Source organism: Pristiophorus japonicus, chromosome 5 (assembly GCF_044704955.1).
Source record: "Pristiophorus japonicus isolate sPriJap1 chromosome 5, sPriJap1.hap1, whole genome shotgun sequence".
NCBI lineage: Eukaryota > Metazoa > Chordata > Chondrichthyes > Pristiophoridae > Pristiophorus > Pristiophorus japonicus.
The window spans coordinates 177,078,495-177,655,210 of record NC_091981.1 but is presented as its reverse complement, the minus strand read 5'-3'; the positions used below and the strand labels follow the sequence as shown (position 1 = coordinate 177,655,210).

General features: G+C 45.1%; 3 protein-coding genes, 1 non-coding gene and 1 pseudogene across 8 annotated transcripts; 3 read left to right on the top strand and 2 right to left on the bottom strand.

Moving 5' to 3' along the window:
• The first annotated feature begins 27,566 nt into the window (after window positions 1-27,566).
• On the top strand, window positions 27,567-27,739 carry LOC139264804 (U2 spliceosomal RNA; annotated as a pseudogene).
• A 160,580-nt stretch (window positions 27,740-188,319) lies between these two features.
• nr4a3 (nuclear receptor subfamily 4, group A, member 3) lies at window positions 188,320-213,882 on the top strand. 4 transcript variants are annotated; one of them, XM_070881124.1, is made up of 8 exons: window positions 188,320-188,924; window positions 193,122-193,289; window positions 196,759-197,606; window positions 199,598-199,727; window positions 200,337-200,497; window positions 202,402-202,601; window positions 204,674-204,852; window positions 212,295-213,882. In XM_070881124.1, exons 3-8 carry the CDS (start codon window positions 196,761-196,763, stop codon window positions 212,549-212,551), a joined length of 1,773 nt encoding a protein of 590 aa, XP_070737225.1. In that variant the 5' UTR covers window positions 188,320-188,924; window positions 193,122-193,289; window positions 196,759-196,760; the 3' UTR covers window positions 212,552-213,882. The 4 variants fall into 4 exon arrangements, with proteins under 4 accessions (XP_070737225.1, XP_070737224.1, XP_070737227.1 ...); XM_070881123.1 differs by having other exon boundaries at window positions 193,122-193,372; XM_070881126.1 differs by having other exon boundaries at window positions 188,321-188,924; window positions 197,025-197,606.
• Window positions 213,883-267,198: 53,316 nt separating this feature from the next.
• On the top strand, window positions 267,199-423,713 carry stx17 (syntaxin 17). 2 transcript variants are annotated; one of them, XM_070881122.1, is made up of 9 exons: window positions 267,218-267,287; window positions 268,844-269,058; window positions 293,869-294,042; window positions 300,744-300,809; window positions 399,995-400,223; window positions 413,177-413,301; window positions 418,605-418,655; window positions 422,760-422,846; window positions 423,200-423,713. In XM_070881122.1, the coding sequence occupies exons 3-9, from the start codon at window positions 293,920-293,922 to the stop codon at window positions 423,446-423,448; spliced, it is 930 nt and encodes a 309-aa protein (XP_070737223.1). In that variant the 5' UTR covers window positions 267,218-267,287; window positions 268,844-269,058; window positions 293,869-293,919; the 3' UTR covers window positions 423,449-423,713. The 2 variants fall into 2 exon arrangements, with proteins under 2 accessions (XP_070737222.1, XP_070737223.1); XM_070881121.1 differs by lacking the exon at window positions 268,844-269,058 and having other exon boundaries at window positions 267,199-267,287.
• trnak-uuu (transfer RNA lysine (anticodon UUU)) lies at window positions 332,841-332,913 on the bottom strand. The gene has a single exon. It is a non-coding gene; the product is annotated as a tRNA-Lys (tRNA).
• A 51-nt stretch (window positions 423,714-423,764) lies between the features above and the next one.
• On the bottom strand, window positions 423,765-552,543 carry erp44 (endoplasmic reticulum protein 44). Its single transcript, XM_070881120.1, has 12 exons — window positions 552,376-552,543; window positions 501,872-501,944; window positions 496,722-496,761; window positions 480,081-480,196; window positions 472,647-472,831; window positions 459,323-459,438; window positions 454,043-454,100; window positions 453,721-453,837; window positions 446,691-446,802; window positions 441,952-442,093; window positions 436,729-436,831; window positions 423,765-424,405 (listed from the first exon to the last, which is right to left on the bottom strand). Exons 1-12 carry the CDS (start codon window positions 552,433-552,435, stop codon window positions 424,301-424,303), a joined length of 1,227 nt encoding a protein of 408 aa, XP_070737221.1. The 5' UTR covers window positions 552,436-552,543; the 3' UTR covers window positions 423,765-424,300.
• Window positions 552,544-576,716: the final 24,173 nt, after the last annotated feature.

Sequence of the window (576,716 nt, the reverse complement as noted above, 5' to 3'; positions counted from 1 at the left end):
CCTGAGAGAGGACAGCAGGTTCTTGCTTCATGGAGCCACTACCACCACAATGATCGGCACCTCAGCATTCCTAGCCATCTGTTGCAGGACAGATTGCTGGACTGCCTTGGCACCCTCCAAGCCTCTTTCCACACTGGTAAACACAGCCACAAAGGCAGCAGTCTGAGCTTGCATGGCAGAAAGCTGAGCCTTGTACGAGAGCAGTCTGAGTATTCATGACTTTAGTCTGAGCTTCCACTGCAGCACTCAGACATTGGGTAACTTCTGCTTATGCTCCAATGGAAGGTAAGACATCAGCCATCAAGCGCTGCATCGTGGTTGGGTCCACAAGTGTGCCAGCTGTAAAATTTGGGTGCGAGGCATGCAGAAGTGGTAAGTGTATGAGAGTGAAGTGAAGCTATGAATGTGGGGTGTGAGTCGTGTTTGGTAGAGATTGTTGGTAGGTGAGTTATTGAGGTGTGGTGCATTGAGCAATGTGTGAGGCTAGTGGTGCAGATGATGGGATATGGCATTTGAAGATGAATTCACTGACCTTGACCATCCATGTGAAGTCATTAAACCTCTTCCTGCATTGCATCCAGGTCCTCAGGGCAACACTGCTGGCAGTCACCACAATGGCTTCTGCTTCCATTGCACCTTTCTCTGTTGCGTGGAGGGCCACCTGGCCCCCTGTGGAAAGAGGTCCTGTTGACCTCCTGCACCAAGGCATCCAGTGCTGCATTGGAGAAACTTGGTGCACACTCTCTCCCTTGTTGCGCCATCATTAATTGTGCATGATCTGATGCAGGGAGAATGCATCTCCCCTTTAAAGGTGCAGATTGCCTTTAAATTGTGCAGGCTAGCTTTAATTGGTGCAGCCACTCATCAGCACATTCAGCACTGGGCTGAATGCCATAATCTTGGAAATGAACAGGCAGCACAAAGTTCACGCACTGCCTGCAGTCCTCCGAAGGAGATGTGCTGCTAGCGCATTGCGAACCCCGCACCCATTTTTGGGGAGAAATTAATTTACAGGCCCCCATATTTAACATGTACATTGTCACGAGTCAAGGTATCAGCACCAGAATGGCAACCCCACTATTCCATGGGGATTTTTGCTGTAGTTTTTGTCCACACACAGCTAAGAAGCCAGTGGTTAGTGTGATGTGTCACAGCAGCCTGAGCTGATGCTAATATTCTTGTATTGAACCTTCATTTCACCAGGAGATCAAAGCGAGAATGAGAATGTGGAACAAAAGGGAACAGTTAAAAGACAACAGCAAAAGAATCACAAATGTTATACAGAAAAGCCAGCAACAAGAGAAAATGCACTCCAGCACTGAGCAAGCACTTCCTGTATACCTCCCATTATACCTTGTTGATTTACCATTTGATTTTCCTGTCTGCACACACTTTGGAGGGGAATATGCCAATAGATTAAATATCGTCATGGTTTTTTCATACTTTCTGGCTCATATGTGTATATACAGTCAAATATACAAGAGAATCACCAAAGATATACAAGAAAAATAGCGGGAAAAGCTGTAGGCTACATTAAAATTCCAGGCATTGTTCAGGAATACCAGCACAGGAAGGGTTAGAGAGAGGGTAAACCTGGCTCACATACAAAGAGGTCCAAGTGAGCGGCTCCTGAGCAATATGGACAGAGGCCTAGGAACAAGCTACCTGTTTGCCTTTTCAGTCAGGTATGGAATTGTGGAGAAAATAATTTAAAACAAAATAAAGGATAATAAAGCATCTCTGATATGAAAAATACATTTTTAGACTCTTTAAAATATACTATAGTAAAGATCAAAACAGATGCAGACAGATCCCAGAATCTTTGATAGTTTCTACAGTGCCAAGTATCACACTCATCCAAGCCTATAATATCTGTGTCAGGAATCAACAATAACGGCACAATGTGTACTTTCAGTTCCTCATTGGATAGCATACATCGCTCCAATAAAAAGCAATTATTTCTGGTCTTTTTTTTCCCCAACTTATTTTTATGGTTACAGAGATATAAGCAGAGCAAAGCTGCTACTAATAATTCATGTTAACTATGTTTTTTAAAGTTGAGTACAGGCACAGATCTATACATAAGTCTGAAGAAACTGCTTTTCGTATTAGAAATCTCGGGTTCCATTTCCAGTATCAATGTTCTTTTCAAAGAAATCCCACAAATGTACAGGAAATTGATTTTAAGTCGATAAAGGTTTTAACAAAATAGGAAAGTAATTCTCAATAATACCAGACTAAAGTAATACACGGAAATAACCACAACAACCAGAATTCAACAACTCTAGAGAGAATCAGCATAACCACATTTCTCCGGTGCAAGGGTCAGAATGTTTTTTATGTAACCAAACAGAATTGTATAATAAATAAATTAAAAGGAAATTTTAAAAAGTAAATGCTGGAAATGTTCAGCAGGTCAGTCGGCATCTGAAAAAGATAGGTTAACATTAGAGTGGTAACCGCTTATTGTGTTGGATTTCCACAAACTAAAGTGATACAAAGGAAATACTGCCCACCATTATTTCATAAATAAGTCAGTCAATGATTATTTCTTTTGTTGTAATAAAGTCATGTGAATCACTGGGATTTTTAAGTCTCTCATTTTACATCCATTTTACTAATGATAAAACTCGAAGTATATAAGGCAGAAATTGCACTACAAAGTGTCACTGCTTGCTTGCAGTTTACTAGCAATCAAAAGTCCATCTGCCAATGTTGACTGATGCAACATCCTAATCACAGAAAGACTAGTTGTGAGATTCAAGCCATATCACATAAGCTGTGCTGGGTAGCGACCCGTTTCATTCAGGATTACAGTATTAGACCAACAATACACGACTGCATGGAGGAGTGGGATGCAGGCCTAATTCTTCCATTCTTTCGAGTTTCATACCTTGGTCACATTGCTCTAGGAAGATGCAATGAGGGTTTCAACTCAACGAGTGAGCCACTGTACCCTTCCGAGTGAATGGATAAAGAAAGATATTGGTGGAGGTAGCAGCAGGTTACTTTCCTGTCAAAGAGTTGTAAGCTCAGATGACCTCTATGTGATAAAGTAGAGGGATTTCTTATCCTTAAGAAAAAAGAAGTTAGAAAGAATTTGCATTTCTAGAGCACCTATCATGACCTCAGGATATCCCAATGTGCTTCATAAGCAATTAAGTACTTGTGAAGTGCAGTTACTGTTGTAATGTAGGGAATCCCAGCAGACAATTTGTGCACAGCAAGATTCCACAAACAGTATTGAGATAGTTCACCAGATAATCTGTTTTTGATGGTGTTCGTTGAGGAATAAATATTGGCCAGGACATCTGTGCTGCTGTTCTTCAAATAGTGCCATGGGATTTTTTACGTCAATGTGAGAGGGTAGATGGGGTTATTATTTTTAACATCTCATCAGAAAGACAAGAAGTCTAAACAGTGCAGCACTCCCTCAGTACCCTGAAGTTTCAGCCTAGATTATGTGCTGCAAGTATCTAGGGTGGGGCTTCAACCCACAGCCTTCTGACTCAGAGGTGAGAGTGCTACCACGGAGCCAAGGCTGACACAAAGAAAGTGGAAATGTCAAACTCACTGATTGTTGAATTAAAAAGTGACTAATATCAGTGGGTTTGCACACTGGCCGTACAGATTTGGGATCTGGGTTGAAATTTAGTCCAGGTTAAAAGCCTGCTCAGTCTGTCAGGTGTAAAATCCTAATGAACAGATTTGGAGAGTCTATAGCCAGTTCCAGTAGGTGAATCTGTCCCTGATTTGCCATTAAATTGGTAGTTTTACTCAGAGGGGGCTCAAACTGATTGAATGGGAAGAAAATGGAGAAAAACTTCAAATCAGATCCCAGAACTGAAAGGCCTTTGTGCAAACTTACTGAAATTAGTCACTTTGAGCGCTTTTTTGTTTAATGATCATGGCTTAAAATGTCAGCCATGGCTCAGTGGGTAGCACTCTCACCTCTGAATCAGAAGATTGTGGGTCCAAGACTTACTGCAGGGACTTGAGCACATAAATCTAGGCTGACACCAGTGCAGTACTGGCAGAGTGCCGTCTTTCAGATGAGACGATAAAGCCCATCTGCTCTCTCAGGTGGACGTAAAAGATCCCATGGCACTATTTTGAAGAAGAGCAGGGGAGTTATCCCCAGTGGCCTGGCCAATATTTATCCCTCAATCAACATCACTAAAGCAGATTATCTGGTCATTATTACATTACTGTTTATGAGACCTTGATGTGCGCAAATTGGCTGCCGCGTTTCCTACTTTACAACAGTGACTACACTTCAAAAGTACTTAATTGGTTGTAAAGTGCTTTGGAATGTCCGGTGGTCATGAAAGGCGCTATATAAATGCAAGTCTTTCTTTTTTTCTTAACAAATAAAATTTAACATTACCTTTTTTCCTAAAGAGTAGGAAATTCCTCTCATTTGTCCCATACACGTCCTTTGGGCAGGAGAGCAATATGTTTCTAAATCCCTATCAAATTGGTGCAGTAGGACATGCTCTCTTGAGAGTGGGACTATGGCTTCAGTTGCCATCTTTGCCTAGTTCAAAATCAGATTTGAGTTTAGCATGGAGTTCTGTGCATTTAAAAAGTGCTGTGTATGTGCGTAAAATAGTTCTGCTCATGCATATACACAGTGTTATTTCAAAGTACAACAATCACAAACAGGGCTTTTGCTGTCTGGTTTTCAATGTTCAAAATTATTGCTGGTCACCATTGAAACCAGACTGTCTGATTCAAAACTAAATGAGTGGCCACACTAGAAAATGCACTTAAAAAATAAAAATTCATTCTTGGGATATGGAGATTGCTGGTAATCTATTGCCCATCCCTAATTTCCCTTAAGAAGGTAATGGTGAGTCTTCTTCTTGAACTGCTGCAGTCCTTGTGGTGAAGATACTGACACAGTGCTCTGAGCTAGGGTCATTATTGGGATAGAGTGGAAGGAGCTTTACTCTGCATCTATCCATTCTACATCTGGCTTCTACATCAATATTTGATGCTAACACAGGGTGCGTGAAATGACAAAGTATTCCATTTTGCAATCCTGACATCCTTCACTTTTACGAGTGCACAATTCACAAAAGCATTTCAAAACATATTTTTTAAATTGCAGACATGATTCTGCAAGGGTCATGTCAGCAAAATAACAGAAATCTTCACATTTGATTTTTAACTAGAAGTTTGACATCAAGTGTCCAGTGGAAGTGATGTTCTTATAATAATGCGAGGAATGAGCGAATGGCAGGGTGGCGTTTTAGTGTATCAATGGCACTCTGTTGGTTTCTATTTGCATCATAGAGATAAACATAAAGCAATGACACAATGGCCCCGATAGTTACTGGGGCAGGATTTCCAAGCGGGGGAAGGAGTTCTGGTCGGTAAACCCAGAAACCCATAACCGATTCCCGGAGGCCATCTGATTAAAAGGCTTGGCTCCCTGTCAGGTGGGGAACACTGCAGAAGAGGCCACAGCCCAGGAGCAGGTAGGTTTTGTGCTGCTTGGGGTAGAGATCGCAAAGAGGGGTGGGTACAGCATGATTTGGAGGGTTGGGGGTTGATCGCAGGAGCTCAGAGAGAGATTGGGGGCAGAAATGGAGGGGGGCGCTGAGGAGAGATTAGGCAGAGATGGGGGGGTCGGGGAGAGATCAGGGCAGAGACGGGGGCTCAGGGACAGATCGGAGGAGGTCGGGAAGAGAACGGAGGGAGGGTTGGGAAGAGATCAGAGGGGGTCTGGAAGAGATCGGAAGGGGCGGGAAGAGATCAGAGGGACATCGGGATCAGAGGGAGATATGATGGGTCGGGGAGAGATCAATGGCAGAGATGGGGAGTCGGGGAGAGTAGGTGTAATAGAGCTCCCCCTAGTGGACTACGAATTTACCTAGTGGACTACCAATGTAATGCAACCACTGATGTAAATAATAAAAGGGAAGCCACATGATGACAGTTTTCTGTTAAGAGCCATTTTGTGTGTGTGCTGTCTTAAGAATAGGATAGGATTTTTGGATTCCCGAGCTGAAATTTTTGTTGGTGGATGATTGTGCCAAAAGACAGAGAGACTTTGAGAGGTGCTTTGTTTTTGCAGAACTTCTAAAAATCCAAGGTAAATTACAAGCACACTTGGCTGAACTGTCGATATTGACAGAGTCTAGATGGCGGCACCTATAGGAATAATAGGGCGCTTGGATGAGTTCCATCGCAACCGAGAGGCTTTCGGAGCGTATGTGGAGCTACTAGAAATGTTTTTCACCGCGAATAGTATCGTCGAAGTCCCCAATGATGAAAACCGTAACCAGGTGGTTTTAGAAAGGAAACGGGCTTTTTTCTTGACTGAAGTAGGCTCCGAGGTGTATGAAACCCTGAAAAATGTGCTTGTTCCTGTCAAGCCTAAGGACATGCCACTGATGGACATTCTGACCAAGTTAGACAGCACTATAGTCTTGGATTGCTGATAATTAGCGTTTTTGAACACGAGATCAATTAATTGACGAGGGTATCAGTGAGTACATTGTAGCTTTAAAGAAGCAACTTATTCACTGTCAATTCGGAAACTTTCAGGACCGATCATTGCATGACCACTTTGTTTGTGGGTTGAAAAATGAAGCAATCAGAAGGAAATTGATGATAACTCCTAACTTGACTTTTGATTTAGCTTGTCAGACAGCTATGTCGATGGATATGGCCGACCAATACTCTCGAGAATTTCGTGCCATTTCCAGTCATCAGACAGCCGAGGTGAATTGGCTTCAGATTAAAAGTAAAAGGCACTTGGGGCCCAAGGCCTCAGCAACTGGCAATGGTAACAGTACATTGAAGTCATGCTATCAGTGCCTGTGACAACATATCACTCAAAGCTGTCCATATGTGAAGGCAGAATGTTTCTTTTGCAAGAAAACTGGGCATCTTGCGAAGACGTGTCAACTGAAGAGTAAACCAACTTTCAATGCTAGAAGTAGAAATCGGCAGATGTGACATACCATTGAAGAGCAGCAGTAGGACGAGGAGGTTCTGGAGATACACGTCGTCAGGAGCACAACGGCATCTGACAGCGATTCGCGAAGTATTGTCATCCAAGTAGACGTTGCAGGAACTACGATACCCATGGAAATGACTTGGATGAAGGGACCGAGTGTAATGTAGCCAAATTTGCTGATGATACAAAGATGGGTGGGAAAGCAAGTTGTAAGAAGGACGCAAAGAATCTGCAAAGGGATACAACCAGGCTAAGTGAGTGAGCAAAAATTTGATAGATGGAGTATAATGTGGGAAAATGTGAGGTTATCCACTTTGGTAAGAAAAATAAAAAAGCTAATTATTATTTAAATGAGGAGAGTTTACAAAATGCTGAGGTGCAAAGGGATCTGGGGATCCTTGTACATGAAACACAAAAAGTTAGTATGCAGGTATAGCAAGTAATTAGGAAGGCAAATGGAATGTTGGACTTTATTGCAAAGGGGATAGAGTGTAAAAGTTGGGAAGTCCTGCTACAAATGTACAGGGTGTTGGTGAGACCACACCTGGAGTACAACGTACAGCTTTGGTTTCTTTATTTAAGGAGGGATATACTTTCATTGGAGGCAGTTCAGAGAAGGTTTACGAGGTTGATTGCTGAGATGAAGAGGTTGTCTTATGATGAAAAGTTGAGCAGCTTGGGCTTATATTCATTGGAGTTTGGAAGAATGAGAGGCGATCTTATTGAAACGTAGAAGATTCTGAGGGGGCTTGACAGGGTAGATGCAGAGAGGATGTTTCCCCTCGTGGGGGAATCTAGAACTAGAGGGCAGAGTTTCAGAATAAAGGGTCGCCCATTTAAAACGGAGATGAGGAGGAATTTCTTCCCTCAGAGGGTCGTGAATATTTGTAATTCTCTACCACAGAGAGCTGTGGAGGCTGGGTAATTGAATATATTTAAGGTAGAGATAGACAGATTTTTGAATGATAAGTGAATCAAGGGTTATGGGGATCGGGCAAGGAAGTGGAGTTGAGGCCAAGATCAAATCAGCCATGATCTTATTGAATGCTGGTGCAGGCTCGAGGGGCCAAATTGCCTACTCCTGCTCTTAGTTCTTATGTTCTTATGTTATGAAATTGACACTGATGCATCCATGAGCGTAGTACCAGAATCGCTATATCTCGAAAGTTGCGTGATTTTCCACTGGAGAAATCGAAGATAGAGCTGCGAGGTTGCTCAGGAGAACAAATCCCTGTTGTAGGACGTGTCACCATACCAGTGAAATACAAGGATCAGTTTCAGAGCTTGCCTCTCATAGTAGTGGCAGGGGACAAGCCTGTCTTGATAGATAGAAATTGGTTGGGATCACTAAAGCTGGATTGGAATGAGATTTTTTTGTGTGGAAAAGAAATTTGCATCGAAAGATGAGGTCATCAAGCAGTATCCAAAGATGTTCTGTGAAACAGGCAGTCTGATCCAAGACTTCAAAGACAAGTGTCAGAGTGCAGAAGGACGCAAGACCAGTTTACTGCAAGCCACTTCCCGTATCATACGCACTCAAGGAGAAAGTTGTGCAAGAACTCAAAAGACTAGAAACTGAGAACATTATCTCTAAGGCAGATCTAATAATTGGGCTACACCCATTGTTGTTGTACTTAAGTCAGATGTTAATGCTGATGCTATGTCCAGGTTGCCATCCCCATCACAAGTTACACCCAATAGGGAAAGGGTGTTCTATTTTTCATACATTGATGAACTGTCAGTCATAGCTGAAGAGATTGGTAGAGCAACCAAACATGACCCAGTTATGACAAAGGTGTGTGATTACATAGCAAATGGCTGGCCAAATCAGGTATCAGAGAAAGATATACATCCATACTTCATTTGTAGGAATTAATTATCAGTGGATAAAGATTGTGTCATGTGGGATGCAAGAATAGTTATTCCAAATAAGTTCATGTCTAAATTGTTTGGAGACCTTCATGACCAGCACCTGGGAATGTGCTTGATGAAGAGTTTTGCACACAGTTACTTATGGTGGCTAGGTTTAGATAAAGAGATAGAGTACATCATTAGTCAGTGTACAACATGTCAATCGGTAAGCAAGAAACCACTATTGGTTCCATTCCAACCATGAAAATGGCCTCCCAGGGTGTGGCAAAGGTTACATGTAGATTTTGCGAGCTAGAAGGACAACAATTGTTCATTGTGATTGATAGTCATTCGATGTGGGTACATATGTTTCCGATGCAGAAAATAACAACAATTAAAACAATAGACAATTTGCGAAGATTATTTTCTTCATATGGCCTCCCAGAAGAAATTGTGTCTGATAATGGGCTGCAATTTTGGTCAGAAGAATTTGCACAGCTCACGAGCAGAAATGGTATGAAACATACCAAGATTCCACAGTACCACCCTGCTTCAAATGGTGCAGCAGAGCGCACAGTACAAATTGTAAAACGTGCCCTCATCAAGCAAATGTTGGATCCAAATCCAAAGAAACGGCAGTTGTCGTTGGACCACAAATTGGCAAATTTTCGAATTACTTATCAAAATACTCCTCCTCGAACTACTGGTAGAACACCAGCGGAATTGTTTCCCAAACAACAGCCATGAACCAGGTTCTCATTGCTAAAGCCAAACTTGGCACAGTCAGTAGAAGAGAAACAAGCAAGACAGAAGGAGAGTCACGATAAAGATAGAGTAAGAGAGAGAAGTGTGAAATTGAATCAGAAGGTTAGATTGAAGAACCATCACCATAAATGGTTCTCTGGACTCTGGGGAGGTACCAGCGGATTGGAAAGCAGCTAATGTAACGCCTCTGTTTAAAAAAGGGGGCAGACAAAAGGCAGGTAACTATAGGCTGGTTAGTTTAACATCTGTAGTGGGGAAAATGCTTGAAACTATCATTAAGGAAGAAATAGCGGGACATCTAGATAGGAATAGTGCAATCAAGCAGACGCAGCATGGATTCATGAAGGGGAAATCATGTTTAACTAATTTACTGGAATTCTTTGAGGATATAACGAGCATGGTGGATAGAGGTGTACCGATGGATGTGGTAAATTTAGATTTTCAAAAGGCATTCGATAAGGTGCCACACAAAAGGTTACTGCAGAAGGTAAAGGTACACGGAGTCAGAGGAAATGTATTAGCATGGATAGAGAATTGGCTGGCTAACAGAAAGCAGAGTCGGGATAAATGGGTCCTTTTCGGGTTGGCAATCGGTGGTTAGTGGTATGCCACAGGGATCGGTGCTTGGACCACAACTGTTTACAATATACATAGATGACCTGGAAGAGGGGACAGAGTGTAGTGTAACAAAATTTGCAGATGACACAAAGATTAGTGGGAAAGCGGGTTGTGTAGAGGACACAGAGAGGCTGCAAAGAGATTTAGATAGGTTAAGTGAATGAGCTAAGGTTTGGCAGATGGAATACAATGTCAGAAAGTGTGCGGTCATCCACCTTGGGGAAAAAAACATTAAAAGGGAATATTATTTGAATAGGGAGAAATTACAACATGCTGCGGTGCAGAGGGACCTGGGGGTCCTTGTGCATGAATCCCAAAAAGTTAGTTTGCAGGTGCAACAGGTAATCAGGAAGGCGAATGAAATGTTGGCCTTCATTGCGAGAGGGATGGAGTACAAAAGCAGGGAGGTCCTTCTGCAACTGTATAGGGTATTGGTGAGGCCACACCTGGAGTACTGCATGCAGTTTTGGTCACCTTACTTAAGGAAGGATATACTAGTTTTGGAGGGGGTACAGAGACGATTCACTAGGCTGATTCCTGAGATGAGGGGGTTACCTTATGATGATAGATTGAGTAGACTGGGTCTTTACTCGTTGGAGTTCAGAAGGATGAGGGGTGATCTTATAGAAACATTTAAAATAATGAAAGGGATAGACAAGATAGAGGCAAAGAGGTTGTTTCGACTGGTCGGGGAGACTAGAACTAGGGGGCACAGCCTCAAAATACAGGGGAGCCAATTTAAAACCGAGTTGAGAAGGAATTTCTTCTCCCAGAGGGTTGTGAATCTGTGGAATTCTCTGCCCAAGGAAGCAGTTGAGGCTAGCTCATTGAATTTATTCAAGTCACAGATAGATAGATTTTTAACCAATAAGGGAATTAAGGGTTATGGGGAGCGGGCGGGTAAGTGGAGCTGAGTCCACGGCCAGATCAGCCATGATCTTGTTGAATGGCGGAGCAGGCTCGAGGGGCTAGATGGCCTACTCCTGTTCCTAATTCTTATGTTTTTATGTTCTTATAAGTGGTAACCAGGAAGCGTAGTGAAGATATGTGTCCCACGTACATATTTGATCAAAATGTTTGAACATGGAAAGGCTAGTTTTGTTCATGTTGATCATATTTTACCTACAGATGTGGAAGGAGTTGAAGGTTGGAATGATTTGATTTTTTCTGATGAGTCAGATAGTCTTGTTACAAGTGGAGTCCCAGTAGCAAATCCTACATCAGATGTACTAGAAACAAGTCCAAGAGAAAGTCAGAATTTAAGTTTGAGTCCAAGTCAGGTAGACAAATAGTCTGAATTTGTAGAGATTCCAAATGTAGATCAAGGGCTGCCCTTGGAGAAAAACTCTCCTCGGGCTCAGACTAGAATGAGTCTAAGTTCAACACCAAGTTTGGAAAGTTCTGTTCAAGAAAGAAGGTATCCACTTCAAAACAGAAAACTAGTGGTTAAATTTGATTTGTAAATATGGAAAAATAAGTTCAAATCTTTTGTTGTGCATAATCATGCAAATTATGTATAATAATTATTTTGTTATGATTACTTCTTCAATAAGGAGGGAGAAGTGTAATAGAGCTCCCCCTGGTGGAATACTGCTCCACTTAGTGGACTACCGATAAAAGGGTCATGTGGCAATGTCACATGATGACAGCTTTCTGTTACGAACCATCTTGTGTGTGTGCTGTGTTAATGATGTCTTAAGAATATAACATAATAGGGGGTTAGGGAAAGATCAGAGGGAGAGATGGGTTTCTGGAAAGAGTCGGTGATTGCGGGGGGTTGTGGGGGGGTCAATAATCATGGGGAATGGGGTCAGAGATACCAGAGTGGTCAGTGATTGCAGGGGGATGGTGATCGTGGGGAGGGGATCCGATCGCTGGGAAGATTAACAGATAGCTTGGGAGAAACAATCCTGCTCCTTCTGGCCCACAAGCAGTGCTGGAAAGGCACTTACCTGTTCCATGCAGCAGTTCTCATCTCCCTTTATCTGCTAGGTTTCCAGAGGCCCAGGAAACCCAGTCAGCCAGCGCTAAGCATGAAACATAGATAAAATCTTATGCACACAGCCTCATTACAATGTTTAAATAAGCAACCACCTCCTGGGAGCGGATTGGTCACCCACCCCCATCCTGCCTCCATTAAAACCGAAAGTGGGCGGGTTTGAGGCTGATTGAGTTTGGGTTTGAGATTATCTACACTTTAACATCCCACCCGATTAAAACCCACCCATTTTGGGGGGTTAAAATTCCCCCCAGTGGCACAGAGAGGGTACATCATCAGGGCACATTGCCTCAAGATTGACTCAGTTCCAATTTAATTGTTAACATCGTGGGCAATGGTGTGGCGAATAGGGCCCAGAAGAGGCAAAGGCCCAGGCACAGCAAGGACCTGCCCACACTGTGATATGTGTGCGCACTAGGTCCGTGCCTGTGACAGAGATTGTGGTTCTCGTTTTGGATTGTACAGCCACCTAAGAACTCAAGTTAAGAGTGGAAGCAAGTCTTCCTTGATTCCGAGAGCCTGCTTATGATGAGGTTCGTGCAGCAGAGCAGGTCTCCAGTTGTCCTGGTTAACCCTTGCCACTGGATAAAGGCCTAACTCTATCAAGCCCGTGTGGTGGCTGATGTGCAACGGTCACCACACGTTAAAAAAATCCACGCACAGGCATCTTCCACCCCCTCAATTGTAGTTCAGGACTGGAACATCAGGTCCTTCATTGAAACATCTGTGAGCTCTCATGGAAGCAAGTCATCCTCGTTTGAGGGACTGTCTACAATTGCACATGAAGCTTGGAATTATTTGACATAATTATTGAAAGAATAAATCATCCAAACAGGTTTAGAAATTGCTTTACAATCACCAGTTATAATTCTAATTGCAATTGTAAACTTGTATGTTCATGAATTGAGCACAGATAATGGTCGGGAATGTTTTCAGGGCACCTCCCGCTTCTCTGCTGTAATTTACCATGGCAGCAATGCCACACTACACTATGGAACATGTCTACTGTGGAGATGAAATTGTCCATTCAAAGACTGTGCAATGATCACTCCTACCAATGCTTTCGTGGACAGATGCATCTGCGACAGGTAAGTTGATGAGGACAGGATTAAGTAAGTTGCTTCCTCGTGACCTCACTCCTGACACAGACCTAATATGTCAGCTATGTCCTTCAGCTCAGTCATTGGTGATCTACCGAGCCACGCTTGGGCGTGGGCATTGACATCCCCCACCCAGAGTACTTTCTGTGTGTTTGCTTCCCGCAGACCTTCTTCCAAGTGATATTTAACATGGACGAGTACTGTTAATTAGTTGAGGAGGAAGGACAATAGGTGCCGATCAGCAGGAGGTTTCCTTGACATTGTTTGGCCTGAAGCCATGAGATTTCATGGAATCTGGAGTCAATGTTTGGTGGTCTGATCTATGAGCGAGGTACAGACAACAGCAGAAGTAGGATATACATCCTACCTTATGTTAGGTAAATAATTATATTTGAAATAATTAAAACTAAATGTAAATATGAAATTCAGAAATATCTGATAGTGTTGACTTCATCATGTGTCGTGTAAAACAGGATCATGATTTTCATAGCTTAGTCCTGATGCCAGATCAAAATGCAGAGTGAAACATGTCGCTTCCAAACACAGTTCATACGGTAAAATAGCTGTCAATACTCATTAAAAACTTTGCTCTATTTCTTGTCATGGGATTGGCTGAAATCTGGTCACACACTAGATTTATAACTATTCAGTCCTCTGATGCCTTGTGTGAAAATTGTTTAGTATTTTTGACAGCATTAACGCTGTTCATTAAGGATGATCAAACTATCTGACTGCACATTAGGGTCAAATAATTCAAAAATAAATTTTATTGAATATAATGTCACATCAAAAATAAAGTGAATATGTAATTGTGCCAGAAATGTTATCATTTATATGTTTGATAATCTACTCCTCACGTCCATTTAGTGGGACACTAAATAATTACACTATAAGCCCACTGACTCCCACAGCTACCTGGACTACACTTCCTCCCAACCCACTTCCTGTAAGGACTATTCCATTCTCCCAGTTTCTTCATCTCCGTTGCATCTGTTCCGACGATGCCATCTTCCATACAAGTGCTTCCGATATGCCTTCCTTTTCTTCAACCGTGGATTCACCTCTGTCATGGTTGACAGGGCCCTCCACCGTGTTTGTCCCATTTCTCGCACTTCTGCTCTCACCCCTTCCCTTCCCTCCCAGAGCCACAATAAGGTTCCCCTTGTCCTCACCTTTCACCCCACCAGCATCCACATTCAACGCATCATCCTCCGCCATTTCCACCACCTCCAGCGTGATCCCACCACCAATCACATCTATCCTTTCCCTCCTCTTTCAGTATTCCAAAGGGACCATTCCCTCCATGACACCTTGGTGCACTCTTCAATCAACCCCAACACCCCTTCCCTTCCCACAGTATCTTCCCCTGCAAGCGCAGGAGATGTAACACCTGCCCTTTTACCTCCTCCCTTCCCACTGTCTAATGCCCTAAGTATTCCTTCTAGGTGAAGCAGCGATTTACTTGTACTTCTTGTAATTTAATATACTGTATTCACTGCTCACGAGGCGGTCTATTCTATATTGGGGAGACCAAACGCAGATTGGGTGACTGCTTAGCGGAACATCTCCATTCAGTCCGTAAGCGTGACCCTGAGCTTCAGGTCGCCTGTCACTTTAATTCTCCGGTCCATTCCCACTCTGACCTCTCCGTCCTCGGCCTCTTACACTGTTCCAACAAAGCTCAACGTAACCTCGAGGAACAGCACCTCATCTTTTGATTAGGTACTTTACAGCCTTCTGAACTCAACATTGAGTTCAACAATTTCAGACAATAACCTCTGTCCTTATTTTTGCACATGACAGCTGTTGATGATTCTGCCATTCCCATTTACATCTCTTCTAGACATCTTTTGTTTCTTTACTTGTCCCATTACCATCTCCTTTTGCTTTGTACTATCATACCTTTTGTCATTTAATCTCTCCTGCCTTCCACCCTATCACAGACCTTCCCTTGTGTTTTTTCCTCCCTCCCCACTTTCCCTGCCCTGCACTTGCTTAAAATCTGTTACATCACTAAAGTTTACCAGGATTGAAGAAAATTAATCGACCTGAAATGTTAACTCTGTTTCTTCCTCCACAGGTGCTGCCTGATCTGCTGAGTATTTCCAACATTTTCTGACTTTCATACAAATAGAGACCTGGGGGTACTTGTGCATGAAATACAAAAGGATAGTATGCAGGTACAGCAAGTGATCAGGAAGGCCAATGGTATATTGGCCTTTATTGCAAAGGGGATGGAGTATAAAAGCAGGGAAGTCTTGCTACAGCTATACAAGGTATTGGTGAGGCCACGTCTGGAATACTGCATGCAGTTTTGCTTTCCATATTTACGAAAGGATATACTTGCTTTGGAGGCAGTTCAGAGAAGGTTCACTAGGTTGATTCTGGGGATGAGGGGGTTGACTTATGAGGAAAGGTTGAGTAGGTTGGGCCTCTACTCATTGGATTTCAGAAGAAGGAGAGGTGATCTTATCGAAACGTGTAAGATTATGAGTGGGCTTGACAAGGTGGATGCAGAGAGGATGCTTCCACTGATGGGGGAGACTAGAAACTAGAGGGCATGATCTTAGAATAAGGGCCGCCTATTTAAAACAGAGATTAGGAGAAATTCCTTCTCTCAGAGGGTTGTAAATCTGTGGAATTCGCTGCCTCAGAGAGCTGTAGAAGCTGGGACATTGAATAAATTTAAGACAGAAATAGACAGTTTCTTAAACGATAAGGGGATAAGGGGTTATGGGGAGCGGGCAGGGAAGTGGAGCTGAGTCCATGATCGGATCAGCCATGATCTTATTGAATGGCGGAGCAGGCTCAAGGGGTCGTATGACCTACTCCTGTTCCTATTTCTTATGTTCTTATGTTCTTAAATATGTTAATTACTAATATAGCGCACTGCAATTTCAACTCCAAAGAATCTGCCCTTTAGTAAATTGTGTCCACTATGTTGTATGTTTTGTAGTTCCATTTATGGATGTGCACTCCTACCAATCCTGGAAGAGTTCAGCTACAAGGAACAAAGAATGAAGATTGGTGAAACTGCAAAACAATTCAGATAACTGGATCTTATTGAAAAACTCAGAGCCGCATTATTAAATATTGCATCTCTGATTGACCAACAGGAGCACTATCTCCCGATATTTCCAACAACCCAAATACTCTCCCTCTACCACCATCCACCTGAGCACACTCCTACTACCCTCACCAATCAATAAGCATATTCAGATAAGTTCCTCCTGTCTGTAACTTTAGTGAAAAAGACAGCATGAATTTAAAACAGGAAGTTCTGTTCTGTACTCATGCCGACATCGTCACTAAAATTATTGAAAGGAGAAATTTCACTTCTGTTGTTTTATTACCTATGAATATTATATTTGTATCATTATAAAGCTGTTATTGTATTAAAGAGATAACAGACAAATATATTACTTTCCTTTTTCTTCCTTTCTTTTCTCATTTTCTGTTTACCTATTTTCCACTCTTTCTATTTCCTTCCTTCTTCCCATTCTGATTGTTCCAAATCCACAGAAATGTTTTTACTTTATTTTTGTTGTAATTACAAGATTTTGTCGAGACATTGTAACAAATGCACAATACCCATGGAGACTAGGCAATTTTAATTACCCCAAAACAATTATGAAAGAAAAAAAAGAGGCTCTGAAATTGCTCAGAATGTGATCCAGGCAGTTATACTGGGATTTCGACCAATGGTGCCCTCCAACACTGACCTCACCAGTATGAAGTCAATGGGAGGTCACTTTGTTAACATGAGGCAGGTGGGCACAAGTATCAAATTGGGCACATCTCTAACAATTGCCAGCCCCAGGCAAACAGAAACTTCAGCCTCCAATCACCCTCAGTACTGGTTCAACAAGCTGAACGAAGGGAGCTATCCATGACATTAATTTTTTTTAATTGTCACCACTTCGGGTGTATAGGCCACTTGCCTGGCCTGGATCTCACCATCAACAACTTGCATTTAGAACGTCTTTAATGTAGCAAAATGACCCAAGGCACTTCACAGGAGCATTACCAACCAAAATTTGACACCGAACCACATAAAATGATATTAGGACAAGTTAGCAGAAGCTTGGTCAAAGAGGAAGGTTTTAAGGAGCATCTTAAAGGAGGAGAGAGAGGGAGAGGTTTAGGGAGGGAATTCCAAAGCTTAGGGCCTAGGCAGCTGAAGGCACGACCACCATTGGTGGTGCGATGAAATAGGAAATGCGCAAGGGGCCAGAATTGGAGTACCAAATAGGCTGGCAGAGGGTGTTGACTATGCTTTCAGAGCCAATTCCGCAAAAAGTATCTTGCTCCCACTACGCGGTGCCAAAAGCTGCTTTTTCTTTATGTGAAGGGGAGAGCCGTGGTGATGCGGCACTGTGATCACTGTGGTTAGCGCAGACACTACACCCGCCCCCCAACTTCCACCCCGCTAGACTGCAAACTTCCACTTACCGCCGCACATCCGCCCCCATTATGACTGACTTCCAGTCCACTGGAAAAAAAGCAGCCAAAGAGCAGAATTTCGCTTTAGAGGCCACCGCATCCACTGTGCTGGTAAAATCAACAGAAACAGGGTAGGTGCGCCCTATTTCCAGCGGTGGGCAATTTTGGACCCAATAACTTTAAGAAATTAGATGGGAGACCTTTAAATTGCTTTTATGTAAATGCAAGGAATGTTAGAAGCATTGTTAGAATTGCAATCCTATGCTGTGTTGGAGAATTTAGACATATTGTATATTTCTGAGACATGGCTAGATGACAATGATGGCACAGAAATTCACCTAAAGGGCTACAAGGGTTTCAGAAAGGATAGGGTAGATCAGAGGGGAGGTGGGATTGCTATTTTTATCAGTGAGAATCTAACAGCTAGAGAGAGACTTGATTTTGCCTCATCAGGCTCAGCTGAAGCTATCTGAGTTCAAGTGGACCAAGCTCACGGGCAGGGATTAATTATCGGTAATTGTTATACGCCCCTGGGTCAGACACTTGAACGTGATGAGTTATTATGGAAACAGATCACTGATGCTTTTAATATGAAACATCATCCTTGTTTGGTGGGTGATTTTAATTTTCCTGGCATTCAGTGGCACGATGGTTTACCTGCTGTTATGGTGGGAAGTGCAGCTGAAAATGTATTGAAAATATACAAGACTGTTTCCTGACTCAACATGCTAATGAGTCAGGGAAAATCATAGGGAAAATCATATATTGGATCTGATGTTTAGTAGTGAGCCTGACCTCATAGCAGGCCTCCATGTAGGGCAACATCTGGGCAAGAGTGATCACAACATTATATGGTTCTAATTGGCTAGTAGAACTAAAGATACTGAGAACCTGCAACTCGGACCGTATTTCAGAAGAGCAAACTTCTCCAAAATGGCAGATGATTTGAAATGGATAAATTGGTTAACCCTCCTCAGTGGTGATGTGGCCAATGTTGAATATAAATGGAAGTTCTTAAGAACAAGATTAAAAATGTGGAAAGCAAACATGTACCCAAAATCAAAAGAAGGAAATGTGGCAAGAAAAATTCAAGGTGGCTGACTGGCTATGTACAAAAAGACATAAGATGTAAACAGAAATGTTTCTATAAATTAAAGACATTTAGCACTCAAATAAATAAGGTTGAATACAAAGAACAACTAAAGAAAACAAAGACTGCTATTAGATCAGCAAAAAGGCTAATGGAAAAAAGGAATGTAGACAACTGTGGCAGTAATGGGAAGAACTTTTTTTAGTTATGTAACGAGTCAGAGAACTACCAAAGACTGTATTGGGTCAATGAAGGGTGTTCAAGAACAGGTTACAAAGGACTCACTGAGTATGACGGAAATATTAAATGAGTACTTTGCAACAGTATTCACCCTTTAAGATGATGCTCGAATATTAGAATTTAATAATATTAGTTTTATCAGTAACATTAACATAGATAAGCATATTGTTTTAGAAAGAATTAAGAACTTAAAAATAGATAGAGTGGCAGGGCAGATGATACACACCTGAGGGTTCTCCGGGAGATGGGACGTGTGCTGTGCAAGCCTTTGGCCTGTATTTTAATAGCTCACTGCACTTTGGAATGGGTTCCTACAGATTGGAAGGAGTCTAAGGTAGTCCCCATTTTTTTAAAAGATGACAAAGTAGACCCAGGTAACTATAGGCCCATCAGCTTAATATCAGTATTAAGTAAGATGCTTGAAAGAAACATAAGGGATGCAATATATAAATACTTGGATGGGGAGGGACAACCAACATGGCTTCATAAAAAAAGAGGTCATGTCTCACAAATCAATTGTATTTTTTGAAAAAGTTACAAAGTTGGTGGATGAGGGAAGCCCAGTAGACATTGTTTACTTTGATTTCCAAAAAGCTTTTGACAAGTTACCGCATAAGAGGCTTCTCTATAAAATCGGAGCCTCGGGTATTTGTGGAAATATATTGAGCTGGATTCAGAACTGGCTGGCAGGACGCAGGCAAAATGTAGTTATAGATGATTTGGATCTGTTTGGAGACCAGTCACCAGTGGTGTCCCGCAGGGATCAGTGTTGAGACCGTTGCTTGTTACAATTTTTATTAATGATCTGGATTCTGGGGTTGTCGGTACAATTTGCAAATTTGCAGATGATACTAAGATCTGTGTGAGTGCTAGAACTGTAGAAGAGGCTTGTCTGATTCAGGCAGATCTGAATGTGTTGGGAGACAGCATGGAGGCCCCGACCTGTGTGAGAATACCAGCGGCAGATCGGGGCCATAAAAGGAGCAGAGGTGCAGCGGCCCGGGAGCTGCTTGGAGACCTCGGGGAACAGTGCGAGCTGGTGCAGGAGGGCGATGGCAGTGAAGAGTGACATCATCAAGGTCCAGGTCAGTGATTGGAGCATGGGCAGATACAGCAGGAGTGGCAAGAGACTGTGGAGGGATGTGATCGGGGCCCACGAGAGGTGTGGGTTCGGGGCCAGGGGCCCAAGGACAGCACGGGCCAGACCACACTGCGATATGTGTGCGCACTAGGCCCGTGCAGCAGAGCAGGTCTCCAGTCGTCTTGGATAACCTTTGCCACTGGACCAAGACCTAGCTCTGTCAAGCCCATATGGTGGCTGGTGTGCAACGGCCACCACACGTTAAAAAAAATCCACGCACAGGCCTCTTCCACCCTTCAGGATGTAGTTCGGGATCTGGAATGTTAGGTCCTTCATTGAAACACCTGTGAACTCATCCTTTTTTTGGTGTGGAAGCAAGTCATCCTCGTTTCGAGGGACTGCCTATGATGATGATGATGAGAGAGATTGGGCACAAGACTGGAAAATTATGTATAACTTAGATAAGTGCAGTGTTATGTATGTGGGCAGAGCAAATGCTCAACATTCATACACCCTCCAGGGAAAGGCATTAAAGATGATGGAGATAGAAAGAGATTTGGGCATTCTAGTCCATACATCCTTAAAAGTACACAAGCAATGCCGTGCAGTGATAGCTAGAGCAAATAGGGCGTTGGGGTGTATCCATAGGACAATTGAGTGTAAGACGAGGCATACGGTTTTGTCCACACTTGAAATACTGTGTCCAGTTTTAGTTTCCTCACATGGTGGGTGATATTGATGTTCTGGAAAGGGTGCAGAAGAAGGCCACTAGACTAATTCCAAGTATAAAAGTGTCATGTATTTATGCTTGGGGTTACTAGCCATCAGGTGGCGCCACTGTCAGAGGTCATTGGACTGTATGCACGTGTGTGCGGCCCAGGTATAAAAGGCAAGCCATCATGTAATGTAATCACTTTGGGCCCTAATAAAGCAGAACCAGGTTTGTACCTGTGTTAGTTTACAGTATTCAGTCTATCGAGTTATTACATACATAACATTTGGCGACAAGGTAACTTAAGAACCTTCGCATGCAAAAATGAGCACAATTGGAATTCTGGAGAAATTCGTGGAGGGAGAGGACTGAGCAGATTTTGTAGCTTGTCTGGATCAGTACTTCATGGCCAACAAAATGGAGGAACCCACTGACACAGTTAGGCACAGGGCGGTCTTCCTCATGGTTTGCAGTCTGAAAATCTATGGACTCATAAAGAATCTTCTCTCGCCTGCAAGTCCAACGGACAAGGACTATGAAGAATTGTGTGCTCTGGTACGTGATCATCTCAAACCAGAAGAAGGCATTATCATCTCACGATATGGATTCTACAAGCACGTTCGTTCTGAGGGCCAGGATGTGTTGGAATTCGTTGCCGACCTAAGACGTCTAGCTGGGTTGTGTAAATTCGAAAACGCGTTGGGAGACATGCTGCGGAACTTGTTTGTAATCGGCATCAACCACGAGGTGATCCTGCGTAAGCTACTGGCGGTGGATACACTGGATTTGAGCAAGGCCATCATGATTGCCCAGGCATGCATGATGATGGACAAAAACATAAAGCAGATATCATCAAAAAATCGGAAATCGGCAAGTACTGTAAACAAGATTGTATCGTCATTTGACAGAGCTGCATATGGCAGGGCCTACTCGATTGTGTATGCGAAATCTGTGGCTGCCCAAAGTCCGCCAACGGGAATTAATCTGATTTCACCGTGTTGGCGTTGTGGGGGAAATCATCGGCCTCATCAATGTCGGTTTAATCAGTACATTTGTAAAGGCTGTTCAAGACTGGGGCATCTCCAACGCAAGTGTCCGCAACTGAGCAAGCGTGCTGCAATACACCACGTGGAGGATGATGACCAGTATAGCGTGGATCCGGATATGCAATCTGAGATACCAGGGGAGGAAGTGTATGGACTGTATTTGTTCCTAACAAAGAGCCAACCGATAATGATTAATGTGAAACTTAACGGTGTGCCGGTACTGATGGAATTGGACACGGGTGCGAGTCAATCAATAATGAGCCAGAGGACATTCGACAAGCTGTGGGATACTAAGCCTGTGAGGCCTAAGCTGAGTCCAGTCAATGTCAAGTTGCGTACGTACACTAAAGAACTCATAACGGTGATAGGCAGTGCAGTAGTCAAGGTGTTGTATGATGGTGCGGTTCATGATTTAACATTATGGATTGTTCCAGGCAATGGTCCAACACTGTTCAGCAGGAATTGTCTAGAAAAAATAAAATGGAATTAGAACGATATCAAAATGTTGTCGTCGGAGGATGATACTCCATGTGCTCAAGTGCTGAGCAAGTTCCCCTCATTGTTTGAACCAGGCATCGGCAATTTCACGGGACCTAAGGTGCAGATCTACATGGACTCGGATGCAAGACCCGTCCATCATAAAGTTCGGGTGGTTCTGTACATGATGAGGGAGATGGTCGAAATCAAACTGGACAGACTCCAGCATGAAGGGATCATATCACAGGTCAAATTTAATGAAAGGGCCAGTTCCATTGTTCATGTGTTGAAGAGTGATGGCACTGTCAGGATTTGTGGAGACTACAAGGTTATGATCAACCGAGTTTTGAAACAGGATCAATACCCATTACCAAAGGCTGATGACCTGTTTGCAACACTAGCCGGAGGGAAGTCGTTCATTAAACTGGATCTGACATCGGCCTACAGGAGCTGGTGGACACGTCGAAGAAACTTACGTGCATCAACACTCATAAAGGAATGTTTATCTACAACAGGTGCCCTTTAGGAATTTGCTCGGCTGCAGCCATATTTCAGAGAAACACGGAGAGTCTACTGAAGTCCGTCCCCAGAACTGTCGTGTTCCAAGATGACGTACTGGTCACAGGTCGTGACATTGCCGAACATCTGAACAACCTGGAAGAGGTTCTACATTGTCTGGACAAAGTGGGACTCAGACTGAAACTTTTGAAGTGCGTCTTCATGGCACTGGAAGTCGAAATCCTGAGGAGGAAAATTGCTGCTGATGGCATCAGGCCTACGGACTCGAAAACCAAGGCCATCAAAACTGCACCCAAGCCTCAGAGTGTGACGGAGCTGTGTTTGTTCCTTGGTCTACTCAACTACTTCGGTAATTTCCTACCTAGATTGAGCACTTCATTAGAGCCACTGCACATGCTGCTAAGAAAAAGCGACAACTGGATTTCGAGTGCATCTCAAGATAGAACTTTTGAGAAAGCTACTAATCTGCTTTGCTCTAACAAGCTGATGGTACATTATGATCTGTGTAAGCATCTAGTATTGGCCTGTGATGCTGCGTCATATGGAGTTGGTTGCGTGCTCCAACAAGCTAATGAGTCGGGCAAATTGCAACCTGTTGCGTATGCTTCTAAAAGTTTGTCAAAGGCGGAAAGAGCCTACAGAATGGTAGAAAAAGAAGCATTGGCCTGTGTGTATGGGGTTAAAAAGATGCATCAGTACCTGTTTGGTCTTTGGTTTGAACTGGAAACAGATCACAAGGCACTCATTTCATTGCTTTCGGAAAACAAAGGTATAAATACCAAAGCATCGGTCCGCATCCAGAGGTGGGCGCTGACATTATCTGCCTATGATTATATCATTCGCCATAGACCTGACACCAAGAATTGTGCCGATGCACTGAGCCATCTGCCATTGCCCACACCGGAGGTGGAGATGCCACAACCTGCAGACCTACTGTTAGTCATGGATGTTTTTGAAAGTGAAGGAACCCCTGTCACTGCTCAACAATTTAAGACCTGGACCAGCCAGGATCGGATATTATCGGTTGTGAAACTTTGTGACCTTAGTGGTGATTGGTCTGCCATACCCAAGCAAATGGGTGATGAGACCAAACCTTACAACCATCGCAAAGACGAACTATCCATTCAGTCAGATTGTTTACTGTGGGGCAATCGTGTTGTTCTGCCTAAGAAAGGCAGAGAGAAATTTGTACATGATCTACATAGCACTCATCCCGGTATTGTCATGATGAAAGCCATTGCCAGGTCTCATGTATGGTGGCCTGGACTTGACTTGGATCTGGAATCATGTATGCATCAGTGCAACACTTGCATGCAGCTAAGTAAAGCACCAGCAGAATCTGTGGTCATGGCCATCTAAACCATGGTCCAGGATGCACATCGACTTTGCAGGTTCCTTCCTGGGAAAGATGTTTTTATTTGTGGTGGATGCATATTACAAGTGGATAGAGTGTATACTCATGTCATCCAGTACCTCCACAGCTACCATTGAGAGCCTTCATGTCATGTTTGCCACTCATGGTCTGCCAACATTGTTGTAAGTGACAAAGGACCTTGCTTCACTAGTCTGAAATTTCAAGAGTTCATGAAACTCAATGGTATCAAACATGTGAGGTCAGCACCCTTCAAACCCGCATCTAATGGTCAAGCAGAGCATGCTGTCCAAACCATCAAGCAGAATATGAAACATGTAACTCAAGGTTCACTGCAGACTCGCTTGTCATGCATATTGCTTAGTTACAGGACAAGACCCCACACGCTTACCGGGGTCCCCCCTGCTGAACTATTGATGAAGAGAGATCTCAAGACCAAACTCTCTCTTGTCCACCCTGACTTGAACGATCATGGTGAATACAGACATCAAAGTCAGCAGTGGTATCATGATCGCGCTGCTGTGTCACGCGACATTTCTGCTAACGATCCTGTGTATGTACTAAATTATGGTCAAGGTCCCAAGTGGATCGCCGGTACTGTTATGGCCAAGGATGGTAACAGAGTGTTTATCGTCAAGCTCAAGAATGGGCAAACATGCAGGAAACATGTTGATCAGATAAAGCTGCGGCACACGGATGAACCGGAACAGTCTGAGGAAGACACAATCAGTGACCAACCAACCTATCCTCAGACATCAGAGGGCTCCGCTGTCATCAATGAATCTGGACTTTCAATCCCTGACATGGTCATTGCCACTCCCATCAGATCGGCTACCCAGCCCCCATCATAACAGACTCAGAACTCTCGCCCAAGGCTGGAGTTGAACTGAGACGATCAACTCGGGAGTGGAAAGCCCCGGACCGTCTCAATTTGTAAAAAGACTGTTACTAATATCTTAAAGGGGAATATTGTCATGTATGTATGCTTGGAGTTACTAGCCACCAGATGGCGCCACTGTCAGAGGTCATTGGGCTGTACGCACGTGTGTGCGGCCCAGGTATAACAGGCAAGCCATCATGTAATGTAATCACTTTGGGCCCTAATAAAGCAGAGCCAGGTTTGTACCTGTGTTAGTTTACAGTATTCAGTCTATCGCATTATTACATACATAACATAAAGCAGCTTAGTTATCAAGATAGGCTAAAAGTGTTGGGACTCTATACCTTAGAGCAGCGTTGACTTAGGGGGCATATGATTGAGGTTTATAAGATAATGAAGGGAATAGACAGTGTTCCAGCTGACAGTTTATTTCAATTAAATAGGTTAGGCAGGACCAGGGGGCACAAATTTAAGTTGTATAAGGTTAGATCTAGGTTAGATGTCAGGAGGTGGTTCTTTTCACAGAGAATAGTCAACCTCTGGAACAAGCTGCCATTTCATGTGGTGGATGCAGACTCACTGAATTCCTTCAAACAAAAGATGGATTTGTGTCTGGCTGCAGCGGAGATCACCTCTTACAGAAGGTAGGTACTGCAGGGAATTTAATGGCCAGAGTGGGCTAGTTTCGATTGCCTAGATAGATCGGAGAGGAATTTTCCAGATTTCTTTTCCCAAATTGGCCTGGGTTTTTTATCTGTTTTTTTGCCTCTCCCAGGAGATCATATGGTTTCGGGTGGGGTAGAGTGTATATGTTGTGACCAAATGGTCTTTACCTGTCCGTCATTGTTCGTATGTTCGTATCTCAGAGGGCTGTAGGGCTGTAGGAGGTTACAGAGGTAGGAAGGGGTGAGGCCATGGAGCAATTTGAACACAAGGATGAGAATTTTAAAATCGAGACGTTGCCAGACCGGTAGTCAGCGAGTGAACGGGACTTAGTGTGAGTTATGATAAGGACAGCAGTGGAGCTCACAATTCTGTTGTGGAGGCCAATATGCCTCACCTCACTTTGTGTACCAGCCACCACTAAAATACCAGGTCCCCACTGTGGAGCAGGAGCTGGAACAGCCATAAGTTGGGGATTTCCACTGAAGTTATAGCAGTGGAGCAGGTGAAGCAATAATATACTATGCGGTTTCATGGCTTGCTGTCCAGATGGTTGGATATCACACATTTCCAGTGGACCCAGTTTATGCCTCCTGGGTTTACACGCTGGAGACCCACACTAGTGAGCACAGCTCTTGCTGGCAGCTGCCAGATGGAGCATTCCCCTATTGTGTCAGATGGGTGCATCTTCAGGCAGCTACCAATTCCTGCTCCCGCCAACCAACCAATGCAGGTGAGAAGGCAGCCATTACCAGCAATAATTAAAGGGATCTTCAGCCACAGTCAACTAAAGCTGGAAAGAACTTTTGAAGATATTTTTCTGGCAGTTGCTTGTGGGCTTTTCACCTTAACGCCGCTGAAATATTATGTAGTTGTTTTTTAGGTTCCCACACATGTTGCTTGTTGCTCCACATTACTGCTTCTTTTTGACCCCAATGCTAAATACAACTCCCCTTTAAACTGCTGCAGCAGATCCATCACGAGCAGCTCCCCTAGCCGAATTTTAGGCTCCAAAATGGTGAGCTGCCTAATGGAATGCACATTCCACGATGGCAGCACACCAATCACATTATAATAAAAGCTCACCACAAAAATCAATGGGGTCCCACAGTGACTCCTCCATGCAGCCGCTGCACCTGTCCCTCCCTCCCTCGCCACCCATCCCCAATCGAGTAACGCGCACACCAAAATCACCCCTTTTTTTCCTAAACTAACTGAACACCATTGAAATGGCACAAAAATATTGCTTCAGCTGTTAAACCTGCATTGTTCCCAGCATTTGCATAAAAATACAAATAAACCTATTGCAAGAAGGTACTCCTTTCACAAACGCCATATAATCAAAATTTACAATGGCTTCATGAAATAAAAATGGGAATGTTGGGGGTGTGATTAAGAAGTTTGAAGATGACACTAAAAGCGGCAGTATGGTTGATAATGCAGAAGAAAGCTGCGGACTGCAGGAAGATATTAATGTACTGGTCAGGTGGGCAGGATACTGGCAAATGGAATTCAATCCAGATAAGTGTGAGGTAATGCATTTGGGGAGGTCTAATAAGGCAAGGGAATACACATTAAATGGTACGACACTGAAAAGTGTAGAGGAACAAAGGGACCTTGGAGTGTAGGTCCACAGATCCCTGAAGGTAGCAGGCCAGGTAGATAAGGTGGTTAAGAAGGCATATGGAATACTTGCCTTTATTAGTCAAGGCATGGAATACAAGAGCAAATGTGTTATGTATCGCTTCTCGGCCTTTTGGCTAAGATCAAGTGTTCTTATCAGTTTAATATCCCCTATCTGGGGACCAAATATTAAATTGATTTTTGGAACAGGGAGATGGAATAGGGGCTTGCTCCGTCCACTCCACGCACCGACCTGGTATTGCAGTGTTTCCAGGAACGGTACAGCTTCCCCTCTCGGCCTTTTGGCTAAGATCAAATATAGTAGCGCAAAGTGATCTTTGGCGCTGGAGTTGATCTGACAAGAATGAACAAAAAAAAAATGTATTATGCTTCAACTGTATAAAACACTGGTTAGGCCGCAGCTGGAGTACTGTATGCAGTTCTGGTCACCACATTACAGGAAAGATGTGATTGCACTGGAAGGGTTGCAGAGGAGATTTATAAGAATGTTGCCTGGACTGGACAATTTTGGCTATGAGGAAAGATTGGAGAGGCTAGGTTTGTTTTCTTTGGAACAGAGGAGGCTGAGGGGAGACCTGATCGAGGTGTATAAAATTATGAGGGGCCTGGATAGAGTGGATAGGTGGAGGGGTCAACAACCAGGGGGCATAGATTTTAAATAAATGGGGGGAGGTTTAGAGGAGATATGAGGGGAAATTTCTTCACCCAAAAGGTGGTGGGGGTCTGGAACTCACTGCCTGAAAGGGTGGTAGAATTAGAAAACCTCACCACAATTAAAAAATACTTGGATGTGCACTTAAAGTGCCGTAATCTACAGGGGTACTGACCAAGAGCTGGAAAGTGGGATAGGCTGGATAGCTCATTGTTGGCTGGCGCGGACACGATAGGCCGAAATGGCCTCCTTCCGTGCTGTAAATTTCTATGATTCTATGATAAATTCTTCCAAATAGAGCAGTTAAAAAAGTATGTAATAGACCACGGGTGGGAGGTCCAATGGGCTTCTACTAATCTCCCACTGTTAGTTCGGTAGAAGTTCACCAGAAGCTGGGATGTAGCGTAAGCAGTCACTTTTAGCCACTTGGGCTATTTCTCCTGGAGTTCTGTCAATCTTCCACCAAAGTTACAGCAACAGATCAGGTGAACCCCCATAACAATTCCAGACATACATCAAACTCCACAATCTGCTCTTAAAAAGCAATGTATTCAAGTAATGCTGTTCCTTGAGTTTTATTTTCAATATCAGTAGTGATACCCGCCCTTCTATATGGCTCAGAGACGTGGACCATATACAGCAGACACCTCAAAGTGCTGGAGAAGTACCATCAGCGCTGCCTCCGCAAGATCCTGCAAATCCACTGGGAGGATAGATGCACCAACGTCAGTGTACTCGCTCAGGCCAACATCCCCAGCGTCGAAGCACTGACCACACTCGACCAGCTCCGTTGGGCGGGCCACATCGTCCGTGTCATGTATGTAACCACAATGTAACACCACTGTATTACTGTATACACTCAACCTAGATGCACACCTTGACCACAAGGGGTGAACTTGTGGGAGACACTCCTTACCTGATCACACAGGTATAAAAAGGGAGGTCCCACGCAGGGTCATCACTTGGAGTCCTGTGAGTCTTGTTCCCAGAATGTAAGAACATAAGAACATAAGAATTAGGAACAGGAGTAGGCCATCTAGCCCCTCGAGCCTGCTCCGCCATTCAATAAGATCATGGCTGATCTGGCCGTGGACTCAGCTCCACTTACCCGCCCTCTCCCCGTAACCCTTAATTCCCTTATTGGTTAAAAATCTATCTATCTGTGACTTGAATACATTCAATGAGCTAGCCTCAACTGCTTCCTTGGGCAGAGAAGTCCACAGATTCACAACCCTCTGGGAGAAGAAATTCCTTCTCAACTTGGTTTTAAATTGATTCCCCTGTATTTTGAGGCTGTGCCCCCTAGTTCTAGTCTCCCCGACCAGTGGAAACAACCTCTCCGCCTCTATCTTGTCTATCCCTTTCATTATTTAAAATGTTTCTATAAGATCACCCCTATCTTTCTGAACTCCAACAAGTAAAGACCCAGTCTACTCAATCTATCATCATAAGGTAACCCCCTCATCTCCGGTATCAGCCTAGTGAATCGTCTCTGTACCCCCTCCAAAGCCAGTATATCCTTCCTTAAGTAAGGTTACCAAAACTGCACGCAGTACTCCAGGTGCGGCCTCACCAATACCCTATACAGTTGCAGCAGGACCTTCCTGCTTTTGTACTCCATCCCTCTCGCAATGAAGGCCAACATTCCATTCGCCTTCCTGATTACCTGCTGCACCTGCAAACTAACTTTTTGGGATTCATGCACAAGGACTCCCAGGTCCCTCTGCACCCCAGCATGTTGTAATTTCTCCCCATTCAAATAATATTCCCTTTTACTGTTTTTTTCCCCCAAGGTGGATGACCTCACACTTTCCGACATTGTATTCCATCTGCCAAACCTTAGCCCATTCGCTTAACCTATCTAAATCTCTTTGCAGCCTCTCTGTGTCCTCTACACAACCCACTTTCCCACTAATCTTAGTGTCATCTGCAAATTTTGTTACACTACACTCTGCCCCCTCTTCCAGGTCATCTATGTATATTGTAAACAGTTGTGGTCCCAGCACCGATCCCTGTGGCACACCACTAACCACCGATTTCCAACCCGAAAAGGACCCATTTATCCCGACTCTCTGCTTTCTGTTCGCCAGCCAATTCTCTATCCATGCTAATACATTTTCTCTGACTCCGCGTACCTCTATCTTCTGCAGTAACCTTTTGTGTGGCACCTTATCGAATGCCTTTTGGAAATCTAAATACACCACATCCATCGGTGTACCTCTATCCACCATGCTCGTTATATCCTCAAAGAATTCCAGTAAATTAGTGTGCCTCGTGTGGTTTCATGCTGTAGAGTAAGAACTTTACATTGGCGACGAGAAACGGGAATTCATGACCCACGAGAATGGCCACCGGTAGCACAGAGGAACGGTACTGTGTTGGGGAAGACTGGGACGATTTTGTTGAGAGGCTTCAGCAAAGCTTCGTTACGAAAGAATGGCTGGGGGATGCAGCGGCCGACAAGCGAAGGGCTCATCTTTTGACCAGCTGTGGACCAAAGACTTACGCGCTCATGAAGAACTTACTAGCACCTGAAAAGCCGGCGGACGAAACCTTAGAAGAACTTAGCAAATTGATTGGGGAGCACCTCAAACCGGCGAGTAGCATAAATATGGCCCGACACAGATTCTACACCCACCAATGTCAGGAAGGACAGAGTATACCGGACTTCGTAGCAGATCTCCGGCGTTTGGCCAGCCTCTGCAGGGGGGAGATGCTAAGGGACTTCTTTATCGAGGGCATCGGTCATGCGGGGATTTTCCGCAAGTTAATTAAGACCAAGGATTTGACCTTGGAAGCGACGCGTTGCTAGCTCAAACTTTCATGGCGGGGGAGGAAGAGACGAAAATAATATACGCGCGCAATTCTGCCTCTAACGCGGCGATGGATCAGGGAGTCAACATCATCAATGCAGCTCAGAGCCCCGCAGGCAGGCAGGGGCAGTTCGACATTCCCCAGGCAGCAATAGACCCCAGAGTAGTACTTCAACAGAGACAATGGCAGGCTGAACGGACATTCACGCCATCACAGCGGACAATACGGCCCGGGATGGGGCCATTGACACCCATTAATAGAGTACTTAAGAGCAATCAAAGGACAGTCAGCGCGGAATGCCTGGCCATAGTACCTTTGTTCCTAACAGTGGAAGCTTTAACTCATGCTGGAGGTGTGGGGGAAAACAGCCAGCCAGATCCTGCAGATTTCAACAGTTTGTCTGCAGGAACTGCAATCTCAGTGACCATTTAGTTCAAATGTACAGGAAGCCTGCAACCAGACTATTATATGAGGAGGAATGGACCAGAAGAGAGTCCTCTGAGGCAGGATGACTTTTGGGGCGAATCGATGGACGCCGAGGTTCAGCGGGTCCATGTGGCGAATATTCACAGTTCATACACCAAAACGCCACCCATGATGATGAAGGTTTTGTTAAATGGTATCCCTGTACGCATGGAGCTGGACACTGGGGTCAGCCAGTCACTCATGGGCGTTCAGCAATTTGAGAAGCTATGGCCATTTAAAGCCAGAAGACCAAAATTAGCACGTGTTGGGACACAATTACGGACTTACACTAAAGAAATCATTCCGGTACTTGGCAGTGCAATGTTGGCTGTCACACACAACGAATTAGTGAATCGGCTGCCGCTCTGGATTGTCCCGGGCAATGGTCCTGCACTGTCGGAGAGGAGCTGGTTAGCCGAGATGAACTGGAAATGGGGGGATGTTCACGTAATGTCATCTGTGGAGTGAAGTTCGTGCTCACAAGTTCTGCAACAATTCGATTCACTATTCCAACTTGGCGTCAGGACTTTCAAAGACAGTAAAGTAGTGATACACATCACCCCAGACGCCAGGCCAGTGCACCACAAAGCCAGAGCGGTGCCGTATGTAATGAAAGGAAAAGATCGAGAGCGAATTGGACCGGCTGTTGAGAGAGGGCATCATATTGCCTGTTGAATTCAGCGACTGGGCGAGCCCCATCGTTCCCGTCTTAAAAGCGGATGGCCCTGTCAAGGTCTGTGGCGACTATAAGGCCACCATCAATACCCGCTCCCAAGAGCGGAGGACCTTTTCGCCACACTGGCAGACGGCAAGCTGTTCGCCAAGTTGGACCTCACTTCAGCCTATATGACCCAGGAACTGGCCGACGAATCTAAACTACTGATCACCATCACCACGCACAGGTAACTGTTCATTTATAACAGGTGCCCATTTGGCATTCGATCAGCAGCTGCGATTTTTCAACGAAACATGGAAAGCCTGCTTAAATCCATTCCTGAAACGATCGTATTCCAGGACGACTTCCTCATCACAGGTCGAGACACCAAGGAACACCTTCACAACCTCGAGGAGGTGCTACGCCGACTGGACCGGGTAGGCCTGCGACTCAAGAAATCTAAATGTGTGTTTTTAGCCCCTGAAGTTGAGTTTCTGGGCAGGAGGGTTGCTGCAGATGGGATTCGGCCCACCAAAACAGAGACGATTCAATGAGCACCCAGGCCCTGCAACACATCGAGTTGCGTTCATTCCTGGAACTGTAGAACTATTTCGGGAACTTACTGCCGAACTTAAGCACGTTGTTGGAGCCGCTACACGTGCTCCTGCGTAAGGGTTGTGATTGGTTTTGGGGGGACTGTCAGGAACGGGCTGTTGATCGGGCGCGAAACCTACTTTGTTCAAACAAGTTGTTGACTCTGTACGACCCTTGTAAAAAATTAGTTCTTACATGTGATGCATCGTCCTATAGGGTTGGGTGCGTGTTGCAGCAGGGTAATGCTGAGGGTCAACTACAACCTGTGGCTTATGCCTCCAGGTCGCTCTCTCAAGCAGAACGGGGATATGGCATGGTCAAGAAGGAAGCGTTTGCATGTGTCTATGGTATAAGAAAAAGGCATCAGTACCTCTTTGGTAGGAAGTTTGAATTAGAGACGGACCACAAGCCATTAACATCTCTGTTATCAGACAGCAAAGCTGTCAATGCCAATGCATCAGCTCGCATACAGCGATGGGCCCTCACGCTGGCTGCTTATGACTACTCCATCCGGCACCAGCTTGGCACTGAAAACTGCGCTGACGCGCTCAGCAGGCTTCCGCTGGCCACCACTGAAGGGGCAGCGGAGCAAAGCGCCAAGATGGTCAAGGCTGTCGATGCCTTTGACAGCGCAGGCTCCCCCATCACAGCCCACCAGATTAAAATCTGGACAAACAGAGATCCCCTCCTATCCCTGATTAAGAAATGTGTCCTGACTGGGGATTGGGCACCCGCACACGGAGCATGCCCTGAGGAGGTCAGACCGTTCCACAGACAGATGGATGAGCTCTCCATCCAAGCCAACTGCCTACTATGGGGCAGCCAGGTAGTTATGCCCTAGAAGGGCAGGGAGGCATTCATCCGGGAACTCCACAATGAGCACCCAAGCATTGTGCTGATGAAGGTCATACGTTTGGTGGCCTGGAATTGATTCAGACCTGGAACACTGTGTTTGCAGGTGCACGACATGTGCCCAGCTGAGTAATGCCCCCAGGGAGGCCCCGCTCAGCCCGTGGCCCTGGCCCACCAGGCCATGGTCACGCATTCATGTTGACTACGTGGGCCCGTTCATGGGTAAGATGTTACTTATTGTGGTAGATGCATACTCGAAATGGATCGAGTGCATCATTCTGAATTCATGCACGTCATCCACCACAGTGGAAAGCCTCCGTGCGATCTTTGCAACCCATGGCTTGCCGGACATCCTGGTTAGTGACAATGGCCCATGTTTCACAAGCCACGAATTCCGAGAGTTTATATCGGGCAATGGCATCAACCACGTCAGGACTGCGCCGTTCAAGCCGGCCTCCAATGGCCAGGTGGAACATGCGGTCCAAATCATTAAGCAAGGTATGCTCAGGATTCAAGAATCCTCCCTACAATGTCGCCTATCGCGCCTCCTGCTGGCCTATAGATCCCGACTGCACTCGCTCACGGGGTTCCCGCCCACAGAGCTATTAATGAAACGGACACGCAAAACTCGGTTGTCCCTCATTCACCCAGTCCTGACCGACATAGTTGAAGGCAAGCGCAAGTCACAAAACGAGTACCATGACCGTAATGCGTGGGGGAGATGTATAGAAATAAATGATCCTTTATTCATCCTCAATCACGCCGTGGGGCCCAAATGGCTTGAGGGTACTGTAATTGACAAAGAGGGGAATAGGATCATCGTGGCAAAACTCAACAATGGTCAGATATGCAAGTAAAAAAAAGGTTCAGCATCGACACGGAGGAATCTGAAGAAGACCATGAGATGGAGTTCACAACACCACCAGTGAACGAGCAACAAGAGCATTCAGAAGAATGCACAGTCCCTGAGGTCAGCCCGGACACGCCGGAATCACTACAGGTGACAGACACTCATGTCAGTGTCCAACAACCAGAGCCCCAATTGCGGCGCTCCACGAGGGAGCGTAGACCACCTGAAAGACTAAACCTATGATCCCCATAAGACTTTGGGGGGGAAGGTGATGTCATGTATGTAACCACAATGTAACACCACTGTATTACTGTATACACTCAACCTAGATGCACGCCTTGACCACAAGGGGTGAACTTGTGGGAGACACTCCTTACCTGATTACACAGGTATAAAAAGGGAGGTCCCACGCAGGGTCATCACTTGGAGTCCTGTGAATAAAGAGTTAAGACCTTGTTCCCAGAATGTGCCTCGTGTGGTTTCATGCTGTAGAGTAAGGACTTTACAGTCCACATGCCCGACACGAAATTCCCAAAGCAAACACTCTACTCGGAACTCCTACACGGCAAGCGAGCCCCAGGTGGGCAGAGGAAATGTTTCAAGAACACCCTCAAAGCCTCCTTGATAAAATGCAACATCCCCACCGGCACCTGGGAATCCCTGGCCCAAGACTGCCTTAAGTGGAGGAAGAGCATCCGGGGGGGGCGTTGAGCACCTCGAGTCTCATCGCCAAGAGCATGCAGAAACCAAGCGCAGACAGCGGAAGAAGTGTGTGGCAAACCAGACTCCCCACCCACCCTTCCCTTCAACCACTGTCTGTCCCACCTGTGACAGAGACTGTAATTCCCGTATTGGACTATACAGTCATCTGAGAACTCACTTTTAGAGTGGAACCAAGTCTTCCCCGATTTTGAGGGACTGCCTATGATGATGATGATGATATTCAGTGAGTCACAAATTAACGTGTATTACTATCTGAAGTTCTAAGTACACCAAATAATTTGACCTATATTGATTCCATTATGTTGACCAAAGCAAAGCACTTGTGTTAAAGCCAATGTCCAGGCAGAAAAGTGAGAATGATATCTGTTCTTCATGTTACCGCCCCATAGCATTATTATAGAGGGATAGGGGAAAGCTCCAAAACAAGCTTTTAACCAGGTCAATTCAGGTTTATTTCTGAAGGCCCAAATTTTGGTCAGTTTGGATTGGTAAGATCTCTTTTCAAAAACATGCGAGAACTGTCCCAGCCAAAGTTCCGGACACACAACCCCCAAGCTCAAGTTCCTGCCCCATCACAGCCCAAGTTTCTGACCTTAACCCACACACCTCCGTCCGCCAGCGCGCCGTACCGTAGATAGGGCGTTGTGTATGGATCACGGTTTTTTAACAGGTTTATTGAGTATGAAGTGAATAGTGACAGTGTCGTGGTGACTTCTGCATTTCATCCACTCCAATGATGTCCCATGTAGCACACGCACCGAGCTTTCTGAGAAATCGGGTGTGGGTGTAAAGAGGGTGGGGTTGGAAGAACGTGATCCATCTTCCCTGAGTTCCCTCTCTCACATCCCCTCCCTCTCCCTCAGTCTCTCTCTCTCCCCCCAGTCTCTCACCATCCCAGTCTTCTCTCCCCCCAGTCTATCTCTTCCCCCCCCCACTCTCCCTCTCCCCCACTCTCTCTCTCCCCCGTCCCCAATCTCTCCCAATTCCCAACTCTCTCTCTCTCCCCCACTCTCTCTCTTTCCCTGTCCCCAATCTCTCCCCTCTTCAGAGTCGCTCTCTCTCCCCAGTCTCTCTCTCTCTCTCCCCGTCTTTCTCTAGGTATGGAGAGAAGGCAGGAGTGGGGTACTGAAGTTGCATGATCAGCCATTATCATATTGAATTGTGCTGGTGGCTCAAAGGGCCGAATGGCCTGCTCCTGCACCTACTTTCTATGTTTCTATGTTTCTATAGGAGGGAAATGGGGCCATCGCTGAAGCACCAGGGAGCGGGATGCCTTGGCAGCAGGCGGAATGCCAGGCTGCAAGATCGCGGCACGGATTCCGTGATCTACAATCAAGAAGGCCGCGGCCGGTAATTCGGCCATTTTAACATTTTTACTGCCGTACCTCCCCTTTAATTTTCGCCCCACGCGCGGCCTACAGGCATCGCCCACGGCAGCTTCACGGGGCGCTACTGAATTTTCGCTCTGGGGCAAAAACAGATTGCTGCGCACAGTGATGACGTTGTCATCGCCGGCGCAACAGCCTGGGACGCTACCAGAATTCCATGGGAGTCAATAGCGGCGCTGCAACAGGTCAAAAAGTAGTTAACAGGAGTAGGAAGTTGTCCTGGCCTGCATTCTTCTCTCAATCAACACCATCAAGAAAATTGTATATTATTTGGTAATTCATTATAATGTTTGTTGGAACTTACTGTAAGTAAAATGGCTGCTGCATTTGCTTACATAACAGCAGTGACAGTACAGTACTATAAAGTAATTTATATGAAGTGCTTTGGGATTTTCTGAGAGATGATACACAAATGAAGTCGAGCTGCAGCACGTGAATGCATTTCAGGAGGCTTTAGTAATGGTATCTGAATGTGTCTGTGTCCCGGTAGCTTCTGGGATTATATGTAGATACAATGTGAAGGAGCTCCAGTGGTGTTATGTGCAAGTTCATTGAATGCCAGTACAGATGTGTTCATGTCCATGGAAGTCTAGTATAGATCATCAGCATCTATATCCATGGAAACCTGGCAGTGGTTTGGCCACTACTTCACTAAAACTAAAATTTTGGCCTTCTGAAACCAATGTCCAAAGAATCTCAAACATTTCTCTAACAGACCTGAATAAAATAGAATAGAATAGTGGAGCTCAATTATCTCAAAATGCTCCATAGTCAAACTGACCTTTGGGGAGAGAATAAAGGGTTGTGCAAAGTTATCCTCATTTTATCTTTTTACTTATTTATTAATTCACAGGATGTGGACATCGTTGGCAAGTCCAGCATTAATATCCCTAATTATTGTCCTTTGAGAAGGTGGTGGTGAGCCATCTTCTTGAATCACCACAGTCCATTAGAACTTAAGAACATAAGAAATAGGAACAGGAGTAGGCCCTATGGCCCCTCGAGCCTGCTCCGTGTGGTGAAGGTACTCCCACAGTGCTGTTAGGGAGGGAGTGCAGGATTTTGACCCAGCGACGATGAAGGAACGGCAATATATTTCCAAATCAGGATGGTGTGTGACTTGGAGGGAACTTGCAGGTGGTGGTGCTCCCACGCACCTGTTGTACTTGTCCTTCTAGGTGGTAGATCACAGGTTTGGGAGGTGCTGTCGAAGAATCCTTGGCAAGTTGCTGCAGTCCATCTTGTAGATGATACATACTGCACTGGTTGTGGAGGAAGTGAATGTTTAAGGGTGCCAATCAATCAGGCTGCTTTGTTCTGGATGCTTCTTGAGTGTTGCTGGCAAGTGGAGAGTATTCTATCACACTCCTGACGTGCCTTGTAGATGGTGGAAAGGCATCGGGGAGTCAGGAGGTGAGTCACTCGCTGCAGAATACCCAGCCTCTGACCTGTTCTTGTAGCCACAATATTTATGTGGTTGATCCAATTAAGTATCTGGTCAATGGTGATGCCCAGGTTGTTGATGTCTGAAAAACAGCCATTCACCACAACTCTCTGTTTTCTATCCCTAAGATTAAAAGGCAGTTTTGCAGAGTTGTTGGAAGTGGGTAGTGGTGTCCCACAGGGTTCAGATCTGGGGCCACTTCTGTTCAGTATGTATATCAATGAATTGAATATAGGCCTTGAGGGAGTGGTGTCAAAATCTGCAGATGATACCAAAGTAAGAGAGTATGGGCCCGAACTCGGTCGAAGCCAAGGCTCACCCAAGTGCCGCCCAAAGGACCGCCGGTGGCCACCGAGAGACCGGGCGGTACTTTGCCAGGAAGATTCCTCTAAAAGAGGTGGCAGTACCACCTGGCAGCCAAATAATGGTTTACACCGTCAATCTGGGCAGCAGCAGGCGGGAGCAGTGCTGCCGAGGATGGAGTCGGGCCCAGGGAGGGTGGAGGAACTGAAATTAAAAATCATTACAAAAAAAAACCACTGGAACACCTTCAGGGGGCCCCATCTAGGTAAGTCTCTGCAAAGAAATTTTTAAAATATCTTCACTAACCTTTTTAGTCCATTCTTTGTACTGACCGTCGGGGTTAGAACTGCCTCCATGCAGCAGTCCTTCCCCCTGTTGACGCCGACTCCCGCCCACACCAATCTGGCAGCTCGGTGGGCAGGAGGACACTTACGCGACTTGGCCACCAGCTGCTGTCCCGCCCACTCCAGCCCAAGTGGAAAATGGCAAAGAGGGGAGACCGGCAGCAGAAGTCGGCGGCAGTCGGCGGCAGTGGGCGGTTAGGTCACCAATATCGGAGCCATAGAGTTCCTTCTTTAGGAGATCATTTTGGATCCATGCTGCTACTGCCCCCTTTAACCCATGGGCTTCAATTTTTCTAACAAGCCTAATATATGGTACTTTTTCATAAAATGCCTTTTGAGAGTACAGAGAGCCCTAGTAAAATTGAAATCAATTATGAAGGGAAGGTCATTAATGAAGCAGCTAAAGATGGTTGGGCCAGGACACTGCCCTGCAGAACTCCTGCAGCGATGTCCTAGGGCTGGAATGATTGACCTCCAACCACCACAACCATCTTCCTTTGTGCTAAGTATGACTCCAGCAAGTGGAGAGTTTTCCTCCTGATCCCCATTGACTTCAGTTTTACTAGGGCACCTTGATGCCACACTCGGTCAAATGCTGCCTTAATGTCTAGGCCAGTCACTCTCATCATCTCTGGTATTCAGCTCTTTTGTCCACATTTGAATCAAGGATGTAATGAGGTCTGATGTCGAGTGGTCCTTGCGGAACCCAAATTGAGCATCAGTGAGCAGGTTATTGGTGAGTAAGTGTCGCTTGATAGCACTGCTGATGACACCTTCCATCACTTTGCTGATGATTGAGAGTAGGTTGATGGGGCAGTAATTGGTTAGATTGGATTTGTCCTGCTTTTTGTGGATAGGGTATACCTGGGCAATTGTCTACTTTGTCAGGTAGTTGACAGTGTTATAGCTGTATTGGATTAGCTTCGCACTACAACCAGGATGTTGTCGGAGCCCATAGCCGTTGCTGTATCCAGTGCACTCAGCCATTTCTTGATATCACATGGATTGAATCGAATTGGCTGCAGACTGACATCTGTGATTGTGGGGACCTTTGGAGGAGGTCATCTCTCGATCCCTTCATACTAGCCTTCTTCAGCCAACCAAATATCAGTGAGGTCAGGGGGATTCAAAACTGTGGCCTCTGAAGAGAGACTCCAATTGGATGATTAGAACCATTGGGCCACCCAATCAGTTATCACTTACAATAGTGCCACCAGTACACTTCACTCAGTCTTTAACAGTTATCAGTGTTTCATATATTTAACATGTACAGTCCCAGGCATGGAGCTAGTTTATTTTATAATTTTGGGAGGATTGACACTGCAAAATTTCCTTATCAGCAAATTCAAATTTAGCTGAACCCAAATTTTTAGACCATGTGTGAGAATGGTGACCCTCCAGGCAGCATGGCTACAGAGAGAAGATATGAATCAAACCTGATTCAAAAGACAGAGACAGAAGTGTTAGTAACATGTAATCATTTTATTGGTTTCCAGTCCTGCAGTTACATAGGTAGTGTATGGTGCCTACAATTTATAATGCCACACTACAATTTTATTTAGTTATTAATCCAGCATACAAGCACGCAAACCCCTACCACCAAGGTACCCCTGCACTCAGCAATGAATAGTGACCTGCTGCCCAGTGGGATCGAACATGAACAGACCAGCAATGCACCAATTAAAAATACAGAACAGTTAGTGCATCTTGTTGCTTTTCTTGTGTTTGCTCAATACTAAGCATTTTCCTTAACAATGATCATATTGTATCAGTTGGCAACACTCTTACCACTAGATTAGAAGCTAATGGGATCAAGCCCCACTTCAGGACATGAGCACATATTTCAGGCTGGCACTCCAGTGCTACATTGTTGGAGGTGTCATCCTTCACATGAGATGTAACTGAGGTCCCATTTATTTGTTCAGGTGAGTGTTGACCATCCCAAGGTACTATATGAAGAAAAATAACAAGTTTTCCCAGTGTCCTGGCCAACATTTAGCCCTCAGACAAAAACTTCAAAATACAGATTAACTATTTGTTCAACTTATTGCTGACATTGGATGTTGTTGCTGCAGAATGGTTGCTGTGTTTGGATATATAACAGTTGCTACTCTCCAAAAGTGAAGCGCTTTAAAACATTTCAATGACTTGGTAAGGTGCTGTATAAATAAAACTATTTCATTAAGTCTCTTCCTAATCTACCTTAGCATTCCAGCCTACACAATTATGTTCTGGTTCATTGAAGTCTGCTTTTAAACTGCCTCTCCTTTGTAGTAGGAAGGCAAAATATTTCTTGTTGCTTTAAAAATGAGACATATATTGCTAGGAATGTTGCTAGAGCAGAGGAATATTCCTCAATGTGGAACCTTATGGCCTTTTTAACTTCCCTTATGCCCATAGGACTCATTTCACCTTTCATCTCTATAGGCAGGTTATTTTTTTTTTCTATTTCATATTTATTATAACACAGGATAATAAGACATACTTAAAATTAACAAGTCTCAAGCTAGATTGGAGAATTGTTTTTTCCCAGAGCATAGTTAATGTCTGGAATAGTCTCCTAGCACAAACAATTGACGTTGACCAACTTTCAAATAGGATAAATATCTGATAGGAAATCAGATTGGAGATTATAGAGGTAGGTATAATTTGTTTTCAAATCCCTCTGTGGCCTCGCCCCTCTCTATCTCGGTAATCTCCTCCAGCCCTACAACCAATGTTTGCTCAAATTGATTTTGGCGCCGCACGGTCCCTTTAATGAGCTGCACAGGCCATTCAAATTTTACATCGGAAAGTCAGCAAGCCGGCTGTGCGAGTTCCATGGAGTGCGCAGCCGCACAGCATAAAGGGAACATTGCCTACAACCTTCCGAGACCTGCACACTCCTCCTCATTCTGGTCTCTTGAACATAACTATAGGTTGGTTAGTTTAACATCTGTAGTGGGGAAAATGCTTGAAGCTATCATTAAGGAAGAAATAGCGGGACATCTAGATAGGAATAGTGCAATCAAGCAGATGCAACATGGATTCATGAAGGGGAAATCATGTTTAACTAATTTACTGGGATTCTTTGAGGATATAACGAGCATGGTGGATAGAGGTGTACCGATGGATGTAGTATATTTAGATTTCCAAAGGGCATTCGATAAGGTGCCACACAAAAGGTTACTGCAGAAGATAAAGGTACGCGGAGTCAGAGGAAATGTATTAGCATGGATAGAGAATTGGCTGGCTAACAGAAAGCAGACAGTCGGGATAAATGGGTCCTTTTCGGGTTGGAAATCGGTGGTTAGTGGTGTGCCACAGGGATCGGTGCTGGGACCACAACTGTTTACAATATACATAGATGACCAGGAAGAGGGGACAGAGTGTAGTGTAACAAAATTTGCAGATGACACAAAGATTAGTGGGAAAGCAGGTTGTGTAGAGGACACAGAGAGGCTGCAAAGAGATTTAGATAGGTTAAGCGAATGGGCTAAGGTTTGGCAGATGGAATACAATGTTGGAAAGTGTGAGGTCATTCACCTTGGGGAAAAAAACAGTAAAAGGGAATATTATTTGAATGGGGAGAAATTACAACATGCTGCGGTGCAGAGGGACCTGGGGGTCCTTGTGCATGAATCCCAAAAAGTTAGTTTGCAGGTGCAGCAGGTAATCAGGAAGGCGAATGGAATGTTGGCCTTCATTGCGAGAGGGATGGAGTACAAAAGCAGGGAGGTCCTGCTGCAACTTTATAGGGTATTGGTGAGGCCGCACCTGGAGTACTGCGTGCAGTTTTGGTCACCTTACTTAAGGAAGGATATACTAGCTTTGGAGGGGGTACAGAGACGATTCACTAGGCTGATTCCGGAGATGAGGGGGTTACCTTATGATGATAGATTGAGTAGACTGGGTCTTTACTCATTGGAGTTCAGAAAGATGAGGGGTGATCTTATAGAAACATTTAAAATAATGAAAGGGATAGACAAGATAGAGGCAGAGAGGTTGTTTCCACTGGTCGGGGAGACTAGAACTAGGGGGCACAGCCTCAAAATACGGGGAAGCCAATTTAAAACCGAGTTGAGAATGAATTTCTTCTTCCAGAGGGTTGTGAATCTGTGGAATTCTCTGCCCAAGGAAGCAGTTGAGGCTAACTCATTGAATGTATTCAAGTCACAGATAGATAGATTTTTAACCAATAAGGGAATTAAGGGTTACGGGGAGTGGGCGGGTAAGTGGAGCTGAGTCCACGGCCAGATCAGCCATGATCTTGTTGAATGGCGGAGCAGGCTCGAGGGGCTAGATGGCCTACTCCTGTTCCTAATTCTTATGTTCTTATCTTCGTATATCCCTGATTTTCAGCACTCCACCATTGGCGGTTGTGCATTCAGCTGCCAAGGCCCTAAGCTCTGGAATTCCCTCCCTAAACTTCTCTGCCTCTCTATCTCTCCTCCTTTAAGACACTCCTTAAAACCTCTCTCTTTGACCAAGCTTTTGGTCACCTGTTCTAATATCACTTTATATGGCTCAGTGTGAAATTTTGTTTGTTAATCGTTCCTGTGAAGCACCTTGGGACATTTTACTATGTTAAACGTGCTATATAAATGCAAGTTGTTGTTGATTGTTTCCAGTAAGATTCATTTAATTTGGTCCTTAATTATGCTTTAGGTCTGTTCCTCAGGGGAGATTCTGAGGCCCATACTATGTTAAAGGCGCTATCTAAAAGTTGTTGTTGCTGTTGTAGGTGGACTGAAACAAAGATGTGGTTGGGAGATTTGAGATCGCTCTTGAAACTACTGAAAAGCGAGACTATTTCGTTTTCAGAAGGGTGGATGAGCCAAACTCTGCACTCGATTACTGTGTAATCCAGACACTCACTGTGACAACAATGAGCGAAACCACAGTAAAAATACCATGCCTCGGGGAGACTCGCCCATTCTGATCTTCCTCACCCATTCTGATCTTCCCCACCCACCCTGTCTAATCCCTCCCTTCTCTCCACTCGCCAGCTGCAGCCCGTTGCTGGCGGCCTTCCCACACAGCAGCCGGCCTCTTAATCTGGCTGGCTGCCAGCTGGGAAACAAGACAAAAAAATGGAGATTAGGTCCTGCCATTAACTTCGGCAGAACCTCCACATTACCCCCATTTCCAGGTTTCTCGGCTGCTAAGGCCCCTCACTCCACCACCAACCCCGTTCCCTCCCGTCTCTCTGTAAATATCGGGGCCTGTGGTTTTCATAGATCAGCAGGAACAAACAGAAAACCAAAGCTAAAGAATGTTAAATGTCATCATAAGCCTTATTTATTTTCATAGAAATACATAGAGGTTACTACATGGAAACAGACCATTTGAACCAAACCCTCCAGACAAGCAATAGTTCTACAAAAGCAAAATATTGCGGATGCTGGAATCTGGAATCGACCCGAAACATTATCTCTGCTTTCTCTCCACAGATGCCATCTGACCCACTGAGATTTCGAGCAATAGTTCTAATCCATTTACCCACCCTGTTCCCATATGCCTTTTATACCCTTTTACTTCATCCACCTATCCAATCTAATCTTAAATATTAATATAGTTTCTGCCTCAACCACTAAACCTGGAAGCAAATTCCACAAACTCACATCTCAGTGCAAAGACGTTTCACCTGCTCTCTGTTTTAAATCTCTTGTATTTAATTTTGCATCTGTAGCCTATCATTCTAGGCATCTCAACTATTGTAAACTGTCTGCTTGCAGCGACCTTGTCCTATCCTTCCATGATCTTAAACACTTCTATTATATCAGCCCGTAATCTGTGCTGTTCTATCAAAAAAGACCCAATTTTTTCAAGTTTTTCTTTGTTTTGTATTTCCTCATACCAGGCAGCCACTTTAAACCCTGACTATCCTTCCAAAAGTGTCCAATACTGCACACAGTACTCTAACTGAGATCTTAAGGTTTCATATAGGCTCATCATTAGCTCTTGGCGTTTATTTTCTATACCTCTGGTGATAAAACCCAGAATACATTAGCTTTTTTAAACAGCCTTATCAACCTAAGGTGCTGCCTTTAATAATATCCTGTGACCTGTACCCACAAAATGTGTACATCCAGAAGATCCCCACAGTCAAATATTGTAAGAATAAGTTCAAATAAAATAAACATTTGAAATATTCTGCCTATTTTCAGACATTTACACTATCAATTCAAAGTGGGGGAGGAAAACCGTTAAGCAAAGTGTTTCTGCTTCCTTCCCTTGGCCGCGATTCAAAGTAAAAAACAAACCACAAAGGCCTCCACCGCTCGAACGCTCCTATGTAATGCCAGAATTTATTTTTCAATGCCTCAAAACAACCAAATCTTGTGAGGATTTTAATTATTGTTAAGTAAAGTTGAATACATTTTCTATGTAAAAATATTTGTTTCCCCTTTTTCCCAGTTGTAAACTTAACCAATCTCTTTACTTGTGCTTCTTAATGAATTAATGTGTCCGTACACAAGTCTGTATCCTTTTAGTCATTAAATCTTTAGCTATATGGCAGCTTTGACAACTCAAGTGTTGGCCACTTCCTCCAAATGTTGTAAAAATCCCCACCAAACCCTGAGTGGTTCAATTACATGGCACATTGGGTCCTGGGTCAGCATTAGTCAGGCACAGATTCAATTCCCCACAGAACTCTATTTTTGATCTCACCCTTGTTGGTATAGGAATGTGCTGAGTGGAGGTCGGATGCCTCTTCACAAGGACGTGAAGTGGAAAATTGGAAGGCGTAATCCTTGTGTTACTTACTCGCATACGCTTCATTGTGGGTACTTTGTTCAATCACCCTCTCAACTGTCAGTGATACCTGACCCAGACATGGGGATTGATAAAGAGAAGCAATTTAATACCCTTACCAAATAATTTAAAAAAATAAACACCACCAATCTCATTCCTTAAGAAAATTAGTTTAATTCAAAGTGGCTTCATTAAACTGTATAATTTCGACAAAGTCATCCTATTGATTAAGGTGCCATCATCAATAAAGACAATGTCAGAGCAATGAATAACTAGTTTTCACTCTAATGGATGCACTTTTCTGAGAGAAGTTACACAAGATGTTATCGTATGGTTTTATCTGGTATGAATTCTCAATAAGAATCATATTCTAACCTATCAGGATGTGTTACCCCAGTACAAACATTGGAACATTCAAATTCCAATTAAGTGACTTACGGCCTAGGCAGGATGAGTTTTACAGGTACTCTTAATTTTTTTTTTTTACACAATTACACTTATCGCCTTTCCTTTCTTGACCGGAAGGAATGATGGGTTAGAACCTCCACTTTTGTGGGTATTGCCCAAATTTCCAGCATGGGCGTTAAAAAAGGGTTTTTAGATCGCCAGCGAGCGCGAGCAATATAAAATGGGTGGTAGTGTTAAATTTTTTTGACCTTTTGCCATAAAGTGCGGCCATCCTTAGCAACGGCATGATAACGCTCAATTCCCGTGATTCAGGAGATCAAGGGTCATCATGACATGCGCAGAAGAGGAGACAGAGAGAGAGGGAGCTCAGAGGGACTGAAGGCGTGTCTGGGTATGGCGTGGCTGCTTTGGGAGGAAGGAGGGAGACTTTAGAGCTTCACAGCAAGTAGGCAAACAAAAAGTAGCTGTTACCAGACACATATTTGTCTGAATTTGGCCTTTAATAGAGAGAGAGGAGGAGGCATCACAGCACGCTGTGGCGACTGATGCTGGAGAGAGCAGTGAGGTGGGAGAGGAGCACATTGGAGGGCACAAAAGAGCCAGGAGGTTCTCGGACGAGGCAAATGCCTCCCTCCTGCAGGAGGTCGATCATGCTGGGGTGATTTAACACAGGGAGGGCTTGGGAAGCCCACCCCAAAGGCCTACCAGAAGATATGGACCAAGACAGCAGAGGTGGTCCCGTCGGCGACCAACGAGGCACGTGAGGGTAACAAATGCCGCAAACGATGGATCGACCTTGTGAGATCCGCAAGTGTAAGTATTACATTGATTTACATGTACTTATGTATTTATATAATTTGATTTGTAACAGTCATGAGTGACTATCATCAAATGTGAGGTCTTTCTTGAAGATGAGAAGGGGGATTTAATAATGGGAAATGTGGAAATGGCTGAGACCTTAAACAATTATTTTGCTTCGGTCTTCACAGTGGAAGATACAGAAACCATGCCAACAATTGCTGGTCACAGGAATGTGGGAAGGGAGGACCTGGAGACAATCACTATCACTAGGGGGGTAGTGCTGGACAGGCTAATGGGACTCAAGGTAGACAAGTCCTCTGATCCTGATGAAATGCATCCCAGGGTATTAAAAGAGATGGCGGAAGTTATAGCAGATGCATTCGTTATAATCTACCAAAATTCTCTGGACTCTGGGGAGGTGCCAGCGGATTGGAAAGCAGCTAATGTAACGCCTCTGTTTAAAAAAGGGGGCAGACAAAAGGCAGGTAACTATAGGCTGGTTAGTTTAACATCTGTAGTGGGGAAAATGCTTGAAACTATCATTAAGGAAAAAATAGCGGGACATCTAGATAGGAATAGTGCAATCAAGCAGACGCAACATGGATTCATGAAGGGGAAATCATGTTTAACTAATTTACTGGAATTCTTTGAGGATATAACGAGCATGGTGGATAGAGGTGTACCGATGGATTTGGTGTATTTAGATTTCCAAAAGGCATTCGATAAGGTGCCACACAAAAGGTTACTGCAGAAGATAAAGGTACGCGGGGTCAGTGGAAATGTATTAGCATGGATAGAGAATTGGCTGGCGAACGGAAAGCAGAGAGTCGGGATAAATGGGTCCTTTTCGGGTTGGAAATCGGTGGTTAGTGGTGTGCCACAGGGATCGGTGCTGGGACCACAACTGTTTACAATATACATCGATGACCTGGAAGAGGGGACAGATTGTAGTGTAACAAAATTTGCAGATGACACAAAGATTAGTGGGAAAGCGGGTTGTGTAGAGGACACAGAAAGGCTGCAAAGAGATTTAGATAGGTTAAGCGAATGGGCTAAGGTGTGGCAGATGGAATACAATGTTGGAAAGTGTGAGGTCATCCACCTTGGGAAAAAAAACAGAAAAAGGGAATATTATTTGAATGGGGAGAAATTACAACATGCTGCGGTGCAGAGGGACCTGGGGGTCCTTGTGCATGAAAGTTAGTTTGCAGGTGCAGCAGGTAATCAGGAAGGCGAATGAAATGTTGGCCTTCATTGCGAGAGGGATGGAGTACAAAAGCAGGGAGGTCTTGCTGCAACTGTATAGGGTATTGGTAAGGCCGTACCTGGAGTACTGCGTGCAGTTTTGGTCACTTTATTTAAGGAAGGATATACTAGCTTTGGAGGGGGTACAGAGACGATTCACTAGGCTGATTCCGGAGATGAGGGGGTTACCTTATGATGATAGATTGAGTAGACTGGGTCTTTACTCGTTGGAGTTCAGAAGGATGAGGGGTGATCTAATAGAAACATTTAAAATAATGAAAGGGATAGACAAGATAGAGGCAGAGAGGTTGTTTCCACTGGTCGGGGAGACTAGAACTAGGGGGCACAGCCTCAAAATACGGGGGAGCCAATTTAAAACCGAGTTGAGAAGGAATTTCTTCTCCCAGAGGGTTGTGAATCTGTGGAATTCTCTGCCCAAGGAAGCAGTTGAGGCTAGCTCATTGAATGTATTCAAGTCACAGATAGATAGATTTTTAACCAATAGGGGAATTAAGGGTTATGGGGAGAGGGCGGGTAAGTGGAGCTGAGTCCACGGCCAGATCAGCCATGATCTTGTTGAATGGCGGAGCAGGCTCGAGGGACTAGATGGCCCACTCCTGTTCCTAATTCATATGTTCTTATGTTCTTATGTTTCACTTTTACCGGGAATGTTTTACTCAAAGCATGCGGTCACAATGTACGTCTTTAGGTAAAGAATGATAATTTTCATAATAATCATGATTAGATCTGTTATGTGTTGTATCAATCTCTGTGACAGTACCTAGCAATGATATCACACAATGATCTCATGCCATGTCGTCCTGCCACCTTTTATAGAAGAAGCTATCGACGATAAAGTCCGTGCAGAGGCGAATGGGTGGGGGGCCACTAGTCCCCAGCAACATCACAGAGATGGAGGAACGGGTGCTCACACTTGTGAGGAAGCACCCCGGGACAGCCACGGATGCATCTGCAGACACTGAAGTGATGCCACGTGAGTAAAGCTTACACCATTGCTGTTAAAGTCAATAGATGCCACACCCACTCATATCCGAACAATCATATATGATAGATGATTTCTAAAATTGTCACAGAAATAATGATGGCCTAATGAAAATCATTGGAATGCAAATGTGTTGCTGGTCATGAAATGTGATGTCTGCGATGATTTTGAGAGTGGTGGTGCTTTTGTCGTGCATATGCTGTGTGTAGCGCTGGACTCACCTTGTGACCCGAGCACCCCCTTCTCCTCTAATAACCTCATTTGTGTTTTTCAGCTCAGCCAGCAGAGCGTCCCAAGGCAAGACCACAGAGGCCAGAAGGTGGGGGCACGGGGCCGGACTCACCGGACGATCCTACATCTGGTGCTGAGGAGCTCCGATTCTCGCCCGCAATCCTCTGGGTCTGTTCTCCACGGCTGAGAGCGCCGACTTCGATAACCTGTATCGCCACGCTCCAGAAGCCATTCCACCCCAAGACCATCTAGTGGTCCTCCGGTCATTCCCGCCTCCACTCTGGAGATACCAGGCCCAAGCACCTCGCCATAGGGCACCCCATTTGTCCCCAGGATGGCGCTGACCCCACGCAGGTCCCGTGTATTGTGTTCCTAACACAGATGAGGCTGCACACAGGGAGGTCAAAGTAACAGTGACCTCATTCTTTAATAAGACACTCCAGAGTGAGGAATAGGCTTATATACAGTGCTTCCAATGGATGCTGGGATCCCTTGGGACTTCAGGGGATGAGCTCCCTGGTGGCGGAACATGGGAGTGCATGCTTTACAGATACACAACATCACTTCCCCTGCAAAGTCAAAGTGAAAACTATTTGCAAAATGAGGCGGTTGGGAGCCTTTCTTTCCCTGGTGGACCGCCTCGGTACAAATGTCTGTTCTGGTGTGTTGGCTGTGCCCTCGCTGGGCTGGCGTGTTGTTGGCCCTGCAGGGCTGCAAGATGAGCCTAGCCTTGCTGGGCTGTTGGGCGTGATGGGTTCGATTTCCTGGTCCGGCGTGGTGTCGTTGATCCTTTGGGTGTGTGTTGTGGGCTCAAAATAGGTGGTGTCTGCTGTGGGTTGTTCAGGGCAGTCTGTGAACCGCAGCCTCGTTTGGTCCAGGTGCTTTCTGCACAATTTGTCCATTGTGTAGTTTGACTACAAACACCCTACTTCCTTCTTTAGCTATCACCGTGCCCGCAATCCACTTGGGACCATGTCCATAGTTTAGCACATACACAGGGTCATTCAGATCAATTTTCCGTGACACAGTGGCGCGACCATAGTTTACATTTTGTTGCTGCTGCCTGCTCTCTACCTGATCATGCAGGTTGGGGTGAACCAGCGAGAGTCTGGTTTTAAGTGTCCTTTTCATGAGTAGCTCAGCCGGGAGCACCCCTGTGAGCGAGTGGGGTCTCGTGCGGTAGCTGAGCAGTACTTGGGACAGGCGGGTTTGGAGTGAGCCTTCTGTGACTCGTTTAAGGCTCTGTTTGATGATTTGTACTGCCCGCTCTGCCTGCCCATTGGAGGTTGGTTTAAACGGGGCCGAGGTGACATGTTTGATCCCATTGCAGGTCATGAATTCTTTAAATTCGGCACTAGTGAAACATGGCCCGTTGTCACTGACCAGTATGTCAGGCAGGCCGTGGGTGGCAAACATGGCCCTCAGGCTTTCAATGGTGGCGGTGGTGGTGCTTCCGACATTATTTCACATTCAATCCATTTTGAAAAAGCATCCACCACCACCAGGAACACTTTACCAAGAAACGGGCCCGCATAGTCGACATGGATCCTCGACCATGGTCTGGAGGGCCAGGATCACAAACTTAGTGGTGCCTCTCTGGGCGCGTTGCTCAACTGAGCACATACGCTGCATTGCCGTACACAGGACTCTAAGTCAGAGTCGATACCGGGCCACCACACGTGGGATCTGGCTATCGCTTTCATCATTACTATACCCGGGTGTGTGCTGGGGAGATCCGAGGTGAACGTCTCCCTGCCCTTTTTTGGTAGCACTACGTGGTTACCCCACAACAGGCAGTCTGCCTGAATGGACAGCTCGTCCTTTCGCCGCTGGAACGGCTTGATTGGCTTTTGCATTTCAACGGGGATGCTGGCCCAGCTCCCATGCAGTACACAGTTTTTTACTAGGGACAGCAGAGGATCTTGGCTGGCCCAAGTCCTAATCTGGCGGGCCGTGACAGGTGATTTATCATTTTCAAACGCTTCCATGACCATCAACAAGTCTGCGGGCTGCACCACCATCAATAAGTTTGCAGGCTGCGCCATTTCCACCCCCGTGGTGGGCAATGGTAGCCGACTGAGAACATCCGCACAGTTCTCGGTGCTTGGCCTGTGGTGGATAGTATAGTTATACGCTGATAGCGCGAGTGCCCACCTTTGTATGTGTGCTGAGGCATTAGTATTTATCCCCTTGCTTTCAGCGAATAGGGATATGAGGGGCTTGTGATCGGTTTCCAGCTCAAATTTGAGGCCAAACAGGTACTGATGTATTTTCTTTACCCCGAACACACACGCTAATGCCTCTTTCTCAATCATGCTGTAGGCCCTCTCGGCCTTAGACAAGCTCCTGGAAGCATAGGCGACAGGTTGCAAATTCCCCGCAACGTTAGCGTATTGTAATACACACCCGACTCTGTACGACGACGCGTCACATGCTAGCATAAGTCTTTTACACGGGTTATACAGTACAAGCAGCCTGCTGGCGCATTAAATGATTCTGGCTTTCTCAAAAGCTATTGCTTGGTTTTTTCCCCATACCAAGTTCTCACCTTTGCGCAATAACATGTGCAGGGGCTCTAAAAGGGTGCTTAACCCAGTAGGAAGTTACCAAAATAGTTGAGTCCCAGGAACGACCGCAGCTCCGTGACGTTCTGTGGCGAATGAAGGCCGAATGCCATCCGCCGCGATCTTTCTCCCCAAAAACTCCACTTCTGTTGCCATGAAGACGCATTTCGACCTCTTCAGCCACAGCCCTACGCGATCCAGTCGCTGGAGGACCTCCTCCAGGCTTTGTAGGTGCTCGGCGGTGTCCCGACCCGTGACCAATATGTCGTCCTGAAAGATCATCGTGTGTGGTACGGACTTGGGTCGGCTCTCCTTGTTTCTCTGGAAGATCGCTGCAGCCGACTGAATTCCAAATGGGCATCTGTTGTAGATGAACAGTCCCTTGTGCGTGTTGATGCAGGTGAGGCCCTTCGAAGACTCCTCCAGCTCCTGCGTCATGTAGGCCGAAGTCAGGTCGACCTTGGTGAACGTCTTGCCTCCTGCCTGCGTCGCAAATAGGACATCTGCCTTAGGTAGCGGGTATTGGTCCTGTAGCGAGAAACGATTAATAGTTACTTTATAATCGCCGCAAATCCTGACCGTGCCATCACTTTTGAGTACTGGAACAATCGAGCTGGCCCACACGCTGAATTCCACTGGGGAGATGATGCCCTCACGTTGCAACCTGTCCAGCTCGATTTCCACTCTCTCCCTCATCATGTGAGGCACCGCTCGCGCCTTGTGGTGAATGGGTCGTGCCTCTGGGACCCAGTGGATCCACACCTTCGCCCCGGAAATGTTTCCAATGCCTGGCTCAAAAAGGGAGAGAAATTTGTTAAGAACCTGGGTACATGAGGCCTCATCGACATGTGATAGCGCTCGGATGTCATCGCAGTTCCAGCGGAATTTGCCCAGCCAGCTCCTTCCAAGCAGTGTGGGGCCATCGCCCGGGACTATCCAGAGTGGCAGTTCGTGCACCGTGCCCTCATAGGTGACCTTGACCATGGTGTTGCCCAGGACAGTGATACGCTCTTTGGTGTACGTTCTCAGTTTCGTGTGGATGGGGCTCAGGGCTGGTCTAAGTGCCTTGTTGCACCACAGTCTCTCAAAATTTTTTTACTCATGATGGATTGGCTGGTGCGTGTCCAGTTCCATGGCTACGGGTAAGCCATTCAATTTTACGTTTAGTATTATAGATGGACATTTCGTCAAAAATGTGTGCACCCTGTGTACTTCAGCATCTGCCTCCTCTCTCTGAGGCTCGAAATTGCTTTGATCCACCATGGACCGATCTTCCTCTGCCATGTGGTGGTTAGCAGGTTTTGCAGAGCTTGCAGCTCGTTTATAAGCTCATTGGAGGTGCCCCATTGTTCCACAGCTCTTGCAAACATACCCTTTGAAGCGGCATGAATAGGCTGAATGGAAGCCTCCACAACGCCAACAAGGTGTGAATTGCCTTGCATTCATCCTTTGTTGCGAACTCTGAGTCATCTGGGTCACCTGAGGCCTGCTGGCAGTTGCAGACTCATGGGTTCTGTCCTGTACATTTCTGCTCGCAAACACAGTTCCACTTAATTTATGAACATTGCTAGCACTTGTGTGCTGAGAGATTTGTTTGGTGTTATCACTGGTGGACATAAACGCCTGTGCTATCGCAATGGCCTTACTGAGGGTCGGTGTCTCTACAGTCAAACGTTTTTGTAGGACGGTCTCGTGGTCAATGCCCAGTACAAAAAAGTCTCTGAGCATTTGCTCCAGGTAGCCATCAAACTCACATTGTTCTGCAAGTCGTTTTAGCTTGGCGACGTAGCTCGCTATTTCCTGACCTTCAGATCGCTGGCAAGTGTAGAACCGATACCTCACCATCAGCACGCTCTCCCTTGGGTTAAGATGCTCCAGAACCAGTGTACACAGCTCCTCATACGACACATCTGTGGGTTTCACTGGAGACAGAAGATTCTTCATGAGGCTGCAGGTCGGTGCCCCGCAGACTGTGAGGAGGACCGCTCTCCTTTTTTCAGCGCTTCCTTCTCTGTCCAGCTCGTTGGCTACAAAGTACTGGTCTAGCCGTTCAACATAGGCTTCCCAGTCCTCACCCACCGAGAACTTCTCTAGGATGCCCACAGTTTGCTGCATCTTTGTGTTGGATTCGTATTCTCGTTGCCAGTTATTGTGTTCCTAACACAGATGAGGCTGCGCACAGGGAGGTTAAAGTAACAGTGACCTCAGCCTTTAATAAGACACTCCAGAGTGAGGAACAGGCCTTAGGGGCCAGCTTATATACAGTGCTCCCAAGGGATGCTGGGATCCCTTGGAACTTCAGGGGATGAGCTCCCTGGTGGCGGGACATGGGAGTGCATGCTTTACAGGTACACAACACCGTGGACGCGGCAGGTCTGTTCCACGAGCGCCACATGACAGCGGAATGATGGTACAGTTGTCAAGGAGGACTGTAGACATTGGTGACCAGCTCATCGAAGCATTGGGGGGCATATCCCGACAGCTGGCTACCATCTCCGGCACCATGACTGACTACATTCCGTGGATGGTGGATGCGATAGCCAGGAACACTGCTGCCACAGGCCTCCCAGTGCTCCCCGAGCGCGGCACTCCACCCCTAGATTCCGCACCACCACTGCGAATGACAGAGCAAGGACCAAGATCCTGCTTCTGCATCAGAGAATGTTGCGCCCTCGGCACCCCCCACTCCCGTACCCATGCAACCACCGCCTCTGCCTTCATCCCCCCCAGTGAGGCACCGCCTGAGGAGCTCCTCAGCCAGGCGCTGTGGAGCGAGGAGGGGAAGGGGTAAAGGCGGGGAGAAGAAGGGGAGGGGAGAAGGAAAGTGAGGTGCATGTCCACAGGTGATGGCTGTGTTATATCTCCATCTGGGTGTATGCAATTTGTTGCAATGTATGGGGCTGGGGACCACGCTCCTGCTTTGCCTTTGTATTCTGTGTTGCTGGACATGTTGAACATGTGATTTATCTCAATGGTGGAAAAAGTGGGGTGTGGGCGGGGGTTGGGTTGATTGCCTGTGATACTTATGATTTCAGACCAATGTTGGTATAAAATTTTTGTTATTGAACATAACCTTGTTGCGCATTGTCTCAGATAGCTGGACCGTTACACACTGGTGATTCCTTAACATGAAAGGGTTAAATACAACTTAACATCAATCAACGTAAAATTTAACTGGCATCAAGGTGATGGGCACCATTGATGTCTGAGCTGCACACACACAGCAATGTATCAGCGTTGTCACTCACATCAACGCTCTTTCAGGCAAATCGTTCAGATATCAGCTCCTGACGTAAGAGTGGGATTTTAAAAATGCTAGCCACACCGCTGGCATTCCTTCAGAACAGTTCCACTTTTGTGGCCCTTTTTTTTGGGTGAGCGATATTGTGGGCGATATGTGTGCGAGGTGGTGAAATTGACGCTGGGCGATCTCATGGCCGCTAGTTTCAGTAAATATGCTCTTTACGACAAAAAAAAGTGGACGGGCGTTAATATTGAATCTCGCCGTTAAATCAGTGCGGAAATTAATGCTGGCCGATATTATGGGCGTTGATTTCGCCCATTCTAATGATATCACCCAAAAAAAGTGGGCGGGCAGTAATATTTTTTCCCGGCATTAAGCACATGGGAAAGTAACACTCGCCGATAAGTTTCCTAAAAATGGCCATCAGTTTCCATTTTGTGCGAAAATGGGCGATATATGGGCGTTATACGTCATTTAATGGTAAAATGGGCGTTAAGTGGGCATTAAGCATGCAAAAAAAGTGGCGTTCTAGCCCATAAAGTATTAAATGGGCAGACACATGGAACTGTATCCATTCCTGGGATAGAGTTCCACAGGCAGCAATGACAGCGCTCCAGTACATTCCCCAAGTTGCCATTCTTTATATGTGAGTTTAGATCGTTGGGGCAGAATTTTCATCCAGAACAGGTTTGCCATCAGAGGAAGGGCGCAGCAAAATTTCTGCCGAGGACCCTGACACCGTTGTGACCTCACCTCATCTTCCAACACTATATTGCCCAATTTGGTTATGTTACTGGGCTAGTAAGCTGGTATCAGCAAAGGTGACTATGAAGCTGTCAAATTGTCTTAAAAACCCACCTGGTTCACTGCTGTCCTTTAGCGAAGGAAACCTGCCGTCCCTACCTCCTCTGGTCTATATGTGACTCCAGTCACACACCAATGTAGTTGACTCTTAACTGCTCTCTGAAGTGGCCTAGCAAGACACTCAGTTGTATCAAAACACAACAAAGAATAACAAGACCTTCACCTCACGGACTGCAACGGTTCAAATAGAGGGCACATAATCATCTTCTCAGAGCAACTAGGGATGGACAATAAATGCCAGCTGTGCCAGTGACACCCAGATCCCAAAAATGAATTTTAAAAAAAGAAAAGAAACTCCAGCCTTCAATGTTGCCGACTATTTCACTGTGGATGGCATCACATTATTTGAATGAGCTACCATTTATGCTATGTTACTGGCCCCATCTTAGCAACTGTATAATAAATAAATTTCCATAAAAGTATGCAACACAACCACACCTCCCAACAACAAAGTAACTCACAGATGCTTTTACACTCTGAAAGAGTTCTCATATTGCATTATCACTGACATGATATCCTCTGTGTACAATACTGAGACACTTGTGTGGATTGCTGAAGGATATCTTGATACTAGGACCTATGAATCCATAAATAACTCATTGGCCTAGAAATTCAGTAACGCCATTTTTGAGCGCTTTGCCCACCGAATTTTAACAAATGTGGTGGAGCATCAGATTTTGGTCCTCAGACCACATTATCAGGTAGAAGTTGCTGCGGTTGGAGCCCACGCAGTTTGAAGCTCCAATTTCCAGGTAAATGATTACGTTGCATAGCGTGAGTCTGGAGGAGGAGTGGGTGGGCCTCGGAGTCCCTGATCGGAGGGCTGTCGGAGTCAGGTGAGAAGATCAGGGCTGGGGGGGCTGCATTATTGTTGGCGGTTCGGCATTGCTGTCAGAGTTTGTGAGCGGAGGGCTGTCAGGGGTCAGAGGAAGATCAGAGGGGCCTGCAATATTATTGGGAGTTTGGCATTGCTGTTAGGGAGGGCTAGAAGGTCAGGGACAGGGTCGAAGGAAGATGCGGGCGGGGGTGTGGGGGGTGGGGGGGCGGGCTGGAATGCAGAGTCGGAAATGAGGTCAGAGATCTCGGAACCGGGAGAGGTGGTGATGATGGGAAGAAGTTAACTTTTTTTAAATTCAGTGCTGTTGGTTGGTTACCCGGGACTAAATATCACTGGTGTTGGCTGCCTCAGACACAAACCAAATTTGCAAGAGGGAGCAGAAGCAGGCGTTAGGCCCCTTATTTGAATATGTTAATGTTCTAATACCTGCTTCAGATATGGGTAAACAATGCCTCTTGTTTGGGAGTGCAGCGGCAGGTCAGAGTGCAAAGGTAAGAGTTTGGTAAGTGGGAGAACTTTAAGGGTTAATCCCATTTAAACCATTTCAAGGTTGGGGTAAATTATAGGGACAATTTCTCGTAGCTTCTAAAGGTAAAATAAGATTACAAGTTTAAATAAAACTGAAATAATAAACAGATAGGATTCTTGTAGGTATAAGCAGAGACAAACAAGCAAGCTAGCTTTGTTAATTGGCCAGCTAGTAAAAACTGGTTCCCTAAACAGGCCAGTGGTGAGTCAGTAGAAACATATAAAAAGAGAGGACTTGGTCCAGACTTGCTTGGAGTGCAGCGGCAGGTCAGAGTGCAAAGGTAAGAGTTTGGTAAGTGGAAAAGTTCGGGCAAGTGGGAGCGGGAGGTGTTACTTTGTCTTGTTTTCTCCACCAGTGCTGACTCCCCGACCTGGGAGGAAAAGAAAACAAAGTGTGATGTCACAGCCAAGAGGGTAAGTGATTGGCTGATTGATTGGTGAGTAGTTTTTCTTTTTTCCTTTTCTTGTCAGTTAGAAACCTTTGGCATTGTTGCCACATTAGATTATTTTAAGGGTTAGGTCATGGCAGGAGAGCCCAGACCCGTGTCATGCTCCTCCTGTGCCATGTGGAAAATCAGGGACGCTTCCAGTGTCCCTGATGGCTATGTGTGCAGGAGGTATATCCAGCTGCAGCTCCTGTTAGACCGCATGACGGCACTGGAGCTGCGGATGGATTCACTTTGGAGCATGTGCGATGCTGAGGATGTCGTGGATAGCACGGTCAGTGAGTTGGTCACACCGTAGGTACAGGTTACAAAGGCAGATAGGGGATGGGTGATGATCAGGCAGAGCAGGAGTAGGAAGGTAGTGCAGGAGTCCCCTGTGGTCATCTCCCTCCAAAACAGATATACCGCTCTGGCTATTGTTGGGGGAGATGGCTCACCAGGGGAAGGCAGCAGCAGCCAAGTTCATGGCACTGTCGGTGGCTCTGCTGCACGGGAAGGCAGGAAAAGGAGTGGAAGAGCTGTGGTGATAGGGGATTCTATTGTAAGGAGGATAGATAGGCGTTTCTGCCATCGCAACCGAGACTCCAGGATGGTATGTTGCCTCCCTGGTGCAAGGGTCAAGGATGTCTTGGAGCGTCTGCAGGGCATTCTGGAGGGGGAGGGTGAACAGCCAGTTGTCGTGGTGCATATAGGTAACAACGATAGAGGTAAAAAGCGGGATGTGGTCCTGCAAGCTGAATTTAGGGAGCTAGGAGTTAAATTAAAAAGTAGGACCTCAAAGGTAGTAATCTCAGGATTGCTACCAGTGCCATGTGCGAGTCAGAGTAGAAATAGGAGGATAGCTAAGATGAATACATGGCTTGAGGAGTGGTGCAAGGGGGAGGGATTCAAATTCCTGGGACATTGGAACCGGTTCTAGGGGAGGTGGGACCAGTACAAACCAGACGGTCTGCACCTGGGCAGGACCGAAACCAATGTCCTAGGGGGAGTGTTTGCTAGTGCTGTTGGAGAGGGGTTAAACTAATATGGCAGGGGGATGGGAACTTATGCAGGGAGACAGAGGGAAATAAAATGGGGGCAGAAACAAAAGATAAAAGGAGAATAGTAAAAGTGGAGGGCAGAGAAACAGCAAAATTCTAAAGGGACAAAGAGTGTTAAAAAGACAAGCCTGAAGGCTCTGAGCCTCAATGCGAGGAGTATTCATAATAAGGTGGATGAATTAACTGTGCAGGCAGCTATTAATGATTATGATATAATTGGGATTATGGAGACATGGCTCCAGGGTGGCCAAGGCTGGGAACTCAACATTCAGGAAGGATAGACAGAAAGGAAAAGGAGGTGGGGTAGCATTGCTGTTAAAGAGGAAATTAACGCAATTGTAAGAAAGGATATTAGCTTCGATGATGTGGAATCTGTATGGGTAGAGCTGCGGAATACCAAATGGCAGAAAACGCTAGTGGGAGTTGTGTACAGACCACCAAACAGTAGTAGTGAGGTTGGGAATAGCATCAAACAAGAAATTAGGGATGCGTGCAATAAAGGTACACCAGTTATCATGGGCGACTTTAATCTACATATAGATTGGGGTAACCAAGTTGGTAACAATGCAGTGGAGGAGGATATCATAGAATGTATTAGGGATGGCTCTCTAGACCAATATTTCTAGGAACCAACTAGAGAGCTGGCCATCCTAGACTGGGTGTTGTGTACTGAGAGAGGACTAATTAGCAACCTTGTTGTGCGATGCTCCCTGGGGAAGAGTAACAATAATTTGGTAGAATTCTTTATTAAGATGGAGAGTTACTGTGTTAATTCAGAGACTTGGGTCCTGAACTTAAGGAAAGGTAACTTCGATGGTATGAGATGTGATTTGGCTAGGATAGACTGGCAAATGATACTTAAAGGGTTGACAGTGGATAGGCAATGGCAGACATTTATAGATTACATGGATGAACTTCAACAATTGTACATCCCTGTCTGGAGTAAAAATAAAATGGGGAAGGTAGCTCAACCGTGGCTAACTAGGAAAATTAGGGATAGTGTTGAATCCAAGGAAGAGACATATAAATTGGCCAGAAAAAGCAGCAAACCTGAGGACTGGGAGAAATTTAGAATTCAGCAGAGGAGGACAAAGAGTGTAATTAAGAGGGGGAAAATAAAGTATGAGAGGAAGCTTGCACGGAACATAAAAACTGACTGCAAAAGCTTCTATAGATATGTGAAGAGAAAAAGATTAGTGAAGATCAACGTAGGTCCTTTGCAGACAGAATCAGGTGAATTTATAATGGGGAACAAAGAAATGGCAGACCAATTGAACAAATACTTTGGATCTGTCTTCACTGAGGAAGACACAAATAACCTTCCGGAAATACTAGGGGTTCGAGGGTGTAACGAAAAGGAGGAACTGAAGGAAATCCTTATTAGTCAGGAAATTGTGTTGGGGAAATTGATGGGATTGAAGGCCGATAAATCCCCAAGGCCTGATAGTCTGCATCCCAGAGTACTTAAGGAAGTGGCCCTAGAAATAGTGGATGCATTGGTGATCATTTTCCAACTTTCTATTGAATCTGGATCAGTTCCTATGGACTGGAGAGTAGCTAATGTAACACCACTTTTTAAAAAAGGAGGGAGAGAGAAAACGGAGAATTATAGACCGGTTAGCCTGACATCGGTGGTGGAGAAAATCTTAGAATCAATTATTAAAGATGAAATAGCAGCGCATTTGGAAAGCAGTGACAGAATCGGTCCAAGTCAGCATGGATTTATGAAAGGGAAATGATGCTTGACAAATCTTCTAGAATTTTTTGAGGATGTAACTAGTAGAGTGAACAAGGGAGAACCAGTGGATGTGGTGTATTTGGACTTTCAAAAGGCTTTTGACAAGGTCCCACACAAGAGATTAATGTACAAAATTAAAGCACATGGTATTGGGGGTAATGTATTGACGTGGATAGGGACAGGAAGCAGAGAGTCAGAATAAATGGGTCCTTTTCAGAATGGCAGGCAGTGACCAGTGGTGTGCCGCAGGGTTCAGTGCTGGGACCCCAGCTATTTACAATATACATCAATGATTTAGATGAAGGAATTGAATATAATATCTCCAAGTTTGCAAATGACACTAAGCTGGGTGGTGGTGTGAGCTGCACGGAGGATGTTAAGAGACTACAGGGTGACTTGGACAAGTTAGGTGAGTGGGCAAATGCATGGCAGCTGCAGTATAATGTGGATAAATGTGAGGTTATCCATGTTGGTGACAAAAACAGGAAGACAGAATATTATCTGAATGGTGACAGTTTAGGAAAAGGGGAAGTGCAACGAGACCTGGGTGTCATGGTACATCAGTCATTGAAGTTTGGCATGCAGGTACAGCAGGTGGTGAAGAAGGCAAATGGCATGTTGGCCTTCATAGCTAGAGGATTTGAATATAGGAGTAGGGAGGTCTTACTGCAGTTGTACAGAGCCTTGGTGAGACCACACCTGGAATATTGTGTTCAGTTTTGGTCCCCTAATCTGAGGAAGGACGTTCTTGCCATTGAGGGAGTACAGCGAAGGTTCACCAGATTGATTCCTGGGATGGCAGGACTGACATATGAGGAGAGACTGGATCAACTGGGCTTGTATCCACTGGAGTTTAGAAGAATGAGAGGGGATCTCATAGAAACATGTAAAATTCTGATGGGATTGGACAGGTTAGAGGCAGGAAGAATGTTCTCCTTGCTGTGGAGTTCCAGAACCAGGGGTCACAGTCTAAGAATAAGGGGTAAGCCATTTAGGACCGAAATGAGGAGAAACTTCTTCACTCAGAGTGGTTAACCTGTGGAATTCTCTACTGCACAAAGTTGTTGAGGCCAGTTCGTTAGATATATTCAAAAGGGAGTTAGATATGGTCCTTACAGCCAAAGGGATCAAGAGGTATGGAGAGAAAGCAGGAAAGGGGTACTAAGGTTGAATGATCAGCCATGATCTTATTGAATGGCGGTGCAGGCTCGAAGGGCCGAATGGCCTGCTCCTGCACCTAATTTATATGTTTCTATGTTTACCAAAATGGCATTGGCCATGGCCTGCCATGACATAAGCGACATAATAGACATAAGCGAAGTGGCCGCCATTTTTTTGCCAAAACTGACCTTAACTGCCGGTGCAAAGTTGGGGAATTTCTCCTCCAATGTCATTAAAAGACAGTGATCTCACCAAAGGCATTAAGACCATAAGAAGTAGGAGCAGGTGTAGGCCACCTGGCCCCTTGAGCCTGCTCCTCCATTCAATAAGATCATGGCTGATCTGATCATGGACTCAGCTCCACATCCCTTATCGCTCAAAAATCTGTCTATCTCCGCCTTAAATATATTCAATGACCCAGCCTCCACAGCTCTCTTGGGCAGAGAATTCCATAGATTTACAACCCTCTGAGAGAAGAAATTCCACCGCATCTCAGTTTTAAATGGGCGGCCCCTTATTCTGAGAATATGTCCCCGAGTTTTAGTTACCCCTATGAGTGCAAATATCCTCTCTGCATCCACCTTGTCGAGCCCCCTCATCTTATATGTTTCAATAAGATCACCTCTCATTCTTCTGAATGAGTATAAGCCCAACCTACTCAACCTATTTTCATAAGTCAATCCCCTCACCTCCAAAATCAACCTAGTGAACCTTCTCTGAACAGCCTCCAATGCAAGTATATTCTTCCTTAAATATAGAGAGAAAACTGTACACAGTACTCTAGGTGTGGCCTCACCAATACCCTGTACAGTTGTAGCAGGACTTCTCTGCTTTTATACTCTATCCCCCTTGCAATAAAGGCCAACATTTAATTTGTCTTCCTGATTACTTGCTGTACCTGCATACTAACTTTTTGTGTTTCATGCACAAGGACTCCCAGGTCCCTCTTTACTGCAGCACTTTGCAATTTTTCTCCATTTAAATTATAATTTGCTTTTCTATTTTTTCTGCCAAAGTGGATAACCTCACATTTTCCCACATTATACTCCATCCGCCAAATGTTTGCCCACTCACTTAGCCTGTCTATATCCCTTTGCAGATTTTTTGTATCCTCCTCACAATTTGCTGTCCTACCGATCTTTGTATCATCAGCAAACTTGGCTACATTACACTCGGTCCCTTCATCCAAGTCATTAATATAGGTTGTAAATAGTTGAGGACCTAGCACCATTCCCTGCGGCACCCCACTAGTCACTGTTTGCCAAACGAAAAATGACCCATTTATCCCGACTCTCTGTTTTCTGTTGGTTAGCCAATCCTCTATCCATGCTAATATATTACCCCCAACCCGTGAACTTTTATCTTGTGCAGTAACCTTTTATGTGGCACCTTATCGAATGCCTTCTAGAAATCCAAATGCACCACATCTACTGGTTCCCCTTTATCCACCCTGCTCATTACATCCTCAAAGAACTCCAGCACATTTGGCAAACATGATTTCCCTTTCATAAAACCATGCTGACTCTGCTTGATTGAATTACGCTTTTCCAAATGTCCTGCTACTGCTTCCTTAATAATGGACTCCAGCATTTGCCCAACGACAGATGTTAGGCGAACTGGTCTATAGTTTACTGCTTTCTGTCTGCCTCCTTTTTTAAATAGGGGCATTACATTTGTGGTTTTCCAATCTGCTGGGACCGCCCCAGAATCCAGGGAAATTTTGGTACATTACAACCAATGCATCCACTATCTCTGCAGCCATTTCTTTTAAGACCCTAGGATGTAAGCCATCAGGTCCAGGGGACTTGTCCGCCTTTAGTCCCATTATTTTACGAAGTACCACTTCATTAGTGATAGTGATTGTATTAAGCTCCTCCCTCCTTATAGGCCCTTGATTATCCATTATTGGGATGCTTTTAGTGTCTTCTATCGTGAAGACCGATACAAAATATTTGTTCAACATCTCTGCCATTTCCCTGTCCTCCATTATTAATTCCCCCAGTCTCATCCTCTAGGAGACCAACATTTACTTCAGCCACACTTTTCCTTTTTATGTACCTGTAGAAACTCTTACTGTATGTTTTTATATTTTGTGCTAGTTTACTTCCATAATCTATCTTCCCTCTCTTTATTATTTTTTTAGTTATTCTTTGCTGGCTTTTCAAAGTCTCCCAATCCTCTGGCCTCCCACTAGTCTTGGCCACATTGTATGACCTTGTTTTTAATTCAATACCACCCCTTATTTCCTTAGTTAGCCAAGGAAGGTTATCCCTTTTCTTACAGTCTATCCTTCTCATTGGGATATATTTTTGTTGCGAGTCATGAAATATCTCCTTAAATGTCTGCCACTGCTTATCAACCGTCCCATACTGTAATCTATTTTCTCAGACCACTTTAGGCAACTCTACTCTCATACCTTTGTCGTCTTCTTTATTTAAGCTTTGAGATCCAACTTTCTCACCCTACAACTGAATTGGAAATTCAACCATGTTATGGTCACTCATTCCTAGAGGATCCTTCACTACGAGATCATTTATTAATCCTGTCTCATTACACGGTACCAGATCTAAGATAGCCTGTTCCCTGGTTGGTTCCACAACGTACTGTCCAAGGAAACTATCCCGGATACACTCTTTGAACTCTTCCTCAAGGTTATCCTGGCCAATTTGCTTTGTCCAATCAATATAAAGGTTAAAATCGCCCATGATTATTGCTGTTCCTTTAATACAAGCCTCCATTATTTCTTGAATTATACTCCGTCCAACAGTGTAGCTACTGTTGGGGGGCCTATAGACTATGCCCACCAGCAACTTTTTCCCCTTATTATTCCTTATCTCTACCCAAACTGATTCATCATCTTGATCTTCTGAGCCAATATCGTTTCTCATTAACGCACTGATCTCATCCTTTATTAACAGTGCTACCCCACCTCCTTTCTGCTCGTCCTTCCGAATTGTCAAATACCTCAGAATATTTAGTTCCCAGTTTTGGTCACCTTGCAACCATGTCTCTGTAATGGCTATCTGATCATACCCATTTGTATCTAATTGTGCCGTCAACTCATCTATCTTATTACGAATGCATTCAGATAAAGTGCTTTAAAAAAATGTTTTACCATTTCTTCCTGCTTTGTGATTCACCTTGATGTTTATATATTCTGTCCCTTACTGTCATGCTCCGGTTTTCATTTCCCCCAGTGCTACCCTGCTCTATTGCCTTCTCCTTATTCTGTGACATTTTAAATTTTCGCTCACCTGAATCCTCCCCCCCCCCCACTAATTAGTTTAAAGCCCTCTCTACAGCCCTAGTTATTTGATTCGCCAGGACACTAGTCCCAGCACAGTCTAAGTGGAGCCTGTCCGAACGGAACAGCTCCCTCTTACCCCAGTACCGGTGTAAGTGTCCCACGAACCAAAACCTTTCTCCCACACCAGTCTTTGAGCCACGTGTTTAACTCTCTGATCTTATTTCCCCTATGGAAACTTGCTCGTGGCTCAGGTAGTAATCCAGAGATTATTACCTTTGTAGTTCTGCTTTTTAATTTGGCCTCTTGCTACTCATAATCCCTCAGCAGAACCTCTTCATTTATCTTACCTATGATGTTGGTACCCACGTGGGCCACGACAACTGGATCTATCCCCTCCCACTCCGTTCCTCTCCAGCCCAGAGGAGATGTCCTTAACCCTGGCACCGGGCAGGCAACACAGCCTTCGGGACTCACGCTCTCGGCTGCAGAGAACAGTATCTATTCCCCTAATGATACTGTCCCCTGCCACTACAGCTTTTCTTTTTACTTCCCCCACTTGAATGGCCCCCTGTACCACGGAGGTGTGGTTAGTTTGCTCATCCTCCCTGCAGTCCCTGCTCTCGTCCACACAGGGAGTAAGAGCCTCAAACCTGTTAGACAAGAGCAAGGGCTGAGGCTCCTCCATCACTCCATCCTGAGTCCCCATACCTTCCTCACTCATGGTCACACCCTCCTGTCCCTGACCACGGATCGAATTTGAATTATTTACTCTAATTGGTGTGACTAGCTCCTGGATCGCAGCGTCCAGGTAACTCTCCCCCTCCCTGATGTGTCGTAGTGTCTGCAGCTCAGACTCCAGCTCATCAACACGGAGCCGAAGCTCCTCGAGCTGCAGACACTTACTGCAGATGTGGTCGCCATGGACTGGGGTCAACCAGCTTCCATATGTTGCCGGAGTGACACATCGTCTGCCCTGCCATCTCTAATGTATTTAATTAATTAGATTTAGTTTTTAGTTATTAATCCCGGCATCTAATGTAAGGCCCTTAATTTAAAGCAAGAAAAGAGAGAGAAAAACTCACCAACCAATCACTTCCCTGTCTTCCTGTGACGTGGAATGAAGCCCCCTTGTTCGCCTTTGGCGCCCTCTCTTACCTGCTCACACTGCACCCTGCGGTGTCTGGGGCTGCTCGCTGCTCCTCCTCTGTTCCCACCCAGGTCAGGTCGGGACTGCTGCTCTGTGTCCTGGGACGCTGGGCTTTTATCTCCGGTTGATGTAAATGTACAGGGGAAACTCTTATTTAAACCTCGAGATTGCCACCATGAAATTATTTAAAGATATCCAACTTTTAATTTTTATATTTACATATAAACACACATACTGTGATGTTCATTGAAGGAGGTTTCATTCATTTTGGATCAGTATTTTACGAACAGCAGTTGTCATGATGGACAAGGGCAGACAATGTGCTTCCTTTCATTGATAGATGATGTCTTTACTGAGATTAATAATTGTAATATAATCACTGTGGGCTGGATTTTCGGACCAGTAAGGGCGGCGGGGCAGTAATGAAAAACCTGAAAGAGTTTGCGTCCTCGTCTGCAAAATTCAAAAAATGAGGTTCCATGATTGGGGGCACAAAATCATGCATTACACAATTAAGTTTTTATGCCCCAGCTGACAATTGCAGCATTAAAAAAGTTTTGTGTATTTAAGGAACTTCAGTGCTCTCAGTGCCCTGCAACATAATGTTGTATATTGTATGGTTTTATTTTGGTGGGGGGAGATTTTGTTACTTTGTTGCCATAAAATTTATGATTCATCCTTTGCCATTGGTGTCTTGTGTATCATTCCAACGTTCACCGGAGATGTGCCTTTATAGGGGCACATAGCGTGTCCAGTATTAGCTTCATCCCTCAGTTTCCTCCATTTAGGAGAGCTGGTCCATTACGAGCTGGCGACGTGTGACTCTTGGTCCGGGAGCATGTCCACGCTGGATGGTGCGGCTATCCAATGGGGACCTCGCCAGACTCCTCTTCTTTGTCCTCCTCCTCCTGAGGTGGGCCTGCAATCCCCACTGGCAATGCCTGGCTCATGATGGCCAAGTTGTGCAACATGCAGCACACCACAATGAATTTGGAGACCTGTTGAGAGGAGTATTGAAGGTTGCCTCCAGAGCAATCCAGGCATCGGTTTGCCTGTAGGAGATGGCGTATCTCTGTCAGCACTTCCTTTTGGAAGTGCAGCCTTGTCACATGCTGCTTCTCAGAGAAATGGAGGTATGAGTGTTGGTGTCTGTAAACCGGTGGGGGGTCTTCGGTCTCTCCTCAACCGTGGGCCGACATGGCACAGAGCCCTTCTTCTAGCTTGATGCCGCCAGGCAATAACATGGAACATGATATGCTGTCAAACTAGTCATGCCCCCATTAAATTCTCTCACTGAAGTTGTAAGGACTCTGTAATGGCAGATAAAAGAGCCGTTTGCAAGTCGGAGCTTCATGCAGCGTGATGTGCGCAACCGTTGCAGTCAGTGTGACCAGTGATTTGGAGCCTCATCCCTCCATTTAAATACACTGCCAATACCACCTCCTGCACCCTGGGAATGCCTGGTTGTTCAGGCATTTTCTGGAGTGGGCGTTAAATGAGGCATTAGGGCCAAAATTTGCATCCGGGGTGGTAGCGGAGCGTTGCACGACGATTGACGTCATGATCTCAGTGAAACTCGACGGCGGGGCTGTAAATTTTTGCGTCGCCGCAACCATGAGCTGAATTTGCTGGCCAGGCGGTAAAAGCTGGACTCTGGTGCTTCACCTAGAAGCACCATGTACCACCCCTCCAGGGCACAATCTGAGGCACAACCGAGCCAAAAATCCAGCCCACATGTATAATCAAGTGATAATTACTGATTGCAGAAAAACTGTAAGTCCAGTGTACGTTGTAATACAATGACCTATCATCACAAACACTGCAGGGTACACAATCAGTTGGCCTGCACAGATCACTAAAGGGTGTTATCTAAGTGTTCATAAATGAATTAATAAAAGTGTTTTTCTCTTCTCCATTACATAAGCACATTTACATCACTGTTTCGTAACTCAGACTTTGCTTATTCATTCTTTTGTAACATTGTAAAGACAGTGTCGAATGAGCACGGCAAAACACAGACTAGACTTTGTCTGAAATCAGCTCTGATGGACGGGAATTACAGCATTCCCAAAACAGTCTTTAATAATTCAGACATAATAGAAAAAATCTTTACTATAATGAACTTCCTGTCTGCCTCATATTTGGGCCGCATTTCTTTTGGTTGCCAGCTATTAGGTATTATATGTGAACAAGCTGGCTTCTATTTATAGCTCACTTCAGTCCATTATAAGTTCTGCAGAACAGCAAAAGTGCTTTCAAAACAGGAAAATGTAATTACTGCATCTCATAATAAGGATATTCTTAGGCTCTTTTATGTTGCTGTAAATTAAAAACAAAAATTATTACTATCATGATAAAATGGAAAGAAAAATCCCGATAGGGAGTCAAATTCAGGGGAAATTAAAATGAGTGTTGGTGTCTGGTTGCATAGTTCAAGGGATGGTTCTGGGCTTCTTTCTTCTCCGTGGGTTTAGTAAGAAACTGTCCGACAGCAGACAGTATTAGAACAGAACAAAACAAGTTCAAAACATCACTTCATACTATTTCATGTCTTATGACCAAGTTGTAAGTTCCATACAAATGCTTGACATGTTTAGTGATACCAATTGCTATTTGAAATGTCTGGCAATATCCTATGAATGTTTGAAAAATCCAGTAATACCCTGTGAATATTGGAAATATTCAGTTATACTATGAATGTTTAAAATGTTGAGTCATATTATGGGACTGAAATGTTCAGTGATTTCCCAAGAATGTTTGCAATATCCAGTTTATATTTTACATGTCAGTAGTGAGACCTGCCTTACTGAGCTGTATGGAGGCATTGTTTGTAAGATGCACTATGCATCATTACATAGCATTACATAGGATTCCGGGCTGGGCCGCCGCACGCTGCTCCTTCCAATGGCCCCGGCCTGCAAGACCAGCATCCCCAATTTGGTGTCATCCGCATATTTAGAAATTATGTTTTTGATTCCAAAGTCTAAATCATTAATATAAATTGTGAACAACAGTGGTCCCAGCATTGATCTTTATGGAACACCGGTACCCACCTTCTGTACTGTGAATAGCTACCTTTACTCCTACTCTCTACTTTCTGTTTTGAAGCCAGCTAGCTAGCCATTCTGCTACTTGTCCCCTGACTCCGCATTCTCTGACCTTGTTCACCAGTCTATTATGTGGTACCTTATCGAAGGCCTTTTGAAAATCTAAGTAAATTACATCTACTGCATTACCATCGTCTACTCTCTTTCTGTTACCGCTTCAAAAAATTCAATGAGATTGATCAAGCAAGACTTTCCCTTTTGAAATACTTTGGTTCTGTCTTCACTAAGGAAGAAAAGAATAACCTCCTGAAAATACTAGGGGACCGAAGGTCGAGTGAGAAGGAGGAACGGAAATCCTTATTAGTCAGGAAATTGTGTTTGGGAAATTGATGGGATTGAAGGCCGATAAATCCCCAGGGCTTGATAGTCTGTATCCGAGAGTACATAAGGAAGTGGAGCTAGAAATAGTGGATGCATTGGTGATTGTTTTCTAACAATCTATAGACTCTGGATCAGTTCCTATGGATTGGAGGGTAGCTAAAGTAACCCAACTTTTTAAAAAAGGAGGGAGAGAGAAAACAGGGAATTATAGACCAGTTAGCCTGACATTGGTAGTGGGGAAAATGTTGGAATCAATTGTTAAAGATGTAATAACAGTGCATTTGGAAAGCAATGACAGGATCGGTCCAAGTCAGCATGGATTTATGAAAGGGAAATCATGCTTGACAAATCTTCCAGAATTTTTTTGAGGAGGTAACTAGTAGAGTGGACAAGGGAGAACCAATGGATGTGGTGTATTTGGACTTTCAAAAGGCTTTTGACAAGGTCCCACACAAGAGATTAGTGTGCAAATTTAAAGCACATGGTATTGGGGGTAATGTATTGATGTGAATAGAGAACTGGTTGGCAGACAGGAAGCAAAGAGTAGGAATAAACGGGTCCTTTTCAGAATGGCAGGCAGTGACAAGTGGAGTGCCGCAGGGCTCAGTGCTGGGACCCCAGCTATTTACAATATACATTAATGATTTAGACGAAGGAATTGAATGTAAGTTTGCAGATGACACTAAGTTAGGTGGCAGTGTGAGCTGTGAGGAGGATGCTAAGAGGCTGCAGGGTGACTTGGACAGGTTAGGTGAGTGGGCAAATGCATGGCGGATGCAGTATAATGTAGATAAATGGGAGGTTATCCACTTTGGTGGCAAAAACAGGAAGGCAGAATATTATCTGAATGGTGACAGATTAGTAAAAGGGGAGGTGCAACGAGACCTGGGTGTCATGGTACATCAGTCATTGAAAGTTGGCATGCAGGTACAGCAGGCGGTGAAGAAGGCAAATGGCATGTTGGCCTTCATAGCAAGAGGATTTGAGTATAGGAGCAGGGAGGTCTTACCGCAGTTGTACAGGGCCTTGGTGAGGCCACACCTTGAATATTGTGTACAGTTTTGGTCTCCTGATCTGAGGAAGGACATTCTTGCTATTGAGGGAATGCAGCGAAGGTTCACCAGACTGATTCCCAGGATGGCAGGACTGACATATGAAGAAACACTGGATCGACTAGGCTTATATTCACTGGAATTTAGAAGAATGAGAGAGGATCTCATAGAAACATATTAAATTCTGACGGGACTGGACAGGTTAGATGCAGGAATAATGTTCCCGATGTTGGGGAAGTCCAGAACCAAGGGTCACAGTCTAAGCACAAAGGGTAAGCCGAGATGAGGAGAAACTTCTTCACTCAGAGAATTGTGAACCTGTGGCATTCTCTACCACAGAAAGTTGTTGAGGCCAGTTCGTTAGATATATTCAAAAGGGAGTTAGAAGTGACCTTTACGGCTAAAGGGATCAAGGGGTATGGAGAGAAAGCAGGAATGGGTCACTGAAGTTGCATGATCAGCCATGATCATATTGAATGGTGGTGCAGGCTCAAAGGGCCGAATGGCCTACTCCTGCACCTATTTTCTATGTTTCTATGAAATCCATGCTGACTATTCATTATTATATTTTTGGTTTCTAGATGTTCTTCTATTTTCTCCTTTAGTAGGGATTCCATTATTTTTCCTACCACCAATGTTAAGCTGACTGGTCTATAATTCCCTGGACATGTTCTATCTCCCTTCTTAAATGTAGATATTACATTAGCTATCCGCCAGTCCTCTGGCACTAGACCTTTTTCTAACAATTTATTAAATATGTGTAGTGATGCCTCTGCTATCTCTTCCCTAGATTCTACTGGTGCTAAAAGAAAGACAGACATCTTCCTCCAAATGGTAACTGTTCACCTCCCGCAGCTTCGAATTAAATTACTTGACAAAGGCCATCCATAAAACTTAAATCCTTTGGTCTAGAGAAGTTACTGCGCCATTCTTGGTGATCAGGATTAGCCTTCAGCTTTTGCAGATATATATTACATGTATTTTTGGCCGCCAAAGCCAAGCCCGATTCTCATCCAGCTTTTTCTAAATATAACATTTTCTTTTTTCATTGAACTTTTCACACAATAATGGAATTACAGCATTTATTCTTATACAGCACATGTAGACTATCCAAATATAGATCAGGTAGAAAAAAAAAAGAAAGACTTGCATTTATATAGCGCCTTACACAACCACCAGATATCCCAAAGGGTTTTACAGCTAATGAAGTACTTTTTAAAGTGTAGTTGCAATAAACTGAGCAAATGTCTCATGGCGGAAAGTCACACATTAATTCTGACTCAAAGTAACACACTAATATCCAATAATTCTGGCCCGAGCAATTTTAACTACATACTAGAAAAACATGAGAGCCACTATCGCACAATAGGGAAAAAAGCACTTTGTACATCTCACTGCTGATAACAAGATTGTTACCTGACCCAAATAATAGAAAAACCAGGTCTGATACTCAGAATAGCGCAGATAAGTGCAGCAAGTGATGTCTGATACTTCAGAATTCCCAATCAATTTTCCCTTTTCGGCAGAGTAGAGGCTTTGAAATTAAGCTGAATTGCTTTTTACATCCCTTAGAACTACATCTACCAGCCAGGAGGTGTAATTTTCCACAGAAGGGGAGGTGGAAGCTACAAAATAAATCCAGAAGGTTCTCCCAGGATCCAAAGGAAATTGCTTGCAGGTTAAATCTCAAATTAAATCTCAACCTGTTTTTCTTAAAGGTCTTGGTGAATCTGGTAGAAGTTAGAAGGTACAAAAACAAAATACTGCAGATGCTGGAATCTGAAATAAAAACAGAAAATGCTGGAAATCTCAGCAATATCTGTGGAGAGAAAAACAGAGTTAACATTTCGGGTCGACGACCCTTCGTCAGAATTGGTGAATGTTCAAAAAGAACACATTCTTCAGAAGCACTGAAAAGGGAAAGGGAGGAAAGAACAAAAGGGAAGGTCTGTGATAGGGTGGAAGGCAGGAGCGATTAGAGAGACAAAAGGGATGATGGGCCAAATTAAAATGGAAATTACAGAAGTTAGAAAAAGGTTAATCGAGATAGGGTGTGAATGGCGGAATAATGACCAGTTGCCATTGGAGATAAGGAGGAAAAAAAACATAAAATGGGGAGGGGGTGCGGAAAGAGAGCCAAAGATGGGCAGAGGTTATGCTCTGAAATTGTTGAACTCGATGTTGAGTTCAGAAGGCTGTAAAGTGCCTAAACGAAAGATGAGGTGCCGTTCCTCGAGCTTGCGTTGAGTTTCATTGGAACAGTGTAGGAGTCCGGAAGACGGAGATATCAGAGTGGGAATGGAGTGGAGAATTAAAGTGACAAGCAACTGGAAGCTCGGGGTCATGTTTGTGGATTGAACGGAGGTGTTCCACAAAGCGGTCACCCTATTTACGCTTGGTCTCCCCAATGTGGTTTGTGAGTAGTTTGTGATTAGTGAGTAGTTTTTCTTTTTACTCTTCTATAACAGTGAGTAAACTTTAGCATTGTTGTTGCCAATTTAAGTGTATTGAAGGGTTAAGTCATGGCAGGAGAGCTCGGTCACGTGATATGCTCCTCCTGTACCATGTGGGAACTCAGGGACACTTCTGGTGTCCCTGACGACTACGTGTGCGGGAAGTGTATCAGCCTCCAGCTCCTGACGGTCCACGTTGAGGAATTGGAGCTGAGGGTGGATTCACTCTGGAGCATCCACGATGCTGAGAATGTCGTGAGTAGCACGTGTAGCGAGTTGGTCTTACCGCAGGTGAAGGGTCCACAGCCAGCTAGGGAATGGAAGACCAGCAGGAAGAGCAGTGCAAGGAAGGTAGTGCATAGGTCCCCTGCGGTCATCCCTCTGCAAAATAGATACACCGTTTTGAGTACTGTTGAGGGGGATGATTCATCAGGGGAGGGCAGAAGCAGCCAAGTTCATGGCACCGTGGCTGGCTCTGCTGCACAGGAGGGCAGGAAAAAGAGTGGGAGAGCGATAGTGATAGGGGATTCGATTGTAAGGTTAATAGATAGGCGTTTCTGCGGCCGCAACCGAGACTCCAGGATGGTATGTTGCCTCCCTGGTGCAAGGGTCAAGAATGTCTCGGAGCGGGTGCAGGACATTCTGAAAAGGGAGGGTGAACAGCCAGTTGTCGTGGTGCACATTGGGACCAACGTTATAGGTAAAAAAAGGGATGAGGTCCTACGAGACGAATTTAAGGAGCTAGGAGCTAAATTAAAACGTAGGACCTCAAAAGTAGTAATCTCTGGATTGCTACCAGTGCCACGTGCTAGTCAGAGTAGGAATCGCAGGATAGCTCAGATGAATATGTGGCTTGAGCCGTGGTGCAGCAGGGAGGGATTCAAATTCCTGGAGCATTGGAACCGGTTCTGGGGGAGGTAGGACCAGTACAAACCAGATGGTCTGCACCTGGGCAGGACCGGAACCAATGTCCTCGGGGGAGTGTTTGCAAGTGCTGTTGGGGAGGAGTTAGACTAATATGGCAGGGGGATGGGAACCAATGCAGGGAGACAGAGGGAAACAAAAAGGAGACAAAAGCAAAAGACAGAAAGGAGATGAGTAAAAGTGGAGGGCAGAGAAACCCAAGGCAAAAAACAAAAAGGGCCACTGAATATAAAGGGGCTGCAGGAGGGATAAAAACTAAAAATCATGGTTTAAAAACTAGTATTAAAACACTCTACCTAAACGCATGCAGCATTCGAAATAAAGTAAGTGAGTTGACGGCACAAATCATTACAAATGGGTATGATTTGGTGGCCATTACAGAAACGTGGTTGCAGGGTGGCCAAGACTGGGAATTACACATACAGGGGTATCTGACGATTCGGAAAGATAGACAAGAAGGGAAAGGAAGTGGGGCAGCTCTGTTAATAAAGGATGATATCAGGACATTTGTGAGAGACGATATTGGCTCTAATGAACAAAATGTTGAATCATTGTGGGTGGAGATTAGAGATAGTAAGGGGAAAAAGTCACTGGTGGGCGTAGTTTATAGGCCCCCAAATAATAACTTCACGGTGGGGCGGACAATAATCAAGGGAATAATGGAGGCATGTGAAAAAGGAACGGCAGTAATCATGGGGGATTTTAATCTACATATCGACTGGTCAAATCAAATCGCACGGGGTAGCCTGGAGGAGGAATTCATAGAATGCATATGGGATTGTTTCTTAGAACAGTATGTTACAGAACTTACAAGGGAGCAAGCTATCTTAGATCTGGTCCTGTGTAATGAGACAGGAATAATAAACGATCTCTTAGTAAAAGATCCTCTCAGAATGAGTGATCACAGTCTGGTTGAATTTGTAATACAGATTGAGGGTGAGGAAGTAGTGTCTCAAACGAGCGTACTATGCTTAAACAAAAGGGACTACAGTGGGATGAGGGCAGAGTTGGCTAAAGTAGACTGGAAACACAGACTAAACGGTGGCACAATTGAGGAACAGTGGAGGACTTTTAAGGAGCTCTTTCATAGTGCTCAACAAAAATATATTCCAGTGAAAATGAAGGGCGGTAAGAGAAGGGATAACCAGCCGTGGATAACCAAGGAAATAAAGGAGAGTATCAAATTAAAAACCAATGCGTATAAGGTGGCCAAGGTTAGTGGGAAACTAGAAGATTGGGAAAATTTTAAACGACAGCAAAGAATGACTAAGAAAGTAATAAAGAAAGGAAAGATAGATTACGAAGGTAAACTTACGCAAAACATAAAAACGGATAGTAAAAGCTTTTACAGATATATAAAACGGAAAAGAGTGACTAAAGTAAATGTTGGTCCCTTAGAAGATGAGAAGGGGGATTTAATAATGGGAAATGTGGAAATGGCTGAGACCTTAAACAATTATTTTGCTTCGGTCTTCACAGTGGAAGACACAAAAACCATGCCAAAAATTGCTGGTCACAGGAATGTGGGAAGGGTGGACCTTGAGACAATCACTATCACTAGGGGGGTAGTGCTGGACAGGCTAATGGGACTCAAGGTAGACAAGTCCCCTGGTCCTGATGAAATGCATCCCAGGGTATTAAAAGAGATGGCGGAAGTTATAGCAGATGCATTCGTTATAATCTACCAAAATTCTCTGGACTCTGGGGAGGTACCAGCGGATTGGAAATTAGCTAATGTAATGCCTCTATTTAAAAAAGGGGGCAGACAAAAGGCAGGTAACTATAGGCCGGTTAGTTTAACATCTGTCGTGGGGAAAATGCTTGAAATTATCATTAAGGAAGAAATAGCGGGACATCTAGATAGGAATAGTGCAATCAAGCAGACGCCGCATGGATTCATGAAGGGGAAATCATGTTTAACTAATTTACTGGAATTTTTTGAGGATATAACGAACATGGTGGATAGAGGTGTACCGATGGATGTGGTGTATTTAGATTTTCAAAAGGCACACAAAAGGTTACTGCAGAAGATAAAGGTACGTGGAGTCTGAGGAAATGTATTAGCATGGATAGAAAATTGGCTGGCTAACAGAAACCAGAGATTCGGGATAAATGTGTCCTTTTTGGGTGGGAAATCGGTGGTTAGTGGTGTGCCACAGGGATCGGTGCTGGGACCACAACTGTTTACAATATACATAGATGACCTGGAAGAGGGGACAGAGTGTAGTGTAACAAAATTTGCAGATGACACAAAGATTAGTGGGAAAGCGAGTTGTGTAGAGGACACAGAGAGGCTGCAAAGAGATTTAGATAGGTTAAGCGAATGGGCTAAGGTTTGGCAGATGGAATACAATGTCGGAAAGTGTGAGTTCATCCACCTTGGGTAAAAAAACAGTAAAAGGGAATATTATTTGAATGGGGAGAAATTACAACATGCTGAGGTGCAGAGGGACCTGGGGGTCCTTGTGCATGAATCTCAAAAAGTTAGTTTGCAGGTGCAGCAGGTAATCAGGAAGGCGAATGGAATGTTGGCCTTCATTGCGAGAGGGATGGAGTACAAAAGCAGGGAGGTCCTTCTGCAACTGTATAGAGTATTGGTGAGGCCGCACCTGGAGTACTGCGTGCAGTTTTGGTCAACCTTACTTAAGGAAGGATATACTAGCTTTGGAGGGGTTACAGAGACGAGTCACTAGGCTGATTCCGGAGATGAGGGGGTTACCTTATGATGATAGATTGAGTAGACTGGGTCTTTACTCATTGGAGTTCAGATAGATGAGGGGTGATCTTATAGAAACATTTAAAATAATGAAAGAGATAGACAAGATAGAGGCAGAGAGGTTGTTTCCACTGGTCGGGGAGACTAGAACTAGGGGGCACAGCCTCAAAATACGGGGGAGCCAATTTAAAACCGAGTTGAGAAGGAATTTCTTCTCCCAGAGGGTTGTGAATCTGTGGCATTCTCTGCCCAGGGAAGCAGTTGAGGCCAGCTCATTGAATGTATTCAAATCACAGATAGATAGATTTTTAACCAATAAGGGAATTAAGGGTTACGGGGAGCGGGCGGGTAAGTGGAGCTGAGTCCACGGCCAGATCAGCCATGATCTTGTTGAATGGCGGAGCAGGCTCGAGGGGCTAGATGGCCTACTCCTGTTCCTAATTCTTATGTTCTTATGTTCTTATGTAATGTAGAGGAGACCACATCGTGAGCAGCGAATACAGTATACTAAATTGAAAGAAGTACAAGTAAATCGTTGTTTCACCTGGAAGGCGTATTTGGGGCCCTGGATAATGGGAAGGGAGAAGGTAAATGGGCAGGTGTTGCATCTACTGCACTTGCATGGGAAGGTACTGTGGGAAGGGGAGGGGGTACTGGGGGTGACTGCGGAATGGACCAGGGTGTCACGGAGGGAGCAGTCCCTTTGGAATGCTGAGAGGGGAGTGGAGGGGAAGATGTGATTGATGGTGGGATCACGCTGGATGTGGCAGAAATGGCGGAGGATGATTCGTTGAACGTGGAGGCTGGTGGGGTAAATGGTGAGGACAAGGGGAACCCTGTCGTGTTTCTGAGAGGGAGAGGAAGGGGTGACAGCAGAGGTGTGGGAAATAGAACAGCCACGGTCGCGAGCCATATAAACTGCGGCAGGAGGGGAATCCTTGGTTGAGGAAAAAGGAAAACATGTCAGAGGCACTAGTGTGAAAGGTGGCGTTGTCAGCTTTGAAACCCATCACAGAAGTTAGAAGATGTTCTATATAATGTCTACATCTGCAACATTGCAGACTATAGGTCAGACAATTTTAATAAAGGAGAGTAAGGTTTATCATGAGATTGATTTAAATTTATACAGGTACAATTCAGAACCAGATCTGACTTCATTGCACATCCTGCACAGGTGCTTCAGCTCCTGGTTTTTACTGCTCATCAGGGATTTGGTTGGCTCTAAAACCAACCAGAGTTTGATTTTCAGCATAACCCAGGTGCCAAAATGGTGCCAGTGCACAGCAGGCTTGGTTGGTTTTACAGTGTCAATGATATGGGCCCAAGCCAGTACAACTCGCAGCTCAAATTGAAAAACACAGTCAAATGACATGGTCAAAAAAATCACGTCTACCAAGAATAAAGCTTAGGCAATTTACAATGCAATAGACATTGGCTGAAGTAAATTTCAATGTAATGAAGAAAGCTGGTGAATCGTGCTGTATTTTCAGTCATTGCTGACAATATGATCCCCTGAGCACCATGACTATCTAATATATTCTGCATGTACAGAGATAAGTGTAGTGCATTAAGTAAATTCTAGCCACTGACATTGCTGGAAGACAAGATGTCTTTCAATCTCTGGCACCTCTGCAATCAGAAAATTACACATTAACTTTGATAAAGCTCCGGCTTGTCCCTGTGACAAACTATAATTTTATCAACTAAAATGGAAGGCAGTCTGTAACATACCGCCTGTTACAGCATTCTCTTGGAACTTTTAACAGAAAGAATGAATACTTGAGGCAATGTGATGGCACGAGGACGCCATGCATTGGTGCTCCAACACATTGTGCCATGGTGTGAGAGAATACAGGTACATGCCCATGAGGATACTGTCACTTTAAGGAGGATAGAAAGCTGCATACATGTACATCTATCTATACAGGAAATGGTTTGGTATTTTGAACTCTGTACGTATTTAATAAAATAAAATTATGCATAAATCAGAGGTAAAATGTTGCTACTGATGTAAAACAAAGCTCTGCAGCTTTGAAGTAAAATAGAACATTTTATTTCCTACCTGTTTTCGTCCCACACTGAAAAATGGTATTTGAAAGTTGTAATGCATCTCCTCCATTTCATGGCCCTGTTGTGCCACTGTGGTTCAAGGGACTGTCCCCGCTCAGAGAAACATGCAAATGCACTTAATCTTGGAAAGAACCCAACTTCAGTGACATACCACGGAAACCAAAGGGCAAGACAAATTAAAAATTTAAATAAAAAAATAATTCAGACCAATTCTGCTTCTCTATGTAAAATAAAGATTTTAAACTTAACCATTCACTGAACTCCAGGCTTCGTAGCAACACTGACGACATAGGAAAACAGGCAATAAGAAAATGACAGTCAACCTATTGAAATAGTTTCTTCCAGCAGCTGTGCGCAATTATCTCTATCATTGACTGGATTCAATTTAACCTCTTTAAGATTATGGAAAGTTTTGTCCTGCCCTTAAAAGTAAATCAACAAAATTCCAGAATGTCTAGCTGATATCATTCATCTTTCAATTGTTGCTTTCCGTAGCATGACTTGGTCAAAATAAACATGGCAACATTATTGTTGTGTATCTATAAAGCATGCACTCCCATGTTCCGCCACCAGGGAGCTCATCCCCTGAAGTCCCAAGGGATCCCAGCATCCCTTGGGAGTACTGTATATAAGCCAGCCCCTAAGGCCTGTTCCTCACTCTGGAGTGTCTTATTAAAGACTGAGGTCACTGTTACTTTAACCTCCCTGTGTGCAGCCTCATCTGTGTAAGGAACACAATAACTGGCGACGAGAATACGAATCCAACACAAAGATGCAGCAAACTGTGGGCATCCTGGAGAAGTTCTCGGAGGGTGAGGGCTGGGAAGCCTATGTTGAACGGCTAAACCAGTACTTTGTAGCCAATGAGCTGGACGGAGAAGGAAGCGCTGCAAAAAGGAGAGCGGTCCTCCTCACAGCCTGCGGGGCATCGACCTACAGCCTCATGAAGAATCTTCTGGCTCCAGTGAAACCCACAGATAAGGCGTATGAGGAGCTGTGTGCACTGGTTCGGAGCATCTTAACCCGAGAGAGAACGTGCTGATGGCGAGGTATCAGTTCTACACGTGTCAGCAATCTGAAGGTCAGGAAGTGGCGAGCTACGTTGTTGAGCTAAGGCGACTTGCAGGACAATGTGAGTTTGATGGCTACCCGGAGCAAATGCACAGAAACTTTTTTGTACTGGGCATTGGCCACGAGACCATCCTACAAAATCTTTTGACTGTAGAGACACCGACCCTCAGTAAGGCTATTGCGACAGCACAGGCGTTTATGTCCACCAGTGATAACACCAAACAAATCGCTCAGCACACAAGTGTTAGCAATGTTCATAAATTAACTGGAACTGTGTTTGCGAGCAGAAATGTACAGGGCAGAACCCACGAGTCTGCAACTGCCAGCAGGCCTCAGGTGACCCAGATGACTCAGAGTCCCCAACAATGGATGAATGCAAGGCAATTCACACCTTGTTGGCGTTGTGGAGGCTTCCATTCAGCCTATTCATGCCGCTTCAAAGGGTATGTTTGCAAGAGCTGTGGAACAATGGGGCACCTCCAAAAGAGCTTGCAAACGAGCTGCAAGCTCTGAAAAACCTGCTAACCACCACGTGGCAGAGGAAGATCAGTCCATGGTGGATTAAAGCAATTTCGAGCCTCAGAGAGGAGGCAGATGCTGAAGTACACGGGATGCACACATTTTAGACGAAATGTCCACCTATAATGCTAAACGTAAAATTGAATGGCTTATCCATAGCCGTGGAACTGGACACTGGCGCTAGCCAATTCATCATGAGTAAAAAGATGTTTGAGAGACTGTGGTGCAACAAGGCATTCAGACCAACCCTGAGCCCCATCCACACGAAACGGAGACCATACACCAAAGAGCTTATCACTGTCCTGGGCAGCGCCATGGTCAAGGTTACCTACGAGGGCACGGTGCACAAACTGCCACTCTGGATTGTCCCGGGCGATGGCCCCACACTGCTTGGAAGGAGCTGGCTGGGCAAAATCCGCTGGAACTGGGATGACATCCGAGCACTATCACATGTCGATGAGGCTTCATGTACCCAGGTTCTGAACAAATTTCCTTCCCTTTTTGAGCCAGGCATTGGAACCTTTTCCGGGGCCAAGGTGTGGATCCACTTGGTCCCAGACGCATGACCCATTCACCACAAAGCGCGAGTGGTACCTCACATGATGAGGGGGAGAGTAGAAATCGAGCTGGACAGGCTGCAACACGAGGGCATCATCTCCCCAGTGGAATTCAGTGAGTGGGCGAGCCCGATTGTTCCAGTACTCAAAAGTGATGGCACGGTCAGGATTTGCGGTGATTATAAAGTAACTATTAATCGTTTCTCGCTACAGGACCAATACCCGCTACCTAAGGCAGGTGACCTATTTGCAACGCTGGCAGGAGGCAAGACGTTCACCAAGGTCGACCTGACTTCGGCCTACATGACGCAGGAGCTGGAGGAGTCTTCGAAGGGCCTCACCAGCATCAACACGCACAAGGAACTGTTCATCTACAACAGATGCCCGGTTGGAATTCGGTCGGCTGCAGCGATCTTCCAGAGAAACACGGAGAGCCTACTCAAGTCCATATCACACATGGTGGTCTTTCAGGACGACATATTGGTCACGGGTCGGGACACCGCCGAGCACCTACAAAACCAGGAGGAGGTCCTCCAGCGACTGGATCGCGTAGGGCTGCGGCTGAAAAGGTCGAAATGTGTGTTCATGGCAACAGAAGTGGAGTTTTTGGGGAGAAAGATCGCGGCGGATGGCATTTGGCCCACAGACGCCAAGACAGAGGCTATCAGGAACGCGCCCAGGCCACAGAATGTCACGGAGCTGTGGCCGTTCCTGGGACTCCTCAACTGTTTTGGTAACTTCCTACCGGGGTTAAGCACCCTCTTAGAGCCCTACATGTATTATTGCGCAAAGGTGAGAACTGGGTATGGGGAGAAAAACCAAGTAATTGCTTTTGAGAAAGCCAGAAACATTTTATGCTCCAACAAGCTGCTTGTATTGTATAACCTGTGTAAAAGACTTGTGCTAGCATGTGATGCGTCGTCGTACAGAGTCGGGTGTGTATTACAACAAGCTAACGTTGCGGGGAAGTTGCAACCTGTCGCCTATGCTTCCAGGAGCTTGTCTAAGGCCGAGAGGGCCTACAGCATGATTGAGAAAGAGGCATTAGCGTGTGTGTTCGGGGTAAAGAAAATGCATCAGTACCTGTTTGGCCTCAAATTTGAGCTGGAAACCGTTCACAAGCCCCTCACATCCCTGTTTGCTGAAAACAAGTGGATAAATACTAATGCCTCAGCCCGCATACAAAGGTGGGCACTCGCGCTATCAGCGTATAACTATACCATCCGCCACAGGCCAGGCACCGAGAACTATACGGATGCTGTCAGTCGGCTACCATTGCCCACCACGGGGGTGGAAATGGCGCAGCCTGCAAACTTGTTGATAATGATTCAGCCCGCAGACTTGTTGATGGTCATGGAAGCATTTGAAAATGATAAATCACTTGTCATGGCCCGCCAGATTAGGACTTGGACCAGCCAAGATCCTTTGCTGTCCCTAGTAAAAAAACTGTGTACTGCATGGGAGCTGGGCCAGCATCCCCGTTGAAATGCAAGAGCCAATCAAGCCATTCCAACGGTGAAAGGACGAGCTGTCCATTCAGGCAGACTGCCTGTTGTGGGGTAACCGCGTAGTGCAGGGAGACGTTCATCTCGGATCTCCACAGCACACACCCGGGTATAGTAATGATGAAAGTGATAGCCAGGTCCCAGGTGTGGTGGCCCGGTATCGACTCTGACTTAGAGTCCTGTGTACGGCAATGCAACGTATGTGCTCAGTTGAGCAACGCGCCCAAAGAGGCACCACTAAGTTTGTGCTCCTAGCCCTCCAGACCATGGTCGAGGATCCATGTCGACTATGTGGGCCCGTTTCTCGGTAAAATGTTCCTGGTGGTGGTGGATGCTTTTTCAAACTGGATTGAATGTGAAATAATGTCGGGAAGCACCGTCACTGCCACCATTGAAAGCCTGAGGGCCATGTTTGCCACCCACAGACTGCCTGACATACTGGTCAGTGACAATGAGCCATGTTTCACCAGTGCCGGATTTAAAGAATTCATGACCCGCAATGAGATCAAACATGTCACCTCGACCCCGTTTAAACCAGCCTCCAATGGGCAGGCAGAGCGGGTAGTACAAACCATCAAACAGAGCCTTAAACGAGTCACAGAAGGCTCACTCCAAACCCACCTGTCCCGAGTACTGCTCAGCTACCGCACGAGACCCCACTTGCTCACAGGGGTGCCCCTGGTTGAGCTACTCATGAAAAGGATACTTAAAACCAGACTCTCGCTGGTTCACCCCAACCTGCATGATCAGGTAGAGAGCAGGCGGCAGCAACAAAATGTAAACTATGGTCGCGCCACTGTGTCACGGGAAATTGATCTGAATGACCCTGTGTATGTGCTAAACTATGGACATGGTCCCAAGTGGATCGCGGGCACGGTGATAGCTAAAGAAGGGAATAGGGTGTTTGTCGTCAAACTAGACAATGGACAAATTTGCAGAAAGCACCTGGACCAAACGAGGCTGCGGTTCACAGACTGCCCTGAACAACCCACAGCAGACACCACCTTTTTCGAGCCCACAACACACACCCAAAGGATCAATGACACCACGCCGGACCAGGAAATCAAACCTATCATGCCCAACAGCCCAGCAAGGCCAGGCGCACCTCGCAGCCCTGCAGGGCCAACAACACACCAGCACAGCGAGGGTACAGCCAACACACCAGAACAGACATTTGTACCGAGGCGGTCCACCAGGGAAAGAAAGGCTCCCGACCGTCTCACCTTGTAAATAGTTTTCACTTTGACTTTGGCGGGGGTAGTGATGTTGTGTATCTGTAAAGCATGCACTCCCATGTTCCACCACCAGGGAGCTCATTCCCTGAGCTCCCAAGGGATCCCAGCATCCCCTGGGAGCACTGTATATAAGCCGGCCCCTAAGGCCTGTTCCTCACTCTGGAGTGTCTTATTAAAGACTGAGGTCACTGTTACTTTAACCTCCTTGTGTGCAGCCTCATCTGTGTTAGGAACACAATAATTATAGCAAGAGTTTTTACAACACACTTAAAATTTGAGTTCTGAAGACCAAACTTATTTGGCATCAAAGCAAAATGTTGATGCTAGCGAATTGAGATTGCTTTTGCACAGGGTTGAGATCAAAATACCCTTTCTGAAAGAAAAACTTGTAAACTCGTCAAGCAGCAGCAAAGAATCGCTATCTAACTAAGAATTATAGGGGGTTAAATTCGCTAGTCCTCAAACAGGCACGGGGATCACAATGCGCAATTACCCCGCACCCGTTCGATGTAATGCAGGCAGCACTACATCTTTATGCTGCCTGCTCGTTATGATGATTTCTGCGTGCAGCCAGCACTGTTGATTGGCTGCACGCATCAGCTGGGGACCCAAAATCGATACTTGGTAGCACCGGTTAAAGCTAGCCTGCAATTGTTAAAATTAGCCTGCACTCCTTAAAGGGGAGGTGTATTATGGCTGGAACAGGTGCTGAGAGTCCTTTGTGAGCTGAATCTGACCTGGGACAGAGCAGAATGGTTGAACATGGGAGAGAGCGGGTATCCAGGTTTTCCAATGCTGCAGTGAAAGTCTTGATGGAGGAGGAGGAAAAGAGGAGAAATGTCCTGTATCCACAGGGGGCTTGGAGATCCTCCAGACAGACAGTGAAAAGAATTGGGACCAGATAGCCACGGATGTCAATGCCAGGAGTGCAGCCCCAAGGACCTCGATGCAGTGCCGCAAGATGTTAAATTACCTCACCTGAGTGTCAAGGCCAGTGAATGCATCTTAGAAACATACAAACGTAGAAAATAGGTGCAGGAGTAGGCCATTCGGCCCTTCTAGCCTGCACCGCCATTCAATGAGTTCATGGCTGAACATGCAACTTTAGTACCCCATTCCTGCTTTCTCACCATACCCCTTGATCCCCCTAGTAGTAAGGACTTCATCTAACTCCTTTTTGAATATATTTAGTGAATTGGCCTCAACAACTTTCTGTGGTAGAGAATTTCACAGGTTCACCACTCTCTGGGTGAAGAAATTCCTCCTCATCTCGGTCCTAAATGGCTTACCCCTTATCCTTAGACTGTGTCCCCTGGTTCTGGACTTCCCCAACATTGGGAACATTCTTCCTGCATCTAACCTGTCTAACCCCGTCAGAATTTTAAACGTTTCTATGAGGTCCCCTCTCATTCTTCTGAACTCCAGTGAATACAAGCCCAGTTGATCCAGTCTTTCTTGATAGGTCAGTCCCGCCATCCCGGGAATCAGTCTGGTGAACCTTCGCTGCACTCCCTCAATAGCAAGAATGTCCTTCCTCAGGTTAGGAGACCAAAACTGTACACAATACTCCAGGTGTGGCCTCACCAAGGCCCTGTACAACTGTAGCAACACCTCCCTGCCCCTGTACTCAAATCCCCTCGCTATGAAGGCCAACATGCCATTTGCTTTCTTAACCGCCTGCTGTACCTGCATGCCAACCTTCAATGACTGATGTACCATGACACCCAGGTCTCTTTGCACCTGCCCTTTTCCTAATCTGTCACCATTCAGATAATAGTCTGTCTCTCTGTTTTTACCACCAAAGTGGATAACCTCACATTTATCCACATTATACTTCATCTGCCATGCATTTGCCCACTCACCTAACCTATCCAAGTCGCTCTGCAGCCTCATAGCACCCTCCTCGCAGCTCACACTGCCACCCAACTTAGTGTCATCCGTAAATTTGGAGATACTACATTTAATCCCCTCATCTAAATCATTAATGTACAGTGTAAACAGCTGGGGCCCCAGCACAGAACCTTGCGGTACCCCACTAGTCACTGCCTGCCATTCTGAAAAGTCCCCATTTACCCCTACTCTTTGCTTCCTGTCTGACAACCAGTTCTCAATCCATGTCAGCACACTACCCCCAATCCCATGTGCTTTAACTTTGCACATTAATCTCTTGTGTGGGACCTTGTCGAAAGCCTTCTGAAAGTCCAAATATACCACATCAACTGGTTCTCCCTTGTCCACTCTACTGGAAACATCCTCAAAAAATTCCAGAAGATTTGTCAAGCATGATTTCCCTTTCACAAATCCATGCTGACTTGGACCTATCATGTCACCTCTTTCCAAATGGACTGCCATGACATCCTTAATAATTGATTCCATCATTTTATCCACTACTGAGGTCAGGCTGACCGGTCTATAATTCCCTGTTTTCTCTCTCCCTCCTTTTTTAAAAAGTGGGGTTACACTGGTTACCCTCCACTCCATAGGAACTGATCCAGAGTCAATGGAATGTTGGAAAATGACTGTCAATGCATCCACTATTTCCAAGGCCACCTCCTTAAGTACTCTGGGATGCAGTCCATCAAGCCCTGGGGATTTATCGGCCTTCAATCCCATCAATTTCCCCAACACAATTTCCCGACTAATAAGGATTTCCCTCAGTTCCTCCTCCTTACTAGACCCTCCGACCCCTTTTATATCCGGAAGGTTGTTTGTGTCCTCCTTAGTGCATACCGAACCAAAGTACTTGTTCAATTGGTCCACCATTTCTTTGTTCCCCATTATGACGTCCCCTGATTCTGACTGCAGGGGACCTACGTTTGTCTTTACTAACCTTTTTCTCTTTACATATCTATAGAAACTTTTGCAATCCGCCTTAATGTTCCCTGCAAGCTTCTTCTCGTACTCCATTTTCCCTGCCCTAATCAAACCCTTTGTCCTCCTCTGCTGAGTTCTAAATCTCTCCCAGTCCCCGGGTTCGCTGCTATTTCTGGCCAATTTGTATGCCACTTCCTTGGCTTTAATACTATCCCTGATTTCCCTTGATAGCCACGGTTGAGCCACCTTCCCTTTTTTATTTTTACGCCAGACAGGAATGTACAATTGTTGTAGTTCATCCATGCGGTCTCTAAATGTCTGCCATTGCCCATCCACAGTCAACCCCTTAAGTATCATTCGCCAATCTATCCTAGCCAATTCACGCCTCATACCTTCAAAGTTCCCCTTCTTTAAGTTCTGGACCATGGTCTCTGATTTAACTGTTTCATTCTCCATCCTAATGCAGAATTCCACCATATTATGGTCACTCTTCCCCAAGGGTCCTCGCACAATGAGATTGCTAATTAATCCTCTCTCATTACACAACACCCAGTCTAAGATGGCCTCCCCCCTAATTGGTTCCTCGACATATTGGTCTAGAAAACCATCCCTTATGCACTCCAGGAAATCCTCCTCCACCATATTGCTTCCAGTTTGGTTAACCCAATCTATGTGCATATTAAAGTCACCCATTATAACTGCTGCACCTTTATTGCATGCACCCCTAATTTCATGTTTGATGCCCTCCCCAACATCACTACTACTGTTTGGAGGTCTGTACACAACTCCCACTAACGTTTTTTGCCCTTTGGTGTTCTGCAGCTCGACCCATATAGATTCCACATCATCCAAGCTAATGTCCTTCCGAACTATTGCATTAATTTCCTCCTTAACCAGCAATGCTACCCCACCTCCTTTTCCTTTTATTCTATCTTTCCTGAATGTTGAATACCCCTGGATGTTGAGTTCCCAGCCCTGATCATCCTGGAGCCACGTCTCCGTAATCCCAATCACATCATATTTGTTAACATCTATTTGCACAGTTAATTCATCCACCTTATTGCGGATACTCCTTGCATTAAGACACAAAGCCTTCAGGCTTGTTTTTTTAACACCCTTTGTCCTTTTAGAATTTTGCTGTACAATGTCCCTTTTTGTTCTTTGCCTTGGGTTTCTCTGCCCTCCACTTTTCCTCATCTCCTTTCTGTCTTTTGCTTTTGCCTCCTTTTTGTTTCCCTCTGTCTCCCTGCATTGGTTCCCATCCCCCTGCCATATTAGTTTAACTCCTCCTCAACAGCACTAGCAAACACTCCCCCTAGGACATTGGTTCCGGTCCTGCCCAGGTGCAGACCGTCCGGTTTGTACTGGTCCCACCTCCCCCAGAACCGGTCGGTTCCAATGCCCCAGGAATTTGAATCCCTCCCTGCTGCACCACTGCTCAAGTCACGTATTCATCTGCGCTATCCTGCGATTCCTACTCTGACTAGCACGTGGCTCTGGTAGCAATCCCGAGATTACTACTTTTGAGGTCCTACTTTTTAATTTAGCTCCTAGCTCCTTAAATTCGTTTCGTAGGACCTCATCCCTTTTTTTTACCTATGTCGTTGGTACCAATGTGCACCACGACAACTGGCTGATCTCCCTCCCTTCTTAGAATGTCCTGCACCCGCTCCGAGACATCCTTGACCTTCAAATGCCATACCCTATCAACTGCACCTCTAGCCTCAGCCACTGCTCAAATCACCACACCCCCATCACTCATCTACCAACAATCTTTATCAATCAGGACTCATACCTAACATACATAGGCTTCACCTCACCCTCACACACTTAGCACTGCAGCAAGACTCATACTCACATCTCACAGCTTACACACAGTTAGCTATTCAACCATGATAGCCACGTCACCCAAAAATATTACACTACACTCACTGACACACTTCTCTCTCTTGCAGGAGAAGATGGAGCACAACCGAAGGCAGCAGGAAATAACCAGAGGAGGAGAGGCGCTCCTGCATGCTCTAACTCCCATGAAGGTGATGGTGCTGGCCATTATCAGAAATGCCATTGATGAGGCCATGGCCAGTGGCGGGCCTGAATCCATTGAAGATGACAGTATCTTCATTCCTAATCCTCCTTCACACATTGCACTTCCCACTCATCCCACACTCTCTTCTTATTTACAAAGTACTGATGGTGTAAGCATGCAACTCTTACTTTCCCCCCCTCCCCTTACCACAACCTTACCATTGTGCCTTTTTTCTTTCAGATACCCAAGAAGTGCAACTTGGCCAGGCAATGGAGGAAGAGCAAGAGAGTGCTGATGAAGACACGCCATCACTTAATTGCACACACGCAGCCACCAGCTCAGATACTGACACTGCGTGTATCGTAGAGGATAGCATAGAGACGGGATCTGCACGTGGTGAGACACTGGGCACAAGTGCACTGCAGCCAGACCAGGAAGCAAGGATAGCACAAGTGGCAGATTGCTAGAGGGTGTGGTGGCACAAAAGTTCTGTTGCAGAAGACTCAGACGAAAGACTTTGATGGGCTAAGCTACTGAAGAAGATGGTGGGCATACACAACAAAATGCTTGGTGCATTGAGAAGCCTGCCAGAGAGCCTGCGGTCAATGTCAAGGAGCATGAAGGGGATCGGCACCAACTTGGCACAGGGCTTTGAGCAGAGCTTGGAGCCCATCCTTTCCAGCATGGAACTGGTGGCCAACTCAATAAACACACTTGTGAACCCAACCACGATGAAATGTCTGATGACCGATGTCTCAGCTTCCATTGCAGTGTAATGATCTTCCACCAAAGGTCTGAGGGGCCAAAATTGCCCACCGCACCGCACCTACCGTTTTCGATGTGTTTTGTCTGCCCAATGCATGGGCGGCCAATCGGGAGAAATTCAGCAATTCGTGCTTTTTTTTGAAGCGGGACGGACGTGGCTTCATCATTGGGGAGGAGTGGCCGACGCTGCAAGTCATCAGCGCCGCGCTGATGACATCATCGCGCTGGCGCACCACAACATCCCTGCCCATCAGTTAAAGGGGAAGGCCACTACGAACTCTGCAGCCAATTTAGTGGCAAACACTGGGCCACCAGGATTTCGGTTGGGCCAGTGGCCTGGCACTCAAGAGGGGGTGACAGGCAGCCTGGCCAAACCCGCGGCAATAATTGTCCGTCCAACCTGGCAGTCAGCCGACAAAAAAAAACATAGTGTTGCCAGCAGCGCGACATCCCCTATAAAGGCAGCTGCACGGCCAAGCCACAAAAAGGGTACCGACAGCAAAAGCTGTCAGTGGCACAGACCGGCAGCGGTGCTGCTCCCGTGGGGCAATTCCACAAAGGGGCAATTTCCTGCAGGGCAATTTTGGGATGGGGTTGCCATCAGTCAGTAAAGGGTCAACGCGTGCACAAAGTGACGGGAAATCAGGCGGAGCGGTTTCCTGCACTGCTCCAATATAAAGGTGGGCAATGTTCAAAATGGCGGCCCCTTCACAGTGACTCAATGGCCAGTCCGCACCAACCCGTGGCCGCTACTTTCAGGTGGCCACGGGCCTTATAGAAAGGGGCAATATGAGTGTTGCAGTGGAAGCTCATACTGAACTTTTAAAAATTAATTCCTGGGATGTGGGCGTCGCTGACAAGGCCAGCATTTATTGCCCATCCCTAATTGCCCTTGAGAAGGTGTTGTTGAGCCGCCTTCTTGAACCGCTGTAGTCTGTGTGGTGAATGAGTGCTAATCAAGCTGGCTGCTTTGTCCTGGATGGTGTCGAGCTCTACTCATCTGGGCAAATGGAGAGTATTCCATCACAATCCTGACTTGTGCCTTGTAGATGGTGGAAAGGCTTTGGAGATTTACAATCTATATTAATGACTTGGATGAAGGACCGAGTGTAATGTAGCCAAGGAGGAGATAGACAGATTTTTGAGCGATAAGGGAGTAAAGGGTTATGGGGAGCGGGCATGGAAGTGGAGCTAAGCCCATGATCAGATCAGCCATGATCTTATGATTGAATGGTGAGCAGGCTCGAGGGGCCAAATGGCCTACTCCTGTTCCTATTTCTTGTGTTCTTATGTTCTTATGAGTCAGGAGGTGAGGCACTGACCTGTTCTTGTAGCCACAGTATTTATGTAGCTGGTCCGGTTACGTTTCTGGTCAATGGTGACCACCCAGGATGTTGATGGTGGGGGTTCAGTGATGGTAATGCCATTGAATGTCAAGAGGAGGTGGTTAGACTCTTACTCGTTGGAGCTCAGCTTGCTGCCATTATTGCTGTGGTTACCAGTATTCAAAGGAGCAGGGTGTCACAACAGTCCAGTAATCTTTCCTCCAGCAGATCACCAGGATTGCTGAGGCACTGGCCTCGGGAGTGGCAGTGGCTCCATGGAGCACGAACCCGCTGTCCCCTCTCAGAATGCCCTCCGCCAGTGCCATTGCTGACAGCCAGCCAGCCCAGACTGATGATGCCCAGGCCAAGATGGTGCAGTCTGAAGCCGGGCCTTCCAGGCCCAGAGCTGCTCGAGGTCATCTTCCAAGGCCATCTGCAGTCTCCTCCACTGAACGCTTTCCACCAGCCATGCTGCAGCCACTGGGGTAGCATTTTGTAGGACCATTAGGACAGGCAAAGGCACATGGAAGACAGGCACTCAGGGAATGCACAGGGTGATTAATTTACGTTTGTATGCAATATGGCATGATTTCATTTATAGATGGGTTGGAATGTTTATATTGTGTTGGCTTTTAATTTTGCATTGTGGCCAAGAGGACAATGTGATGGTCAGTGGAAGGTAAGGAGTGTGGGACTGTTGGTGAATAGAGAATTGGAATTTAGGTTATTGGTATCGCACTTGAATTATTTTTTCACGTACAGCCCAGGCAGAAAGGGGCTGTCTCGGTTGCAGCCTCCCTTCCTCTTCCTCCTCATCATCCTCCTCCTCATGCTCCTGCCCCTCAGCATCTCACCTGATAGGTGGTGGCAAGGGCTGTCCCCTCATGGTGGCATGATTGTGCAGCATGCATCATATCACCACGAGTCTCGAGACCTGTTCAGTCGAGCACTGCAGGGCTTCTCCAGAGTGGTCATTGCTTCAGCTCGCCAATGGTCTGCTCTATCACATTTCTTGTGGCACCATGGCTCTCAGTGTATGCCTGCTGCGCATATGTGCATGGGTTGCGCACTGGAGTCATGAGCCATGTTGGCAGAGGATAGCCCTTGTCGCCCAAGTAGTCATGGGTTTTAGCTGAAATACAGCTGGCACAATGGACTGCCACAGATTGAAGGCATCATGGCTGCTGCCAGGATAGCGGGCATTGACCTGCATGATGCGCCTATGGTCACACACCAGCTGGACATTGAGGGAGTGAAATCCCTTTCAGTTCATGGCAGAATTGACATGCATCACCCACAAAGCGATGTGCATACAGTCAATGGCACCCCCTTGGGATGCCTACAATCCGAGAAAACCCTCATTGCAGCTCTGCCTGCGTGCATCTGGCATGAGGGAATGAAATTAAGTTATCTGTCTTTGAACAGAGAGCATCAGTGACCTCCATTATGAACAGTGGACTGCAAACTGCGAGATGTTGCTAATATCTCTAGCTCCAGCCTGGAGGGAGCCAGATGGAGAAATGTTGACAGATTTCAGTAAGGAAATATAGAAACATAGAAACATAGAAAATAGGTGGAGGAGCAGGCCATTCGTCCCTTTGAGCCTGCACCGCCATTCAATAAGATCATGGCTGATCATTTAACCTCAGTACCCCTTTCCTGCTTTCTCTCCATACCCCTTGATCCCTTTGGCATTAAGGGCCATATCTAACTCCCTTTTGAATATATCTAACGAACTGGCCTCAACAACTTGCTGAGGTAGAGAATTCCACAGGTTAGCCACTCTCTGAGTGAAAAAGTTTCTCCTCATCTCGGTCCTAAATGGCTTACACCTTATTCTTAGACTGTGACCCCTGGTTCTGGAACTCCACAGCAACGGGAACATTCTTCCTGCCTCTAACCTGTCCAATCTCGTCAGAATTTTATATTTTTCTATGAGATCCCGACTCATTGTCTAAACTCCAGTGGATACAAGCCCAGTTGATCCAGTATCTCCTCATATGTCAGTCCTGCCATCCCAGGAATCAATCTGGTGAATCTTCGCTGTTCCCTCAATAGCAAGAACATCCTTCCTCAGATTAGGGGACCAAAACTGAACACAATATTCCAGGTGTGGCCTCAACAAGGCTCTGTACAACTGCAGTAAGACCTCCCTGCTCATATACTCAAATCCTCTTGCTATGAAGGCCAACATGCCTTCTTTACCGCCTGCTGTACCTGCATACCAAACTTCAATGACTGATGTACCATGACACCCAGGTCTCTTGCACCTCCCCTTTTCCTAATCTGTCACCATTTAGATAATATTCTGTCTTCCTGTTTTTGCCACCAAAGTGGATAACCTCACATTTATCCACAATATACTGCATCTGCCATGCCTTTGCCCACTCACCTAACCTGTCCAAGTCACCCTGCAGTCTCTTAGCATCCTCCTCACAGCTCACACCGCATCTGCAAACTTGGCGATATTACACTCAATTCCTTCATCTAAATCATTGATGTATATTGTAAATAGCTGGGGTCCCAACACTGACCCTGTGGCACCCCACTAGTCACTGCCTGCCACTCTGAAAAGGACCCGTTTATTTCGACTCTCTGCCAACCAGTTCTCTATCCACGTCAATACATTACCCCCAATACCATGTGCTTCAATTTTGCACACCAATCTCTTGTGTGGGACTTTGTCAAAAGCCTTTTGAAAGTCCAAATACACCACATCCACTGGTTCTCTCTTGTCCACTCTACTAGTTACATCCTCAAAAAATTCTAGAAGATTTGAAAAGCATGATTTCCCTTTCATAAATCCATGCTGACTTGGACCAATCCTGTCACCGCTTTCCAAATGCACTGCTATTTCATTTTTAATAATTGATTCCAACATTTTCCCCACCACCGATGTCAGGCTAACTGGTCTATAATTCCCCGTTTTCTCTCTCCCTCCTTTTTTAAAAAGTGGTGTTACATTAGCTACTCTCCAGTCCATAGGAACTGATCCAGATTCAATAGAATGTTGGAAAATGATCACCAATGCATCCATTATTTCTAGGGCCACTTCCTTAAGTACTCTGGGATGCAGCCTATCACGGCCTGGGGATTTACCGGCCTTCAATCCCATCAATTTCGCTAACACAATTTCTTGACTAATAAGGATTTCCTTCAGTTCCTTCTTTTCGCTAGACCCTCGCACCCCTAGTATTTCTGGAAGGTTATTTGTGTCTTCCTTTGTGAAGACAGATCGAAAGTATTTGTTCAATTGGTCTGCCATTTCTTTGTTCCCCATTATAAATTCACCTGATTCTGTCTGCAATGGACCTACATTGGTCTTCACTAATCTTTTTCTCTTCACATATCTATAGAAGTTTTTTAGTCAGTTTTTATGTTCCCTGCAAGCTTCCTCTCATACTTTATTTTCCGCCTTCTAATTAGACCCTTTGTCCTCCTCTGCTGTATTACAAAATTCTCCCAGTCTTCAGGTTTGCTGCTTTTTCTCGCCAATTTATATGCCTCTTCCATGGATTTAACACTATCCTTAATTTCCCCCGTTAGCCACGGTTGAGCCACCTTCCCCTTTTTATTTTTACTCCAGACAGGGATGTACAATTGTTGAAGTTCATCCATGTAATCTAGAAATGTCTGCCATTGCCTATCCACTGTCAACCCTTTAAGTATCATTTGCCAGTCTATTCTAGCCAATTCACGTCTCATTCCATCGAAGTTACCTTTTCTTAAGTTCAGGACCCTAGTCTCTGAATTAACACTGTCACTCTCCATCTTAATAAAGAATTCTACCATATTACGGTCACTCTTCCCCAGGGAGCCTCGCACAACAAGATTGCTAATTAGTCCTCTCTCATTACAGGCTAGGATGGCCAGCTCGCTAGTTGGTTCCTCAACATATTGGTCTAGAAATCCATCTCTAATACACTCCAGGAAATCCTCCTCCATCATATTGCTGCCAGTTTGGCTCGCCCAATCTATATGTAGATTAAAGTCGCCCATGATAACTGCTGTACCTTTATTGCAAGCATCCCTAATTTCTTGTTTGATGCCATCCCCAACCTCACTACTATTGTTTGGTGGTCTGTACACAGCTCCCACTAGCGTTTTCTGCCCTTTGGTATTCCGCAGCTCCACCCATACCGATTCCACATCATCCAAGCTAATGTCCTTTCATACTATTGCGTTAATTTCCTCTTTAACCAGCAACGCCACTCCACCTCCTTTTCCTTGCTGTCTATCCTTCCTGAATGTTGAAAACCCCTGGATGTTGAGTTCCCAGCCTTGGTCACCCTGGAGCCATGTCTCCGTAATCCCAATTATATCATAATCGTTAATAGCTGTCTGCGCAGTTAATTCATTCACCTTATTACGAATACTCCTCACATTAAGGCACAGAGCCTTCAGGCTTGTCTTTTTAACACTCTTTGTCCCTTTAGAATTTTGCTGTAATGTGGCTCGTTTTGATTTTTGCCATGGGTTTCTCTGCCCTCCACTTTTACTATTCTCCCCTTATCTTTTGTTTCTGCCCCCATTTTATTTCCCTCTGTCTCCCTGCATAGGTTCCCATCCCCTGCCATATTAGTTTAACCACTCCCCAACAACACTAGCAAACACTCCCCCTATGACATTGGTTCCGGTTCTGCCCCGGTGCAGACCGCCCAGTTTGTACTGGTCCCACCTCCCCCAGAACCGGTGCAATGTCCCAGGAATTTGAATCCCTCCCTCCTGCACCACTCCTCAAGCCACATATTCAACAGAGCTATCCTGCGATTCCTATGCTGACTAGCACGTGGCAGTGGTAGCAATCCTGAGATTATTACTTTTGAGGTCCTACTTTTTAATTTAACTCCTAGCTCCCTAAATTCAGCTTGTATGACCTCATCCCGCTTTTTACCTATATCGTTGGTACCTATATGCACCACGACAACTGGCTGTTCATCCTCCCCCTTCAGAATTCCCTGCAGCCGCTCCGAGACATCCTTGACCCTTGCACCAGGGAGGCAACATACCATCCTGGAGTCTCGGTTGCGACCGCAGAAACGCCTAGCTATCCCCCTTACAATAGAATCCCCTATCACCACAGCTCTTCCGCTCTTTTTCCTGCCCTCCTGTGCAACAGAGCCACCCACGGTGCCATGAACTTGGCTGCCTTCCCCTGGTGAGCCATCTCCCCCAACAATATCCAAAGTGTTATATCTGTTTTGCAGGGAGATGACTGCAGGGGACTCCTGCACTACCTTCCTACTCCTGCTCTGCCTGATGGTCACCCATCCCCTATCTGCCTTTGTAACCTTTACCTGCGGTGTGACCAACTCACTGAACGTGCTATCCACGACATCCTCAGCATCACGGATGCTCCAGAGTGAATCCACCCGCAGCTCCAGTGTCGCTGGAGGACCTCCTTGGTGAATCGCAATGTCTCAAACATTGGTTGTTGCTGAGGTTCAGGTACGAGAATTGCTCCATAAAAACCGTGGGTTGATATCGGCTCCTGCTGAGAGCCCTTCTCTCCCTCCTCCTCCTCCCTCTTCTTGCAGCTTGTCCTGCTTTGTGTGGCCTCTGCTCATTCAACAACAACAACTTGCATTTATATATGGGCTAGACTTTCCCGAAAGGCCCTCAACGCCCGATTGCCCGCTGAGAAGAACCACTAACGTTCAGTGAGAAAACCTGGTGAGAATTTCCATTTTTATGTTCAAAGTAAGTAAAACTAATCGCCTGGCGAGAAAATAGGCATTGCACACTCATTGTCAGCGGTTTTCTCGGCGGGTAGGTGGAAAGTTAGCAACATGGGCGGACGTTACCGGAATGGACGGTAAGTACTAAAATTTAATCTGAGGCTGCGGTTGGGCCTAGGGAGGAGGGAAAACTTTTTTTTAAAGTCTTAAAAAAAAATAAAAACATACAAAGCATTCCCAAGACAGTTGTAAATCTAATCGCCATTTTAAAATTTTAAAAAAAATAAAGAACCTTTAATTTACCTTTCTTTGCAGGGTCCCCCCTTGCCACCCTGGTTAAGTAGCTTTTACAGGGCAGTTCTCTCAGCGATCTGGACGTCGGCGGTTGAGGCCAAACTTATGCCCTGGTGGTTATTCTCAGCGTTGCACGTGGACAGTTTGATCCCGGCAGGCGTCAACAGATGTAGGCGATACCATGAAGAAACTTAAGTGTAAACTTTCGCCGGACGGAAAAACAGCTGTACCGCCGAGAAAATCGCCGACAATGAAGCCGAAAGTCTAGCCCTATGCCTTTAACATCGTAAAAGGTCCTAAGGTGCTTCACAGGACGGTTATCAAACAAAATTTGACACCGAGCCACATGAGGAGATATTAAGGCAGGTGATGACCAAAAGCTTGGTCAAAGAGGTAGGTTTAAAGGAGCATCTTAAAGGAGGAAAGATGGTAGAGAGGCGGAGAGGTTTAGGGGGAGGATTCCAAAGCTTAGGGCCTCGGCAGCTGAAGGCATGGCCACCAATGGTGGAGTGAATAAGAACTATTACAGATACATTTAGGGGTCGAGGGGTTATCACCGCATAAGAGAAATTTTTAACGCCTTGCTTCAGGCACGGTCCCCAAACACAAAATTTACTGTTGACGCCTAAAGAATTGATAGCAGCGTAAAACCATGGCATTGCACACTTAACTGGATGCGCTACACTGCGCTAAGTGGGCTGTTAAGCGTGGGCTCAACATCCGGGAGTTAGGCAGAATTTGGAGCTGCGCCACAGACATAGTGGCACCAACTGGATTGAATTGAGGTGTTGATTGGGCGCCTCAACGCCTCGTGGGTATATTCGCTTCCTACGCACTCACTCAGAAACTGAGTATGGCAGACCCACTAGCAACAGCTCGTCAGCCTGCCCATCGGTTCACGGACACCGCACTGGATGCACTCCTGGATGCCCTGGAGAGATGGCGGGTACCACCTCCCAGAGGTTCATGGAAAAAAATCTCAAGTTTCTGCGATTGATATGGTGGCCATGACAGCCACTGAATGCATACAAAAGTGGAACCACATGATGCAGCTGCTGAGGGTGAGTTGAACCATCAAGATGCTAAGCTCTGATCTCACTGTGTACTCTCTGCTCAATGTAGTGTTTGAGAATCCATGCTCTATATGGGTGAGGCCAAATGGAAGGTTCCTATTTGAAGCCTCACCCACTGCAAGGGCCTGCATGCACTGTTAACCTTGCTACTCGGTTCTGCAGACCCACCCCTCATGTTGTTGACTCCTCAGTCTTCATATTGTGTCTTGAAGATGATAGCCTCCCCGTTACTGTTGGGTCCTAGCCCCCTAATTCAAGCATTGCCACAGCAAGTCCACGCAGCAAATGGGAGTTACATCGAACTGTGAAGACTCTCGTACAGCTACATCTACTAAACTATGTAAGGCACTTGAGACACACTTGAAGGGCTCTAACTCAAGACATTCTCTTTAATCTCACAGGACAAGCTCGACCACAACCCCAGGGAGCAGATGAGGACTGGAGGAGAGGACTCTGACCTCCTGGTCCTGACTCAGTTCGAGGAACGGGTCTTAGCCCTGATGGGCATTTAAGTTGGTGCCATGGCAGTGGGTGAGGCCGACCCCTCTGGGGACATGATGTGTTCCTTTGCAGCATCAGCCAGGACACTTAGACCTGACACCACAATCCTTCAGCTCTTTCCAGGAGACTGGCATTCTTGAATGCGTTTGCCGCTCCCCGGCAGCTAACAACTCTTCTCTGGCTTTGTGCTTTCAAATAATGACTCAGATGGCCAGGGGCCTGCACATGAGCCTTCCACTGCGGGTGACGGTAGAGAGGACAAGGAGGCGTAGGACACCTCTCTGAACTTGACCGATGATCCAGCGTCCTCACAGAGCGGGGCCAGCAGCTTTTTGTTGGAAGGCATGGTCGGGGGATTTATCGGCCTTCAATCCCATCAATTTCCCTAACACAATTTCCTGACTAATAAGGATTTCCTTCAGTTCCTCCTTCTCGCTAGACCCTCGGTCCCCTAGTATTTCCGGAAGGTTATTTGTGTCTTCCTTCGTGAAGACAAAACCAAAGTATTTGTTCAATTGGTCTGCCATTTCTTTGTTCCCCATTACTTCGTCATGGAACAAGAACAGCATCTCTGAGCAGTATCACACAATTCTTTATTGGCTCATCCAACTGCAATTATTTACATTAGTTCACATTAGAGCAAGGTGACCATTTCTGGCCACTAGCACACACATCTTTACCGGCTCTTTCTCAGTGCTTTCCCACACCTTCCCTTCTCCACCCTCCCAGGCCTACTGCTCCCCAATGGGGTCACAGTGCCTGCGGCAAGGCTGGGAGAAGGTCGCACTGTTGTCGCCGCTGCCATAGCTGATGGCCTAGCAGGACATTCCCCACCAGCTCTCTCACCACCTCCTTGAGGAACCTCAGCCTTCTTAAGCACTGTTCCTCGGACATCTCAAGATAAGAATAATGCGCACGGTAAAGCCTGCGGCTGTATGGCCTCCTGCCCGCTATCTGTGGTGTCTCCTCTGGGGAGGATTCACATTTGCCTTAAGCTGTCTCTGCAGCCGGCGCCTTTCAAGTCGTCACAGCAGGACGACATGATGTGCGATCACTGCCCCCATCACTTGGCACAGGTCACAACGAAATGCAACTTACACATTTTTCCGAAATCGAACCCAGCAATGTGTCCGAGATACTAGCAGTCAATCTGATGAGTCAACAGCAGTATGGTGCGAGCATCAAACACAGCACTGACCGAGACCTCCTGAGCCCCGGCTGCAACTCCCTTTAAATAAAGCCCCGGATTAGTTTCCCCGCCTTGTGCAGTCCAACTTTTTCAGGCTTCATGGACGCCAGCCGCTAAGTGAGGCGGTAAAAATGAATGTGGCAGGAAGGGCGCCAAGGAGGTGTTGCACGCGTAGCGACGTTGTGATTTCCATGGCTTTAGCTGGCAGTACGTTACGTTTTAACGCCCTTAAAAAATGGCCACCGGATTTCACGTCCGGTGTGAACAACACCCAGCGCCACACCCAACTGCCTAACTCCCAGTTAACACCTAACACCGCCGTTATCAGCAGGCTTTAGCATCCGAATTTCAACCCCTTAATGAGGAAGGATCGGAAGGCCTCCTCGTAGGACTTCTCCTGGGCATGGCCAAGGTGGCCATCAATCAGTCCAGGCAGCGGGAGGTCGAGGGGGTCGTTAACTCGACTGCCTGCCTCTCTTCCGCAGTTACATCCGAGCCAGGGTGTCCCTGGTGATGGAGCATGCGGTGTTCACCAGTACGCTCGTGGCTTTCCATGAGAGGTGGGTACCGGAGGGACTGGACTGCATCATCACCCCTGGCAACCAAACTTTAATTTGAACCATTATTGTTAAAAGTTAATTTAATGTGTCAGTTTTGGTGCCCCCCCCCCCCTTTTAATCAGGGGGCACTAGGTTTAAATTTGATTTACAGGTGCAACTTTAAAAAAGAATTGAGGAAGGAAGCAAGTTAAGTTAATACTTTCTTAAATTAGGGTTTTGATTATTAGTATAAACATCTAATCTCTGGCCAGATGGATCAGTACGCTTATTTAATGGTGGTCGTGAGGCTGACTCGATGAAGAGGAGCCCAAAATTCTGCCCTGGCCCTCGGTACAGCAACAGTATAACTGCCAGATTAGGGGCCAGCCCAGAAGGTTGAGATCCCGAGTATGAGGAGGGAACACTAGGTAAGTTGTATTGTACATGTGATGAAAAAAGCAAGTGGAGATGATGTGGAGGAGTGGCAATCTGCTGGCCAGGGGGCCTGCTATCTTCCTTCTAACACAGCTAGAATTGCAGACCTTACAGGGTCTAGTTACAAAAGAAGGTTGCTGTCTAAGCACAATTTTCTGTACAAAGCACCCTGCAAGGTGTGGCTGTGACTGTGGAAGTGCCCACAAGCCACATTGATGCAGTCAAGCAGGAAGATGTCTTGGCATTGCAGTCTACAATGAAATACAGGTAATTCCAGGGACATCTGCAGCATGGCCCACAGGCACAGAGCTTAACTACAACCACAATGCCTCTTATGAATGCTCAGACTGTCCCCATCGAGGCTCCAACATACAGCAAGCTATCTATGAGACTGTGACATCCTAGGTGATCGGATCAAGAGAACCATGATGCACAGCTTCATTGACTTCAGGGCAACATTGAGGTCTGTTTCCATGTTTCTAATGAAACGTTAACTCTATTTCTCTCTCCACAGAATGCGGCCTGACTTACTGAGTATTTCCAACATTTTTTGTTGTTGTTTCAGATTAAAGCATCCACAGTATTTTGCTTTTCTTTGATATTTTTGATGTCTATTTATCAGGTGAAGCTGATCACTTTAAATGTGGTTACTGTACGCAAGGACAGAATCTCTCACAGCTTCCTGCCAACCTGTTTTCCACATTTGGAGAGAATACACATTCTTCTTCTTTTGCATGGTAGTAGCAAAGCAAATCAAATGTCAATATCTAAGTCAGATATCCAGGCGAAAACTTCCGGTGTAACAACGTAGATATCTTGTAGGCTGCCTGCAAATTTCTCTGAGGGCAGCGCTCAATGATGTGCTCCAGGGTCTGATTAGGAGCTCCACAGTCACATGATGGGGATGTTTTAATCTTCTATCTCATCATCATCATTCCCTCGAAATCGAGGCAGACTTGCTTCCTCTCTAAAAGTGAATTCTTGGGTGACTGTGCAGTCCAATACGGGAATTGCAGTCTCTGTCACAGGTGGGACAGCACTGTTGGGGTTGTCCATGAGGGCCCTGACGTTCCAGTCCCGAACTTCATTTTGAGGGGGTGGAAGATGCTTGTGCGTCAGTTCTTTTAACGTGGAGTGGCCATTGCACAACGGCTACCACACGTGCGTAGCAGAGCAAGGTCTTGGTCCAGTGGCAACGGGATCCAAGGTGACTGGAGACCAGGTTCTGCTGTATGGGCCGAGTTGCCTACGGTGGGATGCGAGCCGTAAACTCAGCACTGAGCAGCACCCTTCGGTGAGATGGTGAGAGATCTGAGGCGTGGAGAGTGGAGGTGATAGATTTGAGGTAATGCTTCCCTCTCCTAGGTATTAGCTCCTGACTGAGGGCAGGCATTGGGATGGCCAGAGGACCACTTCATGGAAGCAGGAAAGGTCAGAGTGGCCACGGCCATTGTGCACACCATGTGCTCACTAGGGGCTCCACAGTTGAGTGGGACCAGCGGCCGGGGGGAGGCCCGAATGTCGCCAGAGAGATGGAGGCCTGAATGTCGCCAGAGAGATGGAGGCCTGAATGTCGCCAGAGAGATGGAGGCCCGGACGCCGCCGGAGGGATGGAGGCCCGAACGTCGCCGGAGGGATGGAGGCCCGAACGTCGCCGGAGGGATGGAGGCCCGAACATCGGCGGAGGGATGGAGGCCCGAACGCTGCCGGAGGGATGGAGGCCCGAACGTCGCCGGAGGGATGGAGGCCTGAATGTTGCCAGAGAGATGGAGGTCCGAACGCTGCCGGAAGGATGGAGGCTCAAACGTCGCCAGAGGGATGGAGGCCAGGACGTTGCCGGAGGGATGGAGGCTCAAACGTCGCTGGAGGGTTGGAGGCCTGAATGTTGCCAGAGAGATGGAGGCCCGAATGTCGCCAGAGAGATGGAGGCCCGAACGTTGCCGGAGGGATGGAGGGCCGAACGTCGCCGGAGGGATGGAGGCCTGAACGTCGCCGGAGGGATGGAGGCTCAAACGTCGCCGGAGGGATGGAGGCCAGGACGTTGCCGGAGGGATGGAGGCTCAAACGTCGCCGGAGGGTTGGAGGCCTGAATGTTGCCAGAGAGATGGAGGCCCGAACGTCGCCAGAGAGATGGAGGCCCGAACGTTGCCGGAGGGATGGAGGGCCGAACGCTGCCGGAGGGATGGAGGCCAGGACGTTGCCGGGGAGATGGAGGCTCGAACGTTACCGGAGGGATGGAAGGCCGAGCGTGAGGGTAAAGGAAGAAGGTAGAGCCCAAACCTGTGGTCGGAGTTGGTCGGAGGGTCACCGGATGCCTTCAGGGATCAGGTGGAACAGCTGAGTCGGCTATGTCCAGTGGGCAGCGAAAGGCTTGGTGGTAGGAAGGTCGATCTTGGAGGTAAGGCCGACGTTCAGTGATGGAGGTGAACAGGAATCTATCTATGGAAAAGGTGGCAGCATCTACCTTGACCAGTTCTGAGGCAGTTGATGGTTGTCCACTGTTTGCGAGGAAGGTTTAATCCTTCAGATTGTACTGTGGGGTCCTCTATAAGGAATCCATTCCGTATGTTGCAGTTCTTCCAAGCATTTCGCCAGATTGTTGTCTGGTATGCAGATTGTCACTACAAAAGTTTTATTTCTGTGAAGATGTATTTTAATCACAAAATCAGTAGAAACTACTTAATGCAGGCTTCTTGCTTTGTCCTGAAATAAAGCAATTAAAGGTAACGGGCCCGAGTTTGGTGAAACCTAAGTTCCACCCATGTACTGGCCAAAGGACTGCTGAGATCCTGACGGTACTTTGGGCGGAAGTTTCATGAAAAAATATGGGGAAAAAGCTGCCGGAGGCAAAAATGGGCTCTGCACGCCGATTCTGGGCGGCAGCGGGCAATAGGTCCCATTCTGGGCGACAAGTGCAAACCTCGACAAAGTACCACCAAGGATGGAGTTGGGCCCAGTGAGAGGGGTAACAGGGAAATTAAAACATTTTCAAAACAAACAAAAACCACCAGAAATCCTTCAAAGGACCCCATCGACCTAAATCCCTGCAAAAGAAATAAAGAAAAGTTCACTAACATTTTTTTTGCAGGTCTTCATACTTACCATTCAGGTAAGACCTGCCTCCACACGGTGGTCTCCTCTGCTGCTGGAGCAGAGGACAACCCGGGCCAAACTGGGAACTCGGCGGGCGGGAGGACTCTTGTGGGCATTGCATGCCAGCAGACGATCTCCAGTGGTCTTCTTTCCCTGTCGGGGTGAGGACCTCACCAAACTCGTTCAGAGAGGAGAGTGCCCAGAAAACATCGAGACCGCTGAGTAGCCAGTGGTATGTCAACCAAACTCAGGCCCAAAGGACTTGGTAATGGTCTTGTGACTATATCTCAGTGGAGTTCAGGAAACCATCACCTTAATTTGATGAGCTTTGTTCAACTATAGAAGACATCTTTTTGTTTCCTGCATCCCAATTTTGACCTTCAAAGGCAACGGCTCTTGCGTTCTTCTCATATCACCCGTGTGTAGGTGATTCAGAAACTTCACAGGGATTAGACAAAACATTGAGCTGGATTTTGACTGCAAGCAGGTTTCAGGCGGCCAACTGGCAGAGCAAGGCCCACCTGATAAGCCCAATGGGATACCCCGCCTGATTTGAGGACCAGGCCTCATTGGTATCGAGCCGGCAGGCTGCAGGTGGAAAATGAACAACCTGGGGCAGCTCACCAACCCCCTGGAGTAATCAATGACCCAGTTGATCGGCCCAGAAATGGGTAGGTCTGGGGGGTTGGTGGGATAGTAGGTCCGGGGGGTGGGGGTGTGGTCCGTTCTCAGGACAGGCGACTCGAGGCCCAGGTTGTTTATCTGCACTCCTGCTCCTCCTGGCACCACAAAAATAAATTAAAACTTACCTTCTGCGCTCCTCTTCAGTTGGTCCGCCAGCTGAAAATGTGCAGAGCGTGCACACCGTGCATTCCATTCAGCACCGTGCGGCAGATACAAGAGAAATGCAGGGAACAGCACCAACCCTTGTACATGGCCGCCTTTGACCTCACAAAAGCCTTCAACACTGTCAACCGTGAGGGATTATGGAGCGTCCTCCTCAGATTCGGCTGCTCTCAAAAGTTTGTTAAAATTCTCCACCTGCTCCACGATGACATGCAAGCCGTGATCCTGACCAACAGATCCACCACAGACCTATTCCACGTTCGGACCAGGGTCAAGCAAGGCTGCGTCATCGCAGCAATGCTCTTCTCGATCTTCCTTGCTGCAATGCTCCATCTCACCCTCAGCAAGCTCCCCACTGGAGTGGAGCTAAATTACAGGACAAACGGGAATCTGTCCAACCTTCGCCGCTTCCAGACCAAATCCAAGGTTGCTCATCCTCCGTCATCGAATTACAGTACGCAGACCACACTTAATATCTGCGCACACTCGGAGGCCGAACTCCAAGCCATCGTCAACACCTTCACCGAGGCATATGAGAATATGGGCTTTACACTAAACATCCGTAAGACAAAGCTGCTCTACCAACCTGCCCCCACCACACAGCACTGCCCCCCAGTTATCAAAATCCACGACGAGGCCTTGGACAACATGGACCATTTTCCATACCTTGGGAGCCGCCTGTCAACAAGAGCAGACATCGACGACGAGGTCGAACACCGCCTTCAGTGTGCCAATGCAGCCTTCGGCTGCCTAAGGAAGAGAGTGTCTGAAGACCAGGACCTCAAACCCAGCACCAATGGTGATACCCACCCTCCTATATGACTCAGAGACATGGATTATGTACAGCAGGCACCTCAAAACACTGGAGAAGTACCAGCAATGCTGCCTCCACAAGATCCTGCAAATCCATTGGCAGGATAGGCACACCAACGTCAGTGTCCTTGCTCAGGCCAACATCCCCAGCATCGAAGCACTGACTATGCTCGATCAGCTCCACTGGATGGGCCACATCGTCCACATGCCTGATACGAGACTCCCAAAACAAGCACTCTACTCGGAGCTCTGACATGGCAAGCGAGCCCCAGGTGGACAGAGGAAACGCTTCAAGGACACCCTCCTTGAAGAAATGTAACATCCTGACAGCTGGGAATCCCTAGCCCAAGACCGCCCAAATTGGAGGAAAAGCATCCGGGAAGGCGCTGTGCACCTCGAGTCTCTTCGTCGAGAGCAGGCTGAAGCCAAGCGTCGACAGCTGAAGGAGCACATGGCAACCCAGACTCCCAACCCATCCTTTCCTTCAACCACCGTTTGCCCCACTTGTGACAGAGACTGTAGGTCCCACATTGAACTCTTCAGTCACCTATGATGATGATGTATGTCATAGGTCCCCAATTTGCATATTAAAAGGGCTCGCCACCTGACTCAAGTTGGTGCACCGACCGCCCAGCAGAATGGGGCAATAAGTCATTCCCCGCCATTTTAACGGGGCAGTAGGCCTCAAAACATCCCCGTTAAGTTTAATTTTTATGTTACGAACACTGGTTCAGCTTTAATATGACTAAGAAAGTTAGCAAAGTTACATGTCATTTTTGTGTACCCGAGGAGGTGTACAAGTGAATTCGCTGTATTGATTTTCCACTATTGTCTACTTTTTACCTTTTAAGAAACCTCCGGAGGGGCAGTAATGGTGGTGGGAAGAACTTCCAGCCAGGTGACCAGGTTCCAGCACCCCGCCGGGACATTCGATGCTGGGTTTGTGTGGGCGCGGAGTAGTACCGCCCAGGAGAGACGAGCCGGTATGCAATGCCCCTGGTTGCGACACCGGTTTGAAATTTGATGCGCTCCAAGGCCGAATGTTTAGCTTGGAATTTTCCATTGCTCAGCCAGCCTAGCGCCCTAAAAGAGGTGCGGAATGCCTCCCAAAAAATCTGCAAAAGGACATAGACAGGCTAAGTGAGTGGGCAAAAATTTGGCAGATGGAGTATAATGTTGGAAAGTGTGAGGTCATGCACTTTGGCAGAAAAAAAAATCGAAGAGCAAGTTATTATTTAAATGGAGAAAGATTGCAAAGTGCCGCAGTACAGTGGGACGGGGGGTACTTGTGCATGAAACGCAAAAGGATAGTATGCAGGTACAGCAAGTGATCAGGAAGGCCAATGGTATCTATTTAAGGTATTGGTGAGGCCACACCTGGAATACTGCGTGCAGTTTTGGTTTCCATATTTACGAAAGGATATACTTGCTTTGGAGGCAGTTCAGAGAAGGTTCACTAGGTTGATTCCAGGGATGAGGGGATTGACTTATGAGGAAAGGTTGAGTAGGTTGGGCCTCTACTCATTGGAATTCAGAAGAATAAGAGGTGATCTTATCGAAACATATAAGATTATGAGGGGGCTTGACAAGGTGGATGCAGAGAGGATGTTTCCACTGATGGGGTAGACTAGAACTAGAGGGCATGATCTTAGAATAAGGGGCTATCCATTTAAAACAGAGATGAGGAGAAATTTCTTCTCTCAGATGGTTGTAAATCTGTGGAATTTGCTGCCTCAGAGAGCTGTGGAAGCTGGGATATTGAATAAATTTAAGACAGAAATAGACAGTTTCTTAAACGATAAGTGGTTATGGGGAGCGGGCAGGGAAGTGGAGCTGAGTCCATGATCAGATCAGCCATGATCTTATTGAATCGCGGAGCAGGCTCGAGGGGTCGTATGGGCTACTCCCTTTCCTATTTCTTATGTTCTTAGCTCTCCACTCCACACTCAGCTGATGAATTTTGCAGCTGGAGACCATTTACCGGCGCAAAATTTACCGCTCTGCCGAGATTAACGTTGCAATTTCCACCCCGATTCATAGTTTATAGCTTGAGCCCCAGCCTGACAGAGTGTTTGCTCATCCACTGTCTGAAAACCAGAAGACCAGAAGACCATAATAGGATTTGCAGCATTCCTACAGCGTTATTACAGTAATACAGATTTTTATTAAGCCTGCTACTTTGTCAGAATAGTGCGCATATTAAGTTACACTCTTGATTTGTAGGGAACAAGAACATGAGAGAAATATCTGAGTAATAACACTTCTGTAAGCAGAGAAATGTTGCGATGTTGGAAATTTGCAGATCACACACAGTGAAACCCAAATGCCCGTCCTCCATCCGTTGTATATGTTAGTACATGAGCATGCATCATGTAGCTAGGTTTCATTAAAATTATTTTTGCCTTTACAAATATTTCAAAGAAGTCAGCATGATAAGAGTTCCAGTTTTTAAATTGAAATTTTACTGTACGCCCAGCTGTAATATGAGTATTGGTATACATGGCAAGCAATGAAAGAGCTATAAGGTTGTGTGAGGGTTTGCCAGTGTCAGCCGTGGCTCAGTGGGTAGCACTCTTGCCTCTGAGTCATGAAGGTTGTGGGTTCAAGTGCCACTCCAGGGACTTGAGCACATAACTCTAGGCTGACATTCCAGTACAGTGTTGAGGGAGTGGCACTTGGAGGTGCTGTTTTTTGGATGAGATGTTAAACCGAGGAGGCCCTGTCTGCCCTCTCAGGTGGACATTAAAGATCCCACGGCATTTTTCGAAGAAGAGCAGGGGAGTTATCCCCGATGTCCTGGCCAATATTTATCCTTCGATCAACATAACAAAAACAGATTATCTGCTCATTATCACATTGCTGTTTGTGGGAGTTTGCTGTGTGCAAATTGGCTGCTGTGTTTCCCACATTACAACAGTGACTACACTCCAACAGTACTTCATCTGCTATAAAGCGCTTTGAGGCATCCGGTGGTCGTGAAAGGCACTATATAAATGCACATCTTTCTTTCCTTGCATGAGCCAGCAGTAAATATGAAATAAGTTGACAGACATGTGACTTGGGCAGCTTTCTTACAATCGTTCATTTTCCTCTGCATGGCATTTAATGCTGGCCTTGCCAGCGACGCCAATATCCCATGAACAAATTTTTTTTTTAAATCTGATGCCAGGGTCTTTGGGTACTGGATGACAGTATTGACAGCAAGACATGATGCACTGCTCTCCTCTGGGGTGGGTGTCCAGGAGTGCCAAACGCAGCCCTCGCGCAGCCGCACTCCATTTGTCCTTTGTGAAGCTTGTTCTGTTCCTGCAAGTCTCCATCAATTACATGGAGACTCTGGCCTCAATATTAACCCCCAACGCCCCACGATGGACAAGACAGGTAATCCCACCTCCCAGCTTGTAAGCTCTCAATGGCAGTGCACGGTAAATAGTTAATGAGGAGCAATTTAAAAGTTCAGGTGTGAACAACCATGTACAGAGAGTTAGGCAGATTTCCCACTACTCATCTTTCTCATTCTGGGTGAAAGTGTTGACAGTAAGATATGGTGCACTGTTCCCCTCTGGGGTGGGTGTCCTGGAGTGCCAATCAGAACAACTACCCTTTTTAATGCTACTATGCCTTTCTAGTTCCAATAACTTTTTATGGTCATTTCAAACTTTCTGTATTATTTAATTAATATGTATGGAAATTTGGTAATATTTTCAACATGTCAAGTCCCATTACATTTTGTAAATGTTTGATTTGCTGAATATGAACGTATTTCTTTTTAGTGTGAATTTGTCGTAAAAATGTTTGATCGCTGTTGCATCATTACAAATTCATTCCTATAGTTATTCCTCTAGGTTATTGCCCATAATGGCAGATTCTGATTAATGCTCATCTTCACTTTGCATCCTCACAAATGGAGCCTGTTTTAAGTTTCATGGGCACATACATGAAAATGTCAAAATTTTTCAGATAGGTGGTGCTGTGTCATACAAAGCATTTGTGCTTATTCATTTTCCCCCTGGCTGGAAGATTTTTGTTTCTTGTGGGAGATGTCTTATTGCCAAAGTTTGGGACAAAGTATTATGACTCCCTGACTGCCAGCCTCTTTGGATTTTTGTTTTGTCCTTCGAGTTTCCCAGTAGCTTACAGTATTGACATTTGTACTGGGCACTGAACCTCCAGGAAGTGTGGTATCATGGTCATGCATCCCAGGTAATAGGTCACATATTGATAACACAAGAAGTTATTACACAAAATTAGGACTCATGGGATTGGGGATAATATATTAGCATGGATTAAAGGACAGAAAACAGAGTTGGAATAAACAGGTCATTTTCAGTTTAGCAGGCTGTAGCTAGTGGAGTGCCACAAGGATCGGTGCTTGGGCCTCAGCTATTTACAATCTGTATCAATGACTTAGACGAAGAGACCAAGTGTAATGTATCCAAGTTTGCTGATGATACACGCTAGGTGGGAAAGTAAGCTGTGAGGTGGACGAAAAGAGGCTGCAAAGGGATATAGACAGGCTCTAAATTAGAGGATAAGAAGGTGCTAGATGGAACATAACGGGAAGAAATGTGAAGTTATTCAATTTGGTAGGAAAAATAGAAAAGCAGAATATTTTTTAAAAGGTGAGAGACTGGGAAATGTTGGTGTTCAGGGGGACCTGGATGTCCTTGTACACGAATCACAGAAAGTTAGCATGCAGGTACTGCAAGCAATTAGAAAAGCAAATGGTATGTTAGCCTTTATTACAAAGGGATTGGAATATGAGTAAAGATGTCTTACTGTAATTAAAAAGGGCCTTGGTGAGACCGCACCTGGAATATTGTATACGGTTTTGGACTCCTTACAATGGAAGGATATGCTTGCTTTAGAGGGAGTGCAAGAAAGGTTCACCAGACTGATTCCTGGAATGAGGGGATTTTCCTTTGAGGAGAGATTGAATAGACAAGGCTTATATTCTCTAGAGTTTAGAGAATGAGAGGTGATCTCATTGAAACATAATTTTTTTTTCAGGGGATTGATACGGTAGATGCAGGGAGGATGCTTCCCCTGTCTGGGGAGTCTAGAACTAGGGGGTCATAGTCTCAGAATAGTGGGTAGGCCATTTAGGATGGAGATGAGGAGAAATTTCTTCACTCAAAGCGTTGTGAATCTTTGGGATTCTCTACCCCAGAGGGCTGTGGATGCTCAGTCGTTGAGTATATTCAAGACAGAGATCGATGGAATTTTAGATACTAAGGGAATTAAGGGATATGGGGACAGGGCGGGAAAGTGGAGTTGAGGTAAAAGATCAGCCATGATCTTATTGAATGGTGGTGCACGTTCAAAGGGCCTGCTCTTATTTCTTATGCTTTTATTCCAGCTCATCCGCATTCATTTCTCATCACGTCCACCGAATATAACCTTGCGAACAAACTTATGTTGAACATAACCAGATAATTTCCACAAAACTGCTGAAATTGGTGTTCCCCAGGCACAATGGAGAGTAAAAAAGGCGGGGTCCCATCACATCAGGGCTCTGCTCCCCTTGCGTTCCACCAGAATTTCCTAGAATGTCTCTAGGATATCACTGCCGGGGATCCACAGGTCAGCATCCTTTGCCCAACCACCTTCAGCTACTTCATTAACAAGCTTCCCTCTTTCATAAGTTCAGGAGTGGAACTGTTTGCCGACAAGTCCACAATGTTCAGCTCCATTCAGAACTTCTTCCAATAATGGAGCAACGAATGTCAGCCCACAGCATAACCTGGACAGCACATTGGCTTGGATTGACGAGTGACAGGTGACACCTATATCACATAAGTGCCATCATCCCTAAAAAAATATGGTCCCAACAGTTCCCCCCTGACTTTTAACATCATCATCAAGCTCACCACCATCAGCATTGTGAGAGGTCACCATTGTTGAAAAGTTTAACTAGACCAACCATTTCAAAATGGTGGCTACAATTACAGGGCAGAGGCAGGGTGCTCTATGACGGGTGGCTCACCTCCTGATGCCATCTACAAGGCTCAAGTCAGGAGTGTGATGGAATACTCACCACCCATCTAAATGGGTTCAATCCCAACAACACTAAAACAGTTAAACACCATCCAGGACAGGGCAGTCCACATGATCGGTGCCCCTGCCACAGGAGGCAATATCCACCTCCTCCATCAGCAGTGTTCTGAGACTGAAATATATATTATCACTGCAGCAACTCACCAAGGTTATTTTGACAGCACTTCCCAGCCCCATAACCTTTACCACTGAGAAAGACAAGAGCAGCAATACCATGGGAACATCTCCACTTCCTAGTTACCCTCAAGTCACACAATATCATGACTTGGACATATACCGTCATTCCTTCGTCATTGCTGGGTCAAAATCCTTATCCTCACCCAACACCATTGCAGATACACCATGATCACAAGGCCTGTGGTGATTCAAGGAGAGAGTCCACCAGCACATTCTCGAGGCAGTCAAGTATGGGCAATAAATGTAGCCTTGCCAGTGACTCACACATCCCATGACTGTCAGTCTCTTCCATGATCAGACTTAACAGTTCAGTATAAGAAGTCAACCATTCCACATACTCCAAGCCATTAAACACTGCCATTTCTTATGCTCCCACAGTTAATACATGACTAAAACAGACAAAAGTACTTTTAATTCAATAAAAAGGTTATGAGAAACTACCCTGCATGTTGTAGTTCTCAAACCATGACATTCTTTCAATATAGTATCATTTATTTACCAAAACCACACTTTCTAAACCACTTGTGTAAATTTCATTGTACAAATTATATTGAAAAATGTAAGTAACTGGACTGCTGAATCATTTCCAAAGAGTCAGGCAAGAGGTTTTTTAATGGTTGGGATTCAGATTTTTTTTTAAGCATAGACATCAGAACATGTGTAATTTGTCCAGTTTACTAAATTCTTTTAATTGCAGCAGGATGCATACAAGTATAACAATTAGCCCATGCTTATAATTGTGTATAATAGAAAATCTGCATTACTAATGTATTCCATATGCAAATCTATAACATAGCAATACCCTGACACCTTTATGTTATAGTTATCTCTCACTCCAGATTTTCTCAAACTACTTTTAGGAACATCTCAGTTCCATACCACTTGAAGATAATGCACATCAATGAATGGAGTCCTTCCTGATTTTCCTTGTTTTCCTTTAGAAAGTGCTTCATTTCTGTTTGGCCCATCACCAGAACAGATGCAGCTGAGACCAAGTTCCCATCACATGAGGAATCTCCAGGTTCAATCTGTCACTCTAGCACAATGTTTTAGTGCACTAACTCGCTACTTAACTGTACTGCTGAGAAATATTAGTTTAGTATTAATCATTATAGTCTACTATTCTCTACAGTTAGATCAACTGAGGCCTTCCTATATAGATGAGTTTTATAATCATTGCACTTACAAATTTTGAATTGTAGGTGAAATGTTATTTTCTAATGACCTGATTTTTATATAAATACAATCTAATTAACATACTTCATAAATTATGTTATCCATAATAGCCTAAACAATTATTTGTGAAGTTTCATGAAGGCATGCCCTGTGGCTCTTGAATTATTTACTTTGTAATCCTCTTAGTGGTCACATACTGATTAGCCTCAGATAGCATAACTAATGACTCAGTTTTCCAGCAGGTACAGTACCAGTTTGAGACCAGTACCTGCTCTTCAGTGGGTACCAGTAGCTCTCTAGCCAGGGAAAGTGGAGCCCTCCACAGACCTATTTACACTCAAGTATGAAGGTTCACTCACCAGTATTTGAATACTGAAAATATTAATGACAGGAAGGCACAATGAGACAGTCAGTTCTACAAACAATAAAAAAAATTGAAGGAAAATGGGAACAGGGTGGATAGATGTAATTTGAGCAGTTTGTTCCCATGGAGGGCAAACACCGATACGGATTAGTTGGGCCGAATGGCCTGTTCCTCTGTTGTAGTTTCTATGGGGGAAAAATTTGTGTTCACCAGAAATGTTGTCAGTGAATGGCCATTGGAAATGGCTGCAACGCTAACCAAGTGAAATTGGTCTGGATGGCATGGAAATAGGTGGCACAGCGCTCACCTTCTGTGCAACGTCATCCTGGTGGCCTTGCTGGGGGGATCTGGAGTGAAGTTTCTGTCCAGGTCTGGTGTTGCAGCTTCCTCTGTAAGTGAAGCTGTGGAGCTCGCAAGGAATTGTGGGTAATGAAGAGGTCTGAGAATTAAAGGGGCATTGCACACTGAGCAATACAAAATAAAATGCAGTGGATCAATACATTTTTCAGCCCTTCCTGCCTTTTAAGAACTAGTCAATATTTAACAGAAATTCTAAATGTTACAGTTGAATTAGCTCCCTAACCTCAACAAATGGGAAAACTGCCTCAGCAAAACCACAAATGGCTCAGCAAGCCAGGGAGGGTCTGACACGCAGCACTCCAGCTTTGTGCAGAGGGTCAACATTACAAGAGTAGCCCTCTACCCACAGGGGCCAGGAAGCCCACCAGAAAGAATGATATGGAAGTACATCACTAACGCCATCACTTCCAGAAGTGTCGCCTCCATCACCTGGCTCCAGTGCCCAAAGATGCTTCATGACCAAAAGCCGTCTCCTACCAACTGGACCACTAGCCTCACAGAATGCTCAAGGCACGACCCTCAATCACTCACCTACCACCAATCTGCGCCAATGATGAGGCACATCTCCTATTTCTAGCCTCACCTCACCCCCTTGGAGGAGACGGTGCAGGCCATTCTTGGCAGGGTCATGATTGAGCCCTTGGCCAGCGGCGGGGCTGAAAGGATACAAGATGCGGGTATCCTTGTATGTTATCCTTCTTCTGGCATGCACCTCTTGCTTTCCAGCCCTCCCATCAGCACAACTCCACCCTTGTGCCTTTCTCATTTCACACACCCAAGAAATGTGGCCTGCCCAGCCAGTGGGTCAACAAGAAGAGGCAGCCTGCCCAGCCAGTGGGACTTCATCAGATGATTCCATTCCGGATATCACAGCCACAAAGGGGCTGTTTGGGATACATCCTTCCATCTGATTCCTCCTCTTCGGCTTCCTCCTCTTCTGCGTCTGCGTCTTCCTCTTCCCTCTGCAAGCGAATGCTGTAAATGTGAAATGACAGCATAAAATGTTGGAAATACTCAGTTGGTCAGGCAGCATGTCTGAGGCATGATCTTTGTTTTTCTTTTCACAGATGTTGCGAGACCTGGAGAGTATTTGCAGGATGATCTGTCTTCTCAAAGGTCTTCATTTACACCATCCAAGTCCTTGCACGTGTACAGCAGCACTCCCTGCACACTTAAAAAAACTTTTCACATCTATCGCAGCAAGCCACATTTCAATAAAATAAAAAATTAAAATCCAAACCCTTAAATTCAAACTTACGTGAATGATGTGTTTGTCCCTTTAAAAGCTGCAGACATCACCACTGTCGGCCAGGTTAACCTGGCTTACTTAGGACCCAGCACTGAATTCAGCGCTAGGTCGAAGTTCTCGTTGGTAACATAAAGTCAGCGTTGCACGCCGAGTGACATCACCATGCTGTCATTTTTTCCAGGGCGCTGCCACTTTATCGGCATTTCATGGCGCTATGGAGTGTCAGTAAGTAGATACATTTCTAGCCCTATATATTTTAATTTATGTTACACCTTATCACTTCCGCAGGCATCCCAAAGCACTTCGCTGCCAATGAATTACCTTTGAACTGTAGTCACTGTTGTTTTGTAGGTAAACACAGCAAGGTCTCACCAGCAGAAAATGAATGCGGGAGTGCTCCAAGGTTTAAGTTTTAGGGGGTCATTTTACAAGTCTGAATTGTCGGCAGAGAGTCTGACCCACCAGCAGCACAAATCAGATATTTGGGCATGCTCTATCCAGAATTTTCCAAACAGAAAATTATCACCCCAACATATCGTTTAGAGCGCCCAGGAAATCTGACAAATAACCAGATAGCTTTTTTAAAGTTCACTTTGCAACAGATGCTAAAGAGACTTGAAACTATCCAGTTGAAATGGCCGTAGTCCACCACTGTTAAACCAAATCACTCTGAGATGACTGCACCTGCGCTGCAGAATCTTCATTAATTCAACAGGATTTTCTAGTCAAATCGAGACACTATCAGCAATATAAGTGGCCTATTAATGATAATCTTCAACTTTCAGAATAATAAAGGTTAAGTTTTTTGTGTTATTAAAAATATGAAATATATCAAAAGCCCTTCATCAAGAATACAGGTTGGCAGTGGTTGTTGTTGTTGTTGTAGTGCCCTCCCGCTTCTTTGCCACCCTCGATGTCATCCATGGGGAATGTGATGAACTCTTTTGCTTTAGCAAATATGGAATCAAGGATGAACAATGGATCTGGGCAGAACCGGAACCAATGCCCAAGGGAAAGTGTTTGCTAGTGCTGTTGGGGAGGAGTTAAACTAATATGGTAGAGGGATGGGAATCTATGCAGGGAGACAGAGGGAAGTAGAATGGCAGCAGAAGCAAAAGATAGAAAGAAGAAAAGTAAAAGTGGAGGGCAAAGAAACAAAGGCAAAAAGCAAAAAGGGCTACATTATAGCAAAATTCTAAAGGGGCAAAGTGTGTTAGAAAGACAAGCCTGAAGGCTCTGTGCCTCAATGCGAGGAGTATTTGGAATAAGATGGACGAATTAACTGCGCAGATAGCAGTTAACGGGTATGATGTAATTGGCATCACGGAAACATGGCTCCAGGGTGACCAAGGCTGGGAACTCAACATCCAGGGGTATTCAACATTTAGGAAGGATAGACAGAAAAGAAAAGGAAGCGGGGTGGCATTGCTGGTTAAAGAGGAAATTAATGCAATAGTAAGAAAGGACATTAGCTTGGATGATGTGGAATCGGTATGGGTGGAGCTACGAATACCAAGGGGCAGAAAACGCTAGTGGGAGTTGGGTACAGACCACCAAACAGTAGTAGTAAGGTTGGGGACAGCATCAAACAAGAAATTAGGGACGCGTGCAATAAAGGTACAGCAGTTATCATGGGCGACTTTAATCTACATATTGATTGGGCTAACCAAACTGGTAGCAATGCGGTGGAGGACGATTTCCTGGTGTGTATTAGAGATGGTTTTCTACACCAATATTTCGAGGAACCAACCAGGGAGCAGGCCATCCTAGACTGGGTGATGTGTAATGAGAAGGGACTAATTGGCAATCTTGTTGTGTGAGGCCCCTTGGGGAAGAGTGACCATAACATGGTAGAATTCTTTATTAGGATGGAGAGTGACACAGTTAATTCAGAAACTAGGGTCCTGAACTTAAAGAAAGGAAAGTTCGACGGTATGAGTCGTGAATTGGCTAGGATAGACTGGCGAGTGATACTTAAAGGGTTGATGGTGGATAGGCAATGGCAAACATTTAATGATCACATGGATGAACTTCAGCAATTGTACATCCCTGTCTGGAGTAAAAATAAAAGGGGAAAGGTGGCTCAACCGTGGCTCACAAGGGAAATTAAGGATAGTGTTAAATCCAAGGAAAAGGCATATAAATTGGCCAGAAAAAGCAGCAAACCTGAGGACTGGGAAAAATTTAGAATTCAGCAGAGGAGGACAAAGGGTTTAATTATGAAGGGGAAAATAGAGTACGAGAAGAAGCTTGCCGGGAACATAAAAACTGACTGCAAAAATTTCTATAGAGATGTGAAGAGAAAAAGATTAGTGAAGACAAAGGTAGGTACCTTGCATTTGGATTCAGGTGAATTTATAATGGGGACAAAGAAATGGCAGACCAATTGAACAAATACTTTGGTTCTGTCTTCACGAAGGAAGACACAAATAACCTCCTGAAAGTACTAGGGGACCGAGGGTCTAGCGATAAGGGGGAACTGAAGGAAATCCTTATTAGTCAGGAAATTGTGTTAGGGAAATTGATGGGATTGAAGGCCGATAAATCTTGGGGCCTGATTATCTGCATCCCAGAGTACTTAAGGAAGTGGCCCTAGAAATAGTGGATGCATTGGTGATCATTTTCCAACAGTCTATCGATTCTGGATCAGTTCCTATAGATTGGAGGGTAGCTAATGTAACACCACTTTTTGAAAAGGGAGGGAGAGAAAAAGCGGGTATTTATAGACCGGTTAGCCTGACATCAGTGGTGGGGAAAATGTTGGAATCAATTATTAAGGATGAAATAGCAGTGCATTTGGAAAGCAGTGACAGGATCGGTCCAAGTCAGCATGGATTTATGAAGGGGAAATCATGCTTGACAAATCTTCTGGAATTTTTTGAGGATGTAACTAGTAGAGTGGACAAGGGAGAACCAGTGGATGTGGTGTATTTGGACTTTCAAAAGGCTTTTGACAAGATCCCACACAAGAGATTGGTGTGCAAAATCAAAGCACGTGGTATTGGGGGTAATATACTGACGTGGATAGGGAACTGGTTGGCAGACAGGAAGCAGAGAGTCGGGGTAAACGGGTCCTTTTCAGAATGGCAGGCGGTGACTAGTGGAGTGCCGCAGGGCTCAGTGCTGGGACCCCAGCTGTTTACAATATACATGAATGATATGGATGAAGGAATTGAGTGTAATATATCCAAATTTGCAGATGACATTAAACTGGGTGGCGGTGTGAGCTATGAGTGGGACGCTAAGAGGCTGCAAGGTGACTTGGACAGGTTAGGTGAGTGTGCAAATGCATGGTAGATGCAGTATAATGTGGATAAATGTGAGGTTATCCACTTTGGGGGCAAAAACACGAAGACAGAATATTATCTGAATGGTAGCAGATTAGGAAAAGGGAAGGTGCAATGAGACCTGGATGTCATGGTTCATCAGTCATTGAAAGTTGGCATACAGGTACAGCAGGCGGTAAAGAAGGCAAATGGTATGTTGGCCTTCATATCTAGGGGATTTGAGTATCGGAACAGGGAGGTCTTACTGCAGTTGTACAAGGCCTTGGTGAGGCCTCACCTGGAATATTGTGTTCAGTTTTGGTCTCCTAATCTGAGGAAGGACGTTCTTGCTATTGAGGGAGTGCAGCGAAGGTTCACCAGATTGATTCCTGGGATGGCTGGACTGACATATGAGGAGAGACTAGATCAACTGGGCCTTTATACATTGGAGTTTAGAAGGATGAGAGGGAATCTAATAGAAACATTCTGACTGGACGGGACAGGTTAGATGTGGGAAGCTTGTTCCCAATGTTGGAGAAGTCCAGAACCAGGGGACACAGTGTTAGGATAAGGGGTAGGCCATTTAGGACTGTGATGAGGAGAAACTTCTTCACTCAGAGAGTTGTTAACCAGTGGAATTCCCTGCCGCAAAGAATTGTTGAGGCCAGTTCATTGGATATCTTCAAGAGGGAGTTAGATATGGCCCTTACGGCTAAGGGGATCAAGGGGTATGGAGAGAAAGCAGGAAAGGGGTACTGAGGGAATGATTAGCCATGATCTTATTGAATGGTGGTGCAGGCTCGAAGGGCCAAATGGCTTACTCCTGCACCTAATTTCTATGTTTCTATGACTGGTCCTGGTGCAGCTTGAAAGGAATCGGAATTGCTGTTACTTTGACTGCAACAGGTGGCATTGCCAGCAGTGTAAGTAGGTAGCAAGTTTTGTTGTAAGAGGCAATACAGGTCTGTGACAGCATCCCTGGAGAAGTCCAAACTCCATGACAAAGTTTTCTGGTCACCTAGTCTCATATTTCCTTTGGTTCAGTGTCAATTTTTGTCTGATTACGCTTCCATAAAATGTCCTGGGACGAAGACGCTAGATAAATGTAAGTTGTCCATTGTTGTTGCTCCTCAGAGAACTGGAGGCAGGTGACTCTAGACCTATTTGAGGGTTAAGGATATCTATGAGCTCCCCTCCTCCTCTGTGGACTCCTTGCAGCTCCAGCTGCATCTCCACGTGGTCCTTCCACCTCTTGCTGCTGTTTCTCTTCCTCTAACCAGGATGAAGTGGCCAATAGGATTTCCACCTTCTGATGTAGCCGGTACCTCCTTGAGCTTTCTGAAGGCTGTGCAGCAACTGAGATCAACTTCATGGAGGAACGTAGGGTGAGCCCTTTTCCGGCATATGCACAGACCAGCAGGGGCAGATTAACCATGAGGTGGATGGGGCTGCAACCCCAGGCCCACCAAAGAACATAGGCCCACCAAATAAATGTTGGAAAAAAATATAAGGCCTCTCAAATAAATAGGCTGAATAGAATAGACAATAAGAGAGGAAAAACAAATTTTATTTCATGTTATTGAGAGAAATTTGCATATATGTATAGGAATCTAGTATTGCAATGTTACCAGAACCAGAATATATACCTACTTGATACAGAATATATGCTTTCATTGTTGAATATTCTGGCCAATACTTTCATACTCAGAATCAGAATCATATACGTAATGTAATCAACATGAACAAACATAACTATAGGCCCATTTGGATCAGTTTGCCCCAGGCCCATCAGGCCCTTAATCCAGCCCTGCAGACCAGCCCAATGTTCCAATACTTGCAGCTTCTGGGCAATCCAGTGCACCTGGGCACAGATCCAGGAAAACCTCCCCTCATATGGGGCAGTGCGAAAGCTATAAAACCAGGTCTGATACATGGCAAGAAATATATAAAACAGGTTCTTAAACCAAGCATAAAAGCTTTAAAATCAGATCTATGTAAAGCACAAAAGATAACATCAGTCCCAATCTGTTGCTTTGTTATGCTAAAGCAATACCTTAAAGTGATGGTTATCCCCATAGGCTGCATTTTCCGGCTATAAATAAACATGATAGCTCAGACATTGTGACAGCTCTTATACAAGAACTGATTGTTTTTAACTCACAAGTGGATGCAGAGGAGCATTAAAGTGGCTTATTTGCACAAGCAAATGAACATCTAAAACTCACCACTGTCAATTAGATTATTCTTATTATTTGCATTATTTTTAGAGGTGTCTAACACTCTTGGTAGTTTTACAGGAATGATAAACAGTTCATTTTGCTCTGTGAATCCTTAATTAAAGAACTCTATTCCTCTGAATTGTCACTTAATCCTAAACCTGCTGGAGAGATGTAGATATTTGGGTGCTGCAATGACAGGCGCAGCAACTGCCTGGCCTCTCAGCCACAAGAGGTACATGGCCCAGAGAGATCAGAAGGGGAGAAAAGAAAGCAGAAACAGAGAGCGACATAGCCTCAAAAAAGGCCGGCAGCCTGGAACTGTCCCACAACAGGAGAGAGAAAGGAGATTTGGGGCAGCAGGGTGAAAATAAATATCTGTGTGATTACATAAGAAATAGGAGCAGGAGTAGGCCATACGGCCCCCCGCGCCTGCTCCGCCATTTAATATGATCATGGCTGATCCGATCATGGACTCAGGTCCATTTTCCTGCCCACTCCCCATAACCCCTTATTCCCTTATCGGTTAAGAAACTGTCTATCTCTGTCTTAAATTTATTCAATGTCCCAGCTTCCACAGCTCTCTGACGCAGCAAATTCCACAGATTTACAACCCTCCGAGAGAAGAAATACCTCCTCATCTCAGTTTTAAATGGGCGACCCTTTATTCTAAGATAATGCCCCCTAGTTCTAGTCTCCCCCATCAGTGGAAACATCCTCTCTGCATCCACCTTGTCAAGCCCCCTCATAATCTTATACATTTCGATAAGATCACCTTTCATTCTTCTGAATTCCAATGAGTAGAGGGCCAACCTCCTCAATCTTTCCTCATAAGTCAACCCCCTCATCTCCGGAATCAATCGAGTGAACCTTCTCTGGACTGCCTCCAAAGCAAGTATATCCTTTCTTAAATATGGAAACCAAAACTGTACGCAGTATTCCAGGTGTGGCCTCACTAATACCCTATATAACTGTAGCAAGACTTCCTTGCTTTTATACTCCAACCCCTTTGCAATAAAGGCCAAGATTCCATTGACCTTCCTGATCAGTTGCTGTACCTGCATACTATCCTTTTGTGTTTCATGCACCAGGACTCCCAGGTCCTGCTGTGTTGCAGCACTTTGCAATTTTTCTCCATTTAAATAATAACTTGCTCTTCGATTTTTTTCTGTCAAAGTGCATAACCTCACACTTTCCAACATTATACTCCATCTGCCAAATTTTTGCCCACTCACTTAGCCTGTCTATGTCGTTCTGCAGGTTTTTTGTGTCCTCCTGACACATTGCTTGTCCTCCCATCTTTGTATCATCAGCAAACTTGGCTACGTTACACTCAGTCCCTTCTTCCAAGTCGTTAATATAGATTGTAAGTACTTGGGGTCCCAGCACTGATCCCTGCGGCACCCCACTAGTTACTGATTGCCAACCCAAAAATGAACCATTTATCCCGACTCTCTGTTTTCTGTTTGTTGGTCAATCCTCTATCCATGCTAATATATTACCCCTAACCCCGTGAACTTTTATCTTGTGCAGTAACCTTTTATGTGGTACCTTGTCAAATGCCTTCTGGAAGTCCAAATACACCACATCCACTGGTTCCCCTTTATCCACCCTGTTCATTACATCCTCAAAGAATTCCAGCAAATTTGTCAAACATAATTTCCCCTTCATAAACCCATGCTGACTCTGACCGAATTATGCTTTTCCAAATGTCCTGCTACCAGTGTCTCTTTTCATCCTTTATCTCCATATTTTTAAGAGTGCTGTTTGAAAGCAAGAGACATTTTGTTAGAATAGCATCTGCACTGATGTTCCATTGCAGCGACATTATGATTGAAGAAAATCTGCTGAGGGCAATGTTGCCCATTCATGGTTTTAATGCAAGAAAGCTTTAGGATGTCACATGGGCAAAATTCTGCACAAATTTTAAACTGACAGATTGTTTCTGAATGGTACTTTTAAAGCAATGAACTGTTGGAACAAGGGAGGATTGGGAGATACCGGACAGTATTCTGGTATCTCCTTTACAATATTTTTAATTACATGATGACTCAGATGAATGCAGATACCCTTTAGTGCACTTATTCACTGCATTCTGGAACAGTTTATGATGTCTCCAACTATTATGTGTCAACATCTTGAATCAATTTTGGTTTTGGTTTTACACCTGATCCTATGGATAATGGGCTTAATTTTCCCCAATGCCGTTTTTTGGCATATTACAAGAATTACACCATTTTTTTTTGGCCCCGACTGCTCAAAAAAAATAATTTGCAAGTTTCCCCATTCTAATTTTTTTAATTGGTGCCGCACAGCCTGTCCTTTAGCTTTGGAGGGTGGAGCCTAATGTCTGTGCCGAAAAAAGGATGCTCCCCCTTCTGCACATGCACAGGAAAAAAAAGTATGTTTTTTACGTGACTGCTATGGCCAGTATACCTCCCACTCTGCATTCGGCCATTTTAAAAGAGCCAGTTGTGTGTGAGAACTTTAATTCGCATTGGAAAAATTGAAGCTACAATATGCAATGCGGCTCAAGGATCAAGAATTTTTCACAGGACGAAGTTACTGTGATTGAGACCAGATGGCACAAGCTGGACACCAGCAGAGGTCACATAAAAGTTTCACCAAAAGAAATTAAGAAACACTGGAACCAACTTGCAGAAGATTACTGTACAATGGTGACCACCCCGAGGTCTGGAGGCCAGTACAAAAACAAATGGCAGGACCTTGATCAAGTAGTTAGTGTAAGTAATATTTTCATTTATTCACTGGAATTGCAATTGTAAATGTGACCATCTGTATGTCCCACCTAGCAGAAAGACACACTCTCTAAAAAGTTAGGTTTTCATCTTTCATCTTTGCAGAGGAAGGTGGCACACAACTAAAGAGAAAGAACTCGAACAGGAGGAGGCCCGGCAAATCTGCACCCACTGACACACTTGGAAGACAGGGTTGCTGCTTTGATGGGTCCTTCCTGGAGAAAAGCAACCACCACTGCACAAGCTGGGCCCACACTTGAGGAAGAGGGTAAGTCCTGCAAATTCCACAATCTGGCTTTGCTAAATGTTAAGAACTGCGCGGGCTAGCCTTGCTTCGGTTCCTGGGGATGTCTCCGTCAGTCACGTTTCGGTTGATGCAATTTGCTATCATTCATCATGGACCTTCAAAAGAGCCTGCTGATTGTGCTGTGTGAAATTACTCATGCCACCTTGCCCGCTCCTCTGCTGCTAACCATTTTTCTGTTCTGTTATATTTTGCAGACCTTGAGGCCAACCCTGACGAGGCTGAAGCTGATGCAGAAGAAGATTCAGACGCAGACGAGCCTGAAGAGGAGAACATCTTCCAATCCCACCTTCCAGACCAAGAGCATTGGGGTGAGGGGGAGGATGAAGCCCCCACTCTTGTACTCATTCTGGAGGAGGTGCAGGTGCTGCCCATTGAGGTGCCAGCCCCTTCCCTGAATGGTATGAGTGTTGGGACATTCCATGGTTTCGCACAGTCCGAGTCTGGGGGTTCCAGTGGAATGCAGCGAGTCACACCCATGCCCCACAGTCTGAGGCTGTGGGTTCCAGTGGGAGGTAGCGAGTCACCACCCAGCGCCCCACCGTCCGAGGCCGCGGGTCCCAATGGGATGCAGCGAGCCACACCCAGGGTGAGGAGGAGAAAGCAAGCTCGACAGCGCTACTCCTTGAAATGTTTCCTCTGCCCACCTGGGGCTCGCTTGCCGTATAGGAGTTCCGAATAGAGTGCTTGCTTTGGCAGTCTCGTGTTGGGCATGCGGACGATGTGGCCCGCCCGATGGAGCTGGTCGAGTGTGGTCAGTGCTTCGATGCTGGGGATGTCCAAGGAGGCACTGCTCCTCGGACATCTCAAGGTAAAAATAATGCGCATGGTAAACCCTGCGACTGTACGGCCTCCTGCCCCCCCATCTGGGGTCTTTCCACATTTGCCATAAACCGTCTTTGTAGCCAGCGCCTTTGAAGTCCTTGCCTCAGGACGACGTGGTGTGCGATCACTGCCTCATAACTTTTTCAGAGGTAACAGCGATATGCTAGTTCCAAACGTATCAGATCTTGTACCCAACAATGTCTCTGAGATGCTAGTACTGAAGCTTAGGAGTCAGTAGCTGCAGGACGCCAGCACCTTCAAACTGTGCGAGCAGCCACTGCAGCACGACCGTGAGCTCTCTGGGGCGGCTGCAACTCACTTTAAGTAACGCCCTGGATTTGTTTCCCCAACTTGTGAACGGCAACTTTTTCAGGCGGCATCACCGCCAGCCGGTAAGTGAGGCGGCAAAAGTGAATTTGACGAGACCGACGCCAAGGAGGCGTTGCACGCATACTGACGTCAGGATTTCCATGGCGGAGGTTGGCGGGATGGCAAATCTTTATGCCCTTGAAAAAGGACAACTGAAGTTCCCATCAGGCGGCACCCCCACCTAATGCCACCACCCAGTCGTTCACGCCCCATTGCCGCCTCACTCAGGCAGTATCAGCTGGCGGTAGCAACTGAATTTTGACCCTTAAGGCTTTTATTGGGTAACATGAAGTCATTGAGAAATTAGAAATTTGCAGCCAACAAGTTATCAACCAATTTGTCAAATTCCTTGGATTACAATGCCATGGCATAGACTGCCCTAATCATCTATATCAAAGGAATTTGTCAACATTTGAGCACAGATTCTTAAAACTATTCAACAATCAGGTAGTTAAAATCAACAGAAAAAATGCTGTTCTTGTTTACATCATTGCAACAATCAATTAAAACTAGTCACAATACTAATGAGCAGCTCTTACTTGGTGCAGGTCTTACTCACAAGGTTTCTGTGTTTTCTTTCCCAATCTTTTTTCCCTTTGCTTCTACATTAGATGGAAGATACAGGGAGGGATAGCATTGCATGGCTGCCACACACATTCTAATAACTTGCCCAGGAGGCTACTTCTCATGTGTGAACCTTAACAGTCAGTGTCAACAAGTTATTTTTTTTTTTTTTTTTTTTTTTTTTTTTTTTTTTTTTTTTTTAAATTCATGTCCAATCGTTATCCAATCGTTACAATTCTTTGTCAAACGCCAGAGGTCACCCTGCACCAGTCAAGGATCACTCTGCGCCAATGCTCTTAGCCAAAAGGCCTAGAGCCACTGCACCGTTCCTGGAAGTACTGCAATACCAGGTTCGAGCCATGGAGGTGGATGGGTCAGGTCCCCCACACACCTCCGTGGAGGTGGATGGGTCACCAATCCCACCCACCTCCAAGTTATTAAACCATGGAGGGCATGCCAGCTGAACCTAATTGTATCTTCACTCAATGTCACACACACACACACACACACACACACACACATATACACACAGATGTATACACAGATGTATACACAGATACACACATACACACACATATACACACACGGACATACATGTGCTTTTTAGCAGAGGTCAGTGGAGCAGGGAATCCTGCCTGATTCTCCCCCGCCCACCAATTATAGCAAATTATCCACGACACACTGAGATGAGACAGCTAAGCACACATCACTGGATTGAACCTTGGACTCACCTAGTCTGTGTGGCTCAGTTCCAGTGTGAACAGAATTCTGGACATAACGTCAAAGTTTAACAGGAATCACAGACAAGAAATCTAGATCATTGACCAAAGTTGTCCCCAATATGCTTCTGTTGAAAATTAGTGCTGGTTTTGCATTCCTGATGCTATCCATTGGCCCATGTTGGAAGTGTGCATATGCGGACACCAGGTGAGAAGAGGATTCGGCAAAGCCTTGATGCCTGCTGCAGTTGAATATACTGCTGGCACTCAAATGTCAAGATTCATGAACAATGGTCACTTGGGCGAGATACCATAAGATGACCAGCACCCTTAAGCCTCTTTCAATTCGTAACTATTTGCTCCAAATTTCCTCAAGGGTTCCATTGGACTCTCACCAGACCACAGGTGGAAAACAGCAAGGACCTGGTGCACCGGCAGTCTTGTAAGGGGTGGAGCAAATGATATCAAGGGGTGGCCCCAGGGGCAGAGCTGGGGTCGAGACTCCCAGTGCCAGTAGTTCCCATTTCCCTGGGTCAATTAGGACACAGCATAGGACTGGAGGTCAGTACACCCAGTGAAAGGAGGTGTACCGTCTCCAAATGGCTGGAAGTAGGCCCTACTGGAGTGCAGGTAATGCATGGGGCCTGGCCCCCAAAGACTGGAGAATTAAAAATAAATCATGTTCAGCCTCACAGGAGACCATGGAAACACTGTATGGAATCTCTGGAGGTGGGGGGAGGGGGCTGGGCAATCCGCCCAACTGCCAACAGGTAGCCAGTTGAGAGTTTTCGGGATGCATAGAGGAGGTGGGCGCTTAAGATGGACATGTGATGGCGAATGCATCCACTAGCTTTGTATAAATTGGGTTCCCTGCCACTAACCCTACAAACTGTGGTGAGGGCACAGGGGGCACAATCCCAGTAGTTACACTGCGATCACAACCCATAGATCCTCAGGAAACCCTTCTGTATCTGCTTGTCTACCACCAAGCGCAGAGCTCAGGTAAATCCAAGGAGAAACAAAAAGGGAATATCTTAGAAAATTCAGTAAACATTTTAAAAAATGGCAGGTCAACCCTTTTGATGGTACTTTCCAGTAATATTCAGTCTTAGTAAGTATTAAAGATTATGCAGCTGTCTGGAAGGAGTCTGATTATCTAATGTACTCCTGCCCTGGTTTCAAAAGCACTGGGAAGAATCCTTTGAGACCTGTATTGCTATTCTACAACCAGATCTCTATGACAGATTCTCGAGTGACTTGCAAATAATGCGAGGAAGATACAGTGCCTGCTTTTCATGAAGTTTTAACAAAGAACAATAATTCAAAGTAGAATCTTTGACTGCAGGACAGATTTGTAGAAGCTTGTACTTATTTTACCATATTATGACTCTCTCAATTACCTAAACACTTCTTTCAACCAGAGAACAAAAATTAGATCTGTCAACAGGTATGTCTATAAGACTGTGTTGAATGTCTGCCAAGAACTGTGAGAAATGACAGATGGTGCTGGGTGATGAGAGCCGTTCCTGTTTTACAAGCTAGCAGGGTATTAACGCTGCTGGCACCCAATCCAATTGCAGATACTAGTTATGGAAACAATGAAGTGAAATGTGCCTGCAAAGATCACCTGATCTTGAAAACTAATCCAATAGACCACAGTGTTAGAGTATGGCAACTAACATTTACGTAATCCCAAGTTAGAATGTTGATCTCAACTAATAACTAAGATTTCTCTTCAAAATGTGTTCATCACCAGATCTCTGTGACAATTTCTAGAGTGACTTGCAAATATTGTGAGCCATCTAGGAAAGGGAAAGGAAAGTGATCACTTCCTCTACTGTGCAAGCACATCAAGGTTTGGTATTGATGATGCTGTTAGAGATGCCAGTGTACTGAACATTATTCCCATTTGACTGAGAAAAGGAAGGATGTAAGGAACTAACGTAGGCAACTATGTTGGGAGAGCAGAGAAAATAGCGGAAAAAGGCATTTGTTCTGGCCAAAGATTGAAAGGAGTAGGAGAGAAGATGAGGTAAATCAGGAAATAGTGATCAGATGAACTCAGCTAGGTAAAAGCCTGAAGGTTGAAGACAATGGAAGAATGACGGAGGTAAGGAGTTTCAGAGTATTATGATGCTGGGAATATATACTTTTGATCAGGAGATAAGTCTTTATATGCAGGGAAGAGGAAAAGCATGTACGATGACATACTTAAAGCTTTGAATAGGGTGCATTTTGTCAGGCAAGGCTCAACAGGAACATCGATCAGAGAATTGGACATAGAGGTTAGTGCGTGAATAGGCGATGCTCCCGATTTTTCAGTCATTAAAATGAATCATCAGGAAAATCGCAAGTATTATGAATTGAGCATGCTTACCTCCAAGCCTGATTCTCCAATCTCCACTCCCATCAACAGGCTCCACACTGGGAGCAGAGCCTCACAAAAATTACCCTGAGACAACATGAAAGTACAGGAGCAACAATGATAATAGTATTGATAAAATAGAGAGGCAAGAAATTTTGCAACTGAGAGAAGGATCACTAATTATGGGGTGAAATTTTTGTGGGGGGTTCTCACAATTGACCAACTTCAGCAGAAACAGCATTTGCACCATTTCTCTGCGATTTCCACCGATCTTCTGCTGAAGTTACAGTGGGAGATCAGGAGAACCTCAGTGGTAATTCTAACTTTATATTTTAAAACCCCACGTGGACTCCCTCATTCACACCCTTGGTTTGTGGACAAGAAACCGGGGCTGGAATTTTCTGGGAGTCAGTGGGCGTGATTGGTGGCGGGTCAGTTAGGAAGTGTTTTTTCTTTTACAGTGGGACTTGTTATCAGAACATTAACAGACTTTTTGAACTTACCTTTTCAGTTTAACTTCATGGCCACTGGAACCACGCTGTTTGGGGACCACATCTGTCAACCTGAGGCAGGAGTTCAGTGGCGATTGCTGCAGCTGATTCCTTGATAGCTTCAAATGTATAGTAAAAGCTCCCACTTTCCTCAGTTACAAGCTGGTTCTCAGTCCATTTCCAGCATAGATTCTGCAGACTTTCCACTTTCCACTCCATCCAGTATCACCTCTTTGGAAGAACTCTCTCATCATTGACAGAATGCTTCTATCATCTCTACTTCACCTGCCATCCATTCCATCAAAATGAGTGCCCTTTATACTGTCTCACCTTAGTCCTCAGAATCCCACCACGATTATCCCCAACACCAACAGCACCAACAACACCAACCTTCTCTGCAATCACCTGATGCTGCACAGGACACAGAGCATCAGCACCCGAGCACATTGCTGTCTGGGAGGCCTGGGATGGTCTCACCATGGCCAAATTTACTTCACTTGATTCTATACACCCTGGCTGCCACATGATGCACCAGGTTGGCACCACCGCACACCAACACCATAGAGCATCCCTACAATATTCAAGCCATTCCTTTCACACTCACCACCATTGCAGGGATACTGTTATGTCTCACCATTCACTGCAACTCACTAAACCACTTCCAAAGTTGCACACAAATCTGTCCAAGAACACAAAGTGTTGAAAATAAAAATGTCAATGTTTGACAACACATGAACAGAAACTTTACATGAACATTGGATAAAACACCCAGTGGCTACCCTTATGTGTTGTTAGCTGGTATGATTGCATCAGGATGAGGGGGAGTATGAGGGGTAGCTATTGAGATGGGGTTGTAATAATGTAGAGAGAGAGAGGGATAGGCGGATGTACAAGGTAAGTTGACGTGAGTAAGGACGTGCAGGGGATGGTAAAGAAGGCAGAGTGATGGGGATATAATGAGAGGCACAGCAGGATGAAGGTGAGCATGGCTTTGTACTAATGTTTTGTGATCTAAAGAGATCATTGAAAGGTTTGCGCACTGCACCCAGGTCCTCCTGATGACATCCCTGCATGTGACTGTAATGTATGCACCCTAGCTCACAGGTTTGTAGAGCTGTTGCCTTCCACGGTTACATTCGAGCCAGGATGTCCCTGGAGAAGGAGCACACGGTGTCCACTGGTACACTCACGGTCTTCTGCAAGAGGTGGGTACCGGAGAAACTGGAGTGCATCATCACCCCCAGCAACCAAATTCTAATTTGATTAAAGGTTTCCGTTACAGTTTTAAATTGTTAATTTGTGGGTTCTAGTGCCCACTTGATTTAAAATTTCTACTAAAATAGTTGTAGAGCTGTTGCACTGGGAGTGGCTTCGCCACTTAGCAAGTTGTGAGCCTGCTGGCTGAAGTGCTGTCACAAGAGGAGGAAGAGAAACTGCCTTGCTGCCTGCAACCAGAGAGACAGTGAGTCTCCAGGAGAGGAGGAAGAGGTCTGCTGACATCAACATCTGGAGAGAGGAGGAGAGGAAGAGCTGCAACTCCTGCTGCAGACTTTGAGAAGGGAGAAGAACAAGCTATAAAAAACATCAAATACCATCAGCTATGTGGAAGGAGGGAGAGCCATTTTCCAACATCTACAGGGTGTACTCTCCAAAAAGACTGTTTTATAGGTGGGGGAAGGAAAGAAGATTAACAAGAAGGCCGGAACATCATGGGGAGGGTGTGTAAGTGTGTGGGGCAGGGGGCACTCGATCTAATGTTATTTTGTACTCCCCAAAAAGAGTTGTAAGTGTGTGGGATTCCTGTGTTCAACTAGGCCACACACACCACTAAAAACACCCCTCCCCCATTGCCTGGCCCCGGATAGCTGGAACTGCCTGGGTGAAGTCGTATTTATTTAATTAATTAACATCGTTGAGACCTGGTGGAGGACTGTGCCAGGGTAGTTCCAGCCATCCCAGGTGACGACATCTCCCCCACCAGATGACCATCAGTACATAAAGACTTTGTTTTTCCATCAGAGCGTGCACCCCTGCGAGCACCCACCCAACACTGTGAGGGGGCAACCTGCCTTCACAGCCTCCCTCCTTCTCTCTCTGTCTGTCTGTCTCTCCTCTCTCTCTGAGAGGCACATCTTTCTCTTTCTTAAATTAAAGTTACTGGGAAAGGCCCCTCCGCCAATTGTTAAACAAGCAGGGGAGAAGTGAGCCTTAATTAAGAGTTCCCTCTGCTCAAATAAGAGGCTAATTAAGACCTACAGGCTTGTAACTTGGGGTGAGTGTAGCCCTTAAAGGGACCCTGATATGGCGAATCCATCTTCGCCGGTGGCGGGGCCAGCAAAGACCTATGCACGCGTGGCGACCACGGCCATGGAAGCTGCCGTTGCTCCTGCCGCCCTTTCACCATTCAGACTTATAACTAAAAAGAATGGGGTCAAGAGCTACACTCATCCCAACATGACCATCGAGGAGTGTGTGAAGGCAATGGCTGAGGTTGTCAGGCCCTCAGCCATTGTCGCCGCTTCCAGAATGTACGGGAAGACTGTGTTCTTCCTGGGGTCAGAGCGGGCGGTGTCCCTGGCCCTTAGTAAGGGGCTCACGGTTGGCGGGACCTTCCTGCTGGTGGATCCCCTCAAGGCCACCGCGCAGAGAATAGTCATTTCTAACGTCCTGCCCTTTGTCCCCGGTGAGCTCTTCCTCCCCCACCTATGTGTCCCTGGAGATGGAGCATGCAATGTCCACTGGCACAGGTGGGCGCCGGAGGGACTAGAGTGCATTATCACCCCTGCCATCCAAATTTTAATTTGATTTGTTTAACGGCCAAAGTTTAATTTGTGAACTTGTCGGTTCCAGTGCCCCCTTTTAAACTCAACTCGCTGGAAAAAAGACGGGGGGTCCGTAAGCAGCTCATGACGCTGCTGGCCGACGACGGATCTCTGGTCTCGGATCTGGAGGACATCAGTAACAGATCCCAAGATTATTATGGAGCTCTGTTCTCTCCAGATCCATCCAGCGAGGAAGCGCGCAGAGTTCTGAAGACCTGCCGAGGGTCGGCCCGAAGGGCGCAGAAAATCTGGACGCTCCGCTAGGCTTGGCAGAGCTGACCAGTACCCTCGACCACCTCTCAAGGGGAAAGTCCCCGGGGCTGGACGGGCTGACCGTGGAGTTCCACAGGGCGTTCTGGGGGGCGACTACTCGCGGGTCCTGGGGGAAAGTCTGATGACCGGGAAGATGTCCCTTTCTTGGCGCAAAGCAGTAATCATCCTGCTGCCTAAGAAAAGCGATAGCCGCTTACGAAAGAACTGGTGCCCAGTCTCCCTCCTCAGCACGGATTACAACATTTTTGCCAGGGCCATGTCTGCTTGCCTTGGCACCGTGCTGGACCACATGATCAACCCCGACCAGTCCTACATGGTGCCGGGCCAGACAATCCACGATAACATCCATCTGGTCAGGGATCTGGTCCACCATTCCCAGAGGGCTGGTCTGTCACCTTCCTTTCCCTGGATCAGGAGAAGGCGTTCAACAGGGTGGATCACGAGTATCTTTTCGGGACTCTGCGTGTTTTCGGGTTCGGGACGCCCGGATCCGACTTTTGTATGCCGCTGCGGAGTGTCTGATTAAGGTTAATGGTTCTTTGATGGTGCCCCTTCACTTTGGGAGAGGGGTGCACCAGTGATGCCCCATGTCCAGCCAGTTATATGTCAAATGCGTGGAGCCTTTCCTGCGCCTCTTGCGGAAGAGGTTGATGGGACTGGCTCTGCAAGGGCTGGGCATGGAGGTCGTCCTCTCGGCTGACGCTGATGACATGCTCCTCATGGTCGAGGATCCCCTTGACCTGTGGAGGATGCGTGAGTGCCAGGAGATTTACTCAGCCGCATCCTCCACCAGGATCAACTGAGAGAAATGTTCCGGACTCCTGGTGGGTCAGTGGAGGGTGGACTCCCTGCCGGAGGAGTTCAGGCCTTTTGCCTGGAGCACAACCCAACTCCTCTATCTGGGAGTCTACCTTGGCCCTGCCGAGGAAGCCTGGCTGGCGAGCTGGCAAGAGCTGGAGGCCAAAGTCACCGCTCGCCTAGGGTGCTGGACAGGACTGCAGTGCGGTCCTACAGGGGTCGAGCGCTAGTCATAAATCAGCTGGTGGCCACTATGTTGTGGTACCGGTTGGTCACTTTGACCCCTCCCCTTGCGTTTGTCACCAAGATACAGAAGAAGCTGGTCGACTTCTTCTGGGACAACAGGAAGCACTGGGTTTCTGCTGCAGTTCTGAATCTCCCGCTTAGGGAGGGAAGTGTGGCGTTGGTGTGCATGAACACCCAGGCTGTGACTTACCATCTTCAGACCCTGCAGAGATACCTGTACGTCGAGCATCCTCCTAGCAGGTGTGCACTGGCGACGTATTTCTTCCGCCAGCAGCACTGCCTCAGTTATGACACGCAGCTCCTGTATGTGAGCCTGTGGTGCGTCCGGACCGTCATGCGGGAGCTGCCTGTCTTTTACCAGGAACTCATCAGGGTCTGGAACAAAGTCACCACCAAGTGCAGTTCTTCCCCGTCTGGAGTGGTGGCTGTCCTTCGGGAGCCGCTGCTCAGAAATCCGTACCACCACGACCGCGGTTTTAGGTGGCAGGTGGACAAAAGGGCTGTGTCTGGCAAGGTGACCAGGATCAGGGACCTGCTGGATGGAGGAGGAGCGGGCTGGATGGCACCGGAAGAGCTGGCACGGTGCCGAAACTGGGCCGACGTCCGCCGCGCGGCCAATGCCATCGAGTCGCTAAAAACAGCGCTGGGCCCTGATTCCGTTAGGTGTGTTGAGGAGGCTCAAGCACATGGGGAGATCCCGTCCGAACTGACCCCCATCCGGACGGAATTCCTCATCGGCGCCAAGCCCCAAAACCTCCCTCGGGAGCCGGCACCTCACAACTTGAGCCGCCTCGGGGAAATCCTCTCCATGCCTTTCAGTTCTGCGCGGAGGGGATTCTTGTACAGGCTGCTCTTGCACACCCTCCATTTTGCCATCCTCGTCTGCTCTCCAGATACGTCATGGCGCACCATCTTGCTGTCCGGAGGAGGCGGGGTCCTCAATGGAATACTCTCTATGCGGGAATCTTCCCTTTATTTATTGGGGACTTGGCCTGGAGGATGTTGCACGAGACAATCCCGTGCAATCGGTTTGTAAGTCAGTTCACGGACCTCTCAGGCCACCTGCAATTTCTGCGGTCTGGAGGAGTCCGTGTTCCACGTGTTTATGGAATGTGCGAGTTTGCAGCCCCTTTTCCAATTCTTGATGAGGCTGCTCCTCAAATTCTTGTTGCACTTCAGTCCCACGCTCCTGATCTTTGGCCATCCTGTGTGGAGGGGAGCGGCAGGTCGGAAGGCCCCCTCGTAGGACTGCTCCTGGGCATGGCCAAGGTGGCCATTAACCGGTCCAGCTAGCGGGTGGTTGAGGGGGTTGTTCAGCCCAACTGCCTGCCTCTCTTCCGCGGTTACATTTGAGCCAGGGTGTCCCTGGAGATGGAGCACACAGTGTTCACCGGTACACTCGTAGCCTTCCGCGAGAGGTGGGCGCCGGAGGGACTGGAGTGCATCATCACCCCTGGCAATCAAATTTTAATTTGAACTACTAATGTAAAAGTTAATTTGATTAATATGTCGGTTTTAGTGCCCTTCTAATAGGGGACACTTGATTTATTGTTTACACAAAATAGTTGTAGAGCTGTTGCATTGTGAGTGGCTTAACCAGTCACGTGATGTTCACAAGACTCAATAAAACCCCAGTCAGTTGGGTCTAGGTCATCCACAATGAGGTATGCAGTTGTGAGTGTTATGTATTGTCCAGGTACATTAAATGTATAAGAACAATGGTGCGCCACAGAGGGCGCTGTGGTGGGAGACCTGAAAGTATCTGCAAGACAGAGTATAAAACACTGCCACCACACCTGGGAGGCACTCTGGAGTTACACAATAAAGGACGAAGGTTACAGCAGTTACTACAACACCAGACCGTGTGGAGTCAGTAATTTGAGTGCTACATACATCACATTGGTGACAAGGACACGGACAAACTTCACGCAACCATGACTACTCTGGGCTCGTTAAAGGATTTTATAGTGGGAAATGATTGGGAGGCCTTTACGGAAAGGCTCGAGTACTACTTCTCAGCAAACGACCTGACAGGGAACACGGACGTACTGAGAGAGAAGCGTAAGGCGATACTGCTTTCCAGTTGTGGGGATGAGGTTTACTGACTCGTCAGGGATTTGCTGGCACCCGAGAGCGCCAGGGACAAGTCATATGAGGAGCTGATCGCACTCATTCGTGACCAACTTAAACCGAAGGAGAGCATCCTCACGGCCCGGCACAAATGCTACCACCACTGCAGACCTGAAGACCAGGATGTCACCAAAATGCTGCGGACCTCAGGAGACTCGCGGCGCCACGTAATTTTGGCACACACACCTTGACGAGGCGTTGCGAGACATTTTTGTTATGGGGATTGGCCATGAGGGTCTCCTTCACAGGTTGCTATCCACGGAACCTACAGTCACCCTGCAGCAAGCCATCAACATCAGCAGGGCATTTATGACCTCGACTTGCAGCACCAAACAGATGATCCACACAGTCTCGAACCCGGCAGATACTATCCACAGGATAGCGCCTACCATGGACAAAACTGCAGAACGTGGCTCTGCCCAGGGCAGAGAGCACGGACCTTGGGGTCCTGGAACTCAGAGTCCGCCGAGGGGGGCTAATCAAGCAGCACCATGCTGGCGCTGCGGAGGAAGTCATGGGGCTCACCGGTGCAGGTTTGCGGAGTACACGAAAGGCCACCTTCAACGTATGTGCAAAAGACACCTGACTCACCGTGTGGCTGAGGAGATGGTAGAGGCTCCATTTTCCAGCGAGGAGCAGGAAGAAGAAGATGAGGCATTGTTTAGACTGTATACGTGTACCGACGGTTCGGCCCTGGTGATTACGGAGGTCAAGATTAACGGAGTCCCAGTGAGTATGGAAGTGGATACTGGATCGGGTCCGTCGTTGATGAGTCAGGAAACCTTTGATAAACTGTGGGTCAACCCAGCTGCACGACCCAAGCTGGTCCTGGTCACGGTGAAGCTGCGTACCGACACCAAGGAACTGATATCTGTTCTTGGCAGAGCGGATATGCAGGTATCTCACGGGGGCGAGACACACGGTTTACCTTTGTGGGTCATTGCAGGCGATGGGCCGACGCTTCTCGGCAGGAGGTGGATGGGGAAGGTCCGTGGGAGCTGGAAAGACTTCATTCCTCCACAGACTGCTGTTCCCCGGGTTCCCAAATAGCAGCGCCGACCGAGCTGGAGGAGAAAGAAGCCGTTCATCGGCAGTCTAAATCCCCACACAGGCGACAGCAACCCAGATCTCCGGACCTAAAGCAATCCTGCAGCCTCAGCCTCCACAGACGAGCAGACCCTGGAAGAGCAGTTGTTCAAATGCGGGCCGATCGCTGAGGTGTGAGCCGGCAATGGGCGATGAACAGGAGGTCCATCGATGGCCGACTAGTCCGGGGGGGGGCCCACGCGGAGGAAGAGTCAGGCGGCGGTCACGGCTACGGTGGAGGCTGGGACAGCGGCGGCGGTGGTGGTGGCTATGGCGGCTGCAGGAGAGGCGGCAGTTACTGGGACAGGAGCGGAGGCCATAGGAGAGCCGGCAATTGCTGGCACAGCAGCAGGAGCGGAGACTGCAGCGGTGGCGGAGGCTACGGCGGCGGCAGGTACGACTCGGGAGAACGCGACAACTACTCGGGTGGGTGCAGGAGCCAGCGCGGAGGATACGGCAGCAATCACGGAGGCCATTCTCACAGGGACTATGATGGATCGAATTCAAAGAGCCAGATTCAAAATCGGATTGTTTTGGTCATTTTTCTTCCTTCTTTCTTCTGTATTCCTTCTATTCCAGAGAGTAAAACGTCAGGCCAGCGAGCTCAAGATGGTGGTGAGCCTCGTGGCAGCAGAGCTCTGCAAAGAACAAAGGCAAGCAGCACAACTTAAATGGCGGCGCCCAAGGGAAGCCTCGTGGGAACCACAAGATGGCGTCTTAAAAGGGAAATGCACCCGGGAGTATTAAAAGGGCCCTACACCGTTGGCAGTCCCCACAAAAAGATCTTTGTAAGGCAAGAGCGAGTCTAAATGTGTAATGTGATTTGTATGATGAAGTGATTTAGGACAAGAGTTGATATTTTGATGCTGAATGGTTACTGTGTTTAAAATGATGGATATGAATGATTTACGAAAAGAGTTAGTACCACGAGGTACAAGTAAAAGGGCTAATGGATCCGTGACTAACATGCCTAAGGAGCCAGTGCGATTTTTGATTTTACGTGATTCATGCAAGGGTTCAGCGGCTGCAGATGAGCCGCCAAGGCGACTACTGAGAACAGAGGCAACGCACTAGTTGCGATATCCTGTCTCAGCGCAGCCCATTACCTCGGGCGAAAAGGGGCAGTACTCTGCCACCATACCTCACCCAGTGGAGCTGAGATTAAATAACTGTTCAGTGCACCTGCAACCTTTTGACATAACATCTGTACCATATATCATATGTACCATACAAATATACTGTCTATGTATACCTGCTTTCTGTTGGAGGTTATACTCGTGCACTTCATCACCCATGTAAGGACTGCAAATACCATATGCTCGCACTGGATCGCAAGCATAATCTTTACATGGGAGGGAAGTGGATGGTCATGGACTCACACTCACAAATCAACCAAGACGAACAAGGCCGAGGTTTCCAGCAATGGTTTTTGGAACTGGGCAGGGAGTGAGATGTTATGTATTGTCCAGGTACATTAAATGTATAAGTACAATGGTGCGCCACAGAGGGCGCTGTGGTGGGAGACCTGAAAGTACCTGCAAGACAGAGTATAAAAGGCTGCCCACCATACCTGGGAGGCACTCTGGAGTTACACAATAAAGGACTAAGGTTGCAGCAGTTATTACAACACCAGACCGTGTGGAGTCAGTGATTTGAGTGCCTCATACATCACAATGAGCATAGTGGATGAACTGGTAATGTGTAGTGTGATTGTTAATTCTTTGTTAATAAACCAACTAGCTCTTAATAGCAATGTGTTGCTATGAATTCTTGAGCAAAGAACTCATGAAGCAAGTACATTACACTGACCTCCTGTGCAATGTGCAACCAGGCTGTATTGGTCTCCTGGGGAGGTCTCCTCCGCCCATGGGAAGGGAAGAGGACCTCCCTGCATGCTGTGACACCCTCCATAAGTATATGGAGGAAGTCATGGGAGAACCTGGGTGCAGCCCTGTACCTCTGTGCAGTGATTGTCAGTGTTTGCTGCACTGCAATGCTGTCGAACACTGACAGTGCAAATGTTTAGGTAAAGTTGACCATGGTCCCTTCAAGGAAACCGGCTAATGACGTATTATGAAATGACTTCACCAGACCCATTTCCTCTAATTGGCCCGGGAAATGCACTGTGTGGACTTAACAAGCACCATCAACAGAAAGTCATTTCACAGAGCAGGATGGAGCCAACAGCGGGGTTGGGAGCCGCCACCGATGCCGCCCGTCCCGGACCCACCAAGGTGAGCAAAATCCCGGCCAAAGAGTTAGGGGTAATGAGTGTTGCTCGGACTAAAGAAGTGTTGCAAATTTCAACTGACTTTAATTATACCTTGACTTTAATGCCACACAATTATATCATATTTTATCAAATATAATGGGGTACATTTTCATCTCAGTCTGAAATTATTAGAAGAAAGTACTTGCCTTTATATAGCACTTTTCCCACATTACAACAATGACTACACTCCAAAAGTACTTCATTGGCTGTAAAGCGCTTTATGAGACGCCCTGTGATCGTAAAAGGCGCTATATAAATCCAAGCCTTTCTTTCTTTTTTGTGATCTCAGGACATCCCAAAGCACTTCACAGACATTGAAGTATTTTTAAATTGTAGTCACTGTTACAATGTAGGAAACATAGAAATATGGAAAATAGGAACAGTAGTAGGCCATTCGGCCCTTCGAGTCTACACCGCCATTCAATATGATCATGGTTGATCTTTTATCTCAACACCATATTCCCGTGTTTTCCCCATACCCCTTGATGGCTTTTATTTCTAGAAATTTATCTGTCTTCCTCTTAAATATATTCAGTGACTTGGTCTCCACAGCCTTCTGTGGTAGAGAATTCCACAGATTCACCACACTCTGAGTGAAAAAATTTCGCTTCATCTCGGTCCTAAATTTCCTACCCCGTATCCTGAGACTGTGACCCCTTGTTCTAGATTTCTCAGCGAGAGGAAACACCCTCCCCGCATCCAGTCTGTCCAACCCAGTCAGAATTTTATATGTTTCAATGAGATCCCCTCTCATTCTCCTAAACTCTAGTGAATACAGGCCTAGTCGACCCAATCTCTCCTCATACGATAGTCCTGCCATCCCAGGAATCAGTCTGGTGAACTTTTGCTGCACTCCCTCTATGGTAATATCCTTTCTTAGGTAAGGAGAACAAAACTGCACACAATACTCCAGGTGCAGTCTCACCAAGGCCCTAGATAACTGTAGTAAGACATCTTTGCTCCTGTACTCAAATCCTCTTGCAATAAAGGCCAACATACCATTTGCCTTCCTAACTGCTTGCTGCACCTGCATGTTTGCTTTCAATGACTGGTGTACAAAGACACCCAGGTCCGTCTGTACATCAACACTTCCCAAGCTGTTATGTATGCCACACCTTATAACCAGCATCCTACCACAACCAGAGGGCGCATCTGTTGGAATCCCAAGGGAGCACTGTATATAAGCAGGCCTCCCATGCTGTGCCAGCAATCTGGAGTTATAGAAACATAGAAACATACAAAAAAGGTGCAGGAGAAGGCCATTCGGCCCTTCGAGCCTGCAACATCATTCAATAAGATCATGGCTGATCATTCACCTCCGTACCCCTTTCCTGCTTTCTCTCCATACCCCTTGATCCCTTTAGCCGTAAGGGCCATATCCAACTCCCTCTTCAATATATATCCAATGAACTGGCATCAAAAATTCTCTGCGGCAGGGAATTCCACAGGTTAACAACTCTCTGAGTGAAGAAGTTTCTCCTTATCTCAATCCTAAATGGCCAACCCCTTATCCTAAGACTGTGTCCCCTGGTTCTGGACATTCCCAACATCGGAAACATTCTTCCCGCATCTAACCTGTCCAGTCCAGTCAGAATCTTATATGTTTCCATGAGATCCCCTCTCATCCTTCTAAACTCCAGTGCAAAAGGCCCAGTTGATCCAGTCTCTCCTCATATGTCAGTCCAGCCATCCCTGGAATCAGTCTGATGAACCTTTGCTGCACTCCCTCAATAGCAAGAATGTCCTTCCTCAGATTAGGAGACCAAAACTGAACACAATATTCCAGGTGAGGTCCCACCAAGGCCCTGTAAAACTGCAGTAAGACCTCCCTGCTCCTATACTCAAATCCCCTAGCTATGAAGGCCAACATACCATTTGCCTTCTTCACCGCCTGCTGTACCTGCATGCCAACTTTCAATGACTGATGAACCATGACTCCCAGGTCTCGTTGCACCTCCCCTTTTCCTTATCTGCCGCCATTCAGATAATATTCTGCTTCCGTGTTTTTGCCCCCAAAGTGGATAACCTGACATTTATCCACATTATACTGCATCTGCCATGCATTTGCCCACTCACCTAACCTGTCCAAGTCACCCTGCAGCCTCTTAGCGTCCTCCTCACGGCTCACACTGCCATCCATCTTAGTGTCATCTGCAAGCTTGGAGATATTACATTCAATTCCTTTGTCGAAATCATTAGTGTATATTGTAAAGAGCTGGGGTCCCAGTACTGAGCCCTGCGGCACTCCACTAGTCACTGCCTGCCATTCTGAAAAGGACCCGTTTATCCCAACTCTCTGTTTCCTGTCTGCCAACCAGTTCTCTATCCATGTCAGTACATTACCCCCAATACCATGTGCTTTGATTTTGCACACCAATCTCTTGTGTGGGACCTTGTCAAAAGTCTTTTGAAAGTCCAAATACACCACATCCACTGGTTCTCCCTTGTCCACTCTGCTAGTTACATCCTCAAAAAATTCCAGAAGATTCGTTAAGCATGATTTCCCTACTGACTTGGACCGATCCTGTCACTGCTTTCCAAATGCACTGCTATTTCATCCCTAATGATTGATTCCAACATTTTCCCGACTACTGAAGTCAGGCTAACCGGTCTATAATTACCTGTTTTCTCTCTCCCTCCTTTTTTAAAAAGTGGTGTTACATTAACTACCCTCCAGTCCATGGGAACTGATCCAGAGTCGATAGACTGTTGGAAAATGATCACCAATGCATTCACTATTTCTAGGGCCAATTCCTTAAGTACTCTGGGATGCAGACTATCAGGCCCCGGGGATTTATCGACCTTCAATCCCATCAATTTCCCTAACACAATTTCCCGTCTAATAAGGATATCCTTCAGTTCCTCCGTCTCACTAGACCCTCGGTCCCCTAGTACATCCGGGAGGTTATTTGTGTCTTCCTTCGTGAAGACAGAACCAAAGTATTTGTTCAATTGGTCTGCCATTTCTTTGTTCCCCATTATAAATTCACCTCAATCTGACTGCAAGGGACCTACGTTTGTCTTCACTAATCTTTTTCTCTTCACATATCTATAGAAGCTTTTGCAGTCAGTTTTTATGTTCCTAGCAAGCTTCCTCTCGTACTCTATTTTCCCCCTCTTAATTAAACCCTTTGTCCTCCTCTGCTGAATTGTAAATATCTCCCAGTGCTCAGGTTTACTGCTTTTTCTGGCCAATTTATATGCCTCTTCCTTGGATTTAACACTATCCTTAATTTCCCTAGTTAGCCACGGTTGAGCCACGGTTCCCATTTTATTTTTACTCCAGACAGGGATGTACAATTGTTGAAGTTCATCCATGTGATCTTTAAATATTTGCCATTGCCTATCCACCGTCAACCCTTTAATTTCATTTACCAGTCTATTCTAGCCAATTCACGACTCATACCATCGAAGTTACCTTTCCTTAAGTTCAGGACCCTTGTTTCTGAATTAATCGTGCCACTCTCCATCTTAATAAAGAATTCTACCATATTATGGTCACTCTTCCCCAAGGGGCCTCGCACAACAAGATTGCTAATTAGTCCCTTCTCATTACACATCACCCAGTCTAGGATGGCCAGCTCTCTAGTTGATTCCTCGACATATTGGTCTAGAAAACCATCCCTAATACACTGCAGGAAATCGTCCTCCACCGTACTGCTACCAGTTTGGTTAGCCCAATCAATATGTAGATTAAAGTCGGCCATGATAACTGCTGTACCTTTTTTGCACGCATCCCTTATTTCTTGTTTGATGCTGTCCCCAACCTCACTACTACTGTTTGGTGGTCTGTACATAACTCCCACTAGCGTTTTCTGCCCTTTGGTATTCCGCAGCTCCACCCATACCAATTCCACATCATCCGGGCTAATGTCCCTCCTTACTATTGCATTAATTTCCTCTTTAACGAGCAACGCCACCCTGCCTCCTTTTCCTTTCTGTCTATCCTTCCTAAATGTTGAATACCTCTGGATGTTGAGTTCCCAGCCTTGGTCACCCTAGAGCCATGTCTCCATGATGCCAATTACATCATATCCGTTAACTGCTATCTGCACAGTTAATTCGTCTACCTTATTCCGAATACTCCTCACATTGAGGCACAGAGCCTTCAGGCTTGTCTTTTTAACACACTTTGCCCATTTAGAATTTTGCTGTAATGTGGCCCTTTTTGTTTTTTGCCTTGGGTTTCTCTGCCCTCCAATTTTACAATTCTCCTTTCTATCTTTTGCTTCTGCCTCCAGTTTATTTCCCTCTGTCTCCCTGCATATGTTACCATCCCCCTGCCATATTAGTTTAACTCCTCCCCAACAGCACTAGCAAACACTCCCCCGAGGACATTGGTTCTGGTCCTGCCCAGGTGCAGACCATGCAGTTTGTACTGAACCCACCTCCCCCAGAACCGGTTCCAATGTCCCAGGAATTCGAATCCCTCCCTTCTGCACCACTCCTCAAGCTATGTATTCATCTGAGCTATCCTGTGATTCCTACTCTGACTAGCACGTGGCACTGGTAGCAATCCTGAGATTATTACTTTTGAGGTCCTACTTTTCAATTTAGCTCCGAGCTCCCTAAATTCGTCTCGTAGGATCTCATCCCATTTTTTATCTATATCGTTGGTACCGTTCATCAGAATAAAGAGACTAACGTCACACTTACTCAAAGTCTACAGTACTTAGTCACACTGTTTTATTTGAGACGTAACAACTGGCGATGAGTAATAGATAACGAACCATCACGCAAAAATGCAGAGAACTGTCAGTATCCTGGAGAAATTCTCAGAAGGTGAAGATTGGGAAGCCTTTGTAGAGTGACTTGACCAATACTTTGTGGCCAACGAGTTGGAAGGGAATGTGAATGCTGCCAAACGAAGGGCGATCCTCCTCACTGTCTGCGGGGCAACAACCTATGGCCTCATGAAGAATCTTCTTGCTCCGGTGAAACCAGCAACCAAATCGTATGAAGAACTGCGTACGCTGGTCCGGGAGCATGTAAATCCGAAGGAGAGCATTCTGATGGCGAGGTATCGATTTTATACATGGTAACGGTCTGAAGGCCAGGAAATGGCGAACTTCCTCGCTGAACTAAGGCGCCTTGCAGGACATTGTGAATTCGATGGATTCTTGGAGCAAATGCTAAGAGACTTTTTTGTGCTTGGCATTGGCCATGAGGATCCTTCGCAAACTATTGACTGTTGAAACACCAAAGCTGAGCAAAGCCATAACGATAGCCCAGGCATTTATGTCCACCAGCGATAACACCAAACAAATTTCGCTGCATAAAGATGCATCGGCAAGTACTGTACACAAAGTAACATCGTTTTCAGGCAGGAATGCATATGGCAGAACGTACACGCCTGCAGCTGCACGACCTCAGATGACTCAGAGTCCACCATCAAGCATGAATGCGAGACAATCAACAGCTTGTTGGCGCTGCGGAGGTGATCATAGAGCCCATCAATGCCGCTTCAAACACTATGCGTGCAAAGGCTGTGGAACAATGGGACACCTCCAGTGAATGCGCAGACGAGCTGCAAACCCTGCAAACCACCACATTGCAGAGGAAGACTGATCTATGGTGGATCAAACTGGACTAGAGACTCGAACCGAGGAGGCAGAAGTATGCGGGGTACACACCTTCACCACGAAATGTCCAGCGATCATGTTAAAAGTTGAACTGAACGGAATTCCAGTATGCATGGAATTGGACACGAGTGCGAGTCATTCTATCATGAGCAAAAAGGCCTTCGAGAGGCTGTAGTGCAACAAGGCACAAAGGCCCAAGCTGAGCCCTATTCATACCAAGCTGAGAACTTACACCAAAGAGTTGGTCCCTGTAATTGGCAGTGCAGCAATAAAAGTCTCCTATCATGGAGCGGTACACGAACTACCACTATGGATTGTACCAGGAGATGGCCCCACACTGTTTGGCAGAAGCTGGCTGGGAAAAATCCATTAGAACTGGGATGACATCCGAGTGCTTTCGTCATCGACGAGGCCTCATGTGCCCAGGTTTTGAGCAAATTTCCGTCGTTGTTTGAGCCAGGCATCAGAAATTGGGCGCAGGTGCAGATCCACTTGATTCCCGGTACACAACCCATCCACCACAAGGCACGTGCGGTGCCATACATGATGCGAGAGCAAGTGGAGATCGAGCTGGACAGGCTGCAACGAGAGGGCATCATCATGCCGGTTGAGTTCAACAAGTGGGCCAGTCCAATTGTTCCGGTTCTCAAGGGCGATGGCACGGTCAGAATTTATGGGGACTATAAGGTAACGATTAACCGTTTTTCGCTGCAGGACCAGTACCCGCTACCCAAGGCAGATGACCTATTTGCGACGCTGGCAGGAGGGAAGATGTTCATCAAGTTGGACCTGACCTCAGCCTACATGATGCAGGAGCTGGCGAATCTTCGAAAGGCCTCACCTGCATCAACACGCACAAAGGTCTGTTCATCTACAATAGATGCTCGTTTGGGATTCGATCGGACGGGGTTATTTTTCAAAGGAACATGGAGAGTCTGCTAAAGTCGGTTCCGCACACAGTGGTTTTCCAGGACGACATACTGATCACATGTCGTGACACCATTGAACATTTGCAGAACCTGGAAGAGGTTCTAAGTCGGCTAGATCATGTGGGACTCAGGTTGAAACGCTTGAAGTGTGTTTTCCTGGCGCCAGAGGTCGAGTTCTTAGGGGAAGAATCGCGGCAGACGACATCAGACTCAGCGACGCCAAGACGAAGGCCATCAAGAATGCGCCGAGACCACAGAACGTGACAGAGCTGCGGTCATTCCTGGGACTCCTCAATTATTTTGGTAATTTCCTACCCGGGTTAAGCACCTTGCTAGAACCTCTACATGTGCTACTGCGCAAGGGAGATGACTGGGTATGGGAGAAATCACAAGAGACTGCTTTTGAGAAAGCCAGAAATCTGTTATGTTCCAACAATCTGCTTGTTCTGTATGACCCATGTAAATGTTTAGTGCTAGCTTGCGATGCCTCTTCGTACAGGGTCGGGTGTGTGTTACAACAAGCAAACAAATCGGGAACATTGCAACCTGTCGCTTATGCATCTAGGAGTTTGTCCAAGGCCGAAAGGGCCTACAGCATGATTGAAAAAGCTCTGGCATGCGTTTATGGGGTAAAAAAAATGCATCAGTATCTGTTGGGCTTAAGTTTGTGTTAGAAACTGACCATAAGCTGCCCATATCGCTATTCTCAGAGAGCAAAGGTATTAATACCAATGCCTCTGCTCGCATCCAAAGATGGGCGCTCACACTGTCTGCATATAACTGTGTAAATCGCCACAGACCAGGCACAGAGAACTGCGCTGATGCTCTCAGTCGGCTATGATTGCCCACCACCGGGGTGGAAATGGCACAGCCTGCAGACTTGTTCTTGGTGATGGATGCATTTGAAAACAAAAAGTCACCTGTTACGGCCCGCCAGATCAGGACCTGGACCAGCCAGGATCCTTTACTGTCCCTTGCAAAGAACTGTGTCCTCCATGGGAGCTGGTTCAGCGTCCCAGCGGAGATGCATGAAGAGATCAAGCTGTTCCAGTGGCGCAAAGACTAAATGTCCATACAGGCAGACTGTCTTTTGTGGGGTAATCACATGGTTTTACCTAAGAAAGGCAGGGAAACGTTTATACTCGACCTACACAGTACCCACCCAGGCATAGTAATGATGAAATCTATAGCCAGATCCCATATGTGGTGGCCCGGCATCGACTCAGATTTGGAGTTTGCGTGCGCCAATGCAACACTTGCTCTCAACTGAGCAATGCACCCAGGGAGGCACCGCTAAGTTTGTGGTCATGGCCCTCCAAACCGTGGTCTAGGATCCACGTTGACTTCGCTGGCCCGTTTCTAGAAAAAATTTTCTTGGTTGTTGTGGATGCTTATTCAAAATGGATTGAGTGTGCATTAATGTCTGTAAGCACGTCCACTGCCACCATCGAAAACCTACGAGCCATGTTTGCCATGCACGGCCTGCCTGATGTCCTTGTCAGCGACAATGGGCCATGCTTCACCAGCGCTGAATTCAAGGAATTCATGACCCACAATGGGATCAAGCACGTCACATCTGCCCCGTTCAAGCCCGCATCTAACGGCCAGGCAGAACAGGCAGTCCAAACCATCAAGCAAAGCTTGAAACGCGTGTCAGAAGGCTCCCTGCAGACCCGCCTGTCCCAAGTCCCAAGTTACCGCACAAGACCCCACTCGCTCACCGGGGTTCCCCATGCCGAACTGCTCATGAAAATGGCACTCAAAACAAGGCTCTCTCTAGCCCACCCTGATCTCTATGATCATGTCGAGGGCAGGCGGCATCAACAAAGCATGATCGCACAAATTTGTCACACAAGATTGAAGTCAATGACCTTGTATATGTACTCAACTATGGACATGGTCCCAAATGGCTTGCTGGCACTGTCGTAGCCAAAGAAGGGTTAGGGTGTTTGAGGTCAAACCTGCAAATGGACTAACTTGCAGAAAGCATTTAGACCAAACCAAACTGCGATTCACAGACAGCCACGAGCAACCTGAAGAGGACACCGCCAACTTCGACCCTCTGATACACACACAAGGCAACCGACATCACAGTTGACCACGAAGCTGAACTCATCATCCCCAGCAGCCCAGCAAGACCAGCTGCGCAGCAGCCCAGCGAAGGCCCAACCAACTCATCTGCACCTGTGTTTGTACTAGAGAGCGGAAAGCCCCAGATCATCTCATCCTGTAAATAAGTGTACTATTGACTTTGGAGGGGGCGGGGGAGTGATGTTATATATGCAACACCTTGTAACCAGCATCCTACTGCCACCAGAGGGCGCATCTGTTGGAGTCCCAAGGGATCCCGGCATCCCTTGGGAGCACTGTATATAAGCAGGCCTCCCATGCTGTGCCAGCACTCTGGAGTCAGAATAAAGAGACTAAGGTCACACTTACTCAAGTCTCCAGTACTCAGTCACATTGCTTTATTTGAGCCATCACCATTTAAATAACACTTTGTCCTTATGTTTTTCGTCCCAAAGTGGATAACTTCACATTTATCCACGTTATATTGCATCTGCCATGTGTTTGCCTACTCACTCAACCTATCTAAATCGTCTTGCAGCATCTTTGCATCCTCCTCACAACTCACAATCCCACCTAGTTTTGTGTCGTCAGCAAACTTGGGAAATATTACATTTGGTTCCATCATCGAAATCATTTATATATATTGTGAATAGCTGGGGCCCAAGCACTGATCCCTGTGGTACCCCACTATTCACTGCCCGCCACCCTGAAAAAGACCCGTTTATTCCTACTCTCTGTTTCCTATCAGTTAACCAATTTTCAATCCATGCCAATACATTACCCCCAATTCTATGTGCTTTAATTTTGCACACTAACCTGTTATGTGGGACTTTATCAAAGGCCTTCTGAAAATCCAAATGCACTTCATCCACTGGTTCTCCCTTATCTATTCTATCAGTTACATCCTCAAAAAACTCCAATAGGTTTGTCAAACATGATTCTCCTTTCATAAATTCATGTTAACTTTGTTTAACTGAAACACAGCAGCCAATGTAATTAAAGTAGAGTTGATTTGTAAGGAGTGACTTTCCGACATTGTGCTGCTGGCTTGGAGCCTCACCCACCAAGAGTGCATATTGGATAGCTGGGGCCATTAGAGGGAGCAACGTGCAGCGGCCCGGCCTGGAAATTGTTGCGGTCCCGACTGCGAGACCATCAGCAGGCCGGGGCCATTAGAGGGAACAACGTGCAGTGGCATGCCACTGCAGGGAGCAGCGCGTGCTGCTGCAGGAGGGCGACGGCTGTGAAGAGGGCAACTGGATTGAACGTCACCCAAATCTAGGAGCATGGGCAGGTACAGCAGGAGAGGCGAGGTCGGGCAGAGGAGCGGCGAGTGATCATGGAGCGACGTGATTGGGGTCTAGGAGAGGCGAGGGCCCAGGGGCAGCACGGGCCAGCCCACACTGCGATATGTGTGCGCACTAGGACCGTGCAGCAGAGCTGGTCTCCAGTCGTCTTGGGTAATCCTTGCCACTAGACCAAGACCTAGCTCTGTCAAGCCCAAGCGATGGCAGGTGTGCAACGGCCACCATACGTTAAAAAAATCCATGTGCAGGCATCTTCCAGCCTTCAAGATGTAGTTCAGGACCTGAAATATTAGGTCCTTCATTGAAACACCTGTGAACGCATCCCTTTTTGACATGGAAGCAAGTCATCGAGGGGCTGCCTATGATGATGGAAAATTACTGGAAAGTCGTGGCCAGTGTGTGCCTAAATTTCTAATATGCACTCAGCAGGCAAAGCTCCCTGCAGCAGTGCCGAGGTGAAAAATGACCTCAATCATGACATTTACTCCAATAATTTTTCTTTAACTTCGCACACAGAGAAATATATAAACTCCTACATGTTTTGGAAAATATCTGGTTAAAATAACCTTCAATTCAATGGACCTTTTTCTTTCTTTCATCTAGCATTGTCCTAATTTCAACACACATATAGGTCAAATATAGACACAGATTCTCTTGAAAAATGAAGGCTGAGGGGTGACCTAATAGAGGTCTTTAAAATTATGAAATGTTTTGATAGGATGGATACAGAGAGAATGTTTCCACTTGTGGGGAAGAGCCTAACTAGAGGCCATCAATATAAGATAGCAAGCAAGAAATCCAATACGGAATTCAGAAGAAATTTATTTTACCCAAAGAGTGGTGAGAATGTGGAACTCGCTACCACAGGGAATGGTTGAAGCAAATAGTATAGATGTATTTAAGGGGAGGCCAGACAAGCATATGAGGGAGAAGGAAATAGAGGGTTATGTGGATAGATTGTGATGAGGAAAGACAAGAGGAGGCTCGAGGTTGGGCCAAATGGCCTGTTTCTGTGCCGTATATGCTATGTAAAGATTCATTATCGCAGAACCTCCATCAGACCTCACTAAAAGCAAGTTCAAAGAAGAAATGCCCGAGGCTTTCTGAGTTCTTCTCAAAAAAATCTATTTGTTCAGTGATTTTATTATTACTACAGATCATATGTTGTTATATAAGGAACTGTAAGCAATAGATAGCTGTCAAGCTAGTCTGGCGTTGTATGAATTAACATAGATTACAAGCAGCAAAGGCAAAATTACGCAATTGGAGAGTAAATGTCGCTAAGAAATTATTAAAACAGATAAAATTACCTTGTCTGTATTACATATTACATGCTATCAAGCGGCAGTTAGTCACCAATAACCTACTCACTGTTGCTCAGTTTGCTTCTGCCAGGACCACTTGGCTCCAGACCTCATTACAGCCTTGGTCCAAACATGGTCAAAAGAGCTGAATTCCAGAGGTGAGGTGAGAGTGACTGCCCTTGACATCAAGGTAGCATTTGAACCAATGTGCATGAAAAATTGAAGTCGATGGGAACCTGGGGAAAAACATTCCATTGGCTGGAATCATACCTAGCACAAAGGAAGATGGTTGTGGTTGTTGGAAGCCAATAATCTTAGCCCCAGGACATCGCTGCAGGAGGTCCTCAGGGCACTATCCTAGGCCCAGCTACCTTCAGCTGCTTCATTGATGGCCTTCCCTGCATCATAAGGTCAGAGGTGGGGATGTTCGCTGAAGATTGTGCCAGTGTTCAGTTCCATTCGCAATTCCTCAGATAATGAATTAGTCTGTGCCCACATGCGGCAAGACCTAGACCACATCTAAGCTTGGGCTGATAAGTGGCAAGTAACATTCACGCAACACAAATAGCAGGCAATGAACATCTCCTACATTCAATGGCATTACCATTGTTGAATCCCTGCCATCAACATCACCATTGACCAGAAACTTAACTGGATCAGCCACATAAATACTGTATCTACATGAGCAGGCATGGTATTCTGCAATGTGAGACTCACCTCCTGATTCCCCAAAGTCTTTCCACCATCTACAAGGCACAAGTCAAGAGTGCGATGAAATATTCTCCACTTACCTGGATGAGTGCAGCTCCAACAACACTCAAGAAGCTCAACACCATCCAGAACAAAGTAGTTCACCCCATCCACCACCTTAAACATTCACTCCCTCCACCACCAGCATACCGTGGCTTAAGTGTGTACCATCTACAAGATGCTTAACTGATAAGGGGTTATGGGGAGCGGGCAGGTAAATGGACCTGAGTCCATGATCGGATCAGCCATGATCGTATTAAATGGCGGAGCAGGCTCAAGGGGCCATATGGCCTACTGCTCCTATTTCTTATGTTCTTATGTTCTTATGCACTGCAGCAACTCGCCAAGGCTTCTTCAACAGGACCTCCCAAACCCGTGACCTCTACCACCTAGAAAGACATGGGCAGCAGGCACATTGGAACACCACCACCTCCAAGTTTTCCTTCAAGTCATACACCATCCTGACCTGGAAATATATTGCCATTCATTCACCATTGCTGGGTCAAAATCCTGGAATTCCCTACCTAGCTGTGGGAGAACCTTCACCACACTGACTACAGAGGTTTAAGAAATTGCCTCAACACCACCATCTCAAAGGGCAATTAGGGATGGGCAATAAATGCTGGCCTTGCCAGCAACGCCTACATTCCAAGAATTAATAAATTAAAAATATGGGGCTAGATTTTCCACTTCACATCACCCATCTAAGGCCCATCTATCGCCCAAAACGGAACTCTATCGCCCATTTTGAGGAACAAGTGGAAACTAGGCCAGAAATATCACCAGAAAAATAGGCCCCCAAGTTTCGGCTCATTTCACTGAACTGATCGCCGAGCTGATCGCCCACACAAAGCCCATCCCAACTTTCAGCACATCGCCGGCACAAGACCGGGCTGATGGAAGGCCGAAAACATCGCTGAGAATTAGTTGCTTTTCCCGGGCCTTACAGAAGGGAATGGGCACTATGGGTGCCATTTTGAAGATCAGAGGAAGGGGGGAGACAGCCCAAAAATCATGCTCAGATGGTTGTGAGTGATTTATGGGTCGTGTATAGATAGCTCTACTCAGATTTTTAATTATATTTAATTTTACTAATAGTAGCCTAGTGGATTAGGCATTTTTTAGTGAAAAATGCATTTATACCTAGTGAAAATAATTATTTATATTGAAGTGGGCCTAGTGTTAGACTGGGGCTTGTATAGAGAGAGTAGTTTAATAGATTCACATTCTTTAGTGAAAAGTTCATTTATAGCAATTGAAAATAATTATTGATAGTGATGGGGCCTATGCTTTCTGCGCCATTACTCGTAACTGCTCACAACCTGGTTTCTGAAAGGATCAATCGAAGAGGTGGCAGAGAAATGCGTAGACAGAGGAGACAGAGGAGGCGAGCGTACAGCCAACGAAGGTACAAAGAAACGCAATCTTACCTCAACTTGTCTGAAAACCCGTGTCTAAGGAGGCTGCACTTCCGGAAGGAGGTCATCGATGAGATTTGCCAGCTCATCAAGGGGGATCTTCAGCCTTCCAGCACCATCAGAACCGCACTGCCCGTTGAGGTAAAAGTTACTGCAGCCCTATCCTTCTACGCATCGGGATATTTTCAGGCTTCAGCTGGCGACATCTGTCATATCTCTCAGTACGCCACACACTGCTGCATTTGGCAGGTGACTGAAGCCCTTTATGCTTGCAGGATGGACTTTATAAGCTTCCCTATGATCAGGGAGACACAGACCGGGAGGGCTTTGGGGTTCTCGAGAATAGCACACTTCCCCAAGGTGCAGGGAGCAATACACTGCATGCATGTTTCCCTGAAAGCCCTCTTAAAGAACGCTGAGGTGTTTCGTAACAGAAAGGGATTCCACTCCCTAAATGTGCAGCTTGTTGTCAACCACAAGCAAATAATCATGACAGTAAATGCTACATTTCCTGGCAGCAAGCATGATGTGCACATCCTACATGAGAGTGCTATCCCTGGTCTGTTTGTCAATCAGCCAGAAGGTCACGGTTGGATGCTGGAGGATAAGGGAGGCCTTGCCAGTTGGCTGATGACCCTACTGTGTAATCCCATCATTGAAGCGGAGAAACATTACAATCAAAGCCACATAGCGACACGCAACATCGTCGAAAAGACAATTGGAGTCCTAAAGCAGCGCTTCAGATGCCTGGACCATTCTGGTGGCAGCCTACAGTACCACCTTGACCAGGTCGCTGAGTTTATTGTGGTGTGTTGCATGCTGCATAACCTAGCTATAAGGAGAGGACAACTAATGCCAGATGGGGCTGCAGGTCCACCTCCAGAAGGAGGGGAGACGGAAGAGCCAGTCGGCAAGGACGAAGATGCAGAAGAGGAGGCTGGTGAGGACCTCGGGCAGGCCAATCAGACTGGCGATCTAGCCATGGTCCCCCCCACCCCCCCGCCCGCCTGAAGACCAGTACCCAGCAGCAGTTACGCGGCTGCTAAGCTCATTTATGAACGCTTTTCCTGAACTTACATTGTGGATAGTCATATTTACATTTACAGTTAAGGTTCTCCAAAAGTTGCATTTGCATTGAGTTACGTATTTGATTAAATTAATTAAAATTTTGTTACAATAATAGAATGCAAAACAAATGCAGAACAATTGTTAAATATTATGCTTAACGTAACTATAAGAGAATGCACAACAATTGTTAAACTCAACAAAAAATTTTATTTAACACAACGAATTTTTCTTTCAATGCCCTCCCCCCCGCACCACCACTCATCCTCCCATCCCCCCAAACAGCAATGAACAATTGAACTTTAAAAAATTTAACATTGATATAAAAAACAATTAGAAAACAACCCCCCCCCCCGCCCTTACCTGCGGCCAACGTTTCCCTCCAGGTCCTTTTCCACCCCGTGTTTTAGCACCTCCCACTCATTTTGGTCCCCGAAGACCAGGACAAAGCTGGCGTGCAGCGGACAACGACAAGACTTCCTGCCGTGGTGGTGGAAGATGAAGATGAAGATGTTCGTCTTCCGAGTCAGGAGGAACTGTATCCTCCGTACTCACTTGTATGCTTGGGGTTGCACTTGGACCCGACACGACATCTTGGGGTGCAGCGCCGTGTCCAGCCAGCAACGTATGCCGAAGGGCATTGGTTGCGGCGATCTGCTCTCTGATCCCCTCCAAGGTCTGTCGTGCTAACTCAGCTGGAGAAGGTCATAGAAAACTGGTGGAACCCCTGGATTAGCTCGCGACCTATCGCGACTGTCTCCCTGCACATGGAGATCAAGCACTCTGTCTGCCCTTCCGAGGCAGGCGATTGCTCACCTCGCTGACCCGGCCTCCGTGGGGTCGGCGTATTCAATATGTTGCTATTGGCGTCGCCAGCTGCACATCGCTTGGTCCTGGTGTCTCATCGCTCTCAATAGAGATGACCGCAGTTTCACCTCCCCACCCCCTCTCCCCCGCCACCCACCCCCACATCAACAGCCGCTTTGTGCAGGAGCTCCAGCTCCTCCTCATCCTCCTGCTGTTCCTCCTCATCCTCTAGGTGAGGAAATAGTTCCTCCAGCTCCTCAATTTCCTCAGGTTCCTCCTGCTCCAACGATGGAGATGTTGACGGTGCTGGGGACTGCATCTGTACCAGTGTATCAGGTTTACCTAAAAAACAGAAATTATGACATTTATTAGAACATAACGGTGTACATTACCAAGAGACGTTACAAATCAATACTTTTCACTACCCCAGAAAGCTATTGCTGCTGCAATCCCTGATTCATATGCCCTGCTTCTTATGCATACATGAAATGACATTAGTACATCATAAGCACATTACAAGTATATTGCATTTTGCATTATAATTACAGGACAGTAGATCAGTTACATACTTATGTTTTTAATACTGTTTTTAATATAGTTCCACAAATTACAAATTCTCATGAGACACATGGCTGGGTTCGGCAAGACCACGGGTGGTGGCCGAACGGCTTTCATGGCCAAGCAGTGCGGCCGCACGCTCCTCAATTGTGGTTAACGGTTGGAGCTAAGCAATGCTGTCCCCCTCGTCCACCGTTGCTCGGTGTGGTTGATTGATATTGTGCATCTGTAAAGCATACACTCCCATGTTCCACCACCAGGGAGCGCATCCCCTGAAGTCCCAAGGGATCCCAGCATCCCATGGGAGCACTGTAGATAAGCCGGCTCCAAAGGCATGTTCCTCACTCTGGAGTGTCTTAATGACGACAGAGGCCACTGTTATTTTAACCTCTCTGTGTGCAGGCTCATCTGTGTTAGGAACACAATAACTGCCGACGAGAATACGAATCCAACGCAAAGATGCAGCAAACTGTGGGCATCCTGAAGAAGTTCTTGGACGGTGAGGACTGGGAAGCTTATGTCGAATGGCTAGACCAGTACTTTGTTGCCAACGAGCTGGACGGAGAAGGAAGCGCTGCAAAAAGGAGAGCGGTCCTCCAAACAGTCTGCAGGGCACCGACCTACAGCCTCATGAAGAATCTTTTGGTTCCGGTGAAACCCACAGATAAGTCGTATGAGGAGCTGTGTACACTGGTTCGGGAGCATCTTAACCTGAGGGAGAGCGTGCTGATGGCGAGGTATCGGTTCTACACGTGCCAGCAATCTGAAGGTCAGGAAGTGGCGAGCTACGTCGCCGAGCTAAGGCGACTTGCAGGACAATGTGAGTTTGATGGCAACCTGGAGCAGATGCTCAGAGACTTTTGTATACTGGGCATTGGCCACGAGACCATCCGACAAAATCTTTTGACTGTAGAGACACCGACCCTCAGTAAGGCCATTGCAATAGCACAGGCGTTTATGTCCACCAGTGAAACACCAAACAAATCTCTCAGCACACAAGTGCAAGCAATGTTCATAAATTAACTGGAACTGTGTTGGCGAGCAGAAAGTTACAGGGCAGAAACCACGAGTCTGCAACTGCCAGCAGGCCTCAGGTGACCCAGGTGACTCAGAGTCCGTAACAAAGGATGAATGTAAGGCAATTCACACCTTGTTGGCGTTGTGGAGGTTTCCATTTAGCCTATTCATGCCGCTTCAAAGAGTATGTTTGCAAGAGCTGTGGAACAATGGGGCACCTCCAACAAGCTTGCAGATGAGCTGCAAGCTCTGCAAAACCTGCTAACCACCACATGGCAGAGGAAGATCTGTCCATGGTGGATCAAAGCAATTTCGAGCCTCAGAGAGAGGAGGCAAATGCTGAAGTACACGGAGTGCACAAATTTTTGATAAAGTGTCCACCTATAATGCTAAATGTAAAATTGAATGGCTTACCCGTAGCCATTGAACTGGACACAGGCGCTAGCCAATCCATCATGAGTAAAAAGATGTTTGAGAGACTGTAGTGCAACAAGGCATTCAGACCAGCCCTGAGCCCCATCCACACGAAACTGAGAACGTACACGAAAGAGCTCATCGCTGTCCTGGGCAGCTCCATGGTCAAGATCATCTACAAGGGCACAGTGCACGAACTGCCACTCTGGATTGTCCCGGCGATGGCTTGGAAGGAGCTGGCTGGGCAAAATCCGCTGGAACTGGGATGACATCCGAGTGCTATCACATGTCGATGAGGCCTCATGTACCCCGATTCTGAACAAATTTCCTTCCCTTTTTGAGCCAGGCATTGGAAACTTTTCCGGGGCGAAGATGTGGATTCACTTGGTCCCAGAGGCACGACCCATTCACCACAAGACGCAAGCGGTACCTCACATGATGAGGGAGAGAGTGGAAATCGAGCTGGACAGGCTGCAACGCGAGGGCATCATCTCCCCAGTGGAATTCAGCGAGTGGGCGAGCCCGATTGTTCCAGTACTCAAAAGTGATGGCACGGTCAGGATTTGCGGCGATTATAAAGTAACTATTAATCGTTTCTCGCTACAGGACCAATACCCGCTACCTAAGGCAGACGACCTATTTGCGACGCTGGCAGGAGGCAAGACGTTCACCAAGCTCGACCTGACTTCGGCCTACATGATGCAGGAGCTGGCAGAGTCTTTGAAGGGCCTCACCTGCATCAACACGCACAAGGGACTGTTCATCTACATGCCCATTTGGAATTCGGTCAGCTGCAGCGATCTTCCAGACAAACATGGAGAGCCGACTCAAGTCGGTACCACGCACGGTGGTTTTTCAGGACGACATATTGGTCACGGGTCGGGACACCGTTGAGCACCTACAAAACCTGGAGGAGGTCCTCCAGCGACTGGATCGCGTAGGGCTGTGGCTGAAGAGGTCGAAATGTGTCTTCATGGCAACAGAAGTGGAGTTTTTGGGGAGAAAGATCGTGGCAGACGGCATTTGGCCCAGACAGAGGCTATCAGGAATGCGCCCAGGCCACAGAACATCACGGAGCTGCAGTCGTTCCTGGGACTCCTCAACTATTTTGGTAACTTCCTACCGGGGTTAAGCATCCTCTTAGAGCCCCTACATGTGTTATTGCGTAAAGGTGAGAACTGGGTATGGGAAAAAAAAAACAAGTAATTGCTTTTGAGAAAGCCAGAAACATTTTATGCTCCAACAAGCTGCTTGTATTGTATAACCCATGTAAAAGACTTTTGCTAGCATGTGATGCGTCGTCGTACGGAGTCGGGTGTGTATTACAACAAGCTAATGTTGCGGGGAAGTTGCAACCGGTCACCTATGCTTCCAGAAGCTTGTCTAAGGCCGAGAGGGCCTACAGCATGATTGAGAAAGAGGCATGTGTGTTCGGGGTAAAGAAAATGCATCAGTACCTGTTTGGCCTCAAATTTGAGCTGGAAACCGATCATAAGCCCCTCATATCCCTGTTCGCTGAAAACAAGGGGATAAATACCAATGCCTCAACCCACATACAAAGGTGGGCACTCGCGCTATCAGCGTATAACTATACCATCCGCCACAGGCCAGCCATCAAGAACTGTGCGGATGCTCTCAGTCGGCTACCATTGCCCACCACGGGGGTGGAAATGGCGCAACCTGCAAACTTATTGATGGTGGCGCAGCCCGCAGACTTGTTGATGTCATGGAAGCGTTTGAAAATGATAAATCACCTGTCACGGCCCGCCAGATTAGGACTTGGACCAGCCAAGATCCTCTGCTGTCCCTAGTAAAAAACTGTGTACTGCATGGGAGCTGGGCCAGCATCCCTGTTGAAATGCAAGAGCTAATCAAGCCGTTCCAGCGGCGAAAGGACGAGCTGTCCATACAGGCAGACTGCCTGTTGTCGGGTAACCGCATAGTGCTACACAAAAAGGGCAGGGAGACGTTCATCTCGGATCTCCACAGCACACACCCGGGTATAGTAATGATGAAAGCGATAGCCAGGTCCCACGTGTGGTAGCCCGGTATCGACTCTGACTTAGAGTCCTGTGTACGGCAATGCAGCGTGTGTGCTCAGTTGAGCAACGCGCCCAGAGAGGCACCACTAAGTTTGTGGTCCTGGCCCTCCAGACCATGGTCGAGGATCCATGTCGACTATGCGGGCCTGTTTTTCGGTAAAATGTTCCTGGTGGTGGTGGATGCTTTATCAAAATGGATTGAATGTGCAATAATGTCGGGAAGCACTGCCACTGGCACCATTGAAAGCCTGAGGGTCATATTTGCCACCCATGGCCTGCCCAACATACTGATCAGTGACAACGGGCCATGTTACACCAGTGCCGAATTTAAGGAATTCATGACCTGCAATGGGATCAAACATGTCACCTCGGCCCCGTTTAAACCAGTCTCCAATGGGCAGGCACAGCGGGCAGTACAAACAATCAAACAGAACCTTAAATGAGTCACAGAAGGCTCACTCCAAACCCGCCTGTCCCGAGTACTGCTCAGCTACCGCACAAGACCCCACTCGCTCACAGTGGTGCCCCTGGCTGAGCTACTCATGAAAAGGACACTTAAAACCAGACTCTCGCTGGTTTATCCCAACCTGCATGATCAGATGGAGAGCAGGCGGCAGCAACAAAATGTAAATGATAGTCGCGCCACTGTGTCACAGGAAATTGATCTGAATGATGCTGTGTTTGTGCTAAACTATGGACATGGTCCCAAGTGGATCGTGGGCACAATGATAGCTCAAGAAAGGAATAGGGTGTTTGTAGTCAAACTGGACAATGGACAAATTTGCAGAAAGCACCTGGACCAAACGAGGCTGCGGTTCACAGACTGCCCTGAACAACCCACAGCAGACACACCTTTTTCGAGCCCACAACACACACCCAAAGGATCAACGACACCACCCTGGACCAGGAAATTGAACCCATCACGCCCAACAGCCCAGCAAGGCCAGGCTCACCCAGCAGCCCTGCAGGGCCAACATCGCCAGCCCAGCGAGGGCACAGCCAACACACCAGAACAGACTTTTGTACTGAGGCGGTCCACCAGGGAAAGAAAGGCTCCCGACCGCCTCACATTGTAAATAGTTTTCACTTTGACTTTGCGGGGGAGAGATGTTGTGTATCTGTAAAGCATGCACTCCATGTTCCGCCACCAGGGAGCGCATCCCCTGAAGTCCCAAGGGATCCCAGCATTCCTTGGGAGCACTGTATATAAGCCGGCCCCTAAGGCATGTTCCTCACGCTGGAGTGTCTTAATAAAGACTGAGGTCACTGTTACTTTAACCTCCCTGTGTGCAGGCTCATTTGTGTTCGGAACACAATAGATATCTTCTTCTGCAAATGAGAAAAGAAGATGGCATGGCATGGCATAAGCTAATGAACTAGGTAGTATTTTGAGTTCACAACAGTTTAAAATGTTTAAAATGTTACATGCTGCTGGTTCACGTAACACATTTACGAATGACAAACTTAAATTCAATGAAGTAGATTCATTGTATCATTAAGGATTTGCATGCATGCATGCATCAGTAACATATTACATGTACCATTTGAAATAGAAAATGCAACTTACTGTTAACATGCTTTAACTAATACATTCAAGAAGTAGATTCAATGCAGGAGATTCATTGCTCTAATAAAAATTTGCATGCATCAATAAAATATAAAATATAATCAGTAAAATATAAAATATAAAATGCAACTTACTCTTGTTGCAGCCACTAAGCTATTCCAGCGTTTCCTGCACTGGTCTGCCCCCCTCGCCTCAAAAAATGCAATCTGCACCCAGATTTTACGATAGACATGGGGTGGTGGTTTGCCATGCACACCCCGTGTCAATTCGGCCCACTTTGCCTGCACCTCATTGATCAGGGCCTCGTTTTCCTCGTCGCTAAAGGGTTTGTCCCTTTTCCTCTCATTTTCAGTCTCCATACTCATTTTTAATTAGATTTAACTTTATGTTTTCACTAAGAATCACTCCAAATTATGTTTTCAATAAGAATCACTCCAAATTATGTCCACTCAAACCTTCCAGCTTCTCTCCTCTCTCTCTCTGTCTCTCTAATCCCACCCTGTACCTCTGAGCATGTGTGATGACTCCTGTCCTCCCAAAACGCGGTTAAACCAGTTGGCCGAAGAAAAGAAAATCTCACACATGCGCGCAAGGCCGTTGCTAGGGAAGCTTTTTGACTTCCTCTTTCGGTGGATGAACGCAACTTTGTTGAAAATGAGATCACCCATTCCACATCACCGGCCTAAGGCCGAGTGGAAAATCGCAAAAAAAAAAGGAGGCTGAACGGGGGCGGAGTGGGGTGGGGGGGCGGTGTGGGGTGGGGAGGAGGCTGAACAGGAGGGGGGGAGAAGCTGAACGGGGGGAGGGGGGAGGAGTCTGAACAGGAGTGGGGTGGGGAGGCTGAACGGGCACTGCCGCCGCTGACGGAGAAGAGGCCAGGTTGCCGTCGACGACACTTCGGGCAGGACCTGCCCTCAGCGAGATGCCGGGCGGGCGAGCCCCGCCGACGACGTGGGGGGGAGGGGGTGGAGAGGAGGGGTGGGGGAGGGAGAGGAGGGAGAGGAGGAGGGAGGGAGGAGGAGGGGGAAGGGCTGAACGGGAGGGAGGGAGAGGAGGGAGGCTGAACGGGAGGGAAGGAGGGAGAGGGAGGCTGAATGGGAGGGAGGGAGGGGGTGGAGGCTGAATGGGAGGGAGGGAGGGGATGGAGGCTGAACGGGAGCGAGGGAGGGGGGGAGCTGAATGGGTGGGAGGGGTGGGGGGGAGCTGAACGGGAGGGAAGCCCAAGTCCCGATCTTCAATGCCCGGTGAGCCTATTCGGCCAGGGCTAGGGACTGTGTTCTTCGGGCCCCTTTCACGTAGCCTGCACAGATTCGGGCTACGAGGAGCTACTGCACATGCGCGCACACTCTAGTGCGCATGTGCAGAGGTCCCGGCACTGTTTTCAGCGCCGGGACCTGGCTCCGCCCTCCACGCGTTTTGCTGCGCTGAGCCAAGGGCCTGGATCAACCGGACGGAGGGGAGAATACCAAGGCAAGTAATAGGTGCAGTTTCTGTTCTAAAAAGTTGGTGCACCACACGGAGGTGCACCGTTCTAACCCTGGGGGCAAACTTGGGCCGAATAACTTTCCGATGCTGATTAAATACTGAGACCACAAACTCCCACTGCTATTCTCCAACTTACTCTATCTCATACTGCTGCTTTTGTGAGCAAATGTCACTACGGGAGTTGTTTAAAAGTTACCAAATGTTTTCTTTATTGGATTGTATTTTAACTTTTTAATTTTAATTATATAGTCATTCACTGTAAAACAAAATTATGTGAGTGATATTTTCATTGTCGAGGCACCTGACTGCAAAATGAACTGAAAAGAAAAATTATATTTTTGGAGGTGCAGGGTTATTTTATAGACGCTTCTCCCTCTGTTCTATTTTAAGAAACCTTTGTCTAGCCTTATGCCTGCAGTTAAAATTGTGAGTGCATAGGAGCCCAGCCTATCTCAGGCTGCCAAAAATGTCCCGTGTAGCTGTTTCTCAGAAATCCCCAGGGACTGTCCTGGTGAGACTGTCCCTCCAATGTTCCTTACCCCCTCCTGGGAGATGCTACAGGCTTTGTGTTAAGTATCGAATAACTCCATGAGGCTAAGTACGGTGAGCTAGTTCAGGCAAGACCTTACTCCAGTTTATTGATTCTCAAAGTGAGGATTCAACATGGCTGCCAACATTATATATACGGCTTGCACATGTCTGCCAGTGACCATTAGGTCTCCGACAGTTGCGCCCTCCTGTGGCACATAAAACCCAGTTAACATACATAACATCATTCCCCCCAAAGTCCTTGGTACAGGTTGTATTTACAAGTTGAGACGGTCCGGGGCCTTCTGCTCCCTGTTTGATCTTCTCAGTTCAAACCCAAGCTTGGGTGAGTTAGTAGGACCATTGCTGCATTGCGGAGCAGTCAGTCTGAGAGGACTGTCGGGGATGGTAGGTTCGTCTTCTTGAATGACACAAGGATTAACTGATGGTTGGATGTGTGTTGGTTGGTCGATGATGATGTCATCTTCAATTTGTTCTGGGTTGTCTGTGAATCGCAGTTTGGTTGGGTCGATGTACCTCTTGCACGTTTGGCCATTTAACAGTTTGACTACAAACACCCTGTTCCCCTCCTTGGCCAAAACCATGCCAGCAACCCACTTTAGACCATGACCATAATTCAGGACAAACACAGGATCATGAACAGCAACGTCACGTGATACGGCCGCGCGATTATGGTACCTTTGCTGCTGTTGCCTTCTGGTTTCAACATGATCATTGAGATCCAGGTGTACAAAGGAGCGCCTGGTTTTGAGGCCTTTCTTCATTAACAGCCCGGTGAGCGTGTGGGGTCTCGTCCGATAACTGAGCAGAATGCAGGACAAGCAGGGAGCCGTGAGTCATGCGTTTTAGGCTCTGCTTAATGGTTTGGACAGCCCGCTCCGCTTGAACATTAGACACCTGTTTGAAAGGGGCAGACCTGACATGCTTGATGCTATTATGGGTCATAAACTCGTGGAACTCCAAACTGGTGAAACATGGCAGGCCATGAGTGGCAAACATGGCCTGGAGGCTTTCCATAGCAGCTGTGGACGTGCTGGATGACATGATTATGCATTCAATCCATTTGGAGTAAGCGTCCACTACCACTAAAATCATTTTGCTGAGAAAGGAGCCAGCAAAGTCTATGTGGATCCTTGACCACGGTTTGGAGGGCCATGACCACTGACTCAGCGGAGCCGCATGACTCCAAGTCCAAGTCAATGCTGGGCCACCAAACGTGAGACCTGGCAATGGCCTTCATCATGACAATGCCTGGGTGGGTACTGTGTAAATCTCACACGAAAGTTTCCCTGCCTTTTTTTGGCATAACAACACGATTACCCCATAACAGACAATCAGACTGAATGGACAATTCATCTTTGCGGCGGCTATAAGGCTTAATTTCATCCTGCATTTCCCTGGGAATTACAGACCAATTTCCATTTAGGACACATCTTTTTACGCTTGACAGTACAGGATCCTGGCTGGTTCAGGTCCTAATTTGGCGAGCTGTGACGGGTGACCCCTCGCTCTCGAAGGCGTCCATGACCAGCAGCAAGTCTGTGGGCTGCGGCATTTCCACCCCGGTTGTGAGCAATGGTAGCTGGCTAAGCGCATCAGCACAGTTTTCAGTGCCTGGTCTGTGGTGGATGACATAATCATATGCAGATAATGTCAGTGCCCATCTTTGGATGCGGAACGAGGCATTGGTGTTTATACCTTTGCTCTCAGAAAACAATGAAATGAGTGGCTTGTGGTCTGTTTAAAGCTCAAACCGAAGCCCAAACAGGTATTGGTGCATTTTCCTAATCCCATATACCCACATGCTAAAGCCTATTTCTCTACCATACTATAGGCTCTTTCAGCCTCAGACAGACTTCTGGATGCATATGCAACTGGTTGGAGTTTGCCTGATACATTGGCTTGCTGGAGCACACAACCGACCTCAAATGATGAGGCGTTGCAGGCCAGCACTAACCGCTTACATGAGTCGTAGTGTACCAGTAATTTATTGGAACATAGCAGGTTCCTGGCCTTCTCAAAGGCTCTGTCTTGAGATTTGCCCCAAACCCAATCATTACCCTTTCTCAGCAACATGTGCAAGGGCTCTAGCAATGTGCTCAAACTAGGTAGAAAGTTACCGAAATAGTTGAGAAGACCCAGGAACGAATGCAGCTCTGTCACACTCTGGGGTCTGGGTGCATTCTTGATGGCCTCTGTCTTCAAGACCGTAGGCCTGATGCCATCTGCTGCAATCTTTCTCCCCAGGAATTCTATTCCTGGTGCCATAAAAACACACTTGGAGTGTTTTAGCCTGAGTCCCACTCTGTCCCGATGACGTAGAACCTCTTCCAGGTTGTGCAGGTGTTCGGTGGCGTCGCGACCGGTGATCAGGATGTCATCTTGGAACATGATGGTTCTCAGGACGGACTTCTGTAAACTCTCCATATTTCTCTGAAATATGGCTGCCGTGGAGCGAATTCCAAAAAGGCACCTGTGGTATATAAACAGTCCTTTGTTCGTGTTTTTTTGAAGATTCGACCAGCTCTTGTGTCATGTTAGTGGAGGTCAGGTCCAATTTAGTGAATGACTTCCCTCCCGCTAGCGTTGCAAACAGGTCGTCAGTCTTGGGTAATGGGTACTGATCCTGTATCAAGACTTGGTTGATCGTTACCTTGTAGTCGTCGCAGATCCTGACCATGCCATCACTTTTCAACACCGGGACAACTGGACTGGCCCATTCGCTGAACTCGACTGGTGATATGATTCCTTCCCGTTGAAGTCTGTCCAGTTCGATCTCGACCTTCTCCCTCATCATGTACAGAACCACCCGAGGCTTGTGATGGACGGGTCTTGCATCTGGGCCTAGGTGGATCTGCACCTTGGCTCCCATGAAGTTGCCGATGCCTGGTTCGAACAATGAGGGAAATTTGCCCAGCACTTGAGCACATGAAGTGTCATCCACTGATGATAAGTCTTTAATATTGTTCCAGTTCCATTAAATTTTCTCAAGCCAACTCGTGCCGAACAGCATTGGGCCATTGCCTGGAATGATCCACAATGATAAATCATGCACAGCTCCATCGTACGATACCTTTACTGCCGCGCTGCCAATGACTGGTATGAACTCTCTGGTGTAGGTACGCAGCTTCACATTAATTTGCCTCAGTTTGGGTCTTTTTGCCTTAGTGTCCCACAGCTTTTCGAAAGCCCTCTGGCTTATTATTGACTGACTCGCACCCGTGTCCAATTCCCTGGATACTGGAACCCCATTTAATTTAACTTCCAGCATTATTGGAGGACTTTTGGTAAAAGAATGTACCCTTCTTCATCCTGTACCTCGGGTTGAGTTGCCTGTGCCACTTGATCCACGCTGGATTGATCATCCTCAGCCACGTGGTGTGTCGCAGCACGCTTGCTCATTTGTGCCACATTCGCTGAAGGTGCCGCATTGTTGCGCAGCCTTTGCACACATATTGCTTGAATCGGCATTGATGGGCCTGATGATAGCCCCCGCAATGTCAACAAGGCGAGATTTGATTCACCACCGATGGCAGACTTTGAGCAGTTACAGGTCGTACGAACACGGACGAGTAGGCCCTGTCATGTGCACCTCTGCCTGCCGACAATATTATTTTATGCACAGTACTTGCCGGTGAGTTTCAATGCTGGGAAGATATCTGTTTTGAGTTTTCATCCCTGGACATACATGCCTGGGCGATCGTGATGGTCCTGCTCAGGTCTAGAGATTCAGCAGCCAGCAGCTTTCGAAGGATGACCTCGTGGCCAATGCCAAGCACGAAAAAGTCCCGCAGCATTTCCTCCAACAAAGCTCCGAAGTTGCACGGGCCCAGCGAGACGTCTCAGGTCGGTGACAAATTCCGCCACGTCCTGGCCCTCAGAGTGATTGTGCGTATAGAAATGCTACCTCACCATGATGATGCTTTCCTTCAGTTTAAAGTGGTTCCGAACCAGCGTACACAATTCATCGTAAGTCTTATCCATTGGTCGAGTCGGTGAGAGTAGATTCTTGATAAGGCCATAAATTTTTGACCCACAAACGGTGAGGAGAACCGCCCTGCGCTTAATTGCATTATCAGTTCTTTCCAATCGGTTGGCTAAGAAGTACTGGTCGAGGCGATCAGTGAAATCCTCCCAGTCTTCCCTTTCCATGAATCTCTCCAAAATTCCAACAGACATGGTTGCGTGAAAGTTCGTATTTTTAACTCGTCACTAATTGTTAAGTATCGAATAACTCCACGAGGCTAAGTACAGTGAGCTAGTTCAGGCATGACCTTACTCCAGTTTATTGATTCTCAAAATGAGGATTCAACATGGCTGCCAACATTATAAACATGGCTTGCACGTGTCTGCCAGTGACCATTATGACTCCAACAGTCACGCCCTCCGGTGGCAGGTAAAACCCAGTTAACATACATAACACTTTGTTCGTCACTTCCAGGTATGTCTCAGATCAGGAACTAAGCAGGGACTAACTCGAAGCTACACCAAATCCCTTCTCTGTGGTACTGAGCTCTACTCGGAACTCCTCCACGGCAAGTGAGCCCCAGGTGGGCAGAGGAAACATTTCAAGGGCATCTTCAAAGCCTCCTTGATAAAGTGCAAAATCCCCAGCGACACCTGGGAATCCCTGGCCAACGATCACCCTAAGTGGAGGAAGAGCATCCGGGAGGGCGTTGAGCACCTCGAGTCTCATCGCCGAGAGCATGCAGAAAACAAGCACTGGCAGCAGAAAGAGCGTGCGGCAAACCAGACTCTCCATCCGCCCTTTCCTTCAACTACTGTCTGTCCCACCTGTGACAGAGACTGTAATTCCCGTATTGGACTGTACAGTCACCTGAGAATTCACTTTTAGAGTGGAAGCAAGTCTTCCTCGATTTCAAGGGACTGCCTATAATGATGGTACTGAGCATTAGCATGCAAATAATCAACGCCATTGCATCACCGCAAAATGATACTTAAATGGAAGTTCTTAATTTAATCTGAGTAATGTGACTTGCTCCTGAACACGTTTCAAAGCAAAGTCACTTAATAAGTAAAGCATCACACCAAAGGGCGTAAAGGGATCAAGGGGTATAGATTCACAATTCTTTAAGAGTAGGAACACAGGTTAACAAGGCCATAAAATGCAAACAAAGCACTGAAGTTCATTGCTAGAGGAATAGAGTTCAAAAGCAGAGAAATTATGTTAAACTTATATAGAACCTTGGTTTTATCTCATTTAGAGTACTGTGCACAGTTTTGGTCACCATATTACAAAAACGATATTGAAGCACTGGAGAATGTGTGAAAAGATTTACAAGAATGATAAGAAAACTGAGAGGCTATAACTATCAGGAAAAGCTGAACAGGATGGGGCTCTTTTCTCTAGTAAAGAGAAGGCTGAGGGGGTGACCTGATAGGGGTCTTTAAAATTCTGAAGTAGTTCAATAGGGTAGATGTAGAGAAGACGTTCCCACTTTTGGGAAAGACCAGAGCTAGGGGCCATAAATATAATTTAGTCATTAATAAATCCAATAAGGAATTCAATAGAAACTTCTTTACTCAGAGAGTGATGAGAATGTGGATATTGCTACTACATGGAGTGGTGAGGCAAATAGCATTGATGCATTTAAGGGAAAGTTAAATAAACACACAAAGGAGAAAGGAATAGAAGGAATATAAACAGAAAATGCTGGAAATACTCAGCAGGTAGGCAGCATCTGTGGAGAGCGAAACAGAGTTAACGTTTCAGGTCGATGACCCTTCATCAGAACTGGAAAATGTTGGAGATGTAACAGGTTTTTAAGCAAGTACAGAGGCAGGGAAAGGGGAAGGGGAGGAAAGAACAAAGGGGAATTCTGTGATAGGGTGGAAGGCAGGAGAGATTAAATGGCAAAAGGAATGATGGTGCAAGGCAAATGGGGGTGGTAATGGGACAAGTGAAGAAACAAAAGATGGGTCTAGAGCAATGGTCCCTTTAATTTTTGGGGGGGTGCGTCCCCTTTAACGGGCTGCACAGCCCATTCAAAGTCCCCTGCATGCACATTTTTTCCTATTGTAAAGCTGGCAAGCGGCCTATGCGAGAGCTCAAGAAGCTCCAGAGAGCCGCGCAGCTTAAGGGAACAATGGTCTAGAGGAGCTGTAAATGACAACAGCAAAATCATTATCAACAGCTGCCGTCCAAAAAAATGGGAGCAGTGATTATTATCTGAAATGGTTGCACTCGGTGTTGACTCCGGAAGGCTGTAAAGAGCCTAATCAAAAGGTGAGGTGCTGTTCCTCAAGCTTCTGTTGAGCTTCATTACAACAGTTTAGGAGGCCTCGGATAGGGAGGTCAGACTGGGAGTGGGGCGCAGAATAAAAATGGCAAACAACTGAAAGCTCAGGGTCACACTTGCTGACTGAACGGAGGTGTTCAGCAAAGTGATCATCCAATCTGCATTTGGTCTCCCCAATGTAGAGGAGATCGCACTGTGAGCGTTTGGAGTGTTTGGAGCTCTGGACGGAGGGAGGTGAAAGGGCAGGTGATGCCATGAGAAGGAGAGTGGGTGTTGGGGGGGATGGAAGAGTGTACTGGGGTGTGTGTAGGAGGGAACGATCCCTTCAGAATGCTGAAAGGGGAGGGGAAGGGAGGATATGTTTGGTGGTGGTATCACGCTGCAGCTGGCGAAAATGGCAGAGGTGCTCCATTGGATATGAAGGCTGGTGGAGTGGAAGGTGAGGACAAGGGGAAGTAAGGTGGGAGCATAAACCCTGGCATAGACCAGTTGTGCCGGATAGCCTGTTCCGTGTTGTAAATTCTATTTCATTTTATGTAATTGACGGTGTGTTAAAAATTTCTTCTGTTGAGCAAAATACACTACAAGAAACCCCCACCTGTGGTGCTAATCACTTGTAAATCTTCAGAACGATTACATGAAAATCCATAAATTTAGTTTTATAAAACGATTAGTATATTTTATTTTGGTGGCTGAAGGTATCATTCAAACTAAACTATATTTTTCTCTCTGATGTCTTACAATGTGACTGAGTATAAGCAGTAAGCATCTGTCTCTGACCAGTTATAATCATGTATTTGATAGTACTGTAATTCAATCAGTACTTTGACAGTAGTTGGATTAAATTCAGGGGCTGTGTTACAGCACCAAAACTCCAGGAGTAAAATTAGAAACATGGAGACATTACCTCACTGGGTACTCATCATTCTGTGCACTTAAAATAAACAGTCTATAGTCCTTGTATACACTGTAAACACTAAATAAGATATCCCGATGTTGGGGCACTGCAGAAACTGCAATACACGAATTCGTGAATTCATATTTTTTGACATTTCACATTTTTATTTTCACCAAGAGGAGAAAGAACTTGTATTTATATAGCACCTTTCATGACCTCAGAACATCCCTCAACACTTCACTCACTCAGTACTGCACTAGTATCCACCTAGACTAAATGCTCAAATCTCTGGAATGGGATTCAAACCCACAACCTTCTGACTCAGAAGCAAGGGCCAGAATTTTACCTACGAGTGCGAGTTTGGAGGTGGGTCAGCTGTCAAAATGGCAGTGATTAACAGCAGGGCGGAACTCCGCTTTCAACCCACCTCCATGTCAGTTTCCCAAGTGTTGGGTCTGCCAGCGCTTCACAGACCCGGCACCAAGCGGCGGGGGAGCCAATTCAAATCATTAACAGCTTGTTTAAAGGTATTTAAAAAGCATTTTACCAGATACTTACTATTTTTCAATCTTTTTACATGATTCCTGGTGCTTAGAGATCACATCAAGTAAGTGGGTCAGGTTTTCAATGACTCTCCATTGCTGTGAATAGTTGACAGCTGCAAAAGTGGTATAAAAGGTACCATTTCACAGTTGTTCACTTTCCAATCTTAGAAGCTGGAGCCTTCAAGATTTGGAATACACGTTTTACCTTTATGGAGGTTTGAAGTGGTTGGAGTGAACTCTCTATCCAGTGTCACCTCCTTGAAGCAACCTCTCTCACCATTGACAGATCACTTCTGTTACCTCAAATTCAGCTGCCATCTAATCTATCAGCATTGGTGCCCTTGAAAAAAATCTCACCTGGGTCCTCAGAATCCCACCATGATCAGCCCCAACACCAACATCACCAGGTACACCAGTGGCACCAACCTTTTCCGCAATCACCTGATGCTGCGCAGGACACAGGGCATCAGCACTTGACCACATTGCTGCCCGGAACACCAGGGATGGCCTCACCATGGCCACATTTACTTCACTTGATGTTGTACACCCTGGCTGCCACGTGATGCGCCAGGTTGGCACCACCCCACAACAATACCAAATAGCATCCCGACAATGCCTAAGCCATTCCTTTCACACTCATCACCATTGAAGGGCAACCATTATGTCTCACCAGTCACTGCAACTCACTAAGCCACTTCCAAAGATGCACACAGATCTGTCCAAGAAGTGTTGAAAATAAAGATTTCAATGTTTGACAACACATTAACAGAAATTTTTCATGAACATTGGCTAAAAGACCCAAGTGCCTACCCTTGTGTGTTGTCAGTTAGTATGATTGGGCAAGGATGAGAGTGAGAGGTGTCTTGTGAGAAGGGGATCTGATAATGTAGATAGAGAGAGAGGAATGGGTGGATGTGCAAAGTAAGTTGGTGTAAGGATGTGCCGGAGTAGGGTAGGGAAGGCAGAGTGATGGGGATGTGATGAGTGGCACAGCAGGATGTGGCTTTGCAGTAACATTTCATGATCTACTGAGATCATTGAAAGGTTTGCACTACTGCAGCCTGGTCCTCCTGTGACATCCCTGCTTGTGTCCACCTGTACAATGTGCAACCAGGTTACGTTGGTGTCCTGGGGAGGTCTCTTCCGTCCATGGGAATGGAAAAGAACCTCCTTGTGTGCTGTGACTTCCTCCATAAGCAAACCGGCTAATAATGCGTCATTAAATGACGTCATCAGACCCGCTTCATTTTAATTGGCTGGGAAGCTCGCAGGGCAGACTTAGCAAGCTCACTCAGGGGAAAGTCATGGGCGAAGTTAACATGGAGCCATGAGCGGGGTCGCAGCCTACCTCTCTCCCGACTCGGCAGGAAAAATCGAGCCCAAGAGTCTGACACCTAAGAAAGTTAATGAAGCAAACAGAAATTATAAAAAAAGTAAAATTAGCGTGTCAGAGCACTAAGCAGCCATAAAAAACACAAAAATATTTGAAGTATGTACAGAAAGCAGTAGCTTTTGCATATTTCACTATTTCCGTGTGGCACATATTTTACAGTGAGGCCAATCACCAGCTCACTGGCCCAACTAGGATTTCTCTTCTCTTATCCACACTGGGACCAACACGACCACTGCTTCTATCAAATGCACAAATAACACCGTGGGTAGGGCTCCCATCCCTGGAGATCCTTCTTTAGGTCTAGGAAGCATGGCAATAGGAGTAGGCCTTTCAGCCCCTCAAGCCTGTTCAAACATTCAATTAGATCATGGCTGATCTGTACCTGAATTCCATTTTCCCGCCTTTGCACCATATTCCTTTATCTAACAAAAATCTATTGACCTCAGTCTTGAAGACTCTAATTGACCTGGCATCCACAACCTACTGAGAGAGAGAATTCCAGACTTCCACTACCCTTTGTGTGAAAATATGCTTTCTGCTTTCACTCCTGAATGCCCTAGCTCTAATTTTAAGAATATGCCCTCTTGTTTTGGACTCCCCCACTATAAGAAATAGTTTCTCTGAATCTACCCTGTTGAATACTTTTATCATTTTAATTACTTCAATTAGATCACCCCTCAATGACAAAACACTGCAACACCGCTGACATTTATCCCCAGACCGAGGTTCTGCAGACATTTATGTCACCATCTATACCATCTAGATCCATGGGGGTAGAGGTTCTTGTATGAAAAGTGGAGGTCCAAAGAGACTAAATCAGTAAAATGTCATGAACAGTTACAGAAAATAATCAAAAAGGTTAATGGAATGCTGGCCTTTATATCTAGAGGACTAGAATACAAGGGGGTAGAAATTATGCTGCAACTATACAAAGCCCTGGTTAGACCACACCTGGAGCACTGTGAGCAGTTCTGGGCACTACATCTTAGGAAGGATGTATTGGCTTTTGAGTGAATGCAGCATAGGTTTATCAGAATGATACCCGAACTCCAAAGGTTAAATTACAAGGAGAGATTGCACAAATTAGGGTTGTATTCCCTAGAATTTAGAAGATTATGGGGTGATATGATCGAAGTTTTTAAGATATTAAGGGGAACGGAGAGGGTAAATAGAGGGTCGCTGTGCACGCAGCAGAGCAGGGCATTACGGGTTATCGCCATCATTAAACTCCCATGGAATTTAGCGGCAGTCAGTGGCACCACACCCCGAGCAAAAACGACTCCAATTTCTCCCTCTAGAACTAGGGGGCATAGTCTATAAATACGGGCCAGACCTTTCAGGAGTGAAATTAGGAAACACTGCTACACACAAAGGGTGGTGAAAGTTTGGAGCTCTCTTCCACAAACAGCAATTGATGCTAGCTCAATTGTTAATTTTAAATCAGAGATAGATTTTTATTAGCTAAGGATGAGTATAGGGAGTTAGGTCGCAGATCAGCCATGATCTCATTGAATGGCAGAACAGGCTCAAGGGGCTAAATAACTTACTCTTGATCCTATGTTCCTATATAGCAGCTTCCTACCCCTCCATTCCACCCTCACCCAACTTGTGCATGAATTCAAAATCCTGCATCATGCAGCCAACTTTCGTTGGAAGCCAGCTTTGTGAACATAACTTCCAAGATTTTTATTTGAGAAGATCTGGATATTTCAGCGGTCTAGAAAATGTGCCCTGCAAGAATTCGGGCATGTCTATGAATGTGTGACAGAGGTGTAAGGTTATCTGAATGCTTAGCATGTGACCTCAGTTAAGGTGCAGCAGTTTAACAGTCAACTGCATACTGTACCTATTTACTTTTAATAGGCAGGAGCAGTAGATCTTTAAGAACTGCTGCTTAGCCAGATATCCTGCCTTGCACCAGCAGTGGGTTTTCCACACAAGGCCCAGTATGCATAGGGAGCTTCAAATAATTAGTACAGTGAGATGACCTTGGAAAATCTGGAAATGAGCTCATTAACCTTGAAATTAGGCCCAAAAGCTGCCATGCAGGGGCGGGGGTGCAATGCAGGCGCCTGTTCGCGCGTTCCCATGCTAATCTTTTTTATTATATTCTCTGAAGTGCCTCAATGTATTGAAACAAACACCCATCCCCTTGTCTCCCACCACTATATTGGTCCCTCACCTTGAATAACATCCTATTTATCCTTTAATGCTTTATCTGCTGCAAGCATAGACAGTGATTTTTCTCCATTCTCATGGTATTTCATTTCTTCCCTTCTCTTCCCATCCTAGTAGTAAATCTTAATTTTTCCAAATACATAAAGCATTTCAAATATCTGGGTTCTTAGATTTAAGCTCCCTAATTTGCCATTTGCATTTTGATCATGATAGCAACATACTGCTTAATTTGTATCCCAGTCCAGTTTGTTTCCAAGGCTTTAATGGTTGAAATTTTTAGCTTCACTAATTTCAGCAAAAAAATTGTAAGTGTGTGTAAAATTACCAGACAGAAATGTCAGCCTTTTATTTTTTTTCTACAGTATTTTTGCCAAATATTACTCCCTGTAAATGTTGTTATATTAGCAATATCTATTTATTTAACATTTGTTTAATTTTACATTTTGGCTATTTCCCCTTTGTCACAGCTTTCCTTGCCACACATTGTTCGCTCCACCATTGACCTGCTCCCAGGCTGGTCCTGTCATCAGCCAGCTGGAAGAATCACCCAAGATGACTCACCATCTGATTCTTCCTCCGCCCTATGAGGAAGCACTTAGGCAGGCTTAACATCTCGCCGATGACACAGCTAACATAGAGAACTCATCTCGAAGCCAATCAGAGATTCCGACTACTATTGGGCAAGCTATTTGCAGTGTTGCACTAATTTTAGCAATGAAAAAGCATAAGTAAAAAGTGAATAAATGTATTGAACAATGGATCTTTAACCCCTTAACTTTTTTTGAAATCAGATATTTTCAAATGATTACTTGTTCTTGCCTTTACCATAATATCAAATCAGTTCACTGACACCTAAGTTTTTCCCCCAAGTCCTGGTTAATTGAATATGGTCTCATTCCAAGTTCCTTGCTTAAAGTGCTGGGTAAGGAAACCGTCTACAACTAGTGCCATGAATTTGCCCTTACATATTGAAGGTGAACCTCTCTCTGTCTACTTTAACTTGGAAATAATGGCCGGGATCTTGTGGGCAGCGGCGAAGGAACGACGCTCACCATTCACTACACTGACAGCTGCCCACAGAGTTTTTGCGGGCTTTTGAGCGGAGATTTGCTGTCCTAGGGTCTCTGATCCGGTGTGGCGTCCTCTACAGTGGTGTGCGTGAGGAGGAAAAGCAACAGTGTAACTCTTTCACCAATCAGATTGAAGAATCTGTCACTGAGACATGCAGAGTCTAAAACAGGAAGCATAAATTAGATTTAAATAAGAGTGCTGCACCAGGCCTCTTTATTTCCTTCTCTTCCTTTAAGACATTCCTTGAAACTCACCTCTTTGACCAAGCTTTAGGTCACTCCCCTAATCTGTACTTATTTGGTTTAGCATCCATTTCTCCTCACACATCTGTGAAGTACTGTACCTTTGAGACTCTTTCTACATTAAACATGCTATATAAATGCAAGTTGTTGTTTAGTGTTGTTGTAGATAATTAAAGTTGTACAATTTGAAGCTTCACCAAAGGGTCAGCTGGTAATGGCAGTCAGTAGCTGAGTCATTGAGAGCTCCATATTGTACTTCAGTTATGTACCTATTAATAATATATAAAATGTCAATTAGCATGGTTCATTTGATAAAGTGGAAGGCAGAGCAGAAGCTTCCAGGTTGACTCCTGTTCTGTGAATGGCCAGAATGGCTATCAGGGTGAGGTGGTGAATGGTAATTGCCACCCATGAAACCATACTCAGCTAGAGTCAATCTCTTCAGGGGAAAGAGAAAATAAATTTGGCAACAAAAATTTTTTTGATCAGCCACTGGGTGATCATAATCCCAAATTCTCACATTCTTGAAAAGCAGTGCTTTAAGTATTGGCCTGGAAGCAGAGCATTTTAGTATCTACCTACAGAGTGTTAGGCCTACCATTGAAACCAAGCCTTGTTATCTACAATAATTCAAACTACCACTCTGTACAGTTCTTCAATGTTTGCATTTGTAGTGATTGTCTATGAATTTCTGTTTTGCCAAACACTCAAATTAATTTCATAAATTTCACTTCCTTGTGGACTACTCCTCATTCCACTAGATGTCATTGCACATTAAATGGCAAGAAGCTGGTGAATCTCTAAACATCCCTAAAGAAGTATTTTTGAGCTGCAGCCAAGCTCTTGAAAACACTAGAAGTCACTACTCTCAGTTTACTTTACAGAAATAATGAAAACACAAATGGAACATGGCAGAATGTAATTGTTCCATAGTTAACAACCCGCAAACAAATCACATCTCAGAAATGACATGTTTCAAAGCCACATATTGCTTTGATTTGTTTTTAGTGGGTCATTAGTTACAGGGAAAAACATACATTCATCGGGTTTTCATTAAAAGAGAAATTTCTCTCCTCTCTCCAATTTTCATTCACTAGGGCAATTAAAAAATGCACACATTATTGCTCCCATTAAAAGGTAACATTTCAAACCATTGTAAATCCTCATACTTCTTTATGGATGTAAGTTGTGAGCTAACTAGTGGTAAGAATGCTTTAGAATTATCTGATAGGAGAGCTCCAATGGCTCAGTGGATATGTGCACTGTGTTGTGGTGTACTGAATCATTCTGATGAGGAGATCTCAGGTTTCATCCTAGTCTCTGCTGAATTAACCATCTGAATCAAGGTTGGTGTGGTGCAATTGGTCGCAGTATCCCTAAGCTTGGAGGCCAGAGTTTCTTCTCATGATCATGATCCAACAAGTCCTCCTGGAAAGTGCATGTGTTTGCATCAGGGTCAAACCCAGCTCTTTACTTGTCAACTATTACTGTTTCATGCTCCCAGTTAGCATTTTTAAGCCTTTGTCTACATATCATCATTTGCTGACCAAAATCATTATGGGACTTTAACTTTCTATGGTGCCTGACCAATCCCATGAGATTGTCCCAGAAGAGTTTCAAAATATCTTCTGCATGTGCGCAATCAATTGACTCCATGCTGACTCTCAATTGGGCCTCTGGCAATACGTAACTAAACGGAAAAACAGTAAACTCTACTTTAAAATGGCACAAAAGTATTTTGCAACAAACAGTGCAAAAAGCATTTTTAACCTGAATAATGTTTTTGAAAATTGAACATTAGGAAATCAGTTTTGTTCAGCATTTGTGTCAATTTAATTGTTAGTTTGAAATTTTGTCCACAGACTCATTGCCCACCAATATAATCTGCATACCAAAGTGAGAAGTATTGAAGCTCTGCTAGATCTGAGAGTTTGCATTCTTTGTTTAAAATTGCCACTTGGAGAAATCATAGGTAAAACACCAGTTCTGTTCATAATATAAGAATTCAAGAAGAAAGTTGATGACTTGACTGCAGATTCTCCACATAGACTTACTCTATACATAGATTTAATAAGGTTTTTCATTAAAGACACTACTATGTCTGGTAATAAATGGCCGGCTCGTGCTGCAACTCTTCAAAAAAATTTCAACAAGTATATTTTCCATTCTGCAAGGCCAGTGGTATAGGTACAGAATGGGCAAGCAGAAGAGAGGAAACTGGATAGAGATGTATATTGCCAGATCCCTGCTTGTGTTGTGCAATGTATGAGAGCTTCATTTAAATGATACATGCTGTCAGCATTTCTCACTAAAAATCAGTGTTACCCAACTCCTGCTTATGTGCCAGCAATTGCTCAACAGAAATCAGTGCTTTCTATTGTCCCCAGACACTCCTCTTTAAGTTGCCTTAGGGTTCCCTCTAATTTGATTTTGTACACACGTAAAACTCTTTGTATGCAGAGTGAAAAGTTCGAGCACTGGGTACACATGCCAGAATTGGAACACTTGCCCACTTGCATAGAAGCTGAAAATTTGCTCATGGGCAGAGGCTGCACATTTTCTGCACATGGTTTTGGTTTTCACAGAAAAATAGATTGATTTGTTAAATGCAATCTTAAAATGTTGAAGAAAATCTTGAAATCCCATGATGTTGATTGAGGGATAAATATTGGCCAGAACACCAGGTATAACTCTCCTGCTCTTCTTCGAATAGTGCCATGGGATATTTTGCATCCCCCTGAGAGAGCAAACGGAGCCTTGATTTAATGTCTTATCCGAAAGACAGCACCTCTGACTCCCTCAGCACTGCACTGGAGTGTCAGCCTAGATTTTTCTGTTCAAGTTTCTGGAGTGCGACTTGAACCCACAATCTTCTGACTCAGGCAAGAGTGCTACCCATTGAGCCACTATCAACAAGTACTGTAAAGTCATTTACCGTTTGTGATTACTTAAAGATCACATTTATTTTTTGCCCTTCATTTAACAAAACGCTGCTAAAAAATGTTTGATACCTCAGGGTAGATAATTCAGCCCCTTGAGCCTGTACCACCAGGCTGATCTGTACTTCAACTCTTTCTTCCATATACCTTGATACCCTTACCTAACAAAAATCTGTCAATTTTAGTCAAGTGATCCAGAATTCACAGCCTTTTGGGAGTGCAAGTTCCAGATTTCCACCAGCTTTTCTGTGAACAAATGCTTTTTCATTTCACTACTAAATGGCCCAGCTATAATTTTAGGATTATGATCGAATGTTCTTGATTCCCCCATGGAATTCAAAAGTGAGGAAGGTGTGCTTCAGCTGTACAGAGCCTTGATCAGATCCCATCTGGAGAATTGTGTTCAGTTTTGGGCACTGAAATGAGGAAGGAGGGCAGCACAGATTCACTAGAATCATAACAAGTTTTAAAGTGTTAAATTAGGAGGACAGTTTCTATAAAATTGGTTTGTTTTCACTTGCGTTTAGAAGGTTAAGGGGTGATCTAATCGAGATGTTTAAAATGATAAAAGGATTCATAGAGTAGATACAGGGAAACTATTTTCTCTGATGGGGGAATCAAGAACATGAGCTCATAATCTTAAAATTAGAGCTAGGCCATTTAATAGTGAAATCAGAAAAGATGTTCACGCAAAAGTAAGTGGAAATCTGGAACTCGTGCCCCAAAAGGCTGTGAATTCTGGATCAATTGATTAAAATTAACAGATTTTTGTTGGGAAAGGGTATCAAGGTTTATTGAACAAAGAGTTGAAGTACAGATCAGCCTGGTGGTACAGGCTTAAGGGGCTGAATGGTCTACCCCTGTTCCTATGCAATGGCAAACTACATTGCGAGTCCAGTATTCAGTTTGCAGAGTGCCGGGTCACAGGGTCAATCATCTGCTGTTGCTGTAGGAAGAACCCAAGTGAAGACCATGGCTCCAATATTAATCTGAAGTTGACTTTCGAGTTGAGGGAGGCGGAATGCGGGGGGTGGAATTACATGGGAGGAACCCTGAAGTCAATTGAATGAGTCGGAATCTGCAATCCCAACTCAATTGTACCAATTAATTTTGATTTCCATGTTTCACGTCTCCAAGCTGCACAGTGGGCAATCTCAACTGCATTTAAAGAGACAGTACACAAATGGAAATTGGAGGTGTTCAGGATGGATGGTGGACATAGAGCAAGGGCAGCCCCCAGATTTAATGATGCCTCACTGGAATTACTGCTGGGTGCATTCAGAAGCAGGAGGGACACACTTTTCCCCAACAATTGGAGGAAGAAATCTGCTGCTTTCACCAAGAAGGCGTGGTTGGAGGTAGCTGATAAGGTGAACAGCAGGAGCATTGTGCCCAGGTCATGGATGCAATGTAGGAAGTGGTTTAATGATTTCACTAGATCAGGAAAAGTAAGTACATTTGCTGATTCAATACATCCTGTGCTTTAAGCCCCCACCCCCCTTTCACTCTGTTCTGCTAAATGTTCTTCATCACATCACTCCTCGCACCCACTCAACTTTCAGCAGCACTCAGCCTCCATCATCTCCCCATTTATCCATCCACCATTGGCACTCACCACAATCCTTATGCAATGTGATGCAGCTGTCTCATAGTCACCCTCACTAAATGTCCCACATCCATCAGGTGACTACCTCACCTTCACTGATTCACAGGTCTGTTTTTTGTTGCTTGTAGGAAAAGAGAGCGCAAAATACAAGAGGGACAGGAATTGAGGTGAGCTGCCACAAATAGTACAGCTCACAGATACAGAAGAGGACACCCTGGAGATAAGTGGCACATCTGTGTCGCTCTCAGTTGAAGATGGTGAGATAGAGAGCTCGCAGATAGCTTGTGGCAGAATTACAAATATCTCACACATACGCTGACTTCATTTCATCAATGACTAAACTATGTGAAGACTGAGTATGATCATTGTCAATAAGAACATAAGAAATAGGAGTAGGAGTAGGCCATACGGTCCCTCGAGCTTGCCCCGCTATTCAATAAGATCATGGCTGATCATCAACTCAACTCCAATTTCCTGCCCAATCTCCATATCCCAAGATTGTGACTTTACCACAATTAAATAATATCCCTTTCTTTTCTCTTCCAGAGTCTTCACACATACAGCAAGTGCTGCAGGACCTCCATGAAGATGATTCCTTAGAGGACCTCATTCCTTTTGAGGGTGCACCATCACAGGACCGATAGCCATGCACCAGTGCAGATACTCGCACTTCGGTGGGTCCACTTAAACAGTTAGTTGGGTTTTCACCTGGTGATTCATATCTCACAAGTGAACATGAGCAGACACCGGTGGCAGGGACAGCTGTGGAGAATCTGCTTCAGGGGGTGCATATGAGGAGAGACTGGATCAACTGGGCCTTTATTCACTGGAGTTTAGAAGGATGAGAGGAGATCTCATAGAAAGTTATAAGATTCTGATGGGACTGGACAGGTTAGATGCGGGAAGAATGTTCCCGATGTTGGGGAAGTCCAAAACCAGGGGACATAGTCTTAGGATAAGGGGTAGGCCATTTAGGACTGAGATGAGGAGAAACTTCTTCACTCAGAGAATTGTTAACCTATGAAATTCCCTGCCGCAGAGAGTTGTTGATGCCAGTTCATTGGATATATTCAAGAGGGAGTTAGATATGGCCCTTACGGCTAAGGGGATCAAGGTGTATGGAGAGAAAGCAGGAAATGGGTACTGAGGGAATGATCAGCCATGATCTTATTGAATGGCGGTGCAGGCTCGAAGGCCGAATGGCCTACTCCTGCATCTATTTTCTATGTTTCTATGTTTAATGCTCTCCAAGCTCTGCTCAACTGGACACAGATGCTGAAACCTGGGGGCTATTGTTGAGAAAGGAATGTTAGAGATGCATCAACAACTTAGCCAGGTACTGACAGACATGCCATGCACACTCTCCACAATAGCAGAGATGATGGAGGAGTCCAACTCGATCCCTAGTGGATTGGTGGTGGAGGGAATTGCAAGAATATCTGCCATGGAGAGAGTCCGCCTCCATGGAGCTTCAAGCAGGCTCCCAAATGAGTCCATACAGGCCATGACCATGGCCGTGCAGGAGATGTCTGCCATCCAGGATGACAGATACCATATCCATGGCCTTACACTGCATCACTGATCTGCACCCATCTGGTCTATAGCAGAGTGATTGAAGTGATTTGGAGCTAGCCCAGGAGAGAGATGATGGCAAAAGAGGATCTGGAAGTGGGAACATCACTCAATACACTCCCATTCTCACCCGTTGCCCCCTCAACCCCTATCCAACATGTTGCCTTGTCTCCCGATAGCCAAGTCTTCCCCTTGTGCAGGGGGAGCAGTCTTTGGGGCCCTCAAAGGCTCCAAAACTCAGAGGATGTAGGCCAAAAGAATCTGAGCAGTCAGGGCAGGAATCTGAGCAGCCTGCCATCATCTCTGCTTAAGCCATACAGGATGCACCCTGTAGAAGCGTAAGTTGGAGAAATTGTAATTCACCAAGGGTATGCACATGGATGTGTTGACAAAATATTATGCTGTTATTTACTTATTTTTATAATCCCACATAACGTTTATTGATCAGACCACTTACACATCTTCAATATCTTCACTATTATTGTGTCCCAAGGACCAACTCGCCCTTTCACTTCTTTCATGATGAATTTCAATACATGGTGGGGCCCATTGGGCACGTGTGTAATGGGTGGATTTGTGGTTTGAAGGACTGTTTAGTGCAAAGAATTGCCAATGGTGGGGCAAAGGGAGGGGTGATGCACAAGAGGCCAGAATCAGAGGAATGCAGAGTACTGGGGTGGGGCTAGAGGAAATTACAGAGATGGGGGGAGTGGGGGGATGCCATGAAGGGATTTAAACATGAGGATGAGAATTTTAATTTGGATGCATTGGGGGTCCAGGAGCCAAGGGTTTATAGGTGAGTGGGGCTTGATGTGGAATAGGATACAAGTAGCAGAGTTAATGAAGAGTGGAGGATGGGAGACTGACAAAGAGAGCATGCAATAGTCGAGTCTGACGCTAACAAAGTCATGGATGAGAGTTACAACAGCAGATAAACTGAGGTAAGTGCCTAGGTGGGCAATGTCACAGAGGTTCAAGTAGACAGTCGCTGAATTGGAGAGGCTCAGCTAGGGTTCACCCTTATCCAAGGGGAATTTAAGCCTGGGTCAGCAACAGGAGAGTAGGAAAGCAGAAGAGTAGTGATAGGTTAAGGTAGGGGTTGAGGGAGTAAAACACCCGAGAGGGGAGAAATACAAGGTGGTATGATGGGGAAACAGGAAGCGGTGGAGACAGGAAAGAAGGGCCCAAGAGAAAAAACAGGAGATAGAAGTAATGGGCTCAGGTCTGAAGCAGTAATCAAAATGCACACACAAATAGACAGCAGAATTAAACTTTTTTCAGATATATATATTTGTTCTCTTTAAGGTTAATATTGCAATAATAAAGTTACTCCTGCTATTTAAGTAGCTTTATTGCTGCAATAACAGTATTGTTTTCAACATCAGAGTGCATGAGCCAAAAACAAACCAGATGTTTAACCCAAAGAGATGGGAAAGTCCCTGGAACTATCAGAAGTCTAAGGGTTAATGCTCACTAATGTGACAAATATAATGAATTAGCACACAACTCAAAACCTGCCAAAGAAAATGCTTTCTTTAACAAAAAAGTTACTATTAATTGCATCTGTATTTTTTACAATGGAGTAAAGTTATATGTTACAGACTTTATCTACAAGTACAAATATCGAACATATTCATGTTGTTTCTTACAGTCTAACATGACATATTTGATGATTATAAAATGTATCCATCAATGCATTGTACCCTTAATAACCATTTGCTTGGAGGGCAAACGTCGACAAGGACTAGACGGTCCGAATGGCCTGTTTCCGTGTTGTCACACCGAAGTGTTTCTATGTACTGGTTCACCAGCCTTGGTTTCTTACATTTCCAATTTCTAAGGATCAAGACAACTATAATTTTACAGCAAGAAGCGACACAATTTTAACCTCTGCGTAAATAAGAGTTCATAAGGGAACAAAAAGTTGGGCTTCTATCCCAAGGTTCTGGGGCTAAAGTAGCGAGAGAATGGTCATTACAACAAGAATGTGGGATATCTCGCTTCCCTTGGAGATTATGATGTCATTACCTTGACTGAGTTACTGCCTTGTAATTGCCTTTCGACCATCGATTTGAAGTTACGTTACTGGTAACATTGCACTCTGTATAGTTCTCGAGTGTCCGTACCACTGGAGAATGCTACGTAATATGGCTGAGTGGTTCCGTTAATGATGGCATGCCTATTTTCTAGAAGTATTAAGTAACAGATTGAATTATTACAAACTTTTGGAACGGTATTTTATCAAATGTTGCACTCCCTTCCTCTCTTCATGCAATTTCCTCCTCTTCCCTTCCCCTGTTCCAGGCTAGATTTTAAAAATAATAATGGTGGATTCTACTTTGCCAGGAGAAAAAAGGAATGGCTTGAAGTGAACACCACTTTATACTCACATCTAATTTTCTGATATCAGCAAACAGAAGAAAATATACCCCAACATGGTTTCAGCTGACATGACCTTTATTGGTAATGTTAAACTTTTAAAAACTATATATACGATCTAAAAACATGACTTGGTGGAATATTTGTGAAGAACAGTTTTGAGAATTGTTAATCTAAGTGAACCTTTTGAAACCTACACTCATGCCGCTAGCATTTACTAATGTGTTTTATTAAATAAAGTAGTGACCGATCACCAATGTCTGCATTTCAGTAATGATGTATTAATGACATTCTGTATAACTGCATAACGGCTGCTTAAAACAGTAATCAGCTTTAAAGGGGAATTATTGCTATTTTGTAGAGGGAGGGTAAACAAAATAGATGAGATGAATATAATGGATAACAAAATCACGCATAAACAATGCAATGATTGTATAAGCAAGGAAATTATGTTCTTGTAATGCAAATCACATCATTACAACACTTGTCTAAGTAACTAAAATGGAAAACTTCGCCAACTGAACTTTAGGAATGACAAAGATAGGGGCCTACGTTCCCTCATTAACCATTCATCGAGAGGGGAATCAAGGTCAGTACTTTGTAAGTATGTGATTCACATATAATGGGATCTAAGGATCCTAAGGGGAAGGCAGATTGCAAGCTCGTCCAATTTATTTTATTTATTTTTGCACTCATCAAGGTGAAGGATATTCAGACACCCAGCGTCAGCACCAAGTATTCCCAACTCAGGTATAATACCAAAAAAAGGAATTGAGAACTTTTTTTCACCCAGTGGCAGAAATCCTCATCACATTTTTTTTAAGTACTTGGATGTGCACTTGAAGTGTCGTCAAGAGTTGAAAAGTGGGATTAAGCTGGATAGCTTTTTCGCCCAGCACAGACCAGATGAGTCGAATGGCCTCTTCTGTGCCATAAATTTATATTATTCTATATTACTGCTAGATGCAGAGTAAAGCTATTTCTACTAAAAGGTCCCAAACCCAGAAACGCACTTCTCCGGCCCACCATGACGCCACTTGCCACTGTAGTCATCCTGTAACTTCTCTGAGTGAGACAGCCAATTACTGGCAACGTAGAGATAGTTTGACACTGTCCAAACGTATTTTATATAGAACCCCATTGGTCTGGGCAAGATTTCAGAGATGAAAGATCAATGTCTAATTCACTGAACTTCCCAGTCCCCACACATCACATTTCTATTCATCTTGAGCAAGGCACATTTTGAACGCAACGTCTTCAGAATTCTGTATTGTTTCTATATTCGTTCACTTACTAGTACGTTATTTCTGTTGCTGTACACTAATATATAAAACGCCTCAGCAATGATAAGACTTTTCGTTTGGTTAGCTGACATTGTAGTTCGGAAATTAAGACAAAAGGATCCTGAGGAATGTGTCAATATTTGTCGGGAGTCTCCCACACACGAAAGTTTGAAAACTGCTCTAGTAATATGAGAAGGCTTGGATTTAATATTAATTGTTAGATCTGTAAAAGTTTCATCGACTTTACACGAATTACGTAGTAAACCCTCAAAAATGATAAACTGTAAAGAAAGCTAAGAAAGATCTCTGGATATTTCATAAGCCGCTCAAGACAGGATTGCAGGGTTTGGGAGGTAGTCAGTAGAAAGTATAGTATTCCGTTCCGTGTTCATATTGGTCTTGTTCTGCTGCCGACTTTAAATGTACAATTATTTTTCAAATGCCTTCCCCAAAAATGTAAGTGCTCAAAAGATCTACTTATTCCGTCCCATTTCCAACTAAAGTTCGGTGGCCTGTGTTTGCCTTTGCCTTGTGAAAAGCTTGTGAATTTAGTGCGGTGAACTTCGCCTCTTGTAGCAGCTGTATGCTCTTTTTTGTGTATGGAAGGTAGTGGCTATACAATCGGTTCTCTTGTTTTCTTGCTGATATAAATTAAATCAACCATACATGCTCTTCAACCGCTCTACTTTAGAGCTCAAGACCCGCTTGTATTTAGTGTATTGACATCCAAAAACTAGCTGATGAGTAACACCTACAACTTTTCTATCACACCGGTCGGAGAATTTGAAGACAAAACGCACCTTTATTTTCCAACAATCAGCAATTCATATTGACAATAATTAGTAGATGCTTGAATCATGCTAAGTACACTTAGAAATATCACTGCTTTGATGATTTGGGTTACTGTACTATGCAAGTGTATAATACAAGTGTATGATTGACCCTTTCTTAATGAGTTAAAAGAGAACGGCCTTCAGCGGTCAGGTACAGGTAACGATCTTTAACATTAATGGTTATTTGGTAGTGCGAAGGCGTTCCTGTGGCTCCTTGCCTTCTGCGTTGCCTTATGTACTCCGCTCTCCCCTGGAGTGTAATGCTTTCATTCCAACGACAGGTAGATAGCTCAGATGTTTCTGCTTCAGGATGTTGGTATAGGGAAGCTACTTTTACTCTTGAGTTCTATGGAAGCAGGAATCCCATTCACTCCCTTCAAATTACTTAGACATGGGGCTTGATGTCAGAAATGTGTTTTGTTGCCTGACTGATTATCATTAGATTGCCCTAGAAACTGGGGTTGTAGTAACACTAAAGAAAGACGAGAAATGACATGGACATACATAATGATAAACTACTATTGGAAGTGTGCGCGTGTATTGTATAACGCATTTCATGCCATCAACTGCGGAAATGAATATAGTTAATTCATTATAGTACTGCTTTATTTCCAATTTACTGGAAAGAAAAAATGGCTATATATTGTTGGTGGATCTTTTTGAAAGCTTTTTAGGCTCATGGCATAAATTACTTGGTACCCTGCTTTTCAAATGTCTAAGGTTGGTTTACTTCTTATTAATTCACTACAAAAATAATTTTAAAACAGCATGAGTTTTGGAACTTTGGGCATTTCTGAAATAAATAAAGGGCTTAGAATATTTGATTGGACTTTTTAAAAGGGAGTGATATGTTCATTTGCAATATAGAAGGCAGCAGAACAGCTAGCATTAAAGTATTAGAATTAAAACTCAAATTACCAATATAGCCAGGTAAATTTTCTTGTATATACTTCCAAAGCCAATTCTGCGTCCTTTTTTGACGCAGATTAGGGTACAGTATCATACTTCACCCTTTCGATGACGCTCAAAATGTCCCATACTTTAGTGCTCTTCTCGATTTATAATCTGTCACGAAGGTCGGAACAGTGATGCACGTTAAAAACATTACTTTTCAGTGCCAGTATGCAAACTAAGTGGAACACTAGTGCTTCAGTACCATTCAGGTTGCAAAATGTGGTGTTTAGACACAGCCAGCGTCTCTAATTTCTCTTTGTCAACTACAATGATACTATTGATTAGTAACTTAGGTTTAGAAAGAGATAAGCGGGATAAGTAGAATAGTTCTTTCAACCTATTTGTCTGTATGTATACATTTTGCCAAACGGTTTCTTTGGAATAGATGTTTCATAATTTGTGATGAAGAACAGCTGTACTGCAGCTGTAACCTTAAATATTTTTGTTAGAAATATAAGCAAATTATGTGAGTCACACATCAATGGGATCAACTCACATTTTTGTGCATATAAGTGACTTCCAGAAGAACGCCTTTCTATTGGCGGTTAAAATATATTTAAAATAATTCTTACTGTAGAATTGTTTCATAAAGCTGCAGTAACTGTAAGCAGTCCTTGCTAATCCTGAAGTATGGATATGGTCCTGTATTAGTGACATGCAGAGTGCCAGGAGACAGTATCCCTGATGCCAGTTGCGCCACCACAGAAAACTGTTTTAAAAAACTGAATAAATCGCAACATAAGTTGAAACAGCAGGTATCTATTGTTAAAAAAGACATTGCGGAGTAATTTCAAGGCAGCAAACTAATCTTAGGAGTTAAAATATGAAATTAAAAGAGAATGCATAGCAGGTCAGACCCCTTCTGAAATAATGAAAGGCTACCTTATGGGTGAAAATTTCTCTTTCAGAAATGGGCCCACCTCTTGTGTATTTCCAGCATTTTCTGTTTTTAATCCAATCTTGGAATTCAGTTGAAATTCAAATCTCACCCTTGTAGCTCATGACATATGAACCCATTGATAAAATGCTGTTTTTTGATCATTCTATATACAATTTTTATTCCAGATTCCAGCATCCGCAGTATTTTGCTTTTCTATATACAGTCTATACTGGTCATATCATTTTCAGATAATCTTCCGACATTACAACCGTGACACTTCAAAAAGTACTTCATTGGTTGTAAAGCACTTTGGGACGTCCTGAGGTCGTGAAAGGTGCTATATAAATACAAGTCATTCTTTTTTTTAACTGAGACAATCATTTACGGTAACAGAATTGTAATATTGCACTTTGACGCGTGAACCTTACACACACGTGAACTTTTCACACATCAACCGCGAATTCTTATTCTGTTTGTTACGTAACATACTGCTCGAATATGACTGCATGTAACCTTGAATTAGATTTGTTTTACTGACACGCTAATCAGATGTTGGCATGGGGGGGGGGGGGGGGGAGAAGCAAAGGAAACTCCAACATAAAATTAAAACTATACAATGTTTTTAAAATCAGAGAACGATACAATAATCTGATTTTATTTTTTTTAAAGAAAAACTTGCACTTGTATAGCGCCTTTCACGACCATCGGACGTCCCAAAGCGCTTTGCAGTCAATTAAATACTTTTGGAGTGTACACTGTTATAAATCGCTGGAACATTCCGGTCATGGTTTATGATTTCATTTGAACCACTCAGTTGGATTACTGCCTTGCTGTCACTTCCATATCTCCAATATTATCTGTGAGCTCGTAAATATAAAGAGGAAATTATTAAAAACTCGATGTTGCTCACATGTTTAACAGGCTGTTGCCCCGTGGCAATCTGTATACAGCGTGAAGTGCAAAAAAAAGTGCTGGTAATTGGAAAGATTGATGAACTGTTTTGTTGCGTTTTCCGTCACTGAGACATCCTATGGAAACTATACAGCCGGTTTTATTAAGTAACACCTGTTCAGTGCTTCGTTATTTCTGTTGCTCCGAGCATGCTGAAAATCTGGTGGCGTCTTTTTCATATTCCAACACACTGCTAAAGTACATTGAGCGAGGAAAAGGGTATTGTTGTATTAAAATGTATTGGCTTTGAAAAAACATTACATTGTTTATTAGGAAACTTTAATATTTGAAAGTACTGTAATCAAGTCACGATGGTAAATGTTGCTTTAACCAAAAAAAGGTCTTATTGGAGTATTTCTGTAGGAAAAAAGTTCAAACTCCCTTTAAAAGATAATTTTTCTAAGTCTACGAGACGCTCGTAAAAACCTCATGCTTTATACTTACCATAGAAATCTAGTGCAGTGCTTTATACAAGCATAGTTTAATTCTCCTTCGGGCCGTTCAGCAGGGGGAAAAAGTAGTAATTATTCATATTTCTGTGGACAGAATCTTAAATTATAAATAAATTCTGCATAATGTAAACATTTATGTAAAATGTAATCGCCAGAGTTAAGGTTAAATGCTGTTTTTGGAACTCTAGCCGGAAGTTAACCGCGTGGTGCCTGCGTGCCTGCGTCATCACACGTCTCTCGAAGGTGACCACGCTCCTTTACGTAAGCCGCGCGTGTGCGTAATAGGAACGTTCCCTTCCGTCTGCCTATTTATAAAGTGGAACAAGGGTTCACCACCTCACTCACCTGCCAAAAGCATCAGGCGCTGCGGTGACGTTGCCAAACTGCAACGCTTCCTAAATGAGGTTCTCCTTGAACTGGTCAACCGCCTAATGCAATAATGGAATTAAAACATAAACATTTTTTTCCAAAAATCTCACTTTTAAACAAAATCGGAACGTCCCATGAAGCAATAATTCGAACGTAGTAAGTCTACACGGCATTTTTTTAAAAAAAAAGAAAAATACGTAAGGCGTTAATGCGTAATAAATTTGTGAAAGGGCGTTTTGGCAAAATTACAAGAATGTGTCTATTGTTTAAATAATTAAAAGGTGGAATCCAAAGTGTTTGAAATTTAATAAATTCCCCAATGCTCGATTTATTCCAAATTCCATTTAATTGGTTACTAAAATAAATGAACAGGTTTTTCCAACACGCGCACAAACTAATGACACTACTAACTGAAAAAAATAAACATTTCTTGTAAATCTTGTGATAGAATTTCTAATGGTGCCGCAATTAATGAAAAGTAAACTGTATAGTCGCTTTTATCCAAAACACTCGCGATTACTTGTATTGTATTTGAGACTATTCTGGTATTATGCGGAATTAAGGTAATAATTACTCCATTAGCAGCTATAATCTGTATTTAGGTTGTGTAAAAAGAGATTCAGTGAGTATTTCTGAACATTAACAAAACGATATGCTTACGACTAAAAATACCTATCCACAACTATATTTGGTTTCACTGGATCACAAAATAGTTCCGAAAATAAACGGTACGCCCCAGAAATGAATGAGATCTGTGCTATCTCAATCGGTGGATTGGCCCAGTGTGCTAAATTTAGCTGCAGCTTGCGTCAATGCCGTGCGTCAGCGGGGCGCTCTCACGCGCAAGAGTTCCAGACCGCCCTTCTCGCCGCGCCTGGCTTCCCGCTCTCCTATTGGTCCATAATCTCGGGGCGAGCAGCCAAGAGGTGTGGTTCGGACTGGGCTGGTGTTCCACCGTGAATGGCGCGCAGCGATTGGGCGCCTTGAGGCGATGACGTGCTGACGCGGGGTTCATAAATGATAATAAAGAAGCGCGAGGAGAGTGGAGCGCCCTGGTTTTTCAGCCTGTCAGCAGCTCGTTATCTTTTCACATACTGTCTGTGCGTGCACGAGCGCGGGGCGCGCGACTCAGGAGCCGGGCAAGAGAGTCTCAGAAGACCAATTTCAACACACAATACAGAAAGGGGGACAGCTGACGTGACGTGCCACGGCGTGACGTGCACGGCCCGGAGGCGTCACAATTGACGTTTACTGCATTCCAGCCGCTCTTATGGAGATACCGGCGTTCCTCCTATAGGCGAGCAGCTTTCGCAAACCCCCACCCCCTCTTGAAACATAAATGACGTTCACAAAGTGAGGAATTGTACTGTTATCTGTCTGCACATAAACAAAGGCACATTGCAATCGGAGGAGCGACTACAGAAAAGAAAAGGGGCGAAGAAAAGAGTTTGACACACATTTCTCGTTTGATCAACTCGCGTAAAGAAGAAGGATCCGGATCTGCACTACAACTAAATCATTTACTGGGAGTGATATTTTTAAAGACAAGTTTCTCTGTGTAATATCCATCATTAGGACTGGACGCCTACACGCAACTTGGAAGGCTATTTGATTATATGTAAAGACGGAACCGTCACAGCAATCAAGTACGTATCAATCAGTTACTCACTGGACACCATAAAAGTTACAATGGGTATGCTATCGAACAAGTGACTGCAATTCAATGAGCTTTAGCGATTTTTTTGTTAACGCTGATTGGAACATACTTCGGAACTTGTGCTTTGATGCCTGTCCCTTGTTTCTTGAGAATTTATGGGTTAATCAGCCGCTTTGGGTTGTGTGACAATCGGAGATCAGCGGGTATTAAGGTATTTCTGGTAGTTGTCATGGTAATGTAATGCTGCAGGCTGGGTGTTTGCTATGATGTGATGAATAGATGCGATTTGTCTTGCACTTGTCTGTGTGTATAATTTAGCTATGTTCCAGTGAAAGTGTATAGTTATTTCGTGTCTATTTGACTCTACTGCGATTTCATTCTGAAGAGGGTTTGTTTATAAAGTTGAAATGTAGCGCTTTGGAATAGAATTAGTGTTGATTATCATTCTGCACGTCGCTTCGGGATACGGCCATCGACATACGGAATTTCAGTTAAGAAATAACCACATCTAATTGTGGTCTCTGTTGACCCAACACGTGTGATCATCTAAGGTACTGGTCCTAGTCTTGGCATCAAATGTTTTTGCATTTTTTTTACTAATAGTTTCACTTTCAGAAGCCGGTCTGTTTAACTTTTACTTTTTGTTGAGTAATATTCTGTAGCAGTAAGCGCAGCACGTTCTTCTATGTACTGGGGATATGTGTGTACATAAGGTATTTAAATTGGAATTTTCAATAGAACCGCTTTGAAATATATTCGTATTGACGAAAGTGTAAATGTAAATACGGCTACATGCGGGCGAGTCAACAGTCCAAGTCCTAAATTATCAGTAGAATATAAACTTCATTTTCCTGAAGCGGTGCCGAGCGTTGGCATGACACGGGCGAGTTTGTGAATTTGGGAAAGTTTCTAATCAGGGTCACAAGTAGAATTCCAAGGACGATATCAACTGAAATGTCTGTAATCAAAACCTTATTACCAAGTCTATATAACTCCATACTAACTATATATCTTTTATTGTGGCATTTAACCACTTGTGGTGATTTTGGCATCTTCCTGCGAAATGTTATTGAAATTACAAAAATGCTATTCACAGTGTTGAATCTGTTGGTATTAAGGCATCAGATATATAGAGTCTTTAATAATGGCCTGGGCAATGTTTGCCATAACTAGGTATGACCCTGACTGTGTAGGTGGTACAAACGTGTGTCGTTATCTATGAAAACCCAATGCTCCAAGTGCATATTATGCCGATTCTATTTGTTTTCATTTCATATATTTAACATATACTTAATCATTCATAATGTTCTTTAATTACATAATCATGGGCGACGATTTCTGGCTTCCAGTAGAGACTGTAATTCTCTTTTTAAAAGAAAACTCGATTGATAAGAGTAGTTTTTCTCTAATAATTTACACCAAATGAAGATGTCCCCTCACTTAATGTTATTGCCGGCTGCTGTATGAGAGTTGGGGCTGCTGCTAATAAGGCGGATGTTTAAAGAGACATTGGCTGTTCTCTAGGTAACCAGCTGATTTAGAGCATTCATCCTGAGGGGAAATAATGCGCAAAGGAGTCAGCCGGGGGAGCTGAACAACTGATTATTAAATATAGCCGTGCAAGAGCTTTCTTTAATTAATTAAAACGGGATTCCACACAATACAGGCCAAACTACTGAGATAATTTCCAGAAGTTAAGAAGAAAGGTATTCAGAATTTTTTTTTCCTTTAGTGTAAGATATAAAAGAATAAAAAACCACAACAGTATAACCCAGAACTCGGCAACTTTTATCAATCTATATTAATGACTTGGATGAAGGAACCGACTGTAATGTAACCAAGTTTGCTGATGATACAAAGATGGGTGGGAAAGCAAATTGTGAGGAGGACACAAAAAATCTGCAAAGGGATGTAGACAGGCTAAGTGAGTGGGCAAAAATTTGGCAGATGGAGTATAATGTGGGAAAATGTGAGGTTATCCACTGTGGCAGAAAAAATAGAAAAGCAAATTATAATTTAAATGGAGAAAAATTGCAAAGTGTTGCAGTACAGAGGGACCTGGGGGTCTTTGTGCATGAAACACAGAAGGTTAGTATGTAGGCACAGCAAATAATCGGGAAGGCAAATGCAATGTTGGCCTTTATTGCAAGGGGGATAGAGTATAAAAGCAGAGACGTCCTGCTACAACTGTACAGGGTATTGGTGAGGCCACACCTAGAGTACTGCGTACAGTTTTGGTCTCCATATTTAAGGAAGGATATACTTGCATTGGAGGCTGTTCAGAGAAGGTTCACTAGGTTGATTCTGGAGATCAGGGGGTTGACTTACGAGGATAGGTTGAGTAGGTTGGGCCTATACACATTGGAGTTCAGAAGAATGAGAGGTAGTCTTATTGAAACATATAAGATAATGAGGGGGCTAGACAAGGTGGACGCAGAGAGGATATTTCCACTCATAGGGGAAACTGAAACTAGGAGACATAGTCTCAGAATAAGGGGCTGCCCATTTAAAACTGAGATGAGGAGGAACTTCTTCTCTCACAGGGTTTTAAATCTATGGAATTCTCTGCCCCAGAGAGCTATGGAGGCTGGGTCATTGAATATATTTAAGGCGGAGATAGATAGATTTTTGAGCGATAAGGGAATAAAGGGTTAAGGGGAGCAGGCAGGGAAGTGGAGCTGAGTCCATGATCAGATCAGCCATGATCTTTGGCGGAGCAGGCTCGAGGGGCCAGATGGCCTACTCCTGCTCCTATTCTTTATGTTCTTTATGTTCTTATCTCCTCTGCCGATTTACAGACTGGATTCGCCCGCAGCGGGTTTCTGTGGAGTAAAGCCGCGCGGGTGAGAAGTGGATGTGACAATTTCTTTCCGATGGCAGGGACAGGACATGTATGAAAACGCCTTCGCGCGGTTTCATACGCTACCCAGCCCCAGAGTAAAACTCGGATGTCGCTCTCTGATTATCTGAGTGTCCGGGTAACCGCGATATTGTAGAATTACATTTTCCAAGAAAACTGCATGTTTCATAAGAGTTGGAAGAGAGTCCAGGTGTAAAAGCTTTAGTACACATTTCAACCACGATCTCCAGTGATTTATCACGAATAGGTCATATCATGGTTCATAATTGTCGCGATAAATGGGGGGGGGGCGGTTTATCATTATTTTCATCACATCTAATACTAAACTCTGAGCTTTAGTCGAGTAAAAAAAGTTGATTGTAAGGCCGAACGGTTTGGCTAAAATTTTCAGTAAAGATATGTGCAGTAACCGCTTGTGAAGTGGAATTGTTGCTGTGTTGTAACCTTGTTACACAGACTATAAAGTATATGGTGGTGTATTGTAACTTTGGAAAGTTTTGACGAGCGGAGGTCGGATTAAATAAATTGCGAGGGGGCGCTACAGCTCCATTGATGGAGATCGATTCCTTGCCATGAGTGGGGCACACATTAAATGATATGCTTTTAATAATGCTGCGGGCGTTTTGTGAATGTGTTTTAATCCGGTAATTTGGTAGAATGCTAGGTGATCTCCAGCCATGGGGAGAATCATGGTTTCCATATCGTGACATCACATGCAGAGTGTGTGTGCAGTAAACGTAAGGCTGTCAGACTCAAGAGCGACAAGGAGCCACTCTGACATCCGAGAGAGAGATCTATGGAGTGGCTGAGCAAAGACAGCAAGCACAAGAGTAGTTCACATTTGCGAACTTTCCCAACCCCTTGCTCTGTGACTGGGTCCGAGGCGAGGGACAGCACCCCGCGGTGCATCGCTTCATCTTACTGTCTGCGCTGCAACATCAGTTCCGAGTGCAAGAGCTCTCTAGTTTGAGTTGAGTTTCAATTCAGTTAGGTTTACGCTATACTGAACCGATATCCATACATTGTTGACCAGGACTGGTATCTTAAATCGGTGCGATTTGAGGTAAATTTCATGATGCATTAATTTTCATTACAGACTTTTTTTTAAAGTTACATTTGTGTGCTCAGCAACGATTGTAACAGCGTCATGTCTCGGTGTTTTCGTCGTTCATTTGAGATTGTACAATCTTTTGTAAGGGATTATAAATGATTACCATCATCGGATGTCTCAGGTGTCTGTTTTTCATTTTTTAAATGATCTGGACAAAAGGAAGCTGCGCTCTCCATTTGTGGCTCAGTAGTTTATTGTTCTCTCTCTGTCTGTAGATCTTGGTTCGGAAGAGCTTTCCCCGCCGAGCCGGAGCTCCGAGTCAGTACAGCGAACAGCCGAGAGCGGCCAGACCAGAGACGACACATCCACAACGGCAGAACCTCTGGCAGCCCACCGAGCCAACATTCAGCGAGCTAAATATCTCCGTCCCTCAGCACACACAGGTACAGACTGCCGCACACACTGGAGGCTACATGGTTGTATGTAAACAACAGAATACACCCACAAGTGTATCATACCCGTGAAGGTTCGTTGCAAAATGAGGAGATTTTCTGTGTGCCTTGTGTTCAGGGAGGGTGGCGGTGATGCTTCAATGTCGCTGGGCAGGTGTTGGCGGGGAAAGTTATTTTTCTTTTTTCTTATTTTTGGGGTTTTTTATCGATCTATTCTGTTCGTTTCCATTATTTTCATTTTAATTCTTTATTTGTACTTTTGCTGTCTGAGAATAATTTGAATATGTGATTACCTCGGCTACAGAGCACGGGAATAGGTAGCAAATCTTTGGATCCTCCATCCTTAATCTAGAGAATTAATACAAGTGTTGGCTATGGGTCTATACATTCTGAAACCTGTGTACATACAGGGATCAGTACAAAAAGAAACCAACATATATCTAGTGCTCTATATATAGAAACCTGCACATATACAGAGTCTACATAGAGAAACCCTACATATAGAAACCTGCCAACACCCCGGGGTCTGTACATGTAGAAACCTGCCAATATCCAGGCAACCTTGGTGACATATTTGACCCTGAAATGAGCTTTCGACCACATATCTGCAGCATAACTAAGAACGCCTATTTCCACCTCCATAACATCGCCGGTTCCACCCCGCCTCAGCTCATCTGCTGCTGAAGCCCTCATCCATACTCTTGTTACCTCTAGACTTGGCTATTCCAATGCACTCCTGACTGGCCTCCCACATTCTACCCTACGTAAACCTTGAGGTTACCCTAAACTCAGCAGCCCGTGTCCTAACTCGCACCAAGTCCGGCTCATCTATCACACCTGTGCTCACTGACCTACATCGGCTCCCGGTTAAGCAATGCCTCGATTTCAAAATTTTCATTCTTGTTTTCAAATCCCTCCATGGCCTCGCCCCTCCCTTTCTCTGTAATTTCCTTCAGCCCCACAACCCCCCCGACACCTGTGCTTCTGCCCTCTTGAGCATCCCTGATTTATAATCACTCCATCATTGGTGGCCGTGCCTTCTGTTGCCTAGGCCCCAAGCTCTGGAACTCCCTCCCTAAATCTCTCTGCCTCTCTACCTCTCTCCTCCTTTAAGACACTTCTTAAAACCTACCTCACTGACCAAGCTTTTGGTTGTCTGCCATCATTTCTCCTTATGTAACTCGGTGTCAAATTTTATGTCTCATAATACATATAGCGTTTCACTGTGTTAAAGATGCTATATGAATACAAGTTGTTGTTGTCTTTACGTATAGAAACCTGCCTATATCCCAGCGTCTGTACATATAAAAACATGCCAATATCCTGGGGTCTGTACATATAGAAAGCTGCCTATATCCAGGGGTCTGTACATATAGAAACCTGCCTATATCCTGGGGTCTGTACATATAGAAACCTGCCTATATCCTGGGGTCTGTACATATAGAAACCTACCTATATCCTGGGGCCTATACATATAGAAACCTGCCTATATCCTGGGGTCTGTACATATAGAAACCTGCCTATATCCTGGGGTCTGTACATATAGAAATCTGTCTATATCCTGGGGTCTGTACATATAGAAACCTGTCTATATCCTGGGGTCTATACATATAGAAATCTGCCTATATCCAGGGGTCTGTACATATAGAAACCTTCCTATATCCCGGTGTCTGCGGATTCACAAACCTACATTTATACAGGGCTCTATACAAAAATAAACCAACATATATATGCCAGAGTCCATACATACAAACCCTGCATATATACAGGGATCTGTATATACTGAAACATAGAAACGTAGAAACATAGAAAATAGGTGCAGGAGTAGGCCATTCGGCCCTTCTAGCCTGCACCGCCATTCAATAAGTTCATGGCTGAACATGCAACTTCAGTACCCCCTTCCTGCTTTCTCGCCATACCCGTTGATCTCGATATACATAGAGGACTATACAAATAAAAACATATACAGATGAAAACCTAGATATACACATGCTCTATACGCAAATGAAAGCTACAGTGGCCTATATATGGTCAGACTTGAGTATAGACAGGTGTCGTATAAAGCTGCATAAACATACAGAAAAATGCACAGAACTGATAATGCTTGGGTTCTCTCCTTCAATCAATTGACTGATGTGTTATCAAACCCACTCCCTCTTTCTCAATTAATTTCTGTTATGTAGTGTGCTGACTCGGTGCAATACTATAATATTAAAAATATAATCTATCCCTTCCCAGTCAGTACCGATGGTTGCTGGATACACTTTGCTTTTTATTGTGAAGACTAGAACTTGATCTCATTAATTGCCCAATCCCTCAAAATATTGTTCAATTGCCCATTTTTTTACATACTCCTTGGATTCTATCTGTCATCTAACTGGCTCCTTTCTCACACCTGCCTTGATCGTTCCGAGCTAACTATTGATCTATGACACACCGGACGCAGTGCTCATACTTCCCGGGTGTAATGTGAGCAGCGCGTGTGGCTGCAGGTACCTGAGCTAATTGAAGGCTTCCAAATTGTAATCGTTTTCAGATGTTGCTTTCCAAATTCATTTCAAAGCACGCGTCCTGTGTTTTGCAAAGGGAGATGTTGTCTTCTGTTGCTTGTAACAAATATCTCTGCTTAGTCACACCGCGTATTGTTGATAGGAGGCAGAATCCGCCTCTCTATCTGATTTCAAATCTTCGCACCGCTCCCGAAGACCGGCTCTGCAGGCTACAGCTTGTCATCGAATAGAGATATCATTACGAGCTCTGGTACTTAATAATTGTTATGCAGAAAATAATTTAGTACTTTTAAAAAGATTACTTATATCGTACACGGTGGCCAGTACGACCCCAACTCCCAACACCAGACAGACAGAATCTTCCCATTGTTTTTGTCGCTGATTTTCTTGGAACGAAACATACCCAATGGTCACCATCTATCAGCCCGCTGATACAAGCAGATACACAATAATATACAGAAAGCACACACACCGCGTTCTATACCGCACTACAAGTGCATATAGCAGGGCCACAAATACAATTGTCCGTGGATATACTTGTAAGTATGCACTGTCACACAGTGACATACATTGGTCGCTGTGGATAGAGGCACGAATCTCCAAACTGCACTGTTGACTTTTAAGTCATTGGCGAACTACGTGAGACGATGCAGATTCTAATATAGAGGAATCTAAATCTCTTTTAAATGCCACTTACATAGACGGTGCAGCTATAAAGGTAAAATGTGCCAGTGAAATGCAATTATTTTTATAGGATGGTAATGAAGCAAGAAACAAAGACGGCGTTATAAATAGAAATGTAAACCTGAGCAATTGCAGTTAGTGAGTTATTTTATGTAATGACGGGTTATTTCCTCAGCAGTTTGAATGCATGCCACGATATGAGGCAAATTAGTGCATTTCTCCGTGCTGCTACCTTTAGTAATTTCAGTATTTTTGTTTCTTCTTAGACATGCCCTGTGTGCAAGCCCCATACAGCTCTTCGCCACAAGGTGCCAGTTTTACAGCTCAGAGTTACGCTTATGGTGGGGATTACAGCTCTGACTTGGTGCATACTGAATCCCCCTATATGAAGTTTGGCATGGACCTGGGCAGCACTGAAATTACAGCCACCACCTCCCTGCCCAGTTTCAGCACCTTCATGGAGACTGGCTACTCGGGTAGTTATGAGTTCAAACCATCGTGCGTGTATCAAATGCACTCTTCTTCCTCACAGAGACCCCTTATTAAACTGGAAGATGCCCCCCATCACAGCTACCAGCCATCGATCCAGCATCAAACAGAGGACATCATGCCATCGACTTCCATTTACTTCAAGCAGTCTCCTCCATCAACCCCCACCACGCCTCAGTTCACAACTCCACAGACATCCATGTGGGATGAACCTCACACGTTGCCTCCAGTGACCCAGACTTGCATGACCACAGGTCATATCTTGGATGCCTCTATGAAGAGCGCCCCGCCGAGATTTCCGCTGTTTGCCTTCAAGCAGTCTCCGCCACACACTCCAGCCTCCAGCAGCCACATGTGCTATGAACCCACCTTGAACATGCCCATGGGAGCCGAGAGTGCTTCTGCACAGTCTGTAATGGACACGCGTCAGTACCCGCTACATTTGGTCAAGGGGTCGAGCATGGGCTTCCACCCAATGCCTCTCAGCCAGAGCACACAGAGCCTACCTTCTCCCCCGAACCGGGGCTCCTCCTCTGGGGAGGGCATGTGTGCGGTGTGTGGGGACAATGCAGCCTGCCAGCACTATGGGGTGAGGACCTGCGAGGGATGCAAAGGTTTTTTTAAGGTACGGTGACCTTAATTTTATCTAAGACATCCCTACAACATGCAGTTTGTGTGGGTATTCGCAAAGATAAACAATACATTATAAAATCAAAAACATCTTGTGTGCAAAAAATTTAAGAAGTAATGCATTATTACTATAATCTACAAGATAACTTTCTAAACGCGCGTAATTTTAAATGAGTTGAACTCGTTATTTATTTAACTTGGTCAGCGATTGAAGTAAACTGAATTGCCTGGGGACATGCCTAGTGTGGAAGGTTTTTAGAAGAATGAGGTAGAAAAGAGCAATCCGATCTTAGTCCAACCTGCAACTACTCGAATCACAAACTAGCAACGCGTTAAGAATGCAGATGTCGAAATGAAATGCTTAGAAAAGCACGAAATCTTTCAATAAACATACTTCAGCGGGCAGATTAGGGGACAGGGTTTGAAACAAGCCACTTCCCTGTTTTCATCGGGATGGCAGTTCTACTCAGTGCAATCGTTTATTAGCGATTATTTCAAACTATCAGTAGTACAAAGGGAAACACTTTCGCCGGAAATACTTTACGAATTGTATTACAGTGACAGAGGCACAAATGAGAAAGTTTCAGTATCTTAGGATCCGAAAAGAACACCTTGTTATCACAAAAGGAATTACCAAGAAGTTTATTTTAAAAACACCAATCTAATTGGGATTGAAATGAGAATACTAGGGGAAAAAGCAAGTACCAACGACCTCTTGTAAAGAGCTCCTGCGCTTTATTGTAGACACTCACGTCTCCTGTTGTACATTGAATAATAGTATTTTTAAATGATATCTGATTCTTGATCATTGCAGTAGAATACTAGGGGAAAAAGTAAGTACCAACGACCTCTTGTAAAGAGCTCCTGCGCTTTATTGTAGACACTCACGTCTCCTGTTGTACATTGAATAATAGTATTTTTTAATAATATCTGATTCTTGATCATTGCAGTTACTGCAGCCAAAATTTAGAAATAAAAATAAATTCTGTCTAACACAATGTGAGATGCACGGAGCAGATATGATGCAATTCCAGAATAAGACAATTTTGACAATCAGATTGACTGTGTCATCATTGGTGCAGGAGGCGGGTCTCGTTTGCAAACATGCTCAGGTGAGGAATAGGTGTTCTACCATTCCTCTGTCACTGATAGATTGGAAAATACTACAAAACGTTTCATTGTTACTAGTAATTAATTAGCTTCATGAGTCATTTTAACTCCACTATTTGAAGGGCGTTTTCTAAAGGCTGGCAATCTATAATTTTAAGTCTTTTTTTATTTCTTTTTAAATGCAATGATTTAACAAACTTTTCTAATCTGGTTGGGGATCCCGTGTAAGCGAGCATGTGAGAGGGTTCCCTATTCCCGTTTGTGAAGAATGAACCACGCTCTGCTCTCTGCCAGGAAGCACCTTTCACTCCTGAAGGGTTAACTTAACCCGTTAGCAATAGTCTAGCTATATCTCTTTATCAAGATGTATGCTATTTAATTAAACTCTAACTGCAAATGTGATTTCAATTGTACTGATCAGTCTTGATTAGCGAAATTCAAGCTAGGGTTTTTATTTTTTTAAAGCAGTGTTGGTTAAAGAAACGTTACCCAAATCATTTCAAATGTCTTTTAATAAGGTCAGTAATCACCGCGAGAATAAGCCAAGTGGCAAATGATCCCCAAAGGTACATTAAGAGGGAGGGATATTATACCCAACGGTATAATGTGATGACCCGGTAATTTCAGAAATAATTTTATCATTTAAAGCTGCCTGTCTCCTGAGAGTTTCTCCGGCACCAATCTGGCTGATTCTCTTTGTCAGGAGCCAACACCAGTAAAATTGTTTTCCTGCAGGCTAACGTGTTAGGAAATTAATTTTATCTCATTATCCGAGCGGCGTTGGCGCATTTCAGATTGTAATTAGAGTGTGCTTTGTCAGCTCCTATTTTTTTTCAAGAGAAGAAAACATCCTGCAATAATATTTGTTCTTTGCAGAGGACGGTGCAGAAGAATGCAAAATACGTTTGTCTGGCGAACAAAAACTGTCCGGTGGACAAGAGACGGCGCAACAGATGCCAATACTGCAGGTTCCAGAAATGTCTCAGCGTGGGCATGGTTAAAGAAGGTGAGATCTGGCAGTGTCTAGGTGTAAACCCACTTTAATCCACCCTCCCCTCCCGTTTGAACGAAATGGTAAAGTTTAGACCCAGGTTTTAAGACTTGGCCATTTATTGCCTAATTGGCGATGATTTGCTTGGAGAAAACAATGTAATGCCAATCTAAACACTTTAACTAACCAGACCCTCCAAATTCGGTCGGCTTTGTGTATTTCCTGTTTATACTTTTTTTCACAATCTTCAAAAGCATGCTGTAAATACCTGGTAGGCTTATGGGGTAATAGACTCTTCTGGATGAACCAAACAGGAAACCCAAACAACAAAAAACAAAGCCACAATACATTCTGATAGTATAATGCCAATTGAGATGTGGCTTTAACGTTTTCTGAAATTATAAACCCCTAGATCTGGAAAGTTTAAAATGTTTTTACAATGCAGTGTTACAAAACCATTTTAGCACACGTTCCAAGCAATCTGTAAATTGATTGAAAATTATACTGCAGCCAAGGAGTTTGAAGGTATTCACTTTATTTTATTCTAACTCCGTTGGTTCACTTTATTTAGGGTCTGTGATTGTATATGGAAAGTTTTTTTGACTTTTTTCTCTCTCTCCCCAGTGGTCCGTACAGATAGTTTAAAAGGGAGAAGGGGTCGTCTGCCCTCCAAACCAAAGAGCCCTCTCCAGGAGCCATCCCCACCCTCTCCCCCAATCAGTTTAATGAATGCTCTTGTCCGGGCACTCGTAGACTCCACTCCCAACAGCCACAATTACTCCCAGGTAAGCAAGAGTCCAGAAAGATGTAAACTCAGTGAGGGAAGTAGGTAGCATAATAACACCAGCAACAACAATAGCTGCTACCATGAAATGATGTATGCTCTGAGCTGATGATTATATCACACCTACTTAAGTGGTTGTTTTATTTTGTGATATTAAATATTAGGTTGAGGGACATTCCATCACACTTTTATTTATGGTTTCAGGAGATTCCATCACTTTTATTTATGGTTTCAGGACATATTCTTCATGTTATTTTTCTATAAGCTTTCTGAACAAAATCTGAAAAAAATTCACTTTTTGGTCTAGAGTACTGTACTGTGTTACACAGTATTGAATAAAAAACAGACAATTGAAGGAATACGTGTTATTTACAAATAACTAATCAATGTTTAGGGGCCAATTGACAAATGTTATGATACCTAATAACATTGTATATTCTACCTTTTTAATTCGAAAGTAGCAGTTCCCTAATATATCCAATGGAGCAACAAACCTAAACGGTTATCCCAAGATTTCCTACTTTACAATTACAGAGCTGTGTAAATACACGGAAACTTCATTCTAAGTTATGAAAAAAGAAAGCTTATTTTACAACAAACATTGTCTCTGATCAGCAGAAGCTCCATCATAGTTAGTAAAGGAGCTCAGATCTCAGTTAGATGATCTGACAAGAATTATTTTGCTGATCCCCACAGGTTTTGTAACAATGAGATTTCCTGTAAACACATCCAGTGCTGGCATCATTTCTGTTCTTTTTTTAGAGGGAAATCATGACATTTTTCTCTCATTTGACATTTTCAAAGTTTCTTAATACTGTTTCTTTTTTTTAACAAAAAAATTCCAAGATATTTGCTTAGCTGTCCATTGTTATACTCTGTATTATGTATTTTTTTTAAAACTGAAGCCAAAGTATTTGTCTGTTTATAATATTTTTTTTAAATTGTTATCTTACCTGTGTAGTAAGGAATTTACATTTACAAATGACTTATTTCATTGTGAGACCAACAATGCAACTTGCTATTAGTGCAGCAGCAAACCAGGTTTTAGCCATTTTTTGAACATTGGAATTTTTTTGGATTCCAAAATGCAATCTCAAATACAGTTCAATGCACTTCTTACTTGGCTTGATGATATACAACATTGAGCTCACTGCAAATATTTCTGTAGAAACCATAATTATCTTTTCTATTGTTTCATTTCTATTCATTCTTCATAACAATCTTTGGTCAAAACTGAAGGTGACATATGAAAGAAAAGTTTGCATAATATTATAATTGAACACAACTTACTCATTTCGATAATGCACACAGGAAGAACTTTTGCTCAAAGCAATAGCTATTGAATTATTTGCATTTGTTTAAATAATATTATCGTCTTTTAAATGTGTGCAATTCAGAGGAATGCCCAAGATGCATTTGATCATGTTTCAATTAGTTTGTGATTTTAAAATACCAGTTGAGCAATGTAGATAAACCTTTAACCAAGTATTTATATCTATGTATATTGGAAAAATATAAGATTCCCAAATATACCAGGAGATTGTATTTAGAATGAGGAAGATTGCTGAATATTATAGCAATTGAAAACTTTTTCCAGAAGTACATTTTGGCTTGATGTCAATTGTGAAGTTTGTGACCTGCTAAACATAACTAACTTTTAAGATGTGCCCTAAAATTGAAACCTAATGAAATTGAAAACAATCTCTTTCAGGATCAATACAGGAAAGACCCAAGTAATTTATTTTATTAACAAGATACAACATTTTTAGCACAAATTTTTTAGACTCAATAACAGCTCCTTTCAGAAGCCATCTGAACTTCTTTATTTACTTCTGCTCTTGTATATTTGGAAAATGAAATTTGTGTAAGTGACATTCACTGACCTGTTGCTGTTTATCCCTGCAGTTTTGTGCTACTGAACAGCCCACAGCTGGAACTGATGCTGAGTATGTGCATCAATTCTATGGCCTCCTTGCCACCTCTATGGAGATCACTCAGAGCTGGGCCGAAAAAATACCAGGATTTAGTGATCTCCCCAAGGAAGATCAGACTTTCCTCATCGAATCTGCCTTCCTCGAACTTTTTGTACTGAGACTCTCCCACAGGTAAATTTGATGGTTTCCAAAAAAACACTGCACCAAATTCAAAGTCCTTACACAGGACGCATATTGTATACTTAAAAAAAAAAATGAAACACTAGAAATTTATATTTTGAACAGGTTTTGCACATTGTTAGACTGGAAAATCCTGTGTAGATGACAATACCCTACTTGTAGATGTGATTATAGAATTAACTTCACAGCATTCCCCTTCTGTAAATACTCTTCCTGTAAAATGCAAAGCATTGATATTGTAAAAATATAGGCTGTAGCAACTGCATGTAATATTGAAAGGAATTGGAATAGATTTTTTTTTTGGGTGGGGGGGGAGGTGGGTAGTATCCAGAAAATGTTGATTTTTAAAGATAATGGCCCAGAATTTGTGGTCTTGTTGATGGCGAACTAGCAGCGTTCGCTGTCATTTTGCCTTTGAAACTGACAGCAACTTCAGAATTTAGCGCATGCGCAGCCTGATGGAGAAATCCTGAAGTTACGGCCTGTCATTCACTGCTTCCCACAGGCTGCAGTGTACCCCACCCCCTCGCCTCCCCATAGGGCTGGCAATCAGTGAAATATCTCAAATCAGGGAAACTGACAACAACTTAGGCTCTTCCCCAGTAATACCGCTGTTAAATTCCCCATTAAAAGTTAGACCGAAAGGAATTAGGTGTAACTGGGGTTTTACAGTGTATTGATAGTTAAACAAAAGTTATGGCCCTGAAAAACTCATTTTAATTTTGTGTAGTGTCAAATTTATCCATTTTTAATAAAAAAAAATGTTAAGACACTTTTAGAACAATTTAAAATAATTTTTATTAAAAGTTTGTTTGTCTTTATTTCAGGTTTGGCTTTTCCCCATGTGAGAGCCCCAATCTTTGTTTTTCTCTCGCCACCATTTTAAAAAATTTAGAATTTTAAGAGTTTTCCCACTTCCTGGTTGACTGTCATCGAGAATTCTGCATTTTGGTTGGCTGCTTAATCAGCTTGTTAATGTCACAGTAGTTCGCACTATGGGATTCCCACTATTCTACATTGATTTGAGTAAAGTGTTGTAAAACCCAAATTTCTCGACAGAGAGATTGAGAGATCTTTGTGCGAAGATTACTTCGGGGCCAGTGGTGAACGCCTTTGCTTCGCCGCTGACCGCAAATTCCATGCCATAATTTTTTTGACATGTTGGAAAAGCACAGGAAATTATTCACCATGTAAAAGAGAATGAAGGATAGACCAGGAATTTCCTCTGGACTGTTCCCATTTCATCACATTACTTTGCCCGAATTGTAGCAGTAACTCCATTTACGCACATACACAGGGTTTCCACCACACTTCTGATGAAGTTATGGAAATTCCCGGCCATAATGAACATCTCCAGTGTTATTTTTTCATCATAACTTCAGAAACATTCAACTTTCAATCACTTTTAGATGCTGACCGACCTTGTCCATTACCAATATTTTCTGTCATTATTTCAAATTGGCAGTATTCACAATTTAACAAAAAAAACTTTCCTTTCAATAAGTAACAAGTTGGTGTTCATTTACAATTACTGATTGTTTCATACTTTTGCTGCTTATTCTAATGAACATCAGCTTGAGATGACTCCAGGTGACAGAGAAAAAGTGCATGTCATTGAATGACAGGCAAAGTGAAATGATGCCAAAGTAAGCGTGTTACCAAATAATTGACTAAGCAAGCATGTTGGAATGCAACCAAATCATACAAGATTCATTGTGTCGAAGTTTCTAAAATAAAACCTATAGTGTACATCTATAGTGAGCAAGTGCAGTAGTGGACCCTAACAGCATTGCTATTCCCCAGAATTAGAATACAGGACCATCTTCTATAAAGCTCACTCGCTATCACTCTGTACTATGTACGCTGCCATAGATACTGCATACAATGAATGTAATATATATCAATGTGTTATAGCCAACGAATAATTGCAATATAACCTATCTTGGAGGAATGAGTATTTCTAATTTTAGAACTCTTATAGAATGTGGACCACTGCTGATCGTATGTTGAAAAGGTTATTGTAGGATTAGTTCATTAACTGTCATTTTAACAATTATTTACAGATCTGCTCCAGCAGAGGATAAGTTTGTATTCTGTAATGGACTTGTCTTGCATCGACTTCAGTGCCTTCGTGGATTTGGTGAATGGCTCGATACAATCAAGGAATTCTCTACAAATTTACAAAGCCTTAACTTTGATGTCTCAGCTTTTGCATGTCTGGCAGCTCTAGTTATGATCACAGGTAGGAATTATTTATCTATTTTTTTCCCCCAGAATCTTGCAGTGGTATAGTCACATGATTTGATTTATGCTTATTACCTCTCTATCCTATGGTTCTACGTTACATTTTTTAAATCACAGTCACTTTTGGCTCATTGAGTCTGTGCTGGCAGTATTGTTTTGTTGTAATATTGAATACAATTGCAAACTATTTTGCTGGCTTGATGGTTGCATATTGTAAGGATCTGCTCAGGGCCCTGTTGAATATGCATTAGTAGATTGCGGTTTTGTTTTCTTTTTATTTCTTAAACAAATCAATTCAGATGTCCAGCTGTTCAGTCACATAGGTGCATGGGATCTCTTCAAGCATTTATTTTGTCAGCTAGTGATAATGATTGACTATCTCTGTATGGATCTACTTCTTGTTGCTCTCATATGTTTCAAAAGTTTTAGACAACTAAACAATTTGAAACAAGCTATATAAACATGATTTAAACATAAGAAATGACCATTGAGATATTTTAGCTTAACCCTTAGATCACATATGGATTCCATAAGGAATTGCAGACTAAGTTTTTGATACTGACAACTGCATTGTATCCAGAATGCTGATTTCCAATTGTTGAATAAATAATGGTATCCATAGTTAGTGATAACCCAGAAACACATTTTAGCAATATTTTAAGTTCTTTCTTGAGTTTCTCTTTTTGACCTTTCTACTTTTCTTTAGTTCATCTGTGAAAACATAATTGAACAGGTCAAACACCTCTTTAAGATGACCAAAGCCAAAGCTGCCCCACACTCAGCTAATAGAAGGCATGATGTCAATGGGCCCAGTTGGATTTATTCAGTTTTCTTTTTGAGATGAAGTCCCCTTCCCAGCAAGTTGTCCTGATTAGATCTCCGCATAGCTGCTGACAAATGCCACACGAGCCGAAATTCAGTGCCACCATTGTTGGGTCAATTTCTTAAAGTGGTATTACAGCACCATTTCAAATACAAGATGCTATTAGGTGACATACATTTCATTAACCAGGCTGCTCTCTGTGCTTACCAATCTGTATAAAGTAACGTTTTGAAATTGATATTTACCCAAGACTTGGGTAAAGTTCAAATGAGTTTCATCATGACATTACACATGACCAGATTGCTTAACAATAAAAGTAGCACAGTACATACCAAAGAAACAATTTGCATAGTCCCCTAGGAATTATATCGCTGGCTTCGCAATCATGGCCTCAGGCTTAGAATTCAATATGACTTATCATTTCAATCTCCTGATCATCGTTACAAATTACCCCCATTCTTACTCAAGCCACTAGATTGAGTGAGTGCTGATTGATATCAGAACATTCCATCTGAGAGGGGGAGAGCAATCATAGAACCATAGACGTTTACAGCACAGAAAGAAGCCATTCGGCCCACTGTGTATGTATCGGCTCTTTGGTAGAGTAATCAAAAATTAATCCCATTTCCCTGTTCTCTCCCTATAGCCTTGTATCTTTCTCTGCTTCAAATTAATTATCCAATTTTCCTTTAAAAGATGCAATTGTCTCTGCCTTGCCCTGCGCACCACCCAGTACTCAAACTGTGGCCCAATTGATATAAACACAGAAAATGCTGGAAATACTCAACAGGTCATGCAGCATCTGTGGAGAGAGAAACAGAGTTAACAGAAGGGTTATCGACCTGAAACGTTGACTCTCTTTCTCCACAGATGCTGCCTGTGCTGCTGAATATTTTCAGCATTTTCTGTGTTTATTTCAGATTCCAGCATCCGCAGTATTTAGAAACATAGAAACATAGAAAATAGATGCAGGAGTAGGCCATTCAGCACTTCGAGCCTGCACCGCCATTCAATGAGTTCATGGCTGAACATGCAACTTCAGTACCCCATTCCTGCTTTCTCGCCATACCCCTTGATCCCCCTAGTAGTAAGGACTACATCTAACTCCTTTTTGAATATATTTAGTGAATTGGCCTCAACAACTTTCTGTGGTAGAGAATTCCACAGGTTCACCACTCTCTGAGTGAAGAAGTTTCTCCTCATCTCGGTCCTAAATGACTTACCCCTTTTCCTTAGACTGTGACCCCTGGTTCTGGACTTCCCCAACATTGGGAACATTCTTCCTGCACCTAACCTGTCTAAACCCGTCAGAATTTTAAATGTTTCTATGAGATCCCCTCTCATTCTTCTGAAGTCCAGTGAATACAAGCCCAGTTGATCCAGTCTTTCCTGATATGTCAGTCCCGCCATCCCGGGAATCAGTCTGGTGAACCTTCGCTGCACTCCCTCAATAGCAAGAATGTCCTTCCTCAAGTTAGGAGACCAAAACTGTACACAATACTCCAGGTGTGACCTCACCAAGGCCCTGTACAACTGTAGTAACACCTCCCTGCCCCTGTACTCAAATCCCCTCGCTATGAAGGCCAATATGCCATTTGCCGCCTTAACCGCCTGCTTACCTGCATGCCAACCTTCAATGACTGATGTACCATGACACCCAGGTCTCATTGCACCTCCCCTTTTCCTAATCTGTCACCTTTGCTTCTGTATGGCCTAACTGCTGTTTTGTATAAATTTATCATCATTTATTTATTTTTGTAAGAACATAAGAAATAGGAGCAGGAGTAGGCCATACGGCCCCTTGAGCCTGCTCCGTCATTTAATACGATCATGGCTGATCCGATCCTGGACTCTGGTCCACTTCCCTGTCCGCTCCCCATAACCCCTTATTCCCTTATCGGTTAAGAAACTACCTCATAAATTTATGTCTATGTCTTAAATTTATTCAATGACCCAGCTTCCATAGCTCTCTGAGGCAGCGAATTCCACAGATTTACAACCCTCAGAGAAGAAATTCATCCTCATCTCAGTTTTAAATGGGTGGCCCCTTATTCTAAGATTATGCCCCCTAGTTCTCGTCTCCCCTATCGGTGGAAACATCCTCTCTGCATCCACCTTGTCAAGTCCCCTCATAATCTTACACGTTTCGATAAGATCATCTCTCATTCTTCTGAATTCCATTGAGTAGAGACTCAACCTATCCTCATAAGTCAACCTCCTCATTTCCAGAATCAACCTAGTGAACCTTCTCTGAACTGCCTCCAAAGCAAGTATATTCTTTCTTAAATATGAAAACCAAAACTGTACGCAGTATTCCAGGTGTGGCCTCACCAATACCCTGTATAACTGTAGCAAGACTTCCTTGCTTTTATACTCCATCCCTTTTGCAATAAAGGCCAAGATTCCATTGGCCTTCCTGATCACTTGCTGTAGCTGCATACTAACCTTTTGTGTTTCATGCACAAGTACCTCCAGGTCCCGCTGTACTGCAGCATTTTGCAATTTTTCTCCATTTAAATAATAACTTGCTCTTTGATTTTTTTTTTCTGCCAAAGTGCACCTCACACTTTCCAACATGATACTCCATCTGCCAAATTTTTGCCCACTCACTTAGCCTGTCTATATCCCTTTGCAGGTTTTTTTTGTGCTCACACATTGCTTTTCCTCCCATCTTTGTATCATCAGAAAATTTGGCTACGTTACACTCAATCCCTTCTTCCAAGTCATTAATATAGATTGTAAATAGTTGGGGTCCCACACCGATCCCTGCGGCACCCCACTAATTACTGATTGCCAACCCAAGAATGAACCATTTATCCCGACTCTCTGTTTTCTGTTAGTTAGCCAATCCTCTATCCATGCTAATATATTACTCCCAATCCTGTGAATTTTTATCTTGTGCAGTAACCTTTTATGTGGCACCTTGTCAAATGCCTTCTGGAAGTCCAAATACACCACATCCACTGGTTCCCCTTTATCCACCCTGTTCGTTACATCCTCAAAGAATTCCAGCAAATTTGTCAAACATGACTTCACCTTCATAAATCCATGCTGACTCTGCCTGACTGAATTATGATTTTCCAAATGCCCTGCTACTGCTTCTTTAATAATTAACTCTAACATTTTCCCAGCCACAGATGTTAGGCCAACTGGTCTATAGTTTCCTGCTTTTTGTCTGTTTCATTTTTTTAAACAGGGGTGTTACATTTGCAGCTTTCCAATCTGCTGGGACCTCCCCAGAATCCAGGGAATTTTGGTAAATTACAACCAATGCATCCACTATCCCTGCCGCTACTTCTCTTTAAGACCCTAGGATGCAAGCCATCAGGTCCAGGGAATTTAACTGCCTTTAGTCCCATTATCTTACTGAGTACCACCTCCTGAGTGATTGTGATTGTGTTAAGTTCCTCCCCCCTCTCCCCCACCTGCTCCTATTTTTTTTTCGTCAGTGTCTATCTGCGTGCACATTTTGGCTGCCACTTCGGACCCGAGCCTTTAACCTCTTTTTACACTTCCTTCTCGCGCTTTTTCTCTCTTTCCCTCAATGGTCAATATCTAACGTGTTGTGAAATTGTTGTGAAGCACCTTGGGACGTTTTACTATGTTAAAGGTGCAATATTAATAAAAGTTGTTACTTATTATTATAAAGCACAATATTCTATTGAGCTTTATATGACTTTTATCTCCTGGCACTCTCTTTTTTAAGAAATTATGTATGGGACCCATGGTCCCTCTGTTCATCCACACCTTGCAATGACTTTCCATTAATTGTATATTCCCATTCCTTGGTTTTTCACCCAAATCGTATTACCTCACACTTATCTACATTAAATAGGATCTGCCACCTGTTTACTCATTCTGCTAACTTGAGTCCCGCTGAAGTCCTTTACGTGTGTGTGTGTATATGTATATCAATGTTTGCCCTAATTTCTTTTGGGTGCGCGATCTCTTTAATGGGCTGTGCGGCTCATTCAAAATTTCCCGTGCGAAATCTCCCATTTGAAAGCTGATTCTGGGCTGTGCGGGATCTCTGGACAGCGGCCATGTCCACGCAGCTTAGTAGAAACATATATCGGGACTCCTCAACTCCTCCAGCCTCGGCTCGACGTTCCCCAGCTTCCGGCTGCCTGACCTCGCCCGACCTCCTCGGCCACAGCCCCAACCTACCCCACCCACCACCCCCCCCCCCCCCCCCCGACCTCCAGCAGGTCGACCAACCCGCTCCCGACCTCTGGTAGCCCAACCGACCTCCGGCGACCCGACCGATTCTCCCCACCACCTCTGGTGGCCCAACCGACTTTCTTTTCCCCCCCCCCCCGGACCTCCGGCGGCCCAACCGATTCTCCCCACCCCGCACCACCTCTGACAGCCCGACCGACCCCCCCCCTGGCCTCGGCTTGACCGACACCGCTCCCCCCCCCAGCCCGATCAACCATCAACCTCCCCCGGCCCAACTGACTTGCCCCCCCCACCTCCCTCAGCCCAGGCAAGATGTTCTGAAATCCAGAAATACCCGGAACGGTCTCGGTCTCAAGGATTCCGGATTTCGGATGTCACACCTGTACCATAATTCTTTGTTTCTTGTTTGTCAACAAACTTTCTATCCATGCAGCTATATTTCCTCATATACATATGCCTGCATATTTATAATAAGCCTGCTGTGGGACACCTTTAATACAACACCTTTGAAAATCCAAATGCAAATACACTACATCTACTTAATAAAAACCAATGCTAAACACTTAATATTTCTGCCATATCTTCATCTTCCACAAATGACTTCCTCTTTGTCCCTGAGTACTTTCACTCTATTCTTTTATATGCGTATGTTATTTGCTAATCATTTCCATATTACCTTTTAGCTGTTCTAATTTTTTTGTCACCTCCGTACTACAATTTCCAAATTTTTTGTGATTAATTTTAGTATTGTTAGTCTTAACATTATTCTATTCCTCCTTAAGTTTCAGATAATGTGTCTGTGCACAATTAAGTGATTTGAAATTATCCTCACGGTCATAGATGTGTCCATGACCTAGATCTTTCCACCTTCACAGCTTTAAAAAAAGTTCTATGGAAGTCAGTGAGAGGGAGGACAGAAAATTTGATTGTTCTGTTTTAATAAAGGATTGCTTGCTCTTTATTACAGAAAAACCCTAGTTCAGACCATAAAACTCAATCTTAAATTTTCTTCAACAATTTTAGATTTATCAATTTTCTAGAGATTGAGTTTATTGTTTTTTTATTGCATTCAACACTAAAAATTTTAATTCAAGCTGTTGTAATTTAGTATATTTTAAATTGTTTACTAATGGATTTCTACAGTAGCATTGCTCACTGCAAATCGCACATAGTGTCTCATTTACCTATCTGTTTTTGTGTTTCTCCATGTGTCTCTGTCTCATCCTCTGGTGCTCTGTCTTTCAGTTCAGCTTCTCTCTATCTCCTCTTTTCTTAGTACTTCTGGTGTTTGTGTCACCTTCTGCCTATTTTTCTCTTTTTTTCCTTTTGTGTGTGAGGTGGTAGATGGTGTGACAAGGAGGGGAACTGCTGACGGAAACAGGCTATATTTTCCAGTGGTACTGGAAGGCAGTGTTAAGATGTTCTAACTACCTTTCCAAGGCACACAACCCTTGCTGTTGCTTGGAACATTCTATCCTCCCCTTCTTCCCTCCATCTTCCATTCCCCATTGCTCTGCTCCTGTCTTGCATCCCTACCAGCACACCCCCTTCCCCCGATTACTTCTGCCTCATAATATCATCCCTGTCAGTCCCCCTACATCCTTCCTAACACCCTAAGTTGCCAGAAGCTTTAAAGCAGAAACTAATTTTTATATTTACAACTCTGATCAACTAGGGCAGGGAAAACATAATGACCTTTATGACCTCCCTGTGTATAAGAAAACACACGATGGTGAAGAGTGGGAGAAATAATTCATAAATTTGCTACACAGTGGCACCCAGTGGCCAAACCCTGTCATTACACTGAGAGTTGACATGGCAAAATTGAAAGAGAAATGTTTTCATAATTTACCATGGGAAAAGTGGAGACTAAAATGATACCAAAAAGGATGATAACAGAAGAAGTAAAGTTGTGAACATAAAGTACACACCATGTATAGGATTTTTAATATCATTTATTGATTTTTTTTTGTGAATTCTGTGCTCATTGAGAACGTGAACAACTTTGTACTCTGGACACCAGCATTGATATCAGACATTCCTAGATCAGATATAACATATTCAGATATAAAGCCCTTTAATTCGGCCCCAACCATATGCCTTCGTCTCAGTCTCGGTATCCATTTCATTTTCCCAGACTAATTTTTATGGGTTCTTTGAGTGAAACTGGCCAAACACAAGACCTTAAACCGCTGCCTATGAGAAGAAACTTTCATCCCATGAGCTTGAACTGGGATTTAAAACAAGGTTCCAAAGATAAAATGACAATGTGCTAACCCATTGCATCAGTAAAATGTTATAATTAGGATGACCATGTTTGAAAAGTACATTGATGGGACAGTAAACAGCAAATAAATGTGGCTTTTTGTATATCTAATATCAGGGAAAATGATTTCATAATTTAAAAGTTGTTAATATTGTCTGTCATGTCTCCACAGATCGCCATGGGTTAAAAGAACCAAAGAAAGTGGAAGAGTTGCAATCCCGGATCATCAGCTGCCTGAAGGAACATGTGTCATTCAGCATTCCTGGGGAAAACAAAGGGCAGCCACTGTCCAAGGTGCTGGGCGTCATACCTCAGTTACGTTCTCTCTGTACACAGGGGCTCCAACGCATCTTCTACTTAAAACTAGAGGACTTGGTGCCACCTCCAGCCATCATCGACAAGCTGTTTCTGGACACATTGCCTTTCTGAAATGTTTTAGCTCTTCTTGGCAATCACACATTTCAGTAGCCAAGTGGATTGTGACAACAACAATAGCTGGTGCTCTGGCCCCTGTCCCCTAGAAAGCAGCTCTAACTGCCCACGTCCAAGGACTTTTCCTGGCGCTTTATTCTGCAGGATCCTATACCTAAAAACACTGTCTGCTTGCTGCTTTTGGGATTGCTAACGTGGTACCTTGGGAGCGAAACCTGTCATGGTCGAAATGATTATCTGACTTTTTTACAGTCTGTAACATGTCGTCCCAACGTTCTTGGGTGATTGATAGGAAACTTATTAAAAATGTCAACAACAAAGTTGTTACAAAGGTAGTATGCTTTTTATTGTGATTGATGCCTTTAGTATAGCTCCTGATGTGTCATATGTACAGCAAGTGGTGGTGCAAGGAGGCACCTCTGATGAAAAATTCTGTTTTTAGAATGCAGCGATACAAGGCTGTTGGTTCACACGTTCAAGTGCAATTTTTTGAAAGTGCTACGACTTCAAGATTTTTTTTTTGTTGGTTTTGTTTTTTCAAACTCTAATTTATTGTAATACTAAAAGAATTTGATGAAATATGAGGAATTGTTGGCACTAACTTTACTGACAAAGTTACCCGAACTTGAATTATAGTGATATTTGTACTGATAAATGTACAAATGACGCGGGGACACTTTGTGAACTAGAAGAGCACTTACACATTGCTTAGAAAGAGAGATATATGGAATAAAAAACACATTTTAATTTTAAAAAAAAGCTTTTGTGAAGTGTTTTAAGGATAATAACAGAGTTTGGACATAAGGATATTGAAGTACAGCAAAGGCAAGATCTTCTGAGTCAGAATTGGTTGATCCACCAGACTGTTTTACAAACCCAGCAGGTCTTACTGAATACTGTAGTTGTAAGAATGTAGGTGCTAGAAGGGATGCAGTCAGCTGCATTAAACATTCCGTGTTCGTAAAGGTTTTTTGTATGATGTTTATACTGTTGATGCCATATACTAATACAAAAATACTTTTGTTGCATAATGTCTTTATTTGTATAAAGATTATATGCATGTTATTGTAATGGCTTTGCCTGTATTTATTGCGACAATTGCCAGTTGCTCAGAGTAACTCTGCAGGCTGAATTCAGGAACCCTAGCTGTTAAAGGGGCAGTGCCTTGCTTTTGACAACAGAGTGTATTCACAAACCATCTCTGTGCTCCTTTAGCATCCAACAGTGTTTTATTGTGTTAACCTGTGTGTTTTCAAATGTTCAGTACATTGTACATAGACAGAAATGTAAATTAAAATATTAAATTGAATAACATTTTTATCAGAAAATGCTTGGCTTTGGAGGATTCTCTTTGAAATTCATATTATGCACACAATTTATATTATCCAATTCTAACTGGTACTTTGCACCTATTTCTTGAGTTTTGTTTGAATAAAAACTAAAATATGAAAGTTAAAAGACAATGGACATAATTTTTTTTTAAATGTGATATTAATTTATTTTTATGTTATTTTACCCTCTTTTAACCTATTATTTCCCCAACTTATGTCTGACCATAATGTGCCCTTCTCCTGGTTGAGATGATGGGCTAGAGACCTGCTACTAGGCCTTCAACAGGACTCCTCAATAATTAATCGGCTGCAAGAAGTTATATGAAAGTAGCCCAAGGTGACAGCTAGGAATTATGAAAGAAGCCCTGATGGTGGAAATGTGCCTTGCAGGGAGTCACGGGCATGAGCCTGTGCCCCCGTTGTCTTAACATAAATACAATCTGTCAGCAAACGATGGGGCAGCATTCCACAATTTTTAATATAGAGTTGTCATGGTAGTCTACTAAAGTGACCATGATTTTTATATATCAAAATAGGAAAATGGTTCTGATACTGAGAAATGTATTCCTGTGAGTCATATTTATCATCAATATTGCTGTTGTACGTTTGCACAGCTAAATGGTTATGTAAAACCCAAACATCTCTACATTAGATCAGATTTATTCTTTGACTATTTCAATATTGTCTTTGCTACATAATGAGAAAAAGAGTTTCAGTTAAAAGTCCTACGTTCCTTGATCACGACAAATAGAATATTTCACCTGCTTTAGGTCTTCCTTTTTAAAGATTACTTATAGACATATTTTAATTTAAATTGAACATAAAGCCACTGAGCTATTTACCTTTTAATAATGTCAACCTGAACACGACAGTGTAATTGTGAAATATTTTTTTACTAAGGATTATCTGATCAGTGTTTTCTCACTTTGGTTTCTTATGTCTTATTCAATTTTAATCACTTTCTTTAAACAATTGATATTTAGTTGTACTATATACACAAACACATGGAATACCAATGTATGGTACTCACCAGCATATGGAATATTAATAACAATTATTTTCATTTTGAAGGAATATTTAACTTCCTGTGTCCCATAGCTCATGTGCTGATATAATTGACTTTTTTAATTGCAAATTTTCCACAAAACCAATGTTGTTTTCCTTTGAAATTCTTCCAATAATATTTGTATGTCTTATATAAACAACTGTCTACACCCTTTTTGACATTACTCATATGTGATGGGAAACATATGAATAAGTACAGTTTGTCTGTCCTGTTAGAAAAATACAAGCTATCTAACTCACTGACTCCGTTTTCTGTATGAGCTTTGCATCTGCCCTGAGGTATCTTACACTCATTTATGGTTATTGCTTGATGCTTGAAATTTTGCCACAAAAGGTAAGCTTCGCACAAGACCTTCAGTCTGAACAGGGACATCTTTGTAGCAATTTCCATGCTTTGAGATGGATCTCATCATCATCATCATCATAGGCAGTCCCTCGAATCGAGGATGACTTGCTTCCACATCAAAAAGTTCACAAGCGTTTCAATGATGGACCTAAAATTCCAAGTCCCAATTAAATCTTGAAGGGTGGAAGATGCCTGCGCGTGGATTTTTTTAACATGTGGTGACCGTTGCACACCAGCCACCACACTTGGCTTGACAGAGCTAGGTCTTGGTCCAGTAGCAAGGATTAACCAAGACGACTGGAGACCTGTTCTGCTGCACGGACCTAGTGCGCGCACATATCGCAGTGTGGGCTGGCCCGTGCTGCCCCTGGGCCCTCGCCTCTTCTGGGCCCCGAACTCACGCCTCTCCTGGGCCCCGATCACGTTCCTCTACAATCTCTCGCCGCTCCTTCACCCCGACCTCGCCGCTCCTGCTGCACCTGCCCACACTCCAATCGGCGATCTGGATCTTGGTGACGTCACTCTTCACTGCTGTTGCCCTCCTGCTCCAGCACGTGATGCTCCCTGGAGTGGTATGCCGCCAGGCTGCTCCTTCCACTCCCCGGCCTGCTCTCTGAAAAAGATGGCAATACCACCCGGCGGCAAAATAACTGCTTACGCTATCAATCTGAGCGGCAGCAGGCAGGAGCTTCCAATCTCGGCGGCAAATGCGATCCTTGCCAAAGTGCCGCCGAAGATTGAGTTGGGCCCAGGGAGGGGAAGACCTTAAAAAAAAAACACTGGAACACCTTCAGGGGACCCTATACAGATGAATCGCTGGAAAAAAAAAATTTGAAATATGTTCACTAACCTTTTTTTGCAGGTCTTCTTACTTATCGTCCGGATTATACCTGTCTCCATGCAGCAGTCCTTCCCCCTGCTGCCGCCGACTCCCACCCACACCAATATGGCAGCTCGGCAGGCGCGAGGTCACTTACGCGACTTGGCCATTAGCGGGCAGTCCCCTCCCCTCCCACCAGCTGCAGTCCTGGAGGAATCTGTCATCAAGGGGAGAGCAGCGAAAAAACTTGGCAGCAGCCGGCGGTAAGGCCACCAATTTCGGGCCCTTAGTACCTGTATTACATAGTGTTATCGGGACAGAAACAAGCCATTCAGCCCAACAGGTCCATGCTGGTGTTTATGCTCCACACGAGCCTCCCCCTACCCTTCAACATACAATTTTATTCCTTCCTCCCTCTAATGTTTATCTGGCTTCCCATTAAAGGCATCTATACTATTTGCCTCAACTACTTGTGGTAACGAGTTCCACATTCTAACCACTCTCTAAGATGTTTCTCCTGAATACCCTATTGGATTCATTCGTTGCTATTTTACATTTATGGCCCCTACTTCTGGTCTCCACCGCAATTTCTCTATGTCTACCCTAACAAACCTTTTCATAATCCCCTCAAGTGTGTTAAAAAGACAAGCCTGAAGGCTCTGTGCCTCAATGCGAGGAGTATTCGTAATAAGATGGACAAATTAACTACACAGGCAGCAATTAATTAATATGATATAATTGGCATCACGGAGACATGGCTCCAGGGTGACCAAGGCTGGGAACTCAACATCCAGGGGTATTCAACATTCAGGAAGGATAGACAGAAAGGAAAAGGAGATGGGGTAGCGTTGCTGGTTAAAGAGGAAATTAACGCAAGAGTAAGGAAGGACATTAGCTTGGATGATGTGGAATCTGTATGGGTGGAGCTGCGGAATACCAAAGGGCAGAAAACGCGAGTGGGAGTTGTGTACAGACCACCAAACAGTAATAGTGAGGTTGGGGACAGCATCATGTAAGAAATTAGGGATGCGTGCAATAAAGGTACAGTAGTTATCATGGGCGACTTTAATCTACATATAGATCGGGCTAACCAAACTGGTAGCAATACGGTGGAGGAGGATTTCCTGGAGTGTATTAGGGATGGTTTTCTGGACCAATATGTCGAGGAACTAACTAGACGGCTGGTCATTCTTGACTGGGTGATGTGTAATGAGAAAGGACTAATTAGCAATCTTGTTGTGCGAGGGCCCTTGGGGAAGAGTGACCATAATATGGTAGAATTTTTTATTAAGATGGAGAGTGACACAGTTAATTCAAAGACTAGGGTCCTGAACTTAAGGAAAGGTAACTTCAATGGTATGAGACGTGAATTGGCTAGAATAGATTGGCAAATGATACTTAAAGGGTTGACGGTGGATAGGCAATGGCAAACATTAAAAGATCACATGGATGAACTTCAACAATTGTACATTCCTGTCTGGAGTAAAAATAAAATGGGGAAGGTGGCTCAACCATGGCTAACAAAGGAAATTAAGGATAAATCCAAGAAAGAGGCATTTAAATTGGTCAGAAAAAGCAAGAAACCTGAGGACTGGGAGAAATTTAGAATTCAGCAGAGAAGGACAAATGGTTTAATTAGCAGGGGAAAAATAGAGTATGAGAGGAAGCTTGCCGGGAACATAAAAACTGACTGCAAAAGCTTCTATAGATATGTGAAGAGAAAAAGGTTAGTGAAGACAAACATAGGTCCCTTGCAGTCAGATTCAAGTGAATTTATAACGGGGAACAAAGAAATGGCAGACCAGTTGAACAAATACTTTGGTTCTGTCTTCATGAAGGAAGACGCAAATACATTCCGGAAGTACTAGGGGTTCGAGGGTCTAGTGAGAAGGAAGAACTGAAGGATATCCTTATTAGGCAGGAAATTGTTTCAGGGAAATTGATGTCATTGAAGGCCGATAAATCCCCGGGCCTGATAGTCTGCATCCCAGAATACTTCAGGAAGTGGCCCTAGAAATAGTGGATGCATTGGTGATCATTTTCCAACAGTCTATCGACTCTGGATCAGTTCCTATGGACTGGAGGGTAGCTAATGTAACACCACTTTTTTAAAAAGGAGGGAGAGAGAAAACAGCTAATTATTGACCGGTTAGCCTGACATCAGTAGTGGGGAAAATATTGGAGTCAATTATTAAAGATGAAATAACAGCGCATTTGGAAAGCCGTGACAGGATTGGTCCAAGTCAATAATGGGAAATGTGGAAATGGCTGAGACTTTAAACAATTATTTTGCTTCGGTCTTCACAGTGGAAGACACAAAAACCATGCCAACAATTGCTGGTCACAGGAATGTGGGAAGGGAGGACCTTGAGACAATCACTATCACTAGGGGGGTAGTGCTGGACAGGCTAATGGGACTCAAGGTAGACAAGTCCCCTGATCCTGATGAAATGCATCCCAGGGTATTAAAAGAGATGACGGAAGTTATAGCAGATGCATTCGTTATAATCTACCAAAATTCTCTGGACTCTGGGGAAGTACCAGCGGATTGGAAAGCAGCTAATGTAACGCCTCTGTTTAAAAAAGGGGGCAGACAAAAAGCAGGTAACTATAGGCCGGTTAGTTTAACATCTGTAGCGGGGAAAATGCTTGAAACTATCATTAAGGAAGAAATAGCGGGACATCTAGATAGGAATAGTGCAATCAAGCAGACACAACATGGATTCATGAAGGGGAAATTATGTTTAACTAATTTACTGGAATTCTTTGAGGATATAACGAGCATGGTGGATAGAGGTGTACCGATGAATGTGGTATATTTAGATTTCCAAAATGCATTCGATAAGGTGCCACACAAAAGGTTACTGCAGAAGATAAAGGTACGCGGAGTCAGAGGAAATGTATTAGCATGGATCGAGAATTGGCTGGCTAACAGAAAGCAGAGAGTCGGGATAAATGGGTCCTTTTCGGGTTGGAAATCGGTGGTTAGTGGTGTGCCACAGGGATCGGTGCTGGGACCACAACTGTTTACAATATACATAGATGACCTGGAAGAGGGGACGGAGTGTAGTGTAACAAAATTTGCAGATGACACAAAGGTTACTGGGAAAGCGGGTTGTGTAGAGGACACAGAGAGGCTGCAAAGAGATTTGGATAGGTTAAGCGAATGGGCTAAGGTTTGGCAGATGGAATACAATGTTGGAAAGTGTGAGGTTATCCACCTTGGGGGAAAAAAAGCAGTAAAAGGGAATATTATTTGAATGGGGAGAAATTACAACATGCTGAGGTGCAGAGGGACCTGGGGGTCCTTATGCATGAATCCCAAAAAGTTAGTTTGCAGGTGCAGCAGGTAATCAGGAAGGCGAATGGAATGTTGGCCTTCATTGCGAGAGGGATGGAGTACAAAAGCAGGGAGGTCCTGCTGCAACTGTATAGGGTATTGGTAAGGCCACACCTGGAGTACTGCATGCAGTTTTGGTCACCTTACTTAAGGAAGGATATACTGGCTTTGGAGGGGGTACAGAGACGATTAACTAGGCTGATTCCTGAGATGAGGGGGTTACCTTATGATGATAGATTGAGTAGACTGGGTCTTTACTCGTTGGAGTTCAGAAGGATGAGGGGTGATCTTATCGAAACATTAAAAATAATGAAAGGGATAGACAAGATAGAGGCGGAGAGGTTGTTTCCACTGGTCGGGGAGACTAGAACTAGGGGGCACAGCCTCAAAATACAGGGGAGCCAATTTAAAACCGAGTTGAGAAGGAATTTCTTCTCCCAGAGGGTTGTGAATCTGTGGAATTCTCAGCCCAAGGAAGCAGTTGAGGCGAGCTCATTGAATGTATTCAAGTCACAGATAGATAGATTTTTAACCAATAAGGAAATTAAGGGTTAAGGGGAGCGGGCGGGTAAGTGGAGCTGAGTCCACGGCCAGATCAGCCATGATCTTATTGAATGGCGGAGCAGGCTCGAGGGGCTAGATGGCCTACTCCTGTTCCTAATTCTTATGTTCTTATGTTCTTATGTAACATGGATTTATGAAAGGGAAATCATGCTTGACAAATCTTCTGGAATTTTTTGAGGATGTAACTAGTAGAGTGGACAAGGGCGAACCAGCGGATGTGGTGTATTTGGACTTTCAAAAAGCTTTTGACAAGGTCCCACACAAGAGATTGGTGTGCAAAATTAAAGTTCATGATATTGGGGGTAATGTACTGACGTGGATAGAGAACTGGTTGGCAGACAGGAAGCGGAGAGTCAGGTTAAACGGGTCCTTTTCAGAATGGCAGGCAGTGACTAGTGGGGTACCGCAGGGCTCAGTGCTGGGACACCAGCTATTTACAATATACATTAATGATTTGGATGAAGGAATTGAGTGTAATATCTCCAAGTTTGCAGATGGCATTAAACTGGGTGGCAGTGTGAGCTGTGAGGAGGACGCCAAGAGGCTACAGGGTGACTTGGATAGGTTAGGTGAGTGGGCAAATGCATGGCAAATGCAGTATAATGTGGATAACTGTGAGGTTATCCACTTTGGGGGCAAAAACACGAAGGCAGAATATTATCTGAATGGCGGCAGATTAGGAAAAGGGGAGGTGCAACGAGACCTGAGTGTCATGGTACATCAGTCATTGAAAGTTGGCATGCAGGTACAGCAGGCGGTGAAGAAGGCAAATGGCATGTCGGCCTTCATAGCTAGGGGTTTTGAGTACAGGAGCAGGGAGGTCTTACTGCAGTTGTACAGGGCCTTGATGAGGCCTCACCTGGAACATTGTGTTCAGTTTTGGTCTCCTAATCTGAGGAAGGACGTTCTTGCTATTGAGGGAGTGCAGCGAAGGTTCACCAGACTGATTCCTGGGATGGCTGGACTTACATATGAGGAGAGACTGGACCGATTGGGCCTTTATTCACTAGAGTTTAGAAGGATGAGGGGGGATCTCATAGAAACATATAAAATTCTGACGGGATGGGACATGTTAGATGCAGGAAGAATATTCCCGATGTTGAGAACCAGGGGACACGGTCGAAGGATAAGGAGTAAGCCATTTAAGACTGAGATGAGGAGAAACTTCTTCACTCAGAGAGTTGTTAACCTGTGGTATTCCCTACGCAGAGAGTTGTTGATGCCAGTTCATTGGATATATTTAAGAGGGAGTTAGATATGGCCCTTACGGCTAAAGGGATCAAGGGTTATGGAGAGAAAGCAGGAAAGGGGTACTGAGGTGAATGATCAGCCATGATCTTATTGAATGGCGGTGCAGGCTTGAAGGGCCAGATGGCCTACTGCTGCACCTATTTTCTATGTTTCTATGTTTCTATCAGGTCTTCTCTTTTCTAGAGAAAAGTGCCTCATCTCATTCAATCTTTCCCGATACTTATCACCTCTCTGTTCTGCGATTATTCCAGGGCACATAGAACAGTCAAACTAAATATTGGTCTGTCTTACCTTATACATTGGCTATTGTTGACCCTGTAGTGTTAGTTACAAAGGATATTCCCAATGTTTAAAATGATTACTTATATAATAATAGATCTCCCATGGCATAGCTCTTGATTATTAGGGACATGTAGCGCTCTGTTCTGTATAACCTGTACTGAGCTGGCATCACTGCTTCATTTCTCATTAAGGTCTTGCAGTTGTCTCTTGACAACTTAAAGGGGTTCCTTTATCTCCTGGTATGGACACTGAGTTTTAGAATACTCTAAGGTGAGAGGGGATTGGCTGCATGGCATAGGTGAAAACCTGTGCTTCTTTCCTATTCAGACAGCAAACATTTGAGGAATGGGGGGAGATTTCACCACTTCTATGACTTTTTGTCATTTTGGAGGTGCCTGGTGTCAAGGGGTTTGGGGGCCCAAAAGAGCTGTGGTCACTGCTTTGTCAGTTACACTCCTTTATTACTCTTGCTGTTTCTGTTATTCTACTCATTTTCTCTGTGTTCTCTGCTATTCTTCAGTTCATATTACTCCTCCCTTTCTGCGTTTCACTCTTTGTCACTTTCATTTCTCTTAGTGCTTTCTCAGTTACCTTGGCAACCTCCACCAACTGCATGCTTTTCTTTCAATGATCTGCAAGTGCTGTCTTTTCTTTCAGCAATATCTTACAACAGAGCCACAGCTGCGGGAGCCAAGACCAGAGCTGCAGGAGAGGGGAAAGTAGCTGGAGTCAGCACTAAGTGGAAAGTGATTGGAGGAAGTGAGTGATAAAGCAGAGAATGGTTGGTGGCAGCACCAGAGAGCAGCAGAGTACCAAATCATCAGTACGTGCATGCTTTTGGTCAATTGTGCACGCAAATGTGCATCCATTCTTCACATCAAGTCTTAAGATGTCTGGCCTGAATTGGGCTGGGCGCATCATACAGGGGTGTGTGTGGGTTGAAAGAGATTTGTTGGAGTGATTGGAAAGTAGAATAGGAAAGTTAATGACGGAAGGTTTTGATTTTCTTTTTGTTAATTTTTTTAACTTTTTATGTTTGAATTATATGATCATGTTTAAGTTACAGATGTGGTGGGTGAAGAACTGGCATGGTAGCTGTATCTCGGAGGATTTTGTTTCTGTAATATGGTTGGCAGTTTTTTTGCTATAAAGTGATTGGGATGAGAATAAATTGGAGGGAAAGGTTATGTGATTACTATGAATCACAAAAATAGAAAATAACCAATTAGAAAATAGAAAAACAAACACAATTAATTAAGAAAATTGGGAAACATTCAAAGAAAGATTGATGGACATTCATGAAAGGCACATTATTCACTACCGTTATGATTTTCACTATACACCTAAATCTTCTTATTTTATAGCTAGAAAGATTGGGAGAGACATTCTTCCTCCCCCCCCCCCCCCCCCCACAAATGTGGCCTGCTTTTTCTTGTGTTTCCTAAATTGCTAACAGAAATACAGGAAAAATTTGGTGGTGCCTGGTGTCAAGGGTTTGGGGGCCCAAAAGAGTTGTGGTCACTGCTTTGTCAATTACACACCTTGCATGCAATTCATATATATAAGAATTAAAAATATCAACCAAAAACAGCACACCTGCAATGATTATCCTTTAACACTGTTCAAGTAGCTAACAAGCCACTTCACCAATATAAGAATCAAAAAGTTAATTTATCCAGTTATGGAGTGCATAATTGTAGTAACAAAAAGCTGCATCCCAGGAGAGAAAAATCCAGATTTACCCACAATGGGTCGGAACCCAGGACAGGTATAGCACGGGCCAGCATCACGGTCAGGACCCAGGACAGGTACAGCCCAGGACCTCATCGAGGTCGGGACCCAGGACAGGTACAACACGGGTCAGCATCGCAGTCGGGATCCAGGACACATACAGCACGGGCCAACATCAAGGTCAGGACCCAGGACAGGTACAGCCCAGGACAGCATCGAGGTCAGGACCCAGGACAGGTACAGCACAGGCCAACATGACGGTCAGGATCCAGGACAGGTACAGCATGGGCCAGCAGCGAGGTCGGGACCCAGGACAGGTACAGCACGGGCCAGCAGCGAGGTCGGGACCCAGGACAGGTACAGCACGGGCCAGCATCGAGGTTGGCACCCAGGACAGGTATAGCACGGGCCAGCATCAAGGTTGGGACACGAGGCCAGCATTGAGGTAGGGAGGTCAAGGCCAGCAGCGAGGTCGGGACCCGAGGCCAGAATACACGCGGTCACTAGTAAAGACCCAACGACCAAAACGTGAGTGGCCGGAGAGAAAACGGAATAAGTGTAGCAGAGCCTGCAAATGGAGAGCAATGTGCTGGAGCTAGGAGGCCCAGGGTACAATGTCAATATTTTATGGACAAACTCACAAGCTGCTCCAAGATTAATGTGCTCACCTACACTGCGATCTCTGAAATCCAGGGAGAGAGGACCTGAGGGAGGGAGGGGGTCAGTGGGAATGTGTGTGTGTGTGTGTGTGTGTGTGTGTTAAGCCCATGCAGCAGAGCCTGGTCTCCAATTGTCTTAGGTCCCCTTGCCATTGGACCAAGACCTTGCTTTGTCAAGTTTGTGTGGTAGCTGGTGTGCAACGGCCACACCATGTTAAAAGAATCCACGCACAGACATGTTCCACCCTTTAAAATGAAGTTTGGGATCTGGAACGTCAGGACCCTCATGGACAACCCCAACAGTGGCAGACCGGAAGGTTGCACCGCTATCATTGCCCAGAAACTCAGACACTTCGACATTGACTTCACTGCCCTGAGCGAGAGATGGTGGTCAGGAGGTCAGCTCAAGGAACAAGGTGGTGGATACATCTTCTTCTGGAAAGGCAAACCAAATGAAGAATGCCGCCTCCATGGGGTTGGATTCGCCATCAAATATGAGATGGTTTGCCATCTTAGAGATTCCCCTTGTGGGATAAACAAACGCCTCATGACCCTTCGGCTCACCCTAGCCCGGAACCAGTATGCTATGGTCATCAGTGTGTACGCTCCAACCCTGGAAGCTACGGACAAGGCCAAAGAGGAATTCCACTCCAGCCTTGAACAATCCTTGTCCCGAGTTCCAACGGGCGACAAGTTGATTCTACATGGCGACATTAATACCAGAGTTGGAAAGGACACAGACCTATGGAGAGGTGTGATTGGCAGGGAAAGGGTAGGGAAAGCCAACTCCAATGGTACCCTCCTCCTGATGAAATGCTCAGAATACGGTCTTGTCATAACCAACACCTTGTTCCGTCAGAGAGACAAGTACAAGACCTCATGGCAACAGCCCCCGTTCCAGGCACTGGCATCTGTTAGATTGAATCATCATCTGAGCGAGGGACCGCAAGGACATCCACATCACCCGTGCCATGACAGGAGCTGATGACTGCTACACTGACCACTGCCTAATCCGCTCTGTTATTTCCATCAACGTAGCCTCAAAATGGCGGCGGCAACAGAAAAGCTGCCACAGAAAAAGCAACGCCGAATCACTCCTATTCAGTCAATGTCTCACAACCAACCTGATGACTCCCAATGAACTGGAGCAGCAGAGTGTTCATAGTACCTGGTCTGTCCTCAAATTCACCATAATTAGCACCTATGAAGAGACTCTGAGTTACTCTACCAGAAAACATCAAGACTGGTTTGATGAGAACGACCAGGAGATCCAAAAGCTATTAAATCATAAACGCAAGGCATTCTTGAATTGGAAACATGATCACAAATCGAAAGAAAACAGATCTGCAGACAATTGAAGACTAAGATCCAACAAAAAACTCGTGACCTAAAGAACAGATGATGGGTGGAAAGAGCACAGGAGATCCAGCAACTAGCCGACAATCATGACATGCGGGATTTTTTAGTGCAGTCAAGACCACCTACGGCCTAAGCATTCAAGGTCCTATCCCACTGAGAGCTAAGAACAGAGAGGTGCTCATCAAGGACAGAGAGGCAGTTAGCGCCCGCTGGAAGGAGCATTTCAAAGATCACCTTAACCAAGACTCTGTCTTTGACGTGCGTATCCTCGACTCCATCCCACAGCATGCTACCCGCCACCATCTCAGCACAATCCCAGCCCAGCATGAGGTTGAAAAGGCCATCCAACAGCTGCAAAACAACAAGGCCTCAGGAGCAGATGGAATCCCTGCCGAAGCACTAAAGCATAGCGGAGAAGTACTCTTGGTGCGAATCCATGATCTCATCTCTCGTATCTGGAAAGAGGAGAGCATGCCAGGGGATTTTAGAGATGCCGTAATCGTGACCATCTTCAAAAAAGGTGACAAGTCTGATTGCGGTAATTACAGAGGAGTTTCCCTGCTGTCTGCCACAGGGAAAATTATCGCAAGAATCCTCCTCCGTCGTCTCCTCCCAGTGGCTGAAGAGCTCCTCCCAGAGTCATAATGTGGATTTCACCCACTAAGAGGCACAACGGACATGATTTTCACCATATGTAGGGAGCAGCATCAACCTCTGTACATGCCTTTCTTTGACCTCAAAAAGTGTCCCTCTCAAATTCGTCTGTCCTCAATAATTTGTCATCATCCTCCACCTGCTTCACGATGACATGCAAGCTGTGATCCTTACCAATATGTCCACCACAGACCCAATACAAGTGCAGTCCGGGGTCAAGCAAGGCACCAACCCTCTTCTCGATCTTTCTCACCACAATTCTTCATCTCAACTTCAACAAGTTGGAGTGGAGCTAATCTACAGGACGAACGGGAAATTGTTCAACCTCCGTCGCTTCCAGTCCTCTGTCATTGAATTACAGTATGCAGATGACACTTGCGTTTGTGCACACTCGGAAGCCAAACTCCAAGCCATCATTGACACCTTCACTGAAACATACGAGAGACTGGGTCTGACATTAAACATCCACAGACAAAGATTTTCTACCAACCTGCCCCCACCATACAGTATTGCCCACCCCCCCCCCCCGATTATTAAGATCCATGATGAGGCCTTGGACAGCGTGGACCACTTTTCATACTTTGGGAGCCTTATGTCAATGAGGACAGACATCGATGATGAAATCTAACACCGCCTTCAGTGTGCCAGTACAGCCTTCTGTCGCCTGAGGAAAAGTGTTTGAAGACCAATATCTCAAACTCGGCACCAAGCTCATGGTCTACAGAGTAGTAGTGATACCTTGCCTCCTATATGCTTGAGAGACATGGACAATGTACAGTAGGCACCTCAAAGCACTGGAGAAGTACCGCTAACGCTGCCTCCGCAAAATCCTTCAAATCCATTGGCAGGATAGGTGCACCAACGTCAGCATTCTCTCTCAGGCCAACACCCCCAGCATTAAGCATTGATCACGCTCAACAAGCTCCAATGGGCAGGCCACATTATCCGCATGCCTGATACGAGACTCCCGAAGCAAGCACTCTACTCCGAGCTCCGCCAAGGTAAGCAAGCCCCAGGAGGGCAGAGAAAAGGCTTCAAAAACACCCTCAAAGCCTCCCTGATAAAATCATCCCCACCGACTCTTGGGAATCCCTGGCCCAAGATCACTCAAAGTGGAGGAGAAACATCCCAGAAGGTGCCGAGCACTTCGAGTCTCTTCCTCGGGAGCACATGGAAGCCAAGTACAAACAGCGGAAGGAGCATACGACAAATCAAGCACCCCACCCATCCGTTCATTCAACCACCATGCTCCACCTGTGACAGAGTCTGTAGATCATGCATCGGACTCATCAGTCACCTTCGAACTCATATTAGTGTGGAAGCAAGTCATCCTCGACTCCGGGGGGCTGCCGAAGAAGAAGAAGACTGGATGCCCACAGGCCCCCTAGTGGCGGTATTCTCTTTCCTTCCCAAGAGCGGAGTGAAGTGCATCATAGAATCATAGAACAGCTACAGCCTGGAAGAAGGCCAGTTGGCCCATCAGGCTCTCTGCAAGAGCACTGCTGCTACTCCCACTCATCCGCCCTTTCCCCGTAGTCCTGAAAATGTTTTATTTCAGGTACTTATCCAACTCCCTTTAGAAAGCCGTGATTGAGTCTGCCTCCACCATCCTTTCAGCCGTGCATTCCAGATCCTAACCACTTGTTGCGTAAAAAAAGTTTTTTCTTATGTTGCTTTTGGTTTTTTCGCCAATCGCCTTAAATCTGTGTCTTCTGGTTCTCGACCCTTCTGCCAATGGGAACAGTTTCTCTCTATGAGACGTCTGGTGGTCGTGAAAGGCGCTATATAAATGCAAGTCTTTCTTTCTATCTACTCTGTGCAGACCCCTCATGATTTTGAACACCTCTATCAAATCTCCTCTCCATCTTTTCTGCTTTAAGAAGAACAACTCCAGCTTCTCCAGTCTATCGATGTAACTGAAGTCCCTCATCCCTGGAATTATTCTCGTAAATCTTTTCTGCACCCTCTCGAAGGCCTGCACATCTTTCCTAAAGTGCGGTGCCCAGAATTGGACACAGTACTCCAGTTGAGGCCGACCCAGTGTTTTATACAGGTTGATCATAATATCCACGATGAAAGATGTTGGGCCAGATTTTGCTATAGCAGGGCATCCAACAGCACCTGCCATTTAGACTTGTCCCTGCACCTTTCAGCTCAAAACATTTTTGCTCACTAAATTGCTCAAGGTGCGAGCTGATAACGGCACAACAAGGGAAACAGGCCATCTGGGACCTGAGTGAACAGGACAAGCAACTGTGTATCTCCTTATACAATCAGATCGAAGGATTGAGAAATAAACAATGGAAGAACTGAGAAGAAAGTGTCATTTAGAGTGGGTGAATTCAATGTCAAATCAGGTACAGAAAGAAAAATAAAGAGAGGGAACGAACGATTGGATTGAGAGAAAAGGGATAGAAAAGAAAACTAAAACTTTTTTTTAATTAACATTTTTAAATCTCTAACAATTGAAGGAATGAAACTCCACACTTGTAATAGTTAATTTTCAGTGCCAAAAATTAATTAGCACTAATTAACAGTCATCACATAGTTAAAAGGGTACTTATGCTACGATTGACAAGCCTTAACTATCTGTGGCAAGTTCAGTTTGTATCAAATGTGCAAATACAGCAACTTCACAACATTCTATGCATTTCAATGGTGAGGCATTGCGCGAAGCTCATAATTTTTTGCAATGGGTGGGCCTTTCTATTACTGGAACTGGAGCCTGTAAAGCACTCCAGACACAAAGTGCATAAGCACTGAAGGAGAAACCTGCATCAAAACCCTTTAATCTTGATCCAAGTGTCCCTTTCCTTGTTCTATGCCCATTTCTTTTGTTTGCTTCCTATTTATGGCCGCATCATAATTAGCGCCCCAAAAATGGCCTGTCTCTTTCTAGTATCATCGGCCATTTCCTTCAGTTAGAAGAGTGCAAACAGTGTAAAAGGCCTGTATTTGCCAGGTGTGAGCAATTCAGAATGCAAAACGTTGATCACAGATGTTGCAAATTAAGACATTCCAAGTCTGCCTTTCAAAGGGGTGCAGGAATGTAAGATTGTGAGGGAAAGTGCATTTGGAAGTGGCAGTGGGCGTCTGTCTGTTTAGGCTAATGCACATTATAGTTATCTGTTAAAGCCCTAGAGCACAGTGAGGTTTAGAGGGAAGCATTGCTGCAGCTGTGGGTGATTTTCCTTACCTTGTCATCGCTCGTGAGGTCATTAACCTTCTTTCAGTCAGTGCCATCTCTCCGCAGGGCTCCAGCTACTGATCGTGACACTCTCCTCCCCTACATCCCAAACAGGTCATTCTCTCCTCTCTCTCTCCATCCTCTCCTGGGAGAAGATCTGTAACTAGCTGTTGGTTAAATTGGCCCAAAGAAATCTGTTTGCCATTCTGCCCTCCTTTCCTGGTCACTACACTGCGTGGCCCTTGAAGCTGCTCAGAATTTAAATCCTGTAGCAGTAAAAAGTTTTCTGCTCCCTCCCAGCAAAAATGTTCAATCACTGGTGAAACTTCTTCTGTGATGCCGGTCAAAAATGTGTATATTAGCTCACTCCAGAAAATCTATCAGCGTCAGCAGTGAACGTGGAATGGGCGGAAGTTACAGTGGAAAATCCCAGCCAAGATATCGATTCTGTTAGTGTATATAACCTGCCCATACAATAGCATAATGTTAGAGGATGTGTCACTGCAGCAGTAATGATTAACATCTTACAAGTGAGGCTGAAAGGACAATTCACAAGTGACTAAGTCGTGGATCAGTTATAGTTAACCTCATGGAGATACTTCAATGATACCAGGTCTTGTTCTATTTGCGCAGCACAGTTGAGATACAATTTTAATTGAAATATTGCTTTTATGACAAAAAGAAGGAATTATATGGTGCCTTTCATGACCACCGGACGTCTAAAAGCACTTTACAGCCAATGAAGTTTTTTTGGAATGTAGTCACTATTGCAATGTAGGAAACATGGCAGCCAACGTGCGCACAGCAAACTCCCAAAAACAGCAATGTGATAATGGCCAGTATTATGTATGGAGAAAGAGTCAGACTGAACAGTATGAGCTCAAAATAAATTGTGACCGTAGTCTTTTATTGCAGGTCTCCAGAGTGCCTCTCCAACCTGTGAGGCCTCCTTAAATACCTATGTTCCCAAGGGATTATGGGAACCTTTGGGACTCCAGGGGATGAGCCTGCTGGTGGCTATACAGAGTAAATACAAGTTTACATATATAACAACACTCCTCCCTAAAGTCAATAGTGTAAGTATTTACAATGTGAGTCGATCAGGGGCCCTTCTTGCCCTGGTTGATCGTCTCAGTGTGAAAGCTGGTGTTGGTGAGTCAATTGTTGGGCCCTCGCTGGGTTGCTGTGCAGCTGGTCTTGCTGGGCTGCCTGGTGTGTTGGGTCCTGCTGGGCTGCTGTGGATGATGGGTTCTGCTTCGTGGTCAACCGTGGTGCCAGTTGCCACTGGTGTGTATGTTGGGGGTCAAAGAAGGTAGGGTCCAAAGTGGGTTGCTCTGGATAGTCCGTGAATCTGGAGTTTGATTTGATCCAAGTGTTTCTGGTGAATGAGTCCATTTGAAAGTTTGACCCAAAACACCCTGCTCCGCTCTTTGGCCACAACAATGCCAGGAAGCCTCTTGGGACCTTGTCCATAATTTAACACAAATACAGGATCATTGATTTCAATCTCGCGTGACATATTTGCGCTATCATGGTATGTACTTTGTTGAAGCCGCCTTCTCTCTACCTGTTCATGTAGATCAGGGTGAACTAACGAGAGCCTTGTCTTAAGTGCTCTTCTCATGAGCAGTTCAGCAGGTGGGATCCCCGTGAGTGAGTGGGGTCTCATGCGGTAGCTAAGCAGGACTCGGGATAGGCGAGTCTGCAGTGAGCCTTCCGTTACCCTCTTCAAGCCTTGCTTGATGGTTTGCACTGCTCTCTCTGCCTGACCATTGGACGCTGGTTTGAACGGGGCAGATGTGACATGTTTGATCCCGTTGCGGGTCATGAATTCTTTGAACTCAGCATTGGTAAAACATGGCCCGTTGTCGCTCACCAGGACATCAGGTAGGCCGTGTGTGGCAAACATGGCCCGCAGGCTTTCAGTAGTGGCAGTGGACATGCTAGCTGACATTATATCACATTCAATCCACATGGAGTACGCATCTACAACCACAAGGAACATTTTACCCAAAAACGGGCCTGCATAGTCGACATGCACTCTAGACCACAGTTTGGAGGGCCAAGACCATAAGCTTAGCGGCGCCTCCCTGGGTACATTGCTTAACTGCGAGCACGTATTATTTCTGTGCATGCAGGACTCTAAGTCTGCATTGAAGCCAGGCCACCACACATGGGATCTGGCTATCGCTTTCATCATTATGATGCCTGGGTGGGTACTGTGGAGGTCACTGATGAAGGTGCCTCTGCCCTTCTTGGGGATCACTACTCGATGGTCCCACAGGACAGAAGGCAGTCTGCCTGTATAGGCATTTCATCTTTGCGCCACTGGAACGGCTTTATCTCTTCCTGCATTTCCACTGGGACACTGGACCAGCTCCCGTGAAGCACACAGTTTTTGACTAGGGACAATAAGGGGTCCTGGCTCGTCCAGGTTTTGATCTGCCAGGGAGTGATGGGTGATTGCTCACTCTCAAATGCTTCCATAACCATGGCTAAATCTGTGGGCTGCATCATTTCCACCCCGTGGTGGACAATGGCAGCCTACTGAGAGCATCGGCACAGTTTTCTGTGCCTGGCCTGTGGCGGATGGCGTAGTTGTGTGCGGACAACGTGAACGCCCATCTCTGGATGCGGGCCATTGCATTGGTATTTATCCCTTTACTTTCGGAAAACAGGAATATAAGTGGCTTTTGGTCAGTTTCCAATTCGAATTTTAGCCCAAACAGGTATTGATGCATTTTCTTTACCCCATAGACACACGATAACGCTTCTTCTTCAATCATGCTGTAGGCTCTCTCAGCCTTAGATAGACTCCTGGATGTGTAAGCAACCGGTTGCAGTCTCCCAAAATCATTAGCTTGTTGCAAAACACACCCGATGCCAAATGACGACACATCACATGCTAGTACCAAACGCTTACATGCATCATACAACACAAGCAATTTGTTTGAGTATAACAATTTTCTAACTTTTACAAAGGCATTTTCTTGGCTTTTGCCCCATGCCCATTCGTCACCTTTATGCATAGAACATAAGAACATAAGAACATAAGAATTAGGAACAGGAGTAGGCCATCTAGCGCCTCGAGCCTGCTCCGCCATTCAAAAAGATCATGGCTGATCTGACCGTGGACTCAGCTCCACTTACCCGCCCGCTACCCATAACCCTTAATTCCCTTATTGGTTAAAAATCTATCTATCTGTGATTTGAATACATTCAATGAGCTAGCCTCAACTGCTTCCTTGGGCAGAGAATTCCACAGATTCACAACCCTCTGGGAGAAGAAATTCCTTCTCAACTCGGTTTTAAATTGGCTGCCCCGTATTTTGAGGCTGTGCCCCCTAGTTCTAGTCTCCCCGACCAGTGGAAACAACCTCTCTGCCTCTATCTTGTCTATCCCTTTCATTATTTTAAATGTTTCTATAAGATCACCCCTCATCCTTCTGAACTCCAACGAGTAAAGACCCAGTCTACTCAATCTATCATCATAAGGTAACCCCCTCATCTCCGGAATCAGCCTAGTGAATTGTCTCTGTAACCCCTCCAAGGCTAGTATATCCTTCCTTAAGTAAGGTGACCAAAACTGCATGCAGTGCTCTAGGTGCGGCCTCACCAATACCCTGTACAGTTGCAACAGGACCTCCCTGCTTTTGCACTCCATCCCTCTTGCAATGAAGGCAACATTCCATTCGCCTTCCTGATTACCTGCTGCACCTGCAAACTAACTTTTTGGGATTCATGCACAAGGACCCCCAGGTCCCTCTGCACCGCAGCATGTTGTAATTTCTCCCCATTCAAATAATATTCCCTTTTACTGTTTTTTTTTCCAAGGTGGATGACCTCACATTTTCCGACATTGTATTCCATCTGCCAAACCTTAGCCCATTCTCTTTGCAGCCTCTCTGTGTCCTCTACACAACCCACTTTCCCACTAATCTTTGTGTCATCTGCAAATTTTGTTACACTACATTCTGTCCCCTCTTCCAGGTCACCTATGTATATTGTAAACAGTTGTCGTCCCAGCACCGATCCCTGTGGCACACCACTAACCACCGATTTCCAACCCGAAAAGGACCCATTTACCCCGACTCTCTGCTTTCTGTTAGCCAGCCAATTCTCGATCCATGCTAATACATTTCCTCTGACTCCGCATACCTTTATCTTCTGCAGTAACCTTTGGTGTGGCACCTTATCGAATGCCTTTTGGAAATCTAAATACATCACATCCATCGGTATACCTCTATCCACCATGCTCGTTATATCCTCAAAGAATTCCAGTAAGTTAGTTAAACATGATTTCCCCTTCATGGATCCATGTTGCGTCTGCTTGATTGCACTATTCCTATCTAGATGTCCCGCTATTTCTTCCTTAATGATAGCTTCAAGCATTTTCCCCACTACAAATGTTAAACTAACCGGCCTATAGTTACCTGCCTTTTGTCTGCTCCCTTTTTTAAACAGAGGCATTACATTAGCTGCTTTCCAATCCGCTGGTACCTCCCCAGAGTCCAGAGAATTTTGGTAGATTATAACGAATGCATCTGCTATAACTTCCGCCATCTCTTTTAATACCCTGGGATGCATTTCATCAGGATCAGGGGACTTGTCTACCTTGAGTCCCATTAGCCTGTCCAGCACTACTTCCCTAGTGATAGTGATTGTCTCAAGGTCCTCCCTTCCCACATTCCCGTGACCAGCAATTTTTAGTGTGGTTTTTGTGTCTTCCACTGTGAAGACTGAAGCAAAATAATTGTTTAAGGTCTCAGCCATTTCCACATTTCCCATTATTAAATCCCCTTCTCATCTTCTAAGGGACCAACATTTACTTTAGTCACTCTCTTCCATTTTATATATCTGTAAAAGCTTTTACTATCTGTTTTTATGTTTTGCGCAAGTTTACTTTCGTAATCTATCTTTCCTTTCTTTATTACTTTCTTAGTCATTCTTTGCTGTCGTTTAAAATTTTCCCAATCTTCTATTTTCCCACTAACCTTGGCCACCTTATACGCATTGGTTTTTAATTTGATACTCTCCTTTATTTCCTTGGTTATCCATGGCTGGTTATCCCTTCTCTTACCGCCCTTCTTTTTCACTGGAATATATTTTTATTGAGCACTATGAAAGAGCTCCTTAAAAGTCCTCCACTGTTCCTCAATTGTGTCACCGTTTAGTCTGTGTTCCCAGTCTACTTTAGCTAACTCTGCCCTCATCCCACTGGAGTCCCCTTTGTTTAAGCATAGTATGCTCGTTTGAGACACTGCTTCCTCACCCTCAATCTGTATTACAAATTCAACCACACTGTGATCACTCATTCCGAGAAGATCTTTTACTCGGAGATCGTTTATTATTCCTGTCTCATTACACAGGACCAGATCTAAGATAGCTTGCTCCCTTGTAGGTTCTGTAACATACTGTTCTAAGAAAAAAATCCTGTATGCATTCTATGAATTCCTCCTCCAGGCTACTCCGTGCGATTTGATTTGATCAATCGATATGTAGGTTAAAATCCCCCATGATTACTGCCGTTCCTTTTTCACATGCCTCCATTATTCCCTTGATTATTGTCCGCCCCACCGTGAAGTTATTATTTGGGGGCCGATAATCTATGCCCACCAGTGACTTTTTCCCCTTACTGTCTCTAATCTCCACCCACAATGATTCAACATTTTGTTCATTAGGGCGAATATTATCTCTCACAACTGCCCTGATATCATCCTTTATTAATAGAGCTACCCCACCTCCTTTCCCTTCTTGTCTATCCTTCCAAATTGTCAGATACCCCAGTATGTTTAATTCCCAGTCTTGGCCACCTTGCAACCACATTCCTGTAATGGCCACCAAATCATACCCATTTGTAATGATTTGTGCCGGCAACTCATTTACTTTATTTCGAATGCTGCATGCGTTTAGGTAGAGTGTTTTAATACTAGTTTTTAAACCATGATTTTTAGTTTTGACCCCTCCTGCAGCCCCTTTATATTCATACATATTGTCCCTTCCTATCACCTTGTGGTTTACACTTACCCCAGTGCTACACTGCTCTGTTGCCTCCTGCCTTTTGCATTCTTTCTTGGGGTCCTGTTCATCTGCGCTCTCACCCACTCTAACTAGCTCAGAGCCCTCTCTTGGGTTCCGAATACTCCTCGCATTAAGGCACCAAGCTTTCAGGCTTGCTTTTTTATTATACTTTGACCCTTTAGAATTTTGCTGTACAGTGGCCCTTTTTGTTTTTTGCATTCGGTTTCTCTGCCCTCCACTTTTACTCATCTCCTTTCTGTCTTTTGCTTCTGTCTCCATTTTGGTTCTGTGCAGTGGTTCTAACAGTGTGCTGAGATCCGGTAAGAAGTTACCAAAGTAGTTCAGGAGTCCTAGAAACGACCGCAATGCTCCGTCACATTCTGTGTCCTTGGTGCGTTCTCGATTGCCTCCGTCTTTGAATCGGTGGGCCTGATGCTGTCCAACGCGATCCTCCTCCCCAAGAACTCCACTTCAGGTGCCAGGAAAACGCACTTTGAGCATTTTAACCTGAGCCCCACGCGGTTGAGTCGACTAAGAGCCTCCTCCAGGTTCTGCAGATGCTCGACTGTGTCCTGACCTGTAACCAAGATGTTGTCCTGGAAGACAACGGTGCGCGGGACCAACTTCAGTAAGCTTTCCATGTTTCTCTGGAATATCGCCGCCGCAGATCAAATTCCAAATGGGCACCTGTTATAAATGAAAAGACCTTTGTGCATGTTGATGCAGGTGAGGCCCTTCGATGATTCCTCCAATTCCTGCATCATGTAAGCTGAAGTCAAATCCAGCTTCGCGAACGTCTATCCTCCCACCAGCATTGCAAAGAGGTCGTCAGCCTTTGGTAGTGGGTATTGGTCCTGCAGGGAGAAATGATTGATAGTTATTTTGTAATCGCCACAGATTCTGACGGTGCCGTCTCCCTCAAGGACTGAGACAATAGGACTGGCCCACTCGTTAAACTCGATCGGTGAAATGATGCCCTCTCATTGCAGCCAGTCTAGCTCGATCTCTACCCTTTCTCTCATCATGTATGGTACTGCTCTTGTCTTGTGATGGATGGGTCGCGCCCCCGGAATTAGATGGATCTGCACTTTTGCTCCTTGGAATTTCCCGATGCCTGGTTCGAACAGCGAAGGGAACTTGTTTAAGACCTGGGCACACGAAGTGTCGACAGCGGGCGATAGTGCTCGGACATTGCCCCAGTTCCAGCATATCTTTCCCAGCCAGATCCTGCCGAGCAGCGGGGGACCATCGCCCGATACCACCCAGAGTGGTAGCTTGTGCACCGCTCCATCATAGGAGACCCTTACGGTAGCACTGCCGATTACGGGATCAGTTCTTTTGTGTAAGTTCTTAGTTTCGTATGAACTGGAGTTAAGACTGGCCTTGAAACTTTGCTGCACCACAATCTTTTGAAAGTCTTTTTGCCCATGCTGGACTGGCTTGCGCCGTGTCCAGCTCCATTGACACCGGGACTCCATTTAGTTCAATATTCAGCATTATCGGGGGACACTTTGTGGTGAATGTGTGCACCCCATGTACCTCTGCCTCCTCGGTCTGAGGCTCTGGTTTGTCGTGATCCTCCGTGGATCTGTCTTCCTCTGCAACATGGTGGTTTGCAGGATTAACAGGATTTTCACCTCGCCTGCACATACGTTGGAGGTGTCCCATTGTTCCACAGCCCTTGTAAAGGTACCCTTTGAAGCGGCATGAATGGAAACGATGATCAACCCCACAGCGCCAACAATGTTAATGGCCTTACATTCATCATCCTTGATGGTGGACTCAGACATCTGTGGACGTGCAGCTGCAGGTATGTGTGACCTGCCCTGTATGTTGCGATTTGAAAACAACATCACTTTGTTCAAAGTACTTGTAACAGCACTTGTGTGCTGAGAGATTTGCTTAATATTGTCACTGGTGGCAATGAACGCCTGGGCTATCGCTATGGCCTTACTCAAGGTTCGGGTCTCTACAGTCAGAGGTTTGCGAAGTATGGTTTTGTGGCCAATGCCAAGTACGAAAAAGTCTCTGAGCATGTGCTCCAAATATCCTTCAAACTCGCAATGTCCTGCAAGGCGTCTTAGCTCGGCGACATAACTCACCACTTCCTGGTCTTCAGACCTCTTGTAGGTGTAGAATCGGTACCGCGCCATCAGAACGCTTTCCTTCGGGTTCAAATGCTCCCGGACCAGTGTACACAAATCATCGTATGATTTCTCCGTGGGTTTCGCTGGAGTAAGCAGATTTTTCATGAGGTCATACGTTGGTGCCCCACAGACGGTGAGGAGGATCGCTCTTCGTTTGGCAGCGCTCTCTTCCCCATCTAACTCGTTGGCTACTAAGTATTGGTCGAGTAGCTCCACAAAGGTTTCCCAATCATCTCCCTCTGAGAATTTCTCCAGGATGCCCACTGTTCTCTGCATCTTTGGGTTCGATATCTGTATCTTGTCACCAGTTGTTATGTATGGAGAAAGAGTCAGATTGAACATTGTGAGCTCAAAGTAAAGTGTGACCGTAGTCTTTTATTGCAGGTCTCCAGAGTGCCTCTCCAACCTGTGAGGCCTCCTTAAATACCTGTGCTCCCAAGGGATTATAGGGTGGCTGTACAGAGTATATACAAGTTTACATATATAACAGCCAGGACACCGGGGATAACTCCACTGCTCTTCTTTGAAATAGTGCCATGGGATCTTTTACGTCCGCCTGAGAGGGCAGACAGTGCCTCGATTTAACGTCTCATAAGAGTAATGTAACATGAAATATACTTCCTCCATTGGCATTGCACTCAGATTTGGCCCAGGACCCATTACTTAGGCATGTGTAAGCATATCGGCCTTCACAGCATTTGCTTCACAAGGGAGACTGTTGCTGAGTAAGGCTGCCCATTGGAACCCAACCCGCAGACAAGATCTAACATGCCCTGTGCATTGGTATGAATTTTTAATGACTAAATCCATTCAAGACACCATTGATGATATTTTCCAAATTAGTCAGACTTTGATCCCATAGATTGGGCAGTTGATGGGAACCTTGTTTGCCATATGACACTTTTGATAATTTTCTTATGAAAAGGAGGCAACAGCAGGGATTCCACGTGTAGCCTCAACAACCCCAAAGCATGTATGAAGACCAAAGGTTTTAATTCCATCAACATACAGGTAGTGCTATGATGCCTTCATTTTGTGACAGTCCACTGTGCCAACACTATTTCAAGAAGCAGAATGGCTGGCTACAGGGCTACAAACATCATAGAGGGTCCTTTGAACAGAGACTTATGCTTGCACCTGAATTCTGGTGGATTATACAATTAACCTGTTGAAATTCTGCTGTCTGGAGAAATCAGAGAAGGTGTTGAATTTTTCAACACAGAGTGGGTAACCCCTTCAGTTAGAGGATCAGTAGCACCAGTCTTCAGCCTTGACAGAGGAGGAGAAAGAAAAGGAAAAGTTGAAAAAGAAAGCTAGAATGAACGAGCAAATGTGGAGCCAGGACGATTGGTGCATCAATCATTGACTGATGGGACTTTCTCTTAAAATCTGTAAATGTGTCCCTGTATGAACAGTCCTGTGGTTTCCTTCATAATATATTGTATGCAATAAGCAATGTGCAACACCTTTATCATCACTACCTCTACTATCATCCCTGACTGTATCCCACCACTTGCAATCTAGCAATAAGGGCTGGATTTTCCTTTTAAGAGCAGATTAGCAGCAGATAGGGGCTTCTGCCTGCCCTTCCGAATGATCCAGGCCCCAATCCGAGTTCAGGGTCATGAAAAATGCAAGGGCTTTCAGTGGGATTCCCACCACCATGAGGGAGCCTGGCACATCTCGGCGGTGCTAAATAACCATCACTGCAGCACCTGAAGAGGCTGCAAAGGACCTTCAAGGGGTAAAAGAGCCTTGACGATCAAGGAAGCTCCCTGCTTTGTAGACCTCACTGGAGGGACAGGAGACCTCGGCTATGCCACAGAAAACAGAGGGCTCTCCAATGCTGTCTTGGGCCTGCTGGTCGGTCGCAGGGAGCAGCAGGAAGAGATGTGGATGGGAAGGAAATCTGCTGGGCTCCCAGGCCCCGCTTCCTTGCTGACCTTTGCATGTGGCAGGTGGCGAAAGGGTGGCCAGTGGAAATCCTGGTGGGATCAGGGGGAAGGAAATAGAGACTGGGGTAAGGAGGTGGCTAAAGGCCTCACTGCTCCATCCCCCTGCCCCCCCACCAATCCCATTTTAGCTGCTATCTTGTCCAATTTTGATCGGTTTAGTGGAGAAAAATTGAGCCTAAATCTACACACTACTTTTGTAGGAAGGTGTAACCAGTTTATTTCCCAACACCAGTACTCTGCATAAGTGCTTCAGTGTTTACTTCCCCGATGTCATTGGTGTGAGTATACAGTGTCTTCTACTACCTCTTCTTGTTCTCCTAAGTGCTACTTCAGTGGGGGGAGTAAGTGTTGTGACAGCCTGCTGCTTCTCAGCATAGCTTCTTGAGATAGCTGTGGCACTGTGCCTCTTTGTGCTGGATGACTCTCCAGCCCTGTGCCGGCTGCCTTCTCCTGTCCAGTACCTGCCATGTCTTCAGTCCTCTGAGGAAGACAGCTGTGTAGTAAAGATGTGCTATCACACTGAGTGGTAACTGCCTCAACAGCACTTCTTGCCATGCGCCAGCTGTGTGTCCCTCATGCGAAGATCAAGGATCTGTGTGGAAGCACACCCTTGAACACCATTTAGGAGTGTAAAGTCCACCATCAATGTATATAAATCCTGAACCTGCTTAAATGCGCATTTTTTGCAGCTGTCACCTATTCAGAAGAATGGAGTCTTGTTGAAAACCTGACCTACTTACCCAAGCGCCGTGAAACTTGTCAAAAAGCTGGAAAAATGGTAAAATGCTTTATAAGTAGTTGGCTGTGGATCAGTGGGTAGCACTCACCTCTGAGTCAGAAGGTTGTGGGTTCATGTCCCACTCCAGGGACAAAAACATCTAGGCTGAGGGAGCACTGCACTGTCAGCGGTGCCGTCTTTTGGATGAGACGTTAAACCGAGGCCTCGTCTGCTCTCTCAAGTGGATGTAAATGATCCCATGGCTCTATTTCGAAGAGGAACAGGGGAGTTAACCCTGGTGTCCTGGCCAATATTTATCGCTCAATCAACATAACATAAAAACAGATTATCTGGTCATTATCACATTGCTGTTTGTGGGAGCTTGCTGTGCGCTAATTGGCTGTCACGTTTTCCACATCACAACAGTGACTCCAAAAGTACTTCATTGGCTGTAAAGCGGTTTGAGACATCCAGTGGTCGTGAAAGGCGCTATATAAATTCAAGTCTTTCTTTCTCTTAACTATTTTAATTGGCCGCTTAGTGTCGGGTCTGTAAAGCGCAGGCAGACCCAGCACTTGGGAAACTGACACGGACCTAACCCGCTATCAATCTTTTATATTTTGAAAACGAACCCGCCCTCTGAGCGCCGGCAAGATTCCGTCAATGTGTGTGTGTGCTGGAGGTGGGGGGGGCAGTGAGAAGTAGCAACTAAAAAGATAAACAAAAGAATCTCCATTGGGAAGCCCATGCTGTAGATTGTCCAAATGCAGCAATTAAATTTCTTTGGTTGCCCTGGAGACTATCGGCAGGCAAAATGAAGGCCCCCTCGAGAGTTGTACAATATCTAAAAAATTAAATCGCTGCTGAAATGCCAAAGAAATTAGTAATGTTTTATGTTCACAGTTTCAGCATTTAAAGCACTTCTCCAGAACTAGCTGTGACTCTAGCCAAGCTGTTCCAGTACAGCTACAATGCTGGCATCTACCTGACAATACAGAAAATTGCCCACGTATGTCCTGTCCAAAAAAAACAGACAAATCTAATCTGCCCAATTACTGCCAATCAATCTACTCTCAATCATCAGCAAAGTGATGGAAGGCGTTGCCGATAGTGCTATCAAGTGGCACTTACTCACCAATAACCTGCTCACCAATGTTCAGTTCCACTTGGCTCCAGACCTCATTGCAGCCTTGATCCAAACATGGACAAAAGAGCTGAATTCCAGAGGTGAGGTGAGAGTGACTGCTCGACTTCAAGGCAGCATTTCGCCAGATGTGGCATCAAGGAGCCCTTGTAATATTGCTGCAGGAGTTCCTCACGGCAGTGTCCTAGGCCCAACTATTTCAGCTGCTTCATCAATAACCTTCCCTCCATTATAAGGTCAGAAGTGGGGCTGTTCACTGATGATCGCACAATGTTCAGTTCCATTCACAACTTTTCAGATAATGAAGCAGTCCATGCCCGTATGCCGCAAGACCTGGACGACATTCAGGCTTGGGCTGATAAGTGGCAAGTAACATTCGCGCCATACAAATGCCATCTCCAACAAGAGAGAGTCTATCCACCGCCCTTTGACATTCAACGGGATTACCATCGCTGAATCCCCCACCATCAATGTCCTGGGGGTTACCATTGATCAGAAACTTAACTGGACCAGCCACATAAATACTATGACTACAAGAGCAGGTCAGTGGTTGGGTATTCTGCGGTGAGTGTCTCACCTCCTGACTCCCCAAAGCCTTTCCACCATCTACAAAGCACAAGTCAGGAGTGTGATGGAATACTCTCCACTTGCCTGGAAGAGTACAACTTCAACACTCAAGCTCGACACCATCTAGGACAAAGCAGCCCACTTCATTGGCACCCCATCCACCACCTTAAACATTCACTCCATGTATCATCGGTGCACCATAGCTGCAGTGTGTACCATCTACAAGATGCACTGCAGCCAACTCGCCAAGGCTTCATCGACAGCACCTCCGAAACCCGACCTCTACCACCTAGAAGGACAAGGGCAGCAGACGCATGGGAGCATCATCCAAGTTCCCCTCCATGTCACACACCATCCTGACTTAGAAATATATCACCGTTCCTTCATCGTCGCTGGGTCAAAATCCTAGAACAACCTCACAGCACTGTGGGGTACCCTCACCATACGGATTGCAGCGGTTCAAGAAGGCGACTCACCGCCACCTTCTCAAGAGCAATTAGGGATGGCCAATAAATGCTGGCCTTGCCAGCGACGCCCACATCCCAGGAACAAATGAAAAAAAAACTTCTGCCTTGATCTACTGCTACAGGCATAACCGCCGGCTTTATGTAGGCAGTTATAATATTGGGGGCCGGTCAGGCAGAAATGACACATTTTCAATTGAGTGGCATGATCCTATATTAACCTGTTATTTCCATATGCCCACCAGGAGGGGCACAGTGCTGCTTGTGGCCACCCAGTTCTGGTGGAATTTTTGACCAAGGTCAACATGTGTGGAGACTCAAAGGATCAGAATCCCACTTCAAATTTTTCCGCTCATCCATGTGACTTTCACACTGAAAAATCAGTTAAAATCCCCAAGCACTATAAATGTATAATAAAATAAACAAGCAATGCAAAATTTCAAATGGAAAGTTTCATTTGGCATACCTTGGTCTCCTCTCCCTCTTGCTTTATGCTAAGTGCCCCTTTGGATGGCAAATAGGCAACAGCCTACAGTGAGCTTTTAGACCTTGGTGGAGTTTTACTGCAATATTCCTCTGACCTGTCCAAGCACCTTTGTTTGCAGGTCTGTTCCACCATGATTCTTGTGGCTGCAAGTTTCAGCTATCAGAGAGAAGATACTTTCACCTATCAATAGTCTGCAGAAGGTTGATAGGGGATTACATAACTTTTATAATCAGATCTTGTTAGATAAAAGGCTAATCATAAAAGTGTTTTGATTGTATTAATATTTGTAAATCTTCAAGTGTCAGAAAGAAGGTCTTAATCTTAATTTCCAATGAGCCTCATAACAGGTTATATATTACTCTGTACACTTACCATCGCTAAATCCCCCACCATCAACATTCTGGGGGTTACCATTGATCAGAAACTTAACTGGACCAGCCACATAAATACTATGACTAAAAGTGCAGGTCAGAGGCTGGGTATTCTGCGGTGGGTGTCTCCTGACTCCCCAAAGCCTTTCCACCATCTACAATTCAGGAGTGTGATGGAATACTCTCCACTTGCCTGGAAGAGTACAACTTCAACACTCAAACTCGACACCATCTAGGACAAAGCAGCCCACTTCATTGGCACCCCATCCACCACCTTAAACATTCACTCCATGTACTACCAGTGCACCATAGCTGCAGTGTATACCAAGATGCACTGCAGCAACTCACCAAGGCTTCATTGACAGCACCTCCGAAACCTGCGACCTCTACCACCTAGAAGGACAAGGGCAGCAGATGCATGGCAGCATCATCACCTCCAAGTTCCCCTCCATGTCACACACCATCCTGACTTAGAAATATATCACCGTTCCTTCATCTTCTTCTCTGTATACTGAGAAAGTGCTGCCTTTTGGGTTGGCCTTGGTATAGGTAATAGTATTTGTTATGTATGGAAACATTACCAATGTGTAAGACTTGCCACCAGGGTCACCTGCACACCCTGGGAAAGCAGGTATAAAAGACAGACTCCCATGCTGCTTCCTCACTCTGGAGTTACATTAAAGAGACCAAGGTCACAACAGTTTGAGCTTACAATATACAGTCTTGTGGAGTTATTCTGAACATAACAATTAGCGACGAGTAACAGATCACGAACTTTCACGCGGTTATGGCTGCCATTGATATTCTTGAGAGATTTGTTGAGGGTGATGATTGGGAAGCCGTCGTTGAGCGTCTTGACCAGTACTTTGTGGCCAACAAGCTGGAAAAGGAAGAATCCGCGGTCAAGCGCAGGGCAATTCTCCTCACCATTTGTGGGTCCATGATATATGGCCGCATCAAAAATCTGCTAGCACTGATGAAACCAACGGACAAGAGATATGAAGAGTTGTGCACGCTGGATCGGGAACACCTCAAGCCGAAGGAGAGCATCTTGATGGCCAGTTATCGTTTTTATACGCACCATCGCTCTGAGGGCCACGACGTGGCGAGCTATGTTACCGACCTAAGACACCTTGCAGGACCGTGCGTATTTGCTGGATTTTTGGGGGAAGTGTTGCAGGACCTTTTCATGCTTGGAATCAGGCACGAGGTCATTCTTCGCAAACTGCTGTCTGCCGAATCCCTAGATCTAAGCAAGGCCATCACGATAGCCCAGGCTTTCATGTCCACGAACGATAACACTAAACAGATATCATTGCAGATTCAAAGCTCGCCGGCAAGTACTGTGCCTAAAATAATGCCTTCAGCAGGCAGAACTGTACATGGCAGGGCCTGCACACCCGCAGAGGCCAGACCTTGGATGACTCAGAGTCCGCCGTGGGGCGTGAATGCGAATCCATTAGCACCATGTTGGCACTGTGGGGGTAATCATCGAGCCCATCAATGTCGATTCAAGCACTACGTGTGCAAGGACTGTGGAACAATGGGGCACCTCCACCGAATGTACAGGTGTGCTGCGACTCACCACGTGGCAAAGTCGGCAGAAGATGACCGATCCGGTGCGGATCACGCTGAAAGAGTAAGAGAGGCAATTCAACCCGAGGCTGAAGAGGAAGTGTATGGGGTACACACCTTCACGACCAAAAGCCCTCTGATAATGTTAAAAGTCAAATTAAACGGCATTCCAGTTTCCATGGAATTGGACACGGGGGCGAATCAGTCAATTATGAGCCAGAAGGCTTTTGAGAAAGTGTGGGGCAACAAAGGCCAAAACTAAGCCCGATCCACACCAAGCACTTACACCAAAGAGCTCATACCAGTTGATACGCCCTTACTATACACTATAAATGCACACGAGGCCTATGCTTGAGAGAAGGTCAGTCTGTGACCTCTCCTTTATTCCTCAGCACTCAAGTGATGAAGGTGGGTGGAGCTTCCCCTTTTATATCTGAAGGTCCAGGTTAGGAGTGTCTCCCACCTAGTGGTCATTGTTCTCACAGTGTACAACTTAGGTCAGATTATACATGGGTTACAATGCTGGTTGAATACATGACATCACCTCACCCCCGCCCCAAAGTCTTATTGGAATCACAGGTTGAGTCTCTCTGGTGGTTTACGTTCTCTTGTAGAGCGCCTGAGGTGGGGCTCCAGTTGTTGGGCGCTGGCCTGAGTGTCTGCTGTTTGCGGTGCCTCAGGCCTATCCAGACTGCCCACAGTGATTGGGGTCTCCTCCCTTTGGTGTTCGGTCACCTGTGGTGGAGTGAACTCTACATCGTGTTCTTCCTCTGCTTCTTCTATGGGGTTGCTGAACCTCCTTTTTGTTTGATCCACATGTTTGCAGCAGATTTGTCCATTGGTAAATTTAACTACCAGAATCCTATTTCCCTCTTTGGCAATCACAGTGCCTGCAAGCCATTTGGGCCCTGCAGCGTAGTTGAGGACAAAAACAGGATCATTTACATCAATACATCGCGCCCTCGCATTCCTGTCATGGTAGTCATATTGTGGCTGGTGCCTGCTCTCGACAATTTCTTTCATGGTGGGGTGTATAAGGGATAGCCAGGTTTTGAGCGTCCTTTTCATTAGCAGCTCTGTGGGTGGAACCCCTGTGAGCGAGTGTGGTTGGGATCTATTGGCCAACAGGTGGCATGATAAGCGGCTTTGTAGGGAACCCCTTTGGATTCTGAGCATCCCCTGTTTGATTATCTGCACTGCTCGTTCTGCCTGGCCGTTTGAGGCCGGCTTGAACGGTGCCGTTCTGACATGGTTAATTCCATTGCCTGCCATGAAGTCCTGGAATTCAGTGCTTGTGAAGCACGGGCCATTGTCGCTGACCAAGACGTCCGGTAGACCGTAGGCGGCGAACATTGCCCGTAGACTTTCTACCGTGGCAGAGGATGTGCTTGAATTTAAAATGTCACACTCGATCCATTTGGAGTAGGTGTCTACTACAACCAAAAACATTTTTCCCATGAAAGGCCCTGCGTAGTCCACATGGATGCGTGACCAAGGTTTGGCAGGCCATGGCCAGGGGCTAAGGGGGGCTTCCCTGGGCGCATTGCCCAGCTGGGCACACATGTTGCACCTGCGAACGCAAATTCCAGATCTGCGTCTAGCCCTGGCCACCAAACGTGTGACCTGGCCTTCATCATGACAATGCCCGGGTGCTCATTGTGGAGTTCTCTGATGAACACCTCTCTGCCCATCTGGGGCATGACTACTCGGTTTCCCCACAGTAGGCAATCAGCCTGAATCGAGAGTTCATCCCTGCGCCTGTGAAATGGTTTAAATTCCTCAGGGCATGCCCTGTACGTGGCTGCCCAGTCCCCATTCAGGACACATTTCTTGACTAGAGACAATAGCGGGTCTCTACTTGTCCAGACTTTAATCTGAAGGGCTGTCACGGGTGAGCCTTCGCTTCCGAAAGCTTCAACAGCCATGACCATCTCAGCAGCATGCTCGGTAGTCCCCTCAGTGGTGGCTAGTGGGAGCCTGCTGAGTGCATCGGCGCAGTTTTCAGTGCCTGGTCTGTGCCAAATTGTATAGTCATAGGCGGCTAACGTGAGTGCCCACCTCTGTATGCGGGCCGATGCGTTTGTATTTATGGCCTTGTTGTCGGCCAAAAGGGACGTTAGGGGTTTGTGATCTGTCTCCAGCTCAAATTTCCTGCCAAACAGGTACTGGTGCATTTTCTTTACAGCATATACACATGCGAGCGCCTCCTTTTCTACCATCCTGTAACCCCTTTCTGCCTGGGACAGACTCCTGGAGACATAAGCTACCGGCTGTAACTGACCCTTGACATTGACATGCTGCAACACACACTCGACACCATAGGACGACACATCGCACGTTAACGCAAGTTTCTTACATGGGTCGTATAGTGTTAACAGAGTGTTGGAACATAACAAATTGCATGCTCTATTAAAAGCTCTTTCCTGGCTGTCCTCCCAGACCCATTTGCGACCTTTGCGTAGGAGCACGTGTAGCGGCTCTAGCAGCGTGCTCAATTTGGGAAGAAAGTTACCAAAATAGTTCAGGAGCCCCAGGAATGAACGCAGCTCCGTCGTGTTATGGGGTCTGGGTGCTCTCTGGATCGCTTCCGTCTTGGACGCAGTAGGGCTGATCCTGTCTGCTGCTACCCTCATCCCCAGGAATTCCACCTCTGGAGCTAGGAAGACGCACTTCGTAGGACCTCCTCCAGGTTGTGGAGGTGTTCTTCAGTATCGCAACCCGTGATGAGGATGTCGTCCTGAAAAACCACCGTCCCTGGAATCGACTTGAGGAGGCTTTCCATATTTCGTTGGAAGATCGCGGCGGCCGAGCGAATTTCGAACGGACATCTGTTGTACTCAAACAATCCCTTGTGTGTCGTGATGGTGGTCAGCTTCTTCGACTCACTCGCCAGCTCCTGGGTCATGTAAGCTGAGGTCAGGTCCAATTTTGAAAAAGGTTTGCCATCGGATACCGTCGCAAAGAGGTCCTCCACTCTCGGTAGCGGGTACTGGACTTGGAGTAACACTCGATTGATCGTGGCCTTGTAATCACCACATATCCTGACTGACCCATCCGCCTTGAGCACCGGCACGATCGGGCTCGCCCAGTCACTGAATTCGACTGGCGAGATGATGCCTTCCCTCAGCAGGCAGTCCAATTCGGCCTTCTATCTTTTCCCGCATCACGTACGGCACCGCTCTGGCCGTGTGGTGTACTGGCCTGGCATCCGGGTTTATGTGAATCACTACCTTGGCCCCCATGAAAGTGCCGATGCCGGGTTGAAATAATGAGTCAAATTTGTCCAGGACCTGTGAGCATGGTACTCGCTCCAGAGGAAATTGCATTGACATCGCCCCATTTCCAGTTCATGACAACAAGCCAACTCCTCCCCAGTAGTGTGGGACCGTCCCCTGGGACAATCCAGAGTGGCAACCTGTTCTCCGAATCTTTGTGGATCATGACTACTGTGGCGCTGCCTAGCACCGGAATGATCTGCTTTGTGTAAGTCCGCAGCTGTGCGTCAATCGGCGATAATTTTGGCCTCCTGGCCTTGGACGCCCACAACTTTTCGAACTGTTTGATACCCATCAGGGACTGGCTGGCCCCCGTGTCTAGCTCCCTTGATACTGGGATGCCATTGAGGAGCTCTTTCATCATTATCGGTGGTGTCCTGGTGTATGAACTGTATACGTGCTCCACATGAACTCGCTGAACTTCAGCTTCCAGCGATTTCCCCCAGCGTTCATTTCTGCAATTTCTGCAGCTATTTTTCTCATCTCTGCAAACTCTGGCTGAGTGTGTGCCTCCACGCCTCCAACATGAGCTGTTGTTGGAAACAAAAGATCCCTTGCCAGTCGATCGTCCCTGACTGCCCCTGTGACTGTCCTTGAATGCACCATTAACAAGTGTTGATGGCCCCATTACTGGTCGCATTGTCCCTTGCAATGACGTGAATCACCGTTCAGCTTGCCATTGTCTCTGTCGAACTCCGCCTCTGGGTTCGACTACATGTTGGGGCATGCCCGATTGCCCTTGTCTGCCTGGAGAACTGTGTGCTGCTTTAACAATGTTGAATCCCTGTCCCAACCATTCCTTATCACAGTACCTCTCATCTGTTCTGCTAGTGGCCATGGTCGCGTGGTTTAAATCCCAGTTTCTCGTCGCCATTGATACGTCCTTACTATACAGTATAAATGCACACGAGGCCCATGCTTGAGAGAAGGTCAGTCTGTGACCTGTCCTTTATTCCTTAGCACTCAAGTGATGAGGGTGGGTGGAGCTTCCCCTTCTATATCTGAAGGTGCAGGTTAGGAGTGTCTCCCACCTAGTGGTCATTGTTCTCACAACTTAGGTCAGATTATACATGGGTTACACTGCTGGTTGAATACATGACACCAGTCATTGGCAGTGCGGCAGTTAAGGTATCGTATGATAGAGCTGTGCATGATTTACCACTATGGATTGTACCAGGCGATGGCCCAATGCTGTTCGGCAGAAGCTGGCTAGGAAAGATCCGATGGAACTGGGACGACATCAAAGCACTGTCTTCGGTCGATGACGCCTCGTGCGCCCAAGTGCTAAACAAATTCCCATCATTATTCGAACCAGGCATCGGCAACTTCACAGGTGCCAAAGTGCAGATCCATCTAGTCCCTGGTGCACGACCCGTTCATCACAAGGCCTGAGTGGTTCCATACATGATGCGAGAGAAAGTCGAGATCGAGCTGGACAGACTTGAACGAGAGGGGATCATATCGGCAGTCGAGTTCAACGAGTGGACCAGTCCAATTGTTCCGGTGTTGAAAAGCGATGGCACGGTCAGAATCTGCGGGGACTACAAGGTAACGATTAACCGAGTCTCGTTACAGGACCAGTACCAACTACCCAAAGCGGATGACCTGTTCGCAACACTAGCAGGGGGGCAGTCATTCACCAAGCTGGATCCAACCTCTGCTTACATGACACAGGAGCTGGCTGAACCTTCAAAAAAACTGATGTGCATCAACACACATAGAGGACTGTTCATATACCACAGATGCCCCTTTGGGATTTGCTCAGCTACGGCCATCTTCCAGAGGAATATGGAGAGTCTGCTGAAATCGGTTCCGCGCACCATGGTGATTCAAGACGACATCTTGATCACTGGCTGCAACACCACCGAACACTTGCACAACCTGGAAGAGGTTCTAAAGCGACTGGACAGAATGGGACTCAGGCTGAAACGCTCCAAGTGTGGCGGCGGAGATCGAATTTCTGGGGAGAAAGATTGCGACGGACGGCATTAGACCCATGCACTCCAAGACGGAGGCCATCAAGAATGCGCCCCGACCACAGAATGTGACGGGGTTGTGTTCGTTCCTGGGACTCCTCAACTATTTTGGTAACTTTCTACCAGGGTTGAGCACTTTGCTGGAACCTTTGCATTTATTGCTACGCAAGGGTGACGACTGGGTTTGGGGTAAATCTCAAGTGACAGCCTTTAACAAGGCCAGAAACCAGCTATGTTCTAACAAGTTACTTGTATTGTATGGCCCATGTAAACGTTTAGTACTAGCTTATGATGCATCTTCGTACAGGCTCGGTTGTGTGTTGCAGCAAGCCAATGTGTCAGGCAAACTGCAACTGGTTGCATATGCGTCCAGAAGCTTATCTAAGGCTGAAAGAGCCTACAGTATGGTTGAAAAAGAAGCATTAGGATGCGTATACAGGGTTAAGAAAATGCACCAATACCTATTTGGACTCCGGTTCGAGCTCGAAACCGACTACAAGCCGCTCATTTCGTTGTTCTCAGAAAGCAGAGGTATTAACACCAATGCTTTGTTCCGCATCCAAAGATGGGCACTAATGTTATCTGTGTATGACTATGTAATCTGCCACAGATCAGGCACTGAGAACTGTGCTGATGCCCTCAGTCGGCTACCATTGCCCACCACCAGGGTGGAAATGGCACAACCCGCAGACTTGCTTCTTGTAATGGATGCTTTTGAGAGCGAGGGGTCACCCGTCATGGCTCGCCAGATCAGGACCTGGACTAGCCAGGACCTTGTGCTATCACTAGTAAAAGGCCGCGTCCTCAATGGGAGCTGGTCGGCGGTTCCCAGGGAAAAGCAAGACAAAATTAAGCTGTTCCACCCACGCAAGGATGAAATGTCCATCCATTCGGACTGTCTCCTATGGGAGAATTGTGTAGTTTTGCCAAAAAAAGGCAGGGAAACGTTTATACGCGACCTTCACAGTACCCATCCAGGCATAGTCATGATGAAGGCTATCACCAAGTCGCACATTTGGTGGCATGCGTTCACCAATGTAACACTTGCTCACAGTTGAGCAATGCACCAAGGGAGGCCCCACTGAGTCTGTGTTCATGGCCCTCCATACTGTAGTCCAGGGTCCACGTAGATTTCGCTGGCTCCTTTCTGGGAAACATGTTCCTAGTAGCAGTGGACCCTTACCCTAAATGGATTGAATGTATAATAACGTCATCATGTACGTCCACTGCCACCATTGAAAGCCTCCGGGCCATGTTCGCCACCCATGGCTTGCCCGATGTCCTTGTTAGTGACAATGGACCATGTTTCACCAGCTCGGAAGTCAACGAGTTCATGACCCGCAATGGCATCAAGCATGTCAGGTCTGCACCGTTTAAGCTCGCATCCAATGGTCAAGCGGAACGGGCAGTCCAAACCATCAAGCAGAGCTTGAAACGCGTGATGGACGGTTCCCTGCAGACCCTGTTATCTCGGATTCTGCTCAGCTATCGCACGCGACCCCACTTACTTATCGGGGTTCCCCTGCAGAATTGCTAATGAAGAGAGCACTCAAAACCAGGCTCTCCTTAGTCCACCCATATCTTAATGATCATGTAGAAACCCGGCATCACCGGCATAACGTGTACCACGAGCGCGCGGCTGTATCACGTGACATTGAGGTTAATGACTCTGTGTTTGTTCTTAATTATGGTCATGGTCCCAAATGGGTTACTGGCACTGTGTTAGCCAAGGAGGGGAATAGAGTATTTGTTGTCAAACCGACTCACCCATGCCAGGACTCCAACTCAGGCGATCAACCCGGGAACGCAGAACCCCGGATCGCCTCAACTTGTAAATTACTTGTATCTAAGACTTTGGGGGGGTGGGGGGGGGGCGGCGACGGGGAATGATGTTATGTATGTGAACATTACCAATGTGTAAGACTTGCCACCAGGGGGTACACCTGTGGGAGACCCAAGGGTCACCTGCACACCCTGGGCAAGCAGGTATAAAAGGCAGTCTCCCATGCTGCTTCTTCACTCTGGAAGTACATAAGTACATTAACGAGACCAAGGTCACAACAGTTTGAGCTTATGATATACAGTCTTGTGGAGTTATTCTGAACAGCATTTCCATCGGAGCACAGGTTATAACCTTTAACTGGGCCAATGCTGCCATTAAGTTTAAGTTTGATACAGATCCTATCTTTGTTTACAAAGAAGCCCGGTGCAAATTTGAGAAGGAAAAGGTAGTGATCAAGAAGGAGGCAAGAAAACAGAATGTGGGCAGTACAGAGAACTCAGAGACAAAACATTCAAGTTGAGGATATAGGGAAGTTAGATCATATGGAAGAGAACAGAATTGGAGACAACACAATCCAGAGAAGGAAACATGAATAACAAAGCAGAACCTAGAAGAAATGGACAGAGACTAAGTTAAAAATGGTCACTCAAGTTGCTAGGACAGAGGAATATTGAAGCCTATATTTAAATCCATCAATTTTAGTGGCATTCAAAAACAAAATGACTTTGATAAACAAACATTATTATCATTAGCGTAACTGAATAATTATCATTTTCAACACATAATTCATTACTCTTTTATATTTATGAGGAGTATCATGGCTGCTTATTGTGTTATCAGCAGATACTTAACCTTTCTTTTAACCACTTCTGTCCTTCACATTTTCCATCCACCCACTCTTTCTTGGTATTTTACAGTATCTAGCCGGGAGATTTTACAGTAGCGATGCAGACCTCTGGTTATCATTCTTCTCCAATCATATTCAGATACCAATAAAATAGTCCACTCCTCCCCCATTTAGATATTTTATCAAGCTGGTTAATATAGAGCAAATTTTTATTTCCTGTTTTATATATTTCACTACAACACAAAATCAACTGCAAAAAGAGGTGACAATAGGTCGACATGAATGGCTGGTCTGTCGTTTCACTGCAGTGCATGGAATAAAAAAATAGATTGCTGTCTTGATACTACAGGTACAAGTGGATAGAAGGGTTCACTGTCAGCCACAACGGTGCAATTTGTGCTCTCATGCTATAAATCTATCCACTTCAGCTGCTGAGCTGATATTTTAAGGATTTGTATGTACAAAGACTATAGATTATCAGTGATCTTCACAATACTAAAAGCATCATAGTGATGCATTTGAAAAAAATTGTACACATTATGATCAAATTCATGCACAGGACCAGAAAAGACCCTTTCAATCATTTAGCTGATCCCAGAATTTAAATAAAAAATACATGTTGACTACCTATATCCTTCAATTGATTTTCTTGCCAAATACTTATCTAACTTCATTCTAAAATTACTGTGGTCCATTTCAAGCATTCACCACCCTTTGAGTGAAATAGTTATATCTGATCTGTCCATTCATCTTCAGCCTTCATGCCTTCATCTCATGCCCCCTTATGAAGTGCCCAGATACATCCTGTACACAAAAAGCAGGACAAATCCAATCCGGCCAATTGCCACCCCATCAGTCTACCCTCAATCATCAGCAAAGTGATGGAAGACATCGTCAACAGTGCTATCAAGCGGCATTTACTCACAATAACCTGCTCACCGATGCTCAGTTTAGGTTCCACTAGGACCACTTGGCTCCAGATCTCATTACAGCCTTGGTCCAAACATGAAATAAAGAGCTAAATTCCAGAGGTGAGGCGAGAATGACTGCCCTTGACATCAAGGCAGCATTTGACCGAGTGTGGAATCAAGGAACCCTAGTAAAATTGAAGTCAATGGGAATCAGGGGGAAAACTCTCCACTAGCTGGAGTCATACCTAACACAAAGGAAAATGGTTGTAGTTGTTGGAGGATAATCATCTCAGCCTCAGGACATCACTGCAGGAGTTTCTCATGGCAGTGTCCTAGGCCCAACCATCTTCAGCTGCTTCATCAATAACCTTCCCTCCATCATAAGGTCAGAAGTGGGGATGTTCGCTGATGATTCCACAGTGTTCAGTTCCATTCACAACCCCTCAGATAATGAAGCAGTCCATGCCCAAATGCCGCAAGACCTGGATGACAGTCAGACTTGGGCTGATAAGTGGCAAGTAACATTCGTGCCACACAAGTGCCAGGCAATGACTATTTCCAACAAGCAAAAGTCTAACCACCGCCCCTTGACATTCGCAGCATTACCATTGCCGAATCCCCCACCATCAACATCCATTAAACAGAAACTTAACTGGACCAGCCACAGAAATACTGTGACTACAAGAGCAGGTCAGAGGCTGGGTATTCTGTGGCAAGTGTGTCACCTTCTGACTCCGCAATGCCTTCCCATCATTTACAAGGCACAAGTCAGGAGTGTGATGGAATATTCTCTATTTGCCTGGATGAGTACAGCTCCAACAACACTCAAGAAGCTTGACACCATCTAGGACAAAGCAGCCCACTTGATTGGCACCCTATCCACACCTTAAACATTCACTCCCTCCACCGGAGCACCAATGGCTGCAGTGTGTACCATCTACAAGATGCGCTGCAGCAATTCGACAAGGTTTCTTGGCAGCATCTCCCAAACCCATGACCTCTACCACCTAGAAGGACAAGGGCAGCCGGCGCATGGGAACACCACCATCTACAAGTTCCCCTCCAAGTTACACACCATCCTGACTTGGAAATATATCGCCGTTCCTTCATTGTCGCTGAGTCAAAATCCTGGAACTCCCTCCCTAACAGCACTATGGGAGTACCTTCACCACAAGGACTGCAGTGGCTGCTCACCACCTTCTCAAGGACAATTAGAGATGGGCAATAAATGCTGACCTTGCCAGCGATGTCCACATCCCAGGAACAAATAAAAAAAAGATGAAATAATAAAATTGCTCAAAGTGCTTTTTAAACAGTTGCATTATTTCTCAGTAACTGACATTTCTAATATGCAAAATAAGTTTCTAATCAAAACAAAACATATGTATTTTATATATGATTAAGTGGATATGTTAATTGATTTTGTGTCTTTTAATATCTTCATTAGTTTTTACTTGAAGGCCTCAGCCTCTCCCAATTGTTGCCCAAGACAGTATCTTTGATCACTGAAGGCAGTCTGAGCATGTGCAGTGAGCACATATTTAAGATACCCTATAGTAAAATTATAGATGCTTCTCAGTCTCTAACAAAACCTATTTGTTTAAAAAAATTATTTTAAAAAGACTACAGAACAAATTTCAAAAGCTTTATTCAAGTAAAGTATTAACTGAGTCGTTTCTTTTTCAAAATACAGGCTGTGGTGTGTGCATGCAGGCAAGAGAGGGAGCAAAAAAGAAATGACAGACAGTATTGATTATTCTCCAACTGTTGCTTAGTTTGTGTTAAAATTATAACACCCTATAAACTTCAGAAAGCACAACAAGCAAAAAGAGAGACATGAAAGGCTAGAGGTCTTGAATTTCAGTCGGAGTTCTACCAATCACCTGCTGCAAATGCAGTGGAAGACCAGTTGGACCTCCACGGAAGGCTGGCAGTAAGCAAAGTCTTGGGGTGGGGGCTTCAGAAGAGTTTTTGAGAGAGGGGATAGTTCAGGGAGGCAGCAGCCCAAATTATCTACTCCCACTGTAGTTTAACACAACCCCTACACACACCCCCACCCCCCCCCCCCCCACCACCACCTCACCCACCCCACCCCATGCAGTGCTGTTAAATACCAGGGACTGAATTTCCTGAGCCTAAAGATACTTTTGTGGTGCAATCAGGACATGACAGCAAGAATTTGGAATAGGGCTGGGTTCTGCTGGGTCTATGACTTTTTTGCAATGCCAAATTCCACTAGAAATGTGAGCGGGCGCTTCTTACACTGTCCACTCTATGCGGACATCAGTGAAACATGTGGCATTGGCAAGGTGGCAGCATCTATTGGAAATCCTGCCAGATCTGCCTGAGTTTTCCCCCAGCACTAAGAACTCCTGTATGTTGCCTCACGGAACTTCTTTTCCCTGCTGTTGGGACGGACACCCTTGCAACATCAAAAATGGCTTGGGTACTTCCCCCTCCCCGACTATAATCAAATGCACTTGATCCTGAGATTTAGGACAAGGTCATGAGTGCGGCAGACTGACAGAAATCCTGTTCCCTGCACTTCTTGCAGTGCAGTAGGTCTTCAAGAATCTGAGGCCCCAGATCTAACACTCAGGCCCCAGATCTAACTCCAACTGGTATATTGTCTTGCTGTATATTCTTAGTTTTTAAAGCTGATAAGAGATAAAAATTAAATACATAACCAAAGGAAATATATATATGTTATATACACATATATAAAAATTTGGTACATGGGGCATGGGTTTCTTTGTAAACTCATTATATGTATCAGCAGCACCAGTTACTCCTGTAGAATTCAATAATGGTCTGGTATTTTCTAAAACATTAACCTTTGTCTGGAATTTCTGCAGTCTTTTCCGTAACTTTGGCAGAAACCCTGCAGAAACAGAGTAAACAGCTATTTGCGGCATTTCTCCGGGGTTTCGCTGATCTTCATTGGAGTTACAGTGAGATCAGTGAACCCTCCCACCATGCAAATTCTATCACCTTGTATTTTTCACACACTGATGTCAGAATAGTGATTCTTCCATTTTACACTTCTAATGTCATTAGTCCCTCAATTTGTTTGTCTTATCTAGCTGCAACTTCCCACAGGCCCAGCCCCAGCACTTCACCTGGCTAGTTTTCATCAGGACATTTTTAGGGCAGATCCCCATCCACCCCAAATGTGGCCCATGACATTAAAGGGGATGGGGCCAGGGAAAGGAATTTCCACAATGCGCACTTCCATGGCCCTGGCCTCTTTGATGGCTGCAAGGAGTCCAGACATGGGGTCAGGCCTGCGGCTCCTCTAAAAGTTCTAACTGCAGTAATCCCTTTCTCCCCTTTATAAAGGTGGTCAATTGTCAGTGGCGCCGGCAGCTAAAAATAGCGCTGTTCCACTTCCATTCCTTACCTGGCTGGGGTAGGAGTAGTTTCCATAGTGGCCGCGTGCCCGCAATTGCTATTTAAATGAGATGACCTTTCTCTGACCCTTGATACGCCACAAGGGCCAGGTGTGAAGATCACCAGTGTTGCTTTGCCACTGTTCCGCTGGCGGAGCAGCCTTGTGGATTTTTAGGGCCAGTAGTGGAGTTTGTGTTTTATAGTAGTCTATTCATGCAGTATTTAGTTTGTGTGTGTGTGTGTGTGTGTGTGTTTATTGAGCAGCAGGCATCATATAAAATAAAATGTCCCGAGCCGTCTCCTTTTCACCATCTCACTACACATCCATCCCCCACCAGGACGGCCTAAGGGTGCTCTGCTTCTTCTTTGAATGGGAGCCCAACCAGTCCCCGTCCACCAGCACCCTCCTCTGCCTGGCTGAACTTGTTCTCACATTGAACAACTTCTCCTTTGACTTCACTCACTTCCCCCAACTAAAAGGTGTTGCTATAGGAACCTGTATGGGTCCTAACTATGCCTACCTTTTTGTGGGAAATGTGGAACATTCTTTGTTCCAGTCCTACTTAGGTTCCCTCCCTCTCCTCTTTGTTTGGTACATTGATTACCATATCGGTGCTGTTTCCTGCTCTCACCCCGAACTCGTAAATTGAATCAACTTTGCGTCCAATTTCCACCCTTCCTTCACCTTCCCACGGTCCATCTTTGACTGTTCCCTTCCCTTCCCTTCCCCGACTTCTCTGTCTCCATTTCTGGGAATAGGCTGTTGACCAATGTCTACTATAAACCCACCAACTCCCACAGCTACCTTGACTCCACTTTTTCCCATCCCACTTCCTGTAAGGACTCGATTCCATTCTCCCAGTTTCTCCATCTCCGTTGCGTCAGTTCTGACAATGCCAGCTTTCAATATAAGAACATAAGAAATAGGAGCAGGAGTAGGCCATTTGACCCGTCGAGCCTGCTCCGCCATTTAATAAGATCATGGCTGATCTGATCATGGACTCAGCTCCACTTCCCTGTCCGCTCCCCTTTATTCCCTTATCGCTCAAAAATCTGTCTACCTCCACCTTAAATATATTCAATGACCCAGCCTCCACAGCTCTCTGGGGCAGAAAATTCCACAGATTTACAACCCTCTGAGAGAAGAAATTCTTCATCTTAGTTTTAAGTGGACGGCCCCTTATTCTGAGACTATGCCCCCTAGTTTTAGTTTCCCCTTTGAATGGAAATATCCTCTCTGCATCCACCTTGTCGAGCCCCCTCATTATCTTATGTTTCGATAAGATTACTTCTCATTCTTCTGAACTCCAATGAGTATAAGCCCAACCTACTCAACCTATCTTCATAAGTCAACCCCCTCATCTCCGATATATCTTCTCTTTTACTCAACCGAGGATTTCCCTCTACTGTGGTTGACATGGCCCTCAACTGTGTCCATTCCATTTCCCGCCCTTTTGCTCTTACCCTTCCCCTTCCTTGCAGAACCATGATAGGGTTTCCCTTGTCCTCACCCTCCACCCCACCAGCTTCCACACTCAACAGATCATCCTCTGCCATTTCCGCCAAATCCATTCTGATGCCACCACCAAACACATCTTCCCCTTCCCTCCCCTTTCAGCATTATGAACGGATCATTCCCTCTGCGACACCCTGGTCCACTGCTCAATTAGCCCCAATTCACCCTCCCCTTCCCACAGCACCTTTCTGTGCAAGTGCAGGAGATACAACACCATCCCTTTTACCTCCTCCCTTCCCACCATCCTGGCCCCAAACACTCCTTCCAGGTGAAACAGTGATTTACTTATACTTCTTTCAATTTAGTAAACTGTATTCACTGCTCACAATGTGGTCTCCTCTACACTGGGGAGACCAAGCATAGATTGGGTGGCCGCTTTGCGGAACGCCTCCATTCTGTCCGCAAGAGTGACCCTGAGCTTCCAGTCACTTGCCATTTTAATTCTCCATCTCACTCCCACTCTGACCTCAGCCTCCTACACTGTTCCAATGAAGCACGAGGAACAGCACCTTATAGAATCATAGAAGCTTACAGCACAGAAGGAGGCCATTCGGCCCATCATATCCACGCCGGCTGAAAAAGAGCTATCCAGTCTAATCCCACTTTCCCGCTCTTGGTCGGCCTTGCAGTTTATGGCACTTCAAGTGCATTTGCAAGTACTTTTTAAATGTGATGAGGGTTTTTGTCTCTACCACCCTTTCAGTCAGTGAGTGGAAGGCCCCCACCATCCACTGGGTGAAAAAAGTTCTCCTCAACTCCCCTCTAAACCGCCTACCAATTACTTTAAATCTATAGCTCCTAGTTATTGGTCTCTCTGCTAAGGGAAATAAGTTCTTCCTATCCACTCCATCTAGGCCCCTCATAATTTTATACACCTTAATTTAATCTCCCGTCAGCCTCCTCTGTTCCAAGGTAAACAACCACAGCCTATCCAATCTTACCTTATAGCTAAAATTCTCATCTTTCGATTAGACACTTCGGATTCAACATTAAGTTCAACAATTTCAGATCATTACCACTGCCCCCATTTTTTAGGACAGCAGCTGTTGGTAATGATTCTGCCATTCCCATTTACACCTCCTCTAGACACATCTTTTGCTTCTTTACTTGTCCTATTACCATCTTCCTTTGCCTTGCACTATCATCCCTTTCATCATTTAATCTCTCCTGTCTTCCACCCTATCACAGACTTTCCCTTTTGTTCTTTCCTCCCCACCCCCCTTGCTTAAAAGTCTGTTATATTTCTAACTTTTTTCAGTTCTGACGAAAGGTCATCAACCTGAAACATTAACTCTGTTTCTCTCTCCACAGGTGCTGCCTGACCTGCTGAGTATTTCCAGCATTTTTTGTTTTTATTCTATATTCTATTATTTTATTCTATATAAAATAATCAATGCCTTGGAACGAATTACTAATATATATGATGCCCCATCTTGGGTTAGGGAGGTAGTATGTGCATGAATAGATATGCATTCTGCATATGCCAGCTGGAAACCAACTCAGAACTGTGTATGCTTGTTGCAACCTATCCTGACAATCCATTTTTCTATATTTGGATTATTGAACAATTCTGACATTTGTCATCTGGATAACTGTCATAGGCACTATACTGCATTATATATGTGGACTGCCTGATACTAGACAGAGCTCGCTCAGTGACAGCTCATATTAGCATCAAGGTATTTAGGTTTTGTCTAAAACGTTAGAGACAAGCTCATTCAAGTCATCTGCCTGCCTGTCCTCTCAGCCAGGGAACAGTGCGTGGCAATCTAAAAGAAAAGGGAAAAAAATGAAAAAAAAAACATTATTTTCGATGGAACAAATTACATTCCACCTTGATGCACTTTGTAGAAATAAACAGCTTTCCAAAACATCATAGAGAAGTTCAATTAAATGAAATTATTTCAATTTATATAAAAAGTCCTTTAATTGAAAACACACGCATGCTTTACACCCACTAGATTTTTAAAAAGATAATAAACCAAAATTCTTGCTCCCAATAATTGTGGGTTTTAACATTTAAACTTTGTGTGTATTGTGTTAAGTGCCACATTAGTTTCAGATTAAGATCACACCTTAACCATTGCTGATCACAACAAACTCCTCTCAAAGGAGTACAGCCTTTTTATTGACATTTATTGTTAATTCTGAAACTGGCACCGTCATAAATTTAAGTTAATATACAGCAATTACAATCAGTTATGAGACACAAAATCAGGTTACATTTATTTTTATATATCAGAAACAAATCTTCCATGTGTATGTTGTGTATAAATTTCTTCCAGTTTTCAAAACTAGTTTTCCAGTTTCCTACAGTTTTGAGCTAACACAATCTGACAATTAGGTAAATCAAAGAAAAGAAAGACTTGCATTTATATGCTGTCTTTCATGACCTCAGGATGTCCCAAAAACGCTTTGCAACTAAAATCAGTTGCTCCAATAACTTGCCTTTTTTGGTTCTGAAGTCTGTGGTGCTTATATTGGTGTCCCAGCTCCTGCTCACACTCACCAATGGATAGCATCGCAAATGGAGGGCCAAAGGCTGGGCACTTAGGAGTTTGAAAGTGCAGTTGTAACTTAGCAACTTAGGGAGAGAGGCAAAGGGTGATAGGGGACTGGGGCTGGGGAAGAAAGGGAGACTGGGGACTGCGGGTTGAGATTTTGGCAGGGAGGCGGTGGGGATGGGGGAGAGGATTGGGGAATGGGGTGGTTGTGTGGGTGTGGTCCAACGTTTCCTGCAGAGCCGGAAGCAGCAGCAACATCGTGGTGAGTGGGAGGGGCACTAGGAGAGGAGCAGCCAATAAAGGGGTGAGTGAAACCTGGGGACTTTACTGTGGGTAAATAGTGAAAGATTGTTTCCACTGATGGACAAATGGGGAACAAGGGAAATGAGATAGATTTTACATAATAAGCTCCAAATGACGCCATTCACGTCAGGCTGGGAGAGGAGAGGCACAGCTGCAACCTGCAGCCACGCTCCATCAGCTTCTCTCTCAGAACAACAAATACCTCAAACTAGTCCTGGGCCTGACGTCCCAGACTGAATTGTCAGCTCCTCGCTCTGCATCTCGCAATGATTGTGGGACCCCAGGCTCGTCTGAATTGGGCCTTGGGCTTCATTTTAATAATAGACATGAGTTACTGGTGCCTGTTGCACCCGCAGAGGCAGCTCACCCGGTGTTGCCAATCAAATTTGGGCCAACTGCATCGCCGATAAGGGTGGCGGGCGGAAAGAAATACAGGAGGACTGAGTGTGGGCCGCCAGCAGCCCGCTGTAATGCTGTGCAGCTGGGAGAGGCACTCTTTCACTACCATTTCTTCACCAACCTCCTGTGGACCCTTTAAGGACCGGACTTTAGACCACTGTAGAAATGGAAAAATAAGTTGTTGTAAATTGATCCAACGATGATTTGGCTACCTAAAAACAGTGATGACCATCATGGTGGTGGCCATGCTGCTGGTGCAGATTAGCTGCAGGACTCTGCGTCCAGAAATTGGTATACACTGCGCCCCTTTTATGCCCACAAAATGGGTGGAACACATACAAATTTCTACCTGTGTGTCCAAATAAATTTCGCTAAATGTGGCCCATGCCAAGTGCCAGGATGTCAGGACAGGCCGACCAAATGAGTTTGACAGCCCTATGGTAGGAGAACATGGGTAGTGATCGGGGACGGATTAAGGGCTGGGGGGGTTGGGGCGGTGGGGTAGATGGGGCAGTCACCTGGGGCCTATGCCTAGAGTGGAGCCCATACAGGGTCGAATTAAGGGTAAGGATAAACAGTATTGACATAAGTGACAAGCAAGAATGGAGCGAAGCCGCGAGGGCTCAGGTGTATGTTATTCTTGACTTGATGTAAACAGATTCTAGATGCCCTTTTTCTAGAGATGCATTCTACACACAAATCGGGGGCAAAAAAAAGGAAAGCGCACCAGCTAGAAACATAGAAACATAGAAAATAGGTGCAGGAGTAGGCCATTCGGCCCCTCTAGCCTGCACCGCCATTCAATGAGTTCATGGCTGAACATTCAACTTCAGTACCCCATTCCTGCTTTCTCGCCATAGCCGTTGATCCCCCTAGTAGTAAGGACCTCATCTAACTCCTTTTTGAATATATTTAGTGAATTGGCCTCAACAACTTTCTGTGGTAGAGAATTCCACAGGTTCACCACTCTCTGGGTGAAGAAGTTCCTCCGCATCTCGGTCCTAAATGGCTTACCCCTTATCCTCAGACTGTGACCTCTGGTTCGAACTTACACTGTGCAGCTAGACATCTTAGGTTGACAACGAATTCTGATACATCCTAATCCTCAGAACGAACGTGCGTATAGAATCGATATCTTGAGATGATGATGCCTTCAACTGGTTTGAGATGGTCACGTATCAGAGCACACAGTGTTTCATAGTCCTTGTCCGTTGGACTTAAGGGCGAGAGAAGATTCTTTATGAGTCCATAGATTTTCGGACTGCAAACCGTGAGGAGGACCGCCCGGCGCCGAACTGCGTCTGCCGCTTTCTCCATTTTGTTGGCCACGAAGTACTGGTTCAAGCGGGCTACAAAGTCTGCCCAAACTTCTCCCTCCCCGAATCGCTCCAGAATTCCAATTATGCTCATTTTTGCATGCGAAGGTTCTTGTTATCTCGTCGCCAAATGTTGTGTATGCAACACGAAGAGCAAAAGAGACAAGAAGTAGCTAAACTGCTTAAACTAGATAATTTTTCCAACTAAAAACTCAAGATCATGAAGATGAAGGCCAAGAGAACACTGTGCAGTCAACTTCAACAACAAAACCACTAGTGGCACCGAACCCGGAGCTGGCCGAGTTGGAGCTCCAAGTCCAAATGCTTGGGTTTACTAGCCACCAGGTGGTGCCACTGTCGGAGGTCATTGGGCTGTGCGCACATATGTGCGGCCCAGGTATAAAAGGCCAGCCATCTTGTAATGTAATCACTTTGGGCCCTAATAAAGTAGAGCCAGGTTTGTACTTGTTCAGAGTTTACAGCATTCAGTCTATTGAGTTATTGCATACACAACATTTGGCGACGAGATAACCAGAACCTTCGCATGCAAAAATGAGCATAATTGGAATTCAAATATGAGTGGGAAATATACTGATGTCCAAACTATCATCAAAGAGCAATGCCCACATGCGACATTTATACTATGCATAGCACTCACTCAACCTTGCGGGGAAAACAGTGCCGAATGCTGCCCAGTGATCATCAGATTTTTTAACACTGTACAAAAGTTGTACACTTTTCTCTCTGTATCGACGTATCGCTAGGCAACTGCTTTCTGAAAAACTCAAGCCTTTAGGGCTGTCTGTCGTCAAACAGCTTTCTGCTACTCAATGGTCAGCAAGGTATGAAGCAGTGTCAGCCCTGCTCAAAGGTTACACTCCCATATGTGAATGCTGGAATCCCTGGCAACTGACGTTGAACAGAAAGTTGAATGCTGAAATGAAGCTCAGTTGATTCTTGACAAACTGGGTGAACTGGATTCATTGTTATTTGGAACACAATCTTGAAGCGCTTTCACCTGACCAATCTCTCGATTCAAGAGACCAGCTTGAATCTGAATGTCATGGTTTCCTTACTCGATTCCCTTGTCAATTTTGTCAAGACCCAGTGAACAGAGTTTGAGGACTTCAAAAACCTAGGGATTAAACTGTGTGGCCACAAGTACAATTCAGGTCAGAGACGTGTCCAGGTACACAACCTTCACCATGACAATGGAGATGCCGTAAACACTGTGCTGTCACCCAAGGAGAAATTCAAAATTGAAGTGTTCCTTATCATCATTGATCAACTGATCAGTACCTTGAAACACCGCCTTGAAGCGTGAAAGGAAATCAACTGTAAGTTTGGATTCCTGTCCAAGCTAGCCACTCTCTCGACTCATGAGATCAAGCAAGCTGCAGAAAATCTTACCCGCTCCTATCCCAAAGATCTGGAACCTATGATTGAAAATGAATTCATCAGTTTTCTAGCTTGGTGGCATCCTCAACAGGGCTTCAAACCTCAATTTGTGTCAAAAAAACTAAGTCAGCAGAGCTGAGAATATACCAATTCCTCCATACACACGCCCTCACCCAAACATAGAAACATAGAAAATAGGTGCAGGAGTAGGCCATTCGGCCCTTCGAGCCTGCACCGCCATTCAATAAGTCATGGCTGATCATTCCGTCAGTACCCCTTTCCTGCTTTCTCTCCATGCCCCTTGATCCCCTTAGCCGTAAGGGCCATATCCAACTCCCTCTTGAATATATCCAATGAACTGGCATTAACAACTCTCTGCGGCAGGGAATTCCACAGGTTAACAACTCTCTAAGTTTCTCCTCATCTCAGTCCTAAATGGCCTACCCCTTATCCTAAGACTATGCCCCTGTTTCTGGACTTCCCCAACATCGGGAACATTCTTCCCGAATCCAACCTGTCCAGTCCCGTCAGAATCTTATACGTTTCTATGAGATCCCCTCTCATCCTTCTAAACTCCAGTGAACAAAGGCCCAGTTGATCCAGTCTCTCCTCATATGACAGTCCAGCCATCCCTGGAATCAGTCTGGTGAACCTTCGCTGCGCTCTCTCAATAGCAAGAACGTCCTTCCTCAGATTAGGAGACCAAAACTGTACACAATATTCCAGGTGAGGCCTCACTAAGGCTCTGTACAACTGCAGTAAGACCTCCCTGCTCCAATACTCAAATCCCCTAGCTATGAAGGCCAACATACCATTTGCCTTCTTCACTGCCTGCTGTACCTGTATGCCCACTTTCAGTGACTGATCAACCATGACACCCAGGTCTCGTTGCACCTCCCCTTTTCCTAATCTGCCACCATCCAGATAATATTCTGCCTTCGTGTTTTTGCCCCCAAAATGGATAACCTCACATTTATCCACATTATACTGCATCTGCCATGCATTTGCCCACTCACCTAACCTGTCCAAGTCACCCTGCAGCCTCTTAACGTCCTCCTTACAGCTCACACTGCCACCCAGTTTAGTGTCATCTGCAAACTTGGAGATATTACACTCAATTCCTTCATCTAAATCATTAATGTATATTGTAAAGAGCTGGGGTCCCAGCACTGAGCCCTGCGGCACTCCACTAGTCACTGCCTGCCATTCTGAAGAGGACCCGTTTATCTCGTCTCCCTGCTTCCTGTCTGCCAACCAGTTCTCTATCCCGTCAGTACATTACCCCCAATATGATGTGCTTTGATTTTGCACACCAATCTCTTGTGCGGGACCTTGTCAAAAGCCTTTTGAAAGTCCAAATACACCACATCCACTGGTTCTCCCTTGTCCACTCTGCTAGTTACATCCTCAAAAAATTCCAGAAAATTCGTCAAACATGATTTCCCTTTCATAAATCCATGCTGACTTGGTCCAATCCTGTCACTGCTTTCCAAATGCGCTGCTATTTCATCCTTAATGATTGATTCCAACATTTTCCCCACTACTGATGTCAGGCTAACCGGTCTATAATTACTTGTTTTCTCTCTCCCTCCTTTTTTAAAAAGTGGTGTTACATTAGCTACACTCCAGACCATAGGAACTGATCCAGAGTCGATAGACTGTTGGAAAATGATCACCAATGCATCGACTATTTCGAGGGCCACTTCCTTAAGTACTCTGGGATGCAGACTATCAGGCCCCGGGGATTTATCGGCTTTCAATCCCATCAATTTCCCTAACACAATTTCCCACCTAATAAGGATATCCTTCAGTTCTTCCTTCTCACTAGACCTACTGTCCCCTAGTACAATCGGAAGGTTATGAAATAGCTCTTCAGATCTATCTGTCGATGATGGTATCAAATTTCAGTGATGAACGATCCTTCTCGAAACTAAAATGCATCAAGGATGAGGTCAGGAACCAAATGGGACAAGATCGACTTAATAGTCTTTCAATCATGAGCATCGACAGCGAAGTACTGAGAGGACTTGACTTCTCGAAAATCATTGACAAGTTTAGCCGACAAAAATCTAGGAAAAGACCAATGTAATGTTATACTTGTAGTTGTCTCTGTGGAGAAAATGGAATGCAAATGACAAATGATGAGCTTCCAAAAAAATTGTGCCGTCCTGTTGTAAATTGTCATTGTTGATTTAGTTTCAAAATGTAAGGATTTTTAAAAATTAAAGCGTTGTTGTGCTCTGTTTATATAGGGTTTCATCAAGGTATCGGTTTGATTGTTTGGAAACATAATGAAATATGAAATGAGTGTCGTATCAATAAGAACATAACCCGAGATGTAGACCTGACCTGGACCTGATGCATACTCAGTATAGTGCCCTGTGACTTAGCTCACTAATGACATTTACTGCAGGGTGTGAATGGGAGTAGGGGGCCCATGGCCGGGGTACTGCCCGGGGCCCAAGGCACCCTTAATCCGTCCTTGGTAGTGATGGATACATGGAAGCCGTCTGAGAGGATCCTGTCCGTAATCAAGACCATCAGAGTAAAGAGGCAACGTGAAATGGCAAAGTTGAGGGTGTAACCATATCTATACATGGCGTAAATGAATTACATACCTGCAGTGGCATTCTACACACATTTTATTATAGCGACTTTTGGATTCTGTATGCTGGTATCTGCATTATTTAAACACAGCAACATAACTCACTAGGTGTTAAAAGGACTGTTACCTGGAATAATCCTTAGTGTAAACTGACCTGGTTAAAATAGTTGCGGGGGGGTGGGGGAATGGGGAGACAGAAGTAAACAATACGGCGAGACATTTTCTTTGGATGATTTGCAGAGTTTGCAATCCAAGCAATATAAGGATGCCAGTCTACAGCGATACAGGGCCTTGCTGCTGCTGTCCTGGACTGCGTCGCCTGGCCCCGCTCGAGCCGCGTCTTGTGCTCGGGGGTTTGTATTGAGGTGACACCGGAAGTGACTGGCCTGTCAAGTTGTGGCAATTTCCGTCAATCGGGAGCGCAGTTTGTGTCGGGATTTTGAGCCACGGCCGGCCGCGGCTGGGGCCGGAGGTACGTCTTTTATTTTGTGTCTCTTTACACAAAGTTGCAGGAGTTTGTCGGTTTCTGTAAAGCGGGCCCTGGTGCTTGGGTCCATCTACAACATGCTGCGGGTGAAACGGGGACAAATGCAAATGCCTGAGTTTAGTGGCACAAATCCCCCCGTGTTGCCTTGTGGCACATCTGTGTGGGCACCACTGTGCTCGGAGAGTGTCTGGTGCCAGTCAGCGGATGGCTAGGTTAGCCTGGCAGCGGCATGCTGAATGGCATCAAACATTTTTCCAATGCCTTCCTGGATTGGTGCCACTCAAAATGACTCGCCCCAACTAAAGCAACTATTTTCTAGTTAAACCAGTATGTCTAGGTTTGAGTCCCCTCTACAACAGATATCTTGCAGTGCCCTGGAAAGCTTCAAGCAAGCTGGTGGCATGCTTGTATTATGTGGTCATCTAGCTGCGTGCCAACGCTCTAAATGTGCCAATGATCCCACACATCCTGGAACTGTATGTTGTGGTTTTTGCCAGGCCCCATTAGTAGATGGAGTTGTAGTCTTCTCCCATTCTGTCAACAGGTGTAGGCACCAGACCCATCCACTCCACCTAGACAGATGTACTTGGCTGTGTGCTAAAATTTGGTATAGGTTTAAATTTGTGAGGCAAAATTACCCCTTAGTTATATGTAAATCTTTCATTACTGTTCACGTTCCCTATATCAGTTTCTGTCGTGTGTCCAATTCATCAACCCATGACTCCCTCGTTACGTAACTTGGCACCAATGAATGCAGTATGCCCTCTCTGTATTTACTACACCCAGTGGATCCTGGTCACTTGTAAACATGTCATAACATTTACTTCCATAGCTTGAAGCAGGGGTGTCCAAACTCTGCCCCCCACAACCACAACCCCCAGTAATCCAGCCCTTGAAGTTCAGGCAACTCAGTTCAATTTTTCCTTGTTGAAGTATTTTGTATTCCTTGGTTCATCATGTGAATATCATACTCTTGGAGATTTGGAATCGGCTGTTAGCGTTGTTGCCTTATTGGTGGATAAATTCTATATCAGAATATTCCTGTCAGAACTTGAGATATTTACATATTATTGTGAACATAGATTAAAGTTCATAAGTGGCTTCTGAGGCGCCATGGTATGCACCACTGGCCCACAAAGACAATAGTTTGGACACCCGCCTTAAAAAAAAAAGAAAGAAAGTCTTGCATTTATATAGTGCCTTTCATGACCTCTGGGCATCCCAAAACACTTTACAGCCAATGAAGTACATTTAAAGTGCAGTCACTGTTGTAAAGTTGGAAGCGCGGCAGTTAATTTGCGCACAGCAAGCTCCCACAAACAGCAATGTGAATAATGACCAGATAATTTGTTTTAGTGATGTTGATTGGGAATTTGCAGTGCTACGGGGAAAGGGCGGGGGAGTGGGACTAGCTGAGGTGCTCTTGCAGAGAGCCAACGTGGGCTCGATGGGCCGCTTTCTGTGCTGTAACCATTCTATGATTGAGGGATACATATTGGCTAGGACACCAGGGTTTAATCCCCTGCTCTTCTTCAAAATAGTGCCATGGGATCTTTTACGTCTACCTGAGAGAGAAGACAAGACCTCGATTTGACGTCTCACCTGAAAATCGACACCTCTGACGACGCAGTACTGCACTGAAGTGTCAGCCTAGATTTTTGTGCTCAAGTCTCTGGAGTTGGACTTGAACCCACAATCTTCTGATTCAGAGGCGTGAGTGCTACCAACTGAGCCACGGCTGACCAAAAATATTCAGGTTTATTGTGACTTACAAAATTGTAAAAATAACACTGTTTTGGATGTGCTATGGTCTATGGGAGGCCAGCCAGGAGAACTTTGGAATCGTCGAATCTGGATGTGACAAATGTCTGGCTGAGGATTTCATCAGTGTATGAGCTGAGATAACGGCACAGGTGAAAGGGTGGTTCTTGTGATGGAGGAGATTTGGGGTCGGAAGCTCACTCGACTCCATAAGCCATCATGGTTACAAACAGTTTGGTTTAGCCTGAGACAGTGGCTGGGGAGGGGAATGGAATTGGTGGCAGGGGTGCAGAAATTGTGGTGAAGCGCAAAGTCAATAGCTTCGGGCTTCTCAATGTTTAGCTGGAGAAATAGTGGCTCATCCAAGGCTCTATATCGGACAAGCAGTCTGATGCAGAGGCGATGGAGTGGTAGAGCTGGCTGTTGTCAGTGTACCTGTGGAAGCTGACCCTATGTCTGCGAATGATATTGCCAAGGAGCAGCATGTATATGAGGAAGAGGAGGACACAAGGATAGATCCTTGGGGGTCTCTAGAAGTTGTGGTGTGAGGGTGAAGATACTCTTGCTATGCTCAGCTAGGTGAGTCCAATGGCGGGCAGCCCCACTGAGCTTGACAATGCAGGAGAAGCATTGGAGGAAGATGATGTGATTGACCATGTTAAAGGCTGCAGAGAGGTTGAGAAGGAGCAGGAGAGGGGGATAATGCACCACGGTCACAGTTGTAGACAATGTTGTTTATGACTTGAGTTGAGGCTGTTGTGGTGCTATGGGAGGGGTAGAAAGCTAATTGGAAAAGATTCAAACAAGGCATTACGAGAGAGATTTGGAAGAGGATAACACATTTTGAGGACTTTGAAAAGGAAGGGAGGTGTGAGATGGGGTGAATATTTACAAGGTTTGAGGGTGTGGTTTTTGAATAGGGGGTGATTTTGGTGGTTTTGAAAGGGAGAGTTAGTGTGCTGATGAGGGAACCATTTACAACGTCCAGTAGCATGGGGGCCAGGATTGGAATTTGGCTAGTCAGCACTTTAGGTGCAATGGGGTTATGGGAGCACAGGTGGTTCTCATGAATGAGATGAGCTGGGAAGGGTATTAGGTGAGACAGGAGAGAAACTAGAGAGATGGAAAATAAATCAATATGTAAGAAAATTGATTTCAGTAAGGTTTAGCACAAGAGTTGTGAACTGCTTTTTATTATGAGGAGCTAGCAAAGTTTGACTACTGTAAAATCCTTTGTAATTGCTTCATTCTGTACATACTGTAACTATTTAATAAATATGTTTTGCACTTAAAGCATAAATGAAGATAGAGTGTATTCTTTTTCACCTGTCTTCTCCAAACAAGGTAGGTCCTGTGAAGGCACAGGATCAAACCGAAAGCTGAAATTAGTTTTAAAAAAAAAAGAATTGTTGTATCTCCATTATTCTGTGCACTTTACAGTAAGTTGCCTAGATGTCAGAGAAAGTGAAAGTATACTTGAGAGTGTAGGGAGTTAAGATTCACCGATGCCAGTAGTCTGAAACATGGAAGCTAAAAATGTCTACAGTAAAACAGTTAAATGAAACCATTAAATATAACAATGGGTATGGCCTAGAGCCCAAAATGGTTCCTAATTCGACACTAACAGGCAACCCCACTCAGTGGTCAAAGGGTGGCTGTTGTGAGAATGGAAAATTGTCACTCTGTTGCAGGAGAGGTTGCTGTTCTTAATTTGGGGCTAAAGCATGTTATTGGAATAGAAAGAGTTTTACTCCACATCTGGCTAGCTGATACTGAGTCCCAAATATGGCAAGAGTTCCATTCCCTAGCAGCAAGAGCTTTTAAGGAGTACAAAGAAAGAAAATTTGAAGCTTCAGGAAGTAGTCAGGCCACAGCTCACGTGCCTAACTGAACCTTTAAAATAGCTTAAGAGTTAAACTTAACCTGAATAAAGCTGTTAAAATTCATTCTTGTATATTTTCATAGAAACATAGAAAATAGGAGCAGTAGTAGGCCATTCGGCCCTTTGAGTCTGCACCACCATTCAATATGATTATAGCTGATCCTCTATCTCAACACGATATTCCCGCTTTTCCCCCATGCCTCTTGATGTCTTTTGTTTCTAGAAAACTATCTCCCTCTTAAATATATTCAGTGACTTGGCCTCCACAGCCTTCTGTGGTCGAGAATTCCACAGGTTCACCACCCTCTGAGTGAAAACATTTCTCCTCATCTCGGTCCTAAATTTCCTATCCCATATCCGGAGACTGTGATCCCTTGTTCTAGACTTCCCAGCCAGGGGAAACATCCAGTCTATCCAACCCAGTCAGAATTTTATACGTTTCAATGAGATCCCCTCTCATTCTTCTAAACTCTAGTGAATACAGGTCTAGTTGACCCAATCTCCTCATACGACAGTCCTGCCATCCCAAGAATTAGCCTGGTGAACCTTTGCTGCACTCCCTCTATGGCAAGTATATCCTTTCTTAAGTACGGAGACCAAAACTGCACACACTACTCCAAGTGCAGTCTCACCAAGGCCCTGTATAACTGTAGTAAGACATCCTTGCTCCTGTACTCTCATCCTCTTGCAATGAAGGCCAACATACCACTTGCCTTCCTAACTGCTTGCTGCACCTGCATGTTTGCTTTCAATGACTGATGTACAAGGACACCCAGGTCCCTCTGTACATCGACACTTTCCAAGCCATTTAAATAATACTTTGTCCTTATGTTTTTCCTACCAAAGTGGATAACTTCACATTTAGCCACGTTATACTGAATCTGCCATGTGTTTCCCATTCACTCAACCTATCTAAATCGCCTTGCAGCGTCTTCGTATCTTCCTCACAACTCACTATTTTTGTGTCGTCAGCAGAGATATATATGTATGTGTGTGTATATATATATATATATATCTATGTAGTGTGAATAGCTGGGGCCCAAGCACCGATCCCTGTGTGTGGTTACCCCACTATTCACTGCCCGCCACCCCAAAAAATACCTGTTTATTCCTACACTCTGTTTCCTGTCAGTTAACCAATTTTCAATACATGCCAATACATTACCCCCAATCCTATGTGCTTTAATTTTGCACACTAACCTCTTATGTGGGACTTTATCAAAGACCGTCTGAAAATCCAGATACACTACATCCACTGGTTCTCCCTTATCTATCTATTCTATCAGTTACATCCTCAAAAAACTCCAGTAGGTTTGTCAAACATGATTTTCCTTTCATAAATCCATGTCGACTTTATTTAATCCTGTTGATATTATCGAAATGTGCTGTTACCACATCTTTTATAATAGACGCTAGCATTTTCCCTACAACTGATGTTGGGCTAACCGATCTGTAGTTCCCTGTGTTTTCTCTCTTTTAAATAGTGGGGTTACATTTGCCACCCTCCAATCTGCAGGAACTGTTCCATAATCTATAGAATTTTGGAAGATGGCAATCAATGCATCTACTATTTCCATGGCTACCTCTTTTAGAATCTGGGATGCAAATCATCAGGCCCTGGGGATTTATCGGCCTTCAGTCCCATTAGTTTCTCCAGCACTATTTTCCTACTAATAATCATTTCCTTTAATTCCTCTTGCTCACTAGATGCTTGGTTCCCGAACACTTTTGGGACGTTATTTGTGTCCTCTTCCATGAAGACAGAACTGAAGTATTTAATTAATTGTTCTGCCATTTCATTATTCCTCATTACAAATTCTCCTGTTTGCCTGTAAAGGACCTACATTTGTCTTCACTAATCTTTTTTCTTTTTACATACTTTTAGAAACTTTTGTAGTCGGTTTTTATGTTCCTTGCAAGTTTACTCTCGTACTCTATTTTTTCCTTCTAATCAATCTCTTGGTCCTTTTTTGCTGAATTCTAAACTGCTCCCAATCCTCAGGCTTGCTACTTTTTCTGGCAACTTTGTATAACTCCTCTTTGGATCTAATACTTTCTTTAATTTCTTTTGTTAGCCATGGTTACACCAGAAAAAGGGTGACTTTAATTACATATAGATTGGACTAACCAAACTGGTAGCAATATGGTGGAGGAGGATTTCATTGAGTGTATAAGGGATCGTTTTCTAGACTAATACGTCGAGGAACCAACTAGAGAGCTGGCCATCCTAGACTGGGTGTTGTGTAAAGAGAGAGGATTAATTAGCAATCTTGTTGTGCGAGGACATTGGGGAAGAGTGACCATAATATGGTAGAATTCTTCATTTAAGATGGAGAGTGACACAGTTAATTCAGAGACTAGAGTCCTGAACTTAAAGAAAGCTAACTTCGACGGTATGAGACGTGAATTGGCTAGAATAGACTGGCGAATGATACTTAAAGGGTTGACGGTGGATAGGCAATGGCAGACATTTAAAGATCACATGGATGAACTTCAACAATTGTACATCCCTGTCTGGAGTAAAAATAAAACGGGGAAGGTGGCTCAACCGTGGCTAACAAGGGAAATTAGGGATAATGTTAAATCCAAGGAAGAGGCATATAAATTGACCAGAAAAAGCAATAAACCTTAAGAGTGAGAGAAATTTAGAATTCAGCAGAGGAGGACAAAGGGTTTAATTAGGGGGGGGGGGGGAAGAATAGAGTATGAGAGTAAGCTTGCAGGGAACATAAAAACTGACTGCAAAAGCTTCTATAGATATGTGAAGAGAAAAAGATTAGTGAAGACAAGCTTAAGTCCCTCGCAGTCAGAATCAGTTGAATTTATAATGGGGAACAAAGAAATGGCAGACCAATTGAACAAATACTTTGGTTCTGTCTTCACTAAGGAAGACACGAATGACCTTCCGGAAATACTAGGGGACTGAGGGTCTAGCGAGAAGGAGGAACTGAAGGAAATCCTTATTAGTCAGGAAATTGTGTTAGGGAAATTGATGGGACTGAAGGCCGATAAATCCCCAGGGCCTGATAGTCTGCATCCCAGAGTACTTAAGGAAGTGGCCCTAGAAATAGTGGATGCATTGGTGGTCATTTTCCAACATTCTATAGACTCTGGATTAGTTCCTATGGATTGCAAGGTAACTAATGTAACCCCAATTTTTAGAAAAGGAGGGAGGGAGAAAACAGGGAATTATAGACCGGTTAGCCTGACGTCGGTAGTGGGGAAAATGTTGGAATCAATTATTAAAGATGAATAGCAGCACATTTGGAAAGCAGTGACAGGATCGGTCCAGTCAACATGGATTTATGAAAGGGAAATCATGCTTGACAAATCTTCTAGAATTTTTTGAGGATGTAACTAGTAGAGTGGACAAGGGAGAACCAGTGGATGTGGTATATTTGGACTTTCAAAAGGCTTTTGACAAGGTCCCACACGAGATTAGTGTGCAAAATTAAAGCACATGGTATTGGGGATAATGTATTGACATGGATAGAGAATTGGTTGGCAGACAGGAAGCAAAGAATAGGAATAAACGAGTCCTTTTCAGAATGGCAGGCAGTGACTAGTGGGGTACCGCAAGGTTCAGTGCTGGGACCCCAGCTATTTACAATATACATTAATGATTTAAACAAAGGAATTGAATGTAATATCTCCAAGTTTGCAAATGACACTAAGCTGGGTGGCAGTGTGAGCTGTGAGGAGGATGCTAAGAGACTTCAGAGTGACTTGGAATGGTTAGGTGAGTGGGCAAATGCATGGCAGCTGCGGTATAATGTAGATAAATGGGAGATTATCCACTTTGTGGCAAAAACAGGAAGGCAGAATATTATTTGAATGGTGACAGATTAGGAAAAGGGGAGGAGCAATGAGACCTGGGTGTCATGGTACATCAGTCATTGAAAGTTGGCATGCAGGTACAGCAGGCGGTGAAGAAGGCAAATGGCATGTTGACCTTCATAGTGAGAGGATTTGAGTATAGGAGCAGGGAGGTCTTACTGCAGTTGTACAGGGCCTTGGTGAGGTCACACCTTGAATATTGTGTTCAGTTTTGGTCTCCTAATCTGAGGAAGGACGTTCTTGCTATTGAGGGAATGCAGTGAATGTTCACCAGACTGATTCCTGGGATAGCAGGACTGACATGTGAAGAAAGACTGGATCGACTAGCCTATATTCACTGGAATTTAGAAGAATGAGAGAGGATCTCATGGAAACATATAAAATTCTGATGGGATTGGACAGGTTAGATGCAGGAAAAATGTTCCCGAAGTTGGGGAAATCCAGAACCAGGGGCCACAGTCTTAGGGTAAGGGGTAAGCCATTTAGGACCGAGATGAGGAGAAAATTCTTCACTCAGAGAATTGTGAACCTGTGGAATTCTCTACCACAGAAAGTTGTTGAGGCCAGTTCGTTAGATATAGTCAAAAGGGAGATAGATGTGGCCCTTATGGCTAAAGGGATCAAGGGGTATGGAGAGAAATCAGGAATGGGGTACTAAAATTGCAAAAATGATCAGCCATGATCATATTGAATGGTGGTGCAGGCTCGAAGAGCCGAATAGCCTACTCCTGCACCTATTTTCTATGTTTCTATAACTGTTGCAATTCATGCATTTGTTCCTTAAATATTAGCCATTGCCTATCCACCATCATGCCTTTTTAATGAATCTTCTCAATTTATCATAGCCAATTCATTCCTCGTACCTTCGTAGTTTCCTTTGTTTAGATTTAGGACTCTAGTTTTGGATTGGACTACTTCACTTTGAACTTTTTATTAAGGTGGAATCGTGTTATGGTCACTCTTCCCTAAAGGACCCCGCACAACAAGACTGTTAATTAACTCCTTCTCATTACACAATACCCAATCTGGGATAGTCTGTTCCCAGGTAGGCTCCTTAACATACTGGTCTAAAAAACCATCTCGTACACACTCCAGGAATTCATCTGCCACAGTATTATTACTAATTTGATTTGGCTAGTCTATATGTATATTAAAGTCACCTATGATTACTGTTGTACCCTTGCTACATGCATCTCTAATTTCCTGTTTGATGCCATCCCCTACACTATCACTACTGTTTGGAGGCCTATAGACAACTCTCATCGATGTTTTCTGCCCCATGATGCTCCTTAGCTCTTTCCAGACTGATTCTACATCTTGATTTTCTGAGCCAATATCCTCTCTCATTATTGCTCTGATTTTCATCTTTTACTAACAACTCCACACCACCTCCACTTCCTTTTTGCCTGTCCTTCCTAAATTTTGAATATCCTTGGATATTCAGTTCTCAACCCTGGTCACCCTGCAACGATGTCTCTGTAATTGCAACTGTAACGTATCCGTTTACATCTATTTGTGCTGTTAATTCATCTACCTTATTACAGATGCTTCGTGCATTCAGATACAATGCTTTTAAATTTGTCTTTTTAACATTATTAGACATCTTAACATTATTTAGTACTATAGCCTTATTTGTCTTAGCTATTTTTTCTTACCTGGACCCTACTTGTTAGTGCACTCTTTTGTTTGTATTCTCTGTCCCTTCCTGACATCATCTGGTTATCCTTACCACAATCACTTTCCTGCCCTGCTTCCTTTTCTTTTCTCTTTAGCATTCTAGATTGCTCTGTACTGCGACCGTCCTCTACTCTCCCCCACCCCACCCCACCCCACCCAACCCACCCCCTTATTTAGTTTAAAGCCCTGTCTACCTCCCTAGTTATTCGATTCGTTAGAACTCTGGTCCCAGCATAGTTCAGGTGTAGTCCGTCTCCACGAAACAGCTCTCCCTTTGCCGAGTATTGGTGCCAGTGCCCCACGAATTTCTCCCAAACCAACCTCTGAGCCACGCATTCAAATTACTTGGACATGCAAAAGAACACCCTCTTCACCTTCCCTATCATTCCCTTCCCCTTTGCATTTCCCCACTCTTCCCACAATTACAACTCCTTCCTCTGTTTCTTCGATTTCCTCCTATTCCATCACCTTCCCACTATTCCCTTCCCTTCCCTCTATCACTGCCCTTTCCCACTATTTTTCCTTTCCCAGATTCCTTCCCCTTCTCCTTTACCCTCTTGCTTCCCCTTGCCATAGTAAAAGTGAGATGATACATTTTGGTACAGGTACAACGTCGAAACTCCGGAGTTCCAGAATCCGGATACGGGACGATCCGTGGCGGGGTCTTCTGGAATCCAGAACATGTTCCAGAATCCAGACCAGCCGATGCCCCCTCCTACTCCGCCACTGGACTCCCCCGCCTCGGGCCACCGCCAACCTCTCCCCCGCCTCAGGCCGCCGCCGACTCCCCAGGACCCGTTGCCCACCAGACCCCCCTGCTCCTTACCTCGGCCCGCCGCCCACCGGATTCCCCGCTCCTTACCGCTGCTCGCCGGATTCTCCAGGTCCCGCCGGACCCGCCCCGCTCCTACCCTCGCCCCATCCCCCGCTCCCCGGCATTTCCAGACTTGGGACGTCAGAAAGACGTTCCGAAGTCCGGAAATACACGAACCTGGGCTCGGGCGTTTCCGGATTAGGGACGTCAGAAAGACATTCCGAAGTCCGGAAATACACAGATTCCGGAGCGGCCTCGATCTCGCGGCTGCCAGATTCTCGACGCTGTGCCTGTAATAAAATAAAAGTAATACTTTAAATGCGAGAAAAGCTGGGTATTATGAAAGAACTTGCATCTTTTAGCGCCTTTCACGACCTAATGACGTCCCAAAGCACTTTACAGGCAATTATTTACTTTTGAAATATAGTTAGTGTGGGGAAATGCAGCAGACAATTTTGTGCACAGCATGGTCCCATAAACAGCGATGAGATAATGACCAAGCAATCTGTTTTTCAGTGATGTAGGTTGAGGGATAGATATTGGCCAAAGCACTGGGAATACTCCCCTGCTCTTCAAATAGTACCATGTTCATCTGAGAGGGCAGACGGGACCTTGGTTTAACGTCTCGTCCGAAAGGCTGTCAGTGCAGCACCCTCTCAGTACTGAACGCGTGTCAGCTTAGACTATGCGCTCAAGTCTCTGGACTGGGTCTTTAACGCACGATCTTCTGACTCAGAGCTGAGAGTGCTACCACTGAACCAAGGCAGACACCTAATTTACATCAATTGGAGATAAGATGTCTGAAATTATAACTTGCTTTTGAACCATCTGTTAAGTTGTAAAATAACAGTTACACAAATTAAACCCATCACAATGGGAACCATTAGACTATTGAATGGCTAGAGCATCTGCGCAAGGGCTTCTCTTCTCACTCTGCATCGTTACCTTCGAAGTCCCCCCCCCCCCCCCCCCCCCCGATCTTTCCTTGGCCTCTTAACTTCCTCATCTCTATGCTGCCATTTGGCAACATCACCTGCAGATATGGGTGCAGCTTCCAAATGTAAAAAGAAAGAAAATAAATACTTGCATTTATATCGCGCCTTTCACAATCACTGGACATTCCAAAGCACTTTACAGCCAATGAAGTACTTTTTGAAGTGTAATCATTGTTGTAATATAGGAAACAAGTATAATGTGGGAAAATGTGAGGTTATCCACTTTGGTAGGAAAAATAAAGAAACAAATTATTATTTAAATAGGGAGAGATTACAAAATGCTGCGGTACAGAGGGATCTGGGAGTCCCTGTAGATGAAACACAAAAAGTTAGCATGTAATTAGGAAAGCAAATGGAATGTTAGCCTTTATTGCAAGAGGGATGGAGTATAAAAGTAGGGAAGTCCTGCTACAACTGTACAGGGCGTTGGTGAGACCACACCTGGAATACTGCGTACAAGTTTTGGTCTCCTTATTTAAGGAGGGATATACTTGCATTGGAGGCAGTTCAGAGAAGGCTCACGAGGTTGAATCCTGAGGTGAATGGGTTGTCTTATGAAGAAAGGTTGAGCAGATAGGGCCTATACTCATTAGTGTTTAGAAGAATGAGAGGTGATCTTTTTCAAACGTATAAGATTCTGAGGGGGCTTGACAGGTTAGATGCAGAGAGGATGTTTCCCCTCATGGGGGAATCTAGAATTAGGGGGCATAGTTTCAGAATAAGGTGTCGCCCATTTAAAACGGAGATGAGGAGGAAAGGTCGTGAATCTTTGTAATTCTCTACCCCAGAGAGCTGTGGAGGCTGGGTCATTGAATATATTTAAGGTGGAGATAGACAGATTATTGAACGATAAGGGAGTCAAAGGTTATGCGGAGCGGGCAGGGAAGTGGAGTTGAGGCCAAGATCAGATCAGTCATGATCTTATTGAATGGTGGAGCAGGCTCGAGGGGCCAAATGGCCTATTCCTGCTATTTCTTATGTTCTTATGAAACGCGGCAGCTAATTTGCACACAGCAAGCTCCCACAAACAGCAATGTGATAATGACCAGATAATCTGTTTTAGTGATATTGGTTGAGTGATAAATATTGGCTAGGACACCAGGGATAACTCCCCTGCTGCTCTTCAAAATAGTGCCATAGAATCTTTTATGTCTACCTGAGGGAGCAGACGGGGCCTGAGTTTAACGTCTCAACCGAAAGATGGCACCTCCAACAGTGCAACACTCCCTCAGTCTAGATTTTTGTGCTCAAGTCCCTGAAATGGGACTCAAATCCACAACCTTCTGATTGAGGCAAGGGTGCTACCATGCCTGACACGTTGTCACCCAGTTCTACGACTCCACCACCCCTCATGATCCTTCCACTGCCTCTGTGCTTTCAGACTGCATGTCAGCTATTAGGAAAAGGTTAATCAGATGGTAGTGTAGTTGATCTCACTAGCGGCTTAATTATCCCTTTGATATAACCAGATCTGTAACAAGACTGTGAGTTTATAGGCTTGAGTGTTGTGTAGACAATGCAGCATCTTGTAAGTTATTCATTTTTCAACTTCACAGGGTGCAAGAGATATGTGACATTTTTATGATGGTTAGATATCTGAAGGTGGCAGGAAAGGGTTGTATTGATCAGACATAAACAGCTGCATTGGAAGACTACATTTGTCAAAGGAATATGGCCTAGGATGTTTGAAAAATAACACCCTCACAGATTGTTAGAAGGTATTTGTTGTTCATGAATTTCTGTAACTGACTTCAACCTCAAGATTTGAGATCAATCAGGATATGTAAAACTGAAATTTTTGGGACATGGAAGAAAGATTATGTAATGCTGAAACATAACGGGATTAAAAAATGAGTATAAAAGAGTGGGTGCTGCGGGGATACCTTGGAATTTGTTTAAGGTCTGATCAATCTGGAAAACTTCGAGCTCAAAACTGTTGATGTGTATGAATTCTACGGTGAACTTGCCAAGGCTTTGCCATAAGTGTATGTTTAATTATTGTCAATAATAGTTATCATATGCTTTATAAAGCTGTGAATGTCTACTTGTAATTCTGTGAAGCCTCTTATTTTAAGGAATAACATAAGAGGATAGCACCCTCCTCTAACACTGCCATCCAGTCTTGGATGAGACAGTTTTCTCCCGCTAAGATTTGGGAATACCACGAGTATTCAGCCCTTGCCACCAATTCCATCCTCCTTCCTGGCTCCTGTCTTGGGCTTTGTGTCCTATTCGACCTTGAGTTGAGCTTCTGACACCATATACTCTCTGTCATAAAGACTGCCTACCTCCTCCTTTGTAACATCACCAACCTCCGTCCCTACCTCAGCCGATCTACCGTTGAAACCTTCATCCATGGCTTTGTCACCTCCAGACTTGACTATTCCAGTGCTCTTCTGGCTGGCCTCCCATCCTCCACTCAACTTCAGTTCACCCAAAACTCTGCTGCCTGTATACGATCCTGCTTGTCTGTCACTCCTGCTTTTGCGAACCTACACTAGCTCACGGCCCTTCACATCTCGTCCTTTTAAATCCTTCATCACTTTGCTCTTCCCTATTTCTGTAACCAGCTTACACCCTACATCTTTCCTCATGTTCTTTGTTCCTCTGCCTCTGGCTTCTTGTGCATCCCCCTGCTTTCGTCCACTTTTGACAGCTGTGTCTTCAACTGTCTTGGGCCTACACTTTGGAGTTCTCTCCCTAAAGCTGTCCACATCTCTCCTTCTTAATACTCACCTCTTTCACCTAGCTTTTGATTACCCCATCAAATCTCTCCTCTGGTTTGATGTCCAATGTTTTGATTGCACCTTGCTGAAGTGACTTGGGATTTCTTTTACATTAAAGGCTCTGTCTAAATGCAAGTTATTGCTGTGAGCGAAATGGCTAACTATTCATTTCTGGAATCATTAAAACACAAAGTCAGACACAGATGCATTAACTAACATTACTTTGTTTGACACATTGATAACATGACTAACACCATTACAAAATTAAGCATTGAGGAGTACATTAAATACATAGGTAGACTGAATCTAAATCATTATAGGCACAAATGAAGCTTAAGTGTGTCACAGTATCTCCGCGATAACTGGATTCTCTTTGGCTGCAGTATAATAGAGATACATTCCATGTCTAACATTACCATACACTTCGCAAGGTTATGTTTATAGTTTGTATTTACTGATGTTTTGATTCCTGTATGATATAAGCCCAGAGATGCAATCTTGTCTGTTTAGATCAGCTAATTGTGTGGCATTGGTTGTTTAACTTCCTCATGGATGCTCAGCTTTATCTCTCGGGATGCCTGTGGTTGAATCATTGTATATGGTCCTCCTTTGGTTATCTTCTTGTCCTAGCCTAACTAATCTCACACGTATGTTGTATGTCCGTATAGTTATATGGTTACTTTAATCTCTCTATACTCAGAGACTTAAGGTAGTTAAATATTAACAACAGTTGTGATGCACTTTACAAGTTTACTTTTATCAGATTAAACACAACATTATTAACCTTCATTCATAACACTTTCTCAGTTTAGAAGACTTGCTTCCTAAGCCCTTTACAACTTTCTTTAGCATTCTCTCTTCCAAACCTTCTATTTTGGGTGTGTAAAATATGACCTTTTTATAGCTTTAATTTAACAAGGTAAATCCTCTTTCAGGGAACATCATTATTAGTGACCAATCAGGGTGATTCATTCTGTCACTTAGATCCATTTTAAGATGTCATTCAGTTTAGACAAACACGTCAAATATAAAATATGACCTATAGTCATATTTTAATTAGTTTGAGAAAGACCAAACTTCTGATAAGGTGCCTCGTACCTTTCCGTTCTGCTAGTGTCAGAATCAAAGTAAGGAGACACCTCTCTGATATAAATAAGTTTTTACTATTCTCTTATCTAATCAGATGGCGTGACCCATTCATACTGGTAACCATGACAAAGCTAACACGCCCAGCATCAGGCTTCGAATTAAGAACATCTGGTGTTCACACTGAGTCCATTGTTTGTCTCAACTCTCCCAGATTTTAATATTAACCATTTTGGTTTTCCTTGAATTCAGTAGTATGGTTAGAAGGCCACTTTTCCTACACAGTGGTCTATGTAGTGATAAACCTGAGAGCAGCATTGACTGTTGAAGTGAGACAAAGATCCTTGTGTATGTTAAAGCACAAAAACCTTGCAGAGTAATTTTGACAGCTTCAAATGACTTATTAGATGATCCTGCTCAGAAAGTAATCTTTTATATGTGGCCCTGTAAGTCAAATTCCTACGCATTGAGGAAGGAACTGATGACCCTAGCTAAGCTTGCAGGTTCCCTCTCTGCGTTTGTCACCACTATTTGTATTGTGTCTGTAAGCACTCAAGTAATGACACCACGAGGTAAGGTATTGCACTTGAACTGTTGTGACCTTAGTCCATTTATTGCAGCTCTTGAATGAGGGTGCAGTAAGGTGAGCTCCCTTTTATACTTGGTTACCTGCAGTGTGCAGGTGACCCCTAGGTCTCCACCAGTTGCACCCTCTGGTGGTACAGGCATAGTGTATACAGTATGAAGATACATTCACTGGCCTTGTGTAACTGTACATTGAGTGTACAGGGTATATACTTATATTATACATACACAACATCACTCCCCCCTAAGTCTTGTTCCACTGGCCTTTGCACTGTGTGCTCTGGCCCTAGACTTGAGTGCACCTTGTCTGTGCTTTGGCATGGCTCTCTCCCTGTAGACCCCCAAGTCCTTATTGCCATAACATTGGGAAATGGTCAGCAGTGGACGGTTGGAGGTTGCTGTGGGGGTTGAGTGGGTTCTGGATGTGATCCATGTGTGTCCATGGCTACATACATCCATTCCCCGCTCTCCCCCCCCCCCCCCCCCCCCCAAATACATAGACCATGTGTGTGGCTCGACATCTGCATACATGTACAGAGAATGAAAAAAAATGGGATTGGTTACATCACTGTTTGGGTTTTGCAGAAGTGGAACGAGTACATATGACAGGTAAGGTACATACCTGGTATTATAGTCTTGCCCCTGGGGTGTAGGTGCAGGTGGGTGAGGACGCTAGTTCCAGAGTAACCGGACTGTGTCCAGGTTGTCTGATGATGGCCCTGCGCCCACTGCCAGCTGGGTGGGCTCGGGCCTTTGCCGTTGCCTAGTGGTGGGCAGAGCCATAGGAATGTGTGGCCTCCCTGTCCTCCTTTGAGGGCTGCAGGGCTTCCCTGCTGCCCTTCAGCAGTAGTGGGAGCCTGGTCATCCCAGGTCTCGTTGGGAGGGCTGGAGGGTGCTAGCCTCTTGCTCCCGGTACTGGCCCTGGTGGCCAGAAGGGTAGGGCCGATCTGGGACAGGGTGCCAGTGGTGGTGCCTGTGCCGTCCACTGATCGCTGGCCCTGCAGTGGGAATGCTCCCTCTGTGTGTGGCCACACTCCCTGAGGCATCACATTGGTCCCGGAGGCGCAGGCTACATGATTGGGTAGCCCGCTGGACCTGGGTGCTTCCCGCGGGAGGTTGCCCTTGGTTTTGTTGGCGTGCATGTAAAACCCGGCATCACACATTATTTCATCATTTACATTCATGATACATTGGCTCCGACACAATCACCTGACTCAACATTGTTAGTTGTCTTTACAAACTCGCATTTGTCAATTACATCTTTTCCATGTGTCCTACCGGCATCGCTGTTCAAAGGTACATTTACATACTTGCATTTGTTAATTACATCTTTTACATTAGTATCGCTGGCATCAGTGTACAAAGAGTGGAACTGTCCCTTTAATTGTTCTGGGTTGCCGGTCTCCTTTAAGAGGGACTTGCAATCTTTACCCCAATCCAGTTCGCTGCTCGGCGTCACATGTTGCTCCCTCAACGCTGCCCTTCGTGGTCTGGCCGCGACCATCTTGATTTCAGGCGCTTCATCCCATGGTGCGGGTGCCATCTTCTCTCTCTCCACGAGGTAGGCTGCGGTGATCCTTCTCTCCCCAGGTTCTGCCACGAAAGCCGGGAATTTACCTTCTTCACCGATCTTCTTCCTTCGGAGTCCTGCCACTGGAGCCCGGAAGGTGAAGTCTGGTCGTTTGGGTTGGATCATCTCGCCTTAGGTAGTGCGGTTTGTGTCGTCGCTGCGCAGTCGAGTTGGATGGTAGGATCTTCAGGTGCTGTGATGGATCCAAATTTGGGGCCGCATAGGACGCGATCGCTGGGGCCTGGAGGCTTTCCCAGCTCCAACAGATTTGAATTTGTTTCATTCACCTTCTTCCTAGCAGCATTGGACCATCACCAGCAACGATCCACAAAGGTAGCTTGTGCATCGCGCCGCCGTAGGACACCTGGACATCCACGCTGTCAACAACTGGGATGGTGTTGTTTGTGTAAGTGAGCAGCTTCACTTGGATCGGGAGCACTTTAGGTCGTTCGGTGGGATTGTCCCAGAGTTTTTCGAAGGCTGCCTGATTCATCAGCAATTGGCTCGTCCCTGTGTCTGCCTCCATCGAGACGGGACACCGTTGATTTCGACTTCCATTTTCAACGGAGAACTCTCGGTGGAGCAGGTAAACACTCCGTACTCCTCTTCCTGGGGCTGAGCTGCCTCCTGGACTCTCTCTTTGTCTTCATCAACGCTGGAGCCCGGGTGATCGGCCAACTCTTCAGCGACTCGGTGAGTAAAATTTGTTTTACACATTCGCTGGAGATGGCCTTTAGTGTTACAGCCTTTGCAACTATAGTCTCTCTCAGCACTGGTGGGCCCTGTGATTTCCTCCAGTGTCAGTATGGGGCTGGCTGGTTGGCCCCATGTGGTAGACTCCGGGTTGTGGGACTCTGGGTAGCAGTCCTGCCTCTAAACGGTGGCAGTCGGTTCACGGTACTTGCTGGGTTAGAGTCCTGGGGGTAAGTCATCATCCTCTTGGAATTGCAGGCCGAGGCCATGAACGCCTGGCTGACATTAATTGCCTTCTGCAGGGTGACCGTGGTGTCCGCAGAGAACAGCCTGTGGAGGAGGTCTTCGTGGCCAATTCCAATAACAAAGATGTCTCTCAGTGCTTCAGTGAGGTGGTTGCCAAAATCACACGGTGCACCCAATCGTCCAAGGCCTGCAGCCTATTTTGCGATTTCTTGGCCTTCGGGCTGCCGGTGTGTGTAGAACCGGTGTCTGGCTGTGAGGATGCTCTCTTTAGGTTTGAGCTGTTCCTGTATCATTGTTATGAGCTCCGCGTACATTTTGGTTATCGTTTTCTCTGGGGTTAGCAAGTCCCTGACAAGGCCATGAACGGTGGGCCCACAACTGCTGAGCAGGATGGCTCTGCGCTTATCAGCCAGCGAGGTCAGTGTGTCTCCAGCCAGGTAGTTCGCGATGAAGTAGTGTTTGAGCCTTTCCACAAAGGCATCCCAATCTTCCCCCATCAGCAAATTGTTGAAAGTTGCCAAGGTTAGCCATTTTTTGTATGGAAATTCGTAATCTCGTCGCCAGTAATTGTCTGTAAGCACTCTAGTAATGACTTCACGAGGTGAAGATATTGCACTTGAACTGTGGTGACCTTAGTCCATTTATTGCAGCTCCTGAATGAGGGTACAGTATGGTGAGCTCCTTTTATACTTGGTTACCTGCAGTGTACAGGTGACCCCTAGGTCTCCACCAGTTGCACCCTCTGGTGGTACAGGCATAGTGTATACAGTGTGAAGATACATTCAGTGGTCTTATGTAACTGTACATTGAGTGTACAGGGGATATACTTACATTATACAGACACAACAACTTGCTTCTCCCCATGCTTGCACTGTGCTGCTTTTGGTACTACCTCCTCAAAGTTATTATATTGTCCAAGGAGTGTGCTTGTGATCGATGGTAAGAATGATGCAGAGTGTAGGGTTGCTTGAGGCCTGCTGACAGGCCTACAAATAAAAGAGGGACATAGCATCATAGAATGGTACAGCACAGAAAGAGGCTATTTGGCCCATTGTGCCTGTGCTATCTCTTTGGTAGTGCTATCCAATTAGTCCCACTCCACTATCTTATATTGTTGGTTGTAAGAGACACAGTCAAACAGTGCTGGGATTGTAATATACTGTGTGTAATGTTTTTATGGTTAAGTGCATGCCTTTGTATGAGTGAGTAGCAGAACAAAAGTAGGATGGTACTATCCCTCAGCTTGGAGGAGCCCTTTAGTTTCATCCTCTCTTATTCCTTCTGTCTTCTCATAACCTCTGGCATCCAGCATGGTCTCTTCAAAGGGAGTCAAGCACTTGAAATTTCTGGGGCCAAGTTTGGGTCTGATATCTTCTGTTAATGTGCATGCGAAGTAGTCTTGAGACTTTGCAGGTTTGAAGAGCACATACAGTGACTCACTTGTGCTCATCATGCAGCCCATTCTGTGTCACTAGATGAACATACATCCTGCAGCTAGACATTGTAAGGATATGCAGCATGAAGTCTCTTAGATTTCAGTGTTACACCAGTTTCTATTGTAAATTGGAGCTTGTATTTGTGCCGTATTGCAGTATGGCTATGCATATGAGCATTTCAAGGACTAAGATTTATGAATTCTTTGGATGGTGCAGCTGTATAAGTGTAACTAGTTATCAGAAAACACTCCGTGGCATGCGTCTTTTCGAGAGTTTCCTGATATCAAAAATTGTTTAAAAACCTTCATTTTTGTGTTTCTTCAAGTCTGTCATTTTCCTGTGTATTTGGAGCCAGGACCTCCGGGTATTATTGACAACATTCCCCTTGATAGCCACCTGCCACCAGGCTTGTTGCACCAGTTTGTATTGTGAAGACTGCTCTTCAGTGACAGCCAATGGCTGCTGGAGCTCTTGAAATGACTGGTTGTGAACCTTGTGTAAACACTCTCAGGCTGCCCACTGTACGGGCGGAAGGTCGCACAGTATCTGCAATATGAGCAATAAAAGGCCACACATGAAGGCAGCAGAGGCATTTATATTGCATGTAAATTGGGGGTAAATGGTGCAATCAGGAATTTCCTGGCTATAGTTATGTATACAGAAAATGGACATTACATTGAGCCTATTTCTCAAACAAACCTTCCTTCTGGTCAGAAGAGACTCCAATATTTGAACCTTAAAGTGGTGATTTAAGGAATTACATTATAAGAAAATTTACTCTCAGAAGTTTCTGTAGAAATGAAATTATGTAAAATCTTTAATTAAATAAATAAATAAAAATTGGACTGAAACCATCTGCACTATTCAACAATACATTGTTTTATTCTTGCTCCTACAAAGTTCAAGCAACTGAAAGTAAAATGCTAGCAGGGGATTTCCCTCCTATAAGACAGAAACTTTATGTGGGAGAAAGGCCCAGACCACAACTTGCTCTCCATACATGCATTTCAGTTGGATCTGTTTATAGACATAGGACAAAAGGCAGGCCAGCGCCGCTGTGCGTTGGTGTGCTGATGAGCTGTATCACAGAGAAAAAATATGAACTTACACCCACGATTCCCCATGTGGAAAGTTCACAATCTTGGCTGGGCTGCTTTAGAAGATTTCAAATGAAGGTTGAGCCTCAAATGTCCTGCGTATTTACGTCCAGAGACATGCACAGTCGGGGCGTAAAGTAAAGACCCGGCGTGCCCGAGTTTGCTCAATATTTTACAATTGTGCTGTGCACGTAATTCCGCTACGCCCAAATTTCCACGATCTTTGATATCTGACTATTGATCCTTGCGCCCAAGCGCATCTTGGCTTCGTATAATGGCTTCTCCCCTGTGCTAAAGAGCCCTACACCCGAATTTCCTGCGTTACACTTTTAAAATGGGTGTAAAATGAAGCCCAGAAGTTTAGGCGTAGAAACAAATTCATTTTTCAGAAGTTTTAATTTTTTTTAATGCGCTGTTTTAAAAAAAAAAAATAATTATCCTCACCAAGACCTGTATTGTGTATTCTGTTTTTTTTTAATGCATTTTTTTGGCTTCAATATGAGTCACATTAAAAAAATGAAAATCTTCCTCAATTGCATGTTATTAAACATGCTGTGCCTAATGTGGATTAATGATGGCTAGATGGCTCAAAACTTAATTTTCACACTTAAAGAAGGAATATATGGTGTGAGTTCCATGCTTACCTCGGGCTCAAATTTTGATATCCTCTGGTTTACGGCAAATTTTAAGTTGCAGTGTATAAACTAATGATATTGGCAGGAGATTTAGACACAAATTGATATTGGCAAAATGGTGTACAAATGGGCACAATGTCAGGTGTAACTTCCCAATTACACCCTCACAGGAAATTTCACCTCCGTACAGTTAATCATATAGCTTCGTCCCCATAACTGCTAGGAGCAGTATATTACAGAAAGCTTTGGAAGAGGCTGGGAGAAAATCACCTGCTTGCTTTGTTCGGAGAAATGGCGTGCTGCACAAGATGACAAAAAAGGGAATTAAAAAAATAAAGTGGAGGAGTGGAAAAGATGAAATGATAACAAACACTGCTTTTCTGTGCCAAGACCCTTCCAAAATACTTCAGTGCAAGATTAAAGTTTTGATATTGGATCATTTTTTGTGCTGAGGCAAAACCACATTCAAACAAGCAACAGTGCAAATGTGTTTTTAGGTCAATGCAAATAATTTAAGACTGGTAGATCACCCATAGCATTGCTGGTGGGTAGTTCAGGACGTGGAGTGTGGTTTCTGATGTTTGCCATGGTCCCACCCCAGCCTAGACAGAATAGCTGCTGGAAACAGTATAATACAGAATAACTGTTCACCCATCTCTGTAATATAGCAAATTCAGTAAATTTGCTATATTACAGAGATGGGTGAACAGTTATTCTGGCATGAGATAAACATTTACACACCATTGGCTAGAAATTCACCAGGTTTGCGCCTGTTTTACCACCATTTTTGAGCGGTAAAAGTATGTTTTTTGGTGCTAAAAAAATGTATCGCCACTTTGCAAGTTTTGCCAGTGGCTTAGCGCCAGCAATAAAAATTAACACCTGTCTTTTTTGCTGTTTTTATGACGTGAGTCATCATGCAACGCCCCATTATCGGCGTTTTTGCAAAATTCACTGATTTTGCAAAATTCACCGATATCGCCATTTTTATCGCCAGTGACAAAACCCGCCTGAAAAAAGTCAAGTCTTAACAGGTCGGACTCACAACACACTCAGCGCTTACAGCGCCATCTTGGAAAAACTGAGCAAGAGTTCAGTGCAGAAAAGGATTTGGAGGGAAGGCTGCGTTTTACAGATTGAGATTTTTGTGAGTTTATACTTTGTTTTTAAGGACATTTAAAAGAATGGGGCCTATGCTATCTCTGCCATTATTGCTGGCTGCTTTTTCTATGCAGCGTAGGGCTGGAAGAAGGCTTATTCAACAGCATTCATCATCATAGGCAGTCCCTCGAAATCGAGGAAGACTTGCTTCCACTCTAAAAATGAGTTCTTGGGCGACTGACCAGTTCAATACGGGAATTACAGTCTCTGTCACAGGTGGGACAGACAGTCGTTGAAGGAAAGGGTGGGTGGGACTGGTTTGCCGCACACTCCTTCCACTGCCTGCACCTGGTTTCTGCATGCTCTCGGCAATAAGACATTATGAGCGTAATCAAAGAGCTCGCAAACGTATGGGGAGGAGGCCTTACCCCCAACTAGTTTAAAGGGAACAGCGCTCATACCTGCATCTGTCTGAGGCGCTGTGCTTTCGAAAAAAGGTGATCACAGAGATATGCTAGCTCATAAAGGCAGACCTGCAGCCTACCAGCGGGAAGAGGACTGCACTACCTGTCGCGGTGAAAGTGACTGGTACTTGTCTTCCATGCCTCCGGCTCCTTTCAGGCATCAGCAGGGGACATATGCTGCATCTCCCAGCACGCTACACATTGCTGCATTCGCCAGGTGATTAATGCACTGTATGCACGCAGGATGGACTTTATAAACTACCCAATGACCAGGGAGGCACAGAATGAGAGGGCTATAGGTTTTTCACGAATTGCTGGCTTCCCCAAGGTACAGGCTGCCATTGACTGGACATACATCGCTCTGCGAGCATCTTTAGAGGATCCAGAGGTTTACTGAAACTGAAAGGGATTCCACTCCCTGAACGTACAGATCATCTGCGACCATGCTCAGCGCATCATGGCAGTAAATGCACAATTTCCAGGGAGCATCCATGATGCTTTCATCTTGTGTGAGAACACTGTCTCTGACCTGTTTGAGTGTCAGCCACAAGGCCAGAGCTGGATGCTGGGGGACAAAGGTTATGGCCTCGCCACCTGGCTCGTGACCTCTCTCTGCAACCCTCAGACAGAAGCAGAGCATCGCTACAATAACGGCCATATAGCCACACACAATATCATCGAAAAGACAATTGAAGTGTTCGCAGCGCTTCCGATGCTTGGACCACTGGAGGCTCCCTGCAATACTGCCCTCAGCAGGTCGTTGAGTTCACTGTGGTATGTTGCATGCTGCACAACTTAGCCATCATGAGGGGACAGGATTTGCCGCTGGGGATTGCAGAACCACCTCAGGAGGGGGTGGGGGGGGAGGAGGAGGAGGACGAGGAGCCTGTCAATGAACCCATGCCGCCATCACCACCACCCCCACCATGACAGGGGAGGCCTCGTGGAGTTTCACCACTGCAAAAGCCTTGCATGAGCAGCTGATAATTCAACGCTTTGCATGAAAGCTGACTGCACGTTTGATCATTGACTGCCCACTCTATCCCACCATGTTGACTATTTCCCCCTGTTATTCTGCAAATGAGACACTGTACAAGATTGATTATTGTGAAAAAAACAATAAAAATTTATTAAAATTTTTATATTAATGAAACTTTGTAAACTTTAATTTCGTAACTTCAATAACATTTTTCAATGGTAAAACTTTTGTCAACTTTATTTAAATAATAGCAAAACAACAAGAACAAAACAACAACCCCTGTGCCAAACATCCTTCAGCAGCAGTCACCTTTACCCTCCCTAATTTTAACCCCCCCCCCCGCCCCCCCCCCGGGCCCACGTTGGGCCCAAGATGTTTTTTTTAGCAATGTGCCCGGGGGAGAGATGTAGGAGATGCCATTGGACCCCCTGGAGAAGCTGGGGCTGTGAAAGGCTAGCTTCTGAGTGGCAAGCCTGTTGCTCAGCCTTACCACTCACTGGTGCTGTCAGTCTAGGTGGCATGACACTGGGGACTGGAGTGCCATGAGTCGAGGCCATCAATTGCTGCTGGGCATTGGCGGCCTCGGTGTTCTCCCTTGTTACAACTACAAGCTGCGAAAAACCCACCCTTAAGTCCACAGATATTTGATGCAATGTTTGCGGAGATCCCACCCAGGACCTCGAGGAGCTGTCGGCTGAGCTGGATACTCTCCCCAGACAGTCCTGCCAAATCCAGGTGCACGTCTGCCTGACTTTCACCAGACTGCCTTTACCGACTCAGCTTCCACAGAGACGGCACACGGGATTCAACCCTGAGGGTTTGTTGCTGCAACCCACTTAGACCCGGGGTCTCGGATGCTGGATAACCACGAAATGTGGTGTCCTCATCCGACGAACTGGTGGCTGCAGCTGTAGTCCTTAGTGCCTGCGTGAGCTCCCCACTCCCCCCCTCCCCCCATAACATTAACGCTTTGGTGGTCCTCCTGCCCCATCTCCCGTGGAGGTTCCTTAGTGTGGCTGATGTCTGTGTCCTCCACCATAGCATCTGGCGAGTTGGGGACTTCCACTCCTGGATGTGAGGCCTCGGAATCCAAATCTGCAAAATAGAAAACAACAGACGACTGGTTAGCAGCAGGGGATGGGGCAGGATGACATCAGTAGGGTCACATAGCGCAGGCTCATTTGAAGGACCATCACTACTGTATTACATGTCGACGACCGACAGTACATCGCATTACCTGAACCCTAGCCTACAGACAGTGCATAACATTGACCCAACCCAGACCGTGGGTTTTGCAGGACTTGCCCTCACTCTCAAACAAGGGCTCAACACCCCCATGGGTAGTTGATCTCTGCGAGGCACCCATCAGACCTGCCACGCGACTCTCAAGCAGGGTGAGTGTAACTACTTTGGCTGGACTGCCGCCTGTGTGCCGCTGCTCCCGGCAGTTGTGCGACAACTTTCCCTGCAAAGATAACAATACAAATGGACGTGAGATGGAACTGAGAGATGATGGAGATGACCCCTCTCTCACACCTCTCAACTTTCCCTGCAAAGATGATAATACAAATGGTTACCAGAGGGCCCTTCTGCTCTTGTGACATACATAGATAGTCATCAAAGCACTTACACCATCCTCTGTGCATTTAATACAGTCCTCTGTTTAACGGCCCTGGAAGCTGCATGTGGTTCATGAGGAAGATATTGAAGTGCAGAAACATCTTTTAATATGTCAAAAAGCAGTCTTTATAATGTGTGACGATCATTCATGGCAAATAAGGTGCAACACTAAGCCAACTGTTATATGTACAATTTAAGTAATTGGAGTACATCAATAAAAATATTACTTTGATGACCCTGCAATGGTCATTCCACTTTTTTCGACACTGTACATGCTCCCTCCTGATAGTCGACGGAGGAAACCTCCTCAGCCACACTTTTCCACAGACGTTTTACACCAGCTGAGGGGAGTTTTGCATGACCTTTCTTCGAAATCTCCCCCCCCATCTGCTTTCTATAACAGTAATGAGGGCCTCATTTGCGCAAGGAGTGTATTTCCTGGCCCTCTTACTATCGAAATCATCCTGCATTTTTAATTCCTGCTGTTTAAATCAACTCTCAAAAATGGCTGATTCAGCCGTGGGTGTACTGCACATGCACGGGCACACCCTGACACATGACCAGGATCGCAGAGAAAAAATCAGCTTAAAAAAATCGACGAAAAAAACCCCAAAAAACATTTGCGCATGTGCAGACGGTCTGTTTTTTTTTAAACTTTGGTAGTTTTGATTTGTACGCACAAATGTTGTAGAGCAACGCCATTTTTTATCGCCATCGCCATTTACCGTTTGCCAACTTTTGCGAGTTTATTTTATAGCGCTATTTTAACAATTTATAAAAAAGATGGTAACCGCGATTAGCGCCAAAAAAACGGTGCTAATTGATGAATTTCTAGCCCATGTGTTTCCATAAAAGGAATATGATGCAAAAAATCCCCAAACTGGTGTGGTTGACATAGTAATCATATATTTCTCAATATGACAATGAGTTCTACTTGTTATTTTTGAGTGGTATTTATTAAATAGGAACAATTTTATGGATTTTCTATCATTTAGATACTATTGCACTCATAAATGTTCTAATGGCCAACTAGGTGTAAAAAAGAATTGAGGGAGCACAGAATAAGTTTGTGCAAATGAGCTGTCAAGGATGTATTTTTATATGAAAGCTATATTTGAGGTGATGGGGAGCGGGGTTAGAATAAGTACATTTAGGCATTTTTACATGAATGGAAAATTACATTTCCTAACAAGTAATCAGGATCCTTAAAAATTCTGTGTCTTTTTATACTGTTGTAAAAGTACTCATTTGACACCTATTTGCTTATTATACTTTTAACTTTATGGTGAAAGGAAGAGCTTCTGAAAGACCCCGCAATATCGGTCTTCTCCTTTGAACCCGTGTTTTTAATCTTAATTTAAGGTCCCGATGCGTCTTCAACCAGAAAGACCCTAATTGCTATTTGGAAACAGCATGGCAGAAGATCCTCCAAAACTGAGCTTCCGACGGTTGGAACCAACTATCCAGAAATTTGTTAAAGTTGCAATCCCAACAGACTTGGAACGGTTACAGAAGCACCAGATAAATATTGAGAAGGTTTGTAGATTTACGTAAATGTTCATATGCTATACATATTTTCACTACCAGTGGTATATATTTGTAATAAAATATTTACTTCAAGAGCAAGAGTACACTGAATAATTATGAAGCTTGCTGTGTAATGCATAGAACTTGAAATTAAGTCCAATTAGTTTAAAATAAAGTTAGTAATTCCAAGTTAATAGAATATTAGCCTTTATCACAAGGGGACTGGAATCCAAAGAGGAGGAAGTGATGCGTAATGGCACAGAACCGTAGTTAGATCCTATCTGGTGTACTGCATTCAGTTTTGGGCACCGCACATCAGGAAAGATATATTTGGCCTTACAGATTTAGCAGAATAACACCAGGACTTCAAGAGTTAATTTATGAGGACAGATTACATACACTTGGCTAATATTCCCTCGATTTTAGATGGTTGAGGGTTGCTGTAATCAAGGTGTTTAAAATGATAAAGGGATTCGATAGGGTAGATACAGAATAAATATTTCCTCTAGTTTTGAATCCAGAGCAAGAGGGCATAATAAAATTAGAGCTAGGCCATTTAGGAAACACAGAGTAGTGGAAATCTGGAACACTCTTCCCCAAAAGAGTGGATGCCGAGTCAATTGAAACTTTCAAGACTGAAATTGACAGATTTTTGTTGGGTAAATGTATCAAGAAATATGATCAAAGGTGGGTAAATGGAGTTGAGGTGCAGAACAGCCATGCTGTAATAGAATGGAGGAACAAGCTCAAGGAATTAAATGGCCACCTCTTATTCCTATGGCATCTAATCATTGTCTTCTCCAATATTTTCCAACCTTGGTGGAGTCCTGCACTGTGGGCCTTGGTCCTCCACCTAATTTTATCAATTGCATTTAAATTAAAGGAGGTTTTATGTTTCTAAAAGTAATAAGGCAAGTTGTCTAGTGTGTATTTTTTGCATACGCTTACCAGCATAATATACCAACCTTTAAGTGAACTCTATTATCAATCTCAATTCCACACTTTTATGTCTGGACCAATGGAAAGCAAATTGCAGAGGATTTCCCTAAATGATCAAATGTATTTAAAACATTTACCTAGAAAAGCGAGAATTAAAAGCCCTCTATGATGGTCCGAATCTTGATTATTGTAAAATGTAAACTGCAGTAGTATTTAGAAGCAGGCTGCTCAGTAATTGTAATCAACCATGAACTACCCAGAGATACAGAAATAGTTGGCTAGTTCTGGTCAGGTTAGGGATGGAAGATAATGGCGTGTAATTCAATTACAACTACTGTTGTGAAATGGTAGATCTTTAACACTGCTGGCCTGAGTCATTGTAGGAAATAGCACGTGGGACTGTATTTTTCAGAAATTTAATCTGACTTGACCCATATGTGGCCTTGTAAGTTGTGGAGCAGTGTCAGTCATTTCGTCTCGCATTTCTAAAAAGAGGCCTTGATGTGGCCTGGGTCTATTATTATTATTCTTTCTCAATGTACTTATTAATTTTCAGATAGTGTATTGATCTTTGTATCCAATATGATGTGCATCTTTGGTGTATTGGGCATTGCTCTGTTCTGTTTGTTTGTACAGTAAATAATAAGGATAATAGTATACTGCAGTCATCATTATCCGATTAAGGACTCTAAAATTTAGCAAATCCAAGATTAGTGTCAGCTAATTTGTGATAACTTGATTTACCCTGTCTTCGCCTCTACTCTTCAACCTTGATTGTGTGCTGTGGGCCTGGTCCACAGACTTCCATTGCTGCACTTTAGGGGTTCAGCATTGGATTCCAAGTGGAGAAAAAGTCATTGTGCTAATTATGACTTGCACCATTCTTTGTAAATATTGTAGTGAAAAATGTCAATATATAATCTAGGCTGACACTTCACTGCAGTACTGAGGAAGTGCTGCACTTTTGGAGGCGCCATCTTTTGGATTAGATGTTGAACAGAGGCTCTGTCTGCTCTCTCGGGTGGACGTAAAAGATCCCATGGCACTATTTGAAGAAGAGCAGGGGAGTTCTCCCAGTATCCTGACCAATATTTATCCCTCGACTAACATCACTAAAAAAACAGATTATTAGGTCATTATCTCATTGCTGTTTGTGGGACCTTGTGAGCAAATTGGCTGCCACATTTCCTACATGACCACAGTGACTACACTTCAAAAGTACTTCATTAGCTGTAAAACACTTTGGACTGTCCTGTGATAGTGAAAGGTGCTATATATTAAGGTGCTATTCCTATTGCTGCATTTGCTGGATTGGTAGGATTTGGAAATAAAATAGAGTGGGTTTAGAGGGGTGATGAGTTTTTAAAAAAAAAATCACAATGATATTCTCATAAAAGATTTTACTACAGTGTATCATTGTGATGTATGAAATGGAACATTGACCTGTTTGTGAGTGAGCTGTAGCGCCTGGCTATGTTTGGTAATTTTGAAAGCAGTTTTCAGTTTGTTTACGTGCTCATGGTGGAGATCTATGTGTTACCATGCAGTAACCAGAGAATGAGCCCTCACCGTCTGTATTAGAGAGATCAGTACCTCGGGAAAATATGAAATGTGACTAATCAATAAGAGTATAATAGATTGTAAACCTCAAACTGGAGACAGTCAAGTCAAGTCCACCTGAGAGCAAAACATTGTCCCCATTCCTGCATACTGTAATTTTGTATATTTTAGTATTTTTAATAATTGCTGTGGTTTTGATTTCTGTACAAGAAAATAAAACATTTTGACAATCAAAAGAGTAGTATAGGAAGAAAATACACTAGGTAATAATAAATGAATGATTAACACGTTTGAATGACTTATCTTTGCTATTTTATTCGAGAGTATAAACTCAATTTAAAATAGGTTAACTCTGTTAAAATAGCAAGGAAGGTGCTAAAATGTCATAAGAGGAATGTTATTTGAGCACGTTAAGTATCTGTCTGCTGTTTTAACTACCAGTAATTTATAGCCACATGTTAGCAAAGGTTTGAAATGATCAGCAGCTAAAGGATTTAAAATCGGCTTAATATCTAGATTTAACCCTTTATTAGAATTCATGTTCTAAGGTTTTATTTCCTTCCTGAAGCTACTTAGAGCGATAAAATTAAATTTTATCGCTCTATCAGCATGCCCTCAATTCATGTAATCATGCACCTGCCTATGGACTGCCATAGGGTTGATGGTAGGGACAGCTGCAATAGTGAGCCAGTTTTGTTTTGCACATGTAAAATGCACTGCTGCTTGGGATTATTGTAGGTCAAGGATTTCAGTTTACAGTAACATAATAGGTCAGTATTACTGAATCTGAAAGTTGTACAGAATTACAGTAGATTCCAAAATGTCAGAATATGCACTGTCAAAATCAAAATTTTTACATGGAATACCATATATGGAATATATAGCACAGAAACAGGCCATTTGACATATGCCAGTGTTTATGCTCCATTTGAGCCTCTTCCCGTCTTTCCTCATCTAAATCTATCAGCGTAACCCTCTATTCCCTTCTCCCTCATGTGCTTATCTAACCTCCCCTTAAATGCATCTATACTATTCGCTTCAACCACTTCCTGTGGCAGCGAGTTCTACATTCTCAACACCCTGGGTAAAGAAGTTTCTTCCGAATTCCCTATTTGATTTCTTGGTGACCATCTTATATTAATGGCCTCTAGTTATGCTCTCCCCACAAGTGGAAACACACTCTTTCTCTATCCACTCTACCAAAACCTTTCATAATTTTAAAGACCTCTATTGGGTCACTCCTCAACCTTCTCTCTTCAAGAGAAAAGAGTTCCAATCTGTTCATCCCTTTCTGATAGGTATAGCCTCGCATTTCTGGTATCATCCTTGTAAATCTTCTCTGCACCCTCTCCAGTGCCTCGATATGCTTTTTATAATATGGCGACCAGAATTGTATGCAGTACTCCAAGTGTGGTCTAACCAAGGTTCGATACAAATTTAGCATAACTTCCCTACTTTTCAATTCTATCCCTCTAGAAATAAATCCTAGAGCTTGGTTTGCATTTTGATGACCTTGTTGACCTGTGTCGCTACTTTTAGTGATTTGTGTAGTTGTATTCCAAGATCCCTTTGCTTCTCTACCCCACCCAGACTCGCATCCTCCAAATAATGTGACCTTCCTATTCTTCCTACCAAAATGTAATACCTCACATTTATGTGTTGAAATTAATTTGCCAATTATATGCCCATTCTGTAAGTTTATTAATGTCTTTCTGTAACTTGTTGCAGTCCTCCTCAGTATTGACGATCTCTTTCCCCCCCCCCAAATCTGATGTCATCTGCAAATTTAGAAATTGTGCATTTGATTTCAAAGTCTAAATTGTTAATATAAATTGTGAACAACAGTGGTCCCAGCACTGATCCTTGCGGAACACCGCTTCCCACCTTCTGCCATTCTGAATAGCTACTTTTTACTCTACTCTCTGCTTTCTGTCTTGAAGCCAGCTAGCTATCCATTTTGGGGGTGCTGTTAAGAAACCCTCTAGAAATTGATTACTTGATTACTTCCCATAGCTTCCAGTCTTGTGCTTTTATCCCATTCCTCCACTGGCTTCAACGTTCTTGCAGTGCATAGATCAGCTTTTGTGACAGAAGCTGAATAGCTTCTTCAATCAGGTTATTTATATGACATTAAATTACAGTGTTTCTTTTTTTTAATAGCTCAAAGGTTTCAGGTTATTGATTGAATAGTTCCCTAATAATGTACCCTCTTTTCAGGCTGAATAGACATTCAGGAGGTGAAATTTGTCTTGGGCGATACGAATCACAGCCCCTTTTACACTTGCCGATTCGCTACTGCCTGTTGTACATTATTGGCCAAGATGGAATTCACCCCCTCAATCTACTTGATGGCTGTAAAGTGCTTTGGGGCATTTTGAGGATGTGAAAGACGCTATATAAATGCAGGTTTTTTTCTTTACTTGTGTTTTGTTGTCCTATATCAATGTTTCTTCGACTCTAAAGCATTTATTAACAAAGTGCAGTACCAAAGAACTATCACTGTAAAATGTCTGTATCCCAGGTGTGGATAATCTCCACATGCAGCAACATTACTGAAACATGTATAATGACAGAAGGGTAATATTAGTCGGAGTTATGATAACATACCTGAAAGAAAATAAGTACTTTTGGCTCTGCTAATGCCCAGAAGTGAATTCTTTAATCGGGCTTTGCGAGTTACACTTTTAAACATGAGTTTAATTTTACATTTCTTGTAAATGCTTTATGTTGGACATTTTTTTAAAAGTTAATTTTTAACCATAAAGTATCAGCTCCTGGTGTCATTCTCTTGTGAGTCAAACAGATTTGATGGACTTTGCCAGAAAAGCCAAAACCCAGAATTGCTTTAACTTTTTGCTAGACTTTGACACGTGGCAGGAAGTCTTTTCTGTTCTGATGACAAATGCTGACTGACGTGTCTATCTATCTATCTTGGTAGAAGTTTATAATCAACAAGAACAGCTACAATTTTAAAACCTGATAGTTTTGCTGTTTAAAAATCTAGGGGCACTTTACTACTAGATAACTTTGCTTTGATTGTTCTGCCAGTTCAGAGCCCTTTCAAGTAGGGATCTCTTGAAGTATCACAGCTTAAAAACCAGTGCAGCAGCTCATGATAAAAGTTCTAAGTATTAAACATTGATTTGTCAGCTCTAGTCTCTCAATAGCTTCTATTGAAGCTCGTAGACCCATCTTTTATGAGGTCATTTCTAAGTCACTGACAGAGTTTTAAACAGTATGACCAATTTATTGCTCACAGCTTCAATGTCTGAAACTTTTATCTGCAAAGGATGTGAATTGGAAAAGCAATTATTTTATGAGGTAATTTAGCAGTGTGCTGCTCCTGGATTTGAAATTGGAGATTAAATGTTTGACTGCTTCAGTTGGCTGTAAACTTATATTTTTTTATTAAACTGTAGATTGTTAGCTGGCAGGAGCATGCCCCACACAATCTAAAATAGAGGCAACCCAGAGACAAGAGTTCAGTATGTGGTAGCCTCTGGCAACTGTCCATATAGAAAATACATTTTTTGTGGGGTCTGCAGCCATTTTGATCCTTTTATAGAACACTAAACTGGAAACTTCTGGCATATCATTTGTTGAAATGCAGGTAGGTTGTATTAAAGCTGTTAGAGTTCAGGGCACTGAGACAGAAAACAAAATGATCTTCAAAATGTTATAATATGGTGTAACCCTGTTTTGATCATTCAAAAAGTTTACTCAGACTGAATTAGTATATAGTTTAATTACTTTATCAATACATCTAGAGTACTGAAACATCAAAAAATTGAATCCAAATCACGCGATTACATTTTTCATTTTACGCAGCGAGTCCATTCGGGATTATTCAATGTTTGTGTACAATTCATAGTAACTGTACTTAGCATTCGACACATCGAATATTTAACTCTGGCCTTTGGTAAAATATGTAAACTATAGTATCAGAATTCTTGATATGTTTATGCAATGTATTTAGATTTATTTAAATATGCATTGTATAACATTTGAAATATACACTGCATAGGACATTTTCAGAATATAATAAAAGTAAATTAGAGAACTAGAATTGCAGAACACTTGTTACCTAAAATTAAACATTATGATTCTTTACACAGTCCGTGTATCACACCAGTCCTAGGGTTATTAAGTTATGTTTGTTATCTTCAGAATAGATTAACTCTGTGATGTGACAATGCAATTTTCTTATGCAGTACCAGCGATGCAGTCAGTGGGACAAGCTGCACCAAGAGCACATCCATGCAAGCCGTACTGTGCAGGTAAATAGTGTTTGTGTGCTGCCTTTTTAGGTTGTTATATAGTTTTTATATTGAAAATGATTGAGTGCCACTGTGAAGAATTCTCTCTCCACAGATGTTTGCTGGCTTGTACTGTTAATCTGAAAAAGGAACCGTTCAGACATATTTTGTCGTAATGGGAGACTTAAAATTATTAAAATATGTGGCCTTTTTTTAAAGCTCCTTTTGTAGCATGTTTGATGTATTTGATAATAGATTGATTCATAGTTCCAGTACTCTTAGAAAATAAATGGTCTATTCTTTTTAGGGTTGATTTAAGGAGTTGGACTGTTGAAACTTTCTGGAGTCCAATAATCTAATTAGAAAGTAACAAATTGAATTCTGTATTCATTTTATTATGTTATTTAGGACTTCCATTCTAATTAAGCTTGTTAATTGTGAGCTCTTTCAACAGGACTAAGTCATTTCCATAATGGTGCTGGTATACTGATGTTGTACATTTGAGGTTGGGTGAATTATGCTTTGGATGAAGAAATATTTCCCAGTTTGGTGACTTAATCCATTTTAATTTGAATAGACCCAAGCCAATAACTTTTGCTCCTTTTCCATTGGTAATTAAAGCTTTAAGGCAAAACATATGGCAACAGTGAGGCAACTAATTTACAGCTCCAGGCATAAGAACATAAGCAATAGGAGCAGGAGTAGGCCATATGGCCCCTCGAGCCTGCTCTGCCATTTAATAAGATCATGGTGGAACTTTTCTGCCCTATCCCCATATCCCTTGATTCCCTTAGTACCAAAAAATCTATTGGTTTCAGTCTTAAACATAATCATCGATTGAGCAGCTACAGCCCATTGGGTTGAGAATTTCAAAGATTAGCAATCCTCTGAGTAAAGAAATTTCACCTCACCTCAGTCCTGAATGGCTGACCCCTTATCCTAAGACTATGACCCCCAGTTCTAGACTCTCCAGCCAGGGGAAACAACCTCTCAGCATCTACCCTACCAAGCTCTTTTAATGAGATCACCCCTCATTCTCTAAACTCCAGAGAATATAGGTCCATTCTCCTCAATCTCTCCTCATAGGACAGCTTGCTCATCCCAGGAATCAATGTAGTGAACCTTTGTTGCACCCCCTCCAAGGCAAGTATATCCTTCCTCAGGTAAGGAGACCAAAACTGTACACAACTCTGGGTGTGGTCTCACCAAAGCCCTATATAATTGCGACAAGACTTCCTTACTCTTATACTCCAACCCCCTTGCAATAAAGGCTAACATACCATTTGCCTTCCTAATAATCTGTTTTTTAGTGATGTTGGTTAAATTATAAATATTGACCAGGACACCGGGAGAACTCCCTTGCTCTTCTTCGAATAGTGCCTTTTAGTAGTAGTCATTTACGTCCTCTTGAGAGGGCTCACAGGGCCTCGGTTTAACATCACGTCTGAAAGACAGCATTCCTGACAGTGCAGTGCTTCCTCAGTACTGCACTCAAGTGTAGATTATGGGTCAATGGTACCTGAAAGCAGAGGTCCCATTGAGGCTGAACACCAAACTCAACTGACTTCTTGCTGCTCAAGACTAAAGTCTAGCTAGTGAACTCAAATTCTTACACAATAGCCCAATTTCTAAAGGAAAAATCTGCCAATCCAAGGTTTTTCCACTGTTCTTAAAACAGATTTGTACTATATAGCTGATGAGAAAACTCTTGAGCTTTAGGGTGACAGTTGCTGCAAAGTATTACCAACGTGCAATCACATAATCATGTATCCAGGGTTGAATGTTTATCTTGATTGAGTTGCAGAAAGATATGGTGTAGGCCCATGCTGTGGCTAGGAGAATGGAGAAAATCAATTCACCCATTTTAAAGTGAGTTGTGCCAGTTTGGAGGAGTTCCTAGCTTCTGCTGTCTAGCTAGCAAAGGATCAAACTCAAACTTGTCAGCTGTTTAATGAAAAAATAGTGACTATCCTTTTTGGAGCAGTAAGCAGCGTTTCATTGTGGCCAAAGTAGCTCTAAGTTGATATGCCCAATAATGGGAGATTGGAATCAAATCCATCCTTATGGCAAACTCAATATCTGAACCAGAAAAATTTGCAGCTCGGCAGGAAGGTTTGTTGTACTCCAACAAGATGCAATTAACAATAGATCAGGCAGCCTACCTCATTGAGACTTGGTAGGTTATATCTGTCACTAGGGGGTTGTGATCCTTCCCCTAAAGCATTCAGATAATGCAAGCCAATATCCTAATGGATCCTATTTGGACAAACAGTGGAAAGCGTACCAATGCTCTGTGCTGGTAATCTGCCTAGTTTCAGGTAGTTAAACTCCGGCTGTACCTCTGCACACAAGTTAGGATCCATGAGGCCTGGCGTTTGCTAGCCAGATGACTAAGGTGAAGATGGCCTTTGGTTTCCTGAATTCCTTCGATGGCATTTGATGCATTAACTTCATCTGATCTCATTGTGGCTCCTTCTCCCTGTGGCGTGTGCACAACAGTAAGTTGGCTTTATTGGTTGGTTGGCCAAGAGTAAAGATATCTTAGTGCAATTATATAGGGCCCTGGTGAGACCACACCTGGAGTATTGTGTACAGTTTTGGTCTCCTTACCTAAGGAAGGATATACTTGCCATTTGAGGGAGTGCAACGAAGGTTCACCAGACTGATTCCTGGGATGGGGAGATTGTCCTATGAGGAGAGATTGAGTAGATTAGGCCTATATTCTTTAGAGTTTAGGAGAATGAGAGGTAATCTTATTGAAACATACAACATTCTTACAGGGATTAACAGGGTAGATGCAGGGAGGAGGATGTTTCCTCTGGCTGGGAAGTCTAGAACCAGGGATCACAGTCTCAGGGGTCGACCATTTAGGACTGAGATGAGGAGAAACTTCTTCACTGAGGGTGGTGAATCTTTGGAATTCTGTACCCCAGAGAGCTGTGGATGCTCAGTCTGAGTATATTCAAGACAGATCGATTAACTTTTTGGATATTAAGGGAATCAAGGGATATGGGGATAGTGCAGGAAAGTGGAGTTGAGGTAGAAGATCAGCCATGATCTCATTGAATGGCGGAGCAGGCTTGAGGGGCCGAATGGCCTACTCCTGCTTCTAATTGTTATGTTCTTATAATGTCAGCCCATTGGAATGGAGATCAGGCAAAGAAAGGAAGTGATGTTTGGTGCCTGAGAGCTCAGTGTTACACACTTTTTGTGTCTAGTTTCAAAAGTACTTTACTAGAGTTGTGGGTCCAGGTTGCATGCTTGGTCTCTCTGCCAGGGAATTGTATGTGGAGTGGGAATCACTGGAAGCAGATGAATAAATTGTGCCTTCTGAAAGCGTATAATCATTTTAGGTGACCATTATTGAGGACTTTACCCATTGATCAGTTTGAATTTTTGAATCTTCAATTGCAGTCTGATGGGCAGTTAAATTGGTGAAAGATAACCCTTTTTTAAGAAATTAAAGTTTTAATTTTGAACAACTAGCGTATGCAGTTGCACCTTATCTGTGACCCCAAGAAGTTGAAAATCTTCAATAGACATTAACCAGACTTCTGAGTCATTTACTCATCAAACGTACAGAAGTTTGCTTTTTCGATTAAATAATGAACACGATTGTAACTTTTTCACAGATTTACGTATCTAGCACATTTTAAAATGGCGTGCATGCACTATGACGTGCATTATTTTGGGGCGGAGCGGGGGGAATTGAGCCCATATAGTTTTTAGCATGTTTTCATGTAACCCGTGACATTTTTGACTACTTTTTAAGATTTTCACCAGCAGCAACTGTTGTGTGTTTGGGGGGGATGGGGAGGTGGGGGGTATAGACATTTATGCCAGTGTTGCTGATATTTCTAGTTGATTAGCTGTTACTATTTGTGAAAACAAAGCTGCATCGAAACCACTGAGGCGGAGGTTATAACAAGCTACTGCCTTTAACAGTCTGTGGTCTGTCGTATCAGTTACACACCGTTTATCTGTAACTTACACACGCTTTTAGGTTTTGTAATTTTGCAAATATGTAATAGAACATGTCTATCGTATTTTGTAATATTTACAAAGGACACTCTGTATACAACATTTTAAAGAGATATTGCAAGGAATATCCTGACAAATTGCATGATTTGAACAGCCTCCTACCAAGAAAGCAACATTACTTTTGTAAGTTCTAAATAATAAGATCTTGGAAATATTACTCGGCTGTATTTTCTCCACTATGTTAGAAGCTAGTATTTTTTTTAACATAAGAAAAGTCAAGGATGATAAAAGATCACTGAGAACTTCTCTCTAATATCCCAGCTTTTCTATTATAACATTCAGTCTCATTTTGAATGTCTTAATATTTTGCCTCTCCTACCCTGCTGGCATATTGTTACAAATATCTATCACACTGAGTAAAGAGGTTCATCCTCCATTCTGTTTTAAACTGTTCCTCATTCATTTAGATTTATATCCTCTGGATGTGCTCTCCCGGCCTTGATTTGAAGTATTCTAGGTTTACCATTTAATATTTAGCATGTTTCTATGAAGTCATCTCCTGAACTACCTCCTTTATAGACCATGACTACTGAAATAGCAGACCGTGGTCGCTCCTGGACAGTCTCTCATTGTGAGCACTGCCTCTAAGCTACTCTTGTGATGTTGTGGGCTCCATGCCCACAGATTCTGTATGATCCGCATGTTGTAGTTTTAATGAATTTGGTTAGCTTTCTCCTCTTCATTGCATATAGTTTATTGATTTGTAAATGTAAAATGTATTGTCTGGGTTACTTGACCTAAGTCTGTCTTTGATATATTTTCTGATCCTAGTACTAATGGGATTGGAGCATGGTGAGTGCAACCCTTGATGACTTTCAGCCAGGCAGAACTCTTGGGAATCCCCTGTTCAGTCCCAATTCATGGTGAGCGCCTGACCCATTGTGCCTGACACACATGAAGTTCGCCAAAGGCTTGGAGGGGGGCGGGGTAGAGACTTTAATGGTATGTGTGCCCACTTAAGGTTAAGTGCCTGCATATGAGAGTGAATATTATCGCCTTTCCAAAGACTGTACGGGTAGTATTTGATAAAATTAGGGTTAACAGCACTAAAGAAAATAATGAATATAGCAAATATTGTAGGACTAAACGAGAGGGTCTATGCAAAGATGAGATGAGAAATCTCAGGATAGGTAGTACAGATATTTTAAATATATATTTTATATTTTTGTATGATGGTGGAAGTGAGAGTGTAGGTGCTCGAGGGGAGGATTTGGAACAATTGTGAGATAACTGTAGAAAAAGATTTAGGTCTGAACAAATTAGGAGAATTCAAGGTGAATGAGTCACTTGGCCTTGATGACATACTGTTGAAGGAAGTTTGAGATGAGATAGCAGAGGCTTTGACCACAAATTTTCAGTTCTTCTAAGATATGCAATTGTGTTGTGGGACTGGAGGTTAGCTGATGTAACACCTCTGCTCGAGAAGAGGAAAGGATAAACTAGGTAACTATAGACCATGCAGTGAGTCCAATTTTAGTGTGGGCAAACACTTAAAATCCATAATTTGAGATAAAATTACTGAGCATTTAGAAATGAATAGGTTAATCAAGGACAGCCACCACATGTTTGACAAATGTAATACATATTTGAAGACTTGACCAATTGTACAGATAAAGGGAATGCAGTAGATGTGGAGTACATGCATTTCCAAAGGTGTTCAACAAAGTGGCTCAAAGAAGGTTTGTTACAAGATGAAATGTATCATATGTTTAAAATTTTGTAACAACATGAATATAAAGTTTGTTGACTTACAGGAAACATAGAGTTAGAGTAATTGTGTGTTGCTTGGATTGGTGTAACCCGGAGTCAGTGCTTGTCCCATAGATGAATTGGACTTGGGTTCAGTGAGCGCAATCTCAAAATTTGCTGATGACATAAAAGCACGGTGCTTGGCAAACAACAAAGCTGTTTAGCAGCGGACGATAGAAAGGAGAGAGCAAGGCAGTGGGATTAGTTTTTGATTGCTTGAGCACAGAACTGGTACACACATGATGGGATGAAAAGCTGGTTCCTGTGTTGTAAACTTTTGTGGTTCTATGGTGGAGTAGCATGGCACAACTGTTTGACAGCTGGCAAAGTGGAAGAAGAATGGCACCTTAAACCTAATTACTATCTGGATGGCTCACAAAGTGTTGCCTGTCAATCTGTTGCGCATTTATTGTTTTTTCACTGCACATCATGCATGTTCATATTCTAATAAGGTACACAGTCAAGCTGCAAATTACAATTTGCATCCATGTTGATCTTGCATCAGACACCTGTTTAATACATGTCCGGGGAGCATATTGGCTGATACTGAAAATGGTCCCTGCGGTAGTTTGGGACAAATGGGAGGCAAAATTGTTGAGAAAATAAAAACTTGTATTTATATCATAGGCAGTCCCTCGGAATCGAGGAGGACTTGCTTCCACTCTTAACATGAGTTCTTGGGTGGCTGAACAGTGCAATACGGGAACCACAGACTCTGTCACAGGTGGGGCAGATAGTCGTTGAGGGAAGGGGTGGGTGGGACTGGTTTGCCGCACATGCTTTCTGCTGCTTGCGCTTGTTTTCTGCATGCTCTCGGCGATGAGTTTGGGAGGCCAGGAGTCCGAGGAGCCGGAGGGAGGTGAGGAATTCACTTCTGACGAGGATCGGAGAGTCGGAAGAGCGGGCAGTTTAAAAAGAGTGGGAGGCGGAGGAGGTCTGGAGCAGCGAGGCCCATAAAAGGGGGCTCAGCAGTCGGAGGTAGTGGAAGGGGCAGAAGGTAAAAAGAAATCGAAGTGTGACGTCACAGCCAAAAGGGTAGGTGATTGGCTGGTGGATTGGTGAGTATTTAATCTTTTCCTTTTTATTTTCTGATCAGTAAGAAATCTTTAGCATTGTTATCAATTAGGTTAATTTAAGGGTTAAGCCACGGTAGGAGAGCCCAGACTCATGTCATGCTGCTCCTGTGCTATGTGGGAAATCAGGGACACTTCCAGTGTCCCTAACAATTACATGTGCAGGAAGCGTATCCAGCTGCAGCTCCTGACAGACCGCATTGCGACACTGGAGCTTCCGCGATGCTGAGGATGTCGTGAATAGCACGTTTAGTGAGTTGGTCACACCGCAGGTAAAGGTTACACAGCCAGATAGGGAATGGGTAACCATTAGGCAGAGCAGTGGAAGGAAGGTAGTGCAGGGGTCATCTCCCTCCAAAACACCTTGGGTACTGTTGGGAGAGATGACTCATCAGGGGAAGGCAGCAGCAGCCAAGTCCATGGCACCAGGGGTGGCTCTGCTGCACAGGAGGGCAGGAAAAAGAGTGGGAGAGCTATGGTGATAAGGGATTCTATTGTAAGGGAAATAGATAGGCATTTCAGCGGCTGCAAACGAGACTACAGGATGGTATGTTGCCTCCCTGCTGCAAGGGTCAAGGATGTCTCTGAGCGGCTGCAGTGCATTCTGGAGGGGAAGGGTGAACAGCCAGCTGTCGTGGTACAGAAAAGTACCAACGATATAGGTTTTTTAAAAAAAAGGGATGAGGTCCTACAAGCTGAATTTAGGAGATAAATTAAAAAGCAGGACCTCAAAGGTAGTAATCTCAGGATTGCTACCAGTGCCACGTGCTAGTCAGAGTAGGAATTGCAGGATAGGTCCGATAAATACGTGGCTTGAGGAATGGTGCAAGAGGGAGGGATTCAAATTCCTGGGAGATTGGAACCGGCTCTGAGGGAGGTAGGACCAGTACAAACCGGATGGTCTGCACCTGGGCAGGACCGGAACCGATGTCCTAGGGGGAGCGTTTGTTGGTGCTGTTGGGGAGGGTTTAAACTAAAAAGGCAGGGGGATGGGAATATATGCAGGGAGACAGAGGGAAGTAAAAAGGGGGCAGAAGCAAAAGCTAGGAAGGAGAAAAACAAGAGTAGAGGGCAGAGAAATCAAGGACAAAAATCAAAAAGGGCCACATTACAACATAATTCCAAAAGGGCAAAGAGTGTTTTTAAAAAAAAAAACAAGCTTGAAGGCTCCGAGTCTCAATGCGAGGAGCATTCGTAATAAGGTGGATGAATTGACTGCGCAGATAGCTGTTAATGGATATGATGCAATTGGGATTACTGAGACATGGCTCCAAGGTAACCAAGGCTGGGAACTCAACATCCAGGGGTATTCAATATTCAGGAAGGACAGACAGGAAGGAAAAGGAGGTGGGGTAGCGTTACTAGTTAAAGAGGAGATTAACGCAATAGTAAGGAAGGACATTAGCGTGGATGATGTGGAATCAATGGGCCCAAGTTTCGAGCCGCGCCTAGAACGGTGCAGTCCCTACCTGGACGCCCGTTTTTTGCGCCTTAAAGTGCGCCTAAAAAAAATCTCCGTATTCTCCACCTCCCTGCAGGTCCTCTGGCCCTCGGCGCAGCGCAGCAGGAGCTGTAGGGGGCGGAGCCAGGTCCCTGCGCTGAAAACAGTGCCGGGACCTCTGCAGATGCGCGCTCCAGGCACCCGAAACTGTGTGGGAGGGGCCGAAGCACGCAGCCCCTAGCCCTGGTCGAATGGCCTCACTGGGGCTGTGTGAATGAGGCTCATCCCACGGCCAGCTCCTGCTTCCTCCCGACCCGACTCGACTCCCGCTTCCCGCCTCAGGACCCAACCCGACTCCCGCTCCCGCTCTCCCCCCACCCCGACTGGACCCGACCCGACACCCACTCCCGCTCCCCTCCCCCCCCACTGGACCCGACCCGACTCCCGCTCCGACCCGACTCCCGCTACCCCCCCCCCCCCCCCCCCCCCCCAGCCCCGGACCGGACCCGACCCGACTCCCCGTCGTCTTTCCCCCCCTTCCCACCCCGACTGGACCCGACCCGACTCCCGCTTCCCCCAGCCCCCGGACTGGATCCAACCTGACCTCCCTCTCCCCGACCTGACCTCTCTCTCTCTCTCTCTCTCTCTCTCTCTCTCTCTCTCTCTCTCTCTCTCTCTCTCTCTCTCTCTCTCTCTCCCTCCCTCCCTCCCTCCCTCCCTCCCTCCCTCCCTCCCTCCCTCCCTCCCTCCCCCCGACCCGAACCGACCTCCCTCCCAACACCCCCCCCGACCGACCCAACGTCACCTACCTGTAAATCTGGAGCTGGGGACGGGCCCCGCCCGAAGTCTCGGGCCCGGCCCGTTCAGCCTCCCTCCCCCTTCTCCTCTTTCCCCCCCCCCCCCCCCCCAAATCTCCTTCCCCCCCCCCAAATCTCCTTCCCCCCCCCAAATCTCCTCCCTTCCCCCAAATCTCCCCCCCCCCCAAATCTCCTTCCCCCCCCAAATCTCCTTCCCCCCCCAAATCTCCTTCCCCCCCCAAATCTCCTTCCCCCCCCCAAATCTCCTTCCCCCCCCAAATCTCCTTCCCCCCCCAAATCTCCTTCCCCCCCCCAAATCTCCTTCCCCCCCCCAAATCTCCTTCCCCCCCCCCAAATCTCCTTCCCCCCCACCCAAATCTCCTTCCCCCCCCCAAATCTCCTTCCCCCCCCCCAAATCTCCTCCCCCCCCCCAAATCTCCTCCCCCCCCCCCAAATCTCCTCCCCCCCCCCAAATCTCCTCCCCCCCCAAATCTCCTCCCCCCCCAAATCTCCCCCCCCCAAATCTCCTCCCCCCCCAAATCTCCTCCCCCCCCAAATCTCCTCCCCCCCCAAATCTCCTCCCCCCCCCAAATCTCCTCCCCCCCCCAAATCTCCTCCCCCCCCCAAATCTCCTCCCCCCCCAAATCTCCTCCCCCCCCCAAATCTCCTCCCCCCCCCAAATCTCCTCCCCCCCCCAAATCTCCTCCCCCCCCCAAATCTCCTCCCCCCCCAACAAATCTCCTCCCCCCCCCAAATCTCCTCCCCCCCCCAAATCTCCTCCCCCCCCCAAATCTCCTCCCCCCCCAAATCTCCTCCCCCCCCCAAATCTCCTCCCCCCCCCAAATCTCCTCCCCCCCCCAAATCTCCTTTCCCCCCCCCCATCTCCTTTCCTCCCCCCATCTCCTTTCCCCCCATCTCCTTCCCTCTCCCCCTTCTCCCCCCCCATCTCCTTCCCTCTCCCCCTTCTCCCCTTTATCCCCTTCTCCCCCCTCCCCCTTCTCCCCCATCCCTCCTCCTTCACCCCCCTCATCCCCCTCCCCTCGCTGTCAGAAACACAGACACTGACACAGAGAATGAGAGACACACACAGACAGACCGAGAGGTGGAGACACTGACAGAGACACACTGTTGGGGTGGGGGGGCATCCCAGCACGCTGTTGGAGGGCTCCCGGTGCTGCAGTCGGTAAGTAGAAAATGTTTTATTTATTGATTTAAAAAAAAAATTAGTTCTTATTTTTTTTTGATTGATTTATTGGTTGATTTATTGACGTATTTATCATTTATTATTGATGATGGCTCTTTATTTGTAAAACTGAAGTGTTTAATGTTTGTAAACTTCCCCTTAAACCCCCCCCCCCCCCCCCCACCATTCCCTACGCCTGATTTGTAACCTACGCCTGATTTTCTAAAGTGTAGACAAGGTTTTTTCGAGCGTACAAAAATCTTCACTTACTCCATTCTAAGTTAGTTTGGAGTAAGTTTTCACTGACGAAACTTTGAAAACAGGTGTAAGTGGCCGGAACAAAAAATTCTGTTCCAAAGTGAAACTGTTCTAACTGATTAGAACTGGAGCAAACGAAATGACGAGAATTCTGATTTCTAAGATACTCCGTTCTACACCAGTTGCTCCTAAAAATCAGGAGCAAATCATGTGGAAACTTGGGGCCTATATGGGTAGAGCTGTGAAACGCCAAAAGGCAGAAAATGTTAGTGGGAGTTGTGTACAGACCACCAAACAGTAGTAGTGAGGTTGGGGATGGCATCAAACAGGAAATTAGGGACGCGTGCAATAAAGGTACAGCAGTTATCATGGGTGACTTTGATCTGCATATTGATTGGGCTAACCAAACTGGTAGCAATACTGTGGAGGATGATTTCCTGGAGTGTATAAGGGATGGTTTTCGAGACCAATATGTCGAGGAACCAACTAGAGAGCAGGCCATTCTAGACTGGGTGTTGTGTCACGAGAGCGGATTAATTAACAATCTGATCATGCGGGTCCCCTTGGGGAAGAGTGACTATAATATGGTAGAACTCTTCATTTAAGATGGAGAGTGACACAGTTAATTCAGAGACTAGGATCCTGAACTTAAAGAAAGGAAACTTTGACAGTATGAGATGTGAATTGGCTAGGATAGACTGGCGAATGATACTTAAAGGATTGACGGTGGATAGGCAATGGCAGACATTTAAATATCACATGGATGAACTACAACAATTGTACATCCCTGTGTGGCGTAAGAATAAAAAAGGAAGGTGGCTCAACCGTGGCTAACAAGGGAAATCAGGGAGAGTATTAAAGCCAAGGAAGAAGCATAAATTGGCCAGAAAAAGCAGCAAACCTGAGGACTGGGAGAAACTTAGAATTCAGCAGAGGAGGACAAAGGGTTTAATTAGGAGGGGGAAAATAGAGTATGAGAGTAAGCTTGCAGGGAACATAAAAACTGACTGCAAAAGCTTCTACAGATATGTGAAGAGAAAAAGATTAGTGAAGACTAATGTAGGTCCCTTGCAGTCAAAATCAGGAGAATTCATAATGGGGAACAAGGAAATAGCAGTCCAATTGAACAAATACTTTGGTTCTGTCTTCACTAAGGAAGACACAAATAACCTCCTGAAAGTACTAGGGGACTGAGGGTCTAGCGATAAGGGGGAACTAAAGGAAATCCTTATTAGTCAGGAAATTGTGTTTGGGAAATTGAAGGGACTGAAGGCTGATAAATCCCCAGGGCCTGAGAGTCTGCATCCCAGAGTACTTAAGGAAGTGCCCTAGAAATAGTGGATGCATTGGTGGTCATTTTCCAACATTCTATAGACTCTGGATCAGTTCTTATGGACTGGCCGGTAGCTCATATAACCCCACTTTTTTAAAAAAAGGAGGGAGAGAGAGAACCGGGAATTATGGACTGGTGAGCCTGACATCGGTGGTGGGGAAAATGCTGGAATCAATTATTAAAGATGTAATAGCAGCGCATTTGGAAAGCAGTGACAGGGTCAGTCCAAGTCAGCATGGATTTATGAAAGGGAACTCATGCTTGACAAATCTTCTAGAGTTTTTTGAGGATGTATCTAGTAGAGTGGATAAGGGAGAACCAGTGGATGTGGTTTATTTGGACTTTCAAAAGGCTTTTGACAAGGTCCCACACAAGATATTAGTGTGCAAAATTAAGGCACATGGTATTGGGGGTAATGTATTGATGTGGATAGAGAACTGGTTGACAGACAGGAAGCAAAGAGTGAATAAACAGGTCCTTTTTAGAATGGCAGGCAGTGACTAGTGGGGTGCTGCAGGGTTCAGTGCTGGGACCCCAGCTATTTACAATATACACTAATGATTTCGACAAAGGAATTGAATGTAATATCTCCAAGCTTGCAGATGACACTAAGATGGGTGGCAGTGCAAGCTGCGAGGAGGATGCTAGGAGGTTGCAGGGGGACTTGGACAGGTTAGGTGAGTGGGCAAATGCATGGCAGATGCAGTATAATGTGAATAAATGTGAGGTTATCCACTTTGGTGGCAAAAACAGGAAGGCAGATTATTATCTGAATGGTGACAGATTAGTAAAATGGGAGGTGCAACGAGACCTGGGTGTCATGGTTGAAGGTAGGCATGTAGGTACAGCAGGCAGTAAAGAAAGCAGATGGCATGCTGGCCTTCATAGCGAGGGGATTTGAGTGTAGGAGCAGGGAGGTCTTACTGCAGTATGTGCAGATTTGGTCTCCTAATCTGAGGCAGGACAGTCTTGCTATTGAGGGAGTGCAGCAAAGGTTCACCAGACTGATTCCCGGGATGGCAAGACAGACATATGAAGAAAGACAGGATCCACTAGGCTTATATTCACTGGAAGAATGAGAGGGAATCTCATAGAAACATATAACATTCTGACGGGATTGGATAGGTTAGATGCAGGAAGAATGTTCCCGATGTTGGGGAAGACCAGACCAGGGGTCACAGTCTAAGGATAAGGGGTAAGCCATTTAGGACCGAGATGAGGAGAAACTTCTTCACTGAGAATTGTGAACCTGTGGAATTCTCTACCACAGAAAGTTGTTGAGGCCAGTTCGTTAGATATATTCAAAAGGGAGTTAGATGTGGCCCTTATGGCTAAAGGGATCAAGGGGTATAGAGAGAAAGCAGGAGTGGGGTACTGAAGTTGCATGATCAGCCATGATCATATTGAATGGTGGTGTAGGCTCGAAGGGCCGAATGGCCTACTCCTGCACCTACTTTCTATGTTTCTATGAGACTCTAGGTGCTCAGCGCCCTCCCAGATGTACTTCCTCCACTTAGGGCGGTCTCTGGCCAGGGACTCCCAGGTGTCAGTATCAGAGAGGCTTTGAGGGTGTCCTTGTAACATTTCCTCTGCCCACCTTTGGCTTGTTTGCCGTATAGGAGTTACGAGTAGAGCGCTTGCTTTGGGAGTCTTGTGTCAGGCATGCAAACAATTGTGGCCTGCCCAGTGGAGCTGATCAAGTGTGGTCAGTGCTTCAATGCTGGAGGTGTTGGCCTAGCCGAGGATGCTAATGTTGGTGTGTCTGTCCTCCCAGGGGATTTGTAGAATCTTGCGGAGACATTTATATTCATAAAAAAATTTATATAGCGGCTTTCACATTCTCGGAATGTTCCAATATGCTTGACAGCCAATAAAGTACTTTTGAAGTGAAGTCACTGTTGGAATGTAGGATAAGTGTGGCAAACAATTTACATACTGCAAGGTTCCACAAACAGTAATAAGACCAGTAACCAGACAATTTTTAGTGGTGTTGGTTGAAGGATAAATGTTGGCCAAGACATTGGGAGAACTCCCCTGCTCTTTTTCGAAATAGTGCAACAGGATCTTTTACCTTAAGGGCAGAAAGGGCCCTGGTTTAATGTCTTTTTGGAAAGACGGCACCTCCGAGAATGACATACTTCCTCAGAACTGCACTGAAGTATCAGCCTAGATTATATGTTAAAGTCCTGGAGTAGAGTTTGAACCTACAATCTTGTGACTTGGAGGTGAAAATGCTATCACTGTTTCCCACATTACAACAGTGACTTTACTTCAAAAGTATTTCATTGGCTGTGAAACTCTTTGGGGCCTCCTGAGATTGTGAAAGGCGGTGGTATATACTGTTAATCTAAGTCAATATTGACCCAATGCTTGTAAAGCTAGTTCCCCCACGGTCTTTGCCAGGTAGGTATGACAGGGCCATTTATGGTTTTTGATATAATAGTGTAGGCAATCCGGCTGTGATCCCCGCTGATCTGACTGGCATGCATTCTTTCATCTTGTACCATAAAATAATGTATGGTGTTTAGAATCAGCCACCATTATTAACTTTAATTTTACTTACCAACTGCCTTGAATCTCTTACCTTCGATGTCCTGAACTCCCAAGAACGTGTGTATCGTAGGAGCTCTTTTTTCACCTCTTCCTGTTCTGCTGAATTGTTCCAGTTACAGTCAGCTTTCTGATGAATTAGCAGTCAATATTTGGCTAATTTAGATCTTGCACAAGCATTATGGCCGGGATTTTGCTCACCTCGGCGGATTTGGTGCAGGCGATATTGGTGGTGGGTCATGGCCCCACTGCTGGCTCCATCCCGCTGTCTAAAATGAACTTAAATTGATAGGGCTTATTAAGTCCGCCCAGCATGTTTCCTGGTCCAATTAGAAGGAAGTGGGTCTGGTGACGCCATTCATAAGTCAGCCGGTTTCCTTAAAAGGGACCATAACCAACTTTTTTTTTATGTTTGTGCTGTCAGTGTTCTACATAGGAACATAGAAAATAGGTGCAGGAGTAGGCCATTCGGCCCTTCGACCCTGCACCATCATTCAATAAGATCATGGCTGATCATTCCCTCAGTACCCCTTTCCTGCTTTCTCTCCATACCTCTTGAGCCCTTTAGTTGTAAGGGCCATATCTAACTCCCTCTTGAATATATCCAATGAACTGGCATCAACAACTCTCTGCAGTAGGGAATTCCACAGGTTAGCAACTCTCTGAGTGAAGAAGTTTCTCCTCATCTCAGTCCTAAATGGCTTACCCCTTATCCTTAGACTATGTCCCCTGGTTCTGGACTTCCCCAACATCGGGAACATTCTTCCTGCATCTAACCTGTTCAGTCCCGTCAGAATTTTATATGTTTCTATGAGATCCCCTCTCATCCTTCTAAACTCCAGTGAATACAGGCCCAGTCTATCCAGTCTCTCCTCATATGTCAGTCCTGCCATCCCGGGAATCAGACTGGTGAACCTTCGCTACACTCCCTCAATAGCAAGAACGTCCTTCCTCAGATTAGGAGACCAAAACTGAACACAATATTCCAGGAGAGGCCAGGCTAAGGCCCTGTACAACTGCAGTAAGACGTCCCTGCTCCTATACTCAAATCCCCTAGCTATGAAGGCCAACATACCATTTACCGCCTTCACACGCCTGCTGAACCTGCATGCCAACTTTCAATGACTGATGTACCATGACACCCAGGTCTCGCTGCACCTCCCCTTTTCCTAATCTGCCACCATTCAGATAATATTCTGCCTTCGTGTTTTTGCCACCAAAGTGGATAACCTCACATTTATCCACATTATACTGCACATGCCATGCATTTGCCCACTCACCTAACCTGTCCAAGTCACCATGCAACCTTTTAGCGTCCTTCTCACAGCTCACACTGCCACGCAGTTTAGTGTCATCTGCAAACTTGGAGATAATACACTCAATTCCCTCATCCAAATCATTAATGTATATAGTAAATAGCTGGGGTCCGAGCACAGAGCCCTGCGGCACCCCACTAGTCACTGCCTGCCATTCTGAAAAGGACCCGTTTATCCCGACTCTCTGCTTCCTGTCTGCCAACCAGTTCTCTATGCATGTCAGTACATTACCCCCAATACCATGTGCTTTAATTTTGCACACCAATCTCTTGTGTGGGACCTTGTCAAAAGCCTTTTGAAAGTCCAAATACACCACATCCACTGGTTCTCCCTTGTCTACTCTACCAGTTACATCCTCGCAAAATTCTAGAAGATTTGTCAAGCAGGATTTCCCTTTCATAAATCCATGCTGACTTGGGCCGATCCCGTCACTGCTTTCCAAATGTGCTGCTATTTCATCTTTAATAATTGATTCCAACATTTTCCCCACTACTGATGTCAGGCTAACCGGTCTATAATTATCCGTTTTCTCTCTCCCTCCTTTCTTAAAAAGTGGGGTTACATTAGCTACCCTCCAGTCCATAGGAACCGATCCAGGGTCGATAGACTGTCGGAAAATGATCACCAATGCATCCACTATTTCTAGGGCTACTTCTTTAAGTACTCTGGGATGCAGACTATCAGACCCTGGGGATGTATCGGCCTTCAATGCCATCAATTTCCCTAACATAATTTCCTGTCTGATAAGGATTTTCTTCAGTTCCTCCTTCTCACTAGACCCTCGGTCCCCTAGTATTTCCGGGAGGTTATTTGTGTCTTCCTTCCTGAAGACAGAACCAAAGTATTTGTTTAACTGATCTGCCACTTCTTTGTTCCCCATTATAAATTCACCTGAATCTGACTGCAAGGGACCTACGTTTGTTTTCACTAATCTTTTTCTTTTCACATATTTATAGAAGCTTTTGCAGTCGGTTTTTATGTTCCCAGCAAGCTTCCTCTCCTACTCTATTTATCCTCTCCTAATTAAACCCTTTGTCCTCCTCTGCTGTATTACAAAATTCTCCCAGTCCTCCAGTTTGCTGCTTTGTCTGGCCAATTTATATGCTTCTTCCTTGGATTTAACACTATCCTTAATTTCCCTTGTTAGCCAAGGTTGAGCCACCTTTCCCCTTTTAATTTTACTCTCGACAGGGATGAACAATTGTTGAAGTTCATCCATGTGATCTTTAAATGTTTGCCATTGCCTATCCACCGTCAACCCTTTAAGTATCACTCGCCGGTCTATTCTAGCCAATTCACGTCTCGTACCATCGAAGTTACCTTTCCTTAAATTCAGGACCCTAGTCTCTGAATTAACTGTGTCACTCTCCATCTTAATAAAGAATTCTACCATATTATGGTCACTCTTCCCCAAGGGGTCTCGCACAACAAGATTGCTAATTAGTCCTCTCTCATTACACATCACCCAGTCTAGGATGGCCAGCCCTCTCGTTGGTTCCTCGACATATTGGTCTAGAAAACCATCCCTAACCCACTCCAGAAAATTGTTCTTCACCGCAATTCTACCAGTTTGGTTAGCCCAATCAATATGTAGATGAAAGTTGCCAATGATAACTGCTGTACCTTTATTGCATGCATCCCTAATTTCTTGTTTGATGCTGTCCCCAACCTCACTACTACTGTTTGGTGGTCTGTACACAACTCCCACTAGCGTTTTCTGCCCTTTTGGTATTCTGTAGCTCCACCCATACCGATTCCACATCATCCAAGCTAATGTCCTTCCTTACTATTGCATTAATTTCCTCTTTATCCAGCAACGCCACCCCATCTCCTTTTCCTTTCTGTCTATCCTTCCTAAATGTTGAATACCCCTGGATGTTGAGTTCCCAGCCTTGGTCACCCTGGAGCCATGTCTCCATGATGCTAATTACATCATATCCGTTAACTGCTATCTGCGCAGTTAATTCTTCCACCTTATTCCGAATACTCCTCGCATTGAGGCACAGAGCCTTCAGGCTTGTCTTTTTAACAAACTTTGCCCCTTTAGAATTTTGCTGTAATTTGGCCCTTTTTTCTTTTTGCCTAAGGTTTCTCTGAAGTGCTGCAAACACTGATAATGACTGCACAGAGATGCAGGGCTGCATCCAGGTTCTCCCTTGACTCCCTCCATATGCTAATGGAGGGAGTCACAATGCACATGAAGGTTCTCTTCCCTTCCAATTCCCTTTCAATCCCCAGGAGATCAACACAGTCTGGTTGCACATTGCAGAGGAGGTCACAAGTGGGGATGTCGGAGGAGGACCTCAGTGCAGTGGCGCAAACTTTTCAATGATCTTGGTAGATCGTGAAATGTTCGTACAAAGCCACACTCATCTTCATCCTGCTGTGCCTCTCAATACATCCCCATTACTCTGCCTTCCCTACCCTACCCCTGCTCGTCCTTACACCAACTGACCTTGCATGTCCACTCATCCCCCTCTCTACATTATCACATCCGCATCTCACTCGCTACCCCTCTCACTCGCCTTCATCCTAGTGCAAGCATACCAACTAACAACACACAAGGGTAGCCACTTGGGTGTTTTATCCAACGTTCATGTGAAGTTTCTGTTAATGTAGTGTCAAACATTGAAACTTTTATTTTCAACACTTGCTTTCTTGAACAGATTTGTGTGCACCTTTGGAATTGGCTTAATGAGTTGAAGTGATTAGTGAGACATAACTGTACCCCCCACCCAATGGTGGTGAGTGTGAAAGGAATGGCTTGGACATTTTGGTAATGCTTTATAGTGTTGATGTGGAGTGGTGCCAACCTGGCGCATCAAGTTAAGTAAATCTGGCCATGGTGAGGCCATCCCTGGCCTTCCGGGCAGCAATGTGCTTGAGTGCTGATGTCCTGTGCAGCATCAGGTGATTGCGGAGAAGGTTGGTGGTGTTGTTGGTGCTGCTGGTGTGCCTGGTGCTGCTGGTGTTTGGGTCTGATCATAGTCAGATTCTGAGGACCAAGGTGAAACAGTATAAAGGGCCCCATGTTGCTGGAATAGACAGCAGGTGAAGTAGAGATGGCAGAAGCATTCTGTCAATGCTGAGAGAGCTCTTCAAATGAGGTGAGAGTGGATGGAGAGTGGAAAATGGAGAGCCTGCACAATCTGTGCTGAAAATGGACTAAGAAACAGTTTGTGGCTGAGGAAAGTGATGATCTGTCAGGTGGGAGCTTTTACTGTACATTTGAAGCTGTCAAGTAATCAGCTGGAGGAATGGCCACTGAACCCCGCTTCTGGTTGACAGACGTGGTCACCGAACAGCGTGGTTCCCTTGGCCATAAAGTTAAAGTTAAAAATTATGTTTTTTAAAAAAGTCTGTTAAGGGTCTGCTTGGTACATTATAATGAGTTTAATTGGGTTGCCTACCGCTGCCTGTCGGGTCTGCTCAGCGTTGACGAGCCCAGCATTGGGAAAGGCGGGTTGACAGCGGGTTTCTGGCCTACTGTCAAAAAAAAATACTTTCCCGCCCGCTGGATGCCTGCCTCCCCTCGGCCTGAAAATTCGTAAGACAAAGAAAAAAAAATGCTTAAAAAAAAAAGAGGAAAAAGTCATCAAGATGCTAACAAAGGTTAATCTCAGAAGCTAGGACTACATTTAAGTCATAGGTTTTCAAATTGACACCCCCAGATCCTAGAAGATCCCAGAGGATCTGCAAGGTCAGATTTCTATCTATCTGTCTGTAATGCTTCTGTTGCTATATGCTAATAACATTATCTTTTGGAACTTAGTACAGGGGTCCTCAGGACTGTGCCAATATTTGCAGGGGATCCCCAGGACTATCATTATTTCCAGGCGTTTCTGGGGTGGTGTCGATATTTGCAGGGAGTGGTCCCCACACAAAAAAGTTTGAAAATCGCTGATTTAACTTATTTTTCTAAATGTTCTGAACCAACACTCGTGTAGTGGAAGTAGGATGCAACAATCATTTTTGAGCTAGTTCATTTTTCTGTTGCATTTGTAGTATCACAGGAATGTTATAATAATTACTCGTTGCATTTGTCATGAGGCTCTTGGACTGGCAATGATACCAGAATAAATTAATGTTTTAGTCACCAATATCCAGTGCTGTATTTGTACTTTATTTTGTGCTCTGTTACTGATTTCTTATTTTTATCGACAGAACGTGTTTCAAAAGAATATGTATAATAATGACACTGTTCTGATGCATCACTTGTTCTTGTGCTCATTTGCTTGAATTTTGTTGATTAGTTAGATTTGTCTCCACTTTCAACAGCATTGGCCCAGAAATTTCTCTTTCCATGGGCAATTGCCTCCTCACTGGAGATTTTTTACAAAAGTACCTGGTGGTCTAGGAGGCGCCCTGGATTCCGGTGGGGAGGCCTTCTCTTCCCGCGCTGCGAAGCGCGCTCCTGTCCCATGCAGAAGATGCAGTCACGTGACTGCTCAGCCAATCAGGCAGGTATTTCACAGGTTCCCATAGTACTGAGACGCGTGTATCTACCAGTTCTCAGTGCTATTAATGGGAACAAAACCAAACACACAAAATATTAATAAATAAAAAACCGACCACACATATTTAAAATTAATTGAAATTAAAGTTATTATGTCATAAAAACTAAAATAATTTCCTGTTTTTAAAAGAAAAAGTTTTTAAAATTATGGTTAAAAATAAACTTACTGTAGTGAGGAGGGTTTTTAACAATAAACTATGTGTTTATAATTTAATTGTATCGTGTTTTTGTATGTTTTAAAACACTTGTGCCTGTAAAAGTAGGCTATGCGCAAGATTTTTGAGGACATTTGCTGGGCAAGATATGCGTAAATCCCGCAATCTTGCCCAAGAAATGTCCACTCTCCCGATATGTCTACGAACTATCAAGCTCCAGCTTGACAGATAGGAAAAGCCGGTTTTCAGCACATGCGCATTGCGCGCTGAAAACCGGCTTTTCCGATGCCTTTCCGGGTCCGTAGAAACTTCGTACAGACCCAGGGACGTCGGAATTTCTACCTCAATTAAATGTTTGATTAAGTTAGGCAGTCAGACACTGCAATTCTAGTAAACTTCTGTGAAGTCTGCATTTTCAGAGTATGACCGTAGCCCAATCTCTGATCTCTCCTCCTTTAAGACATTCCTTAAAACCTGTCTCTTTAGTCACCTGTCCTAATATCTCCTTTGGCTCCATTTCAGTTTTTGTCTGGTTACATTCCAGTTGTTGCTGTTGACCTTCCCCCAACTGCTCAGCGCTGGGATTCAGCATAGCCTGATTATTTTACTTTTAATTTTCTCTTCCAGTCAAAACAGTGTTCTTTTACCTGTGAAAATTGGATTTTAATTCAATCTAGAATGTTTGAACATTCCTCTGTTTGCATAATTAGGTGCCCAACTCATTTCATGTAGGGATTTAAAAATCCAACATGAAATGAAGTAGGGCACCTACTTCTTGGGAGTGTCAGTCTGCAGGACAAAAGTGCCCATAATTTGTCACTAATGGTCACAAAATTTGTATTCTCGCTCAGGACGACTTGTAAATGGAAAAATTTGCAGTTGTGAACGTATGAATGGTTCAAGTAATAGCCTGGCTAAGGTGGTAGTACTTTCACCTCTCAACTAAAAGATTGCTGGTTCAAGCTCCAGGACTTCACATATATAGGCTGACACTCGAATTTGATACTAAGGAAGTGCTGTACTGTGTGAACACAGATTAGACATTATAGTTGCCATGGCACTAATTGTGGAAGAGTAGGAAGTTCCCCAAGTGTTATGGCCAATATCCTCCCTCAACCGCTGTAATGCATTTGCTTCATGGGTTCTATGCTTAAGGATTCATAGCAATGCATTGCTATTAAGAATTAGTTGGTTTATTAACAAAGGTTTAACAATCACACTACACATTACCAATTCATCCACTCGGCTCACAACTGCATACCTCATTGTGGATGACCGAGGCCCAACTGACTGGGGTTTTATTGAGTCTTGTGAACATCACATGACTGGTTAAGCCACTCACAATGCAACGGCTCTACAAACCTGTGATGATACTCACCGGTGCATACATTACAACCGCCAACACCAAAAAATATTAACTGATCATTCATCTTATTGCTGCTTGTAAGATCTTGCTGTATTGTAAACAGCTGTAATGTTTGTTTACATTACAATAATCACTGAACTTCAGACCTTTCTGAGAGATATGATGCGGATGTGAACAGATGCTGTTTAATTACAAGTTTTTTTTTTATCGGAGTTACGATTGCTGCAGGAGTATAGAGTGTCTACTGAGTTCCACACTTGAGATGCAGGTACAAGATCACCAATTCACCAGTGTGCCTGTTGGAAGAAAGGAAGGAAAAATAATATTTGTTTAATAGAGCTATTTCTCAGATTGGTGATTAATATCTAATCAATAAAGGGCAAGAAGGGTGCCAGACTGAAAGGAACAGTGGCAAGAAATGTAGAAAATTGAGGGAGGAGATTTAATCTACGTGTAAAAAATGACGAAGCAGGCTTACCCCAACACTGGCAATTCCTCGAGGGCCATGAGCATCATGAACTCCTTTGTGAATGAAATGATACACCGAGGCCCCCTCTGAGGTGGATATAAAAGATCCCATGACACTATTTCGAAGAAAAGCAGGGGAGTTCTCCTTGGTGCCCTGGCCAATATTTATCCCTCAACCAACATCAAACAGATTATCGGATCATTATCTAATTGCTGTTTGTGGACCTTGACGGGTTCCATTCTTGTCTGTTTAATCATAGCCAGAAAGTCCCCTGCAATGGGCTTCTCTTCCCACTCCTGCACCGTTACCTCTGGTGTCCCCCAAGGATCTACCCTTGGCTCCCTCCTATTTCTCATCTATATGCTGCCCCTTGGCGATATCATCCGAAAACACGGGGTTAGTTTCCACATGTACACTGACAACACCCAGCTCTACACCTCCACCACTTCTCTCGACCCCTGCTTGATATCTAAATTGTCAGACTGCTTGTCCGACATCCAGTACTGGATGAGCAGAAATGTTCTCCAATATTGGGAAGATCGAAGCCATTATCTTTGGTCCTCGTCACAAACTGTGTTCCCGAACCACTGACTCCATCCCTCTTCCGAGCATCAATCTGAGGCTGATCCACACTATTCACAACCTTGATGTCATATTTGACCCTGAAATGGGTTTCCGGCCACATATCTGCGGCATAACTAAAACCGCCTTTTTCCACCTCGTAACATTGTGCCCGCCCCTGCCTCAGCTCTTCTGCTGCTGAAACCCTTATCCATGCCTTTGTTACCTCTTGACTTGACTACTCCAACTCACTCCTGGCTGGCCTCCCACATTCTACACTACGTAAACTTGAGGTCATCCAAAACTTAGCAGCCCGTGTCCTAACTCACACCAAGTCACGATCACCCATCACCCCTGTGCTTTCTGACCTACATTGACTCCCGGTTAAACAACGCCTCGATTTCAAAATTCTGTAATCTTTATCAGTCTCTCAACTCCACAAGATGTCTGCGCTCTTCAAATTCTGCCCTCTTGAACGTCCCTCATTATAACTGCTCAACCATCAGTTGCCATGCCTTCAGCTATTTGGGCCCTAAGCTCTGGAACTCCCTCCCTAAACCTCTTCACCTCTCTACGTCTCTTTTCTCCTTTAAAACCTACCTCTTTAACCAAGCTTTTGGTTATCTGCCTTCATTTTTTCTTTTGTGGCTCGGTGACAAATTTATCTGTTTTGTCTTCTAACACTGCTGTGTTTTACTACGTTAAAGGCGCTATATAAATAAAAGTTGTTGTTGCTGTGTGCATATTGACTGCCGTGTTTCCCACATTACAACAGTGACTACACTCCAAAAGTACTTAATTGGTTATAAAGTGCTTTGTGATGTCTTGAGGTCATGAAAGGTGCTATATAAATGCAAGTCTTTCTTTAACTAAGGCACTACCACAGTGGAAGGGTGTAATTACATTTCAAAAAATTACATAGATGGTTCCATTACAAATCTAGACATACAATTTATTATGAAAATAACTTGACACAGGAAGTGCGTGAAAATGTAAGATTTTAGTTTATTACAGATCTGTATTATATATATATATATATTTATTTGTTATTGTGTAATATTTGTGCATGCATTTCTTGCCTGAAAACTTCACTTCTAGTTGTATTGATTTTTGGTCATACTTTTTATATCAACATCCAACATTGAAAATGCCTGTGTATTTAGTTATGATAGAAATTCCCTGTGTAAACAGGTCCTGTGACAGTGTGGATTTAGGCTGCAGCCACTAGCTGATATTGTACTTCCACCGTATTCTGTAGCATTGTGTCGTTTGACACACCATGAGCAATGTCTCAGGAGATCTATTAGTAGCTTGGGCAAGGTACTTTTGCTACTTTAAGAGCATTAAAGCCTTCAATATCTATATCATTATTATGTATCCTAATTCGCACCAAGTCCCGTTCACCCATCACCCCTGTGCTCGCTGACCTACATTGGCTCCTGGTCTGGCAATGCCTTCATTTTAAAATTCTCATCCTTGTTTTCAAATCCCACCAGCACCCCCCGCCCCCCACCCCCCCCCCCCCCCCCAACACACACACACTATCTCTGTAACCTCCTCCAGCCCTACAACCTTCCAAGACCTCTGTGCTCCTCCAATTCTGGCCTCTTGCGCATCCCTGATTTTAATCCTTCTAATTGGTGGCCATGCCTTGGCTCTTGATCTGAAATTATCTTCCTAAACCTATCCGCCTCTCTCTCCTCCTTTAAGATACTCCTTTAAAACCTACCTCTTTGACCAACCTTTTGGTCACCTGCCCTAACATCTAATGTGACTTTAGTGTCAAATTTTGTTTGATAACGCTCCTGTGAAACACCGGGTGTTAAAGGTGCTATATAAATGCAAGTTGTTGTTCTTCTATATATGTCCCATTTAGCTCCTTTTTCTCCATTTCTGATTTATGTCGAGCAATTTTCACTCCTTTTCCTCGGTAAGGAATTGTAAATAATCCACACTATATGTCATGTCCTTTGAGAATATGTGGGGTCTTGTGGATCATGATCTATTCATTTCTAAGAATTTAAGTACTACGTGATCTTCTATTGTTTTCTTGTCCTCAAACCTAGTCTGACAGCAGTTATTTATCTTTTCTTGTCAGTTTTGTAATTTCAAACTTTTTAATCCCCAAATCTCTGCTATTTTCCAGAGAAGACACTTGGTTTGACTTATGTGCACTTGACTATCACTTTTGATGCTGCTGCTAGGTTGAGCAGTGGTGCAACAGGGAGGGATTCAAATTCCTGGGGCATTGGAACCGGTTCTGGGGGAGGTGGGACCAGTACAAACCGGACGGTCTGCACCTGGGCAGGACCGGAACCAATGTCCTAGGGGGAGTGTTTGCTAGTGCTGTTGGGGAGGATTTAAACTGATATGGCAGGGGGATGGGAACCAATGCAGGGAGACAGAGGGAAACAAAAAGGAGGCAAAAGCAAAAGACAGAAAGGAGATGAGGAAAAGTGGAGGGCAGAGAAACCCAAGGCAAAGAACAAAAAGGACCACTGTACAGCAAAATTCTAAAAAGACAAAGGGTGTTAAAAGAACAAGCCTGAAGGCTTTGTGTCTTAATGCAAGGAGTATCCGCAATAAAGTGGATGAATTAACTGTGCAAATAGATGTTAACAAATATGATGTGATTGGGATTACGGAGACGTGGCTCCAGGATGATCAGGGCTGGGAACTCAACATCCAGGGGTATTCAACATTCAGGAAAGATAGAATAAAAGGAAAAGGAGGTGGGGTAGCATTGCTGGTTAAGGAGCAAATTAAGGCAATAGTTCGGAAGGACATTAGCTTGGATGATGTGGAATCTATATGGGTAGAGCTGCAGAATACCAAAGGACAAAAAAACGTTAGTGGGAGTTGTGTACAGACCTCCAAACAGTAGTAGTGATGTTGGGGAGGGCATCAAACATGAAATTAGGGGTGCGTGCAATAAAGGTGCAGCAGTTATAATGGGTGACTTTAATATGCACATAGATTGGGTTAACCAAACTGGAAGCAATACGGTAGAGGAGGATTTCCTGGAGTGCATAAGGGATGGTTTTTTAGACCAATATGTCGAGGAACCAACTAGGGGGGAGGCCATCTTAGACTGGGTGTTGTGTAATGAGAGAGGATTAATTAGCAATTTCGTTGTGCGAGGCCCCTTGGGGAAGAGTGACCATAATATGGTGGAATTCTGCATTAGGATGGAGAATGAAACAGTGAATTCAGAGACCATGGTCCAGAACTTAAAGAAGGGTAACTTTGAAGGTATGAGGCGTGAATTGGCTAGGATAGATTGGCGAATGATACTGAAGGGGTTGACTGTGGATGGGCAATGGCAGACATTTAGAGACCGCATGGATGAACTACAACAATTGTACATTCCTGTCTGGCATAAAAATAAAAAAGGGAAGGTGGCTCAACCGTGGCTATCAAGGGAAATCAGGGATAGCATTAAAGCCAAGGAAGTGGCATACAAATTGGCCAGAAATAGCAGAGAACCCGGGGACTGGGAGAAATTTAGAATTCAGCAGAGGAGGACAAAGGGTTTGATTAGGGCAGGGGAAATGGAGTATGAGAAGAAGCTTGCAGGGAACATTAAGACGGATTGCAAAAGTTTCTATAGATATGTAAAGAGAAAAAGGTTAGTAAAGACAAACGTAGGTCCCCTGCAGTCAGAATCAGGGGAAGTCATAACGGGGAACAAAGAAATGGCGGACCAATTGAACAAGTACTTTGGTTCGGTATTCACTGAGGAGGACACAAACAACCTTCCGGATATAAAAGGGGTCAGAGGGTCTAGTAAGGAGGAGGAACTGAGGGAAATCGTTATTAGTCGGGAAATTGTGTTGGGGAAATTGATGGGATTGAAGGCCGATAAATCCCCAGGGCCTGATGGACTGCATCCCAGAGTACTTAAGGAGGTGGCCTTGGAAATAGTGGATGCATTGACAGTCATTTTCCAACATTCCATTGACTCTGGATCAGTTCCTATGGAGTGGAGGGTAGCCAATGTAACCCCACTTTTTAAAAAAGGAGGGAGAGAGAAAACAGGGAATTACAGACCGGTCAGCCTGACTTCGGTAGTGGGTAAAATGATGGAATCAATTATTAAGGATGTCATATCAGTGCATTTGGAAAGAGGTAATTTGATAGGTCTAAGTCAGCATGGATTTGTGAAAGGGAAATCATGCTTGACAAATCTTCTGGAATTTTTTGAGGATGTTTCCAGTAGAGTGGACAAGGGAGAACCAGTTGATGTGGTATATTTGGACTTTCAGAAGGCTTTCGACAAGGTCCCACACAAGAGATTAATGTGCAAAGTTAAAGCACATGGGATTGGGGGTAGTGTGCTGACATGGATTGAGAACTGGTTGTCAGACAGGAAGCAAAGAGTAGGAGTAAATGGGTACTTTTCAGAATGGCAGGCAGTGACTAGTGGGGTACCGCAAGGTTCTGTGCTGGGGCCCCAGCTGTTTACACTGTACATTAATGATTTAGACGAGGGGATTAAATGTAGTATCTCCAAATTTGCGGATGACACTAAGTTGGGTGGCAGTGTGAGCTGCAAGGAGGATTCTATGAGGCTGCAGAGCGACTTGGATAGGTTAGGTGAGTGGGCAAATGCATGGCAGATGAAGTATAATGTGGATAAATGTGAGGTTATCCACTTTGGTGGTAAAAACAGAGAGACAGATTATTATCTGAATGGTGACAGATTAGGAAAAGGGGAGGTGCAAAGAGACCTGGGTGTCATGGTACATCAGTCATTGAAGGTTGGCATGCAGGTACAGCAGGCGGTTAAGAAAGCAAATGGCATGTTGGCCTTCATAGCGAGGGGATTTGAGTACAAGGGCAGGGAGGTGTTGCTACAATTGTACAGGGCCTTGGTGAGGCCACACCTGGAGTATTGTGTACAGTTTTGGTCTCCTAACCTGAAGAAGGACATTCTTGCTATTGAGGGAGTGCAGCGAAGGTTCACCAGACTGATTCCCGGGATGGCGGGACTGACGTATCAAGAAAGACTGGATCAACTGGGCTTGTATTCACTGGACTTCAGAAGAATGAGAGGGGACCTCATAGAAATGTTTAAAATTCTGACGGGGTTAGACAGGTTAGATGCAGGAAGAATGTTCCCAATGTTGGGGAAGTCCAGAACCAGGGGTCACAGTCTAAGGATAAGGGGGAAGCCATTTAGGACCGAGATGAGGAAGAATTTCTTCACCCAGAGAGTGGTGAACCTGTGGAATTCTCTACCACAGAAAGTCGTTGAGGCCAATTCACTAAATATATTCAAAAAGGAGTTAGATAAAGTCCTTACTACTAAGGGAATCAAGGGGTATGGTGAGAAAGCAGGAATGGGGTACTGAAGTTGCATGTTCAGCCATGAACTCATTGAATGGCGGTGCAGGCTAGAAGGGCCGAATGGCCTACTCCTGCACCTATTTTCTATGTTTCTATGTTTCTATATCCCACCATCCCAGGGTATTAAAAGAGATGGCGGAAGTTATAGCAGATGCATTTGTTATAATCTACCAAAATTCTCTGGACTCTGGGGAGGTACCAGCGGATTGGAAAGCAGCTAATGTAACGCCTCTGTTTTTAAAAAAAAAAGGGGGCAGGCAAAAGGCAGGTAACTATAGGCCGGTTAGTTTAACATCTGTAGTGGGGAAAATGCTTGAAACTATCATTAAGGAAGAAATAGCGGGACATCTGGATAGGAATAGTGCAATCAAGCAGACGCAGCATGGATTCATGAAAGGAAAATCATGTTTAACTAACTTACTGGAATTCTTTGAGGATATAACGAGCATGGTGGATAGAGGTGTACCGATGGATGTGGTGTATTTAGATTTCCAAAAAGCATTCGATAAGGTGCCACACAAAAGGTTACTGCAGAAGATAAAGGTACGCGGAGTCAGAGGAAATGTATTAGCATGGATAGAGAATTGGCTGGCGAACAGAAAGCAGAGTCGGGATAAATGGGTCCTTTTCCGGTTGGAAATCAGTGGTTAGTGGTGTGCCACAGGGATCGGTACTGGGACCACAACTGTTTACAATATACATAGATGACCTGGAAGAGGGGACAGAGTGCAGTGCAACAAAATTAGCAGATGACACTAAGATTAGTGGGAAAGTGGGTTGTGTAGAGGACTCAGAGAGGCTGCAAAGAGATTTGGATAGGTTAAGCGAATGGGCTTAAGGTTTGGCAGATGGAATACGATGTTGGAAAGTGTGAGGTCATCCACCTTGGGGAGAAAAAACAGTAAAAGGGAATATTATTTGAATGGGGAGAAATTACAACATGCTGTGGTGCAGAGGGACCTGGGGGTCCTTGTGCATGAAACTCTTTTAGAGTCTACCTGCAAAAATATAAAACATTAAATCGTGCCACCCGACCTGGGTGACACACCAGACATTTACAAGGCCCTTTTTTTCATTTTTTTGGGTTTTTTTTGGGGGGGTTTTTTTTGGGCACTAAAATCACAATTTTTCCCCAGTGCCCCCTATAAAAGGGAAGGGGACACTAAAAACACCGGCAATTAAAACAAATTAAACTTTAAAACGTAAAATCAAATTAAAATTTGGTTGCCGGGCGTGATGATGCACTCCAGTCCCTCCGGTGCCCACCTCTCGCGGAAGGCCACGAGCGTACCGGTGGACACCGCGTGCTCCATCTCCAAGGACACCCTGGACCGGATGTAAGAGCGGAAGAGAGGCAGGCAGTCAGGTTGAACGACCCCCTCGACCGCCCGCTGCCTGGACCGGCTGATGGCACCCTTGGCCGTGCCCAGGAGCAGTCCTACGAGGAGGCCCTCGGAACTACCCGCTCCCCTCCGCACAGGGTGCCCAAAGATCAGGAGAGTGGGACTGAAGTGCAGCTAGAATTTCAGGAGCAGCCCCTTCAAATAATGGAACAGGGGCTGCAACCTTGTGCACTCAATAAAAACATGGAACACGGACTCCTCCAGACCGCAGAAATTGCAGGCGGCCTGGGAGTCCGTGAACCGGCTTAAAAATTTGTTGCACGGCACTGCTCCGTGCACCACCCTCCAGGCCAAGTCCCCGACGAATAGTGGGAGGACCCCTGCGTAGAGTGCCCTCCATCGGGGACCCCCGCCTCCTCCGGACGGCAAGATGGTACGCCACGGCGTGTCCGGACGGCAGGCGAGGATGGCAAAGTTGAGAGTGTGCAGGAGCAGCCCGTACAGGAAACCCCTCCGCGCGGAACTGAAAGGCACGGAGGGGATTTCCCCGAGGCGGCTCAAGTTGTGAGGTGCCGGCCCCCGAGGGAGGTTCCGGGGTTTGGCGCCGATGAGGAATTCCGTCCGGACGGGGGTCAGTTCGGACGGGATCTCCCCACGTGCTTGAGCCTCCTCGATGCACCTAACGGAGTCAGGGCCCAGAGCTGTTTTTAGCGACTCGATGGCATCGGCCGCGTGGCGGACGTTGGCAGAATTTAGGCGCCGCGCCAGCGTGTCTGGCGCCATCCAGCCCGCTCCTCCGCCATCGAGCAGGTCCCTGACCCTGGTCACCTCACCAGCCACAGCCCTCTCTTCCGACCGCCACATAAAACCTCGGTCGTGGAGGTACGGATTCCCGAGCAGCGGCTCCTGCAGGACGGCCGCCACTCCAGCCGGCGGAGAGCTGCGCTTGGTGGAGACTTTGTTCCAGACCCTGATGAGTTCCCTGTAAAAGACAGGCAGCTCCCGGAGGGCGGTCCTGGCACCCCCCAAGTTCACAAACAGGAGCTGGGTGTCATAATTGAGGTCGCGTTGCTGGCGGAAGAAATACCTCGCCAGAGCGCACCACCTAGGAGGGGGCTCGACGTAAAGGTATCTCTGCAGGGTCTGAAGACGGAAAGTCGCGAGCTGGGCGCTGACGCACACCAACGACTGACCGCCCTCCTCAAGCGGGAGACTCAAGACCGCAGCAGAGACCCAGTGCTTCCTGTTGTTCCAGAAGAAGTCCACCAGCTTCTTCTGTATCTTGGCGACAAACGCAGGGGGAGGGGTGAAAGTGACCAGCCGGTACCACAACATTGCGGCCACCAGCTGGTTTATGACTAGCGCTCGACCCCTGTAGGACAGCACTCGGTGCAGTCCTGTCCAGCGCTCTAGGCGAGCGGCGACCTTGGCCTCCAGCTCCTGCCAGTTCGCCGGCCAGGCTCCCTCGTCGGGGCTAAGGTAGACTCCCAGATAGAGGAGATGGATCGTGCTCCAGGCAAAAGGCCTGAGCTCCTCCGGCAGGGAGTCCACCCGCCACTGACCCACCAGGAGTCCGGAACATTTCTCCCAGTTGATCCTGGCGGAGGACGCGGCCGAATAAATCTCCTGGCACTCACGCATCCTCCGCAGGTCAGCGGGATCCTCTACCGCGAGGAGCACGTCATCGGCGTAAGCCGAGAGGATGACCTCCACGCCCGGCCCTTGCAGAGCCAGTCCCGTCAACCTCGTCCGCAAGAGGCGCAAGAAAGGCTCCACGCAAACGGCGTATAACTGGCCGGACATGGGGCATCCCTGGCGCACCCCTCTCCTAAAGCGAAGGGGCGCCGTCAAGGACCCGTTAACCTTAATCAGACACTCCGCGGCGGCATACAAAAGTCGGATCCGGGCGACGAAATGCGTCCCGAACCCGAAAGCGCGCAGAGTTCCGAGCAGATAGTCGTGATCCACCCTGTCGAACGCCTTCTCTTGGTCGAGGGATAGGAAGGCGACCGACAGAGCAGCCTCTTGGGAACAATGGATGAGGTCCCGGACCAGATGGATGTTATCGTGGATTGTCCGGCCCGGGACCGTGTAGGACTGGTCGGGGTGGATCATGTGGTCCAGCACGGCACCAAGGCGAGCAGACATCGCCCTGGCGAAGATTTTGTAGTCCGTGCTGAGGAGGGAGACCGGGCGCCAGTTCTTAAGGAGGCGGAGATCGCCCTTCTTAGGCAGCAGGACGATGACTGCCCTGCGCCAAGAGAGGGGCATCTCCCCGGTCGCCAGACTTTCCCCCAGGACCCGCGCGTAGTCGCCCCCCAGGACGTCCCAGAACGCCCTGTGGAACTCCACGGTCAGCCCGTCCAGCCCCAGGGATTTTCCCCTCGAGAGCCGGTCGAGGGCACCAGTCAGCTCCGCCAGGCTTAGCGGAGCTTCCAGATTTTCGGCGCCCTCCGGGCTGACCTTCAGCAGGTCCTCCCACAAAACTCTACGCGCTTCCTCGCTGGACGGATCCGGAGAGAACAGGGCCCCGTAATATGCTTTAAACAGAACGCCCGAACAGGGACTTGAACCCTGGACCCTCAGATTAAAAGTCTGATGCTCTACCGACTGAGCTATGCATGAAACTCTTTTGAGTTAACCTGCAAAACATAAAACATGTATCCGTGCCACCCGACCTGGATGACACACACAAGACATTTACAAGGCCCTTTTTTGTTTTTTTTTTGGGTTTTTTTTTCGGGGGGTTTTTTTTTTGTGGTTTTTTTTTTTGGGCACTAAAAACAAATTTTTCCTTTTTTGAGCTATGCATGAATCCCAAAAGGTTAGTTTGCAGGTGCAGCAGGTAATCAGGAAGGCAAATGGAATGTTGGCCTTCATTGTGAAAGGGATGGCGTACAAAAGCAGGGAGGTGTCGCTGCAACTGTATAAGGTATTGGTAAGGCCGCACCTGGAGTACTGCGTGCAGTTTTGGTCACCTTACTTAAGGAAGGATATATTAGCTTTGGAAGGGGTACAGAGACGATTCACTTGGCTGATTCGAGAAATGAGGGGGTTACCTTATGATGATAGATTGAGTAGACTGGGTCTTTACTCCTTGGAGTTCAGAAGGATGAGGGGTGATCTTATAGAAACATTTAAAATCATGAAAGGGATAGACAAGATAGAGGCAGAGAGGTTGTTTCCATTGGTGGGTGAGAGAACTAGGGGGCACAGCCTCAAAATACGGAGGAGCCAATTTAAAACCGAGTTGAGAAGGAATATCTTCTCCCAGATGGTTGTGAATCTGTGGAATTCTCTGCCCAAGGAAGCAGTTGAGGCTGGCTCATTGAATGTTTTCAAGTCAAAGATAGATAGATTTTTAAGCAATAAGGGAATTAAAGGTTATGGGGAGCGGGCGGGTAAGTGGAGCTGAGTCCATGACCAGATCAGCCATGATCTTATTGAATGGCGGAGCAGGCTCGAGGGGCTAGATGGCCTACTCCTGTTCCTAATTCTTATGTTCTTATGAAGCACGCATGTCAACCTGGTCAGTTTCCAAAATTCTTCCTCTGGCGGTGAGGTAAATGGATGACTCATTTGGGGCTGCAGCAAGTAACTATTTTGATAATAGACTATTAAAATGCTTGTTGCATCTCAATTGAAATGGTACAGCAGTCTGGTTGAATGTGGGTTCTGCAGTGTGCTGTATCGTCACGCTGAATGAACCTTGTCTCGTTTGGATTTCATTTTTCTGCCAGCGTTCCTCTTTCCCAGCTAACATAAATCATCATCATAGGCAGTCCCTCAGAATCGAGGAAAACTTGCTTCCACTCTTAACATGAGTTCTTAGGTGGCTGAACAGTCCAATACGAGAACCATCGTCTCTATCACAGGTGGGACAGATAGTCGTTGAGGGAGAGGGTGGGTGGGACTAGTCTGCCGCACGCTCTTTCCACTGCCTGTGCTTGATTTCTGCATGCTCTTGGCGACGAGACTTGAGGAGCTCAGCGCCCTCCCAGATGCACTTCCTCCACTTAGGGCGGTCTTTGGCCAGGGTCTCCCAGGTGTCAGTGGGGATGTTGCACTTTATCAGCGAGGCTTTGAGGGTGTCCTTGTAACGTTTCCTCTGCCCACCTTTGGCCCGTTTGCCGTGAAGGAGTTCCGAGTAGAGAGCTTGCTTTGGGAGTCTCGTGTCTGGCATGCAAACGATGTGGCCTGCCCAGCGGAGCTGATCAAGTGTGGTCAGTGATTCAATGCTGGGGATGTTGGCCTGGTCGAGGATGCTAACGTTGGTGCGTCTGTCCTCCCAGGGGATTTGTAGGATCTTGCAGAGACATCGTTGATAGTATTTCTCCAGCCTGCTCCACGACGACATGCAGACCGTGATCCTTACCAACGGATCGGGGTCAAGCAGGGCTGCGTTATCGCCCAACCCTCTTCTCAATCTTCCTCGCTGCTCTGCTCCACCTCACAGTCGACAAGTTCCCCGCTGGAGTGGAACTAAACTACAGAATTAGTGGGAACCTGTTCAACCATCGCCATTTCCAGGCCAGATTCAAGACCACCTCAACCTCTGTCGTCGAGCTACAATACGCGGACGACGTCTGCGTCTGCGCACATACAGAGCCTGAACTCCAGGGCATAGTCGACGTATTTACTGAGGCGTACAAAAGCATGGGCCTTACGCTAAACATCCGTAAGACAAAGGTCCTCCAACCAGCCTGTCCTCTCCGCACAGCACTGCCCCCTAGTCATCAAGATACATGGCGCGGCCCTGGACAACGTGGACCACTTCCCTTATCTCGGGAGCCTCCTATCAACAAGAGCAGACATTGACGATGAGATCCAACACCGCCTCCAGTGCGCCAGTGCAGCCTTCGGCCGCCTGAGGAAAAGTGTTTGAAGACCAGGCCCTCAAAACTGCCACCAAACTCATGGTCTACAGGGCTGAAGTAATACCTGCCCTCCTGTATGGCTCAGAGACATGGACCATGTACAGTGGACAAAATAAAGACCTACAATATATTACAATGCTATATCTCAAGAATGCCAACTGCTTTTGATGCAAGTGTACCATGCTAATGGTGGCTGACTTGACAGCAAGATTCATTATCAATTTGATTTAATTTGCATAGCTGTTAACAGTATATGGTAATAACAAAATAATTTTTTGGCTTTTGGAATTGATCTTAATCATGACTGCCTATTACAGATATTTATTACCCCATAGCTTATAAGCTTGAATTGTTATTTCTCTACTTATTCTCCGTTTTTAATGTTCTTCTGAAGCGACAGTAGGCGCATATTAGTAATTTGTTTAGTTGTTGCACAAGTAAGATTGGAGCACCCTCTCGAGGCTGTCTTTGGCACAGGCTGCTTAGACCTGTGAATTGATAGCTGTCGGGTGGTACATGGTCTGCTGTATGTAGAGAGTGCATCACTCACAGTGGACAGTGCAATGAGTCAAGTGGTGATGCAACCATTTGCTGGCATGATATGGACATGAAGCTGACAGGTGGCAAGAGAGCATATCTCTTTAAAATTAGATGCATTAATACGCAGGTATTTGAATGGTCAACCACCAAAGCTGATAATCTCTTATACTAATGTGTTCCAGATCAGTTTCTGCTCTGGACTTTGCAGTGATACTGCAACATAAATTAAATATAGTAACCAGAGATGGGATTTTGTATTTTGAGGGTTTATTGTCCGCTAGCAGTCAGCGGCATTACCCCTGCCTTTGTAAAGTATGCAGTGTACTATGTACTATGTACTAGTGGATAATTACATGGGGTTCATTAAATACCTAGCCTATGGGTACTGAGGCCAACTGCAGTACCAACTTGTGCACTGTCCAAAATCAGCTAACTCAGCACAGATTTAAAATCAAACATAGGCCTTTTCAGGTCTGTGGTTCGGTACCACATGAGTGTATCTGCTGTACCATTGAGTAAATGCACTAAACACATCTTTAAGGAGTAAATGTGATTTGACCATCTGTAGGATTATAAATGGGATTTGCTCTTTTAGATAAATGCATCTATTCAGCACTTTTATGAGATCATTCATCTTACATCCCTCCCCGATTTTGTTTCTGCATTCACTGATGTTTAATATTTCTCTGTTTAAAAGTTTTCACATTATAACCTGTTTGTGATGCTGTACAAATCTGTAAGGATGTTGAATAAAACAATTAATGCCTTGTACAATTTTTAATAATGAATACTTTTTCACTGTTTTGAATTAACTTTCTTGCTTTGCAGATGGCTAGTAATTCCAAAAAAATATGATTTAATTTCTAATTGAAATGCTTTTGTTTTGGGAATTTATATTATGGATTGATTAGATTTTAAACAATTTGAAAATGAATGAAAAAAAATCCTGTTTTTGTCTAAGAAGTAAAGTGATTGCAGAATAATTTAAAGGCAGTGCGTATTTGCAACATCAAAGTTCTGATTGGTCCCCTTGGATGACGAGCCACACCCAGCAGTTTGTCTGGAATGTGTAATTAGATCCTGCCTGCCTGAGTAATCAAGTAATTTGCAATGTGTAATTTGATCCATTAATTCTGACTGCCAGGCTCAAGACAGAGATCATATTACTGCTTTCAGAGAACAGACAGGGCTCACCTTGTGGGTTAGTACCGGCTCTCTCTCCCCTGTCCCCCTCCCCGCAATAAGTTCCTGACCTTCCCCACCACCATCCTCTTTCTCCCGACTGTCTCCCCATCCCCCTAAAAGTTCCTGCCCTCCGGGTTCTTGACCTTCTCCATCCCACCCCTCCAGGCTCCTGACATTTCCCCCCACCTCTCTATCGACCTCTTGACCATCCCACCCCCCCCCATCAACTTCCTGACTTTCCCCCTCCCCGATGCCCTGACCTCCCCCCCGCCGACCACCCACAACCACCAGTTCCTGACCTCTTTCTCTACCCCGCCCCCCCCCTCCCGGAGCTCCTGACCTCTCTCCTCTCTTCCCCCTCTTACGATTCGCTCTCCCCTTGCTGTGGTGCAAATAATCACTGTAATTTATTGGGTATAAAGTGAATAGTGACGGTGCCATAACATCTGGATTTTGTCCAATTCAATAAGCCGGACTTTCCGAGAAATCAACCAGATCTCCTCCCCCGAGCTCCTGATCTCCTCTCCCCTCCTGCTTCGATCCCCTTTCTTCCGATCTGCTCTCCTCTCTTATCCACTGTCCTTATCCCCTCTTTTCGATCCTCTCTCATTCACTCATCTCTTCCTCTCTTTCCCCCCCGATCCCCGCTCTCCCCCTCCGATCCCTGCGCTTCCCCCCTCTGTGATCTCTTCTCTTCCCCTTCCGATCCCCGCTCTTCCCCCTCTGATCTCTTCTCTCCCATCCCCTCTCTCTCCCCCCGCCCCCCCGCCAGCCACCAGCGAATCCTCTGACATTCTCCACACGGAAGCGTGGTGATGCAGGGTGCTACATTGCCGGATCGAATACAGTACTAAACGGGCGCGCATCTGCAGAGACACAACTGCGGTGTAAATAATCACTCCATCATTTAAAACATTTTCTTTCCTCTTCCTCCTGTAGGAATTATTTATGACTTTCACACCTCCTGCCTTAGGTGTTCGAGTAGGGGTCGTAGACCTGAATCCAATTTAACAGAAACACACAGATATACTATCTCCCAGAGGTCTTTTATTTAACCAGTAACACACTGATTAAATAAGAACCCAATTTAACCTTTCCTGGAGTCCTCAAGCGTCTGGTGGACAAACCGACGAACACTGTTTAAATCTTTAGATGTCTTCTCTTCATTAGACCAGGGTATCCTGGTCAACTGCAGTTTTAAAAAAAAACTAGGTACTTTATTGTGTCAGTTCTTATTTTTTTTTTGCTCAAAATCTTCTTGTGGCGTTCACATGTTGACTCCAATAATTGGCTTATTTAAGCATGGCTTTTCCCTTTGTCATTCATGGTTGGTTCAAAGTTTAATGGGGTTACTTCATTGTGCATGTCACTTGTTGCAGATTAATGAGGGTCTCTCTCAGGACTGACCATATTCTTTATTCTCAACTTACATTTTAAAGTGGTTTAGCCATAATTAAAAGTTCACTTTTGTATTAAAATTCTTCTTGTTAGAGATGTTTAAAATAGATTTTCCTTCACTCCTGAAAGTGCTAACTTGTGCTGAGATACAGACTCGCGTGCCAGCAATCCTATATTATCCTGTTCTATTTTATACGACTTGTATAAAAATAGACATTGATTTTTTTTTTTACAGGCTGTTCAATCATGGGAGGCATCACAGACAAACCTGATCCTGTCATTCCCTAACATCCACATGTGCACACTTTTCAACAGCAGTCATTGAATAGCAAATGGAAGAGAAAACCCTAGTTAATTTTATTTTTCCTCTCCCTAGTCAAAGGACGCTGAGGCTAACTAGTGCACTGGCTCAGTTAACTCAGCACAGATTTTCAAATAGATGCAAGTCTTCCTGGTTCTGTATGGTTTAGTATCACACAAGGCATGTATTCACTGAACCATTGGGAATGTGCACAGAATATATTTTTAATAAGTTGAATCCTTCGAGAGCCATAGTGTGATGGGACAGAGATTTAATTTTACCAAGCAGCAAACTTTCTGACCTTGCCTACAATAGTGTTGGAAAGTGTTGACGGAGACCAGGTGCTGCTCTGATTAGAGTTACGATTGACATGAAAGTCATTCCTGGCTTGGTCTCGTTCACTTCATAGCGGCTGGCTCACAAAATCACCAGATAAATACAGATTGGCAAAATAAAAATAAAAAATAAAATTTAAATACAGATTGGCTAATTGCCTTGTCTTAGCTCATCCATCCAAGGAAAAATCTATACCTTTTTAATATCTTGTAAACTTCTATAACACTCCTCCGTTTTCGAGCCTAAAGACCACCAGGTTTTTTCAGTCTGTAACTGATATCAGGGATCCGCCTTGTAGCTTTTCTCTGCATCGTTTCTATGGCATGAATGTTTCACTTATGTCTTGCTGATATAAAACTGAACACAATATTCAAGGTGAAATTTGACGGTATTGTACAGTTTTACTGTACAGTGGCTGGTGTGCAACGGCCACCACATGTTTAAAAAAAATCCACGCACAGGCATCTTCCACCCTTCAGGATGTAGTTCAGGATCTGGAATATTAGGTCCTTCATTGAAACACCTGTGAACACATCCCTTTTCGGCGTGGAAGCAAGTCATCCTCGTTTCGAGACTGCCTATGATGATGATGTACAGTTTTAGCATGACACCTTCTGACTTTTTCTCCACTGATCCAGCAATATAGTTCAGCATTCTATTCACTTTGTTTAAAGCTGCTGCTCATTGATTTGACATATTGGCCCACAAATTGCGGCCTCTCCAAGTGTGTACAATGTGCGCACGCACCCGAAGAGACCTCGCAAATGCCGGTTCTTGCCGCGCAATGCGCATGCGGCGAGAACCGGCTTTTGCAATCTGTCCAAATGTCTTTCGACAGAGCGCGCACATCACCGGGAGAAGGACATTTGCAGGCGGAGATTTGGACTATTTGCCCAACTGTTGCCCAGCGAATGTCCTTCAAACTCTTGGGCCTGGTAAAAGCTCAGAGCTCCCATTATTATGAATGAGAGTACTACATTGTGATTGGTGGTCCAGGCCCATGTGATCCCAGGATACCCATACGCTCCTGGGAAATATGGGCCCGTATGCTGGACTGTGCAACTAGGCCTCGGAGCGCAAGCCTATGTTCCTCCGGGACCACCAGGTATTTTCGTCAAAAAAATTTCGGTTGGAGGCGTCCGCCCGCAGGAAGCCTTCGAACGCAATTTTTGAGCCAATAATTGCTGAATCTAACATCAACCCCAGATCACTCAATCTTACTTTTAACTTTTATTTATCATATATATATATATTGAAGGAAGTTACAACTCAACCAGGACTTGAGTAGTGCATGACATTTAGTACAGACAAGTGAATTCCTACACGTTGTATGTATGTATGTATATTTATATTTCACTGTTTCACTTTCACTTTCACTTGTCTGTACTAAATGTCATGCACTACTCAAGTCCTGGTTGAGTTGTAACTTCCTCCAACTCAACATCAGGAAGACTGAAGCCATTGGGCCCGAAATTCACCATCCCCGAAGGGATGGCTACCACGGAGTTTGAGTAGTCGATCGGAAATAAAAAATCGATCGGCCGCCGTGGGCGAGGACTTTTCCCTCCCCCAGCCACGTTCAGCTGGGGGGGGGCGTTCAGCAGTGCGCACTTCCGCCATAAACGGCGGGGTGAAGCCACAGTAAAGAAGAAGTTTTGTGCGGTAAGGGAAGCAGTGGCCGGGCCACTGGAAAACGGACACCACCTGGATTTTCAGTTATTAAAAAAAAAGGTAGGAGTTCTTCAAGCAGTGCCCCCGCCAGGTATTCGAGTCAGTGCTCGAACGCTACACCGCCGGAGTGTTGCTGGGATCGGGGCCCTTTGGCAGGAAAATATTTTAATTACGTTTTGATTTGAATTTAAAGTGTAATACGTTGTAGTGATTGTTCTTGCTTCAATAAACCTGCTGACTGTTTAGTGGAGGCCTGTAGGCCACCTGAGGAAGAGTGTTTTCGAAGATCAGCCCCTCAAATCTGGCACCAAGCTCATGGTCTGCAGGGCTATAGTGATACCTGCCCTCCTGTATGGCTCAGACGTGGACCATATATAGTAGACACCTCAAATTGCTGGAGAAATACCACCAACGATGTCTCCGCAAGATCCTGCAAATCCCCTGGGAGGACAGACGCACCAACATCAGTGTTCTAGATCATGTCAACATCCCCAGCATTGAAGCACTGACCACACTCGACCAGCTCCATTGGGCGGGCCACATTGTTTGCATGTCTGACACAACACTCCCAAAGCAAGCGCTCTACTCTGATCTCCTGCATGGCATGCGAGCCCCAGGTGAACAGAGGAAATGTTTCAAGGACACCAGCAAAGCTTCCTTGATAAAATGCAACATCCCCACCGTCACCTGGGAGTCCCTGGCCAAAGACCGTCCTAAGTGGAGGAAGAGCATCCGAAAAGGCGCTGAGTACCTCGAGTCTCATTGCCGAGAGCATGCAGAAAGCAAGCGCAGGCAGTGGAAGGAGTTTGCGGCAAACCAGACTCCCTGTTGCATATAGAAGAACTCCACTGAGCTAAACTTAGTGTGACCGTAGTCTTTATTACAACTCCAGAGTGCTGAAACAACATGGCAGCCAACCTTTTATACAGGCCCTGCACGTGTGTGCAGGTGACCATTAGGACCCCAACAGTCGCGCCCTGTGGTGGCAAGTATTACATCGCTGTCGCGCTCTCTCTCTTCTTTTCCCCGCCCCCGTCCAAGTTATCCGGAGCCCTTCGCTCCCGGTTGATCGTCCAAGCTCAAACCCTGGCATGTGTGAGTTAGCCGGACCATTGCTGCACTGCCTTGGCTGGTCTGACTGGACTGTCAGGAACGGTGGGTTCATCCTCGTGATTGATAGCCATGTCGATTGCTGGATCGTCGATGGTGATGTCCTCTTCAAGTCGTTCCTGGTTGTCAGTAAATCGCAATTTGGTCTGATCTAAATGCTTTCTGCATGTTTGGCCATTTAACAGTTTGATTATAAACACCCTATTCTCTTCTTGGCCAAAACAGTGCCAGCAACCCACTTGGGACCATGACCGTAAATCGGGACCATGACCGCAAATCAGGACAAACACAGATTTGTTAACATCAAGGTCACGTGAAACAGCCGCGTGATCGAGGTACATGTTCTGCCAGTGTCGCTGAGTTTCCACGTGATCATTAAGATCCGGGTGGACTAGGCAGAGCCTGGTTTTGAGGGCTCTCCATTAACTATTCTGCCGGGGTTTTGGTGAGCGAATGGGGTCGCGTCCAGCAACTGAGCAGAATGCAAGACAAGCGGATCTGCAGGGAGCCGTCAGTCACGCATTTCATGCTCTGCTTGATTATTTGGACTTTCCGCTCTGCTTGATTGTTAGATGCGGGCTTAAACGGAGCAGACCTGACATGCTTGATGCCATTGTGGGTCATAAACTTGTTGAATTCCGAGCTGGTGAAACATGGTCCATTGTCGCTGACAAGGACGTCGGGCAAGCCATGGGTGGCGAACATGGCCTGGAGGCTTTCAATGGTGGATGACATGATTACGCAATCAATCCATTTGGAATAAGCGTCCACAACTACTAAAAACATCTTTCCTAGAAAGGGGCCGGCAAAGTCTACGTGGATCCTGGACCACGGTTTTGAGGGCCATGACCACAGACTCAGTGGAGCCTCCCTTGGTGCATTGCTCAGTTGCGAGCAAGTATTACACTGGTGCACACATGACTCCAAGTTCGAGTCAATGCCGGGCCACCAAACACGCGACCTGGCAATTGCTTTCATCATGACAATGCCTGGGTGGGTATTGTGTACGTCGTGTATAAACGTTTCCCTGCCTTTTTTTGGCAAAACCACACGAGACAATAACCATAAGAGACAATCCGACTGGATGGACATTTCATCTTTGCGTCGGTGAAACGGCTTAATTTCATGCATTACCCCGGGAACGGCCAACCAGTTCCCATTTAGAACGCAACTCTTTACTATTGATAGCACAGGATCCTGGCTAGTCCAGGCCCTGATCTGGCCAGCCGTGACGGGTCACCCCTCGCTCTCAAAAGCATCCATGACCAGTAGCAAGTTTGCAGGCTGCGCCATTTCAACCCCAGTGGTGGGTAATGGTAGCCGGCTGAGAGCATCGGCACAGTTTTCAGTGCCTGGTCTGTGGTGGATAACAGTCATAAGCGGATAATGTTCGTGCCCATCTTTGGATGTGGGACGAAGCATTGGTATTTGTACCTTTGCTCTCTGAAAACACTGAAATGAGTAGCTTGTGGTCAGCTTCAAGCTCAAACCGAAGTCCAAATAGGTATTGGTGCATTTTCTTAACCTCATATACACATGCTAACGCCTCTTTCTCGACCATACTATAGGCTCTCGCAGCCTTAGACAGACTTCTAGATGCATATGCAACCGGTTGGAGGTTACCCGATACATTGACTTGATGTAACACACAACCGACCCCATACGATGAGGCGTCACAAGCTAGCACTAAACTTTTACATGGGTCATATTGTACAAGTAACTTATTTGAACATAGCAGGTTCCTGGCCTTCTCAAAGACTGTGTCTTGAGATTTGCCCCAAACCCAGTCGTCACTCTTACATAGCAACATGTGCAAAGGCTCTAACAACGTGCTCAACCCGGGTAAAAGTTACCAAAATAGTTGCGGAGTCCCAGGAATGAACGCAGCTCCGTCACATTCTGTGGTCTGGATGCATTCTTGATGGCCTCTGTCTATGAATCCGTGGGCCTGATGCCATCTGCTGCAATCTTTCTTCCCAAAAATTCGACTTCTGGCACGAGAAAAACACACTTGGATCGTTTCAGTCTGAGTCCCACTCTGTCTATGCAACTTAGAACCTCTTCCAGGTTGTATTCACGACCAGTGACCAGGATGTCATCTTGAAACATACCGGTGCACAGAACAGATTTCAGCAAACTCTCCATGTTTCTCTGGAAAATGGCTGCAGCCGAGCAAATCCCAAAAGAGCACCTGTGGTATATGAACAGCCCTTTGTGTGTGTTGATGCATGTCAGTCTTTTCAAAGATTCAGCCAGCTCCTAGGTCCAACTTGGTGAACGACTCTCCTCCTCCTCCCTCCGCCCCCAGCTAACGTTGCAAACAGGTCATCCGCCTTGGGCAGCGGGTACTGGTCCTGCAGTGAGACTCGGTTAATCGTTACCTTGTAGTCTCCGCAGATTCTGACCATGCCATCGCTTTTCAACACCGGAACAATTGGACTGGCCCACTCATTGAACTCGGTTGGCAATATGATTCCTTCGCTTTGGAGTCTGTCCTGTTCGATCTCAACTTTCTCCCTCATCATGTACGGAACCGCCCGAGCCTTGTGATGGACGGGCCGTGCATCGGGGCCTAGATGGATCTGTACCTTGGTGCCTGTGAAGTTGCCGATGCCTGGTTCGAATAGCGAGGGAAACTTGCTCAACACTTGAGCACACGAGGCGTCATCCACTGAAGATAGTGCTTTGATGTCTTTCCAATTCCATCTCATCTTTTCTAGCCAGCTTCTGCCGAACAGCGTTGGGCCATTGCCTGGAACAATCCACAATGATAGGTCATGCACAGCTCCATCATACGATACCTTCACTGCCGCACTTCCAATGACTGGCATGAGCTCTTGTGTAGGTACGCAGCTTTGCATTAATCGACCTCAGTTTGGGCCTTTGTGCCTTATTGCCTCACAGTTTCTCGAAAGTCTTCTGGCTCATTATTGACTGACTCGCCCCCGTGTCCAACTCCATGGATATTGGAACTCCATTTAATTTTACTTTCAGCATTATAGGAAGGCTCTTGGTGGTGAAGGTATGTACCCCGTACACTTCTTCCTCGGGTTGAGTTGTCTGTGCTGCGTGATCCACGCCGGATCAATCATCCTCTGCCACGTGGTATGTCGCAGCACGTCTGCACGTTTGCTGGAGGTATCCCATCGTTGTGCAGCCTTTGCACACGTAGTGCTTGAATGGGCCCGATGATTACCGCCGCTGCGCCAACACGGTGCTAATGGATTCACATTCATCCCCGATGGCGGACTCTGAGTCATCACAGGTTTTGCAGCCGCAGACATATAGGCCCTGCCATATGTAGTATGGCCTGCTAGTGACGTCATTTTATGCACAGTACTTGCTGGTGAGCTTCGATGTTGAGAAGATATCTGTTTGGTCTTATCGTCCATGGCAATGCATGCCTGGGCGATCGCGATGGCCCTGCTCAGGTCTAGGGTTTCAGCAGCCAGCAGCTTTCGAAGAATGACCTCATGGCTGATGCCCAGCATGAAAAAGTTCCGCAGCATTAGCCCCAACGCAGCTCCAAAATCTCAAGATCCCGCGAGGCGTCTCAGGTCGGCAACGCAATCCGCCACGTCCTGGCCCCCAGAGCGATGGTATGTGTAAAAATGATATCTGGCCATGAGGATACTCTCCTTCGGCTTGAGGTAGTCCCGAACCAGCGTGCACAACTCTGTATATTCCTTCTCCGTTGGTTTTGTCGATGCGAACAGATTCTTGATGAGGCCATATATTTTAGGCCCACAGACAGTGAGGAGAACCCCCTGTGCTTGGCCGCGTTAGTGTCTCCTTCCAGCTCGTTGGCCACAAAGTACCGGTCAAGATTCTCGACGAAGGCTTCCCAATCCTCACCCTCTATGATTCTCTCATATTCCAACGGCAACCATGGTTGCATAAAGGTTCGTATTCTGTTATTCATCGCCAGTTGTTGTGTATATAGAAGAACTCCACGAGGCTGAGTACTGTGAGCTAAACTTAGTGTGACCGTAGTCTTTATTGCAACTCCAGAGTGCCGAAACAACATGGCAGCTAACCTTTTATACTGGCCCTGCACATGTGTGCAGGTGACCATTAGGCCTTCCAACAGTCGTGCCCTCTGGTGGCAAGTATTAAATAGTTACATACATAACACTCCCCACTCACCCTTTCCTTCAACAACTGTCTGTCCCACCTGTGACTGACAGACAGAGACTGTAATTCCCATTTTGGACTGTTCAGTCACCTAAGAACTCACTTTGAGTGGAAACAAGTCTTCCTCGATTTCAAGGGACTGCCTATGATGATGAGGCCTCATTGTGGGCTGCAGAGACCTGCTGGCAGGGTTCCCCCTGAGGATGGGAGGAGTGTTGGGAGGGCGACACCTCGTACACTGGTGAGAAGCAGGGCGGCATGCAGGAAAAGGCGTCGCCATCAGCACCGTGCAGTGAGGCAGCGCGCAAGGGAGGCAGCAGCCATGGAGAGAAAGGTGTGCATATGTGCACTGACCTGCAGCTAGACAGGGTGGCCAGGAGGGAGATGGCATCAGGAGGAGGCTGAAAGATGCTGACTGCAACCCCCCCCACCCCCCCCCCCCCCGCTCCTCCAAATATTGGGAGAGGAGCCTTTCCAGCAAAAGCCTCCCCAGGAGCCCAAGAATGAGGAGGACCAGGGAGACTGCCAGGGGAGGTGGGGGAAGGAAGCCATACCCTCAAAGGGTCAATAGACCTCCGTTCTTCCTCCAGCTCATTGATGAACAATACCTGCAAAGGCTACAATTTCAGATGGACGTACTGAGGGAGCTCTGCACTGTTCTGTGAGAAGATCTGCAGTCTCAAACACGCCTTGGGACCGCCCTCACTCTGGAGACCAAGGTCACCGTCCCCTTGAATTTTTACGCAACGGGGTCTTTCCAGTCTGCCACTGCAGACATTGGCAACGTCTCCCAATTTAGAAACATAGAAACATAGAAAATAGGTGCAGGAGTAGGCCATTTGGCCCTTCGAGCCTGCACCGCCATTCAATGAGTTCATGGCTGAACATGCAACTTCAGTACCTCATTCCTGCTTTCTCGAAAGGAAATTTAATTTGGGACTATCTACCGGAAAGTTTGAAATCCTAAAGCACCCTTGTCTATGCAGCTAACCCGCCTCACCTCTGCCTCGCAGGGTCCCCTACAGCTTGGTGGGTTTCACAGGCACTGAACAGACTGGCTCATTCTCCTTTCCGCTCTCCATTCATTTAGGCGCATTCCACACTAAGTGGACTTGTGTCCTGATGAAGTGGGAGCAGGAGGGGAGAGGGATCCTCGGGGCTGACTTCATCCGAGGCCACGGGATACTAGTGGATTTAAGAAACCACTGTCTTTGGGGGTCAGTCTGTACGAGACAGGAGAGTGAGGTGATGGTTATCCCGGGAAAACAGGGTAAAGGGACGGTGTGCACCATGGAACCAAAGGAGGGTTACGACCTTGAATCATTGGTCAGTAACACTCCGATAGAATACCAAGAATAGATGAGGCAACACCTTGCAGCTTTTGCCACTCACAAACACGACTGTGGGAGAATAAACGGGGTCGAGGTTAGAATAGATGGAGATCCCATGACCCGACCACAGACACAGTACAACTTCCCCCAGGGAGGCGGAGGCAGACATGGAAACAAACTTGGGTTCTTTAGTTAAACAGTGGGTATTGAGACCAATAGCTACCCATGTGAACTCTCTATTGTGGCCGGTTAAGAAACCAGACAACTCCTGGAGAGCCACGATGGACTATCGAGCACTCAACTGTAACATTCCCGCTTGTGCACCCACTGTTGCTGCTGTCGCCGACCTCATTGGAAGTATCCCAGCCTCCGCGATCACCTTCACGGTGCTGGATATTTCCAACGGGTTCTGGTCCATACCTTTAAGAAGGGAAGATCAGTACAAGTTTGCTTTTACCTTTAAAGGACAGCAATACACTTGGAACTGTCTCCCTCAGGGCTTCCACAACAGCCCCAGTATTTTCCATCAGTGTATGGCCAACTGTTTAAAGAGCTTCAGCAGATGCCAGCGATTAGTGCAGTATATAGATGACCTGCTCCTGCTCACCAATGAGGGGGAGGAGCATGGCCCACTGCTGGAGCTGCTGAAAGAAGAGGGATTTAAAGTAAACCCCAAGAAGGCACAGATCGGCCTGACGGAGGTAAAATTCCTGGTGTAAAGTCCTGTCCCCTCAGTACAGATTCACACGAGGCATGTAGTGAAGTCAAGGACACTCTGGACCTGCACCTTTATTTCACAGCTCTGGAATGCTGCACTTGCCTGAGACCTGTCCTTATATACCTGTCTCTTGCAAGTGCACCCCTGGTGGTAAGGTATGCTGGTGGTTACAGGTCATATCTTATTACAGTCATGTAAAGCATGTTAGGATACAGTTATATATAATAATGTAAGATACATAATTTTCGGTGCATCCAGCAGTTCACAGATGCACTGTACAGGAGAAGGTGTCTACTGTACATGGTCCATGTCTGAACCATACAGGAGTGTGGGTATTACTATGGCCCTGTTAACCATGAGCTTGGTGACAGTTTTGAGGGCCTGGTCTTCAAACACTCTTTTCCTCAGGCGGCCGAAGGCTGTACAGTAGACACCAAGTCGCTGGAGAAATACCACCAGCGATGTCTCCGCAAGATCCTACAAATCCCCTGGGAGAACAGACGCACCAACATTAGCGCCCTCATCCAGGCCAACATCCCCAGCACTGATGCACTGACCACACTTGATCAGCTCCGCTGGGCAGGTCACATAGTTCGCATGCCAGACACGAGACTCCCAAAGCAAGCGCTCTACTCGGAACTCGTCCACGGCAAACGAGCCAAAGGTGGGCAGAGGAAACATTACAAGGACACCCTCAAAGCCTCCCTAATAAAGTGCGACATCCCCACTGACACCTGGGAGTCCCTGGCCATAGATCGCCCTGAGTGGAGGAAGTGCATCCGGGATGGCGCTGAGCTCCTCGAGTATCGTCGCCAAGAGCATGCAGAAATCAAGCACAGGCAGCCGAAGGAGCGTGTGGCAAACCAGGCTCCCTGCCCACCCTTTCCTTCAACGACTATCTGTCCCACCTGTGACAGAGATTGTGGTTCTCATATTGGACTGTACAGCCACCTAAGAACACATGCTAAGAGTGGAAGCAAGTCTTCCTCGATCCCGAGAGACTGCTTATGATGATGACAGGAGAAGTGTCCAGTACATCTTCCCAATGACAAGGGACAAACAGGTGGAGTGGCAGGCCGGATTTGCCTGAATGGCAGGCTTCCCGAGGGTGCAGGGTGCCATTGACTGCACCCACATTGGGCTGAGGGTGCCACATCATCACCCCGAGGTCTTTGTGAACCACAAAGGCTTCCACTCTCTGAATGTGCAGCTCGTGTGTGACCACCAGCGTCGGATTCTGGCAGTTACCCAGGCAGCAGCCATGATTCGTTCATTCTGCACCAGACTAGTGTGCCCGCCATCTTCACCGACCCGAATCAGGATTGCGGTTGGCTGCTTGGGGACAAGGGATAACTCCTATTCTCTTGGCTGCTCACTCCACTGCGGAACCCCAGGATCGTGCCAGAGCATGTATACAGTGCCGCTCATTGTGCCACTAGATGCATCATTGAGCAGTGCATAGGCATCCTCAAGCAGAGGTTCTGGTGCCTGGACCGCTCTAGTGGCCCCCTTACAGTACTCCCCTCAACGGGTCTCGATAATCGTCATGGTCTGCTGCCTGCTGCATAACCTGGCCATTATGAGGGGACAGCAGCAGTACCACCTGAGGAGGAGGAGGATCGCCCATCACCCCAGAGCTAGGAGGTGTCGTTCCCATCGCAACCCTGGAAGAGAGGTGCAGCTGTGTCTCATAGCTGCTCACTTCAGATAATCCCATCCACACATGACCCTTCAGCTCCCACTTTCAATGGCCATCACAATGAGTGCCTTAACGCAGAAATGCCCACTCCCAGATGAAACACCTGGCCAGATATATGTGCCAAAAATAAAGATTTATCCAATTATCCAAATCACTGCAAAAACAGACCATAAAGAACAATATATTATCATTTTTTACCCCTGTGCATCTCACTATAACACCTATTACATGTGAATACCCTAACACTATGCCTAACTGTCATCCCTGTGGCTGCATCATGGGTCCGGGAAGGCTGCTGTGGTTGTTGTCTGGGACCTACAGCTGTCCTTCTAGGACGTCCTGGAGCATCTCTGAGCCTGGAAGGGCCGGGTGAAGACTTGCCAGCACGTTCCTGGGAGGGTGCGTCCTTACATATAGAGGTGCCCGACACCTCCCCTGCAATCTCCCTCCATGCATTATGTACTGCTTGCCTGCCAGGTCTCCCCACATCAGGAAACAGTATTCTTCTCTGTCCTCCACACTGTCCATCAGTGTCTCCAGCTCCATATCAGTGAACCTGTTGGCTCTCCTTGCATCTCTTACACCAACCATCCTTCCAGACTCCTTCCCCCTTCAGGGCCTTGCTGCAAACTCTGACCTTTAAAAAGGCCAGCCAGCTGGCTCGTTACAAATCCTTACCTGCATGCTGAATTTCCCAGTGGTGATACGCTCCAATTAAGACAGCCACACTGCTGAAAAATCCACTTTGGAAGGGTTCATTAGCGCTGAAACCCATTTGTTCACTTTTGGAGCTGAATATGGGGTGGCCCAACCACGAACAAATTTCAGCGCTAATGACCACAAAAAGGTGGGGGGAGCACCAGCTTTCCAGCGGTACTGAATTTCGGGCCCATCATCTTTGACACGACTTCAACCTGCTCCCTTGCTACTGACTCCATCCCCCTTCTCAGCCATATTCTGACCGAAACCTACCATTTGCAATCTAGGGGTTAGAAATTTATTATAGCCCAGGAATGGATGGTATAATTAGAAAATTTGGAGAATTAGCGCCAGGATTGCACGCAAAATTCGTGCTCACTGCTCAACGAAATGATTGGAGTCCTAATTCAAGTATTCAAGCCCAAGCTCCTTGATGATACACTGAAAGGGTGGACCAAGATCAGGTGCAGTCTAATCGCAAGTCATGATTGCCACTGACTTTTTTCAGTTCATAAAGAGGAGGTTCATTGATGCCGCAGAACCTCATTCTCAGTATTGCTGGCTGCGCAGCTGCCTCAGCAAGCAGCAGCAGATCAAGAAGGAGCCGGAGGACTGAGCAGCTATACTCATGGCAGATCCATGCCCCAGGAAGAGAGCCTATAGATTCTGTGATCAAGCATTGGTGTTCGCTGTGGAGAGACGGAGGGTGGTGCTCTCTCCGTCAAGTGGTAGGAAGCACTTGCCGCAAGTCTTCCGCACCATGTGGAGGGAGGTAGTGCAGCATGTCTAGGGCAGCACTGTGGTCCCCAGGACCCACACACAGTGTAGGAAGAAATTTAACAACCTCACTCGGGTAGTCAGGGTGACCATCATCTGAACCGCAGTCTTCACACACTGCCCAAAGCCCCCAGCACTCACCCACCAACAAACTCTACCTACCAACACTCACACCCACATCTCACACCCTGCACACAATGACAGCAACTCAACTATAGAAGGCACATCACAAAACACATTGCTCCACACTTAAACACACACATTCCTTTCTCTTGCAGGCCAAGGTGGCTCACAACAGGAGGGAGCAGGATTGCACAGGTGGGGGACAAGCCGACAATCAACCACTGTCTGCGCTGGAGAATAGAGTGCTGCAGATTATTCGGCGCCAGGTGGTGGGTGCCCTGGCAACCGGCAACATTGACCCCCTTGGGGACAACAATGGTATGTTCATCCCTATTCCTTCTTCTCACATCCCACTTCCCCCTCACCCCACCAGCATTTTGCACTTTCCAGCTAATCATGCTGTATGCAGCATTTCTCCCTTCCTGCCCCACTCCCTTCACCTTAACCCGACTCTTGTGCCTTTATGTTTTCGGATAATGAGCAAGTACCTCAGCTGTCTGTCCGAGGGCACCGTAGAGAGCAAGGTGGGAGACGAGGAGGAGGAAGAACACACCACGTCACTGCATGTCTCACCTGCAGGTACCAGCTCAGATACTGGCACAATGCGTTCTTTAGAAGTTAGTATAGTAGCGGGATCTGCACACAGTGTGAGGCACCGGGGACGAGTAGGCGGCAGCAAAGCCAGGGAAAGGGTAGCTCGGGGGTCAGCTCCCCAGAGGGCAAATTCTGCTGCACAGTACTCGGATGAGGACCGCGATGGGGAGGCATTTAGAAGAAGGGTGATGAGCATGCACGCGGAGTTGATAGTCGCAATGGAAAAGGTGCCTGAGAACCTTTCAGCAATGATGAGGAGCATGGAGGAGACCGCCTCCAACATCGCACCAATTCCAGTCTGCAAAAGATGGTAGAATCCCAGAGAGACCATTGCGACCTAGACCTGATGCCGTGTGTGATGGGGGATCTGGCAGCTTCCATTGCAGCACAGGCAGAAGCAACACAATGTCTTAGTGCTGTAATACAGTCTGTGCTTGGTGGCATCCAATATCAGACTGCTCTCATGCAGTCTCAGCTGGATGCCACGCAAGCTCTGACTGCTGCCATTGTGGCTGGGTCTACCACTGTCGACCAGGGCTTTCACGTTGTCGCAGCAGGCCACCAATCTGTGCTCCAACAGATTGCTAGACATGCTGAGCTGATGCTCCAGGAAAGTGGCAGTGGGTCAGTGGAGCAAGAACCTGCTGTCCTCTCTCATTGCCCCTGTCGCAGCCTGTCCTCCTGCCAGCCCAGACTGCTGCCACCCATGTTGAGGTGGTGCAGTCTACAGCAGGGCCTTCTAGGCTTGAAGCTGGTCGAGGGCGCCCTGCCAGGCCATCTGAAGTCTCCCACACAGACACTCAGCAGCCTTCCACCAGCCCTGCTACAGCCACTGGCCAACACTTCATAGGAGCATTAGAGTAGGCAAAGTCACAGTAACGAGAAGCACTAAGGGATTGCACAAGGGTGAATAGTATTTTTATTGTAAATATGTTCACTGATTTTTGATAAATTTATTAAGTCAGTTTGGATTCTTTTGTGGTATGTCTTGTTTCAGCTCTGCGCTGTGATATGGTCTGCGACAGGGATGGAATGATGGGGATGTTGTGAGCAATGGGGATTTGGGGTTTAATTCATTCGAACCGCAATATGATGTGGCAGTCACTGAACGCCCTTCTGGAAGGCTGATTGCGTGGCTGCCTCCTCCCTCGCTCCTGTTCCTCCTCGTCCTCTTCATCTTCCTCGTCCTCTCTCTCTCCCTCCTCCTGAGGTGGTCCTGCAATCCCTGGTGGCAAGGGCTAGGCCCTCATGATGGCCAAGTTGTGGAGCATGTAGCAGACCACCACAAAATGGAACACCCGCTCAGCCAAGTACCGGAGGGCTCCTCCTGAGCGGTCAAGACAGCAAAAGCATTGCTTCAGCAGCCCAATGATCCGCTCGATGATGTTCCTGGTGGCAGCATGGCACTCATTATAGGAGTGCTGGGCAGGAGTGTTTGGGTCATGGAAGGTAGTCATGAGCCAGGTGGGGAGCCGATAGCCCTTGTCTTGGACCGCCAACCGCGAGCTTGACATGGTGGCTGGAAGAGTGCTGGCACACCAGTCTGGTGCAGGATGAAGGCATCGTGGCTGCTGTCTGGATAGCGGGCATTGACATTGAGGATTCGTTGTCTGTGGTCACACACCAATTACACATTAAGTGAGTGGTAGCGTTTGTGGTTGCAGAAGATCTCAGGATTGTTACGTGGTGCCCGCAAAGCCACGTGGGTGCAGACAATGGCACCCTGCACCATGGGGTATCGCGCTATCCTGGAAAAGCCACATGCACGCTTGTCCTGCTTCTCTCTGGTGGTGGTGAAGGAAATGTAGTCCCTTCTACTGTAGAGAGAGCCTCTGTGACCTCCCGGATGCAGCGATGGATAGCGGGCTGCGAGGTGTTAGTTATGTCTCCTGTTGGAGACTGTAAGGATCCGCTGGCAAAGAAATTGAGGGCAACAGTGACCTTGACTGCCACTGAGAGAGCCGTGGTTATCCTGATAAGAACATAAGAAATAGGAGCAGGAGTAGGCCATTTGGCCCCTCGAGTCTGCTCCACCATTTAATAAGATCGTGGCTGATCTGATCTGAGGCTGCAGGTCTGGTTGCAGGAGTTTGCAGAGTTCTGTGACCACCTCCTTGGTGAAGCGGAACCTTCTAATACACTGCTCCTCATTTAATTGGAGGTAGGAGACGTGCTCTCGGAATACCCTTAGAGGGTAAGGCTCCCTGTTGAGAGCCCTGCTGACCCTCCTTCCTCTGGCCACATGTTCCCATCTTTCTCGTTGCCTTTGCTCCCTCCCCCATAGATCCTGGAGGGCGATTTGACTGCCAGTACTGCGCCCATTAATGTAACCAAGTATTGCAGTTTGGTTTTTTTAAACAATAAATGCAGCTACTTTTTAGTTGCCACACACTCATGATACTAAATAACTTTGAAATTACAGAATGAGATTGTTGCACTATGTGAAAATGACAAGAAAGCACTGAAACTCCACTAATCTACCGTTGCAGCTCATTATGATGATCCCTTTAAATAATGTCCCTGGAGCCGGCTTCCTACTGTTTCATGCCAGCTCTCCCTGTCGTTGTTTCCTCCAGGCCCTAAGGTTGGTGGTGATCAATTTTGCAGATCAGGCGGACAGTGAACGATGCACACTTACTAATGTCACGATCCACCTGGCGTTGAAGCTCCCGCCGATAACTGTTAGCGCCGGCACTGCGGAGGGTGGGTGGGGGGATTTGGCGTGCCGCATTGGATTCGCCTCGCCTCGACGATAATGCTTTAGCACCCCGTTGGTGCTAAGGTACTGAATTTTTCCCCCTTGGTGTCTTGTTTGACCCTGGCTGAGTTTTGAACCCCACATCCTATCCATCACCAATATCACTTCCATCTTTACATCATTGTCCACCACTGTCCCTACCTTAGCTGCTTTCGTTCTGAAATCTTTATACATGTCTTTGCTCCAGACTCAAGTATTCCAACACTCTCCCTGTCAGGCTCTCATCCTGAACTCCTCATAAACTTCAACATGTCCAAAACTCCGCCAAATTTAACTATCCTCCATTAATCCTGCTCATCAGTCACTGCCATCTTCCCTGACTTATACTGGCTTCCCATCCCCCAAGGCGTTAAATTAAAATTCCTTGTTCTCATCTATAAAGCTCTCTATGGCTTTTCCCCAGCGTATGTACAATCTCCTGCAGCCCTATAGTCCCACCTGGACACCCCGTTCGTCTAACTGCGTGCTTTTTGTGCAGTGCCACTCTCTTCTCCCCACTATTGTTGTCAGTTGCTTCGATCATCATCTTTGGCAGTCCTTCCCTTTGCAAGTCCTTCCTTAAACCATACTGCCTATTCGCCCTTCTCGTTTAAAACCATTGCAAAATAAATCTGTTCTAAGTAGCTTTCCTCCCTTCATGTTTTCCTTATGTCTATCTGTTTTCCTTATGTCTATTTGTAAAATGCCTTGTGGTGTTTCTTTTTGTTAAAGACTCTATATAAATGCAGGTTGTTTTTATGTCCATTTATAGATTTTATCTAATTCCTTTCGTAGGTCCATGGCTGGTTCCCCTGGATCAACTACTCAACCCCTCACCCACACAATTATTATCATCGATGAATTTGATCCAAGTGCACTATATTTCTAAATTCAAATCAGGGGTCTCAATGTTGATCCCTGGGGAGCTCTGTTCAATACTTTCCTCTCTCTCTCACCATACGTCAATCTCTTTACAAGTACCCGCTGCATTCTTTTCTTCAGCCAATGTTTTATCAATATATCCAGATTTTATTTTGAAATCTCACTGCTTTCAGTTTCAGCAGCAGCTTTCATTAAAAAATGTTACTGAAAGCATTCAGTGTATCCTAAAATTTGCGTCTGATCTATTCCATTGATTTATCGGTTATCAGTGTTCGACTGATGAGGCTATAGTTACCCAAATAAGATGTATCCACTTCTTTGAATAGAGGTACCACATTGGCTTGGTTTCAATTTAGTGGGACCGCTTTAGCATTTAGCAATTCTCTCATGATATTTGTCATCCTCCCTACTGTCTCTTAGTATCCTGGGATACAATCTATCTCCAGGGGTTAGTTATTTTTCAGCCTATTTGGAACCTCCAGCTTGTTAATGTTGAAGTTTGGGTTATTTCTGTTAATGGTGGCCATGTTAATATATAGTGTTTGGTAGTATAGTAAATAATTTAAGGACTTTATCAATGAGTATGTTCTCTGTTCAAGTTCATGCTTGTTAAAGTGGTGTGGGACCTGATTAATTATTGTGGAACCTGATTAACTGGAATCTGATTAATTTATAATTATAGACTAGCTGTGTGTTGTGTACGTGCTCACTAACAATGAAAAAGGTTGCAGCGTGGTTGGGGCCAAAGCACAGTCACAGGGTTAAGCGCTGTTCCGACCAGATAACAGGAACATGCTGCGAAACCGTGAACAGCAGGAGGAAGGGGCATGATGTGGTAATCACATCATGACCAAGGCGATTGCTATCTGCAATGGACAGCTGAGTCATAACCAGCGGCCAGTCCGGAGTCGACAAACTGACCCCAGTAACAGCAGGGGGGCCAATCAGGGAATGGGAAGACCCCACGTTCACGACTATAACTGAAGCTGTAACACGCGGTAGAGTGCGCTTTATTCTTAGTAACTGCAAGATGTAACTGAGCCAATAAAGTTTGCCTGGATACTACCACCGGATTCGAGTCTCGTCAACTACTAGGAATATAAGCGACCCTACATTCTGGCGTAGTCGGCAGGATCGCTGAATGTCAGCCGCTGGGAGACCCTAGGACCCACATCGACACGAGGGTAAGGACATCTCTTTAAATAAAAGTCCTCGTCCGAAGTCTTTCGCGGCAGGCGTCATTCACGCGATCTTTAAAAGAACCGTTTGTGGGTAGTATTAGGGTCGAGACCCCCGTAACAGAGAGCTCTCCACTCGACAGAACATAAGGTCCTGTCCCAGACTTAAGGTCCATGTCTCGCACCCGCCGCAACTAAGGGTTTTAAATCGGCACAATGGCTGAAGGCGGAAACAAAAACCGCCCCACGACTGAAAAAGGAGGGCTGGCCCCACCAGAGGTCACGGACGAGGAAGTGTTAGAAAGCCTTCGGGAATACATCGAACGGCGGCTTGATTTACGAACGACATGTGCCGAAATTGAACAAAAGTACGGAACCTCTAAGAGTCAGTGGACCCTGGACGATATAAAACGGGTATGGGGGAAAACCACATGCATGAAAGATAAAGAAAGGACCTGCTGGTCCCTGGCCGTCATGAGCCAAGTTCGACAGAGAAAAGAAATCATGACCCAGTCCCAATTCGATCGGGATCTGAAAGCTGCTAAAGATCAAATCAAGGCACTTGGGGAACAAGTGACCAAGAAAAATTCAGAAATAGGGAAGAAAGAGATAACTGAAGGGTGAGATGAAAGATTTGGTCGCAGCCAGTACGCAGGGGTGCGTCTGGAGTATAAAGCTGTCTATCCAAGTCTGTCACAATTAGGGAAAGAACACCGACAGCTGGAAAGGCAACTGGCGGGATCAGTGACGTCGGATTCAGGCTCCTCGTCATCCGACGAAGACTCGGACGGCAGCGATATTAGTCCTATATTAGCCCCACTAAAAACAACGAGAGTTAAAGTAGAGACGACGACTAAGACGGAAGGCGGAACTAAGAAACGTAAACAAAGATACGAGAATATGATGGTTTACGTAACCACGGAACCTGAAAAAATAGATAAATCGTCGAAAGAACTCCAACACCCGAAAAAGGTGGGGGGTGAGAACTTGGGAACAATGAGATCGACTGCGAAGTATTTACACACTCCATCCTTTGGACGGAGTCCAGATTCTGATCGTCATGGTGCCGGGACGATCGGCACGTAAGCTCCAGAGGGCAGTAAAAGAGGCACTTGGAGACACTGGACAGGGGATTGATGCAGGGGAGAAGTGAAAGGGTGGTTAAGAAAGTATGGGCCAGCAAGGATGGATTGGAGTAAGATTGCAGTGTGCCAGCAAAAAGGCACAGAGGAGGTACTCGAGTATGAGGAGCGATTCAAGTCTACGTGGCTGGAACATTCGGGGTCTGCATCAAGATGCGGAGCGGATGGATGACAAAAGAGTTGGACCCTTGAAGGCTACCTTTATGGCGGGGTTGAAACCAAAACTATTTAAATTAGTGAAGGCGACCCTGGCAGATTGGGATGATTGGGGAACCTCCTTCGCGCAGTTTGTAGACCTGTGTAGCCAGTTAGATCGGGATTTAACTTCAAAGATCCGAGTAATGCAGACTGGATGGAAACCAAAGAACCAGGCAGACTGCCGGGAAAGTGCCACTATTGCGGTAAAGAGGGACATTGGTCCCGATCGTGCCGAGCGAAGAAACAGAACAACCAGGGAAGCTCGGGGACGGGCCAGAAACAGGCCGACGGGCGGTCAGTGATGGAGCGGTTTAAAGAACTTTCCCTCGATCAGCAGCTGCAGTTGTGTGCAAAAAAACTCGTAGAGCCCACCCCGATCAGTCTGACGTCAATCCCAGGAATATTACCCATCATCTGGCAGTTAGAAGAACAAGGGGTACTAGTTAAGACCCACAGCTCATCCAACAGCCCCATATGTTCAGTGCATAAGGATAAAGATGCCTGGTGCATGACGGTGGACTACCGGAAGGTCAACCAGTGCATTGACAAAAAAGCCCCATTAGTAGCGGACCCCTCCACTATATTTCAGACTCTGACACCAGAAGACAAGTACTTCTCCCTTATTGATATGGCCAACGGATTCTGGGCAATTCCGTTGGCCCCGGAGGTGCAGCCGTGTTTTGCCTTTACCATCCAGGGACAGCAATACACCTGGACCCGTCTACCTCAAGGGTTCCACAACAGCCCAACAGTGTTCCACATGGCCCTCAAGGGTCATATACGGTGATACAATATGTCGATGATATCCTACTGGCGTCCACCACGGAAGAACGGCATGAACGAGACGTGCTGACCTTATTGGACCACCTCGTCGAAAAGGGATACAAGGCCAGTATGGCCAAGGCCCAGATAGCCCAGGAAGAAGTGATTTACTTAGGACAAAAGATCTCAATGGGAAAGCGGGGACTGACCCAGGATAGGACCGAGGCTATTAGCACGGCTAAACAGTCCGCCACGATCCAGGAACTTCGATCCTCCTTGGGTCTGTGTAATTTTAATAGGAACTGGGTGGACTCCTACACACTTGCTACAACCATTGAATGACCTGCTAAAAGGAAAACGGACCTCAAAAGAAGCTATCACCCTGGCTGAGGAGCAAAAGGAGGCGTTTGAAAAATTGAAACAGGCCCTGTGCACGGCACCCGCCCTAGGGATCCCGGACACCAGGAAGCCCTTCACCCTATTTGTGCATGAGAAAGAAGATACATGACTGCTATCCTGACTCAAGAACATGGGGACCAACAGAGGTCCATCGGATACTACTCTGCCAAACTGGACACAGTGGCTCTCGGATGGGGAAGTTGCCTGAGGGCCATGCCGAGCAGTAATGGTAACGGCGGGATTAGCCTTAGACCAGAAACTGATCATCAAGTGTCCCCATACAGTACATGCTATGCTAGCCATGAACCGGATCACCCAGGTGACCTCAGCCAGATGGACAACAGTCCTGGAAGCTCTAAACCTGCAAATTGTATGAGCTAGCCCGGTTAATCCGGCCACCATGCTTCCCCTGCCTGAAGAAGGGTATGAAGACCAGCACGACTGTGCGGGCATGTTAGAAGAAGCAGAAGGAGCCGCTGCGGCAGCCGAAGAGCCGTTACCCAATCTGGACTTGATCCTATTTACGGACGGATCCTCGTCTGTGTAGCATGGAAGGCGGGCTGGGCAGTCACGACGCTGCACGAGGTAGTAAGGAAGGGGGTGCTCCCTGCCGGAATCTCCGCTCAGCAGGCCGAATTGAGACCGCTGGCCGAAGCCTGCAGGGTAGCCGAGGAACAAACAACTAATATATACACAGATTCCAAGGACGCATTTGTGGTGGCATTTGATTTCGGCCAGTTACGGTGGAAGGGAGGATTCTTGACTGCAGTGGGAACCCCAATATGGAACAGAGCGGAAGTCCGCGACCTACTTGAAGCATTATTGCTGCCAGAGGAGGTATCTACCCTGAAATGCAAGGCCCATACGAAGGAGAATACAGATGAGGCTAAAGGGAACGCACAGGCTGACCAGGCAGCTAAGGAAGCCGCCTTAATGGAACCAGAGAAGGGCATCCTTGTATGTCAACTGGGGACCCGAACGCTGACACAGGATCTTGCAAAAATGCAGGAGGAATGTCTCCAGATGGAAAAATGGGAATGGATAAGTGAAGGGATAAAGCTATGGGCAGATGGAATGTGGAGGCAGTCTGATACAGGAAAACCAGTGGCACCACAAACGCTAATGCCCTTTTTGGTCCATCAAATACATTCCTGGGGGCACTTAGCCCCCCAACAAATGACGGCTCAGTTCCAGAAAAGCTGGTGGGGCCGGGGTTTTAGGAAACACGCTCAGACCACAGTGGACAGGTGCGTCACTTGCCAGAAAAATAACCCCGGGCCCTCCACTACAATGCCCCTTCTCTGGCCCCGGCAGGGCCTTTCCGAGATTTACAAGTAGATTACATCTCATTGCCCCCATGTCAGGGATATTCGGACGTCTTTATGATTATGGATCGATTCTCTAGGTGGGTGGAAGCCGTACCCACCCGAAGGAGCACCGCTGTGCACACGGCTAAGGTGCTGTGTAAAGACTATATACCTAGATGGGGAGTCCCCGCAAGTATTGACTCTGATCAGGGACCCATTTTACTGGAGCCGTGTGCCGAGAGGTCTGCAGATTGCTCAGCATCACCTGGAATCTACATTGCCCTGATCACCCACAGTCGTTAGGCCAAGTGCAGCGTATGAATCGAACTTTGAAACAACGACTAGCCAAGTACCACCAAGAGGGGATCCCGTGGCCTCAAGCACTCCCAATGGTCTTGTGTAATATCAGGGCCACCCCAAACTGAACAACGGGCTTAAGCCCTTTAGAGGTGATCACCGGAAGACCAATGTCTCTCCCGGGGACCATCGATCTGCGAAAAGCAGACTGTCACCTGATGAATGACACATTGTTGGAATATTGCCAGAATTTAACAAATGCTATCAGTTTTGCTTCCCAATAGGTAAAAGCGGCTTGGGGGGAACCCCCAGAGGGAGGACACGATATTGTCCGAGGAGTTTGGGTATACGTAAAGAAAATACACAAAGAACCGCTGGGAGCCAAGTGGGAAGGACCGTACCAAGTATTACTGACGACCCGATCAGCGGTTAAAATTCAAGGGAAGAAGGCTTGGATCCACGCCTCGCACGTTAAACGGGCACCCGTATCGGAAACAGACTAAAAGAACTGAACTTTTGAACTCAACAAAATGTTTGGACTGATTGTACTCATGGGTCTGACCAGACCCCTGTGTAACATGGAGCTACATGTAAATATTTTTATGTACATGTCATATAGCTATGCTAAGGAAGCCAACATCTCCAGTTGTTGGGTATGTGCGCAGGTACCGATCCATTCAAAGGGAGGAATCCCTTTGAGACCAGTCCCCCTCAATGAATCTGAGATGGCGGAATGGTTTTTTAACCAGAACCGTACAAACGGGAATAGGACCAATAGTCTGGGGGAAGACGTAGGATTACCACAGGCCGAATGGCGGTCGGCGGGTTATGGGTTAAACACCTTTTTGGAGTGGTATCAGCCCATGTATAACCAGACCCTAAAGCCCCCGTTCTTGGTCCTCACTAACACCTCAGGGATAGGAAGGCCACAAGGGTCGGTATGTCTGATCAGAAACCAAACCGGAGGGCAGGGAATGGGGAATAGTACGTGTAGGCAAAATGTGAATGTGACGAAAGGAAGCATGCAGAGCTTCCTGCATTTCCCGAATAAGACCACCCCGGGCCAGAACTTTACACAAGGATGGGTAGTGATAGGAAGTGGCCGATATTCCCCATACAACGGTACCTACTTTATTTGCGGCCACAGGGCTTATTCTTGGCTGCCACAGAACTGGACAGGATTTTGTTATTTAGGTTATGTGATACCCTACATTCGCCACTTCACTTCCCTTCCAGGGTTGTTTTCTCCACAAAAGAGTAAACGGGCGATTACGGAGACTGAAAGGTTCTTCGCCTTTCTGGTTCCTTGGAACTGGTAAATTAGCAAGGGAGTCCATTAACATGGCATCTGTCCTGGAAAAGGTGAAAAGGTGGCTAATGACACTGCGGGAGCCCTACTTAAAATAAACGCCGAAATGGTGGCCATTCGCACAGTGGCCTTACAAAACCGAATGGCCTTTGACTTTATCCTGGCGGAGAGGGGGGGGGGGGGGGGCGGCGCGCATGTGCCCTGATCGGCACCGAATGTTGCACGTAAATCCCGGATAGTTACGAGGATATCACCAAGCTAGCAGACCACATCAAAAAGGAAATAGAACAGCTGAAACAACCCTCAGCTACCACACTGTGGGGCTGGGCCACAGGATGGCTAGGCTCCGTGGGCAGCTCATTGGTACAAGGAATTATATTTGTATTTGCTGTAATAGTAGCATTATACTGTTTGTTTGCTTTGATTAGATGTTTGGCTATGCGTATGATGACAACGACTAACCCCGGAATAAGGAATGTGGAAGGGAGCTTTCGCCACCCACTTCTGCACCTTAAGAATAGGATATATATATAATCGGGGCGTTATGATTCCGGCTAAGGAGGGAATCAAAGGGGGGATTGTGCGACCTGATTAACTGGAACCTGATTAATTTATAATTATAGAGTAGCTGTGTACGTGCTCACTAACAATGGAAAAGGTTGCAGCGTGGTTGGGGCCAAAGCACAGTCACAGGGTTAAGCGCTGTTTCGACCAGATAACAGGAACATGCTGCGAAACAGTGAACAGCAGGAGGAAGGGGCATGATGTGGTAATCACATCATGACCAAGGCGATTGCTATCTGCAATGGACAGCTGGGTCATAACCAGCGGCCAGTCCGGAGTCGAAAAACTGACCCCAGTAACAGCAGGGGGGCCAATCAGGAATGGGAAGACCCCACGTTCACGACTATAACTGAAGCTGTAACACGCGGTAGAGTGCGCTTTATTCTTAGTAACTGCAAGATGTAACTGAACCAATAAAGTTTGCCTGGATACTACCACCGGATTTGAGTCTCGTCAACTTCTAAGAATATAAGAGACCCTGCAAGTGGCATGAATAAAGGTTTTGGGCACAAGTCATGATGGCCTGTCATCAGTTAGCACATTGTCCAAGAGATCACGGAGACAGAAAATCAAAGTGCCCTACTCTCAAAATATAGATCTGTACATTATTTACCAATTTTGAATCATAAATCTTGAAGTATATCCTTTCAAGATGTTTCAATTATAAAGCTTCTCCTTTCATTATGATACTGTTTTGTGTTTTGTTTTGTATTACTTTTGGTGGTTTTACCTTAACTTTTGCTTTCATCTCAAACTTATTTTGCTATAATTAGGTATTCTGGTGGGGAAAATATGTTGTCCTATCAAGTGCTTTCCCTTTCCTAGCTTGATTTTTAAATAAATTAGTGACACTGGTAAGTGGTAACTTCATCTCAAACCAGACCCCTACGGCATCTGTAACTGGAAGCAATGGAGGCTTGGTGCCAAATATTTGGAAACAAATGGGAGTTCCTTACTGGAGCTATAGTGGGTGTTCCATGCAGGGCTGATTGCATCAGTCAGTGTTTGCAACAGTTGATCATCTAGTTCATTGAGGGCACTGCTGAAGGCAAACCTCTTTCAGCAGTTTTTGATAACCATAGCTTTAAATTTGTTTGGAGTAAAAAAAGTTTTGAAGTTCAGAAGTGTACAATTTTTAATGGAAAAAGCCAATTTATGCCAAGCAGTGTGTTTCCACTTGTCATGTTTTAGTATGTACATGCTTTATTTACATTGCTTTCAATAAACGTTAACTTTTCACCTTCTAACCAAACTTCAGAGGGATTCTCTCCTTAGCAAACCCTGAATATTTTTCTTTGAAAAGTGAAATCCTTTCATTGACCTTCCTCAGGTTGTTTTTGAACATGATCATGCTAAAAAAAAAATGTTAGTTTGTTGCACTGTCCCCTGGTTAGAGATATCTTAACGCAGTTTTCCCTCTTTTTTTTTTTATGTTTCCCACCTGTATTTTTTTTAATTCACTATCTTTTTGCACTTGAATTGCTGAAGAGCCCAGATTTGTACTCGGGTTGCAGAGTTAAGGAAAGACTGTGTACTCTGAATTAGCAGACAGGAATGAAAAGGTGATGACTACCATTCTTTCCAAGTAATTGATCATTAAATAGGGCCATGATTGATGCCAGCTGAACCTTATGGTGCAGAGTCTGAATGGGAGCTAGACACACTGAATCTGGATTTCTCTTATTTAAAAAAAATATTATCTGTACATGGGTGGCAGAAAGGTTGAAATACTTTGTATTGCATGTGCTTTCTCCACTCCGACAATACTGTTTTCATTTAGCATGGACCTGCCAACTCAATGGGCCCAAGTTTCCACATGATTTGCGCCTGATTTTTAGGAGCAACTGGTGGAGAACGGACTATCTTAGAAATCGCAATTCTCCACATTTTTTTTTTCTGCAGTTCCAGTCAGGTAGAACAGTTCTACTTTGGAACAGAATTTTTTCTTCAAAAGGGGGCGTGTCCGGCCACTGACGCCTGATTTGAAAATTTCCACAGTGAAAACGTACTCCAAACTAACTTAGAATGGAGCAAGTGAAGATTTTTGTAGAACTGAAAGAACCTGTTCTACACATTAAAAAATCAGGCGCAGGTTACAAATTAGGCGTCCAGAACGAGGTGGGGGAAGGGGTGGGGGGGGGGGGAGGGAAGATTTTTAATTCTACAATAAATCCTTATTTATACTTATACAAATATTATACAAATAAATCTAACCTGAATAAAAATTTATAAGCAAAGAAAAGATTAAATAAACCATCTTCCTACCTGTGTGAAAGTGCTTCAGCCAGGGAGAATGCTGCAGCCAACCTCACAAAACGAGGCAGCCGTTCCCGAACGCGGGGGTGGGGAAGGAAGCCGTTCCAGACGGCCGGCGGGAGGGAGGGGACCGACCGACCGAACGCGGGGGGGGGAGGAAGCCGTTCCACACGGCGGGCGGGAGGGAGGGAACCAACCGACCGAACGCAGGGGAGGAAGCCGTTCCAGACGGCGGGGAGGGACACAACCGACCGAACGCAGGGGGGGGGGGAAGCCGTTCCAGACGGCGGGCAAGCGACCGAACGCGGGGGGGAGCCGTTCCGGGCGGGGGGGGAGGGGGGGAGTGCGGGCCCGACCGACCGAACGCAGCGGGGGGGTGGGGGGGGAGGAAGACGTTCCAGACGGCGGGAGGGAGGGAGGGAAGGAGACAGAAGGCTGCAGGAAGCCTCAGAAATTGAGGAGCCATTTCCCGACGGCAAAAGGGGGAGGTCGTCGGGAAACGGCTGCCTCAACTTTCTGAGGCTTCCTGCAGCCTTCTCAGTGCTGATGTGCTGATGGCAATGTGCTTTCATTAAAAAATGTTCAAAAACTAAACAGCTACAAAGAACTACAAAAATGGGCGAGTGCCAATGTTTCCTTCACACTGCGCGTGCGCGAATGCTCCAACGCGCACGCGCAGCGTTGCCGGCAGGAAAAAAACTAATTTAAATAGTACCCGCCCCCTCCCACTTACAAAATCGCCGCGAGTGTAGGCTCTGCCCCCCTGGGCGCCACGCCAAACAGACAAGGAGCTGCAGGGCGCTCTAGAATCGCGCGGTTTTTTTCCGGCGCCGTTTTAGGTGCGAAAAACGGGCGCCCAGCTCAGAGGGGCGCCCGTTTTTTATCGTGTGAAAACTTGGGCCCAATAATACTGAAATATTTTGCCGAATTTATGAGCCCCTGCTGGTGGCACAGGACTTTGTGGGAAGTGTGTTGGAAAATTGTCCACAAAGTCCATGGAACTAATGTGAGGAATGCCTGATTTTCTGATGAGAGATTCGGGGTCAAGAAAAAGAAGCCACATTGCTAGCAAGTGCAGGCCTCATATCAATATTTCAGTTATCTAGAGAAGGGCACATGTTAATTTAAAACATTTTGCATAAAGTTCTGCCCACTGTTTGGGGTTCGGCCAAAATACTGGATGTACAGAAGCCACAAGACCTTGTCTAAAGGCAGATTACTTAAAAGCAGCACGTAGGTTTTCCACAAAATAATTTTATGTTTTCACGTGCTGTTCACTGCATTTTGCTCCATGCCTTAATTGGCGTTGCTGGTTGTCTTTCACTTTTGATTTTTTTTCCCTTGGCAATACTTGTTTCGTTACTGAAAACAGAAAATCCTGGAAATACACACCATCTGTAAATAGAAAAGACATTGACATTTCAGACATGTACTCTCCATCAGAATTTTTTCCTTATTTACTTATTTTTGTAGCTCATTGCTGCTGGCTTTGACATTGTACCTTGCCAAGAGTTGGTAACGGGAATTCTTATGGGGGTTATCAATGTATAATTGCTATGAGCTAGACGAGTTCATTTGGGACCAACAAATGTAAATGCAACAATCCTGGTGTCATTACCCTGAGATCTGTACATCTAGACCTCCATCAGCATGTACCTGGACATATCAGAGGAAACTTGTCTTCGTTGTCCCCTCTTCACAAGCCAGGTTGCCACAGAGTTACGTCTTCTGCTGCACAATGACCTGTGCACAAACTCTGAATCAGGGATAACTCCTCTTGGGGAAAGTGAAAATGACCGCATCATTGAGTTTTTACTCTAGCGGGTCTTTTGAAACCATTCAGGAGTAATCTGCCATGTCACGCAGTCTGCAGTGCACACGTATCAAATAAGTGACGGTCTCAATACTTTCATGAGGGGAATCCATCACTTTTCCCATCAACTGAGATGAGGAGGAATTTCTTCTTGAGGGTTGTAAATCTATGGAATTCTCTGCCCCAGAGAGCTGTGGAGATTGGATCATTGAATATATTTAAGGCAGAGATAGACAGATTTTTGAGCGATCAGGGAATAAAGGGTTATGGGGAGCGGGCAGGGAAGTGGAGCTGAGTCCATGATCAGATCAGCCATGATCTTATTAAATGGCAGAGCAGGCTCGAGGTGTCAAATGGCCTACTCCTGCTCCTAGTTCTTATGTTCTTATGTTCTTGTCAGCTTGACAGGACACACAGCTCTCATTGGTTGGCAGGGTTTCCTCAAGTACAAAATGTTGCACAGGGTACTCTTGTGGGCATCAGGGCTTTTCATATCGTGAATAGAAAGAGTTGGCACTCAATCAATTTTCAAGTGGTATCTGATCACAGAAACATCATTATGCACATCCAGGAAGCAATCATCATGTCTTCATTGTGCAGCATTTCAAAGTTCCAGCATTATTTGAAGAAGAAACAGTGACTAGATAGCTCTTAGGAGACCAGCGCGAAGCTCTGCATCCATGGCTGCTGACTCCCACTGAAAAAAATCCCCCAACAGCAACAACAATAACTTGCATTTTTATAGAACCTTTAATGTAATATGTTAAATGTTTAATATGTCCAAAGGCACTTTACACAGGCTTACTCAGACAAAAATGAACGCAAAGGCAAGAAGGAGATACCAGGAGCAGTGACCTAAAACTTGGTCAAAATTGGGTTTTAAGGAGAGGAAGGTGAAAAGGTAAAGAGGTTTAGCGAGGTTATTCCAGAGTGTAAGACCTAGGCAGTTGAAGGTACGACTGCCAATAGTGGGACAAAGGGGAGGGGGATGCACAAGAGGCCAGAGTTAGAGAAATTGAGAGTTCTGAAAGGGGTGGGGATTGCCGAGGTCATGAAGGGATTTAACCACAAGGATAAGAATTTTAAATTGGAGGTTTTGGGAGACCAGGAGCCAATGTAGGTCAACAAGCACAGGGGAGAGTCCTTCACCATCCTCCGCCTGCTCCACGACGACATGCAGGCCGTGATCCTTACCAATGGATCCATTACAGACCCAATCCATGTCAGGACCGGGGTCAAGCAGGGCTGTGTCATCGCCCCAACCCTCTTCACAATCTTCCTCGCTGCCATGCTCCACCTCACAGTCAACAAGCTCCCTGCTGGAGTGGAACTAAACTACAGAACCAGTGGGAACCTGTTTAAACTTCGTCATTTTCAGGCCCGGTACAAGACCGACCCCAATCTCTGTCGTCGAGCTACAGTACACGGACCACGCCTGCGTCTGCACATATACAGAGGCTGAACTCCAAGTCATAATCAACATATTCACTGAGGCGTACGAAAGCATGGGCCTTACGCTAAACATTGGTAAGACAAAGGTCCTCCACCAACCTGTCCCTGCCGCACAGCACTGCCCTCCAGTCATCAAGATCCACGGCTCGGCCCTGAACAATGTGGACCCTTTCCCATACCTTGGGAGCTTCTTATCAACAAGAGCAGACATTGACAATGAGATTCAACGGCTGCGCCAGTGCAGCCTTCGGCTGCCTGAGGAAAAGAAAGAGTGTTCGAAGACCAGGCCCTCAAATCTGCCACCAAGCTCATGGTCTATAGGTCTGTAGTAATACCTGCCCTCCTGTATGGCTTAGAGACATGGACCATGTACAATAGACACCAAGTCACTGGAGAAATACCACCAATGATGTCTCCGCAAGATCCTGCAAATCCCTTGGGAGAACAGATGCACCAACGTTAGTGTCTTCGACCAGGCCAACATCCCCAGCATTGAAGCACTGACCACACTTGATCAGCTCCACCTCCCTGATAAAGTGCAACCTCCCCACTGACACCTGGGAGTCCCTGGCCAAAGACTGCCCTAAGTGGAGGAAGTGCATCCGGGAGGGCGCTGAGCACCTCGAGTCTCATCGCCGAGTGCATGCAGAAATCAAGCGCAGGCAGCGGAAAGAGCGTGCGGCAAACCTGTCCCACCCAGCCTTTTCCTCAACAACTATCTGTCCCACCTATGATAGAGACTGTGGTTCTCGTATTAGACTGTTCAGCCACCTAAGGACTTTTTTTTAAGACTGCAAGATAGGCAGTTCCTTGATTCCGAGGGACTGCCTATGAATGAAATAGAAACATAGAAACATAGAAAATAGGTGCAGGAGCCCTTCTAGCCTGCACCGCCATTCAATGAGTTCATGGCTGAACATGCAACTTCAGTACCCCCTTCCTACTTTCACGCCATACCCCTTGATCCCCCGAGTAGTAAGGACTTCATCTAACTCCCTTTTGAATATATTTAGTGAATTGGCCTCAACTACTTTCTGTGGTAGAGAATTCCACAGGTTCACCACTCTCTGGGTGAAGAAGTTTCTCCTTATCTCGGTCCTAAATGGCTTACCCCTTATCCTTAGACTGTGACCTCTGGTTCTGGACTTCCCCAACATTGGGAACATTCTTCCTGCATCCAACCTGTCCAAACCCTTCAGAATTTTAAACGTTTCTATGAGGTCCCCTCTCACTCTACTGAAGTCCAGTGAATACAAGCCCAGTTGATCTAGTCTTTCTTGATAGGTCAGTCCCACCATCCCGGGAATCAGTCTGGTGAATCTTCGCTGCACTCCCTCAATAGCAAGAATGTCCTTCCTCAAGTTAGGAGACCAAAACTGGACACAATACTCCAGGTGTGGCCTCACCAAGGCCCTGTACAACTGTAGCAACACCTCCCTGCCCCTGTATTCAAATCCCCTCGCTATGAAGGCCAACATGCCATTTGCTTTCTTAACCGCCTGCTGTACCTGCATGCCAACCTTCAATGACTGATGTAGCATGACACCCAGGTCTCGTTGCACCTTCCCTTTTCCTAATCTGTCACCATTCAGATAATAGTCTGTCTCTCTGTTTTTACCACCAAAGTGGATAACCTCACATTTATCCACATTATACTTCATCTGCCACGCATTTGCCCACTCACCTAACCTATCCAAGTCACTCTGCAGCCTCATAGCATCCTCCTCGCAGCTCACACTGCCACCCAACTTAGTGTCATCCGCAAATTTGGAGATACTACATTTAATCCCCTCGTCTAAATCATTAATGTACAATGTAAACAACTGGGGCCCCAGCACAGAACCCTGCGGTACCCCACTAGTCACTGCCTGCCATTCCGAAAAGTACCCATTTACTCCTACTCTTTGCTTCCTGTCTGACAACCAGTTCTCAATCCACGTCAGCACACTACCCCCAATCCCATGTGCTTTAACTTTGCACATTAATCTCCTGTGTGGGACCTTGTCGAAAGCCTTCTGAAAGTCCAAATATACCACATCAACTGGTACTCCTTTGTCCACTTTATTGGAAACATCCTCAAAAAATTCCAGAAGATTTGTCAAGCATGATCTCCCTTTCACACATCCATGCTGACTTGGACCTATCATGTCACCATTTTCCAAATGCGCTGCTATGACATCCTTAATAATTGATTCCATCATTTTACCCACTACCGATGTCGGGCTGACCGGTCTATAATTCCCTGCTTTCTCTCTCCCTCCTTTTTTAAAAAGTGGGGTTACATTGGCTACCCTCCACTCGATAGGAACTGATCCAGAGTCAATGGAATGTTGGAAAATGACTGTCAATGCATCCGCTATTTCCAAGGCCACCTCCTTAAGTACTCTGGGATGCAGTCCATCAGGCCCTGGGGATTTATCGGCCTTCAATCCCATCAATTTCCCCAACACAATTTCCCGACTAATAAAGATTTCCCTCAGTTCCTCCTCCTTACTAGACCCTCTGACCACTTTTATATCCGGAAGGTTGTTTGTGTCCTCCTTAGTGAATACCGAACCAAAGTACTTGTTCAATTGGTCTGCCATTTCTTTGTTCCCCGTTATGACTTCCCCTGATTCTGACTGCAGGGGACCTACGTTTGTCTTTACTAACCTTTTTCTCTTTACATACCTATAGAAACTTTTGCAATCCGCCTTAATGTTCCCTGCAAGCTTCTTCTCGTACTCCATTTTCCCTGCCCTAATCAAACCCTTTGTCCTCCTCTGCTGAGTTCTAAATTTCTCCCAGTCCCCAGGTTCGCTGCTATTTCTGGCCAATTTGTATGCCATTTCCTTGGATTGGTGAGTGGGACTTTGGTGCAAGATAGGATGACAGCAAAGGTTTTGGATGAGCTGAAGTTTACAGAGCATGGAGGATGAGAGGCTGTCAAAGAGAGCTTTGAAACAGTCGAGTCTGGAGATGACAGACGCACCTGATCTCAATTCTTTAGCATCTATTTGTTGTTCCACAGCTGCAACCAGAAGAAAAATATGCCATCCAACTTAGGTACAATGAAAGACTGGTTATGTCCAATGTTTAAAATAGTATCGCCTAAAGAAAGAACTTGCATCTTTAAAGGGGACAGGAGTTCCTAACGTGGACTTGTGCCATCCTTGATGGGCCCCACAAGGAAATGTGCAAAAACTAAAACACTTTTGCCTTCCTCTGACAGCAGCAAACTCTTTTCCTATTGGAGGCCAAGGACAAGGGACCTGGGTGACTGCAGCACCATGGTTGGTGACCTCTTGCCATGCAGCTGGCACCTGTGCTTTTACTAAAGAGTGGCCTTCAGCCCTGAACAGAGGCGTCCTCTTTTGGTGCTGCATCTGCAGCAGCATCTTTCTACAGCATCAAAGGAAGCAGCACTGTCCACGCTGTACTTTTGTGAACAATTCATCCACTTTTCTACCTTCAACATAATTTCCCCTTTAAAAAGAACTGCAGCCCTTTAAGAGCTGCTGCCTTGTCAGGTTTTGTGCTCCCCTGCCACATGTTCTTCAGACCATGTTGTCTGGGCAAGCTTTTCTTTGGCTGGAAACCTATTCACATTAGAGATAAGGTGCTCTCATCCCAAAATTTGGCACAGCCCTCCCCCTGCCCCAAGGGCCAGCACAAAATTGGGCTGTGATGTTAAGGTAAATAATTTAAGTTTTAATCGGGCACTGAATTGATTTAAGACATTTATATGCTCAGAAGTAATTGTTTGATTCCAATTCCGACCATACCTTTGCACTAAGTTTGTGCTTTGCAAAAATGCCAAACCATGTACCAGCCCAAAAACACACTTAACATTTGGGTGATGAAATGCTAGTACTGCATTTGGTACAAAAACACATTTGTGGAACTATATTTTTGAAAGTTTGAGACTTTTAATTTTGCATTGACATTTGCTCATCTGCTTCCTGATATATTGAGCACTTTTGAATCATTTTCACAAACTTCATTATCAACACATTTTTGTGAGGAAATTTTGTGAGTATTGCCCATATATTTACTTTTAAATTCTGTCTTTTTTATTTTTCTTTCTTTCCACCAGCCCTTCCCTCATACGATGGGTCATTCCAGCAGAGTGAGCTCTTCCATCTGCTGGCCAAGCTAAAACTGACAACTGTCTCAACAGTGGTGGATGGGCTCAATTGACCTGGAGCCCAGCTAACTGGAAAACATTTGTTTCACAATCCATGTTGCTGCTTGCCACGTGCCTGGACTCACTATTCAATTTAGAGAAAACCAACTTCTCTTTTTTTCCCCTCTCTTTCAGTGGAGGCAAGTGTACTGAATCATTGGACATAGCCCAGTACCTATCCGAACGTAATAGTGCACTATTATGTAGTGCCTTTTCCCTGTATGTTTTTTAAACATTATTATGGATTATGCTTGAAGGTATAGTGAATGTAGATATAATGAGACTCAAGTGTGTCTATTCCTTTTGTAACTGAATAGAATAACATCCTTGTAATTAAATTAATATTGCCTTACAGTGTAAATCTGAGTGCTAATCTTTCATTGTTTAGCCCACAAGGGACTGGGGAATTTGACTTGTAGATAAATGGCAGTTGGTGCCTCTAGTCCTAAAGCACTTAATCTGGGGTCTGTTCACTGACTGACTATTAATTAAAGCTACATTACCACATCATTTTTTTAAATTCCAAGGTACACTGAAGTGCTTTACATCTGTAATGGGTCCAGGCAGACAAAAAAGTCTTGCCCATAACTAGACAGCTCTACCTTGATTTGATGTGTAGTATTCTGAATGAATGCTTTCTCCAAGTATTTATAAGGAAAGACAGAAATAGATGGTGCTGAAAGACACTAGGGAAGAGATTTGTGAAGCATGGGCAATGCTTATGAGGGGGTCAGTGGACACTGGTGAGATACCGGAAGATTGGAAACAAGCTTAATGTAGTACCTGTATTCAGAAAGGGTGACAGAACAGACACAAACCACTTCAGTCCCAATAGTCCTTTCATTCCATATAAAATAATGGAATCGATTATTCAGAGTAAATGTGAGAACCATCTTTACAGTAACAATTTAGTAAACATCAATTCCGAAGGAGAAGATCCTGCCTGATGTACCTCCATTACTATTTTTTGAGGAAGTCACAACCCAAATGAACTGTAGGAAGCTCTATGACCTTGACTTCTAAAATGCTTTTTAACAAAATTCCAAGCAAAAGGCTGTTAAATTAACTTAAACTGGTGGGTTTCAGGGTGAATCCTAGGAATGGATAGGAAATTGGCTAATGGGTAAGAAACAATTACATCAGAGTAGGCAATTACTGACTGTGGAGCCTCAGGGCTCAGTGCTGGGACTACTGTTGTTTCTAATTTACATAAATGACCTGGCTTCATAAGCTCATTGCAAGGTGCTCAGATTTGCACTTGATACCAAACTAGGAGGAGCAGTGGAATTGGAAGATGTAGCTCAGAAATTACAGAATGAGTTGGATAAGGTATATAAGTGGGTAGAATATGGCAGATGAAATTTAATGCAGACACATGTAAAGTGCTACACATCGAAAGAAAAAATAGATGACACATGGACTCCATGAATGGTGTTGAAATAGCTAATGATGAGGCTAAAAGAGAGCTCGGAGTCTTAATGGACTCAATGCTAAACGTGACCAACTAATGCAGAGCAGCAATCATCAAAGACAATAGGAGATTTAACTACATAGTACAAACAATAGAATATAAATCAGAGGAGTGCAGATTCACCAGAATGGTACCAGGGTTTAGCGGGTTAAATTAAGAGGACAGGTTGCATAAACTTGGCTTGTATTCCCTTGAGTATAGAAGACAGAGGGCTGCTCTGATTGAGGTGTTTAAAATGTTAAAAGGATTTAATAGGGTATATACGGAGAAACTATTTCATATATGGTGGGGCAATCAACAACAAAGAGACAGGATGTTAAAATTAGAGCTAGGCCATTCAGGAGCGAAATCAGAAAACACTTTTTCATGCCAAAGATAGTAGAAATTTGGAACTCTCCCAAAAGGCTAGGATCATTTGAGCTTTTAAGACTGAGATGAATAGATATTTTTTTAGGCAATGGTATGGAGCAAAGGTGGGAAAATGGAGTTGAAGTGCAGATCAGCCATGATTTAACAATGTCAGAGCTGGCTCAAGGGGCTAAATAAAGAACTCTTGTTCTTTATGTTTCTGGGATGTAATGATCAAACTTTATAGTACTCTGATCTGACAGCACCTTGAATACTGCATCCAGTTCTGGTCGCTCAGAAACAAGGGAGACATTTGGGTGCTGAAGGCAATGCAGAGAAGAGCCATGAGTCTAATCACTATTGTCAGGATAATGAAGTATGAAAAGCCTGGAGAAACTTATGCTTTTCAGCCTCGAAAGAATGTCTTGAGTGGTGATCTTACAGTGGTGTACAAGATTGTTAAAGATATAGAAAAAGTTAATCCAGAATAATATGCTAAATTAAACTGCGGAAGGGGAACTCGTAGTAGGTGACTTTATAACTGATATTGGAAAGTTCTTCACAAAGAGTGTTCAACATGTAGAATACACTTCTAGATAGAGTTGTGGAGGCAAAAATTCGGGGATCATTTATAATAAACAATTGGATGCCACAGTGGGGAGCAAGGAGAGGGGACTTTGAATCTCTCTGGATGGATGAATCAAAGTGGGCCAAATGGCCTTCCTAATCTTTAACTAACTTGTGATCTTGTAAGGAATAACAACTTGCAGCTGACATGGTTTTTTTGGTTTGACTGGCTCTGTGCAACGTTCTGCAACTCTTGCAGCTTTTTAAACTTACTTAAAGTTCCTGAGGTGATGGGGAGTTTTGGTGCAAGTGGAGAATGCCTTCATTTTCATTTAGAGGCTTCTGCTCACAACACTTGCTCACAATCATGGGGGCTCCTCACACTCGAGTATCTACGGGAGAGGGAGCGGAGGCAGCGAAGAAGAGGAGAAGATGCATGTAAAGGGAGGTGGAGGAGGTGCTTTCAACAGGAGGTCTTACACACCTAGGGTTTTCTGAGAGCACTTCTCTTATCTCCACTTCAGCGAAGAGCAGTGTATTAGGAGGCTCCGCTTCACCAAGGATATGGTCACAGAACTCTCATCTCCTGCAGCCTCAGAGCATAGCTATTCTAGTGGCCCTCAAGGTCATGGAGCCCTCAATTTCTTCGTCAGCGGATCCTTCCCGTCTGCAGCAGGAGACATAGCTAATATCTCCCAGTTCGCCATCCATCGCTGCATCCAGGAGGTCACTGAGGCAGAAGGGACTACATTGTCTTCTCGTTAGAGTGGGTGTCACATTTCATGGTGGTTTGCTGCATGCTTCACAACTTGGCCATTATGAGGGCACAGCCATTGGCACCAGAGTTTGGGGGACCACCTCAGGAGGAGGATGAGGAAACGGAAGAGGAGGGAGGGATAAGACAGGCAGCAAATCCCTGTTCCGGACAGGCTGTCCGTAAACACCTCATCAGACTCCGATTCTAGTGAATGAAACCGCAGATGTCTGTTGCTCACCACTTCCCCATTATAACCATCCCTCTGTCACGGAATATCACAGCGTCCTCCTGGGCACAAAGCTGAATGAGAGCCACACAAAACACACATTTCAAACACACCAATAAATTTATCAGAATTCAATCAACATTACAATGTCAATTAATCACCCTTGTGCTTTCCCTTAGTGCCTGTCATTCGTATACCTTTTTCTACTCTAGTGTTCCTACGCAGTGCTCCCCCAGTTGCTGCAGCATAGTTGGTCGAAGGCTGCTGACTTTCAGTAGGGGAAGAGTACAGATGACCTTGACCAGCTGTGGACCTAGAAGGCCTGCTGTAGACTGCACCATCTTTGCATAGGCAGCGGCAGTCTGGGCCGACTGGTTGATGGGTAAGGGCAATGGTAGGTTGGCAGTGGTGGGAGTATGAATGCTGTCCTCCTGAGAGAGGACAGCAAGCTTTTGCTCCACAGACCCACTGCCACTCCCCCGAGGTGGTACCTCAGCATTCCTTGCAATCTGTTGGAGGACAGAATGCTGGCCTGCTGCGACACCCTGCAAGCCCCTTTCGATTCTCGTAAAACCGGCGAAGATGGTAGCAGTCTGCGCTTACATGGCAGCAAGCTGAGATTGCGGGACAGCCGTCTGAGCTTCCATTGCAGCACTGAGATGTTGGGTTGCTTCCATCAGTGCTGCAATGTAAGCTGTGACATCATCATCACCAACAACATCATGTCTAGATCCACAAGGTCCTCCATGCTCCTTGGTACTGACAAGAGGCTCTCTGGCAGGCCTGCCATTGCACCTAGCATTTCCGTGTGCAGCCCATCATCCTTCTTCTGAAGGCTGCCCCATTGTGTCCTCACCTGAGTCATGTGCAGCAGAACACGTGCGAATTTGTCCTCTAAACTGCTCCCTGAGATATCCTTTCCCCCTGGCCTTGCTGCAGCCCACTCGTACCCAGTCCCTCATCATGTGTAGATTCCCCCCTCTGTTCTAACCTCTAAATTCCATACACTGCCATTTTCTAAGCTGCTGTCTGCAAGTGTCAGATTCATTGGCGGTGTGTCGTCGTCTTTTCCTCCATCACTTTGCCCCAGAATTTCAGTGACGGGCTGAGCTGGTGGCACTTCTTGGGTACCTGAAAGCAGAAATGCACAAGGGTCGGGTTTTGGTGAGGGAAGCGTGGGAAAGCAAGATATCCATGCATGCACTATCAGCAGCTTGTAAGTGAGAAGAGATTGGGGGATGAGGGCCAAGTGGGATATGAGAAGAAGGATTAGGTATGAGCAGCAATGTCATCATCAGCAATGCTTTCAACTTCTCTCATTGCCACGGCCTCTGTCACTGCCACTCCAATTATGTCGAGCATGGATTTCTCCAGGTCGCTGAGGTTCTGTATTGTGGCTTGGCTGTCTCCCGTCTGCCATTGCTCCCTCCTATTCTGTGTCACCTTCGCCTGCAGGAGAAAGGGAAGTGCATCAGTGAGTGCAATGCAATGTTTTTGGGTGATGTGCCTGCCATAGTTGAATACCTCTCAGTATACACAAGGTGTGAGATGTGGGTGTGATTGTTGCAGCAGTGGTAAGGTTGTGAGGGTGAGTTGAAGCCATGATTGTGAGATATGAGTGGGTGATAGATAGAGATTGTTGGTAGGGGAGTGATAGGGGTGTGGTGCATTGAGCAGTGTGTGAGGCTTGTGGTGCAGATGATGGTCTGTGGCATTTGCTGAAGCCTTAACTCACCTTGACTAACCGTGTGAGGTTATTAAGCTTTTGCGGCACTAGATCCATGTTCTTGGGACCAAACTGGTGACAGGGATGGAGTTAGCTATCTCCTCACAGAGCCTTCTGCAAGTCACCTTGGATGGCTACCGGCTACTCTGCGGGAACAGTGCAGCCCGCTTCTTTGAACGGTCATGACCAAGGCCTCGAGTGCAGCATTCGAGAACCTTTGTGCTCACTCCCTTGGTTGCTGAGCCATGTCTTCAGCCAGACTGACGATGAGATGCTGCAGCAACAAAGTACCTCCCTTTTAAGTAGTGCAGAGAGCCTAGACCAAACATTACTGGCCATTAGACTGCACCAATATTGTCTCTCTTTCCATCCCCCCCCCCCCCAGTTGAGTGCTAAGCCAATCAAGAGCGTGCTTAGTGCTGAGATCAGCGCTCCAATCATTATAATGAGCATGCAGAACGAATTTTGCTGCCTGGAACACTTTCAGTGGGCGCAGGCAAATAACACTGGCCCTTGACACCGCCTGTTTTCGGGCCTAATCCAATTTCTAGACCCTTCTGATTGCACACTGTCCCATCCTTTTGTAATTTTATACACATCTATCAAATCACCCATTGATTTCTTCTGTCTCAAACAAAAACAGCCCCAATTTCGTAATACTTTTTTTGTATGTGTATTTCCTCATATGAGGCAACATCCTGATAAATTTTTGCTGTCCCATCTCTAGTGCCTCAACATCTTTGCTGTAGTTTGGTGCTCAAAACTTCACACAGTACAGTACTTCAATTGTGGTCTTTTCGCTATTAACATATTGACTTTTATTTTCCATACCTCTTGCCATAAAACCCAGTATCCCATTAGCTTTTTTTAATGGATTTTATCCACTTGAGATACTGCTTTTAATAACTTGCAACCCTGAAGCCCCAAATCCTTCTGCTCTTCCATATCACTCGGTTTTCGCCCATTCAAAGTATTAGTTTTATTTTGTTACTAAAAAGTACCACCTCACATTTACTGACATTGAATTGCATCTGCCACTTTTCTATCCATTCCACTATCTTATCAGTATTCCCTTGCAGTTTCCTTTGGGCCTCAGAATTATTTACTATGTCTCCTAATTTAGTATTGTTTGCAAATATGGACACCACTCTATTTAGGCCTATGTGCAAATCATTGATGTACACAGTGAACAGAAATTGTCCCAGAACAAAACCCAGGGTGACACTATTACCCACTTCGAATCATCCTGAGAAACTGCCCTTAACCCCCTACTCTGTTTTGTCCCTTCTAACCTGTTTTAAATCCAATTTGCTACTATTCCCCCAAATTCTGTACTCTTTAATCTTCTCCAATAACTGCCTGTGTTGTACCTTGTCAAAGGCCTTCTGAAAATCCATATACCCCACATCTGTATTTCCCCCATCCACCATATCTGTCACTTCCTCAAAGAACTCAGTTAAGTTTGTTAAGGACAATCTACCTTTCTGAAATCTGTTCAGCTGCTTCTAATTATTTTCTCTTCATCTAGATATTTAGTAATTTCATCTTTGGGTTAATGCCAATCAGAAAAAATATACCTGTGTGCCAAGATACTGGGCCTGAGCAAGATCAGCTACTATTTGCTTGTTTCACTACTTTCCACCTGCAATTAGCGGTTCTTGGGTTCACTGTAGGTAGCCTTTTATTAAAGGCTTACACTTCCCTGCAGGGTTTACTTCCAGTGGTGTATTATAAGCACTTAATTTGGGTACGGATGTGTGAAAACACTCCTTTTAGTGGCAGTTAATCTTTAGTAATTTGGGAGAAAACATCTGGCTGTCACCTCATTCTGTGCCTCTTTGTGAAAGTCTGAGTCACAATAGCTGCATGGTGCAATGCAAGGTGCACACATAGGGATGCTGAATAGCTGGGGTGTAAAATGCAAATTTCATTCTTTTTCTCATTTTTGTTCAACAGTACAAAGTAAGCAGTTTAAATTAATCTTTGAGATTATTAAGGCAGAAGAGAGGATTATATGTTTAATTGTAAAATTTATCCTGGGGTGGCTAGTCTCCTAAATCAGCCCTATTGTCTTCATTGTGTTTCCAAGGCAAGGTGTTAAACTGTGATTGTTCCCTGGTTCTCAATTTGCAGCCCCTCTTCTGAATAATGAACAGGAAGCATTGAGTGCAGATGGTGAGCAACAGAAATGTGACATTTCAGCACCTATCCTGCAAAAAGGTGAAGATAGCCGCCTTGCCGGGCGGGGGGCAGTTATGAATTTTAAAAAAATACATAATTTGGAAGATATGAGTATTATATAATCCTGATCAAAAATAAAGCAATTGTAAAGTTTTATCCTTAGAAGATTTTGGGTGCTATTTTCCCCTCTGTAGTGCCGGTAGTTTATATGCTAAGAGTCTCCGAGGTGACCAAGCTGGGGTCTTGTGCTGTAACGCCTGGTTAACCTGCCTTTAGGAAGGTGCAATCTTGGTAAAGGAGTTTACGCATGCGCTAGAAACGACTGCCCTGAGCATGATTAAGCCAATTAAATTGACTCCTAAAGTTCCTTAAAGAGGCTGCACGACATTTTGTTGGCTAGCGCTGCAGTTACCACCCTCTCCTATCAGCGCCCAGTTGACCAGGAGTAAAGAAGTTGTTGCTCAGGATTCGAGCTCCACTTAAAGCTATACTTAGCTTTCACTGTTCACTTGCTGATTGAGATCGACTGATTCACTGCGTTTGAAGAGGACTTTTGATGCACATCGGGAGACTTTCTGGGACTCTTTGTCAAGACTTCAACAGTCTATCAACATTTATTCTGGAAATTCTCTGAGGACTTCACTGAAAGAGAGTGATTGCTGTGCTACTGTAACTTATTGGAGCCCTTACAGGAGTCACCAGGAAAAAGGGAGTGCTTGGTCATGGGGATCTTGCTAGAGGTCCCCCTTGGCCTATAGGAGGAGACGTGGCCAGGCAGAGCAGCACCAGCTGCTGGATGAACGAGGGAGAGGAGGGCTCTGGATTCCTGGTGACTTGCTGCATCTTTTATACTATTCATTCCTAGGATATGGGCATCGCTGACAAGGCCAGCAGTTATTGCCCACCCCTAATTGCCCTTGAGCCGCTGCCTTGAACCGCTGCAGTCTGTACTCCCACAGTGCTGTTAGGGAGGGAGTTTCAGGATTTTGTCCCAGCGACGATGAAGGAACGATGATATATTTCCAAGTCAGGATGGTGTGTGAGTTGGAGGGGAACTTGCAGGTTGGTGGTGTTCCTAGGCTCATGCTGCCCTTGTCCTTCTAGGTGGTGGAGGTTGTGGGTTTGGGAGGTGCTGCCGAAGAAGCCTTGGTGGGTTGCTGCAGTTCATCTTGTAGTGGTATTCACAACAGGCACGGTGCGCTCGTGGTGCAGGGAGTGAATGTTTAAGGTGGTTGATGGGGTGCCAATCAAGCGGGCTGCTTTGTCCTGGATGGTGTTGAGCTTCTTGAGTGTTAATTGGAGCTACACTCATCCAGGCAAATGGTGAGTATTCCATCACCCTCCTGACTTGTGCCTTGTAGATGTTGGAAAGGCTTTGGGGAGTCAGGAGGTGAGACACTTGCCACAAAATAGCCAGCTTCTGACCTGCTCTTGTAGCCACTGTATTTATCTGGCTGATCCAATCTGTGATCATGAGAGACCAGCCATTAACATCAGCAATTGTACTAGAGGGTCAAGCTCAGGAGCCACACTGGGAGGAGGAGAAAGATAAGGGGGACCAGGGGGAGCACCAGAAGGTTCTAAACAGCCCGCACGTGGTGCTTACCGTCAGTGGCTATCCTATAAGTGCTCTTGCTTACTTTGGTTCTTCTACGAAGTGCAATCCGAGTGGCAGCAGCACACTAGGTGGATGGCTGCTGAGAATCTGAAGAGGACAGTTCAGATGTCCTCCTGCGATGCCCTTGAGAGGCTGTGGGCGGTGATAGCCCTGCCTCAGACTGCACCATCTCAGCGTAGGCTTGAACGGCAACTGCAAGAGCAATGATGGAGTGGTGGGGGATGGAGCAGGAATTCTGATGTCCAGAGACAGGCTGGTAAGTTCCTGCTCCATAATTCCCACAGCACTATCTCGAGGAGTCTGTTCAGCCAGTCCAGTGATCGGCTGGAGGGCAGATCTCTAGGCAGCGGAGACACTGCAAGCCCCTTTCAATCGAGGAGTCCTGAGCCACCATGGCAGCTGCCTGAGCTTCTATTGCAGCACTTTGTCGTTTCATGTAAGCTGTTTGGCATTCCATTGAAGCTACTATGACTGAAGTGGAAGCTGCGACCTTAGTCATTAGATACTACATCCTTCCCCTCGCCTGGTCAAGTCCTGCGGGCACCTGTTATGTACTATATTGTCCTAGAAGAGAAAGAGTGATGATTGTGAATGAGCGTATTGGCTGGTGTGTGTGTGTTTTTGTGTGTGTGATGCCTTACATGGTTGAAGAGTTGTGAAATGTGTCTGAGGTGTGAGTAGTGCCAGTGAAGTTTGCGATAGTGTGGGTTGTGTGAATGTCAGTGTATATTATAAGTAGATACAGTATGTTGAAGTTGTGATACTGGTGGTGGTGCTGTTATTGAGAAGTTTGTTTGAGAGGTGGGATCTTACCGTGACAGTTCATGTCAAATCATTACGGGGGATTTTTAGCCTAAAAAAACAAGTGGGTTGGGGGCTCTGGATTCCTGGTGACTTGCTGCATCTTTTATACTATTCATTCATAGGATATGGGCATCGCTGGCAAGGCCAACAGTTATTGCCCATCCCTAATTGCCCTTGAAAAGGTGGTGGTGAGCTGCCGCCTTGAACTGCTGCAGTCTGTGTGGTGAAGGTACTCTCACACTGTTGTTAGGGAGTGTAGTTAAAGTGTTAAAAATCGGAATCCCGACCTAAACCCACCTCCAAACCGCTCACTTCTGGTTTTAACGGGGACGGGCAGCCAACTCGCTGCCAGGAAGTGGACGGTCTATTTAAATACTGTAATGAGTTAATGTCGGCAGGGCCTGCAGGAAATCCGTTCTCCCAGGTTTCCCGACTGCCTTGGAGCCCCCCTGCCCCCAACCCATCTCCCCCAATAAAATTAAGCCCTACATTTTTTGCGCCACTGGAACCATGTCTTGGGGCTCCTGGCTGTGATCTCCTCGGTGATCTCATCATCATAGGCAGTCCCCCGAGTCGAGGATGACTTGCTTCCACGTCAAAAAGTTCACAGGTGTTTCAATGAAAGACCGAATATTCCAGGTCCCAAACGAAATCTTGAAGGGTGGAAGATGCCTGTGTGTGGATTTTTTTTAACGTGTGGTGGCTGTTGCGCACCAGCCACCACATGGGCTTGACAGAGCTAGGTCTTGGTCCAGTGGCAATGGTTATCCAAGATGACTGGAGGCCAGCTCTGCTGCACGGACCTAGTGCGCACACATATCGCAGTGTGGGCTGGACCGTGCTGCCCCTGGGTCCTCACCTCTTCTGGGCCAAAAACTCAAGCCTCTCCTGGGCCCCGATCACGTCCCTCTACAATCTCTTGCCGCTCCTTCGCCCCGACCTTGCTGCTCCTGATGTACCTGCCCACGCTCCAATCACCGACCTGGATCTTGGTGACGTCCAATCCAGTCACCCTCTTCACTGCCGTTGCTCTCCTGTTGCAGCTTGTGCTGCTTCCTGGAGTGGTATGCTGCCACGCTGCTCCTTCCACTCCCTGGCCTGCTCCGATGGTGATCGCAGGCCGGGGACTGCTGGGCCAGGCTGCCACGCTGTTCCTTCCGCTCCCCGGCCTGTACCAGGCCCAGCTCTGTGCTCACTCAGCTGCTCTCACCTGGGGACAACTGCTCCCAAATCCATTCATTGGTTGCCTCCGTAGTCGCCTTCTCCCCTCCCCCTTCCCCAACAATTGCAGGCTAAACCCAAACTTTTAAACAGTCACGTCTTATTAGCACAACACCCATTTAGCACCTGTTTTCACCCGTTGGCCAAAATAACCCCCTTTGTTTTTGTTTTTGCAGCTTCTTTGATCTTTTTCATCAATTCTCGTTGCAGCTTTATCTATTTGTCTTTCTGCAAAATGCAACTCATTAAGTAATTTTTTCCTTTAGTGACTATTAATAACAGATTTGTCTTTGATCCATATATTGATTGAGCTTTGATTTCTCTGTTCGTCTCATACTTTACACACAGGTCAGTCAGACGACTCCAGGTATGGTAAATGTCCATCTCAACTCGCCTTGCCCTCACGCTTCTGATTTCACTGTTGTCCTATTCTCCTCATGCCTCTCCCTCCATATAAACTCTCATAACCATATCCACGGACACCCCAGCCATCTCATGTGACCTCTTTACTCGCATGGTCTTATGCAGATTGCCATATTAAAAGTTTTATGTATGATTCTAAAGATGAAAGGGTGAAGGACTATAGTTTTTGTGAATATTGTTTAATATTCAGTTAGTTATTGTATAAAAATCAGGAGGGCCTATACATACTACTGGTCACCTGCAGTGTCCAGCATTCAAAGTCATGTCACTTGGAAAAGATGATGCCTCTATGATGCAAGAGGATTTAATGTCATTGAGTCCATACACATTTTTCCAAGGATGGAACAAAATGCATACAGCCTTAAATATAAAGTGCTCAGTAATTTGAAATTTACCGAAGGCCCAACCAAATAAAAGCATGTGCTTTAATTAATTTAATTTAAAATGCAGCATGTTCATAGAACAGATTCTCTACTGGTGGCTCTTTCAGATTCTAAACACATACTATTGTAACTTAAAATCTGATGGATTTTCCTGCCCTCTTTGGGAACATTTTTATTCATTCTTTGCCTCGCTACTAAATGTATATTGGAGGTCTAATGCTGGAGATGCCTGTCTCTTGGCTCTGTATAAGAGTGTGTCACTGCATTTAGAGCAGCCACAAAGAAGTCTGCAGTCAGCACTGTCCTGCTGCTATGCTGAACTATGAGCATGACAGCAGAAGGCTTAACCCTTATCTCATTAAGATCGCATAGCCTCTTTTACTTGAAGTGGTAGTATTAACCCTTAATTCTCAGCATCGTGACATTATTTCCTACCCTGTGGATGATTTTTTTTTAAAGGTAGCCCCCACTTGCTGTAAGTCATCTGTTCCAGTGAAACTTAGGAATTCCCACCATCTATATATTTTTGGAAGAATCAAATTTTAGGATATGTGTAAAAGACCAGATTTTGTGCTTGATCTATCTCGCAGGTGTAAAATCTATCAATACAGTAGGAAAATGCAAACAGGTGGGCAGTTTTTATGTTTGGAAAAATTTAAAATTACTGAGTGCTCCGCCTACCTCCTTTTGCATACTATCACAATATCTCACTAAGATTGCATAGTCTCTTTTGCTTGAAGTGGTAGGATTACACTATTATCCAAGCAGTATGTAGCCTCCTTATTCTTCCTACCAAAATACACCACCTCACATTTATCTGTATTGAAATTCATTTGCCAATTAAATGCCCATTCTGAAAGTTTATCAACATAGAAACATAGAAAATAGGTGCAGGAGTAGGTCATTCGGCCCTTCGAGCCTGCACCACCATTCAATAAGATCATGGCTGATCATTCACCTCAGTACCCATTTCCTGCTTTCTCTCCATACCCTTTGATCCCTTTAGCCATAAGGGCCATATCTAACACTTGAATATATCCAATGAACTGGCATCAACAACTCTCTGCGTAGGGAATTCCACAGGTTAACAACTCTGAGTGAAGAAGTTTCTCCTCATCTCAGTCCTAAATGGCTTACCCCTTATCCTTAGACTATGTCCCCTGGTTCTGGACTTCCCCAACATCGGGAACATTCTTCCTGCATCTAACCTGTCCAGTCCCGTCAGAATTTTATGTTTCTATGAGATCCCCTCTCATCCTTCTAAACTCCTGTGAATACAGGCCCGGTCAATCCAGTCTCTCCTCATATGTCAGTCCTGCCGTCCCGGGAATCAGTCTGATGAACCTTCACTGGACTCCCTCAATAGCAAGACCGTCCTTCCTCAAATTAGGAGATCAAAACTGAACACAATATTCCAGGTGTGGCTTCACCAAGGCCCTGTACAACTGCAGTAAGACCTCCCTGCTCCTATACTCAAAACATACCATTTGCCTTCTTCACCGCCTTCTGTACCTGCATGCCAACTTTCAATGACTGATGTACCATGACACCCAGGTCTCATTGCACCTCCCCTTTTCCTAATCTGCCGCCATTCAGATAATATTCTGCCTTCGTGTTTTTGCCACCAAAGTGGATAACCTCACATTTATCCACATTATACTGCATCTGCCACGTGTTTGCCCACTCACCAAACCTGTCCAAGTCACCCTGTAGCCTTTTAGCGTCCTCCTCACAGCTCACACCGCCTCCCAGCTTAGTGTCATCTGCAAACTTGGAGATATTACACTCAATTCCCTCATCCAAATCATTAATGTATATTGTAAATAGCTGGGGTCCCTGCGGCACCCCACTAGTCTACTTGTATTTTGTCACATTCTTCCTTTGTATTAACTATGCATCCCAATTTCAGAAATTGTACTTCTGATTCCAAATCATTAATATAAATTGTAAACAATGACGGTTCCAGTTTTGATCCCTGTGGAACATTATTTCCTACCTTTTACCAGTCTGAGTAGCAGTCCTTAAATCCTACTTGTTTTCTGTTTTGTAGCCAGCTTGCTATCCATTCTGCTACCTGTCCCCCAGCTCCACATGCTCTGACCTTAGTCATGAGTCAACTATGCGGTACTTTATCGAAGGCCTTTTGAAATCCAAATATATTACATTTACTTCATTACCCGATCTACTCTTTCTTATATGTTCTTCTTCAAAGAATTCAATAAGGATGGTCAAGCAAGACTTTCCCTTTTGAAATCTGTGCTGACTACTCTATTATATGTTTGGTTTCTAGATGTTTTTCTATTCTATCTTTGAGTAAAGTTTCCATTATCTTTCCTACCTCTGACATTAAGCTAACTGGTCTATAGTTCGCTGGACTTATTCCATTTCCCTTTTTAAATATAGGAATAACATTAGCTGTCCGCCAGTCCTCTGGCACTATTCTCTTTTCTAATGAATTGTTATATGCATCGGGTATGATAGCATAGTAATCCAGAGGCCTGGACTAATAATCTGGAGACGTGAGTTCAAATCCCACCATGGCAGGTTGTGAATTTGAATTAATTCATTACATAAATCTGGAATAAAATGCTAGTATCAGTAATGGTGGCATAAAGCTATCTGTTTGTGTGACTCCAGACCCACAGCAATGTGGTTGACTCTTATCTGCCCTCTGAAATGGCGTAGCAAGCTACTCCGTTGTATCAAACTGCTACAAAATAGTATAAGAATGAAACCAGACGGACCAGTTGACATCGACCTAGGGCATCAGATTCAGACACAACAAAAGCACATACTGCCCAGATTCCTCCATCACTATACGTGGGTATCGAGGTGGCGGCACAGTGGTATAGTCAGGAGTGAATCCTCAACATTGACTCTGGACCCCCTGAAATCTCATGGCATCAGGTCAGACATGGGCAAGGAAACCTCCTGCTGATTACCACCTACCGCTCTCCCTCAGCAGATGAATTTGTACTTTGCTATGTTGAACACCATTTGGAAGAAGCACTGAGTAATAGCAAGAGCACAGAGCACAGAGTATATTCTGGGTGGGATTTCAATGTCCATCACCAAGATTGTCATGGACAATCAGTACCACTACTGACTGAGCCGGCTGAGACCTGAAGGACATAGCTGCCAGACTGGACCTGCAGTAGGTGGTGAGAGAACTAAGACAAGGGAAGAACCTACTTGACCCCCGTCCTCGCCAATCATCCTGCTATTAATGCATTTGTCCATGACAATATTGGTAGGAGTGACCTCCTTAAAGGAAACAAAATCCCTTCTTTGCATTGAGGACACCTTCCATCATGTGTGGCACTACCAGCATGCTAAATGGGATAGATCTAGCAGCTCAACACTGGGCATCCGTGCCTCCATGCTGAAAGATCAGGACAACACTCATAAATGGAAAGCAACATTCGTGCCACACATGGGCCTGGCAATGACCATCTCCAACAAGAAAGAGTCTAACCATCTCCCCTTGACATTCAATGACATTCCCATCATCGAATCCCCACCATCAGCATCATTGGGGGTCACCATTGACCAGAAACTTAACTGGACGAGCCACTTAAATACTGTGGCTGCAAGAGCAGGTCAGAGGTTGGGTATTCTGTGGGGAGTGACTAAGTTCCTGACTCCCCAAAGCCTTTCCACCATCTACAAAGCGCAAGTCAGGAATGTGATGGAATACTCTCCACTTTCCTGGATGAGTGCAGCTCCAACAACTCTCGAGAAGCTTAGCACCATCCAGGACAAAGCAGTCTGCTTGATTGGCACCCCATCCACCACTCTCTCCACCACTGGTGCACCATGGCTGCAGTGTGTGCCATCTACAAGATGCACTGCAGCAACTCGCCACGGCTTCTTTGATAGCACCTTCCAAACCCACGATCTCCACCTCCTAGAAGGACAAGGGCAGCAGGCGCATGGGAACACCACCACCTCCAAGTTCCCCTCCAAGTCACACACCATCCTGACTTGGAAGTATATCACCGTTCCTTCATCGTCGCTGGGTCAAAATCCTGGAATTCCCTACCTAACAGTACAATGGGAGTACTTTCACCACACGCACTGCAGCGGTTTAAGAAGGCGGTTCAGCACTACTTTCTCAAAAGAAATTAGGAATGGGCAATAAATGCTGGCCTTGCTAGCGACGCCTACATTCCAGGAATTAATTTTTAAAAAGCAATGCAGATATATTTCATGGATTCACTGGAGAGACATGGACTGAGTGGGGAACTGATACAAGTCATTAAAAACGTCAATAACATACAGGTGAATAAATTGCTTGAGGTCACTGTATCCTTTAGATAATATATACTGTAGCCACTGTACACTGGTGCAGATGCTACATATTGAGTCCAGTGTCAGCAGTGATGATCAAGCAGTCTGCTGTGTCTTGAAAACTATCAGGCTGCTTGCTTGTATTTGTGCAGCTGTACACAATCAGGCAACTGGTGGCTGACTGGAGCCGTGTCGACCTTGAGAAAGCTTTGGAGGAGCTAGGAGGTCAACAGGTTGTCAGTCTCTGCTCTGCGCTTTTCGCCAAGGTATTGATATGGCTGGTCCAGTTAAGCTTCTGGTCACTGGTAACACCCCACCCTCAACATGTTGATGATGGGCAATTTTGGCAATGGTGGTGCTGTTAAAAGTCAAGAAGGTGGTTGGGCTTCTTCAATATTCCAGGATGCATACAATCTAGGTCTGATTAGTTTTCTACCCTGAACCCCATTAACTTACTTTTTATACAGTTTTCTATTGAATATTTATCTTACATAATGATTCTTGTACATCCTACTCTAGTATACCTAGTTTCACTTTCACTTTCCAATTTTTTTAAAAGAGAAAGCAAAGTGTTTATTAAGCCGTTCTTTCATCTCAATTGGCAACTCATGAAACAAAAAAATTGTGACAGGCAAAGAGAGAGAACAGCAGTGGGAATTATTTCAAACAGTGATCAGTAGAGTTTAGGAGAAATATATTCTGCTAAAAGACAAGAACAAACTAGCCAATAATGAAACACCATGGATGAATAAAGAGATAAGGGTAAAATTGAAACTAAAGATAAAGGCATACACTAAGTATATAGACAATAAAGCAAAGGATGACAAAAAGGAATAGGAAGAGGCCAGGAAAGAAGTCAATAAACACAATTAGGAAAACAGAACTACAAAATTAAGTTATTAAGGAATATAAAAAGAAATAGTAAAGTATTCCACAGATACATAAATAACAAAAGAACAGGATCGGTGTAGGACTACTAAGGGATGCACAAGCTAAACTCACAGGTACAGACAGTGAAATGGCAGAAATATTGAATAGTTACTTTTTCTCAGTATTTAAGAGAGAGACTAACCAGATGGGCATGACATTAGAAGAAGAAATCAAAAAAGATATGAAGACATTTAAGATAGAAAGAGGAGAAATAATTGATAATCACATTTAAGAGAGGATAAAATTCCTGGTCTGGATGGATTGCATCCACGCATATTAAGAGAACGTAAGAATTAGGAACAGGAGTAGGCCATTTGGCCACTTGAGCCTGCTCCGCCATTAGAAGTTAGGGAAGAGATACCAGAGGCATTATTTTAAAAAATTTATTCATTCATGGGATGTGGGCATCTCTGGCGCTATATTTCTAAGTCAGGATGGTGTGACTTGGAGAGGAACATGGAGGCGATGGTGTTTCTGTGCGCCTGCTGCCCTTGTCCCTGTAGCTGGTGGATGTCGCGAGTTTGGGAAGGTGCTGTCGAAGAAGCCTTGCCGAGTTGTTGCAGTGCATCTTGTAGTGGTGCACACTACGGTGCACCAGTGGTGGAGGGATTGAATGTTTAAGGTGGTGGATGTGGTGCCAAAAAGTGGGCTGCTTTGTCCTGGATGGTGTTGAGCTTCTCGAGTGTTGTTGGAGCTGCACTCATCCAGGCAAGTGGAGAGTTTTCCATCACATTTCTGACTTGTGCCTTGCAGATTTGTGGAAAGGCTTTGCGGAGTCAGGAGGTAAGACACTCGCTGCAGAATACCCAGCCTTTGACCTGCTCTTGTAGCCACAGCTCAATGCAGTTAGGCTGAGGATCATCCTTATTGCTCTTCCCTGTTCCATCTGTAGAGCCAAATCTTCTTTTTGAGGAGGGGGGACTAAAAAGGTACTCCAGATGAGGTCTCACCAAAGCCTTATGCAGCTCTATTATTGTGGCCTTATCATCATATAGAACATTCCAGAAAATACCAACTGGACCCTGTTTGTATTGGCTGCAGCTGCCTGACGCTGGGTTTGAATCTCTAGGGCATAGTCAATGACCACTCCCCAGTCTCTCTCCCTTCTTGTGACTTTTAACCTACGTAGACTTATGTTATACTCTATAAAGCTGAATTATGTGCACTTATGTGCATAACTGTATACATCCATATTGAAGGACATATGTACCCCTTGTGCCCCAACTTCCCAGCCTATCCAAATCCAGTTGTAACATTTGTAATCTTTTCCCTTTTAAGGTCCTGACTCTACTATATAATTTATAATTTAGCATTATCTGCAAATGTAATAACCATACTGTCTATGCCCTGCTCTGCATTATTAACATAATAAACAGGAGTGGAAACAGCATTGAACTCTGGGCACCCGACTAGTGGCCAGACTCCATTGGGAAGCAGCCCCATACAAATCATCCTTTGCCGAAGGTCCTTTAGCCAATTTATCATCCATCTTGCATATTCCCCATACCCTGTGAAACTTAATTTTAGCACAGGGTTCCTCACGTACTTTATTGAAAACCTTTTGGAAATTAAAGTAGATGATATCTACTGGATCTCTCAGATCTGCTGTTCGAGTGACAACTTCTGAAAATTGGAACAAGTTGTCAAACATGTTTTCATTTTCTGAGGCTGTATTGAGGCTTTATCAAACCTGAGTTCTCTAGGTGAGCATTAATAGCTTTCCTAATGATGCTTTCCATTAATTTTCCCACCATTGAGTTTAAACTTACTGCAGTATAGTTGCTAGGTTGTAACTTCCTTCGGCTACCCTAGGATAAATTAAATCTGGCCCTGCCCTGGTGCTTTTTCCACCTTAAACCCCTTCAATTTAGTTGCCACTTTTTCCTCTGACAAACTTCAATTGGAGCCAGTGTTTCCCAACTACTTTCTCCACTCTGCTACTTTCATTCCTTTCCGATCAAATATGACTATTTGTACTTCCTATGTACTTTATCCTTACTGCAATAAACATTGTTCAGAATGTGAAATTTAGACTCGTCCTAAAACCAGCCATGTTTCTGTGAGGGCTTTTCAGCTCAAGGTTTTCAGTTGTCGTTCTATCAGTTTATTCCTAATGCTTCTAGTGTTGCTATCACACCTCTCCTGGGCCCCGATCACATCGCTCTGCAATCTCTTGCCGCTCTCCTTCACCCCGCTCTCCTTCGCCACTCCTGCTGTAAAAACCCATGCTCCAATCAACGGCCTGGATTTTGGCAACGTCCTATCCAGTCGCCCTCTGTGCTGTGCCTTACTGTGGCATGCAGCAATGCTATTCATGGCCGCCGCTCGCCGCTCCTTTTATGGCTCTGACCTGCCGCTGATGTTCCTATGCAGGTCGGGGCCATCACGCTCCAGAAGAGTCGAGGGCCCAGGGGCAGCATGGGCCAGCCCACACTGCGATATGTGTGTAGCAGAGGTGGTCTCCAGTCGTCTTGGATAATACTTGCCACTGGACCAAGACCTAGCTCTGTCAAGCCCGTGTGCAACAGCCGCCACACGTTAAAAAAATCCACGCACAAGCATCTTCCACCCTTCAACTCCTGCAAACTCATCCTTTTTAGGTGTGGAACCAAGTCATCCTCGATACGAGGGACCGCTTAAGAAGAAGGAGAAGAGTGTTGCTATGGAAGCATTTAAAACCCCAGATACTTGATATAATTTTGTTTTCTGATTGCAATCTTTTGTTGGTGTCCAACCTAATAGGTGATTTACTGCTTACATTGTTTCAAATGACACTATGGGCCCAAGTTTCCACAAGAAAAAAAACGGGCGCCCCTCTGAGCTGGGCGCCCGTTTTTCGCACCTAAAACGGCGCCTAAAAAAATCCTCGGTATTCTCCACCGACTTACAGGTCCTGTGGCCCTCGGCGCAGCCAGCACGAGCTGTGGGGGGGCGGAGCCAGGTCCCTGTGCTGAAAACAGTGCCGGGACCTCTGCACATGCGCGCTACAGTGGGCACGCAAGTGCAGTAGCTCCAGGCACCGAACTGTGTGGGAGGGGCCCGAAGCACGCAGCCCCTAGCCCTGGCTGAATGGCCTCACTGGGGCTGCGTGAATGAGGCTCCGCCCACGGTCAGCTCCTGCTCCCCGCCTGACCAGACCCGACACTCGCTCCTGCCCCCCCCCCCCGCCCCGACGACCAGACCCGACACCTGCTCCCCCCCCCCGCCGACCAGACCCGACCCGACACCCGCTCCCCCCCCGCCGACCAGACCCGACCCGACACCCGCTCCCCCCCGCCGACCAGACCCCACCCGCTCCCCCCCCCCGCCGACCAGACCCGACCCGACACCCGCTCCCCCCCGCCGACCAGACCCCACCCGCTCCCCCCCCCCCCCCGCCGACCAGACCCCACCCGCTCCCCCCCCCCCGCCGACCAGACCCGACCCGACACCCGCTCCCCCCCCGCCGACCAGACCCGACCCGACACCCGCTCCCCCCCGCCGACCAGACCCGACCCGACACCCGCTCCCCCCCGCCGACCAGACCCGACCCGACACCCGCTCCCCCCCGCCGACCAGACCCCACCCGCTCCCCCCCCCCGCCGACCAGACCCCACCCGCTCCCCCCCCGCCGACCAGACCCGACCCGACACCCGCTCCCCCCCCGCCGACCAGACCCCACCCGCTCCCCCCCCCCCCGCCGACCAGACCCGACCCGACACCCGCTCCCCCCCCCGCCGACCAGACCCGACCCGACACCCGCTCCCCCCCCCGCCGACCAGACCCCACCCGCTCCCCCCCCCCCCGCCGACCAGACCCCACCCGCTCCCCCCCCGCCGACCAGACCCGACCCGACACCCGCTCCCCCCCGCCGACCAGACCCCACCCGCTCCCCCCCCCCGCCGACCAGACCCCACCCGCTCCCCCCCCCCCCGCCGACCAGACCCGACCCGACACCCGCTCCCCCCCCGCCGACCAGACCCGACCCGACACCCGCTCCCCCCCGCCGACCAGACCCCACCCGCTCCCCCCCCCCCCGCCGACCAGACCCGACCCGACACCCGCTCCCCCCCCCGCCGACCAGACCCGACCCGACACCCGCTCCCCCCCGCCGACCAGACCCCACCCGCTCCCCCCCCCCCCGCCGACCAGACCCGACCCGACACCCGCTCCCCCCCCGCCGACCAGACCCCACCCGCTCCCCCCCCCCCCCCGCCGACCAGACCCGACCCGACACCCGCTCCCCCCCCGCCGACCAGACCCGACCCCACCCGCTCCCCCCCCGCCGACCAGACCCGACTCGACACCCGCTCCCCCCCCGCCGACCAGACCCGACCCGACACCCGCTCCCCCCCGCCGACCAGACCCGACCCGACACCCGCTCCCCCCCGCCGACCAGACCCGACCCGCTCCCCCCCCCCCGCCGACCAGACCCGACCCGACACCCGCTCCCCCCCCCCCGCCGACCAGACCCCACCCGCTCCCCCCCCCCCCGCCGACCAGACCCCACCCGCTCCCCCCCCCCCCCCCGCCGACCAGACCCGACCCGACACCGGCTCCCCCCCCCCGCCGACCAGACCCCACCCGCTCCCCCCCCCCCCCGCCGACCAGACCCGACCCGACACCCGCTCCCCCCCGCCGACCAGACCCCACCCGCTCCCCCCCCCCGCCGACCAGACCCGACCCGACACCCGCTCCCCCCCGCCGACCAGACCCCACCCGCTCCCCCCCCCCGCCGACCAGACCCGACCCGACACCCGCTCCCCCCCGCCGACCAGACCCGACCCGACACCCGCTCCCCCCCGCCGACCAGACCCCACCCGCTCCCCCCCCCCCCGCCCCGACCCGACACCCGCTCCCGCCCCCCCCGACCTGAGACCCGACACCCGCTTCCCCCCCCCCCGCCCCGCCCCGACCCGAGACCCGAGACCCGCTCCACTCCCGCCCCGACCCGAGACCCGCTCCGCCCCGACCCGACACCCACTCCCCCACCCCCCCGCCCCGATCCGAGACCCGCTACCCCCCCCCCCCCCCGCCCCGACCCGAGGCCCGAGACCCGCTCCACTCCCGCCCCGACCCGAGACCCGCTCCGCCCCGACCCGACACCCACTCCCCCACCCCCCCGCCCCGATCCGAGACCCGCTACCCCCCCCCCCCCGCCCCGACCCGAGACCCGAGACCCGCTCCACTCCCGCCCCGACCCGAGACCCGCTCCGCCCCGACCCGACACCCACTCCCCCACCCCCCCGCCCCGATCCGAGACCCGCTACCCCCCCCCCCCCCGCCCCGACCCGAGGCCCGCTCTCACCCCCCCCACCCCGACCCGACACCCGCTCTCCCCCCGCCCCGACCCGAGACCCGCTCCCCCCCGACCCGACCCAAACATGGGGCCACCCTGACCTCTGTGAGAGCATCTCTGCAAGTCAGGGCTATAAAAAGAGATGGAGCGCCGGGCCCTGGGACATCGTGGGCCACCCTGACCTACGAGAGAACATCTCCGCAGGTCAGGGCTATAAAAAGAGCTGGAGCATGCCTCTGCAGCTTCCAGCACGAGCTGACACAAATGTGCGACGGCTTCGAGGTGGGCGGCTTGGTGACGTCATAAGGACCCAGGTCGCCATTTGGAGAGTACTGAGTACAGGTCTGGTCGCCATATTATAAAAAGGATAATGGAGGCACTGGAGAGGTTGCAGTAAGGGGAAGCTAGATAAGCACTTGAGGGAGAAAGGAATTGAAGGTTATGCTGATACGGTTAGATGAAGAAAGGTGGGAGGAGGCTCGTGTAGATCATAAACTCCAACACGGACCATTGGAGCAAATGGCCTGATTCTGTGCTGTACATGCTATGTAATTCTATGTAAAGAGCTCATAGATTTGTTCATTTCTAAGATTAAGACAATTCATGCAGCTGCCTTTGTTGCTACCACCCCTTCCTGTCCATTGCTGTTCCCAACCTCCCACTCATTCTAGCCCTAATTCTCTACTGTTTCAGATCTTCTCCCCCATCTCCCCACCCATCCTCTCCCAGTTTACCTTTTCCATGAGACTCATCTGCTATTTTGGCATCATCCCTAGGTATGGGGTTCAGCTGCCATATGTACACAGATGACATGCTGCTTTCCCTTACCCGAGCCCCCTCAGCCCTTAAACACCTCTATGCTGGCAGACTTCACGTCCAACATCAAGTTGTGGATGAATCAAAACTTCCCTCAACTGGAAAGCAGGAAGAGTAAACCATTGTTTTGGCTACCACCATAAACTTTATTCCCTCACCACCGACTCCACTCACTCAAGCTAAACTAGACTGTGCAAAACCCTGATGTCTTGCTGGACATCGAGCTAAATTTCAAAACGCACATCCTGTTCACCTTCACATTGCCTAGTTCAGCTCCTCTGCCACTAAAACCCTTATCCATGCTTTTATTATTTCTAGAATTCATATTTTCCAATGTCCTCCTGGCTGGCTTCCCATTCTCCATAAACTCCATTTTGTCTGCAATTTAGTCACCTAGTTTATGTGCCCTTTATCCTACACTGGTCCTCTGATCCCCAAAGCATTTAATTTAAAATTCTCATCCTCATCTTCAAATCCCTCTATAGCCTCACCAAATCCTATCCCTGCAACCTTCCCTGGCCTTATATCCCTTCCCACACTCTGGCGCGGGAGTGAAGCTTAGGATGTTGAAAGCAATGGCGCCCCCTCCCCCCATAACTACCACTGGTGACATAGTCTTTGACCATCTTGACTCCATTCTCTGCAATATTCTCCCTAAATCTATCCACCTCCTCACTCCTCTCACCACCATTAAAATCATCTCTTTGACTAAGCTTCCAGTCACCCCATCTAATCTCTCTTCTCCCTGAGCTCAGCATCCATTCCTTTCTTTATTTTTTCCATAGCACATATTTCATGTTAAAGTTCTATAGAAAAGCAAGTTATTGCTGTAACCTTAAAATGCTAACAAGCAAAATAACTCTCTTTTTAAAACCCACGTTTCACTAATGTTCATTAATCCATTTTGGAAGGGGCAAGGAATCCGCATATTAGTGCTGAATATTGATGAATAGCCATTAGCACTGTCTGCTGACGTTACATCACTTATTGCTCAAGTCCACTTTTCAGTACAGATAGTGGAGAGAGGGACAGTGGGCCCAAGTTCCCTCCCCTGTAAAAATGTCGCACCTCCATGAGGTGCGCCAACTTTCTAGACTAAAAAGGGCACCGAGAAGTTACCTTCCAATTCTCCCCGCTCCTCGGGACGTCTTCGGCCTCGGCGTGGCGCACCACATCCAGTGGGGGGCGGAGCCAGGTCCCGCCGCTGAAAACAGTGCCGGGACCTCAGCACATGCGCACTAGAGTGTGCGCGCATGTGCAGTAGCTCCTCGCCCCCAGCGCGTCCTGTAGCCTGAGAGGGACCGGATGCTCACAATTGCTGACCCTATCCCTGGTCGAGTGGGCAGATGAAGGTAGGACTTCTAGCCCAGGATTCCTTTCCTACTTGTTTTGAAGCTGACTGGCCCTTTTCTTGTAAGCAACGTAAGTAATCGGCTCAGAAGCCATTGATTTCAACAACCTCTGCAAATAATGTAGCACTGGTCATCGGGTCCCTGGGCAGGACAGCCCAGCTCGCCAGTCTCGATCTTGATGTGTGCGCGAATGTGGCAAAGGAGCTTTCGGTCGGCTTCGCTGGGAATGGGTGTGATCGCCTGAGCTTTGCCCAAAGCCGCTGATGATACCTGTCCGCCTGCCATTTGCACTTACACCTGCCAGGGCCGGTGCCGGGACAGACCGTCACTGCGGAGAGCCAGCCTGTCGCACTCACTACTTCACATTCCACGGCTCACAGTCACCAATGCTCCGCGTCGAGCGCCATCCACCTGCACCCTTAACTCTATCTGTGAATTCTCCTGCCTGCCTGCCTCCCGGCGAGTTCTTCCGCCCCTATCCCTGGCCGTGTGGCCTCCTGGCCCGCTGACTTCCCCGACCCAGTATGAAGGTAGGACTTAAGTTTTAATTTTTTTAATTTATTTACTTTAAAATTATTATTGATGGTTTTTATGCTTAATGAATGTTGTTGAGAAGGTGTTTAGTGCTCTCATTTCCTTCCCCCCCCCCCCCCCACCCCCTCTATTTCTGGCTACCTGCACTGATCTCTTAATTCACCGCAGAGTTTTTCAGAATGTACAAAAGTGGCCACTTACTCTGACCCAAGTTAGTTTGGAGTAACTTTTAGCTGGCTAAACTTGCTTAAATGGCCAAAACAGGCGTAAGTGGCTCGTAACACCCCCTTTTGGAAAAAAAGCTGAACAAAAAAAAAACCTAACTAACTCACTTACACTGGAGCAACTTAAATGGGGAGAATTGCGAATTTTAAGTTACTCCAAAAAAATCTAGTTGGTCCAAAAAAAACAGCAACTCCTGGTGAAACTTGGGCCCATTATTACCAGTTGTACTTGCAGAGTTTCGTATATTCTCGGCCTCATTGTTTCAAATTGGCCAAATTGTTTGCATTTTGTACTGTTTAAATTTGTTGTCATTCAATTTCCATTTTTCTTTATAAATATTTATGATGATTTTGGGCTATTTTCTTTCCATGTACACACATGAGCACACCAAATCAATAGTCAATCACTGCCACAAGCACTCACTCGCAACCCTGACACTTCCAATTTTCTAAGAGCTTTCAAATTACCAACTTGTCTTCTAATATCTTCCACTTCCAAAGGTACAAAACATTTGTTTTCCTTTGCAGATTATTAAGTTAAATTACCTCCTTTCTCAAAAAGTTTAGAATTTTAAAAAAATGCACTCTGCCCATCCCAAACTTTCTCTTCCACATACTGTGGATTCCATTGGCCATTGTGTTTGCAGTGGACAGAGTTTCACACATTACTACAACAACAACAACAATTTGTATTTATATAGTACCTTTAATGTAGTGAAATGTCCCAAGGCACTTCACAGCAGTATTATGAGATAAAACTTTTGACACTGAGCTGCATAAGTAGAAATTAGCACAGGTGAGCTTGGTCAAAGAGCGAGATTTTTAAAAGTGTCTTGAAGGAGCAAAGAGCGGTCGAGAGGTTTAGGCAGGGAATTCCAGAGCTTGGGGCTTAGGCAACAGAAGGCACGGCCATCAATGGTTGAGTGATTATAATCAGGGATGCTCAAGACGACAGAATTAGAGGAGCGCAGACATCTTGGGGGGAAGGTTGTGGGGCTGGAGGAGATTACAGAGATAGGGAGGGGCATGGCTTTGGAGGTATTTGAAAATAAGGATGAGAATTTTGAAATCGAGGCATTGCTTAACTGGAAGCCAATGTAGGTCAACGAGCACAGGGGTGATTAGTGAGCGGGACTTGGTGCCAGTTACGGGCAGCCGAGTTTTGGATCATTAGTTTACGTAGGGTAAAATGTGGGAGGCCAGCCAGGAGTGTGTTGGAATAGTCAAGTCTAGAGGTAACAAAGCCATGGATGAGGGCTTCAGTAGCAGATGAGCTGAGACAAGGGCAGAGACCGGCGAGTTGGAAATAGGCGGTCTTAGTTATGCTGCGGATATATGGTTGAAAGCTCATTTTAGAGATTAGAAATTTTTAACTGGAAAACCAGAGCACTACATTTGTATTTGTCTGATTTCCTCTCCTTCCAGCCCAGAACTGAACATATTTTAGAGACAGGGAAGAAATTAAACCAAATCTGAAAATAAAAATTAAAAATTTCAAGCTTGTTATGTTATCAAAATACATTAAATATATTAAAAAATACCCTGTCTGCATACACTTACTGTCTACAAAACCTTACTACTTATGTTTTTGTCAACTTTTTCCCATTACAAATACCTATGTCCACATTTATAATGGAAACTGCCTGTGGAAACTTGTCACACTGTAATTACACCCTCCAGCCAGTGGCGAGGCTCTCTTGCCTCAATTTTGCATCTCTCAGATCCTCAGCCTATGCTGCAGAGAAACTGCTACACTCCAACCAACCTTCTCAAGTTGCCATACCTTATTTTTTTTAAATTATAAATAATAATATATAAACCCTAAATATTATATAATAATCAGGACAAATGTATGATTTTAAAATTGGGGACCGAATTGTATCTGCACATCCTGATCCGATTATCTCCTGCCATACGTCACCTGTAGACTACATTTAGTCATGAGTCTCCATGTGCAATGTCATGGCAAAGTGACTCACTTTTCTATTGTGATAAATTGGTAAGTGTAGTGGGCTGGTGTATTATGTTCTAGTTTTACAGTAATCTTGGGCTAGTGGACTTGGACTAAGCTAATAGTAATTTAAATAAAGAAACTGGATTGGAACACGATAATAAATGTTAATGGATAAACACAAGTGTATACTTACATCAGAAAATTCCAACTGGTTGTGACTTAATCAGATTTATCAGACTTATCTAAAATTGTGTTCAGGATTTTTTTTTAATACGCTGCAGGATATTGTGTTTGTCAGAGAATTCAACGTGCATTATAATTGCAAATTCCATTCATGTCAGAATTAGTTTAAACAATTTTAATTGTCTGGAATTAAGAACAAATTCTTTGAGGACAGAGTTCATGATTTACATAGGTTTATGGGATGCTTTTCTGAGTCGGAAGTTAAGGCAATTTGTTGGGCAGAGTATGAGAGGATTATAGTGCCTCTGGCAGTGATGCGCTTCAGCTGAGTGTGTTTGATCATGATACTGGATAAGTACTGCAGAGTGTATTCCTCACCTTTATGAACACAAACATTCACTGAAAAATAAAACATCTACTAGATCTGATGTTCTACAGACTGACATTTCCTCACTTTGTTCTACAGCAACTACGAGCTAACGTGAGGGAAATGGAAACATTATGCCTTCGGGTAAGAGATGAAGATTCTCGAGATTTGGAGAAAATAATAAACCCTGTAAAGGAGCGGGCTGCAGCAGCAGTGCTGAAGTTCCTGAAACTCCATTCAGAACTTGAAGAGGAGCAGAGTGGCCATTGTAACATAGACAATTCACAGGGACTGCACTCATCTCTAGTGAGGTCCCAGACTATAGAAGGTAAACTATTCAGTTTAGTAGTGCAAAAAAACTAAAAATGGCTGTTTTACCTCCTTTATCTATGACTGTTGATTGTTTACTTCTTATTTGACAGCAGTGTAGCTTCAGTGAGGGACTACACTTCCTACTTGGCAAGGAAGCGGTATAATTTTACTCCCATATTATGCTTCTTATATGATTATTTTTATGTGTGTTTGGTTTGTGTGCACCTTTTCTTCTATCTGATATTCGGTGCAATTAGAAAACAAATCTTTTTTATGCCATTTGTCCTGTTGTTGCCCTCACTCATAAGGGTAGGAATGGAAACTTTTACCAACCACAGACCCATAGCACACAGTAGCATTAAAGGGCAAGTGTATTCTTTTATAAAATGCATTAGCAAACTTTATATTGATATGGGTCCGGATTTTGTGGTCAGCGGCAAACGAACGACACTCGCGTTCATTATGCTTACAGCTGCCACAGACTTTTCGTGGGCTTTTGAGCGGCAACTTACAGCCGTCGGAAGTTTGAAACATCACAGAGCCCTCTACAGGGGATTGTGTGAACAGGTCTCTTCAACTAATCAGATTGATGAATGATTATTGAGGCATGCAGAGACTAAACCAGGAAATGTAAGTAAGAATATTCAATCCAATGTAAAATCATGTACAGAAAGTGAAATAGAGAGAGGGTAAGAAAGGTAGGATTAAGAGAGAGAGATAAAAGAGACTGAAAGTATAATATATTTTTTTATTTTAATTTTTAATTTTTGTTAAATCTCCAACAATAATTAAATATGAAGTAATGGAATTCCACATTTGTAAAATTAAATTTTCAGTGCCGGAGGTGTTGTTTGGTAGTAATTAGAAGTTATCCCACTGTTAAAAATTCAATTACACTTGAATATACAAGCCCAAACTTTTTCCAGCATGTTAAGTGGGTATCTGGTGGGCAAGTACAGCAACTTCAAGCCCTTCATGTGATTGAATGCCGAGATTCTCAGCGAGATACTGTTAGAGCAAAGTTTGTGGAAGATCAGGATATCACTGACATTCCTGATTTCCGCATTTAACAAGACCTAGTGTTGGAAGGTGGGATTAGGCTGGGCAACTCTTTTTTTTGCCCGGCTGTGGAGAGATTTGAGAATAAGGGGTTTAAATTTAATGCGGTAGCAGACAGGGAGCAAGTATGGGGATGATTGATGAGTGGGACAGGATGTGGGTGCCTGCGTTTTGGACGAGTTTGAGGAGGATAGAAAATCAGCAAGGAGGACATTGGAGAACTAGAGTTCAGGTGACCTAAGTGTGGATATGAATTTCAGCAACAGTGGCTGAGGTAGAGCTGGAGGCGGGTAACATGGAAGTAGTGGTAGGAGTCTTGGTGGTGGATAGGATGTTGGGTTTGAAGTTCAGCTCTGGTTCTAACAAGATGCAAAAGATTCACATGGTCTGGTTTAGTCTGCAAGAGTAGCCGAGGAGGGAGGGAAGTTGGTGGCAAGGGAGTGGAGATAGTTGGAGATGGACTGGAAGGCTATTTCCAGTGGTGTTCCATAGGGCTCAGTACTCGGTCCCTTACATTTTGTAGTATATATGAATGATTTAGATTTAAATAGAGGAGGCATGATAAAGAAATTTGCAGATGATACAAAAATTGGTTGACAGTGAGGAGGAAAGCTCTAGACTGTAGGAGAATATCGTTGAACTGGTCATTTGGGCAGAAAAGTGTCCTATGAAATTCAATCTGGAAAAGTGTGAGGTAATGCATTTGGGGAGGGGCAACAAGGCAAGGGAATACACAATAAATTGGAAGATACTGGGAGATGTGGAGGAACAGAGGGACCTTGGATTATATGTCCATAGATTCTTAAAGGTAGCAGGACAGGTCGATAAGCCAGGTAAAAAGGCATATAGAATGCTTTCCTTTATTAGCCGAGGCAGAGAATACAAGAGCAGGGAAGTTATGCTAGAACTGTATACAAAACTAGTTAGGCCACAGCTTGAGTACTGCGTGCAGTTCTGGTCACCACAAAAGAACATAAGAAACAGGAGCAGGAGTAGGCCACCTGGCCCCTCGAGCCTGCTCCGCCATTTAATAAGATCATGGCTGATCTGATTATGGACTCAGTTCCACTTCCCTACCCGCTCCCCATAATCCTTTATTTCCTTATCACTCAAAAATCTGTCTATCTCTGCCTTGAATATATTCAATGACCTAATCTCCACAGCTCTCTGGGGCAGAGAATTCTATAGATTTTCAACCCTCTGAGAGAATTCCTCCTCATCTCAGTTTTAAATGGGCGGCCCTTTATTCTGAGACTATACCCTAGTTTTAGTTTCCCCTATGAGTGGAAATATCCTCTCTGCATCCACTTTGTTGAGCCCCCTCATTATTTTATATGTTTCAATAAGACCACCTCTCATTCTTCTGAACTCCAATGTGTATTACAGAAAGGATGTGATTGCACTAGATAGGGTGCAGAGAAGATTTACGAGGATGTTGCCAGGACTGGAAAACTTTTAACTATGAGGATAGATTGGACAGGCTGGGGTTGTTTTCCTTGGAATAGGAGGCTGAGGGGAGATTTATTTGAGGTGTATAAAAGTATGAGGGGCCGAGATAGTGGACAGGAAGGACCTAATTCCCTTAGCAGAGGGGTCAATAATCAGGGGGCATAGATTTAAAGTAGTTGGTAGAAGGATTAGAGGGGAGATGAGGAAATATTTCTTCACCCAGAGGGTGCTGGGAGTCTGGAACTCACTGCATGAAAGGACGGTAGAGGCAGAAACTCTCATCACATTTAAAAGGTATTTGGATGTGCACTTAAAGAGCCGTAACCTAAAGGGCTACGGACCTAGTGCTGGAAAGTGGGATTAGGCTGGGTAACTCTTTTTTGACCGGCACGGACACGATGGGCCAAATGGCCTCCTTCTGTGTGATAATTTTTCTATGATTCTAAAATTTAAACTTGTTCAGAACTTGATGTCAGGCAAGAAATCTAATAGCACAGGCGTGACCATTGGGTATTGGAAGAGGTAGAGCTGGATAAGAATGTAAGAACATAAGAATTAGGAGCAGGAGTAGGCCGAATGGCCCCTTGAGCCTGCTCCGTCATTCAGTAAGATCATGGCTGACCATCGACCTCAACTCCACTTTACCATCCGATCCCCATATCCCTTGATTCCCCTATAGTCCAAGGGGCTGAAATTTACCCCCGCCGGAAACAGGTTGCACCTACCATTTTTCTTATGTTTTGGCCGCCCCAATGGATGCGGCAGCCCATCTTGCGAAATTCAGCACTTTGACATTTTTTTTCGAGCAGGGCGGAAGTTAAAGTCACAATGGGGGCAGAAGCGGCGAGTCCATCATAATGGGGGCGGGACGGACTCTCCACCACCGTCAGTCATCAGCGCTGGGCTGGTGACGTCATCGCGCTGACGCGTCAACACGTTTCTCCCCTTCAGTTGAAGGGGAGAGCCGCTGCGAGCTCTGCAGCTTTTTAAGTTAGGTCCACTGGGCCACCAGGGAGGGTTTCGGCCAGGCCAGCAGCCTGGCACCCAAGAGAGGGTACCAGGCTGCCTGTTGGCGGCCCGACAGAACCCGGGGGCATAATTGTCGGGCCGACCTGGCAGTCGGCCGACTAAATAAAATCAGATGGCGGCCGCGGCAGTGTGCCCTCCCCTTTAATGAAGGCTGCACTGCCATTTCACACACACTGCAAACACAGTGCACCAGCAGAAAAAACTGTCGGGGACACCAAGCGGCAGAAGGAAGATTTTCTAAGATGAATTTTGCTTGCGGGGCAGGACAGCAGAGCGTGCTTTGATAATGCATTTAGGAGAGTTCGGCAGCAGTGGGGCGGAAGTAGGGACCGCCAGAAAAACCACTGGGGAGAATTTCGCAAGCGGCGGCTATTCGACTACAAATCGACAGCCGTTTGACACTGCTGCTTTCCGGCGGTAACAGGCTTTATCGGGAGGCTGGATTTCGGCCCCCAAAAATCTATCTATCTAATATACTCAATGGTTCAGCATCCACAGCCGTTTGGGGCAGAAAATTCCAAAAATTCACAACCCTCTAAGTGAAGAAATTGCTCCTCCTCTTAGTCTTAAAAGGCTGATCCCTTATCTGAGACCTCTAGTTCTAGATTCTCCAGCCAGGGTAAACAATCTTTCAACATCTATCCTTTCAATCCCCCTCAGAATCTTGTATGTTTCAATGAAATCACCTCTCATTCTTCTAAACTTCAGCAAGTATAGGGCTAATCTACTCAATCTTTCCTCATAGGACAATGTTCTCATCCCAGGAATCAATCGAGTGAACCTTCGTTGCACCGCCTCTAAGGCAACTATTTCCTTCCTCAGATAAGGAGACCAAAACTGTGCACAGTACTCCAGGTGTGGTCTCACCAAAGCCCTGTACAATTGTAGCAAGACTTCCTTACTCTTGTACTCCAATTCCCTAGCAATAAAGGCCAACATGCCATTTGCCTTCCTAATTGCTTGTTGTACCTGCATGCTAACTCACTGTATTTCTTGTACGAGGACACCTAAATCTCGCTGAACACCAACATTTAATAGTTTCTTATTTAAAAAATGTTCTATTTTCTTATTCTTCCTATAAAGTGAATAACCTCACATTTCCCCACATTATACTCCATCTACCACCTTATTGCCCACTCACTTAACCTGTCTATATCCCTTTGAGGCTCTGTGTGGCTTCCTCACAGCTTATTTTCCCACCTTGCTTTGTATCGTCAGCAAACTTGGATACATTGCACTCGGTCCCTTCATCTAAGTTATTAAAATAGATTGTAAATAGCTGAGGCTCAAGCACTGATCCTTGCGGAACCCCATTAGTTACAGCCTGCCAACCGGAAAATTACCCGTTTATCCCTACTCTGTTTTCTGTCCATTAACCAATCCTATATCCATGCTAATATATTACCCCCAACCCTATGTGCTCTTATCTTGTGTAACAACCTTTTATGTGGCACCTTATCGAATGCTTTTTGACAATCCAAATGTACTACATTCACTAGTTTTCCTTTTATCCTGCTAGTTACATAGAATCATAGAATGCTTACAGCACAGAAGGATGCCATTTGGCCTGTCAAGCCTGTGCCGGCTCTCTGCAAAAGCACTCCAGCTAGTCCCACTCGCCCGTTCTTTCCCCGTAATACAGCAAATTTTTTTCCTTCAGGTAGTTATCTAATTCCCTTTTGAAAGCCACAATTGAATCTACCTCCACCACCCTTTCAGGCAGTGAATTTTAGATCTCATGTCGCCTTTGGTTCTTCTGCCAATCATCTTCAATCTGTGACCTCTGGTTCTCGACCCTTCTGCCAATGGGAACAGTTCTCTCTATCTACTATGTCAAGACCTGTCATGATTTTGGATACCTCTATCAAGTCTTCTCTCAATCTTCCTATGCTCCAAGAAGAACAATCCCAGCTTCTCCAGTCTATCCAGGTAACTGAAGTCCCTCATTCCTGGAACCATTCTTGTAAATCTTTTCTGCATTCTCTCTAAGGCCTTCACATCCTCCCTAAAGTGTTATACCCAGAATTGGACACAATACTCCAGTTGAGAAGAACCAAAGGCGACATGAGGAAAAAAAAAATTACGCAACGAGGGTTTTATAAAGGTTCATCATAATTTCCTTCCTTTTGTATACTATGCCTCTGTTTATCAAGCCCAGGATCCCCTATGCTTTTTTAACTGCTTTCTCAACCTGCCCTGCCACCTTAAACAGTTTGTGCACATATACCCCCAGGTCTCTCTGTTCCTGCACCCACTTTAGAATTGTACCCTTTAGTTTATATTTTGTACTCTGCCTTTATTTATAAAGCCCAGGAACACGTATGCTTTTAAAACTGGTTTCTCAACCTGCCCTGGCACCTTCAATGATTTATGCACATATACTCCCAGGTCTCTCTGTTTATGCACCCACTTTAGAATTGTATCCTTTTGTTTATATTGCCTCTCTTCGTTCCTCCTACCAAATGTATCACTGCACTTTTCTGCGTTAAATTTCATCTGCCACGTGTACACTCATTCCACCAGCCTGTCTATGTCTTCTTGAAGTCTATCACTATCCTCCTCACTGTTCACTATACTTCCAAGTTTTGTGTCATCTGCAGATTTTGAAATTGTACCCTGTACGCCCAAGTCAAAGTCATCAATATATATCAAGAAAAGCAGTGGTCCTACCACTGTATACCTTCCTCCAGTCCCAAAAACAACCGGTCACCCACTACTCTCTGTTTCCTGTCACTTAGCCAATTTTGCATCCATGCTGTCATTGTCCCTTTTATTCCATGGGCTTCAACTTTGCTGGCAAGCCTATTATGTGGCACTTTGTCAAATGTCTTTTGGAAGTCCATGTACACCACATCAATCACATTGCTCTCATCAACCCTTTCTGTTACCTCAACAAAAAACTCAATCAAGTTAGTTAAACACGATTTGCCTTTAATAAATTCATGCTGGCTATCCTTAATTAATCCATACTTGTCCAAGTGACAATTTTGTCTCAGATTATTGTTTCTAAAAGGTTCCCACTACCAAGATTAAACTGACTGGCCTGTAACTGCTGGGTTTATCTTTACTCCCTTTTTTGAATAATGGTATAACATTTGCCATTCTCCAGTCCTTTGGCACCAGCCCCGTATCCAAGGAGAATTGGAAGATTATGGCCAGTACCTCCGCATTTCCACCTTTTACTTCCCTTAACTTCCTAGGATGCATCCCATCCGTCCTGGTGACTTATCTACTTTAAGTACAGCCAACCTTTCTAGTACCTCATTCTTGTCAATTTTTATCCCACCCAATAAATATCTCAACTTCCTCCTCTTTCACTATGACTTTGGCAGCATCTTCTTCCTTGGTAAAGACAGATGCAAAGTACTCATTTAGTACCTCAGCCATGCCCTCTGCCTCCATGCGTAGGTCTCCATTTTGGTCCCTAATCGGCCCCACCCCTCCTCTTACTGCCTGTTTATTATTGATATGCCTATAGAAGACTTTTGGATTCCCTTTTATGTTAGCTACCAATCTATTCTCATACTCTCTCTTTGCCCCTCTTATTTCCTTTTTCACTTTCACTCTGAACTTTTTATATTCAGCCTGGTTCTCATATATTCTCAACTTGACATCTGTCACATGCCCCCTTTTTCTGCTTCAACTTACTCTCTATCTCTTTTGTCATCCAGGGAGCTCTGGTTTTGATTACCCTACCTTTTCCCCCTCGTGGGAATGTACCTCAACTCTACCTGAATCATCTCTTTAAAGGCAGCCCATTGTTTGATTGCAGTCTTGCCTGACAATCTTTGATTCCAATTTACCTGAGCCAGATCCATTCTCAACCCACTGAAATTGGCTTTCCTCCAATTAAATATTTTTTACTCTAGATTGCTCCCTGTCTTTTTCCATAGCTAGTCTAAACCTTATGATACTGTGATCCCTGTTCCTGAAATGTTCCCCTACTGACACTTGAACCACTTGATCCACCTCATTCCCCAGAGCGAGATCCAGCAATGTCTCCTCCCTCGTTGGGCCGGAAATGTGCTGATCAAGAAAGTTCTCCTGAACACACTTCAGAAATTCTCGCCCCTCCCCCTCCCCCCCCCCCCCGGCCCCGTCCTTTACACTATTACTATCACAGTCTATATTAGGATAGTTGAAGTCCCCCATTATCACTACTCTACAGTTCTTGCACCTCTCTGTAATTTCCCTGTAAATTTGCTCCTCTATATCCTTCCCACTAGTTGGCGGCCTATTGAATACACCGAGTAGTGTAATGGCACCTCTATTGTTTCTCAACTCTAACCAAATAGATTCTGTCCTTGAGCCCTCCAGGACATCCTCTCTCTCCAGCACTGTAATATTCTCCTTAATCAATACTGTTACCCATCGCCTGTCTTTCCTTCCCTATCTTTCCTGAACACCTTATATCCAGGAATATTTAGTACCCAATCCTGCCCTTTTTTGAGCCAGGTCTCCGTTATCTCCACAATATCATATTCCCATGTGGCTATTTGCACCTGCAGCTCACCAACCTTATTTACCTCACTTTGCGCATTCACACACATGCACTGTAAACCTATCTTAGATCTTCTTGTATTCACTCTCAAATTTTTCAAACATAATTTCCCTTTCATATTATGATTTTCTAAGTACCCTGTTACCACTTCCTTAATAATGGATTCTAGCATTTTTCTGATGACTGATGCCAGGCTAACTGTTCTCTGTTTTCTCTCTCCCTCCATTCTTGAATAGCTTGAGTTATATTTGCTATCTTCCAATCCGCTGGGACTGTTCCAGAAGCTAGGGAATTTTGGGAGATCACAACCATTGCATCCATTATCTCTGCAGCCACCTCTTTTAGAACCCTAGGATATAGGTCATCAGGTCCAGGGGATTTGTCGGCTTTTAGTCCCATTAGTCTCTCATGTACTTTTTCTCTACTGATCTTAATTACTTTAAGTTCCTCGCTCTCATTAGCCCCTTGGCTCCCCACTATTTTTGGTATGCTTTTTGTGTCTTCTTCTGTGTTCCCAAATATAATTTCTCCTGCCTCAGTCTCTAAGGGACCAATGTAAACTTTTGCTAGTCTCTTCCTTTTTACATACTTGTAAAAGCTCTTATTATTTGCTTTTATATTTCTTGCTAGTTTACTTTCATATTCTATTTTCTGCCATTTTATCAATTTTTTGGGTCATCCTTTGCTGGCTTCTAAAGCTCTCCCAATCCTTAGGCTTACTACAATTCTTCACAATATTATAAGCCAGTTATTTTAATCTAAAACTACCCTTAACCTCTTTAGTTAGCCAGGGATGGATCACTTTTCCCGTAGATTTTTATTTCTCAATGGAACGTATATTTGTTGAGAATTTAGAAATATTTCTTTAAATGTTTGCCACTACTTATCTACCATCGTACCTTTAATCTAATTTACAAATCTACCTTAGCTAACTCGCCCCTCATACCTATGTAATTGGCTTTGTTTAAATTTAAGGGGCCGAAATTGCCCCTCTTTTGAAGAGCCGTTACCACCTCAAAGAGTCGGTAAGCACTTACTACTCAGTCGGGGCGGACGTGCCGACATTTGAGAAATTACCCTCCTTTATTTTTGTGGTGCTGCATGCTACCGCCCCGCCCGTGTTCCCACCCCGTCGGGCATGCGTCGACCCCTTACCGACCGGCGACAATCCCCTTTCCGCCCCGCATGGGAAATTGCCCTGCCAACAGGTAGCCCGGCACCGCTTTTGGGTACTGGGCCGCTGGCCCACCTGAAACCCTCCCTGGTTGCCCAGTGGACGCCACTAAAGTTTATGCAGAGCTCGCAGTGGCCCTCTTCTTTAACTGAAAGGGAGGGATGTTGTGACGCATCAGCGTGACGCGGACGTGCTGTGCGCGGACATCAGCGCGGTGCATGGTCAGCACGGCTCTTATGAATCGGCCCGCCTTCTGTCCCGCGCTCGACCGATTTCCGCCCCGCCACAGCCCAACTTTACCACCCCGCCAGAAGAAAAATAAAAAAGAGGGCAAAAGCGCTCCAGTCTTGGGGCAGTAAATCAACAAAGAAAATGGTGAATGTGCCCCGTTTCGGTTGGAGGGCATTTTCGGCCCCTAAGACTCTAGCTTCGGACTTAAGAATGACACTATCAAGTTCAATGTGAAATACTAATATATTATGATCACTCTTCCCTTGAAGATCCTTTACTAGAAGATTACTAATTCACTGTCTCATTACACAAAACAAGATCTAAAATAGCCTGTTCCCTGGTTGGTTCTATGACATATTGTTCTAGGAGACTGGCACGAATGCATTCCATGAACTCGTCCTCCAGACTATCCTTGCCAATTTGATTTGAACATTTCTATATGAAGATTAAAGTCCTCCATGATTATTGCATTATGTTTGCTCCAAGCACCTATTATTTCTTGATTAATACTCTGTCCAATGCTACAGCTACTGTTCGGGGGCTTATAAACTACTCCCAACACTGTTTTCTGCCCCTTGTTATTTCTTATCTCCACCCATGTTGATTCTACTTCCTGATCTTCTGAGCCAAGATCCTTTCTCGCTACTGTCCTTATTTCACTCTTAATTATCGGGGCTACTCCCCCCCCCCCCCACCCCACCCCACCCCCGTCTTGTTCCTATCTTTTCAAAATGTCAAGTACCCTGGAATATTTAGTTTCCAACCCTGATCACCTTGCAACCATGTATCTGTAATGGCTATTGGATCAAACCTATTTATATCTATTTGTGCCACCAATTCATCTATCTTGTTACAGATGCTTCGTGCATTCAGGTAAAGAGCCTTTAGTTTTAACTTTTTACCTGCTTTCATCTTACTCACTGATGCACTATTACCTTTAAACTCTCTGGGCTAGAATTTCCTATGGCTTACCGCTCAGTTGGCCATTGCGGGTGGTAATCAGGTGAACGAAAATGTCCTTACCTGAGTTACGCCGACGGTTTCGAGGTACCACTGGGGAGCTGACCACTGGTGTGCACCATCCTCAGATCACCGTGGCATGATATTTGGCTGAGTGGTGACCCGTAGGTAAGTTTTTAAAAAACGCCCATGAGGATCAGTGGAGCTGGGTGGTAGGTGAGTAACTCTTCAAGAAAAAGATTAGTAATTGGTTTTTTACTAATTATTTTAAAAATGTGTTGTGATTTAGTTTTTATGGCCCCAAGTTTCCACATGATTTGCTCCTGATTTTTAGGAGCAACTGGTGTAGAAACGAATATCTTAGAAATCGGAATTCTCCACATTTAGTTTTCTGCAGTTCTAGTCAGGTAGAACAGTTTCACTTTGGAACAGAATTTTCTTTTCAAAAGGGGGCGTGTCCAGCCACTGACACCTGATTTGAAAGTTTCCACAGTGAAAACGTACTCCAAACTAACTTAGAATGGAGCAAGTGAAGATTTTTGTAGAACTGAAAAAACCTTGTCTACACATTAAAAAATCAGGCGCAGGTTACAAATTAAGCGTCGGGAACGAGGTGGGGGGGGAGGGGGGGGTGAAGGGAAGTCATTAAATTCTACAATCCTTAGTTATACTTATACAAATATTATACAAATAAATCCAACCTGAATAAAAATTTATAAGCAAAGAAAAGATTAAATAAACCATGTTTCTACCTGTGTGAAAGTGCTTCAGGCAGGCCTTTCAGGCAGCGGTGTGGCGTCAGTGTCTCGACGGCAGCGGCAGCAAGCAGCTTTCGAGCTGAGCTGCAGTGCTTGAGGCAGGGGTGTGGCGTCAGTGTCTCGACGGCAGCGGCAGGCAGCAAGCAGCCTTCGAGCTGAGCTGCGGTGCTTGAGGCAGGCTTTCATTTCCCGCGAAGATGCAGCACCCGGACGGACTTGAGGCCATTCGGCCATGGGATTGCAGCGGCGTCAGTGGCTGGCCGGGAGCCGAAGAATGAACACAGGACACACGCAGCTCATTAAGGCTCTTGAGGCTATTCGGCCACGCTTTAGGGGCGGCGTCAGTGGCTGGCCGGCAGCCAAAGATACAGCAGCAGCCTTCGAGCTGTGAGGGGGACTGAGGCCATTTGGACAGGGAGAGGCAGCCACATCGACAGTTTTATATTTAAATTTGCAGAATGGGTGCTGCTTTGTCAACACCACATATTATGCAATGGTTTGATCCATTGCAAAGTTGAATTGGCACTTTTATTTCTCCAAACACACAGTCCTTAATTTGCAGGCACCGGTTCTGCAAGTTTAGCAGTGAAAAGCTGAACTCACTGATTTCAGCAGGTGACTTATTCAGCAGTGCTGCTAAAAGCACTCCCTCACACACAGAAATGTCAAGAAAATTAAAATACAAGTCTTTGCAGGGGTCCAAGAAACAAATCTTCACTTTTTCTGCAGCACTTTTAAAAATGGGCGAGTGCCAATGTTTACTTCAGACTGCGCGTGCGCCAACGCTCCAACGCGCACGCGCAGGGTTGCCGGCACCAAAAACCTCATTTCAATTGTACCCACCCCCTCCTACTTACAAAATCGGCGCAAGTGGTAGGCTCCGCCCCCTGTGCGCCGCGCCAAGCTCCAAGGCGCTCGAGAATATCGCACTTTTTTTCCGGCGCGAAAAACAGGCGCCCAGCTCTGAGGTGCGCCTTTTTCACCGCGTGTGGAAACTTGGGGCCAAAGTGTCTTGGGAATGTTTTTTTGATTTTTTTTTCTAGTTGATGTTTTTCGAAAAATTATTTTTATTGTTTTTCTGGTATTAAGCTCAACCCACAGCCTCGGGGTAAATTTTTATTGATTTTTTTACATTTTTCGCCCATTTTGTTTACGAACCGCCCAATCGACGCTAAATTGCACTTTTTCGCCCAGAATAGGGGTGCAAGGCCTATGTTTTTTGCTTGGCGGATTTAAAAATTTTTTGGGGGGAAGTTTTCGCCGGCGATACTCTTCCTAGTCTTAGCGGTCTTTTGGGTGGTGATCGGGTGCTGGCAGCCTGATAGGAAATTCTAGTCCTCTGTCCCTTCTTGTCACACACTGCTTATCTTCGCCTAATTCACTGCATTGCTCTATTGCCTTGACATTTCTGTTTAGATTGCTAAATTTACCCTCATATAGCCCCTCACACACTTTTAAAGATTTATGTCCACAACTTTCTTTGATTTGACAGACTCGCCAGTTTTATAAATGACCAATCAGCCAAGAGGTGATCTCTTGTACCCAAGGATCTTTTTACTGCAGTGCAATTAAATTCATTTAAAGCATATTTATTTGTGTGAAATCATTTACAGAATTCTAAGAAACCAATGGGATCCGATGCTCAAATAAAAATCTCAATATAAAGTTCCAGGAAAAGGGATTTTTTTAAATAGGAATTGCCTGCAAATGAGGCAGTAGGTGATATTTAAACATCTAAGATTTTTAGACTGAATTTGTGTGACTAGAAATTGTACAGTCCTGGCTCTGAATAGCTTTTATTGCTGTAGGAACATTTATGAGTTCCCAAGACTCTGACTCGTTGTTGTCCCAACATCTGGTTCAGCTGAACATGCCACTGCCACAGATTCCACTGGATCAAGATGCAGCTGAATCATGGGAGAAGCTGGAAGAGGCAAGTCATAATCTCTTAACTTTAAGACAATAACGATGGAAAATTGTAACTAGCAGAAACTCGCAAAACATTTGTGGTCAAATTAGTATCTTTATTGCAACAATACTTGTTTAGACTTATCATCATCTTCATCTATAGAATCAATGCTGATGTCCTCCCTCCCTCTCCTCTCTCCTTCCCTCCCTTCCCCTCCCCTCCTCCCTCTAACTCCCTCCCACCCTCCCTCTAACTCCCTCCCACCCTCCCTCTAATTCCCTCCCACCCTCCCTCTAATTCCCTCCCACCCTCCCTCTAACTCTCTCCCACCCTCCCTCTAACTCTCTCCCACCCTCCCTCTAACTCTCTCCCACCCGCCCTCTAACTCTCTCCCACCCTCCCTCTAACTCTCTCCCACCCTCCCTCTAACTCTCTCCCACCCTCCCTCTAACTCTCTCCCACCCTCCCTCTAACTCCCTCCCACCCTCCCTCTAACTCTCTCCCACCCTCCCTCTAACTCTCTCCCACCCTCCCTCTAACTCCCTCCCACACTCCCTCTAACTCCCTCTCTCTCACCCTCTCCCTCTCCCTCACTCTCTCCCTCACTCTCTCCCTCTCCCACCCTCTCTCTCTCCCTCCCACTCTCTCTCTCTCCCTCCCACTCTCTCTCTCTCCCTCCCACCCCCTCTCTCCCTCCCACCCCCTCTCTCTCTCTCCCATCCCTCTCTCTCCCTCCCACCCCTCTCTCTCTCCCTCCCACCCCTCTCTCTCTCCCTCCCACCCCTCTCTCTCTCCCTCCCACCCCTCTCTCTCCTTCCCACCCCTCTCTCTCTCCCTCCCACCCCTCTCTCTCTCCCTCCCACCCCTCTCTCTCTCCCTCCCACCCCTCTCTCTCTCCCTCCCACCCCTCTCTCTCTCCCTCCCACCCCTCTCTCTCTCCCTCCCACCCCTCTCTCTCTCCCTCCCACCCCTCTCTCTCTCCCTCCCACCCCTCTCTCTCTCCCTCCCACCCCTCTCTCTCTCCCTCCCACCCCTCTCTCTCTCCCTCCCTCCCACCCCTCTTTCTCTCTCTCTCTCTCCCACCCTCTCTCTCTCTCTCCCACCCTCGCTCTCTCTCTCTCCCACCTCGCTCTCTCTCCATCTCCCACCCTCTCTCTCTTTCTCTCCATCTCCCACCCTCTCTCTCTTTCTCTCCATCTCCCACCCTCTCTCTCTCTCTCCATCTCCCACCCTCTCTCTCTCTCTCTCTCTCTCCATCTCCCACCCTCTCTCTCTCTCTCTCTCTCTCTCTCCATCTCCCACCCTCTCTCTCTCTCTCTCTCTCCATCTCCCACCCTCTCTCTCCATCTCATAGAAACATAGAAAATAGGTGCAGGAGTAGGCCATTCAGCCCTTCGAGCCTGAACCGCCATTCAATAAGATCATGGCTGATCATTCCCTCAGTACCCCTTTCCTGCTTTCTCTCCATACACCTTGATCCCCTTAGCCGAAAAGGCCATATCTAACTCCCTCTTGAATATATCCAATGAACTGGCATCAACAACTCTCTGCGGCAGGGCAGTCCATAGGTTAACAACTCTCTGAGTGAAGAAGTTTCTCCTCATCTCAGTCCTAAATGGCCTACTCCTTATCCTAAGACTATGTCTCCTGGTTCTGGACTTCCCCAACATCGGGAACATTCTTCCCGCATCTAAGCTGTCCAGTCCCGTCAGAATCTTATACGTTTCTATGAGATCCCCTCTCATCCTTCTAAACTCCAGTGAAAAAAGGACTAGTTGATCCAGTCTCTCCTCATATGACAGTCCAGCCATCCCTGGAATCAGTCTGGTGAACCTTCGCTGCACTCCCTCAATAGCAAGAACGTCCTTCCTCAGATTAGGAGACCAAAACGGAACACAATATTCCAGGTGAGGCCTCACTAAGGCCCTGTACAACTGCAGTAAGACCTCCCTGCTCCTATACTCAAATCCCCTAGCTATGAAGGCCAACATACCATTTGCCGCCTTCACCGCCTGTTGTACCTGCATGCCCACTTTCAGTGACTGATGAACCATGACACCCAGGTCTCGTTGAACCTCCCCTTTTCCTAATCTGCTGCCATTCAGATAATATTCTGCCATTGTGTTTTTGCCCCCAAAATGGATAACCTGACATTTATCCACATTATACTGCATCTGCCATGCATTTGCCCACTCACCTAACCTGTCCAAGTCACCCTGCAGCCTCTTAGCGTCCTCCTCACAGCTCACACCGCCACCCAGCTTAGTGTCATCTGCAAACTTGGAGATATTGCACTTAATTCCTTCATCTAAATAGTTAATGTATATTGTAAAGAGCTGGGGTCCTAGCACTGAGTCCTGCGGCACTCCACTAGTCACTGCCTGCCATTCTGAAAAGGACCCGTTTATCCTGACTCTCTGCTTCCTGACTGCCAACCAGTTCTCTATCCACGTCAGTACATTACCCCCAATACCATGTGCTTTAATTTTGCACACCAATCTCTTGTGTGAGACCTTGCCAAAAGCCTTTTGAAAGTCCAAATACACCACATCCACTGGTTCTCCCTTGTCCACTCTGCTAGTTACATCCTCAAAAAATTCCAGAAGATTCGACAAGCATGATTTCCCTTTCATAAATCCATGCTGACTCGGTCCGATCCTGTCACTGCTTTCCAAATGCGCTGCTATTTCGAGGGCCACTTCCTTAAGTACTCTGGGATGCAGACTATCAGGCCCCGGGGATTTATCGGCCTTCAATCCCATCAATTTCCCTAACACAATTTCCCGCCTAATAAGGATATCCTTCAGTTCCTCCTTCTCACTAGACCCACTGTCCCCTAGTACATTTGGAAGGTTATTTGTGTCTTCCTTCATGAAGATAGAACCAAATATTTGTTCAATTGGTCTGCCATTTCTTTGTTCCCCATTATAAATTCACCTGAATCCGACTGCAAGGGACCTACGTTTGTCTTCATTAATTTTTTTCTCTTCACATATCTATAGAAGCTTTTGCAGTCAGTTTTTATGTTTTCTGCAAGCTTCCTCTCGTACTCTATTTTCCCCTTCTTAATTAAACCCTTAGTCCTCCTCTGTTGAATTCTAAATTTCTCCCAGTCCTCAGGTTTGTTGCTTTCTCTAGCCAATTTATATGCCTCTTCCTTGGCTTTAACACCATCCTTAATTTCCCTTGTTAGCCATGGTTAAGCCACCTTTTATTTTTACTCCAGACAGGGATGTACAATTACTGGAGTTCATCCATGTGATCTTTAAACGTTTGCCATTGCTTATCCACCGTCAACCCTTTAAGTATCCTTTGCCAGTCTATTCTAACCAATTCACGCCTCATACCATCGAAGTTACCTTTCCTTAAGTTCAGGACCCTTGTTTCTGAATTAACTGTGTCACTCTCCATCTTAATAAAGAATTCTACCATATTATGGTCACTCTTCCCCAAGGGGCCTCGCACAACAAGATTGCTAATTAGTCCCTTCTCATTACACATCACCCAGCCTAGGATGGCCAGCTCTCTGGTTGGTTCCTCGACATATTGGTATAGAAAACCAACCCTAATACACTCCAAGAAATCCTCCTCCACCGCATTGCTACCAGTTAGGTTAGCCCAATCAATATGTAGATTAAAGTCGCCCATGATAACTGCTGTACCTTTATTGCACACATCCCTTATTTCTTGTTTGATGCTGTCCCCAACCTCACTACTACTGTTTGGTGGTCTGTACACAACTCCCACTAACGTTTTCTGCCCTTTGGTATTCTGCAGCTCCACCCATACCGATTCCACATCATCCAGGCTAATGTCCCTTCTTACTATTGCATTAATTTCCTCTTTAACCAGCAACGCCATCCCGCCTCCTTTTCCTCTCTGCCTATCCTTCCTAAATGTTGAATACCCCTGGATGTTGAGTTCCCAGCCTTGTTCACCCTGGAGCCATGTCTCCGTGATGCCAATGATATCATATCCGTTAACTGCTGTCTGCACAGTTAATTCGTCCACCTTATTCCGAATACTCCTCGCATTGAGGCACAGAGCCTTCATACTTGTCTTTTTAACACACTTTGCCCCTTTAGAATTTTGCTGTAATGTGGCCCTTTTTGTTTTTTGTGTTGGGTTTCTCTGCCCTCCACTTTTACTATTCTCCTTTCTATCTTTTGCTTCTGCCTCCATTTTATTTCCCTCTGTCTCCCTGCATAGGTTCCCACCCCCTGCCATGTTAGTTTAACTCCTCCCCAACAGCACTAGCAAACACTCCCCCTAGGACATTGGTTCCGGTCCTGCCGAGGTGCAGACCGTCCGGTTTATACTGGTCCCACCTGCCCCAGAACTGGTTCCAATGTTCCTGGAATTTGAATCCCTCTCTCTTGCACCACTCCTCAAGCCACGTATTCATCTGGGCTATCCTGCGATTCCTACTCTGACTAGCACGTGGCACTGGTAGTAATTCTGAGATTACTACTTTTGAGGTCCTACTTTTTAATTCAGCTCCTAGCTCCCTAAATTTGTCTCGTAGGACCTCATCCTGTTTTTTTACCTGTATCGTTGGTACCTATATGCACCATGACAACTGGCTGTTCACTCTCCCTCTCCCACCCACCCTCCCTTTCCCTCTCCTTCTCCCACCCTCCCTCTCTTTCTCCCACCCTCCCTCTCTGTTTCGCTCTCACCCGCTGCTCACTCCTCCCGGATCCGCCCCCATGCCCAAGCCCATTTGCTCCACCGCCGTCTCCTCTTTGGAGCAGATGCAGCGTCAATGAAACTTTAAAAATTCACGCCATCGCTCCCTGTCCTGATTGGTTACGAGGTCAGGCGGGCCCTGATCGTACATTGGTCGGTACAACTCTCATTCAGTCCGGACCACATGCTCCCAGCCTCCGGCCCAACTCTAGGACAGACAAAACCTGACTTATTATTTTAAATTTTTTGTAACACATCAGTTTTGCTTTGTGTTTTCTCTTTTTGGTATCATCTGTGTTTAGTCTCTAATTCTTAAATACTTCAAAAGTTTATATAGCTTATTATATGGAGTGTGCATGCTCCGATAATGTAAATACTAAGAGTATTTAATTTCCTTTATCTCTATATAAATTATGTTGGCAAATAGTGAGGATTACTACAGGCACTTTTGGATATTTGTATCGAACTGATTTTCTTCCAAACCCCTCTTCTATGTTTTCTCCACTGCTTGCCTCATGGTAGCTCTACCTCTTCTGCTTTTAATTTCCTTGTGACCCCATCTCTCCCCTCCCCCCAATGGTAATTATTATCTGTACAAGCAGTAGTTTGTAATGTTAATGTACGTATTTATTTTTCAGAATTTAATTGATCTTAGCAAATTGGTAAATGGATTTTCTCAGCTGCTTCATGTAAGTATTTATCTTCCAATTACTTGTTTACTGGAATGAAGGAAAAGCTGTATCTTTAGTTCATGGCTGCCATAGGTTTGGGGCTTGCAATAATAATTTATGGTTAAATACAGAATTTCATTTGTAGGAACTAAAAAAATTATTTTATTTTGACGCACAAGCGGCACCATAGTTTAACATCTGGTTCTGGAGAAATTAGATTTAACACCAGTTGTAATTTGTAATGTCCCCATTGCCAAATTAAACATGACCATACATCTGTGGAGTTCAGGACCCAGTGTCAGCATTTGTGAGCTGTACAACCACAACTGTTCTTCAGGCATAACTATTTAATCACTACTCACAAACATATTTGTGTTGTAATTTCCCCTCTTCCTTCTGTTTTCTTCCACTGCTTGCTTCATTACAGGTAGGACATGATTGCACTAGAGAGGGTACAGAGGAGATTTACAAGGATGTTGCCGAGAGTGGAGAATCTTAGCTATAAGGACAGATTGGATAGGCTGGGTTTGTTTTCCTTGGAACAAGGGAGGCTGAGGGGAGACCTCATTGAGGTGTATAAAATTATGAGGGATCTAGATATTGGCCCTTAGCAGAGGGGTCAACAACCAGGGGACATAAATTTAAAGTACTTGGCAGAAGGTTTAGAGGGGAGTTGAGGGGAAATTTCTTCATGCAGAGTGTTGTGGGGATCTGGAACTCATTGCCTGAAAGGGTGGTAGAGGCAGAAACCCTCACCACATTTAAAAAGTACTTGGATGTGCACTTGAAGTGCAGGTTATGGACCTAGAGCTAGAAAATGGGATTAGGCTGGCGCGGACATGATGGGCCGAAATGGCCTCCTTCCGTGCTGTAAACTTCTATGATTCTGTGGTAGCTCTACCTCTTCTGCTTTTAATTTCCTTGTTACTCCATCTCACCCCTTCCCCCAAATGGTAATTACTATCTGTACAAGCAATTCCTCTTATGAATTCTACCAGTCTAAGTTGGAACCTTTACTGCTGATTTATTTTAGCCCATATTTTGAGTCTAAAATATGGGAACTTTGGATAGTAATATTGCATTTACAACTTTATTAAATATGCACCTAGTAAATTCATGTAAACCATGATCCTTCTCCTTTGAAGTAGAGATGCAGCATTTGAAGTCCACAAGAGTATGGAGCTATATTTGGTTTGTGAAGATTCTGAAGGATACAAAATGTGACCATGCAAAAAAGCAAATGAATTTGAGGTGTTATTTTATAGAAATCTGTTTTATATAGACACAAACAGCAGTAGCCCATTACTGCAGAATGATAAAACAGTGGGTTTTAAAGTTATGTAGTTGTGAGAAAAGGGCAATGGTATATTGCACAAAACTATTGGCCCCTGTTTTGATTAAAGAGAATTGCCTCGGTAAGTTACCATAACAACTTTGTGTTTGTAGTGATTAATTTGTACGAATCTTTTTGTGCATTTTAGGAATACATTAGAGATTGTTTGTCAAGAAGTTGGTATCATAAACATTCTGTAGATTGCCTTTTCAAATGTTGTCTTTATATTGGTACAGCAGTACTGAGAAATGAGCTAGAATCATAGTAGCCTTTAGACTTGTATCAGACATTACAAATGCTAAATTTTGTACTTTAATGTAGTTTTAAAGGTGTTGACATGGATCCATAAAGAAGCATGTAACATTTAACCAGAGCAGCAATAATTTAACTCTTAGAAAATGTGCAGAACTGAATGTTTTAATACAAATCGACTAGAAAAGACCCTTTTTCTATGACCCAAGATAATACTAGCAAGTAGTCAAAGGTATGTTGTCTCACGAAAATTTGATTTCTCTGTATTAGCTGGTTTCCTAAAACCATGCACCAATTGAGAGGATAAGTGATGTATTAATGCCAGGTGCAGCACATTGGTAAAAAAATTTTTTAAAGTCCAATCACATTTCTGATCTCAGCAAGGGCATTTGGGAAGGAAAATTAATCACTTGGAACTGCTCGCACCATCTTGAAACAAAATAGTGCAAGAACCTCCCCCTCAGAGAATTTCAAAAATCAGTGTGACTATTTGTACTATCCTTTTTCTGTATTTCTGTGCCGGTGTCCCCTGGACTCCACCTCCCCCGCAACCGGAAGTGGGGCCCTGCAATTGACTACGTTGTTCCTCCGAGCGGCAGGGAGGATGGCGGAAGAGGAGAAAAGAGGGGGGAGGGGGGTAGAGGAGAAAAGAGGGGGGAGGGGGGTAGAGGAGGAGAGAAGAATCGAGAAAGGGGGAGGGAGAGAGAGAGATATATGTAAAAGTGGGTACAGAGCAAGCAAGCGGGGGCGGGGGGGGAGAGAAAGGGAACGGGGGGGGGGGGGGGGGGGAGGGAAGATGTATTACGTTCTTCCAACCCCCTTTACACCCACACCTGATTTCTCAGAAAGCTCGGCGTGTATGCTACAAGGGACATCATTGGAGTGGATGAAATCCAGAAGTCACGACACTCACTATTCACTTCATACCCCACACACAATGCCCCATCTAGGGTGGGGGTAAGGGGCTTTTGCTGGGTTGGTGGAGATCTATACCCTCTGGCCTCAAGTCAGAATGGATTGAATTATACTTTGCAGTCAGTCAGATCTTGGGCTGGGCAGTTCCAGTTACACATTCCAGAGAAACTTCATGGCTCTCCATTATCACATGACCTGATTGGGTCCCCTTAGAGAATAAATCAGACAATAACTGTGTCCTTCAAAAATACATTCTATTACATCACCTCTTTGATATACCCTCACCCCATTTTCTCCTAAACTGACTCACTGATTTAATGGGTGGCAGTAGCCCTTTGGTACCACTCCTATGTGAAGATTCTTCAAGCAGGAAAAGTGGCATGTTATTTGACTCGGGGAGGGGGACACATCATAGCTGAGCCCAACTCTCTTCCCAGCCAATCTTGCATACTTTCCAGCTCAAGTCATTACATATGAAGATTCATGTTTTAGCAAAACTAGCCCTTTTGTTGACTAGATCAGCTAATTGAGCATTGAATTGACCACTAGTAAGCACACACAGGCACAAAGCCACCGGGAATGTGGCCCCATAAGCTTAAATTTTTAGAAAAACAAAATATCCGCACTTACCTACAACTTATTAACTTATTTTGTGTTAGCTAGAAGCAACGTTTGAGTTTGTCACAAAACATTTGCTGCCCGAGTTCTTGAAACCAGCAGTTGAATCAAAGCAGGGTAATAAGGAATGACAGACCGACAGCAGTAGATATTTTTACAGCATTTAGGAATATGCTTCCCCTTTAAGGGAAGGGCATTAATTATTTGTAACTAAAAATCCCTGTACCCCTTTCCATGTTGTTTCAAAGGATCCATTGGTATATGTAAAACAAATCGAAAGAGAATGTTTATGGTGGCGTGAACCTCTACCAATTATCTAATGATTGCGCACTTGAGATATGTCACTGACAGCGTATGGTGAGAAGTTTGAAAGACCAGATGTATATATTTATGCTAGTTCCAGGCTATGCCAGAAATGTGTTTTTGAACTAAATTTGCAGAATGTGTGACGATTTAAATATTGAAATTTACTTCTCAAGTGGTTGACAGTTTTCTTCCTCCCCTCTACGGTCCTTCAGCTTGTCAGTGCCGTAGGGGGGCCTGGACCTCGACCTCCCTGCCTCCACAGGGAGGCACAGCTGAGATCAGGAACTCCAAGGTGTGACCATTACATCTTCCCCATATCATGTTTTTACCTCAAGCAGATTGGGCAATATTCATTCTGCCTTCCCAATTATTAAAGAAATGAACACTTCAAGATCTTTAATAAAGGATTCATAATGATTTTTTTGGTTATGAATTAGAACTGCTGGCCCTGTGGGTTAAAATAGCACCAATCTATAATCATTTAAAGACACATTTAGTATTGATAAATATTTAAACACTTGGCAAACTATGTGAACAGTCTACGAGGGAAGTGGTAGAGGAGTTACTGTTAAATTGTAGATGCATTGACGAGCAGATGAAAGATGCAGCAAACTCTGATTATAGGAATTATAATTGTGTGTAGTGGTTGACTGCTGCTTCCCAGCTGGGAAGCTAGCACATAATTCCTTTGCATCTAGACCCAACAGGAGAAGATTGACAGCATTGAAGACCATGTCAGTACTGCTGCTGAGAATGTTGAAGAGGGAACCAAGAACCTGGCCCAGGTAGGGATCTTTGCCTGCTGAGTAATCAATGGCACTCTGCCTGCCAGCAATACTCTGAATTAACCCAACTGATTGATCTGGGCTCTCTAATGTTGAGGGAACCAGCAATTAAGAAAATAAGGGAGAAGTGACACACTGCTTGTCAAAAAAAAATCAATCTGTATTGTGATGGTCTCGTGCAGTGAAACCAACTAGCACTGCTCTGTACATAGTAATCATCCATAAAACAGCTGCACTAAAGAAAGACTTTACACTGATGGATTAGTACCAGCTCTTAAGACAGCAAGAAATCACACAGTAACTGACAATCTGGTTTGTGTCTTTGTTAAACCTGTTTTTCATTGATTTTTCAGGCTGCTAAATATAAACTTGCAATGTTGCCTGTGGCAGGTGCTCTCATTGGTGGGGTAATGGGAGGGCCTATTGGTCTCCTGGCAGGCTTCAAAGTGGCAGGCGTCGCAGCTGCAGTCAGTGGAGGGATACTGGGCTTCACCGGTGGGAGGATGTTACTGAAGAAACAGCAGCAGAAGATAGACCAGGAACTTGCACTTTCGTCCAGCTGCCCAGAACTGAAGATTCAAGCTGTAAAAAAATCCAGCTGAACGACCAAGACATTGGCCCTTTCAGAAGAAATACTAAGGCTGGGGAAAAGGATAAAAATATTTTATATACAACTTGCAAGCTGTCAGCAAAATTCATTTCCAACTGACAATCTTAGTCATTGAAAATGAAAAAAAAAACACTGATAACCATATTCAGTACAGCTGATCATCCATTAGTGATGTTTAAAGAATGTACAGTGATTAAATGTTGATTTTTGTATATTTTTAAGTGCTTCATTAAAATATTTACTATTTTAAAAACTCATTTGAATGCAAATTGTATGACTGTAGCTTGAACAAAATCTCTCAACCCCACTTGGTAGGCCACTTATTTTATTTTTGTTTCCTCAAGAGGTCAACACATTCTCTCAAGAATTGACAGTGGAACAGTAACCCCCTCAGCTACTCCCACATAGCAAGTAGTAAATTAACACTTTCCCCTCATTTAAAGAAAAAATGCACCAACAAAATGTGGAAACAGAACACCAAACGATGAGACCTGTTTAATGGGACAATGTAAGTAAGTATGCGGCAGACATACTCCTTCCTGGCAAATACAAGATATGGCCTTTTATTAGAAAAAGTTAGGATCTGCAAATGATCAGTGTTTTCCAGCATTTATACATTTAACAGTTTTATTAAAATCTACTCACTGAATGACCACAGTACAACATATTCACAAGCCAGGGAAGCAAAGAAAAATAAAAACCCACAATTTGTCAGACATTTGTTTTCAGTTTTATCCAAAATAAAAACTGTACACACAGACTTATGAAAATATAGGCTTAGTATTTTTGCCTCTCATCAGGCAAAGCTCTTTGATTTCTGGTCTTGTACAGTTCCTTCATAGATCTATAATTCATCTTTTTCTCTCTTGAGGATGGTATACCTATGTTCACTTGGAGCCAATTTCTGGAATGAGCTTTCTGGAGGGCTGCTTGCAACTTCTTCACTTGGCTAAAGTGGGTTAGGAAAAAAAAGTGTGCATTTGTGAACTGAAGCACTAAAGTAAACTTTTGTAGAAGTTCCTTGCACTTTATCTTTACTAAATTTAAAAGAAAGCATCCATAATTAAACATTTAAAAATGCATAGGATAATCAAGGACAGCCAGCATTGATTTATTAAAGACAAGTTGTGTTTGACAAATTTATCATTTTTTGAAAATGTGACTAATTGGATGGACAAAGAATGCAGTGTATGTGGATTTTTAGAAGTTGTTCAATAAGAGGTTGATGGGATATGGGAACAGGGTGAGTAAATGTGATTAAACCCATTTGTTCATGGAGGGTAATACCAGCATAGACTGGATGGGCCGAATGGCCTGTTCATAGAAACATAGAAAATAGGTGCAGGAGTAGGCCATTTGGCCCTTCTAGCCTGCACCGTCATTCAATGAGTTCATGGCTGAACATTCAACTTCAGTACCCCATTCCTGCTTTCTCGCCATACCCCTTGATCCCCCTAGTAGTAAGGACCTCATCTAACTCCTTTTTGAATATATTTAGTGAATTGGCCTCAACAACTTTCTGTGGTAGAGAATTCCACAGGTTCACCACTCTCTGGGTGAAGAAGTTCCTCTGCATCTCGGTCCTAAATGGCTTACCCCTTATCCATAGACTGTGACCTCTGGTTCTGGACTTCCCCAACATTGGGAACATTCTTCCTGCGTCTAACCCCGTCAGAATTTTAAATGTTTCTATGAGGTCCCCTTCATTCTTCTGAACTCCAGTGAATACAAGCCCAGTTGATCCAGTCTTTCTTGATAGGTCAGTCCCGCCATCCCGGGAATCAGTCTGGTGAACCTTCGCTGCACTCCCTCAATAGCAAGAATGTCCTTCCTCAGGTTAGGAGACCAAAACTGTACACAATACTCAAGGTGTGGCCTCACCAAGGCCCTATACAACTGTAGCAACACCTCCCTGCCCCTGTACTCAAATCCCCTTGCTATGAAGGCCAACATGCCATTTGCTTTCTTAACCGCCTGCTGCACCTGCATGCCAACCTTCAATGACTGATGTACCATGACACCCAGGTCTCTTTGCACCTCCCCTTTTCCTAATCTGTCACCATTCAGATAATAGTCTGTCTCTCTGTTTTTACCACCAAAGTGGATAACCTCACATTTATCCACATTATACTTCATCTGCCATGCATTTGCCCACTCACCTAACCTATCCAAGTCGCTCTGCAGCCTCACAGCATCCTCCTCGCAGCTCACACTGCCACCCAACTTAGTGTCATCCGCAAATTTGGAGATACTACATTTAATCCCCTCATCTAAATCATTAATGTACAGTGTAAACAGCTGGGGCCCCAGCACAGAACCTTGCGGTACCCCACTAGTCACTGCCTGCCATTCTGAAAAGTACCCATTTACTCCTACTCTTTGCTTCCTGTCTGACAACCAGTTCTCAATCCATGTCAGTACACTACCACCAATCCCATGTGCTCTAACTTTGCACATCAATCTCTTGTGTGGGACCTTGTCGAACGCCTTCTGAAAGTCCAAATATACCACATCAACTGGTTCTCCCTTGTCCACTCTACTGGAAACATCCTCAAAAAATTCCAGAAGATTTGTCAAGCATGATTTCCCTTTCACAAATCCATGCTGACTTGGACCTATCATGTCACCTCTTTCCAAATGCACTGCTATGACATCCTTAATAATTGATTCCATCATTTTACCCACTACCGATGTCAGGCTGACCGGTCAAAAATTCCGTTTTCTCTCTCCCTCCTTTTTTAAAAAGTGGGGTTACATTGGCTACCCTCCACTCATGTGTTATAACTTCTGTGTCTCACAAGAAGCATGTTACAAAAATGCAGGTGTATGATATGAAGAGTAAGTGTAGCTCCTCTTGGTTGACGACCAGGAAACAGAATGAGGGTAACTGGGTTTTACTTGGACCAGGGAAAGATTGGAAGTGATTATCCCAGGGTCAGTACTGGGTTCTCTGCATTTATAGTGTTAGACTTGGCTATAGGGAACACAATCTTGAAATTTACCAATGACAGAAAAATAGGTTTGGCAAACAGTTAGGAGGACTGTAAAGAACTTCAGGATAGCAGGCTGTGCAGACAGATGGGAGATTCATGTGGCTAAGTGTGAGGAAATACATTTTGGGGAATAAAACAAGGAATGGGAGTGCTTGAAGCTTCGAGTCACAGTAAACACCACAACTGTGACAGAAAAGCAATGCATGTAAAACGTTTTGTACACCTTCCCTGCTGACAATGGTTTAAAGAACTGCTTCTTTGTACAAAGCAAGAGAAAAATGCACAGGTATAATCCCAAAGTGTGACAACAAAAGTAGAGTACATTCACATCATACATTCACATCAACTCTCCCCACTGGTAACCTGCCCCCCAAAAATATCAATATTAATGTATCCCATCAAGACTCTCCCCTTCACCTAAAGTAATGAGTTGTTGGGTAGTGAAGGATTAGCTTTCCAGACAGCATTTTTAGATACATTTGTAATTAAGTTATAAAACAATCTTACACTTTATTTATTTTTATGTTCATTATAAATTATAATTTGTGGAAGAATAAAATCTTTGGAGGCAGTAAGATGCAAACAGAAACTCAGTGCTTGAACATATTTTTCATTGCAGTATTCTATTTAAACACAATGCTCCACAATAGACTAGATAATACAAGTCCTTATCTTGTGGACTGGAAAAGTCTACACTGCATATTAAAATCATCATTTGGGAATTTTCAATGTAGAGACTACATAGCTTTGAAGTGAATGAAAGCTGCACATGAGGGCAGGAAAAAGAGTGGGAGGGCTGTAATGATAGGGAACTCTATTGTAAGGGGAATAGATAGGTGTTTTTGCAGCCGCAAACAAAACTCCAGGATGGTATGTTGGCTCACTGGTGCAAGGGTGAAGGATGTCTCTGAGCGGCTGCAGGGCATTCTGGAGGTGGAGGACGAACAGCCAGTTGTCATGGTGCATGTAGGTACCAACTATATAGGTAAAAAGCGGAATGCGGTAGTACAAGCTGAATTTAGGGAGCGAGGAGTTAAATTAAAACGTAGGACCTCAAAGGTTGTAATCTCAGGATTGCTACCAGTGCCACATGCTAGACAGAGTAGAAATAGCAGGATAGCTCAGATGAATTTGTGGCTTGAAGAATGGTGCAAGAGGGAGGGATTCAAATTCCTGGGACATTGGAACTGGTTCTGGGGGAAGTGGAACTAGTACAAACCGGACGGTCTGCACCTGGGCAGGACCGGAACCGAACTCCTAGGGGGAGTGTTTGCTAGTGCTGTTGGGGAGGGTTTAAACTTATATGGCAGGGGATGGGAATCTATGCAGGGAGACAGAGGGAAGTAAAATGTCAGAGCAAAAGATAGAAAGAAGAAAAGTAAAAGTGGAGGGCAGAAAAAGACAAAGATCAAAAAGGGCCACATTACAGCATAATTCTAAAAGGACAAAGAGTGTTAAAAAACAAGCCTGAAGGCTCTGTGTCTCAATGCGAGGAGCATTCATAATAAGGTGGATGAATTAACTGCGCAGATAGTGGATATGATGTAATTGGGATTACAGAGACATGGCTCCAGGGTGATCAAGGCTGGGAACTCAACATCCAATGGTATTCAATATTCAGGAATGACAGACAGAAAGGAAAAGGAGGTGGGGTAGCGTTGCTGGTTAAAGAGGAGATTAACGCAATAATAAAGAAGGACATTAGTGTGGATGAGGTGGAATTTGCATGGGTAGAGCTGCGGAACACCAAAGGGCAGAAAACGCTAGTAGGAGTTGTGTACAGACCACCAAACAGTCATAGTGAGGTTGAGGATGGCATCAAACAGGAAATTAGGGATGCGTGCAATAAAGTACAAGAGTTATCATGGGTGACTTTAGTCTACATATAGATTGGGCTAACCAAACTGGTAGCAATATGGAGGAGGAGGATTTCCTGGAGTGTATAAGGGATGGTTTTCTAGACCAATATGTCGAGGAACCAACTAGAGAGCTGGCCATCTTAGACTGGGTGTTGTGTAATGAGAGAGGATTAATTAGAAATCTTGTTGTGCGAAGCCCCTTGGGGAAGAGTGGCCATAATATGGTAGAATTCTTTATTAAGATGGAGAGTGACACAGTTAACACAGAAATTTAAAGAAAGGTAACTTCGACAGTATGAGTCATGAATTGGCTAGGCTAGACTGGTGAATGATACTTAAAGGGTTGATGGTGGATAGGCAATGGCAGACATTTAAAGATCATATGGATGAACTTCAACAATTGTACAGCCCTGTCTGGCGTAAAAATAAAACGGGGTAGGTGGCTCAGCCGTGGCTTAGAAGGGAAATTAGGGATAGTGTTAAATCCAAGCAAGAGGCATATAAATTGGCCAAAAAAAGCAGCAAATCTGAGGCCTGGGAGAAATTTAGAATTCAGCAGAAGAGGACAAAGGGTTTAATTAGGAGGGGGAAAATAGAATGAGAGTGTAAGCTTGCAGGGAATATAAAAACTGACTGCAAAAGCTTCTACAGATACGTGAAGAGAAAAAGATTAGTGAAGATAAATGTAGGTCCCTTAGTCAGAATCAGGTGAAGTGATAATGGGGAACAAAGAAATGGCAGACCAATTGAACAAATACTTTGGTTCTGTCTTCACTAAGGAAGACACAAATAACCTTCCGGAAATACTAGGGGAACGATGGTCTAGCGAGAAGGAGGAACTAAAGGAAATCCTTATTAGTCAGCAAATTGTGTTAGGGAAATTGATGGGATTGAAGGCCGATAAATCCCCAGGGCCCGATAGTCTGCATCCCAGAGTATTTAAGGAAGTGGCCCTAGAAATAGTAGATGCATTGGTGGTCATTTTCCAACATTCTATAGATTCTGGATCAGTTCCTATGGACAAGAGGGTAGCTAATGTAACCCCACTTTTTAAAAAAGGAGGCAGAGAGAAAACACGGAATTATAGACTGGTCAGCCTGACATCGGTGGTGGGAAAATGTTGGACTCAACTATTAAAGATGTAATAGCAGCGCATTTGGAAAGCAGTGACTTTGGGATTGGTCCAAGTCAGCATGGATTTATGAAAGGGAAATCATGCTTGACAAATCTCCTAGAATTTTTTGAGGATGTAACTAGTAGCGTGTATAAGGGGGAACCAGTGGATGTGGTGTATTTAGACTTTCAAAAGGCTTTTGACAAGGACCCACATAAGTGATTAGTGTGCAAAATTAAAGCACATAGTATTGGGGGTAATGTACTGACGTGGATAGAGAACTGGTTGGCAGACAGGAAGCAGAGAGTAGGAATAAACTGGTCATTTTCAGAATGGCAGGCAGTGACTAGTGGGGTACCGCAAGGTTCAGTGCTGGGACCCCAGCTATTTGCAATATACATTCATGATTTAGATGAAGGAATTGAAAGTAATATCTCCAAGTTTGCAGATGACACTAAGCTGGGTGGCAGTGTGAGCTGTGAGGAGGATGCTAAGAGGCTGCAGGGTGACTTGGACAGGTTAGGCGAGTGAGCAAATACATAGCAGATGCGGTATAATGTGGATAAATGGGAGGTTATCCACTTTGGTGGTTAAAAACAGGAGGGCTGATTATCTGAATGGTGACAGATTGGTAAAGGAGGAGTTGCAGCGAGACCTGGGTGTCATGGTACGTCAGTCACTGAAGGTTGGCATACAGGTGCAGCAGGCGGTGAAGGCGGCAAATGGCATGTTGGCCTTCATAGCAAGAGGATTTGAGTCTAGAAGCAGGGAGGTCTTACTACAGTTCTACAGGGCCTTGTTAAGGCCACACCTTGAGTATTGTGTACAGTTTTGGTCTCCTAATCTGAGGAAGGACATTCTTGCTATTGAGGGAGTGCAGCGAAGGTTCACCAGCCTGATTCCTGGGATGACAAGACTGACACATGAAGAAAGACTGGATTGACTAGGCTTGTATCCACTGGAGTTTAGAAGAATGAGAGGGGATCTCATAGAAACATAAAATTCTGACAGGACTGGATGGGTTATATGCAGGAAGAATGTTCCTGATGTTGGAAGAAGTCTAAAACCAGGGGTCACAGTCTAAGGATAAGGGGTAAGCCATTTAGGACCGAGATGAGGAGAAACTTCTTCACTCAGAGCTGTGGGCATGTGGAATTCTCTACCACAGAAAGTTGTTGGGGCCAGTTTGTTAGATATATTCAAAAGGGAGTTGGATGTGGCCCTTACGGCTAAAGGGATCAAGAAGTATGGAGAGAAAGCAGGAATGGGATACTGAAATACATGATCAGCCATGATCATATTGAATGGTGGTGCAGGCACGAAGGGCCTACTCCTGCACCTATTTTCTGTGTTTCTATCATGGTTGAGATTTGAAGTATTTTCAAAAATATTTTAATGTTATGATGTGGAGAGAATAAATTGATGGTACCTAAAAAAACGATTGTTACCCTATTTATATAAAACGACCTTGTGCTTAATTGAGTGTTTCAGGTTTTCTTGTGATAAAAATGTTCAGTTTATTTTTTAATATTCTCAACAACCCCTGTTCATTTCAATGTGAGCAACAAGAATGTGTATGTACTTCCCATATAATGTATTGCTTTGAAGTACAATTGAAAATTCCTAAATGGTGATTTAAATAAGCAAATGTAGATTATTGCAATCTCTAAGATGAGAACTTGTATTATCTAGTCTATTTTGATTTCTACAGCTACAATAAATCTTAAAAATAAGTTATGACAATTTTAAAACTAAACTTTAGTATTACCATATTATTGACCCCATTACCTACATTGCATTTTAGCACATTTCATTAAACACCAGTGTATACAGTAGTATGTTTATTCATTGAAATGATTCAAACTAAATCCAAATATTTTTCATTCATATTTGGTAAAACATTAATTGGTATTTTTGTTTTGCAGGTGGACAGGATTACTGTATATTTATAGCAGTTCCTATTTTATTATAGTTAATATGGGCTGTAAAAAGAAGGGATATTAAAGTATTAGCTGGCCAATCATGGCATTGCTATTTGAGACACTTTCCATTTTTCCAGTGCACAAAATACTTCAAAGTAATTAATTATATGGGAAGCACTTAAAACATTTGGGATGTAATGAGGCACTATATAAATGCAAGTCTTCAACTGCCAAATAACATGACATGATTCACCGGTATAAATCAGGTATTTATAAAATAATATAGTATTAGAAAAGTATTTACAGCACAGAAACAGGCCATTGGCCCAACAGGTCCACGATGGTATTTAACCTTCATCATTTCCTAGTAATCATCTGATTATCATCTCTCAATAGTGTTGTAGTGATCACATCACAGTCTAATTGTTCATTGGCCAGTGTTGGTTATATTTACCCCCAGTAAAAGAAAAAATAGTAATTGGGTAATCAAAACCGAATAATGCCATCCAAGAAACTTTTGTAGATTATAAAAATTGTGCACATGGATTTTTAAATATCTCGGCTCTGCATTTATTATATATTCAGACTTAGTTTCGCTCTGGGTTTATGGCACCCCCTACTTAACACTTCACTGAGATTTCTACCTTGTAATTACTTCTGTTCATTCATTATTCACTATGTAATGCGTCAGATATACTGTAATTGTAATTGTCTTTTCTGCTCAAATTTGCCACTGTTCCAGAACTTTAAAATTCATTAGAAAGTGTACTGTATAAATACCATGGAGTGAGTTAGCACAGGCTGGAATTCAGACATTTGGAAACTGATTAAGATTTGGGGTTCAGTTTTCCTTAATGCCGTTTTTTGGCGTATTTTAAGAGTTATGCCTGTTTTTTTTGGCCCCGACTACTCCAAATAACGTGAAAATTTCCCCGTTCTAATTTTATTTAATTGGCACCGCGCAGCCTGTCCTTTAGCTTCGGGGGGGAGGGGTTGGAGCCGAATGTCTGCGCCGAAAAAGGATGACCCTCCTCCTGCGCATGCGCAAAAAAAAGCTGTTTTTTTAAAAAAAGAGCCAAGCCCTTTTTTTCGGCCATTTCTAAAGAGCCAGTTGTGTGTGACAACTGTGTGAGAACTTTAATTCTCAGTGGAAAAAAAAAAATCGAAGCTGCAATATCATCAAAGGAATACTTGCTTCCACTCAAAGTGAGCTCTCAGGTGACTGTACAGACCAATATGGGAATGACAGTCTCAGTCACAGGTGGGACAGACAGTAGTTGAGGGAAAGGGTGGGTGGGGAGTCTGGTTTGCCGCACGCTCCTTCCGCTGCCTGCGCTTGGTTTCTGCATGCTCTCAGCGCCCTCCCGGATGCTCTTCCTCCACTTAGGACGGTGTTTGGCCAGGGATTCCCAGGTGTCGGTGGGGATGTTGCGCTTTATCAAGAAGGCTTTGAGGGTGTCCTTGAAACATTTCCTCTGCCCACCTGAGGCTCGCTTGCCGTGTAGGATTCAGAGTAGAGCGCTTGCTTTGGGAGTCTTGTGTCGGGCATGCGGACAATGTGGCCCGCCCAACAGAGCTGTCGAGTTTGGTCAGTGCTTTGATGCTGGGGATGTTGGCCTGATAGAGAACACTGACATTGGTGCATCTATCCTCCCAGTAGATTTGCAGGATCTTGCAGAGACAGCGTTGGTGGTATTTCAACAATTTGAGGTGTCTGATTGTATATGATCCATGTCTCAGCCATACAGGAGGACAGGTATCACTACAGCCCTGTAGACCATAAGCTTAGTGCCAGATTTGAGGGCCTGATCCTCAAACACACTTCCTCAGGCGACCGAAGGCTGCAATATGCAATGCGGCTCAAGCATCAAGAATTTCTCAAGATGAAGTGGAGGCACTAATTACTGTAATTGAGGTCAGATGGCACGAGCTGGACACCAGCAGAGGTAACATAAAAGTTTCACCAAAAGAAATTAATAAACGTTGGAACCAGCTTGCAGAAGATTACTGTGTAATGGTGACCACCCAGAGGTCTGGAGGCCAGTGCAAAAAGAGGACCTTGGACAAGTAGTTAGTGTAAGTAATATTTTCATTTATTCACAAATTGCAATTGTAAATATGACCATCTGTATGTCCCACCCAGCAGAAAGACACCCTCTGTAAAAAGTAATATTTTAATCTTTGCAGAGGAAGATGGCACACACAGAGAGAACTTGAACAGGAGGAGGTCTAGTAAATCTTCACCCACTGACACCTTTGATGGGTCCTGCCTGGAGAAAAGCAACCACCACGGCACAAGCTGGGCCCACATTCGAGGGAGAGGGTAAGTCCTGCAAATTCCACATTTGGTCTTTGGTAAAAGTCAAGTACTGCGCGGGCTAGCCATGCTTCGGTTCAGGGGGATGTCTGTCAGCTTCGCTTCAGTTGATATAATGTGCTATCATTCATCATGGTCCTTCAAATGAACCTGCTGCCTGCGCTGTGTGAGCCTACTCATGCCACCCACCCTGCCCCCTCCTCTGCTGCTAACCATTTGTCTGTTCTGTTATATTTTGCAGAACTTGAGGCCAACCCTGACGAGGCTGAAGCAGAAGATTCAGACGCAGACGCGCCTGAAGAGAACATCTTCCAATCCCAGCTTCCAGATCAAGACTATGGGGGTGAGGGGGAGGATGAAGCCCCCACTGTTGTACTCACTCTGGAGGAGGTGCTGGTGACACCCATTGAGGTGCCAGCCTTTTCCTGAGTGGTACGAATGTTGGGACGTTCCATGGTTTCACACAGTCCGAGGCTGCGGGTTCCAGTGGGATGCAGCAAGGCACACCCAGGGTCCCACCGTCCGAGGCTGCGGATCCCAGCAAGCCACACCCAGAGGGAGGAGGGGAAGGGGAGCTCGACAGCGCTCTCCTGAGGTGCAGGATGTAACAGATCTGGTTCAGATGACGGCAATGAGAGGGGAGAGCATTGACCTTACGTGATCACTTCTGGACACCATCAGTGGGGTGGGTGTTGAGGTATCGGGACTGTCGGGAGAAGTAACAACACACGCGAAATGGGAACACTGTCCAGGCACATGAGAGAGGGAATGTTGCAGGTAGATGAAACGCTGTCTGGGCACGAGGGGGGGAATGTCGGAGTTAGCTGCTGCAATAAGGGAACACGCCCAGACCCCGCGGCAATTGACGGAATGAACTGCCATTCCCACTCCAATCCCCAGACCAGCCTCTGAAGAGGCCCAAGCCGGGCTTTCCACATTGCCGCCTACCCAAGTCCCCCATCAAGAAGTGCGCATTATCTGAGATGTTCGAAAGAATAAGCTTGGTAACAACCCGAGAAACGCTGCTCCACCGCCTGCAGGCCAGGGGGGGGGGGGGGGGGGGAAAGGGGGAGGAAAAGAGAGTCAACAACACCAAGCGCAATGGGCGGTTTTAGAATAAGGTGGAGGAGAGATGGGTGCAGCCTTTCTTTGCTGCTGTTGTTACTGTTCTCAAAATAAAAGTTTTTTGTAAGTGATGTAAATTTACAAGTGATCTTAACTGAAAACTTTAAAGTTGGATAACTTTAATAAAAATATTCTTGTAAGTACAAACAAGTGTTTGGAAACTTTTGAATAAAATATATTTTAAATTATAACTGAATCATTTCCATTATTTGTTCCATTAACATAACACAAACATGGTCCATTTGGAATAGTTGCCACTGAGCCTTCAAACAGCAAAGCTCACAGATGAGCTGCTGGCGCAAGGCTCGAGCAATCGTTAAAGGGGCACGACGGTCCGCCCTTCGCCGCCGTCGTGCTACGGGTTCAGATAGTTGCACAGCTTCCTCGTCGTCCTCCTAGTCATTTGCCTCTTCCTCATCATCAGCCACTCTCACCTCAGGTGGGTCTTCTACTACCAGATGCTGCTGCCTCATGATGGATAAGTTGTGTAGCATGCAACAGGCAACAGTGAACTGACCGACAATCTCAGGGGGATATTACAAGTAGCCTCTGGAATGGTCCAGGCATCAGAAATGCTGCTTCAAGATGCCAATGGTCCTCTCAATGATGCTGCGAGTCCCAATGAGCGACATGTTGTATTCCGGTCAGCTTCCGTCCGGGTTACGGGTAGAGGCGTCATGAGCCAGGTGGCAAGGCTGTACCCTTTGTCTCCCAGCAGCCAGCTCTGCCCTTCTGGCTGCTGCTGAAACATGGCAGATATAGCGCTCTCGCGTAGGATGAATACATCAGGTGTGCTCCCAGGATATCTCGCTTCAACTGCCATGATGCGCTGCATGTCGTCACATACGAGCTGCACATTAACAGAGTGGAAGCCTTTGCTGTTCCTGTACATCTCAGAATCCTCCAAAAGGTGCTCGCAAGGCGATGGTACAATCAATGCAGCCCTGTACCTTTGGGAAGCCAGCAATCCTGGAGAAGCCCACAGTCCAGTCACGCATTGCCTGGGCGTTCATGGGGGACTTTATGTAGTCATTCCTCCGGGCATATAGTGCAGCAGTCACCTGCCGAATGCAGATATATGCTGCATGTTGAGAAATGGTGCACACATCCCCAGTTGTGGCCTGGTACGATCCAGATGTATAAAATGAAAGTGCAGCTGTAACCTTTACTTCAACTAACAAAGCAGTCCTCCTGACGCTTCTAGGTGCAGGTCTGCTTTTATTAACTCTCAGATCTCGGTTACAACTTCTTTGCGGAAACGCAGCCTTCTCACACAGTCTGTATCACTCAGGTGCAGGTATGAATGCCTGTCTCAATATACCCGATGTGGGTAAGACCTCCTGCCGAATATCCTACATGCTCTGAGGTTCCTCATGTGATGATGTCTAATCAATCTTCTCTGCAGCACAATCATGCAGAAGCTTTACACGAGGTATGGCAATGTCAATATTTCCCCCATAATTTAATTGTAGCTGTGCAAGCTCAAAACAGCAGGACAAAGCACTCACGTCTTCTTTCTTCTCTCCCCAAGGTCAACGCCCTAGTATGGACCACACCCTGGTCTATACTAGGAGTGCTTAGAACGGGAAGCTAGGCATTCAATAATAAAACTTAAGTCGAATGCAAATCTTGAGTTTCCCCCCCCCCAAAGTACCACCCCACCACCGAATGTCTCCTCACCGGGCTCGAGGGTCGGCCGGCAGAATCGCTCCCTCACCCGGACACAGAGACTCGGCGTCCACCCGCGCCCACACTTGGATATTTTAATTTACGCAACAAAAACGGCACAGATAACTGGGGGAAATAGAGCCCTTTGTCTTGTGGTTTAGATTAAATATTTGTAACTCACCCGATGATAACCAGTACTTCAGAGCTCCAACTCAACTTGGGCATCTATTACTTTATCTTAACAATTGAGATTCTGGACACTTGTGTTTCTTACCTGTCCAGGAGCTACATCAGTGGGATCTGGGCCATGGTGGAATTCCCTGTGTAATTTGCCAGAGTGTAGGTCCAATACAAACTGTTTCAGTGCACCTGGAGTACTGAAATTAAAATTTAACAGTTAACTATCTGGGTAAAGTACAGAGCATGAAATAGGACATAAAAACAAGCCATTTAAAAAGTCAATCCCAATTGATTCTTTTTTGTTAGTCAGAGGCTATTTAATTAAAAGGAGGCAGAAGACAGAGTGTCAGTTTGTACACTCACGCAGGATCCTGGGATTCTTCCATTCCCCGAGGGCACTACAGCAATGACAACCTATTGCTGCCCCTCAATAACTCCCACGGTGCATAGCCCCTGCAACAGCTTTTCTGTATAGCAGCCAAAAAGCAGCCAACAGCAGGTGTCAAACACAGAGTTTACAAATACAAGCACCAGTCAGGTAGTTGGTATTGACAGAAGGCTTTCACAAGGTCCTCTAGAGCAAAGTAATTGCATACATACCAGAGATAAATGCTGAGGGAAGATCAATTTAAATTTCATTTTAGATCATCTGTTTTCACCTACTGCAAAGTGCTAAAATGCAGCAATCAATTTTATCTATAAAATGTCAGATTTGCTGCAATCATGGGAACTGCTGTTAGTTGATCTCAAAAGCTCTGAAGAATACATTACATCTTATACACTGGGCTTCCTGGTAAGCTGCAGACAGCAATTTATGAATGATCTAAACATAAAATCAAATTGTATAGATACTGTGCTTTTTTAAAATCAAGCATCTTGCTATAGTAATTTCTTTACGGTACATCCTCAATACCTGAACTGCAGCCATATTTCAAATCTGACCTGAAGTAAGGGCATACTAAGTAACCTTTAAAAAGATGGAATACTGTTCCGTCAATGCATACTAAAAAATTAATACTTTTAATAGCTATTCTGATACACAGCAGTAAAAGTGAGTCGCTAATGGTACAAATATGCAGTAAGCTGCCAAAGTAGCCATGCATTAAAAATTAAAGGAGTTTATTCCATAATGTAATGGCCATAGCAAGTAAAGTGAAGATGGGTTTACAGTTACAGTAAGTCTTATACCATCCATCCATCATGACCAAAGGTAAAGAAAGATTAACAAATCCACTTTCCAGCAGAAGTCAGTGGATAGAGATTAGGAGTAGGAAACCTGGTTATTTTATCCCTGCCTAATCCAGGGACATTTGAAGCCATTTAAAGGAACCCACTAGCACCCAAATGGAGATCATGCAATAGCACACAAGAGGGCTACATCTGGAACCCTCCTGGTCCTTTATAGCTCAGCACCGTACCAAACAGTGCATTTACTCCATTTTACCAAAGGGAGCTTTGGAATATGACCAATTAGAAAATCTCCTAAATATCTGGGTAGAAGACTTATGTTGGCCAATAATTCATGATTGTACAGTAGAATGAAAATGAACAATCAAAAGATGAGAATTATAAATTCTGCTTGAGACAATCAGTATCAAATGCAATACACCAGTTTTAAAAAAAGAATCGCATATCAGCTTCCCCCCCACCAGCTATTTCAAGCAATATATTTTGCATGTGGAGAAATTCCACTCTAGGGTTTAAGGAAACTTGTATCTGGAAAAAAAAAAGATTTCCTGATTTTTTTCTCCAGTTAAAGCATTTGAGGCTAGAAAGTAATTTTAGATAGAAATATATTGGTATATAAAACAACCACGGGCTTATGTTCATCTATAATAGATACACTTCACATCTTAAAATATTTTCTTACCTTTTTATATTTAAAAATGATTGAAGATTAAGAAAGGGAAGATAGACTATGAAAGTAAACTAGCACAAAATATAAAAACAGATAGCAAGAGCTTCTATAGGTATATAAAGGAAAAAAAAAAAAGAGAGGCTAAAGTAAATGTTGGTCCCTTAGAAGATGAGACCGAGGAATTAGTAATGGGGAACATGGAGATGGCAGAAACTCTGAACAAATATTTTGTATCAGTCTTTACGGTAGAGGACACTAACAATGGGCCCAAGTTTTCACATGATTCGCGCCTGATTTTTAGGAGCAACTGGTGGAGAACGGACTATTTTAGAAATCGCAATTCTCCACATTTTTTTTTCTGCAGTTCTAGTCAGGTAGAACAGTTCTAGTTTAGAACAGAATTTTTTCTTCAAAAGGGGGCGTGTCCGGCCACTGACGCCTGATTTGAAAGTTTCCACAGTGAAAATGTACTCCAAACTAAAGTAGAATGGCGCCAGTGAAGATTTTTGTAGAACTGAAAAAACCTGTTCTACACATTAAAAAATCAGGCGCAGGTTACAAATTAGGCGTCCAGAACGAGGTGGGGGGGAAGGGAACTCATTAAATTCGACAATAAATCCTTATTTATACTTCTACAAATATTATACAAATAAATCCAACCTGAATAAACATTTATAAGCCAAGAAAAGATTAAATAAACCATCTTCCTACCTGTGTGAAAGTGCTTCAGCCAGGGAGAATTCTGCAGCTGTTCGTGCCGCTGAGCGAGGGAGAGAGGGAGGGAGAGAGGGGAGAGAGGGAGGGAGGGGAGGGGAGAGGGGAGGGAAGAGAGGGGGGGGTCGGGGAACAGGAGCGGGTGTTGGGTCGGGTCGGGGGGGGGGGGGGAAAGAGGGGAGCGGGTGTCGGGGGGGGGCGGGTGTCGGGGAGGGAGCGGGTGTCGGGTCGGGGGGGGGGGGAGCGGGTGTCGGGTCTGGGGGGGGGGGAGCGGGTGTCGGGTCGGGGAGCGGGGGAGAGAGAGCGGGTCTCAGGTCGGGGGGGGGGAGCGGGTGTCGGTCGGGGCGGGGGGGAGCGGGTGTCGGGTCGGGGGGGAGGGGAGCGGGTGTCGGGTCGGGGGGGGGGGGGAGCGGGTGTCGGGTCTGGGGTCTGGTCGGGCGGGGAGCAGGAGCAGGCCGTGGGAGGAGCTTCATTCACGCAGCCCCAGTGAGGCCATTGGGCCAGGGCTAGGGGCTGCGTGCTTCGGGCCCCTCCCACACAGTTCGGCGCCTGGAGCTACTGCACTTGCGTGCCGACTGTAGTGCGCATGTGCAGAGGTCCCGGCACTGTTTTCAGCGCAGGGACCTGGCTCCGCCCCCCCCACAGCTCGTGCCGGCTGCGCCGAGTGCCACAGGACCTGTAAGTCGGTGGAGAATACCGAGGATTTTTTTAGGCGCCGTTTTTTTTCTTGTGGAAACTTGGGCCCATTATTCCAACAGTGGATAGTCAAGGGGCTATGTGGGGGGGGAGGAACTTAACACAATCACTAAGGAGGTGGTACTCAGTAAGATAATGGGGCTAAAGGCAGATAAATCCCCTGGACCTTATGGTTTGTATCCTAGGGTCTTGAGAAGTAGTGGCAGGGATTGTGGATGCATTGGTTGTAATTTACCAAAATTCCCTGGATTCTGGGGAGGTCCCAGCAGATTGGAAAACTGCAAATGTAACGCCCCTATTTAAAAAAGGAGGCAGACAAAAAGCAGGAAACTATAGACCAGTTAGCCTAACATCTGTGGTTGGGAAAATGTTGGAGTCCACTATTAAAGAAGCAGTAGCAGGACATTTGGAAAAGCAAAATTCAGCCAGGCAGAGTCAGCATGGATTTATGAAGGGGAAGTCATGTTTGTCAAACTTGCTGGAATTCTTTGAGGGTATAACGAACAGGGTGGATAAAGGGGAACCAGTGGATGTGGTGTATTTGGACTTCCAGAAGGCATTTGACATGGTGCCACATAAAAGGTTACTGCACAAGATAAAAGTTCACAGGGTTGGGGGCAATATATTAGCATGAATAGAGGATTGGCTAACTAACAGGGAACAGAGAGTCGGGATAAATGGTTCATTCTCTGGTTGGCAACCAGTAGCTAGTGGGGTGCCACAGGGATCAGTGCTGGAACCCCAACTATTTACAATCTATATTAACGACTTGGAAGGAGGGACTGAGTGTAACGTGGCCAAGTTTGCTGACGATACAAAGGTGGGAGGAAAAGCAATGTGTGAGCAGGACATAAAAAATCTGCAAAAGGACAGACAGGTTAAATGAGTGGGCAAAAATTTGGCAGATGGAGTATAATGTTGGAACGTGTGAGGTCATGCACTTTGGCAGAAAAAAAATCAAAGAGCAAGTTATTTAAATGGAGAAAGATTGCAAAGTGCCGCAGTACAGCTGGACCTGGGGGTACTTATGTAGGAAACACAAAAGGATAGTATGCAGGTACAGCAAGTGATCAGGAAGGCCAATGGTACCTTGGCCTTTATTGCAAAGGGGATGGAGTATAAAAGCAGGGAAGTCTTGCTACAGCTATATAAGGTATTGGTGAGGCCACACCTGGAATACTGCGTACAGTTTTGGTTTCCATATTTATGAAAGGATATATTTGCTTTGGAGGCAGTTCAGAGAAGGTTCACTAGGTTGATTCTGGGGAGGAGGGGGTTGACTTATGAGGAAAGGTCAAGTAGGTTGAGCCTCTTCTCATTAGAATTCAGAAGAATGAGAGGTGATCTTATCAAAATGTATAAGATTATGAGGGTGCTGGACAAGATGGACGCAGAGATGTTTCCACTGATGGGGGAGACTAGAACTAGAGGGCATGATCTTAGAATAAGGGGCAGCCCATTTAAAACGGATGATGAGGAGAAATTTCTTCTCTGAGGGTTGTAAATCTGTGGTTTTCACTGCCTCAGAGAGCTGTGGAAGCTGGGACATTGAATAAATTTAAGACAGAAACAGACAGTTTCTTAAACGATAAGGGATTATGGGGAGCGGGTGGGGAAGTGGAGCTGAGTCCATGATCAGATCAGCCATGATCTTATTGAATGGCAGAGCAGGTTCGAGGGGCCGTATGGCCTACTTCTGTTCCCTGTTTCTTATATTTTGGTGGAAAGAGAAGGTTCAACAAAATTTGCAAAGTTAAGTCTTCTGTGAGCAACGACATAAAAAGGGGTAGAATTTCCATAAGGATTCTTACACTTTATGGCAGGGAATTGGGAGAATTGCTGTGGAAATTACTGGAGAATATGTTTTACAGTGGTGGCATAACTAGGATTTCAGAATATAGAATGTAATATCACAAGAGGATGCAATGCTTCTACAGACACCAAGGGCACAAATATTTAAGATCTGCATGACAGAGAAGCACCAGTTGATTTTTTTTCCTTCAATATTCTCCAAATACAACCCGTTACAGAAGGGAAAGCTATACTTACTCTAAGTCTTTGTAGTCTGAGAAGACATACATATGCCTAAAACTGTCAATGGCAATAACTGGGCAGTCTGCTGGTGTCTTCTGTATATGTAGTAGAGGATGACGAAACTTGTCACAGTCGGCATGCAGGAAGTTTATTGTACCTAGACAATTTATTCATGGGTTAACATTGTCACATAAAAAGCATGAGGTTCTTTGAGCCGAATACAGCATAATAAACTGACATTGCATTTACATCCAGATGAAAAAATACATTTCTTCCTTCCCTCAATCCCCTCCCGAATTGAGCTGGCTTTTCAAACATTCGAGAAAGCTACTTTTGTAGTGTAGTCACAGCTTTCAAATGGCAGCAGTTAGTTTCAGCTTCCCAGACCAGTGTTGTGCAAATATAGGCCTACTTTAAAGCAATTACTATCCATTTAAGTTATGTTTACATAAGCCAAGAAATATATACAAACAAAAGTACAGATTCCAGATTCATAAAATCTTCAATAAGTGTTTTTGTTGCATTAGATGTGTGCAGATAGATAATTCACAAGTCAATTATATTTACTGTACACTTAGCTGGTGTTATATCAGGATCCTGTTTAAAAAGTCGTCTTGATTGAGCCAGCAACCACATTGCTAAAAATGTGTTACACAAGCAGAGGAACTCCGCTACGTATAGCGTTTATTAAAAATAAATGAGACTTATTACTTCACTATGCTACTGCGAGCTGTAAAACTGTTAGTTTGCATAAAGTCTTCCTATGATATTTCTGATAACTAATGGTGCAATGATTTCCCCACCACGCTATAGATATCTTACAGGCAGGGCAATCACGAGCTGCTTTATTCTTTAGCTGGAATCTTATAACAGCTATTTTTCACTCTTGAATAGCTCTGCTCAAAGGATTAATAAATTCTCCATAAATATTTAAAATTGATATTCTTTAGATATTAATTGTGGTTAATGGTCCATTTAACATTTTTATGAAAGGGTCTGAAGGTTGACTGGTAACACTGAAAATCTTCATTAGCATTTATGATAATTGAACAACTGACATGAGTTCCAAGTGAGCCTCAACAGCAATGTAGCATTAAAATTGTACCAGGAATAATGACTACAACAACAACAAAAAATGTCGACTGCTTTGACAAACTGAAAACTGCTTGCCGGGAGTTTATTACATCTTGGTGCAGCACGGTGTCTTATCTCTAAATATATTTGTGTCACTTATGTGGCTTTGTGCAACCTACTGAATTAAAAAAAAACAGTTGAATTAGCACTTGTGAAAGAGACATCACAATTAGCTGCGCCTCACCCAACCACTACAACCCACCCCCAAGCAGAGCTGTACGTAGTTACAGTCCCCAAAACTAGCAGATTTTCAAAATTTATAATGAGTTAACTCTATAGTTCATGAGTAACCCAAAGGTTTAATATTGGTTGCAAACAGTTATATTTCATGTGCATGTGTTATATACAAGCTAGGATGTTGTAAATGGTTGAAGGTCAATGCAGGCATATACAGTAGATAAAATTATTTAACATAAAATTACTTGTAACAAAGCATAGAATTCAATATATTTGAGGAATATAGAATTACAGACCTGAGAGTCTTAAACAGTGTGGTCACTAAACACCTGATGTATACTTAAAGCATGTTTAACATGGACAAATAACCAAGGTGGTTCATAAAGGTGTAATCAGGCAAAAATAGACATGGAGATAAAGTAAGATACATTAGGAGGGGGTGACCAAAAGCTTGGTCAGAGTGGGTTTTAAGGAGTCTTGAAGAAGAAGGAAGTGTGTGCTTTAGGGAGGGAATTCCAGAGTGTGAAGCCTAGAAGGCTTACGTTTTGGGGTTGCATAAAAGGCAACAACCAGAGGTGTGGGTTGTAGAGCTGGAGGAAGTTACAGAGATAGGAGGGGCAAAGCCAAAAAGGGATGTAAATGCAAGGACAGGAGCAATGGACGAATTGGACTTGATGCAGGATAGGATATGGCCTGCACAGATTTGGATGAGCTGAAGTTTAGAGGGAGGGTTGCCAGGAGAGCATTGGAACAGTTGAGTTTGGAGGTGAAAGAATGGATAAGGGTTTCAGTGACAGACAGGCTGAAGCATGGACAGAAGTGAGCAATGTTACTGAGGTGGAAGTAGCTGTGTTCTGTGATGTAAAGTACACCGGATTGGAAGCTCAGCTCAGGAGTTGAATAGGATGCCGAGATTGTAATCTGCACGATTCAGTATGAGACAGTTTCTGGGATGGGACAGAATTGGTCTCACAGGTATGGACATTGTTAAGGGGGCCGAAGACGATGGCTTCAGTCTTCCCAATGGAGAAAAGTATGGCTAATCCATGACTGGACATTGAAGAAGAAACCCGACATCACTGGAGTGGTTGACATTAGTGGAGAGGTCGAGCTGGGTTTCATCACCGTGTGTTTGAAATGTGACCAGACATCTTTGATTCACGTTGCCAAAGGGCAGCATACAAATGTAGAGGGGGCTAAGGACAGAATTTTAGGGTAGCCAGAGATAACAGAGGGTGGGAAGAGAAGCCATTGGTGGAGATGCTCTGGCTACGATTGAATAGGTCCTCCTCCAACGCCTCTCCTCTATTGTCCAGCTGGGAGGGACTGCACTCGCCCATTTCCAGTCCTATCTATCCAGTCACAGCCAGAGAATCACCTGCAATGGCTTCTCTTCCCGCACGGACCAATATCCAAAAACACGTCAGATTCCTCATGTACGCTGATGACACCCAGCTCTACCTCACCACCACCTCGACCCCTCCACTGCCTGTGATTTGTCACGTTGCTCGTCATTCAGTATTGGATGAGCAGAAATTTCCTCCAATTAAATATTGGGAAGACTGAAACTACTGTCTTTGATTCCCGCCAAAAACTCCGTTCCCTGGTCACTGACTCTACCCCTCTCCAAGGCTGAACCAGACTGTTCGCAACTGTGGCATCCTATTTGAGCCTGAGCGGAGCTTCCAACCCTATATCCTCTGCATCACCAAGACCATCTACTTCCACCTCCATAACATTACTCGATTCCACCCCTACCTTAGTTTATCTGCTGTCGAAAAGCTCATCCATGCTTTGGTTACCTCTAGACCGGAGAATTCCAATGTTCTCCTGGCCGGCCTCCAACCTGGCCTCCTCTGTAAACTTGAGCTCATCCAAAGCTCTGCTGCCCGTATCCCAACACGCACCAAGTCCCATTCACGGTTAACCCCATGCGCTCGCTAACCTACACCGACTCCTGGTCCTGCAATACCTCGATTTAAAAATTCTCATCAGTGTTCAAATCCCTCGCCGCTCCCTATCTCTTTAACCACCTCCAGCCCTATAACCCTCCGAGAACTCTGCGCTCCTCCAATTTTGGCCTCTCGCATCCCCGAGTTCCTCTACCATTTGCAGCTGTGCCTTCTGCTGCCAAGGCCCTAAGCTTTGGAATTCCCTCCCTAAACCCCTCTATCTCTCCCTCCTATTTAAGACGCTCCTTAAAACCTACCAAGCTTTTGGTCACCTGTCCCAATATCTATGTGGCCTGGTGTCAAATTTGATTTGATAATCGCTGCTGTGAAATGTCTTGGGACATTGTTGTAAGAAAATGAAAGACTTGCATTTATATAGCGCCCTTCACGACCACCAGACGTCTCAAAGCGCTTTGCAGCCATTGAAGTACTTTTGGAGTGTAGTCACTGTTGGAATGTGGGAAACGCAGCAGCCAAATTGCACACAGCAACTCCCACAAGCAGCAATGTGATAATGACCAGATAAACTGTTTTTGTTATGTTGATTGAGGGATAAATATTGGAACCAATAGAGTGGAATCAAGCGAGGGAAATCTTACTGAGCTGGACAATGAAGGAAAGGCTTTGGAGAAGGCTGGTTTAGTTGACCATGTCAACGGCTGCAGCGAGGTCGAGGAAGGATAATGCACCATGGTCACTGGTTAGTGCTGTTTCGGTGCTGTAGCAGGGAGGGAAGCCCGATTGGCGAGATTCAATTGTGGAGTTGTGGGACAGATAGGCTTGGATTTGGAAAGCTACAACACGTTCAAGCGAGTTTGAAAGATGTGGGGACAGTACCGCAGGAGAGGCCATCATTTACAATGTCAGCTAGCTTAGTGGCCAGGAAGGGAAGTTGAGTGGTGACCTCTTTAGTGGGAATGGGGTTAAGGGAGCAGGAAGTAGGGCTCTGAACAAGATTGGCGAGGGCATGAGGGGAGACAAGACTAGTGAAAGTCATGGGTTCAGGGCTAATTGGGAGAGCTTGGATTAGTGGGCAAGCAGAAGAGTGGGGAAGGATCAGAGGCAGCTAAATGGATGATCTCAATCTTAGTGATGAATTCCACGTGCTCCTCGCATTTGATATTGGTAGAGAGACTGGGGAGAAGTATTTAAGGTTGATTGTGAAGAAAATAAGTCATGGGTTATCTTTGCTCTCTAGGATGATCATTTAAACAGATTATCTAGCTGTTTATCTCATTATGGGACCTTGCGATGTGCAAATGAGCTGCCATGTTTCCTTACATTACAACAGTGGCTACACTTTAAAAGTACATCATTGGCTGTGAATTGCTTTGAGACATTCTGACCATGAAAATACTTTATAAATGTACAATCTTAGATAAAATGCATGTTATATATATGACTCACATAATTAATCAAATACTTTTACATACTACAACTGATTGGTAGTTAAACAAGAAAACTAATACATTGGCAGAGAAATAAAATTACCTTTCTCACTGATCAACTGCCGTGCAGTTTCGTGCTGGAATTTCTCCAAGCTTTCATTGTCCTCTTTCAAGTGGAACAGTATAAGAAATGGTAGCCCCTCTTCAGTTAGCTCCTAAAAAGTAAAATAACTCCATTAAAAACTTTAAACAACCTCTTTTGAATGATCAGTCCTCAAACACATTTTAGTTCAGTTGTATTTTGACAGCTATTAAACAAAATACTTTATAACACAAATCCAGATGAGAAAAGGCCATTTGGTCACAGAAGCTCCTCCATCTAGTACCCATTTTAGAATCCAAATGCATTTGATTTTCACTACTGCCCTGCCTAATAGGTTATTCCAAATCTTTATTTTGGAATAAAGAAGTTGTTCGTAATATCCATTTAATAAACTTGCCTTTCAAAATTAAAGTTTATGTTCTCTGGTGCTTTTCTCTACATTCTCCAACTGCAGTGACCACCAGCACTCAAAGTGTGGCCTGACCATTGCATAATCTCTGAAGTATTTACTGTTCTGGCTATATACTCACTCATTCTGTTTAAGAAAAAATTATTTTGCCACAGTGACCAGTCTATGACTATGCCTAGGTCCATTTCCAATTCTCCCTTTGTTAATTTAATACACCAACATTCTTACGCTGCATTTTTAACCAATTTTCAATGCTTTACATAACAGTTAACTTAAATTGACATTTTTTCTGCCCAATTGCACAACTGATTTAATTCATTCTGAAATTCTGTTGCTACATTATCTCTATTTTTCCAACTTCAAAAACTTACAAATTAACAAATATACCTTTGGTTTTCATTCCCGTGTCATTTACATAGATTAGAAACAGGAATGCAAGCAATGATCTATGCAGGAGTCCACTCAGCACTTCCCACATTAAGGCCAAGAATTTCCTCAAAGCGAGATACATCATTGTTGGTCCTTGTAAAAAAAATGTGCACCCGCTTGAAAGATACAATTGATTGGTAGAAGGCAGGAATGTATTGGCAAATTCCTTAGGATGAGATTCCTAATTTGAGAGTGTAACCGCCCAAAGAAACATAGACATGGAAAATAGGAGCAGTCTTAGGCCATTCGGCCCTTCGAGGCTGCACCGCCATTCAATATGATCATGGCTGATCCTCTATCTAAACACAATGGGCCCAAGTTTCCACATGATTTGCGCCTGATTTTTAGGAGCAACTGGTGGAGAACGGACTACCTTAGAAATCGCAATTCTCCACATTTTTTTTCTGCAGTTCTAGTCAGGTAGAACAGTTCTACTTTGGAACAGAATTTTTTCTTCAAAAGGGGGCATGTCCGGCCACTGACGCCTGATTTCAAAATTTCCACAGTGAAAACGTACTCCGAACAAACTTAGAATGGAGCAAATGAAGATTTTTGTAGAACTGAAAAAACCTTGTCTACACATTAAAAAAAAATCAGACGCAGGTTACAAATTAGGCGTCCAGAACGAGGTGGGGGGGGGAGGGAAGTCATTAAATTCTATAATAAATCCTTATTTATACTTCTACAAATATTATACAAATAAATCCAACCTGAATAAACATTTATAAGCAAAGAAAAGATTAAATAAACCATCTTCCTACCTGTGTGAAAGTGCTTCAGGCAGGGAGAATGCTGCAGGTGTTCGTTCCCGCGGGGGGGAGAGAGGAAAAAGCCGGTCGTTCCCGCGGGGGGGGGGAGGGGGAGGCAGCCGTTTGTTCCCGACGGCGGGTGGGGAGGGGGAGGGAAACGGCTTCCTGCAGTCTTCTCGGTGCTGATGGCAATGTGCTTTTATTTAAAAATGTTCAAAAATTAAACAGCTACAAAGAACTACAAAAATGGCCGAGTGCCAATGTTTCCTTCACACTGCGCATGCGCGAACGCTCCAATGCGCACGCGCAGCGTTGCCGGCAGGAAAAAAACTAATTTAAATGGTACCCGCCCCCTCCCACTTACAAAATCGGTGTGAGTGGTAGGCTCCGCCCCCCTGGGCGCCGCGCGAAACAGACAAGGAGCTGCAGGGCGCTCCAAAATCGCTTTTTTTTCCGGCGCCGTTTTAGGCGCGAAAAACGGGCGCTCAGCTCGGAGGGGCGCCCGTTTTTTATCGTGTGGAAACTTGGGCCCTATATTCCCGCTTTTTCCCTATACCCCTTGATGCCTTGCGTCTAAAAATCTATCTCCTTCTTGAATATATTCAGTGACTTGGCCTTCACAGCCTTCTGTGGCAGAGTGTTCCACAGGTTCACCAACCTCTGAAGAAATTTCTCCTCATTTCAGTCCTAAATTTTCTACCCTGTATCCTGAGACTGTGACCACTTGTTCTAGATTTCCCAGCCATGGGAAACACCCTCCCCACATCCAGTCTGTCCAGCCCCGTACATTTCAATGACATCCCCCCTCATTCTTCTAAACTCTAGTGAATACAGGCCTAGTTGACCCGATTGTGTATGTAGGCACCTTTGGTAATGACTCCACGAGGCAGGGTATGGTACTTAAACTGTGTAGACTGTAGTCCTTTATTTACAGCTCCGAGTCCGGACACCAAGCTCCCTTTTATACTGGGTTACCTGCAGTGTGTAGGTAACCCTTAGGTCTCCAGCAGCAGCACCCTCTGGTGTACAGGTAAGGTACATTCAGTGTTACAGACATCATATAACAATACAAGCATGCATACATAAAAGACCCAATCTCTCCTCATATGACAGTTCTGCCATCCCAGGAATCAGTCTGGTGAACCTTTATTACACTCCCTCTATGGCAAGTATATCCTTTCTTAGGTAAGGAGACCAAAACTGCACACAATACTCCAGGTGTGGTCTCACCAAGGCCCTGTATAACTGTAGTAAGACATCCTTGTTCCTGTACTCAAATCCTCTTGCAATGAAGGCCAACATACCATTTGCCTTCCTAACTGCTTGCTGCACCTGCATGTTTGCTTTCAATGACTGGTGTACAAGGTCCCTCTGTACATCGATACTTTCCAAGCCATTTAACTTTGTTCTCCCTTATTTATTCTATCAGTTACATCCTCAAAAAAAACTCCAGTAGGTTTATCAAACATGATTTTCCTTTCATAAATCCCTGTTGATATTTTGTAAGTGTCCCGTTATATCCTTTATAATAGATTCTAGCACTTTCCCTACTACAGATGTTAGGCTACAGATGTAGTTCCCAGTTTTCTCTCTCCCTCCTTTTTTAAATAATGGGATTACATTTGCCACCCTCCAATCTGCAGGAAATGTTACATAATCTATAGAATTTTGGAAGATGACAACCAACGTATCCACTATTTCCATGGCTACCTCCTTAAGTACTCTGGGATGCAGATCATGGGGATTTATTGGCCCTCAGTCCCATTAGTTTCTCCAGCACTATTTTCTTACTAATAATCATTTCCTTTAATTTTTCTTGCTCACTAGACCCTTGGTTCCTTAGCACTTCTGGGCGTTACTTGTGTCCTCTTCTGTAAAGACAGAACCGAAGTATTTATTTAATTGTTTTGCCATTTCCTTGTTCCCCATTATAAATTCTCCAGTTTCTCACTGTAAAGGACCTACATTTGTCTTCACTAATCTTTTTCTTTTTACATACTTGTAGAAACTTTTACAGTCGTTTTTTATGTTCCTTGCAAGTTTACTCTCATACTCTATTAAATCAATCTCTTGCTCCTTTTTTGCTGAATTCTAAACTGCTCCCAATCTTCAGGCTTGCTACTTTTTCTGGCAATTTTGTATAACTCCTCTTTGGATCTAATACTTTCCTTAATTTCTTTTGGTATCCATGGTTAGACCACTTTTTCCTTTTGTGTTTTTGCACCAGAAAGGAATGTATAACTGTTGCAATTCATGCATTCATTCCTTAAATGCTAGCCATTGTCTATCCACAATCATGCCTTTTAATGAATCTTCCCAATCTATCATAGCCAATTCATTCCTCATACCTTCGTAGTTTTCTTTGTTTAGATTTAGGACCCTAGCTTCGGATTGGACTACTTCACTTTCCATCTTAATAAAGAATTCAATCATGTTATGGTCACTCTACCCTAAAGGACCCCGCACAACAAGACTATTAATTAACCCCTTCTCATTGCACAATACCCAATCTTGGATAGCTTGTTCCCTCGTAGGCTCCTCAACGTACTGGTCTAAAAAACCATCTCGTACACACTCCAGGAATTCATCCTCCATAGTATTATTAGTAATTTGGTTTGGCCAGTCTATATATAGATTAATGTCACTTATGATTACTGTGGTACCCTTGTTACATGCATCTCTAATTTCCTGTTTGAAGCTAGAGAGACTGGGGGTTGGGGGGCTGGGGAGCGAGCGCGACTAGTGGTACCCGGGGCAGGGAGGGGAGGGGGGAGAGAGTTAGCGCGACTGGGGGGGGGGGTGGGGGAACCCGGTGCGGGGGCGGGGCGGAAAGGGCGGGAGGGAGTGAGGGTGGGCGGGGGATGTGGGTGCGGGAGCGAGGGCGGGCGGGGCGGGAGCAAGCGGGGGATGGGCGGGAGCGGAAGAGAGCGAGAGAGACTGGGGTGGGGTGGGGGGGGGGCGGGTGTGGATGGAGAGCGCGCGAGTGAGAGACTGGGGTGGGGGGGCAGCAAGGCAGAGGGGGTCTGGGGGAGAATGAGGGGAAGTAGCAGAGGGGATTGGCGGGAACTCAGAGTAGACGGATCACGTTCTTCAAACCTCCCTTTACCCCCACACCCGATTTCACAGAAAGCTCGGTGCTTGTGTCACCATGGACATCATTGGAGAGGATGAAATCTGGAAATCACGGCACTGTCACTATTCACTTCATACCCAATAAACCTGTCAACAATCCGTGACCCACACACAATGCCCCAACTATTGTGGGGCGGGGGTGGGTAAGTGCAGCAACTTGGGATGAGGGTCCAGGGGCTTGGGCTGGGGGAGGGGGAAGTCAGGAACTTTGGATGTGTAGAGGTGGGGGGAGGCCGTGAACTTGGGCTGGCGGGGGGGGATTGTCAGGAACTTGGGCTGGCACAGCTCTATCCTGCCTGGGGGCTGAAGTCAGAATAGCTTGAATTACACTTTGCAAAGTCACTCAGAACTTGAACTTGAATTCCAGAGAAACTTCTGGGTGTGGCTTATCCTCCAAGGAGACCAATGAGCAATCAGGTCATGTGATCATTTGAGCCTATCCGAGACACAGGTTTTTACTCATGCAAATAGCTGCACCCTATAAAAATTCCACAAACTCCCCGTAACACAAGTATTTCTTCTGTATAAAAATTACCTCAACTATCCTGGCACTGCAGAAAATACTGGTCCCCATGCCCATCCCATTTCCTCTTTCTCGCCACATGAGCCTGAATCACCCGACCCCAATTCTCCCTCTCTGCCCCACAACGATTGTTCGGCACATCAGTTGGTCCCGGTTCTCTGCTTGATCGTCACCCAAACAGCCTTTTTCCCCCCATCGGCAATATCTTTATAAATGTTTATAACTTTTCTTTAAGGCTCTAATGATCTTTTTCCCAAACTGCTCGCAGCAGTGTCCAGATTAATGTTTTATTCCTTGCAACTCCAGGACAATCCTGGCAGGTTGAAATCTGGCTGGGGCCCAACATTGGGTGTGAACAATCAGGTCTGCCTTGATGTACTCCTTGGTAAATTAAGGCTGTTAACTCTCAAGGTATAGGCTCGCAGTGAAGAAGGAATGAGATTAGGCACCAAAGGGAAGCTCGCACCCTTGTAACTATATTACAGTGTGACTCGACATGCGTGCTAAAATCTATCCACTATTCGGGAGTTTCTGATAGTTAGGTAAGGGTGCAATTGGATGCTTTTGGTTGCGAGTCTAGATGCCAAATCGATTTGACATATAGGTGGTTCCAGTGATGCTCTGCCAGTTGTACTGAAATGGTTTGGCCTGCAGGCCAGTCCGCCCGTATATACAGCAGGACCTGGCGAAGAGGAGAGCGGAGGATGGAAAGCTCGAGCCAGGGGACCTGTGACTCTCTCCCTTCTCAGTGAGCAGGGGCCTGGACTCAATGGCATCGCACAAACGTTCGAGACAGGGGGGAAAACAGAAGTTGGGGTCGGAGGTGCAAGTTTGCTCAGCTTGATCCCACCTTTATGCAATGGTGTATTTTTTTAAAATCCCGAAGATTATTTATGGCGGACTGCCAGAAACCCTCATGGACCTCTACGAGGCCGCGGACCCTTGCTTGAGAACTCCTGCTGCAAGGAAATGTTTATATTTAAACGGTGATAAATTTGGAAATGTTGGTGTTCAGAGGGACCTGGGTGTCCTTGTATATGAATCACTGAAAATTAACATGCAGGTACAGCAAGCAATTAAGAAAGCAAAAATGGTATGTTGGCCTTTATTACAACAGGATTTGAGTATATGAGTAAAGATGTCTTACTGAAATTATATAGGGCCCTGGTGAGACCACATCTGGAGTATTGTGTATCTGGAGTTTTAGTCTCCTTACATAAGGAAGGATATACTTGCCATAGATGGACTGCAACAAAGGTTCACCAGACTGATTCCTGGGATGGGGTGATTGTCCTATGAGAAGAACTTGAGTAGACTAGGCTTGAATATTCTCTAGAGTTTAGAAGAATGAGAAATGATCTCATTATAACTTACAAAATTCTTACAGGGCTTGACAGGGTAGATGCAGGGAGGATGTTTCCCCTGGCTGGGAAGTCTAGCACCAGGATTCAGAATCTCAGAATAAAGGGTCGGCCATTTAGGACTGAGATGAGGAGAAATTTTTTTCACTCAGAATCTTTGGAATTCTCTACCCGAGAATTTTGGATGCTCAGTTTTTGAGTATATTCAAGACAGAAATTGATCGATTTTTGAATATTAAGGGAATCAAGGGATATGGGGATAGGGCACAAAAGTGGAGTTCAGGTAAATGATCAGCCATGATCTCACTGAATGGTGGAGCAGGCTCGAGGGGCCGAATGGCCTACTCCTGCACCTAATTCTTATGTTCTTATAAGAGATCAATTAAAAAAAAAATATAATATACAGGTAGATTTAACTCATGCTTACCTCACCATTTTCAAAAGTGATTTCTCTAACCAGTGGAACACACTTATCTTGAGTCCAGGCAAAGGCCAGGTCAAAGTTGGTTAATGAACCCAAATACACCATGTCAGGACTATTCTCCTATGAAATAGGGTAAAATATACACACGTCAAGTTAGAACCAAATAAAGTGGCATGTTGAAACATGCAACAGCTTCACAGCACTACAAGAGTTAATGCTACTGAATGATTGCCATGCTATTAGGAAAAACAAGTTATGAATTCTAAGTGGCAAACAGTAGGCTAAGTGGTTCGAGCAATTACTGACGAGGAGGCTATGAACCTACCCCAAGTGGTTTGTAAATTACGTTGTCACCACTATACCTCTCCGGTTTTGCAATGCTCCTAAAAAAAAAGGAAATAGAGCAATCAGGACACATATCACTCACATTAGTTTCAATACTGTGCTATAAAATTATTCGGTAACAGCATATCTATTCTATAACAGAATTATCCACTGCAAGCCAGTGTGCAATCTATCTTCTTGAATATAAGAGGGCATAAATAGTCATGATTTAGTGGAACAAAAGAACTGTCAGACGAATGGGTTAGTACAGCTGAAAACAAATGAAATGAACATTTTATTTTTTGCTGAAACACAGGATACAAGTCATTTTGATCTGGTCACCTATACATTGTGCAGAGGAGAGTTGAACATACCTACTGGTAGGTACTGAATACAACTTGAAATAGAACATTACTCACAGAATGACATGTTTAACCAGTGTGAATCATGTGAGGTTTGATTCTGTGTATCAGAGAAAATATTAACTAATTGTCAAAAAAGTCAGAAGGCAATCAGTGTTGAGAAACACCGAAAATAGATCATGAGTAATCCTAGGATTTAGACTGCACATAAACTATGACAGCCTCAAAAATATGGATTATTCTTTTCCTCTTCATAAATGAATATTTTATAGCACAGGAGGCCGCCATTCATCCCATTGTCTAAAGCAAGTTATCCACTTATATCCATCCCCCCCCCCCTTTAAAAGGAGCCATGCACCCAAAAAAATAAAGGGGGAAAGCATTGATTGACAACCCTATATATTTAAGAAAGTTTGGAAGATTACAGTCAGAACCTCTGCTCCTTCCTTTCTGACCACTCAGCAATCCATCAGGGCCCAATACCCTTTCCATGTTGAATTCTACCAGGTTTTTCAATACTTCCTTACCTATTGTTATTCTATCTGATTGCCTCCTCCTGTACCTTTACAACAACTTGCATTTAAATAGCACATTTTAAGTAGGAAAATGTCCTAAGATGCTGCTCAGAGGTTGTTAGAATATTTTAATAATATGGTTTAAACCTAAATAAAGTCAAGTATCCCAGCTTGCTTAACTTCAGACATTTTAGCAAGAGGGCAGATGGGAGTCCTCTGTGTGTAAACAAAGGCAGTTTATAAGCAGAGTACAGAGCACCAGAATACCAGGAATTTGAGGGGGTTTAATTATGAGAGTAGATTGCATAAATCTGGCTTGTATTTCCCTTGAATTTATAAGGTTGAAGGGTTGTAAGAAAGATGACCATTACTAGTTGACCATTTTCCCATCAGACACTGCCTGCATATGACAAGTTAAAATGTCCTTGTGACCTGCTGGCTCTTGATGTACTAGCAGAATATTGTTTGGGAACAGACTGTGCTTGTAGCTGCAAGGACCAGACAATTACAGATAACAGATGGTTAATGTTGGGGACAAGGCCAATATGTATGCAATTAGACCCTGGCCTATTGGACATAATTAGAGGGCTAGATCAGTGGTTGTTAGAATTCTCAGGACGGTTGGAGGTCCACAGCCAAACAGGCAAACTACGGGAGTCGAGACCGATCACCTCGAGTCTACGAATCAAGTTGTATTACTTGCTTGTAATTTACTGTAATCTGAAGGCAGTTATGTTGTTACATAGTATTACTACAACACAGAAACAGGCCATTCGGACCAACAGATTCATGCACCGCGGTGTTTATGGTCCACACTAGCCTCCCCTCACCTTCTTCAACTGACCCCATCAACATATCCTATGATTCCTTTCTCCCTCGTGTACTTATCTAGCTTCCCCTTAAATGTATCTATGCTATTTGCCTTAACTACTCCCTGTAGTAGCAAATTCCACATTCTAACCATTCTCTGGGTAAAGAACCTTCACCTGAATTGCCTATTGGATTTATTAGTGACTATCTTATACTTATGGTCCCTAGTTCTGGTCTCACCCGCAAGTGGAAACATTTTCTCTACATCTATCCTCTCAAACACTTCCATAATCTTAAAGACCTCTATCAGGTCACTGCTCAGTATTCTCTTTTCTAGAGAAAAAAGCCCTAACCTTTCCAAAAAGAAAGAAAAAGACTTGCATTTATATAGCATCCTTCATGACCTCAGGACATTCCAAAGTGCTTTACAGCCAATGAAATACTTTTTGAAGTGTAGTCACTGTTGTAACGTTCCTCTTCAAAATAGTGCCACGGGATCTTTTACGTCCACCTGAGACCAGATAGGGCCTCAGTCAGTGAAGCACTCCCTCAGCATGGCACTGCAGTGTCAGCTTAGATTCTGGTGCGGGACTTGAACCCACAAACCTTCTGACTCAGAGGCAAGAGTGCTACCAACTGAGCCACAGCTGTCACGATTCCTGATGGATGTAGCCTCTCAGTTCTGGTATCATCCTTGTAAATCTTTTTTGCACCTTTTCCAGTGCCTCTATATCCTTTTTATAATTTGGAGACTAGAACTGTTCAGAGTACTATAGCATTATAACAATGTTGTGAGTATATGTGTGACCAAACTTTCCATTTCCACTATCACATTCTTCTGACAACCGAGACTTATTTACTCCTTTAGAATTGCCCCTCCTACAACACAAACAGGCCTCAGAAAAATCTTGAACAGCTCTGTATCTGTGATACATTATCCCTCCTCGTGTTCTCTGCAGCCGTTGACAGAGTCAGGCACATTATCCTCCTCCAATGATTTTCCTCAGTTTTTTGAGTTCAGTGGAACCATGCTTGCTTATTTTTGCTCTTACCTATCCAATTGTAGCCAGTGCATATGATAGGTAAGAGCATATAATGAGAGGAATTGTCCCAGATTTTTTTCCCCCCAATTGGCCAAGGTTTTTATCTGTTTTTCTGCTTCTCCCAGGAGATCGCATGGGTCCGGGTGGGGTGGAGTGTAAAATGTTGCGATACATGGAGTATCGCAGTTGTGAGGGGCGGACTGTTTGGGCCGGATGCTCTTTACCTATCCGCCATTGTTCATAGGTTTATATGTAACTGCTGACCGAGGGCCGTGTAGCTCTTTGTCGGCTGGCGCGGACACGATGGGCCAAAATGGCCTCCTTTAGCGCTGTAAATGTCTATGTTTTTATCTATATCTACTCATGGATTTCCTTCCCACCCCCCCATGGATCCATTCTTGCCCCCTCTCCTGATCTACACATGGCCCCTTTGCGGTATCACCCGCAGACATGAGGTCAGCTTCCACGGAGGCTGATGACACTCAACTCGACCTCTCCACCAATTTTCTCATCCCCTCCACTGCTGGTTATATCAGATTGCTTGTTAACAATTCAGTCTAGGCTGAGCCAGAGTTTTCTCCAGCTAAACACTGGGTAGACTGAAGTCAGAGTCATCGGCCCCCACACCACAAACTTCGTATCCTCGCCAGACCCCATCCTCCTCCTCGCTACCGCCGCGGGCTCCACCAGGCCACAACCTCAGCACCCATTTCACCAAGCTCAGCTTTGGACCAAATATCCTAACCCAATATTCTCTCCATCACAAAAGCCTTTGAATTCGACCTCCATCCCAACCTCAGTTAGTTAAAACCTTCATTCACGCCTTTGTCGCCTTAGGACTCAACTATTCCAATGGTTTCCTGGCCAGCCTCTCATTCTCCACCATCCACAAACTTCAAATCATCCAAAACACTGCTGCCTGCACCATTCCCACTTGTCCACTACCAATGCCCTTACAGACCTAGGTCGGCACCTGGTCCTCCAATTTAAAAATCTCATCCCACTGTTCAAATTTCTCCTTGCCTCTCCCCATCTGTACAATCTCCTCCAGTGCTAAAGCCCCTCTCAAACATACACTTCCTGATTCTTGTGCCCCCCATCTCCCTTTGCTCCGCCATTGGAAGCCGTGCCTTTAGCCACCTTGCCCCATGTTCTGGAATTTCCTCCCCAAACCCCTCTGCCTTTTCACCTCCCACTACTCCTTCAAAAATTGTTCTTAAAACCTACCTCTTTGACCAAGCTTTTGGAAAAAATTTCTACATTGAAGGCACAATAAAAATGCAAACTACAGTTGTCTTAGTTTCTCCAAATCCCTTTCATCAGATGCAGCTATAGAATAAGCTTCCAGTTCTAAGATACAAAATAATCTACCCTATTTCTAGTCTCATTCGTTCTTGGCGCAGCGAAGTAATCTGAAGCAAACAAGAATTCGTTCTGGAATTTTTCCCCCCACTTATGAGATACTGCCTATATTAATGGCATGGGAAAGTTTTTAAAATATATCTAATACAAATAATGGCAGCGCTGTACCAACATGGAGACCACCTGTTGTACTGACTGAATCTGGGGAGAATATGAAGTTTTTTTTTAATAATGCCTAGGCATCTTTCATACCATGCCTGAGAGAGCATGATCCCTTAGGCATTGTTGTGTGGCATATGCTATGGCAATTCCTAAGTAAATCCACATTGCATATTACAGGATTACATATTAAGCAAGTTATTTTCCTGACAAAAACAGTCTGATTTTTGTTTCTGATCAGTGTACAACAGCTGCAAACAACACTTAATTATCAGTTCTGGAAGAGAGTATTATTAGTTGTCATCAATCCCACTGTGTCCCTGTAAGGAGCTGATTAGTTTGAAGAGATGTAATTTTTCTTTTGAATCACTATTTATCTTCTATTAACCTTAGTGCAAATAAACTTGTGCATTCAACTGCATGTTCTCTTTAAATAAGATATGGTCAAAGCGACATTGTTCACAACACCTTCTATAATTCATATTTGTCTGAATAATTTTTCACAACAAAATATTTAGAATTTCACAGCAGACTCTGATTTAAACAATTTGCTGGAAAAACTTATCTATTCGCTATGAGCAGTGAAACTGTGAATACATTCTTATAAAATAATTTACAATTTTGTTGCATAGTATGTACATAGAATATCTTTTCCCTTGTTGCTTTATAAACAAACCAAATGACACAATACTTCACCTTCAGCACACTGGATCTTAAAGCACTGTACCAAAGTTGTAGGATGCACATTGCTATCACAAAGCACCACAAATCAAGATCAAAATCTCAGTTGTGCTACTGTGACAGGGTGTTCCCCCACAAAGGTGGGGGAAGAGAAAGTATTCCTGTTGAGCAGTTCTCATGCACTCTTAGCCAGTTACAGAGGAGCTCTAGCAGAGTCCTTAGAGCAGGTCACCTGCCCAGTCTAATACCAGAATAATGCATAGTCTACAAAAATTAATACATTCTTAGTACTATCATTTCCACATCAAAAAAATTGCACAATTATTGAACAAATTTAGCTCACTCTTACCCAAATGCAGCCAGAAAGACGCAATCATCCCGTAAAATATTGGATACTTTTTCAAAAACTCTGTAGTTGTCGGAATCTCTCTGCTCAAAAAATCCAATGATGTTTCGCTTGCTGTGCTGTAAAATAACAGCCACATACTGAATTGTTCAACTGATACACTGCCTTTAAACTTAGATATCAGAAAATAGTTTTACAATCCTGTTCAGTACAAATTCCTCAAGTCAAAAGAGATGCTTATTTTGTGAAATGGCCAAAGCAGCAAAAATGTTAGCAATTTGAGTTTAAATTCCCTCTTTAAAAAAAAATCAAGGAAGCTTTTTTTGTCTGAGAATATAAATCCCACCCCACCCCCCCCCCCCGCCCCCGCCCCCCCAAAAACTCTGCACACGAATTGTGACTGGGCAGGGAAGTAACTGCACTAGTGCTGCTCTGGGCCAGCCTTCAGCAGGTGCAAGAGAGCAGTCTGGGTTTGACTTCCTGCCTTTTCACTTGTCCTCACTTCAGCACCTGTCCGTACAATCACAGGAGATCAGGAACTCAGCTTAACAGCTAATCAACTGCATCCCATCACTCTGTGGCATGGTGCCACTATGCCGAACCACTTAATGATCAAAACCACACAATCCCACCAAGTGCCTTGTACCTGCAGTTAACTAGTAAATCACAAAGTAGAGATGAACTGTTGATTCTTGACATGTTCCATAATGACAAACATCCTCAGGACAAATACCTTCCGTTGTAAGTTGTGATTTATGAGTACCACCATAAAATCTATGCACTGTGATGAGGTAACGGCAATTTAAAGCTCTTCTACAGAGGAGTCTGTTCAGAGCACAATTTTAACTTGATCTCTGGTCACATTGTAAGTGACACCTTGATAGATATTTGAAACCTCCTGACATTAATTAAGTTTATCAGAACAAAGTTGCGTCATGACAAAAGATAGGAGTCAGTACAGTTTAAATACTGTTGCATCTCACTGGCCAGGTGCCAAAATGTTGGATAGGGGAGGGACAGGGGAGACAACAGGATTTTAATAAACTGATTCCAGAGGGATTAGTTGGCATGCCAGTTCTTAACACTTCAGAATGCTTGCTTTTAATTCTTCGGTTTAGCAAGAGAACAAAAAGACTTGCATTTATATAGCGCCTTTCATGACCACCAGACATCTCAAAGCATGTTACAGCCAAACTAAGTACTTTTGGAGTGCAGTCACTGTTGTAATGTGGGAATCGCAGCAGCCAATTTGCGCACAGCAACCTTCCACAAACAGCAATGTGATAATGACCAGATAAACTGTTTTTATGATATTGATTGAGGGATAAATATTGGCCAAGACACCGGGGATAACTCCACTACTCTTCTTAGAAATAGTGCCATGGGATCTCTTACGTCCACCTGAGCGCGCAGACGGGGCCTAGGTTTAACTTCTCATCTCAAAGATGGCACCTCCGACAGTGCAGCACTCCCTCAGCACTGCACTAGAGTGTCAGCCTGAATTTATGTGCTCAAGTTTCTGGAGTGGGACCGAGGGAAGGGGAGGAGGAGGAACCAGGGGGGGGGGGGAAAGGGGAGGAACCGAGGGAGGAGAAGGACGAGGGAACAGAGGGAAGGTAAGGTGCAAGACTATTGGTGAATGAGGAATTGGGGTTTCATTCACTGGTATCATAGTCGAATGAGTCCATCATGGACACAGCACAGCCAGAAAAGGGTGGTTGTTGTGCGTCCTCCCCTGTTCCTGTCGCTCCTTCCTCCTTCCTCTTGCTCATCTTCCTAACCCTCAACCCCCCCACCCCCACTCCTGTTCCTGCCCCTCACACCCCTTTTCTTCCCCTCCTGTTCCCGTCCTTCCCTCTCCCACTGCTCTTGGGTAAAGCACATTCTTCACATTGGCCCTCAATGACCTGTGCAGCTGCATAGACTATGAAAGTAAACTAGCACGAAATATAAAAACAGATAGCAAGAGTTCCTATAGGTATATAAAAAGGAAAAGAGTGGCTAAAGTAAATCTTGGTCCCTCAGAGGACGAGACTAGGGAATTAGTAAAGGGGAACAAGGAGATGGCAGAAACTCTGAACAAATATTTTGTATCAGTCTTTACGGTAGAGGACATGAACAGTATTCCAACAGTGGATAGGCAAGGGGCTATATGGGGGGGGGGGGGGGGGGGAAGGGGAGGTGGAACTCAGTAAGATAATGAGACTAAAGGCGGATAAACCCCCTGGATCTAATGGCATGCATCCTAGAGTCTTGAGAAGTAGCAGCAGGAATAGTGAATACATTGATTGTAATTTACCAAAATTCCCTGGATTGTGGGGAGGTCCCAGCAGTTTGGGAAACTGCAAATATAACGCCCCTATTTAAAAAAGGAGGCAGACAAAAAGCAGGAAACTATAGACCAGTTAGCCTAACATCTGTGGTTGGGAAGATGTTGGAGTCCATTATTAAAGAAGCAGTAGCAGGACATTTGGAAAAGCATAATTCAGTCAGGCAGTCAGCATGGATTTATGAAGGGGAAGTCATGTTTGACAAATTTGCTAAAATTCTTTGAGGCTGTAACTAACAGGGTGGATAAAGGGGAACCAGTGGATGTGGTGTATTTGGACTTCCAGAAGGCATTTGACAAAGTGCCACATAAAAGGTTACCGCATAAGATAAAAGTTGACGGGGTTGGGGGTAATATATTAGCATGGATAGAGGATTGGCTAACTAACAGGGAACAGAGAGTAGGGATAGATGGTTCATTCTCGGGTTGGCAATCAGTAACTAGTGGGGTGCCGCAGGGATCAGTGCTGGGACACAAACTATTTACAATCTATATTAACGACTTGGAAGAAGGGACCAAGTGTAACGTCGCCAAGTTTGCCGACGATACAAAGATGGGAGGAAAAGCAATGTGTGAGGAGAATACACAAAAAATCTGCAAAAGGACATAGACAAGCTAAGTGAGTGGGCAAAAATTTGACAGATGGAGTATAATGTTGGAAAGTGTGAGGTCATGCACTTTGGCAGAAAAAAAATCAAAGAGCAAGTTATTATTTAAATGGAGAAAGATTGCAAAGTGCTGCAGTACAGTGGGATCTGGGGGTCCTGGTGCATGAAACACAAACAGTTAGTATGCAGGTACAGCAAGTGATCAGGAAGACCAATGGAATCTTGGCCTTTATTGCAAAGGGGATGGAGTATAAAAGTAGGGAAGTCTCGCTACAATTGTACAGGGTATTGGTGAGGCCACACCTGATATACTGCGTGCAGTTTTGGTTTCCATATTTACAAAAGGATATACTTGCTTTGGAGGCAGTTCAGAGAAGGTTCACTCGGTTGATTCCGGAGATGAAGGGGTTGACTTTTGAGAAAAGGTCGAGGAGGTTGGGTCTCTACTCATTGGAATTCAGAAGAATGAGAGGTGATCTTATCGAAACGTATAAGTTTATGAGGAAGCTTGACGGGGTGGATGCAGAGAGGATGTCTCCATTGATGGGGGAGACTAGAAGTAGAGGGCATAATCTTAGAATAAGGGGCCGCCCATTTAAAACTGAGATGAGGAGAAATTTCTTCTCGAAGGATTGTGGTTCTGTGGAATTCGCTGCCTCAGAGTGCTGTGGAAGCTGGGACATTGAATAAATTTAAGACAGAAATAAAGAGAGAGTTTCTTAAATGATAAGGAAATAAGAGGTTATGGAGAGCGGGAAGAGAAGTGGACCTGAGTCCATGATCGGATCAGCCACGATCTTATTGAATGGCGGAACAGGCTCGAAGGGCCATATGGCCTACTCCTGCTCCTATTTCTTATGTTTTTATGTTGTTATATTCTATGGGAGTGAGTATTATTTGGTGGGCTGAATCCTCCCCCAAATGTTGCCGGACTCTACTCAACCTTTGCTGATCCTCCCCCTCCATGTATACCTGTCGGGAATACCATATTTGCTCCTGTGAAGCCTTGATTTTAGGTAATGAGTACGGGGGCGGGGGAGGGAGCGGTGAAAGCAAAGGTCAGCTCGTGGTCTGACCTGGTCAGATGTAGTGAGAAGCAAATCCAGGTCTGTGTAGGCAGAATGGTAAAATAAAAAGTTAAATTGCTGCTAAACGAGTTTCCCAGCTGCAGAAATCTTTAATGAGACGCTCATCAGGCTCAGAAACTCCACGTCTGCCTGTTTCAGCTGATCCTGGCAACAGCTGTGCCTTATAGTTGTCAATCTACATTATCGAGTGCATTGTCAGTATAAAAGCAGGAAACTCGGTGCTGCAGCGCCACTGACAATTATAATAGATTATAAAAGCACAATAAAATTAAGAGTACACTGACAGAACACATAAAATAATTACTTAACTATATTGAGAAGTGTCTCGCATGCTATAGTGTGTAATGTGTGTCCATGGAGTAGATGCTGTATTACTACAATGCTTAACACTATTTAACAAAAAAAATGATTTGCTAATCAGGAAATGGAACCAGACCATGTCACAATTCACAACTAACTATATAGTTATAACAAACACATCAAAAATTGTTAACGCATTGATCTCCCTTACAGCAATGACAAAAAGCTAGCACTGTAGTACAACACAATTTTAGAAAAGCTAGAGAATTTGCATAAAGAAGTGTTTGCAACCAGAGCAGTGAGAATTGGGGACTTCAATTATCCTCACAGACTGGGATAGTAACGGGGTAAAGAGCAAATAGATGGAGGAATTCCTGAAATATGTACAGGAAAACGTGGGTTTCGAGCCTGACATGCAGTGCTGGATCTAGATCTGAGGAATGAAGTGGGGCAAGCGGAGCATGTTTCAGTGGGAGAGCATTTGGGGAACAGTGATCGTAATAAGGTTTAGAATAGTTATGGAAAAAGACAAAGAACAATCCAGCGTAAAATACTTTACTGGAGGAGGCTAACTTCAGCGAGTTCAAAAAGGATCTGTCCCAGGTGGATTGAAATCAAAAATTAGTTGGCAATACAGAAATTGAACAATGGGAGGAAAGGGTTTGGGTACAGAGTAGACACATTCCCATGAGGGGGAAAGAAAGGGCATCCAAACTTGGATCTCCCTAGATGGCTAAAGGTAGAGGTTAAAATATGAGACAGAAAAAGGAGGCTTATGACAAATGTAAGATTCAGAACACAGTAAAGAATCAAGCTGAATATAGAAGGTACAGAGGAGATCTTAAAAAAAAGGAAATAAGAGCAGCAAAGAATGAGTATGAGAATAGATTAGTGGCTAACATAAAAGGGAACCCAAAAGTCCTTTATAAACACATAGTAAAAGGGTAGTCTAAGGGTGGGCTGATTAGGACAAAATTGTATCTGTCTTCACGGGAGAAGAGGGTGCCTGCAATGTAGCGGTCGAGGAGGAGGCAGTAGCGATATTGGATAGAATAAAAATAGGTAAAAAGGAGGTATTGAAAAGGTTGGCAGTACTCAAAGTAGAAAAGTTATCTGGTCCAGATGGAAGGCACCCTAGATTGCTGAAGGGTGGAAATTGCGGAAGTGCTGCCCACAATCTTGAAATTCTCCCTGGATATGGTGGTGCCAAAGGACTGTAGGATTGCAAATGTTACACCCCTGTTTTTTTTTTTAAATGGGGAAAGGGATAAATCCAGCAACTACAGGCCAGGCAGTCCAACAGTGGGGAAACTTTTCAGTTAATAATCCGGGACAAAAGGAAGTCAACACAGATCTACTAAAGGCAAATAGTGTTTGACTAACTTGATTGAGTTCTTTGATTAAGAAATGGAGAGGGTTGATGTTGTGGATATGGACTATCAAAGATGTGACATAATAGACTTGTTAACAAAATTAAAGCCCACGGGATTAAAGGGACAGTGGCAACATGGATATGAAATTGGCTAAGAAACAGAAAGCAGAGAGTAGTGGTGAACGGTTGTTTTCAGTCTGGAGGGAGGTAGACCGTGGTGTTCCCCAGGGGTTGGTATTAGAACCACTCTCTTTCTGATGTATATTAATGACCTGGACTTGAGTGTACAAAGCATAATTTCAAAGTTTGCAGATGACATGAAACTCAGAAATATAGTAAACAATGAGAAGGATAGTAACAGACTACCAGAAGATATGAACAGATTGGTAAAATGGGCAGACACCTGGCAGATGAAATTCAACACTGAGAAGAGTGAAGTGATACATTTTGGTAAGAATGAGGAGAGGCAATTTGAACTAAATGGAATATTAAAGGGGGTGCAGGAACAGAGAGACCTGAGGGTGTATGTACACACATCTTCGGCAGGACAGGTTGAGAAGGGTGTTAAAAAGCATATGGGATGCTTGGCTGTATTGAGAGAGGAAGAGAGTACAAAAGTAAAGTCGTTATTGTAAACCTTTATAAAACACTGGTTTGGCCTCAGCTGGAGTACAACTACTTGCCTTTGACGTAGTAGAACGTCCCAAGACATTTCACAGGAGTATTATCAAACAAAGTTTGACATCAAGCCACATGAGATATTGGGGCAGAAATTCCGGCCCGCCGGGTCCATATGGACCCCGGAAGGTACCGCAAAAGCTGGTTTTCAGCGCACAATGCGCATGCGCTGAAAACCGGCTTTTCCGATCCGTCAAGCTGGAGCTTGACAGATCTGCCGTATCTCAGCAGCCAAGACATTTGCAAGGGCAAGATTGCGGTATTTATCCACATCTTGCCCAGCAAATGTCCTGAAGACTCTTGCATCTGATAAAAGCAGGCGCATAGCCTACTTTTACAGGTGTAAGAATTTTAAAATACACCAAAACATTTTATTGTTAAAAACCCTTCCCACTACGGTAAGTTTATTTTAAACCATAATTTTAAAAACTTAAAAAAATTGGAAAAATATGTTTTATAATACATAAAAATGTGGTGCATTTCTTCTATATATTTTTTATTAGTGTTTTGGGAGTTTGGGGGGGGGGGGGGGGGGGGAGGGGCGGTAGAAGGCATTCTCATTCACAATAACGGGAATTCCAACTTACGGAGTTCTCATTATTATGAATGAGAATATACTTTACCTGATTGGCTGTCCAGAGCTACTTGACTGCAGCTCCAGCCCTGCGCATATCTTGACGTGCACGCGGTGCGATGCGATGCGGTCAGTGGAGGCCTTAGGACCGGGAACTCACGTGGGCGCAGCAGCTTCAGGTAAATGTGCATCTTTTTAAAAAAGTTTTTCCCTCGATCGCCTGCGGGAAGCAGCCGACCGGGATTTCTGGGCCATTATGACAGATAGGTTTTAAGGAGCGTCTTAGAGGAGGAAAGAGAGATAGAGAGGTTTAGGGAGGGATTTCCAGAGCTTAGGGATAGGCAGCAGATGGCATGGTTCCCAATGGTGGAGCAATTAGTGTTCAATTCTGTGCACCACACTTTAAGGAAGGATGTCAAGACCTTGGTGAGGTACAGGAGAATTACTAGAATGGTATCAGGGATTAGGGACTTCAGTTCTGTGGCGAGATTGGAGAAGCTGGGGTTGTACTCCTTACAGCAGAGAAGGTTAAGAGGAGTTTTAATACATCTGTTCAAAATCATGGATGGTTTTAATAGAGTAAATAAGGAGAAACAGTTTCCAGTGGCAGAAGGGTCGTTGACCAGAGGATGCGATTTAAGCCACGAGTAAATTTGCATAGGGTAAATAAGATTAGAGAGATGAAAGCGTGGCTCAAAGATTGGTTTGGGAGAAATGTGTTTCGATTCATGGGATACATGGGGAGCTGTTCTGTCGGGGCGGGCTTCACTTGAACCAGGCTGGGACCAGTGTCCTGGCAAATCGAATAACTAGGGTTGTAGATAGTTATTTAAACTAAATAAGTGGAGGGGGGGGAGGGGGAGTGGGGGAGGAATCAGGTGGGCGGAAATTTTAAAAGTCAAAAAGTGAAAGGAGAAGGCAATAGTGCAGGGTAGTGATAGGGGTAATGATAACCAGAGTGTGACAGGAAGGGACAGAGCATATAAACATGAGTGCATCAGAAAGTGGGGTCAGAGTAGAGAAAAATAGTAAAAAGACAAAATTAAAAGCTTGTTATCTGAATGCATACAACATTCGTAACAAGATAGATGAGTTGACGGCACCAATAGAAATCAATGGGTATGATCAGATAGCCATTACAGAGACATGGTTGCAAGGTGACCAATGCTGGGAACTGAATATTCAGGGCTATTTGCCATTTCAGAAGGATAGGCAGAAAGGAAAAGAAGTGGGGTAGCTCTGTTAATAAAGGATGAGATCAGTGCAGTAGTGAGAAACGATATTGGCTTAGAAGATCAAGATGTAGAATCAGTTTGGGTGGAGATAAGAAATAATAAGGGAAAGAGGTCACTGGTGGGAATAGTCTGTAGGCCCCCTAACAGTAGCTACGCTGTAGGGCAGAGTATAAATCAAGAAATAATGGAGGCTTGTAAGAAAGGTACGGCAATAATCATGGGCAATTTTAATCTTCATATTGACTGGACAAATCAAATTGTCAAAGGTAGCCTTGAGGAAGAGTTCATAGAATGTATTTGGGATGGTAGTGTAACAAAATTTGCAGACGACACAAAGATTGGTGGGAAAGCGGGTTGTGTAGAGGGCACAGAGAGGCTGCAAAGAGATTTAGATAGGTTAAGCGAGTGGGCTAAGGTTTGGCAGATGGAATACAATGTCGGAAAATGTGAGGTCATCCACCTTGAAAAAAAGCAGTTAAAGGGAATATTATTTGAATGGGGAGAAATTACAACATACTGCGATGCAGAGGGACCTGGGGGGTCCTTGTGCATGAATCCCAAAAAGTTAGTTTGCAGGTGCAGCAGGTAATCAGGAAGGCGAATGGAATGTTGGCCTTCATTGCGAGAGGGATGGAGTACAAAAGCAGGGAGGTCCTGCTGCAATTGTATAGGGTATTGGTGAGGCCGCACCTGGAGTACTGCGTGCAGTTTTGGTCACCATACTTAAGGAAGGATATACTGGCTTTGGAGGGGTTACAGAGACGATTCACTTGGCTGATTCCGGAGATGAGGGGGTTACCTTATGATGATAGATTGAGTAGACTGGGTCTTTACTCGTTGGAGTTCAGAAGGATGAGGGTAATCTTATAGAAACATTTAAAATAATGAAAGGGATAGACAAGATAGAGGCAGAGAGGTTGTTTCCACTGGTCGGGGAGACTAGAACTAGGGGGCACAGCCTCAAAATACGGGGGAGCCAATTTAAAACCGAATTGAGAAGGAATTTCTTCTCCCAGAGGGTTGTGAATCTGTGGAATTCTCTGCCCAAGGAAGCAGTTGAGGCTAGCTCATTGAATGTATTCAAATCACAGATAGATAGATTTTTAACCAATAAGGGAATTAAGGGTTATGGGGAGCGGGCGGGTAAGTGGAGCTGAGTCCACGGCCAGATCAGCCATGATCTTGTTGAATGGCGGAGCAGGCTCGAGTGGGCTAGATGGCCTACTCCTGTTCCTAATTCTTATGTTCTTATGTTTTTAGAAGAATACATTGTGGAACCAACCAGGGAGCAAACTATTTTATATCTGGCAATGTGTAATGAGACTGGTAATTTATAATGGGAAACCGGGAAATGGCAGAGACTTTGAATAAATATTTTGTATCGGTCTTCACAGTTGAAGACACTAAAAGCATCCCAATAATTGATAATCAAGGGGCTATTGGGAGGGGGAAAGTTTAAAACAATCAATCGAGAAAAAGTACTCGGCAAACTAATGGGACTAAAGATGGATAAGTCCTCTCGACCTGATGGCCTGCATAGAAACATAGAAAATAGGTGCAGGAGTAGGCCATTCGGCCCTTCGAGTCTGCACCGCCATTCAATAAGATCATGGCTGATCATTCCTTCAGTACCCCTTTCCTGCTTTCTCTCCATACCCCTTGATCCCCTTAACCGTAAGGGCCATATCTAACTCCCTCTTGAAAATATCCAATGAACTGGCATCAACAACTCTGTGGCAGGGAATTTCACAGGTCAACAACTCTGAGTGAAGAAGTTTCTCCTCATCTCAGTCCTAAATGGCCTACCCCTTATCCCAAGACTATGTCCCCTGGTTCTGGACTTCCTCAACATCGAGAACATTCTTCCCGCATCTAACTTGTCCAGTCCAGTCAGAATCTTATATGTTTCTATGAGATCCCCTCTCATCCTTCTAAACGCCAGTGAATAAAGGCTCAGTTGATCCAGTCTCTCCTCATATGACAGCCCAGCCATCCCTGGAATCAGTCTGGTGAACCTTCGCTGCACTCCCTCAATAGCAAGAACGTTCTTTCTCAGACTAGGAGACCAAAACTGAACACAATATTCCAGGTGAGGCCTCACTAAGGCCCTGTACAACTGCAGTAAGACCTCCCTGCTTCTATATTCAAATCCCCTAGCAAGAAGGCCAACATACCATTTGCCTTCTTTACCACCTGCTGTACCTGCGTGCCCACTTTCAGTGACTGATGAACCATGACACCCAGGTCTCGTTGCACCTCCCCTTTTTCTAGTCTGCCGCCATTCAGATAATATTCTGCCTTCGTGTTTTTGCCCCAAAATGGATAACCTCACATTTATCCACATTATACTGCATCTGCCATGTATTTGCCCACTCACCTAATCTGTCCAAGTCACCCTGCAGCCTCTTAGCGTCCTCCTCACAGCTCACACCGCCACCCAGTTTAGTGTCATCCGCAAACTTGGAGATATTATACTCTATTCCTTCATCCAAATCGTTAATGTATATTGTAAAGAGCTGGAGTCCCAGCACTGAGCCCTGCGGCAGCCCACTAGTAACTGCCTGCCATTCTGAAAAGGACCCGTTTATCCCGACTCTCTGCTTGCTTTCTGTCTGCCAACCAATTCTCTATCCACGTCAGTACATTACCCCCAATACCATGCGCTTTGATTTTGTACACCAATCTCTTGTGCGGGACCTTGTCAAAAGCCTGTTGAAAGTCCAAATACACCACATCCACTGGTTCTCCTTTGTCCACTCTACTAAAATTCCCTGGATTCTGGAAAGGTCCTAGCAGATTGGAAAACTGCAAATGTAACGCCCCTATTTAAGAAAGGAGGGAGACAGAAAGCAGGAAACTATAGACCAGTTAGCCTAACATCTGTCATTGGGAAAATGCTGGAGTTCACTATTAAAGGTAGTAGCAGCAGGACATTTAGAAAATCATAATATAGTGGAGCAGAATCAGCATGGTTTTATGAAAGGGAAATCATGTTTGACAAATTTGCTGAAGTTCTTTGAAGATGTAACGAACAGGGTAGATAAAGGGGAACCAGTAGATGTCATGTATTTGGTTTTCCAGAAGGCATTCAATAAAGTGCCACATAAAAGTTTACTGCACAAGATAAGAGCTCACGGGGTAAGGGGTAATATATTAACATGGATAGAGGATTGGTTAACTAACAGAAAACAGAGTCGGGATAAAATGAGTCATTTTCAGTTTGGCAAACTGTAACTCGTGGGGTGCCACAAGGATCAGTGCTGGGGCCTCAACTATTTACAATTTATATTAATGACTTGGATGAAAGAACCGAGTGTAATGTAGTCAAATTTGCTGATGATACAAAGATAGTTGGGAAAGAAAGTATTGAGGAGGATGCAAATAATCTGCAAAGGGATATAGATAGGCTAAGTGAGGGGCAAAAATTTGGCAGGTGGAGTATAATGTGGGAAAATGTGAGGTTATCCACTTTGGTAGGAAAAATAAAAAAAGCATTTGATCTGGAGGTCCTTGTACATGAAACACAAAAAGTTAGCATGTAGGTACAGCAAGTAATTAGGAAAGTAAATGAAATGTTGGCCTTTACTGCAAGGGAGATGGAGTATAAAAGTAGGGAAGTCCTGCTACAACTATACAGGGCGTTGGCGAGACCACACCTCGAGTACTGCGTACAGTTTTGGTCTCTTTATTTAAAGGAAGTATATATACTTGCATTGGAGGCAGTTCAGAAAAGGTTTACAAGGTTGATTCCTGAGATGAAGGGGTTGTCTTATGAAGAAAGGTTGAGCAGGTTGGGCCTGCTTAGAGTTTAGAAGAATGAGTGGTGATCTTATTAAAATGTACAAGATTCTGAGGGGGCGGGACAGGGTAGATGCGGAGAAGATGTTTCCCCTGGTGGGGGAATCTAGAACTAGGGGGGCATAGTTTCAGAATAAGGGGTCGCCCATTTAAAACAGAAATGAAGTGGAATTTCTTCTCTCAGAGGGTCGTGAATCTTTGGAATTCTCTACATCAGAGAGCTGTGGTGGCTGGGTCATTGAATATATTTAAGGTGGAGATAGACACATTTTTGAATGATAAGGGAGTCAAGGGTTATGGGGAGCGGGCAGAGAAGTGGAGTTCAGGCCAAGATCAGATCAGCCTTGATCTTATGAATGGCAGAGCAGGCTTGAGGGGCCGAATGGCCTACAGTCCTGCTCTTATTTCTTTTTTTAAGTTTTCTCAAAATACAGGTCTTTTCACTATAGTAAGTATTTACTATGGCACAGAAGTGAAATTTCAGACAGCCTGAGGCAAGATTTGTGCTGTAAGAGAGATTTGCACATTGCACAAACTAAAGACATTCACATTAACCTTTTGAAGAATTTCAAATTAAAAAAAAAATCAATGAGGCCAACTGTAGCAACTCTTACCCCCTCCATTCCCGATCTCACTACTTTGATTGTCAACTAACTTAGTAGAAACCTAGGATCTCTGGTATGTTTGGATTAGGTCTAGCATTTTCAACACTGGACTGGAAACCTGGCTTGACTATTTCTTTCCTGAACATTCTGTCCTTCCCACTCTAGTCATTTGTGCATCCAGTTTAAAGTGTTATGTATGCAACATAAAACACACCAGAATAGTTAGTTAGCATTTTCAACAAAAAAGGCAAAATGTTCTTATAATTAACAAAGACATAATGACGATATACAACAGCTTTCATTTCAAGTATTCCCTTCTAATGAAAAGTTTTCTTAATTTATGTTGGATTCAATGCATTTGGCAGCTTCTTTGTAGGATTTTGAATGTGAAAATTTCCTCATTAGAGCAATTTATTAGGTGAAACATAATTGAACCAGTTTTTGGGAAGAATCACTGCCCCGTGGCATCATTCTGATTTGGCTTTTTCTGAAATAGATGCACGTACATTATTGCAAGATTTTTTTTTAATTGAATAGTTGAGGCTGATGAGTGCATTAATTTTCAGTCTTTGTCATGAAACATATATTTTACCTAGATTGTCATGAGTAAAATAATTACCTTGGATAATCACATAATTTAGATCATTGCTTCAAATGAACTTCTTGACCTAGAAAGCTTTGGTTTTGAAAACACATCATACAAATTGCTTGAACTCTGCAGGTCTAATGTGCAGACTTACATTAACTGTTTCCAATTCATCCAGATTCAGAATCTCTTGAACAGGATCATTTTTCTGCTGCTTGACGAAGTCTGCCAGTGCACTTACTGATCTTTGACCTCTGTACTCCCTCTTCATCATCATCCCATTCCTGAACAATTTCAATGTTGGGTACTTACTAATTCGGTACCTTTGTGCTATATCCGCTGTAAGAGAGTCATAAGAATATGAAATACATAACTAGTAATAATTGAAGCTACCTGGTTACTGTACTCTAATAACTGCAGACAGACTCCAAGGCATGAAGCTGATTTATTCAAAAATGGAAATAAGGCAATCAATGGCTCCAACTTTGACTAAATGCAGCACACGAGCCTAGGCATTGAACGGAAAAAAAGACCAACAGACTTTAAAGAAAGTCCCGATAAACAGAAATTCTTACTTTTCCAAGAAATTTAGTTTTTCAGATCCACTTTTTAGACTTGACAGCAGATAACAGCTGCCTTAAAATAACTGCTTAAATATTATCTCTGTAAATTGTTTAGGGACGAATAAGCAGCACAGATGCAATCTAACAGTATTCAAAATACAGGATAATGCAGGCTAGCAGATGCAATAGCCTTTAAACTGACATTAGCTGTTTGTGGAATGCTTTGGAAATAAATGCTCTAAGACAGCACATAATTCCTACTTAACTTTTGATAGGCATTCCCCAAGAAAAAAAAAGTGTGAGGAAAAGAAAGTAATTTGCCCTAAATCTGAAAATTCTTATCCCAGTTAAGACAAAAGCCACAGGTTTGTGAAGTTCAAGAAACATTTCTCATTACTGGATGAAAGACGACCAATGTCCATCTAATTCACCTTCTACCATGCTGGTAGTCGCATAATACAATAATAATGGAATTGTTAAGTAATCATAGAAACTAATCTCTTAATTAGTCTACAACAGACACAGAATCAAGAGTCAAAAACTAAGCAGAGCAATGGACTGACGGAAGGATGACATGCCGGAATCTGCCCTCTTCAATGTCAGATGTAAACAGGCATCAAGTCTTGTACACAACTATCTATGACTGAAGCAACACCACAAGTTATTATTACTAAAACTAGGAGCTGGATTTTCGGTTCTGCTCATTTCGGGGCAGTAAAGTTTGCACCCAGAAACAGTTTGTGCCTCAGTCAGCAAAATTCATCAGCTGCTCCCAGAGTGTGGGGTGGTGTGCTAAGGCACCTCTCTTAGGGCGCTAGGCTGACTGAGCAAGCAAAAATCCCAAGCTAAACAGCTGGTTTGGGAGCGCTAAAAAACAATCACACTTACCTGAGGCCAACATTACTTACTTCACTGCAGCCGCTACAGCTCGGACCGCCCGCTTTCACCGGCGGTCCCAGCTCTGTGGAGCGCTAAGGGTTGGGCGGCAGACAAAAATCAAGCCAGTGTCGCAACCAGGGGCATTGCACACCGGCTCGCCTCTTCCGGGAGGTAATGCTCCGCAACGCAGGTAGCTGGCCGCCTGTCCAGAAGTGCTTACCCTCACCATTGCCGCCCCTCCGGGGGGCTAACAGGGACAGCAGAAGACCGAAAATCTAGCCCTAGGCCTTTATATTCATGCAAGAGCTGCATCTCAACATTCTTGCAGAATACAAGTAAAGTTTCAAACAGATGCTGCCTGCGGAGTTCTGCACTTCAATTTCTGCAGCCAGGAGCAGAAGAAGGATAGTTGGAGCATGCATCAGGATATGGGAAATCTCTTTCACCATGCCCTTTTGTGCTCTCAAGAAGCAAGGGTAATTTCAAGTGGCATCAGTCTAATATGCCATCTAATGTGTGGAAAAAAGGACACAGAGCTCCAAGAAATTAATTTGATGCTGAAATTTGTGGATAATTATGAAAGGAGGAATTTGGACAAAAATTACAGTATGATCACTGAGGAATTAAATAAAATAACTATAACGCTCGTGATTTATTGTCCAGAAACATTCTACGATGGGCAAGTTAATTTCATCTGCCACAAGTTTAGATTGCAGCAAGTTGAGATTCTATGTAGGAAGGATGGGTTTAATTACCAACTAACATGACTTTCATTTAGAATAGAGACAGTAGCTGAAATGCCATTAAAGTTTTGTGAAAGGCAGACAAGTAGACCTTGACAGAATTTGCTCTTTAAAAAAAATGGCCAGAAGCTACAAGTGATCAGAGGACAAATTTAGAGCACCAAATGCAGATTCTCTTTCACTTCCCACTGCAAAGAGCTCTTCTGGAGGACAGAGGGAATATAACAACTTAGTCAGAACCATACAAATATATTCAATGTGTTTGCTCAACAGCCAAACTGTTTAGGTCTGAATAGAAAAGCAACCCACTTTGTTGGAGTACAGATGGGTAGAGATTAACTAGAGACCATCAAGTTATAATATAAGATAGTCACCAAGAAATCCAAGAGGGAATTCAGAAGAAACTTCTTTACCCAAAAAGTGGTGAGAATGTGAAACTCGCTACCAGAGGGAGTGATTAAAGTGAATAGGTACAGATGCCTTTAGGGGGAGGCTAGACAAGCATGAGGGAACAGGGAATAGAGGGTTATGCTGATAGATTTAGATGAGGAAAGATGTGAGGAGGCTCGAGTGGAACGTAAACACCAGCATGGACTGGTTGGGCCAAATGGCCTATTTCTGTGCCGTATATCCTATGTAGTTTAGCGGTGCAGCAACAAAATCCAGCCAATAAAGATAAAGGTTGTATGTTCTCATTTCACCTTCCTGGATGCAGAGAAATGTCAGATATCCAAAAGTTTAAGAGTAACAAAATCAATTTATGGTTTCCCCAGGTGAAAAGCAAAAGCCAACAGGCTAGTCATAGCTTGTGTGAGAACAGGCTTTCCATTAGCTGTGAATTAGATGAACCATGGCTTTAATTCTACTTCATTCTAAAGACAACTCTTGCATAAGAGCAGAGAGTAAATCTCACTGCAGAAATGATGATTCCTGGTACAGTTGAAGTTCTACACAACACAAGTACACCACTTGACAAGTCAAGAAATATAAAAACAGATTGCAAGAGCTTCTACAAGTATGTAAAAAAGAAGAGTAGAAAAAGTAAGCATTGGTCCCTTGGAGGCTGAGACAGGAGAAATTATAATGGGGAATAAGGAAATGTCAGAAACAAATTTTGTATCGTGGTTTTATGAAAGGGAAATTGTGTTTGACAAAATTTTAGTTTTTTTGAGACTGTAACTAGCAGGGTAGATAAAGGGGAACCAGTAGATGTAGTATATTTGTATTTCCAAAGAGCATTCGATAAGGTGACACATAAAAGGTTGCTACACAAGATAAGAGCTCATGGGGTCAAACAGAGAATTGGTTAACAGACAGAAAACAGAGAGTAGGGATAAATGGGTCATTTTCAGGATGGCAGGCTGTAACTTTTGCGGTGCCGCAAGGATCAGTGCTTGGGCCTCAGCTATTTACAATTTATATTAATGATTTAGATGAAGAGTAAGAAAGTCTTTTTACAATTGTATAGGGGTTTGGTGAGACCACACCTGGAGTACTGTGCACAGGTTTGGTCTCCTTATCTGAGGAAGTATATTTTTGCCTTAGAGGCAGTGCAACGAAGGTTCACTCGATTGATTCCTGGGATGAGAGCGTTGCCCTATGAGAGAGTGAGTACATTGGGCCTACACTCTCTGGAGTTTAGAAGAATGAGAGGTGTTCTCATTGAAACATACAAAATTCTGAGGGGGATTGACAGGGTAGATGCCGAGAGGTTATTTCCCCTGGCTGGAGACTTGGAACTAGGGGGCATAGTCTCAGGATAATGGGTTGGCCATTTAAGAGTGAGATGAGGAGGAATTACTTCACTCAGAGGGTTGTGAAGCTTTGGAATTCTCAACCCCGAAAGGGCTGTGGTTGCTGAATCATTGAATATATTCAAGGCTGATAAAGATAGATTTTTGGACCCTCGGGGAATCTGGAGTTGAGGTCGAAGATCAGCCATGACCTTACTGAATGGCGGAGCAGGCTTGAGGAGCCGTAAGGCCTACTTCTGTTATTAATTCTTATGTTCACCTAACAGCAATATAAACATTTCACAGGCTAGACAGTCATTATAGAGCATATTAGTAATGCAGATGCACTATCAACTACTGCAAGAAAATTCCCAGCATCAATTTTACTGTGCATTAATCAGGTCAACAAGGGAAGCAATATGGGGAAAAAAGTAGGGCAATGGGACCAAGTGGATAGCTCTTTCAGAGAGTTAGCACAGATTTGATGGGCCAAATGTCATCTTTCTGTTCTGTAAAATTCTACAATTCCAAGTCAGAATCAAAGTATTGCATTGAAGGAATGACAAACAACAGACCCATGATATACCAGTCAATGATGCTCTTCAATATAAATGACCTGATCGTCAACTGACGTAGGATCTCCAGATGAACCTCCTAGATTTGGAATGGTGTCAGAAAGACCAACATGAGAGATTGCATGTCTTCACTTGAGCATTATTCCACTGGGAATATTCTGGTAATGGGTGGTGATTGTAATTTCCAGTATAAATCAGGAGGCGGTGGAAGTGCTGCGCTTGGCTGAAGGAATTAGCATGGGGCTTGTGCCATTTTCATGGATGGGTCTAATTCATATCAAACCTGTGAGCTTCCAATAGGGAGCACATTTCGTGCTGCCAGCTTGCCGAGTGGGACGGCGGGAAATCCTGCAGGGTAGCCACGACTTAAAGGCATCCTACAGCACCTTAAATGGAAGGTACTTTGTACAGTGGTGGATAGCAGACAGCAAGACTGTGCAGGAGCAACCAAGGTCATCGGACCAGGTCCCCAGCTTCTTTAATGCAGTGGTGGAGGTGCAGATTGACCAACTGACCAGCAGGACAGAGGTCCTCTTTCTCTCCGATGAATGTTGGGTGTCAAGACAAAATAGCTAATAGGCACGGAAAGAGATGGCAGAAAATTTCAATGCCATTAGCATTGTCCCCAGTCTTGGCTACAGTGCAGGAAATCATTTCATAATCTGACCAGGGATAGAAAGACAAGACTCTCCTTCACATCTCTTACGTTCAATACAGCTCTGTTGGACCCTACTTTAGCCTCAGCACATTAATTCCCCTCCGCATTGCTCTCCTCGGGTCAGCAGGGAACACTTCACCGCACCTCCATCCTGTTTGCATTCAGACCCTCAAAACCTACCACTGGCTTCACAACTACTTCTTCCTCCTCTTAGCTACACCTGTTGCTTCTTCCAGTCATCATGCATGCTATGGTAAGCTGGCTCATACATGTTGAAAACTCAAACAGGTCACATATTAACCACTTCCACTCTTATTGCAAGAGAAGCTGGCAGACAACAGGAAGGAGAGAAGCAGAACAGCAGGAAGAATTGCCATTCTACAGACACCGACAGAAGAGGCCACCATTGATATTAATGACAGAGAGAGTATACAGTACTGGAGATGGTAAGAGGTGGTGGTGAGGTAGAATTGGGTGTCGTCAGCCTACATCTGGAACTTGATGGATGATGTCTCAAAGGGGCAACATGTAGATGAGACATAGGAGGGGGCCAACAATAAATCTGTGCTAAAAGGTCCTCCTCCAACAGTCACTCCACATGTTGCCTTCATTGCAGAGCAGTTACGAAGCACTATCACATCAGACACTGTGGGCTATATTGGAAGACATCATCAGACCTATCCAGGGATCAGAATGATGGTTGAGGACTTCAAATGTCTACTCTATGCATTAATGAGGCTCCCACCTGAGTCAGACAGGTATCTTGGACGGCTAAGAAAAGGTCCCAATTATGGTGGTGGTGGGTGAAAATCGAGTAGGAACGGGGGAAATTTTTCAGAAGCAATTTTAATTGCGTTGCCGACCATTCCCGTTGGGCATTGTTGATTGAAAGGTCCTCCCTACCCCGCCAAGTGTTATGTTGCCACTTCAACCATACATACCATTTTGGTTTCAGTACTACCCTTGAAACGCAAACAGGACAGTAACAACACAAAAATCATTTCCAGTGTGTCCGGGTTAAGGAGGTTGAAAAAAAAAAAGTCTGCTAGGTTTCCGTGCTCATGTTGGCCAATTCTCGCTATAGAATTCAGGTTGGGTTAGCATTGGACTTGGCTGTAATGTTGTACATACAGAGTTTAGAAGAATGAGAAGTGATCTCATTGAAACATAAAACATTTTTTACAGGGCTTGACAGGGTAGATGCTGGGAGGATGTCTCCAATGGCTGGGGTCACAGTCTCAGAATAAGGGGTTGGCCATTTAGGACTGAGATGAGGAGAAATTTATTTACTGAAAGGATTGTGAATCTTTGGAATTCTCTACCCCAGAGGGCTGTGGATGCTGAGTCATTGAGTACATTCAAGACAAGATCGATAGATTTTTGGATACAAAAGTAATCGTGGGATAGGCGGATGGTGCAGGAAGTTGCAGTTGAGGTAGATCAGCCATGATCTTATTGAATGGTGGAGCAGGCTCGAAGAAACGATTTGCCTCCTTTCTAATGTTATGTTGTCATGGTTGAACAGTCTGCCAACATTCAAGATCTAGACCCAAATATGAAGAATGGTCATTTGGATGAGACACTGGATGGCAGCTGCCTTGCTGTGTAACCTTCAGCAGGAGATTTAGAGAAAGCTGCCTTTTTCTCAAAAACCTAACTGGTTCACTAATGCTCTTCAGGGAAGGGAAACAAAAAACAAAACACACTATTCCCCACTTTTGGAAGGGATGAAGGAATATGGGGCATAGTGGTGGGGGTTGGGGGAAATCAAGAAGGTTTTGCTTGGTTGAAAATAGCCCCAAGAAGGATGTGTTACAAAAAGACATGAACAAACCCACAAACTTTCAATAACTGCTCAAAAGGTCATCATTTTGATTTGTAATTCAAACATTGTAGGAACGTTCTTTTTGTAATAGGAGAAAGTAAAGCAAACTTTAGTTCAACTTTCAGCTTTGAATTTTAAACCAACATGTTGGCAATTGCTGCTTCTGGAAAATATTCAAAGCTGAGAGAAGACTGGGCATCAAATGCCAAACTCATCCGAGCATAATATTCTTAATGAATTTGATTCTATATTCCACTTCTATTGAGAAATGCTCCTTCAAAATACAATTCAATTATATTTTACATTTGGATCAGCATTTCTATAAACTGTTGATTTAAACCTCTAGAGTTAAACTCATAGTATAGCAGAGCTATTCATTCATTGATAAATTCAATACGGAGACTAGCTAAACTTTTAGATTAACCATGGTATCAGATTGCAGAAGCAGGCAACATGCAGCCGACACTTGGCAATGGGTTAGCTTTTCAAATGCATGGGACACAAGAGCAAATTGTACCAATGTGCGACACCACTTAGCTGTTGCTACTTTTCATATTTTGTGCCCAACCTCATTGGTCTGCTTCCAAAGTATCTTCAAGCTTGGTTACTCACAATGCTGGTCACAATCAACCCTGGCAAAGACTACATGCTTTGAGTCTGGAAATTCATCTTTCACAACCGAGGAGGCCTCTTCAAAGATGGGATGCAGCATTTGACTGAATCTACACCTGGTGAAAAAAAAATGAATTAATTGCACTCAAGTCTAAACTACACAAGATAATAACACAACAATGTTCTTTATTGTTCAAGTTCCTTTAACTTATTCATTTCTTGCATTGTTCCTTACTTTATTTTTTACAGCAGGTCAGTCAGTATCTATGGAGAGAACAGACTAGTTACTGTTTTGGTGCACACCCTTCTTTCAAACTGAAAAATAGGAGGCAGATAGGTGCATTAATACAATCAGAAAAAGGGGAGTGGAAAAATAAAGACAGAGACAAACTCAGAAGAGTCATGAGTGAAATAGAAATCTCAGTCAAACAATGTCTTAATTTTCTGTCAATTACATGACTGAGGTTACATCATTATACTCATGATTCCACTCGGTTTATAGATTACTTTACATATTGCACTCCTCCCATTTTTCTGATTGTATGTCTGTCTGCATGTCATTTTTTATTTTGGAAGAAGAATTTGCACCCGCAACATTAGCTTGTCTTTTCTCTCCACAGATGCCGATTGACCTGTGCGCTTTCAGTATTTTGCGTTTTTGTTTGACTTCCAGCATCTGCAGTATTATATTGTTTTTTTTTTTACTTTTAAGGATGGCCTTGTCACTCAGTTACAATACATAATTTAGCAAGTTTGTTTTTTCCGAGAAGGCACCATAGAGAATTATGCTACATGGGTCTAGTCTTTTCTTGCCTAGATTCTGAACTGGGAAGTTAGGATCAAAGCTTCATATGTCTAATCTCAACCACAATTTTGTTTTCTGCCCGCACACAAACTCCTCCTCCTACCTGGCCACAAAATCTTATTAAAAACTTCAAGACTTTGGTAATGTTTGTGCTTAAAGCCAACCAAATACATCTGGTTAATTTCAGCATCTGTAATGCAAAAGTCACTTTACAAGCAAATAGTCTTGCCATCAACCCTTTAAACTTTAAGTTGATGCTCATTTTTGTGTCTCTTCTCTCAACAAGTTGTTTCAACCGTGAAGACCATCAGGAAGAGGAGTGAGTTACTGGACCGGATCTTATGAGAGCTTAAATTCAGACACAGTAATTACTCTTATCATCATAGGCGGTCCCTCGAATGTGGCTGACTTGCTTCCACATCAAAAGGGATGAGTTCATAGATGGTTCAATGAAGGACCCAATATTCCAGTCCTGAACTCCAGGGGTGGAAGATGCCTGTACTTGCATATCAGCCACCACACAGGCTTGACAGAGCTAGGCCTTGATCCAGGGCAAGGATTAACCTGCTCTGCTGCATGGACCTAGAGCGCACACAAATCGCCATGTGGGCTGGCCCATGCTGCCCTTGGCTCTTCTGGGCCCCGAACCTTCATTTGAGCTCTCTTAGTATTGTCTTCGAGGAGGAGCTTATAAGAAGTAGAAAGAAATCGAAAGGTGACGTCACAGCCAAGGGGGTAAGTGATTGGTGAGTAGTTTTTCTCCTCTTTATCAGTAAGTAACCTTTTAGCATTGTTGTTGCCAAATTAAGTTAATCTAAGGGTTAAGTCATGGCAGGAGAGCTCGGACATGCGTTATGCTCCTCCTGTAATATGTGGGAAGTCGACTACGTGTGCGGGAAGTGCATCGCCTGCAGCTCCGCATTGCGGTACTGGAGCTGCGGGTGGATTTACTCTGGAGCATCCACGATGCTGAGAATGACATGAATAGCACGTTTAGTGAGTTGGTCTTACTGCAGGTAAAGGGTACACAGCCAGACAGGGAATGGGTGACCAACAGGAAGAGGAGTGCAAGGAAGGTAGTGCAGGGGTCCCGAGGTCATCCCCCTGCAAAACAGATACACCGCTTTGGGTACTGTTGAGAGGGATGACTCATCAGGGGAGGGCAGCAGCAGCCAAGTTCATGGCACCGTGGGTGGCTCTGCTGCACAGGAAAAAGAGTGGGAGAGCTATAGTGGTAGCAGATTCTATTGTAAGGGGAATAGGTAGACGTTTCTGCAGCCGCAACCGAGACTCCAGGATGGTATGTTGCCTCCCTGGTGCAAGGGTCAAGGATGTCTCGGAGCGGGTGCAGGACATTTTAAAAAGGGAGGGTGAACAGCCAGTTGTCGTGGTGCATATAAGTACCAACAATATCGGTTAAAAAATGGGATGAGGTCCTAAGAGACGAATTTAGGGAGCTAGGAGCTAAATTAAAAAGTAGGACCTCAAAAGTAGTGATCTCAGGATTGCTACCAGTGCCACGGGCTAGTCAGAGTAGGAATTGCAGGATAGCTCAGATGGATACGTGGCTTGAGAAGTGGTGCACAAGGGAGGGATTCAAATTCCTGGGACATTGGAACCGGTTCTGGGGGAGGTGGGACCAGTACAATCCGGACGGTCTGCACCTGGGCAGGACCGAAACCAATGACCTAGGGGGAATGTTTGCTAATGCTATTGGGGAGGAGTTAAACTAATATGGCAGGAGGATGGGAACCTATGCAGGGAGACAGAGGGAAGGAGAATGGGGGCAGAAGCAAAAGATAGAACGAAGAAAAGTAAAAGTGGAGGGTAGAGAAACCTAAGGCAAAAAGCAAAAAGGGCCACATTACAGCAAAACTCTAAAGGGGCAAAGTGTGTCAGAAAGACAAGCCTGAAGGCTCGGTACCTCAATGCGAGTAATATTCGGAATAAGGTGGACGAATTAACTGCGCAGGCAACTATTAACGAATGATATAAATGGCATTACGGATACATGGCTCCAGGGTGACCAAGGCTGGGAATTCAACATCCAGGGGTATTCAACATTCAGGAAGGATAGACAGAAAGGAAAAGGAGGTAGGGTAGCGTTGCTGGTTAAAGAGGAAATTAACGCAATAATAAGGAAGGACATTAGCTTGGATGACGTGGAATCTGTATGGGTAGAGCTGCGGAACACCAAAGGGCAGAAAACACTCGTGGGAGTTGTGTACAGACCACCAAACAGTAGTAGTGAGGTTGGGGACAGCATCAAACAATAAATTAGGGATGCATGCAATAAAGGTACAGCAGTTATCATGGGTGACTTTAATCTACAAATAGATTGGGCTAACCAAACTGGTAGCAATATGGTGGAGAAGAATTTCCTGGAGTGTATTAGGGATGGTTTTCTAGACCAATATGTCAAGGAATCAACTAGAGGGCTGGCCATCCTAAACTGGGTGATGTGTAATGAGAAAGGACTAATTGGCAATCTTGTTGTGCGAGGCCCCTTGGGAAAGAGTTGACCATAATATGGTAGAATTCTTTATTAAGATGGAGAGTGACAGTTAAATCAGAGACTAGGGTCCTGAACTTAGGGAAAGGTAACTTCGATGGTATGAGACGTGAATTGGCTAGAATAGACTGGCGAATGATACTTAAAGGGTTGACGGTAGCTAGACAATGGCAAACATTTAAAGATCACGTGGATGAACTTCAACAATTGTACATCCTGGTCTGGAGTAAAAATAAAACGGGGAAGATGGCTCAACCGTGGCTAACAAGGGAAATTAAGGATAGTGTTAAATCCAAGGAAGAGGCATATAAATTGGCCAGAAAAAGCAGCAAACCTGAGGACTGGGAGAAATTTAGAATTAAGCAGAAGAGAACAAAGGGTTTAATTAGGAGGGGAAAAATAGAGTACGAGAGGAAGCTTGCTGGGAACATAAAAATTGACTGCAAAAGCTTCTATAGATAAGTGAAGAGAAAAAGATTAGTGGTGAAGACAAATGTAGGTCCCTTGCAGTCAGAATCAGGTGAATTTATAATGGGGAACAAAGAAATGGCACACCGAATGAACAAATACTTTGGTTCTGTTTTCACGAGGGAAGACACAAATAACCTTCCGGAAATACTAGGGGACAGAGGGTCGAGTGAGAAGGAGGAACTGAAGGAAATCCTTATTAGTCAGGAAATTGTGCTAGAGAAATTGATGGGATTGAAGGCTGATAAATCTCCAGGGCCTGATAGTCTGCATCCCAGAGTACTTAAGGAAGTGGCCCCAGAAATAGTGGATGCATTGGTGATCATTTTCCAGCAGTCTATCGACTCTGGATCAGTTCCTATGGATTGGAGGGTAGCTAATGTAACACCACTTTTAAAAAAAGGAGGGAGAGAGAAAACAGGGAATTATAGACCGGTTAGCCTGACATCAGTGGTGGGGGAAAATGTTGTAATCAATTATTAAAGCTGAAATAGCAGCGCATTTGGAAAGCAGTGACAGGATCGGTCCAAGTCAGTTTGGATTTATGAAAGGGAAATCATGCTTGACAAATCTTCTGGAATTTTTTGAGGATGTAACTAGTAGAGTGGACAAGGGAGAACCAGTGGATGTGGTGTATTTGGACTTTCAAAAGGCTTTTGACAAGGTCCCACACAAGAGATTGGTGTGTAAAATTAAAGCACATGGTATTGGGGGCAATGTACTGACGTGGATAGCGAACTGGTTGGCAGACAGGAAGCAGAGAGTCAGGATAAACAGGTCCTTTTCAGAATGGCAGGCAGTGACTAGTAGGGTGCCGCAGGGTTCAGTGCTGGGACCCCAGCTATTTACAATATACATCAATGATTTAGATGAAGGAATGGAGTATAATATCTCCAAGTTTGCAGATGACACTGAGCTGGATGGCAGTGTGAGCTGTAAGGAGGATGCCAAGAGGCTGTAGGGTGACTTGGACATGTTAGGTGAGTGGGCAAATGCAGTATAATGTGGATAAATGTGAGGTTATCCACTTTGATGACAAAAACACGAAAGCAGAATATTATCTGAATGGTGGCAGATTAGGAAAAGGGGAGGTGCAACGAGACCTGGGTGTCATGGTACATCAGTCATTGAAAGTTGGCATGCAGGTACAGCAGGCGGTGAAGTGGAAAATGGTATGTTGGCCTTCATAGCTAGGGGATTTGAGTATAGGAGCAGGGAGGTCTTACTGCAGTTGCACAGGGCCTTGGTGAGGCCTCACCTGGAATATTGTGTTCAGTTTTGATCTCCTAATCTGAGGAAGGACGTTCTTGCTATTGAGGGAGTGCAGCGAAGGTTCACCAGACTGATTCCCGGGATGGCACGACTGACATATGAGGAGAGACTGGATCAACTGGGCCTGTACTCACTGGAGTTTAGAAGAATGAGGGAGGATCGCATAGAAACATATAAAATAATGATGGCACTGGACAGGTTAGATGCGGGAAGAATGTTCCCGATGTTGGGGAAGTCCAGAACCAGGGGACACAGTCCAAGGATAAGGGGTAAGCCATTTAGGACTGAGATGAGGAGAAACTTCTTCACTCAGAGAGTTGTTAACCTGTGGAATTCTCTACCGCAGAGAGCTGTTGATGCCAGTTCGTTGGATATATTCAAGAGGGAGTTAGATATGGCCCTTACGGCTAAAGGAATCAAGGGGTATGGAGAGAAAGCAGGAAAGGGGTACTGAGGTGATGATCAGCCGTGATCTTATTGAATGGTGGTGTAGGCTCGAAGAGCCGAATGGCCTACTCCTGCACCTATTTTCTATGTTTCTATTCTGAAACTATGCCCCCTAGTTCTAGATTACCTGAGGGGAAACATTCTCTCTGCATCTACCCTGTCAAGCTCCCTCAGAAACTTATACATTTCAATAAGATCACCTCCTATTCTTCTATACTCCAATGAGTATAGGCCCAACCTGCTAAACCTTTCTTCATAAGACAACCCCTTCATCTCAGGAATCAACCTTGTGAACCTTCTCTGAACTGCCTCCAATGCAAGTACAGGTGCAGCGTTGAGAATCCAGACCGATTGGTGGCATGGTCGTCCAGAATTCGTAAATCGTTCCGGAATCCAGACCCGCCGACGCTGCCAACCTCGGGCCTCGCTCCTGCCCTTACGTCGGGGCCTCCTCACTGGCTGGCCCGAACACCTGCTCCTCGGCGGGGCTGGCCCGCACGAACAGCTCCTCCTCGGCGGGCCCAAACACCTGCTCCTTGGTGGAGCCTGCCGGCCCGAAATGCTCCTCTGCTTTCTCTACACCCCCCAACCCCCTCCCCTTGACATTCCAAAATCCGGAAATATCTGACCCTGAGCTCAGATGTTTCTGGATTTGTGACGTCAGAAAGACGATCGAAAGTCCAGAAAAGCCTGGAATCCAGAATGGCCTCGGTCCAGAGGGTTCTAGATTCTCGACGCTGCGCATGCCTCCTTAAATAAGGAGACCAAAACTGTTGCATTTCCTTTCCCTATTCTTTATTTCACAATGTATGACATCACATTTTCCCACACTGGATCTCACCAGTCACTGTCCACCTGCTAGCCTATCTACGTCCTCCGTTGTTCACAATCGTTACCACAATTAGTGATACCCAATTTGCCGTCATTGGTAAATTTCAACATTTTAGGAATTGAAGGAACATTCAGATCATTTATATATAGAATGGAGAAGGGTAGTCCTAAACACCCTGTGGAATACCACATCTTTCCAGTCTGAGAAACCTGTTTTTATCCCAACTTTTTGCTTACTGCCCTCCAAACATCCCTCTATCCATCAGGACACATTTAATTCAATTTGCCATCATCTTTCCCAAAGTCTCTCATCAATTTTTTTTTAATCCATAGAACCTACATCTACTGCATGTCCTCTGTTAGTTTTTCAAATAATTCTGTGAGGTTGGTCAAACATGACCTGCCTTTTAGAAATCCATGCTGCTCCAAGTGCTTAGTAACTTCATCCTGTACTATAGACGAATAGTTTACCAAAGCCGAAGTAGGATTCACTGAGTTATAATTCCCTCTTTGTGGAAAGGGGCTGTTACATCTACTATCCTTCAGTTGGAAAATTATAGTCAGAGTATCTGCTGTTTCTTCCCTAGCTTCCTTCAAGATCTTTGGATGTAAACCATCAGGTTTTGGTGACTTGTTTACCTTTAATTTCTGCAACTTCTTTAATACTATTTCTCATTGAACAATCACCTGTGAAAATGGAGGCAAAGTAATTATTTAGCATTTCTGCCTCTTTCATCACTTTGTAGCCCTGCCCTTACCTTGACTAATCTCTTAGCAATGCACCTTTAAAAATACTTTTATTGGGCTCAATTTTCCCCAGTGTCCTTTTTGGCATATTGCCAGAGTTACGCCTGTTTTTCTGGACCCAACTACTCAAAAGAAAGTACCAAGTTTCCCCATTCTATGTTTTGAAATTGAAATTGGTGCTGTGCAGCCGGTTCTGTAGCTTCGGGGGGGGGGGGGGGGGGGGTGGATGGCGGCATCTAATGTCTGCGCCAAAAAAATGATGTCCCCCCCCACTTCTGCTCATGCGTGAAAAAAAAAGACGTTTTTGATGCGATTGCGATTGCTAAGGGCATGCATGCCAGTACACCTCCCGGTCTGCATTCGGACGTTTTTAAAGAACCAGTTGTGTGTGAACTTTAATTCTCATTGGAAAAATTGGAGTTGCAATACAAGATGCAACACAGCTCAAGGACCAAGAATTTCTTACAGGATGAAATGGAGGCACTGGTTACTGTAACTGAGGCCAGATGGCATGAGCTGGACACCAGCAGAGGTCACAAAAGTTTCACCAAAAGAAATGAAGAAACGCTGGAACCAACTTGAAGATTACTGTGCAATAGTGACCACCCAAAGGTCTGGCGGCCAGTGCAAAAAGAAGTTGCAGGACCTTGAATAAGTAGTCAGTGTAAGTAATATTTTCATTTATTCAATGGATTTGCAATTGTAAATGTGACCAGTTGTATATGTCCCACACAGCAGAATTCTCACCCTCCCTAAAAAGTTATGTTTTCATCTTTGCAGAGGAAGGTGACAAACAACAAACGGGAAAGAACTCGAACAGGAGGAGACCCGGCAAATCTGCACCCACTGACACACTTGAAAGACAGGGTCGCTGCTTTGATGGGTCCTGCCTGGAGAAAAGCAACCACCACTGCACAAGCTAGGCCCACACTCGAGGGAGAGGGTAAGTCCTGCAAATTCCACAGTCTGGCTTTGCTAAATATTAAGTACTGCGCGGGCTAGCCATGCTTCGGTTCCTGGGAATGTCTCCGTCAGCTACACTTCGGTTGATGCAATGTGCTATCATTCATCATGGTCCTTCCAATCAGCCTGCTGCCTGTGTTGTGTGAGCCTACTCATGCCACCCACCCTGCCCCCTCCTCTGCTGCTAACCATTTGTCTGTTTTGTTATATTTTGCAGAACTTGAGGCCAACCCTGACAATGCAGAAGATTCAGACGCTGACGAGCCTGAAGAGGAAAACATCTTCTAATCCCACCTTTCAGACCAAGAGGTGGGGTGCAGCATCCCCGCTGGCGCCTGAGACTTCCTGGCCGGGGGCCACCCTGGGTGGGGGGAGGGGGAGGTGCGTCCGAGGGGGCGCTGGGTGCCTCGAGTCTCGTCGTCGGGGGCGTGAGTGGATCATGCGGCGAGCCGGTCTCACCCACCCCTTCCCTCGGCGGCTGTTTGTCCCGCCTGTGGCGGGGGCTGTGGTTCTCGCAGTGGGCTGTACAGCAACCTAAGAACTCATGCTGGGAGTGGAGGCAGGTCTTCCTCGATTCCAGGGATTGCCTATGATGGATGATATGTAACCTTTAGGGCTGCTGACCAAGGGCCGTGCGGCTCTTTGTCAGCTGGCGCGGACACGATGGGCCGAAATGGCCTCCTTCTGCGCTGTAAGTTTCTATGTTTCTAAGAGCATGGAGGTGAGGGGAAGGGGGAGGGGATGGATGAAGCCCCCACTGTTATACTCACTTTGGAGGAGGTGTGGGTGCCACCCATTGAGGTGTCAGCCCCTTTCCTTAGTACGAGTGTTGGGACATTCCATAGTTTCTCACAGTCCGAGGCTGGGGTTTCCAGTGGGGTGCAGCGAGGCACACCCAGGGCCCCACCGTCTGAGGCTGCGGGTCCCAGTGCGATGCAGCGAGGCACACCCAGGGCCCCAACATCCGAGGCTGCGGGTCCCAGTGCGATGCAGCGAGGCACACCCAGGGCCCCACAGACCGAGGCTGCGGGTCCCAGTGCGATGCAGCGAGGCACACTCGGTGAGGGAGGGGGGGCGGAAAGGAGAACTCGACAGCACTCTCCTGAGGTGCAGGATCTAACAGATGTGGTTCAGATGATGGCAATGAGTGCGGAGAGCATTGTGGGCCATGAGGTATCGGGACTGTCGGGAGAAGTAACAACACGCTCACGAGAAATGGGAACACTGTCCGGGAACATGAGGGAGGGAATGTCTCAGGCAGCACATACAATGTCAGTGCACATGAAGGAGAGAATGTCGCAGGTAGCTGATGCGCTGTCAGTGAACATGAGGGAGGGAATGTTGGAGGTAGTTGACACACTGTCAGGGCACGAGGGAGGGAATATCGGAGTTAGCTGCTGCAATAAGGGAACACGTTCAAACCCCGCGACCATTGACAGAATCAACTGCCACTCCCAATCCAATCCTCAGACCAGCCTCTGAAGAGGCCCAAGCCGGGCCTTCCACATTACTGCCTACACCCCCCCCCCCCCCCCATCAAGTGTGCATTCCCCAAGATGTTCGAAAGAATAAGCTTGGTACCAACCTGAGAAATGGTGCGCCACCACCTGCGGGCAGGGGTGGAGTCAACAAGACCAAGTGCAGCGGGCGGTCTTAGAATAAGGTGGAGGAGAGATGGGTGCAGCCTTTCTTTGTGCTGCTATTATTATTATTGTTGTTACTGTTGCAACTGTTCTCAAATTAAAAGTTTTTTTGTAAGTTACGGAAATTTACAAGTTTAAAAGTTTGTAAGTGATCTTAAAGTAAAACTTTAAAGTTTGATACAAGAATATTTTTGTTTGTTAATGTCTGTTAAACTTTTGAATAAAATATATTTTAAAGTATAACTGAATAATTTCCATTAACACAACACAACATTACGGAACAGGTCCAAACAGTAAACATGGTCCATTTGGAATAGTTGCCGCTGAGCCTTCAGGCAGCAAAGCGTTCACGGATGAGCTGCTGGCGCAAGGCTCGAGCAATCGTTAAAGGGGAACGATGGCCCGCCCTCCTCTGCCATCGTGCTCCGGGTTCAGATAGTAGCATGGCTTCCTTGTCCTCCTCCTCATCATCAGCCACTCTCACCACAGGTGGGTCTCCTACTACCAGCTGCTGCTGTCTCACGATGGCTAAGTTATGCAGCATGCAGCACACAACAGTGAACTGACCGACAATCTCAGGGGAGTATTATAAGTAGCCTTCGTAATGGTCACGGCATCGGAAAAGCTGTTTCAAGATGCCAATGCTGTGCGTTGCAATGTGCGACATGTTGTATTCCCGGTCAGCTTCTGTCCGGGTTACGCGTAGGGATGGCCTTAGCCAGGTGGCGAGGTCATACGGTGTCTCCCAGTAGCCAGCTCTGCCCTTCTGGCTGCTGCTGAAACATGGCAGATATCGCGCTCTCGCATAGGATGAACGCATCATGGGTGCTCCCAGGGTATCTTGCATCAACTGCCATGATGCGATGCATGTTGTCGCACACGAGTTGCACATTAACAGAGTGGAAGCCTTTTCTGTTCTTGTCCATTTCGGAATCCTCCAAACGTGCTCGCAAGGCGATGTGGGTACTATCAATGCAGCCCTGTACCTTTGGGAAGCCAGCAATCCTGGAGAAGCCTACAGCCCTTTCACGCATTGCCTGGGCGGTCATGGGGAACTTTATGTAGTCATTCCTCCGGGCATATAGTGCAGCAGTCACCTGCCGAACACAGATACATGTTACATGTTGAGAAATGGCGCACACATCCCCAGTTGTGGCCTGGAATGATCCGGATGCATAGAAAGTGCGTGCAGTTGTAACCTTCACTTCAACTGACAAAGCAGTCCTCCTAATGCTTCTAGGTTGCAGGTCTGCGTTTATGAACTCAGATCTCGGTTACAACTTCTTTGCGGAAACGCAGCCTTCTGACAGTCTGCATCACTCAGGTGTAGGTATGTCTGCCTGTCTCGATATACCCGATGTGGGTAAGGCCTCCTGCCCATCATCCTACATGCTCTGAGGTTCCTCATGCGACGGCGTCGAATCAATTGTCCTCCGCAGCACCATCATGCAGAAGGATTGCATGAGGTATGCCATTGTCAGTATTGCCCCCATGATTAAATTGTACTTTTGCAAGAAGCTCAAAACAGCAGGCAGGACAAGCTTTGTTGTCTCTCTCCCCAATATCAAAGTCCTAGTATGGACAACACCCAGGTCTGAGCATGCGCAATAGGTTTGTGCTCAGATCGGGACCGCCCCCCCCACCCCGGCTTCATTTGATGCTGCATAGTGTAAGGCTTCTCATGCCTTCAGTTCAGCGTTCGGCTTCCACCCCTCCCCCAAACCAGGCTTCTTTTGATGCATAGTGTAAGGGTTCTCATCCCTTTAGTTTGGCTTCCACATCCCTCCACCCCCCACAGGCTTCTTTTCAAGCCAAGCCTGTGTCCAGACGGGGGACCGATTCTGCCGGCCGATACGCCGACCCTCGAGCCCGGTTTGGAGATGTTCAGTGGTGACGTGGCACTTAAGAAAAAATCCAAATTTAAAGAATTGCATGAAACTTCTATTTTCTGTGTTTTCATTTGGAACAATTTAAGCTTGATGATGCATGTGTGTGTTCTTGACTCCCTCCAAAACTTCACCTAAAAACAATGGCACCTTTCTGCACCGATTTTTTGATGTGCGCTGGTTTTTCTTAAGTGCCCAGAAGGTTTTTTGGAAGTGGTCACATACGCTGTCCGTGGAGAATTGTAAGTTGGCCAAACTTGCATAATTGTGAGAAACTGGCGCAGACATCAGGTTAGCCGCCCTATGACACAAAAAAACACTAACCTAAAAAAATCGTAACTGAGTTACACTGGCACAATATCTTTGGGGAAACTTGGATTTTTAAATTTAGGCCAAAAAAACAGCACAAATCGCTAGCGAAAATTGAGCCCAATTGTCTCCTATTCCTTCTTACTTTCTAATCTCATTTTTAGCGGCTTTTCTACAAAATCTTTATATTTTTCCTGTCTTTTATTTTTATTATCTGTCCTATAAGTGGTATTTGTTTTAAGTTTCTAATGTGATCTAATGTCATTTACTCATCCATGGTGTCGGTATTAGTTCAGTGGTAAGCACTCTCACCCGAGTCAGAAGGCTGTGGGTTGAAGACTCACTCCAGGACTTGAGCACAAAATCTAGGTTGATGCTTCAGCGTAGTATTGAGGGAGTGCTGCATCATCAGATGAGACAGTAAACCAAGGCCCTGTCTGCTCTTTTAGGTGAACATAAAATATCCCATGCCACTATTTGAAGAGGTGGGGAATTCTCGTGGTGTCTTGGCCAATATTTATCCCTCAGTTGACATAATTGAAACAGATTATCTGGTCATTTACTGCTGTGTGTAAATTATCTGCTGCGTTTCCTTAATTACAATAGTAACTAAAATTGAAGCAGCACTTCATTGGCCATAAATTGACATCAGGAGGTCGTAAAAGACACAATCTAAATGCAAATTTGTTGTTTCAGTCATGGAACCATGGGCTAAAAATGTACCTCCATATTTCCTTGCTGGAAAGTACTGGATTTGTACCATTTCCATTTCCTATTTAAATATCCATTTAATCTTGTTCTTATTTCATCATCATCATCATAGGCAGTCCTTTGGAATCGAGGAAGACTTGCTTCCACTCCTGAAGTGAGTTCTTTGGTGGCTGAACAGTCCAATACGAGAGCCACAGACTGTCACAGGTGGGACAGATAGTCGCTGTGGGAAGGGGTGGGTGGGACTGTTTAGCCGCACGCTCTATCCGCTGCCTGCGCTTGATTTCTGCATGCTCTCGGCGTTGAGACTTGAGGTGCTTCCTCCACTTAGGAGTATTGACTGATATCAGTCCCAAAGACACTGCAAAATCTCCACTTTCTCAATAGACATTTTTCCTGTCCCAGTCCATTCTTGGATAATTAATCTTGTACAATTACAACTCCATAGTTAATACATGCCCCTATCAGCTGTCTACAGCATTCATCCTCAATTCTCTTTCCATTGTTCTACAGTCTATAGTACACTCCAGAAAGCAAGCAAGCTCCTAGTATAAAGGTTTTCAAGCTAATTTAATTTTAGGAGCCATAATGCAGAGAGTAGTTACCTTGATAAGTGTCCCTCCCACTGGACTAGAATTTTTGGTTTTAGCGATTTCGCCCGTTTTTGGGTAATAATCGCGGTGGAATTTAAAAAAAAATAAAAGCGCTGGGGTACCATTACTGCCAGAGCTCTCAAAATTCGCCAAACGGTGAAGAGCGATAGTTATAAATCCAGCGTTGCAGAACTGAATGTGTCTGCCGGAGCCGAAACTAGTGATCGAAAAAAAAAATCAGACCTGCACATGCGCGAATTTTGTGTTTGTTTTTTTTTGCCATTTTTTTTTTCTTCCTGCGCTTCTGGTCAGCTAATCAGGGAGTGCCCGTGCATGTGCAGTACACCCAGGGCTGAATCAGCCATTTTTAGATTGTATTCACGATGGAAGCAGGCAGCAAGCCAGAAAATTTAGCAATGAGACCAATGAAGCCCTTGTAACTGCTGTGGAATTAAACAGGAGGGGTGCAAGTAATCCCCCCTCCCAGCATTTTTCCGTCGCATTTGGACCAGCATCACTGAGGAGGTGTCTTGTATTGACGACATCTGAAGGACCCACACCCAGCAAGTAAATAATATTTTTATTGATGCACTCCTTCATTACTTAAATTATAAATCTGAAATGTTGGTATAGGTAGGCTTAGTGTTGCACCTTATTTGCCATGAATGATCTTTACACATTATTAAGATTGCTTTCCAAGATCTTAAAAGATGTTTCCACACTGCGATGTCTTCATGAACCATGTGCAATTTCCAGGGCCATTAAACAGAGGACTGTATTAAATGTGCACAGTATGGTATAAGTGCTTTGTTGGCTATGTGTGTGATCCACAAGAGCAGATGGGCCCTCTGGTAACCATTCCCATTGTCATCTTTGCAGGGTAAGATGTTCCATAACCGCCGGGACCAGCGGCGATCTACCCAGAACCATGCCTCTGATAAACCTGGAGGAAAGAGTGGTTGTTCTGATCAGTGCCTCAGGGAGGGCAACTGTCCGTGGGGGTGCTGACCCACTGTTCGAAAGTGAGGGCAAGTCCTGCAAAATCTTCGGGCCGGGTTGGGGTAATGTGATGTAGTGTCTCTGGACTAAGGTTGGGGCAATGTGATGCAGTGTCTCTGGACTAAGGTTGGGGCAATGTGATGCAGTGTCTCTGGACTAAGATTGGGGCAATGTGATGCAGTGTCTCTGGACTAAGGTTGGGGCAATGTGATGCAGTGTCTCTGGACTAAGGTTGGGGCAATGTGATGCAGTGTCTCTGGACTAAGGTTGGGGCAATGTGATGCAGTGTCTCTGGACTACATTATAATGGAGTACAGGTGGTCCTTCATATGAGCCTGTGCTATATGACCTTATACATGTCACCCTGCCCCCTCCCCTGCTGCTAACCACTCGTCTGGTGTTTTCTATTTCCAGATGAGGAGTCGCATGCGCCTCATCTTCCAATGGAAGCCTCCACCTTAGTCCATCAGGAGGAGGGGGATGAGGGCGAGGAACTTCAAGGGAGGAGCAGACCAAGCAGCTTATTCGGGGGGGTGGGGGAGGGGCTAATACATTAGACACCTTTTATTTCTCCGGATAGTACATTGTCCGAGGAAAAAACATTCTTGGGCTTTGAGCCATCCGAGGCCCCAGGTACAAGTGGCATGCAGTAACGCACTCCCGGGGTTGAATCCCGTATGCCGTCTCTCCGGAGGGTGAGTCGGCAAAGACTGTCTGCTGACAGACAGGCAGACGCACACCTGGACATGGTGGGACTGTCCAAGTGGAGCATCCAGCTTATCCGATAGCTCCTAGAGGTATTCGGTAGGATTCCCGCAAGCATCGCGGCACTATCCGCGAACATGATGGAGGTCAGGTCACACATTGTCAGTGCGAGCCGCGAAATCTGCGAGGCTGTCAATGCCCATGCGCAATTGATGACTTCCATCTGTGACACTGCCATCCCCAGCATCACACCCAGACCCACATCATCTGTGAGTGGCGAGGCCGAGCAAGAAGCTTGCCACTCAGATGAAAGCATCATGGATGCTCCCTGTATAATGGGCATTTACTGCCATGATGCGCTGAGTATGGTGGCAGACGATCTCTGCATTCATGGAGTGGAATCCCTTTCGGTTTCAGTAAACCTCTGGATCAAGTAAAGGTGCTCGTAGGGCGATGTGTGTACAGTCAATGGCACCCTGAACCTTGGGGAAACCAGCAATGCATCCAAAACCTACAGCCCTCTATTGTGCCTCCGTGGTCATTGGGAAGTTTATGAAGTCCATCCTGCATGCGTACAGTGCAGTAGTCACCTGATGAATGCAACAGTGTAGTGTACTGCAAGATGGAGCATAACTCCCCTGCTGATGCCTGAAAGGAGCCGGAGGCATAGAAGGCAAGTGCTGCAGTCACCTTCACCTCGACAGACAGTGCAGTCCTGTTGCCGCTGGTAGGCTGTAGGTCTGTCTTTATAAGTTGGCATATCTCTGTGACCACCTCTTTTTGGAAGCACAGACTTCTAATGCACTGTGCCTCAGAGAGCTGCAGGTATGAGTGCTGTTGCCTGTAAATTAGTGGAGCTTAAGGCCTCCTCCCTATATGTCTGCGATCTCTTTGATTACACTCAAAATGCTCATCAATAAGACTTCTTCCAGTTCGATGCCGCATAGAAAAAACAGCCAGGAATAATGGCCGACATAGTATAAGCTCCCATTTTTTTTTTAAATGTCCTTTAAAACGAACTATAAACTCACATAAAACTTCAGTGTGAAATGCAGCCGTCCTTCTCCAAATCCTTTTATACACTGAATTTTTGCTACGTTTTCAAGATAGCGCCGCTAGCGCCAGGTGTGCCCTGTGTTCGACTGAATTTTTCGATCAGGTTTCCAGGTGGACGGTAAAACAGGCGATAGCCAAATTTTCTAACCGGGGCGATAGCACAGCGTTGCACACCGATTGTCGTCACCCAAATGGTGAAAACATCAGGCAGGTGCTAAATTTAAGCGCTGCTGCAAAACCACCATCGAAATTTCTGCCCGGGCGCAAAATGTTGAGAGACTCGTTTAGTGCCAAAAAAAATTAGTTTTTGCACTTCACCTAGGCATAAAACCGGTCGCAAACCTGTCGAAAATCTAGGCCTAAATCTACCCCCTCGACAAGGTTACTTTTACAATCCTGCCCTGTTTATGACTTCTACAACTGAAGAACAAGAGCAAGCATGTCATGGAAACACCATTGCATGGAGGCTCCCCTTAAAGTCACATTTTTCCATTTCTTCATTGTTGGGTCCTAGAATTTATGACCGAACACCAATGTGGGATCATCACCACAAGAAATGTAGCAGTTGCAGGAGAAGGCCCACCACCTTGGGACAATTAGGAATGGGCAATAAATGCAGTCTTGCCAGTGTCGCCACATCCCGACAGCAAATATTAAAAACAATCTTCAAATGCATTATTTATGATTCACTTACCAATCAGCATAAAAATTGACTAGTGCAACATCTGCATTGCCTGGAAAAAAATGAAAAAAGTTACAGGAAGTTAAAATTTCTACAATAATCACACAACACACTTAAAATTCTGAATATTAATTTAAAAACAGTGCTACAAATACTGCGCTAGCAAAGATAATACAAATCCTATGTTTACAAGTGCAAAACATGTACATACAGTAGTGTAGACCCTGCAGCATATAAACATTTACTAGTTTAATTGCAGCTTTCATATAATCATAAGAACATAAGAAATAGGAACAGGAACAGGAACAGGCAGGGAATTTATGCTTAAATTGTATAATACTTTGGTTAGGCCACAGCTGGAGTACTGTGTGTAGTTCTGGTCGCTGTATTATAGGAAGGACGTGATTGCACTAGAGAGGGTGCAGAGGAGATTTACTAGAATGCTGCCTGGAATGGAGAATCTTAGTTATATGAGGACAGATTGGATAGGCTGGGTTTGTTCTCGTTGGAACAGAGGAGGTTGAGAGGAGACCTCATCGAGGTGTAAAAAATATTGAGGGGCCTGGACATAGTGGATCGTAAGGGTCTATTTCCATTGGTGGAGGGGGCTATTACGAGGTGGCATAGTTTTAAGGTGCTGGTGGAAGATTTAGAGGGGATTTGAGGGGGTGGGGGGGAGGGCTTCTTTACACAGAAGGTTGTGGGGATCTGGAACTCGCTGCCTGGAAGAGTGGTGGATGCAGAAATCCTCACCACTTTTAAGAGATGGTTGGATGGGCACTTGAAGTGCCGTAACCTGCAGGATTACGGACCTAGAGCTGGCAATTGGGATTAGACTAGATGACCTGTTGTTGGTTGGCATAGATATAATGGTAAGTACTGCAGGGAATAGAATACGGCCAGGGTGATCTCCTGGACGAGTTCCTGGATGGGTCGGAGAGGAATTTTCCCAGATTTTTCCCCCCTCAATTGGCCTGGGTTTTTAATCTGGTTTTTGCCTCTCCCAGGAGATCACATGGCTCCAGTTGGGGTGGAGTGCAAGTGTTTTTACTATAAGGGGTGTTGCAATAGTGTGGGGTGGACTGGTTGGGCTGGGTGCTCTTTGCCTTTCTGTTATTGTTCATGGGTTTGTATGTAGCCTTTAGGGCTGCTGACGAAGGGCCTTGCGGCTCTTTGGCGGTAGCCGCAGACACGATGGGCCGAAATGGCCTCCTTCTGCGCTGTAAATTTCTATGTTTCTATGAGTAGGCCATACGGCCCCTCGAGCCTGCTCTGCCACTCAATATCATAGCTGAACTGATCATGGACTCAGCTCCACTTCCCAACCTGCTCCCCATAACCCCTTATTGTTTAAGAAACTGTCTATTTCTGTCTTAAATTTATTCAATGTCCCAGCTTCCACAGCTCTCTGAGGCAGCAAATTCCACAGATTTACAACCCTCAGAGGAAATTTCTCCTCATTTCAGTTTTAAATGGGCGGCCCCTTATTCTAAGATCATGCCCTCTAGTTCTAGTCTCCCCCATCAGTGGAAACATCCCCTCATAATCTTACACGTTTCGATAAGATCACCTCTCATTCTTCTGCATTCCAGTGAGTAGAGGCCCAACCTACTCAACCTTTCCTCATAAGTCAACCCCCTCATCTCCGGAATCAACCTAGTGAACGTTCTCTGAACTGCCTCCAAAGCAAATATATCCTTTCGTAAATATGGAAACCAAAACTGCACGCAGTATTCTAGGTGTGGCCTCACCAATGCCTTATATAGCTGTAGTAAGATTTCCCTGCTTTTATACTCCATCCCCATTGCAATAAAGGCCAAGATACCATTGGCCTTCCTGATCACTTGCTGTAACCTGCATATTATCCTTTTTTGTGTTTCATGCACAAGTACCCCCAGGTCCCGCTGTATTGCAGCACTTTGCAATCTTTTTCCATTTAAATAATAACTTGCTCTTTGATTTTTTTTCTGCCAAAGTGCATGACCTCCTATTTTCCAACATTCTACTCCATCTGCCAAATTTTTGCCACTCACTTAGCCTGTCTATGTCCTTTTGCAGATTTTGTATGTCCTCCTCACACATTGCTTTTCCTCCCATCTTTGTATCGTCAGCAAACTTGGCTACGTTGCACTCAGTCCCTTCTTCCAAGTCGTTAATATAGATTGTAAATAGTTGGGGTCCCAGCACCGATCCCTGCGGCACGCCACTAGTTACTGGTTGCCAACCAGAGAATGAACCATTTATTCCGACTCTGTTAGTTAGCCAATCCTCTATCCATGCTAATATATTATCCACCAACTCTGTGACCTCTTATCTTGTGCAGTAACCTTTTATGTGGCACCTTGTCAAATGCCTTCTAGAAGTCCAAATACAGCACATCCACTGGTTCCCCTTTATCCACCCTGTTCGTTACATCCTCAAAGAACTCCAGCAAATTTGTCAAACATGACTTCCCCTTCATAAGTCCATGCTGACTCTGCCTGATCGAATTTTGCTTTTCCAAAATGTCCTGCTACTTTAATAATGGACTCCAACATCTTCCCAACCAGAAATGTTAGGCTAACTGGTCTATAGTTTGCTGCTTTTTGTCTGCCTCCTTTTTTTAAATAGGGGCGTTACATTTGCAGTTTTCCAATCTGCTTTGACCTCCCCAGAATCCAGGGAATTTTGGTAAATTACAACCAATGCATTCACTATCCCTGCCACTCTTTCTCTTAAGATCCTAGGATGCAAGCCATCAGGTCCAGGGGATTTATCTGCCTTTAGTCCCAATGGGCCCAAGTTTCCACACGCGCCTAGAACGGCGCAGTCCCGATCTGGACGCCCGTTTTTCGCGCCACAAAGTGCGCCTAAAAAAATCCTCGGTATTCTCCACCTACCTGCAGGTCCTCTTGCCCTCGGCGCAGCCAGCACGAGCTGTGGGGGGGCGGAGCCAGGTCCCTGCGCTGAAAACAGTGCCGGGACCTCTGCACATGCGCGCTACAGTGGGCACGCAAGTGCAGTAGCTCCAGGCACCGAACTGTGTGGGAGGGGCCCGAAGCACGCAGCCCCTAGCCCTGGCCGAATGGCCTCACTGGGGCTGCGTGAATAAGGCTCCTCCCACGGCCAGCTCCTGCTTCCCCCCTCCCACCCCCCCTCCCAGACCTGACACCCGCTCCCCCCCTGCCTCCGGACCAGACCCGACACACGCTCCCCCCCTGCCTCCGGACCAGACCCGACACCCGCTCCCCCCACCCCCCCCCGACTGACCCGCGCCACCCCCCCCCCCCCCGACTGGACCCGACCCACGCTCCTGTTCCCGCTCCCCCCGACTGGACCCGACCCGCGCTCCTGTTCCCGCTCCCCCCCTCCTGGACTGGATCTCTCTCTCTCTCTCCCTCCCTCCCCGAACCTCCCCGACCCAACCCAACCCAACGCCACCTACCTGTAAATCTGGTGCTGGGGACGGGCCCTGCCCGAAGTCTCGGGCCGGCCCGTTCAGCCTTCGGTCCCGAAAGGCCTGCCTGAAGCACTTTCACACAGGTAGGAAGATAGTTTATTTAATCTTTTCTTTGCTTATAAATATTTATTCAGGTTGGATTTATTTGTATAAGTATAAATAAGGATTTATTATAGAATTTAATGACTTCCCCACCCCCCCCCACCTCGTTCTGGACGCCTAATTTGTAACCTGCGCCTGATTTTTTAATGTGTAGAACAGGTTTTTTCAGTTCTACAAAAATCTTCACTTGCTCCATTCTACTTTAGTTTGGAGTACATTTTCACTGTGGAAACTTTCAAATCAGGCGTCAGTGGCCGGACACGCCCCCTTTTGAAGAAAAAATTCTGTTCCAAAGTAGAACTGTTCTACCTGACTAGAACTGCAGAAAAAAAAATGTGGAGAATTGCGATTGCTAAGATAGTCCGTTCTCCACCAGTTGCTCCTAAAAATCAGGCGCAAATCATGTGGAAACTTGTGCCCATTATCTTACTGAGTGCCACCTCCTTCGTGATTGTGATTGTGTTAAATTCCTCACGCCCTATAGCCCCTAGACTATCCACTGTTGGAATATTGTTAGTGCCCTCTACCGTAAATACTGATACAAAATATTTGTTCAGAGTTTCTGCCATCTTCATGTTCCCCATTACTAATTCCCCAGTCTCGTTCTCTAAGGGACCAACATTTATTTTAGCCACCCTTTTCCTTTTTATATACCTATAGAAACTCTTGCTATCTGTTTTTATATTTTGTGCTAGTTTACTTTCATAGTCTATCTTCCCTTTCTTAATCATTATTTTAGTCGTTCTTTGCTGGCTTTTAAAAGCTTCCCAGTCATCTTGGCTAGGAGTGGCATGTTGAATCTATGAACATTGTAGAATTTCTTACTTGGTGGCACAGTTCATCAATGCACTCATATAATACGATCAGCTTCATGCGATTTCATCAGACATTTTAAAGTCTTCACAAATAGAAATAAGATTCTGAATGCGGATTTTTTAAACAGCATCTTAAATACAATACTCTGACTTTACCATACAATCTTTGAGTCAATCAACTAGCCAGAAACGTTATCATTTTATGTGCATAACTGACAATGTGCTTTACATCATTATATCAACACGCGGCAAAAACTCAGGGTATTAAGTTTTAATCAAGTAGTTAGAAATTAATTCATGGAACTCAAAGATACCTCATTTCAAGCTTACTCCATTATTGCCATTGTAAACTATCAATAATTAATTCAACAGTTATTAGAATACCCAAGCAAGGTATTATTGTTAAAAAAGGATGGGGGTGGAAGATGAAAAATAAAGAAGATGGTCAATAGACTGTCAACAGATGATGAAGCATCACAATACTGGAAAGGACTGTAGAATATCTATATTGAAGTGGTAGGATGTCTGTGCTCAGTCTACAAGATTGCATCTTTTATATCGCCATCGTATCTTTGAATTTTATGGCATAGAAGAGGCTATTCAGTCCATTTTGCCTTCACTGGTCTCTAAAAGATGTACACTTAATCTAATGCCCCAATGCTTTTTCCATACCCTTTCAATTTTTTCTTTTTCAAATGATATGGGTCTTCAGCAGATTACATTCTAAGGGTCTACATGGACTCTGATTCCAACCCCTAGTCACATGAAAGCAAAAAACTTACATCAAATTTTGAAAGAACACTTACCTAAGATTTCATCAATATTTCCACTATCAAGATTTGCTATTTCACTTTGAGCTGAAGTATTGAACCACATGGCCTGAAAGAAACAAAAAATGAAGTTTTTAGATGACAGTATAACATTTGATTTTGCTTTATTTACTTAATGGTTGCAACCACAGAGGGGAAGGAAGTCATTCATAACAGTTCCACACAGGGAAGGAACTGGCATAGAGCAGCAAATTAAATTGCTGTTTCCGATTCATCTTTTGAACCTTAATGGAGTTACAGCGTTGAACATTGTTGCAGTTCCGGTTTACAACACACTAAAAATACATTCAGTTTTCATTTAAATCAGTGTTTGTATTTGCACTCAGAAGTAACTTTCAGGATGACAATATTTTCCACACCAACTTAACCCTTCCAACAGGTCCATGGAAATCTTGGCTCACTCATGAAGAATAATTGTGTTACTGTAATATTAACCGTATATTCTATAAATAAATGCTTCAAATGTAAGCACTATGTCCGTTTGCTCAGTCGTTCCCTTTCCCTCCTCTTTTCTCTCATTTTGACAATTTTAATCTAATTTTAACGAGTGGTGCTATTTCAAATATCATGCTTGGAAATAACTCATCCATACCATTGCAACGGTTAAGGCAAGGTACAACATAAGGCACATCCAAAATATATTTTATCAAAGCCAGCAAAATCGGGGTGAATGAGGATGGCTTACTCCAGATTATAGCCCACCATTACAACACTAGAAAAACAGACTTCAGGATCCTGACTGAAGCAACACAAGTTTCACTAATACCCAAGCTAGACTTCCACATTTTTGCAAAGAACACAAGAGTTGCTACCAGTGCAACTCAATATTAAGCATCAATTCAAAAGCAGAAAGAAAGCTGGGTAATACATTTTTTTAAAAACACAGAAAAGGGAAGGATTCTGTAAAAAGTTCAATTTAATGACATCAAATTGATCTAACCTCAAGATGTGCTTACTTCTACAAAGAGTCATCTTGGGTCATAAACCTCACCAGACAGACTTTGTTTTCACTACATTATGAGCAACAGTCAACATTCCTCTAGCTTTGGACCAGCTTTTCTCTTGTTCAGTCATGGACTTGTACTGTGACAGTAAATGTAACACATGCCTTAAAGATTACCATGTCATGGTATTATCCAATAGTTAAAAAGAACATTATGCTCCCCAAGATTAACGTGCACTGTTCAACGAGGCACGAAGTGAGCCCAATTTCATCCAAGTTAATTACACTTTGCTCAGTTTTGAAATTTAGACAATTATACCAGCATCTAATTGACTAATTCAGTATGTTATAGTACGTAGTGGAAAATGTGGATTAACCTCGACACACATGCTTCAATTTAAAATCCTTTCCCTCTTGCGATCCCCGTTAACTGACCATGGCTTCACCCATGTTCCTTTTCTGGCTTTCTGCCTCTGATTAATGTATTTCCCTGATGACCCTTCCTTGTGTACATTGTGAAAGCAGCATATTCCCTGAATGTACTGATGTGCTCAGTGGATCATTCAAAAAGATTCACTATTCAGCAATTTCACAAAATTGTAGCATCTTTAAAGTATAGGTAGCTTTATTCTGCAAAGTTGTACTATTGCTGTAAATGAAACTAAAGTAGAATATCGCTGTTAGGGAAATCCAAGTATTTATTTGCACCTTACTTCCAATAGCAATCTGAATAATCCTGTACAAAAGAGCAACTCCACAGCTGCCTGCAGATTTATTTTACAGGGGCATGGAAGGTGCTCAGCTGACATCACTGTTGGATTCCACCAGGGACCATCTCCAGGGGAACAGAAAATGTGTTTTTCCTTTGTACATGGCAATCTGCAGCTACTGTTTGCATTATAAGGGTATTCGCCGAGAGCACAAGCCAAATGTCAGGCTCACACTAGAGGGAAGAAGTACCTAACAAACCCTCAAATTTTGGAAAGTGGATTTTGAGGGAACATGAAGGAATTGGGGGCGAGAGTTGGCGGAGACGCTGGACAAGCCTTTTAGAAGGCAGGATATGAAGGAAGATTGGAACATTTTCAGGAATATACTTTGTCAATACAAAGTAACTATATACCACTCAAAGAAGAGCAGTAGAGAGAAAAGGGGACTGATGTGGGGTGTAAAGAGAAGTATAGTACTGCAGAGGTTAAGGATGAAAAAGAGCTTTCCTCAAGTATAAAGTCATACACAGACCAGAGGGCAAATAATACAAGAGTAAAGTTAGGTAGTCTAAGAAACTGGTCAAAAGACCCAAAATAGACAACACGATTGAGATTGCTGAGAAAAATGACAGTGATTGGCTTTTCTTTTTGTAGCAAATAGGCAAACAGGGAAACAAGGACTCCGAAAGTGACATTATATGAAGGGATCAAGGAATTGTCAAGTATTATAAATGAATCATTAGTCTGTGTCCACAGAGGAAACCCCAGACAGCCTTCTGAACACTGTTGAGGTAAAATATATAGGAAAAATTGAGATAAGAAGAAAAGCAGATGAAATTGAGAGTTAATGGGAGAGGCTGAAGGCAACTGAAGTCAAGACTCTGGATCAGATAGATGGTATCTTCAAGTAATTAAAGGATTATAGCCAATTAAATATGTTCTAGCAGGTATCTTTAGAGAATCCTTGGAAATGGGAGGATGCCCAAGGACTGGAGAAAAGGGAATGCGATGCCCATCTATGAAAATGGGGTACAGAGATAACTACATACCCATCAGCATGACATCCATTGTAGAGAAAGTACTGAAGGGCATCCATCGAACCATAAGAGAAGGCCAGTATCCCTTTTTGAAAGGAGCATCATGCCTAACAAATCTCTTGGGAGTTCTTTGAGGTAACAAACTATGCAAACATGGTGAAATTCTGTGAATTTGTTTAATTCAATTTCACCACAGCTTTTGATATTGTGTCACACAGGAGACTGATCCACAAGGTATGAGATGGAGCGCTTTTGATGTGGATCGAAAATTGGGTGAAGAAGAAGCTGGACCGCAGCAACTTCACCCCAGTACCTCAGGGAGCAGGGCGGGGGCTGTTGCTGTTTACAAATGCACATAAATGACTTGGAAGTAGTGACAGAAATAATTTTCTCCAAATTTGCAGATGATACTAAACTGTAAAGAACTGCAAACAACCAAGCACAGCTGATTCAATAAATAGGGACCTGGATGAATTGAGGAACTGGGCTGAAAAATAGCAGATATCACTTAATGTGGACAAATCCAAAATCATCAACTCTGGCAAATTAAGTTAAATGGTACTATTGTACAGGATAAGACAGATTGCTGAAACCATTAGCACAATCTGCAGCACCAGCAAAGAGAATAGGATCTTGGACTCCATTGCTATAGCAATAGCGCAAAAATCTCAGGAAGTGATCAAGATTATACTGAGCACAATTCTGAATACCATATTATGAGAAAGACAGACAGACATTAGAGGGGATGCAATCAAGGGCAACTAAACTGATAGGTGGGATTCGGCACCCGAGTTGTGAAAGAGAGGCTGCAGAAGCTGGAAATGCTTGCATTGAAGAGAAGGCTCAGGGGTGATCTTATCAAATTATTCAAGATCCTAAAGAGCATAGACAAGATAAGCATCAGTATGTTTAACAGCCACATCAACGATGAGAGAAAAGCCTAAAACTTAGAAGAGGGAGGGTGAAATGACAGTTTACATTTAACTACTTTACACAGGTGATGAATATATAAAATGGGCCTCAGGAAGTGGGGGGAGGGGGGGAGGCAAGGAAGAGTTTGTATCTGCAAATACAAGAGAGGTGGATAATTATTTGGAGAAAATTTTGAGACATGAAATACATCGTGGGATATGGTATTTCCTAGATGGATCACAAAAGTCTTTTCAGGTCCTGTACATTCTTATGGTCTTGACACTTCTGGAACTGTATCCCAGCACGAGTTTGTGCCTTCAGGAATGGACAGCAAGTGAAAAAACTATAAAGGCCCGGCTTCATTGTTCAGCTGACATGAGCTGATAATTGCAGGGATGTTTAATGCAATTACTGTTCAGGCAGGAATGTGAAAGACAAAGTGTAAATACCTTGCATTGAAAACACTGTCAACACAAGAACATTCACTCCATCTATGTGGAAACCCCAGTGCTGTAATAAACCCTTCCTTAACAAATTGAAAATATTAAAAATGTAATTACAAGTTCTCTGGTGAAAGATGGGCAAAACGAGGGAAAGCTGGGGGGGGGCGGTGGTGGAAAGAGAGGGGGGAAATCAATTCTAGACCAGAATCTGATCTTCTAACAGGTTAAAAAATCCCTAAGAAGCCAGTCTATAGATATGAAATTTAGTTCAATGTATGTACTGAATCATAGAAAATTAATTTCCCTTTTTATTTTATTATTGAAGCGATTGAGTGTCAATTTCACCTCATCACTTTTGAAGTTTAAGAAAAATAATTCAATAAAGATGCACAAGCATACCTCTATCCCAGCTCACCCTGGCTCACTTCACATCGGATTCAGTAACATGACATGGCAAGAGAATCTAACACATGCATCACTGTCCCATGGGCTCTGGCTAGAGGTGGGTGGGAATGTGCAGCTGTAGCTTGCTTAGCTGCCACACTGAACACAGCAGGGAAGGAGTGCTTCACTGCTTGAAATAAAAATAAAATCCTATTAGCAATTCTATCACCAGTTAAAGAACTGCATTTATTTAATCCAAGCTAATACAAAAAAAATACAATTTCCAAACTTTTTTTCCCTTTGGTACACACTGGCAAACTTTCAATTTAAAAAAAATCTATTTTTCAACTATTGTTAAAACAAAAATCACGAGAATCAAGTTTGGCATCCCACACAATAGGTATTTACCACATCCTTACAATCAAAACATTTCCACGGATTTTGCCTTCAGTTTAGATGATGGTATAATAGATTAGTTTGTAGTAGAAATGTGGAATTCTCTCCCCAAAATGGCTGTGGATGCTGGGACAATAGAAGCTTTCAAGACTGCGATTGATAGATTTTTGTTAGGCAAGGCTATCAAGGGATCAAGGGATATGAAGTGAAGGGGGTAGAGAGTTGAGGTACACATCATTCTTGATCTGGTTGAATGGTAGAGCAGGCTCGAGGGGCTGAATGGCCTTCACCTGTTCCTATGAAATGCATTTTCCATAGTCAAAAAAAACAATTAAATTTACAGCTCCCGTTAGAAGCTACAAATTGACAGGAAGTTTAAAGTGGATTCATCATAGATAGTTCCTCGGAATCGAGGAAGACTTGCTTCCACTCTTAAAATAAGTCCTTACGAGAGCCACAGTGGGACAGACAGTCATTGAGGGTGGGACTGGTTTGCCGCGCGTTCCTTCCACTGCCTGCGCTTGTTTTCTGCATGCACTCGGCGAGAACACTCGAGGTGCTTAGCACCCTCCCAGATGCACTTCCTCTACTCAGGGCAGTCTTTGGCCAGGGACTCCCAGATGTCGGTGGGGATGCTGCACTTTATCAGGGAGGCTTTGAGGGTGTTCTTGTAACGTTTCCTCTGTCCACCTTTGGCTCATTTGCCATGAAAAAGTTCAGAGTAGAGCGCTTGCTTTGGGAGTCTCGTGTTTGGCATGCGGATAATGTGGCCTGCCCAGCAGAACTGATCAAGTGTGGTCAGTGCTTCAAATCTGGGGATGTTGGCCTGGTCGAGGACGCTAATGTTGGTACGTCTGTCCTCCCAGGGGATTTGTAGGATCTTGCGGAGGCATCGTTGATGGTATTTCTCGAACGACTTGAGGTGTCTACTGTATATGGTCCATGCCTCAGCCATACAGGAGGGCGAGTAGACCATGAGCTTGGTGGTAGATTTGAGGGCCTGGTCTTTGAACACTCTTTTCCTCAGGCGGCCGAAGGGTGCGCTGGCACACTGGAGGTAGTGTTGAATCTCATCGTCAATGTCTGCTTTTGTTGATAAGAGGCTCCCGAGGTATGGGAAATGGATCACTTTGTCCAGGGCCGCACCGTGGATCTTGATGACTGGGGGGCAGTGCTGTGCGGCGAGGACAGGCTGGTGGAGGACCTTTGTCTTAACTCATGCATAAGACCCATGCTAAACAAAGTGGATTATCCCTCATCGGTTCACAAGACTGGCTGGTTAACTCTAGTCGTTTACTACAACCAGCATTTACTCAATGTATTCACAAAAGTAAAGAAATGGATGCGAGTGAACAGTTCTGAGACACCACCATTAAACCTACCATGCTGATTACATACCGCATCAATTTCCACAAAAGTACACTTTATCTACAGATAGCCTGGTTAATAAGATTACTTGCCTCAGTAAGTGGGGATACTGCAGCTCCGTGCATGCGTACTAAAGAGATTCTACTTTCTACATAATCGCATCCAAGTACATGACAATAAATGTCTATGAAGCTTGATCAGCCACCATCTACACAGGATTAAATTATTCGCTAGTCTTGGTCAACCAGCTAAATTACATAGAATCATATTCTCTGTCACAGAACCAAAAATATGAAACCAGATTTAAATGCTGCACATTTTACTGCTAATAACAGCAGATCAAAATGTATTAAAACTAAGCTATATTTCTGTTTTCCTGTTGAAAGTGCTATCGCAGTCCAGAGAGTTAGAGATTGACACGTTGATTGCAATGGTGTTGAATTCAATGAGGTTCGAAAAATGTAAAACCATGCCCTCTAGTGTGCAGTAATGTCACTCTGTAACTACAGATTATATTATATTAATCATTCTTGTAGCCCTCTGAGGCACTGGTTTAGCACTGTTGCCTTCGACTGCAATTTGTACTTGTACTGCCATTCCTCCACAATTTATTCATGCAATAAAAAAAAACTTATACAGGGAATTTAAAATACCATTTAATTACACCATTTATATTCAGCTGCCATTCATTCATAAGTTAAAGTTGTACTAAAAGCACATTATTTTAGTCAGTATGAATATAGAAAGCCAAGTTTAATTTCTACAGCATGGAGTTTTTCCTGCTACCTGAGCTGCAGCCTTTTAAACAGACTTGGTTAGCAGACGCATGCTGTGCTGTCAATAATGGAGCAGTGACAGACTTTCCTGTGGTTCAGTGCATATACAAATTTGTATCATGTAATGGAGGTTTTCACCTCTAATGTATGATGCCTAGAGGATATTAGTAATCCAGTCTCTCCCGGCAGTAGTTTTTCTAATTAGCATTACATCTGGCGCACAACATAGTTTGATAGCTTAACTAATTTCTGGCAAATCTGTTTTCTCTGACTTTCCTTCTGCAGGGAGATGCCACAGATCCAAAGCAGAAACTATTCTAATGAATAGTAACCTTTTTTTTTGTAAAAGCCCACCAGTCATCTTTCGCAGTCCTAATCCAGATTGACAAGCTGAAAATCGTGCCTTGAGCTACAAGTCCACAGGAGTCCATGGATTACTCTGGTCCCTGACGCACTCTCGCTTCTCCACGTGCGCTTATCTTGTTGTGCTTGGAGACTGAACATCCACCCTCTAGAGCTGGGTAATAGACCTGCATTTTCTTGTTGTCTGCCAGTTTAATGCAATAGTCCCTAGAGTAAACTGTGTTACAACCACCCCTGAAATTTTGTCTGAAAGCCATCAATCAATATGCAATGCTCTGGGATTCCCTGCAGCATTCTAACAGCAAGTTCTAACAAAACAAGACACCAAAATGGCACAGAAATTGCAAGCAATTTTAGGAGGGAACTTTTTCTCGTCAACTAGTGTGAAGTTTGGATGACCTTAATCTCTATGCTCCAGGTCTCTTCGGTTGTAATATTAGCCCCTCTTTATAGACATTTAAATAAGTCAATATTTTTTTTAAAATGTCCTTATTCAACTGCTAAACACACAAGCTTTTTAAACCAGGTCTATTTTAACAGCCAGGCCTCGTTTAAAATGGAACGGCAAACAGCCTGCCCCAAACATATGTCCAGAGGTAGCTCACCAGATTTGAGTTGGTGCAATGTCAGGGGTGTTGGGCATGTGGATGGGTGGCGAGCACGGGGTAACTCCTACTCCTCCTAACACCAATTGTTTTTTTTTTAAAAACATTTTTTAAAAAGCTTACCCTGGAGGGCCTCCACTTCTGGTCAGACAACTTTTATTGAGCAGGGGGTTCACAGCAAATATTACAACAGTGACTGCACTTCAAAAATATTTAATTTGCTGTGAAGAGTTTTGGGGTGTCCTAAAGTCATGAAAGACGCTATATAAATGTAAAGTCTCTCTTTTCTTACTCGCACTGGGCCAAGTACAGAGCTGGATGAAAGCGGAAAATGGCATGGTTGACTGTGTTAAATGCAGCAGAAAGTTAAAGGACAAGGATGGATTACTCCAGGTGGTTGGAGTAACAGATGATGTCATTTTTGACTCTTGGCCTGGGAAGTCATGATGTTGTGAGGTGGGCAGAAGCCAGAATAAAAGGAATTTTAAAAGGGAGTATTGGAAACGAGGCTGCGAGACACAGACATGTTTAAACACCTTGAGGAGAGGACAGGGGGGTTAGAGATGAGACAAAAGTTGAAGAGGATGGATAGGTGAGGGTTACCTCTCTCCTCCTTTAAGATGCACCTTAAATTTTGCCTCTGTTCTAATATCTCAGGTAAAATTTTGTTTGACAACGCTGAGGTTTTACAATGTTAAAGGAGCTATATAAATGCAAGTTGTTATTGATGGCAGATTTGAAGGGGAAAAAAGATGGTGCCTGAGCAAGGGAAAATATTAAAGTTAGCAAGCATGGAGTGGGATGGGGGTGGGGGGGCAGAAAAGTAAAAAAGTGGTTAGGAGTTGGGTATGGAAAGCATTGAGGAACAGGAGGTGGGTCTCATGGAAGAGATAAGCTTGGAGAGGGAAGAGCTTAAAATAAAAACTAAAGTAATAGGGGAATCTGGGATAGGGTGGTGGATTCCAGCTAGAAGCCACATGAGAAAGCGTGGGGAGGTAGTGGCTGCATGTAGAGACAGATTTCAAAACTTTATATTGCGTTTTTTTTGGGAGGAGAAACAGACACACAAATATGACAAACAGTAACAATTACACATTTGTGGCCTTTTATCTTTAAAGGCTACACAATCTATTTTTCTCGAGTGGAAAATTGGATGAAATGGAGTAAGTTTTTCACGAAACTTTTAGCCAAGCCTCATTTTTCCCCTCAGAAAACTTGTCAAGTTGGGAGGGGGAAGCGAGACTGAGTGCAAGACAGACAGACAACAAGAGCAAATGAGACAGCTCCGTTATTTAAATGTCCAATTTGAAAGCAAATCAATGTTTTCATAACATTTGCTTATCTAGTTGCAGTGGGCGAAACAAAAATTAATTATTTGCTGTTGAGTGCAATATCCCAGAAACTGAGGTCATTTATTTTCTTTTGGATATTAACCCGTTAACAACATGCTTTTCTCAAGTTTTTAAATAAAACCATATTTCAAACTTCTATCTTAGGTAAATGCCATTGAACTCTTGTAGCCAACTAAAAGCTGAATCACTGGAAGGCTTAATAATTTTTCACCAACAAGATTTTTATAGAAAAATGATGGGGCATTGAAGTTTCTTCCCTTCTTTGTCCTTGATGCTGGCAGTTGAAAGGGTAAGGCTTGCACCTGCTCCCAGATTGCTGCCAGTACCTGAAGTTGCACCAGAGACTGTATAGGTCTGATTTTCCCTCTTGATTTTCCCTTGCATGCAAGATTCTGCTCTGGTCAATACATCTCTGCTCGGCAAAGCTATTAACAGGGAACTTAGTGGAGTAGGATCCAAACCCAGTCACAGTACCACCAGTGGGATGCATTAGCCCACTATCAGTCTGGGCCACTGCAAAGTCCTAGCAGGGGCAAGGTGGAAGACTTAATTTTAAGGAAAGTGATATCGTTAATATAGATATTGGCCTGGATTTTGCAATCAGCGGTGAAGTGATGACACTCGCCACTGACCTCAAATACACCCACAAAGATCTAGTGATCTCTGTGGCGTGGATCTCACCGTTCCCAACATTGACTTCATTCTGGCGTCACCTATAGCAGATCTCCAGCGTCCAGCAACAGTGTTGTCATCAAGGAGACTAAGCAGACAATCACTTTGAATAATTCTCAGATAGCAAACCAGGAACTAAAATGCACTGATTATCCGCTACATTTTAATCATCTTAGAGAGAAAAATAAAGATTGTGACATACACATGGAATTAAGGTAGAAGCTGGAATATCAAACATTTAAAAAAATAATTTGTAATTATATTAAAAACCTATGGAATTTTTGTATCATAATGGAGAAAATTGACATTCCACAAATATAAAGTTAATTTTTCAGGTTGAGAGAGATTGTTCAGCAGCAGTTATGACTTAGTATGCCATTAATAATCCAGTTACACCTTATGCAAAAGGTGTAACTTTTTGGGGGGTTTTTACAGCGAGATTAGTGTATAAAAAAATGGAAGTTCACGTCAGATCAAAGCTTCGCAATCCTGCGCAGTCATGAATGGTGGTGAACAATTAAACAACTAGTGGGAGGAGCAGGCTCCATGAATATTCCCAACCTCAATTATGGCAGAGCCCAGCACGTGAGTGCAAAAGACAAGACTGAAGTATTTGCAACCACCTTCAGCCAAAAGTGCCGAGTGGATGATCCATATCGGCCTCCTCCCGAGGTCCCGACCATCACAGAACCCAGTCTTCAGCCGATTCAATTCACTACACGATATCAAGAAACGGCTGAGTGCACTGAATACAGCTACGTGCCCCGACAACATCCCGGCTGTGGATCTGAAAACTTGTGCTCCAGATCTAGCCTCGCCTCTAGCCAAGCTGTTCCAGTACAACAACCGACAACTTGGAAAACTGCCCAGGTTTGTCCTGTCCACAAAAAGCAGGACAAATCCAATTCAGCTAATTATTGCCCCATCAATCATCAAAGTGATGGAAGGTGTCACGACAGTACTATCAAGCAGCTATTACTCACCAATAACCTACTCTTTGATGCTCAGTTTGGGATCAGTCAGGACCACTTAGCTCCAAACCTCAGTACAGCCTTGATCCAAATATGGAACAAAGAGCTAAATTCCAGTGAGAGTGACTGCCCTTAACATCAAGGCAGCATTTGACAGAGTATGGCATCAAGGAGCCCTAGTAAAATTGAAGTCAATAGGAATCAGGGGAGAAACCCTTCACTGGCTTGAGTGATACCTCGCGCAAAGGAAAATGGTTGTGGTTGTTGGAGGGCAATCATCTCAGCCCCAGGACAATACTGCAGGAGTACCTCAGGAGTTCCTTCGGCCCAAACATAGTCAGCTGTTTCATCAATGACCTTTCCCTCCATCATAAGATCAGAAGTGGAGATGTTCGCTGATGATTGCAGCGTTCAGTTCCATTCGCAACTCCTCAGATAATGAAGCAGTCTATGTCCGCATGCAGCAACCCTGGACAACATTCAGGCTTGGGCTGATAAGTGGCAAGAAATATTGTTGCCACACAAGTGCCAAGCAATGACCATCTCCAACAAGAGCGCGTCGAACCACCTCCCCTTGACATTCAACGGCATTACCATCACCGAATCCCCTACCGTCAACATCCTGGAGGTCACAATTGACAAGAAACTTACCTCGATCAGCCATATAAATGCTATGACTACATGTGCAGGTCAGAGGTGGCCTTGGGCAACATGGAGGCCCCGACCTGCGAGGGAACATCTGTGGCAGGTTGCGGCCATAAAAGGAGCGGCGAGCGGCGGCCATGGGCAGTGTGGAGGCCCCGACCTGCGAGGGAACATCAGCGGCAGGTCAGGGTCATAAAAGGAGCAGCGAGGGGCAGCCATGGGCAGCGTCGAGGCATACCACAAGGTACAGCGCGAGCTGGTGCAGGAGGGCGATGGCAGCGAAGAGTGGCATCATCAAGATCCAGGTCGGTGATTGGAGCGTGGGCAGGTACAGCAGAAGCAGCGAGGTTGGGGTGAAGGAGCGGCGAGAGACTGTGGAGGGATGTGATTGGGGCCCAGGGGAGGCGCGAGTTTGGGGTCAGGGGCAGCACGGACCAGCCCACACTGCGATACGTGTGCACACTAGGTCCGTGCAACAGAGCTGGTCTCCAGTTGTCTTGGGTAATCCTTGCCACTGGACAAAGACCTAGCTCTGTCAATCCCGTGTGCTGGCTGGTATGTAACGTTCACCCCACATTAAAAAAATGCACGCACAAGCATCTTCCACCCTTTAGGATGTAGTTCGGGTTCTTCATTGAAACACCCGTGAACGCGTCCTTTTTTTGGCGTGGAAGCAAGTCATCCTTGATGATGATGATGATGATGGAGAGGTTGGGTGTTCTGTGGCGAGTGTGTCACCTTCTGACTCCCCAAAGCCTTTCCACTATCTATAAGGCTCAAGCCAGAAGTGCGATGGAATACTCTCCACTTGCCTGGATGAGTGCAGCTCCAACAACATTCAAGAAGCTTACTTGGTGTGCTGTTAGCATCTTCTCTGCTGAATAACTCGAGAGAAATAATCGTTTAGTGTGTTGTTGTTTTTGTTCATGTTCAGTTTCAACTTTGTTTACATCCTTAAGGATGGAACAGCTTGGCTAGAGGTGCAGCTAGCTCTGGAGCTCAAGGTTTCAAGACAAAGCAGGCCGATTGATTGGCACCCCTTCCACCACCTTTAAATACTCACTCCCTCCATCTCTGGCGCACCGTGGCTGCAGTGTGTACCATCGACAAGATGCACTTCAGCAACACGGCAAGGTTTCTTCAACAGGACCTCCCAAACCCATGACTTCTACTACCTAGAAGGACAAGGGCAGCAGGCGCATGGGAACGCCATCACCTCCAAGTCACGCACCATCCCGACTTGGATGTATATCACTGTTCCTTCATCGCCTGGGTCAAAATCCTGGTACTCCCTCCCCAACAGTACTGAGAGTACCTTCACCACACGGACTGCAGCGGTTCATGAAAGCGGCTAACCACCACCTTCTCAAGAGTAATTAGGGATGGGCAATAAATGCTGGCCTCGTCAGCGATGCCCACATCCTAGGTACGAATAAAAAAAAATTCAAGTAATTTCTAAAGATTTTCGTCTGCAGGGTCTTTAGCACCGCACCCTGTGGAGGAGCAGGGTGTCACTGACAGCAACTTCTGGATTTCTTCGTTTAATTGCGCATGTGCGGACGCCGGAATTTGCGGTCAGGTTCACAGTGTAATGACGGCGAGCGCCATCAGTTTCGTCGTCATTACAACCACAAAATCTGGGCCAAAAGGGCACCATGTTGCAGCTGAGCGGTTTAGAATTCTAAAATGATAATTGGGCAAGAGGGATGGCAGCAAATGTAAAAAGAAAAGTTTTAAACACATGTTCCAATAATGCCTGGACAAGTCACTTAATTTAACGTATATATAGCTTTTTAAAGAAAAGTACAAAGGATACCTTTACTTGCAAAAATGGTTAAGATAATCCCACCAATTTCTCCCCAAACTTGATATGCAAAAAGATCACCAATAAATTATATTCCATTTAATGTCGTTATTCCCACAGAGAATGTGAAGATACAAATGATTAAATCTCAGTTAACATCTTAGACAACAAAAGAAAAATTTGCAACTTTATAGTGCCTTTAATAGAATGGCCCAGAGATCCCGGTTCTGGGCTTTTGCAGATGGTCACCTGAAAAGAGAGAAGATGCGCACTTACCTTTAGTTCGGGCACCCAGCAGCAATTGTGGTTTTAGGCCTCCTCTGCATGCGCATCGGAGCGCGTGCACATCTGAATGGACGTAGAGCTGGAGTCATGTGGGCCTGGACAGCCAATCAAGGTAAAGTATTTTCTCATTCATAATAAGTAGGAGTTCCAACCACCCCCCGCCCCCCAAACACCTAAACACAAATAACAAAACACCCTATATATTTAAATTAAAGTTGATGTGTTTAAAAAAAATCTCTTTTTAAAAAAAAAAATCGGAAATGTTTTTTCCCCTAAGTTTTCTAATTAGGGTTTAAAATAAACTTACCTTAGTGGGCAGGGTTTTTAAACATTAAAAAAGGGTTTAAATTTTATTTTCTATATGTTTTTAATATGTTTTAAAAACTCTTATGCTGGTAAAAGTACTCCGTGCGCCTGCTTTTACCAGGCGCAAGAGTTTTAAGGACAATCTTTGGGCAAGAGATGGGCAAATAGCGCAACCTCACCCATGCGAATGTCCTTGCTGCCGAGATGCATTGGATCGGTCAAGCCAGAACTTGACAGATCGGAAAAGTTGTTTTTTGGCGCATGCGCATCGTGCTCCGAAAACCGGCTTTTCCGATGCCTTCCCTGGTCCGTACACACTACTACATATGGACCCGGGGAGGCCGGAATTTCAAGCCCATTGTCCCACGGCACTTACCAAGAGGGAAAGACAGCAAAGAGGATTCGAGTTCCCTTAAGGATGTAAACAAGGTTGAAACTGAGCACGAACAGAAAAACACATTAAACAATTATTTCTCGGGAGATATTCACCAGAGAAGATGCCAACAGCACACCAAGTAAGTGTGCCTGTGTTTCCCTCCCCATTCCATTTCTTCTGTTCCTTTTTAAATGCTGTTCATCTGTAATGCCGCCTTAAATTAATCTGTTCCTTCCACTGATACTGACTGACCTGCTGAGACATTTGAGCATTTTTTGCTTTAAAAAAAAATCAAATTGCAGGAAGTTCTACAACTAAGTTAGTGACTTAGGTATTATTTGCAGGATATTCTAGACAGTCTAAAACTATTACATCTCTCGGAACAAACACTATATACACATGGTGCTAAGTGAGACGAGGGCTAAAATCTATAAAGTAGTATTAATTATGTTTAGGGTGTCAGCAGATATAAGGGAGGTCCCACCGGATTGAAAATATATCAACTTGGTAACTTATTTTCATATAGAATTACATCAAGTCTACAGCACAGAAACAGGCTATTTGGCCTAACTGGTCTATGCCAGCATTTATACTCCACACAAGCCTCCTCCCACTCATCATCCTCTAAAATCCCATCAGCAGACCCTTCTATCCTTTTCTCTCCCGTGTACTTATCTTGTTTCCCCTTAAATGTATCTATGCTATTCGCTTCAACTACTCCTTGTGGTAGCTCATTCCACATTCTTACCACTTTTTGGGTAAAGAAGTTCCCCCTAAATACCCTATTGTATTTATTAGTAACGATCTTGTATTTATGAACTCTAGTTATGGACTCTCCCGCCATCCCTCCAAGTGGAAACATTTTCTCGACATCTACCCTATCACAGCCTTTCATAATCTTAAAGACCTTTACCAGGTCACCCCTCAAGCCTTCTCTTTTCCTCAAGAAAAGAGCCCCAACTTGTTCATCCTTTCCTGATATGTATTTTTAGCCTGGAAATTGTGATTGGAGGCTTGCCACCCACGTATGCCTCCGAACAGCAAGAAAAGTGTATACTTACCTGTCTCTGGAGCTTCGGATTGTTCCAGTCCTGGGCCTACAGGCGTTGCCTATGTAAAGGCCTACGAATCCTAGAGGTGCAAGCGGTTCGCAAGCGTCCCTGGGATCATGTGGGCCAGGTCGACCAATGACAAAGGGGGATTCCTATTACGCTTATGGGGGTTCTATTTACGTACGGAATCCCCATAAGCATAATAGAAATCACCTAATTATTACAATTTCACAACACTGAAATAAAAATAAATGATCACAGGTTTAAAATTAATTAAAATACCATTTAGACATTAATATAAAAAAAATTTGAAAAATAAATGTAGACATTTTTAACTGAGACAAAATTGATTAAACTAATTTTAAATGTAAGTGGATGTTTAAATCATTAAAAAAATTACATTTATTTAAACCTGTACGCTGATAAAATGCCATACACCTGCTTTTACCAGGCGTAAGGATTTTGTGGGCAGTAGTAAGTGAATTTACTTAAGAATTAGAAGCAGTAGGCGGCCATTTGGCTCCTCGAACCTGCTCCGCCATTCAATGAGATCATGGCTGATCTTCTACCTCAACTCCACTTGCCTGCACTATCCCCATATCCCTTGATTCCTTTAATATCCAAAAATCTAATCGAGCTCTGTCTTGAAATATGCTCAATGACTGAGCTTCCACAGCCCTCTGGGGTAGAGAATTCCAAAGATTCACAACCCTCTTTGTACAGCGAATGCGTACAATCGGTCATGGAGAAACTTGACAGATCGCAAGCGTTTTCGTGCATGCGGAAACACTGATCTTGCAGAGCACTTATGACAGCATTCGCTGTGCGTATGCCTAGTCCCTGTAAAATCCAGGCCATTGTCTCAGTTCTGGTGTCATCCTTATGAATCTTTCTTGCACCTTCGCCAATGTCTCTCTATCCTTTCTACAATATGGAGACCAGAACTGTGTCCAATACTTCAAATGTGGTCTAACCAAGGTCCTATACAAGTTTAACTTTGCTTTTCAGTTCTATCTCTCCAGATATGAACCCCAGTGTTTGGTTTGGTTTGCTTTATTAAGGCCTCAGTAACCTGCGTCACTACTTTTAATGACTTGTGTATCTGTACACAATGAATTACATCAAGCTAGTTAGGGAAGAGGCTGAAAGAGATCTGGAAAAGATAGTACACAGACTACTTTGTTGTTACAGAGCAGCAATTCAAGCATACACAATGCTACAATGTGTTGCTAAACCAGTTCAGTTTAAGGTAGCCATTCTGCAGCTGTATAGCTGGTCAGACTGCATCTTTAGGAAACACCCAAGCTTAGAGAAAACAATGCAGGACTGATTCACTGATTTTAGCCCCTGGGTAGGAACACAGCAAAGTGAGCCGAATGCCTGTCCGGGAGTCACAGCAGGCAGACGGAGTCAATTTTAGCAGGCTGGCCTCATTTACAAGTCACTTGCCAACTTCTTGGCCAAAAAGGAAATGGAAGCCCGTCAATTAAAATCAGGCCACTGTCAGGGACCCATGAGAACGGTCCCCATCACAAGGTCGGGAAAGAAGGGGCAACCCGAGGCAGGAGAACCCCAATGTTTTCTTGTGGGGCTCAGAGGATCGCTCTGCTTCTCCTGGCATACAAGGAAATAAAAATTGAAAACTTAACTTGCCGGGCCTCTTCTAGCCCTGGCTCCAGTTCCCGGCAGGTTTGACATAGAAACATAGAAAATAGGTGCAGGAGTAGGCCATTCAGCCCTTCTAGCCTGCACCGCGATTCAATGAGTTCATGGCTGAACATGCAACTTCAGTACCCGCCTTCCTGCTTTCTCGCCATACACTTTGATCCCCCTAGTAGTAAGGACTTCATCTAACTCCCTTTTGAATATATTTAGTGAATTGGCCTCAACTACTTTCTGTGGTAGAGAATTCCACAGGTTCACCACTCTCTGGGTGAAGAAAGTTTCTCCTCATCTTGGTCCTAAATGGCTTACCCCTTATCCTTAGACTGTGACCCCTGGTTCTGAACTTCCCCAACATTGGGAACATTCTTCTTGCATCTAACCTGTCTAAACACGTCAGAATTTTAAACGTTTCTATGAGGTCCCCTCTCATTCTTCTGAACTCCAGTGAATACAAGCCCAGTTGATCCAGTCTTTCTTGATAGGTCAGTCCCACCATCCCGGGAATCAGTCTGGTGAATCTTCGCTGCACTCCCTCAATAGCAAGAATGTCCTTCCTCAAGTTAGGAGACCAAAACTGTACACAATACTCCAGGTGTGGCCTCACCAAGGCCCTGTACAACTGTAGCAACACCTCCCTGCCCCTGTACTCAAATCCCCTCGCTATGAAAGCCAACATGCCATTTGCTTTCTTAACCGCCTGCTGTACCTGCATGCCAACCTTCAATGACTGATGTACCATGACACCCAGGTCTCGTTGCACCTCCCCTTTTCCTAATCTGTCACCATTCAGATAATAGTCTGTCTCTCTGTTTTTACCACCAAAGTGGATAACCTCACATTTATCCACATTATACTTCATCTGCCATGCATTTGCCCACTCACCTAACCTATCCAAGTCACTCTGCAGCCTCATAGCATCCTCCTCGCAGCTCACACTGCCACCCAACTTAGTGTCATCCGCAAATTTGGAGATACTACATTTAATCCCCTCGTCTAAATCATTAATGTACAATCTAAGCAGCTGGGGCCCCAGCACAGGACCTTGCGGTACCCCACTAGTCACTGCCTGCCATTCTGAAAAGTCCCCATTTACTCCTACTCTTTGCTTCCTGTCTGACAACCAGTTCTCAATCCACGTCAGTACACTATCCCCAATTCCATGTGCTTTAACTTTGCACATTAATCTCTTGTGTGGGACCTTGTCGAAAGCCTTCTGAAAGTCCAAATATACCACATCAACTGGTTCTCCCTTGTCCACTTTACTTGAAACATCCTCAAAAAATTCCAGAAGATTTGTCAAGCATGATTTCCCTTTCACAAATCCATGCTGACTTGGACCTATCATGTCACCTCTTTCCAAATGCGCTGCTATGACATCCTTAATAATTGATTCCATCATTTTACCCACTACTGAGGTCAGGCTGACCGGTCTATAATTCCGTGTTTTCTCTCTCCCTCCTTTTTTAAAAAGTGGGGTTACATTGGCTACCCTCCACTCGATAGGAACTGATCCAGAGTCAATGGAATGTTGGAAAATGACTGTCAATGCATCCGCTATTTCCAAGGCCATCTCAAGTACTCTGGGATGCAGTCCATCAGGCCCTGGGGATTTATCGGCCTTCAATCCCATCAATTTCCCCAACACAATTTCCCGATTAATAAAGATTTCCCTCAGTTCCTCCTCCTTCCTAGACCCTCTGACCCCTTTTATATCCGGAAGGTTGTTTGTGTCCTCCTTAGTGAATACCGAACCAAAGTACTTGTTCAATTGGTCCGCCATTTCTTTGTTCCCAGTTATGACTTCCCCTGATTCTGACTGCAGGGGACCTACATTTGTCTTTACTAATCTTTTTCTCTTTACATATCTATAGAAACTTTTGCAATCCGCCTTAATGTTCCCTGCAAGCTTCTTCTCGTACTCCATTTTCCCTGCCCTAATACCCTTTGTCCTCCTCTGCCGAGTTCTACATTTCTCCCAGTCCCCAGGTTCGCTGCTATTTCTGGCCAATTTGTATGCCACTTCCTTGGCTTTAATACTATCCCCGATTTCCCTAGATAGCCACGGTTGAGCCACCTTCCCTTTTTTATTTTTACGCCAGACAGGAATGTACAATTGTTGTAGTTCATCCATGCAGTCTCTAAATGTCTGTCATTGCCCATCCACAGTCAACCCCTTAAGTATCATTCGCCAATCTATCCTAGCCAATTCACGCCTCATACCTTCAAAGTTACCCTTCTTTAAGTTCTGGACCATGGTCTCTGAATTAACTGTTTCATTCTCTATCCTAATGCAGAATTCCACCATATTATGGTCACTCTTCCCCAAGGGGCCTCGCACAATGAGATTGCTAATTAATTCTCTCTCATTACACAACACCCAGTCTAAGATGGCCAGCTCTCTAGTTGGTTCCTCGACATATTGGTCTAGAAAACATCCCTTATGCACTCCAGGAAATCCTCCTCCACCATATTGCTTCCAGTTTGGCTAGCCCAATCTATGTGCATATTAAAGTCACCCATTATAACTGCTGCACCTTTATTGCATGCACCCCTAATTTCCTGTTTGATGCCCTCCCCAACATCACTACTACTGTTTGGAGGTCTGTACACAACTCCCACTAACGCTTTTTGCCCTTTGGTGTTCTGCAGCTCTACCTATATAGATTCCACATCATCCAAGCTAATGTCTTTCCTAACTATTGCATTAATCTCCTCTTTAACCAGCAATGCTACCCCACCTCCTTTTCCTTTTATTCTATCCTTCCTGAATGTTGAATACCCCTGGATGTTGAGTTCCCAGCCCTGATCATCCTGGAGCCACGTCTCTGTAATCCCAATTACATCATATTTGTTAACATCTATTTGCACAGTTAATTCATCCACCTTATTGCGGATACTCCTTGCATTAAGACACAAAGCCTTCAGGCTTGTTTTTTTTTTAACACCCTTTGTCCTTTTAGAATTTTGCTGTACAATGGCCCTTTTTGTTCTTTGCCTTGGGTTTCTCTGCCCTCCACTTTTCCTCATCTCCTTTCTGTCTTTTGCCTCCTTTTTGTTTCCCTCTGTCTCCCTGCATTGGTTCCCATCCCCCTGCCATATTAGTTTAACTCCTCCCCAACAGCACTAGCAAACACTCCCCCTAGGACATGGTTCCGGTCCTGCCCAGGTGCAGACCATCCGGTTTGTACTGGTCCCACCTCCCCCAGAACCGGTTCCAATGCCCCAGGAATTTGAATCCCTCCCTGCTGCACCACTGCTCAAGCCACGTATTCATCTGCGCTATCCTGCGATTCCTACACTGACTAGCACGTGGCACTGGTAGCAATCCCGAGATTACTACTTTTGAGGTCCTACTTTTTAAATTTAGCTCCTAGCTCCTTAAATTCGTTTCGTAGGACCTCATCCCTTTTTTTTTTACCCATGTCACTGCTCCCCTGCTCAGGCCTCAGGTTAAAATAGCAGATCGGGCCCCAGTGACTGCGGAACCAGATCTGCATATTTAAAAAGGCACCCGGCAGTTTTGGGCGAGTGTTCTTGCCACCTGCAATTTGAGTGTGTTAAAATTGACCTCCTTGTGTCAAAGGACTGAAACAGAAGGAAGGTAAGAAAAACTAAGGACGCAATTGCGCGCTCACGAGCTCGCTGTTGGTCCATGCTGCGCCGCGCCTGGGCCACGCTGCTGGTCTGCGTTGCTCCGGTACTAGGCCACGACCCTGCTGCTGCCGTCCGACCTCCCTCTGTCCAACGGGCCAACGGCGAGTTCGAGTGACTGCCATTGTGACCTACGAAACCTAGGGATTGAGGCCCTGTGGGAAGGAGGAAGGAGGATAGTAGGAGTATGCGTGTGTGTATGAACTAGGCCCATACAGCAGAGCCTGGGTCTCCAGTCGTCTTGGATCCCCTTGCCACTGGACCAAGACCGTGCTCTGTCCAGCCCGTGTGGCAGCTGGTGTGCAACGGCCACGCCACATTAAGAGTTCACGCACAGGCATCTTCCTCACTTTAGGATAAAGTTCGGGACCTGGAACGTCATGGACAACCCTAACAGGTACAGACCAGAATGCTGTACTGCTATCGTTGCCCGGGAACTTGGGCGCTTCAACATCGATATCACCGTCCTAAGCAAGACCCAGCAGGCCGGGGAAGGCCAGCTCAAAGATCAAGGTGGTGGCTACACCTTTTTCTGGAAAGCCAAACCAGAAACAGAACGCTGCCTCCATAGGGTTGGCTTTGCCGTAAAAAACAAATTAGTGGGCCATCTCAGAGACTCCTCTTCTGCGGGATAAACAAACTCATGACTCTTCGGCTCACCTTAGCCCGGAACCAGTGTGCTACGGTCTTCACTGCATACGCCCAACACTGGAAGCTACAGACAAGACCAAAGAGGAATTCTACTCCAGCCCAGAACAATCCCTGTCCAGAGTCCCCAATAGCAACAAGCTGATCCTCTTTGGCGACTTCAATGCCAGAGTCCCAAAGGACACTGACTTCTGATGAGGTGTGATCGGCAGAAAGGGGGTAGGGAAAGCCAACTCCAATGGTACCCTCCGCCTGACGAAATGCATCATAACCAATACCCTGTTCCATCAGAAAGACAAATATAAAGCTTCATGGCAACATCCTCGCTTTAAGCACTAGCATCTGCTAGACTACGCCATTGTCCAAGCAAAGGACCACAAAGACGTGCACATCACCTGCGCTATGACAGGAGCTGACGACTGTTGGACGGACCACCACCTGATTCGTTCATCAACATTGCCCCAAAACAGCGACGGCAACAGAAACAATCCCCCCAGGAAAATCAATGCTGGTGCACTCAAAGATCCTGCTAAGAAAGCCCTATTCAGCCTCGCTACCAACCCGACAACTCCCAGTGACCCAGAGACACAATGTCCACAGCGTCTGGTCTGCCCTCAAGGCTTCCATAATCAGCACCTGCGAAGAGACACTCGGTCACTTGACCAGGAAACACCAAGACTGGTTCGACAAGAACGACCAGGAGATCCGGGAGCTAATATGTCACAAGCGCAAAGCTTTTTTGGACTTGAAGCAGCAACACAACTCGAGGGCAAGAAAGCAGCTCTACAGATGTCTGAAGGCCATGGTCCAACAGAAAACCCGTGACCTAAAGAACAGATGGAGGGTAGAGAAAGCTCAAGAAATCCAGCAGCTAGCCGACAACCATGACGTGTGAGGATTCTTCAGCGCAATCAAGACAACCTACGGCCCAAGCACCTAAGGCTCGACCCCACTACTGGCCAAAGAACAGAGAGGTGCTCAGCAAGGACAGGGAGGCAGTCAGTACCCGCTGGAAGGTGCACTTCGAGGATCTCCTCAACCGAGCCTCTGTCTTCGATGTGCATGTCCTCAACTCCACCCACCACCATCTCAACACAATCCCAGCCTGGCACGAGGTAGAAAAGGCCATCCGACAACTGAAGAACAAATCATCAGGAGCAGATGGAATCCCCGCCGAAGCACTAAAACATGGCGGCGAAGCACTGCTGGCGCGGATCCATGACCTCATCTCTCTTATCTGGAAGGAGGAGATCGTGCCAGGAGATCTCAAATGCTGTAATCGTGACCATCTTCAAGAAAGGTGACAAGTCTGACTGCAGCAACTACTGAGGAATCTCCCTGCTGTCGACCACAGGGAAAGTCATCGCAAGAATCCTCCTGAATTGCCTTCTTCCTGTGGCTGAAGAACTCCTCCCAGAGTTGCAATGCGGATTCCGCCCACTGGGGGCGCAATGAACATGATCTTAACCGCGCAGCAGATTTAAGAGAAATGCAGGGAACAGCACCAACCCTTGTACCTGGCCTTCTTCGACACTGTCAACCGTGAGGGATTATGGAGCATCCTCCTCAGATTCGGCTGCCATGAAAAGTTTGTCACCATTCTCCGCCTGCGCCACGATGACATGCATGTCGTGATCCTGACCAATGGATCCACCACAGACCCATTCCACGGTCAGACCGGGGTCAAGCAGGGCTGCGTCATCGCATCAACGCTCTTCTCGATCTTCCTTGTTGAAATGCTCCATCTCACCCTCAGCAAGCTGGAGTGGAGCTAAATTACAGGACAAACGGGAATCTGTTCAACCTCCGCCGCCTCCAGGCCAGATCCAAGGTCGTCCCATCCTCCGTCATCGAACTATAGTATGCAGACGATGTCTGCATCTGCGTACACTCGGAGGCTGAACTCCAAGCCATCATCAACGCCTTCACCGAGGCGTACGAGACCATGGGCCTTGCACTAAACATCCGTAGGACAAAGGTCCTCTACCAACCTGCCCCTGCCACACAGCACTGGCCCCCGGTTATCAAAATCCACGACAAGACCTTGGACATGGACCATTTTTCATACCTCGGGAGCCTTCTGGCAACAAGGGCAGACATAGCCGACGAGGTCCAACACCACCTTCAGTGTGCCAGTGCAGCCTTTGGTCGCCTGAGGAAGAGAGTGTTTGAAGACCAGGATCTCAAACCCGGCACCAAGCTCATGGTCTACAGAGCAGTGATGATACCCACCCTCCTATATGGCTCAGAGACATGGACTATGTACAGCAGGCACTTCAGAACACTGGAGAAGTATCAACAATGCTGCCTCCGCAAGATCTTGCAAATTCATTGGCATGATAGGCGCACCAACGTCCGTGTCCTCACTCAGGTCAATATCCCCAGCATCGAAGCATTGACCACGCTCGATCAGCTCCGCTGGACGGGCCAGGTCGTCTGCATGCCTGACACGAGACTCCCAAAACAAGCGCTCTACTCGGAGCTCCAACATGGCAAGAGAGCCCCAGGGTGGGCAGAGGAAACGCTTCAAGACACCCTAAAAGCCTTCTTGAAAAAATGTAACATCCTCATCGACACTTGGAAATCCCTGGCCCGAGATCGCCCAAAATGGAGGAAAAGCATCCGGGATGGCGCTGAACACCAAGTCTCTTCGCCAAGAGCAAGCTGAAGCCAAGCGGCAACTCAGGCACCCCATCCACCTGTTCCTTCATCCACCGTTTGCCCCACCTGAGAGAGACTGTAGGTCCCGCATTGGACTCATCAGTCACCCGAGAACTAATTTCTAGTGTGGAAGCAAGTTATCCTTGACTCAGAGTGACTGCCTATGATATGATGATGGAGAAATTAAGGACACTTCAGCCTCACAAGGAGAAGCAAAAATACTAAGTGGAATAGAAAAGGTTCATCATGAGCACTATTTTAGATTAAATTAGGATTGCATGAGAAGAGTACCTTGGTACAAACGGCAAGTTCAGGACTGATGGTGGGAAGCACTTCTTTACACTAAGTAAGTAATACCTGGCATGGTCTTCTGGGCATTGTAGTTGAGATAAAAACTCGAGTCATTCGAGAGGCAATCAGATGCAGTAATGAGAAGGATCCTAGGTTTTACAGAAGGATGAGCTAATACATAGTTCATTGTACTTATCTTTTGTGATCTGCAGCTTTGTGAAAGAGGCAGAGGCGGATTCTCCGCTGGGAGCGGGAAAAGCAGGTTTGAAGTAAATGAATGCTTGATCAAAAAGAGATGGGTTTCAAGAATGCTTTTAAGGATGCAGTGAAGGTCGCGAGGTGGAGACGGCTCAAAGCTCCAACACCAAATGTGGAGCAAAGGTACAGATGCAAAAATCACTGTCAGAGAATTGGAGGGCAGGGGGAGGTGGATACGCCGAGTTGCAGGGTGGGTGGGGTGATGCATTAGTAGGATTTGTAGACAAGGGTGAGGACTTGCAGCTCAATCTAATAGGAGACTGAAAGCCAGTCTAGGTCAGCATGGGTGGGGATGCTGGAGAGTGGGGATTAGTGTGGCACAAGGCGCAGGTGGCAGAATATGGGTCAACTTGAAGTTTCTGGAAGTGAGATCAGGAGGCCCAAAAAGGGGAGCACTGGAAAAGTTTAGTCTAAAACCAAGAAAGGATTGGAAAAGGGATTCGGTAGTAATGGGAGATAAGGTAGGGGTGGAGGCGAAGAATTTAACAAGTGGAAGAAAGCTGATGAATAGGAGATATTGAATTTGAAGCTCGGCTTTGGGTCAAACAGAATGCCATGGGTGTGTACAGCCTGAGACAGAAGCTGGAGTGAGGGATGCAGTTGGTGGTAATTATACCGTAGTTCTTCCCAATGCTCAATTGGAGGAAATTCTGAATCTTCGAAAAGTTAAGTGTCAAAGTTAAGGATATCAAAAAACGGCTGAGCACACTGGATACAGCAAAGGCTTTGGGTCCCGACAACATTCCAGCTGTTGTGCTGAAGACTTGTGCTCCAGAACTAGCCGCACCTCTAGCCAAGCTGTTCCAACACTGGCATTTTTCTGACAATGTGGAAACTGGCCAGGTTATGCCCTGTCCACAAAAAGCAGGACAAATCCAATCCGACCAATTACCATCCCATCAGTCTACTCTCAATCATCAGCAAACTAATGGAAGGTGTTGTCGACAGTGCTATCAAGCATCACTTACTCACCAATAACCTGCTCACCGATGCTCAGTTTGGGTTCTGCCAGGACCACTCGGCTCCAGATTTCATTACAGCCTTGGTCCAAACATGGACAAAAGAGCTGAATTCTAGGAGTGAGGTGGCTGCCCTTGACATCAAGGCAGCATTTGTCCGAGTGTGGCATCAAAGAGCCCTAATAAACCTGAAGTCAATGGGAATAAGGGGGAAAACTCTCCACTGGCTGGCGTCATATCTAGCACAAGGAACAATGGTTGTGGTGATTGGAGGTCAATCATCGCAGCCCCAGGACATCACTGCAGGAGTTCCTCAGGGCAGCATCCTAGGCCCAACCATCTTGAGATGCTTCATCAATTACTTTCCAACCATCACAAGGTCAGAAGTGGGGATGTTCACTGATGACTGCAGTGTTCAGTGCCAGTCGCAACTCCTCAGATAATGAAGCAGTCCATGCCCACATGCAGCAAGACCTGGACAACATTTAGGCTTGGGCTGATAAGTGGCAAGTAACATTTGGGCCACACAAGTGCCAGGCAATGTCTATCTCCAACAAGCGGGAGTCTAACCACCGCCCCTTGACATTTAACATCATTACCATCGCCAAGTCCCCCACCATCAACATCCTGGAGGTCACCATTAACCAGAAACTTAATTGGACCAGCCACATAAATACTGTGGCAACAAGAGCAGGTCAGAGGCTGGGAATTCTGTGGCGCGTGTCTTACCTCCTGACTCCCCAAAGCCTTTCCACCAACTACAAGGCACAAGTCAGGAGTGTGATGGAATACTCTCCACTTGCCTGGATGAGTGCAGCTCCAACAACACTCGAAGCTTCACACCATTCAGGACAAAGCAGCCCGATGGATTGCCAGCACATCCACCACCTTAAACATTCACTTTCTCCACCACCGGGGCACCATGGCTGAAGTGTGTACCATCGACAAGATGCACTGCAGCAACTCGCCAAGGCTTCTTCGTCAACACCTCCCAAACCTACGATCGCTAACACCTAGAAGGACGAGCAGCAGGCACATGGGGACAGCATCGCCTCCATGTTCCCCTCCAAGTCACACACCATCCTGACTTAGAAGTATATCGTCGTTCCTTCATCGCTGGGTCAAAATTCGAAACGCGAAATTCAGTGATGACGCCCAGGAACCATAATTGATAGCAGCATTAAATCATGGCGTTGCACAGTTACCTGGATGCGCTACACTGCACTGTGGGCCGTTAAGCGTGGGCTCAACATCCCGGACTTGGGCATCATTTGGTGCCACCTGGATTGAATGGAGATGTTGATTGGGCGCCTCAATGCCTCGTGGCTATATTCGCTTCATAGAGCATGAGGATAGCAGACCCAGCAGCAGCAGATGCACTCCTTGATGCTCTGGAGAGGCGTCGGCACGTGCTGAGGATAGAGGCTGGGAGGAGACCCCCAACCCCAAACATATCGAAGGCTATGGAGGGAGATAGCAGAGCAAGTGTCTGCGAGTGACACGGTGCAAAGGACAGCGATGCAATGTCCAAAAAAGTGGAACGACCTGACACAGATAGTGAGAGAGTATCTTTAATTTCAAACTTCAACATGCTAAGCTCTCACCTCAATGTGCACTCTCTGCTCATTGTAGTGTTTTGAAATCCATGCTCTAAGTGGGTGAAGCCACAGTCAAGGTTCCCATTTGCAGCCTCACCCACTTCAAGGGCCTACATGCGCTGTTAACCTTGCTGCTTGGCTCTGCAGACACACCCCTCGTTGTTTACTCTTCAGTTTTGATGTGTCTCAAAGACGGTAGCCTCCCCCTTACTGTGAGGTCCCGTCACCCTAATTCAAGCATTGCCACAGCAAGTCGACGCTGCAAATGGTAGTTACATCGAGCTGTGAAGACTCTCATAGAATAAATGGTAGTAAAGTATATAAAATGCTTGGGACACAGATAGAAGGCCTCCAACACCGACTTTCTGCTTAATGTTACAGGCGAAACTCGCCCACAACCGATGGGAGCAAATGCGGACTGGTGGAGGGAAGCTAGACCTCCAAGTGCTCACTCCGTTGGAGGAACGGATAGCTGCCCTGGTGGGCATCCAAGTTGATGCGATGGGGGTGGATGCAACCAACCTTCCTCGGGACAGTGACTGTATGTTGAGTTCCTTTGCAGCGACCTGCAGGACACTTGGCTGCACGCTGATGGTTTGAGGGCCATTTCCATGAGACTGGCATTCACGAATGCCTTTCCCGCTCCTGACCCCCTCCCCTGCAGGTAACCGCTGTTCTGTGTTTGTGCTTTCAGATGACCAGCCAGATCCAGGGCCTTCCATGGGTGCAGATGGTGGCAAATTCCAAGAGGACGAGGAGGAGCAGGAGGACGACACATCCTTCGACCTCACGCAGGAGGCTGCACCATCAGAGATCGGGGCTAGCAGCGTTGCTGACCAAGGGGTGTTGGGGAAGGCGGAGGTGGGTGACGCTCCGGGACCCACCCAGTGGCCTCCAGCAACACCACGGGGAAGGGGAAGTCCGGGGACCAGCTCCCCGCAGGGAGAGTGCGCGCCTGACTGATGCTCAGCAACACTCTGACGATGAGCCCGACCTAGACATTGTTGCAAGACAATCCCTGCAGTTGCACAGCGCTCTGCTGGATGCACTCGCGAGGGTGCCACAGAGTCTTGATGCACTAGCTGTGAGGATGGATGAGTCCACCTCAACTGTTGCTTATGCCTCAGCAGCCCATCAAGCCCACCCTTGGTAGATACCAACAGATGCTGGATGCAAACAGTGCCCATGGGGTCCCAGACATGGTGGCATGAGCTATGGCTGACACTGCAGTAGCCATTGAGCACCAGGCCGATGCTATTTTAGGCCTCCATACACAAATGTCATCAGTGCATGGTGTCCTGAGTTAGCTCTCTGGTGTACTGCAGTTGCAGACACTCTTGATGCAGAGGCAAATCGATTCAACGGACGCACTGACCGCTGCCATCTGCTCTGGGGCCCCAACCTTGCCAGCCCAGCGCAGGGATTCTGGCCTCACCCAGATTTCTGCTCATGATGATGTTCTGTCCCGGGGCAGTATCAGCCTGTTGGGCCAATTGAACCCTGATGTCCTTTCTCAGGACATCATTCCGCTTTCGCAGCTGCCGCGCTCTACACCCCATCCACAACAGAGTGTTTCCAACCATGCCGAGGTGATGCAGTCCACAGCTGGGTCTTCCAGGGCCATCATGTGTGGCTGCAGATCGAAGTCAGCAATCGACTACCAGCCTTGCTGAAGGCCGAGACCCCACTGCAGAGGAGCAGTAGGCGTGGGAGGGGGGAGAAGGGAAGGTGTGGTAAAGCCCTCTTTAAGACAAAGTAAAGAGCGCGAAGGCTGCTTGCTGTGTCTTCGGCTGCTGTCAAGCCACTGACGCTGCCCCGTCTCCTACATGGAAGGAAGGCCTGCCTGCGCACCGCAGCTCGAAGGCTGCTGCTGCTTCACACAGGTAGGAATATTCAATATTTTGTCTTTGCTTTGTTTATAATTTTTTATTCAGGATGGCTCTTTATTTGTATAATTAAGACTGTTGAATGCTTGTAGAATTTCATTACTTCCCTCCCCTCCCCCCGCCCCCCCCCCTCGTTCCCTAAGCCTGATTTGTAACCTACGCCTGATTTCTAAAGTGTAGCCAAGGTTTTTCCTGAGCGTACAAAAAAAATCGACACTTACTCCATTCTAAGTTAGTGTGGAATGTTTTCACTGCCGAAACTTTCAGAATAGGCATAAGTGGCCGGACACGCCCCCTTTTGAAAAAAAAAATCAGTTCCAAAATGAAACTGTTCTAACTGACTAGAACTGGAGCAAACTAAATGCCGAGAATTGCAATTTCTAAGATACTCCATTCTAAACCAGTTGCTCCAAAAAAATAGGAACAACTCAGGCCAAAACTTGACCCCAAAGAGAGGTTGGAGAAATTAGAACTGTTCTCCTTGGAATAGAGAAGGTTAAGAGATCACGTAATAGAGGTTTTCAAGATGAGAGGTTTTGACAAGTATTCCCTCCGGCACGTGGGTCAATAACCAAAGGTCATAGATTCAAAATTATTGGCAAATGATCTAGAGGGGAGATAAGAAATTTTTTCCCTGAGTTGCCGGGATTTAGAAGGCTCTACCTGAAAAGGGTGGTGGAAGCCAATTCCATAAATAATTTTAAAAGGGAGTGGGACAGGTATTTGAGGATGATGAACTTACAGGGTTACGGACAAAATACAGAGAAGCACGACTGCGCTTTCAAAGAGCCAGCACAGGCACGATGAGCCAAATGGTCTCCATCTGTGATGCAGTTTCTATGATTCTATCAAATCTCCTCTTAATCTTCGCTGATCCAAGGAGATAACCACATTCTGCAGTCTCTCCATATAACGCAAGTACCTCATCCCTGGTACCATTTGAGTAAATCTCTTCTGCACTCTCTCCATGGTCTTGACATCCTTCTTAAAAGGTGGCGTCCAGAACGGAGCACAGAACTCTAGCTAAGGCTTAACCAGTGTTTTATAAACGTTTGGTATAGCTTCCTTGCTTTTGTACTTTATTCCTCTGTTAATAAAGCCAAGAATCCGTTGCTTTCAAAAAAAAAACAGCCTTCTCAACGAGTCCTGCCCCCTTCAACTCGATCCAGCACTGCGTTCTTCCTTGTTGGGTTAGAAACACACTGATCAAGAAAGTTTACACATTTCTGGAATTCCTCTGCCTCCTTGCCCTTAATACTGTTCCTATCCCAGTCTATATTAGGATAATTGAAATCCCCCTTTATCACTGTAGTTCTTGCATCATTCTGTAATTTGCCTACAAATTTTCTCTCCCTCCTCCCACTATTTAGTGGCCTATAATATACACCCAGCAGGATAATAGCTCCTCTATTGTTCCTTCATTTTAACCAAGTAGACGGTCTTCGAGCGCTGAACTGCATCATGTCTCTCCAATGCTATAATAGTTCATTAATAGTCTCTGTTATTGCAGCTATATCATAATCCCACACGGAGACTCTTGCCTGCAGCTCACCAAACGCTCTTTACCACACTTTGTGCATTTACGTACATGCACTCCAAACCCATTTTAGACTGCTTTGAATTTGCACCGTTTGATCCCTCCTATTTCTGAACTATTCTTTACTTGAGCTATTTGGCCCTCTCAGTCCTCTGTTCACCTTGTTTCTCCTCTCTAATGTTTCATCTTGGTGCCCATCCTCCTCCCACATTGGTTTAAACCCTCCCGCACAGTACTAGTTCACCTCCCCGAAATGAAATTGGTCCCAGCTCTGTTGAGGTGCAACCCATCCACCTTGAACAGGTGCCTCCTGCCCCTGAATTGATTTCAATGCTGTAGGAATCTGAAGCTCTCCTTCCTGCACCATTTCTCCAGCCACGTGGTAACTCTTTTACCCTACTATTTCTATACTCACTAGCATGTGGTACTGGGAATAATTCAGAGATTACTACCTCTAAGGTCCTCCTTTTAAACTTCCTCCCTAGCTCCTGAAACTTCTGGCCGTTCCCCCTTCTCCCCTCACCGCTCAGTGATGTACTTTACCCTGGCACTCGGGAGGCAACATCATGCGGGATTCACATCGGCGGGTGCAGAAACACCCGTCTATTCCCTGACTATTGAATCCCTTATGACCACTGCATGTCTACACTTAGCTGTTCCCCCTGTGCAGTAATTTGACCCACAGTGCTGTGGAAGTGCTCTGGACTTCCCTCCCTCAAGATGTCATCACCCTCACTGGTATTCAACATCGAGAACCGGAGGATTCCTGCACTGCCTGCTTCTTCCTACCCTGTCGGATGGCCACCCACTTATTATCCTCCTGAACGTCCTGTAGCTGCAGGGTGACCATCTCCTGGTTTAAAGCACTTAGCACCTCCTTTCCCCTTCCACTACACCAAATTCCCACTCTCATGGAATTCCCGTTGCCATTCTGTAAAACAGATACTCCCCGCTCTGTGCAGCAAATATCCCTCTAAAATATACTTTTTAGAAACACACTGGTTACTAGTCCTAGAAACACAATGGTTACTAGTCCATCAACAGCACAACAATTACCAGCTAGTCAGGTACCCACTAGTCAGTTTTAAAGCAAGTTTTAAAGTAAAAGTATGTTATTTCAGCTCAATAAAAACATGCATTCTGTACTATTTACCCACGATTTACCACACCCTAAATTCCCGTTGCCACTCTGTATAGCAAGCCACTCCGTTTATCAGATACTCCCAGCTCTGTGTACATAGCTCTGGGAAGAAAAAAATAAATTGCTTCCAAGTGTTTCAGAATATTCCTATTCCTGGAATACCAGCATACACATCCCATTGTTTTGGAGAAATGTATCATAAATTTATATTTGATGATATTCAATTAAAGGGGGATAAAGTGTCAAAAGCCAATGATCAGTAAACTTTAATATTTGTGGCTAGAATGTCAATGATTTGTTTGCAATTTATTTCTGAACCCACATTTATAACTGACAACCACAACTTACACACACTCATTTGGTTCTTTAGATTTCAGTCAAGTTCCGTCACCTGTCCTCCATATCGGCAAAACTTTATTTAATTGGCAAATAATGAATGGCAAACAAGAGTTACGATTCACCAGACAGGAAACACCCAAACAGGCTTTTCTAGTGACCCAGTGAGCAGGTACAGGTATTAAGGATTTGCATTGCTAACCTGGATACCTGAATTCAATTAAGAGCTGCCACGTCGACTTTTGGCAAGTTAATGTTTTGGGTGTAGACTCTTTTACAAAGCAGTGGGACCTGCAATCAAAACATTTCCAGCATCTGTGGTATTTTGCTTTTACCTACTTTTAAAAAATTTAGACAGTGGTGCAGTGGACCCATGTAATTTGTGTAGAGTGCTATAGGTGGGCCATAATGGAGTCTATTCGCACACCTCAGCATCAGAGAGGATAAGGGGTTACTGGATCATACTCTCTGAATCACAGCTGCAGGGAATGCCCAAGTTGCTGACACTGTCCAATAGTTAAATAAGTATGACGTGGGCAGTGACAGCAAGAGCAAGTTGGTTAGTTTAACATCTGTAGTGGGGAAAATGCTTGAAACTATTAAGGAAGAAATAGCGGGACATCTAGATAGGAATAGTGCAATCAAGCAGACGCAGTATGGATTCATGAAGGGGAAATCATGTTTAACTAATTTACTGGAATTCTTTGAGGATATAACGAGCATAGTGGATAGAGGTGTACCGATGGATGTGGTGTATTTAGATTTCCAAAAGACATTCGATAAGGTGCCACAAAAAAGGTTACTGCAGAAGATAAAGGTACGCGGAGTCAGTGGAAATGTATTAGCATGGATAGAGAATTGGCTGGCAAACTGAAAGCAGAGAGTCGGGATAAATGGGTCCTTTTCGGGTTGGAAATCGGTGGTTAGTGGTGTGCCACAGGGATTGGTGCTGGGACCACAACTGTTTACAATATACATAGATGACCTGGAAGAGGGGACAGAGTGTAGTGTAACAAAATTTGCAGATGACACAAAGATTAGTGGGAAAGCGGGTTGTGTAGAGGACACAGAAAGGCTGCAAAGAGATTTAGATAGGTTAAGCGAATGGGCTAAGGTTTGGCAGATGAAATACAATGTTGGAAAGTGTGAGGTCATCCACCTTGGGAAAAAAAAAACAGTAAAAGGGATTATTATTTGAATGGGGAGAAATTAAAACATGCTGCGGTGCAGAGGGACCTGGGGGTCCTTGTGCATGAAACTCTTTTAGGAGAATAAGACTTTAAATATCAAGCTTATATTTTATCAGTGTGCTCTCTCAGCCAAATCTCCTCAAATTAATTGAAAGAGAATGATTTTAGAAATCAACTCTTAGTCAAGGCTGGGATTAGTTACAGTGCAAGTGTTGGCTGCACCCACATTAAAGATTGCAGTTAGCAAAGTTAGTTTGCAGGTGCAGCAGGTAATCAGAAAGGCGAATGGAATGTTGGCCTTCATTGCGAGAGGGATGGAGTACAAAAGCAGGGATGTCCTGCTGCAACTGTACAAGGTATTGGTGAGGCCGCACCTGGAGTACTGCGTGCAGTTTTGGTCACCTTACTTAAGGAAGGATATACTAGCTTTGGAGGGGGTACAGAGACGATTCACTAGGCTGATTCCGGAGATGAGGGGATTACCTTATGATGATAGATTGAGTAGACTGGGTCTTTACTCGTTGGAGTTCAGAAGGATGAGGGGTGATCTTATAGAAACATTTAAAATAATGAAAGGGATAGACAAGATAGAGGCAGAGAGTTTGTTTTCACTGGTCGGGGAGACTAGAACTAGGGGGCACAGCCTCAAAATACGCGGGAGCCAATTTAAAACCGAGTTGAGAGGAATTTCTTCTCCCAGAGGGTTGTGAATCTGTGGAATTCTCTGCCCAAGGAAGCAGTTGAGGCTAGCTCTTTGAATGTATTCAAGTCACAGATAGATAGATTTTTAACCAATAAGGGAATTAAGGGTTACGGGGAGCGGGCGGGTAAGTGGAGCTGAGTCCACGGCCAGATCAGCCAAGATCTTGTTAAATGGCGGAGCAGGCTCAAGGGGCTAGATGGCCTACTCCTATTCCATGTTCTTATGTTCCTGAGCAACAATGCTGCACTGTGAAGCAGGGGATTAAAACAATAGCAGAGATTGGGATAGAACACAACTCAGGGGTTTACACCATGGCACATTTTTATATGTTAAAAGTTCAGTTGGACACACAGCTGAAGAAGTGAGAGTAGGTGAACAATTAGGAAACAGTGACCACAACATAGTTAGATTCAATGTAAAGGTATAAATGTCAAAGATGAAGATGCTGTTCTGGGAAAAGGCAAAGTTTAGGGAAAAATAAAGTTATCTTTTTCCACTACCCTTTGTGTGAAGAAGAAAGCGGTTAAAAAAAAAAGCATGCGGGAGCCTGGGCTTCATAAATAGAGGCACAGAGTACAAAAGCAAGGAAGTTATCATGAACCTTTATAAAACACTGAGTTGGCCTCAATTAGAGTATTGTGTCCAATTATGGGCACTGCACTTTAGGAAGGATGTGAAGGCCTTAGGTCAGAAAGATTTACAAGAATGATTCCAGGGATGAGAGACTTCAGTTACGTGAATAGACTGCAGAAGCTGGGGTTGTTCTCCTTTGAGCAGAGAAGGTTGAGAGGAGATTTGATAGAGATGTTCAAAATCATGAGGGGTCTAGCCAGTTCCCACTGGTGGAAGGGTCGACAACCAGACGACACAAATTTAAGGTGAATGGCAAAAGAACCAAAAGCGACACGAGGAAAAACTGTTTTATGCAGCAAGTGGTTAGGATCTGGAATGCACTGCCTGAAAGGGTGGTGGAGGCAGACTCAATCGTGGCTTTCAATAGGAATTGGATAAGTACCTGAAAGGAATTACAGGGCTACGCTGAAAAAGTTGCATTGGGACTAGTTGAAATGCTCTTGGAGAGCTGGCATCTGCTCGATAGGCCGGATGGCCTCCTTGGTGTAACTATTCTATGAAGATGTGTTTCCGGACATTGGCTAGAAATTCAGTTCTCAGCAATAAAGGTATTTTTTCACCAAAATTACCGTTATCGCATTGCTATGAGGCCGTAAATTCAAGGTTTAATTTACGCAGCATTAAAAATTGGCGTTGCACGAGGATTCGCAGCACAAACCGCGAATTTTGGCAACTTTAGTCCGAGGCCGATACCATTGCGAGTTATGCCTAGGGAGGGCGAAAAAATACCTAAAAATAAATCAGAAAAAAAACAAAAAAAATATTCACAACACATTTACAAGACACTTATCTAGCAAATCACTGCAAAAGAATTAAAACATTAAAACTTTAACTTACCAGGTTTTCGTCAAAAAAACATGAAATAGCACCAAAAACCTGGTTGCAAAATCGTCGAATTTCCAGCTCTCTACCTCAAAGGCCTGGCTCGAATTTTACCCACCAGAGGAAATATTCTCTCTCTATCTACCCAATCAACTCCTTTAATATGATCTTAAACACCTCAATTCGATTACCCCTTAATCTATACTCAAGGGTAACAATTTGTGGTAAATGGTGACCCTCCCCCCAGGATCTGGGGGACTTGCCAATGGTAATGCCACTCAATGTCAAGGGGTGGTGGTTATGCTCTCTTGTTGGAGATGGTCATTGCCCAACACCTACGTGGCATGAATGTTACTTGCCACTTATCACCCCAAGCCTGGATTTTGTCCAGGTCTTGCTACATTTGGGCATGTAATCCTATGTATTCGGAGGGATTGTCAATACAGCTGAACACTGAAACCATCAACAAACAGCCCCACTTCTAACCTGATGATGGGGGTCTATCATTGATGAAGCAGTTCAAGATAGTTAGATCTAGGACACTGCCAGTTGTTGGCAAATTCTAAGAATCCATAATTTGAGACCAGATTATCTGAAAGTGCGTTCCTAATTGAGGGAAGCCAGCAATGTTATTTTTTTTAAATCAACATAATTATTTTAGCCTTGAAGCCAATATTCAAGCAACATTTATTAGCAGATATACTTCAGAAATGATTCAATATCAACAGCTATCACAATTAAACTTCAAAGTGAACGGTAACATAAGTGTTTTTTTAAAAAAAAAAGGTAAACACCACTCCCCGGACTGTTTTCAAAAGCAGTCAAGAGTTAGAAGTAATTCATTAATTTTGGCAAAGACCTTCAAGTGCTACTTATTCAAGCCAACATCCTTAAATGCAGGATGTTCATAGCATGCACCTTTCAGCTGGCGAGAAGCCAACTCAGCTTTCAAAAAGTCTTACATTTCAGTATAGAAAGCGTGTAAGATTACAACTAAACTTATTTCAAGAATATTGGAGAATTGTATAATTTTACAGCACACAAGGCAGCCATCTGGCCCATCATGTCTGCACAAGAGTTATTAACTTTTGTTCCCTTTAAAATGTTCTTTTGAAAATACTTATCCACTTCTCATTTAAAGGCCATTATGAATTCTGTGTCTACCACTGTTTCTGGTGGGGCATCCAATGTCCTAACAATCCTCCACATAAAAATATCTGCTAATCTCTTCTTTAATCCTTTTGATGATCTTAAAGTTATGCCCTCTGGTTAGCAATTCAACCAATGAAAAAAAAACCTCCTCCCATTTGCCTCATCAAAACCCCTCATACTTTAAACCACCATCAGATTCCCTCTTAAGCTTTTCTGTTCGAATGAAAAGAGCTCCAGTTTCTCCAATCTCTTCATAACTAAATGCTCTCGTCCATAGTAACATCATGGATCTTTTATTCGTCCTCCCTAAATGTATCACTTTACGTTTCTTCATATTAAATATCATCCAACATTTGTCTACCCAACCTACTAACCTATCCGCATCCTCCATAAGTCACTTAGTCCTTAGTCAACCATGCAGTCTTTTTCAGTTGCATGGTGTCATGTTGTTGCCCCTATATTGGAATCCAAATATTATATATATGAAAATTAAAATGAGGGACGGTGGGGAACACAGGCCGGGGGAGGGGAGAGTTGCAGGAGAAACAGGGTAGACAGTGGTATCACTAACCTCATTTTATCCAGCTGTTTGGCCCAAATAAAATTCAGTAACCACTGCTTCTAATTTCTGTCCTTTAGATAGTTTGCTATTTAAACGATCACATTCCCTTTAAAGCCACGCGCTTTAATCAACATTGCTCTTTAGGCCACACCTTAAGCAAGCACCTTTGAAAATCCATATACATAGCATTCACTGAATTTACTTCATCATATAGTCCATTATGCCCTCAAAAGACCCCTATTCAATTTGACAGAAACCATTTCCTTTTTACAAACCCATGTTGGCTGTCCTTAGTTAGCTCATGCTAACTACATTTTTCCAAGACTACTATAACAAAAATTGTTAAATATACAATCATAACGCTATAACAGATGCATTTTGAAAAACAGATCAACGTCTTTCAGCACAGAAAGGGTTCTAATACAAAACATTCACAGTCAGCTTTTCTTGCAACCGAAACAGATTTGGCCAAGACTATATTTGTGTTATCTTGAATTTAAAGCTTATCACGTCGTCAACTTCGGCTCACTCTTGTCCAAGTCAGAAGCCTCTGGGGTCATAACCCATTCCAGAGACTCAAGCACAAAATCTCGGCCGACACTCCAGTGCAGGACAGAGGGAGTGCTGCACTGTTGGACATACTTTCAGATGAGACCTTATACTAAACCCCCGTCTGCCTCCTCAGCTAAATGTAAAAGATCCTACGGCACTATTTGAAAAGCAGAGAAGCTCTCCCTGTGTCCTTGCTAACATGTATCCTTTTAACAACACAGATTAACTGGTCATTTTTATCTCAATGGTGTTTGTGGAATCCTGCTGTGCGCAATTAGCGGACATGTTTCTCTACATTACAACTATTACACTGGGTATTTAATTGCCTATAAAGTGCTTTGGGATGCTTTGCTGTCCTGAAAACCACAGTATAAATGAAATAATTTTCTTTCTGAAAAGTAAGGGGAAAAAAGAGACTTGCATTTATATAGAACTTTTCATGGCCTCAGAACATCCCAAAGTATTTTACAGCCAACTAAGTATTTTCAAAGTGTAGTTAGTTTTGTATTGTAGGCTACTTGGCAGCCAAAGCCTACTTATTCACAGCAAGTTTAGAAATCAATAATCCAGTCCCTCCCTCCAAGGAAGTTGCTGGAGCTCTGCCCTGTTCACAAAAGGAAAAAGACAAGTACCTGGGATACTTCGCACACAAGCAAGCCTCCACCACCATTTTGGAAAGGTTTAAATTAGACCTGATGTTGTCATCAAGCTCAATTAAAAAATTTACCAAAATAAAAAATACTTGTACACACGTCTCTGTATCCAGAACAGAAGGAACAATTGCAGTAAAGTGAAACTTATTTTCAAGACTATTATTTCTCTCTTATCAAAGAATAACATCAACTTGCATTTATATAGCACCTTTAACATAGAAAACTATCTCAAGATGCTTCACAGGAACAAAAATTAATATTGTGTCAAAGAAGGATATATTAGAGGACAACCCAAAGCTTCGACAAAATGGAGCACCTTAAAAGGAGAAGAGGAAGGGAGGAAAGATGCAGAGCTTTAGGAATGGAAATCCAAAGTATGGGGCCTAGACAACTGAAGGCATGGCCACCAATGGTAGGGTGAAGGCCAGAGACAGAGAATTCCTGGAGGGATGTAAAGCTGGAGGAAGATTGAGAAAGAGATGGAGAGGGGTTAGGCCATGTAGGGATTTAAACCCGTGGATGAGAAATTTAAAGTGGATGTGTTGGGAGGACCGGGTACCAATATAGTCAGCAAGGGCAGAGGAGAGGGGCGAGAGAGGCTTGCCACAGGATAGAATATATGAAGCAGAACTTGGGTAAGCTGAGGTTTATGGAAGGTGGAGAACGATAGGCCAAATAGGAGAGCAGTGGTACAGTCATCTGGATGTGATAAAGGCATGGATGAGGCTTTCAGTAGGAGATAGTCTGATGCAGGGGCAATGATGTAGAAGCTAGTGGTGGAAGTAGGTGGTCGTTGGGATGGAGAGGACATGGGGTCGGAAGCACAGCTGGGAGCCGAATAGGAGCTGCAAACAGTCTGGTTCAACCTTTGCCAGTGGCCGGGGTAGGGGAAGGAAGTGGTGGCAAGGGTATGGTCTTTGTGGGAGACCCATTGTCAGAGCAAAGTTTGGTATGGACCTGTTCTTTTTCTTATCCGGATCCACCATGCTTGGCTTTCATTTTGTGTTTTAATTTTATTTCTGCTGCAACCAGTCTTCAAATTGTTTTGCCCTATTTATTTCTCATACATTTGTTATACATGGACCTCCTGACTTTTCTCCCAATATTTGCACATACTTTTGTCCTTTCTATGGGGCCAAGTTTCGGCCTGAGTTGCTCCTGTTTTTTTGGAGCAACTGGTTTAGAATGGAGTATCTTAGAAATTGCAATTCTCGGCACTTAGTTTGATCCAGTTCTAGTCAGTTAGAACAGTTTCAGTTTGGAACAGATTTTTTTTTTTAAAGGGGGCGTGTCCGGCCACTTACGCCCATTTTGAAAGTTTAGGCAGTGAAAACATACTCCAAACTAACTTAGAATGGAGTAAGTGTAGATTTTTGTATGCTCAGAAAAACCTTGTCTACACTTAGAAAATCAGACGTAGGTTACAAATCAGGCGTAGGGAATGGGGGGGGGGATGGGGAGGGGGGTTTAAAAGGGAAGTTTACAAACATTAAACACTTCAGTTTTACAAAAAGAGCATCAATAATAAATGATAAATACATCAATAAATGATAAATACATCAATAAATCAATCAAAAAAGTTAATAAAAAATACATTAAAAAAAATCAATAAATAAAATATTTTCTACTTACTGACTGCAGCACCAGGAGTCCTCCAACAGCGTGCTGGGACGGCCCCCCTCCCCCCGTGTGGCTCTGTCAGTATCTCTCAGTTTGTCTGTGTGTGTCTCTCTCACTGTCTGTGTTTCTGACAGTGGGGGGTGGAGGATGGGGGGGATGGGTGAGAAGGGAGGGAGGGGAGCGGAGGTGGAGGAGAGAGAGAGAGAGAACGAAAGAAAGAAAAGGAGAGGGAGCCTGAACGGGCCGGGCCGGGCCCCAAGACTTCGAGCTTAGACTTACCGGATTGACAGGTAGGTGTCGTCGAGTCTGGGAGCGCGGGTCGGTCGGTCGGGGAGGGGTGGGGTTGGGAGCGGAGGTCGGGAAGGGGGTTGGGAGCGGAGGTCGGGTCGGGGCGGGAGTCAAGTCGGGTTGGGTCCGGTCGGGAGGAAGCAGGAGCTGGGCGTGGGAGGCAGCCTTATCGACGCAGCCCCAGTGAGGCCATTCGGCCAGGGCTAGGGGCTGCGTGCTTCGGGCCCCCCCCGCACAGCTTTGGGCGCCTGGAGCTACTGCACATTCGCGGCCACTGTAGCGCGCATGTGCAGAGGTCCCGGCACTGTTTGCAGCGCAGGGACCTGGCTCCGCCCCCCACAGCTTGTGCTGCGCCGCGCCCAGCTCCAGAGGGCCTGCAGGGAGCCGGAGAGTAGGTAAGTTTTTTTTTAGGTGCACTTTGTGGCGCAAAAAACTGCCGTCCAGGTCGGGGTTGCGCCGTTCTCGACGCAGCCCGAAACTTGGGCCCTATATGTCTGCACCCTCTCATTGATGATCTTTTAAGTCACTTGTTTTTAGTTACAATTTTCCAGTCATTTAACACATTATCTCCCCTTCAGTAATGGTATACTTATGGATTCTCTTTCCACCCCACCTTTTTTCTCTGTTGTTCAAACTTTATTAAACCATCCATTTATCTGTTAGCCTTCAATCTGATAAAGAGTACACACCTGAAAATATAATAATGTCTTTTATCTTTTCAGATGGTAGATGATCTGCTGTGGTTTTCCAGCATTTTCTGAGTTTATTTCTTTACATCAATTCAATCTCCTTCCATTAAAACAAAAAATAATCAGAAATTTAAACCATTGACTAGCAACTGACCAACGATTGGCTCTATAAAATTTGGTTACATGATTTATAATGAAAAACAAACCCACAACTAATGAGTCAAATATAAGCCCATTTGTGCAGTTATATTACTCTCCTGCACAAGTACAACGGCATTTCCATTACACCAACTAGTTTGTTGTGATGATACATTGCCATAGATGAAGGACCAATTATAATACACATGCATTGAGCCTCCAGTTTAATTATATTTTATTGCCTCCAATGAAAATCATTATGTCACCTGCAACTATTCACTTCAGCAAATGGATACTTGGAAGATATTGAGCTGGGCAGTGTTGTGTATGCAACCCTAGGTAACCTGTATCATACCGCCACCAGAGGGCATGCCTGTTGGAGTCCCAAGAGATCCCAGCATCCCTTGGGAGCACTGTATATAAGCAGGCCTCCCATGCTGTACTAACACTCTGGCGTTTGAATAAAGGAGCTAAGGTCACACTTACTCATGTCAACAGTACTCAGTTACATTACTTTATTATGAACATGATGGCGACAAGATAACGAACAATCACGTGAAAATGCAGAGAACTGTTGGTATCCTGGAGAAGTTCTCAGAAGGGGACGATTGGAGGCCTTCGTGGAGAGACTCGACCAATACTTTGTGGCCAACGAGCTGGAAGGAGATGAGAATGCTGACAAACGAAGGGCGATCCTCCTCATCATCTGTGGGGCAACAATCTATGGCCTCATGAAGAATCTTCTAGCTCCGGTGAAACCAACAACCAAATCGTGTGAAGAGCTGTGTACGCTGGTCTGGGAGCACCTAAATCCGAAGGAAAGTGTTCTGATGGCAATGTATCGATTTTACACAGGTCAACGGTCTGAAGGCCAGGAAGTGGCGAGCTGCGTCGCCGAACTAAGGTGCCTTGCAGTACACTGCGAATTTGATGGATTCCTTGAGCAAATGCTGAGAGGCTTCTTTGTGCATGGCATTGGCCATGAGCTTATCCTCTGCAAACTATTGACTGTTGAAACACCAAACCTGAGCAAAGCCATAACGATAGCCCAGGCAATTATGTCCAACGATAACACCAAACAAATTTTGCAGCATAGAGGTTTCGGCTAGTAATGTTGTTTTCAGGCAGGAATGCATATGACAGAACGTACACGCCTGCAGCTGGTCAACCTCAGATGACCCAGAGTCCGCCATCAAACGTTAATGCGAGGCAGTTAACACCTTGTCGGCGCTGCAGAGGTGATCTTCGAGCCCATCAATGCCGCTTCAAACACTATGTGCAAAGGCTGTGGAACAATGGGACACCTCCAGCAAATATGCAGACAAGCTGCAAACCACCACGTTGCAGGAAGATCAATCCATGACGGATCAGGTTGAACTAGAGATTCGAACTGAGGAGGCAGAAGTGTACGGGGTATGCACCTTCACCACGAAATGTCCACCGATCATGCCAAAAGTCGAACTGGACGGAATTCCAGTATCCATGGAACTGGAAACGGGTGCAAGTCAGTCTATCATGAGCAGAAAGGCCTTCAACAGGCTGTGGTTCAACAAGGCACACAGGGCCCCATTCATACCAAGCTAAGAACTTACACTAAAGAGCTGATCCTTGTTATTGGCAACGCAACAGTAAAAGTCTCCTATGATGGAGCAGTGCATGAACTCCCACTATGGATTGCATCAGGTGATGGCCTCTCACTGTTCGGCAGAAGTTGGCTGGGAAAAATCCGCTGGAACTGGGACATCAGAGTGCTTTCGTCTGTCGACGACGGCTCATGTGCCCAGGTTCTGAGCAAGTTCCCGTCATTGTTTGATCCAGGCATCGCAAGTTTCTCGGGGGCGAAGGTACAGATCCACTTGGTTCCCGGTACACGACCCATCCACCACAAGACACGGGCGGTGCCATATATGATGCGAGCGAAAGTGGAAATTGAGCTGGACAGGCTGCAGCAAGAAGGCATCATTGCGCCGATGGAGTTCAACGAGTGGGCCAGTCCAATTGTTCAGGTTCTCAAAGGCGATGGCACAGTCAGAATTTGTGGGGACTATAAAGTAACGATTAACCGTTTTTCGCTACAGGACCAGTACCCGCTACCCAAGGCAGATGACCTATTTGCGACCCTGGCTGGAGGAAAGATGTTCACCAAGCTGGACCTGACCTCAGCCTACATGATGCAGGAGCTGGCGGAATCTTCGAAAGACCTCACCTGCATTAACACGCACAAAGGTCTGTTCACCTACAATAGATGCCCGTTTGGGATTCGATCAGCCGCGGCAATTTATCAAAGGAACATGGAGAGCCTGTTAAAGTCGGTTCCACGCACCGTGGTTTTCCAGGACGACATACTGGTCACAGGTCGGGGACATCATCGAACACTTGAAGAACCTGGAAGAGGTTCTAAGTCTGCTAGATCGCGTGGGACTCAGGTTGAAACACTCGAAGTGTGTTTTCCTGGCGCCAGAGGTCAAGTTCTTAGGGAGAAGAATCGTGGCAGACTGCATCAGACCCACCGACGCCAAGACGGAGGCCATCAAGAACGCGCCGAGACCACAGAACGTGACGGAGCTGCGGTCGTTCCTGGGACTCAACTATTTGTCATTTCCGACCCGGGTTAAGCTGGAACCCCTACATGTGCTGCTACGCAAGGGAGATGACTGGATATGGGGGAAATCACAAGAGGCTGCTTTTGAGAAAGCCAGAAATCTGTTATGTTCCAACAAACTGCTTGTTCTGTATGACCCATGTAAACGTTTAGTGCTAGCTTGCGATGCGTCTTCGTACAGGGTCGGGTGTGTGTTACAACAAGCTAACGAATCGGGAACATTGCAACCGGTCACCTATGTGTCCAGGAGTTTGTCCAAGGCCTTAAGGGCCTACAGCATGATTGAAAAAGAAGTTCTTGCATGTGTTTATGGGGTGAAAAAAATGCAGGAGTATCTGTTTGGTCTCAAATTTGAGTTAGAAACTGACCATAAGCTGCTCATTTCGCTATTCTCAGAGAGCAAAGGGATTAATACCAATGCCTCTGCCTGCATCCAAAGATTGGCGCTCACGCTGTCTGCATATAACTATGTAATCTGCCACAGACCAGGCACAGAGAACTGTGCTGATGTTCTCAGTCGGCTACCATTGCCCACCACCGGGGTGGAAATGGCACAGCCTGCAGACTTGCTCTTGGTGATGGATGCATTTGGAAACGAAAAGTCACCCGTTACTGCCTGCCAGATCAGGACCTGGACCAGCCAGGATCCTTTACTGTCCCTTGTAAAAAAAAACTGTGCCCTCCATGGGAGCTAGTCCAGCATCCCAGTGGAGATGCATGAAGAGATCAAGCCGTTCCAGCGGCGCAAAGACGAAATGTCCATACAGGTGGACTGTCTTGTGGGGCAATTGCGTGGTTTTGCTTAAGGCAGGGAAATGTTCATACGCGACCTACACACTACCCATCCAGGCATAGTAATGATGAAAGCTACAGCCAAATCCCATGTGTGGTAGCCCGGCATCGACTCAGATTTGGAGTCATGTGTGCAACACTTGCTCTCAACTGAGCATTGCAGCCAGGGAGGCACCGCTAAGTTTGTGGTCATGGCCCTCCAAACCGTGGTCTATGATCCACGTTGACTTTGCGGGCCCGTTTCTAGGCAAAATGTTTTTGGTTGTTGTGGATGCTTATTCAAAATGGATTGAGTGTGTAATAATGTCTGTAAGCACGTCCACTGCCACCATCGAAAGCCTACGAGCCATGTTCGCCACGTACGGCCTACTTGATGTCCTAGTCAGCGACAATGGGCTGTGCTTCACCTGTGCTGAATTAATTCATGACCCACAATGGGATCAAGCACATCTGCCCCGTTCAAGCCCGCATCCAACGGCCAGGCAGTCCAAACCATCAAGCAAAGCTTGAAACGCTTGTCAGAAGGCTCCCTGAAGACTCGGCTGTCCCGAGTCCTGCTCAGCTACCATACCAGACCCCACTTGCTCACCAGGGCTCCCGCACTCAAGCTGCTCACGAAAAGGGCGCTCAAAACAAGGCTCTCCCTTGTCCACCCTGATCTCCATGATCACGTCAAGGGCAGGCAGCATCAACAAAGCTATGTACCATGTTCACGCAAACTTGTCACACGATATTGAAGTCAATGACCCTATATTTGTACACAATTATGGACATGGTCCCAAATGGTTTACTGGCACGGTCATAGCCAAAGGGAGCAAGGCGTTTCAGGTTAAACTTGGTAATGGACTAACTTGCAGAAAGCATTTGGACCAAACCAAACTGCGATTCAGACAGCCATGAGCAACCTGAAGAGGACACCACCAACTTCGACCCTCCAACACACACAAGTGGCAACCGACATCACGGTCAACCACGAAGCCGAACTCACCATCCTCAGCAGCCCGGCAAGGCCGACAGCCCAGTGAAGAACCAACCAACTCACCCACACCCGCATTTGTACCGAGACGATCGAGAAGGAAGCGAAAAGCCCCAGATCATCTCACCTTGTAAATAAAGTGTACTATTGACTTTGGGAGGGAGTGATGTTACGTATGCAACCCTAGGTAACCTGTATCATACCATCACCAGAGGGCATGCTTGTTGGAGTCCCAAGGAATCCCAGCATTCCTTGGGAGCACTATATAAGCAGGCCTCCAATGCTGTACTAACACTCTGGAGTTTGAATAAAGGAGCTAAGGTCACACTTACTCATGTCTACAGTACTCAGTTACATTACTTTATGAAGAACATAACAGGCAGGACATTTAAGAATTACTGAGTATGGGTGATATCCCCCTAAATTGCCATGCTCAGCACTGACAAATCTCACCAAAGCAAGCAAGTTTGAATGTTAGTCTTTGAATTTCTGACCCCATGGAAGGAATTGAAATATTATTATACTGTTTTATATTTGCATTACCGGGCAATATTCTAAGGTTTTACATGACGTGAAATGTGACCATTTTACCAAAAATATCATAGGAACACGAGTAGGCCATTCAGCCCCTCGAACCTGTTCCGCCAATTAATGAGATCATGGCTGATCTGTATCTCAACTCCATCCACCTGCTTTGGCTCCATATCCTTTTAAATCCTTGTCCAGCCAAAATCTATTGACCAGTTCCAGAGTATCCTGTTGGCTGCATGTGAAAGTTTAGTTAGTGCTAGTCTGTTGTCACTTATAAGTAAGTACGATTCAGATCTTCTGTACCTGGAGCAAAATGTTTGCCAACTGTTCAGATTTAATCTGGACTTAAAGATTTCCAATAGGGAAATCAGATTCAGCGCAATTTTTTTCAGATAGAAGAATGTGCATGATTTGCTGTTATATAACTATTCAAGGTGACTTTATAGTATTTTGAAAATGTGAAATATTTCAGCCCAAATTGAATGGTGAAGAATGATCTAAAATTAGCATGATTTATGGTGAACGTGTTAATTTAGTAAAAATTGCCAGTGTTTTACGACTTCAGTAATATTCACATTATACAATGTCTTTACAATCTGAATCTTAGAATGTTGCAGCACAGATAGTCCATTGTGTCAACTCTCAAAGAACAATCCACGTAGAACCTTTTCTCCATATAATATTCAATTTTCCTTTTTCGAACATTTATCCACTTCCCTTTAAAAAGCGATTATAGATTCTGCTTCCACTACTATTTCATGTACTAACAAGCCTTTGCATAAAAATTTTCCTAAACACTTCCTTGTTCATTGGATGATTTTTAATTTAGTCTCATCAAAACCCCTCAATTCCTAACACCTCTTATCTGCCGAACCATCTCTATCTAATGAAAACAGGCCCATTCTCTGATCTTTGGAGTTATCCCTTAATTCCTGGGTATTATTGATTATCCTTGGCCCAGTCTTCTTCCTCATGCTGCCCCTTGGTGACATCATCCAAAAACGTAGGGTCATCTTCCAAATGTACACCGAACACTAGACTCCACTGCTCCATCTTTCGTGATGCTTCCACTACTCGTGTTGTCAGATTGCTTGTTAGCTATCCAATCTTGGATGATCTACAATTATTATTTTTTTTTTTAATTCATTCTTGGAATGTTGGCGCTGCTAGCAGGACCAACATTTATTGCCAACCTTTAATTTTCCTTGAGAATGAGGTGGTGGGTGATTCGCCCTCTCGAATCACTGCAGTCTGCGTGTTGAAGGTACTCCAACAATGTAATTAGACATGGAGTTCCAAGTTTTTCAGCCAGCGACATTGAAAGGAATAGCGATCCATGTCCAAGTTAGTATGGTATGCAACTTGCAGGTGAACTTAGAGGTAATGGTGTTCCATGCACCCGTTACCCCTCTTCTAGGTGGTGGAGGTTGTGGATTTGGGAGATGCTGCCGAAGAAGCCTTGGTGGGCTCCTGCAGTGCATTTATCCAGGCAAGTGGAGAGTATTCCATCACACTCCTGACTTCTGCCTGTAGGTGCAGAAGCTTTGGGAAGCCAGGAAGTGAGCCACTTGGTTCAGAATATCCAGCATCCGAGATACTCTGGTAGCTACAATGTGTATGTGGCTGGCCCAGATGAGTTTCCAGTCAATGGTGACCCTCAGGATGTTCATGCTGGGGGACCTGGTAATGCAAATGCCATTGAGTGTGAAAGGGAGATGGTTAGGCTCTGTCTTGCTGGAGATGGTCATTGCCTGGCGCAAGAAACTGCAAATGGAGCCGAACATGGTGCAATCAATGGTGGAGGAACGGGCTGTGATGAAGCAACAGATGTTCGTTCAACTGAGAACGTTGTCCTGCGGAATTCCTGCAGTGATGTTCTGGGGGTCGAGATAATTGCCTCCAGTCACTAGAGGGCTCCCCCATGCTTCCAATTATGCCAGTTTTTCTAGGGCTCCTTGGTGCCACACTCAGTCAAATGCTGCCTTGATGTCAAGGGCAGTCATTCCCATTTCACTTCATGTCCATGTTTGGACCTGGGCTGTAATGGGGTCTGGAGCCAAGTGGCCCTGGCAAAACCCCAATTGAGCATCGATGAGAGCAGGTTATTGATCATGCACTGTTGATGACTTCAATGCTTCTTCTCTCCACCCTCCATAAACTTCAAATGACTCAAAACTCTGCAGTCCGCATGTTATCCTGCAGCATGTCTTCCCCCTCAATCACCCACTCCTTGCTAGCCTACATTGGCTCCCGTTCGTCCAATACCTCGGATTTAAAATTCTTATCCTCCTGTTTAAATATTTTCATAGTCTTGCCTCTTATCTCCCTAACCTCCTCCAACCCTACCAGAAACTTTCGTTCCTCCAACTCTAGTCTCTTGTACAAACCCCTCCCTATCTCCTTAACTTATCCTTGGCAGCCGCCTAGGCACTGCGCTTTGGAATTCTCTTCCTAATGCTCTCCACGTATCCACCTCTTTCTCCTCCTTTAACGCCCACCTTAAATACCACCTCTGTCACCAAACTTTTAATCATCCCTCTAATATTTCCTTCCCTAGTCCCATAGCCATTTTTGTCTGACTACTTTTCTGTGCAGCTCCTTGATACGTTTTTCTAAGTAAAATTAACTATTCATTCGTTGTTGATGAGTGGGAATTAAAAGATCATGTAATTCCAATGAAAAATCAGAAAAGGTTCTATGTGCCACAGGTCAAGGCTGAGTCTTGGTTCGATGAAGGAGAGCAGCCTCGCACACACCAAACTGCTCTACAACGACATGCAAGCCTGACCAATGGATCCACCACAGATCCAATCCACATCCGGACGGGGGTTAAGCAGGGCTGAGTCATCGCGCCAATCCTCTTCTCGATTTTCCTCGCTGCAATGCTCCACCTCATGCTCAACAAGCTCCCCACTGGAGTGGAACTAAACGATAGAATCAGTGGAAACCTGTTCAACCTTCGTCGCCTCCAGGCTAGATCCAAGACCATCCAATCCTCTGTCATCGAACTACAGTACGCTTGCGGCTGCGCAGAGGCTGAACTCCAAGCCATCGTCAACATCTTCACCAAGGCATACAAAAGTATGGGCCTTACACTAAACATCCCTAAGACAAAGGTCCTCCACCAACCTGACCCCACCACACAGCACTGCCCCACGATCATCAAAATTCACGGCGCGGCCTTGGACAATGTGGACCACTTTCCATACCTTGGGAGCCTACTATCAGCAAGGGCAGACATTCCCAATTAGTTCCAACACCGCCTCCAGTGCGCCAGCACAGCCTTCAGTTGCCTGAAGAAGAGAGTGTTTGAAGACCAGGACCTGAAATCTGGCACCAAGCTTATGCTCGACAGGACAGCAGTGATACCTGTCCTCCTGCATGGCTCAGAGACGTGGACCATATACAGTCGATACCTCAAATCGCCGGAGAAATACCACCAACGTTGTCTCCGCAAAATCCTGCAAATCCCCTGGGAGGATAGACGCACCATCAGTGTTCTTGATCAGGCCAACATCCCCAGCATCAAAACACTGACCACACTTGACTAGCTCCGTTGGGCGCATGTCCGCATGCCAGACACAAGACTCCAAAGCAAGCGCTCTACTCGGAATTCCGACATGGCAAGCGATCTCAGGCGGGCAAAGGAAAATTTTCAAGGACACCCTCAAAGCCTCCTTGATAAAGTGCAACATCCCCACCGACACCTGGGCCCAAGACCGCCCTAAGTGGAGGAAGAGCATCCGGGAGGGCGCTGAGCATCTCGAATCTCGTCGCCGAGAGCATGCAGAAATCAAGCACAGGCAGCGGGAGGAGTGTGTGGCAAACCAGACTCCCCACCCATCCTTTCCTTCAACCACTGTCTGACCCACCTGTGACAGAGACTGTAATTCCCACATTGGACTGTACAGTCACCTGAGAACTCACCTTTAGAGTGGAAGCAAGTCTTCCTCGATTTCGAGGGACTGCCCATGATGGTGACACACCAAACTGTCTCCATTTCCGGGTGCCTGGACCAAACTATCAGCCTATGAAAGGCGGACACAACACAACGTGCGCGGGGCTCTTTCCACCAGGTCCGGGAGAGACTCAAAGCGGCAGATAGAAGTATTTTAGGAGCCAGTCCTTGACGGAAGCAGGCATTATTTACGGATGAGATAAAACGGCCGTTAAACTCTCATTGTTTTTTAAATCCCATTCGCGTCCCAGCGAAAAGCCCGAGGCGAGGCGGCGCGCCTCCTTTATACTCTGTACCGGCCTGGGCCGCATTCAGGGTCGGGGGGGGAGGGCATACAAGGCACCTTACAGGACGAGCCGCCGAGGGACACAAAACACCGGCCGGAAGCGCCTGACGGTGGATCTCGGTGCCGGCTCCAAGGACAGAGGCTCAGCCAGGGCCTTGACAGCCAGCCTCTCCCCGGCTGTGACGGGTGGCCTCAGGCTCTTGCTCTCTCTTCCTCCCCCTTCCTCTTGGACCGGCGCTCGGCCGAGACCCCGCTCCGAGTACAGGGATTGAACGAGGTGACGAAAGGATTGAGGGACTCACCAGCAGGAGGAGGATGTGTCTGGTGGAGTGAGAGTGCAGCAGAGGCGCTGTAAATGTCATGATATTGGTCTCGGTGGGCTGGCCGCGCTCAACACTGCTTCTTCTCCTCTCCCTCCGCTCCACTTGCACCGCAGGCCGCCCCCGGAACCAGATCCCCACCGCCCGACGGAGGGGGAGGAAACATCACACAAGCACTTCCTGTCTGTCGCACTGCATGCCGGTGGTTGTAGTGCCAGCACTTCCACATTATAGGCTGTTTCAAAGTAGCGGCTGCGGGGGGAAGACTACAACTACCAGAATGCAGCGCGCGCCTGGCGGTAGAAGAGGGGGAGTTTGGAAAAATGTAATAGTGTCTGAATTAATAACCGGAGTCCGATTGCCGGAGGGTAAATTCGCGAGTTGCTATCTTTATTTCGGACACTGACCTTGGACGTTGTCTGTGCTGTTACATAAGTGGAAGGAAAGAATCAAAAGAGCTCCAAGTTGAAAACTTGTCTCCAGGTTTTTCTTGGGCCTTTCGGCAGCTGCAGGTAAACAACGTCGTACCAATCCTACTGTCAGCTAATGTTTTATTCTAAAGTGACAATAATGTGTAACACCGAATGATTTGGTTGGTGCTGAAGTGAAGGTGTTCAGCATTTTTGATTTTTAAAGGGGCAGTGAAAAGGAAAATAGCTAATCATTTTCATTTGGGTAGTGAGAAGAACATGTTTATTTGTGTACGGATAAGATATGCACTTGATATGATAATGATGTGTTTATCATTTAAAACATATTTGCATTTAAAAGTTCTATGGAAATAGAGTTGGAGTGTTGCATTGTGTCAGCCGTGACTCAGTGGGTAGCAGAATTAGTGTCTGAATCAGAAGGTTGTGGGCTCAAGTCGAACTTCAGAGACATGCGCACAACAATTTAGGCTGACACTCTCTCTGTGCAGTACTTCGGGAGTGCTGCACTGTTGGCGGTGCCATATTTCGGATGGGACGTTAAACTGTTGGAGCTATTGTCTTTTCAGATGGAGCATTAACCCAAGGTCCCGTCCAACTGTTCAGGTGGACGGAAAAGATCCCAAGGCACTATTTCGAGTTTTCCCCGGTGTCCTGGCCAACATTTATCCCTCAACCAACACTTAACCACATAATGTGTGTTTTTTTAAATCACATTGTTGTTCGTACTTGGTTACCACGTTTCCATTACAACAGTGACTACACTTCAAAAAGTCCTTAATTGGCTGTAAGTGCATTGGGACGTGGTTTTGAATATAGTATTTGGAACAGTCTGCTGGAAAAATATCTTTAAAAAGTGACAAGGGAACAGGCCATATTAGATTTAGTGATATATAAATGCAGGTCTTTTTTTTTGTTAGGACAAATACAAACACAGGCACTTAGTGAACATTGCTTGGTTGGTTTTGAATTTCTTAAACTTACCGTGTACACTGAAATATAACCTTGATCCAGTAGTTAGTCAGAAAGTTGTAGTTCTAGACCCTCTCTGAGTTGAGTGTGAAATCTAGGCTGATACTCCAGTGCAGTACTAAGGGAATGTTGGAGCTATCATCTTTTCAGATGGGGCATTAACCCAAGGTCCTGTCTACCTGTTCAGGTGTATGTTAAATATCGTATTGCACTATTTGAAGAAAAGCAAGTAGTTCACCCAGTGTTTTGGCCAATATTCCCCCACCCCTCCACTAACTGGTCGTCCATCTCATTTGCTGTTTTTGAATCTTGCTTTGTGCAAATTAGGTATTGAGTTTACTGACACACCAATAGTGACTGCACTTCAAAAATAACTGATTGGATGTGACGTGGTTTTGAATAAAGTATTTGGAACAGTTTGCTGGAACAATATCTTTAAAAAGTGCCAAGGGAACAGGCCATATTAAATTTAGTGATAAGTAATGAATGAGAATTAGTTACCAAAAGGAACATTTTGCAAATAGTGACCATAATATAATTACATTTGATATTGAGTTTGAGGAGGAGAAGGGAAAAGTCACCAAGGTTTTAAATTTAACTAAGATAAATTTCAAATGGATGAGAAATAAATTGGTCACAAATTAGCTGAACCATTGATAGGTAAGCCTATAGACAAACAGTGGGGAAAAAAGAGATATTTGGTGGATTACAAAACAAGTACATAGCTCTAAAAGGCAAAAGCTGCATTTATGAAGTGAAGCAAATGAGGTGATATACAGAATCAAGCTAAAAGTAAAACTTTACACAAATGTAAGGAAAAGTGGAAATCCAGCAGAGTGGGAGAGTTAGAAAAAGCAATAAAGGGTTATAAAGAAAGTGATAGATGCAAAATGGGAATACAAAGACTGCAACAGTAAAAGTTTTTACGAGTATATTACGAGAAAATGAGTAGTGAGCCCTTTTAAAGACTGAGGCAGGCAATATTATAATGGACAATAAGGAAATGGCTTGTTAAATTAATACTTTATATCCATTTTCAAGATAGAGGAAGAGAACAAAATACCAGCAGTATAATGAAACCTAAAAATAAGTCAAGGGGAGGAACTTGGAAGAATTAAGATAAAAAAATTTTAAATGGTGATAGTAATTGCACTTAAGATAGACAAATCTCCTGGACCTGATAGTTTCCATGCCAGGGTATTAAAAGAAATAGGTGAGGAAATTACAGTATCGTCAGTCATAATTTTCCAAAGCTCTCTAGATTCTGGAACTGTGCCCTTGGACTGGAAAATTGTGACGTCACTTCTTTATTTGAGAAGGTGGGAGAAAGAAACCAGGTAACTACCAGTTTAACATCACTTGTGCGGAAGTTACTGGAATGTATCATTAGGGACAGAGTGACTGAGCACTTGAACATGTGTGAGCTGATCTAGATAGTCGGCATGGATTTGTAAAGGATAGATCATGTCTGACTAGTTGAATTTAGCAAAAATTAAAGTGCATGGAATTGGAGGTAACTTTGTGGCATGGATTGGTAATCTGGAGTACTGCGTTCAGTTTTGGGCACTATACCTCAGGAAGAATATCTCTTGCCTTTCCTTCAAGGTCTTTCTCATCTACCACACTTCAAAGCTACTCAGTCTGACACTATACATCAATTCTCCCACCAATACTTATTGCCATCCTCTTGACCGAGTTATCATAATAACAAGAACTTGCGTTTTATATACCTCCATTAATGTAGAAAAATGTCACAAGGCACGATGAAATGGATGCGGAGCCAAAGAAGGTTAGATTAGGAGCAGTGATTTAAAAGCTTGGGTAAAGAGGTGAATTTAAAGGAGGACAGGAAGTTTGAGAGGTGGAGGGGTTTAGATAGGGATATTATTAGAGTGGCTGCAGGAAATGGTGGCGTGAAGGAGGAGCAATGCACAAGAGATTGGAAGAATGGAGAATTTGGTTGAGGGCATGTGTTTAATGAGCAGAGAGATCGGGTGAGAAGGTAAGTGAGATGAGGAATTAAGACGTTAAGGAGGTGGGTGAGGTGAGAACATGGAAACATTTAAAGAAAAAAAAGAGAAAGACTTGCATTTATATAGCAGCTTTCATGACCGCTGCATGTCCCAAAGTGCTTTACAGCCAATTAAGCACTTTTTTGAAACGCAGCAGCCAATTTGCACGGCAAGATCCTCCAAACAGCAATGTTATAATAAAGCACTTCGAAATAGTGCCATGGGATCTTTAGCATCCACCTGAGAGAGCAGACGCGGCTTCGGCTTAATGTCTCATCCGAAAGACACCACTATCGACAGTGCAGCATTCCCTCAAAACTGCACCTAGAGTGTCAGCCTGGATTATGTGCTCTAGTCTCTGGAGTGGGACTTGAACCCACAGCAATCTGACCCAGAGGTAAGAATGCTACTGCTGAGCCACAGCTGATGCCTAACAACAACAACAACAACATGTATTTATATAGCGCCTTTAATGTAATGAAAAGTCCTAAGGAGCTTCACACGAGGGTTATAAAACAAAATTTGACACCGAGCCACATAAGGAGAAATTAGGGTAGATGACCAAAAGCTTAGTCAAAGAGGTAGGTTTCAAGGAGCATCTTAAGGGAGGAAAGAGAGGTGGAGGGGTTTAGGGAGGGAATTCCAGAGCTTAGGGCCTTGGCAGCTGAAGCGCCACCAATGGTTGAGCGATTAAAATTAGGAAACCTCAAGACAAGAATCACCGGGGGAAGGGAGGGGGATGGTTGTGCTGAAGGAGATTACAGAGATAGGGAGAGACGAGGCCATGGAGGAATTTGGAAAACCAGGATGAGCATTTTTAAATTGAGGCGTTGCTTTACCGGGAGCCAATGTAGGTCAGCGAGCACAAGGGTGATGGGTAAATGGGACTTGGTACGAGTTAGATCACAGGCAGCAGAGTTTTGGATGACCTCGTTTACGTAGGGTAGAACGTGGGAGGCCAGCCAGAAGTGCGTTGGAATAGTCCAGTCTGGAGGTAACAAAGGTATGGATGAGGGTTTCAGCAGCAGATGAACTTGGGCAGGGGTGGAGTCGGGTGATGTTACAGAGGTAAAAATAGGCGGTCTTAGTTATGGCACGGATATGTGGTCGGCAGCTCATTTCAAAGTCATAGTTGCGAACAGTGTGGGAGACTGTTTGGGGGAGGGATGGAGTTGGTGACTAGGGAACTGAGTTTGTGGCGGGAACCGAAGACAATGGTTTTGGGCTTCCCAATAGTTAGTTGGAGGAAATTTCTGCTCATCTAGTACTAAAGACAGAAGATAAATTTAAATTGGAGGGTGAGGGAACCTGGAAGCCAGTGTAAATTAGTGGGGGCAGAAGTGATGGACGAGTGTGGCTTGGTGTGCGATAGTATATTGGGAGCAGAGTTTTGGATGAGCTGGAGTCAAGGGGAACATTGGAGTAGTTGATTGTGGAATTGCTAAAAGCATGTATGAGAACTTCGGTGGCAGATGAGCTGAGGTTGGGGAGGAGCGATATGATGTTCTTGAGGTGGAAGTAGGTGCATTTTATGATGGAGAGGATTTAGGGTTGGAAATTCAGTTTGGGATCAAACAGAATGCCAAGACTGAACAGTCTGAAAGAAAGAAAGACTTGCATTTATATAGCACCTTTCACAACCTCAGACCGTCCCAAAGCACTTTACAGCCCATGAGGTGCTTCTGAAGTATAGTCACTGTTGTAACGTAGGAAACACAGCAGCCAGTTTGCACACAGTAAGGTTCCACAAACAGCAATGAATAGATAATGTTGCTTAGCAAGCTTCTATTCAATCATCACTCGAGGAAGGCATTCTAAATAGCTGAAGGGTAAAATACTTAAGTGCAGTTCCTGCATTGTGGCTAGGGATTTGGGGTGCGGCCTGCTTATATCTGGGGAAAAAATGTAAATGTTGTTTCCTATTGGAACTTGTGGGCTGATAAATAAAGATAAAATTTCAAATACTCTTGTGGAGCGAGGCCGGCTTGCGGCTGAAGGAAAATGTTTAGTGTGTCTTTACACTGTAACTATAGCAATGGTTTCATTTTGCACCCGTGCTGCAGTTATAGTGTAAATGCAGCTGGACTCTAGTGTCAGGGCTGACCTAATGCCAGAATGAAATGGAGACTCCCTGGAGGAAGGAGTTTTGCTGCAAAGTCAGTTCAGTACTTCACTCCTGATTTGCACTCCACAAGTTTTGCACAAGCTTGGCTGAAAAACAAAATGTGAACATTGTTAGCAACTGGGAACTTACCTACCGGCCATTTGGTGACTGAAAACAGTGTGAAAATGTTGAACACTGGGTCTCAATGGAGCTGGAATACATAACAACGGAGATGGGAGTCATACAGAAGAACGAGTGAATGAGGGGGAAAGGAATGTTGAAAACATATGTTTTAAAGTGCTGCAGAAACACATCTTCCTTTGGGAACTGCATGACAAAATCGTGACAGAAGAAATACGTGTGACAAATTAAGTGTATGTCAGATGCAAGATCATCTGTCTGTATATTGGGCCAAAAATTGCGATCGGAGCCTTCCTGGGTGTGGATACTTCTGACCACAAAAAGCCCCGAAAATACCTGGTCCAACATAGACTTCGGGTCCCATGCCTAGCTGCGCAGCGGCCCACGCATCCCAGGAGCGAAGCACTTCCTTGGATCATGTGGGCATGGACCACCAATGAAAATGTAGTATTCTCATTCCTAGTAACGGGAGCTAAAAACAAAGAAAACACAAACATTAATTTAAAACAAAACATTTCACTTTTTTAAAAAAAAAATAATTAATTTGAATGTTTTAGAGAAAAATTTATTTTTTTGAAATTTAAACAAATGTTTTAATAGTGTTAAAAAATAAACAGGATTTTTAATGTAAAAATGAGTCCTAAACATTTTTTCTATCTAAAGAGATTCGCTGGGCAAGAGTTGGGTAAATAGCTTAACTCTTTGCCCGCAAAGGCCCTTCTCCTGGGGATAAGTGCGATAAGTTTTGGATTTAGGCGCATGCGCTTCACGCGCCTAAACCCGGAACTTGCGGGTTTCTTCGGGCGTGTGCGCATGTCGTATGCACCCGGAGAAGCCGCAATTTACGGACCAATATATTAAAAGTCTTACAAATAGTGTGTACTTCCTGCTAGAGTATCTTTCTGTTACACTTTCCCCTTCCTACTTCCATTCACCCAAAGTAAAATAGCAGCAAACGTACAGATCATAACTGAGGAAAATATTATGAAAATTGCTATTGAGAAAGTATTAAGGATGTAGAAAGACAACCAATCCTGAATGATCAATGAGGATAACCTAGAAATAATGGGGCAAACCAATCAACTCACTCAAAACATTTTTGACTGCCATTTTTGACTGTAACTGAAATTACTAATGTCCAAAATAAAGTTCATACAATTTTTTAAAAACATGTATTTTATAATAATGTAATTACATTTATCGATTGAATTGTCTTTTGTCTCTATCAATCTCTTCATGAAAGTTTTTGCTTCAAGACCTCAGCCATGATCTTGTTGAATGGCGGAGCAGGCTCGAGGGGCTAGATGGCCTACTCCTGTTCCTAATTCTTATGTTCTTATTAATGTTGGGGAAGTCCAGAACCAGGGGTCACAGTCTCAGGATAAGGGGTAAGCCATTTAGGACCGAGATGAGGAGAAACTTCTTCAACCAGAGAGTGGTGAACCTGTGGAATTCTCTACCACAGAAAGTTGTTGAGGCCAATTCACTAAATATATTCAAAAAGGAGTTAGATGTAGTCCTTACTACTAGGGGGAGCAAGGGGTATGGTGAGAAAGCAGGAATGGGGTACTGAAGTTGCATGTTCAGCCATGAACTCATTGAATGGCGGTGCAGGCTCGAAGGGCCGAATGGCCTACTCCTGCACCTATTTTCTATGTTTCTATGTTTCTATATTTCTATTCTCAAAAGCTTAGCCGTTGGCTGGATATGGTTTCCCAGCACAGTTGAGTTACCAGCCACATGTATAGATCTGAACATGTGCAGTTTGCAGAATTTTGCAGTATATATCAGGAGATTTAAGTAGAAGGTTGGTTGCCCTTCATTCTCTGAGGATTTCTGAGTTTCTTAGCATTTTTCCAAAATACTTCAAGCAAACTGATTATTGAATTCTCCAAGTTTTATTTCTACCTTTCTATTATGAGTTGCTCAAGTTTTAACTCATTTTGACAACACCTGTGACTGACGATGCCTGTGCTTTTTTTTCTCTTCACATTTGGAAAGTAAAACAAAGACAATTTATTGAGATTATATTTATTTTTCTTAGTGGAAAGGTTATATTGTTTATTACTTTGTTTTTCTAAGTGATTTATACCTAGCTGGAAGATGATTTTGAATTATTGGGCACCCCCCAATTAGCTGGTGTCTATGTCAATCATAGCAAAGTCCCACACTCTTCATCCAATTAATATTAATATGTTTGATTTCAAGAAAGCCTTCAATGAAGTGCCACACTAAAGGCATTACGTCAGTTATTGTGTGGGATTGGTGGGCGACTTTTAAGCCGGAGAGTGAATAGGTTGTATTCTTGGTATAGTAAGCAGTTGTACATGGGTCCAATCACTAGTGGAGTACTGCAGGGATTTGTGTTGGGATCATTGCTCTTCAACAGAAGACACGAAATGTGGCATTGGGAATGTAGATTAAATAAATAGGGGACAGGTTGATTTAGATATGTTGTGGGAATAAGCCAATGTGTGATTATATGTCCTTCAGTGTGGTTAAATGCAGTGTGATGCAGTCTGGGTAAGTCAAGATACAGTCTGTGTATACCATGCAGGATTAAAGGTTGTGGAGCAAGAGAAGGTGGGTCGTAGTAGATCAAACATTGAAGAACCACACCAATGTGGCAAGGCCATAGGGAAAGCAAACAGACTATTGAAGTGTATTACTAGGTCAGTCCAGTATAAAACTAGAAATGTTACTTGGTTTATACAAGGCCTTGGTAGAGCTGCATTTGGACTACTTTCTCCAGTTTTGGCTCCTTCAAGTGATGAGGGACACGGTAGCACCAGATGAAGGCAACTAGAATGATGGTTTGTTTCTAGTTCTTAACTGTCAGGATGGGCTCAAGGAATTGTCTCTCTTTTCACTGGAGGTACTGCAATCTTCTGGAGCTTGCTTGATTGCCTTCAAGGGTTTTTGACAAAAAAAAAATCCCCCTAAATTGGCCTCCATATTTTTTTTCATCTCAAAAGATTGTGTAAGTGCTATGGGGGAGAGGGTGTTTGATGCACCATTTCTGATGGGACAGGTAATGGAGCACTTGTGTTTTTTGTGTGTTTGTACATTGACTCTAAATTTTTCTCAGACGGTGAATCATTTTGGGGGATTGAAGGTTTCTTTGCAAAAACTTGGAAATTGCATAAATAATAAACTTTTGAGCTTTTATGAGGTAATTTTTGTTCTTGAAATGTTGTATTTATTAAAGACACCAAGTGCAGTATGGCAGGAGCAGTTAACGACGGGGGAGGGGGGATGCGGGGGGTTCTGAGGTTCTGAGGTGGGTGCGGCGTGGATTGGGGGTAGGTGTTTGACAGACCAAAAGGTGTCTGGGACGGGTCAGGAGGAGGCGAATCATAGAAATTTACAGCACGGAAGGAGGCCATTTCGGCCCATCGTATCCGTGCCGGCCGATCAAGAGCTATCCAGTCTAATGCCACTTTCCAGCTCTTGGTCCGTAGCCCTGTAGCTTTTTGGCGTGGAAGCAAGTCATCCTTGACTTGAGGGACTGCCTATGATGAGCCCTGTAGGTTACGGCACTTTAAGTGCACATCCAAGTATTTTTTAAATGTGGTGAGGCTTTCTGCCTCCACCACCCTTTCAGGCTGATAGGTCCAGACCCCCACCATCCTCTGGGTAAAGACATTTCATAGAAACATAGAAAATAGGTGCAGGAATAGGCCATTCGGCCCTTCGAGCCTGCATCACCATTCAATAAGATCATGGCTGATCATTTACCTCAGTACCCCTTTCCTGCTTTCTCTCCATACCCCTTGATCCCTTTAGCCGTAAGGGTCATCTCTAACTCCCTCTTGAATATATCTAACAAACTGGCCTCAACAACTTTCTGCGGTAGAGAATTCCACAGGTTAACAACTCTCTGAGTGAAGAAGTTTCTCCTCATCTCGGTCCTAAATGGCTTACCCTTTATCCTTAGACTGTGCCCCCTGGTTCTGGACTTCCCCAGTATCGGGAACATTCTTCTTGCCTCTAACCTGTCCAATCCCATCAGAATTTTATATGTTTCTATGAGATCCCCTCTCATTCTTCTAAACACCAGTGAATACAGGCCCAGTCGATCCAGTCTCTCCTCATATGTCAGTCCTGTCAGCCCGGGAATCAGTCCCTTCATATCTCCTCCAAACCCCCGCTAAATTACTTTAAATTTATGCTCCCTGGTTGTTGACCCCTCTGCCAAGGGAAACGGGTCCTTTCTATCCACTCTGTCCAGGCCCCTCATAATTTTATACACTGAAATCAGGTCTCCCCTCAGCCTCCTCTGTTCCAAAGAAAACAGACCCAGCATCTCCAATCTTTCCTCATAGCCAAAATTCTCCTGTCCAGGCAACATTCTTGTAAATCTCCTCAGCACCCTTTCCAGTGCAATCACGTCTTTCCTGTAATGTGGTGACCAGAACTGCATACAGCTGCAGTCTAACCAGTGTTTTATACAATTCAAGCATAACATCCTTTCTCTTGTATTCCATGCCACGACTAATAAAGGCAAGTATTCCATATGCCTTCTCAACAACCTTATCTACCTGGCCTGCTACCTTCGGGGATCTGTGGACCTGCACTCCAAGGTTCCTTTGTTCCTCTACACTTTCCAGTGTTGTACCATTTAATGTATATTTCCTTGCCTTGTTCGATCTCGACTTGCATTACCTCACACTTATCTGGATTGAATTTCATTTGCCACTGTTCTGCCCACCTGACCAGTACATTAATATCTTCCTGCAGTCCGCAGCTTTCTTAATCATACCCCCAACATTCAAGTCCAAGTCATTGATATAGTCATAGATTGGTGGGAATGTAATGGGGGTGGTTGTCTGATGGCCGAGTGTATTTAAGGGAAAATTTGGTCCTCATTTGCATGGCTCCCTTTCTCTTAAGGGTCCCAGACAGTCATTTGCAATGTACAAATTCACCAGCAACACAAAATTTCAGAACCCGCAATGGCTGCAACCTCTTAATTGACCGACCTTTGAACGCACCCAATTTTTATCCATTAAACCTTGTAGCCTGAAAGGGACACACAATTGCACTTCAGCAGCAGAATAATACAGTGGTGTAGATTATTGTCTGTCCTGCCTAGGCATGGATTATTGTCTCTGAATATAAGAAATAGGAGCAGGAATGGCCCCTCGAGCCTGCTCCGCCATTTAATAAGATCATGGCAGATCTGATCTTGGGCTCAGCTCCATTTCTCTGCCTGCTCCCCATAGCCCTTCACTCCCTTATCGTTCAAAAATCTGTCTCTCTCTGCCTTAAATATATTCAATGAACCAGCCTCCACTGCTCTCTGGGGCAGAGAATTCCACAAATTTACGACCCCCGAGCGAAGAAATTCCTCCTCATCTCAGTTCTAAATGGGCAACCCCTTATTCTGAAACTGTGCCCTCTAGTTCTAGATTCCCCCACAAGGGGAAACATCCTCTCTGCATCTACCTTGTCGAGCCCCCTCAGTATCTTGTATGTTTCAATAAGATCACCTCTCATTCTTTTAAGCTTCAATGCGTATAGGCCCAACCTGCTCAACCTTTCTTCATAAGTCAACCCCTTCATTTCCAGAATCAACCAAGTGAACCTTCTCTGAACTGCTTCCGATGCAAGTATATCCTTCCTTAAATAAGGAGACCAAAACTGTACGCAGTACTCTTAAGTGTGGACTCACCAATACCCTATACAGTTGTAGCAGGATAGATTAAGGGGAACCAGTGGATGTGGTGTATTTGGACGTCCAGAAGGCATTCGACAAGGTGCCACATAAAAGGTTACTGCACAAGATAAAAGTTCACGGGGTTGGGGGTAATATATTAGCATGGATATAGGATTGGCTAACTAACAGAAAACAGAGAGTCGGGATAAATGGTTCAGTCCCGGGTTGGCAATCAGTAACTAGTGGGGTGCCGCAGGGATCAGTGCTGGGACCCCAACTATTTACTGTCATGTATTCAACTATCATTGTAACCCATGTATAAGCTGACCTAAGTTGTATACCTTGAGAACACTGACCACAGGGGGCGAACTTGTGGGAGACACTCCTAACCTGGACTTTACGATATAAAAGGGGAAGCTCCACCCACCGTCTGTCTCTTGAGGTCTTGGTAATAAAGGTAACTGGTCACAGGGTGATCTTTTCTCAAGTATGGGCCTCGTGTGCATTTATACTGTATAGTAAGGACATATTGGCAACGAGAAACTGGGATTTAAACCACGCGAGCATGGCCACTAGCAGCACAGAAGAGAGGTGTTGGTAATGATTGGGACGACTTTATTGAGAGACTACAGCAAAGTTTTGTCACTAAGGATTGGTTGGGACAGGATTCGGTCGACAAACGCAGGGCTCATCTGGCGGTTTGTGGATCCAGAACGTACTCCCTGATGAAGGACCTTCTAGTGCCAGAGAAGCCGGCGGACGAAGAGCTCAGTAAGTTGATCGGGGAACACCTTAAACCGGCGAGCAACATGCACATGGCGAGACACTGGTTTTACACACACCGGCGGCGAGAGGGGCAAAGCGTTCCAGACTTCATAGCAGATCTCCGGTGACTGCCGAGCCTATGTAAGTTCCCAGATGCATTGCAGAGCGGAGATGCTGTAAGACTTTTTTATTGAGGGCATCGGGCAGGCTGGGGTTCTCAGGAAACTGATTGAGACCAAAGACTTGACCTTTGAAGCAGCGACTATGATAGCCCAGACAATTATCTCAGGGGAGGAAGAGACCAGAATGATTTATGGCAAAAATCTTGGCTCAAATGCGGCAAACGACCAGGGAGTCAACATTGTTAACGCGGCACACAGTTCTCTAAGCAGACAAGGGCAATCGGACATGCCCCAGCATGCAGTCGAACCCAAAGGGGGAATTCAACAGCGACAATGGCCAGCTGAACGGCGATTCATGCCATCGCAATGGACAATGCGGCCAGTAATGGGGCCATCAACACCTGTTAATGGTGCGCTTAAGGACAGTTACAGAGACAGTCCGAGACGATCGACTGGTAGTGGACCTTTTTGTTTCCAACAATGGAGCCTCTAGCTCATGCTGGAGGTGTGGAGGCAAACACCCAGCCAGAGCTTGCAGGTATCAGCAATATACCTGCAGAAACTGCAACGTCAGCGGTCACTTGGCGCGTATGTGCAGGAAGCCTGCAGCCAGGTTGATGTACGAGGAGGACGAGCCCGATGTAAGCCCTATGAGGCCAAATGAATACTGGGGTAAATCGCTGGAAGCTGAAGTTCAGCGAGTTCATGTGGAACACATATACAGTTCATATACCAGGACGCCACCGATAATGATGAAACTGCTCCTCAATGGCATCCCAGTATTAATGGAGCTGGACACGGGGGCCAGCCAGTCCCTGATGAGTATCCAACAGTTTGAAAGATTGTGGGTGTCCAAGGCCAGGAGGCCAAAATTATTGCCGATTGATGCACTGCTACGGACATATACAAAGGAGATCATTCCGGTACTAGGCAGCGCCACGGTAGTCGAGACCCACAAAGATTCGGAGAACAGGTTGCCACTCTGGATTGTCCTGGGGGACGGTCCCGCACTACTGGGGAGGAGTTGTCTTGCTGTCATGAACTGGAAATGGGGCGATGTCAGTGCAATGGATTAATTTGACTCTTTCTTTCAACCTGGCGTCGGCAATTTCATGGGGACCTAGTTAGTGATTCACATAAACCTGGACGCCAGGCCAGTACACCACAAGGCCAGAGCGGTGCCGTACGTGATGCGGGAAAAGATAGAATGCGAATTGGACCGCCTGCTGAGGGAAGGCATCATCTCGCCAGTCGAATTCAGTGACTGGGCGAGCCCAATCGTGCCGGTGCTCAAGGCGGATGGGTCGGTCAGGATATGTGGCGATTACAAGGCCACCATCAATCGGGTGTCACTCCAAGACCAGTACCCGCTACCGAGAGCGGAGGACCTCTTTGCGACGCTATCCGGTGGAAAACTTTGTTCAAAATTGGACCTGACCTTAGCTTACATGACCCAGGAGCTGGCGAGTGAGTCGAAGAAGCTGACCACCATTACGACACACAAGAGGTTGTTTGAATATAACAGATGTCCGTTCGGGATTCGTTCGGCTGCCGCGATCTTTCAGCGAAATATGGAAAGCCTCCTCAAGCCGATTCCAAGGATGGTGGTTTTTCAGGACGACATCCTCATCACTGGTCGCGATACTGAAGAACGCCTCCACAACCTGGAGGAAGTGCTACGCAGACTGGACCGGGTAGGGCTGCGACTGAAAAAGGCGAAGTGCGTCTTCTTAGCTCCAGAGGTAGAATTCCTGGGGAGGAGGGTAGCAGCAGATGGGATCAGACCTACTGCGTCCAAAACGGAAGCGATCCAGAGAGCACCCAGACCCCGTAACATGACGGAGCTGCATTCGTTCCTGGGACTCCTGAACTATTTTGGCAACTTTCTTTTCAAATTGAGCACGCTGTTAGAGCCGCTACACATGCTCCTTCGCAAAGGTCGCGATTGGGTCTGGAGGGACAGCCAGGAAAGGGCTTTTGATAGAGCATGCAATTTGTTATGTCCCAACAAACTGTTAACGCTATATGACCCATGTAAGAAACTTCTTTTAATGTGCGATGCATCGTACTATGGGGTCGGGTGTGTGTTGCAGCATGTGAATGCCAATGGTCAGTTACAGCCGGTAGCTTATGCCTCCAGAAGTCTGTTCCAGGCAGAAAGGGGCTACGGGATGGTGGAAAAGGAAGCGCTAGCATGTGTATATGCAATAAAAAAAATGCACCAGTACCTGTTTGGCAGGAAATTTGAGCTAGAGACAGATCACAAACCCCTAACGTCCCTTTTGGCTGACAACAACGCCATAAATGCGAATGCATCGGCCCGCATACAGAGGTGGGCACTTACGTTAGCCGCCTATGACTACATAATTTGGCACAGACCGGGCACTGAAAACTGCGCTGATGCACTCAGCAGGCTACCACTAGCCACCACTGAGGGGGCAGCTGAGCATGATGCTGAGATGGTCATGGCTGTTGAAGCTTTCTAAAGCGAAGGCTCACCTGTGACAGCCCGTCAGATTAAAGTCTGGACAAATAAAGACCCGCTACTGTCTTTAGTTAAGAAATGTGTCCTGAATGGGGACTGGGCAGCCACGTACAGGGCATGCCCTGAGGAGTTTAAACCGTTTCATAGGCGCAAGGATGAACTCTCGATTCAGGCCAATTGCCTACTGTGGGGAAACCGAGTAGTCATGCCCCAGATGGGCAGAGAGGTGTTCATCAGAGAACTTCACAATGAGCACCCGGGCATTGTCATGATGAAGGCAATTGCCAGGTCAAATGTTTGGTGGCCAGGGATAGATGCAGACCTGGAACTTTGTGTTCGCAGGTGCAAGACATGTGCTCAGCTGGGCAACACACCCAGGGAAGCCCCCCCTTAGCCCCTGATCCTGGCCCGCCAAGCCATGGTCATGCATCCATGTGGACTACGCAGGTCCTTTCATGGGAAAAATGTATTTGGTTGTAGTAGACGCCTACTCCAAATGGATTGAGTGTGCCATTTTAAATTCAAGCACATCCTCTGCCATGGTAGAAAGTCTACGGGCAATGTTCGCCGCCCATAGTCTACCGGACGTTTTGGTCAGCGACAATGGCCCGTGCTTCACAAGCACTGAATTCCAGGACTTCATGGCAGGCAATGGAATCAACCATGTCAGAACGGCACCGTTCAAGCCGGCCTCAAACGGCCAGGCGGAACGAGCAGTGCAGATAATCAAACAGGATGCTCAGAATCCAAGGGGGTTCCCTACAAAGCCGCTTATCAGGCCTCCTATTGGCTAATAGATCCCGACCACACTCGCTCACAGGGGTTCCACCCGCAGAGCTGCTAATGAAAAGGACGCTCAAAACCAGGTTATCCCTTATACACCCTACTATGAAAGAAATTGTTTAAAGCAGGTGTCAGTCACAATGTGAATACCATGACAGGAATGCGAGAGCGCGATGTATTGATGTCAGTGACCCTGTTTTTGTCCTTAATGACGCTGCAGGGCCCAAATGGCTTGCAGGCACTGTGATTGCCAAAGAGAGGAATCGGGTTTTGGTAGTTAAACTTAGCAATGGACAAATCTGCCGCAAACATGTGGATCAAACTAAAAGGAGGTCCAGCAACCCCATAGAAGAAGCAGAGGAAGAACACGACGTAGAGTTTACTCCACCACAGGTTACCGAACACCGGAACCAAATGGAGGAGAGCCCAGTCACTATGGGCAGTCCAGACAGGCCTGAGGCACCGCAAACAGCAGACACTCAGGCCAGCGCCCAACAACCGGAGTCCCAACTCGGGCGCTCTACAAGGGAGCGTAAACCACCAGACTTAACCTGTTATCTCAATAAGACTTTGGTGGGGAGGTGATGTCATGTTTTCAACTGTCATTGTAACCCATGTATAAGCTGACCTAAGTTGTATACCTTGAGAACACTGACCACAGGGCGCGAACTTGTGGGAGACACTCCTAACCTGGATTTTTCGGTTATAAAAGGGAAAGCTCCACCCACCGTCTGCCTCTTAAGGTCTTGGTTATAAAGGTAACTGGTCACAGAGTGATCTTTTCTCAAGTATGGGCCTCGTGTGCATTTATACTGTATAGTAAGGACGACATATTGACAATTTATATTGATGACTTGGAAGAAGGGACCAAGTGTAATGTAGCCAAGTTTGCTGATGATACAAAGATGGGAGGAAAAACAATGTGTGAAGAGGATACAAAAAATCTGCAAAAGGACATAGACAGGCTAAGTGAGTGGGCAAAAAATTGGCAGATGGAGTATAATGTTGGAAAGTGTGGGGTCATGCACTTTAGCAGAAAAAAAATCCAAGAGCAAGTTATTATTTAAATGGAGAAAAATTGCAAAGTGCTGCAGTACAGCGGGACCTGGGGGTATTTGTGCATGAAACACAAAAGGTTAGTATACAGGTACAGCAAGTGATCAGGAAGGCCAATGGAATCTTGGCCTTTATTGCAAAGGGCATGGAGTATAAAAACAGGGAAGTCTTGCTACAGTTATACAGGGTATTGGTGAGGCCACACCTGGAATACTGCGTACAGTTTTGGTTTCCATATTTACAAAAGGATATACTTGCTTTGGAGGCAGTTCAGAGAAGGTTCACTAGGTTGATTCCAGGGATGAGGGGGTTGACTTATGAGGAAAGGTTGAGTAGGTTGGGCCTCTACTCATTGGAATTCAGAAGAATGAGAAGTGATCTTATCGAAACGTATAAGATTATGAGAGGGCTTGATAAGGTGGAAGCAAAGAGGATGTTTCCACTGATAGGGGAGACTAGAACTAGGGGGCATAATTTAGAATAAGGGGCTGCTCATTTACAACTGAGATGAGGAGGAATTTATTCTCAGAGTTGTAAATCTGTGGAATTCGCTGCCTTAGAGAGCTGTGGAAGCTGGGTCATTGGATAAATTTAAGACAGAAATAGACAGTTTCTGAAACTATAAGGGAATAAGGGGTTATGGGGAGTGGGCAGGGAAGTGGACCTGAGTTCATGATCAGATCAGCCCTGATCGCATTAAATGGCGGAGGGGCTGTATGGCCTACTCCTGCTCCTATTTCTTATGTTCTTATGGCTTCCCTGCTTTTATACTCCACCCCCTTGCAATCTGCTGAGACCTCTCCAGAGTCAAAGGCCAATATTCCATTTGCCTTCCTGATTACTTGCTGTACCTGCATACTAACTTTTTGTGTTTCACACACAGGGACCCCCAGGTCCCTCCGTAATGCAGCATTTTAATAATTTGTTTTTTTATTTTTGCTGCCAAAATGGATAATCTCACACTTTCCCACATTATACTCCATCTGCCAAATGTCTTCCCACTTACTTAGCCTGTCTATATCCCTTTGCTGATTCCTTGTGTCCTCCTCACAACTTGCTTTCCCACCCATCTTTGTATCATCAGCAAACTTGGCGACATTACACACGGTCCCTTCATCCCAGTCATTTATATAGATTGTAAATAGTTGAGGACCCAGCACTGATCCCTGTGGCACCCCATTAGTTACTGTTTGCTAACCGGAAAATGGCCCATTTATCCCCACTCTCTGTTTTCTGTTAGTTATCCTCTATCCATGCTAATATATTACCCCCAATCCCATGAGCTCTTATCTTGTGCAGTAACCTTTTATATGGCATCTTTTAGAATGCCTTCTGGAAATCCAAATACACCACATCCCCCTTATTCACCCTGCTCGTTACATCCTCAAAGAACTCCAGCAAATTTGTCAAACATGATTTCCCTTTCATAAAACCATGCTGACTCTGCTTGACTGTATTGTGCTTTTCCAAATGTTCTGCTGTCTCCGCAAGATCCTGCAAATCCCCTGGGAGGACATGCGCACCAACATTAGTGTCCTCGACCAGGCTAACATCCCCAGTATTGAAGCACTGACCACACTCGATCAGCTTCGCTGGGCAGGCCACATAGTTCGCATGCCAGATACGAGACTCCCTAAGCAAATGCTTTATGCGGAGCTCTTTCATGGTAAATGAGCCAAAGGAGGACAGTGGAAACGTTATAAGGACACCCTCAAAGCCTCCCTGGTAAAGTGCAACATTACCACTGACACCTGGGAGACCCTGGCCAAAGACCGCCCGAGGTGGAGAAAGTCCATCCGGGAGGGCGTTGAGCTCTTTGAGTCTCAATGCAAAAAGCATGAAGAGGCCAAGCGCAGGCATGAAGGAGCGCGCGGCAAACCAGCCCCACCGATCCCCTCGCTGAATGAATGCCTGTCCCACCTATAACAGGGTCTGTGGCTCTCGTATCGGACTGTTTAGCCATCAAAGAATTCACTTTGGGAGTGGAAGCAAGTCCTCCTGGATTCTGAGGGACTGCCTATGATGATGCTACTGCTTCTTTAATAATGGACTCCAGCATTTTCTCAATGACAGATGTTAGGCTAACTCGTCTATCGTTTCCTGCTTTCTGTCTCCCTCCTTTTTTTAAATAGGTGCATTAGATTTGTGTTTTTTCATTCTGCTGAGACCTCTCTAGAATCCAGGGAATTTTGGTAGATTGTAACCTCTGCAGCCACTTCTTTTAAGACCCTAAGATGCAGGCCATCAAGTCCAGGGGACTTGTCCACCTTTAGCACCATTATTTTACCGAGTATTTTTTCTTTAGCGATAATGATTGTTTGTTTTAAATTTCCCCCCTTGCTATATCCCCTTGATTATCTATTATTGGGATGTTTTTAGTGTCTTCTACCGTAAAGACCGATACAAAATATTTGTTCAAAGTCTCTGCCATTTCTCTGTTTCCCATGATTAATTCCCCAGTCTCATCCTCTCAGGGACCAATGTTTACTTTAGCTACTCTCTTCCTTTTTATATACCTGTAGAAGTTCTTACCATCTGTTTTTATATTTTTTGCTAGTTTACTCTCATAATCCATCTTCTTTCTTATTTTTTTAGTTGTCCTTTGTTGATTTAAAAAAATATCCTAATCCTCTGGCCTCCCACTAATTGTGGCAACATTGTATACTATTGTTTTCAATTTGATACCATCCTTTACTTCCTTAGTTAGCCACGGATGGTTCTCCCTTTTCTTAGTCTTTCCTTCTCATTGGAATGTATTTATTTGAGAGTTATGAAATATCTTCTTAAATGTCTGCCACTGCTTATCCACCATCTTACATTTAAATCTATTTTCCCAGTCCATCTTAGCCAACTCTGCCTTCATACCTTTGTAATCGCCTTTATTTAAGATCAGGACACTGGTCTGAGACCCAACTTTCTCACCCTCCAACTGAATTTGAAATTCAACCATGCTGTGATCATTCTTTCCTAGAGGATCTTTTAATATGAGACCATTTATTAATCCTGTCTCATTACACAGTACAAGATCTAAGATAGCCTGCTCCCCGGTTGCTTCCTCAAGGCTACCTTGGCCAATTTGATTTGTCCAATCAATATGAAGATTAAAATCGTCCATGGAATGCAGGGAGGATTGCATGCTAGCAACAGAGCCAGCCTGATTGTCCTTTTATCATAGATGTGTGCAATATATATTCTGATTGCAAGACACTTCATCAATGACCTTCTCTCCATCATAAGGTCAGAACTGGGGATGTTCGCTGATGATTGCACAGTGTTCAGTTCCATTTACAACTCCTCAGATAATGAAGCAGTACGTGCCCGCGTGCAGCAAGACCTGGACAACATTCAGGCTTGGGCTGCTAAGTGGCAAGTAACATTTGTGCCAGACAAGTAGCAGGAAATCACCATCTTCAACAAAGGAGAGTCCAGCTACCTCTACTTGACACTCAACAGGATTACCATTGCTGAATCCCTCATCATCAACATCCTGGGAGTCACCATTGACCTGAAACTTAACTGGACCAGCTATGTAAATACAGTGGCAACAAAAGCAGATCAGAGGCTGGGTATTCTGTGGTGAGTGTCTCACCTCCTGACTCTCCAGAGCCTTTCCACCATATACAAGCCACAAGTCAGGAGTGTGATGGAATATTCTCCACTTGCCTGCATGAGTGCAGCTCCAACAACACTCGAAGCTCAACACCATCCAGGACAAAGCAGCCCGCTTGATCAACACCCCATTCACTACCTTAAGCATTCACTCCCTGCACCAGTGGTGCATGTGACTACAGTGTGTACCATCTACAAGATGCACTGCAGCAACTCGCCAAGGCTTCTTCGACAGCACCTCCCAAACCCACGACCTCTACCACCTAGAAGGACAAGGACAGCAGACACATGGGACACCACCACCACCTGCAAGTTCTCCTCCAAGTCGCACATCATCCTGACTTGGAAATTTATCGCAGTTCCTTCATCGTCAATGGTTCAAAATCTTGGAACTTCCTTCCCAACAAAAGTGTGGGAGTACCTTCACCACATTGACTGCAGTGGTTCAAGAAGGGCAATTAGGGATGGACGATAAATGCTGGCCTCATCAGCAAAGCCTATATCCTGCGAATGAATAAAAATAAACACCAAAGGCACAATTGCAGTTTTGCTTTGTAATTATTATTCTACTCTGCCATTAATGAGAACAGCTCTTGCTTTGTATTTGTGTCTGCACTTCGTTGTTTAAAATGCTTAAATCTACCTTATTTTTCAAATTTTAAGTCAATACTTTTAGATTTTTTTTGCAATTAGGTTTTGAGTTTTAAATATCTGCTTTCAAAGAATTGACCCAGTTCATTTTTTCCCCTTTAGAAGAAACGAGCAGTTTAAGAGATAATCAATGATGGCTTGGGTGCAAACATCAAAGCCTCAAATGTTTTCGATTGGATAGGGACCAAGGTGAAAGGTGGATCAGCCATGGTAAGTCCTTCATTTGCATCCTTGTTTGTTGGTATCATTTGTATAATGGATGGACTTTTGGTTGTAACATTGTTTTAAAGGAACAAGTGCTTTAGGGGAGACTGTGAACATAGTTGATGTTTCCAATGCTACTTGTAGTTCTGTTTTACAAAACTCCATATTCAGAAGTCACAATCACTTCCATAGATATTGAACTTAGCAGAAACTGGTAGAAATACACAGCATCTCCATCAACATCTGAACTCTGATATTTCATAGTAGGAACAATTAGAATTCTGAAAGTCCCTCGGGGAATAAAATATTCTAAAGGTTAGCAAATACGCGCAAGTCCTTTTTGTGCCTTGTACTGTAAGAACAATTCCACACTGGGATCCCATACACTTAAGAGAAGGTAAATCTATGTTAAGTATTTACACTGTACGACCAATCAAAGCCTTGATGACAGCCAAGGAAAAATCTTAAAGTATAATTCCTATTGTACCAATATATGATATTAAGAGAGATCAAGTCTATGACTCACAACCATTTACCCTAAACCTAGCTGTCACCTCTGGGGCTTTAGCTCATACTGGAGATCTCATTGATGGGCTACCTTATTCATCTGTTCCTGTACAGGTCATTGCGTTATGGTCCTTTGACATCAGACAGTGCTACAAATGTGGTCTGCCTGGATTAGATACTTTGTGGAGAGTTACCCAATAGGGTAGAATTATGTAAACTCTGATTGAATCTGGACGCATATAGTCTCCTTTCATTGGGCCCAAGTTTCGGGCCGCACCGTTTTTCGCGCCACAAAGTGTGCCTAAAAAAAACTTACAGATTCTCCGGCTCCCTGCAGGTCCTCTGGAGCTGGGCGCGGCGCAGCACGAGCTGTGGGGGTGGAGCTAGGTCCCTGCGCTGAAAACAGTGCCGGGACCTCTGCACATGCGTGCTACAGTGGGCGCACATGTGCAGTAGCTCCAGGCGCCCAAAGCTGTGTGGGAGGGGCCCGAAGCATGCAGTCCCTAGCCCTGGCCGAATGGCCTCACGGGGGCTGTGTGTATAAGGCTCACCTCCCACGCCCAGCTTCCTTCCCGACTCGACCCGACTTGACTCCCGGTCTCCCCACCCCGGCGACTCGACCTCTCCCCCACCCCATCCCCCCCCGGCAACCCGACCTCCGCTCCTCCCCCGGCGACCCGCCCGCCGCGACTCTCTCTTCCCTCCCCCCCCATCACCGCCCACCGCCCACCGTGACTCTCTTTTCCCCGACCTCCCCAACTTTCTTTCTCCCCACCCCCGACCACCACAACTCTCTTTCCCCCGACCTCCCTCCGCGACTCTCTTTCCCCCGACCTCCCCCCCCGACTCTCTTTTTCTTCACCTCCCCCCCCGACTCGCTTTCTCCCCCTCCTGCCCCGACTCGCTTTCTCCCCCGACTCTCTTTCTTCACCTTCCCCCCCCCCCCCCCGACTCGCTTTCTCCCCCTCCTGCCCCGACTCGCTTTCTCCCCCTCCCTTGGGATAGTCGGTCAGTTCACTGTTGTGTGCTGCATGCTGCATAACTTAGCCATTATGAGGCAGCAGCACCTGGTAGTGGAAGACCTACCTGCGGTGAGAGTGGCATTTGATAATGATGTGGAAGATGCACGTGACGAGCAGGAGGAGGATGATGAGGAAGCCATGCAGGTGACTGAGGCCGGCGCAGAGGAGGGTGGGCCATCGTGCCCCTTTAACGATTGCGCGAGACTTACGCCAGCAGCTCAGCTGTGTGCGCTTTACTGATGCCTGAGGGTTCAGCGACAACTATTCCACATGGACCATGTTTACAGTTTGAAGCTGTTCCGTAATGTTGTGTTGTGTTAATGCATCATAATTCAGTTTTAATGTAAAATGTATTTTATTAAAAAATTTACAATGTACTTAACTTTAATAAAAATCATTCTTGTAACAAACTTTACTCTAAGATCACTTAAAAACTTGTAAATAACATAACTTACAAAAAACTTTTAATTTGAGAACAGTTACAACAGTAACAATAACAACAACAACAGCAGCAAAGAAAGTGGACACCCATCTCTCATCCCATTTATTCTAAGACCGCCCGCTGCGCTTGGTCTTGGACACTCCACCAGCCCCTGCCCGCAGGCGGTGGCACAGTGTTTCTGGACTTGGTATCAAGCTTATTCTTTCTAACATCTCTGGTACTGCGCACCTCTTTGGGGGAGGGGGGGGGGGTGGGTGGGCACGCGAAACAGGCGTCAAGTTGGAGGGCCCGGCTTGGGGTTCTTTAGAGGCTGGTGTGGGGATTGGAGTGGGAGTGACAGTTGATTCTGACAATGGGTGCGGGGTCTGGACGTGTTCCCTTATTGCAGCAGCTAACTCCAGCATACCGTCCCTCATGTGCCCTGACAGTGTCTCAATGACCTGCAACATTCCCTCCCTCGTGTTGAGCAAAACTGTCTGAATTACCTGCAACATTCCCTCCCTCATGGTCAGTAATGTGGTTTGCACTAACTCTGACATTCCCTCCCTCATGGGCACTATTCGTGCCCATTTCTCATGTCGTTGCGGTTACTTCTCCTGACAGTCCCACTACCTCATCACTCACCCCACTGATGACGTCCAGGAGTGATCGAGTAAGATTAATGCTCTCTGCACTCAATAACATCATCTGAACCACATCAGTTAGATCCTGCACCTCAGGAGAGCGCGGTCGAGCTCTCTTCCCCTCCTCCTCACGGGTGTGGTTCGCACCTCAACACTGGGACCAGCAGCCTGGGACGGTGGGGCCCTGGGTGTGCCTCGCTGCACCCCACCACTGGGACCTGCAACCTCGGAAGGTGGGGCCCTGGGCGTGCCTCGCTGCACCCCACCACTGGGACCTGCAACCTCGGAAGGTGTGAAACCACGGAATGTCCCACCAACACTCAAAACATTAGTCACTGAAGGGGCTGTCACCTCCATGAGCAGCATCTCCTCCAAAGTCAGTACAACAGTGGGAGCTTCATCCAGCTCCATCCCCTCCCCCTCACCCCCAAGTTATTGGTCTGGAGGGTTGGATTGGAAGACGTTCTCCTCTTCAGGCTCATCCATGTCTGAATAATTTTCTGCATTGTTAGGGTTGGCCTCAAGTTCTGCAAAAGATAACAGAACAGTCAAATGGTTAGCAGCAGAGGAGGGGGCAGGGTGGATGGCATGAGAAGGCTCACACGTTGCAGGCCAGGCAGCAGGCTGATTTGAAGGACCACAATGAATTTGCAGGACTTACCCTCTCCCTCGAGTGTGGGCCCAGCTTGTGCCGAGGTGATTGCTTTTTAGGCAGGACGTCACTTCCAACGGTGTCAG

What these genes read in the sequence shown, in the direction of transcription:
- nr4a3 (XM_070881124.1), top strand. Translation starts at nt 196,761, where the DNA reads ATGCCCTGTGTGCAAGCCCCATACAGCTCTTCGCCACAAGGTGCCAGT. An exon ending in GATGCAAAGGTTTTTTTAAG is followed by an intron (nt 197,607 to 199,597) that starts GTACGGTGACCT and finishes TGTTCTTTGCAG; the next exon opens with AGGACGGTGCAGAAGAATGC. An exon ending in ACAGCCACAATTACTCCCAG is followed by an intron (nt 200,498 to 202,401) that starts GTAAGCAAGAGT and finishes TTATCCCTGCAG; the next exon opens with TTTTGTGCTACTGAACAGCC.
- stx17 (XM_070881121.1), top strand. Translation starts at nt 293,920, where the DNA reads ATGGCAGAAGATCCTCCAAAACTGAGCTTCCGACGGTTGGAACCAACT. An exon ending in GATTTTCTCAGCTGCTTCAT is followed by an intron (nt 418,656 to 422,759) that starts GTAAGTATTTAT and finishes CTTTGCATCTAG; the next exon opens with ACCCAACAGGAGAAGATTGA. An exon ending in GAACCAAGAACCTGGCCCAG is followed by an intron (nt 422,847 to 423,199) that starts GTAGGGATCTTT and finishes TTGATTTTTCAG; the next exon opens with GCTGCTAAATATAAACTTGC.
- erp44 (XM_070881120.1), bottom strand. Translation starts at nt 552,435, where the DNA reads ATGACATTTACAGCGCCTCTGCTGCACTCTCACTCCACCAGACACATC. An exon ending in AAATATTGATGAAATCTTAG is followed by an intron (nt 496,762 to 501,871) that starts GTAAGTGTTCTT and finishes ATTTTTTTCCAG; the next exon opens with GCAATGCAGATGTTGCACTA. An exon ending in GTCTTTCTGGCTGCATTTGG is followed by an intron (nt 454,101 to 459,322) that starts GTAAGAGTGAGC and finishes CTTTTTTTTTAG; the next exon opens with GAGCATTGCAAAACCGGAGA.